This window comes from Drosophila willistoni, chromosome 3R (genome assembly GCF_018902025.1).
Source record: "Drosophila willistoni isolate 14030-0811.24 chromosome 3R, UCI_dwil_1.1, whole genome shotgun sequence".
In the NCBI taxonomy this organism is placed as follows: Eukaryota; Metazoa; Arthropoda; class Insecta; order Diptera; family Drosophilidae; genus Drosophila; species Drosophila willistoni.
This window is the reverse complement of record NC_061086.1, coordinates 5,033,281-5,521,534: the sequence shown is the minus strand read 5'-3', so window position 1 is coordinate 5,521,534 and position 488,254 is coordinate 5,033,281. Positions and strand designations below refer to the sequence as shown.

The following is a 488,254-nucleotide window of genomic DNA, read 5'->3' as shown; positions in this document are numbered from 1 at the left end:
CGCTATAAATTAATCGCCCTTACTCGCGGTTGTAACCAAACTGTTCTGTCCGCCGCTTAGTAACAAGCATAGAACCTAACATGTAAGCTTAAAGCGCAAGATGCAACGGTTAATTTCCCAGCACGTAGGCTGGCGCTTAACAATAAGTATGAAAATGAAAGAGAATGAGTGATATGGGTTAACCCATTGGTGGCTGCGTCGGGTCTGCTGGGCAGTTAGCGAATTTCGGCGGCAACACCGAGGGAAATCAAATCTGCATTAAGGCCAGAGTTGCGAATATAAAACGTTGCCTTGGCATCGAAATGCAATCTGCTTTATTTGATAGACAAAAATGTCTTTAAATTATCAGGAATCAGACAACGTTTTTAAAACTAATTTTCGGACTGAATTTTATTCCAAGGAAATTATTATAGTGTAACATATTTGTCTAGGTTTTAACCTCATTAAAATACCCCTTCAGGGTAGAACTTTCAAAGAAGATTATTACATTGGTAGCTTAAAGGGTGTGCCGCATGTTAAGAATCATTAAATTCTAACTTCAGTCGGCTTAGCGAAATAATAATCCAGTATCTTTAATGCTGGAGCTAGTTAAAATAAACTAACCCAAAAATCATAATTCTTTCTGAGACTCTAGTTCAATCATTGATTTGACTTTCATTATCAGAACAATTAAACAATAACCGAAAAAATCCAAAATCCTTTGAATAGCCAGACTAACCCAGAACTGATTTAATATCATTTATCATGAAAAAGTTAGTTTATAAAAAGAATATGTAATGTTTATAATAAATTTCAATTTACTTACTTTGCTTTATCTATAAACTCAAAGTTATTTAGGAGACGAAGTTAACTGTAAAATATGTATCTTCATTGATTGAGAATTAATCAGGAGCATTTAACTGAGATTTTCGAATGCTAGTTAAATGAAATTATTTACATGCTCCTTGACATGTGGTCCTTTGTGTGTCTTGTGCCAGTTTATCTAGACAATTTAAGTGATTATAGTTGCAAACTATGTTTACTGTTTGCTGACTTGGGCAAATAAGTTTTGTCTTAATTATTGCAATTAGTCTTTGCCGTTTTGTCAAACCTCAAGGCTCGAATTACTGTCAGTCTAGGATATTGTAAGACCAATTAAGAACCAAATTTTGTTGCACATTGCATTTACATTCAAGTTGGAGTATATAGTAAAGTTCAAATAGTCGTTTGTCAGGTTCGATAAGCCTTTCAAGGCACTGCCCACAATTCAAATAAAGATCTATATATTTTCACAAAACAAACGTATTTTCCATAAATCCCGATAAAAGGCTAAATTTATAATAACTTGCATTTGCATCTGTTGGCAAGCAGTAGCAACAGCAGCAACATTGGTGTCTGCCATTGCAGATGGCGTCGTCATCGTCCCATGCACTCAGCTAAATGAAAACGTGCACGATTTTTCCAAATAGTTTACTGCCAGGCCAACAAGATGCCAGTTATTTTGTGCGGGGGAAAATGCACATTTTCAGACGCATAAAGAAGGCAGCAAGTTGCCACAAAAGTAAAGCAGGTTGCCACAACACCGGCAACATCAGCAGCAGCAAGAACCTAGTCCAGTGTAAGCGAAGGCAGGCAGTGCATATAAAACAGTGAAAGAGTTGCGGAGGAATAAAAGAGGAGAAGGTGGATCAGGACAAGGGGAAACGGAGAGACAGTAGATAGTAGATTGAGCACTCGGAACATTTTCTGTAGAAATTTAAAAAAAAATGTATCAACAATTTTCGGTGAATTTTCTTCATCATCTTTTGGAATATAATTAAATTTCCACAATTTATGGCTTATGAATTTCAGCCAAGGTTACATTTTATAATACTTTTTTTTATGTGTTTAGACTACAAGTTTTTGGCAAGTGCATATTTGGCCCAAATTTCGGAGCTTTTCTTTCCGTGGCAAGCGGTTGTGGCAAGACAATGCCAAGCAGAAGTTTCCGAAACAGCTGCCACAACTCCGCAGCTCTATGTGTGTGTGTGTGTGTGTGTGTGTGTGTGCAGCCCTGAAAATAGTGTGAGGTCGACAGGCATGTCATGCTTAATTTAATCATTTATCAACTGTAAAATACATGAGCTGCCAGCGACCAGCCGACGTTGATTCCCCCCTAAACAACCACTGCCCACACCCCTCGGTAAACCATCGTCTGACAAATCTAAACAGGCATGTAATCATTTCAGCTGAAGTCTTAATACCACTTTGCTGACACTACAGTCAGCCAGAGACAGTTAGTTAAAGTCGTGTATGATGATCATGGGTGTAGCCCAAACGGGTGTCTTCTTTGCTCCAAAGTGTTTTCAGACTTTCAGCTTAAACTTTCTCTTTGTGCAAAAAGTTGAAGCATGTGGCTTAAAATCACCTCGTCACTTTTTTTTTTGCACTTTGAATATTTTTTAATGCATGCTTTGCATTTTACTTTGTTGCTGCTTCGTCGTTGGATTCAAGTCTAAATTACCAAGGAGGGAAAGCAAGAAAAAGGTTTTGCAGTTGATTAAAATTACATATAAAATGATTAAACCTAGGAAACCTAGGCCTATGCTGACTTTCGGCTTAATTGTAAGCTTTCGATTGATCGGGGTAGACATTTTATCTACATTTGCTTACAATCTTTTAGTTTCTATTCGCATTTAATTCAATTTGTCGCACTTAACTTGCACTTTTATTCGAATGCATCTTAAATGGTTTAGCCATCATGCTAACATAATACACTTCGCTTTATAAATATTTAAACGCTTAAAAGCACCAACAACTGCAGATGCAATTTTGGGGTTTAAGTGAAAACTATGAGAACAACCAAGAATGGCAACTTTTGCCGCTGACAACAGAAAAAAGCAGCAGCTGGAATACAAAGGACACAGAGTCACCGGGACATGTCATGTTCTCTCCCGTTGGCCTTTAGGCCAGCTAATTTGAATTTGTTGCCAGGCAATTAGAAAACTTGGCAGCCCAAAACACGAATAAAACTGCACCACAACTGGCACATTTAACCCCACTGAAGATCGCATTTGCATTTGCATTCACATCCGCATTTGTATTTGTGTCTGATTTGGTTTTGGATGTTGGAGTGTGCCTTTGGAGCGAAATAATAATAATAATAATACTAACAACAATAGAAACAACAACAAAGTATTTTACAGTGCACACAATAAGGGAGAGAGATGAGATGGTTGCTGGCTAAAGCAAAGGAAAAGCTCATGCCTGATTCTCTGACTCTCTAACTCTCTGTGGTAAAGTCAGCATTAGTTTGCATTAGACCTTGTTCTGCTCCCACCGCCCCAGCGAATCCAGTGGGCTAGTGGAGCGACTAAAGGTGGCTTGCGGATAATATTGTTATTGTTATTGTTGGCATTATTGTGCTCAATGTGGCACAAAAGTTAGCTCAGGCCTCAGACCGCAAAAGTTGGTGTAAAAAACTTTGTGCACTCGTCCTGCTGGCTGACTGCCTGCTTGACATATAAATTTTAATTTCTACTTTCGCAACAGGATGCCCACAGAGTGGAAGCCAAAGTTTGGGCAGAGAATGGTAGAGAGCGTACTAGTTGTAGGCCATTCACTGAAGTGGCTCCTGGGTCGGTTCAAGGACGTTTTCTGTGCCGATTCATGAAACGCAACGAGCAACGAATCGTTATTTATCGAGTCTGACGCTTGTCAGCGACGTGCGAAAAGGAGCCAGAAGACACTTAAATTATTTATGTGAGTTCGGCAATCGACATTTGGCAATAATCTATATCAAAGAAGACACATCACAAGTTCAACTCACCCGCCAAAGAACAAGCACTCAAATTAAAGTGGGTTATAACCCTTTGACAACTTTTTCCGAGCAGTTAAACTGATAACTACGCAAATGAAAAGCCATGACAAATATAATAAAACAACATAAGAAACAGAAGTAAATGAAATATGCTAGATAATAATATCATGAAAGAAAAATAAAGACTACTTTGCAATGCCTTACAAAGGAGCGAACTAAACATAATGAATCTACTGGAAAAAGGAGATATTTTATATAAAGTAAAAATCTATGTACCTATATACATTTAATTTCATTGGAACTCTTTTGTCTCAATTTATTGGGAGCAGTCCTCACAGCATCCTCCATCATTTTCTTACCCCTTGTTGACTGTTGCTCTCTATTCGTTCCGCTGTCAACCGCTATCTTCATCAGACAACATTTTCTTGTCCTAGTCCTTGCCGTCATCCCACTTCCCTATGGCGCCTTTTTATTTACCCCGCCTCACCTGCTTCGCATTCTAGGCCAAAAGCAAAAGTAAAAGACAACTGCGGCTTTTATTGTTTCCGTTGTGGCTGTTGACATTATCACGGCAGCGACACCTGCCGGGGCAAGTTGGTAAGCATTTTAATGTTGCACTGTCTGTCTATCTGTCTGTGTGTGCGTGTGTGTGTGTGCCGAGTGTGTGCTGAGTGTTGTGCCATTTACACAGCGTTAAGAGTCAATATTGCGCATACGCCGCATTGGCCCATTAAGATAATTAAAAGCGCCCACGCGACTTGCCAAAAGGATTACACGATTAAACGAGGGGTAACAGGAAAGTAGACACGTCGGCAGGGAGAGGGAGAAGGAAAAAAGGAGAAGAAAAAAAGTTGCAAGTGCAAACTACGCACAACTCCAGCTGCCAGAGGCACTCAGTCTATTAACCAACTGCCAACGTTGAATAATTAGACAGCTTCCGTTTCCGGCAGTTGGCGGTTGCCTGCATAAATTATGACAAATTCACTTGGCTTGCCATCAAAAAGGGCCAAAGGGCCCCAAAAACAGAACAAATAAAGAAGGCTAAATGACAGCTGTTGCTGAGGTTTTCCGCCATTTTTCCACACTTTTCTCTTTTGCGGTTTTTTCTTTTACATCATTTTTTCTTTTTGGTTTGTCACTTGCAGCTGGCAGAAAGTTTGATTTAGTGAGAGTCACGGCTTCCCCTTTCGTTTTCCCGTTTTCTTTTTGTATTATTCATTGAGTGCCTGCCAAATCAAAAGTGCATAAATAATGTCAACTCGAGTTGATACGGTTTATGTACATTTCCGTCGGAAATATTTACACGCCTGTCATTTGGCCCTTATCCATACATGGACATTAACGATATGGAGGATGAGTTTCAATTGCAATTGACATTTATATTTGCATTTCATTCGATTAACTCGTTTTAGTCATGCAAAGCCAACTGCCCAGCAGCTCAATTAAGCACATCTCTCTGATCGAATATTACAACAGAAATTCATCTAAATTACTGCCAAAACGATGATTGAGCCAAAAGAAACTCATAAAATTCCCCCACACTCTGAAAAAAACAACACAAAGAAAGAAAATAGAGTAAAAAAAATTCTGCAAATTGTGTACTACAATTTAATCACCCAAATTGACGGCAGCAATTTTTGACCAGAGTCCAAAAAAAAAAAACATATATATGTTTGTATGATGATGCACAGCCTTTTCGACTCATAGAGTTGATACCCAATTCGACTATTTAGTATCATAGATTGAAGCCCTGGTGTAAAAGTCAAAAGTGGTCCATCATAGCCAAACATTTATAGGGTATGAAAACATAAAAATATTGCTGCCATCAACTGAGCAATGCGTCTGCATGAATTTTACGAGAACCTGTTTATTTTGAATGCAATTCAGTCCAAACAGTCCCATATTTACATAGGTTAGAGTTGGAATGGGTATGGAATTGGACCAACCAAACATCAAATAGTGACAAACACAGCAACAACAACAAAAATATTCACAAAAGGAGCAGCTATAACCATTTTTTATGCAACACTTTTGCGGTTGCCGTTAACGCTGATTTATGAGTGTTAAGTTAATTTGGGCCGCCACCCGTCGAAGCGTTGATTGGGCGTATAAGGCTCCAGTTCTGGCTGTGGCTCGTCCCTTTTGCCAGAATATCCTGGGTTACATTTTTCGGTACTGTTCAGCAAAGCTCATGCATGTTTGAAAGGCACCCATACACACACGTATCCCCACACCCACAATGCAAATGTAGGCATGGTTGAAATGCACTTTGAGTTATAGTCAAATATAAAAAAAAAGTGAGATCGCACCGCATTGCATTTGTGTGTGGAGTCCATGACTGGGTAAATGGAAAGTGATGGCGTTTTACTTTTACACCTCTTCCATTTCAGGCAGTAGTAAAAGCAACTTTGTTATATGTACATATCTGTTTGCTTGCTAAAGACTTTAAAAAGAATTTTACTTCTCCATAAGAAATGTGAATAGAATATAAAAAGAAAAGGATCTACAAAGCCTTAGATATGCAATAGATATACATAGATATACCAATGTACATTTTTCATGAAAGAAGAGTAAACAAGTCTTTTTAGTTTTTTTTTAAAGCACGCGAGTAATTGAGCACTTTATGAATTTGACGAATACTATAGGAATCTGTACACCAAATCGGGCTACTTTAGCTTTTAAAGTTGTGGAGCGAACCGTTATACAGTAGACCCTCGGTTAACGAACACATTTCGTTCGACCATCTTGTCCGTTAAGCGAAACCTCTTTTCCCATATGAATCAATGTGAAATGAATTAATGCATTTCAGGTTGAAAAATATTACAATTATTACATGTTTCAATTAAAACTGTTATTGAGAGAATCTAATACAAAAGTCACTAAAACTTTTAAAGAACTAAAAGTGTACATTTTTATACCATGCACCTATAGGGTAAAATGGTATATTAATACTTCCGCCTCTATAATTTAGAAAAAACCGATTTTCTCTTGCAATTTTTTGACTATCGTAATTAATTAATCTTGTTTACATCTACCAAACTACCAAATTGAAATCGAACTAGAATTTTCGAAGTTAGGAGTGGTTTTCGCTTGGTCCAGTCAGTCTCTTGATCTGAATCTCATCAATTACTAGTGGGGTCAGCTATAGAATCAGGCGGAAACAGAAAAAAATGCCAACAATCGACAATTGTGGGAGTGCGTCAAAGAAGATTTCGATAGAGTCCTGCCAAGCTTTGATTAAGAGTATCCCCAACCGGATGGAAAAAGTAATGGTAAAAAAAATGGTGGATAATTGGATTGGATTGGATCAAATTAAATAAAACTTGGTCAATTGAAGTGTACCTATTATTTTCATCAAGCACGAAATTCTGCAATTTCATTTCTTTTGTTGTAACTTTTAAATCAATTTATTTTCCTTTTCCATTTAAATTTTGGTGATCAATGCAATAGAAAACCAGAGGGCCGGGGCTAACTTCGACCGCGTCAAAGTTTGTATACCCTTGCAACTTTTATGGTAGCTCTTTCCTTACCTATAGCCATCAAAATGGAAAAACGTTCAAGCTAAAAATACTAATGTTTCCGAAAGAACGGCCTACAATCTTAGCATAGGAAATAACGAAGATATTGATCAAAGTCACTGTTTTCCACCGATCGTTCCTATGGGAGCTATATGATATAGTTACCCGATCCTTATCAAATTTTGGACAGTCATTGACAGATATATTAAACTAACAAATGTTTAATTTGAAAGCAATCGCGTCAAAAGTAACGAAGTTATTGAGGAAAGTCACTGTTTTCGAAAGATAGTTCCTATATGATATAGTCACCCGATCTTGATCAAATTTGGCAAAGTCGTTTATATGTGTAATTAACTCACCAATATTAAATTTCACGATAATAGCTCAAAAAAAAATACCGAAGATATTAAGAAAAGTCACTGTTCGTGACTTTGCCATTTGTATGGGAGCTATATGATATAGTGATCCGATCCGGCTGAATCCGAGATATACAACGCCTGCAGTATATACAAGCCTACATGTAAAATTTCAGCTCTTTAGCTCTTACGGTCTAGGAGGAGTTTGCGTTGATCCAGACGGACGGACGGACGGACAGACGGACGGACATGGCTATTTGAACTCGTCTCGTCGTGCTGATCAAGAATATATATACTTTATAAAATGTCAGAGATGCTTCCTTCTATGCGTTGCACACTTTTGACCAAAATTAATATACCCTTTTTGCAAGGGTATAAAAAGTTGTGCTAATCTAAAGTCTATAAAGTTCAATTTTAAGGGGTGTAAAAAATATACACATAAGCGTATTTTACTAGGCGTTCCAAAACGGCATAATTGGCCGTACAATTGTGGCGGGGCTAGAGTGCTTGAGTGTTTAATAGATATATATTTGCTTTCGAAATTTGAAATATTATTTTCCCTTGGTGCATGGTATCCCCAAGTCGGCGAGACGACTTACTTACCTCATTTAAGTTCAAAATGAAACTTATAACACTTTTAAGGAACTGAACAAACTTGGCATGTTGCCGTTTAGGTTAGAAATGTTACCAAGTCAGGTTTGGAGTTAAGGCACGAGATTCTGAGTGGTTAGTTAGTTAATTACCTGAAGATTTAGGCCTGCCTAAAGTGGGCCTAAATGTCAGTCATAAAGTGAAAAGTAACAACTATAATGTTAAAGTGTAGAGACAGTCAAAAATAATAAAGACATTTACTTAATCGGATCGACGAAACTGCCTTCAGCCTGTAACATCTATTTCATCCTTTTGTTAGATGACATAAAAATCGTATCAAGCAAACAACTAAACGACAAGGACCTTCGCCGTGCGTATTTTTGGCGTAATTCAGAACAATTTGAGAAAGCTTTTTGATTCCGGGAACTCCTGCAGACGTGTCAATGTCTATATTTACCAACAATGTAAAATGTAAACCACAAACTTAATAATATTAGGCACAATTATGTATGTATGTATAAAGTCACTTTGCATTTTAATGCTTGCCCTTACATTTCGCAATTTTTGTAATATCCGCTGAAGCGAACAAACCAGTTTCGCTATAATTTTTAAACTGTGCGTTTTTTGTTTTGTTGTTTGCAATGTTTGATGAAATTGCAATTGTGTAATGTTGCATCAGATTGCGTCAGCTGTTGCTGGTTGTTTGGCTATTGTTCATTTACTGTGTGTGGATGTTTATTTTGATATGTGTATTTAAGTGTTTTCTGCCATTTCACTATATATATATCTACGGTGTGTTTAACACGGTCACAGAAACAATTTTGATGTGGCGGGCGCGCCAAGAAAAGCCCAGTAAACAAATTATAATTGTTTTCATTTGATTGAGAGATTTTGTTTTTCTTCTTATCAAATTGTGTCCCTGCTAACTTGGTCTAAACACGTATTTAAGGTTCGTGTCTGCACTTACTGCAAATATCCCCGACAGTGGCTCCCTCTATTGAAATAAAAAGTGCTGAATTCGAAACGAAAAACTCCAAAGATGGTGCTGCTCGATCATGCGCATGACCCAATAGAAAGAGTAAGCAATACACTGTGTTTAAATTTAAGAAAGAGTCCACATGAATGACATATGAAAGAGCAGACTATATAATAAAAGGGTAATTTTACGAAGTAGGGCGGGAGAATTGGTACTCGACTTGGTCTGGTCGATGTGACATTTTAAAAGACTTTTCGCTATTCAACTCAAATCGAAAACGAAAGACAATCAAATTAAGCACCTTCGGCCTTCTTTCAATTTTGATAATTTTGCCACAGAGTCTCATTTTCCAAGTACCAGAAGAACTGGGAAAACATTTCAAATAATTTTTTTGTACCTAGAAAATGTATTCCCAAATAACTGAACTTTATTTTGGATAAGTAATATGTTTTTGTCAAGTCCTATATTAACTAAAACCGAATTAGTTTGATGCTGTTATTAACTTACAGGAAATTTTGCAGGAAGAAATCAGAATATTGAGATCAAAGAACACAAGGCAGCAATAAATTGAACATTTCGCTTTTTCAAACCTTTGCAATCAAAATCCTAACGCTGTATTTTATAATTTCATAAGCCCACCACATTAAATCGAGGTAAAATTTATGTTTAAATTATTTTCAAATTAATTTCATTCATTCAGTTAACTTAATTAATCCATGCAAATATTTAACTTGCGATGAAAAAAAAATTTTTCAAATTGCAATCAAAGCTGCAAAAATTTCTCAGTTCGAAATTAACTGAGTAAATTACAGTTTTAAAAGCATTGTAAGCGAGATGCAGATTGGAAACCATTGAAAACGAATTGCAGTTTGGAAAGCATTGATCGGGGGGGGCTCGATGTTATATTCTTCTTTGATCTGGATTCGTATTCCTCTTTGTTCTGGATTCGTATTATTTTTTGTTACTCAGTTTCTTGTTTTGTTTTCAGGCCTCGAATGCAGTACTGGAAAGTGCAACAATGTTAAGGTTGTGGTTGCCTCGGTTCGGTGTGGTTCGGAAAGGGGCAAGGACTTGTTGCATTTTTTTAGGTGTACGTAAGTAATTTCCAATTTCCAGGCACCCATAATGGAGTTACAAGAACATGAGGGAGAGAGTAGTTCTGAGTAGAAGGACAACTAATGTTTAAGGATTACAATTCAGACAGGGTTTTATCTTATCTTATTGATATAATTAAATCTACTTATCCTAATAGGATAATCAAAGGCCAAACATGATTATTACTAATTTTTGAAAACATGGTTTTCTTTTTTGCTTCTTTCTAGTGGCTGGCTGCATTGCGTCAAATGCAATTATCAGAGCGTTTTGCCATCAGTAACGGCAATAAAATGGCACAACACTTGGCTGGTTGAGGTCTAAGCAATTGCTAGTCTGCGGGCGAGGAACAACAAGTAGATCAAGAGCATCCCCGTTTAGGACAAAGTCTTTCCGAGGATGGACAACCGCTTGAAGGTGCAGTTATGGGTGGAGTGGGTCTAGTCACCAAAGCCGGCTAGGAAACAGAAGCTCAATATAAAGAATAGACTTCCAAGCCAAGCCACGAAGCCAACTATTCACTGCACTCGATACTGCAAAAAAGGGATCTAATGATGGGATATGTACACACACGTATTTCAGATTAACAGCAATCGTACCAATTTGGGACAGCAAGAGTCCTGTGTATCCTTTAGCCAACTGTTTGCTTCGGGCTCTGAATTCCGGGAAAATATATTACCCAAACTGGACACCTTTATTTGTGGTATCTTTACATTGAAATTGTTTTTCTGATCGTTTTGTAGTAGCAAATATTCATCAAAATCCTGCTTAAGATTGGACATGGTCAATTTTTATGATTTAGCGATGGCCTTTACTGTAAACGTGGCGGCCAGGTGCACTTCAACTTACGCCCTCATGTTGCGGAATGAGTACAATCCATTGTACTTCGTGTTATAAAAACTTGGCGACTTCTCTAACATCCTTATAAAAATTGTTTGTTTTCAGCGGTGCATTTGCAAAGCGTTCTAATTTTTTTTTTCCTACAATGATATAAAGATGCAATTATGCAATTACAATTTTATTTTCATTTCACTGTGTTAGTCGTCACTTACCAATGCTTTATTAATAGCATTCCAAATAATAACTACGTAATATGAATTCTCCGATTTTGAAGAATTCATCAGCTGCTATATAAACATACGATGATGTCTATATTTTTATACCAAACCATTTTTTAATTTCAATCACAAAGACAATTTAAGGGTATGCAAGCTTCGACGATCGAAATCTACTTATTTTTTGGTTTCTCTTTTCGGCAAACACTTGTTGCTTCCTTTCAACTTTTACTTTCGTTCGCTTACTCAAAGTGCGTTTGCGAATTAACACAGAGTGTTTCAAACAAATTTTTGGAGAAAATTAATTTAAACTTTATTTCGGTGAACATGTCGGTTAAATTAATGTACAACGTGGATTGTAACGAGATCGCCAACTTGCGGAGGATCCCCATCGCCGATCTTAAGGAGGCAATCAAGTACATTGACGAAATTACAGGTACCACCAGGCAGGCCAATGCGATGGTGCTTTTCAAAAATTTGAAGCATTTCAAAGACATTCCTTTTGTGGTATGCATCGATGAACTGTTCTTCCCATATGTAAGTAAATGAACAAAAATTATTATTATAAAAAATTGTAGACATTATATAATGTTTGTGAAATGTAATGTGTTAAGGTTGGTGGAGGTGGGGGTTTTATTTTAAAAATTTCAGTTCAGTTCAGTTCAGTTTTTGTTTGCGCGTGTGATAAACAACATTAAAACAATATGTGTGAAATTCATTCAAAAATATTGAAAATTGAGTGAGATATAGGCAATATCGAAAAATATGTGTTTGGCGGTGATGAAAATATATCACAGAATCATTGGAAATGAAAAAATTAAATTGCATTAGTTAAAAGGCAAAATTCCCCACGTAACGCTGTTGAGTTTTTATTTGTTAATTTCGTTTCCGAATTTAAAATTCAGTTGAAAGTCGAAAACCCCGATTTTCTCCCAAAAAACCGAGTTATTTGTTTTTGTAAAAGTAATAAATTAAATAAAAAGACAGTGTTACTTGGGGAATTTAGTGAAAAAGTAGGTACTGTGATTTTCGGATTCGTCCTGTATATTTTGAATGATCGTGTTCAGTGACTTTGAAACCCACAATCTAAAAAGGTGCGCGAATTAATTAATTGCGACACTACATTGCTATCAATATAAAATAAACCGATAAAAATATTGAAATGAAATATATTTATTATTAAACTTTTCAAATTTATAAATATATTTCAACCCATTAAAATGGAAAAAAGCTTAGTGCAAAATTAGAAAAAAATCAAACTAAATATTTTCAAACGAAACAAATAACTGAGATAAGTCTTTGTCACACTTACTTATTGCGCGCACCTTATAAAACTGTTGGGCGACCTGCGTTCAACTGCCCACAACTTCGTAACATTTTAATACACTATTCTTGAGATGTTATCCTTTGAGAATAAATTTTGTGGGAGTATCTCTAATTGCTTATTTTTCTTAAATGAATTTTGTCAATAGCCGTACAATTTTGACCTGACATAAAAGAAGTTCCCATATTTTATGTATTATTTCTTACAATTTTATAGGATTGCAATGATGGTGGGAATGACGATAAACCCTCGTCATCAAAACGGGCTAAGTCGGACGGGGCGGCATTGAGGACGTCTGTCCTCTTTGTCATGCTCCAATCCATAGATGGGAGGAAGAGGAAAACCGCATACGTCAAGATGCTGTGGGAGGACGACACCTACAACAGCGCAGCGATCGATACAATTACTGGGCATTTGGAGCGTTACCTCAGGGACGCTAAAATGTTGGGAAATTTGATAGCTTACGTTTGCGATGGATGCAGCGTAAATATGAAGTTTCGCGATGACCACCACGGCGATGTCCCCATTGTTTGGGACTATGCACACTTTGCTAACGTGTGCATAAAAACTCACCACCACATCGACGAAACGCTGCATGCCATCTATGGCGCAACCTACACAACTCCCACCTACATGGCTGCAGTAGATGGGATGTTCGTGAAGGATAGGTTGCCAGCGGAAAGTCAAGAGAGGTATCAATTGGAAGTGGACAATATAAAGAAGCTACTTGGGCGACTAAGTAAATTCTATGAGGAAAACTGAATCAATCAGAACTTATTGGTCAGTTTGTCCGATTCGCGGGCGAACAATACTTAAATGTAATAAGACCCAAAGCACTGACTATTAAACAAAGGAGACAGGGGCTTAAACAGATGGCTTTTATTATATTTAAAAGTCACCCTGTTTTTAAATAGTCAAAAGCCAACCCATTTCTCTCCCTTTCCTTTTTTTTTTTTGTCCGTTTGTCCGTAAACATCCTTTAACTTTAACATCCTTTCTAATCGTACAGGCAACAAAGTCGGTCGCCCCTTCGCTCCCTGCTCTATTAATTCGAAAAAAAATCATTTCCCAAATCAAAATGGAACAAAATAACTGTAATAAAATTGTAAGTAATATGAATAATTATTAATTATATATTGATTATATGTATATAAATATTAATAATAATAGAAATACTAATTATTAATATTTGCAAATAAAAAAGTTAGTTCGGCGAACACGTGCCATTTTTGTGCGTGTGTGTGTGTGTCAAATCAACAGAGCACATGCATACACACACAGACGCAACGCTACATAAACTGTATGTGTATGCGTGCGTTGCTTTGCTTTGGGAATTGTTTGTATATTGATGAATTGAGTTGCAGAAAACAAATTTTGAACATGTAAAATTATTATTAAAAAGGACTGCGAGGGTATATAAACTTCGGCATTGCCGAAGTTAGCTTCTTTGATATTTTTCTATTGAAACGAAATTCATTCTATATACAGTAAGTCACAAAAGTATTCGTCTCTAGGGATCCCATGTATTTATGCACGTTTTTGATGGACATACAATATTAAATTCAATCGTTTTTTCACGGGATGGGGTAAATAACATATTTATCTACTTCAATTTAACTTAACTTTATTAAAAAAAAAAATACTTTAAAATTTTGTTTAACAAAACAAAAAATTAACAAAATTTAATTCAACAAAAGTATTCGTCTCTTTAAGTATTTCTATTAAATCTATATACTAAAACTAATTCTAATATTTAGTATGCAGGCCCTTATTGGCTATAATGAACTTCAAACGTCGGGGCATAAATGAGGGTTTTTCCTATTCTCTTCCAGAATTTTCGCTCTTCTCTGTCTGACAATATTTGAGTACTTTCTTCAAGAGACGAATAATTTTGACGGATTACATTTTTGGGATTTTTTTGTTTTATTATTTAAAAATTTAAAATATTAAACTTTTAAATAAAATTAAGCTAAATTGAAGTAGATAAATATTTGATTTATTATTGAATTTTTTTTTAAGTTTGTAGTTCAATTTAAAAAATGTTACTATATTTTTATTTTACTTTGTTTTACTTACAATTTTTTACTTTTGTTTTCATTTACCCAACAAATTTAGGCTGACAGCATGAAGCAGCAGACGGATGCCCAACTGAAGCTGTTTGCGGATCAGTTGGAAGCCATGAACCAGCAATCGAAGTATCAATTGCAGGCATTCGACATGCAACTCCGGGCATTGGCGGCAGCAGCAACACCATCAGCAACAATGCCGCTTGCTCTGAATGCAGCAACAACATCAGCAGCAGCAGCAACAACATCAGCAGCAATGCCGCTTGCTCTGAATGCAGCAACAACATCATCGGCATCAACAACACCGACAGCGATCGTGACGCCGATTCCACGAACAAGGTCACCATTCGATCTCGGTCCCTATGACTGGGCCGAGATGGTCATTCGGCCCAACACCACCTCCAATGACATCAATGGTGACAACGGCAACGCAAACAAAAGGGGTACTGAGGTAATCAACCTCAGTCAGGACCTCTTTTTTGATGACTTGTTAGAGGAGAAAAAGAGGTACTGACCGAATTTGATATATCTCAATATTTCATTTGTTTGAATGGCGCAAGAAGGTGGCGATGCGTCGTATGTGGCTCCCAGGAAAGCAAAAAACACCGGGTCAAACACATGGTGACATGTGTGGTGCTTTGCTTACTGGGCCGATACACAGCCATGTGCGACGTATGCGGCCACTTTCGCGGGAGGAGACCTGTTGACGTAGCCATTCATAGAGCACATTGCATTGGCTACGGACCCGCCGCGCCATTACGAGAGAGAGCAAGGGAGAAAAAAATTGACCAACAAGACGACCTGTTGGAGCTCCTCTCGATGTTGCCGAGAAGAGGAGTGGACGTGACCGAGGTGGAAACACTATTGAGCCAGCCTCCTCCCAAAAAGGCGAAAATGGGCCCGCGCCAGGGAAAGGTTGTAATGTTTGGCACCTTTCCAAGCCCAACACCATGAAACTGTGATGTGTTTCAGGTGTTTTTTCGTTTTTGTCGTCTTCGTCGTCCCATGTGCTGTTTATATGTCAATAATAGATATATGCGATATATCTATCATTTCATCTCTTGTGACTTGCCATAACGGACTATGCTAATATGATGCTTCATAAGTGGTGCTCAAAAGGATGGCCTGTATCCAAGTAAGTAACTTGAATAATATAATTGATCGATCAATATCGCGAAGACATGGTCACGCCCCCACTTCCTCAAACGGAGCCTCTCGTCTGGCCAGCAGAGCGCGTATTCTGGGAGGAAATGTTCATCCGAGGATCCGATGTGGATCCGAGTCCAATTCGCCGGCTCCCCGTGTATCGTGGTTTTACGTGCGGCCCGTGCACGAGTCCCCTAAAACCCACGCAGACCCAGTTCCGCTCACACCGGACACCCCTCCGCGGCCCGTGTGTGAGTCTCTGGAGAGACGGCAACCCCCAGAAGTCGTGGAAGCAGCCATGCCGGACACCCCTCTGCGGCCCGTGTATGAGCCTATAAGCCTCCCAGCGGGTACAGGTGTTCGCCTGACGACCGTCAGGCGAAGAGATGCCCCTAGACCTCTCCGGGCCCGTCCTCGACCATCGCTCGCCACAGCAAACGACGCCGCTACTCCGCCAACTCACACCAGCCCTGGACCAACGTCGCGAGGCCCTTTGGGTCCTCACACCACCGGAATGGCTCGTCGACACGCCCGATAGACGAGTACCCGCCGAAGTCAGAGATCGGGTGGCTGTAATACGTCATGACGGACCCCGTAGGAATCACCGTTTCCTCATGTGGGCGGACGACCAACTGTTCCGCATCGAGGTTAAGGTGCACGGGTGAGTCACGGTCCATTTCGTCCGTTCAAAATAAGGACACCGTGTGACGATTAACTGGTCGGCCATTCTGCTTTGCTCTCTTCTTCTCAATTGAGACGGGAGAAATTGAAATTGAACTTCCAATTGAGATGGGAGATACGTTGAAATTGAAACGTCCAATTGAGATGGGAGTAAATTGGAATGTCAAATAAAAGGGAGGTAGAAGTCGGGTTTATTTAGGTTTTGTCACTGTCAAAAGAAAAATTAAAAATAAAAGCTAACAAAGTAAAAGCAAACAAAATAAAGAAAATGGCAAGCCTTAAATTTAATGTTTCTCCTTCGGAAATTGCGGTGCTGAGGAGAATTCCCTCTCCTAAAATTGAGGAAGGACTTCAAGAATTCCAGCAGTAATCCGAAATATGCAAGGAGAATGTGGAGGAACTAGAAAATTTCAATTCGCTTCGCGAATTTATGAAGCAAGCATTTTTCATAAGCATTGACGAGTTGTTTTTGCCACCATTGGTAGGTTTTAAGACAATAGAATTTGTTAAATATTGAAATACATAAACATTATTTCGAATTACAGATTCAAGCTAAACCCGGAAAGGGTAATGAGGAGGCCGGGCCCTCATCCAAAAAGGCAAGGATGGGAGGACACATTGTGAAAATACTGACAATGATGGCAGTGGCGCTCGATGGCTCCAAGAGGAGCATTTTATACTGCAACGTCGTGCATACCATGGACGAGTATGTAAGCGCCGAGACAATTATAGAATCAATTAAAAAATTGTTGCATTTCATAAAAGACGCACACATATCCACTAATTTGGTTTGCTTTGTTGTAGATGGCAATCCAATTAATGGTAAAGTGCGAAAACATTTTGTTAATAACAAAGTCCCATTTTTTTTATTTTTTCCCACGACCTGCTCCAGGACCCAATCGCTCTTCGGGACATTCAAATCGACGAAATGCAGCTGGCCTTATATAACCTGGGACATCTATGCCTACATGTTTTACACCCACTGGATCATAACCAACTTCCGGTGGATCTTTCGGTGGATGCGGAGTGTTCGAGAGTTCGCTACTTAAATTTCGATCCCGCCTTGGCAATGGTCACATCCCCATGAGCAAACAAAAATTCAAACAACTCATCATCCGTCATTTTGACAAAGTTGAAGAGTGTTAGTTCACATCCGTTGCATGCCATCGTTAAGTTTAAAGTGATTGAAAAATGCGGTCATGAACATAAAATACCGACAACTCATTTTAAAAGGGATCGGAATGTTTTTGGGAGAGTAGAAATTCCATTATCTTCTCTTTCACTCGCTCTTATTTGCATGTATTGAATTGACTTAATCATAACGCATACACTGACACTTTTGATTTAACCGGTAAGTTCGGTCGGCTTTGAACCAAAAAGGCTCCAATTCAAAAGTGTCAGTGTATGCGTTATTATTGAGTCAATTGATAAAAAAAAAAACAAAAAAAGGCGGTTCTTTTGGTTTGGTACACTCAACGTATGCTTGCAATAAGTGCGAGTGAAAGGAATAGTATTCTAAGAAAGACGTAGTAGACAGCAAGCAGCGCTGCCGTCAGAGCTGGCAGCAGAGCCGATTATTATATTGACTGTAACTTGTGTTATATTTATCCGATCACATTCAAATTTTGGGATCTGGGGTTTTATATCACATATGTAAATTTCATAGCATACTCCAATTTTTATAAAAGTGTTTCTTCTTGTTCTTCTAGAGCTATATGATATAGTGGTCCTGATGGTTTTCATACTTTATTTTTCCCGGGTAATAAAAAACCCCGAAAACAAATTTCAGCCCGATAGCTCTTAAGACGGCTGAGTAAAACGCATACGCACAGACGGACGGACGGACGGACATGGCTCTATCAACTCAGCTTCTCATGCTGATCAAGAATATATATACTTTATGGGGTCGGGAACGTCTCCTTCTGTGTGTTACAAACATCTGACCAATTTTATAATACCCTCTGCAAGGGTATAAAAATACACTATTTTTTAATTTTCCAAATTTTGCATTTAGAACGTTTTTATGAGGAATTAAGGATTTGTTGCATGAATGAATATTTAGCCGAAAGTCGGAAGAACCACAAAGTTTATTGCGTAATACATCCTTGCGAACGCGTTCTTGTTAAAATTTTGTATCTTCCAGTTACGCTGTCGATTAAATCAACGCCTCCCATATACCTATTGTATTGTGCACCTGCAAAGGGACGGTCAATCTCATCATATTCTTTTTTGGCTTTGTTGAACCGACAAACTTTGTCCTTGGGAAGTATCCCACTGTTGGCCAATTTCTCGGCCAGTTACTAAATTGTTTCCTTGTCAGGAGATTCGATGCCTAATAATTTCCCTTGCCACACAATTTTCCCGAAAAGATTAGTCGACGTTATTCGGTTTGTACATTTATTTGCGTTTGTCGCATTCGAGTTCTCATGGTACAGTAAATTCTTAAAGTTATATGCTACGAGAGACAGCAATTCAAATTACAATGTAATGGGAAAAGCAAGAAAATCAGAATAATTAAATGAATGAGTTTAAATTCAGGATTTCTCCTCCAACAACCACCACCGTGGATGTTTCATTAAAGTCATACTCTCAAGTGCATTGTTGTTTGCGATTCTATTTCTTCGTATATACCCAAAGCTAAAATTCTTTAACCGCCAAATATTCAAAAGAGGCTATGAATTGAAATAATTATCAAAATAAAGTCTAAAATTCAATTGCCTGGGCAGTTCTGGTCATTCTGACAGGTAGACTCTATCAGAGTTTCAGATTACTTAGACATGTTAATAAGAATGTACTTTCAGCTAAGTCTAGTTACTTCCATAGAAAATTTGGAAATGCAGTCAATATTTGAAAACTTATAAGATATTTTGGATCTTGGGTATACAAAAATTAAATGACTACACATTTGTTTTAATTTCAAAATTCTGAGCCTGATCAGGAGCTTTGTTCTCAATTCAATAAACTAACATAATCTTAATAATTCTTTCCGTTTTTAAACAATTTTCTTTAAAAAGGTCCCAAAAGACACTCACAAAAGAAATAGAAATAATAAGAAATAATAGAAATAGTCGTAATCATTAGTAGTAGTGTTAAGTAAATTAATATTCAAGTATTCATAAAAATCAATATAGTATGTGGTTAAATCTTTACATTTAAAATGCTGTCAATTTGCTCTATTTTAAATGAAGCCAAATAATCTTATTTTTAGCCTAACTAACACATTAATAAAAAAGTTCTATCGTTGCAGTGCTAGGATTCCAGGAACAAATTAATTAAAAATTTATTTATTTCAATTTCAATTTTCCGAAATATTAAATCCTTAGGTTTAAATTAATTGATATCAAAATAAATAACATTTAAAAGAATTTTTAATTAATTTGAATTTTAATGGCTGTCATTCCGACACAAGAAGGTTTGATAATAACGCGTTCAATTTGTTGAACACCAGAAGTTCACATTTCATAAATCCTTAGTGATTAAAATGACTTAACGATTTGTCAATTCTTTCGTAGCTTGTTTTCTATTCCCTATTTTTTCTTATTTTAATTTAATATTCCATTTAGGTAAATACATATGTAGGTAAACATCTTTAACTTTACGTCATTGCTTATTAAATTAACTCAATTGCACTGAAGTATAACAATTATTATTAACACATTATTATATGGATAAATTTCTGCCAATTGTTCGTAATAATAAACTTTTTTTTTATCAACAATCTATTTGAACTTGCCGCAAAAATTTAAGTATGGCGCCAATTTTTAACCAGAAAATTTGTTATCTGGCAACGCCATTTGGCGCGCTTTCCAACATTGTCGTAACATTTGGCCACACTATTTTAGCTGGAAACAGTTAGATTCAGCTATTTTTAGCTTTAATCCCGCTAAATAAAAGAAATATAAAAATGGTGCATTTATAAATTTTTGGAATATTGCGAATGGGCCAAAAAGGAAATGAATGAATGAATGAAACTTGCGGCGTACACTTGACCCAGCCACATTCTACTAACTGTCAAAAATTCTAAAGGTATGTATGTATGTAATGAAAACTTTATACATATATTTTATATGTATGTATTTATAATTCTATGTTTTTTACAGACAAAACCAAAATGGAAAACAACAAATTTAACAAAGTCCTAGACTTGTTTAAGGGAGCCAAGGAAACTGTAAATACATACATATGTATATGAATATCAAAGAAGCTAATTTCGGCTATGCCGAAGTTTATATACCCTTGCAGTCCTTGGCAATAATATTTATACATTTTGAAATTTCTTTACCTGCAACTCAATTCATCAATACACAAACAAAATATTATTTCTCTTTTTACTGCAATTTTTTCTTCTTCTATCATTTCTATCTTCTTTTGTAAGATTGACCTCGAGCCGGCTAAGTTCCATTTAAATTTCAATAGGTCGTAATCTATCCAGTTAGTTAATCCATGGAAATATTTAACTTGCGATATTTCTGTCGTGATTGAAAGACAATTGCTGTCGAATAACAATTGAAAACAACTCGAAAAAACAGGTCTTTTTGTTTATTTTATAACATTTATAGTTTAACAAAAAAGAACCATTTTTAGTTTATTTCCTTCTATGGAAAGAGTATTTAATAAATAAAAACCTTAGTCGTATTGACAACTCTACTTAACCCTATTATAGGCGAGACATCTTATCAGTTTTCGACTAGTATCATTAGCACGCAACCTTAATTAAGATAAGATTGCAAACCATACCCAACTTCAGTTGAATGCGAACCTGCAACACAGTCGGACGTGATAGTGTTTAGAGTCTAGCAAAATGGTCTGCCTCCTTAGGAGTATTACGTTTACTTTAGCTATGTGTGTTCTCCTACGGCTAGCCCAATCCTCCAATATACTGGCCATAGCCGCCTACACCTTCCCCTCGCCCTACCTAGTATGGACACCATATTTACGAGCACTTGTCGAGCGAGGCCATCAAGTGACAATGGTATCCAGTGTAGGGGTGCTTGATGACATTGAGGGAGTGAGGCATATACGCCTGCCACAGTTGGATAAAACAATTAATGGTAGACAAAGATTAGTTGTGCTGGAGCCTTTTTTAAAATGAAAACCATTTGTGTTTTACAGGTATCATGAATGCCGAAATTTCCAGCGACTTCTTGACGAACAAATGGATAGAAAGTGCATTGGGCTCCGCCTTTTTGTACAACATCACCTATGCGATATTAAGTGACAAGGACTTTCAACAGTTTTTAACAAATAAAAGTGAACACGTTGACCTCATCGTCCTGGAGCCACTACACACGTACGCCCTCTTTAGTCTTTCGGAATACTATGATGCCCCGCTTGTGGGATTGGCTCCCTTTGGTCCACATTGGATTACTGAATATCTTTTGGGCAACGTCTCGCCCTCGGTTTACGAACCAGTCTCCCCAATGGGCTATTCCCATGGCACTGACTTTTGGAGCAAGTGGCAAAACTGGTGGCATATTACTGAAGAATGGCTTTTGGAGTGGATTATGTTTTGGCCCGGTCAGGTGGAGCTTTCCAAGAAATTCTTTGGTCATCCCCCGCCCAATGGTCATGGCGCATTTTCATTGATATTAATTAACCATCATTTCAGTATGGGTCATGTGAGATCGAATGTGCCAAACATTATTGAAGTAGCTGGGCTACATCTGAGTCGGCCAGCAGCCCCTTTGGATGCTGCCCTGCAACGTTTTCTCGACGAGGCCGAGTTTGGTGTCATCTACTTCTCAATGGGTTTGGAGATCCTATCAAAATGGCTACCCATGAATTTGCAAAAACCACTGTTAAGAGTATTCGCACAGCTCAAGCAGCGGGTTGTCTGGAAGTATGAGCTGGAAACATTACCAAATAAGTCAGACAATATCTTTATAAGTCAGACGGTGCCGCAGCGTCAGCTCCTGGCCCATCCCAACGTCAAGCTATTTATCACACACGGTGGCCTATTGGGGATCATAGAGTCGATATGTTATGGTGTTCCTATGCTGGGACTACCAGTGTACTTCGATCAGTTCAAGAATATGGAACGTATGCGAAGGGCAGGCATCGCTGAAAACTTAGACACCAACTCCATTACCGAAGAGCAACTAACTGAAACTATCCACAAGATATTAGAGGAACCACGATACACAGACAAGGCCAAGCAAATGTCCAGTCATTTAGCCGATCAACCAATGAGTCCACTGGATAGTGCTGTATGGTGGACCGATTATGTGCTGCGGCACAAGGGTGCACCACACATGCGACTGGACCAAGAGAGTATATCGTTTGTTCGATACTATAAAATCGATACTTTCGCTTTGGTAATCAGCCGATTTGCATTGATTGCAATAATTCTTATTTTATTATGTGTGATTTTAATTAAAAAACTTAGAGGTAGGTTACTTAGATGATTTATTAGTTGCTATTATGATAAGGTAATTTAAACTCTAATTGTGATAAGCATAGATCAACGAAGCAGGCAAAAGTAGACTTCACGTATATTGGTTAGTTTATATTTCTACAAAAATGTGTTGCATACTTTTAGAATTAATTACTCTTACAATTAGATTAAACATTTTTAAAATCTTTTTGTAAACGCCAAGTTGAAGCAAAATGGATATAAATTCTACTTATATTAATATGAATTTTTAAAATGCTAAAATAAATTTAAATAATAATACACTGTGGCTACATTTTCAAAATTTTTCCCATTTCAATACCTCGAAGTTTCTGAAACTCTAGAAACACGATATAGTACAAATGGTCAGGACTACCTTCTAATGGCGAAATTTAGCCATCTTACAACATAGGATAGATTTTTGAACTATAAAAAATACGATAAACTTACAAATTTAGAGCTTAAATGAAATGTTTTAATTCAATTCTTTGATTTATTTTCATAGTATGAGTCTGCTGCCGTTTCTGCAGATTCCACCTTTTCTATGTGCATAGCTATTAATATATGTGTGAAAAATATTCACTAAAAAAAAACCCTACATTAACTATACTTAAAAACTAGGACTGCTAATTACCTCTTATTTTCAATATTTAAAAGTGATTTCCGAATAATAAAAAAAAAAATAGATTAAACATATATATCTAAATAGGAAAGAATAGGTCTTCTAAGCCAGGAAAAAGATGACTCTCAGCATCAGAATTTATTCTAACAAAATTATATATTTACCTTGTAACGACAAGAGGATAAGAAGCTGTCTAGAATATATTCCTACATCTTATCTTGAGTTTATTCAGACTAGTTAATTCAGTCGTTCGACAAGCTTTTGAATAAAAATGACATCCAAACCAATTCTACTGTTGATTATAAAAAGAAAAGTTAGTTAGGAAAGGTAAGACCGACATTGTGATCGCGATACGAATGCTAAACCGATGTGATTCACATTGTAGAGACTATAAACTTTGTCTTTTAAGTTAAGTAACGTCTACTACATCCTTAAAAACTTCTATCTAATCGATAGCAGGCGTGAATAGGTTCTCTGGATACATTCTTATATTATCCCACTCCATTGCAAGTGGAACTTAAAGTTTCACAAGAGGCAACCAGTTGGCCATGGAACTAAAGATGTGCGTCTCTTTGAAAGCAGATTCCTGTTCTGGTTCTCGACCTGCCTTTCACATATTTGTAGGGCTTGTTTGTTTTTAAATGAAATCCCACTTAACTTAGTATTTCTTCCGCATTCAAAAATCATCTGTAACTAGATCAGGCCATAGAGTTCATTGCTTTGGAAAGCAGAAATTCTCTTTGTTTGCCCAAGCGAGGAGAATTGACTCGAACAAAAAAGTAATATTTTGTAAAGAATAATTACAATGTTTTATGTACATAATTTTTGTCACTGTTTTTTTGTTTGACATACATTCAACAATAAAACAGCTGGCAGCAAAATGCATGGAATCGGAATTAATGAATATGAGAATACAAGTACTTTTTTCGAGGTTTATTTGCACTGAATGTTTTGTCTGCGATATTCGCTTAGTTAAATATGAATTTAAATGTGCTTGTAAAATGCAGAAGCGAGAACAAGCCGACCCAAACCAAACGAACGAGGTCACAAGCGAGTAAAGAGCTGAGTATACAGATATAAGATAAATGGATATTGCCGCTGCCTATGACGACAGTAAAGATTCCCCCTCACTCGGATCACACATTAATTCAATAACTAATGGTACCACTAAAACTAAAATTCAAATCATTTGCTTATACAATCATTTTTGGTTAATTAGTGAAAACTTGCGGCTATTAATTTTATAAATAAAACTAAAATTACATTTACGAGACTGTTGGAAATTTTTACTGTCAATTGCCATCTCATTGCCATTCTTACAATGTCAAATGAAGGAGGCAATGAATGAGAAATTTGCCTTTGCCATGGTTTATTGGGCCACAGATTTTAAGTGATGTTGGCATCCTTGATCTCAAACGGTAAACAGAAAATTCCAGACAGCTCTTAACCCCCTTCCCCTTTCCTACTCCATTGTCAACTGCTTTTCCGAGAGGGCAATAAACGCTGAGCTTAACGACTAATTGCACGTGTCCATAGTTTTGGACACACACACACAGAGCTCATCCAAATGAACGACTTGAGAGCAGCGTGCCATAAATGCTTAAGAGGGCCAGTCGGCCCGAACTAATTTTGGTCAAGAATACGCGTTGGCCATACAATCGAAATAGAAACACAATTTTTGCATAATTTATGCGTGTGTCGTCGAATGATGTTCGAAATGAGTTCGGCCATAATTCAAATCCATAGAAGCTATACTTTTCACATTGCCAAAAGCATTTAACAAAAACCCAAACTGTTAATCTGCGAAACGATGCTGCCTTATAGACAAATAATAACTATCTTCTTTAGACCGAAGATCCGTTGCTCTTACCGGTCTTTCTTGAAAACTTGTTGGTCCAGTAATCCTCACTTACTGATCTCTCAATTACTTGAAAAAGAACTACACAAATTCTACATTTCCTTCTACTTGGACTCAAGATCAAGTTTATTATGAAGTTCTTTTTTTAAAAAAGATTTTCTAATCAAACACGTTAGACACAGACGTTAAAACACTGAACCAATTGATTGACATCAATGATTTGTGTTATAATAATAACTAAATGTTTTACATTTTCTAAATGATAAAGAATTTAATACTTTAATATTGATTTAATTTGTAAAAGCATTTTAAACATGATATTTGGGCATCAACTACAAGATAATGAGATATATAGAATCCAGTTTGAAAAAGTTTAGGGTATTGAAGACATATTGATATATTTTTTGCATACTCAATGATATATGACATTTACCCACCCACCGTCAGGTAACCAAGTAAGAGCAATTTGACGCTTAAGCGCACCGCTGCAGAGTTCCAGCCTCAGTTTGTCGGCGACAGTACAACGTGAAGCACGAGCCATTTTCGTCTACGGTACGCGACCAAGCAACCAAGCAAGAAATAGTTGTAGAAACGTATGTGGCTAAAAGCCTTTAGCCACAAACTTGAACTTGCCAAAGTGAAAAATACTTAACAAGTACCTGCATCTACATAAATACATTAAAAAAATAAAACGTTGTGCTAATTATAGTTTCATAAAGTGCATGTGTCTAGTTGATGCAAGGCATAGGCATGTATAAAAAAAAAACCCAAAACAAAACCAAACAAAAATAAATAAAACACCAAACGATCAATTATTTGAACAGAATGTCATTGAAAATATCGAAATTGTTTGCCCTAGAAAACAAAACCAAAATAAAAACAACTCATTTGCTTGCATTGCAATTGAGTTGAAATCTCCAATATTTACTTACTTAACAGCAGCACAGGGTAGACGATTTATTGTTAATGAATTTTCATGGGTCAAAAAAAGTGAAGAAAACGAAATTTTAGTTCCCATTGTAGGCCGCAACATATGGTGGTTGGTTGGTTGTTGGTTATGCTTTTGGCAACAACAAATGGTGGGATTAGTTCCGTTTTTGGCTTTGCCACTGCCCAGGCTTATGTAATGGGTCAAAGCTAATAGTTAAAGCGTTAGGCATTAATTTGAACGGATGCAAAAATTAAATGCCATCGTCATAGAGGCAAAACCTATTTTTGTCACGTTTGTTATCATAACTTTCGCACTCTTTTAAGCCATTTCTTCCTACATCTCTTTCTCTCTCTCTGTCTCCGTCTCTCTCTCTTTTATCTCTCTCATTTTTGTTTTTATTTTGTCTGCCTTGGCTCTTCAACTATTTGGACTTATTTATTTTATTTATTTAACTGTTTTTTTTTTTCTCAATATTTACCTTTTTTGTTTTGCTACGCTGCTTATGTAATGGCCTGGGTAAGCTTGTCGGGCCGGCCCCAGTTGAGCAGTCCCCAATCCCCAATCCCCAATTTTCAGTTGCAACTCCAGCTCCAGCTTCCAGTCAGCTGCTGGCTCTCGTCTGCCGTGGCCAGTGTATCTTGCACTTTCGCGTGTGTGTGTCTTGTTCAGTGCCTTGCTGCTGTTAATTTCTTGTTTGATTTGCTGCTAATTTATATACCGCTTGCTCATTTATCTCTCCTGTGCTCTGTGCCTCTTTATCACTCCTTTTTTCTTTTTCTTTTTCACAAAATGCCTATTGCAAAATCATCACATTCTGTTGCCTGTTTTTGTTGTTTGTTTTTTGTTTAAGTTTGTTACCAATTGGTATGCAACATTGCGCAAAGTCAAGACTGATTTGCATATAAAAAGCATAGTTGTAATCGGCAGATATTTATGATTTATGTGCAAAAGATAACTTGCTCTTCTCACTCACTCTCTCATTCTGTGTCTCGCTCGCTCGCTCGCTCTCTCTCTCTCTCTCTCTGTCTTACACTCTCGGCCTGCCTCTCTAGCTCTTTCGCTAGCTCTTCTTCTCTTTTGCAGCTGGCCAAACAACTTTCAATGAAAGTGCAAGTGTTGCCATGGCATTGTTCATTGGCGTTGAAAGAGAGAGAGAGAGAGAGAGGGAAAGAAACAGCTAGTGAAAGAGTGACTGAGAAAAAAAGATGCTGTCGCACTTGAGTAAGCAGGAAGTGACAGTGGTTTGCGGCTTGTGGGAGTGGGTTACTAGTTTATTGGTTTATTTACCAGTGCAGTCAGCCTCCAAGTTTGTTGCCTAAGTCTTTTGTTTGCCAAGCCAAAGGAAGCGGAAATAACGTTTAATCAATTAGCACTGTAATTCATTAGAACAATCTGACACAAGTGTATTAATATCTATTTCTATCTTATCTATATTGATTTCATCAATAAACAGTTTATTAAATTTAGTTAGTTGGCCTATATCGACCTTCTGGCTTGATTTCCTGTTGTCATTGAGACTCTATATGTGTGCCTATGTGTGTGTGTGTGTGTTTATGTAAAAAGTATGAAATAAATTTAATGCCATCATCGTCATCAACATCACAAAATGAATTACTAATTAATCATACGCCCCGTGAGCATGCAAAAATATTTAATCAGACTGCCGAGTGCCGCGCAATGACCTCAAATACGACCATAAAAAACAAAAACAAACAAACAGAAACAGAAAAATTGAATAATGTCTGTATTTGTGAATGAACTGAGTGAACAAATTCGAAAATAATAGCATCCAATTAAATGTAAGACAAACTAGCCAAGTTGAGTGCTAATACCGATGCCGATTTCTCGATGACATTCGCGTCTTGGCCCTGACCAAGAAGTTGTCTGACTGTGAGAAGAGCTCATCGAGATCTTTTTGTTTCGGTGCGATTCGATACGATTTGCTTTGATGTTCGTTGAATTTGTAGTCGTTTAACTAATGCATATTATTCGTCTTCGTTTAACCCAGTTGAAAATTCAATCACACAACATGATACTTAAACGACTGCCATCAAGACGAAGCCCTCAGCTGATGCTGTTACTCCCGCTGCTATCAATTGTGATTTTAATCCAATGCAATGGTTCATCTTCAATTGCCATTGCGCCGTCAACCTTTGGAACAGCCATTGCACGGGCTGGCAAGATTTCCAATACACTCAAGGTAAGTACTGCAGATTCTTGTTACGTTCATGTAGTTAAAAATGGAAAGTTTTCTGTCTTTTTGTTAAACGAATGCGTAAAACATGCTAATTTCTGAGAAATGTTCAGCCCACCATTAAGTTATTTTGTTTATTATTTGGCTAAAAGTTTAGGCCACAAAATCAAGTGAAACGCATGCCAAATGCTAACAATTTCTGCTGAGCTACACATTTCGGCATTTCGTTTTGTTAGCTTTGAGGGATTTTGACTTTGACATCATGTCGCAAATTTGTTGCCATTTCAAAATGTAATCCAACACTTGAGCCGAGAGACGGTTACTTTTTGCTAATGTTTTCTTCAAGTAGCCGCCGCAGTGGCTCTCTGTTGGTCTATTTGCCCATCTGTCTGTCTGTCTATTGTTTTTAGTGGCAAAAGTTGTCAGACATTGGTTACTGTCTGCTTGGTTTGTGGCTTTTACATTTGCATATGGCTGTTAATGAATTTTTATGGGCCCGATTCTAAAATTAGTCTCACACAAATTCTGCCATTGTGTAGCTGGCTACAGTGCCAGCAGCATATTAAATTTTACAACATTAAGAATACATTAACCGCATATATGCCAAATAATTGTACAATGACCTAGAGCAGACGTGTACATAGAATAATTATAGTTATTTTAACTGAATATATTTCAATTAAAACATTTCCGTCGACGCTCAGATAACATTGACTGATAAACACTTATCGCAAAATGCAACGTCAGCAACAACAACAACATACATCTGCACTGAGCCATTGCGTGCTTCACATAACTTGGGCAATAAAAATCAACAACAGCAGCAGCAACAAGACACAGAAATGTTAAAAAAAAGGTACAACCAAAATAAACTACAATAAAAACAAGTGCAGCTGAAACTACATGATCGAATCGTATTAAAGAAACAGTTCGACCTTTTTATACCCCTTAAAGGGTATAATTGAGCTATCGCTACCTTTGAATCTTATCAGCTTTTTTTACACACTCAAAGTTATGGCCAAAGAAAATCATTATCACAAACTTCTAATCTCCGGTTATCAGCTCAGATTATCTATTTTAATATCACAGAAGTTTAATGGCAATCTTTGTGTTTGCATATTATAAAGTCATTATAATATGCATTATATTTTATATATTATATTATAAGATCATATACTTTTAAAATGTATTCTCTCTATCTCTTTTCCACTCCTAGGTATAAATGAAAAAAGTTGTATTCTCATATTCACATATTCACACACAGAGACACAAAATTAAGAAATTTCTTACCTCCTCCTGGCTAAAAAAGTCTTGAAACTATTGATTAAAATTATAGTCTGTCCAGTATTTTTTCAAAAATCCAGTGCCTTTAATATTAAAATAATCAGATCTCACAATAGCTATTTATGTTGCTGGTTATATCTCTCTCATTTAATAGCTCAAGAAATGAAAGACTAGTTTGTATAGAAACAGACAGATGTAGGAACTTTCTATTAGTAATAAATAAAATATTGGAAAAGAATCTGAAATCACAATAGATTAGGAAATCTGTCTGACAGAACATTAGTTGTTGAAATAAATGTCCAACAATTAGTAAAGTTTTGGCTAATTCCAAATTTGTTATATAAAATTACCAGACTACACATTTCTTACTTCATTTTCACCTACTCCTAATATACCTGACTTTAATTTATATATAACAGGTATAGTTATAGGGGAAAAACACACAGACTTACAAACGGACTTAGATACAGACTAAAATTGGTATAAAATTTGATGGCTTATTTGTGGCTGCGGCTCAAAAGAGTCTCGACACTGGTCGCGAGTGCAACCAAAAATAAAAAAAAAAACAGAAACAATTATTTCCCTCACATTTCAACGAAGATACCGCAAAAGTACCTACATTTTCTATTCGTTATAGAAACAAATTAAAGGAATTTCACAACTTTTCAATCAAATGCAGTTATAGATTCAAATTGCATAGATATATTCATTGAAATGGTCAATTGTCGCTGCCATCGTTTCAAGTTGGCCCATGGCATGGCCATATTGGGTCTCTTGTTGGCCATTGGTCTAATTGTTTTTGCAATTTATATGCAACGGACTCGACATCATGGCAACAATGAAATAAAATTCAAGAGAAAGCCAACCGAAACGGAGCTAGGGCTCCCGGTGGTGGAGATGGAAACGGAGCTTGATGGTGATGATTTGCCAGATTTGATGTTGTTTTTAATCGGTACAACGACAACAACACAAGCGACAGCAACAGAAACGACAATGGCAACAACTGCAACTAGCAAGTCTTCCGGGTCATTTGACATGCGCCAAATTCTTCATAAAATGACCAATTCTATGAGCACAACAACAGAGGTAAATCAGTTTTTTTTTTTTATGCAATGTTTACTTTAGTTATTGTTGTTGTGTCTTTTTTCTTTTTTATTTCTATTGCAACTTTCTACTCTGCAGTTGCAGCATTGTGAACTGCTGTCCAGTGCAGCGTTTTTGATCTGCCCCGTCCTGCATTTTATTTCGCATTTATTTTTGGATTTCGAGCGTAGCGTGAAAGCGCCCAACTCTTTTTCCTCTCTTTTGTTTTTCCTTGATGGTTGCATAATAAATGCGCTTTATAAATGGCATAATACAATATTTAAGCGATATGTGCATACAAATTTGCAATGCATTTTCCTCTGCCCTCTCTCTACCTCTCTTTCTTTCTGTCTTTTATTATTGAATTATTTACGTTTTAAAGTGTGTTAATGGATTGCATTGTCTGAGCCGATTCAAAGTATGTACATCTGAACAGTTAATGAATCATTAATGGCAAGATTTTCTTGCCAGATATTACAAGATATTACAATACAAATGTCTTTCATATAACAACAATGACCCACTTCTTAGGCACCTTAACCCAAAACAGCTAATCCGTACAAATTAATTGATTTTACTACCAATATATAATATTGAACAATAATATTTTTAAACAGTTATAGCTGTTCCAATCGCTTGGCCAAATCACAGAGAGCTTTAATTGAAAAACTGTTATAAACCAGCTACACCCACATTAGCATAATGCCAAAGATAACGATAAAAAAAAACACGAACTGACCCTCTCACACACAACACACATACACAATAATAAATTATAAAGATAGACAGCAAATTGTGATGCCCGCCTTTGTATACCCTTCCCTTTAAATTAAATTCTAACTGCATCAATTACTTCAGATCCTGATGTATCTATATATGTCTGTGGTATGATTTGATTTTGACTCATTCAACAGTTAATGTTATAGCCTATTACTAGTAAAAATCTCATTTAGAAATATCAAGATCCTAATACTAATATTAATATTTAATAATCTTTAAATGGCAGTCTTTTTTAGAGAACCAGCTTGTAAAATATTCAACTTTGTTTGTCATGAATCTGTAAAAAATTTAATTGGTGTCCAAAATAAAATTCACGTTTTCTGGTAATTCTAAAAAATTTATAGTGCACTTTGACCGAAGACATAAAAACTAGCTTTGGCCTCGAACAGATTCAAACAATTTTTAAAATTCTTTTAACTGTATGTCATAAATGATTATTGGTCGCTTATTCTGGAGAATAAAAACTTGAAAGATTAAAGAAAAAAAATTTAGATATAATCATATTTATTTTTGATGGGCACTTTATAGCGCTTTTATCTGCAATTCAATATAGTTTAAACATTGCCTCAACCATGTTTCTAGTCATATTTAAGTAAATGAAAATCACATCCAACCATAATATATAAAATTATTTTAGGCCCAATACTATTAGGAAACCAGAAAAATGCTAATGTTTCTGCGGCAAATAAACCCTTTTAGTGCCTGGAATAAATTTGTTTTTTTAAATGTTTTTGTGTTTTATAAGTAAGTTTTAAATAAATTTATTAAGATTTCAGGTAGGCTTTTCAATGTAGCTATATATTATTAAGGCCCGATCCAACGAATTATCAATCTTAATCTCAATAAGGCAGTGAAAAGATTAATTACCAAATTAAATTTAAGCAGCTCTTGTATTTAGAGGGTGAAGACGATATATGGCAATATCGTATCGGCTTCTCACGCTGATCAAGGATATTTATAGTTTCTGTGGTCGAAAACGTCTCCTTCTCTGCAAACAGCTGATTGAAATTGTAATACCCTCTAGTGTATAGAGAATTGATCAGTTAAAACCGTCGTGGCTAATTGAATATTGTATCTTGATTGTGATCGATACATTTTATGTAATGGCAAGTAAATTAAATAAACACTGAAATCGATATACCTCTCTGTCCGAAGAGTATAATCAAAATGTAATTAGCATAAAATTTGAACTTGAAACTTTTGCCGGCGTTGAAGATTTTGTGCGAGCCAAGAGCAGCAGCAACAACAACAACAACAAAGGCATTGCCGTCTAACTGTGTCATGATTCACTCCACAAAGCGGATCACACACATTGAAACGCACAACTCTCTTTAAATCGTTTAATGCGACAGCTGTCTGTCTAAGAGGTACATTAAGATATGCACGGGTAGTGTATTTTGTAGTAACTTGAACACCTTTTTTAGCTTGTAGCAGCAGCACGTGATTTCAGGTGTTGTTGCCACTTAATTGTCATTTGTTGTTGCTGTTAATGTTGCTTCTGCGCTGCTGCAGCAAGTTATGCAAATGGCATTTCAATTAAATGAAATTTTTTGTCACTGGTGAAGGTTGCCCATTAACCAGCGCTGTATGTGTGTGTGAATATATCCAATGGTCTGAACTGTTGGACACATTGTCGGACATTACGACAACAATGCCTGACCCATTCGAGATTAGTGAACTTGACCAATTTTGATGAGGATTGCAAACTCGCATGTTTGTGCAAATTGTGCAAACATGAGCTATATTAAACATATTTTGGGGTTTTTTCTTTCTGTGTAATTGCAGGAGACAACAGCATGGAAAACATTGACCTCACATCCAAATTCGTTGGTCCAGTTGCTGCCCTCGCGTGCCATGCGTGTGGTCCAGGAGGTGGTGCGATCTCTGCGGGTAAGTCAAACCAAGACAGGTATGGAGCCGAAACCTTGGCCGACTATTAACAACAAATGTCAAATGGCTGAATAAGTTCGGAACATCTGTCAGCCAAATTCAAGCTTTGACCAAACCAAATCTTAATTTGAACATTGAGAACCTGCTAGCCATATTTGGATACTGCTGCAGCAGCAATTGCAGCCGGGGCTGAGGTCAAGTCAATAGCAAAGAAAGAGCACCTGTTTGCTGGCACAGTGGGCAAATTGCTTGCAAGAACTGGATTTTAGAGTTTTTCATTTTCGGCCATTGGCCATTGACTTGAACAATTATGCAACATATTCACCATGACCCACATCCCATGGGCCTGTTCTATTCAAGATTAATGCTCAGTTCTTGTGCAATAGAACCAACCACACACAGAATATTTATACAAATTCTTGACATTCTCTTAAATTTGCATATGATTATGACTAATGATTGCCCTCTTGAATAAAGAATCTATGAACATTGAATATTTGCAGAAGGAACGTGAGATTGTGGCCAGCACAACAATGGGCAAGGTGCGTGGCCGTTATCAAAAGTATCGGTCAGGTGAAAGAGGTGGCTATTACAGTTTTAAGGGCATGCGATATGGAGCTGCCCCGATCGGGGCTAGAAGGTATATTACCAACCACAATCGTGGAATCTAATAGCTCATCGTTACGAGTCTGTTTTTGCAGATTCCGTGCTGCTGAACCCGAGAAGCCTTGGACAGGCATTCGAGATGCATCGCGGGAAGGTCAAAGTTGTCCCCACAAGAACATGATCTTGGACACATTCAAAGGAGGCGAAGACTGTCTATTTGTGAATGTTTTTACAACACGCATGCCCTCAGATGATAGGTGAGTAGTTACTTCAGAGCCCTTATCTCTAATACTGGTAATGTTTTTCGTTTAGCAATAAAGTCAAGCTTCCAGTGATGGTTTGGCTGCATGGAGGAGGTTTTTCGTTCGGCTCTGGCAATTCATTTCTCTACGGTCCCGATTATCTGGTGGCTGAGGATATTGTTTTGGTAACACTGAACTACAGATTGGGTCCATTGGGCTTCCTAACGGCTGGACCTGATGCTCCTGGCAATCAGGGTCTAAAGGATCAAGTGCTGGCCCTCAAATGGGTACGGGATAATATAGCTGCATTTGGCGGTGACCCCGAGCAAGTGACAATTTTCGGTGAATCCGCTGGCGCCTCGTCTGTGCAGATGCTCTTACTTTCCCCGCTGGCCAAGGGCCTCTTTCATCGTGCCATCTCGCAGAGCGGTTCAGCTCTGAATCCCTGGTCAATGGCACAAAGCTCTAGTCAAAGAGCGGCACGTCTAGCAGCCAATTTGGGCTATGTGGGTGCCAATAACACCGAGGAGATCTTAGACTTCCTGCGACGAGTTCCAGCTATGAAACTGGTGGAGGCAGCACCCACGACTCTAACTGCAGAGGATCAGCGTAATAATATTGGCCTGCCCTTTGTTCCCGTTGTGGAGGGCTATTGGAATGAGGAATCACAATTGGAAGGAGAATTCTATGAGCAGCCCTTCCTTACCGAACATCCAAGTGAAATGTATCGCAAACGCAACTTTAACAGCGAAGTGGCATATATGACGGGCTACAACACTCACGAGGCCATGTTGTTTATAAGGAGTAAGTAGCATTAATTTAATCAAAGCACTAACGAACACCAACTAACTGAATCATGTGCCCCAAAAGGACTTCGCAAGAATCCCCAGCTATTGCAGATAATTGAGAATGACTTTGGACGTCTGGTGCCACATGATCTGAATGTTTCCGATTCCCATGATCGGGTTACCCGAGAGATCCGCAACTTTTATCTGGGCAACAAGCATGTGGGCATTGAGTCCGTTGATGAAATGATAGCGGTGAGATAAATAACATATTAACTTCAATTCACTTATAAACTCATCACTTTGTGTTGGTTTCTTAGTTACTCACCGATCTCATGTTCCTGCAAGGAATTCGACGCACTGCTCGAAACCATGCCAAGTATGGCAGTGCTCCCATCTATTTGTATCGTTTCTCCTTCGATGGTGCCTTGGGCCTGTACAAACGCATGCTGGGCATACCACGACCGGGTGTTTGCCATGGCGATGAGCTGGGATATCTCTTTAAGTTCGGATTTTTCAATTTAAGTCTGGATCCAAAGTCCATGGAGGTACAGGTCAAGAATCGCATGGTCCGCATGTGGACCAATTTTGCCAAATATGGGTAAGTACTGATCGCATGTAATGACCACTTTAAATTTATTTAATTTCATTTTACAGTTCGCCAACGCCTGATCATTTAGATGATCCGAATATAACAACTAAATGGGCACCTATCGATCCGAGCAACGTAATGAATAGTCTCAACTATTTGGATATATCCGCCACTTTGGCCATGAAGACAAATCCCGAACCGGAGCGGCAAAGGTTTTGGGATCAAATGTATCAGCACTATAATGGTGCGGCTATGTAGTCATACCACATACATAAATACACCTACACACACACACACACACCTACACATACATTCACATATATTTCGTATTGCCATTTTGCGAAAGATGAATATTTAAATTGCAAATTTCATTGTATAATTTTTCGTAGTTTTTAGTGTTTTATCTATGTATATGTATAGCTATATATTTTTAGCAATTATCTTGTAAGTCCTGCAGCATTTATATATATGTCACCCACACACTCAAACACATACACAAACACTAAACACTTGTACTTGTACAATCCCTACATACATATTTTTCATTCTCAAAAATATGTATGTCAATTTCCTTACATATCATCTAATATCTATTATTCTATATTATGCAATAATCAAGTGTAAATAGTCAAAGCAATATTTCAATATTTCCCAGATGACTTTAAAACAAAGAAACATAAAAAACTTAAAATTAATAATATTTTGTATTTATTATATTTAAGCCCTTTGCTCATAAGATTGCAACAGAAACGAAAGCAAAAGCGTTTCCGACCATATAAAGTATATATACTCCTGGTCAGCAAAACGAGATGAGGTGATATGGCCATTATCGCCTATCAACCGTCTAGATCAACGCAAGCTCCTTCTAGACCTTTAAGGCCGCTGTCCTAAAATTTTGCATGTGAGCTTCTATATACTGCAGGGGTTGTATATCTCGGATTCAGCCGGATACGATCACTATACCATATGTCTTCCTTACAAAAAGCGAAGTCACGAACAGTGACCATTCTCAATAACTTTAATGATTTTTTACGCGAGTGTAATAAAAACTCTGTTTAATATTCATACCTCCAAATGACTTTGCCAAATTTGATCAAGATTGGGTGATTATATCATATAGCACCTATAGGAATGATCGGTAGGAAATAGTGACTTTTAGCAATAACTTGGTTACTTTGGACGCGATGATTTTAAAAGTTAACTTTTGATATATGAACCTATTAATGAGTACCGAATTTGAACAAGATCGGGTGACTATATTATATATCTGTCATGCTACATAAACCTTCTCCCACTTTGACGACTGTAGGTAAGGGAGGAGTAACAGAAAAGCTTGCAAGGGTATACGAACTTCATCACACCCGAAGGTTTTTTTATTAGAATGAGTACTTATTATCTAGAACAGTACTCAGAACGTTTGTTCAAAGGCTTTATAAACTGGCCTAACGATGGCATTGCCAACCTCTCCAAGCCATTTATTAAAAGGTAACGAAATTTGAGAACTTTCATAAATATAAAAAGTAGACCTTGCATGCTCATGATCAGAGTGTAAGCAATATATAAATTTAAAGCCTGAAAGCATGCTATGAATGTTCCCTAGTTCGAGTTAAGAATCGTTTGCCTAAAAGTGTGGCACAAAAATAAGTTTACCTACTGCAAATCTGATTAGTCACACAACTGAGATATCGAATATTAAGTCGTCACGCCCAAAAATTTAGGCTGGATGACAACTAACAATTATCAATATTTAATTGATGGTTAGCATAATCAGTTCAATTGGTAGCTAGCATGCAAGTACCTTGTGTATAAAAACCAAGTAAGCAAATCGCACTAATTTATACGATCCACTTGCAATGTATTCAATTACCCTGAAAGTCGGATTTTTGCTAGGGATTGTAACGCAGGTAATCATCAGCCGTTACGATTCAAATATTTTCCTTAAAATTTGAAATGTACCTTTCAGTGTCTTGGCAAAAACAACTATGTCGCTGTTCTTGTATCAATTGAGGCAATTGAGAGCATAGGGGATATAATAATGGACTTCAGAGATTTAAAATTAATTGGACGAGAGCGGACTTTGAACGGAACTATCTATATAAATGAAGACACTGATAACATTACAGTCACCTTTGAAATGTTCATATTTAGAGATGGCAATTGGACTCAACTCCCATACGCAGCAAAGGACATAACCGCTTGCCAATTTTATCAACAATTTTTTATCGCATATTTTAGCCCACAAAGTCTGAATACAAACTTTCCACCTATGGGGAAGGACTATTGCCCCCTACGAAAAGGTGAATATTGGATTATTGAAGAAATACCTAATACTGATAAATGGGTATCCTTTATGAGACGCGGCCTGGTAAAACTACGTTTCGAAGGATTCAAGAATGGTAAAAGTATTGGTGGATTTATAGGTGTTGCAAATATAATTGACCGTGAATCTTAAAAATTTAGTCAGCTTTAACAATGCACATTGGCATTGGCATAGATTTTTTTTCTACGCGTTAAAATATTAAGAATTCAACTTAATAACTTCAAAAAAATGTACATTACGGACAAAATTACCTGCAATTTATACTGAACCCAATATCTTTGTTGACAAAGTGGAAAATAAAAGTCCAAGTATGTGAAATAAATTGATTTAAAATAATTTCATTACATACGATCGGTGTCGTTGTGTGGATAAATAAAAATTTTAATTAAATCGGCCGCGTCAAAGTTTGTATACCCTTGCACGTTTATGTTACTCTTTCCTTACCTATGTTTAATGAAGACTCTGTTTAAGAAAGACTCTGTTTTATCTTATGGAAGATATTTTTTATAGTCATCCGATCCGGCTGAATCCCAGAAACACAATCTCTGCATTGTCTAAATAATATTTTAGGAACTTTCAAACTATAGTTAATGCCAAATAATTTTATTTTCTTACCGTAGTGCAGTGGTCGAGCAAAGTCCGCTTTGGAGCCATTAGACGAGTGAAGTGTTTGAGAAATTCGAAAAGAACTGAGAAATCATCAAACATTTTGGTGTATTTAAAAACTTTTCGAAATATTATCTTTTTATCTTTTTTTTTCTCAGCCAAGTAGAATATTACAGGCGTAACCCATTAAAAATTAGTCAAAGTGCGCCAAAAAGTGTGTCACAAAAGATAATAATCGTCTTAAAATTAAGATGAATTACACATTTAGGAAAATTCGAAAATTCATTCTGTACGCAACTATTGAGCATACTTTGTGTGACAGAGGGGCAACCTACAACTATCAAGTGAATGCAATTACCTGGCAAGCATAATCAGTTTAATTGATATAAATATCATTCATCTCTACTAGTTAAGTCTTGTTAAAATTGTGCTTCAATTGGTTAGTCCTGTTTCTCTGTGGAATGACTGTTCTGATAAGTCAAATAAAACTGAGATGCTTAAGGCGGTAGACTAATCTTGAGGTGCCTCGGCGAGAATTCCTGCGACATCTTGAATCTATTATGGGAATTGAAGACGAAGAGAAAACTTTGGTGGACTTTCAAGGATTAAGATTAGTTGGACGTCAGCGTGTTTTAAACGGAACACTTTTTGATATTAATATGCCAGAAGCCTCCTTTGTTATGGCTGCGCCTTAAAATGCCAATTGGACACTTCTACCATACGGGATGACAGGACTCAACGCAAATATATCTATCCTACTCTAGACACCACTTTTCCGACTAACGTCGAAGACTACTGCCCCTGACGCATGGGTTCCAAGAAAAGGTTATTCAATACCGACAAATGGGTATCATTATAGTAAAGAACGGCAAACCAATCAAAGATTTTGAAGGTGTGGGAAACATAGTTAATCGCATATTCTAAAGAAATCTATATGTATATACAATTTGATAAAGCTTAATTGCAACTAAAACTGGAGTGAAAATAGATAAATACAGTTTCGGGGCTTTGTCCTTCCATATGTCTGTCAGTTGGAATGCAAATTGAATGGAGTAGTTAGATAGATATTTAGATATTTTTTATACCCTTGCAGAGAAACAGACGTCTGCAACCCAATAAAGTATGTGTATATTTATTGGACATAGCCATGTCCGCCAATTTGAAAGCTGTTAGAATGCAACTTGGTATTAAAACTTTATTACCGGTGTGAGATTGAGTATACAAATCGTCGAGTATCTTATAGGTCATAGTTTTTAATGTGAAATTGGAAAATTTCAATAACATCGGATAAATAGAACACAATTACAGTCTATATAAATCAGCACAGAAAAAACGCTGTCAACAGTGTCAAAATGATTTTGTCAAAAACTGCAAGAGCTAGGGACGTCAAAATTGTTATCTAGATTTGATGAGTATGTGGACAGCTTTTGTTTGTGTAAACAGATTTACCATTACTTCCTCCTCCTCCCGTACGAAAAAAAACTGCAATTGCAATTATATTTGACGCAATAATATCTGTTATTAATTTCCAGCAAAACAAAAGCAAATTTGATTGAAATCGTATTTATCCATTAATGCTTGTAAGAGTGAGGGAGATAGCATAGCACAAATTAATTTACCTGTAGTTTATAAATTATAGCCGGAGAGATTGCACTGTGATGGAAAATCAGGAATAAACTATATATTAAATCCCTGTATCTTTCATAACGTATATAGAAAAGTCGGCAAAACATTTGTTATTGAAAATATTTTTTTTAATTTAAACCTCATAAACAGCAAACAACAACAATAAACAATCTTTCAATTATTCAAATCGTTAATAATTAATTTGTTTAACAGTAGAAATGATGACTCGTTACGCCCTAAAGTAGTTGCAGAGTGACAACCCATCATTAGAAATTTGATGCAATTACTTGGTAAACATAATCAGTTCAATTGGCAGTTAACATGCGAACTCGGAGTCTATAAAAATCAACTTATTCAACTCTACTAATCGAATCGTGTGAAAAATGTGTTTCAATTTGTTTGTCCTGCTTTTCTTTCAAATGGCTGTGCTGGTAAGAGTCAAATCATTATATACGATGCCTTTCATACTAAGGAAAAATCATTTCAGTGCCTCGGTAAAAATAACTACGACATTAGAATGGAATCTTTCGTTGGACTTGAAGGCAAAGAGGAAACTTTGGTAGACTTTCGAGGGCTTAGACTAATTGGTCGTGAACGATTTTTAAACGGATCGCTTTTTATTTCTATTGATATGGCCAATGATATTTTAATATTCACAAGATTTTTCACATTTGAAAATATTGGATGGGTTCAATCGCTTTACTCGCTAAATGGAGTACCCTTTTGTGAATTTGTTGAAAACTTTCTCCTACCATATGCTGATCCTGCATATGCAATAACAAACTTACCGAACACTTCATCGAGCTATTGCCCTCTATCCAAAGGTGAATATTGGATCATAAATGGAATGACCAATACTGATAAATGGGTTTCGTATATGAAGCGTGGTCTCATAAGGCTAACGTTGCAATTTTTTAAGGATGGAAAAAGTGTCGGTGGTCTCGAAATCGTGGGAAACATAATTGATCGCATATCTTAAGTGCATACAAATATTTCTTCACGTATCCGGCTTTTCAGGTGTAATAAATTAAAAATCGACAATGCCGTTTACCCTATCATTTGTGGTGTTGCTCTTTCCCTACTAATAAATAGATTAAGTACAGGGCCATAAATGCTTATTATGTGCGTTTGCTAATTACCTGGGATTATTCTCATAAAAACCAACCTTTGTTGTGTAACCTTTATTTGGCACAAAGATCCAAATCTTTATATATATATATAAATAACAAACTTAAAACATTTTAGTTTTAAATAAACGCCTTATAAGCAGGTGCGTTAATTGGCCGCATTTTTGAAGATGTGGCTGAATCCATCAAAAAAGGTAATGCCTGAAGTCGATTGCGATTCTGAAGCTTTAACTGCTAGTGCAAATATATTAAATTGTGTATAATTGTGAACAAATTATTGTATATTAAAATTGAATACAAAAGATGTAAAAGGACTTTTTAAAAGTGAATGGAATCGAAAAGATGTCAAAGCAATTTTCGGCGAATGGAAGTTTTCAAGGAAAAAGCCGCATACTAACTTAACCTACATTATACAATTGATTCGCAAAAATTTATCATAAAGTATTTTAAAGATTTCTGTACACATCAATTATAATATTAATAATATGCATTTCTGAAATGTTTTGAATAAACTTCCTTCGATAAAAAATAATGGTATACTTTTATACCAAGCTTAAAGTAAAAATATTAAGAAACCTTTCCTCGGCTATACCTATCTACAGTGAAACCTCGATATAACGAATCTGAGGGGGATCGCAAAATTATTCGTTATATCTATTGATTCGCTATAGGTACTGAAATGTAAAACCTTAGTCCTTTCAAGGGACTTAACAAAAAATTCGTTATATTGGGTTTTTCGTTATAACGAAGTTCGTTATATCGAGGTTTCACTGTATATTTATATAAAATAAATATATGCTTATATCTTAATTTTTATTCTTCAGCAAAACCTCCTTCCCTTTGCTCTTGGGCCAAACAAGTTCACTTATTCAGTTAAACTAACTTTCTTTCTTTAGTTCTTCAGATTATATTGTTTTTACAATTTTCTGATAGAACTGCTTATAAAACGAATGATGTCTAGATGTCAGTCAGCAAGTGAACCTATGAACAAGGATGTCAGTGAGTAATTGAGTGAACTAGTTAGTGGAGTAATAATGAAAAAGGCTTTTTATTCTGCTCGAGATTATAGCTACATCCTATTTGAGATCAAAGAGAAGCCTCCAACTCTATGTTACAAACATTTAACCGATTTTTTGACACCCCGTTCAAGGCACATTGGGCTTGATTCCGTTTTGGAAATTCTTTTTTTTGTTTTAAGTATGAAAATGTCATATTTTCGAAAAGATTTAAGCTGGAAAGTTTGAACGTTTATTTAGAGCATTTCACCAACAATCTAGTCAAAAATTGCTTTTTCAATCGGGTTCTTATTAGGACAGTGGGACAGTAGGACAGAATTTCTAACAAAAATGGTCAAAATTGGGTAAAAAATGTTAATAACAGGCTTTAAAGACTAGTGTAGGATAAACATTTACTTAATTACTTTTTGGTGCGAGTTGGTTTAAAAACTTTTTTACTCCATAAAACACGACTATTTTGAGAAGATTTTTTTCTAAAATAAGACTTTAAAAAGGTCAATTCGTAAGCACAACATCGGTGGTTTGATTCGAAATATTTTTTTTTATCAATTTATTTGAGGAAAATCGCAAAATTAGTAATATTTTCAGCCTATTTTGACAGATCAAACAATTGATCGATCATGGGACTTTGTAGGCTTATTGATTGGATATCCCTATCCATTGTATGTAGTATTATCTATATTTATATTATCATAATTTTTTTGACTTATTGCCAAAAAAAATTATAAAAAAATCTGGTCAATGTGCAAGGGTATGTAGTTTCTACTTACTTTACCGGAAATGTGACATTATATAAATTAAACATTAAGTTAACCGCCCCTAAATTCATAACCAAAATTACTTTTCAATTATTTTTTGCTTAATATTAGGGAAGAACTTAGCTCACATATACATAATCAGTTAAATTGGCAGTTAACATGCGAATTCCGAGTGTATAAATATTAACTCAACAAACAAAAAATACTCGAATCGTGTCCAAAATGCGTTTCATTTGGTTAGTTCCGTTTCTTTTTGGGATTATAACGTTGGTAAGAGTCTACTTATGAAATTGTGTTTATAAAATTATAAAATGTCCTTTCAGTGCTTTGGTAGAAATAACTATGATGTTAGATTGGAATCTTTTGTTGGAATCGAAGGCGAAGGCGAAACTTTGGTGGACTTTCGAGGGTTCAAAGTATTTGGAAGGGAACGAGCTTTGAACGGATCGGCATTTTTTGCTGTTGATTTGAACAATGCGATAAAAGTCTCTTGTAAAGTGTTTACACTGGAAGTTGGCGTATGGGTTCCAATGATCTACGAGATAAAACGCATACCTGTCTGTGACTTTTGCAAAGACTATTTTCTACCATATGTCGATCCTAAAAATGTAGCTACAAACTTTCCGACAACTGCCGCTGGCTATTGCCCTCTACCCAAAGGTGAATATTGGTTCAACAAATGGATACCGAATACTGAGAAGTGGGTGTCATATATGAGGCGTGGCCTTACAAAATTTCGTATGGAGTATTCCAAGGATGACGAAATAATCGGCGCTTTTGAAGCTGTACTAGAAGTATTTAATCAACAATTTTAAAGCATTAATTCACTTCGTTACCTATCACACTCCTCAGACCAAATAGGCCCAAAATTTTAAAAATTCGAAACTTTGGCTATCCTAGATTCTTGTACAAATAATATTGCAAAAGTTCATTGCGATTCGTACTGATAAATAGAATTGAATATTCTGCTCCCCATATGTCCCCACAAAACATCCATTTGTTCAATTGGTATACACCTTTTTATGTACAGTCATGGCCGTTCACTTTAAGGAAAACGGAATAAAAAAAAATAGATATAAACCGAATAGATTACCTTGTGGGTTGTCGCGTCCTGTCAACAATCAGAAGAGTTTGGAAGAAAACTGCAGCCTTGTAGGTCAGTCTGATCCAAGCTGCTGGCGAATGAACCAGGTAAATAGTCCCAAAACAGTAAAGAGCTATTAACTCCCATGTCCATACAAATACTAGTTGGATGGTTAGATAGTTTATTTAATGATAATCGCATTACTTGTATAAAATTTTAGTTATTGTGTAATTATTACGATGGACATATGTATTCATAGATGCAGAGACACAACCAAATTAGCATAAGTAATATAAATTTCAACTCATCACATCACGAGATTAAATTTCTTTTTTGAGCTTTTCATTACTTTCTTGAGATCAATTCTGAAAATCGCCCGGTTCGGACAATTACATTATATAGCTATATACGAAAAATAGGTGAATGAGTTGGAGTGGAGTAACCCTATGAAATTCAATAATGTGATAGTTTTGGATATAAAACAACAGATCCCAAAATTTCAATCAAATCGTTGATTTAAAACAATCGACAAACACACGAAAAAGAAGAAGAAGAAGAAAAATAAGTTGCGAATAAAGCTAGTCAAAATATCCTTTTAGTACTTAGAAAGAACGAACTATAAATTTAAATAAGAATTCGTTAGTGAAAGTGAACAAAAAGAGGCAACTTTGGACGACTATGGAAAACCTAAATTATTTTAAAGTACCAGATCAATGAACGTATCGCTCTTTTATGCTATTGATCTGTTCGATGTTGTCTAAGTCACCAGTAGATTGCTTCCACTCGTGAATTTGTGTCATTATACCATACACCCATAGGGTGAAATGGTATATTAAAGTCGCCAAAATGTATGTAACAGGCAGAAGGAAGCATCTCCGACCCCACAAAGTATATATGTATATTCTTGATCAGGATCAACAACCGAGTCGATCTAGCCATGTCCGTCTGTCCGTCCGTCTGTCCGTCCGTCCGTCTGTCCGTCTGTCCGTCCGTCCGTCTGTCCGTATGAACACCTAGATCTCGGAGACTGTAAGAGCTAGAGCCACCAAATTTGGTATGTAGACTCGTGTAGTATGTAGAGTGATCAAGTTTATTTCAAATTTTTGCCACGCCCCTTTCCGCCCCCGCAATTTAAAAAAAGCGTTTATCTCAAAAACTACTTCCAGCTAGAGACACCATATTTGGTATGTATATTCGCTTAGTAAATGCACACATTTTGTATGTATAAAAATTTTGCCACGCCCTTTTCCGCCCCCGGTAATTGAAAAACTTGATTATCTCCCGTATTTTTTTACCTTATGCAATCACACTTGGCACACTTAAATTTAATACTAATATCTAGCAAAATACCAAATTTCATCAATTCGGAAAAAAAACAGTCGAGTTATGCATATAAACATTTTTCCATAAGGCCGGAGTTGGCCGTTGGCTGGTGGGGGCGCTAGGGTGCTCGTATGATTGAGTGAGCGAGATACTAAGATATGCTTGTAAAAAGCATGTGAAAATGCATTTGTTTAATAAAGTTGAAATATTTGCTTTACTGGTGTATGGTATACCTAAGTCGGCGTAACGACTTACTTACTTCATTTTTTTATTTATTTATTTATTTATTTATTTACGTCAACTAACACAGCAGTCGACGAAAAAGCTTAAGCTAAAGACAGATAGTAATTAATTGAAGAAGATATCTTAGCTTTATATACAACTATACATCCCCGACCCGGTGGAGGTGTTTTATTTGCACAAAGTGCCAGCTATGACCCGATTCACAGCCAATGTGGTCAGGGATGAGTTGCTGTCAATCCAAGTCCAGAATATTTTATTGGTTTCGCTGTAGATTATTAAATACTATAGCGCGAAGAGAAGTGACAGAAAAATGAGGAGAAATTGGGTGAGAAAGGTTGTTCAAACATTGGCAAAGAACACGAAAAGGTTCGTGAAGAGAGTAGTTAGTCAGACATCTACTAAGGTGAATAGGAAAAAAGTTTCTGGTCCGACGTGAGGGAACACAAAAATATAGCGTATCTAGTAAATTTGTAGAAATGACTTCGCCGTTGACTAGTTTATGGAGAAAGAGAATGCCAAAAACGAGCCTACGGTTGTAAAGTGAAGGAAGATTAATAAGAAGAAGTCTGTCAGAATAAGAAGGTAGGCGAAGACTCGGGTCCCAATTAAGACCGCGTAACGCAATCTTCAGGAATTGCTTCTATACAGATTCAATACTACGCTGGTGAACATCATATTGCGGGTTCCACACTGGCGAGCAATATTCTAGTAGGGCGAACTAACGAAGTGTATAAAACCTTTTTTACATAGGGATCATCAAATTCTTTGGACCAACGTTTAATGAAGCCAAGAAGGCTGCATGCTCTATTGACAATTGAAGAAAAATGAACATTAAATGAAAGTTTTGGGTCACACAAAACGCCTAAGTCTTTGAATGATGATACACAATCTACCAGAACAGACTCAATAGAGTAATAAGCTAGGAACGGAGACAAACGACTGAAAGTCATAAAAGAACACTTAGAGGCATTAATGTGTAATTTATTAACGTGGCACCAATCACAGAACGCATCGAGATCTGATTGCAAGCACTGTTGGAAAGAAGGATCATTATAGGAATAACAAATCTTGACGTCATCCGCAAACATGAGCACGCGTGAATGAGCTAAGGCCAAAGGCAAATTATTCATAAACAATGTAAATAACAGTGAGCCCAGATGACTGCCTTGGGGTACACCTGACGTAACTCGAACAGTTTTAGATAACGAGGAACGAAAAGACACGTTTTGGGTTCTGCCAAAAAGATACGACCTTAACCAAGCCAATAGTTTCGGGGAAAAACCCATGATGTTAAGTTTCCCGAGAAGCATAGAACGATCAACCGTATCGAAAGCCTTACTAAAGTCACGTGGCCTCATAACATTCCGCTTGGAGTATTCGAAGGAAGGAAAAGGAATTTTATGAAACGTATCTGGACAGTTTGCAATGTTCTTTTATTTAATAATGTTAAAAATGAAAATACACTGAAATTGCTTATTATTTCCTTAAAACTAACAACTTTACCTTTAAATAACAAGGTAAAAATGAACTCATCCGGTTCTAAAATATTGACGATTATTATGCTATTATCATTTTATTTTTGTAGAGAAGCGAAGTGATGCTTCAGTGAGGTGGACATGCAATCATGATAAAAATTTAACATTCAATTATCTGCCACCGATTTGAAAAGATAACTTTAAAATATATATATATATATTTTTTTTTTGATTTACTTAGTTATTTAGTACACAATTAAAGAGATAAACACAAGAGGGATAACACAATCAGTTTAATTGACATCTCTCATGCGAGATAGACGAGTATAAAATCCAAATCTACAAACTGTATTTCTGGAATTGTGTTCAAAATGTGCTTCAATTTGTTGGGCCTGTTTCTTTCTGGAATGATGATCACGTTGGTAAGAGGCAATACATGAAATTGTGTTTATAAAATAATCGAATGTCCTTTCAGTGTTTTTGTAGAAATAACTATGACGCTAGATTTGAATCCATTGTTGGATTCGAAGGCGAAGGCGAAACTTTGGTGGACTTTCGAGGGTTAAAAATAATCGGCCGTGAACGAGTTTTGAACGGATCGTCTTTTTTTGCAGTTGATGCGACCGATGATTTAAAAGTCTTTTGTAAAGTGTTTACACAAGAAGTTGGCGTATGGGTTCCAATGATCTATGAAGTAAGAAACATTACTACCTGTGAGCTTGGCGAGGGGTATTTCTTGAAATATGTACGTACTGATAATGTCACTTCAAACTTTCCGAAAACTGCCGCTGGCTATTGCCCTCTACGCAAAGGTGAATATTGGTTCAGCAAATGGACCCCGAATACTGATAAATGGGTGGCATATCTGAAGCGTGGCCACCTAAAATTTCGTTTCGAATTTAAAAAGAATGAAATAGTAATTGGTGGTTTCGAGCTAATGCTAGAAGTATTTGATCGCAGATCTTAAGACCATCTTACAAATCCCTGCGTCCATCGAGAAAGTCTTTGCCTTTCTCTTGCTATGTGACAGTATAATAAATAAACAATGTACAAAATTGGGTTAGTATCATCCACTTCCTATGTGTGGTCAGTATATGTAGGTAGTAGCCTACTGCGTTCGATGCCTGAATGTCACCGGTACTGTGTGATTCCGATTGACTTTACTGCGGGATCACAGCCACCTATAGGGTACACGCGGACTATCTTCGAGTGTGCTCCTTTAGAATGGTGTGGTTATGAAGTCGGTACAGGGGTTCTAATACCTCTACTCTCCACGGGAGTAATAAACTTAAAAACTGACTGATTTAGTTTTTAAATTAAATGAGATTGCATAATTATACCATACACCCATAGGGTGAAATGGTATATTAAAGTCGCCAAAATGTATGTAACAGGCAGAAGGAAGCATAAAGTATATATATTCTTGATCAGGATCAACAGCCGAGTAGATCTAGCCTTGTCCGTCTGTCCGTCTGTCTGTCCGTATGAACACCTAGATCTCAGAGACTATAAAAGCTAGAGCCACCAAATTTGGTATTTAGACTCGTGTAGTATGTAGAGTGATCCAGTTTATTTCAAATTTTTGCAACGCCCCTTTACGCCTTCGTATTTTAAAAAAACTCGATTATCTCCCGTAATTTTCTACCTTGTGCAATCAAACTTGGAACACTTAAATTTGATACTAATATCCAGCAAAATACCAAAATCAGACAAAAAACAGTCGAGTTATGCATATAAACGTTTATCCATAAGGCCGTTGGCCGGTGCGGGCGCTAGGGTGCTCGTATGATTGAGTGAGCGAGATACTAAGATATGGTTGTAAATGCATTTGTTTAAAAAATCTGAAATATTTGCTTTACTGGTGTATGGTATACCTTAGTCGGCGAGACGACTTACTTACTTCATTTTAACAGAGGGACTCCAATCTACTTGGTTCAAAACGCATATTTAGAATGTATATTAAATCTGGAACTTATATAAAGCTTCTTCTCCACGCCCATTTTCTTTAAAATATTAATATTCCTTTTGTCTAAAAAGTTGAACTTTTCCTTCATACTTCAAGGCAAGAATGTTTTCTAGAATTGTTTCTGCCTTTGTTTTTGGTCTGTAAACTACCGATTTTTGCCAAAATAAGAAGAAATGTCCCATGGGGACTGTGGAATATTGGGGAACTCTGGTATGGATGGATACCTTCTACAAGTACACATACAAATTATTAAACTTCTGATTTATATTTCAATCAATTGATATACCCTGCATAATTGCAGCTGTATATGGTATCGCACTTTCCACTGGAGCTTTTAAAGCTTTCATGATGGGCGCCACCGTGCACTGTTCAGCTGATTAGATACGTTATCCACTACGTTAAGTCAGGGAGGAAAACTTCCGAAAGACTAACACTCATTTCACATAAACCAGGGCTAAGGCAACTTCCACTTGATAAAATATAGTTCGATATTAGTATATCTATTTACTTAGTTATCTAACAGATTCAAAGTGAAATGCTTTTTGTTTTGTTGTTGTATTCTGCATGCAACTTTTATCAAAATGATAATTTTATTTTTTATTCATTTATGAAAGATTTTATTATTTATTATAACATTGAACTTATTGAAAATTGATAAATTGGAGAAAACATTATATAGAGCAGACGATTTTTATTATTAATTTTTTGTATATTGTGAATAATGCGCCTACTAAAACTTACATAACTAAATATCAATTCGATAAGATCGAATTGTTAATTTAAAGGAAATCAAAACAAAATTGCAAATTTGAACATAATATTTAAATTGACAAAACTCAGAAATCATTTAAACAAATAGAAAATGCACAAAAGTTGTAGTGAAAATTTTGTATTCACTTTTAAAACACAGAAAAAAGACGGAAATTATCATATTTGATGTATATGAAAATATTGAAATTGTTGTAGACTTATTCTAATTATTGTTAATTATTATTTTTTTCTTATTTTTTTTTTCTTATTTTTTTTCTTTTTTTTTTTTTCTTTGTAGTTTTTGACATTTTTTTATTATTTATTTGTGGTGTGTGGATTTTTTTGTAAGTTTTTGATGTACATATGTAATTTTATTGTTGGACAGTTTTCGCGCTCGAATATTGTCACCTCGAGACATTTGTTTGAGCCTTTTGTTTAGCAAAAACTTTAAACAATATCGGCTATTGCTTGGCTTACATTTTAATGTGTATTATTATTCAGTTTGTTTATTTTTTTTATGTTTTTTTTTGTTTGTTGTGTTTTAAAGTTGAAAAATTATTAAGGCTAAATTACATTTACATATAGATATTCTTCTGATCTGGGCAGTTAAAGTGGCTACAAAAAGAACTATTCAAAAATAATGTAAAACCTTTCCTGTTTGTATATCGGTTAGCTATTAGATGTTATATGTATTTAGTTTGAGGAGAGTAGGACTATGCTTGGGGGCTTATAGGTGGGCCGCTTGTAATTTATAAAAATATTCTTTTTTTTAATTTTTCAATTAGAGTTTTAAATGTTTTCTCGCTTTTCACAAAAATTATCGAAAAAATTAAAGATAAAACAAATTTAGTGCATGCAAAACTGTGTAATACACCTGCTTCTCAAAATGTTCTTTTCTTATGTTATTGTTTTGCTTTCTATCCTTTGGGCCCCCCACATCCTATTAGGCAATATCCTCTGACAAGCCCAGCACCTGATCCAATTGATGATCGTTAAACTCAAAGCCCTCTCCACTCATATTATAGTCATCGTTACACAGATCTCTCCAGTCCTGGTCGCATAGCAACGGGTTGCTGCCATACAAATACGAGATGGATGTCTTTCTGCTGTGAGAGCCGGCAATGCTGTCACATGGCTCGACTGTCTCCTGCGTCTCCGCAGTCTCCTCGTCATTCGATGGTGTTTGTGATGACGGCAATGCCGAAGATTCAATCAATTCACTGGCTCGAAGGACCTTCTGTTTTGGTGGTGAGCCTGCTGTTCCTCTATTCTCGGTCAGACTGTTCTCATCAATGCCACTGTCACTGGAGGAGGCATCCGAATCGCATGGCGTCAGTCCCGGCGGCATAGAGTCATCCAGGGAGACAACCGAACCGGTATCTCCGGTATCGCACACGCTGCCCCCTGCATCAGAGCCACTCAATACAGGTGACAATTGCAAATTGCTACCACTAATCAAAGGATTATGGCTATAGTTCCGCATCATGGTCTCCGTGGTGGTGTGACACTGCAGGGGCGTAGTAAAATCGCGAGTCTCCGACTGGTCCATGGATTCATCATCAATTTGCATCGTTTCGACAACATTTTCGCCGGCATTCACCTGTTATTTGTGGGGGTAGATAGTAAAAGAAAAACAAAAGAAATAAATGTTAGTAAAAAGTATTAATCAGTTTGTCAAGTCACCAAGTAGAGGCCTGTAAGAATTGAATTTAAAATTTGAATGGATTTCATTTGTGCATTTGTAAATGGATCGATTTTTTTCTTACATTAACTTAGCATAATTATACTTAACAATTATCTTAAATTCACCTAAATCAAGCAATTTATAACTTAATAATTCAGATTACAGCCCAAGTCTCTAAAGTATGCAACTTTTCGTCTATCTATGCCAATCTATGCAAATTCTCTAGAAGATAAAGCTCAATGAGATTTTGAAGTGAACCTAAATAACTGGCTAAAGTCAAGCGAAAAACGGAAGCTCAAGCCACCACCATACCCCCCAGAGAGAACGAGAAGGGGAAGAAGTACTTGACAGTCAAGAAGACACCCACAGCCAGCCCAAAATGGAGGCCGCTATAAATCATATTTTAATGATGGCCTACTCCCACCACCTTTTGGCCAACTGCCTGACGGAATTGTGGTCGGCTCTTGTTCCATCTTGAAATAGAATCTGACAGGGAGAAATATTAATAAGTTGAATGCAGGATTGACACACAAAGGCTAAGGCATACACGAGTGCGTTTTGTCTGCTATACAGGAAATGGTTTCACATACATAAATATCAATATCTGTCTGTCGCCTGCAATTTTCAATAACTTTTGCCTTTTTGATGAAAAACCAACTGGACAGACGCTCATACCCATTGGCAGAAGTAACAAATGGCTGGATTCTCATATTGCCCATTATCATCATAAAGTTCATATGCAGTCTATTGAACTCTACCCTCAGACTGAGAGCTTTTATTTGCAATGCTTTCATATTGTTTGATGTCTTCGATTGCAGCAAGCGCTAATTGCTCTTGTACATCAGATTGCTGCTGGAGTGAAAAGCGAAAGTGCTGTAAGTTGATCGATTGCCAGATGACTTGCCCCAAAGGGAAAGGGAAAGTCTGTCTTTAAGTTAATGGAGCAATAGAACAATTTAAGTAGTTAAAGATAAGGCAGCGAAAAGGACTTGAAGAAGCTGGTGACACATTAACAGCAATTTCTTATCTGATAGTGACTGCTAAAAGCAGGAGCGTAGTCAAACACAAAGAAGGGGCCATCTAAAAATATAAAAAATAACAAATATTTAATCCCTAATTGTTATCTGAAGAAAGGTTAATAACGTTTACTCGAGTGAAACCCTTAAACGGAATTCCCATTCTACAGCTTTTGTCCTTGAATCCAACAGGGCGTGTGCTTAGCGAAATTGTGAAAAATTCAGTTCGCACGCGCAATATCCCGCAGGACATTTATATAGCTAAAAACCGAATGCCACAGACGATGCCAACAATGCCCAAAATACAAAAATGTCTTGTAATAGGTTTTTTTTCGTTTGATATATTGTTTGGCTGAAGCGGCACAGGCCACCATTCAACTAACTTACTAACATTGGCCCCACAAATATCTATAATAAATTATTAAACGGCACAATTGCTGCTGCCAACCAGAAAAAGAAAATTGAACAGACTGCTCACAATAGGAGCACACAACGTGTATCTATTTTCATTTTGATGGACAGCTAAATAATTGGCATAAATAAGCATGTAGCAAATAAACGAATGTACTTAAAAGGACTTCCGCATTGCAAGAAAATACGAATTTCCTTACGTTCCTTTTTAACGATTGCCACTGGGTATCATAAAATGATGAACCAAAAAGCATATGTCATAGTATAATCTGTCTGAACTCACAAGATTTTCATCTTACCTTGTCGAAACGACTCCTGGACTTTACCATCCTAAACTTTTGCATTATCTATTGTCAAAACTCATCAATCAATTTACCTTACAGTCTCAATGTGAGCGTAGTAAGGGTATAAGATGTTTCCAATTCTAAAAATTTAGCTTCTGGGTTAACTTTTTTGTTGTTTTGCTGAGCTGTTTAAACGCATTTAATTGGTTTTTTTTTATTACACTCAACACCATCAAAGGCAGTGTTAAGAAGGCCTAAAGTTGCAGGGAAGCAGAAGTTATTTGGCACTTTAAGTGAAAGCCGAAAACCAACCACGCCCATGTGGAAAAAAGTCGAAAGAAACAAAAGTAATTAAAGGCAAACTTTGCTTATTCTTTCGTTCTTGCTCACTTTTACTTTCTATTTGGCTTAGAATTGTGCTGTCACAGCACACAGACACAAGCACACACCCACCCACACATACAGCACACAACCAACAATCGGGGCCTTTCAATTTGGCCTTTCACACACACACACACACACATTCACACAGTGGTTGGCCCATTTCAGTTACAGTTTAAGTTTTCATTTTTTAGCCTCAATTGCGTTACGTAAGCAGACTCCAGGGAGAGCAAAGGCAACATTTCAATTGAAATTGACTTTGCGTAAGGACGGGATCAGGTTTTGATTCTTCTTTTTTCTCTTTTATTTTATTTCTCCTTCAGCATACATAAAGGATTGAAGCCTTAGGCCTGTGCCCTCAAATTTTCATAAAGTGAAATCAATAACGAGGCGTATACGTGATATTATTTTATATACCTATGTATGTATGGGAAATTGTGAACGCGGCAAAGAAACGTACATTTGGATGAATATCTGCCACTCGTGCGAGACTTCAATTGAGTATTGAGACGAAATATGTTTGTCAGAAACAATTCCCAAAAGTTTTCATCAATTTTCCTAGTTGAACAACTTGATTTGGCCATAGAAAAAGATAAAGCAACATCAACATCATTATTTATGCCAATCCAAAAAGATTTTAATAAATTGCCTGACAAGATAAAACAAGTAAAAGTTGCCACACTCCAGCGCCCCCATCCATCCATTCTCCCAGCATCGTTCACTTGTAGTGGATTAATCAATTCAATGCATAGAGAAGAGAGGCCAAAACATCAATAGAAACAAATATGCACATAAATCTATTCCAATTCCAGATGGACAGCCAGTTATAGAGAGACCGAGAAGGAGAAGAATATGTTAAACGACCTCGATTATATAGTCACAATCCCACAAGAAATAGAAAACACAATAGGGTCAATTGGGTTGGAATGATTTTGGGAACTTGTTAGTAGGATAGTTTTTAATATCTTTTCTATTTTGATTTACTAAAATATTTATTAAAAGTTTTATTAAAATACTTTTTGTTTTTATAATCCACATTTATAGTTTATCATATATCGATATCATATCATATATAGCATATTGTATGGTATATTATATCTCTCTCTCTATAATATATTTTTGCATTAGTTGTTGCTGCTTGTATATAACTATATAGAACTATCTCTATATATGTGTATATATTTGTTTTGTATAATATTGCATACTTTGCGGCATTTACAGACTAAAATGTTTGTTTTACTTGTCCCATCATCTCGTTTATAATCGAATTCAAGGCTAATTTTCATGTATTTTGCTTTGAAATTTATGCTAAATTTTCATTCATTTGTGTTACAACAAAAATTTGACTTTGTTGGAGGTATTTTCTGTTAGTTTTACTTTGTTTGTTTGTGTTGTTGTTGTTGTGGTTTGTTTGTTTGTTTGTTTTTATGGTTTTATTGTCCCAGTCAAAATCTACAGCTGTCTGGTGTGAATATACATAATTGTTGCAAATTAACTAAAAGATTTGCGGGCATGACAACCAGGCATAAGTAATGCCCCTTGAAAATGACTAGACATTTGTATAATTCCCAGAAATTCACCCTATGGGCACCACAAACAAATGACAAATGAGTCTGTAGAGCCAAGAGCCAATTGTTGAGAGGTTAAGGTTACTATTTTCATTTACTCGGCTTTTAACTTGCCAAAAACGAAACTTAAATCATGGCAACCTGTTGCCAAATATATATCTATGAATAAGTAAAATTTATATAATTTTCTGCAATTAATCAAGTCGAAATGATGAGCAACAAGGAAACAGCATTTCAAATGAACTTCAAACGTCTTGAGCCAAACTCTAGACACAAGAGATGACTTTCAAAACATTGGTAACATTAATCAAAATCATCATCAGACAGCCAGCCGCCAGTTCGAAAATACAAAAAAAAAAAAAACAAAAAGGGAAAGAAGAAATGAAATTCTCCTAAAATGCTTGTCACCTTGACTTAACTTTTTCAGCTTGAATTATGATGAGTTGGCTATATATCGAATAAGGGATATGTTCAGTTTATATGCGTGTTTATTTGTATGTGTGTGTGTGTGTGTGTGTAGTTCATATTTGCTAGCCACAAAATTATAGCTAATATATACTAAAAAAATTTTATTTTTCAAATTGATTTTTGACTCGACTTTTGTTCATTTGAGGTATATATTTATTAGGCTGACGCTCATAAGTATGCTATAGAAAAGTGACACACAACATTTAGTTAGTTTACTAGTATTTAAAGAAATATCTTTAGTATTTTTTGCTTTCATTAAGAGCTATGCTTTCATTTCATTAGGTTTTTTTCTCCATATTTGTATATTTATAGTTAAATGCGAGACACATACAACAAGATTTCGAGGTAGTAGGGAGGACAGGAAATAAGGAAATAAAAACATACATTTTCATTATTTTGCACATTACAAGGTAAATGGTTTTTTGTAGTAGTTATATTTGTAAGTTAATTTTGTATTCGCTTTGGTTGTTTCTCGTTTGGTTGGTAAACTTTAGTTTGATCAAAAAAGGTTCTTTGCGCACAACATTTACTCTAGAGGGATTTGTGTATTGAACTATCAAAATTGTATTTATCGCTTTTTTCTTGTGTTATTTTTGTATATTTTAGTTAAGTTTGTATGTATATATTTTAGTTTAAATATATATTTAAATATAATGTATGTATATGTGTATACACGAGGTATATTTGGTAATTGCAATTGTGCTTTTACAACACTCACTGGCAGCACACACACACACACACCGATGAGTGGGTGTGCATGGATGTGAGTGTGTGTGTATATATGTACTTATGCATGTACTGAGGTATATGTGGTATATTTTTCATTTGTTGTTGCATGTTGTATGTACGTTTCTCGTTCTCGTTCTCGATTCCCTCACATGTTCTCTATAAAAAACTGTTTGCACTCCGTCGCTATAAAGCTATATCTTTCTGGATTTCTCTTTGAGATAAACTCCCCCAACCATCCACCCTCTATCCGACAAAACTCTTACCCTCATACATAACGGCATTAAAAAATTTCAACTAAATCTTCATTCTTGGGTTTTTTTTTCTCTTAATTTTTTTAAATATTTGCTACAGAAATTTGACTTTTGCATTCTGAATACTACACTATATAGGTATTAGTTATTATATATCGATATTCATTTTTGAAAGATTAGGCATATGAGTTGATTAATTTAATTTAGTTAAAGCCACATCGATTAATATTTGAGAGTTTTTACTTTTAATGGATTTCACTTTTCCAAATATATTGCGAAAAGTATGCCTGGTGTTATTCTGTCTAAATTTAGGAATTTATTTTACTTATTTCTGGTTTTTGCTTTTTTTTTTCGTTTTGTGTATATAATTTTTGAGAGTTTCTGGCTCACAGTCTTTTCGGGCTATAATTATTCATATTCATATATATATATACACTCAACTTTCGAATCGACTGCAAGTGCTGACCGATCGACTCAATGATTATCGAGAGGAGAGAAAAAAGTACTCTAAATTGTCTGGTATTTTTGGTATTTGTCTAGTTAATTACTTAAGAGTCATTTGCCATTATAATCATTCTATTCATTCCATTCATTCGAGTCATCTTACTTACTCTTTAAATACTATTTATATAATAGGACTTTGAGGATTGCTTATCAATTTTTATCTAAGTGTTACGATGTGTTCGATTTCTATAAATCTATATATGTATCTATACTATATCATTTTCCTAGACAAGCGTCATTGCGGTTGGTTTTGTTGTAAACTGGGTTGCTGGGAACACATTTGGCTTTCGTTGAGTGTTTCTTTTTTTTTTGTATTTAGATATATTGACGATTTTTATTTTTGGAGGTAGTTTGTTTTAATTTTGTTTTGTGATTTCCGCATATTATGCGAGGTAGTTGCGGTTATTTCTTTGTCTATATAGACAACAATTAAATCTTAATTAGATTTTGTTTTCGTATTTCATTTACCTCACCCATGGATTTGCAAGCAAATTGAAATGAAACAAACCGAAAAAGAGGGCCAAAAGAAGTAGGTAAAAGAAAGCAGAAAATCTTTAACATTTGTAAAAAAGGAAAAAGAAAATCTATTTGAAATGCAAATGTAGACAAATATTTACACAATGACGCAAAAACAAAGCACTCTGTGTGTGTGTGTGTGGGTGTGTGAGTGCGTGCGTGAGTCTTTATTTGTGTGAGCCTACAAATGGCGTCGGGGTCGAGTTTGGGAGCTGCGCTCGTGTAGCACATAAAAACAGAAGCTTGTTACATATACAAAAGAGACACGTGCCACCCACGAAATCAAAGAGAGAGAAACTCATGCAAAGAGAATGGTTAGAGAAGAGAGAGAGAGAGAGAGAGAGAGAGAGAGAGAGTGAGGGAGAGAGAGAGTGAGAGAGAAAGTGAGAGAGAATTTCTGCTTCTGCTCCTTGAGCCTAAATGAAATGAAAGTGAGAGTGAGAGCTGAGCGAAACGTCAGCTGTAGGCTCAGAAAGCAAAGTATGAGCTACATTAAAGGATAGACACTGATAGCATTTGGTATTTGTTAAGGACGAGGTGTAAAATCAATACCGAAACGAAACGAAAGAAAATGAAAGTGGAAAGGGAAAGTAGCAAAAAGTATAACCGAATGCCTGGTAAGCTTAACACACAAATGCGGCACGCGCTGCCTTTAGGCATAGAAATAGGCAATAAAAGAATGCTAATATGATATATGAGGGAGCCAGAAGAAGTGAGAATGAGGTGGAGAAAATCCTAATAGGATAGATGGAGTCAAAAAGAGGATTTAATGGGCCAACTAAAGAGTAGTGTCAATATAGTTCGCAGGCGTAGTTGAATTGTGTGTTTGTGTTGCCTACCTTCAGGCGCAGTTTATTATGAATTATTTTAAACTTCGTTCAAACTTCATGTTCAAAACATGAGTTGCGTATAAATTTTTGTTCTCTTTTTTTTGGGGGGTGTTTCGATATTAGTTTTCGAGTTTATATTTATGATTTCAGCTTATATCAGAAAATCAAACTAAATGTGCGTCAGACATGCCACGAACCACAAACGGAACGCAAGTTAATTAAACTTTGGGCTCCAAGTCTTTGGCAGAATGAAAAATTTGTTGTGTAATGAATGGTGGAGGACCCACCGTTCGTTAAGTCGCCCCCTCATCAACCATCCCATGACCTCCCTCATTTATGTCTCGTCTCTGTCATGCCTACAGAATGTAGGTCAGTACATGACAGTCAACATATATGAAAAATCGATAGAAAGGGAGGATTAGAATTTATGTTATTTTAAAGTTAAAACAACCAAAAATAAGCAATATGGGAAATAAAAAGTAATCGTTTTCATTGGGTATTGTTGTTGTTCTTAATGTCGTTTTTTTCTAATTTTTTTTTTTGTATTTATGTAAAAACAAAACTAAAAATTAATATAGATATATGTATGTGTAAATTAAAAGCTGCTCATCCAAAATCTGGGTGGGCTTAGTCAAGTAAATATTATTTGTTACAAAAGCCTTCTATGGCCAACCGGAGGATGTCAATTTGCTTTTTACTTTTTTTGCTTGCTGCCCTAGGAAAAGCTTAGAACATTTGGATTGATTGATTGTTGTTGTCTCTCGCTTTTATGTGTTTTTGTTCTTTTGTTTGTTAATTGCTATATAAGTGTGTCTATAATGTATATTCTATAATTAGGGACTACAGCAGCTGATTTCTCTAGCTTTGACTTTGTTTTATTTATTTATGTTTTTAATGTTTATCTCCTATTTAGTTTAATATGCAAGAATTTCAGCTAGCTTAGTTATCAAATTTTCTTAAAACTTTTACATTTTCATCTGCTATTTCTGCCATTGAATTTTTTATTCTCATTTGTACGTTCAGCGCTCGAATTTGAAATTTTTGTTTTATTACTTTCATCTTTTGAAAAATTTACATTTAGATTTTCTTTACTATGTTTGTTGCATTTCGTTTTATTTGATTTCTGGTTTGAGAAAAAAAAAGGAAAAACTAAAAAAAGGTTGAACAAAGAATTTCGAATTCGAAACACAAAACACATTTCTGAGTACAATTTTGCTAGTTTCGCGTTTATCCTGCTGTCTTTTCTTTATCCTGCCTACTTCGTTCTCCTGCTGCTTCTCTTTGTCTTCAGTCAAATCGCTTACACATCTAACAAATTTCTTTAACACTTTAACGAAAAAAAAATCTTATTAATTCAAAACCTGATGCCATAATATGAAATAAACAAATTAGAGGAAATAAAATGTGAAACAAAAGCAAATGCTATCACAGTGGAAAAAAGAAAACTGAATTTGTTTTTGTCATATTTGAATTTATGGTGTTTTTTTTTTTGTTCACAATTTTATTGCAATTTCTATTATTATTATTTTTATTCTTCTTGTTGTGATGCTTTTGGTAGTCACGTCTAGAACCTATTTATTTTTTTGTTGTTTAGTTTCTTTAATTTTAATTTTTTAATTATTATATGATTATTATTTACAACAGAATATGCTCAACAGAATATAACAACATTGGCTTATGGTCAACTTAAAAACGAAATCAACAAATCGCGCCAAGCTAAAAACTTACAAATTAGAGATAACTTTTGCCATATCGATCGCCGATGCCAATGCCGACACCGATATCGCTTACTATTTTAAATAGTCTACAAAATTTTATAAATTTAAAGTCTGCACACAGCTGCATCGGGGGCAGCACACACTTACACTAAACGCTATAACTAGATCCAAGACTATATAACTTTAAAAACTAGTCTAAAGACTAAAGCTAAGACACTCCAAAAGAGTTTTGTTTTTTTTGCCTTTTTCTTTTTTGTTTTTGTTTTGTTTGACGTTTTGCTTTTCAATTTCATTTTGCTTTTACTATATATAAAATCGATCCATTTACAAAGACAAATTGCAGAGATGGGTTTTTGTCCATAGTTGAAACGCCTTCCCCAACTTTAGCTGGGTTGGGTTCAGTTGGATTGGGTTATGGTTTTGGTTTAAATGGCAGGAGACTCTCTAGACTTGGGTTTTTAGACTTTAGCCAGCTGCTTTTTGGGCCGCATGGGCACAATGCAGTAGCCGGCACTTATATCACGTCCACTGACCAGTAAATTCTTAAGCACTGAATTGGATTGCTGCTGTTGCTTTTGCATCTGCTGCTGCTTGCTCTCCGTTGTAGCTGCTGCTGATGTGGCAAGTACTGTTGCCGATGTTGACCAACGATCGCCCGACGTTCTCTTTGAAGCCTGCGTTTGCTGTTGGCTTGAGTCCTTGCCAATAAGCTGCTGCAGCAATTGTGGCGATTGCACTTCTAGGCTCACGTTGCCGCTCTTTAGACGTTTGGATTCGATGGGGTTTCCTGAACTTGTCTGTGTATTTAAATGACGCTTGTTGCCATGACTTTGTTGTTGCTGCTGTTGTTGGGGCATTACAGTCTGCAATATTGTTGTTGTCCGACCATGTGTCGGTATGGGTGCTTTACTTTCCACCAGACGTATGGTTGCCTTGGTGGTCACTGGAGCAATGGTGGTTCCATTTAATAGCTTCATGGCTGGCTGTTTGCCTATTGGCATTATCAGCTCATGCAACTGATCCTGTTGTTGCAACATTGCCTTATTGTTTTGTATGGTTATCAATGGCACAGAGTTAATAATGATATTCTGTTGCTGTTGTTGCTGCTGCTGTTGCTGCTGCAGCAGCAATTGTTGCTGATGTTGTTGCAACAATTGTATGGTGGCCACTTTATTGGCTGCCATTGGTAAAGGTGACACGGCTGGACTGCTGCTAGTTGTGGCATCTGCCACATGCATCTGCAACAATTCACTCCAATCTAGTGTTGTGGCTAAAGTAAAAGGAGAGAGTAAATACGTTTAGTTAAGATTTCATTTTAATCCCTCTCTACTCTCTCTATTATTTTTCGTGGAAATATGCAAGCTAATCTGTTGTTGCTTTCGTCATATAATTTATTGACAATTTTTTATTCTTCAGCGAACAAAATGAAAAGAAAAGCATAATTCCTTTTGCCCATGACATTGATGCTAATTTAAAACAATAATATTTTGTTTGCGAAGAATTGAAAGAAACATTTTCACAGTGTGTTGCCAAGATGTAGATGTATCTATATACAATATATAGACATATTATACATACATATAAATTAACATATATTTGTATATATATACATTTATTCTTGCCCGTTGAACGTGCATAAATCAGCAAAGCTTAAGTCGCAGGCGTTGGAATATTAGTGAAATATTCAAAATGAATTTTGATTTGGAAAACGAGCTGCTGTCAATGAAGGTAGAGATAGAGAGCCAAGTGACACTATGCTCTGATTCTCTTGACAGGCGCGGGCGAGCATCAATCAAAGACGATGGAAACGTAACCTAACCGAAGGCCCTTTCGCTCGACTTGACATGTGTCAAAAGGTAAGAGAGCAATGTGTGAAAATTATGCTTAATTATTTAGACACTCCCCGGAAACAAAAACGAGCAAAGTAACAGAACCAAAAAACAAACAAAAAAAACGCGTAGACCCACATCAATTAGCTCTCCCGCAGCTTCAACGTGACATCTTCAACATAGAGTGTGTGCATATATATATATAATATATATATATAAAATTATATATAATATACACACTCACACACACACATATGAAAAGTTTTGCTTTTGGTTTTATTTTAGCTATTTTTACATTGTAGGCGTTCCAAGTGTGTGCGTGTTTAGAAAAAGAATGAAAAATAAATAAAGAAAGGAAAGTTTGTGGTTATTTTTAGTCACTCTCATTGGCCATAAAAATTAGGCCTCTTCCAAATGCGGGAAAAACGGATGAACGGAAAAAATTGTCAACGCCACGCACACACCTCACACACACACACCACTATCCAACACGTCAGTCACTAACTAGTCATTGCATATTTTCACTTTCCACTGACTGATGAGAGATATTTAAATACTTACAATCCTTGCTATAGTCATTCTCAAATGCATCCTCAATGGAATGACATAGGCTGGGTGCCATTGTCTCCTCATATTTCTCTTTTTTGCACTCGATGCTAAGGCTTAACAATTGCTGTTGCTGCTGTTGTTGTTGCTGCTGTTGATGTTGCTGTTGCTGGTGTTCTTGCAATTGCAATTCCTGTTGCAATTGTTGCAAGCGTTGCTCAGACACACAGTCATCATCGTTGGCACCATTGCCATTGCTCAAAATAGAGAGCGTTCCATTGCCTGTGCCACAAAGCAGAGCTGCCAACTCGCTTGTATCGCTGGCAAACACATTTGATTGTTGCTGCTGTTGTTGCTGTTGATGATGATGTTGCTGCTGCTGCATTGGTGACGGTGATAACGACGATACTGTCGATGCCGGCGATGAGCATAAAGAGTTGGAAAAATGCTGGTGTTGCTGCTGCTGCTGTTGCTGGAGAGTTGTTGCCGTTTGCTGTTGCTGCTGGTAAGTGTTATTACTATATTGTTGTTGTTGCTGCTGCTGTTGTTGTATTGATTGCAATTGCTGTTGCATGGCATCGATATCCTTCGGCACCATTGTCTGCAGATCCTCAGGCGGACACCACATGAGATCTGTCTCTGTGAGCAGGGGCATATCATCGCCCATGGGTATATAGGGGGCACGCATGCCGAAATCAACGAACGAGAAGTCATCTTCCTGAGTCAGTGAATTGGGACTGCACAACGACGGCAGACTACTATCCTCAGGACTCTGAAAAGTACAAGAAATTATAAATAAATTAATATTCACTTATTGTAAAGTATATAAATAAATTACCTTGGATGTTATGCTGGGCGAATGCAAGTGTTGTGAGCAATTTGTATCGTTCGATTCCTCACGATAGTTAAACAGGGGATCGATGTTGCTGCTGCTATTGCTATTATCGTGATGATGGTGATGTTGTTGCTGCTGTTGCTGCTGTGATTGCTGGTGGTGATGCTGCTGCTGCTGTTGCTGATGTTGCTGGTGATGGCTGTTGCTTTTGGGACTGCTGCCTGGGTTGCTATTTGTATTGCTTCCGCTACTGACTCCGGCTGTTGCTCTAGTTGCTGTATGCGGGCTGAGAGGACTGTTATTGCTGGTATAACTGCCACTGGGACTGTTGTTGTTGTTGTTGGGACTGTTGCTGCTGCTGGTATTGTTGTTGTTATTGCTCTGATAGTGTTGACCACTTGCCGTTGTCGAACACGTTGTCGAATCTAGGGAATTGATATCATCGGGCAACAGACATGTGCCCATAAGACCAACTAGCATATCGCCAAATGGTGTATCATCCAGCTGGATACAGGCAGTTGCGGCCAAATGATGTGATAGATCATCAGGTTCCTCTTTAAGCACTGCAAATCAAAGACAAAAACAAGACTCGGTCAGACATTATAGTGTTAAATTTGCTTTTTTGGTGTTTTTTGTAAACTTTTAGTGCTCTATTGCTAAATGCGAGTATCTGGCGTCGCCTCTTTCAAAATGTTAATTAACTGCACAAGCCAAACACTTGACTTCGACTTCAACTTGACTATCGACAACATTTGCTGGCCCCAAAATTTCATTCATTCGTCGCTTACACTTCTTTCCGTCACCTACCTCACCCCTAGCTAGCTAGTTCTCCTGGCTGCCATCTAATTGACAGCTTTCAATTGAGTCTAATTGAAAATTGTTTTCGTTTTTTTGTGAATTTGTCGATTTATGTACCATACATGTCCGTGGTCTCTACTTGGTTCTCTCTCCCCCTTCTCGGCGACAATCATGATTTTTTATTAGTACCTCAATTCTCTCGCTCTTTGTCTCTCTCATCTGAGAGGGTCTCATTAATCAACAATTTGGAAAACTTTTCCTCTGACGTACATTTTTTATAGTTAGTTATAAGTGCAAATAAAGCAAAACCAAATAGTTCTAAATTTAATGAATTGTAAATAATTTCTACTGGACCAGCTGCTTTCTTAACCCCATCAGGTCTTATCAGGCAAAGATCTTGACTCCGATTGATTGCGGTTATGAGCGTCAGAAGCCGCCACTGGCCCGATTGCAACTATCTAACTATAATCTAAATATGTGCATATATGCATACACCTGTAATACACACTCACAAATATAAATATATAGAAATGCAAATAGGAAACCGGTCTTAACCGACTGTGGCAAAAAAAAAAAGCAAACCAACACAAGTGTGACAAAGTAAATGGACAATCAAATGCATTTACATAGGTGCAGTACAATTGCGAGTTTTTAGTTCCATAAGTAGCCACCACGATACCATAAATAAGACTTTATAGTGACAGCTGTGAACAAATAAAACTAAAAAAAAACCTTTTAACTGATATCTAAAGAAAAATTACCTTCTAAAATAGTTGATCCTAATGCGGCGCCAGATATTAACGTAAGAAAATTTGATAAGAGAATGCTGCCCATAAAACGAAAAAATTGTGGGTAACACTAAACAGAAGTGTTGGAAAATCGAATTTGAGTGGTTAGTGGTGCCCATAAAAGGCAAAGGTAACACTAAGTCAAAGTAATGATTCTTCGCTGTTTCTAGGTGAAATTTTTCTATTATGTTTCTATTATATGATTTTATTTGATTTTATACAATAAAACTAAATAATCCTTTATCAAAATTGTCTATCTAATCGGCATTTTGTTTGCTGGCAAACCTTTATCAATCAGTTATAGTTTTACCTCTCTCTCTCTCTCTCTCTATCTCTATCTCTTGTTATGTTCATTTCACTGCAGTTGTGATTGCCGCAATCAAAGGCAAATTACGAATATAAAGGGCTTTGCACAGCTTTAATTTGCAGTGTTTTTTTTTTGTTTTTTTTTTTTAATTCCATATATAGGTAAGTATGTGCTTACATAGAGGCTATCTCATTTACTCTTTCTAAATACGGTGAGTAGGTGCATAAGCATGCATTCGACACAAACAAATTAATTAACAATGCATCACGACCAAAGGCTTTCTATTCACCACCTTCCACTCCTCTCTCTATCTTTCTTTCTCATTCTATCTATCTATCACCTACAAAATGAGTCTTATAATTATGGCACTCGAGTGCTACTCAACGTCGTTGTTCTTTTTTATACTTTTCGTCTTTATATTTTGCAAAACTATAATACAATGCAGTTCCTCTATATAACAGAATTCTAGGGGAAATCTCGTTGGTTCCATGGGGGGTTTATGTACATAGACTTTCGAGTACTTTTTTTCCATGAAATATTTACCAAGTGTTTAAAGTGCAAGGCCAGTGGCAGGCATTCGATATGAATCGCATTTAGCGACTGGCTAACAAACTGACAAAAATGTACAGAAAACTAGGCCTAAGCGGACAGTGTAGACATTAATGTTTGTGTGTGTGTGTGTGTGTGTCTGTGCTTGTGAGGGTTTTGGGGCAAGGTTAATAGTTAACAACAAGCTAAAACTCAACACGTTCTGGTGACGCAGCATGTGAAAGGCATCTCTGCACTTGAACCACATTCAATGCACTTGAAAAAACACACAAGATGAAATATTCTCGTGTATATTGTAGTAGGTGAATTTTTGATTTTGAAAGGAAAGAAAGAAAAAAAACAGGTTGAACGATTTAAATATGAAAAGTAATTCTCATGATCAACGCGTGACGAGGAGAACACGACTACAACACGACCGGCAGACCAAGACTAAGTATTCTCAATTTAAATAAATTTATGTCATCATCTGCAATTGAAGGCAAACAACCACACCAAGACGTTTCGTTTCGTTTCGTTTCTTGTGTGTGTGTGTGACGTAGCTCCAAATCAAAATTGGAATATATAAAATAATAAATGTTTGCCAGTGTGTGCCCCCGGACATAAGTACTTAAGAAGATGCGACTAAGGATTGGGAGTAGAACGGGAACGGAGCGTGATTCTCGCATTTTATGTAAGTTGAAAACAAAAAACATCATTAAATTGTATGTGTCTCTTACAACAAACAAAAATCTAATAAAAATACTCAAGTAAGGGTATTCGTATTCATATCAGTTTTGAACTTGAACCGCCTAGAAGACGATGTAGAACAATCAGCTGGGCAGCATCCAGGCATTAGGGCAGCATTTGAGCATTTTTGATTAGAGTCCGAGCGAGTTGTTTGGTTTGGGGCGGCAGTTTGCTGACCCGATCACTGTGCGTGATAATCACGATAGGGCTGCGCGTTGTAGCGTCATACGATTTGCCATCGATACCAAAAAAAAAAAACCAAACAAACCAACAACAAATTGCCATTGGCTAGTAGAGAAAAAGGGAGAGAGTATGGTAGGCATTCACCTAGATAGGGGAAGTAGGCGGAGGATGAGGTAGTGTAACTATAAACGTGTTTTTGTTATTTATGGCCGTTGTTGTTATCATTACAAATATTTACCTCTCTTTTATAGATTATAAATGGGATAACAACATAAAGTAATTATTATATGTAGTGGGCATGGCAAAAGGGTGGGGAGGAAGTAAAGTTGTTCCCTCTACTTCCAAATTTTTTTGTGTGTGTGTATGTGTGTTTTAGGCTTTATCAAGGCCGGCTAAACATGGATTTCCTTCCACTTTAGTTTACCAGGGCATCGAGAATTGAGTGTTATCACTCTTTCCGTTGTAATGACAGCCGATTGAGTGTTACAAACTGATTAAATTTAATAAGTGGAATTTTTATTATTTTTTTTTCTAATTTAAACAATAGGAAAACTACCTCAAGGAAAAATAAAAACAAACATAAAACAATAAACAACACCTGGAGAGCTACATTACACTAATCAACACACAATTTATATTCGTTTGGCGCCACTTCAAACTGAATATGTGATGTAAAAACTATAAAAATACTCAAAGACCAAAGACCAAAAAAAAAAAAAAAAAAAAAAATTCTAACGTTTATTACATAGATAATCAATTAATAAGTATTAATAAGTAATATGCGTTAACTTGTTGCTTTGTGTTTTTTTTTTTTTGGTCATAATGGAAAGAAGATGAAATTGATTTCTTTAAGCAAAGTATTTCCCTGTTTATTTATGTGCCACGAAACAAAAATAAATATAGAAAAATAAAAAAATAAAAAAAGATTCCACACAAGAAAGAAAAAACTGAACCAAAATGTCAACAGCAAGAAAAAAGAACAGAATAAACGAAAGGAAAAAGATAGACAAAATAGAGACAAAAATTGAAAGCGATTTGTGAGAAGAGAAGAAGAGAAGATGTTGATGCTGCCAAACATTGGATATACACTTGGATCTCCCTTCAATGTGAATGTTATGGCATGATTTAGAAGGGGGCATCGGGTGCTGTGGTGGTAGGTGCTGGCAGGAGAAAGAGACACATGCCAGACAGCCGCAGCAGCAGCAGCAGCAGCAAAGCCTGATCCATGGCCAGGCCTTGGCACACGCGCCAAAATTTTACTTTTTTTGCTCTGGACGACAGGCACCATCACTTAACATATTAATTGGCTCAAGTTAATATTCATATTTTTGGTTTCTGCTGCTGCTGGCGTTCTTTTCTCTCTTTCTCTTTCATTTTTGTCACCAAACTGTGTGAATATACATAATATAAACATGAGTATGGAATATATTTGGTATATAGTTGTATTCTGTTCTCCTTCCTATGTTAAAGCGAAATGTATTCTTGCAGTGTATGTAATCTCGATGGGAATGCGTAATATCAACAATATGACATGATTATGACATAAGAGGAGGGGGCATATATTGAGAAAATAACAACAACAACAACCGAGTGCAATTGCCAACCGGCAAAATGGTTATGTACCATATTATATACGCTAAATATACACATATATGGAGCTCGTCATGTAAGTGTGTTTGTGCCTTTATCAGGCGAGGGCTAAAAACTTTGTTTACAAATTGCAATCCGGTTTTCTTCTCTCTATACCCTGTAACCGGAGACTAAAAAGGAGCATATCTACACAAAGACTTTATTATAATAAAGACGTAAAGAAAATCTTTACATCAATTTGGCTAAAACCTAAAGCAGTCCCAATGAAAATGTTGTTAAGAATGAAAATTAATTTTCTATAGAGAGAAATATCAAGTCGTTGCCTTGACTTAAACATGCGGAATAATTTTCATTCTGATTGTCTTTAGAAAAAAATAAACGTACATAGTTTTATTTGCGCAAATTGCGGCCTCAGTTTTTTTTTTTCTTTTTTATTTTGTAGATAAGGCAAACTGACTAAATGCTTGACTGACCGACTGACTAACTGCTTGACTCAATGACTGACCAACTATCTGGCCTGCCCAATTAAACCTCGCTGTAACGACAATGCGTCAAATCACATCAAATAGTTTGCGCGCGTCATAAAACCTCTTCACATTGTAGTTGCACTTTTTTTTGCTATTTTTTTAGAATTTCTAAATAGGCAAACCCTAGTCACTATAAATATATATACAATATATAAACGTACATATATATGAATATGTAGTATTTGTGTATATAAGCTGACTGACTTTAGCCTTGATCGCTGCTGCAAATGCACTTTACTAGAATATACCGGCAAATGGCACTTCAAAAATTGAAATGTTGTGAATCTTTCCGGGTTTATGTTGTTTTATACCACAAAATATGTAATCACAATCACAGTATGACGAATTTGAAATTTGCCATATTGAATAATAATCAGTTAGAGAAACACGTCAAGTTTGGGTAATTTTGATGGCTAAACAAAAAAAACTAGTGATATATGTATATAGTGGTCAGGGAAAAGCTGCTAAAGAAAACCAAACCTCTATATCTACATAGCTATATTAATATGTTTACTCACTTATATATTTCACTAATCTATATATTATTGATTATTCAAAAATGGCAAAAGGGCAAAGTCTAGATCAGACTAAAAGTACTAAAGCGAATTTGCGTTTTATATAGCGTCAACTTACGTGTAGATATATTTTTACGACAATTTTTTTTTCCTTCAACAATTTGGCATTCATAATTTTGAACCATAAAAAAAGAAATGCTAACTTTTTTTCCTAAAATAGGCTATAATAAAAATAAAAATCCCAGCGACATCCCCATATCTGATATGGCCAGATAAGAGCTACACATGAAAAAATAATTGATAGAAATGCAAAAACTTCAATTGAATGCAAAATGTTAAATTGAAAAAAGACTAATTTTCCATTCGGTTTTTTGCCAAGTGGAATTCTATCTTGAAATGTTTCCCAAGTGAATGGAATTTTTTGTCGATTTTTGTTTTTTTATACTTTGTGACTAATTTTAATTAGTTGTCGTGTTTTACTTACTTGTTAAACCTCGACCATCATCAGCAAATGATAGAAATCCTTTATTCATATCTTGCGTTTGTTGTTGCTGCTGTTGTTGTTGTTGTTGTTGTTGCTGATGAAGATTCTGCAATGATTGATTGCTAGATGATAAAATTGCAGCCGTTGTTGTTGTTGTTGGTGGCAATGTTTGCTCAGCGGCGGCAGCGACGACTGCAGCAGCAACGTTGAATGTTGTTTTTCTCAAATTCACCGGCAATGTTGCTGATGTAGCTAATGTTGTCGCTGTTGTTGCTAATGTTGTTGGTGTCGGTGTTGGTGGTGTTGCAGCAGTATTTCGAAAAACCGAAGCAGTCACCGATTTGGGACGTTTCTCTTCGAGACGCAACAAATTTGCGTTATTGTTGTTGTTGCTTATGATCTGTGAAGTTATGGTACGTGGACCAGGCGAATGATTTTCACGTTTTATTAGCAGCAATTCGGCGGGCAATTGTTGTTGTTGTTGCTTTATATCGTCGATAGTTGCAGTAGCAATTGTTGATGTTGTTGTTGTTGTTGTTGCTTTTGTGATGGTTGGTTTATGTGTTTCCTCAATGATTTCTTTTGTATCAATTAGTTTGGTTTTATCCTCAATATCGATGATTGTTGTTGTAGTTTTGGTTGTTTCGTGAATTATTTGATTTTCGTTTAATTTAGCAGTTATTATTGTTGTTGTTTCTGGGTTTGTAGAGCTGTTGCTGTTGCTGTTGTTGTTGTTGTTAGTGTTGCTACTGTTGTTATTGGCTTCCGTTTCAGATGATTCCTCGATATTCTCACTTGCCGCCGTTTGTTGTGCAAGGGAATAAATCTCATGTTTATTCTCAAGATTACTGCAAACAAAACAAATGATGCACAAAACGCGTTTTTCATAATGATATTCATCATATAAATGAAATGAAAATGAATTTTCTCGTTGCACTCGTTTGTTATATCACCACACAGCAAGAAAAGCTCGCGATTTGAATTCGATTTTCTTTTTTTTTTTTGCAAACACTTGGAAATTTCAGTAGTACCGAGTACCGACGATATGAGGAGGTTAATAAATTACTAATTACCTATAACTATGTTTAGGTCTAAGTTCTATTAATGAGCCGAATTGAGCCAAGCTGTTAGAATTTGCCTCTGGTTATCAGAAGAGAGTACACATCAGCAGGTGTTTAAACGTAATGGACATTTTTGTAGACTTCAAATTTATTTCTTTGCCAATGGAAAAGTTTTCCAAAAACCGCGTATGATAAGCAGTTTAATCCAAAGTCAAGAGTACTTTTGCCTATTGCAATTTGTTGTGTTGTGTCATTGTTAACTGTATATCGATTACCCCCAATGACCCTTGGTCGTTCATCTATAAATCCCCATCCATTTAGCTTTTGCAGAGGGGTCTATCAATTATCCACACAGAGTATTTGTAGTCTGATAACACGGAAACTACCAAAAGTGGGTGTGTCAGCAACAACAACAACACTCATCTATGGCCAACGAATATGAAAAATCGCAAAAAACAGAATTCGAACCGGACCCAGATTGATAAGAAGTCACTCTTATTATCTATCTAGTAATCTTTCAAGAGCACTGAAGCAAAAAAAGAAAGAGAGATAGAGAAGAAGAGAAGGGGGCCGAGAAGCACGGCAACCAAATCAAATTAAGGAAAAACGAGAAATTCGCTAGACCAAAATTAAATTGTACGACTCTAAAAATGTTGTTGTCATCGACTTCGTCGGTTTTTTTTTTTTTTTTTGCCAGCTGATAAGATATTGTTAGACTACGTTAAGCGATCGGCCGACTTGGCTAGCCCACTGGCAACTTTTATGAACATGTGAGTGTGAACTGTGCATGCATTCAATGGCTGAGAATCAACAGTTAAATGCGTGAAAAGACCGTGAGGCCCCCGTGAAACCCCCGTGGAATGCCCTAACTGATGCGTAGGACGCCAACGCCGCTAACGACTGATCGCGATAATGGCCTGATGACGGCCCTCATCACACGATTGCTCTATTTGTACATTTGGCCGTCAAGTGCTGGAAGCACTTAAATATTATTTATAATTTCACAAACAACAATTTTTTGGGGGCTCGTCCCTCTGGTGAAATAGTAGAAAAGAAGGCGTCTGCCTACTGAGGGTAGCTATTCTATAAAGGTGCATATATGTATTGAACCATCATTGACGTGAAGGGTTTTTTTATGATGATGACAATGCGCTGATGATGATCTACTTGAGAGCTAATGGACACTTCAAAAATGGTGACCAGCCCACCTTAAAGCCAAGGTTAAATTGAGGTTGTTACGCAATTAACAATCTAAAAGCAAAAAGAAGGCCAGAACCTTTTTAAAAAAAGGGGAGTATATAGATCGGAATAACTGTCTAAGGAGATAATTTCCAGGTGATTGTGAAATTCATTAGAATGGAACTTTATGGAAAGGCGCTGTAAGAAAAAAGAGACACACCCACCTATCAAAAGGTAACAAACTATAAGCCAATTTAAATACTGCCAGAAGATGAATCTATATAAATTACTTTACAGACACACAATACATAGACAGCGGTAACTACAATAGATACAAATAATTGCTACACATCTTTGTCAATTGTTATTTTCTAGTTATAGCCAGTTAAAACCACACAAAAACCATTTCCAAAAAAAATAAAATGCTTACATCATTTTAATTAAACTAATACTAACTAGAAGAGGTATACTTTAAAGAGGCAATTGAAAATTTGAGATACTTGAATCTATGTAATGTTATGATATAACCTCTTTTTCTATGCCCCATCGAGAAAATTCCATTTCAAGATGATAAACGCTTTTGGCATCGACACTTTTAATACTCTTCCCTTGCCTATTTTTAGTCAATGCTTTTAAATGAAGTGTACGCGAAGTCAGCAAATTGTATTTCGATCGCGTGATTTATGGCATACATATATATATTATATATGTGCATATGTATGAATGTAGGTAAGTTGAGACGACTCTCTTTCACACATGCTCAAATACACTCAGATACACTCAGACTCAGACATGTGCAGCGAACACTTACTCCCAGATACACACATTCAGGTGCATACACTCAAGTCGGCACGCTTTTCTACTTTTTACACAAATTAATTATATTCTAGAGGTTGAGTACAAACATTCAATATTCCCCGGAAAGTTGGGGTTAAAGTAAATAAGGCCTAGCTAAACAAAACATCAAAAAAAAAAAAAAAAAAAAAAACACTTAAAAGCTTATTAGCAAAGGCTAAGACAGACATCGAGTAAATTGACAAAGTTACATCTGTTACTAATATATGTATTTCTTACATAATCTTATAATAATCAATAATATTTGATTCTATAAAAAGCTCAATTATTAAAGTGTTCAGTGAGGTATTTAGTTTTGATAATATAAAAGTTTGATAGGCTATCGAAATGAACAAATAAAAATCTTAATATGGACTACATAACGGATACATAAGGAACTCCTAATCGAATTACCAATTCGTTTTATGAGGAAACTACGAAGTGTTAAATGGCTTGCCACTGTATTTTGATCAAAAGGATCAGGGGAACTTATTAAACAAATTGACGTTCATTTGATTGGTTCATAACTCTAATATTTATTTTCTTTTTACTCCACATTATATATGACAGTTCTTTTAATATTTTGAAAAACAATAACAAACAAAAACCATAATTTAAAAACTTATCATGTTATAAATAATTTTTTTGCAAATATCGATCTTATTAAAGATGTTATTATATCAATAATCCTGACTAGGTCTACATGAAGATAATACTTGATCAGCCGCAACATAATTTTTTATTGTGTAACAACTGACAACAACAAAAACAAAAAAGCAAACTGCGTCGAGGAAATGAACTGCGTCAGGCTCATAAAAAGAAGAGAGCCAAGAACAAAAACGATTGAGAAGAGGACGACACAACAACACATCAAATGAGATGCTGCTCTTTGTTCTTGTTGTTGTTGCCGTTCATTTCAATTGCAGAGCAATAACGGGGTATGGCAAAAGGTCTCTCTCCCTCGGCTGTATATGTACCGCCACCATCAACTCCCCTACCTAACCCCCCTTCAACGTCATGACACCACAAAAAAAAAACAAAAAAGCAACGTAAAATAGCAGTAATTGCTTTTGACAAAAACAAAAAATACAAAAGGAAAAAGTAAAGGCAAAAACTCTCTGTGTGTGTTTGATAATCTGCGCGTGTGTGCGGACAGAATGTGTATTAAATTGAGTGAACAATAATAAAAAAAAACAGAGAGCAAGAAGAAGATAATAGATCACATTAGTTTTAAGCAGATCACAACAAAAACAAACAAAAAACACAAAGATAGACCGAGAAAAAGCAAAAGAGAGAGAGTTGTGTAATCGACTCCAAAAGTTTTTAACGCAATTAAGTACGATCTTCCCATTCCCACCTAACAGTCTTTTCTGCTAATCATTTCGCGGCACTTTCAAAACCCATTCTAATTAAATTTCCAATTAACTTGAAATTCATAAAATACAATGCAAATTTTTATGTAATGCATTTAAATTTTTTTGCCAAAATGCAACACGACAAAAAAGAGCACCTAACAAAGAGAAATGAAGAGAGAGAGAAAGCAAAAGAGCCCCCTCCACCAAACACAAAAAGAGGCCTACTCTGTGGGAGAGCAGCGAAGCGAAGCCGAAAGAAGAAAAGGAAGAAGCAGCGGTCAGAGCGAAGAGTGAAACGCATGCAAAATGCAAACACACTGCATTGCAATTTTTGTTCGGAGAGGACCCCAAAGAAAAGAAATGAAATGAAAGAAAAGAGACGCAGCAGCCAGATAGACCACAGCACGTTTGCAGGTTAGGATCGAGTGTTGTGTAAATGTTGCATCTTTCTTCTAAATAATGTATATATTCCTGATTCTTATCCCCATATATTGCACAGGGCACAGGGCGTATGTGAGATGTCAAGGTGTTCGACGAAAAGATCTCTCATAATCGAAATTTATATTCTATTTAGGCCAACGAAGAACTCCTACGGGGGAAGGCTCGTCTCCCAAAGGCAAATGTATACAAATCCTGTAAAGGCTCGCCCAATAAGTTTTTTGGTGATCTAACAACAAAACTTTGTCAAATGGAGTTGAAAGGGTTGCGTTACGTCAAAAAAAAAGTCGTTCTCTATTCTTTTTTTTCAAATTTGGTTTTGTTTTTTTCTGCAGTTTTTTTTGCGTTTCGTGTAATTGTTTACTAATTATAATGCTTGGGCTTTGATTGCTGGCGCGTATAACAAACGTTTGCACACTTTTCTAATGATAATAATGATGGACCAGTTGTTTTTTTTTTGTTTTATTATTATTTTTTTTTTCTTTGAAAATCAGTATAGAAACAAATATTCCGTTTGGAATATATATTTATATACATTTAAAAGTGTGTGTATATAGAGATTTGCTGGTCGTTGTCATTCCACGCATAATAAAGTTTATTTTCGTCAAGCGTTTAGTATATTTTTAATATTTAATTTTGTGTAAAATTCTCATTAGAATTTTTGTTTTTTCTCGAAAAACATTTTTAAATTTCACAAAGACTTTTTTTATGTTATTTTTTGGATTTTGCTGGAAATCTTTACCTTTTTTGTTTGGTTTCGTTTTTTAATTTTTTTCTAAATTTGCAACATTTCTTTAGCACTTTTTTGTTTTTGGTTATTTATTTACTCTTTCTTTCTTTTTTTTTTTGCAATATTTACAGGTTTTATGTTTTTTTTTGTGTGTGTGTGTGTATTGTTGTTGACTTTTATTTATTACTTATTTGCTTTTTTGATATTTCGCATTTCTTTCTTATTTTGTTTTTTTTTTTTTATTTTATGCTTTTTTGGCTTTGCGACTCGACGCTAGCTGACGAATTAAAATAAAAACGGCAAACGGCGTTTGTTTTTAAAGCACGACACAACGACGACGAGAGTATAGATAGATAGATAGTTGGCCGCAGATAGGTAGGTGTATTGTAGATAGATGATAGCAGCACTGCAAACTGTTTTTGCTAATAGTATTTGAATATAATATTAATAATAATAACAACAACGACGACGACGACGGAGAAAAAAAAATAATAATATAGTTAAAGTTAAAAGGCGTCAGTCAGCGTCCAGTGTTTTTATTAGTGTTTCTTCTATAGTGTTTCTCTTCTTCATTAATCTAATTGGTATATGTGTGCACGAAAAACTTGGGTGCGTTTTTTTTATTTCGTTATTTTTGCTTTTTTGGCTAGCGCTGCTTGCCTTGCACAGACGTCGACGTACCAGAAACGAATGAGTGGAAAGCTAGAGCAGCTGAAGGCTTGTAGTGTATACTGATTATACACATACAGTGGACCCTCGGTTAGCGAACACATTTCGTTCGAGCATCTTGTCATTTAAGCGAAACTACTTTTCCCATATGAATCAATGTAAATAAAATCCATCAAAACTTTTAAAGAACTAAATAATTCGACTATATATATATTTTAGGCGCAGTTTTCTTTGAAAGTAAAATAAAACTTATAACATGTTTTAAGGAACTGAATATGTATTGGATGGAAGAAGATGTCTAAAATTATGGTCACACTAGACATATCTCTATAAGGTATATTAGGGATTTTCCCTGTTTCGGTGATCAAAACAAACAGAAATTTTACGTGCAATTAAAATTTGTACTTTAATTTGTTGGTCGTTAACCGAAACATTATTCGTCAAGCGAAACTTTTTTCCCCAAAAAAATATTTTCGTTATTCGAATTGTTCGTTATCCGAGGCGTTCGTTAACCGAGGGTCGTCTGTACTACGGTGAAATACGTGTCCGACGACGACGACGACAACAACAAAGAGAAAAAAAGAGCGAGTCGGCAGAGAGTAGAAATTCTGTTTGTTGTGCGGGAGAACAGAACAGAATGGAGCAGCAGCAGCGGCGTCGGCGCACACAATTTGAGTGGTTTTCCATGTACACACACCAATACTAATGCTATGTGTAGAAAGAGGGAAGGCGCGAGTTTGAGTCATCCTCCCTCCCCAACGTCATCATTGTCAAGTGTGCTCTGCTCTGCTAGCGGCGGTTGTTGAGTGCTTTTTTGCCTTCATTGAGAACGAATGTTTGGCAGGAATTTTATTGTTTTATGTTGTTTGTTTGGGGTTCTCTTCTCAATTAGCAGGCTCCAAAGAGAGCACAACCTACTACATAACGATCGTTGCCCATTCCCCTCCCACGGCAAAGAGTTTTTGACGCTACTCTAATCAAATTGTAATCGTTGAACTCTAATCGGCCAAAAAACAGGAAGAACAACAATCAAAAAATTAAAAGCTGATAAGAGGAGGATAAGAGAAATTTGCACTGACTGCGTTTCAGGTGTTGCGTCATAGTGACAGCGCCTAAAATTATGCCACGCAAATGTCATAAAAATGGAAATCGATGTGGAAGGGATATCAAATACGCAGCACACAAAAATCAACTATAATAATAAAAAACCAACAGTAAACACCAAGTAAAATGTACCAAAAGGCAAATCAATAAAACAGAGAAATACACACAGAAACAGTGGAAACACTGTAAAAGAACAAATTTCACAAATATGACCTGAAATTGCCAAATGTTTAAGGATTTTCCAACAAGCAGGCCTCTCCTTCTGGTCTAATTTCGCCATAAAACTAAAGCTATTGCGTGAGGATAAAATTCAGAGATGGATGGATACAGACATGGACACGGACATGGACATGGGTAGGCGGCACACAGGCACAGATGCCTCTGTATTACAAGGACGTGTAAATAGACACACACACACACACCCTCTCTATATTGACACACCAGTGACAAGACACACGAAAAACATTTTGAAGCGTTTTATGACTGCTGCCTTGAAAATGTTATAACACTCTAAGTGTGTGTGTGTGTGTGTGTGTGCGTGCGTTTGTGTATCTCTCTCTGTATAATGTATCTTTAGGCGTGAGTGTAACTGTGTGAGTAGGTTTCACTTTTGACTGCAATTTCACAAGAACATTTTACATAATTTTGCTGATGAAATTTTCACATTTGGCCTGTTTTAGTTCCTTTACGTTAACAAGTCAATCAAAAAAGTGTCCAAAAACTCTTAAAGAATGTCTTTAAACAAGTCTTAAATTAAGTAAACTTTTCAACTGACAGATTGAGACAACTTTTTTACAGTAATTCTTTTAAGATTTATATTTAGCACTTTGGAAATATGTAAAAAGTCAGAAGTAAAAATTTAAATTTTTTAAATCTTTGAAGTGAATTTATTTTGAAACAGTCAGGACCAATTTAAAAACTCCTAATTGATTTAAACGCTTTAAAATTTAATTATCATAATAGAAAATGATGGGCCCATTAGCAATGATGAATTTTTTTGTTGCAGCAATCATCACTTGTCAGTTAACACCTTGTCAATTTCTCCATTGGGCTTTTTATGGAGATATCGCAGCTAGGAGAACTCGCAACATATGGCAAAAACGTGAAAAGCGTTTTTAAAAATAAACACAAAAGTGTGCCAAAAAAGCAACAGAGAAGAAAAAACAAAAACAAGCCAACCAAACAAGAAGTACAGTCAAATTGATAAATACCAAAATTCTTAAGATGTCTGGAAAAATGGGGAAAAATATCATTTGACCGCCTCTTCTTCAAAAGATTTACATTCCGTGGATATTTTTGGGAAAGTGCATCAAGAATTTTAGTCCGATTGGCTGTCGGTTTCCTTTCAATCTCATATGCCCAAAGACAAAGAAATGGATAAAGATTAAAAAAAAAGTGGAAGAAAACATACATAGGTATGACCCAAATAAATCAACTCTGTGATGATTGCAGTCGTCGTAGTCGGCGTCAAGATAAACCAGTCTATATATAATATATAAATATATACGTCTTGATATGTGCATTTCAATTATCAGTAAATGGAGCCCCCTAAATGGCTGTCAAAAGTGCTAAATCATGCAAAATTGTCGTCACAATGTGTGACGAGCCCCCAATATATGACTAGCCACATATCAAAATGTCTTTTATATATTTACTCAATTGTGAACTGGTAGCATAATAAGGGCCAAAAACTTGACTTGGATAGAAATATGTGTGTATGATAAAGAGATTGCAAGAAATTGGCTTTGCAAATTTATTACAATTTGTTAAGTAATGTCCAACTAACTAAGCTTTGAGTTATCAGTTCTATTTTTGATTGGCGATTAGTTAAAGTGCTATAAATCAAGTTTGAGATCATCTAACCATACTTGATTTTATTTTTTTTTAGTGACTTTGCCTTCTACGAGTTTAACTCGTAAATCCATATATGTGCAATGTATATACATATATGATATATGCATTCTGATCAGATATATTGCCCTGCCCACATACATTTCAGACACTTGGCTAAATGCAATGAGAAATTTGCAAATAATTTGCGCAGTTTACAAAATCGAGCAATTGTCTCTCAGTCTCAGTCAGTTAGTCAGTCAATATATAAGATATTTCATAAGTTCCGCTCGCGGTTGCGGTGCGCAGTGCCGGCATTCCCAATGTACTCGCCACGTAATTTTCCAAATAATTTGCGAAACCTGTGTTGTTCCCTGGGCAGAGAGAAGCGATATACGAAACGTAGACGAAATCACGTCATCAAATCATATGGTAAAGGCTTGGTAGCAAAACTTATGAGTGTGTGTGTGTGTGTCTGTGTATGTCTGCAGGTGTATAAACGCATTTGGAATTTCTTTTTTTGGGGTCTACGTGAGCATTAACCAGTTCACCCCAAAATATAAAAAACACTTTAAGAAAGAGAGTATCTTACTCCAAACAAAGAGTAAAAAGTAAGAGTAACAGCTCAAAAATAACAATTGAATTTAAGAGTAGCTTTCGATCATTTGTGTGATCGAACGTGAGAGCAGGGAATGTATGGTGGTGAAGAAGAGGGAGAGAGCGAGTAGGCCGAGACGTCTGACAGACCTGAATCACATACAAAATGTGTGCCGGCCGGCATCTGGTGGAACTGGTTTTCCAAAAACCGACATCGTCGCGCACTTTGCAAAAAATTAACAAACAAAAAAATGAGAAAAAGAAACAGCGCAAACATGAAAGATTTGGCAATGCATAGGCAATGGAACAAGAAATGATAAGCGAACCACAGACAGCAATCAGCCAGCCAACAGCAGCAGCAGCAGACAAGCACCAAAAACGGGGAAAAAATCGAGTTTCTATATACAAACGGCAAACACAAACAAACATTAGCAAAAAGACAACAAAATCAGAGGGGGACCGGAAAAATTTAGCTTAATTAATAACGCAGTTTCGATACCCTGTCAATAAATTTGTAAATGAGGATAACAAAAAATGGGTTTTTAAATTAACTGTCTAAAAGTGAAATCTTAATCTTAATAACTCAAACTAACTTTACTGAAGTGTTCTTTTGGAAGATATTGCTCCTTAAGTCGTTAGGATATAATTTGACCTTCGAATAGCTCTTTAAAAGTACATACTTTAACTTTATAAAAAGTGGATACGATAAGTATTTCTTGATGGCTGTGTTAGTATCTAAAAGTAGAATGAAAGTGTTTAGTTTACTAATATTAACTCAATGATATTTTTCTATTAAAAAGTTTGTTTGGAAAGTAAGCCTTACTATGGGTTTTATATGGGATCCCATAATTATAATATGGTTTTTAAAGCATCAAAAGGAAGGTTTCTTACTGCTTATCGAGAACCACATACCCTGTTTTTGACAAGGGTATTGAAAAAGAAAACACTAAAGAGGTATTGGGTTATATTGTCGGCGCACATATGGTAGGCATACAAAAAAACACACACAAACACACAATCAACGCACACACACACACACACACATACAACCAAACGTGTATTAAAAGATACTTCATATTCACTTTATTTTCGTTATTCTCCCTGCTGTATATATTTACAGGAGCTGATTGTGAGATGCCAAAACCGATTAATTTTGCTAACAAACAGGATGATGACGAGCAAGGGCGAGAGGGAAAAGCTCACTATATCAATATCTATATCTATCACAGCATGAGGCCGACTCGGCTGGGCGCTCATCACTTAATTTGACACCATAAATGATAAATGAATATTGAAAATAGCTCAAAGTATTTAGCCTAAACAGGTGTTTACTATCTCGCTTGTTGCCAATGACTTTGTGAATGAGTTTTGTATGAATTGAAGTAAGTAAATATGTGTGTGTGTGTGTGTGTTTGAAGTCAAACAAACTCAATCCAAGCGACAAAATGGGCCAAAAAGATATATCTTTCGATTAAAATGTTGACATTTCTGTGGTCACATTTATCTCATTTTAACATCGAAGACTAAAGTTGTTTGATTTAAATTTCTAAGCAAATACAATTCGACAATTTAAGATTACATTTCATTGTATCTACACATTATTGGGGCTTAAAAATGTTATTCCTTTGGCTAACGCAAATCTTTAAATGAAAACCAATATTAGCAAATATTTATCTAAGAGTTGATTCAAGGCTTCCTTCTCTCTTGTGCTTAAAAATGATATTTCTAAACAAAAAATGTTGACAAGAACACTTAACGAACCAACTGAGAGCCGAACATGGGACAAGGACAAAAGGAAGGACTTTGTTTGGCTCGGTCAAAAGGAAGCCAGCTGGCATATACTCGACTTGTGTATCTGTGTGTGGGTATGAGTGAATGAGTGTAGCTGATGTATCTGTGTGTGTGTGTGTGTGTGTGTGTGTGTGTGTGTGTGTGTAACTCTACCCTCTGCTAGTGTTTGCCTAAGGCAACGAGTAGCGGCGAAAAAGAATGAAAAAAAGGTGGCAAAGGCAAATAAACTTTTTTTTTGGCAGTCGCAAGGCTAAAACATATTCACAATCAACAAAAAGGGGAGAAAAAATCAGAGAATGGTAAGAAAATCAGAGAATGGTAATGATTTATATAATACGCACACATTATCAGTTAGTTAGATGGATTTCCTTAACCCTCAACAGAAGTTTGAGGTAAACAAAACTGGAATAAATATATATACCGATTTGGGAAGACGGATTATAAGTATAGTCTACTTTTTGGCGAATGAAGAAGGAACTTTTAAATGTTGCGGATTGCAGATTGTGAATCCCAATGAAATTTTTTAAAATATTCTCGCATTATTCATACTAATTTCATAAAGAAAATTTTTATTTTTTTTTTAGTCAAATTCAACGGTCAAGATTGATATGAGAAATTTGTAAAGCTGCTGGTCCAGTGGATGACATTGTCATTCCCCAAACAAAACTTTTGTGACTTGAACAAATTTTTGTTGTTTCTCTTTTTGTTGTTTAATTTCAACAAATTAGCGTCATAATGAAACGCTTAATTAAAATAACAAGCGCAACTCAGCAACAACAACAACAAGAACGAAAAATAAAAAGTAGCTGACAACTGACACGCAACAAAAAAAAAAAAAAAAAAGAAAATGGGGGAAAAAACCAAGGGAGGGGCAAAAAATGAAGCATTAATAACAATAACAATAACAATAACATTTATTCTAAACAATTTTGAAGCCGGCTTATGATTGATGATGATAATGACACTGTAGGCACTGAATTATTAACAAATAGAAATAATAGAAAAAACAAAAAAAAGCGAACCAAATAGTAGTGGAAAAGAAGAAGAACGGAAAATTGAATTAACCGAAAATGTAACACAATTGAAAGAAGATAGCCAAAAAGTCATTGAAGTGAAACAAAGTCATCAAAAGTCGAAAGGCCATTTGCTAGTTAGATTACGTATTGCCAACTAGTCAGGGACTTGGTCTATTGATTGTTATTTGTTCAGAAGGTAGCAAGAAGCAAGCATGAATTAATATTAAATTTTGTGTTATTTGAAAGACGCCCAAGGTGGAGGAAAGAAATGGAAACAAAAAGTCCCTCTAAGCACAAATAATGACCAAACGGCACGCAATGGTCGAAGAATAAATTCACCAGGTCAACATCTATAGAGATGGCATCGTGAGGATATCTCAAAAGGACTCAACAACAAGCAAAATTCATTGCTAGTCTAAAAATGTCAAGGGGTTTTTCCCATATGGATTTGAGACAAACAAATTTGTATTCTGAAGCTGATCAGAAAAATATCTATTAAAAGAAGCCAGCTGGCATTTACTCGAATATTCGAATGAAGCTTTTCATTGTTGTCTCTTTTCGTTTCCAGCTCAATTTATTGACAGAATGCGCGCGCCTTTAAAGAATCGATTTCTAATATCTTTTTATCATTTCAGGCCCATCTCTGCGCACTTCTGTTGGGTGAGTGGGCATGCCTTTTCCTTTTTGGCAGCATTTCTCTAGCTATTGTAGAATTGGCACGCAATTTAAGTGTCTCTCGGCCAAAGAGCATAAACATTTATTGCCTACAAATAATAAAAAACAAAAAACAAGTTAAAAGCTTAAAAACCCAAAATTTCCTCACATTCTATCTTTTAATCGTTCAGGAGTAAAACAGGACACGTGCCTGGATATGCCAGAGACCCATTTGATTTATGCGAATAAAGCAAACCAAGAGGAAGAAAAAAAAAACAGATGAGAAAAATGATTCCAACTTTGGACCCGGAAAAATTAATAAACTTGCTCACAAATTGATAAAATGATGAACCAAATAACAAAAACAAAACACAACAAGGACTTGAATATTAAAATGAGAAGGACAGACGGTACGCTCTGGCCATAAGGCCGGGAGATCAAATATTACAACACAACACACAAACAACAAAAAAAGTAAAAGAAAAAGCAAAAAAGCAAAACTTGGCCATGTCCTGTAAATGGCAATAACTATACTTACACACACACAAAAATACATATATATATTTTATACAGGCGTGGCGCATACATACATACATCACTAGTCACTCAAAAACATGTGTCACATACACACAAATGAGGGAAGTTGTGTCGCATTTTCTAATCAAATTCTTAAGATACTCTTGTCTCTCGAATTATGAAGGGGAAACATCATCTTGAACTCAACTATATATGTACATATATATTGTCTGCGAAGAGAGGTTGGGGGATAGTTTAAAACTTGTATTTTTCCTTTTAGTTTTTTTTTTTTTATTTTAGTTAAATCCCACACGGCTAATATTAAATTAGCCCACGTGCTCTCTTGGTTGCATGTGACTAAAAATTTTTGTTTTCTATGTGTGAGTTTATTTTCGGATTTTGCTGGAAATGTTCATGCCACGCGCTACTGATTCTCACACACACACTCACACACAGTTAGAGAACCTATATTTCAACATCAACAACGACAACGACACGAACGAACACCATAATATTAAAATCAATCTGCATACTGTGACAAAATTCATGTGACTTGCCGTCGTCGTCGACCACAACTTAGAGACAGCAATAAAACGAGAACCGAAAAGAATTTTTGAATCGAAAACAATTGAGAATATAGTCAACCGACGATTAATCAACTAATATATAAAAATAATGTTTAATGTTTAATGGCATTAGTTTATGGCTTATTGGCTTAAGAAACGAATAAAACTGCGTGAAAATGAGTTAGTCAAATTTAGCGGTTGTGATAAAAAGTTTTCGAAAGAATTCTGACATCATTTGATTTAAGCCCTCAAACAATTGTTAAACGAAATTGTTATTAATTTAATTGACATAAAATGAATAACTACCTTTTCAGCAATTGTTTAAAAAACCAACGAAAAAAAAAACATTTCTTTGCAGAGGTTCTGGGTAAACAAGTTTTATTGAATTAGACCCAGAAATAAACAGCGAAAAAATTGAATAGCTACCTAACTACTCTATTTAGCTAGTGGACCATGAATAATAAAATAACAAAAATATAAAAAAAAAGAAATTTAGAATAAAAAAAAAGTAGAGAAATTATATATCAATGGAAAAATCGCGTGGGCTGTTTTTGCCTCGTGATGCCATGTGATGTTGCAAGCAAATGGAATAACACACAACTAAAAAAAATACAACATAATATTTGTGTGTTGGAGAGGAGAGGCGTGGGGAGTAAATCGGGTATTGTCGCAAGATTTATGCGATACACTTTTATATGGCCAGAATCGCCCGATGCTGCTAAGCGGCAAATTATCATTAATAATATAAATAGCTTTAATCGTATTCGGAATTTGCTGATATATACATACATATATATAAGAAAATCTATTTTTTTTCCTCCCCAACTTTTTTTTTTGCGGAATGGTTTTTTGTAAAATATTTATGAATGTATTTTGTGTGTGTATGTTTTCTTTTTTTTTTGTCATGTTTTTGGTTTTGTTAAGGCCTTGGCATTGATCCAGCTCACGTAGGCAAGCAGGCAGGGGATGAAAAAATGAAATTGATAATAATAATAATGGCCATGGAAATATTTTGTAAGTTTTTCTCTTTGTATTTTTTTTTATGGGTTTTTTATTTGTTCTTTTTGGTCTATAGTCGTCAGTTTGACTTGTTTACCAGTTACAACTAGACTCGTCGTCCATCTCAATATCTATGTATTTTTCGATATTTGTCTTTTATTTATTGTCTTATGTCAACGTCGAAGTACTTTAGTTTTATGAATAAATTGCGTGTCTGCCCTTTGTACCCTATAACCGAATGATTAAAAAGGTATATTAGAGTCTCGAAATGTTTTGAAGTAGTCAGCTAAATTGTAAGTTTTATTAAATTCTCCAATTGTTATAGGGCATCTTTTGGTCGTGTGACATTTGCTTCTCAATTTAATAACTTGATATAAAAGACAACCGAAGAAGAGTCATAAGTTCATTCTACTCACTCAAATATGATGAAAGATATTTGCTTTCTGTCTAATATTTGTAGAGAGAAAAGAGAATTGAAGAAATAGGAACTCAGTGTACACTAAAAAGACAAACGAAACAAAAAAAGGAAGAAAATAAGACGGCCCAGTTGAAAAAAACAACACTTTTCCTTCATTTCTTGCAAATGGCTGGGTAATTGTGAAGGAAGTTGTCGGCCAAAAGATAAATGCAATCGCTCACACTTAACCATAAAATGAAGGCATACACGTGTCTAACCCACCCTCCGGCCTAACAAAAACTTTGGCCATAAACAGCCCAAACACCACCTGATACCACAGGCCATCGTTTGCCTCTCCCCCCACCAATCAACGCTCAGCTGTTTTTGTGGGTGCAAACAAAAAATTTGTTACCCAGGAACCCGGGCAGGAAGAAAAAAGAACAGAACAAAAAGAGCGCATAAGAGGGCATGAGAAAATTAGAACTCTGGGAAGCAGGACAACCCGGAATAACGTTCCACTCACAAACTGCTGCCTACTTTTAGGCTCGTTTGGTTGGTTCGTTTAAAGAGAAATTCTAAGAGAGCATGAAAACGATATGAGAGATACCGTTTTTCTCTTGAGCATGCGGCCTAGGCGGGACCTTGAACTCGAAACTGTTCTTTCATTTTTTTTCTTTTACGCTTTCACTTTCGTTATGTAATCCTCAGAGGAGAGCGCCAGCATTTAGGCTCGTGCAATGGCATGGAAAAATGAGGGAAATGAGGAAAAAGAAAACTTTCACTTTCACAACAGTCAACGACTCGGCGGCAAGAGAATGGGCCAAAAGGAAGAGACATTAACAAAGACACAAGCAAAAACACAGAGAGAAAGAGAGAGAGAAAACTTTTTTTTGCTTGTTGTACAGAAAAAAATGCGACGTAATATTTGCCCAAAAACAACACGGGAAAAACGGAAACGAGAATGAGAAAACCATATGATCCACACTCTAGGATGTCATAAAATAGAAACAAAAAAACAAACAAATAAATTTTGTAATAGGCCTAGTTGGGGATTCTAACGTGACAATATAGCCAAGCATAATGGGTAGGGCCGAGACACGAAGAAGAGGTAACATTGATTTGGCTTTATGTACAGATTTTTATGGCCCAACGAAGGAACAAATGTTCGGGACTCGCCCTAAAATGTAGGCAAGGTAATTGTCACTTGCCCACTGCTTCTTCTGAAGGGTAAGACGCGTTGTTGTTGTTGTTCGTTGTATCTGGAATATGCCAACATGTGTTAACTTAGCCCTAAACAGAAGATAGCAGGCACTTTGTGCGCTTTCCTTTTTCGCTTTTCCGGAAAATCTCAACGGATTGAGTGATAAAAGCCAACGCATAAATAATGCTAATGGTTATGGTTTGCTCTTTAAAAAAGATGAAAATGAAAATTGAAAACGAAAGTGAAAAAGTAGGATATGAAAAATATCAAGAAGAGAAAGAAACAAAAAAAAATAATTTTTGAGACAATAAAGCAAGGAAAAAAATTACGCCATATTTAGACGTAATTGGACGCACAGTAAAGTAGAAAGGAAATAAACAGGTACACACACACACAAACAAGCTAGGAGAGTAGAGCAAGAGAAGCTAAAGGAACGGAAGTACAAACGACACACACACACACACATTCAGTGACTTCCTGGCCTTGTCTGCTCCTCCTTCCTTCTAAAAGTTGCTTCACAATTTAACTGCTTTGGAGCTTACCTTTGTCCTTTTTTTGGCTCTTGCTTCGACTTTGACTCAGATTGTAGTCATCCTCTCTCTTCGCTTTAATCGTATTTCTTCTTTTTTAAGTGTCAATTACATTGACGTTTATTTAAATATGCATCGCACGGCTGCTATCCTGGTTGCCAGGATATTTCAACATTTAAGTAGTCGGCATTATTCTCTTATATGAAAAAATATATATTTATATATATGTCAGCTTGTGCGTGTCCCGTTCCCAATCTTAACCACTCCAGTGGGGAGTATGAGGAAGCAGCATTCACTTTGTCAAGCTGTCGCTTTGCGTGTGAAAAAGTCTTCAACTTTCGAACATTGTGATTTTGGGTAAGGATTTATCGGGTTTTATTGTGCGTAGCAACACACATACAAAACGCACATATACAAACACATACTTAAACAAAAATAAAAGCCTTGGCATTTACCGCAGATATATGTTAATATATACAGCCCTTCCCCCCGCCATCTCATTCCCCAGCAAACTCATGTTCATAAACTTTTTGATACCTGCATTTACATGAAAATTTTCTAATCAAATTATGAACCCACACAACTTGGGCTAGTGTCGAAGGCTAAGGAATTCTAATTTAAAATCGCTTCGAGTTCCACGTAGAAGAGACAAAAATTGGCATGTTTATTTTGCATTTCATCAAATTCTATGCCAAAAACAAAAATGAAGGACAAGATGAAATTTTATGTTGTACATAAAAGTAAGAAAAATGTGTTCATGTGCAATCCGAAAATCCAGCGAAACGAAAGGACGAAAACTCACAGAGGCAGTGAATGAATTCTGTGTTTTATCAACAGCAGCAACAAGCCAATCAAAATGCAATTTCCACTCATTTTTACGACACATGTTTGTCCTCGTCCTCCTTGTGACGAGTCAAGGGAATACGGTTGATATGAAAAATGTTTTATACAAAAACGAAAACGGATCATCATCATCCTGGGCAGAAACAAGTTGATTTCGAGAGTTGAGTTGAACTCAACACTCAGCTGTGTGACGACTATGAATTTGTCATTTTATCAAAATAATAATAATAGCTAAACAAATTACAAGCAAACATGACGTATACGCAATGTTGACGAACATCAGCAGCAGCAGCAGCAACAACAACTTCATCAAAATGGAATCATCAGCTGTGCCAGCCATTTGCCTTGTGATAAGCAAAGGACAATGTCGCCTAAAAGGCTGCCACATATATTATGGATGTAGATGTAGATTGCCACCTTTTGCTTTGCTTTACTTTACTTTTTCTCTGTCTCCTTGTCTCTCTTTCCCTTGACATGGCTTTCACATTTTAACCTAAGAAGAACACGTGGCACAAATTAAATTCTATCAAAATGAAATGTCAGAACGCACAAGTTTCTAGATTTCAGTTTTAGGCTGTTTGTGTGCGTGTTGTGCGTATTAAAAGAGCGAAAGAGAGACAGAGAAAAAGCAACCAGAGAAGAGAGCGAAAGAAAAAATCAACGAAGCAAAGAGAAAGCCCCTCTAAATTGTTTGCCACACATCAGAAAGTTTTCTTCCTTTTTTATTTTTACCCACTCATTCTGGCTGTCCTAATCAGGCTTACACGTGTGTAAAATGTTTTCGTCAGAGTAAATAAACCCCCATCATAACATTCTGAAAGGAGGTTTGTGTAAAAGTTACAGCAGTTTGTTAAATTTAAATGAAACACAATCCACAATTACAAATTACAGTGCAATCGATGCATTGCTTTATGTTAAAAGATAATTTCAAGATTTAAGTATCTTTAGCTTTATTGACATATTTCAAAACTTTTCGGTCAACCCTCTCATTATATACGTATATAGCACACACCAACAATTCCAATAATTTCATTTAAAGAGTTGCAACATTTACAGTTAATTATACTGACGTCAAATTAGAATGACTGGAATGAGTTGTAGGTTAACTCTGTTGGGCCTGATCCTTGTTCTGGCAGCTTGTTAGTTAGTACCGGAAACGAGAGCAAACACTTCCTTTTCAGTAAAGAGCACCCAATTGGATTCGAAGCACTTGGGCATTAACATAATAAATTGGCTCACCCAGGCAGTTGTGTTTGAAAAAATACAAGCGAATAACTTCATTGCTTAACCACATTAATAACGCAGCTTTAATAACGATTTCGATAAGCAAAAGGAATAAGGAATTTTCCTTCTTCGTCTCTTTCCTGCCTATGAGCTCTATCGGGGAATCTGAGTAAGTATTATATATATATATGTATATCGCTACGTGACCAGATAACAAAACCTAAACTCTAAAGAAATGGCTTCAAGAATTTCTCTCCTATTTTGGCTTGACTAAATAGTTGCCAATCCTAGCCACACTTGGCCATGGGGGGATTTAAGGAGAAGAAAATGGCCTTTAGGTAATTGTATGGCCATAAATCTTAACTCTGTATGTATCTATTGGCTTACTGCTGCAATGATCCCATGCCGAGCAGGCACGACAATTTAACGCCTGTCTGAATGTAAGGTATGTATCAATTTAAGCAGCAGACAGCACGAACATACATTGGTCTATCTCTGTGTGTGTATGTGTGTGTGTATGTATAGTCAGGTGTTTATAAACCAAAAATCGATTGAATTAGGCAATTAAGGTCAGGTCAAGTCACTCGCTTTCGAAAAACCAAACTTTTTCAATTTCTGCCAAACAAAACAGTAAAATCAGGCAGGAAAAACTTATCGCCTGAAAAGGGGAATCATCACAACAAAAAGGAGAACTCGATAAAAATTCAAATTGTAAAGGACCACACAAAAAAACTTTTAGCTTAGCTGTTCAATGAAGCAATAAAGGATAACATGGATATAGAAGCCGATTAGGATAGGCCAATAGGTCGAATATTGTCGGAACAGAGTGGGTTGGCTTGAGGCCCAGCATATGTACATGAAATATTTATGAAGAGTCTGCGATAAAAGTTTTTGGTCAAAACAACAAAAGAACACAATTCCCCCATCTTCCATCGACTCCCCCCACTCTCTATAACAATCTCTTTTCTGTACTAGCAAATGAAATTGAAAAGTTGAAATTCATCAAACATTTTTGCTTTTTTAAAAAAAAACATTTGTGTAGTTTATACCTTTTTCTTGTTGGGTTTTAATTTATTGTTTTTAATTTTTAGTCTCTTTCAATGGCCACAAAATGGCAAAGGTTTTTTTCTGGCCTACCATTTCCACAGTCTGCCACACAATCTCACACACACACACACACACACATACCACATGCAAACACACAGTTAGCCTAGGGAGGAAGAGAAAGAGGGAGAAAACTTTGCCCAAAGTGTTAAGAACTCGTGTAAATTCCATTAATGCTAAAAAGTTTGCCAGCCGGCAAAGGCAATGCCAAAAAGGGCTTATAACAAAAGTGGGGACGATAAATCAACAACAACAACAGCAGCGGCAGCAACAACTACAACAAACAATGTACATCAGCAACAACAATTAACGGCTGTAATTAAAAGCAACGCTCGAGTGCCCAAAAATTAAGCAATGCCAAGGCTATAAAAATGCAAATTTTCTAACCATACAACAACAACAAAATCAACTAACTAATCAATGTTAATTGGAAACTCCTAATTTTTTTATCAAAAGATTTTTCAACCCCCTTCATTTTGTTGTAACTTATTAAATATGCAAAAAAGAATGAACGGAAAGAAAAACCACATTTCTATTGTGCATGTATTCAAATGGAATCATTTAATTTTAAAGCTATTAAATGAGCAGCATATTATTCAAATGGCATTCAATCTTATTGAAATGAAATGAATGTGCCTAATAAAAATTAAATTTTATGAAGCTTCAGGCATTTCTAATAGTAATTATAGCTAACCCAATTCCCCAACTTAAAAGACCTTGATTTACTTGCCAAAAACAAAAAAGTTAATGATCAGCTTGTTAGAATAATTGCCAAAACCTTTAATATGCAACAGTAACAAAACAAAATAATTATCGAAAATATTTGAGATATTTCTAATGAAATGTGAAAGAGAAAAGCAAATAGGAAAACAACATCGCACAAAATCAGAACAGAAAATGTAAAAATCACTTAACCCATAGAAAGGCCACAAAAACAAAATTCAAATGCGTCGCCAAATTCTCTCAATTTTCAATTCACCATCTCCCTCGCTCTCTCTTTCCTCTACTCTACTCTTTGCTCTTTTTCTCTCTTGTATAATTTTATTTTTCAATTAGACAAAACAACAAGAACAAGAACCACAACGAAACGCTTGTGCTCGATAAATTTATTGTCATTTAAATGCACACGAGTGGAAACGTACCACAGGATAGAACTTAAATCAATAGGGGTTTATCGACTAGATTTTATACCCTATAAGAATACATATCAGTCCTCAAAAGATGTTTCTTCTATAAAAGATAGCATATATTTTGAAATAAAAGAGCCTTGTTATTCAACTAAATAATTTTAATTCCCATGAAGTTTTGAGGTCGTTTTGAGCCTGGGCCAGGAGTATTTTAATTCTTCAGTCGTCTAGCCCAACAGAAAAACAAATGGACTCTTATTCCTTTATGGGGTATTTATATTGATGAAATGAACAAAATAAAGCAAGAAAAGGCAAAATTTGCGATGTTTTGTTGTGAAAATGTCGCTAAATTCTCCCACACTCTTTCGATTATTTGCGCTTCCCATTTTCATCTTTCTTCTTTTTTCTCTTACACTCTCTTATTGAGGGGGAGGTGTGGCAGAGTGCGTGTGTGTGTGTGTGCACCTAGGACTGTGTGTATTCAACGATTACACAATCGATTTGTAAGAAATTATTTCGAAAAATTGAACAATTGAATTTATTTGATTGGGGCGGTAATGGCGCAGGGGAGAGGGGAAAGGAGAACAAGTACGCAATGTTGATCACATGTTATGTGAATTAAATGCAAATTTCTTTGACTTTCTACAATAAATGATTAGCCGTGTAAGGGGTGGTGGTATGGGGGAGGGATTGAAAATGGGGCTGAGGGCTTGCCTAAAGTGAAAGTGTAGCCGCCTGATACTGATGATGATGCTAATGATGATGACGAGTTTGCTTAGCGCACAAAATTTAATTAAATTGTTTAACAAAACATCAGCAACAACAACAAAGTCCACAACAATGGAGCAATAAAAGGCACGTGGCCAACTGCACCCCCCTCCTACATATTCACCTGATGACATGACAATTAAAAATGAATTTCCACTTTTTTTTCCAAAAACTCTTCTCATATATGTATATCTTTTTTTGGCCACATTTGACAAACCATATGAAATTTTCGCCTTTTGTGTTTTGTATACAAAAACCAGGCAAGTGTAAAATTTGTTATACAATCAAGAAGAAGAACAAATAAATAACAACAAGAACAAAAATTAATGCACAAATATTTGCTTGATGATACACACAAAAAAAAAGGTATTAAAAACAACATACATTTTATTTTATTAAGGTACTTACGTTATGGCCTGAAAATAATAGAGTGAGAGTGGATGGAGAAAGGGGGGCAGGAAGAAACACGGCAACCCAAACGGAAGAGGGCAAAAGGAATTGCTCGGAGTGCAAATCATATCTCCTGTCTTTGTTCGTCTTAAAATAATTCATTTTGATGTCAAAGACAACAATTCAACTAAATACACGAAACTGAATTTAAACGAACACAAACAAGGACAAAATTTGTAACGAAGTTTCGTTGCTCTTTCTGGAATAAGCAAATTTTGCTTTATAAAAACTGTTTGACAGATTGTTCCAAGAGAAAAACTAACAATAAGACAATTTAAATTAAAACATTTAACTATGACCAATTTAGGCATAAAACGAATATACCCTTAGATGAACATTTACCGAGAAGAAAAATTATATTTGAATGGATGCACGTCATGCTAATTTCGATTATATACATACATATATATGGTATATATGTATATATAAATGTAGGCCAGCAGATCTGACAGATCAGAAAACCAAATCAATTCTAAAAAGATTGACAAGTCTCGGAGTGAGTGACTGTTTGAGTGACATACGGGCCGGGCCTGGACTGGCAGTGGTTGTCAGTCCTTGATTTGAGCCTTATGTAAAAATGTGCCAAGTGAGGCAAGAGAAGTCTTTTATGCAAATGTCGTTCACAGCGTTTTTCCGATTGGTTTGACTAGGTGTGGGTGTGGGCTTGAGGCGGGAGTGGAGGGAAAGTGTGTTTGAGTTTCCTCTCGATTAAGGCTGCCTTGTTTCTTCGATTCTTTAAAACGGGAAATTAAATTGTTCAATGTTCACAATTTTTAATTAAAAGATAAAAAGTGATTATTATTATGCTATGGTATGTAATAAGCAAATATTTGGCATTTCGTTTTTGGTTGTCTTTAATCAGGTCTTAGGTTTATTTTCGTTTTCCTCATCCTAAGCAGCTCAATTCGGACTCGTTAATAGAAACATTTACTTAATTATTAAATGGATTGATTGTTAGTAGCAAAAAAAGAAAGGAAAAACATTTCTGACTCACCTTATTACGTAATTCACACAGACAACACTCTGAGGCTTTAGCTTGTCGAGAACCACAGTGGCTTGGGTAACAATCCAACAGTAGCCACCATATTTACCCAGGAAACGATAGCGACAGGTCTCACCCTGTCCCTTGCTTAAAACTGAAAGTAAAAGATAACAAAAAACACAAAATTTGTTGTAGTGAAATAAATATTTGTTTTAACCAAAATCTAAGTCAAGTTCTTTGCTATTCAACTTGACAAACAAATCAAATTACATCTGCGGTAAAATGGCAAAAGCAAATCAAAAAGTAAATAGACAAAACAGCAAACAATTGATATAATTACAACAGCAAAAACAATAACCATTTTTGCGGTTCTAATTTGCGGTTTATATTTAATAATAATAATTTATACACTTGGAAAATTTATTCACGCACGACAATTATTCCAGTTCGAACTACTTGAGACTGTTTAGTACTCGTCATTTCAGTTTTTTCTGACAATTTCATGAAGATGATAAATTTGTTTTTATCTCATTAGTCAACCATAACTAAAGCTACATTTAAGAAAGTAAAAGTGTATCAAAAGGGAATTTCAAGCTGAATATCCTTTCTATCCATATCCCATATATATTATTTTTTTAATCTTGACATTTGCACAGAATATTCTTTGAGAGAATATTCTTTGAGTGTACGCCAGGGCTATGGATGATGCGTTTTGTGTAATAAGAAATTTTATGACTTAATCGTAAATTTGCAAAAAATCTGTTGGTGAAATTTTTGGGCGAACGGCAAAATGTTCAAATGTGCATAAATTGCTTGCTTTTGCTTCATTAAGAATCTTGCATGTTGTTGGGCCCCATCCCATCCCTGGTTATTATTATTATTGTTGGAAGTCTCTTTGGCAAATTGTCAAGTTTCGAATTACGGCGCCAAAAGCGTTCAGGCATAAAAATTAAATAATAGCAAGCCACCAAATGCTGTTGGCTGACTTGGGGTTAACAACGTAAAGAAGGCCCAGACCTGATCTAAATTATATGGAAATTTATATTCACACACAGACAAACGCACGACCAAGTGTGAGACGAAGCCAAGACGACGATGACGACGTCGACGGCTACGTTGCCAAGTAATTTGCCTCAACAAGGTCGAAACATAAACTCGATTTTAATTAAAACCGCCAACACCAACAACAACAACAAGAGAGAAAGAGAGAGAAAAAAGCGAAATAAAAAAATCAAATAAATATAAGTAGGTACAGCTAGGCTTATGGCTGGTTGTTCGTGTGTATGTGTGTGTCATCCTGTGGGTGTGGGTGTGTATGTGTGATGGTTTTCTGCTGACAAACTCACTTTTGCCGTAATCATTTCAATAAAATTTAATGGTCGTCACAGTCACTCAGTCAGTTTTGCCTGCGACAACGGTCAGGATATAAAAACGCACGTGTCCTTTACACAGCAGCAGCAGCATTCTAATGAAAATTCATAAGAAACTCAACAAAAAAAAAACAAAAACCATTGAAATTCATTGGACTGCCCTGGTAGAACCATCATCCTTAACCACACCAAAGGCAAAGTTATGCAAATCTGTAATGGGTCAGCTTAATTGCAGGGTCACAGGTGTGTGTGTGTGTGTGTGTGTGTGTGTACATCAGTGTGTGTGTGTGTTTAGACAAATTTATGTTTTCGTTTTATGTTGAAGAAAAATTATTAGCAAAAAGAAGGCACAAAACTTCCCCCAAGAAATAATTTATTATACCATACACCCATAGGGTGAAATGGTATATTAAAGTCGCCAAAATGTATATAACAGGCAGAAGGAAGCATCTCCGACCCCACAAAGTATATATATTCTTGATCAGGATCAACAACCGAGTCGATCTAGCCATGTCCGTCTGTCCCTCCGTCTGTCCGTCTGTCCGTATGAACACCTAGATCTCGGAGACTGTAAGAGCTAGAGCCACCAAATTTGGTATGTAGACTCGTGTAGTATGTAGAGTGATTAAGTTTATTTCAAATTTTTGCCACGCCCCTTCCCGCCCCCGCAATTTAAAAAAAGCGTTTATCTCAAAAACTATTCCAGCTAGAGTCACCATATTTGGTATGTATATTCGCTTAGTAAATGCACACATTTTGTATGCATAAAAATTTTGCCACGCCCTTTTCCGCCCCCGTAATTTGAAAAACTTGACTATCTCCCGTATTTTTTTACCTTATGCAATCAAATTTGGCACACTTAAATATTATACTAATATCTAGCAAAATACCAAATTTGATCAAAATCGGACAAAAAACAGTCGAGTTATGCATATAAACGTTTTTCCATAAGGCCGGAGTTGGCCGTTGGCTGGTGGGGGCGCTAGGGTGCTCGTATGATTGAGTGAGCGAGATACTAAGATATGCTTGTAAGAAACATGTGAAAATGCATTTGTTTAATAAAGTTGAAATGTTTGCTTTACTGGTGTATGGTATACCTAAGTCGGCGAGACGACTTACTTACTTCATTTTATAATCCAAGTGTACTTAGCATGAAACTTTCAAGTTATTAAGCGGATAAATTATAACTTTTGTTTCTGCACAATGCTTTAGGAATCAAAAATTATATACTCTTAGATCAATGGTAATAATTGGCTTAAATTGCCGATTTCAAAAAGTAAGGAGTTTATATATCTTGGTCAAATCTGTCAGTCATATTTAATTTATTTTTAAATTAAGATGAAGTTAAGAGCGGAAAGTTTTCAAATTATCTTTAAAAATCTTAACTTTTTCAACATAAGATAAAGTTTTAAGTGTATTACTAAATTATCTTTCAATATTTTTATTTTTCCCATTAGTTCGATAATTTCCGTGGCAATTTTCATATTAAATGAATAACTGAAAAAGGATTGCATACCGTTCCTAATCATTTGCTGAATACTTTTAAATATACTGTAAATAACCTTTCTGATTAGCCAAATTATAAAATGTACTAATTTGTCTATATTTAAATTTTTACAAATTACCGACAACTGATACTTTTTTAACATGATATCTAAAAATAGATTTAATGCAATTAAGCAGAAACCCTAAATACTATAAATACCAAATGAAATTCGAGCATTAAACTATTATCTTGTGGCTTGGATGATGAAGATGTGGGATATACGAAGGATGGGCCAGGGAAGGGGGTGAGGGCGAGGTGAGGTGAGGTCGATGGATCATCATTATAATTCAACTGCACACAAGCGCTAAATACGTATACACAAGCAAACAAAACATCCTTCTCGGTCTTTCAGATTCACTCAGTCATTCATTTAGTTAATTTGAAATCAGCAGCAGAAAATTAGTTTTTCTTTCTTGGCCCGTGGCTCGTGGTGGCTTGCTGCCCGTGGCTTTTAGTGTTTATGTATTAATTTCAGTGGATAAGAAGCGAATGAAATCTTTTTGCTTCTTTGCTTTCTTTTTTATTTTCCGAGGTTTTGCTGGGTCATTAATACAAACCGCCAAAGGAAAGCACAAAGAAAAAATTGAAACAAGAGGCCCAATGGCCTAAACAACGACGAGCTATCTGTTGACAGTCAGGCGTTCCGTTTACTTTGAGAGATTGATGCCAGCCATATGCGCAAATCAAGCTGTAAGAGTGAGGAAGAGAAACTAGAGTTGTGGGAGGAAGTTGTATGGATTAAGAGCTCTGAAAAGTATGCTACATATAGCAAAAAGTATTCAAAGCACGCGACGTCTGCCACAGTGTTTATATGGAATTAACAAAGTGCAGAATTCTCTCTTTGGCTCTCTCACTCTCTCTTGCGTTGGCTGTTGCTGCAGCTGCACTTTGCCATGAACTTGATTTGCCCTCAGTCAAGGACTTTTCCTGGTTGCCTGCAGTCCTAATGCAGACTGCCTGCCAGTTTGTCTGCATATATATATATATGTACATATATGTGTGTGTGTGTGTGTGTCTGTGTTTGAATGGGTGGATGGGTAAAGAGCTTTAGAATGAAAATATGAAAATATCTACGCGTGGCAGCCAAAGATCATTTATCAGCAATTTTTTAGCAACATTCCTTGACTGTTGCTGCTGCTGCTGACTGTCCGGATGGCTGCCTGTTCCTGCTGTTTGTTGCAGTTGCTGTTAAAATTTATGAACACGAATACAATCCGCTCTTGGCATAGCAATGCCAATGGCATTCTAAAAAGGACTCTTTTACTTCTCTTTACGCCAAGACATGCAGACAGTTACATAGAAGACATCGGCCATTTGTACAAATAACCAAGCTGGAAGTAAAATGGTTTTGGGCTAAGAGAGAAGGGCACACCATCAATGAAAAACAAACATCAAAACCGCATTCAAGGTTATGTATCAAAGTTGAACAAATATAAATAGCAGCAACTGAAATGGTTAGCCATCTGAAGGATAAACCAGATGCACACATACATACAGCAGACATGGTTGAGTACACGACTAAATCCTTGAAGCAACATAACAGTATATCATCATCAACGCATAGCAAAGGACAATACAGTAAAATCTGATATAAGGGAAACCGAATTATTGCAGTTGATATATCTACGAAATAGTTTTCTATTCATCTTTTATTCAATTGGTTTCGATATTGCACAATGTTTTTACAGTGGAGAGCGTTTTATCAAATGTTTACTGTACAGGTAGCACAGTAAACCTCGCACACACACAGACAATCACAAACTGACAGTGCTCAATGCTGCTGCTGGCTGAATGGCAAACTGGCCAGGCGATAGTTGGCTTTCCTTTCATTTTGATTGCATTTGCTGGTGTCTGCCATGACTTTTACAACTACTACTACCGCTGACCAGAGTCCCAGCAAGTCCAAGAATATGCCAGAGCGTGGAACCTTAAGTCGGATTGGGGGGATCAAATCACATTGGCACAAGTGGATAAGGAAATAAATGTTTGCCTTGTGCAAGGATGTGAGCATAAATCAAGGATTTGTTTGCGGATTGTTTCAACAAAGGTAGTTGACCCATCCCATCGACTTAAATTTAGACATTTTTCTTGCTGTGTGTTTCTCTGGATGTGTGTGTGGGTGCTTGTTTGCTTGTAGCATTGACCTTTTGGCTTCTGGGCCACGTGGCGTATGCGTAATCTTTTTAATTGAATTAAGCCGCGCGGCATTATCCTCATTCATAGTGATAGAACGTTGTCTTTAAAAACTAAAAACGCATTTTCAATATGCTTTCTTTTTTATATACCAACGCAATTGCAGCTTATTGAAAATGCGAATAGAGACCCATCCATGTCCTTTTTTTGTGTTTCTTCTAACCCAGCCAAGTCGTGTGGAAAATTGCATTTGCTTGCTACCTTTTCGCGCTATCAAAAGGCAAAGGACCTGAGAGTTTTTTTGTGTGTGTGTGTACAAATCCCCGACAGCTCAAATTCAAGCTGGGCTTAGCTCAGTTGTCAGTGCCCAACGACATGAAAGGGTTTTACAACAAAGACGACGAAATCGCAGCTTACTTACATTCCTTCCTCCTCACCATTTGTTCCCCTCTCTGGTCATAATAATTCAAAACGCTGTCAATACACAAGGCAAGCTCTACATAATGCCCATAAATGTTATAATGAATATTTTAGGAAATTTATTTTTAGCATTGCCGTTTCTTCCTCACCCTCACCATCAAAAGTAAGCAATTGGAAAAATGCTGGTACGTTCACTTTGGGTAATAGTTTGTTCAAAAAGCAACCAAATTAACCCAAGAAAAATGTATTTAGTTAAGAAAGCAAAAGTAAATTAAAAACAAAAGGAAATGAATTTAAAAAATATACAACGATGTACAAGTTAACTAAAAATAATAAGTAATGATCGTTTGAAATTAGAAGAGAAAAGATTTATACATAAAAATTTGATTAAAACTCGAATGTAGCAAAATTTGGATTATAATAACGCACTTTCATTATTAATAATGAAAAGAGTATTCGAAAATCGCCTTATTTATACAAAAATTTTATGACCTTTTTTCCCCATCTTTTCTTTCGACATTATTTTTTCTTTTGCGTGGGACTGAGAGCCAAGTTGGAACAATCAGCCCCCGCCTTTGGCTAACAGCATTCTGTGGCTTGAGTGGCATATTTTATGACCTCCTTGAATTAGGTAGGGGAAATGAATGACGGACCGCCCAGCAGTAGGTCCAACAAGCAACTATGAATTCCCAACTCTAGGCACACTCGTGTATTCTGTGGTAACTTTGGTTAAAGTTATGTTTGACCCACCGAGGAAAACTAACAAGGACATTTTCCTTCTCTTTGTGTGAAACGAACCCGACCAAACGGACCGCCCAAGGCGATGAAAGTCGACAAGTAAGTTTTGTCCCATTAAAAACTACTCAACATGTCAGCTGGGCGGCCAAAAAGCCGCAAATGGGTTGAGGTTTACTTGAATTCACTGACAGAACCCCAAAATACTCGTATACATATATAACAAATTTGTTTAATTTGCTAAACAACAACAAGAGAAAGAGAGGCAAAAGAACAGAAAAAAACAATATCAAGGAAAATTTTAAGAGAACTTTTTGTCGCCCGAAAACGGTAAATTTTAAAAGAAAAGTTAATTGAAAACAAAACTCAAAGATTTTGCATATTTATTTTTTTTTGTGCCACAGTCAATATTTACTTATGCGTCAGGCAAATTTAAATCATTTAAATGCAAAGGCAACCAAAAAAGAAACGAAAATTAAATCAACAACATTAAATTGCAACTAGAATCTGCCTCTCAATCAACACCATCCCATCCATTCATCCCTCTGTCCCCAAAAACAGCCAGCCACTCCTCGTGGCTGCACTAATTAAAATTTAACAAAAATAAATGCCGGGTAATTGAAAACTTTTTCTCGCTGAAATCAGCGACTTAATCATTTGGCAAAAGAAACGGAGGGCTGGGAGAGTGGGTGAAGTTCCAGACTTCTCGACTTTCCTTGCTCTAGCTATTTAAATTTCATTATATTTATTCTCATTGGAATTCCCCCCTCATCCCTACAGCCAGCTCTCTATTATGCTCATTAATTCCATTTGTCAAGCGGGACAAAGTCAGAGAAAGAAAGAGAGAGAGACTGAGATCTACCTTTGCTTTAGTTAATTAACTCAATTTAAGCGTGAAAAGACATTCAGAATCTTAAAGTCATGGAATGGAAGCAACAGCTGGCTAACAGAGAGATTTCATTTGGCTGCTCAGCTGCTGCAGCAAAAGAGACAAATTGTTAATTGACAGGATCCACAAGATACCAGACTCGTATGTCGTTCATCAAAGTTGGCTGCAGTTATCAAAGACTTTTAATTATTGGATGGAGAAACATTTTCTTCTGCTGCCAACATAACGGCTACGTGATTTTAAAAAATTAAAAGATATATTCATATAAATACGAATCAATTATGTTTACACGCTCAACGTGAGATCGGTCCATGAATTTAACAGTTAAATGCTTAAATTCTCTTGATTTTCCTAGTCATTTTTCGCTTCACATTTTTCCAATCACGTTTCTAGAGACTTTTGGGGAAAAACAATTAAGTGTTGATGCTTAGTGTTTTTTTTTCCTTTTTGTTATTCTTTATTTGGCTTTTGTTCTTGTTTAGTTTCGTCAGTCAAACACCAGCTGCAACTTTATTAAGCCAAATTTAATGGTGGTTGTGTTCTCGTGTCTCTTTTCCTCTCTCTCTCTGGATTTTTTTTTTTTTTTGTGGTACTCTTTGCTCCTGCCGTTTTTCATTAACGCCGCCAACTGACTTGCAACAATTGTTGCAAAAACAAGAAAAACGAAAAAAATACTTTACAAAGTTTTGCTGCAATATTCTTCGCTTGGTTGTTTCTATCCATTTTCGCCGCTTCATGTTGTTACAATTAGTTTCACTGGTCTAGTATAAGCCATGTTGTCTACTCTGGGCCTGGCCCTAGTTCATCTTGAGGGTTTGGGTTTTGGCTTTGGCTTTGGCTCTGGGGCTGGACGACTTTGCTTTTATTTGTCCATTTGCCAAACGTCTAATTGGACTTGCTAAAGATTTCTACAGAGATTTCGCAAGCAAAGTTTCTGTTGTTTGCTTTTTTTTTGCTCTTCATTTTTTTCATTTCAACCAAATTGTTGCTAATAATTCACATTGGGTTTAGGAATGGAGTTTTTCTGTACCCCACCATCATCACAACTCTAAATAGCCTTTACTTGTGTAGTTTTTATGAATTTTTCAATAGCACGCATAAAGGCAGCCCTTTTGTATAACTCAATTAGGCTTAATAATGGGGCAGCTGTGTGCCTTGGCCTTCATTCTTGTGTGGGAGGGGAGAAATGGTAGAAAAGAAGAGGAATGGGTCAGAAATATTGATTTTTCCACATCTTCACAAGCGAAAATAATCAAGCTTTTGTTCTCATAAGTCGAAAGCACTTAAGATGATTTTCACAAGAAAATTAATAAAGTTTTAAGCAAGAATGAAGTGTGGAAAGATTTTTATAAGAAGTGGTGGCACGATTAATCAAATATAAAGCAATAATCGATTATTTCGTTTAACCCTTAAAGCCTTAAAAGTGGCTCAAGGCACATACCGATATTTCATAAAATCATTAATACTGGCCATTTAAATCAAAGCTAAAAAGTTCAATTCGTTTATTCTAAACCTGATTATATTTCCAAACTTTAACCCTCTAACGCTGTTTTCTAAACTATTGGAGGAAAATAAGAAGAACAATTTTTTTAAAAGTAAATAAAGGCTTTTAAACTCAAAAATGAAATCAGAAAAAATCTAGAAGTTTTCGTTTAGCTGCCAGGTGCAAAAATGGTAATAAGTGTCCCAAGGCACTCTTGGGCATCTGAGCGTAAAAAAAGTATTGAATAGAAATTGATTTATTCGTATGGTATATTTTGAAAAAATTTTTTGTTGAAGTGCAGCAAAAGTAGATTTTTTATTTACATTTCTGCAAAGCACTACATGGAGATGCAGATCAAATTACACGCGCGAAAAAACACATGTAGTGTGTTTATTAAGAAAAAAAGTACCGTTAAAAGCTTTGGAGATGAAGATTTTTTCTAAATATTGTGGTGTTATTTATTAACGTTAAAAAAATAATTGAATGGCCAAAAAGCTCCAAGTTTTTTTCTTTGATTGATCTTATTTTATCAGTTTAAGCTATTAAGAACATAAAAACAGAAATAAAAGAATTTTCACCTACTGGTCTTTGATTAATTATAAGATTGAATAATTGATCAAAGGTTTTTATTTGCCATCACTAGTTATAAGTGAATTTCAATTTCCAATCAATATAAAACCGAAACTTTTGGAAGAAAATAGTTTTCAAGAAGAGGCAGGAAGCCAAAAACTATGCTACACTTGAACCAAAAGTGCCAGCGCTCATAAAGAACCATCCGTTGTCGTGGTGGCAGCAGCAAAATTTTATGATCCGTCTAAATGGTCTACCATGCAAAAGTGTTGCTTAAATGTCAATCTATCTGCTGTCTCGTTGCCAGTCTGACTCTCTTTTCGTCTGTCTGTCTGACTGTCAATTTTAGCAATTGAAGAAGCAGCAGCAGAGGCAAACGACGGCGTCGACAGTGGCTAAATGCGTTGAAAGAAAATTTCATTTGCAGATATCGTGCTGTCATTTAATAAACGAAATGTGTGGCAACGAGTGGAATGACAGAGAAAAACTGAGAACGAGATGCAACGATGCAGTAACAGATATTGGCAACACTTTTCACACAGACACATGTGAGTGTAAGTGTATGTGTGTGTGTGGCAGACACACACAGCCACAGGCTGACTTGCAAAGAGAACGCGGGAAAAGGACAGACGGGATAAACAGTGGGATATTGGGTAGGTGAATGCACCCATTGTGTAACTAAACCATAGCAAGACAGTCAAGCTCCTATATCTAGTCAGATATATGTATTGTGTGTGATACGCGTTTGTGTAAATCCTGTTTGCGATGCTCACTAAATGCCAATTCCAGAAAATGACGCGGAAAAAAAAGCGCCAAAGAATATGTGTGAAAGGTGGTTGCTGATAGGTAATGGTGATGAAGATAAAGATACAAAGGGACAGGCCAAAAGCTAAAGGCATAAAATAATTGACAATGACAGACCGACCAGCAAGCAGAATCGCAGAGCACTGTACTGCATCGAGATTTAACAATTTAAAATCATTTTCATGTAGGAAAAACACAGAAATAGCAAGGAGAATGAGTCCTTACAAAATTGAAATTGATATTGATGGAAGTGTAAAAGCCAAAATAAGAAAAGAGAATACAATATTTTGTCATAACTTGTTTGCATTGACTTGTCAACGCCCGAGAGAGTTTTCTTTTTACTCGAAGAATATTCAGCACTTCATTAGGGCAATCAAACATTTACTCCCCTCCCTTGCCTCCACGGCCTACCTCTCCACATCAGACCACAAATATTTTGCCAGTTTACACAACTTGTTTAACGCCAGCAGCGGATCAAATAAGGGCCGACAACGATAAAAGGACGAACAAAAAAAAAGCAAGTAACAAGCCGCTTTTGATTGATTGTAGGAGAAACGAACCACCAGTCAGTCAACCAACTAACCATTCATTCATTCATCCATCCTTCTACCCACCATCAACCAGTCAGTCAGTTAGCCCTAAGGGATACGCAAAAACAAGTGGGGAAAGGACAAACTCAGCCTAAGCTCAAGTCAAAAGGCTTTTTGTTAAACAAATTGAGTATGTCTCTGTGTCGATGTGAGTGTGTGTGTGTAGCAAAAGGTTCTCCTTTTTGTATACTATTATTATTTTTTATCATTTGCCGCAACAGATTACCATCTTTTGTATTTGATTGTGTAAAGGATTTTCCAAAGAGTGATTTTAAGATACCGAAATACAGGAACAAAGTGGCAACAGTCAATAGGGGGTCGTCGTCTTTTAACCTAATGAGATTCACCGCATGCTAAAATCAATTTCATAAAGTACGTAGTTAGACAATAGAAATACTTAGTTGCAGTTTCTAATTGAAATTGCAGATGTTTTCCCACAGATCAATGCATTTGAATCGAGAAATACGAGAAGATATTGAAACTATGTTCTTAGAATGTTATGCGTATTCATTTGAAAATATGAAACTAATAATTTTACTTTTTAACTTTAATAGGTCAATGATTAATGATAAGTTAAATAAAAGGATTGTTTTTTTTAGCATTTCTTTCTAGAATTCCTTACTGTGTTTTCTTTCAATTCCCTTTAATCAATCAACTAAACAATTGATCAAATCTTAATACGGTTTATTTTATTATATTTCTGTAAAATTTCCAAGTTTTACTTAAAATTTTGAGGTTCATTTTGACGTTGAAGTCGCTTGCCGCGTAGACTGTGTACTTGTAATGCTATAAAAAAAACTGTTGCATACTTTTTGGAGAAGTCTCCATATTAATTCTATTCCAATCGATAAGAAATTTTGCATGCAATTTTCGCTTTTCTGCTTTCTCGCTTGCCTAAGCACTTTTTATACCGTTTTCGTCTGATGATAAAAAGAAATAACAAAAAAGGAAAAACATGAAAAAAAACCCAGCAATGAACTAAATATAAAAAAAAAACGAAAGAAAAAGAGAATTCGTAGGAAAAAAGAATGAGAAAATCTCCGCCCGGCAGCCACAAAAACATAAAACTTTACACATTCATTGGGTTTGTCTTTTTCTCTGCTTTTTCATCCTTTTATTTTTTTTTTTGTTTGCCCCGACCACTTTTCGGTTGTATGGGTAAAAGTGTGAGCTTTTTTAATTTAATGAAAATTTTCCACTTGGTCGATTGACATTTTGTGTTCTCGCACCGCTCCTTCCCTGTATTCCACACTTCTCTTCCATTGCCTCTGCCTTTGGCGTTACGGTTGCTTTTCCTTCTTTTGCCAAATAAACACACAAATTTACTTAGCTGTTCTGACTTGCCAGCAACGTCCAACTCCCAACTTTCGTCTTAAATGCCGGCAAACAGAAAACTCCATTGCATATTCTGCGGCGGAGGCGTTGGCGGCTGCCGCGTAACTTTTGCCATTTTGCCTTTGTTTGGAGCGTGTAATCAAATGCATATTTGCATGCAACACCCTCTGCCTCTTCCACCTCCTTTCCCGCAAATCCTCCACCCTTCTCAACTGTTGCCTTTGTATAATTTTCTGCAAGACTTGCGAAAAACTTGCCAAAGCAGGCAAAAACTTTTTGCACAAAATGCATTGTGCAATGTCAACTGATAAGGCGTCTAGGACAAATCTTTTTCAAGAAGAGACACTGAGTATCAAATAAGAAATGTGAAGAGAATAAGAAGGAACGAATAAGATCATTAAACTGCAACTATGGGCCTACAGTTAAGAAAAACAAACAGAAACTCTTTTTTGATATCAAAAGATGGTTGAAATTTTAGAAGAAATTTGTTTTAGATCACTTAAAAGACAAAAAGAATTTTTCTATTAAGTGGTCTGATCTATCTAAAAATAACAAGTGAGTCAGCTAAAACGAAATGTCATATGAAATAGATTACACAGATTAACATGATTTTTGTGACATTAATTTGAGAGGCGCATCTAACTAAAACGCTGAGTATAAATATGAACTCTGTTTTTGTCCATCACATCCACATTTCTTGACATCAGAGGATTTGGACTTGGGGTTGTAAGTTGTGCACCCAAAATTATTATATAGAGGGTCGAGGTCATTTGTTTTACATTCTTAACAGATTTTAGAATGTCGACCTATGTTATTTGTCACGATTGTATCTATTATGAAGTTTTGAGACAATGTTGAATTTTCATCTTAATTTCGTCTGAGAAAGTGAGAACAACTTTTCATTCCTTTCTATTAACTTTCGTTACACAGTGTGCAGTAATGGCACATACATAGAGCGGCCATTGAACGGTTTTTATAAACTCAATTAGTAAGCCAAGTTAACCATAAAAGTGTTGAAGAATCGAAATTAACTTTTGTGCAAATGCCATTAAATGAGCGAGCAGTTTGACAAGAAGGGCAAGAAGGGCAAAAAGGGTGTTTGGCATGTGCACATTAAATGTTATTAACGCTTAAGCTATTGTTAAAGAAGTTCAATAGAACGGTTATCTAATTTTATAGAGGGGGAGATACGAGCTTAAGACAGGACCGAAAGCACAGAAGACAGCGATAGCAAGGGCCACACAGAAATAGAAAAATGTTGCCACATTTGTTAGCAAATGCAATGGATGCAAGCATCAGGAATACGAGTTGAAAAACAATTCTGACGTGACAATAGAATTGGACACGTAATCCAAGGGCTGTGTCTTAAAGCATAAAATTTTTGCCTCAAGGATATAAAGGTTGTTGTGCAAACATTTCCCATTTCCATTCATCATCATAAGTCACTGCCCACACAATGCACAAATGAAATGAAATATTTGCCCAAAAGGTGCAACAGCAGAAGCCAAGAGCCACGAGCCACTAGTCGCCAGCCAGCAGAGCACCAAGACGAAGAAGCTCATCCAAGGATTAAGCTGTAAGCACCAACCATTGGGAATATACCAACTCCACAACTCCAAAGACCCACCAGGATGCCAAGATAAGTAAAGTAAAGAAGTACAAGAATTTCCACTTCCATTCTACTCCCCTTGTCTGCCTGCCTGCCTTTCTCCGTGTGTCTTCTCTCAAGACATTTTATTTTATGAACTTAATGAAATAAACAGTCATGCCAAGGATGCAAACCGAAATACAAAATAAAAGCCAACAAAAGGGACGGGACGGGGTGGTGATGAAGAACGTGCATTCACGTAGCAGCGTTGCACAAGTCGTTAACGCAAATGCCAGACCAACAGCCGGCATATTTAATAAACACTGGCAAATTAAGCATAGTCCCCATGATAGCCAACCTCACCTTCTCTTAACCATAAATCAACAGGTAAGTAGGAGGAGCGACTGCCGTTTACTAATCTAAAGATGCTTCGCCCCAAAAACAAAAAAATCTTTGTGGCAGACAGAACACATAATTAACATTAAGCATAAACTGTTTGCTTGTTATTAAAGAAACATAAATTGGCATTCCACTAGACTTTAGAAATTTAACATAATTTATATTTCATGGAAAGTTATTCTTCTTTGATTAAATTAAAATCGTAACCAAGTTGATAGAAAACATTATTTAGAATTTAAATGGTTTTAAATGTCATTGTAGAACTCAGAAAATCATTTTCTATTTCTTAAGGAACTCCAAAAACCTTTTAAAACCGCATTACATATTTAGCATATCAAAATCAGATACATTCAGCTTTAATTAACTTATGACATAAAATTAAAACAGATAAAAACGAAACGAAATATATCAAAAAGAATAATGCTGACTAATAAAGACAATCGAAAATCTTTTGCTTTTACGACTAGTTACCCTGATTGGCCGTATTAAGTACATAAGCCAAACACGAAACGAACCAGAAAAGGACAGCAAAAAACATTTAATTTGATGAAATTAAAACTGACATTTTTTCTCTACAAATGACAAGTCATTGTTGTTGTTGCTTTTGCTGTTGATATTGGTGTGTCCAGTTGGCTGTCATCATGAATCTTTTTGGCCAAAAAGAGGGTGTGTTCTATTGAAGCCTGTCAAAGTTAATTCGTGGATGGATGTGTGTGTGTATGTTTGTTGGGACTAACGATGGACTAGCCAAATTGTGTGAAAGTTATAAGGTAGCACGGAAAAAAAGAAACAAAAAAAAAATCTGTCATGAAAAATGGCTAATAAATTCCAGATGGATAGCTAACATTAGCCTTGAACTTGACAAGAAACGTGGAGAAGCCATTGAAAATAAGATATAGATAGATGAAGAGATTTTTAAAAGAGATTCCTGTTTTTTTGTTCTTCATTTGAGATTAAAGTATCAACTTAAGTTTGTCTGCCCACCTGTTAAACGCAGCGGCAAAGTAATTTATTTGCAAGAAAAACTCTTGCAGGAAATGCCGGCGCAACTTTAAGCCACATTTCCGCTCATGCAATTTTAATTTGTCAAATGCAAGCAACGAAGATGTTGACGACGACGACGGCGATGGTAAAATTAACTGGAAAATTTTACAATCTATGGGTGTAGGAAACGCGCAAGGATTAGAGACGGTAGCCGCCACATCATCGGCGCATCCTCATCATCATCATCATCATCATCAGCCTGAAGCAGGAGCAGTATACTGTCGAGCCACTCGAATTGGACCATTAGTTTCGACGGCATTAGTTTTTGGCGATGCAGACGCTGCTCTACACACACCCAGACACACAAAATAAATAGGAGACGAAAACTGGCTACTGGACTTAGTTGGTTGGTTGACTGGTTTGTTAGTTTGGAAAATGGATACCTTCCCACTGCTCGTTCCCATCGCGAAATTATGCATGTAATAAAATGCGGCGGCGGCTGCGGCGCATCAACAGAAGCAGCAGCAGCAACAACAACAGCAGCATCCCTAACTGCAATAAGCCATGTAATGCCACGCCCACACTAGTCGCATAGTAAATTTAAGTGCATTAACATAAAGTGCCAGCGGGCCGTTCCCTATGGGCTAATGCACAGTGGCTAAAAACGTTACTTTGATAAAGATAAATACTTAAATATTTAAAATATTTTTTACAGTCCTCATTAAATTCCATGGACCGAAATTTGAGATTTGGGTAAAAGTCTGACTTGAGATTTGATTTAAATATTTACCCTAAAAATTAACAGCAGACCTATCTAAATATTGTATGTAGGTATATTATTTCCGGATATTGTTTTGAAACGGTTTTTTATTAGTTAAGCAGACTAACGGGTGACCAGCAGATTGAACTAACTATTATTTCTGCTACAAATACTTACAGAGTTATTTACCACCTTTGAACTACTGTGCATGGTGGGCAGTTAAGCTAAATAAACTTTAAGTGTGGATGGGTGAAGCACCGCAGGCAGCAGTGGGTATGGGAAATGCCTGATGAGTGCAACGACTTGGCTGCTGCTTTAAGCGGCGTCAGCATCATCGACACTTTTGGCAGGAAGCGTTTTGCTCGGGAATACAGACAGACAGACAGACAGGAAACTTGTCTAGGCGGGTCTCACCCTTGTCAAATTCTCTTTGAATGATAGTGAGTGTGTGTGTGAGAGGCATTAACAGACTCGTAAACTGGTTGTTGCCTTGTTATGTTGATTACACAACCAGCGTCAGCAAATGAAAATAAACTGTGGAAAAACGCCAAAAACGCTACACTTGAAAATCGAGTTCAAAAAAGAGGAGAAAGACAGTGGAAAATCTGTGTTTAAGGATATGCAACTTGCCTACACCTATCTGCCAAAAAGTATGCAACACTTGGTGCTACTTTTCTTTTTCTCTTTTACTGTTGCCCTGTTGTGTACGTGTTCGTCGCGTGGCAAAATGTCTAAAAATAAACACAATCTTTTGCCCTTCTCCTCGACGAATATTCGTAGCCCCCTTTTTTGCTTGCCAACTGTCATTTTGCCCTCAAAAGCAACAGCAGCAAAACAAGTTTTGCTTCCTTTTGCTGCCACGCAAGAGTTGAAAGTTGAATGCCTGGCAAATGCTGCGGCAATGCCCCCAAAATGCAGTCAGTGAAAATGCATTTACTCCTACACCTCCCTTCCCCTACTCTAGAAGCCACAAGCAATTCCCTAACTTCCACCCAACTGCTTACATTGGAAAACTTTTCACACGCAGCACAAAATCTGCCAAAGCCACTTTTCGGTATTGTTTTTTTGCTTTTCAAATTTATTGCAACATTTTCTCCCTTTTTGGTGTTCGTTTTTCTTTTTCGTTGTTGTTGTTGTGCTGTCTTTCTTTTATCTCTAGTTCTTTTTCTCTATTATTTTGCTATACTCTTCTTTTCTGCTCATTCTGTCTCTGTATATGCTTGATATTTATCTGCCACGTTAAATTTACTTTGCTTCACACCCAAAAAAAAAGAAAAAAAATCAAGTAAAATAAAACTTCTTGCTGGTAACAGAAATTCATTTCATAATTTTTCTTTTTTCCATTTTTTGTTCCCTTCTTTTCGCCTGGCGGCCAAATTGTCGTCTTTATTTTTGCCCATCGCACATGGAAATACGCGATGAACGCAATTTTCCCCGGCATTTCCATTTCAATGCACACACACACAAACACACACACTCTTACAAAACAGAAGGAAAACACCAGCAGTAGCATTCAGTTGGGGAAAATGGTAAACGTTTACGCGTTTTGAAGATTTCACTCGTATGACATTTGCGATTTTCCGCACATTTTGTATTTTATTGAACTGTTTGTCACATGACGTTGATATTTTTCTCTAGATGCAAGCAGACGTCAACACACTGCGTATACGTGTTTGTTGTGGAATACAGTGAAAACTCTTGCTAAAGAGTGCAAAAGCTACAAAAATTTTTCCATCATCTTTCACGTTCCATCCTTAACTAATAACACATTTTTGGAACTAAAATTAAAAACCCATTTGCTCTTTTTAAAAACTTTTCCACATATTTTGTTTAAAATCGTGCGCTTTTTAGTCAATATACTATCTCAAATACCTCAAATACATTAAAATTTTATTTTCGAATTCTAAAACGTTTTAGACAACGAGAATAGCCCTAGATAGTCACCAATTTAATATGGTGATTTGGAAAGAGTTAACTAGAAATCGAAATCAAAATTAAGTCAATAAGTAGAATTTTCAAAAAACAACTTCTTAAGCGGAAGTTAATCAATGTCTCCTAAATACTAATATAACGACTTAAAAAATAAACACAATACATTTTAAACAGAATTGAAATTTCTGCATAATACCAAACCTAACTATAGCTTTTATTTAGTAATTTGTTTCAAACTTAATTTAATTCTTTTGCATAAAATTTCACTGTACAGCTAAAAAAAAAAACAAGCATCATAATCATTTCGTAAGCTTAAAGTAATATTCGATTGGAAAAAGGGTTAAAAAATATAACAAAATTGATCCCCTTAATCATATTCTTCGTTAACATATATGTACTATATACATATATATATTTCTTGTAATAACCATGTAAACTTTATGAAAATCAAATGGAAATAAAAACGGACAGCCACCATAAACAATAATATTGCCAAGCAAGCTTTCAAAACCTAACATAACATAACTAAAATAAAAACGTCTATATATATATATATACATATAAGAAAAAAGAGGAAGCAGAAGATGGCATGACGCTTAAAAGACAAGCTAACTCCTACTTCAATTCCGACTTAATAAAAACAAAAAATGTATGAAATACTTTTACGACTTTCGACGACATTTTTACAACTTGCTACCAACTTTGGCTAACGATATGCGGCGGCAGAAGGCAAACAAGCAAACCGGACAGGACAGCATAGCAGAGGAGAGAAGAGAAGGGAAAGGACAAGAGAAGACTGCATTCGACGTCCTGTTAGCGCGGCATGGTCAAAATGCATGTCGCATCATAAAACCGAAAGTCATTTCGCACAGAACGTGTCTGGTTTGGTGGCGCAAAGTGTAAACCGGCTACCACTGTCCAGTCAAGAAGCCAAAGTCATTGCAGCCAATAATAATTCCAATTGTAGTGCAGTGACAATTTTCTCTCTCCCTCACTCTCTCTTTCTCTTCTCATGAAAAGATGCACACAATCCGCACTTTTGGGTACAATGTACCCAACAATGGTCAGCAGTAGTTGTGGCAGTTGTAGGAGCATCAGTAGGAGCAGAGTTTTTATTGCCCAACGTTGGCATTTTAAGTGCCCGAGTAGAGAAGCCGAGAACATTATTTTGGTCAATGTAGACGACATGATGCGCCAGCCATTAAAAGCAACAAATAAGCAAACAATAGCAAACAACTATCATCTCTCTCTATGTGTATATGTATTATAATGCCCAAAAGAAACAACAAGGAGAAGAAATTAGCGGAAAAGTTTTTAAAAAACAACACGAAGACTGTACTTTTAGTCCATGTACACATATTAAATATATACATTGTAATTTCACACTTTACCAGAAATATTTATTTTTATCTATTGATTTAAGTAAATGAATTATTATATACAAAAAATATGTAGACGATAGGCCAAACACGTATCTCTGATAAGAAATCATTTGTAATATTTTTTTATATCTGCACAATTTATTTTGTTAATTTATCACATAAAATTGGCAAAAGGCATTGAGAATAATTTAACCATCAGATAGCGAATAGATAAAAAAAAACAAACAAAAACAACCGAAATTGCTTTTAAAGATTTAAAATAACAAACCATCATTCTAATGTATAATTAAAAATAATAATAATGGTTATAATGTTTTGTATTAATTGCAACGAGATACTAAAAATGAACTATTAAAATTAGAAGTCTAAACTAAAACCTTAATTGAGTTAGTTAAAAGCATTTGCATAAACGTTTTACGGACATTTAAAGAAAAAAAGATATGCAATCATTTGAATATGTCAATCATCTCACTAAATTTGAAGTTACCTCGCTAAGCCTCGTTAGTCAAATAAGTATTGTAACAAATAACTAGAACTAATAGTTTTTTGAAAATTTATATAAATTGTGAACAAAGAAATAAAGTAAATTTCGAAAGAAATTGTCAGTATAAGTGATTTTATAAAATATTTATGTGTTTCTTGAGCCGCTTTTAAATCTTGGGGGATTCGATTTCATTCAATTTTATTACATTTGATAGAATATCCTGTCTGACAGTGATCCATCGCGTCAAGCAGTCACGTTTCAAATACTTTTAGTTCGATACGCTCAATTAAACCCAGCTTTTTTATTTGGTAGCCTACATGTGATAACATAGTTATCATAATTTCACATAATGCAGTCTGTTTATCTATAACAAAAGCAGAAGCAATCGTAAATTCATCCAACAGATAAACGTAATGAACAATCAGCTTCAATTAAATCAGTTTGTATGCATATAAATGAATCTATATAACTTAATACAACACCAAAATGTAATAATAAAACTTTTCCGCTATAGCAGAAAGGGGGAGCAGGATGAATGAGTGGTACAAGATATGACAGAGTTTTGGGTCCGTGTATTTTTGGGCTGCCTGACCAATTCATTTAGTTTTTGCAAAAAGCTAATTAGCAACTAAAGTGAAATTAAGGCAAAACCCCAACAGCAAGAACAGCGACAGGAACAACGACAACGAACAACGGCGACAATGGACTCTCCTACACTGGCATCCAGGGAGACTGAGCTGAGTGAATCAGTCAGACGGTGTGCTACAACTAATTAAATGCAATAAGCTAAGGGGAAACTGTTGGACGTGAATGCCAAAAAAAAGGGAGAGACAGAAGCCAGGAAATGACGGCAAACTAGCGACAACTTCTTTTTTTCCGCACTGAGATGAGAAGTCCATGGCTGGACTCCGCCTGGTCGCTTATGCTACGCCGCACAAAACTAACGAGCGACGCATTTTAATTTGTACATTAAAGTAATTAGTTTAACATTAGTTAGCTAGTGCTAGCTGATAAGTTAGTTAGTTTTAATGAATCTAGCGTTGAGATTTCCCTTGTCAGACACTTACCACTCTTAAAGGTGGCCATTAGACGCTCAGAGTCAGCGCCATGTTGGCAGCCAAACAAAGAAGTATCAAGTAGATCGTTCGGCTTATAGCCAAGCAGACCAAGCATTCTGCAAAGAAATAATTGGTTTAATAATGACAATAGTTCGTATAATTTACAATCATAAAAGTAATGCATTCTCACTTATCATCCACATAGGTGAATTTCATATCCAGCGAATGTTTAGTTAGAAAAGTGCTGGTACCCAATGGAGTCTCAATATTGGACGGATGCGGTATGGGACGTCCAATGGCCACAAGTAGGCGTTCGCCTTTGGCATTAACTGTCAAATGACCAGTTATGTGTATAACCTTAAGCAAACGAAAAATTAGAGCAATAGTTATAATATACTTTACATTTCATCTAACAGAACTCTTACCTTATAGGAGGCACTCTTGATGTTAATGCTACGCCCACGACTTGTCAATGTGCACTTCATGCGCACAAACAAATCGCGATGATGCGTTGTGATGCCAGATTCCAGCAAATGTTCATCCTTGATCTTATCAGCGATGCCATTGCGTTTCAAGTTGAGGGCCTCTTTGATCTCAGCATGATCACATTGGTGCGTATACTCCCAGATTTGTTGACCCAAAGCGTCAATCTATAAGTAAAAGACATTGTAAGACATTGGTTATAGATTGTCTGTAAATATTGTATTGTTTATAAGTTTTAAATTTAGGCCTAACGAGCCGTAAAGTTTGTGACTTTGGCATCTGAAATATCCCAAAACTTTCTAGATATGTACATCATTTCATAAATTTTTCCTAAGAGTTGCAAGTTCTTTAAATACTATATATTCTGACAAAGCATTCCCTTAGCTAATTTTAATCGTTGTTAAATTTTAATTTCTCACCTTGGTGATGCCCAAATAGTCGACTATATTTTCGGTTACATAGGTAATATCTCCTTCGTTGGATAGCACCAACAAGAAACCATCAATCGTCTGCTTAAGCAGCTGACTAGCTTCTGGGCATTTCAACCATTCTTCATCATTGATTTCCAATTTAGGTTTAATTTTCTCATCACCATTGTTAGAATCAGTATCCCGTTTAATCAAATCATTGCAATCACGCACTTTGTTCACTAAAATTCAAAGAAAAAACATTAATATTGGAATTCAGAAAGTTCAAAGAGATAATCTCCTTACCCAATTGGAACATGTCACGAATCTTGAGATACGCAATGGTAATTCTCATCACAGAGGCTTTGTCCAGTTGGGATACATCGTCCGTTTTTAAGGGCAGCACCTGTGATAATTCCATAAAGATTTCCGTCTCCTTGGACCGACGGCAACGAGCCGCATCTCGGGACTTTTCCTTGCGTTTCTCATTGTTCCTGCAACAACAACAACAATGACAACAAAGTGAAATTAAAATCTTTGACACTGTAAATACACGTCTCCTCTGATCACGTAGTCCACTCGCCTGAATTGCAATTTCCATTACAGAATATACCAAAAATGAGAACTAGCAACAGATCGGGGCTTTCGGCTTGACGACAGTGAAGAAGAGGTGAAGGATTGGGGGAGTAGTCATAGGGGGAGCGATGAATTTGTATATAAAAATGCGTACATTTCAATTGTTGCGATTCCTTGGGTTTTCACATTTGATTTGATTCAATTGATGTGGCAATTTTTCAATTGAGCAGAACATTTTGCGAATATTTTTTTTTGTGTTTTCATGGTTTTTTTTTTTTTGGTTGGCCAAAGTTCATGGCAGCGCCCCCCATAAGCAATCAAAAGCAAGTGAAATGAATCGAATTTTAATTCGACAACCAAAAATATTAACACAAATTGATGTATGTATTTACCTACAAAATAAAATTATGAAAACTGAAATGCCTAATAATAAAGCAATATCAGTATGTTTTTTAACGTAATGAGCTCAAAATAAAACATACGAACCATCAAGAGGGATTTAAAACATAGAAATATCAAAATATTATCGCCATTCGCCTTTCATCAGCCACTAATATCCCCTGACCTACACATATCAATTTGAAATTTACCCCATTGACATGTGCATATAGTTGACCATAGAATTCCTATACTGTATCTATGTTGCCAAACAGAAAAAGCTTTAGATAGGGTTAGATTTTTTATGTCAATGTATATCACGTTCATTTGATAAAAAGACACTAAAAAAAAAGAGGTCTTTGTTGTTTTGCCTTGGCACCAATCCAATTTGGAAATTTTTTGGGATTTCTTTTTCCTCTCTTAATATAATTAACAGATTTTAAAAGTTCATTTGTGGTGAATGAAATGTTAATTAACTTTATTTCAAATGACGTTTGCCAAAATGTATTTGAATCATGCAATTGTCTTATCAAAACAAAATAAATTATAGTTTGGGTTCAATGACCGGGAAGACTTATAAAACATATTAATGAAATGTTGCCAAAAAAAATTCGATTCTAAGCAAAATTCTATTTTTCCTGCGGGAGACAATTTTCCCGAAAATGAAAACTCGTGATCATCATGAATTGGAAAATATATTCACGTTCAATTTTGCACGTACAAATTGGAGAAATTTAAAAACATGTATATTCAATTTCATTCACATAGCAACAGATATCATCAGATCTGAAATTTATCTTTATCAGCTGTCAACATTTTCTATATCAAATATATATGTGTATATTTGCCAACCACATATCGGACAAAGCCAAATCGCAATGAGAGACAAGGCCATGGACAGGCCCGCGGACCAGACAAAATCATGACATTACTCATACGCCATGGAGAGACGACACGGTTAAATCCATTTCGGCCGCGGCAAACTTCAACAAAGTTTAATTTGATTGATGGAAAATCCCTCGAAAAGTGTCAAAATAATTTACTTTATATACATTTGCATTTTTACATAACTTTTACTTTATCTAACTAAGAATGGAGAACAAAATGGAATTGAATAAATCAAATAAATAAAAATATTTATCAAAACCAAGAGTGTATTTATCTGTATCGCTTATATACAGCCAAAAGCCAAGCCATATAGAAAGCAAACTGACTTTGATTGCATGCTAATGGCCTGATTAAATGTGAATGAATGGACATACATATAGAGAAAAAGAGGGGATAGAGAGCGAGAGAGAGAGGGAGTATAAAGGGCGGGGCACAGTCATTCAATAATCATTAGAACAGAAGCCAATTGGTTTTGTTTTGTGTGTTATATATATATATAAATACAATATTCAGAAAGTGGCAAAAACATTTTGTTTCTTCACTGTATTCAGCGTTTTGTTTGATTTCATGGACTGGTAGAGAGTCGAGGCGGACAAATATTACCTTTTTGTTGTTATTATAGCTAAGCATTTCCGCTTTAAGTGCAGCTTTTGAAGCACGTGCCGCAAATTGTTAAAATAACAATAGAATGAACTAAACGCAAAACTAATTGTTTATTAGCTTATAATATGCTATATAATAATATAAATTGTTATCGAAATCTTTTCATGTATATGGAGGAGAAAACAGGCCGTTCCCATAGACTATACCTTTGTTTCTTTGATTGTCTGCTTTTTAAATAATAATTAAAATTAATTTCTCAAATTTATCTGAGCATATTAAATATTTACTTAGTTATGTTTAAATACACTTGATGAATGTGAACTATTTGCCTTGTCGGCAAATTTGGTATAGAAATACAACACCATGGATGTGGATCAAGTTCATGGGGCAATAAATATCTATGAACAAAGTAAACAATGCGAAAACATTGTCTGCATTTTGATACTTTCGTTTGGTGTTTAAGTTCAACATAAATTTGTTTAGCCCTAAAGGTGTGATAATAATATTGCCGCAAAATAAAAAATTAAGAAAAGAAGACCGAAAATGGAAAAGCAAATCTATGACGTTAATGCTAATTGTATACCTACAGAGATATATTATATATCAAACTAAAGCGGACTCTCGAGCTTGTGGTCGAGCGTAAGCAAATTACTTTAAAGCAATTTAAAAACGATTTTGTATGCACAGAGTGTAAAGCCCCAATCCTAAACACTGCTAGACAACTGCGTCAGTCCAAATTAGATGCATTCATTGTGACTTATTGAAGGCATTAGAACCAAGCAACTTCAACTCAAATAGACAAAAATTATGAAATTATCAAGGAATTGTCGAAAATTTCATTGAGCCATCAGATTGTGTCTATTTTTTATACTTTTAGCCCACAAAATTTGCTAATATTAGACATTTAATAAGAAAAACACTCCCCCAATATTTTTTGCATGGTGAAATACAAAACACTCAGTTCTTATTAAGTGTATAATAATAGTCATATTGATAAACATGTGACTTTGATTCCCCGTCATCGTTTTGGGAAATACCCAAAACATAAAAACATAAATAGATAACTTTCGGTTGCAAAAAGAAGAAATGGCAACAATCAATTGTTTGTCAATTTTATTGACAATTTCTGTACAAATACAAACACACACACACGCCAACGTTTTTACCCTATCTCTAGTTCTCGTTTTTCTTTTATTTTTGATTTTAAACAGTCATTATATGGAACATTTTGAGAACATTTATTGGTTTGGCCTATTCTAATCTATATAACAACAACAACAAAATTACGTAGCCAACTAATATATTTCCTTTAAGTTGGCGGAGCTCAATGAATAGTTTAAGCAAAGGCCAAAATGCCGTGCGACAACAATTTTTATTCTTAACTCAAAAGTTATTTTTTGATAAGAAAAAAAACATTTTTTTTGCATAGCTAAAACATTTTAACTGTGATTTGTTTCCAAATAGTTAAAAGTTATTTTTATGAAGGTTAGCCATATGTTTAATTACATGTTTGCTTATTAAAAGTATTCTAAACGATTAAAAATAATTTTTCAGGCCTATTCTCGTTTCCGATTTTAAATATTTTTGTCGGAATCGGATTAGAGACCTGTTCTCGGCTCCAATTCCGAGACAAATAATTCAGATTGAAATCGTTTGCCATTGAGTTGGTAAAATGAAAAGAAAATGAATATTTTCCTTTAAATTCATTAAAAGAACGGTTTCTATTACTTCTAAATGTTGCAACAAATATTAACCTTAAGTGAGTAAATTCAATACTTTCATTAATTTGCAAGAATTATTCTTAGCAAGCAGTTATAAAATTAAGTGGGACAGTAATCGAAATGGAAATAATCTGTTCTCGTTTCCGAAAGTTTTTAATTAGTTCAAAAAGACAAATAACACATGAGTTATTTTTGTCAGTATTTGCACTCAGAAACAAATTTATAGCTAAATAAAGCTCGGCAATCCTGTAAGTTGACATAGTGGCAAAACAAAAGTGTTGGTAACTTAGATTCGAACACGATTGTCAATTCACACGGGATTGAGAATAGCAATCCCTTCGGAGATGATTAATAATTGAATTCTATTTATTTTTAAGAACAGATTCAAACAAAAACTTAAAAGATGAAGAAATTTTTTAGCGATATTGGTTAAATGAATGATAAATTCATTTGTGTGAAAGACGTGGAAGGTAATATTATTTTTAATTCTGACCATGGCAACCGACTCATTGAATTTATATTACAGCAAAATATGGTTAACGCATTGGGTAAAACCCAAAAGAAACAAAAAAAAAAACAAAGTTTGCTAGCCATTAGTAAGTATTTCACCAAGACCAATACAGGGTGTCGCACTTAAACTAACTATATGATGATTATTATTATAATAATACAAAATGTTGAACGTAGATAAGATGTCTCGTTGTTGTGCGTGTGTGGGACGAAATGTTGATAAGAGGTATTGTTATGGCATTTACTATGCTTTACTTTGAGAGGCCAGCCAAAGCAGACAAACAAGGCAAATAATAACTGGAGTGGGAGTAGTTCTGGTATATAAATATAGTTTACAACAAAACAGCATGTAATAAATCGAATGAGATTTCATGCTGCAGTTGGTCACTCATTTATTCATTCACTTACATAAAATCCTCGATATCCACAAATTGCGAAAACTGACAAGGTTGCGGATGACTCGGAGCATAGCCATAGCAATAGGCATAACTCCAAGGTTTCTGAACGTTCTCCACCACATGGCAGGGTGTTGACAAATTCAATACATTTCCTCGTATTTGCTGAGGATGATAGTATGGAGGCTGCTGCTGTCTTAGAAACTGCGGCGGCACATGATGTTGCTGTTGGTATGGATGATATCGCAACAAACCCGCCGATCTATTAAACATCGCCCCCTCGAAGGGTCTCTGTTGCTGTTGCTGGTGTGGCAACAAAGTTGAAGGATCACGATTGTAGAAACCATTATTATTTAGATTGAAATTCACAGATGGCTCATTTATCGGTACACGACCATAGAGTACACCATTATCAGATAATTGCGATCGTTGATGGGGTTTCAATTCATTTAAATCAAATTGTGTCGGATCATCGCCGTAAAATGAGTTTTCGCCACAGGAAAAATCACAATTTTCCCAGGCATTATGCGAATTGTACATAGTCCAGAAGAAAACACACACGCAAAACACAAAAGTTAACCCATTCAAAATAACAGTTCACGGTTAGAATAATTTGGAATTATTTGTTTGATTTTTTTCTTCACAAAAAAATATACACACGAACACATCAAGCGAAAGTCGGAGTAGAAAATGAACGAAAGGTTTGATAACTTTGAAATTAATATTTATATGGTATGGGCAGAAGAACAAAAATCGCACAAACTATTGTGGTCCTACTTTGGCATTATATCTTTGTCTCTCTCTCGATCACACTGTTATCAGAATTTGCTATCGGATGACTGATAAGATAAAAGACGAATAGAAAAAACAAAGTTTGGGTTATTTCTATACCCGTTAATCAACTTACACAGTACTTTGGATCTATCAAGTTAAAGGAAATGTAAAAGTTCTTGGAAATTTTTAGTTTTCAAATCTATTTTTAGTACATAACATTTGTTAAAATTTATTTTGTTTATTGGGTATAAGTTGGCTCCTTAACTTTGCGTTATAGGTCTTTAGTAATTTGACTAGGGAAATTCCTTAAATGTGTAAACTTTGTATACCAAAACTCTGCACAGAAATATTTCAGATATCAGATATCACTACATGCTTTATTTCCTTGATTATTGTATTTACCATAAAGTTAGCTGTGTCTTTAGCTGAGACATTAGATAATATTAGGAATTATATTATTATTATTCAGAAATATACATCGAATAAAACAAAGCTTGTTAGACAAAAGATCAATTTCTTGAGTGGGACTTTTTATTTTTGGAATTTATTGAGATTATTTGGAACAAGACCATGTTTGGTCTAGTCAGTAAGGTCACATGGAAGAGTATTCCAATGATATAAAATTATCTATAACGATTTTGGTAATTATCATGATTCCATTTGGCAAACAAAACAAAACCAAAAAGGCTAACATACTTTCTAGCGTAATTAAAAATTAATTTTCTATAAACTAATTTGTCCTTTGACTAAAATTTTAATTGGAATATTAATAAATATTTGAATACGCAATACGCAAATGAGTCACACTTGAACGAAAAACATAAAAATGAAATTATAATAGTACATAATAATAATGAAGCAAAGGAATAAGATTCTAGACAAGGTCTAAACATTTTGAATATGACTGACTGACTGACTGAAACCGAAAACTCATCGGCTCATTCAAGTTGATAACGCACTAAACAATATGTATATGCCATAATAATAGTTAAATATTTGAATTAGTTTGTAGTTAAGCAAACCCAAGTTGAAAGTGAAACGCGATAAGCCATTACTGAAGTAACGAAAAGAGAGAGATATACATTTATAGAGTGTAAGAGAAAGAGAGAGAGAGGAAAAGCCAACTTGTTGGCCGCCAACAGTCAGGGGTCAAGAGCCCTGCTATCTGATAACCAATATTTGCAAGATACTCGTACTAAAATTTTCTATCATGCGGAAAAGCCAAATATAACAGCTAAATATTAAAATTTCAGAATTTGTTTAATGTTTACTTTTTGTTTTCTACATTGAGAGAAAGTTTTTCATTTTAGAAAAAATTTATCAAATAAATATAGGATATATTTATTTAATAAATATATGATATTTATTTAATAAATATTAATAAATGCTAAAAAAGGAAAATACACACAAAAGGTAATATAAATGAAGCAAATAAAATAAATGCAATTTTGTACTCTATTTAAAGTCAAATAAATTTTTGATTTTAGTTCATTCGATGTTATTTTTTTAACATGGTATACGTTTTACCCAGCCATCTTAAAAGCTATCGGGATTTTTTGGGCTTTTTATTATCTGCGTGACATCAAGTATGAAAATCGACCGGATCGGACCACTATATCATATAGGTTTATTAGAGAAATAGTTAAAGGAGCTTGACTATCTCTATTAAATTCACTAATGTGATAGTAGGTATGGATAAAAAACATCAGATCGCAATCTAGATTTCAATCAGATCGGATAAAAAGACCACAAGTTATAGTCAAAATAAATTGGTAATAGTAATATTAATATGTAATATGCAGAATTTTTAAACGCATACAAAAAATAATGTTCGAATAGTCTGACAGTGGTCCAAAATGGGTAACCAAAAACCAAAGATGAGCTTAAGGAAAGAAAAATCATGACTCTTTAACTTGTATAACTTAGACTAAGGTTTGAACTTCTTGATTATGTCAAGTCAATTGAAAGGTTAGATTCATCTAGTGGACATCTACTCGAAGGCCCATATGGATCCGATACTTAGCGGGGGAGTCAATTAAAAGGTTTTTATAAAAACAAATTTCAATTTATTATTTATAACGGTATTTTATATTAAAAACTCTTCTATGAAAAAAGAAACCCTGTATTTTTCACAATGAAACATTTTTAAATCAGGTCAATTTTAAAGAAAATAAGTTTACAATAATTACGTTCTCGACAAGTGTAAAATATAAAACATAAATTTGCAAGCTTCCCTGTCAAAAATAAAGCCAAAGAGAATTATAATTAAAGTAAGAAAATAACAATAAAAGATAAACGAGCAGATCGGCCGATCTGTATGGCTGGTGCAGGGCAGAGATCGTTGCATGGCAACAACAAATGCCGCCTTCCGAGTGGAAGGCGAGAAACAAATAAACAAAAACAACAACAATGAAATAAACAACAATAACAACAAAAACTTCAGATGGCTGGCTAATGCGGGGCATAAACAATCGGCACAATCCAAACCCCTCCTCGCCTCTAGCATCTCCTCTCATCTAAATGCTATAAGTTGGCTCCACCTCGCACATCTTACACTCTCTCCCCCCACTCCCAGCCCGTGCTTCCACTTCCCCGGCTCTGCCAGTGGTTGCCCAGTGTCGTCACATTTTTCAGTTCGATTGCGCAAAAAGTAGGTCGTCGTGGCCAGACAGAGGCTGCCTCAGGCAGCAACAAAAACGACAAAAACAGCAGCAGCAACAACAACCACACTGCATATCATTTAAATATTTTACATCATAGATGTAGATGTGTGTTTGTTTATGTGTCCGTATCACACATATAAAGTTGTATACGTTGGTATTGAAAATAAATGTATATATATATTTATTGTTTTGTTAAAAAAAACACCAAAACAAAATAACAGAAAGAAAAAAATTGTTTTCGGTTTCATACCCTAACTGTCGTCAGATTTATGCTTTTACATTAAGTAAGGAAAAAAGAGTATTCAGAAATCTCCGTAATGACTTTATTATGGAATATTTTTTATTCAATTTCTACGCTGAACACCTTGGCATTAGTCCGATTATCGAAGTTATATTATGCAGAGCAAAACATATGTATGTATATACTCGCCGTTTTATTATATAATTCTTTCTAACAATTAATTTAACTCAACACTATATATGTAAATTCTTGTCTAAAAACAAATTCCAAATGTAATAATTTAATTTAAGTAAGGCCGGGCTGGGCACAAATCAAGAAAGTCGTAAGCGTATTCAATATGTTCTTCGAGTCGAGGTATATACCTACAGATTTAAATATTTACCTATAAATAGTATCTAATGGGGTTACGAATATGAAGTAGATCACCTACTAAAGCAACCTCGATCGAGAAAAGCTCGATCGAACAGGATTTAGTCCAAAGTAATCAGTAGTCAAAAGTATAGAGCGAAAGGATACACATACAAATTTTTAACCTTTTTACTCAATTAACTATACCTATACGTATACATATACGGTCTGTTTCATAAAGCTCTTTCAAAAAGTTACAAATTCGGTGTTCATTTAAAAATATATGTAAGTTTGTATATTCAATGTATATTATACAATTTACTGATTGTCTAAGGGCAGATTGTACATACAATATATACAAAAAGTAAAAAATACCAATAAAAATGTATACACTCATCGACTTTTATAAAAAGCAAAAAAAAAAAAAAAAAACAAAGGGCCGGGGCTATACCCTTGCAAGTTTTTTGTGTAAAAGGTCTAATGCTTGCGAAAGAACGGCTTAGGAAATAACGAAGTTATTGATCAATGTCACTGTTCACCACCGATTGTTCCTATGGGAGCTATATGATATAGTCGCCCGATCTTAATCAAATTTGGCACAGTCATTAATAGTTATGCTAAACTGAGAAATATAAATTTTTATGACAATTGCTTCAAAAGTAACGAAGTAATTGACAAAAGTCACTGTTTTCGACCGACCGGTCCTATGGGAGACGGATAGTCACCCGATCTTGATTAAATTTGGCATAGTCGGTCGTTAGTGTAATAAATTCAGAAATATTTCACGACAATAGCTCAAAAAATAACGAAGTTATTGAGAAAAGTCACTGTTCGTGGCTTTGACGTTTGTATGGGAGCTATACGATATAGTGTGGAATGAACAATATGCAATCATTTGTCAACTCTTTTATATGAGAAATATAATTAAACTTGAATTAATCATTCACCATCGTGAAGCCTTTTAATATAGATAATATATTTAATAAACACTTAATAATTTTCATGCAAAGGAATTATCAACAAAAGAAAAATGAAGTAAGTAAGTCGTCTCGCCGACTTGGGTATACCATACACCAGGTGAAACAAATATTTAAAATTTCGAAAACCATATGCTATCTCGCTCACTCTACAAACACACGAGCACTCTAGGCTCGCCACTAACCTAGTCGGTGGCTCAGTGGAGACCTACTAAATCTACAATTCTGTTGTTCTCGAGTTCGAACCCCGACGTAGGTCGAGTTTCCCCCTGATGAAGCAATACTAAAAAGTAGTTCCGTCGGGGATAAAGGAAACGATTGTGGATAACGAATAATTTTTTTTTTTTTCTAGGCTCGCCACTAGCCAACGGCCAATTCTGCCCTTATGGATCGCGTAGCAAAATACTTTCATACGTATATTTTGTATGTTTGATAGAAATAGATAAGATTTATTAGTCTGCCAAATTTAATCGCGATTGTCAAAAAATTGCAAGACCCAATCGATTTTTTCTAAATTATGGAGGCGGAAGTGGGCGTGGCAACATATTCTGCGCGCATACTAAGCCAATATACATACTAAATTTGGTGACTTTAGCTTTGTTAGTTTTCGGGAAAATCAGTTTTGTTTAATTTTCGGGGGCGGAAATGGGCGTGGCAAAATTTTTAGCTTACATACCAAATTTAATGTCGGTAGCCTACATAGTTTTTAAGAAAATCTGTTTTTTGTAAATTCCGGGGGCGTGGCAAAAATTTGAAACAAACTCGATAAGCGTACATACTACACGAGACTGCATACCAAATTTGGTGGCTCTAGCTCTTATAGTCTCCGAGATCTAGGTGTTCATACGGACGGACGGACGGACGGACAGACGGACATGGCTAGATCGACTCGGTTGTTGATCCTGATCAAGAATATATATACTTTGTGGGGTCGCAGATGCTTCCTTCTGCCTGTTACATACATTTTGGCGACTTTAATATACCATTTCACCCTATAGGTGTATGGTATAAAAAAAAAACAAAATTAAAAAATAAAAACAACAAGTAATCATTTAAACCGATTACCGACTGTCATAATCAATGAGCAATTTCATATTGAACTATAAAATCGAATGTAAATATCAATAGATACGACAGTTATTTGCCTTGTTTGTGTGTGTGTTTTTAGATAGATGAAAAACCAGTTTAAAATATTTGTGGAAAATCTTTATCTTGCTATCAACTAGTGGCTAGATTTTTTGGTTTTCTTTTTGGTTTAGAGCAAGAACCGCTTTTTTTTTTTGGTCGTGTCATGTAGGCCACAAACAAAAACAAAATTGTTAATTTTATTATTTGGTTTATAAACTAAACACTTTTATTATGTTTGGTATACAAAAAAAAAATACATTTTACAAATAAAACTGGTTAACATATTGACAACAAAAACCTGTCTTTTTTACCATTTAAAAATAAACTGCCACAATTATGTGGTCGGCTGGCAGAATGAAAATTGCATTGTTGCTAAAAATACGCCAAGCAAAATAAGGAAAAAAGAAGGGCTTGTCTCTTTATCTTTTATTGGCATCCATTTCAAGAACCCATTCAACAAGTGCCTTTTGGCCTTATACGCTGCGATAAGAGGAGTCGGTCTTATGATGAGCGACTGTTGCCATCTTTTTTTCTCATCGCTCTTTCTTTATCTCTATAAAATTTCATCAGATTTAGGGGAAAGAAATCATTTCAATTCAATAGTACAGTAGTTGCCGGTTATAATGATACTACAAGAAACAGACAATATTTAATAATTCAAACTCAACTTTAATATTAATCGTTACTAAAGCCTTTTTCTCTTACTTTTTGAATTTATTTTAACTTGAAGATAAGAAACTTGAATAAAGGCCATCTCCCTAAACATGTGTGACGGAATACAACTTCAAATGAATTTAAAGAGGCAAAAATTAACTCAGACTCTACTCCAATCCCAAAGACAATCACCAAAGGTTTTTTTTGTGTTTAATTCTCCGCTCCCAAGTCAATTATCTAGTATACTAACTTGGAAGAAAAAAAAAACTGATCCGAAACTAATCTGATTTGAATGCAAGTTTTAGACTTTTGCCTTTTGATTTCCAAGGTAAGGGGTCTCGGTCATTGTGAGTTCTCTTTTCCGTCTGTCTTCGTCAAAAAAAGCTTTTTCTTTTGCTTTTATAATTATCGCAAATGCAAAAAAGAAAAAACTAACATAACAAAAACAACATAAAAATCAAAAAACTCAACAATAAAACATGTGATTAATGATTAAATTTAGATTTTTTATTACGTCGCTGAAAAGATAAATTAAATATCATTATTCGATTGCCAGTCAAATGGATATTTGATAAGACTGACGTACAGATCCAATATCTATATAAGTTAACAATTAACACTTAACATAGGATATTTTATAAGTTCATAATCTACCCTCGCTATCGCGTGCTCCATAAGTTAAGTAGCAGCCCTCGCAATTGCGACATTGCATATCAGCGCGCTATAGCTGCAATGGTCAGCGACGGTAACCGGACACTTTTGTTTTGCTGCAAGAGTTTCCGTTATCGCCGAAGATTTGCTGAGTCGGCTTGCCGACCATGACATTGTGGCGTGATGCGAATTTTGGCATAGCTTAAGTGAAATATTCTATGTATTAAAAAATCAGTTTGAATACAGCGCTCTTCCAGTAAGTCGCTTAAATAAATATTCACTCCGGCACTTAGCCGTAAAATAATTTGTTTTATTGTCTGAGCCCAAGGCCAGCAATAAGAGGCTCAGTTTGCCTCTCAACCTAATCTTCACCCTTAACAGGACTGGAGCTTAGTAATTGGCGCCCAACTAGTGGTCGGACTCCACATCCACCAATAACCAAACAGCAGCACAGGAGCTGCAACAAGCAAAAAGAAATAAGACAGCAGCGAGGGAGCTGCAAGTGACCAACAAAAAATTAAGACAGCAGCGAGGGAGCTGCAAGTGACCAACATAAGAAAGAAATATTTTTTTTGTGTTAGTGGAATCATGTAAGTGGATACTCTAGCCAAAATTTTTTCTTATACAAAAGTCTTAATTTTTTGTAAAAATTAGTTTAGTACTTGTGAGTGTTTAATATTGCAACAGATAACAATTAATAGCAGTAATCTGAACTAGGTGAACTTGTGAGAGTGACTGCCTTGAGAATTCTAGGTAAAACAATTCGTCATCCAGTTCGTTAATAAAATTAATTTGTGTTACTTTCTGTGTCTAAAATTGTGCTGTATCAATACATACAGTTCTCGTGGTTCAGAGCTACAACGTAATTCGACCCGTTTTGCTTTTCGCGGCCACTGGCCTGCGCATGTTCAGCCAATACAGAACACCTCGCAAGCACTTTAGCGACTCAGATTCCGACTGTGACATTCGCATCGAAGCCTCGGCTACAAATCCTCTCCCTGCAGTTTCTCCCCATTAGGTAAAATGGATCCAGATCAGCTTAGGGAAATAATAAGGTCAGCTGTTAGCGATGCTTTAGCTGAACAGGCCGCTGCAAACGAGCAGAGGGATCGAGCATTGACTCAAAGAATTAATGAGTTGGCTCAACAAATAGCAGCAGCAAACGCTGCCGCCCCACAAATAGCAGCAGCTAACGTTGCCGCCCCACAAGTAGTAGCATATGCTACTATAGGAATTAGAAACGACATTCGCTGTGACGAGCCACTAGATGCCGTCACAGGAAAAATACCTGAGTTTCCACAGGAAAATATTAAGCAGGTACTCTCGGAGTACTACTTTCCAAAGATGGCAAGAATGGCCAATGAAATAGTACAAAATTGCAAAACATGTGCTAGGGCTAAATATGATAGACACCCCAAAAAACAAGAAAAGATCAGAAACGCTCAGACCATGCTCAGAGCTAGGGAGAACGCAAAGCGGCAGAATAGGGTCTTCGACGTTGGTGACAGAGTTTTGGTCAAGTCCAACCGACGGCTCGGAAACAAACTCACACCTTTATGTGATGAGAAGACAGTGGAAGCAGACCTGGGGACCGAGGTCCTCATTAAAGGGAGGGTGGTCCACAAGGACAACCTAAAGTGACTCCCTTGTCTTTTTTGTACACCTTTTTTTACGCCACTAGGCAAACTCGTATAAGTTAGATATAGTTATTCAACTTACCTCTAGCCACTTGGCATAGTTTAGAGCACGCTAGGTTTACTGAAATGCAATTGATAAACGCCAATAATAGACAGATAGAAATAAACACTAGAGTTCAGGACCAGCTTAATCAGTTAACAATTACTGTCAACAAAATTCTCAAGATAGCCAAAGACTCACAGGTTGACACTGGCCATTTATATGAAACACTTCTGTCTTGAAACAGAATGCTAATGATGGAGTTGCAAAATTTAATGCTTGCTATTACTCTGGCAAAGGCCAACATTGTTAGCCCAAACATTTTGGACCATTCAGATTTGAAATCAATTTGGCTAGAGGAACCCACCAACACTCCCATAGGAGATCTTATGTCCGTTGCGTCCGTAAAAGTTCTTCAATCCATTAACACGATACACTTTATAATTAAATTCCCCAAGATTAAAAGAGCTTGCAGAAAGATCACAATTTATCCTGTTATCCACAAGAACTTCATAGTGCGATTGTTTGACAACGTCATAGCCGAATGCGATGGAGAAACCCACACACTGCAGAGTTGCGCCGCTTCATCTGGAGCCACATTTTGTCGTCTGGCTTTGGAAAGTTCATGTGCCAAAGAGCTCCATGCAGGTGTCACGGCACACTGCGAGATCCAGCCGAGCAACCTGGAAATAATCACCCATGTAGATGACGGAATCACAATCCTCAACGACGGGTCCGCAAGGATTCAGGTGGACAACGGCACTGAGATCCAGGTACAAGGCATGCATCTCATCACGTTCGGAGACCGAGTCGCAATTATCGGGACTCTGTTTTATAATCACAACAACGTGCGCAATAGAGTCCCGGGTATTGCCAATTCTCCCTTGCTGAACATCACTGCCACCCAAGATGTCCTCAGCCTCCCTTACCTTCATCGTTTGAATGAACGTAATCTGGAGGTTATACAGCAATTCCAAAAAAAACGCCGGAACTGATCAGGCCTATCGTGTGGCATTCATCATCGGAGCCATATGCTGTGCTTTGATCTGCATTGGCCTCACTCTTTGTCGACTCATCGGTGCAAAGAAGTCTGCAATGCAGTTACGAGAAGTCGTCGCCGGCATTGGGTCGGCCGAGGACGGCCTTACACTTGAAGGGGGAGTAGTTAACAATTAACACTTAACATAGGATATTTTATAAGTTCATAATCTACCCTCGCTATCGCGTGCTCCATAAGTTAAGTAGCAGCCCTCGCAATTGCGACATTGCATATCAGCGCGCTATAGCTGCAATGGTCAGCGACGGTAACCGGACACTTTTGTTTTGCTGCAAGAGTTTCCGTTATCGCCGAAGATTTGCTGAGTCGGCTTGCCGACCATGACATTGTGGCGTGATGCGAATTTTGGCATAGCTTAAGTGAAATATTCTATGTATTAAAAAATCAGTTTGAATACAGCGCTCTTCCAGTAAGTCGCTTAAATAAATATTCACTCCGGCACTTAGCCGTAAAATAATTTGTTTTATTGTCTGAGCCCAAGGCCAGCAATAAGAGGCTCAGTTTGCCTCTCAACCTAATCTTCACCCTTAACAGGACTGGAGCTTTGTAATTTATACATCTCATTTAATTATATAACTTCGCTTCGAGCTCTCAAAGGTCAAGTGATATGAAATGACTTTTAATTTAAGCAATGGAGCTTTAATTACGATTAGCGAGCAATTAATTAACTAGTAGAAGAATTAAGTATTATTTTATAGCATCTAGTACTAGTATGTCAATGGTCAAATTGTTAGAATTAGACCTTATTAAAAATGGTGTGAAAAGTCTGTTAAGTGTACTTTTTTTAAATAATCGTTACGTCAGCAAGAATTTAAGTTAAGCAATGTCATAGGATAAGGTTACCCATCTATGTTTGCTATAGACAAATTCAGTTGAAATATATTTGCATAGAATTTTGATTATATGCATGTCAAAATTGGACAACTTTCTCCTCAAAAGATTCCTGCCAAATGGTATCAAAAACTTGTTGATTCATAGAATGTAAATCAAAAGTCTTTCAAATCGAAAATTAGGCACAATTAAACAAATTTTATGAAAAAGTCAACTTATTTTTATGAAATCATGTGTAAAAAGAGATCAACCAAAAAAATCTTTTAAATAGGACTAAACCCACATGACCCACATTGAATACACATTTTTTTAAATTTGCAATAAAATAGTTCTAAAACAGGAGGATTTGTTTCAAATAACTCCAGAAGTAACCTAGTACAAGCCATATGAAAAGGGCTATACAATTTTTATTGAAAAAATGGTGTCCCATAAATATTTTTTTATTTTTTTAGTTTCCGTTCATAAAGAACATTTGAAAAATATAATATATGAAGACATATCTTATAATTTAAAACACGAAACTAACAACTTGCATAGTCAAATGTGAGTGAACTTTCGATAGCTGGAAATCATTCCATCGAGTTGTGACTGTAAATTGTTTAGAATAGTCATCTCAAATGCCACTTATCAAAGGGAATCATTGCATGGTTTGTGTTTAAAAAATTCCTTAGCCAAATTTGACGCGCAGTTGAAAATGTAGACGAAAATGTTCATCAACCCTTCACAATCCCCTCCCTCTTCCAGCCCATCTAGCAAAGGAAAAAAATGTGCGCAGCGTAAAGACAGAGGACGACAGAAGTCCAAAACACAAAAACAACTAAATCAACAGAGCCCAGCAACTGAAGAAGAAAACCAACAACAAAAAAAAGAAAGCAAAATATTTTTTTGCTTATGCAATAAGCCTAACGAAAAATCCAGCTAAGAGATCTCACACTTACCTGCGTTTCTCCTTGGGCTTGCCGCTGGCAGTTAGTCCCGATCCTCCAGAGGATGCTCCTGAATTCTTGGCGGCAGAGCTTGATGACGATGGAGATGAAGATGCAGCAGCGATCACGCCATTGCGCTGATTTTGTGCTGCCGCTGCTGCATCGATTGTTTCAATTAAAGAAACCATTTTCTTCGAAATGATAAAACTGCAGCCGCATTCAAATTTTTATCGTTAAATGAGCTGAAAGTTGCTGTAGCCTTGTTTGCTACTTCTTTGAGACCTTTTGTTGTTGTTGTTGTATTTGGTGTTGTTTCTAACTAAAAGGGAATTGGAATTTTCACTTGATGTGTGTGTTTTATTTTATTTTTTTTTTGTTTTCGTATTTTCTTTTGTGCTTGTCTTTCGTATGCAACAGCAACAGAAACTGTTTTAGTTGTATTTTCTATTTGCTGATAGGTCCGTCTCACTCACACACACACTCTCACACATACACATAAACACACGTTTATCAAAGCGTTTTCTCTTCGTTTGATTTGTTATTATTTAATCACTTATCCTTTCAAAGGGCTATTTAACACAACACTCACTACACTGGCGGCTGCTGTTGTTAAACTGAACTTTCTACTTGCTCTCCTTGTTTCTCTTTTGTTATTTTACCTCCTTCTACGTCAATTATTTCTTTTAGTGACAGCCACAAGGTTATTTGTTGTTGTTGTTATTATTAATATCATTTATGGAGTTGCACTTTGTCTCGTTGTCACTCGTATTTCACGTACTTTGATTTTGCTTCTTGTTAATTATTATTGCACTTTGGTTTAAACGATTTCAATTAAATAAACACAAAAATATCTCAATATTTTACAATACGTTTTGTAAATTTTGTAGGGTTGTCGAAAATATATCAAAATATCATATCGATATTTTTTATATAAACAAATATATTTATATCGGAATATTGTTTTTGGCTATTTATCGAATTTTTTGCGATATTTTTGATAGATTTTGCTCCCCGCGTAGACCTAGAGGGCGCTAGTAATCGCAAGAAACGAAACAAAATGGAATAAAATATTCCAACAGTTTTCAAAATTGGCCTCTTATAAATATAATATTTTTATACCCTTGCAAAAAGGGTATATTAATTTTGGTCAGAAGTGTGCAACGCATAGAAGGAAGCATCTCCGACCATATAAAGTATATATATTCTTGATCAGCATGACGAGACGAGTTCATATAGCCATGTCCGCCCGTATGTAGGCTTGTATATGGTGAGTTTATTACACATATAAACGACTATGCCAAATTTGATCAAGATCAAGTGACTATATCATATAGCTCCCATAGGAACGATCTTTCGAAAACAGTGACTTTTGTGAATAACTTCGTTTCTTTTAACGCGATTGCTTTCAAATTAAACATTTGTTAGTTTAATATATCTGTTCCGAATTTGATAAAGATCGGGTGACTATATCATATAGCTCCCATAGGAACGATCGGTGGAAAACAGTGACTTTGATCAATATCTTCGTTATTTCCTATGCTAAGATTGTAGGCCGTTCTTTCGCAAACTTTAGCCTTTTTAGAAAAAACGTTTTTTCATTTTGATGGCTATAGGTAAGGAAAGAGTTACCAAAAAAGTTGCAAGGGTATACAAACTTTGACGCGGTCGAAGTTAGCCCCGGCCCTCTGGTTATGTATTTATATATATGATCCTTCGGTTCTTAGCTCAATTTCAAATCAAATCTCTGTCTAAAATATTATATTTATTGATTGGCAAAAGCTTGCGCTAAATCCAGATAACATTTACATTCTTAACATTTAGGAATTGGTTGTACTCTTTTTAATCTGCTTTGGATACGACAGAACTGGATGCAACCTCCAGTTGGTCCGTCTCCTTGCCACCCACTGCGCCCTCACCATTTGCCGCATTTTCGGCATTCATTACATTGCCCAATGCATCGTCATCATCATCATCGCCAGAGTTCTTGTTGTATATCGTTGGATATTGTTGGAAGCAATCTTGCATCTTACGGAATGCCTCATAGCAATCGGACCCTTTTGGATCTGCCTCACTATAGTGGAAACAAGAAAAGGCTTCACGGAAATCAACTCCACATGGTCCTGTTGGCATTCCACCCAAACAGGGACAACTCCAGTTAATGTCGCCATCTTTTGTAATCAGTCCTTGGGGCTGTTCGGGTGGTGGAAGCTCAATTTTACTGGGCACAGCATGATCCTCCTTGGTGGCAAAGATCACTTTGTCTTTGCCAAAAACTTTACAAAATGACATTGCGTATTTAAATTAAATTAATCTGATTGGTTTTTGGATACTACTTCTCCTAGCTCTTTATCAAAATCAAGAAGAGATTTCGACGATTCAAGTACTTGAAAATGACACGGTACTTCCTGATAATGGCCAATCAGAGTGGTAGCCACACGAGTACGCTCGTAAAAGTCTTCAGGAACACGGAATATGACGCGACGTTGTTGTACACTAAACTTGACAATGTCCACAGTGGTTTGGCCGCCAATATCGCCAAAAAAGCTTTCCAATGAGTTTAAAATGCAGCCACGAAAATATGCGGGCGTCAGTACGACAGATTCTGGATCTCGAAGTTTCCTATATGAAGAAGCAGGCAGTTGCACGTGTAGTTATTATGAATGGGGAATTGTTTATTTCACTACTTACAATTGCACATCGAAGTAATGATAATCACTCATACTTCAGTTAATTCCAGAAGTCCTTCCCGTTGCGTTCGCACGGGGTAAATTAATCAAACAGCTTGAGTTTGTTAATAAAATGCCGGTCGCTTTCGAAAATATTGTATTTGTGATGTAATTGCAGTTGTTCCGATTCCGTTGTTGTTGCTCAGCTGTTTTCGACGATGACAAGAAGAGAATTTATCGATAGTGAATCAGCTGTCTCGGTTTACTGCGCCAATATTAAATTTTGTTTGTTAATTTTGTTTATTAATTTTACAAAGTTGTCAACTTAACAATTTTCACACAAACAAAAATAAAATTTCAACTCAACGTAAAGTCAAAATATTTTTTGCAAATTTTTTTTAAACGCATTTCTCAAGATCGAAGTTTATCGATTACAAGTCAGCTGTCTTAATTTGAAGCGCCATTTTTTTCAATTTCATTATTCTGCATCAAATTTTATAAACAAATAATAATAACAACAAGGTATAAACAGTAAAAAGGCAAAATGGAACAAAAACAAAAGAGTAAAAGTAAAAAGGACTCGGAGGTGGCCACAGCCGTGACAGTGGATCAGTCTATGGAAGAAGACCAGGAGGAAACTGGAGGACCCCTAGATGTGTCCAAGCTATTGGTAATTTATATTTACAGAGATCCCTTAATCATAAACTCACAAGAACTTCTTAGGGCGGTAACGTTAGTGCCAGGGAGATTAAGCTCCTGCAACAGGCCAGTCTCCATACAGTGGAATCTGTGGCATATGCAACACGCAAACAGCTACTAAATATCAAGGGCCTGGGCGAATCCAAGGTCGATTATATCATGTCTGAAGCTAGCAAATTGGTGCCCATGGGCTTCACATCGGCTCGCACTTACCATCAGATGCGCTCCGAGGTTGTTATGCTAACCACTGGGTCCAAGGAGTTGGATAAGCTGCTTGGCGGGGGCATAGAAACCGGTTCAATTACGGAAATCTTTGGCGAATTCCGTTGCGGCAAGACCCAGTTGTGCCATACATTGGCTGTCACCTGCCAACTGCCCATCAGCCAGAATGGCGGGGAGGGCAAGTGCTTGTACATCGACACGGAGGGCACATTTCGACCGGAACGTCTGTCTGCCATTGCGCAACGCTATAAGATGGAAGAACCTGATGTTTTGGACAATGTAGCCTATGCTCGAGCCTATAATTCAGATCAGCAGACGAAACTACTTCACATGGCCGCCGGCATGATGTTTGAATCAAGGTTTTTATAATTTTCCCCACCATAAACAAGCACTAACAATCCTTCAATCTTTAGATATGCCATCCTAATTGTGGACAGTGCCATGGCCTTGTATCGTTCGGAATATGTTGGACGTGGCGAGTTGGCAGCTCGACAAAATCATTTGGGCCTGTTTTTGCGGATGCTTCAACGTCTGGCCGATGAGTTTGGTGTGGCAGTTGTAATAACCAATCAGGTAACTGCCTCGGTAGATGGCGGAGCTGGTATGTTTGTGGCAGATGCCAAGAAGCCCATCGGTGGTCATATCATGGCACATGCATCCACTACCAGATTATATTTGCGTAAAGGCAAAGGAGACTCGCGTATATGTAAAATTTATGATTCACCCTGTTTGCCCGAATCCGAGGCCATTTTTGCTATTCTAGGAGATGGAATCGGTGATGCCCGAGAAAAGGATTAGTTTGTAATTTACATAGGATCACAGTTGAACTTACTTTATAAGCATTGGTTTGGTGTCAAATAAAGATACTTTAAATACATATATAAATCTCACTACTATTAACTAAGAAACATCCCTTTAGGCACCTAAATTGTAAATTAAAACATGCAAAATATTGTTATTTATTTTTGGCTAAACATATACATATGTATTTATTTACTCATCACTAAATTGATTTTCAATTAGATACTTATAAGAACTCTCATCTAGTGAGCTGCGCAATGATTTCCCCATAAATTCTGTGTATTCATCAAAGTCTTCAACTTCGTTGGAGAAGTAGTTCCAAAAACCATCCTGAAGGTCAGTCTCTGAACACTCGAAGATTTTTTTGAAGCCGTCATAGATGTCGGACGATACTTTACGTATGATTTCGGCGTTCTTTTTGAAAACACTTGTATTTCTAGCATTCATTTTCCACTCAGCCAAATTGCCGACATAGCGACGCAGCCGCCGCACTATTTCCACACAATCCGGATTACGTAGCAGCATCAATTTGGTTAACTTATAGCTTTTGAATTTTCTAAGTATTATCAATGTTCTGCCAATATTGGCACTACGTAAAGTCAAACATTCATGCATTGTGGCACATGCGCCTAAAAAATGCTGCTCCATCAATGAGGCATTTTCAAAGCGCACTAACTCTTTGAGAAAACGTTTGGACTCGTTTACAGGAATATCATTTTGATTTGGTTCAATTATAATCCGATCGCTTATCGACTCCTCTTCAATTTCAACTAGTCCGGTCAGTAGTTGAAATTTCAATTCGATTGCCCTTTTGCGTGACTTTTCCATCCAAGCCTCTTCGGCAGCTGTATTTTCAAAACTCTGTGGCTTCTTATAATCAACTATAATGCCCAAACATATGGCTGGCGGCATGAGTATCATTAGCAAATCGTTTTGGATTTTCTAAAGATGGAAAGAAATAGTACAAAGGTGAATTGTTTATATATATATAAAATAAATATATGATATACATACATATAAGAAACATCAATGAAAGATCTGCTTTTAATTTTGTAAATTTAATTTTTTTGTTTTGTTAATATATCGTACCATTGCCGATCATTGATGAATTCTCCCTTGAATACCCCTCATCTAATTGGAAACGAATATCATACAGATGAGGCATCCCCTGAAAGGATTTAAATCGCTATCGGAAAACAGGAATGAATGTTCTGTTTTTCCCCACAGATATAAAGATTGAAACAATTGGTTTTTAGTTTTTTTTTTTTTCTATCATAACATCTAAAGTTTATTTCAGTGAGTTAATCCAAAAGTCGTCTTATTCATATTTAATGCATGTAAGTAAATGTGATTATATATGCATTTTTTAATTTGAATTAGTAAATATATATAAATATATATATATATATATATATGTAGGTAGGTGTTGGTGTTTTTTGCACAATAACGAAAATAATCTTTTTATCCCAATACAAAATCTAGTAAAAAAAAAAGGAAGAAAAATAAAACAAAAATTTAAGTGCCGAATTGTTCACTCTTAAGGTTTTTTTTTAACGAAGTCTTAGTGAATTAAGTTCCTTTAATTCATTATAGACAAATCGCTTGTTACTTATAATTATAGCGAGCCGGCGGAGGCTGAGTGTGGGGGAACTCGTTATAACATTCGATTGATAGCGGAATCGCTTAAGCTTTGTTAGTATTAATGCAAGATGTAAGGCAATGTTATTAGGCCACAATTTGAAGTGCTCTTCTCTATTGTTAAAAATATTGTTTCACGTATCATTAAGTTTATTTCTTGTGTTTCCAAGTATTTTCTCACACTTAACTGTTGGAGTGCGATGCGTTTAAACAGACGGACAGACGATATACGTGCGTGCGGGTGTGGCTATTAATGTATATCAAGTATTATAATGCTTAAGTATTACTAGATGCTTCCGTCCTCAAAAGTTTAACAATTGTCAGATACCCTCTGCATCGGGGGAGGAGGTTATGATCAAAAATATCCTTATACCTCTTTTAATTAACGTAACTGTTTGCGGGGCCATTAGCTAGTTAAGCCAAAGATCCTCCTTATCTCTGATTTCTATTTTTGCTTAACTTCAGCTCTGTTTTTGTTGAAAATAAGATTATTATAACCATGCTCATGCAGTGCGACCTGCAAGTTTTCATTCATGTTTTCTGTATAGGTCTTGTAGATTTTAACTTTCTCGCAGAAATCAATCCAAAAGTTATCTTCAGTTTCGGGCTCTGTTCCCTTAAATAGCTTCTTAAAGCCCTCATAGATCTCTGATGATACTTTACGTATTATTTGAGCCTTCTCTTTGAATTCAATTTCATCATGATAGTCCATTTTCCACAATTCCAAATTGCCCACATATCGTCGCAATCGTCGCATAATGTCCACACATTCTGGATTACGCAAAAGCATCAATTTGGTCAAACCGACTTGATTGAATTCTTCAAGTATTTCCAAACATTTGCCAACATTGGCTCGTCGCAAGCCCAAACATTCACGCAATTGCTGTGACAATTGAATAAAATCACGTTCCATGAACAATGCATCTTCGTGTTCGATTAGCTCTTCAATAAATCGCACGGCTTCCTGTTTGGGTATCTCATTGCGCATCGGTTCAATTACAATGCGATCGGGCATGGATTCCGGTTCAATTTGACCCGATTCGAGTTTCAATTTCAGATCTGCCGCCTCTTTGCGGGATTTATCCATCCAGGCTTGTTCCGCTGCGGCACTTTCAAATTTCTCTGGTTTTTTGTAGTTGATATCAATGCCCAAACACCGAGCCGTTGGCATATAAACCATAAGCAAATTGTTTTGGATGTTCTAAAAGTAAATATAATATCAGACAATTATGCCATCGATTACAAAAAAAAAAACCAAAAACTACCTAGTTCTTATATAGAAAATATAAGCAAGCAATTAGCAAATAGTGCAACTCACACACACACATATGTACATAGATAGGCTTGACTAGATCGAAGACTTCACTTTCGCCGACGACGACACAAACACCACCACAAGAACAACAACAGCAACCACAACAAAACACACATCATTCAAAGAATCCATCTGGGAAAAGTCCAACTCCGTTCGTGTTTAGTGAGAAAAATATACACATAACCATATGTATGTTGGGTATTGTAGCCCGATCTAGTCCCTATAAATGAGGCTATATATTTAAGCTAGGTTTTCCATTTCTAACTAAATGCCACAACCTCTTACTTTTAGGTTAGCAACTTATTATTATTATTTTTGTTTTTGTTATTCTATTATTGCACTGGGTAATCAAACTTACGGGCATTGGACGTACACGTTTTTGCATAGGTGTCACAGCAGCGGTCGGTTTGGATTTCTTAGCCGATTTCTTGACATTATTAACTGTAGACGCAGAACTGGCTGATGTTGTATTGGTTGTAGTTGAAGATAATGAAATAACCGGAGATTGTATACCCTCTGGTGGTACGCGTCTCTTGTACGGTGGTCCTATATCGGAGGCATCCAATGTACTATCATCTTCCGTATCAACATCAACATGTTGAACATCATCATCGATCAACTCTGCGGCCTCTGCCTTCTTTTTGGGAGCACGACGTTTTTGTTCATTACTCGAGCCAGCAGCATCGCTTTGATTAGAATTTGTTGCTGTCGATGCTGTTGAAGAAGTCGTTGTCGAAGGGGGTTGGTTAGGGGGGGTGGCTGTCTCATCTGTCTCAGTGGTAGTAGTAGTGGTAGTAGAAGTGGTAGGGGTAGGGGTACTAGTAGTAGAAGTGGTGGATTTCACTTTATCGGAATTTGGTAAATCAATCGGCGCCGAGTCCTCGCCGGCCAATGCACTTTGTATTTGATCAATAGCATCACTAAACTTTGCCCGCTTCATATTCTTTTCGGTTGCGAATTTCTCCTTATTGCCTACATATGTGAACAGATCTTCCACTTTAATATTGGCGGTCTCGCCAGTTCCATAAAAGTAAACATTATACTTTTTGTTGTTAAACTTTGTGATCTTTGCCGGCCATGCCGGATAGCCTTTGACTTTGGCAAACACTAGATCACCTATATTAAACGATTTGCCAGCTTTTTCTTTACCCATTATTTGTTTGTGGCTCAAGCAAATTAATTTTGATGTTAGGATGGGGATAAAATGTGTGTAATTCTTCGATTCGGCGTCTCCGTGGTATTCTTGTAAGTGTTGGAATGTGGAAAAATCTAGAATTCGCGGCCAGTGTTGGTAAATTTTTAACTCAGTTATCGAAACGCACAGGCAGTTCGAAGGGCTGAGTCTAACCGATGAGTGCATCGTCGAACCAAAGCGCGCCAACGTCGAATCGGTGAGTCGAACAAGTTTGACAACGTCGAACCTCAAAGAGTAGGGAATTTGTGGGGAGGTTTGATCATTTAAAGCATTTCATTTATTATTCTTATTAATTAGTATTATTATTTAAAAAGGATACAAATTCCATTTCCTTTTTAAACAGAGATGATGATCAGAAATTAACATAGTTTTACCCGCCGATAAAATTATTCAAAAAATATCAAAGAAGCTAACTTGGGCTATGCCAAATTTTATATGTATACCCTTGCAGTCCTTGGCAATAATATTTTTCCTTTTTGAAATTTCTTTCCCTGCAACTCATTTCATCAATACACAAACAAAACATACATATTACTCTTTTTACAAAAATTTTTGTTTCTTCTTCCATCATTCCCTAAGCAAAGCACGGCACGCATACACATACAGTTTATGTAGCTTTGCGTATGTGTGTGTATGCAAGTGCTCTGTTGATTTGATGATGACGTAGGCAGCGCATGAGCCGATTTATAACTTGTGTTCTATTTATCCGATCAGATTCTGAGTTTGTTTATCCAATACTATCATATTGGTAAATTTTATGGAGATACTCCAATTTTTGCAAAAATGTGTCTTCTAGTATAGACAGTCCAATCCTGATGATTTTCTTACTTTACTTTATCTTACTCGGGTTATAAGTAGCTCAAACCCCAATTTTCATCCCAATAGCTCTTAAGATGGCTGAGTAAAACGCATGCGCACCGACGGACGGACATGGCTGTATCGACTCAGCTTCTCATGCTGATCAAGATTATATAAACTTTATGGGGTCGGAAATGTCTCCTTATCCTCCTTCTTACTAATTTTCAAAATAATATATCATGTTAACAGAACTTTCATTTCTTACCTTTGGTCGGTTTCCGGATTTGCTCTTTCGGATATATACTTTTGTGACCGAACATTTTGTTTTTACCTAAAATGAAGTAAGTCGTCTCGCCGACTTGGGTATACTATACACCAGGTGAAACAAATATTTAAAATTTCGAAAACCAAATGTATGTCTATTAAATTGTTTTAACATGCCCCCATACCATATGCTATCTCGCTCACTCTACAAACACACGAGCACTCTAGCGCCGCCGCTAGCCAACGGCCAATTCTGCCCTTATGGATCGCGTAGCAAAATACGTTCATACGTATATTTTGCATGTTTCTAGTCCGATTTCAATCAAATTTGGTAGTTTGATAGAAACAGATAAGATTTATTAGTCTGCCATTTGATCGCGATGGTCAAAAAATTGCAAGAGCCAATCGGTTTTTTCTAAATTATGGAGGCGTAAGTGGGCGTGGCAACATGTTAAAATATATATATTCTGCGCGCATACTAAGCCAATATACATACTAAATTTGGTGACTTTAGCTTTGTTAGTTTTCGAGAAAATCTGTTTTGTTTAATTTTCGGGGGCGTAAATGGGCGTGGCAAAATTTTAAAATAGTCAATATATGCGCGTCTATTAGGCTAGCTTACATACCAAATTTAATGTCGGTAGCTTTCATAGTTTTTAAGAAAATCAGAGGTATGTAAATTCCGGGGGCGGAAGGGGGCGTGGCAAAAAGTTGAAACAATTATTTTCTGCGCGCTAACTAAACAAGTATATAACCCAAATTTGATGTTTCTATCTGCCATACTTTTTTAGAAAAACAGTTTTATGTGGATTCCGGGGGCGGAAGGGGGCGTGGCAAAAATTTGAAACAAACTCGATAAGCGTACATACTACACGAGACTGCATACCAAATTTGGTGGCTCTAGCTCTTATAGTCTCCGAGATCTAGGTGTTCATACGGACGGACGGACGGACAGACGGACATGGCTAGATCGACTCGGTTTTTGATCCTGATCAAGAATATATATACTTTGTGGGGTCGGAGATGCTTCCTTCTGCCTGTTACATACATTTTGGCGACTTTAATATACCATTTCACCCTATGGGTGTATGGTATAAAAATGCGAATTAGTCTATAATGTTTTTATAATAGCACCCAAAAACATACTTTGAACTTTGAAAAATCAATTTGTGTAAGAATAAAAACAATTCTTTAATATAATTAGACATATTTTTATGGGCTATACGGTGGATAACAAAGGTAAAAATACTTTAAAGATTGCCAAAAACAAAGAGATATAAAAAAGAACAATTAAATGCATACCATTTCACCTCACACCCACACCTAACACCTTTACGCACAGCCGTGTGGCCAATTCACCACATCAACTGAAAATTATTTGAAAATATTTCGTTGTCGGGTCAGTCGTCTTTTTGCCCAACAGAGAGACAGTTTGGCCAAGACGCTTTCATTTTCACCGCAATCCAAAGACCAAATTTTTCATTTGTTTATCGTTCGTTAACCACAAAAAAAATAAGAAGAAAACGAGGAAAAATATTCAAATAGTTTTCATTTTTGCTCTGGAATTTGTGGAATTTTTATATCTATTGAGAGTAAATTTTGTTCGCTGGCAATTAAGTGTAGCGTGAAATCGACAACGGCAAGTCGTAAACATGCAAGACCTCATAGGCGATCCCATTTTGGCCAAAATCAACAATGGCAACAGCGAGCAACACATGGTTAAATCGTCAGAGATACAACTACTTGGCATGACGAAGGCTTCTTCCTTTGATAAAAATGCGGACGATGAGAATTCTGCGACCGCAAAACGACAGAGGTGAGTCATTGTCACAGTCCCACAATTAACTATTAACGATTGATTTATAAATCTTGATATTAAAAAGTGCTATATAGCTAATTATACTTATATGCAAATTGGCAAATACAAGTCAAGGTCGTGGCGCTTATGTCACGCAATGCCTTAATTAGGTTTATTTTGTTTTTTATGTGACATCATGGTATTTAATTTGAAATTCTATAGGTACATATATATGTAGAGGAATATACATATGTACATACATAGGTATATAGAGTAATATAAGCTATGCTATATATGTATGTATGAGTATTCCCAGTAGACTTTTAAACATCCTTTATGAATATGTTGTAGATAGTACAATGATGAAAACTGGATAAAAATGCTTCCAGACTAAACTTTTAATTAAGGAAAAAAGAGATATGGCCAATTTTATGATTTTAAAGATTTTGTAATTTTAAGAATAAATTCAAATTTGTACGTACAAATCAAAGAAATAATGAACTACAATAAAAATCTATCTTATAATATTAAATCATTTGAAGTTTTAAGAAATAAGCAAGTCAATTAAGTCAAACAAGTCGCTGAAGCCAACAAATATTAATCTGTCCTTAAACTCGAAAGAACTTTTCATGCAATGTAGTGGGATCTTTATTAACCTTCAAAAAATGACATGAGTTAATTACCAAGAGAAGAAGTTTCTTTTTCTGTCAAGACGTCAATATTAAAGCGATCGAAAATTCTATTATATTCATGTACAATATATGTATATTCAAGTTCAGTAAGTTCAATTTATAGATCAGAATTGGTCTTTAAGGGAAGTTGAAAAATGCTTTTCAAAACCTTGCAAGTCACATACCAAATACCTAAAGCCTCTTAACTCTCCTACTAAATGATGTATCCTTATTGTAAATACCAAATTATTTTAAAGATTTCTAGATTGACCATTTTTAAAGTCTTAAATTAATTTTTAGCTCAGAATAAAAGCAGGTACAAGTTTCCAGATATTCACACCAAGGGTGGAACCCGCGTGTCTGTAATTCGAAATAACAGTATTTTTAATTTACTTTATTCATTTTGACTTTACTTCGGATACAGCCCCATCCTGGCAAAATCCCTTCATAAAGAATTATTTAAAAACAGACACCACAATCTTAATATTTTGATCCGTCAAATGGATCCAATAAACTAAAGCATTTAGAATATAAATAAACTCAATGGTTAGTTTTCTAGCATTTCGGTAAGAGCCAAGATAGGAATTCTTTTATGAGAAATATATAGCAAATGGAACATATGGCCCCTTGCACCCATTTCTATCATGCACAAATGCATTTTCTTCATTATTTTTTGTTTTCTGTTTTGAACTAAATTCCATGGCAAATGCTTTTAAATTTAGTTTGTTCTATCTACTAAAATATTTGTACTAATTCTAGTTGCAACAAGTGTGGGGATTTGATGATAGAGGATAGTGATAGAAACAGGAACTTATGTATATCGTGGAAGAGAAATAAATATTTGAATTTCATAAATTCAAGAAATCTAATGTCTTGACGGTCAGTTCAATATCGGAAAGGCCCTGACTCTGACAATTAAATTCAAGGACAGAATAATTGCAAAACTACAAAAAAGCAAGAAAGGAAAAGAATACTACAAAAGTTATTTATCATATAGAGCTTCGTCTGTCTGTCTGTCAAAAATTGTGCGAACAAAATGAAGAAATGAATAAATAAATGTTGTTTTTTTGGCAACAAGAATCAACGTGAAATATTTAACCTTGAGTTGAATAAGGCAAATTGAAATGCCTAGGAAAATTGGCACTAATATATTCAGATATATCATGTTGATCATATATGCATCTTGTTTACAACACATCCCCCAATTAACCCAATTCCCTTCTTCATCCATCATGCATATATATGAAAATGCAGGTTCATCCTATTCTTAAAAAAAAAAACAATTGAAAATGGAAATTCAGGCAACATAAATTATGTGTTGTCCAATAAGAAATCAACACAAATTGTTGAAAAAATAAATACAAAAACAAAATCATTTTGTCATTTGACCAAGAAACAGTGTGCGAAATATTTTAATTTCTTGTATTATTGTTGTTGGTTTTTGTCAAAAATATGTATATACCTTAAATATATATATATATATGGTTACATATATGAATATTTAAATATTTAGCCCACTCTCCTGCACCTTCCTGCTGCTCCGGACTCGCTTTGCCAGCTTGGTCTAGTGAAAGTGCCCGATGATTAATATTGGCATTATGCCAGAGGAATTCATGATTATTATTTAATGACGACGAAAAGTCGCCGTGTATGACCACAGATATATACATACATAGATATACACAGCACCACAAAAATATATTGAAAATTATAAATAAATATGTTTGATTTTACATTTACATTCCTTTCGATGGTCGCGCTCGGTTGCTTGTTGATGGAAATTGGAAGGTGTCAAGGAAAATTGAGCACTTTGCGTTTGATGCGACCTGTCAACAGCGAATAGTCTGAAACGGAAAGGGGCAAACGGAGGGGATCCAATGGGGGGAGGGATATGGTGTTGTTGATAATTTCAAAGAGATGATATTTTTGCTAAACTTGCACAACATTTTGAAAGGAAAAAGTGAATGAATGGGGGTACAGAGTCTTTTATGTGGAAGTATCTGGATTAACATCAAAACTTTATTATACTAATTTAGCCACTCACTTGTTTTACTGCAGGCATTTTCAATGCTTTTAGATCTGTTCTTTAATTTACTATTTTATGGTTTAAGGTAAAAACATTAAGCTTTCAGTTAGTTCTGTCAAAAATAACATTAGAGACAGAAGAAATGTCAAACATCTCGTTTACACGTATCGCAATATGATAATTATCATGACACGGTTAAAATGTTAATAATATCGTGATATCCGGAGGTTTCAAGAACCAGTTCCGTGATTTTTTTTTAACCGATTACGCTTTGAAATTTACTTACAAAAACTCTGATAGCTAAAATCAATGAAGATCCCATTCAATATATTCAAAACGTAACACAGCTTACATCGAACAATTTATCTCACTTTATCTATCAATGATGATCAGATTACCACTGTGCATATATTAAAGTTAAGTCCAAGATAAAATGGAAAAAATTTTTTTGACGCTTTTCTGTTCATCCTGCAGATTAGACACTTTTCTTTTCACATAAAAGGGTCCCAACTCAGTCTCATGATTCTAGATCGACCCAGTCAGCTCAATTCTTCTTTTGCTCTCCCCTAAGCCATCGGAGCACTTTCATGAAAACGTTGAATACTTAAAGAGATTGTTTAGTATATGTATTCCTATCCATTACAATAGTCGTCAGAGTTCTCAAATAATTTGAAATGGCTATTCCGAACATTAAACTGTTTTATGAGCTCCATTTAAGTTTAACATTAAACCTATTTTCAATATATATTAACTTGAAACAAACATCTATTTGATTTCCATTTAAAACTGCTCTTCGAATTTTTATGTTATATCAAATTTTGTAAGGAAATGTTACCCAAAAAATCAAGAAAATCGAAATTTTATACTTTTAGAAGCTTCAGCTCATTATATTATAGAAAAATCCAACTTTATATGACAAATCTTTAGGTTTTAAAAAACAACCAACTCAATATATTTGAGCATTTTTTTATTCAAATCTAAATCGATTTGCTAAACAAAAATTAAAATAATTCCATAAGTTATATTTATTGAGCGGGGGCGTTGCTATTGATTATTTTTTTCTTTGTTTTTTTTTTTATTTGCATAATATTCTTTTGCTAAAAATGTTTAAATGCCAAATGCATATGTTTAATATGTTTAATGTCTTGTCAGTAGTCGCGGGGCGGGACAAGATGAAATAATGACGTCGTGTACAGTATAGAAGATAAATACATTTGATCCGTAAGCAAAATAACGTAGGCGATTGTGCCAGGCCATTCACAAAATTTACTTTTTTGTTTATACAATTTTCGAAGACGTTTTCAAATGCAAAACCGAAAGGTATTTTAGTTGTTTTTCTTAACATTTTGTTTTTGTTAAAAATATAGCGCGAAATATTTTGTTTTTATCGGTTTATTTACCCATGATGTACCCCATGCTAATTCTGGATTTTCGTTTGTACTTATTTACTTGCAGCTCTGCAAAGCCAAAGAATCCCGAAGATGATGACAACCACACACCCTTTCCGGGCATTTCACGTCTCTCGCCCACTCTCTACCTTTGCGGAGCAGCTGCTGTGGTGCCTAGCTATATGGATAAATTGGGAATTACTTGCGTAATCAATGTGGCACCAGAGTTACCCGATACACCCCTATCCAACACTAGTAATCCTCTATACTTACGCATCAATGCCCAGGATCGATCCGAAGTTGACTTATCACAACATTTCGATGAGGTGGCCGATTTAATTGAAGAAGTTCGTCTGAATGGCGGAGCCACTTTGATACATTGTGTGGCCGGAGTAAGTCGCTCGGCCTCCCTCTGCTTGGCTTATCTGATTAAGCACGGGGGTTTGAGCATGCGCGAAGCCTACCATCATGTTCAAGCCATCCGGCCACAAGTGCGTCCGAATTCGGGTTTCTTTCAGCAATTGCGACACTATGAGCAACAATTAAATGGTAATTGCTCAGTGGAAATGATATATTTTGCATCGCTCGATAAGGAAATTCCCGATATTTTGGAGCCACAATATAGAGCCATGGAGGATTTCTATCAGAGATATCGCAGTTCGCTTAAGAAACGTTAGAATCCAACTTCTTAGCAAACTCTTGTTTTCTTGTGATATATGTGACATTAGATTTTAAGACTTCCGATGCTGAATTATGAATATAAAAATAAACTTAAACAAATACAATAAATACAAATACATGATTAACCATTAACATTATTGTTTTATTATATTTAAGAACATGCAATTGGTTATTAGCGTTTTCCTTTCTTTTTAATTTCATTGCATCACAAATAAATCACTAGTACAACACAATTTTAATATATATATAGTTGTATACATATATAGAGTACTATAAACTAAATAGTATTATGTACAATATACGTATGTACTTAGTTAATTAACTAAACATTTTAGGTTCGATTTCTTTGTTTGTTTAAATGCTCACATTCTTCAGTATTGTACTTGGGCCAAAGTCATGCGAATAAACCACCAAACATTGGCATTGGCATTGACATTGCATTGCGGTTCCATTGATGACACATAGTAGATTAGTTATACATATCAGTTTTCCTTATACGATGTCTATATTTGTTTTGGTATATACATTGAATGAGACTTAGAACGAAAAAAATAATTAATTTGCTAACTAAAAGAGGCAGAAGGAAAGTGTGTGTTTGTAGACAGACTATACATATTCAGCTTAGTTTGATGACTCATAGCTAATACAATCAATTGGTCGCATTTCGCGGTCTTTGTGGCCTCTGATGCATAAGTTTCTTTAGATTCTCATAGGCGGTATTCATTATTCCCCAACTGATGAACGATCGTCCCGTATTGAAGGCACATCCACGATAGAAATGCCCAATCCGACTATCACGTTCCCGATAAATTCTTTTGCACGCCTGCCAGCTGCCCTCCGTTGGATGGCCCATATCACTTTGTAGCGACACTTTGATCACATTCAATGGATAAAATAATGTGCTAATGCTGGCTCCAATCACTGCGCCGGCAACAAATTCCTGTACTGTTCTGGTGGACAACGATTTCTAATGAAAAAATAAAGAAATTTTACAAAAAATCAGTTGGCGAAATTCAAAAAATCATAATTTATACAAGATTTAAGATTGATTACATATATCAGATGGAATTTTTTAAAACTTTAAAATGGGAATGACTGGAGAATTAACTCAATCACGTAATGATTAAATAAACTGAAGCAAACCCATTAATAAAATTAATAGCTTAATGGAAAATAAAAGGGATGGGTTAAGATTTATACGGTGGGATGGCACGATGGTGTAAGATTTAATCATAACTTCAAAGATACTCACTCTCTGGGGCAGACGGACGCTAGCCTCCTCCCTGAGCATAAAAAACAATGCATTTGATAATCCATTACGCCAAAATACTGGTTCAATGCCTCTATATAATTCCCGAAAACCATAATTTGTTACCACATATCTGAAGAATTGTAAAAGAAACTATAAATATAGACATATTGCATAGACTTCTTCCACGAATTCATACCTAAACGCACTCGATGTATTGGAAAAGTATTGATGGAACTTTGAATCGGCCAAAAGCGTTTGAATGCGTTCAAAGGGTAATAGGATTGATTCTACACTGCCAGCCACTAAGCCCGCCATCACTTTAGCTCCATAGTCGTTTAGACGATAATCCTCTACCATATATCTGCGTGTGCCATCAAAAACGCCAAACATAATCGACAAGGAGATGGTTTTTTGAGCCAATGGTGGCAGCATTCCGCGATACAAGAAGCCAAGTCCCTCATGACGTAGTTGGCCAAAGGCGGATGTGATTGCAACGCCATGTAACATTTGCCGGAATATAATCTTATAAATGGGATACGTTACGGAAATATTGACAAAGGCTGACCCACATCCGCAGGCGAATTCCTCCCATTGAAAGGCACCAAAGAAGCGTTCGGAAAAGATGACAGCACCGCTAGACTTTGGTATTATTGTTGCTGTTGTTGTTGTAGTTCTTATTCTTGTACTGACATCTGAATTGGCCATAAACGAGTCAAGTCGCTCCACCGGGCCATCGTCATCGTCATTCATGGTGTTTCTGCTTCTGTTTACGGTGCGAAAATGTGCCCATCTGCTATCTTTTTATCATTGTTTTTGTCGGCAGGCTGCACACTCACACTCTGGATTTGTGGCTTGTTTGTTTGGGTTGCGGATTCACATTGAACTCTGTCAATTAAATTATATAATAAAGAAGAACCACGGTATTACAGCGAGTTGGCCCAATAGTGTTGTATAGTTAACGAAAAGAACTTGTTCGCGACTCCACATTAAATAGATGACAACCCTAATTGCTTACAATTCTAGGGCTGCTACAGACGATTCGTTGCCAGTGCAAGCCTATATAAAGGTATAACTATTCAAGAATTGTATATATATATTTTTAATTTATAAACTTAAAAATTTTGAAATTTGCATTTAACTTTGGCAAATGAAATATAAAACATTTGATTTAAATATAATTATTAAATTTTGTGATGGGCTTAAATAATTGGATGTGATGACAACCCTGAACCCCACTGACAGCAGCTGTCAAACGTCAAGCGCGGCCAACTTCACGTCTTTTTTCTCTCTTTTTGACGTGCTCTTTGCAAATTAGCGGTTCGTATTGTGTACCAAATCTTTATATTTCTACGGCATCATTACAAAATGTTAACAAAACACACTGAAATTTAATGGACAATGCTTAGCACAAGTGAATAACCCAATCATTTCGCGTGAAATGTGTTTTTGATTGATTTTAAATTTCTGAGAAACTTTGTTGACATTTCGTCAAAGTGGACTAAAAACAAAAACAAAATGTGTATTAATGTGGACATGTTATTGAAATTTCAGCTCCAAAATGACCATTCGCCCAGCGTACAGGCCCAAGATCGTTAAGAAGCGCACCAAGCACTTCATCCGCCATCAGTCGGATCGTTATGCTAAGTTGTCGGTAAGTTAATGCAAATGGGATGGAGGCATTCGATATTGAATCTTATCGTCCTTTTTTCTTTCTTTCGCTTAGCACAAATGGCGCAAACCCAAGGGTATTGACAACAGAGTACGTCGTCGCTTCAAGGGCCAATATCTGATGCCAAACATCGGTTATGGTTCAAACAAGCGTACCCTCCACATGCTGCCCACTGGCTTCAAGAAATTCCTGGTCCACAACGTTCGGGAATTGGAGGTTCTGTTGATGCAGAATCGTGTATACTGCGCCGAAATTGCCCACGGCGTCTCCTCCAAGAAGCGCAAGGAAATTGTTGAGCGCGCCAAGCAATTGTCAGTGCGTGTGACAAATCCCAATGGTCGTCTGCGTTCTCAAGAGAACGAATAAGCTTAAGGATAGCAAAAGCGAAATGGAGAAAAATTCGCATTTTATGGCGTATTTTGTCTTCGGGTTTTCTTATTGTAACGTCATCGGAATACAAGAAAAAAAACGTTAAAAGTGGAAATTTTTATTACACAAATATGCTGTGCGTGTTTTATTTCTAGTTAACGGGCCAATTTGTGTATAAGCTTGACTGAAAACCTTTAACTTTAGCTTAGTGTTAGCCTTCCAATTTTGGTTGAATTTTTTTAGGGGAAGATAGCTCAACTTTGTCAACTTTCTACAGAAAAAAAGTAATATCTTCCTTGTGAAGCAGTTTTCAATCTATTCTTATTCAATGCATGTACATATTTCTTTGATTTAAAGGAATCCGTTTCCTTTTTGCTCCACATATAATCGATAAGCAAATATCAAAAAAACCGGCGTTTAGAAGACTATCTCAGGAGCAAGGGTTTGGGTCTTTGGACACCACTATGATCTAGAGATGAGTGGAAATGGAAATCGAGTTTCTCTAGCCCATCTCTAAACAGTACTCCCCCATCCCAATCACCGGCAGAAATAAAAGAACTCGAGTATTTCTGTTGTATTTCTTTTTTTTTTTTGTTGTGATATTAGGAGATAAATCATTAAATGTATATTGATTAATTCTTTGTCAACGTAACTGCCGTTTACTCTATCAGTAGTGGTAATATTTATAAGTGCGTGAATTTAAGTGCAAATTTTATTTCAAGACAACATCATGATCAAATTCCAGATGATGCTCGAGCTCCTTTTTGTTCTCGAAATTGGTATTACATATGAGACACAATGTGCCATTGTCATTATCGGAAATGATAACCGTAACAGCTTGTTCAGATTCATCCACATCTACATGTAGCTCCTCAACAACCTGTTGTTCATCGGTTGCTGCTTCTTCGGGGACTCCATAGACGACATCCGCTTCATGGGTCTTCATGTGCATCTTAAGAGTGTAGCGTTCGGTGAAGGATTTGGGGCAGACAGTGCAGTAGTGCCGTGGCCGATTCTCCTTATGAATTAGCGTGTGATGATTGAAAGTCTTGCGCGACTTGAAGGACACATTGCAAATGCTGCATATAATTGGATTCTCCTCGGCTTCATGGCGCAGGCGATGGTTGTAGAGCAAGTTGTCCTGCGAGAATCGGAGACCACATTTCTCGCACTGATATTTCTTCTTATCCCAATGCATGCGCATATGCCGCAACGTATTGACGGGACGAGAGAAACTCTTGGGACAGTAGCGGCATTGCTTCTCTGTTTTGCCCTCATGCAGATTCATATGTAATTCAAGATACTCCTCATCGCGACGTATAATTCCGCAAATGGGACAGACATGGCTGCTTTGCTTGGAGTGCTCCTCGCTGATGTGCTTCTGCAGTTGATAACGCGAGAAAAAGACTTTGTTGCAGGTGCTGCATTCCTGCTTCATTCGTTTGCGAGGTCTCTCATCGTCTAGCTCATCATCATCTGGGGTCTGCTTTGAGTCATCGGGACTCTGTGAATCGTTGGCATCATCTTCGCCAATGAACTCTTCATCCTCAATTTCGGTCTCCTCGTCTTTTTCATATTCGCGCTTAATGGACACATCGTTTTCTTCATCCTCGCCCTTAACCAATTCCATAAACCATGCGTCAGCCTCGGTATCGCCTTCCTCTTCATCTTGAGAAACATGATCCTCAACCACAAGATCTTCGGAAAACTCTGCATTTTCAAATTCTGATTTCATCGCCGCCTTCAATTGATTTGTTAGTTTCTTTTGTGTCGTCATTAAGTTGACCATTATGCTATCGTACTCGGACAACTCATAGAAGCAGCGTGAGCACAGTTTCGTCTCCGGCTTGAGACTCAGCGGTGTGTGGATGCAGTTCGCCAAATGGGTGAGCACCACCGAGACTGTCTTCTGTGATGAGGGCACCTTGGAGGTCAGTTTTTCATAGCTTGAGGAGCCGTTAACCTCCACAGCACCACAAAAGAAGCACGTATCCATCGTATTGGGATACTGTATTAAATTAACAATTGGCAAAAAATTGTTTACAGTCTGCGGCGCTTTTGTTTTCTTTAGTGTTTTTTTTTTGCTCTAGGGATGTACGAATTTTAGTGATGGTACGCAACTAATGCCACAAAAATGTTTAATTAAAGCAAAAGTTGGCAAATCGGAAGCCATGCCACAGAAAAAATGCGCAAAATGCAACCCTGGGTCAGGCTGTCAAAATATCGATAGAACTTATCGATAATTCAAACGATAGCTGCAACAGTGCATCAAAACATTTAAAAAATTATGTTTACAGGTTTTTGATTGTTTATTTTAAAAATTATTAATTGTTACAATCTCTATACTGACTCTAGAGTCAAGAGTCAACCAATTCTAAGAATTTCGGTTAGTTGAAAACTTAATAATTCGCTGTCATTATTCGCAGAATTTAATGTTGTCGTCACATTTTGCTGCCTACTCTGATGAGGTTTGAAAAAGGAACGTTGTCTCTTAGAAGCAGATTGATTTGATTCTAGGCAACTTCCATTGAACACTTCAGTATCCTTTGACTTGCCAAGGACATCACGCAATTTGGCCAAAATCGAGTACAGAATCTTGAAACGCTTCAGAATACGTTTCGGATCTATGGCTATGGGGTGCTTAAGTATGGCCTTACATTCTCGTAATATTAGTTGAAAGTCGTTATACAATCGCTTGCCAACCTCATCGAGGGCGTCATAATTGACTGCAAGTCCAAAGTGTTCGAGCAACACATTTGCCATCTGGACGACTTTGTGATGCTCCTTAGTTGTGGCTCCGTGAATTTTCTGCACCAGCATATCCAAATAGTTATTGACAAGAGATTGACTGTCGATTATTTCATGCAAAACGTTCCAAAATATTCGTAGTTCCTCGTTAAAATGATGCTCCAAAATGTTGGCATGGTGCAAGGTTGTAGATGTGGCTGATCTCTGTAGCTTAAATGCTGGAACAATGCAAGCATCCAGTGACTCCAACGAAGCCAAACAACTGCGAACAATAGTCTTGGTCTTGACATCTTGGGAGAAGGCTATAGCGAATACGCCGATTTGTTGAATACGATCCATTTTAATGTCAAAATCGCATATTAGCTGGTCCACCGTGGAATTATCATTGCATTCACCTAAAATTTGCTTCAACTTTTTCACTGAAGTTTCTTCGACATCGAGGAGACAAACCAGACGTAGTAAGGCCTCATTTAGCAGTCCTTCCAGACTGTATAGAGCACGCTCCAAGTTCAGTGCCTCTAATTTACGTTCTTCAGGGGTTTGATCCTCAACGTTTTCCCTAAATGCCTTACACTCACTTAAGAGGGTTTCGCAAAGTGTTGTCAGAGCTCTTTTATCAGGCTCCAGTGCCACATTTGCAAATGCCAATGCATGTCTTACTATATGACTTGCCAATTCGCTCAATTCGTAATTGTCCTTTTTCTCATTTGCTTCCACAGGTAGAATACTATATGTACCATTGGGTTTCATCTCCTCCCTATGACTCTCCAACTGATCCAGGGCCAGATCCATCAATTCAACGAACGTCAGATCCTCCAAATCCAATGTGGTCTCGTCTTCCATTAACTCGTTAAGAGAGGCAAACAGCCGGCGTATACACCAGAGGATTCGATCAACGAAATGTTGGCGAGTCATTAGATATGAACTTGTTGTTGCTTCCTCTATATTGATGATTCGCTCCAAATGGGTAATGCAGGTCACCACTTGAGTGAGGCATAGGAAAATCGTCTCCACATGAAGATCCGTGCTACTTTCCGTAGTATATTTTGGTGCCACTTCTGGTAGATAGATTTTAAACTCACTGGCAAATTTTAGGAATGTTGCGCAAAATCTATTCAACCATTTAATGTTTCCCTTTTCGCCCTTGACTTCTATTAACTCATTGCAAAGGTTTAATTGTTGCAATAATTGTTCCATAATTATAATTCTAGGTGCGTGCTCGATTGTCAAAACTATCAACTAAACATTGCCCTGAGGAAGGTTTCTGTTATATATAAGAAGAGTAGGTAGTAAGTGCGAATAAAATACCTGGAAATTATATATTTTTTTGACTAGAAGAGACATCTGCCAATTTTATGACTTTGAATACGATCTTTTTTTGGTTTTTCCCAATTTAATGTCTTAAAGAAATGTTTGCTCTTCTCTAACTCAGGTAATATATACAATTCGCTACAGAATGAGTTTATAATGCTGTAAAACATTTACATACACACATGAAGGAAGTTGGATTAGGAAATAGTATAATTTTATTTGCCATCAGATTTAATGATTTTTCCATTAATTTCAGCCCACTGTTCCCCAAGCGCATCCAACTTCAGTTCGTTTATTTTACCACGATCAACAGAGACAAAAACAACAATAATAATAAACACCGAAACGATTAATTTAACATGCAAGAAAAGTGTAATATATTTAATTCGACTAAATTAGAACGATGTTTCATGTGTCACGAGGGATATTTGGTCGATGCTAAGCCAATTGATAGTACACTTTGTTCGGCATCCAATAAATCCCTTGCCGAGGCTTTGAAATACTTAATAAACCGTGGCAATAGTTTGTACCTCAATCTAGAGGCACCCCCGGCCGGTGGAGTCCTGTGCCTGAGATGCTACAACGATATGATGGATTACGATGCGGCCCTAGTCGGAGTGTTGCAAAAACAGCTTAAGTTATTAAAACGATTCGAGGAAAACAATCCAATTATTGAATCCGATGATTCCGAAATAGAAGTGGAACTTCAGACAGAAGAGGAGAATGAATTGGAAAGGGATTTCATTGAATTGGAGGTGGAGATAGGAAGGGAAGCCAAGATTCGAAAACATTCCCATGTCTTGCAGTTGAAAAAAAAGTTTGAATGTGAACTATGTGAATATGCCCATCGAAATGAGGATTATGTCAAATTGCATATGAATATCCATGAAGGACGCAGCGAGACGACCTGCCTCGTTTGCCATAAACAATTTACCACAAAAATGAATACGATACGTCACATGGAATCACATCTGCAGAATAAACGCCATCAGTGCCACAAATGTGGCATGTGCTTCTCCCAATCGACCGTTCTCTACAATCACAAACTGCAACATGAGGCCGAGGAGAATCCCCTTCAGTGTGGCATTTGCCAGAGTGTCTTCAAGACGAAAAGGACATATAAACACCATCTGCTCACCCATCGGGCGGATAGACCCAGATATGCCTGTGATTTCTGTGAAAAAACCTTCACCGAGAAGTATACCCTAAAGATTCATAGACGTATCCACACTGTAGACTGAAATTCAATTGTTTTACTAGTAAATAATTAATTAGTTGTTACACAATTGTTGCCTTTAATAAAACGTAATTTTCGTTTAGTTATTATCTTTTATTTAACTCAATTCCTACACATAGTTAAAGGTATATATAAATATAGGTAAAAAAAAAACGCTTACATGGTCTCATTCATATGGAATTCTTTCACCTCAACTTCCACAATGACTTGGGAGTCCTGTTCGGCTGGCATATGTACGCGCTTGTGGACTTTCAGTGTATATTTATCGACAAAGGACTTGTCACAGTCGGTGCATTGATAACGTGGGCGATCAGTTTGGTGGGTGCGTAAATGATGCTTGTATGTTCGTTTCGTTTTGAATTGCTGATGGCAAGTTTCACAAATGAGCGCATTCTCCTCGGCATCGTGTCGCATTAAATGGTTGTACATTAGCCAGGACAATGAGAAGCGTTCGCCACATTTGTCGCATTGGTATTTCTTTTTGTCCCAATGCACCTCCATGTGACGCAGTACGTTCCGTTTGTGAGAGAACTTTTTGGAGCAGTACCGACATTCCAGTTCCGTTTTGCCCTCATGCAAATTCATGTGCAAATCAAGAACCTCATCGTCCTTGACCTTTAGGCCGCATATGTTACAGGTGGCATATTCATTCTTCTGACAATTGTCCGTCTTAATGTGCCGCTCGAGATTATCTTGCGATGTGAATATCTCTCCACATATATGACAGGGAATGTCAAGAGCTTCCACGATATCCGACTCGGATGAAACGCCAGCAACGCTTTCGTCTAAATCACTGAATTGGAAATCTTCCTGATCTGGATCCAGAACCTGTATTGATTCGTCATCCATCATAATTGTCTGAAATTCTTCCTGAAATTCTTCCTTGTATTCATTATCATTCATCTCAGAAGACATCTCTGGAGGTGACTCCTTCTGTCGCTGTGGCTGTTGCTGTATCTTTCTTTTCTTTATGGCAGGGGTGCTGTTTATTATTTTGCATGATGAAACGGAAGTTGGAACTCTGGCCTTAACGACCTCCCTTCTGACTGTTTCTTTGCCAGCACTGACGGCTTGACCTCCAGGTTTTTTTTTGCGACAGCTAAGCAAAGCATCGGCAATTTGGCGCTGAACTTGACTTAGATTCCTCACCAGGCGATCATAATTGAACAAATACTCTAGGCAATCCCTGCAAGCTGTGGAATTTGGAGTCAAGTCCAAGCGATGATTGATGATTTTCTCAAAATATTTGAGAATATCCTTGATGGGCTTAAATGTGCCTGGCACAATGCATCCTGCAATGTTGAGAAATATTTAGAAAGGATTTGTGTATTCATTTGCATGCCAGCCAATGGGACTCCTTTGACGATGCTATCAACTTACCTTCAATTAGCTGGAAAACGCCTACTGTTTTCGTTTTGCCGCACACAAAACATTGCGTTCGAGGCGAGCTCATTTTGGATTGCAATATTTATCTGAAGTTAATTTAAATTAAGTAATTTGTGTAGATTACTTATTTTTTGTTGTAAAAATGCTTAGATACCTTAACAGTGCTGGTAAACAGCAGAAAAGAGCTTTGCCATCACCAGTGCTGTTTACTGCAATCGAACTAGTTCGTATCAGAAATATTATATTAATTAATTGATTTGTTTAGGAGCAATATTCTAATTAAACGTTTACAATATTGACTATAATAATTTCAGTGAAATATACAAGTTATGCATTTCGCCGCTAATTTATATCAAATGAATGCCATGGGGTATATAATGATGCGTGTGAATCAAAAACTAGTTCATTTTCTATGGACTCATCACTTGTAAAAGAAATATGCTAAAATCAGCTGCTTCGTTATATAGACAAGTTGCCGGTGTATATTTCCAAAAAAGTAATTTTGCATATACATACATAAATAATTTTGCATATTTCTAATTTATTATAGGATCTCGATTGTTACACAAAATGTCTGAGCAAAATCTTAAGGCTGTATCTTCGGTAGATATTGATAATAGCGGAATCTTTAAATATGTACTAATTAAAGTAACTGGAAATGAGACTGCTGATGGTACTGAGCCCAGCAAGAATATTGTGCGCGGTTATGCCGATTGCCAATGGCATGGTAAGCATCTTGATTTCAAACTTGTTTGAAAATAATCTTAATCTTCTACCAGCCGATATTTATGAGCGCACTCAGGAATCGGTTAAGGGTACTGGATTGGATACTGAATGCTTGGGTGGAGGTCGGATTGAACATAATCCGGATAAGAAGTACATCAAGATTTATGGCTATTCACAGGTATGCATAGATCGTTATACCTGATTTGTACGAGTATATTAAATATATATATTTCACAGGGTTATGGTAAAGCGGATCACTTGGAATCTAAAAGGATCTTGTTAACCAAATACAAGGATTACGAGATTGAAACCACAGATGAGGGCTACTGAATTTTGCTTAGATTTTATGTTGTTAATAAATAACAAAACAAGTTTATAATCAAAGCTAGCCATGCTTTTTGGTATAAAACTGCCGTATAAATCTACACCTTATACGAATCAGTCGATCCCTAACTGTGTATACAGACAGTTCTAAACATTTTTCATTTCTTTTATTTTTCGGTAATTTATCAAAATTTTTAGTTAATAAAAATGCAGTCCTTGCGCCTATGGACATCCGTGTGCCAAGCTCCTAAATGTAAATATTTAATACGTGATAGATTGAAATTTTATATTGCTCCTTCACAGCTTTGGTGAGGAGCTTGTCGATGGCCGCCGAGAAGTTGTTAAGATTGCCCAAAGTTCAAATCAAGGATGGTGAGGCTCCTTATTTATTGCTAACGGTTTATATTCATGGGCAGACACAATTTGGAAGAACTATCGTGCGCGGATGGAGTGTCAAAGAACATGGTCAGTTATTTTGAAATAGTCCTATGGAATTTTATTTATTAGTTTCAAATCTTCAGACATAATTTATAAAAAGGTGCGGGCTGATATGGAAAAATTGGGACTGTGTATTAAATCGCATGGCGGCGGATTTATTAACAATGATGGTGACAAAAAGGCTATTCAAATTTATGGAGCCTGTTCGGTGAGCATATGAATAATAGACGTAGACGGGAATAAAATGTATATTTATTATTTAATTTATGTCCATGCAGACACATGGTAGGGCCGACCATGCTAGAACTAGAGAAATCCTGGAGTCCTGGTCTGCCTTCAGGGGCTTTACAATCAAAATTACAGACTAGACGATTTTGGCCGTTTCTCCCACATCCCACATTATTAAATCAAATTAATCAAAATTTTAAATAAACGAACATTTCTAAATAATTCGCAGTCAGTTGGCCATATTTCAAATAATGGTATCGATATATTATTAGTTCGATAGATTTGCCAAAGGCAATCTAATGGAATTTATCGACGCAGCCCTGGAAGTAAATAAAATAATAAAATAAAATATTGTAAATAAAAAGTACAAATTGTTAGAGAATCGCTTTAACATGAATTGTTGCATCTGCCAGTTCAATGTACGGGGTTCCAGGAATATACATGAAGAGACAATTGGACAACCACCTGTCCTGATCAGTGATTTGGTTCTGCAATGCACGAAAGGAACTAACTATGTCTTGACTGAGGAGAACTCTTCGATATGCAAAAAGTGCAGTGAAAAGCTGACTCGCTATCACAAGTCGATACAAATAGCAAGAAAATTGAGGAACGAAATCCTTGAACTAATCCGCAGTCCCTATGTCATAAAGGATATGAAGGCGATAGCCAAGGACGATGTGAAAGTAAAAGTGGAGCACATTGACAAATTCGATGGAAATATTGTGGTATCGGACGTAACCGTGGCTGAGGTCGAAGCGGATATAATTGGCGATGGGGAGACGGATATTGATGACACTGTGATTGTGGAACACTTGCAGCATGGGTCACAGACAGTCACAGTAATGGATCCCTCTACAATGATACCGCCGGTGGAAGAGGAGCACACAGTATTCACCATAAAAGATGTGGAAGGTGTTGAGGTGGAAACAGAAGCCGATGGAGAGGAGGAAGAGTTTCAGTCAGCTGATTTAGAATTGGACATCGAGAATGAAATCATCATAAATGAGGAGGAGGAGCAAGTGGAGAACGACATCGATGTGCATGTTGACGGCGAGGAGGTAATTATCAAACCAATTTCCGACGAAGCCGAATTCTACAAGGAAGACACCATAAGTGATTTCGAAGATCAACTGGATGGCACCATCGAATACATTATGTCCGATACAGAGGATCAAGATATCGAGCAAGATAGTTCCGGCGACTATACAGTTAACATTCAATGTCCCAGCTGCCCAGAGAAGTTCACAAGTCGTCGTGGATACAACGCGCACACAAAGCGTGAGCACTTTCCTGGCTATGTCTGTGATCAGTGTGGCAAAACCTTACAATCATATTCGGGCTTTATTGGCCACCTGCAGAATCATGAGCCTGTCAAGCAATTCGAATGTCCCGAGTGCGGGGAACGCTTTAGCCGGAAGTTCCGACTGAAACATCACATGGCCTGGCACACGGGCGAAACACCCTACCAATGTGAGGTCTGCTCCAAACGATTTGTTCACAAGGTGGCCCTATATAAGCACAAAATGATCCACGACAATGAAACGAAACGCTTGGAGTGCCAAGTGTGTGGTTTTAAGACGAGAACCAAGGCTCATTTGGTGCGCCATTCACGCTCCCACACCGGCGACAAGCCATTCGCCTGCCCAGTTTGCAGTAAACGTTTCTCCCAAATGTACAACATGAAGGCCCATCTGCGGGAGCACGAGAGTCCAGGCACGAATCGTCATCGACGATTCCATTGCCCCAAATGCACGCATACCTTCATCAACGAACAGAACTATGTGGCTCATGTGCAGCGGGATGACTGCACTCCGGTCTAACCAACGGAACGAAATCGTCGATGAATTTACTTTTAGAGCAATAAATTCAATATACACGTATATATATAAAACATATATAGAATAAATCGTTATAAATTACTTTCCACAAAAGATTGCCTTTTTCGTCATGTTCCATTCGTGAAAATATCCATTTTTGTTTTTCTTTTCCTTTTTTTTTTTTATTAAATCTATATGCATTTCGCTCACAAATAAAATATGTTTGTCTATAATAAATTTTTATCTGTTATTTTCTTTGCATATTTTTTTGTTTGCGGTTAATTTTTCAGTTATGTTTCTTAAAAAAATATCGTGTATGTATTTGAACTTAAACATATTTAAATTAATATTAAGCAACTACTATAGGAGCAATGAACTAAAATTAAATTAAACACAAACTAAGAATGAACTAAAGGAAATGGAAAAAAAACAGAAATAAAATTTAATGTAAAAAAGATTACAATTTTCATTTTCGTTGTTTTTCTTTTGATTTTGCATTTTGAAAAATATAAATACATGAATTTTTCCGTTAAATGTAAGATGTGTGTTCTTCTTTTTGATTAGATTATACAAAAATAAAACAGATTATTTTTTGATTTTGTTGTCGAGTTGAATAGAACTTTGTTAATATCATTATATTTCATCATTAATATTACACAAAAATGCGCATTATAAAAATATTAACAAAATTTATTGCAGGCAGTCCGTAGTTAGTATTAAAAAAGTAACAAACAAGCGAACAAATCCAATGATTCTTAGGGGATTATATGGACCAATTAATTAATTTGATTAATTACAAAAATTAATGGTTCTTTTTGCCTTTGTTGCTGTTTTTTTTGTATGTATTTCAAACCCAACTTAAAGAGCGGGCGGATATTCGTATAATGAAATTGTTTTTACCCCTTTTCATTTTTGTGTGTGTGTTTCGTTTTGTTTGTTGTTAGTATGAAAATATATACCAAAGTATTCAGATAGATTTTAATTAATCAATATATGCATAAACTATCTCCAATTTCGACTATAAATCCAATTGTGATGACCGTTTTTAATGTACAGATGTTAATTTTATTTAGGGGTTTGTTTTTCGTTTGTTGTTGGTTGGTTTCCGTTTTTGGATTTCTGGATACAGTTATTATCCGTAATTTTTTTTTTTGCGTTTCTTTTGTGTGTGTTTTCTTTCCCCCACCCCGGTGTTTTGTCCAAATCACTTAATACAAAAATTCTATAGTTAAGCTTAAACATTAATCGGATGGCTTGACAAGACCCATCGCTTTGTCTCCGTATATGGGCAGTATGTCGGAGTCGTTAACAATCTCTTCCTGAATCACTGGATTGTCCGGATCATCGCAATGCGTCTTAAAAAAGAATCTGAAATACAAAATACATTAAATTAGAGATTACTTTCAAGATTTTAAAGAGATTCTTATACCTAAAGTTGCCTCTTCTGGGTAAGTAGTCCTTGAATTGACGCAGGGTTGGCTGAGTACCGGGTATTTTTATTCTATACGGGAATTGCTCTTCGCAAAATGAGAAAACTACAACAGTTTCTGGTGGCTTGGCCGGCAGGGGAGGTGCCACCGTTGTTCCCATCGATGAATGATGCATTGGTGGACCAGCGCTGCTGCCGCTGCTACTGCTACTGAAGGAGGCGACATTTTGCGGTGGTTGGGCATATCGACGAGAGCGACGCGGCTCGTCTTCCAGTCTTCGTTTTGCTTCCTCCAGTTTCGAGGCCGTACTTGAACCAGAGCGAGAGCTGCATTAAGTTTAAATAAGCATTAAAAAAAAAAAAACGAATGCGTTATTTTCATGCAGTTAGTTACCTTGTGTCTTTGTACTTCATAACAGTATCGGCGGAGAACATGCTGATCCCACTGTCTGTGTTCATTGAAGGCCATTTATTTGTGAGCTTCCTCGAACAGGAACTGTGATCGGGCATGGATTTCGAGTGTTTCATGGAGTGACCACCTGGGTTAACAAATTATTAATTTAGTTAATAGAGTTAATTAAAGACAAAATTAATATTGGCATACTCAAACTCATGGCCCCATCGCTGACCATGCCTGAATCGTGGGTGGCTGTGCGTCTTCTTGACGGTAGGGCGGGAGGGTATGGCGACATTGTGCCAGGTGAGCGATGCGGCGTTTGATCCTTCCACACACGCGACACATGTTGGTCCAAAATATCTTGGTCATTGTCATCGTCCAGAGCAAACTTTTCTCTTATAGCCTCAGCAAATGCACGATCACTGGCACTTGATCTTTCGTTGCTTAACAAAGCATTTCCAGGATTTCTCTGCAAAAGATTCAAGTGATTTGCTGATCTATACCTACAATATGGAATATTTTGATGGGCAACTCACCTCAAAACGGGCTCGTTCTTCCAGATCTTGTTTCCTTTTAACTTCCTCTAGTTTGGGTATTAATTGTGCCAAAAGTTCGTCCTCTTTCAGCGGACGATGCTCATTGTGTAATCGTTGTGTGCGAGGTATAACCTGAAGAAAACATAAAAAAGAATTATTAAACATCGTTCGCATTACTCTTTTCGCCCACCTTGTGCTTACCTGAAACGTATTGGTCTCCCGATTCGCCATGGCACTCTGACGGATGGCCTTACTTTCGGTTGAGCTATGTCTGCGTTGTATGTATGGTCGACCATCCCTGCAATCCATTAAAAAAACGTACCCACTTTGTCTTAATTTCAATCAACAACATTAAAAGGGGCGTGGAGAACATTCTTTGTAAAGAGAAAAGAGTGATTCTCGACTTCTCCGCGTGTTTGGTTTTCATCTCACCAGTCTGCTCTACTTACATTGAACAACTGGATAACGACATGGTATCCGAGTCAGTGCGTCCGCCGGAGCTGACGCTTGCCCGCTCGGAATCAACGCGAGAATTCGGTACATAGGAAGTGTTGGTGCTCGCTGTGTACACATAACCGTGAGCTCTACTCGCATTCAACATGCAGTTCGGTTCAGTTCAGGATTCAGGATATCAGGGTTCAATTCAATTCAAAATATTGTCCATGCAGTGGCGCAACCAAATTCAACATTTGGTTTTTGTTTTATGTACAGACACAAAATCATCAAGTTCCATACACACACATACACACACGCGCATACACACAAATAAGATAAATGATATGAAACCAAATTGACAAAAAATTTATGAAATTGAGAATGAAAATTAACATAACAATAAATCATATATGTTTGTATGTATGTACAAATGTATATAGATATATATATATATATCGTGGGTTATGTTTAATTTTTCAGCAAAAGGTTCATTTCAGGTCGTGCGTGTATATGTTGATGTTTGTGTGTGCGTTTATTTGTGGTACAAAATATGCAAATAAATAGAAATAAAAAAAAAACAAAAAATTATAGTTAAAAAACAAGTTATATACTAAAAAGAAATTAAAAGTAGATAAAAAGGATTAAAAGGACTATAAATATATACAAAAAAAACTTGATTTATTCAAAATATATCGTAGGGAATATGTTTAATAAAAGTGTAATAACAAATTCTCATTAGCAAACAAACGAAATATAACTTACAAAAAGTCTTTTGAAATAATTTTAAAGTAAAAAAGTAAGATTCTACAAAAAATCAATCAAACTTGTATGAATTTACCTAATAGTCTTCTTATTTTCTGCCTTTTTTAACTCGTTAGAAACCGATTTGGATTTTTAAATAAAACTTTTAAATATTTTTTAGCAATCGCTCCAAGTCTGGTACAGTAAATGCCGATTATAAGGATACCCAAAGAACCGTTTCCCATTTTGGAAAGAAACTTGCCATGTTACCGATATTCGCTAACCAGTATTAAATAAAAAAATTGCTTTTGATCGATTTCATATTTTTTAAATTGTTTTGATTGTATCGTTATAATCAGCATAAACTGTACTTTTTATTGACTTTGAATTTAGATTGGATTGATTTAGGTTTTAACAATTATTAATTAATGAAAAGCTAAACGAAAAGGTTTAGATTTAGGAACCGAAAATTGCCTAATAATTACTTAATCCAATTAGTAATTTATTTTGACTTTAAGCTATTGGAAGCAAGATATTTATAATATATAGATAATCTATTGACTAGCGGACTCATTCTATATGCTACAATAGTTGGCAAAGTTTACGAACAAAGTCTGACGGGAATCTAAGGGACTGTGAATATGGAAGTTTTACTTACCCAGGAGGTCGAATTTCCAGTCTTCTTTTTTGTGTTGCTATCAGTAAATCACGTGTCAGACGCATTGGATAATCGATGGGCGCCCGATTACCGCCATCTACTTGGACCTTTTCGAAGTCATCACACAGCGATAATTCAGAATCCTCATGCAACGTGGGTAGCGTGGAACTGCGCGGCAGTGTGTCGGTGGCACTGATAGATCCACTTGAACTAGCCGATGTCGATGGACCGTACACACTGCCGCTGGCACTACATGTACCAGCTGGCGGTCCAGTCACGCTGCTCACGGGCAAATTAAGGAAAGCACTTGACGGAGGAGCAGCAGCAGCAGTAGCAGCAGCTCCACTTCCTCCTCCTCCTATGTGTTTGGCAGATGCCGTCGGCAGCGGGGCACAAGCGGCACCGTTGGTACTGCTACCGCTGCCACTGCTGCCCGCACTGCCCGAACCGGTGGCTGGGCCGCCGCTGCTGCTGAACCGCTCTTGCATCGCCGACATTTGCTGAATGTACAGAATATACATTTCCGAGCAAAGGAAACTGGGATAAATGTTAGCACGAATGGTGGCCTCCACATGATGCTGCATGGGATCATAGATATGGGGACTGAGGGGAATCTCTGGATTGGATTTAATGGCCTTGATCTGAGCCCGTAAGTCATCCGAAATGGATAATTGGCTTTTACGCAAAAATCTATAAACAAAAATGCATTTAAATTTAAGCTAAACTGTGCGACTAAGTTGTATGTATGTATATACACTACCTGTATATGGCTCCAATTATTTGTTTTACTTTCTCTGGATCGGTCTGTTGTTTTAGTCCTTCGCAGGCGAAATAGAAATTAAGATGATCATTATAGGCGGGGGCCTCCTCCTCAACATATTTCTTGAATAGCTCGACACCATCACGATCTTCCAACAGATGATTTAGTGTGCGAGCCCAATTCAGATAAGATGGGGGTGAGTTTTTTGAGTTATCTATTATAACCCCTTCGGTCATCTAAATATATTACAAAATTTGTTTAGCAAAACGAATGAAAATTGAATAATTCCTTTCGCTCTCACCTTTTTAACACGGCTCTCTTCTCCGGGTACTGGTGGTCTTGGCCCACTACACTCATTATCATCATGTTTCCGCTGTCCCGATGGATGGCCACTCATGCCACTCTTTCTAAATTCGCTTTCGCTTTTTTGTTTGTTTGCCAACAAAAGTTGCCGAATTCCGTTTGAATATAAATTTTCTCTATATGTTTATTAGGCTTAAGGTATAAAAGGTAAACGAACGCTTTACTTTTTACTTGTTATTATTTTAATTAATTGTTTTTTTCTTCTGTTTTCTTTTTATCTAATCACAAACGCCCGTTATTTTACAAATATTAGGGACATATGGAAGATGCGCTTGGTTTTTTTTGTTTTTGTTTTGTAGGCGAATTTTGGAAGGCAATTAGACAAGGCCTGTAAATATATTAAAACAGATCAATGATTAGCATTAATTTAAGGATTGTTGTCAATATAAACAATTATTGTAAAAGATTTTTTAAGAATTTTAATGCAGAAATTTTGTTTATTTGGTTTGTCCATAAAAGAGGTTCAAGTTTTGATCCAAGCTTAGGTCCAAAATTGTTAGTTTAAAATTATCAAAACTTGCATTTAAAATTATTTTTCAATTATGGGTACTATAAGAGACATAAAAATAGATCAACTTAATTGAAATTCGTATGTTTATTTCTTAATATCTCTAAAAATTTTTAATCCTATTTAGAATCTCCAAATGTATGGTGAAAATGTCGTAGCGATCCGGTTTTCAGAATCAATATTTGTGTTCTCTTTTTCAGTTGACATAAAAGTAGTACCTATTGCACATATCGTGTTGAATCTGATTATAGTAAAATAACCTGGAGCTGCTTAGAAGCAATTTTATTGTTTTTTGTTCAGATGATCCTGTAATCCAGCATCCTGCTCACCACAACCCTTTCTCTTTTAGTAAAGCCTCAGCAGGTGTACTGGCACGGATCGAAATACAGTGAAACCTCGATATAACGAATCTGAGGGGGATCGCAAAATTATTCGTTATATCTATTGATTCGCTATAGGTACTGAAATGTAAAACCTTAGTCCTTTCAAGGGACTTAACAAAAAATTCGTTATATTGGGTTTTTCGTTATAACGAAGTTCGTTATATCGAGGTTTCACTGTATATATACATTTCTTAATATGTATAAATCTCGTGTCACAATGTTTGTCCTCAATGGACTCCTAAACCACTCAACCGATTATAATAAAATTCGCACACCATGTTCAGTTCGATCTAACTTGAGAGATAGGATAGTTTAAATCTCAAATTATAGTCACAATTTAAATTTTTCAAAAGCGGGCACAGCGAAGCGTGGCAGGGTTTCTAGTACATATATAGAATTCAAAGTTTTACCAATGATAATTCAAATTTAAATTAAGAACATGTATATAAAACAATTAGACCCAAATCCTTACAAAAAATGTTTCATAACGTTATAATAACGAAGCTTTTACCAATCTTATAATGGCGCGAATGGTATTGACAACACTTGCTTTATTTAGTTGTAATTCCCAAATTGTTTTAACGTTGAAACTGTGGCCATTGCAGTTATGGATATTTTTACAAAAGTCAGCTGATGATAAAACTTTAGCAGTTTTAGTATAGGAAATAAAGAAGCTTTGAACAAAGTCACTGTTTACCACCGATTGTCCCTATGGCAGCTATATGTTATAGTCATCCGATATTGATCAAATTTACTGAACTGAAAATTTTTTATGACATTTGCGTAAAAAGGACAAAGTAACGAAGATATTGACAAGAGTCATTGTTTTCGACCGATCGTTCCTATGCGAGCTATATGACTTAGTCACCCAATCTTGTTCAAATTGGACACAGTCGTTTTTAGGTGTAATAAACTCACTAATATTAAATTTCACGACAATAGCTCAGATAATAACGAAGTTATTGAGAAAAGTCACTGTTCGTGAGGACACTGTTCGTGACTTTGACGTTTGTATGGCAGCTATATGATATAGTGATCCGATCCGGCTGAAGATATAAAAACTGTGCACTATATACACATTTTGCCTACATGCAAAATTTCAACTCTGTAGCTCTTACGACCTAGGACGAGATCGCGTCGATCCGTCCGGACGGACGGACATAGCTATATAAACTATGGTTTATTTACAGGATTCATCCTTTTTGATTACAATCGACGGACATTATCAGATCCCTAAAAGTTCTGAAGAATTCTTTAGGTAAGAGGACTTTTTTCCTTAAATTGACACGACTTGGTGAAGTCCTGAGTTCCTGGGAGCTGAGATATGACTTGGATACCTTTAAAAGTTTTGATATGCATACCTCCTAAATATTTTTCATTTAATTTTTAAATAATATTACAATCGGATAACGATAAAGCGTGGCGACTTGACGTGAAAGTTTTAATCTTAATCTTTAATCTAAAAGCATGAACTCCGCTTTATAATCATTTAATATAAAAAGGGAAGGCGTTATTACACTCATGGACAAAAAAATAGGTGTGAGCGAAAAGGTACAGATTAGGAAATCGGGTTCGTGGTATCTTTATTTTGGAGTGCGACAAGTTTTAATTGCTTTTGAAAGCTTAACAACATTTGTAATTCAATATTCTGAAAATCTTGTTTTTGTACCATCTTTTTTAAAGATGTTAATTTAGTTTCAAATCTGACTAAGAAATTTCCTTTCTGTTTACCCCCAGACAGCAGCAAAAAGTTCTAACTAGACCTTTTTTTATTCCATCCCCTTTTTATCCCCTTTGAAACAAAAAAAAAAACATTTGGAAAAAATTACCTTTGTTATTACATTTTTTTTATCATGTCTAAAACACACCTATTATTATGTCCAGGCCCATTTTTGGGCTAACCGATTACATATTTTACTTCATGATAGTATTAAGAATCTTTGAAATTCAGTTTTAAGATCGTAGAACATGTCACATATTTTTTATATGGACATTTGTCAAGTCCTCACAACAATTTTTTTGTCCATTAGTGTATATATGGATAACACACAACATTACCTAATACAAGAAGAGTATTTCTAATGACAGAACCCAGAGATTATTTCATTTGTTTGTATTTGTATATATGACATAATAATCGAATGAACTATCCTTCCTATTCTTTTATTCCCTTATTGGCACTAAAATTTTTGATTTGGATAATGATGATCTTTATCATCATTTACGAATCGCTTTAAAAAGTAAAAGTAAATAAGTAGGTAAATAAATTGAATTTTGAGTTGAATTGAATTTAAATATTTCTGTCTGACTAAAAGGCAAATCATGTGGTTAGTTTTATTTGAAAATGAAAGCAGATATTCATTGCAACTCAGACCAATTTATTTAAAATCGCAAACCAAGACAGAATAAGTTTTCTTAACTTGGCATATTTTTTAAAGTCGTCCATTACACCATTCGTCATTTAGATCTACTTGAAACTTGGATTGCTCAACTTTACGAGGACTCTAACTAGAGCCCAGTTTAAGGGAAATTTAACTTGCAAATTAAATTTCCCATTTGAATTGGCTCAGAAGCATTCAGTCAAACATTATAATCCTCTTAGGGATTACATAAAAAGCTGCAATTACGACTTATTGCTTTTATCAATGGAAATTCAAAGAAGTGCATAAAACTGATATACGCATACAAAAGAAAGAAGCAAAAGCAAAAAAAAGTAATTGAACAACGACGGCCATTTTGAGAGCGTTTTTGATTGGTTGACGATATCGACCAATACAATATTCCGGGCACATGGCACTAAGGACAGGAACGGCAGGCAAAGCAACGAAGGGACAATAATCCATTATATACAAAATTTGAAAACACGCACAGACAAACACACAAACACACACACACACACACGTGAGGGGATTCAAAGTGGATGATGACGATGCTGAGATGGTGGTGGTGGTAGCTCTTGGTCCTGATTCTGTCTGACGCGCAGGAAAACAAGCGAAAAAAAGCAACTAAAACTGAAAAGCAAGCAGCGCGCTTTTGGTAAATCAACAAAAAAAATTTGTTCTTTCTTCTTTTTTGTAGGTTTCTTTTTGTTGTTTCCACAGTCAAAGCGGCAGTGAGCGACAACTACAACAACAGAAAAACTATAGCTAAAAAAAAAAAACCAACAACGACAGCGCCGCCACGCCGACAACAGAACGAACAAAACACAAAAAAATCATAAATACATATACGACTACAGGATACCCCATCAAGTGGTTCACTTCCATCTCTAATACCAAGAAAACTTTTAATGCAACAGGATGAAGGTTAAAATAAATCAAGGATTTGTTTTTCCTTAATGTGGTGATGCTGACCAGAAATATATATACTTTATGGTATAAAATAACACCAAATTTTAAAATTACTAATTAGGAAGCAAATATATTTTCTTGAAGTTAATCCACTTTCTTACAAGTTCATTCTAATTAATATAAGTACTTATATATAGGTACAAACATACCTATAAAGGTGGAGAAAAACCAATACATAGTTTTGAATTTCGAACGAATAAAATTGTGAATAATGTTAAACGTCTCTTCACTCTAAATTTTGGTATTGGAAAAATTATTTTACTAATTCCAGGTTGGACTGTATCCCCACGTAGCCGCTCGTTATAGTAACCAGAGGGCCGGGGCTAACTTCGACCGCGTCAAAGTTTGTATACCCTTGCAATTATTTTGGTAACTCTTTCCTTACCTATAGCCATCAAAGTGGAAAAACGTTTAAGCTAAAAAGGCTAATGTTTCCGAAAGAACGGCCTACATAGGAAATAACGAAGATATTGATCAAAGTCACTGTTTTCCACCGATTGTTCCTATGGGAGCTATATGATATAGTTACCCGATCCTTATTAAATTTGGCACAGTCATTAACAGATATATTAAACTAACAAATGTTAAATTTGTAAGCAATCGCGGCAAAATTAACGAAGTTATTGACAAAAGTCACTGTTTTCGAAAGATCGTTCCTATGGGAGCTATATGATATAGTCACCCGATCTTGATCAAATTTTGCGTAGTCGTTTATATGTGAAATTAACTTACCAATATTAAATTTCACGACAATAGCTCAAAAAATAACGAAGTTATTAAGAAAAGTCACTGTTCGTGACTTTGCCATTTGTATGGGAGCTATATGATCTAGTGATCCGATCCGGCTGAATCCGAGATATACAACGCCTGCGGTATATACAAGCCTACATGCAAAATTTCAGCTCTGTAGCTCTTACGGTCTAGGAGGAGTTTGCGTTGATCCAGACGGACGGACGGACGGACGGACATGGCTATTTGAACTCGTCTCGTCGTGCTGATCAAGAATATATATACTTTATATGGTCGGAGATGCTTCCTTCTATGCGTTGCACACTTTTGACCAAAATTAATATACCCTTTTTGCAAGGGTATAAAAAAACAGGGTATGCAAAGGACGACGAAGCAAAGTCAAAGTATAACAGCGAAAGCCCTTCCCAGCCAGAAATGACTCACTCATACTAACACACCGCACACAGACACAGACACAGAGACTCATGTACACGCATATAGGGGGATGAACATCCTGCCGCTGCAACAAAAAGAGCCGAACGCCAGAGCCAAGGAAACTCATCAAAAACGCCATTTGCATAGCACTCCATTACAGGCAAAAGAACAAAGAAAGGCACAATTAAAATGCTCGATGCACAGCCAAAGGGGAACATCCAAGGGAACGAACCAACCAGCTAACCGACCGACCAACTAAACCAACCATCCATCCAGTCCGCAGTGAGATGCCGCTTGAAGGAAGATGACTAAAGAAGGACATGCTGTGGCCACTTGACGTCCACCAAGTTGTTTTCCCACACCAAATCCAAAGGCAACAACAAAATGTGGCCCATCTTTGTGATAATACAAAAGTGCTCCTACTGCACATATACCATATTTGTGTGTGTGTTGGGGAAGCGCCAGGCTACAGCATCAAAGATCCGACACAATTTTAATGGGCATAATTGTTGAAAGCTTCTCAATGTGTTGAGTGCGAGTAACAGAATGTTGGGCAAAACAACATAATAGTCATAAGTATATATTGCCACGAGAGAGAAAGGTAGAGAAAGACAGAGAGGGAGAAAGGAATGCAAGGTAATTTCAAGAAACAATTTTTCATGACATCGAAGTGCAAATAAAGCCAAAAGTAAGACAAAGGGTGTAGCAATAATTAACTATAATCTTAATAAGCATTTTTACGAGAATTAATTCAAGATACAAACATATATGTACATATGTACCTTCTGATTGGTACATCACTTTGTAAGTTAATAAATTGAGTTAAGTAAGAAATTAACAATTCAGGAAATGATTATGGAAAGAAACTGTTGATTTGAGTTGTTGTTCTGTATTCCTTGATCTTTATTTTGAATTAAAATCATTATATCAATGTTTAATAGAATACATCTAACCATCTAAATAAAACCATTTGGAGATATTAAAGACAAAAATTACAACAAGACTATCGTTTTTACGGGGCTTACTAGATTACATAAATTATTTTACTAACTATATAAAAAATTAAAGAAATAAGCCAAAGAGATATATGTATAAGTTAAACCTTTTTTGGATTGTAACACTTAGCAAATTATTTTTGTAAATTATTCTAAATTTTAAATAAGGAAATTGTAAAAATTCCAAAAATAAATAAACCTTGTCAGTTTTCACTTCTGTTAACGATTTTTCAATTGATATTGAGAACAAGAATACAAAAATCAAAAAGGATACAGCTTCTTCACGTAATTATTTTTAGTAATAGTTGTTAGATACACTTCTAATTGTTGTAAATTAGATAAACAAACTGAAGGTTAAGAGAATCTATTTCTCCAATAATGCAGTAGCACTCAAAAGTCTAAAAAGAAGTCTCCTACTTTATCTGCCATTTATACAAGAGACGGACTGGTGTGTCCACCCCCATTTTATGATTACCTTTGATAATATTTGCTTATGGTCCAGGATACATCGCAAATAAAAATAAATATATAAAATTTAAAAGAGGAAATTGAAACATGAACTTGATAGCCTTTTAGAGGATATTTTAATTATAGATATAACGCAGAGAAGGATCTGACACCACAAATTGTATATATTAAGGATCAGGGTGAGAAGCTGAGTCGGTATAGTCAATTCCGTCCGTACTTCTGACCGGTTGTTTTAACTTCAAACTCTGAATTGCAAAGCTGCTGGATTAAAATTTGGTATTTAACCTAATTTTTGCCCAATTGAGATCGTGTTTGATCATTGCCCAGATCAGACCACCGGCTCGAAAAGCCGACTAAATAATCGGATGGAACACTATATTTTAGAAACGAAAATATTCAAGAAAATTTATTGAAGGAATAAATATTTTAAAAGGGTATATAAACTTCGGCACAGCCAAAGATTCTCCTTCTCGTTGAAAAATCTATGTTTGATGTAATAATTTTGCGATTGTTAAGTATTTAATGAAAGTTGTACAGCATTTTTATAGATAAATGTAAGTTAAATACCATCATTTAAGGACCAATCTAATTTAAGGTTTTAAAGATTACCTGAAAACTTTATTCTTGAATGGTCCAAGTTTATAATAATCGAAACAGATCGCGGTAACCTAGAATGACAGACGGACTTGCTTTTATGCAATTTATTCTGATTAAAAATAATACATCTTTCTGCAAGGGTATGAAATAATAAAGTACCATAATTACATCAAGATCAAAGATTTATAAAGTCAACACGCCAAAAGAAAAAACCAAATCTTGACATACTTTTCTATTTCTATTTTTCAATCACTGCATAATCTACCATAAATGTGCATAATCTATCAAATACGTATACATATGAATTTTTGAATATCAAGACATTAATAATGCTTAATATCCAGCATATAAGAAAAATTTATTAAAAAGCATCAATAGAGAAGTGTTGAAAAAACACATTTTTGGTAAGAACATTATTGATAGAAAGGTTTTCAGTAGCGTTCTTCTCAAATACTTTACACAAACGGAATGCAAAGTCAAGGATGATGCTTAATATGAAGCAACTAACACAGCCTTTAAATAAATCTTGTAGTTTTCATTTATATTCGTTGGATTTTCTCTTGAAATAATATTGAAATATTGGCTTTGTGTGAAGCAATTGCAGCGTAAATTATATTTCATAATTTGTAAAATACAATTATGCGATTTCTTTTGTTATGGCCCTCTGAATGCCTTAGGCAAACAATCGAGAAAAGCGGTAAGAGAGATGTTTCCACTCTCTCTCTCTCTCTCTCTTTCTGCACCAGCAGATGATGATGTTCGAATCATTTCATTATTATTATTACGCTTCTTACGCTTCAAGGGATAAAGTCTGTTTTGCTAGCATATTATGGAGTTCGCATGATTGACAGGTAAGTAGTGTAGCGTGATATGAATTGAATGCCCTCGGGCTGGTAGGTAATACACAATGCAATAATTACCCTCATGTTTGGGTATATTCCTTATTGCTTGCATGAAATATATACGAGTAGGTATACATATACATATGTGAAGATGAGAACTCTTGAGATATACGTTATGAGTTGCCACCGCATAAAGTAGGTGACACATTCACTAATAATAAACAAAAGCCTTGACACACAGGTCCTTTTTCTCACTTGAAAATCCGCTTTTAGGAGTCGGTGCCCGGGGATGACTTTACCGCAACAATTGTTGAAACGAAGGACAAAAACCGAAATGGAAAACTGCGTTGACAAAAGCGAACATCGATGCTTATGTAGCTAGAAAGTCAAACTGAGTCCTGGGCGCCGCCGATGACAGGCAAAGAGCCCAGCATCAGACGCCGCCATCGCCGCCACCATCCCTGCTTGCATTCATGTGAAAAGTGGTGGGAAGGAGTACAAGTATATAAATTGCTTCGCCCCTTCTTGCCTTCCTTTTTTTTTTGACTGTATGCCGGCTGCACACAATTGTTGCATGTGCCTTAGTTAAGTTTTCGTTTATATACTAGATATTGGGCTTAATTGAAATGTATATTCCAATAGAACCCAATACTGACTAAGCTTTCAAGGCTCTCGGTCTCTCAGTCCTCCCATTTGTTTCGTCCGGTCATAATGATGCTTCATGTACAACCACAACAACAACACAAAAGATGTCCTTTTCAAAGTGTTTCGTGGTTGATGTGGCAGAGCAACAGAGACGGCAATATAGAGAAGGAATAGGAGTCATTGTGTGCACAACCAATATGCGCAGGTCCAGAGGCCCGGTTTTTACATAAACCCACCGAAGAAGAGTCGGTTTTCCTTCTTTTTTTTTTTGTTCCCTTTTGCCCTTTATTGTTGTAATTCGAACGCCGCGATGCTCTATGTACAACACAAATACAAATACAAACACACACGCAAACCGTGTGTGGGTAAGGGTTGGACTTTGCTGCTTTAGTCTGGTGTTTCATCTTTAACCATCATCCCAACTAACCACTCTCTACTCTGGAAAAGCGACTGGCAGGGCAGCATTGCAAACTAAAAACAAATACGCAAATTATTTTCACAAATAAGTTTCGAAAACAATACTTTGAAACTGAGGTAGGCAAACCAATTGGAATAAGAGAAGTAGGGTAAGCGAGGGGTCCTTATTGCCTCCCTGACTGCTTCTTTCTAATGAGGTTAAGGGAAATTGTACGACGACCGCCATTGCGCCATTTCGTAATGAATGGTGAGCAGGAGGAGGCGTCTGTTTTAAGTCTAGACTGTAAACTGGGTGGCAAGAGCAAAAACAAAACAAAAAACATCTATTATATACACATAGGTACATATAACTATTAACGAAGGTCAATAGTGGCATTTACGTTTTTTTTTTTCAAAGTTGTTGGCAAAGTTGTTACGATTACGTTACGCAAACGCACATTGGTCTCACAGTTTGAGTTTATGTATATATGTACTTACATATGTAATTTGCAAAAACGTTCAACATATGATTTATTAAAGGAAGATCCTGGTATTCCAAGTTACTGAAAACATGCAAAAGATATAATTGTTTAAATTGATATGCCATTTTATTAATAAAAACACTTTTAATTGCTATTGTTGATTTTGTATATTAATTTATACTTTAAAATTTATAATTGGTAAAAAAAATGGTCTAACCCCTGAAGATAGTTTCCGACGGAGTCCAAAATATATTGGCAAAATATAGGAAGTCGTCTCGCCCTTTTAGGTAAACCATGTACCACGTAAAACAAAAATATTACATTTTTAATAACAAATGCATTTATGTATTTATAACAATATGTATTTACATGCTGTTTTAAAGTGTATCTCACTATCTCGCAGCACCACCCAAGGTACACTCCACCCTTAAAAACCACCTTGAGAAAAACGTTTAACGGCGAATATCTCACCTTTAATATACCATTTTACACTGTCTGTGCATGGTATAATAAGAATTTCTTTCTTGTAGATATAGACCAAAAAGTTTAACAACAATACCTATAAATAAAAATAAATTACTACCTATCAATTGATATAAGTACCTATGTGGCTGGGCAATAAGGCCCTCAATATTTGAATCATAATCCTATGATTAGAACAATGTTTAAAAAATAAACGGATTTCACCATCGAGTTCCTCGACTTCACGGTATTGAAAATTTTAGTTTTTTATTTATTTTTGCAAACTAGTGTAATAGAAAAACAAAATACTCCTTTTGATATTGATTAACGAAATATCAATGTTATATAGTGGCGGCAATAAAATATGTATCGCATATAGGTACAAACATTATGTTCGAAAGGTCTCCGGAATCCTGAAATTTTTAAGCTTTTATCTATAACGGAAATCGTTCGAGCATTCTTTTTCAAATCGAAGGCATAATCTTCAAGTTTTTTGTGTTCCGGTTGAGTAAGTCATGGAAATATAGGAGACATATCGGCAATTTTGTTACAACTGTCCCTGCCGTTCCGCACATAAGCCTTCAATTAGAACAAGAATCAAGCTTGATTGATAAAAGTGTGTTTTGAATGAAAAAATTGTACATACTTTAGTTGACACTAGACAGTGTAGCTTGTACAACGAATACAACGTAGCTTACTTTTATATGGGCATGGCCGCTTTTCACAGATAGTTTGCCTTAATCTTAGTACACAGTAGACAAAAATATAATCACACACATCGTCCGTATATATTTTACAAAAGTAAACTTCAAAGTAATTGATTACAAAACTATTGACTATTGGGAAAAGTAAGCTACAACGTAATTCTTTTCTGTTCAGATGAAATGTGTTTGCTGTTAATGAAAATCAGACAAAAATGTAATTAGTTACTAACGTCCTTACTACTGTTAGAAAACAAACAATATAGTAATCACTTGCTATTCTAATTATTCCTGTTAAAAAGTAAGCAGCTTAGTAATCACTTACAAAGAAAATGAAGAGTTAATTTAAAATTGCCGTCAATACGATACAATATTGACTGAATTGATTGAATGAGTACTTTCAATGCTGACGGTGGAGAAGCTAAAGTTTCATCAACATACAAAACATACGCTAATCTTTGATTTCATAACGGAGTGCTCTGATTATTTCCGGCTGAAGAATCATTGAAAGCGTGTTTCTCAACAAGATGATCTCGATTTCTTAACTATTTTAAGCAATCTGTATCAAATATCATGAGCTTACTATTCAAACGTAGTTACGCTCTTCAGATATATGGAAATATTTTAACATTTCTAAGAACCAGAAAAGGCATTGGGATTCGGCTGGAATTTCATTTGCACTTGGATCAGGATTTTCAATATATGAATATCGAAAAAATTAATTTCGACAAAGCCAAAATTAGATTCGGGGATGTTGAAAAAGAATCAGAATAGGTTGATAACGTTAGGTCATTTTTCTACATTTTCTTTTTCTTCTAAACTTAAGAGAATCCACAAAATTATTTTTTGGTTTTGAACATTTCATACAGGAGCGATACATATTTATCTTTTTTGATAACCAACAGTCTATTGCCTAAAAAATTTTAAGAAAATCCGTCTTATAGGGCATATGAAGTGGATCTAATTATTATTATTATTGAAGTCATAATAATTATCGAAATATAAAAGAATTGACCTTGTATGTTCTAGGCTGTGACGCTCAGTAGCTTTCAAAGTTCTAATTTATGAGGTATATTCGTTTATATTTGACACTGACCAAATTAAGCTCATTTTTAGAAAGTTCTCAAGAAAGAAAATTTTTAATGTATGATTGACATAAAGATATTAAAAATTTCAAATCAAGTGAGCGGTTAAAATTCATCATTATTTTAATATGCAAAAAAGATCTAAACGAAAGTTAATAGAGTTTTGAAACCTGTCGAAGCTAAAGAGTAGAAAAAAAATGCTTTAACCTCTATTGGGGTTATATCCTTAAATTGGTAAAAGGGTGAAATTTGTATCAATCTTAAAGCAAAAGCTTTTCGTTTTCTAGTATAGCACGACAAAATGTGTCACATTCCACACCTTCAACTAAATCTGATTTTGGAATTTGCAATCAAACTGTATGCCCAAATTGTCTAACCCTTTGGCAAAATCGAAAATATTGTTGTCCCTTTCGAATGGGTTTGAAATAAGTAACCCTTAACAATTTTTTACATTTTGGGGTCGATTTATTCAAATATTTCGCGCACGAATTGATTTAAGTTAAGCGTAAATTAAATTATAGAAAATATATTTATTGAATTTATTTCAATTGCAATGGATAGAAATTCTTTTTATTTGTTTTTTACTTACCAAAAGCGAACTTAAAGTGAAAAAATGCCAAAGTTATGTGATGAAATTAAAATAAGGCTTTGTTAAGTCTTCAAAATTGTTTAAGCTTCTGTTTGATCCGATTTGTAATAAGTTCTCCTTATTATTTTTCTTTCGTTTTACTTATTATAATATCTATGCTCGTTAGTTGTTTTCTGGATGATTGTTATACTTATTGATATCATTTGATGAAGTACCTGAAATAGAAATATGTATTATTATTGATTAATTATTTAACAAATAGAAATACATTATTGTTCAATCATGTCTTTTAATGTTTCTCTAACTTCAGATGCCACATTGCTCTTTCTTGTAGAACTTACCGAACCTTAAAATTCATAAAAATTGGATTATCCCCATGAATTTTACTAATACATATGATAGTTTTGGATATAAAACATCAAATCCCGAAATTTGAATCAGATCGGATAAATATAACACAAGTTACAGTCAATATAGTTCGGCTCTACTATGTCATTGCTTGAAATCCACAGAGAAGCTGAACACACGCATGCACACACAGACGCAACGCTACGTAAACTGTATGTGTATGCGTGCGAATCGCAGCATGCAGCATGGGGAAGAAGGAAAAGAAATGGAAATGATATCTGGAAGGTTTTGTCTGTGCATTGATGAATTGATGATACTGCCAAAGAGTTTGAACATGTAAAAATATTATGGCCGAGGACTGCAAGAGTATTTAAACTTCGGCACAGCTGAAGTTAGCTTCTTTGATATTTTTCTATTTGTTATTATAAATTACAAAGCAAAATTTCTCATACCTAACCTAAGACAACATGAACCAAGTTAAGTTGAGCTTATTGTTCGATCTCTTGGTAACAGCTTACGCAATATTTTGCACATCTCTTTGTAAGAAATTTAATGACATCATGAAAACAACAAACCAACTTCTTTATGATTATCTCCAACGGAACTTTTCTTTGCAGCATTGTTTGGCCAACTTCGGCTGGGTTCAAAACCATAGTTTGGGTTCAAAACCATAGTTATAGAGTAGTATTTTAATATATATATCCCAAACATCAAAATGAACACCTTTTCCAAAATTTAACTATGTCTAAAATTAAGAATTCAGCAAAATGATAAAATTTTAACTTGGAATGCAGTTTTATACAATTACAGTGAAACCTCGATATAACGAACTTCGTTATAACGAAAAACCCAATATAACGAATTTTTTGTTAAGTCCCTTGAAAAAACCTCGTTTTTACGAAGTTTTTCATACAAAAAAACACTATAGGTATAACGAATTTTATTTACTGTTAATAGTTCTGGCACTGAGAAAAGAAAATTGTTGGTAATCGGAAAATCGACTAATCCAAGATGCTTTAAAAATATTAAAAGTTTACCAGTGGACTACACCGCAAACAAGAAAGCTTGGATGACTACAGACATATGGTTGGATTACTTGGAAAAATTTGATAAAGAGATGACTAAAGCCAACCGTAAAATTTTATTGCTCGTTGATAACTGCATGGCGCATAAAAATCCTACTTCGCTTAAATCCATTAAATTACAATTTCTGCCGCCAAACGCAACATCGAAACTACAACCTCTAGATCTGGGAATAATTAAAAATTTTAAGCATTTCTATCGCAAAGAGGTGGTCAAAATTTTTATCAATGACATGGAAGAGGGGCGCAAGAGCAATATTAACGTTTTGCAAGGTATCAGAATGGCCCATAAAGCATGGGAAAGCGTAAAACAATCAACGATTGTCAACTGTTTTGCGACATGTGGCTTTGTCGACAGTCCAAATATTACGGCTACAAACGATTGTATTCAAGACAGTGAAGAATGGCTTGTCATTAAAAACCATTTTAATTTGGATGAACATTTTGACGATTTTGTTACCTTCGATGACAACGTTAGTGCTTCGGGGCCTTTAACTGATGATGACATTGTTGGTAGTTTTGCGAAGACAGTCGATGTTGTCGAGGAGGAAGAAGAGGAGGAAGAAGAGCTAGAAACGGTTATCACCGCAAAAGAAGCTAAGCAAATGGTTGAAAAACTACAAACTTTTCTTGAGGCACAAGAAGCTACACCCCAGACTACTTTTGATGGCTTAGCATCTGTTGCACAAACTATAGATGGCTGTATTCAAAACTTGCGCAAACAAACTAAAATAACCAATTACTTTAATAAAGTCTAATAAAAAAAAAATGTTTATTTTTTGTATATTTACCCCCTTTCAGTGCAATTTAGCATTATTTTGGTGGAAACAATGTTTATAACGAATTTTTTTTCAGATTTCTTTAAATTTCGTTATACTAAGGTTTTACATTTCAGTACCTATAGCGAATCAATAGATATAACGAATAATTTTGCGATACCCCTCAGATTCGTTATATCGAGGTTTCACTGTATTAGACTTTTTTAACAGCGAAAATGTAATACATTTCAATTTGCCCCTTTTTATACCCTTGCAAAAAGGGTTTATTAATTTTGGTCAAAAGTGTGCAACGCTTAGAAGGAAGCATCTCCGACCATATAAAGTATATATATTCTTGATCAGCACGACGAGACGAGTTCAAATCGCCATGTCCGTCCGTCCGTCTGGATCAACGCAAACTCCTCCTAGACCGAAAGAGCTACAGAGCTGATTTTTTGATTTTTTGAATTTTGCATGTAGGCTTGTATATGCTGCAGGCATTGTATATCTCGGATTCAGCCGGATCGGATCACTATATCATATAGCTCCCATACAAACCGCAAAGTCACGAACAGTGACTTTTCTTAATAACTTCGTTATTTTCTGAGCAATTGTCGTGAAATTTAATATTGGTGAGTTAATTACACATATAAACGACTATGCAAAATTTGATCAAGATCGGGTGACTATATCATATAGCTCCCATAGGAACGATCTTTCGAAAACAGTGACTTTTGTGAATAACTTCGTTTCTTTTAACGCGATTGCTTTCAAATTAAACATTTGTTAGTTTAATATATCTGTTAATGACTGTGCCAAATTTGATAAGGATCGGGTAACTATATCATATAGCTCCCATAGGAACGATCAGTGGAAAACAGTGATTTTGATCAATATCTTTGTTATTTCCTCTGTAGATTGTAGGCCGTTCTTTCGGACACATTAGCCCTTTTAGCTTAAACGTTTTTCCACTTTGATGGCTATAGGTAAGGAAAAAATTACCAAAAAAGTTGCAAGGGTATACAAACTTTGACGCGGTCGAAGTTAGCCCCGACCCTCTGGTTTAACCCTAATGCAAAAACAGATGTAACAAATACAAATTCGGAGATCGAAATATATACAGTAGAATCCGAATAACGATGCTCAAGGGACCGACGATTTTCGTCGTTATATCCGAAAGATGTACTATCCGGAAGCAGCAAAAATAATTTTATTTTTTTTTTATTTTTTATGGTTGCGATGTTTCTAAATAACACAAGTTATATTTATAATCAAAACAAAAACTTCATAAATTTCGGCTCTCTTTTTTTCAGCAGTATTGCTGCGTTGCAATGGCGACAGCTAAAAATAAGAGAAGTGAGAGCGGAAAAACTTCCTAGGCACAAAAGATCACTGACAGATACGTAGCCCCATTTTAAAAAAGCCGTTTGATGCTTAAATTTTTTTAATTTTTGATTATAAGGATATATTTTTCTCTCGAAACGTCTTTATATCCGGTTGAACTGTGAAAAATATCATCGCTATAAGCGGTCTGTCGTTATAAGCGGAGACGTACTAACCGGAGGCTCTTTCATATAAGTTTGTATGGGGACCAAGTCTTCGAAGTTTAGGCGCTATAACCGGACGGACGTTACTGTATATATATTTATCAATGACCTTGAACCAGAAGACTAAAGTTTCGATAAAAATATCTTGTTTACCAACAACTTAATTATATATTAAATTAACTAAAACAAATGCTTTTTACGCCTGAATAAAACACTTCTGACCTTTGCGAATAGACAAATCAGTTAAATCTATTTTACAGTCGTTCAAGTCTTAAAATGCATTCTTCAAAATGTTAAGCATTTTGCACATTGCAGATGAAATCTTTGTAGAAGTTTTAGGACAGCTAAAAGAGAAGGATAACTATATACCACAAATTTTCAATTTATGCCAAGAGTTAATTTTGTGATTAGTTAAAATCATGATAAGTGTTTGGATATTTTCGCCTTGATGTGACTAATTTATCCTAAAAAACTCTATTTCTCAAAATGAATCTAACTTTCTGTATATAGATATTTTTATTCTCTTGGCGACCTACTGCAAATCGATTTTGGAGTCATTTGCCATGATTACAATCTCCTTCACCCTGGGATTAGTTCAAAGTTTTCTCAGTCAAAACTCTACTTTCTCTTTATACAAATATGTATATGACTACTAACTCATTAAGTGTATTAAAATTCTCTGGAGGATTGGAAACGGCTTTTACTGCTGATTCAAGACTTGAATCCAAAGTTTCTTTGGCCTCTAAAACTAAAAAATGTAAGATTAATAACTAAACTAGATTATAATATAGATGGATAATAATATACCTTTAGATTATTTTTTATGATGTTTTGCTCATGTGCCTTCATTCCAGATTGTTGATAATGATGGCGATGATGATGATGTTGGATATGCTGAAGACAATGTTCTTGGCGTAATCCTGGCGAGCGTGGTGGGTTTGGACGGGTGTAAATTGATTGTTGCTTCAGCGACTGGACGCGATTTGAATGGCAAATTTGAAAAGGAAGTTTTCATTTTGATTTTTAATGCTCAACGAGGGGATTCCGCTCTTTTGTGTTGTTTATATCCTTATTTTGTTTTTTTTTGTGTGTGTGTAACAATTAATTAATTAATAGCGAATTGCACAGGTAGGGAGGATTCATGGAGTTAATAGTGTGTAGAACGTTCAACAAATTCAAATGCGAATAACAACAAAAAAAAAGAGTAAAAGAAATTGTCAACAAGACGGAAGAGGCACAATTAAACCAAATTAAATACTAAACAAGGCTTAGTGGGATGCGGACGTAGGTGGATAGCACCAAGCACCAGGCACAGCACCAGGATATATGTTGGCAATTCCACTTGGCCAACAGTCTATATATAGAGGCGCTGCTAGGTGGGAATTGTGATTGTCTCTATGTGCATATTTCCTTTAATTCTAATATTATTTGCGTTTTTCTTGTTGTTTTCCTTTTTAAATGGCAGGAGTCGTTGCCGTTTCTGTTGCCGTCATCCTCATCCTCTGGCAACTCTGGTCGCCAGTCTATGGGCCAGAGGTGGGGGAGGGGGAGGCGAAGAGAATGCAATGAAAATTCGTTTTCATTCGTTTGAATTATACCGCTGGCACTCCTTATTGAATATTAACAAAACGGATTCCACCTATCCTTTTCAGCACACTTAAGCACTTTTTAATATTTCTATGTATATATATATATGATTTTGTTGTTGCTGCTTCTTAATATTTTGTGTATTTTATGTTGTTGTTGTTGCTGCTATTGCCTTGCTCTGCCTCTGCTTGGCCGTTTGATTTAATGGACGTTTTGTTGCGCGTTTCGTTGTGTGTGTGTTTAATATTCGATTTTGTTGACAATGTCTCGAGCACGGGCACTTAATCGGCGTTTTAGCACTTGATATTTATGCAGTTTGTTATTAATAAATAGCCACACAAAATATTATTTTTTATTTCTTAGTAGAGCTGGGAAATCCATCGATGGCTCCATCGATAGTATCGATGGAATTTATAAAGTGCGATAGATCCGATGTAAATTTTTCGATGGCGATGTATCGAAATTGAAGAATAAATTGCACCACAAAAAGTGAATACCCTACGAATACCCTTTCCGAACCACACCGAACCGAACCGAGCGAAAAAAAGCATCGAACTTCGAACCGCAACCATTGACAGTGCTGCAAAATTATCGTTATCGTTTCCGTCGACACAATCGACTACACTTGTATCGATAAGTATCGAATGAAATTGATAGTGGCAAATTTCTAAATTTCTGGCAACACTGGTGTGCGCAGACATGTACTCGCGAACTTCGAACGTAAACACAACATTACTCACGAACTCGAACATGTTCGCGCGTTTACTCAAATGTTCGAGCGGTTTACTCACGCGTTTTAAATCGCGTGAGTAAACGCTAGCGTTTTTAGTGATGACAATCGGGCGATTTTTTACGGCGATTTTTCCGAGGCGAAGTGTCTGCACTGAGAGAAAACATATGGTTTGTTTTTCAAACATTTATATTTTATATCAACAAATTTTATATTTAAATATATCTTTAATATTATTGTTGTCTTAATTTTCGACGCGAGCGGACGTGTTGCGGGTGTTCGCTTTGCGGGAAATTCGAATGAGTTTGTGGGCAGGGTATCGGAGGGAGGTTTGATTTTTTGGCCAAGCAAACAAAAAATCAACATTCAAACATTCGAAGGAAAAAAAAAACGCTCAGCCGTGCCGTACTCGTCGCTGACGTTTAAAAAGTTTACAACAAATGGATGCCCCTTCTCCCGCCTACTCTGTTGACAAATACGAGAAAATACAAGATTTTAGTGCAAATAAATTTGTTAAGTATCTCGGCGCGCGCGTACTGTGAGATACTTTCAATTCGGATGAGATTTTGGTCCCAGTGAATACACAAATTAATACGGAAAAAAGAGAGTGCATAACTAAACAAGAAATGAAAAGAAATCAACTTAAAAATTTAAATAAGTCGCAGTCCCAGTGAAATGTAGTCCCACCCCCTCTGCCTCTGATGCCTATTTGTGTGCTCTGTATTTGTGTGGCCACAGCAGCCGCAATAGCTGGTGCCAGTATGTGTGTGTATCGAAATTGCATAAATCTGAAACTCAAAGCAGGCAATAACAATAACAACAACAACAATTGTGAATTAAAGTTAATTGCTTAAAAATGTTGTCAATTCAAATTGTTGTGGCTTCAAGTCAGCCGGAACAATTGAAGAGCAAACAAAATCGTTTTGCTGCATTTTGAATTGGCGAAGCCAATCTGAAAAATCGATCGGACCTAGAAGTGAGGGTGAGGTAAAACGACGATGACGCGGATGATGATGATGATGATGATGCCGCTACAATTGCAAATTTAACCAAAGGTGGGTGGAACTACTATTTCCTTAATTAGCACAATGGGCAAAAGAAACAAAAAAACATTTTCGCACTAAAAATGACGACACCGACCCCCTTATACCCCTTAGTAAAAAAAATGTTCTCATTCAATTAAATGAGCACATTCCAATCAATGATCAATGTGGAATACACTCTAGTAGGTAGATACATTCATTTCAAAATCCTTTTCGGCTTCCTCTAAGACAGACATACCCGATTTACCCACTGTGTGTGTACAGGGTATGCAAATAAAACATCGAACTTTGCTTTCGTCTTTGCTATTCGTCGTTCGTTTCTGCTTTACTTTTGCTTGGTATTTCGTAACAACTAAACCGAATAATACCTGTTTTCTCTGCTTCCGCTCCCCCTCCATCCTTTTGGACGCGCCCCAGAAACACTTCCGACCCCAGACCGAAGCCAGACCAGACCCCAAAAGCCCCCCACTACTACTTGAAGCACCACTTGATCCTACTATTTGAACTGTAGTGTAGGTATATGGATGTACTTGACTACTTGGCATTTCAGCTCTAAGCAATAAAGTTCAAATTCAAAGTCAAAATATTAATAACCATTAGACGAAAGTTTCCTATATTTGGATGGATACTTTCATCGATTTTATTAAACATTCAACTGAGACTATATTTATAAGTTTATTGTTTATCTAGAAAGTATGAGGGAAGAGTGGGAGATGCATAATAAATTCAAGTCGGAAGGCCAAGTTGCAGCTTACTTCAATCCGGTTTCGACATACATAAATGTGTACTAATTCATTAATGTTTTTATTGAATATTGATTTAATAACCTGTATTTTAATTAGCAAGTTCCTAATTTAGAAGTTCTTTTTTTCATTGCACACGAAAAAGATATGAAATCAGTTACCTATCTATACATTAGTTGTTATACCCCTGTAAAGTCTAGGCGGTATGCACACCCCTAATTTTTCAATTTTTGAATTTTTCCTCCTACCTTTCCTTTATACCCCCAACTATACTTTGAAAATGTCGTGCAATTTCGATAAATCCTGACAAAATGCCTTCATCGAAAATTACTAAATTGCAGACCCCAAAAGCTGATTTTTTCCGCTCGAAGAGAAAAGTTCTGTTGGCCATTTCTGTCGATGTGACTCACTGAATGCCTCTCCGTTCATATAGATCAGCGGAATCTCCTTTTACAGTCCTAATATTTGACGGACGTACACTGGAGGCATTTTATATCTAGAATTCCGCGGGTCCCATCAGTTGTTCGGTTATATATCGGATATGGGCTGATAAAAAAGTGCCTTTTATAAATAACTATTTTTTACTGCCCTAATTAAAATTTGTAACTTTAAATTAAAATAAAACATTCGGTGAAGAATCGAATCTGATACCAATAAATTATATTCTTTTTAGGCGGTGATTTAAAAATTTAAAACGTTTTACTAATGTAATTAATTTACCCAGATGGGGTGACTACATCTAGATAGGAAGCTACAACGAAGTTTGATTGTTACTTCAATAAGTTCGCTATTTCCCGGTCTGAGCACTCCGTCAATGATCTGCGTAAGTTTTGCGGTCCGATAAAACTTCCGCTTCTCCACCGTTAACATTGTCAAGCACTAATAAAACTGACTATGCTTTACCGTCACTATAGGAAAATCATGAAAATCAACCTGATTTTCCGTCAATTTTGGAGGGACTGATGAAAATGTAACTGCCCTACCGTCAAAATTGTAAGGCATGGGTTAAAAATATATATATGTCCTCAATTAGCTCTATTTTAATGGACGAGAACCTGGGTTAATAGCTTGTTTACAACAGAATGAGTCTTAGGTTCGAATCTTGAATCAGACATAGGTTCGAATCCTGACCATGAAAAAGTATAAAATTATAATAGCTTTTTTTAATGCGTTGTGGGTTTGAATCGTATTGAAGTATCTTTTTTTTTTTAGTAATCACTAAGCTGTGTACTTTTTAACTGTAGTAGGAGGAGGTTAGTAAGTGATTACTAATTGCTTACTTTTTAACATTAGTAATTACATCACATTTTAGGCTAACAGTAATAAATTAGCTACTTTGTAATCTAAAAATGTATGGGACTCAAGCGACCCTGTCTACCAAATTCCGGCTGGGTTTGTATTATGATGTCATGAAAACCCTTTTGGCGTATATATGAGGGCTTCAATACTTTGGCATCGAATTGTAGGATTTCCATTGATGGAAATTCGATTTTATATGTATTTAAAAAATTTGTCAGATTGTTTCCTAGATCGAGAAAAAGAAATGCTTGAAAGAGTATTTAAACATTGTCACGTTCAAAGTTAACCCGGCTTAGTGATCATTTTACTCTGAACCTATTGAAGGGCGTTATTCACAAATTATTTAAAACTATCAAATTGTAATGGGGAAAATGATAAAGTAAATAATCTTCAAAAATTGCAAAAGAAAGAAACAATTGGGAATTATGTATAATTTATTATCCGATCCGATTTCTAAACGTGTGATTGTTATAAGCGTATAAAATATAAAACTATAAAAAATAAAAAGTTGACTGCTGATAACCTTCTATTTATATATGTATACTTAATTTTTGAGTGGGTAAATGTGTATATACAAATGTTTTCCACATCAAATGGTTAATAAAATGTGTTTTTTTGTTACATTAATTGATAAATAAAATAGTTTTCTTTGTGTACATTTGCATAAACAAAGACTAAACACAAATACTACTATCAATTTAAATACAAGCATTCAGATTATATATGTATATATATTAGTTGCATTCACGAGATCGCTTTAATATGGTCGAAAAACTATAATATTTGACAAGTGAAATATTGGTTGCGGACTCGGCAAAAAACTTAAATCTATTTTTATGCCAATTGTCGACGACACGACACGATATAGAAGGCCCAACTATATGCCGCTTACTTACAACTGCTCTTTTCCTCCCCTCCCGACGTCTCCACGTGTTTCTTTAGCTTTTCCGCTGCCGTCGTTTATTCCCCCCTGGGTTGCCCTGTTTGGCATGTATATGGCGGCTACTTTGCGTCTGCTTATGGTATAAGTCCAATGCTAATCGCCTAAATAAACTCAAGTGCCTACACGTCGTATGAGCAATGGCGGCTGGGCATCTGGGATGGGTAGTCGTTACGTTACTTTTGTGATTAGCGTTCCTGCGTCTTTCCCCCAGCTTAATTTACTTGAAATTGAATCGAAATGAATATCATCTCTATCTCTGATTTTGATTATTTCTGTTCTATACATTTCCAGATGCCAAAATGAAAGCACTCGCTCATTAAACAACTACTTAAATAGAAGAGAACGAGAGAGAGATAGAGCCAAACGCGGAAGGACACTTTGTACAAGGACTATGTTAAAAATTTGACGAAAATGTCGAAGATTAGAGGTATGTATTTTATAGCGTTGAAATAGAGTGCTCGTCACTGTAAATCGTACACCTATTGTGGATTCACAATTTATGTCTTTAAGGATTAAATAAACTACTTTAATAATTTGTCTATAAAAACAGGATTGCCAATCCCATTTTTTCTCAAAATATGTCAAAACTCCGAAAATAAAAATGGGCGACATTTTTGCCATGCCAAAGATGATGACCATTATCATCACATTCATAACTAGTGATTAAAAAGAGTTTTTCAATACTTTCGGCCAGTTATCAGTGCCTACAGTTGGAATCATATCAGTCCATAATAAAATACAGTAGAATCCGAATATAAAGTTACACAAACTTTATTTTTCCTCCGCAGCTCTGCTAAGGTGCCGCTACGATTTAAAGGCGGCAGCTTAAAGTAAGAGAGAGTGAGTCTAAGAACCTCCGATTCGCCGCTACGCGTATAAGTAAGGGTGCCGATCATTGTCAAGAGTATACATTTCTACATTTTTTAAAATTATTTCTTTCGGAACGAGCTCTTGCCCGGTTGAATTGTGAGAAATATCGTTGTTTCGTTGCTAAAAGCAGCGACCCTTATACATATATAAGTTTGTATGACCAAGTCATCGAATTTTTGTCGTTGGAACCAGACAGAATTTATAGGCAAAGTCGTTATAACTGTATTTCGGATTTTGTATCTAGTGGACATCTTTTGAAAAAAAGTTAAAATAACCATTTTATCTATATATGTATGTAGTTCTACCAATAATCATAAAATTGTCTTTTTTTTTGGGCTATCATACAGCCAACATCATATAAACTTCTCAACTTTGCTCTACAGTTGTTCGAAAAAGTGGACTACAGTCTACAGATAAAATTCTGGTAATTAGATGATGACTTCTTTAAGCCAAATACCACAAGAAAGTTATTTCTTCGAATGAGTTTTTTTTTTTTATTGTTAACTCGATGACATTCATAAGCAAATCCAATCTTAGCTCGTTTTAAAAATTTGGAGGTAATATTGGAAATATAGAGATTTCTTACCATCCGGACAATCCACTACACAAATTTAATACAACTGCCAATGTCTTTTTTTACAATGTTTTATTTTCCTTGATGATACTGTTGCTATGCTTTTGGATTAATAAAATATAGGAAATAGATTCCCGATTTCGGTTTTAAAGAACGGAAGATTCGTAATGGAAATAACACAAAGCCATGAGTTTTATAATAACCTTTTCAAAATATTGTTAATTTTAAATCATTATAAAAACAGTAAAACCTCGATATAACGAACTTCGTTACAAGGAAAAACTCAACATAACGAATTTTACTTTACGTGCCTTGAAAAAACGGATACTAACGGATACTTCATATAGACAATCAATAGATATAACAAACTGTTTTTTGGTTCCCTTAAGATTCGTTATATGGAGGTTTCACTGTATTAAAACTAAAATAAATTCCAAAGAATTAAATTAAATCATAAAGTGACAGTAAATTCTCGTATATTTGAAAGTTTTGTAGAAAAAATGATGTTAATCCTATTATTAGAGTATTATACTTTCCATTGTTGTCAAAATTTGATAAGTTTTTATACCATACACTCATTGGGTGAAATGGTATATTAAAGTCGCCAAAATGTGTGTAACAGGCAGAAGGAAGCTTCTCCGACCCCATAAAGTATATACATATATATATTCTTGATCAGGATCAACAACTGAGTCGATCTAGCCATGTCCGTCTGTCTGTCCGTCCGTCCGTCCGTCTGTATGAACACGCAGATCTCAGAGACTATTAGAGCTAGAGCCACCAAATTTGGTATGTAGACTCGTGTGGTATGTAAATGTATAGAGTTAATTGGAATTTTGGCCACGCCCCTTTACGCCCCCAGAATTCACATAAAACTGTTTTTCTTCAACAGTATAACAGATAGAGACATCAAATTTGGTATATATACTCGTTTAGTTAGCGCGCAGAAACAAATTGTACAAAATTTTTGCAACGCCTCCTTCCGCCCCCGGAATTTACAAAAAACTGATTTATTTAAAAACTATGAAAGCTACCGACATTAAATTTGGTGTGTAAGCTAGCTTAATAGACGCGCAGATATTGACTATTAAAAAATTGTGCCACGCCCATTTCCGCCCCCGAAAATTAAACAAAACTGATTTCCTCGAAAACTAACAAAGCTAAAGTCACCAAATTTAGTATGTATATTGGCTTAGTATGCGCGCAGAATACATATAGTTTAATATGTTGCCACGCCCACTTCCGCCTCCATAATTTAGAAAAAACCGATTAGCTCTTGCAATTTTTTGACCATCGCGATCAAATTTGGCAGACTAATAAATCTTATCTATTTCTATCAAACTACCAAATTTGATTGAAATCGGACTAGAAACATACAAAATATACGTATGAACGTATTTTGCTACGCGATCCATAAGGGCAGAATTGGCCGTTGGCTAGTGGCGGCGCTAGAGTGCTTGTGTGTTTGTAGAGTGAGCGAGATAGCAAATGGTATGAGGCATGTTAAAACAATTTAGTAGACATACATTTGGTTTTCGAAATTTTAAATATTTGTTTCACCTGGTGTATGGTATACCCAAGTCGGCGAGTCGACTTACTTCATTTTCATTTTGTATTGTAAAGGACGCATCCTGGTACCACTGCCCAATACTGGAGCTATGGGACGTAAGCGCAATAATTTCTATATGCGCAGCATCTTTGTATTTGCTCTCTGCATTTTTGGTCTACTGCAGTATCATAATTTCAACTACCGTAAGTACATAGATTTGGCTTATCTCAAAAAGAATGATAACATATTTATCTTTCAGTGGATAGCCGGGACACTGTTTTAAGTGATGCTGTCACCAATGACTCAGAAGATGCCATCTTGGCCATGGTACCGGCTCCATTGCACAAATATTTGACTCCGCATACGCGTAATCACACTGCTGCAGCTACAGCAGTTGGGGGTAAGAATGAAAAGAAGGTTCAGCAATATTTATTGAATTATTTAATAAATTAACTCACTATGCAGCTATGTTTTTGAATTCCACCAGTGCTGGTGCTATGGCCACAGCTACTACACTTAATTTTGATGTCTATCATCCGCCAAATATGACGGAAATTAAACGTCAAATAATCCGTTACAACGAGATGCAGTTGGTCCTAAATGAGGACATCTTTGGACCGCTGCAAAACGATTCTGTGATAATTGTCATCCAGGTGAGACCAATAACTAAAAGAGAAACATAAAAATAAACTATAAATTTGATGTTTATTTAGGTGCACACGAGAATCACGTATTTGCGTCATTTAATTGTGAGTCTGGCCCAGGCCCGTGATATATCCAAGGTGCTCCTTGTCTTCTCACATGATTATTATGACGATGACATCAATGATCTGGTGCAGCAAATTGACTTTTGTAAAGTGCTGCAAATCTTCTATCCATATTCCATACAAACCCATCCCCATGAGTACCCTGGACTCGATCCCAACGATTGTCCCAGGAATATGAAAAAGGATCAGTGCGTATTTAATGTCCTTCAACCATTAGAATGACAATATTTCAATATAACAATTTATCATTTATAGAGCTTTAATCACAAATTGTAATAATGCGCTTTATCCGGATCTCTATGGCCATTATCGTGAGGCCAAGTTTACTCAGACCAAACATCATTGGTGGTGGAAAGCGAATCGTGTATTCAATGAGCTGGAAGTGACACGTTTCCATACAGGTATTAAGGAAAAATATGAAAACTTCTTTCTTGATTCCTTCACTTAAATTGTGTGTGTTTGTTGCAGGTCTGGTTTTGTTCCTAGAGGAGGATCATTATGTGGCCGAGGATTTTCTTTATATACTGGCCATGATGCAACAACGCACCAAAGACTTGTGCCCACAATGCAATGTCCTTTCGCTGGGCACTTATCTGAAGACGTTTAACTATTACACCTATCACAGCAAGGTGAGACAAAATAGAAAAAGCATCGACAAAACAATCATTGGAAATGTTTTATGGTTTTAAATTTTTCTTTTCTGTTTCACTCGATTTACATATATAATTTTCTTTTTGAATTGTAACAAACAAAGCTTCTGCCAGTGCAATTGTTATTACTAGCAACAAAAAAAATCCATACAATATATAAACATTTGAATTCAAGACACAATTCATACCATAAACCACAAGGGCACACACACAAACACATATACACATTCTCAATGGATTATTTTACAACTTACCAATATGTACTTATAATCCTCATTTAACAATAGGTTAATTTACATGTCATTAAGGGAATGCAACCGAAATGTAGACTTACCTCCATCGTAGTAGCCATTACAACAACAAATTGCGTTTTGATTACAAATTACATTATTAACAATTCAATAATATGGCTTAAGAATAATACTCTTTGGGTTGTAAATCAAAAATGAATTCTGGTAGTTTATTAACGGTTGCATTTTCTATGTCCAATATATTTGCATAGGGTCTTTAATTAATTTTGGTTCAAATTTGTTTATTTTTAAACACAAAATGTATTCCTCAATATATTATATACATATATTAAAAAATCTCTCTACTTCTATATATATATGTATAAACTATCATCATGCAGACTAACAAGAAATCCTATGCTTCCTCGCTGATCTCAACAAACAGTCTATTAGGATTCAATAGGAACAATAATAACAATAACAACAATAATAATAATAATAATTATAACAATAGAAATTCAATGCAATCCACATCATCTGCGCAATCATCGTCATCAACGAAATCATTAAAAAATGTTAAAGTCTATGTGGGCGACACTGTTGATGTCAGTGACCATGCTGGCGGCCACAAAAATAGCAAGAGATCGAACCACATCGACACTGTCACCGCCACTGCCCCATCTGACAACAATAATGAGAATAGCAATAATAATAACAATAATAATAATAACAATCTTAACAATAAAAATGGTGCACAAACATGGAACTATCATGTCCTGCCATCATTGTATTCCGTCTATCAGAAGGTAGTGCACCGTCGAAATCAGTCAAACTCAATTCTACATAGCTAATATGCACTTGTCAATGTCTTTACTATGGAATAGAAACTGTAAAGCCTGTTTTGTTGGCCAATTTCTATTCCAATGTGAATTCATCTTGAACGATTTTTGTTTGTAGTTGTTTTTTTTCGATAACCACTTTCTCTGCATGATACTAGAATATTTTCAATTCGCTTTGGCAATTTAGCATGCTTTACTTCATTTTTTTGGTTTCTTTTTGAAATATTAAACACAAATTATTTTTGAAATTTGTTTTTGCTATTTATTCTTTTTGTCTTATGTGGGTAAATCTGTGTTGTATCCCATTTTGTCCCACCAAAAACCAGTTGCATGCCCGTGTAAAGGTGAAGAAGATTGATAGGGAAGGCATTCTCAATGATTATAGCAAGGTATTTGAGTGCGTCTCCCATTATGCTTGCATTTACTTATATAAATCATTTTCATTACTCGTTCGTCTTTTGTTCAAATCGAAAAATCTATTATGCAAATGATCGAAATAAAACTAATTTGTTATCATTAGCCAAATGAGGACCCACCATTATTAACAGAAAAACAAAAGAGAACAATGAAATTCGCATGACCCCTCCTCAAACTATACTAACTATCGATTACATTTTGTTCAATTCATTTTCTCAATACTGCTATTGCTATCAATATTACTATCTTACTCTCAATTTCTGCCACAGGTGGAAGTGATGCCTTGGATAAGCAGCAAACATAATATGGGCTTTGCCTTCAATCGCACCACCTGGATGGGCATACGGAAGTGTGCTCGTCATTTTTGCACATACGATGATTATAACTGGGATTGGTCATTGCAGCATGTATCCCAGCAGTGTTTGAAACGCAAACTCCATGCCATGATAGTCAAAGGACCTCGTGTCTTTCACATAGGCGAATGGTAAGTGGCCCTTACAATACATTTTACTCTTCAATTAATCAGAGATTTAATACTTTTCAGTGGGGTTCATCATAAGAACAAGAATTGCGAATCCAATCAGGTTATCTCCAAGGTTCAGCATGTCTTACGCATAGCCCGTAATTCACATCAACTTTTTCCCCGCTCACTCACTTTAACCGTGCCCAGTTTGGTTAAGAAATCAAAGCTACGTAAGGGCAATGGCGGCTGGGGTGATCTAAGAGATCATGAGCTATGCCTAAACATGACACTGGCAACGAGGTAATAACGCCAACATTAAAACGAACGGACTTTGTTTAAACTTTAGCCTTTAGCTTATTTGTTATGCAAGAGAGTTATTAGTTAGTATGTGTAGTAGTTATAGTCATTATACTGTTTATAATGAACTCTGAAATATTTCGTATAAAGAAATTAATCGAAATCAAACTAATCGCAATCAACGCAAAAGTTGTACAACTCCAAAGATCAACCAATTACAATATAAATATATACATATACATACATATATAAAAACCTATCTAGTCACAAATAACAACAAACAATTCACAATATCCTCAATTCATTTCGTGTCTTTGCTCATTTTAAAATTGTTTGTTCAGCTTGCTATTTAATAGTCTTTGTGTATTGTTTAGGTTCCGTCCAGGATTGAGGTCAACTAAACTGCAAGGCCATGTTTTCTAAACGAAATTAAAACCAAACTCAAAACTCAAAAAAAAAACTAATTCCCAAATTGTGCCGAACAAAAAAATACAAAAACAAATGAAAAATAAATCAATTTAAATAGAACAAAGAGAACGCATCAACTAGTCATAGTAAATAAACCAAGCACATGGCTGAAAAATAGAACAAAACCAACAAATATATAAATAATAAAAATACGCATAAAATTTTCTAACTATAGAAATATCTTTAATGATGAATTGATATAATTATTTTGTAAGCATTGTAAATAGTGAAATTTTGTTGTATAAATCTCATAAGTTCTTTTTAACATAATATTATAACAAAAAAGAAGAAACCTTTAATCTTATGTAATTTGTTATTTTTCCAATTGTTAGTTCAAAGCGCTTTTATGTAATAGGAATTTTTAATCAATTGAAAACGATTAGAAAATAAATGAATAATGCAGAAATTGCAACCATTTACATACATAGATATTGCAACTTTCTTTGTTTCTTTAGATATCAAAACAATGATCTTAAAAGTTCATTAATTCATTATTTAAAAACAAAATGCAGTTTTTAAATAAAAGTGTTGGCGGTCTGGACATAAAGGATAATTTAAAAGATTAAAACTTATTTTCCCTTAATATTTGATTCAATATTAAGAGGTGGAAATTGGTCGATCTTTTCTATAATGATTCTTCTCCAGTCCTCTAAGGAGAGGTTTGAAGTTTCGAAACTTTGATCATAAATCGGATGAAAGTCCTCCTCCGTGGGTGTGGAATAGTCCTTAAGATAAGGATGCTTTAATGCCTCTAAGGAACTAATACGCTCCTCGGGATCAAGCTGCAGCATCCTCTTCAGCAAATCAATCGCCAATGGGCTAGCATTTCTAAACACAACGTTGAAGTCTTGTCCATCACGATGAGGTTCTTCTGATAGACATGTACTTGTGATGCTATTTGATATTTTGTTTATTAGAGCAGCTGATGGAGTGCCCACCAGATTGAAAATTACCGTCAATTGATTGAATGTATTTTTGCCCCGAAATAGAACTTGGCTGGTAATCAATTCCGCTAGGATGCATCCCACTGACCATACATCTACTGCTTGATCGTATTCGCGCCATGAGAATATTACTTCTGGAGCACGGTACCAACGTGTTACCACATAGCCAGTCATTTCTGAGCTTGCGGCTCGTGCCAAGCCAAAATCCAGAATTCTCAAGTCACAATTTCCATTGATGGCAATATTGGATGGTTTCAGATCTCGATGAACTATGCCACGGGCGTGAAGGTAAGCCAGTCCATTGACTATCTGGCTCAAGAATGACTGAATATGTTCCTCTGTGAGATTTTGTGTGTGTATGACTTTATGCAGATCAGCCTCCATTAAATGGGTCACCAGATAAATATCGGTCTTGTTGGGAGAAAGGAATACATCCAATAGGCTTATCAAATTCGGATGACTCACGTGCATTAACACGGAAAGTTCGCGAAACGCTAACTTCGCGTAGTCTTTGGAATCGAATGCTTGGGATATCTTTTTAATGGCCACTTGAGAATTGCTTTGTCCCACAGAAGCCTTCGCAACTTGGCCATATGATCCGGATCCTATAAATTGAAGTTTCTGATATCTATCTCTGAGGTTCCATGTGGCACCGTCCAATTTAACTTGGTAAAATCTGTTCATTTTTTTAATATGAAATGATCGCCTTTCTTTGTTGTACTTTACTGATCAGTGGTGGTTCATGTGGCTCCCCTTTTTCAAATATTGGATTTATACGGAATCAGAAACAGTTATCGAAATCACTCATAAGAACAGTTGAAATCGATATAAACTATTAGAATAAATTAAAAACTCCAAAGCATCTAGGGCAAAAACTGTAGAGATGAATATGGGCTGCACAGTGCTTTTAACAGAAAGATCCGTGCTTTTTGCCTAAAAATCCGGAACGTGATTTTCCCCATATTAATAGCGATCGCAAAAAATTGCTTTTTAAATTACTTTTGTGTGATTTACCCCATAATTTTAATCATACCATAAAAAGTATATATTTTTGATAAGAACGACGAGACAAGTTTATATAGCCATGGCCGAACGGTAATGTGCCAATATTGTGACTTTATCAAATAGTTCTCTTAAACGATCGGATCATAGTTTTGGATGACTAAATAAAAAGAATTAACTATTTTAAAAAACCAAACAAACTTTAAATTTCAAACAAATTATAGCTATTAAGACGGATATTAGCAAAAAAGGAAGCAGAAATTTGGACCCAACATTAAAAAGGATGTTTAATACAAAATTGGAGGTGCCAGCAAATAAAAAGACATCACATAATAAAAATAAATTAACTGCCTCAAAATTTGTTGAATTTGTTGTATTTGTGGGTAAACGTAACTGTCTTTGTCTTAGTTGAGTCTTTGTTATTTTCTTTTAGTGCCGCGAAAAGAAGCTCACGACCATCTTAAATATTTTGACGAATTAATTCTTTGAGAGAAAAAGTCCATAAAGATTCTTTACTCTGTTGCCATTTGCCCAATACTATCTATCATTTAAAAACTAGGCAACAAGGGGCAGCAGAAATTGTGATCAAATGTTTTTCCGTTTTGCTGTTCCGATTGACACCACATTCGAATATTTTTAGAACATTTCTATTTCGAATAGTTAAAATAAACAATTATTGCATTTTTGTATAATTTGCACTTACACATACACGCCATAAACAATAATTGATAAGTGTGTATGCGAGTGTGTGGTATAATTATTTTTTAAATAAACTTTACACTGTTATACAACAATACCCTTGGATGGCTTAGCACCCAAAATATCCGAAAGCTTTTGCTGATAGGAAGCCAGTAAATTGGCATCGGTAATGCCGCAAGCCCTGCACGACAATTGGAGAGCGTTGAGCAACTGCATCTCTGAGAATTGTGTTCCACGCTCCAACAATGCATTAAGTATTTCCTGCGGAACACAAACATATTTATTTTATAAGCTACTAATATCTTAGGAAATAAATTTAGAATCGGACTTACATCAGGCTCCATGCATAGTAATTCGTAAAAGTGCTTGGCTTGATCCAAAGCCACCTCTCTGGAGGCGGTTATGTTGCTTAGGGTCTGTTGCAAGGCAATCGAATTTCTGCACATACGTTGCACAGTGATTTGATCAATGTGTTCCAGGTAATTGGATGCCTGTATGAGAATCCGAGAAGCAAGATGAGCTAGTCCCTCAAAGACGTACTGCAAAAAGAAGAAGAAATGTTTCAGTCTACTGTGAATTAATCCGATTTTTAAGGGGCTGCTCACCCTTGTCTTGCGCGGATGCAGAGTCGCACTAAACGCTTCATCCATTTCGGATAAACGCTTGGTCAGCACCTGAACCTGACGATCTGGCTCTAGAATGTCATCCTTCGAGCCCACGTAACTATTATTCCTTGCACTCGACTTGGAACGCAAATAATGGAAGCACTGTACACGAACCTCCAGGTGCAAAACAAGGAGACAGGTATTGGCCAGTTCATCGAATTCCAAGGCCAGGTTTGTCATAACCTTAATGGTGCCATCTTTGATGGCAATGTTGGCAGTGCACTCTGCGGATATGGCGTTAAGGCCATTCACAAGCGGACGTCGCAGCTCATTGGCAAACTCGGAGACACGGGCGGAAAACCATTCCATGCTCTCCTGTAGTATTGCCAGCTCTTTAAGCACCCCAATGTCGTCCAGAATCTCTCGTTGAGTAATGCCTCCTTCGCCCAAGTTGCTGGTGAGCATTTCCGCTTCGCGTATATTACGCTGTTGCACCTGAAATGGACTCTCTTCCTCGGAAGGCTCAAAGCTACCGCGTTGAAGCTTTCGAGTTTGCCGAGTTCGCTGGCTAGAGATCTTCAGATCAGTCCAGTTAGGCAGCGATCTAAATTGAATTAATATTTAAGATAATATATTCTATCACATGGATTTTGTCTTACTTAAGGAAACGACTAATGTCCTCATCCTTTAGCCAGGCTACACTGTAGATACGCTTATCTTCGGAATCTGGCTGCACAATGCCTCGGTAAGCCGCCTGACAATTCTCTCGATACTCCTTTAGCAGGGCACATACCATCTTAAGCAACTCTTCGGAATAACAGGGCAAGTCTTGTATCAAATTTTTCGTCTCGACCAGGCGACGCTCCACCATCACAGTTGACTGCAACAAGGGTCTATTCAAATTGAGAGCTCTCATCTCCTCCGGGCTTATAATCGTGCGCCAGGCGTCTTGATTCTTTGACAAGGACTCAATGGTCAATTGCAGATTCCGATTGTGTCCTTTGGACAGGAATGTCTCCTTAATATAGTTATCCACAAAATCATGCAGGCTACAGGGTTGCCTATGGGAAAACAAAAAGGTTCAACTGAGAATTTAAAAAGAAAAGACAACGATCCCTTACCCCGGCTTGCATTTCATAAAATTCTCAATTTCCTGTATGTAGCCCATAAGTGGCAAGTAAACTTTGGTTATTACATTTTGATCGGGTGTGCATATCAATAGTTTCTCCCGGTGTTGTTTTCTTTCGTGTGGTAAAATGCCACTGGTCGATCCCTTCCCGCTGCCATCCAGCTGAGAGCCCAAGTTATCATCTATGGAAACATCCGATGCATTGCGTCTATGTTCTTTGCCACCTGAGCTGGCTATATGTGACGATTTGTCGAATTTGAACATTGATCTTTTGGTGCTGAGAGGTGAAATGAATGAGATGAAATTTAAAATTTTTATTACTTTCCGTTGGATTACTCACCTTGCAACTTTTCGCCTTAGGAAATAAGAATTAATGTTGCTAGTTGGCTCAGCAAATCCAGTTGAATTGCCCTCATCCGATGCTGCATTTTGTATGTCTAAATAGTCGGTCAACAAAAGCTGCAACTGCAAGAGCAAAGGTTTAATTTTCATTCAAAATCTTCAATTTAATGTACTATACTTACCACAGATTGGGCCTGGGCCCAAAAGTCTGTCAAATCATAGGGTTGTGGTCCTACAACTGCATACTTTTGGCCGACGGCCAAGTAGTTCTTCAAGACCAGTGAATGCGTCTTGGCGATTGCCTTGAATTGCTTAAATATAATCTCTAGCAGCATTAGCAAAGGATTGGAGCTGCCATTTGCAGCAGCGTTGGCTGATCCTTCGACTGCAACAACTGCCGACAACTGTTGCGTGGTATGACGCACCACATTCAAAAGTTCTGTTTGGATTTGTACACGCAGCGATTCCAGAGAATCGGGCACTTTGTGCAGCATGCCAAAACATTCCACAATAATGGCGATAAAGTAACTCATGCTCAGTTCGGGATCTATTAGATCTGCATCTTCAATTATCTCAGCGTTTTCCAGATCAAAGCCCTGGGCCATTTCGGCCAGAGCCTTGCGTACCCTGGCATTAGCTTCAATACGATCTGTTGAACGTCGCACTCCTATTCCCCGGGTGAAACTAGAATTCAAACGGCTGGAATTGGAGCGTTGAAAGGCGAATAGGGCTTCGTTTGCTGAATTTTTGTATACTTGGGTCACCAGCTCTTCGTGCAGACGATGATAGAGCTGTTGACGACGTGTTTGCAAATCCGTTCGTAAATCGGCCAACCCCTCAACGCCTTGCAGTGGTCCATTGAGTGTGTTCAGGGCATCGGTGAGAGCCTTGCTTGCATGCAAATACTGTCGCTTAGCTGTGTAGCTGACTACGCGTTGAGGCACTTTTCGCAATTCCTGGCTGTAATCCAAAAAAGTTGTCACAAATTGTCACTTATAAGATGAAAAAAACTTACATTTGTTCGAGCATCTCCAGCACATATTTGTGCTGCACTGCATCTGTCCACATCTTCTTCAGTTCATCTTTTCGGCACTGAAGCAATCTCTTGCAGGCACCCAGATTTTCTTTAACCGCATGTATCCGCTCACGACTGGCTGTGATCTCAATGGCCACCTGACTAAAGAGAGGCAGAACCTGCGTCAATTGTTGATCATGTCGAGACACCAATTCATTGAGTCGCAGGTCCGAACGTTTGAATTCTTGTTCGATTTTTAGCTTCTCCTTCTGACGTTCCTCGTTGGTCTCACTAAAGCCCAGAGACTTGATAACGTTGACCAGGAAGCCACAGCCTGCTGACTACAAGCAGAATTCGAAACAAAGTCCAGATTAGATGATATTTTAAAAAGTGGGAGTGATGACAACAACAAGAAGTGTCGTCATCATTTTCGCTTTGCCTAGGTTTGGCTAAAGCCAACGAGAATGTATGGAAATCATAATTCCGTATTGTTTACCTCATCCTTGCCATACTTGACTCCGCGGGGAGGCTTAGTTGGCGGCGGTGGGTCCATTAGGATGTATTTATTTATTTCCAATTTTTAACAATATCGGACCCCTCAACTTATAACGAGTCAGCCGAACAGTGTTGACAAGAATAGCTGAAAATAGCTAATAGCTAAAAACATTATTTATCAACGTTTTGAAATAAAGGTACAATATGATCGTTTCCTTTGTAGCTACATTATAAAGTGGTCCGATCCGGCTGAGTCCTAGATATCCAGTGCCTGTCGCACATAAGTAGAATGCCTTATGTAGAACTGTCTAGGAGAAGTTTGCATTGACCCAGATAGGTGTTAATACTAAACTAGTATATACATGTAATTTATGAGGTCGGAAAAGCTTCCTTCTGCCTATAATATACATTTTGGTGACATTAATTTTTATATTACCCTAAGGGTGCATGTAAGGTTAAAAAATATTTGTTTAGCTAGAATAGATTTAAAATAGCCAAACTGGCAGCACTGAAGTCAAGTCCATATTTATCGACGTAAAATAAAGTGCATATTTATCGATAACTATCGTTTTTTATTATCGAAGTAGAATGTATCGAATTTGAATAGTTCTTTAAATTCGCAATGCCAAATTAATTATTTAATGTCATAAAAAAGTAAAGTGAAATATTGTCATAGACTTCTATAACTTACTAGAAAACCTGTACGAAAAACTGAGACTTCTGCATTATGTTGTTAGGATCATTCATTCTTTGAAAAAATTCTTATTTGTCTCAATCATACTTCCAAATTTGTAAGCATGTTGATGATTACTTTGTATAATTTAGCATAAATTAAAAGTTCATTTATGGCACCGGCTACTGCTTTACGCTTCTCATGTATTTATTGGGAACAAAAATTTTGATTCTGCTGAACTTTTTATCAGCGTTTGTAAATCATTTTCAAAGTTGGTTTAAAAAAACTCGTATGATGCGTTCCATAATGAAATTCTTTGGGCGGCTTTTGTGGCGGTGGGGCATCCATATATATGCGATTAAATTGGAAAGTCTCCTTAACTGTTGAATGATTAACTGATGTTAGATTTACATATATTAACACTTAATTTAAATAATAAAAATGCTCTACAATTTTTCGTGTTTGATTATAAGTTTTTATTCGGTAACGATGTGTTTGCAGCTAACTTTTCAAAGTGCTCGGTTTGTATGTAATGTATACAATTTATATTGGTTTTCTTCACTACATACATAATATTGCTAAAAGCCGATATGATATTATTTATATAATAATACAAAAAAGCGCCTGAAAGCTGTACTACAATAATTTGGCTTTGAATTGCTTATATATTTTTCTCATTAATTTGTGTGACATTTTCGTTGGTATGATAAATAAACATTGTTTCGTGTAGGTGCCTTTTGTCGGCCGTTGGTTTGCGTTGCATTAAAATTTACATCGATTTTTAGAGATTTATTCCCATGCAGATACATGGGATAAGATACATGATATAAGAAAATTGGTCGGATACACACAAAAGGAAACGTTTTTGATTACCAAATTAGCCGGTTCGCGGCTTCAGATTCAATTTCGTATATCAAAAAGTGTTCATTATGTTTGTATTAAATTTCTCAAGAAACTGCAAGGGTGTGAAAAGTTCAGCACGGCCGAAATTCGTTTTGTTGGGACCTTTTTTCAATTGTCGTTATGAAAATAAAGTAACAAGGGTCAAAGTTCTACTTCAATTGCTACGTATTAAGGTACTATTAATCAATCGGAGGTATTACATACACATAATATGCATAGATGATTGCTTGGCCACAATATGTTACTTAGTAAATGGTTTTTGGGGGGTTTAATTTTCGTCAATTTAGACGCTGAGATATGAATTGCCTTGCTCTCATTTTTACAGGTGGGATATCATAAGGGATTTTACAAGTCTAAGTCTATAAATATTATATATGTAGGTAGTATTCTCTAAAAGATTTGTCGACGTCGATTTTTGTTTTATAAATTTATGCAGATTTTTGTTTAATTTCTTTGTTTCTTAAAAGTGATTGCTAATAAAATGTTGGCATATTACAATTCTTTAATAATTGGACTAAATTATTAGAAAATACATTGCGTTTGAGTGTGTGTGTGTGTGTTGTGTTCAGGTGAGACTAAAGGTAATTTTTCTAATAATTATGTAATTCAATTTGACGCTGTTGTCTACAGCTGCGGCTGAAGCTGAAGCAGTGTTTAAACGTATTACTCCTTCTTGGGCAACAACTCACTGTTCATAATGCTGAGTCGCCTTATGTTGGGCTTATCGTAATCTTCCATAGAAATTCCTCGCGACAAACGTCGCGAACCATTGGCGCTCTCAAAGGATCCCGAACTGGCGGTGGAGAAGGCTCGTCCACGATCTACTCCTGGCATTACCACCGAGGTAAGTAGACCTTGTCCTTTGCAGAATAACAAGATCGATTGCGCCACTTTACCAGGCTGAAAAATGTGTATAGAATATTTATAATAAGTAAACATGTGTTTGGTAATCTGTTAAAACAATCTTCCAAATGCTGGGTGGGACCTAATTCCACAAACATGTCATTCAAATAACTATTTCATGAGTGTGTCCTGCAGAAAATCATTTCGTATATCATAACATTTTGGCTGGTTTGGATATATCATAGAAGTGCGATCGGGTCGGTTCTTATTAATGGGTTTTGTATATAAACCCACACATATAAATTCGCTAAGAATAGCTTTAAAACTGAGAGATAAGCTTGAATAGACACAGACTGTCACAGACAGACAGTCAGCAAATAAACAGACCGAAAGACACTGACCAATAGTCTATTTAAGGATATCAAAGTCGAAATTCTTTTGCTAAAAAGCAATACTTACAGCATCTGCCAAAACGTCTCCAGCACGTTCAATTTTCAATATGGTGACACGCTCCTTCTCCACATCTCGATGCAGTTTCTCAACCATTGAGGCATAGGGACTTAGCATGCCAGTAATCAAAATGACGTCCACTTTGCAACCCTTTAGAGTTAGATCCTTGCGACTGAAATTACAAGAAATGCCTTATAGTAAATGTGAGAAAGAAAATCTTTAACTAGGTCTTACTTCATAAATGCCTTGACATAGAGCCCAACATTCTTGCTATTGAGCGAACGATGCAAACGCTTCTGATATTCAGCCACAATTTTTTCCTTATCGGGATTCTCACCGACAATTTGCTATAAAGTAGTTTAGTTTACCAAAAATATTATATCGAGCAGTGCAGCAGTAAGACAAAAGCAATTTTAGGATACAACAATCTACACTATATAAGACAAGGTCAAAAGCATCAAAAGCAAAAAGCATGCAAAATTAAAAACAAAAAGTAAAACAAAAAATGGATAAAAATTTCAAATATTTTTTCTTCTTGGTGAAGATATTTGCCAATTTGTTGGTTCAGTTAGAACTGTCGAAGGGAAACTACATACCGAGCGCTAAAAATAAAAAGAGTAATGAGAAAACATAAGAATCATGCTTTAAATGAAATATAAAAAAATCTAAACTTATGAAACAATTTTTTGGTATCTAGCAGAGTATTGAAAACCGATTGTAGAGAGAGATCGAGACTTATTTAATATAGAGACTTTCTTTCGGTTTACCTCCATAACCTTGAGCGTAGACGAACGTATTTGTAATTCCGTTCGATTGGTCGTTGTTAGGGATTCAAACATAAAATGGAATAAGAAATTGTAAAGTGAAAAAATACAACATGACACTGAGAATTAATCAATTAACCACACAACAACACAAAGTTCGACGATGTGTGTTCACTTTCACAGCAAAAAGAGAACAGGATATTCGGTGTACAATATGTAAGTATGTAATATTGAGACTCGAAACACAACAACTACTAATAATAGTTACTTACATGCCCAAATTTGTGATACATTAGAAAGCTTTCAGCTGATTGGGCCACCTCATCAGTTTTCCAGCTAATGAACTGCAATTAATGGGAAAAAGACAAATGAGCAGGTTAATTGGACACTCCAAATCTCGCACGATTGCGGATTTTCATGGCTCACTCACCTTGTTCTTGAATGACTGTAAAACACTGGCTGCACTGCCCGTGGCATTGATTAGAATCAGGCCCAATGCCCGACTTGGATGGGCCAGGCCAAAGCGGGCCAATACATTGGCTCCCGCCCCCTCGCCCAATCCAATCACATACTTCACATGCAGATAGTCCAAAACGGTGACTAAATCCTCACCCAAAGCTTGCAAAGATGGAAATGGAAAATTGTCGGCCAAGGCATCGGCATTATCAGCATGACCGGGCACATCGACGTGTATGAAACATGAGCGCTCCTTAATTTCCGTCATGGATGGGCTGCTTACAAATTCCTGAAAGGAGTTATCTAACAAAGACACATGGATTGGTCATTGGATTTGGATGATGATAATGTTGTTCTACTTACGATTGCAGCCCAAATCATGAACGGTTATAAATACGGCACGTTTCTCCTGCTGCGATAGATCGCCCTATATACGAAGATAAAACCATTACAATTTCCTTCCTACAATTGGATTCCATTTTCTCTGAGGCACTTTACTAACCTGTACAATTACGGTCAAATCGCCGCATTTTTCGGTGCTGATATTATATTTCTGTAAAATGGTAAATTAAACTAATTTAATTACTTGCCCAATGCGCTTTCACAGAGAGAACTTTGTTAAACAAAAAACCAAAAGCACTTGAATCATTTTCACGTTAACGCAAACTCAAGCGTGAGAAATGACTGGGTATGAAATGACCAAAAAATATAAAAGTTGGTGCCAAAATGAGTTTGAGTTCTTTGCCATGACCCACTAATTAGTTGTGACTGCAGTTTACTTTGGCAACCCTATTCGCCACAATTTATATACAGCTCAATCCCTGACCTCAGTAATTAAACTTATTTTGCCAAATCAAATTTGGCCTGAGGTGTCATTTTGTCCTGCTTCTAGTTGGCTATCAATTCTTCTGCTACTGTCAAAAAATTTGTCGAAGTAAATAAAAACCACAAAATTTACCACCTCTTCTTCTTTGCGCAAAATCGTTTATCCGTCTGCTACCAGATGACACTTATTGAAATCGAATGAAACTATAAAAGTGTCAAAAGACCAGCAACGGGACCGGAGAACATTTCTCGAGCCGTTTCCACCTCAATATCTTTTGGGCAAAGAATTTGCCTAAGCCCTTTAATGTCTCTTTCATTCATTCAGCCAGCTGAAAGGTTGCCAGGCCGCAAGTGGGGCTTGTGTAAGCAACTATGTAAGTGGAGAATAAACGAACCGAGGGAAATCCAAATGAAAATGAGAATAATTGCGTGTGTGTGTCTATATGTAAATGCGTTCGTCTGTGTGTGTGTGTGTGTGCAAAGCTCTCGTGGCGATGGATTTACGGGGGATATGGGAGAACAATATCCATTGAGTTAAGTAAACTAAAAGCATATTGCCAATTAAATTATATTGAAGTTTAAATGCCCTAAGATTTAATATCTCTCTGAGGTAATATAGTGAAAGGAAATTCATCTTCTTTTCCATTAGATAATTTGTTGGTTATTGTATTCAGATTATGAGCCTTTTCGACTAGCAGTACAGATATCGATAAAAACATTAATACTGAAGAAGATAATCTGCATGCCACAAAATTTCAATTCAGCACCAACAAAATTGTCACTTGAAATTCTGATTTTTGTGTGTAATTTATACCAAAGCACTTTTTTCTAAATTCGCAAAGAAAAAAAATTGAATTTCCCGTCGAATGTTATATTTTTTATAAAATTCGAATAAAAAATAGATACCTATGTTTTAAAGTACTTTGGGGCTGGAAAAACAAGATTATCAGAGCTTCAGTAGTTCTCAATTTGAGCCACCGAGTTTTGAGTGCAAATTCATTTGCTCACATGTAATCAATTTTAAGCATCCATAACACTGAAGAAATTTATAATTTGAGCATAAAGAGCCTAAAAATTAAAACAAAATTTGGTGTCGCGGTATTATCTATATAAGCATAAAAGGAGGAACATGTTTTTAAGTTATCTTACCAAGAGTTAATAAAAATATTTAGATTATTGGCTACTTTATAAGCCCTTTACTAACTATACTGTTGTGATGTTGGGCCAAACGACTTACTTTGATAAACGAGTTCACTGATACATTTGTTCGGTCTTTACTGACTTTATTAAGTTCCGAGCTATCCCAACAGTCCTTAGACTATTGTAAAAAGGATGTATTAACGAAATTCGAAAGATTGCAACTAAGTGAGTAAAAATGAAAGAGTGAGTAAGATGATTAGTCAAGTAAGTCAGTGACCAAGTAAAAAGTCAAAAAAAGCTCCAAGTAAAATAAATTTTAAAAATGTTATAGTTAAACTGTTATATTCAAGGTAATAAATGTGCCTAAAAAGTTAGATTACGTAGAGTAGTGAAATCAATTTTTAATGGCTAACTAAATTGAGTTAAGTAGAATATGATACATTGCATTTATTTGTTTGGATAATTATAAACCCAACAAAAACAGGATAAACGTTTAAATCTTTACGATTTTTTATCAAACATAATGTTATTCAAAATCTTGTTAAAATACTTGTACTACTTTTCGACTTATATGTAATTATGTAATTGATGCGTGTAATTGAGACAAGAATTTTGCATTTTAAAATGAATAATTCTTTCGATCGAATTGGCAATGGTTTATTGCTTTTAATACCCTGCAACATATAATATTGACTACTTTATTTGTCAATTAAACAAAAATAATGAATTCAGAGTAACAAAACCATAAAAACTTTATGTTGTTTTGAAATAAATAATGCATCACCTGCTATCATGGCCATAGATCATAGAGAGCGATGTCCTGCAGGCTGCAACTGCATTTGAGTGCCACAATATGGTGAACACGTTGCAAATAAATACATTTCTATATATATGTGTCTGCGTGTATGTGTGTGTGTGGGTATGGCATCCCAACTCCGCCTATTCCGGGGTGATGATGACGTTCAAACTTGTCCATGTAGATGAGGATAAATGGAAACATGTAACTGGGAATAATTGCTCAGAGTAAACAAGAAGCAAATGGTGCACATGCCGTCACAAATCAATTGGCATTAATTAAGTGTAAGTTTTTGCAACAATAAATAGAATGCCAATGCTCTATTGAAATATAATGCGATTTCTTTGTTTCTGTTTATTTGTGGAAAATGAAAATAAGCGCAGTTTATTTGCATAAATGCTAATTGTTTTTTTTTTTGTTTTCAATTTATTCATGAATTTTATACAAGAAATATTTCAGTAATCGATTTCATTTGATTACTATTTTTTAGTGAATACGAAATGAATCAATCAAAATTAAGCCAAAAATTAAGCTTTTTTAAATTGAGTATTGAATTTCACTTAGTTTTCTAACTCAGCTCTTTTGGAATTCTATTCTATCAATTTTTTTTTTAAAAAAGAAGTTTTTGCTTGATTGCTGAACTGAAATGTTTATATGTATGTAATGCTGTTTTATAAAGCAATTCAGTTGGCTTTATAAGCGTGTAAATAAAAAATATATAAGCATCTACATTTTCTTCACACAATTCCAAAGCCAAAGGACAAAAGTTTTTGCCATCCAACAGCTGCTCCTTGAAACTTTTAGCTGTTGATGTCGATTCGCAAACAATTGCTCACACCTGCAGAACCAGAGGTAAACGATGAAATATAACCATAACCGCATAGCAATGTTGCCATAAAAATCGCTTATAAATAATGAAATTGACAATAAATTGCACACACACACACACACGCATAGAACGATGATGAACGAGTAACTGGCACATGGGATAGCATGTCTGTTAAGTGTGAAGGCATTTCCCTTTTAGCTGAGTGCACTTTACGACCTGGTGATGCTCATTCACCACACTCCCCGCCTTATCCAAGACGACAGACGACGATAGCAGCCACTGGTATGCTGGTTGACATATTAATGATTGATGCTCAACGGTTGACAAAGTTACAAACCAGTGCCCGAAACAGAAGATGAAACATGACGAAAGCAAACTTCAGATTGACAGAATTCAGTTGCCCTTAAACTAAGTATACAGATCGACCGATAAATGTCAGTTATCTGACTTGGAAGAAATTCGGAAATGACCTAATAAGCTGAGCAAAAAATTCGAAAATTTCCTAACTGTGTTTCCACTCTTTTACAATTTGTATTAGAAACGATTTTGCTTGAGAAAGCTTCCCTCAACCAATAATATTAAATCAAACAAAAAAGGAAAGAAAATACATTTTTCATAACGTCAAATTGAGAACAGCAAGTTGAAAAGTGGTCGAAAAGGCTGTTGATTTTCGTTTGAAAACGACTTGGAAAAATTTATATTATGAATTAACTATAGGTGTAAAGACTAGTCACATACTCTTTCGAAAAGTTTAAAATTATCTGTAATAAATTGCTCTAAAAGTGTTTTCGAATCCAATTTTGAAAAGACAATAAATAAGCTCAAAAGAAAAGAGAAATATGAAAGGGGCCAAACATGGTGCAATATAAATGCAATGTATGTATAAATTTAAACAAAAAGTTAAATTGAAAGCACATAAAAGTATGCTATAAATAATTGGAAAACAATTTAGCTAAACTTACTAAATATACTCAACGAGCTGAATATTTTCTAGGTACTCAGTGATTAAGCCAGTGATGTGCCCTACCCTATATGAAAGTTACTTCCTGGATGGCAGAAATTGCCATGGACTTGACAAAGAGATACCATGTCGTATACGTAATGAGAAAAAAGTTTTACACTCAATTCAGGTGTTTGCCTTTTGTTTTCTTTCGTTTTTGTTTTAAACGGTTTCTACTTTTATTTTGTTGCTGCCGGCGCAATTGTAAATTTCAATTGTTTATTTGCTTTTGCGTCAACGATTTTCTGTCTTGTGAGCTGTTTTGTTGGTATTGTCTTTGTTGATGTCAGAGAGTCAGAAGACCATCAAGTCAATTAAAAAGCCAACTGACTGAATCGCTTGATTTATGTCTGTCATACAAAAGTTGTACGTTGTCTTAAGATGTGTAAGATCCCAAAAAGAAAATGGTATATACATAAGAAGAGTTCGACTTTAGACTAAATACCCTTTTAATCGATAGTTAATTAAAAGGGAAATGAAAGTAATGTAATCTCACTCTATAAGCTTGTTATTATTCCTGAACACTTATAAAAGCATTTGTTCATTGGTTTGTAAAAACTGAAAAGCAACATGGTTAAAATTTGATTCAAATGTCTGGTCAACTTGCAACAACAAAAAAACAAAAAATGAATGACCATACATATGTACCATTTGCTTATGCAATATCTAAATGAATGGGAATGTGTATGAAGCGGAATCGGTATCAAAATGCCAACAACCAACCATGTATCGCAGATGATGTGAATGTAAAGGCATTGCCCTCAAGCCCTAGGATAAAACTTTCACATTTTGTTGCCGCTATGCGTGTCAACTCATTGACCTCGTTGTTGCTACCTCGACTCAGTAGTGTTGCTGGTAGGTTGATTCCGCCTCCTGAGGCATCCTTTGCCCCGCATTTTGTTTTTTGATTTCGTTGACGTTGCCAGTTTTGCCCCAGCATATGAAAATACTATGTATGTACTATGTATGTGTGTATGTAGCATCCGAACCATCACCCTACTTTGCTCTACATTTGCCCTCACTGGCTCAAATTCTCTTTCTTTTCGGTGCGCTTTCGGTTTTGATAATGTACCAGTTCCAGTTCCCATTACCCAAACCCAAACCCTACTCGGTTAACAGCTTTAATGTCGTAATCACGTGGCTGTGGGGCCCCCGAGTGCTTACTAAATACGATGGCCCCGGCTATTTGTAGCTCGAAATATGGCCAGGACATTCATGTGTCTCAATCTCTTTAGTTCTCCCCCCCTTCTCCCAGCATCTCACTCTGTTTTTCCCTGAATGTCCGGACCTGTCTGTCATTTCAGTCGAGATTACAGCTTACAGCTGATGGATTTTGCATTTTCCGTAAGGCAAAAGAGGCAAAATGATTTCTCATCCTGATGACTTTATCATTGGCAGTAGCAAAATGTATCTCAAATATCGACACACAGCAAATTGAGGCTTCGATCAAGCTAATCCAAGTGAGTGACTCTTAATTACAGAATAAAAATATACATACAATAAAACGAAAATAATGAAACTATTAATTATTTAACTGGTTACGATTTGGCTAGATTTTTCTGGCTTCACTATATATATGTATATATATTTCAACTATTTTTGCGTGGCTCTTGTTTGCCTGCCTTCACTTTGCCATTCTTTGTTCAACCGCAATAGCAATTAAGGCTACCGTGAATGACAATAGAATAAAACCAAAAAAAGAAAAAATATTCCAACCGCAGTCAAGTGTACTAAAGGAAAGTCTTCAACAGAAACTGAATTGCTCTTGCCACTTAAACGCACAAAGTTTATCTAACAGAGTGCTGGCTGCCACTCAAGCCCATCCTGGTCACATGGTTTGCTTCCAGCCTCTAGCCTCCAGCCTTCAGTTTGTCGCTAATCAGTATTTCCTCCGTCAGTCTAAACGAATTGTCGGTATTTTAGATTTGATTCCGTCTTGAGTTCTTCTCTAACGTCTGCCCACAGTTGTTGCATTAATTTTAAGGGTTCCTCATCTCCTACGCAACTCCTAACATCAGCGTTCGCCGTTTGGTTCCTTTTTTTTGTGTTTGCCTTGTTTATGGCTCGAGAGATGAAAGTTTATTTGCCACACATCTTTTTTGGCTCTGAAAATGTATTCAAGTGTAAATGGATTTTCGGTTCATGACCGCACTTGCAGTCAAAGCATTTCCATCAACAACTTAGCCCTCATCCATGGTGGCCGATTTGACCTTCTCCGTATGTGTGTGTGTGTGCCTATATATAATATATAGATTTGTTTGGTAGTGCCACCATGTGACGCGTCCTCTGTATCTGCCATTGGGATTCCAAAGTGACATGTTGCGGGTGTGCGGCGGGTGTGTGTCTGTGTGTTTGTGGGTTTATTAAATTGATGTTTCACTTTTTTGCTCCGACAAATTCCGGCCTGCCTGGCATACCTAATGCATGCTTTATTATTGCTCTCAATAATATATGACTGAAATATTTAACACATTTTATTGAACGCATAGAAATTGATGAAAACCAAATATGTCAAAAATGCAGTAATTGGGGCGGTTAAACAGGATTAAAAGTAGTCCTAGACTAAAATACTTTAAACTGCAGCGTTACAGGGAGAATTTTACATCTAAAGTCAGTTAAAAGCCACCAATTAAATGTTATTTAAGCCCTGCAGGACCCAGGACTCGAGATGTTACCATGCGGCATCGAAAACTTTGACACTTTGCCAACGCAAAAAGTTATTATAGAAGCAAAAAAAAAATCTCGTCAAGAGTGTCACACGGTTAGGCGTAAGAATATGCTAAATGGAATGGGAGGCAGAGGAAACCTCGCAACTAAAAACAAACTCTTCAAAACTCATTAGAAAAGTCCATCTTCCTTCCCTGATCGGCAAACAGATGACTTTGACTTCAAGTCAAAGCTTTCTGAAGGATTTTTCTATTCAAACTAATTGGATAGATTCGAGTATACATATAGAGTATCATAAAATTTGTTCTTTCAACCTCAAGGCGCACTTTAAATGCTACAGAATGCAATTGAAGAGCAGCCAAAACCTTTTCTCCCACAAAGCCAACGATAGCAAAAACTTCTTACTAACAAACAAACTTTTCTTGTCCCAGGGCGGGGGGAAAAACTAAAAGATTTCCATTATTTGTTTTCTCTCCATGTAATAAAAGTTTTATTCAATGTGTGACCCATAAACACGAGTAACTGACGCCCAAAGACAAGTTGATTTCTGTAAAGGATTCATTGAGCTAATATCAAACTACAAACTAAAATAAACAAAATATAAAAATCAATTTAAAAAGTTGTTGAGAAAAATTGCAATAGTTTTTTCAATTTATTCACCATGTTTCTATTCACCCCTAGTTGGCGTAATTTGTTTTTTTTTTTTTTTCTTAATTAAATCACATTATATACGGGTCCAACTGATTAAAGCTCGAAATAAAAGGCAACTGAAGGCAAAAGGCAACGTATAAAAGAGGGGACACAGAAGAAAAAAGCGAACTCAAGAACAAAACGTAAATGCAAAAATATATTGCTTGTGGTTTTCTTTTTTTTTTTTATCAGAAAATCTTCTTAGTCAGCAAAGTGAAATTGAAATTGCAATCTCAGAGGAGCGCATCCAATATTTAGTTACCTACAAGCACATGCTAGCACACACACATACAAATGTGGTTACACAGAATGTTGGTTGTGCACACACACATACCCACAAACACACGACCAGAACAGGGGACTAGCATATTATTATTGTGTATATTTTGCTTTTACTGTTTGCAATGCTTTTAATGAGAAATATCCAACTTAAATTTGCTGCAGAATGTCAAAATTAGTATAAATATGGCAAATTTATAGCAAACATTTTGGTCTAGGAATTTTATTCTGTATGTGAGTTCTTTATCCAGGGGAAAAACTAAGTTTGAGTTGAAGAATTTAACTGAATTAGAAAAATAGTCTAATAACTTATAAAAGTTAGTTTCCATTTCGCTCGTAAAACTCTTGAAAAAGGTTATAATCGACGTGAAGTTTTAAGAAATTGTTAAATAATAAATATACAAATTCATGCTTTTCGATATGTTGTCAAAAATGTTTGTAAAATAAGACACAAATAGCGTGGCTAAAATACACAATTTGGTTTTATGTGAGAAAAGAATTCTCCCTATCAAGCGATAATTCTGATCTACAACAAATTTTTAAGAGGTTAGCTTGAATGTCACCTTGAAAATAGTTTAGTTAGATATAAATATGTATCTAGTAAACGTTTCTTGTGGAAAAATAAGTAAACTTTGTTGCAACAAAGAACAACAACAAATGCACATGTTTGAATGTGTGTGTTTTATATTCATGCTTCATTTTTTAAAAGTGTGTGTTTTGTATGTACATATATTGCTGCATCTATCCGAAAACACAAAATGTTTTAGTCGACGTTATTTCGGTTTACGTTTTGTTAGAAAAAAGACAACATTTACTTTGATGTGGCTCAACTTTTTACTTAGAGCTGCAAATAATTTTTTGTTATCAATCAAAACAAGTGAAACCATTTTAATATATGCAAATATACTTTTGAAATATTCTTTAAAATTCAGCAAAAGAAATTTTCCAACAGTCTTAGTTTCATTGGATTGATAGTCGAAAACCATTTTTGCTCAGTAGTTTTTAAGTACATAATAGGTCGATTTAAGAAACTGAGTGCTGAGGAGTATCAATAAAAAGAAACGATATATTCATTCAGTCAAAAACTGTTTATAGCCATCAAGAAGAAACTATTACAAAAGCACTTTGGGTTATGAAACAAAGCCTCTTCAAAAGAAACCTAAAGTAGAAAATCAAAATCTTCAGTTCAATTATAAATGGAAAAATATCTGTTATAACAATAAGTCAAATTGTTATTGTTAATTTGACTAGGACAAGTAATATAAAACATTTTGAATCGATTCTGTCAAAGTACGACCACACAAAACTAGGCAATTTTTTGTTCGAATATCAAACAACAAGAAATTGTTTTTTTGGGAATCCAAAACATTAGGTTTTATTGCAGAAACCCAAGATGCCCCTAATTCCTTACTCCTATATGTATAAGTAAGCTCTTAAAATATTTAAGCTAGAGCTTTTATATAAAGTAATTTAAAATTTTTTTACGATATTTTAATTTTTCATAAGTTATATGTATATACTTTTTATACGTCACAATCTTTCAATGCTTTTCAAATTATGAAATTGAAATATATATGTAGGTATATTCATTTCTTATGTAATGACAATAAGCACTTGGGGCTGAACTCAATCAAATTAAGAGTCCTTTCAAAATAATTCTAGAAACGGATATAAATAAATAGGAAAGTTTTCCGCTCATTTTACTCTGTGAAAAGTTTCAACTTTCTCATGCTGTTCTGTTGAAATCGCAACAGTTTACCAAGTCAAAGAGAAAATCCACTAATTGTAAGCCTAGGTAGAGCTGTGAATGCTGCCAGCATGTGGCTATTATCCAAATGGGTGAGCATCGTCCAATTAGTAACTTAATAAATAGGGTAAAAGCATTTTTGTTGTCACCTAAATTTGTTTTTGGTCTGCTTGCGGGTTCATGTAATTAATACTTGCCAGATGGTACACCGCAAATGGGACGTAAAATGGAACATTTACCGCAATGGTTATAGCCACAAATAACACAATAACAACCGCAATAATATTCTGCCACAAAGGGAACGTCAAAGGAACAAAAAAAAAGAAGTAAAACGGAAGGAAAAAAACATATATGCAGAAAGAGAGTTATGCAATTTTTATGAGGCTAAAGTCAAAAAGTATACTATGTCCTTTGAGTCGAAAACGGTAAGCTTGGGGAGCTAACATATCAAGGTTATGCGCGCCATGCCTTCACGGCAACTGAATTTGATCACCAAAGCCCAGCTTAAAGTTTGTGTGTGTTAGCGAGTGTTTGCTTGTTTACTAAAAAAAACTAAGCCATGTCACGTAGCTGAAAAACTATGTGAAAAATTGCATTCCAGTTCACAAATTTCGACACTCTTGTGACTACATACATAATTAAACACACTGGCAACTCAAAAAGCGCATTTAAGCACTTGACAGGACGCGCTCTGCAGACACACACTAACCCAAATAAGTATGCAAAACATTTCATCATATCTGTAGGCAACACAACCGCGACTATTCACTCACATTCCATAACAAAAGTGTCTTACGGTCTCATTGTCTTGTCGTGTAAAACTTACGCTAATCTTCTCGGCTGGCGCTGGTGAGGCAGCCCCACCGTGTCTTGGTGTGCTTGGCTTCGACATAGCTCTCTAACAGGACACCTTGACTTGACGACTTGGGCTTGGCTTATTGCGTATCAGTTTTGAGCGACAGCGACAACACACACAAGATGCTTCGATTAGGCGCACAGCAGCTTTCACAGCTAAATCGGTACAAAATTGGAAAACACACTCGATTGTTAAAGAGTCCCCCGTTTGGAGAGCAGTTTACCGACTGCAATGTTCGAATGCCTGGCAACGACTGTGCCAGGTATTTCACGAATGATGCGAGACCGGTTCGCACTCTGAGCCGATAGACAAGACCCGATTACTCTGGTGAAAGTAACACCGAACACCGAGGAGGCAAATGTGATGAATGAAATGGTCTCAACTGCTGTGTCCCCTGCATCTCAGACGCAGTTTCCAAAGGATGCTGCCTTGCAAAATATTGCCAAAAAGAAAGCTTTCACATTACCTAGTAAAACGCAAACGAAGGGCAGAGTGTTGAAACGTTGCCTTAGGTCAGAGTTGGTGGAGGAAAGTAAATACAGAGTTGCCATGTAGTTGAGCCGTCCCTATTATATTTCAACAACACAAAAAGTTTGGCATCTGAAATAAATTAGATTTTTCAATGATTGGCAAAAATCTTAACAAATTTTTCCAAATTTAATTTTTGGAACAATGTTTTATATATTTTTGATATTATAGACCGCAAGCCACGACGACTTATGTGTAGCATATATTTGCTCAACTAAGAACTTTTAACAAATATAACGTTTTAAAGCAAAAGGAATAGAAAATTGAACAAGAAATTTAAATTTCAGAGATAGAGATTTTTTTTTTGTTTATAGGCTAAAAAATATATAATAACATTAATAAAATGTAAGTAAAGTCGTAAAGGTTTGAGTTCTATAAATTTGTGGTGACTTTTGCCATTTTTAATTCTTAAAACAAAAAATGGCATATTAAAGTGAATAAATGCCAAAAATATAACTACTTTTTGAGTTACAAAAAAAGATAGAGAAGCAATGTGAAATTTAAGAAATTATTTGTAAAACCCTTCTCAATCCAAATCAATTTTAATAAATATTATAAGGAAGTACACTTCGTGAACTCACAACTCTTATTTGAGCTAATTGTATTAACAATAATAATGCATTATTTGAAATTGTTAAGTTTTCTGGCAACGCTGTTTTGCCACCAACATTCATTGCCTACTTTTCAGCGCAAAGCTTTCGGACGCCCACGCAATATAAATGAATGTATATGTACGTTTGTATGTATGTTCGAGACGTGTACAAAGTATGTCTGTGTCAGATGCTGTGTGTTTGTGTATGTGTGAGTGTATTTGCTCTTATGTTATGGTGAATTTGCGGGGTTGATATAAAAGGAATCCCTTTGGTTTTATATCATTTGTTTTGGGTTTTTTTTGCGGCATTCTCTTTTGTGTTTTATTTCGCAGAGTCTTCATTGCCATCGCAGTAGCTAGTTGTTTTTGTGCTCTTATTGTGAGCTCTTTTTCTGAGCGCCTTTTTGTTTTGATGTGCTAATTTGTCAGCGCGCGGAAAATGCGCAAAACCCTCCTGCTCTTGCCTCACATTCTGCGCCTCCTCCATTCAGTCGTTCTCCCACCCATCTGACCCAACTTTCACATAAAATGCGCATTAGGAATATGCGTGGGCTAGGTCAAGCCGGTGTGGCAAGAGAAGACCAAGTCTTGCCATTGTATACAGGGAGAGAGAGAAATCAAATACAGATAATACAAAAATAAATATATACAAGTATATGGAAATTGAAAATTGTGAACTGATTTCAATGATTTGCCAAATTTAATTTTCAAGCAATATGTTAAACAATATCTGTTTATGCGGATATGGTAATCCTCGTGAATATATATTCTATTAAGCCCAATGAAAATATTTAAACTTTAAACGAAAATTCTTGTCGTTGTTGTGTGTCTAAACTGTTTTTATGCCCTATGCCCACAGGGTAAAAGGGTGTCGTCGAACTTAGTGTAAAAAGCAGACCGAATGGTGTTCTACCCAGTAAAACTCAATGAATATGACGATTATTTTTTTAAATTTCTTGGCATTTGTCATTTGATAGGGTAACTTTAAGTCGTTTCGCATAAAATTGCAAAAGCATTCCCCTTTATATTTTGAATATTTCTTTGTTGCTGCTGTCATTGACACCAAAAGGAATAAAATGAGATGCAAATTTTTTTGTCATTTTTAAATCCCATTAAACGTTCACCAGGAAAACATTTTGATGTTCATTATATGTATGTGCACGTATTTTCCGTATATTTACATATATTCCATCCTTATGTCTATACTCTTGCTTTTCGTACATATATATTTTCTGAAGCGCACAAAAATTCACTGTCTTTCGCTTAGCTCTGGTGTCTCTTAATTTCGAAAGGCGTTTCATTTAAATAAATTGACAAAGACACCACACTAACGCGCACAAAAAGAAATTAAAAACAAAATGAAACCAGAAAAGTTGAATGCAAAGAACAAGCAAACAAACAAACGAAAAAAAAACAAAGAATGGCAATAAACAGCAACAACAAATAGGACAATGTCGACTACAATTATCCAGGCAGGTGCCTAGAACAAACAATGACAAACGCGATTTATGTATGCGCAAAAGAGGAAAAGTTGCGGGAGAAAAGGATTTTTAGAAGGGGAAAAGGCAAAAGTTGGGGAAAAGTGAGTGAGAGATGTAGAAGCAGTTTGCAGTTGTCATTGCATACTTGAAGGTACGTACAAAGGATGGGAAAGGAAAGAGCGAGGACAATTCATTCCTGTATTCTGCCAAACCAAATCCTTGGAAGTCAGGAAGGAAAAGCGAAGGATAAAAAGTTCTTAAATACTGAACTCACGATTGTAGAGACGGTCTCACTTCAATCTATACCCTTTTTTATGTTTGTTTAATGCTTTAAATTCTTTTATTGTTATTGAAAGAATGCCAAAGCGGGTTTCCGCTCAAGTGACTTTAGAAAAATGTGAATCTTTTCATTTGAGTTTGAACAATTTTCTCTTAATCAAAGTTGGTCTTCTGGACGATTCCTTAAAAGACATAACATTTAAATAACTCAAAATCTGATGCGATTTAAATTGTTAGGACTTACTGAAGAATCTGTCATTAATAAGGGTAGATGGAGTTCGTCTAAGCGTGTCCAAGTGTTTCCAACAATTTAAATTGTTTTTTAAGTCTTCGACCTTGAACATTGAAGTGAACGACTTTAAAAAACGGAAAAGCAACAAATCTAATAAAGAGAGAGGAGAAGCAGCAAGAGCCAGGAGGTGGATAGGATGCCTCGAGAGCATTCCCAGCAGGAGCACTTAAGCTCAAACGACAACGCAAACATGTGCGCTAGGAAAACAACCCCAAGCTAGAGAAAGATAGATATAGATAGAATGACAGAGCGCGACAAGTGCCAGGAGTAAAGCTCCTCTGAGGAAGTCCTTTTGCCAGGAATCTCTCAAGTGGCTGGCAATCTGCGAGACACGCTTTTTTCATGGAAGTACAAAACACACCTCACCATCAGCGAAATGCGAAATGTTGCCACGATATATATTCGCTCAATATTTACGCATTTATTTATGCTGCTCTTTATTAGCTTTTTATCGTTCATTTATTTTGCTCGTTATGTTCATACTGCTGCTCCCGACACTGGCGTTGTCTCGCTTTCCGCCACTCCGCCCACTTTAGTCCACAGTTCCATTTTACTCCACTTGAACCCACGCGCTCCTTCATTCAATTTATTTCAACTGCTATTTTTGGCGTGCTCCAATGGCCTCATTCCCAACTCAGATATGCCACTCCTCATGATGAAGACATTGATCGTCCTGTTTCGCCAAAGTCGCAGACTGATAATAAATTCAACTCTAATCCAATGCAAATGAGTTCATTGGTCATGGCGCATCCCATAAACGAAATTGATTGATAAGCCTCATTGTCCACAAATTGCAGGCCCAACCAAAAAAGTAAAAACTATTATCCCTCCTTAAAGGACTCGAAAGTGCCCATCTGCGGCTGAATTTGATTACAAATTAACAGCTTACTTAAGATTTGAGCCTTGATTGAACAAAATTCAGCTATTTGCTTGGAAGCAGCGAAATCTTGCTTCGTCTATCCCAAAAAGTACAAAAGGTAAAGTTTTACAACGTATTAAACCCAACTTCGCTAAAAGAAGTTGGGAATTCAAACTACACGAAGCGAAAAAAGAACGGCAAAGATCGCAACTGCAAACTATACTTCTATAATTATAAAATAAGTTAAGATACATATCTAGGGGCGATTCTAGTATGGATATCCTTTTTACTTTTACTCATTCTATTTTTATTCGAAAATTATGCCAAGTCAGTCTGCACTAATTTAACTTATTACCCCCAATTGAGGGCACATGTTGCCCAAGATTTTAGCTCATAATTATGTGCATTACAATTTGGCAATAATTTTTCTTTCCCTTAAATGGAATTTATGTTTGAAATGGGTCATTTATGGCTGCCCCCCATTCCCTTTGGATAATGCGTTCAACTTGTGTGTGTGCTAAAAATAGTTTGGCTTGTTTCGGTTAACCCTCCCAATTAATGCTGCATTGTGTGTGTATTCTGATGTTCTTCTCTTGCAACATGGGCAATTTTTTTGTTTCTCTGTCAATTAATTTTATTCGGACAGTGACTGGGAAATGCTTTTAATTGGTTTATTGGCATTGTGTTAAATGAAAATTGCAAAGGCCCATTGACTACGCAATTTCAACAGATATTTGGACAACGAAATTAAATTTCGTATACAAGCAAAGACTGCATATAGACCTATTTATACCCTGTGTACACGCAGAAATCCACAAAGGGCAACTATTTGGTTTTAGTTTAAAATATCTCAAAAATCACAAAATATTATAAAGGATCAACATTTGTACATAAAGATAAGATAACCATAAATTTCAATTCAATTTGCGGCAACTAATTGGCAAGTGGCCAAGCATTCCCTTCACTCACTTTCATCGTCCCATCATCCTCGTAATAATCATCATCATTTTCAGCGCCAAACATTGTTGTTATCAACAAACACAACGCGACCTTGTACATTTCTCTTGGCCCCACTGGCAATTCATGCTTTCGGGTGAATTAAATGGGGCATTCTTATTTATAAATTAAAGTACGCGAAAAATATTTATAAGCTCAAAGGAAATAGTAGCTTCTTTATCGGCAACATTGCGTATGAGTCATTTGAGCTACATTAAATATTTCTCTGATTGTGAGTATGAACTGTGATGAACTTTTTGCTTATCTTATGCTGAACTAAACTGAATTTAACTGAATAACATGCTAGCATGATGGATTGTCTACAATATATATATTTCTGGAGCTCAAATAACCTTTTGGTTTCTCATGATTGGGAAAAATTGAATGTAAGTGAGTGAACATGATTTAGGTGATTAAAGTTGTTATTTGTTCAACTGTTCAGAGATTCACTTATTCATTTATTTATTTTAAAAATCATTTTATGATTTCTATTACATGAAAGTAAAAATTCATTAGAAGTATTTCAGATTTTTGTAGAAACTGGTGTTGAGTGTTACTGCAACTGAACATGTTCTCGTTTTATTGTTCGTTTTTGTTCACCTGTTATTTTTTGTTCATTAGCTCTTTTTGGCTAATTTTGCTGCTAAAGATATAATTAACAAAATAAAACTCAAAATGCCTACGAAAAACGAACAAGTTAACAGTTCAATCAAAATTATCAATTTTTATCCAACATTAGTAGAAACTGACTTGAAAGGTGATTGAACAACTGAACAAGTCAGAAGTTGGGAACTTCTTTGAAGATTTTTGTTAATAAACTGCTGCCCATTCAGAGTGGTAACTTCTCGAACCAAGATTTTATTACATATGCATAGCATTGTCCATAAATTAAATTAGTATACGATTAAATTGAATAATACATCATTTCTTGCCCTATTATTATCGAATATGTCGCAAACCTTATCTACGTTGGATATATTTTATATTGTATTTGGGATTAATTAAAGCAGTCGGGGCAATCAAGCAAGCTTAACAGAAACACTTGAAGGTTTTAAGTGTGGTGACGACTTTTGACCCACCCACTTGTATGGATGTATATGTATGTGTAGAGCCCACTCACTTACATACACAGTATGTACACATGTGTATATGTATGGGGAAATTTGTTCTTTTCGTTTAGCTGTATGAGAACAAATGCTTATTCCATTTTTATAGAACAATTAATGGGCCATGCTGATGAGCATCGAATTGAATTCAAAACAACTGTTGGGCGGGGAGTAAACATCAACAAAGAACAATGGAACGAAATTTTATATCTCACGATTTTTGGTCACTTGATACCCATACCTCATAGATGGTATTCATAATTCTCACCCTCTCCACCAGACTCTCGGCACGGCGAGCAAAGGAGGCTCGTTTCTCCGCGGCCATCGACATGACTCGGTACGGAAATCTCTTCTCTTTTTTGCTGTGGGCCAAAATAAATAGAAACAACGACCGAAACAGCAAGTGTGTAACTGCAAAGAAAGAAAAGGAATACATATATTTATCACTTATCTAGGCGATTTGATCGATGACTATGTGGATCGACGCTGGCACTTTGTTTAATAATACTAAATAAATATTGTATCACAAGGCTTAAAGCCAAAGGCAATGCGATAATATTTATGCACGAAATATTTACGGTCAATAAATGCAAATACAATGCAAAAATATATACAAGCGGAAAATTGATATACATTGTAAAAATTAAGAAGCACTGTGAATCTAAACTTTGGTTTGTAAATAGTTAAGCTTCGTATTACTGGGTCTTCAACCCTGACTAGAAAGACACTATCACGTATATCAGATGTAGGTTGAAATTTCATCAAGACTAAGTCTACTGCTATTTTCGTAGAGCATTAAACCAATTTGCACTGAATTCAAATAGTCTTTTTTCGATACTTTGTATGATTCGAAAGGGAAAACTTTCTATATCTGTTTTAAGTATATCTCCTTTTCTATTGTTGGCATTCATACAAAATAAAAGAACCAGTCTAATTTTTAAACATTTCGCACATATTAGAAAGATTTTTGGTTTTTGGCGGTCACACTATGGGACAAACAACAACTTGGCACAAAAATTCAATTAATTTCATGCACATATTAATTTGTTTAAAAATAAATAAAACGCATTACCCTTTTTGCGAAAAACAATGACACTTTAATGCACAATTCAGCTGCCTATTTCGGTGTAAATAGATACACAATAATTATCGCGAACTGGCATTAAAAAGTAGCTAATGCTTAGCGCCAAATTAGCTTTAAAATCCGTTAAAATAGTCTCCGAAAATTCCGTTAATGATCGCACAAAAAGCGTCCCGTGGGTTCTTGTGCTAAAGAGTTTTGTCGTTGGACTGATGACACATGACAGCGAGATGTTGTTATGTAGCTTCGGTAATAAAGAGTACAACAACAAAGCGGGTTCGTTATTTGTCGTTATACCCGGCGCGAGCGGAAAATGCACAAAAACATACATACATATATGTATATGTATATGTGTACATTTTCTTTCTCTTTTAGTAGACGGCAAAATTGAGTGATCGTAATTTTTTAAGAACCCGCCCCCCCACATTGTTTATGCAGTTCAATGTAACAAGTTTCGGTTAAAGACCCTTTTTTAGACAAACTGATCTAAATTTAGATTGATTAGTGCACAATGGACAATCAATTTGCATAATGAAAGTGCACTAAATTATGATAATTTTGTCATTGACGTGATCACAACAACAAATTAGGATGTACGTCAAATTTATATATACAATTTTTATGAAGCATCATTAAACAAATATCGGTACATAAATGTGAATATTTTAAAATCAAAGCAGATACATAGGTGCATTTGGACTAGTTGCTTTAGCCATAACGAATTTTGTACACCCTTACAAGTCAACGCATAAAAACATCTTATCTAAAAAATCGAATTTCCGTAAAAGCAATGTGATAGTTACTGCCTATATTTCCTTTCAAATATTAGCGAAAATATAACATTAAAAAACACTAATTATAGATAGAATTAATGCTTAAATTCCGAGACAAAACAAATAAAAACCAGAGGGCCAGGGCTAACTTTGACTGCGTCGAAGTTTGTATGCCTTTGCAAGTTTTTTGTGTAATAAGTCTAATGTTTGCGAAAGAACGGCTCAGGAAATAACGAAGTTATTTTTGTTCGATTGTTCCCATGGGAGCTATATGATATAGTCGCCCGATTGATTAAATTTGGCACAGTCGTTTGTTAGTGTAATAAACTCACTAATATTAAATTTCGACAATAGCTCGGAAAATAATGAAGTCAACGAGAAAAGTCACTGTTCATGACTTTGCCGTTTGTATGGGAGCTATATGATATAGTGGTCCGATCCGGATAAATCCAAAATATATACAAACTGTGCAGTATATACAAGCCCACATCCAAAATTTCAACTCTGTAGCTCTTACGATCTAGGACGAGATCGCGTCGATCCAGACGGACAGACACACATAGCTATATGAACTCGTCTCGTCGAGCTGATCAAGAATATATATACTTTATATGGTCGGAGATGCTTCCTTCTATCCGGTGCACACTTCTGACCAAAATTAATATACATTTTTTGCAAGGGCACAAAAAGAATGACCAAAGAGTCTTTTGTGATAATCCCATAAGAAGCAAAAATTGTTTTTCTGAACAATGTTACATTTAGACCGATCGTTCCTATGGAAGCTATATAAAATAGTGATCCATGTAAAATTTCAGATCTGCAGCTCTTACGGCGTTGCTTCCTTCCAAACGGGCAGACATAGTTATATCAAGACGTTTCGTCGTCCTGCTAAGAATTGCACTTTTCAATAAAAAATAAAAATCGGACAAAATTACATAGAAATTTCTAAACAAAAGACAAATCTAAAAGCTGGCAATGCCACTTTTCGGGAATACTTAAGCAACTGAACTATAATTAATTTACAATGAAGAACCTTTCAGCTTTTAATTTTTTGCTTACAAATTTGTGTAATTTGAAAATTAGCGATGTTATAAAAATCTGTTTCAAAAATTGATTTTTAAATTTGCCGCCACTTGGTGTCAAACCGATAACACTGACTTCAGTCTCGTGTCTGAAACAGCAGTTTAGTGTTGGTAAACGCATTTATTCTAGATTTTAGTTTTGTATCGATATAAAACGCGTGAGTAAAACGCGCGCGTTTAAAATAATTAGAAAATTTCTAATAATAACAATAATAATTTAGAAAAATCTCTGACAAGGACTTGTTGCATTTTTGTAGGTGTACGTAAGTAATTTCCAATTTACAGGCACCCATAATGGAATTACAAGAACATGAGGGAGAGAGTAGTTGTGAGTAGAAGGACAACTAATGTTTAAGGATTACAATTCATTACGATTTCTATATTTTTCCACAGACATATGGCGACTGTGAGCATTGAAGGGTAGTGCCTCTGGCGGTTCCACATGCAAGTCATCACCCCAACTCAAGGGTGGCAAACATGGATCAAAACTGAAAGATTCCGGCAAGGATACTATTGACCCGCCACCCAAAAACTATCCCCCTGCCGAGGTGAATTAGGTTGGTGGGCAGCAACGATGATGCTAAAGATGGCAAAGACAGCAATAACAAGGACGGCAAGGACACCAACGTTAATTCCTTTTTAGGTGTCTATTCGGATGTTACCAAATTTCCATATACTGGGTGCCCAACATCCACCTAATCTCTTTGGGCAGTTTAAGTGGAGGTACTCGGCGTTTATAGTTTATTTATAGGCACTAAAATTAAATTCGATGATGACAAACAAATTGTTTTTATTTCCATTGACTTTTTTGGGTTCTTAAACGTCTACCTTGGACACATAATGTCACCGGTTTATCCACATCTACATCGGGGAACTGGCGACGCAAAACAGACAAGTCAAAGTTGGGATTCCATCATAACTTCATTGCGAGAGCGACTGAAAAGGATAGGATAAGGGATAATTAAAACAAGCTCATTAAAATAGAATTGTAAATGTTTTTCTCGATATTTAAGTACGAATTTTTGTACTGCTCGTCCGCCATGGGTCAATTGCCGTGATTTAATCCATTTGGTCATGAAGGCGGGCAGAACGTGCTCACAGGATTTGTAGTAACCACGTAGGCCAAAGGCATTGGTCACCTCTCGACGAGGACGTTCTCCCGTTTCCAGCAAATGATAAGCCTTGTTTCGCTCTCTTACCACCGTCTCCGACTTCTCCATAGAGATTTTCACCTACCAATTAACATACAGTTAAATATATTACACAAATTGCTGACTTAATTACCTCAATGCGCTCTGGACTTGGAAAGATTTTAATTTTATCAGTGCACTCGTGCTACATGGTCATCAGCAAAAACTAATATACATACTAAATTTGGTGAGTTTAGCTTTGTTAGTTTTCGAGAAAATCAGTTTTGTTTAATTTTCGGGGGCGGAAATGGGCGTGGCAAAATTTTTAAATAGTCAATATCTGCGCGTCTATTAAGTTAACTTACATACCAAATTTAATGTCGGTAGCTTTCATAGTTTTTAAGAAAATCAGAGTTATGTAAATTCCGGGGGCGGAAGGGGGCGTGGCAAAAAGTTGGAACAATTATTTTCTGCGCGCTAACTAAACGAGTACCTATATAAACCAAATTTGATGTTTCTATCTGCTATACTTTTTAAGAAAAACAGTTTTATGTAAATTCTGGGGGCGGAAGGGGGCGTGGCAAAAATTTGAAACAAACTCGATAGGCGTACATACTACACGAGACTGCATACCAAATTTGGTGGCTCTAGCTCTTATAGTCTCCGAGATCTAGGTGTTCATACGGACGGACGGACGGACGGACGGACAGACGGACATGGCTAGATCGACTCGGTTTTTGATCCTGATCAAGAATATATATACTTTGTGGGGTCGGAGATGCTTCCTTCTGCCTGTTACATACATTTTGGCGACTTTAATATACCATTTCACCCTATGGGTGTATGGTATAAAAACGCCGAGTTTCACACTCTTATCCGATGGAGAGCGTGGAAGATTTGTGGCACTGTGTGATGTGGAGATGTCAATTAGCAAAATTGCTTAACATGTTGGCGAAAATAAAAACAGTGAAAAATAACTTAAAACCCGGGAAAATTATGAAAAAAATCCCCGTTCTGATAGCCCAATATTGAGTGGCAACTGAATATGAAATCTAGCGATCAAATAAAATATCAGCGCATCCCAAATAGGAAGTAATTTTTCTCTATCGATATCCACGAGATGCGTGCATAAATCCTACAGTGATCATCTAATGCTTTATATAGAAAAAAAACTTATGAAACCTGAGCTCCGGCCTGTGCATAAAGCTGCTCGTTTACAGTTTGCCAACAAATACAAAGTTTGTACTCTCAGTTTGAACTGTGTGGAAAAATATTGTTTTTAGTAACCAAAAATGTTGAATTTAAATAAACCCGAGGTGTAGCGCTATTAAATTCGCGATTTGCGCGCTCCTAAACAAGTCCATGTGTCCAGAAATTTGTATATGAATTTGGACGGAATTCCCGTTTATTGAAAGGACTCTAAAGTGTTTTATATCGCATAAAATAAATGCACAAAACTATGTTGAGTTGTCCGAGATCGTTTTTGTGCAATTTAGACAGGATACATACATTTTCTAGCGTGATAATGCACCCAATCATAAAACAAAACTCACAGAAGTCTCTCAAAATCTTATTTTAGACTGGTCAACAAGCAGACTAGACTCAAATCCGATAAAAAATCTTTTAGGCATCTTGATTTAACGGCTTTATACCCACGGAAAGCAATTTCCAAATATAAAGGGCTTATAAGAAGCCATTTTTCAAGAATCGGACAAATTGGACATCCAAATGCTCCAAAACACGCTTAATTAAATGACAGTTCGTATACTGCAATTGGTAAGAAACAGAGGAGAGGGCTATTCAATCGTTTAAAGTTGTTTCAGTTGGTTTTTATACCCTTGCAGAGGGTATTATAAAATTGGTCAGATGTTTGTAACGCACAGAAGGAGACGTTTCCGACCCCATAAAGTATATATATTCTTGATCAGCTTGAGAAGCTGAGTTGATATAGCCATGCCCGTCTGTCCGTCCGTCTGCCCGTATGCGTTTTACTCAGCCGTCTTAAGAGCTATCGGGCTAAAATTTTTTTTCGGGGGTTTTTATTACCCGGGAAAATAAAGTATGAAAACCATCAGGATCGGACCACTATATCATATAGCTCTAGAAGAACTAGAAGAAACATTTTCATAAAAATTGGAGTATGCTATGAAATTTACATATGTGATAATATTGCATATAAAACCCCAGATCCCAAAATTTAAATGTGATCAGATAAATATAACACAAGTTACAGTCAATATATTAATCGGCTCTGCTCCCAGCTCTGCCGGCAGCGCTGCTTGCTGTCTACTACGTCTTTCGTCATCAGCAGACATGCATACACACACAGACGAAACGCTACATAAACTGTATGTGTATGCGTGCGTTGCTTAGCTTTGGGAGTGAGGGAAGAAGAAGAACAAATTGTAGTATAAAGAGTAAAATTGTTTTGTTTTGTTTTGAGTTGCAGAAAACAAATTTTGAACATGTAAAATTATTATTGCCAAGAACTGCAAGGGTATATAAACTTCGGCATAGCCGATGTTAGCTTCTTTGATATTTATTTTTCATTTTAAAATTAGGACACAAATTAACAATTTGTCCCAGTTACTTATTTCGTTTGAAAATATTTTGTTTGATTTTTGTCTAATTTTGCCAGAAGCTTTTTTCCATTTTAATGGGCTGAAATATATTTATAAATTTAAGAATTTTAAAGATAAATTTATTTTATTTTAATATCTTTATCGGTTTAGTTGGTATACATAGTAATGTAGTGTCCCACTTATTTCGCGCACCTTATAAATATCACATAAAATATGTTGACTGGGTTCAACGTCAGCTTGCCCCGCACTAGTGTTTGTATGGCCACTGTTGCCTTGTTGCGTTGTTTTGTGAAAAATTTTGTTTTTAATAGGGATAAAGATAAAGTTTTTTAAAGTGTTAAAAGCATAAGCTAAAGCTGTAACTAAATTGCTCACAATGGCAACGCGCGGCGGTCCGATGGTCGCTGGCACCGACGGCAACGATTTCGAATTTAGACAACGCGTGGCAGGCACATATCAAATTAGGTTAATATACTTAAATGTCCAACTATTTGCAATTGTGGATCCCAAATGAAGGGGATGCAGACTAACATCCTGCCACACCCCCTCCATGGGCAATAATATAGACCATCCAGAAGCATCATGCTGCATTCACAAGTCGTGAAGCGGAAAAGTAATTAGATAATTACTTAATGCAGGTGGCAGGTGGCAGCTGGCCGAGTATCAACACGTCACAATTGTCTCATACTCGTACAGGGCAGCCCCCCGCCTGGAGTGAACCCTAAAACTGGGCAGTGCCGGGGGTTGCTGATGGGCTATGTGCCAACTGAATGGAGTCACAGGCAATTGAAATAGTTGATGCTCATTTTTAAATATCATTTTTTGCTTGCAGTTTGTTGAATAAATCACGCCTGAAGTACTGCATTTTCTTTCATGCCATGCTTTTCTTTGTGATGCTGGCCAAATTGACTTCTGACATATTGGATCGATTGGACATATTTGTGTTGGAAATTGAAGAATTGGAAGTACCTCCGCCACTCTGGTGGGAGTATGTATGGGCTGGCTCATTGCTCACCTCGTTTGTGGGTTTGTCGGCGGCACGGGGAAACAAGGTGCGGGATATGCAGAAGTACATGATTGCCATTCTGGTCTTTGGCATTGTGCCCTTGCTCTACTGTTTCGCTTACTATTTCTCGGATATGTGGGAGTTTTTGACCCTGGATAAGACCGTGGAATTGGATGAGACTGACATATTTGTATGGCGCGTAAGTACAGTGGAATTATTGTCGATGAAGACGTTTTTTGTTATGCTCTCTATGCTTTTCAGGGCTATCCCTATGGTGTGTTTTGGTATGCCTTCTGCTTTGTGGGCTTTCAAATTCACGGATTCACGCTATACTTTGCCTACACTCTAGTCAAGGCCTGGAAGGCCCGTACTGCCACGCGTAAATTTCAGTAAACTCTGAAACAATTCGGTGGACTGAAGGTGGTTGAAGCACTAAAATACTCGCCAAAATAGTTAAAACCAAGCTAGACGCTGTAGGCCTAGTTGTATATAATTAACTCTCCAAGAAACGAATTGAAACGACAAGCAGCTGTTAAGTTATCGCACATTTTTTATAATACCTACATCATACAGATACAGGATACAGGCAAAAATACTTAAAGTGCTCTCTTAAGCAAGTATATCAACGTTAATGTTTTTCTTTTTTTTTTGTTAATTACAAGTTAATACCGTTCAAACCATTTAAAAAAACCAAAAGGAAACACATATACATACATATATGAATACTAATCTGAAGAAAATATTTATAGTCACTTATCCCAAATTGCTAAATAATGTATGTAAATACAAATTTGCAAATTCAAGTCAGGACAACAAAGCAACTGAAGCCACCAATTTTTCCCCGAATAGGAAAACAAAAATGAAAGAAAAACTTTGTCTTTTCACTTACTTACATTTCAACGTGCCTCGTGTTTGTTAGAAACGTTATAAATATATAAACAAATATATATATATACACACACATATATATATGTATATATGTGAAGATACATTTATAATTATATAGATTTCTATTTGTCACTATTAGTTTTAGTTGTTTTCTACAAATTTTAAAAAGTGTGTTGATTTTGTCAATTTTTATTATTTCCTTCCTGACACGCACATATTCAGTGCTATTTGTTGAACGTTTATGGAGAAATGTCAACCTCACCCCTCCCCGTCAAATATAATATCATTTTACATTATTCAAATGCAATTTGAGTGTTTAAGCAAAGTTTATTAAAGTTCTGATCGTCAATAATAATTATAATAAATACTGTTGTAATAACACACACACACACATACACAAAAAACACACATAGCAAATTGAAGTGTTGTGCGTGCGAGATAATTTTTTTGAATAGACTAATGGTTTTTGAAATCGTTAATAATTATTCAAATTTTTAGTAGTTTTTTTAAAAACAAAAATTTATCAATAAAAATGCATATTTATTTGTTCTTCTGAGTGGGTTAAAAAAAAAGGATTTTATTTATTCAATTGTTTACCTTTTTACAGATGTAAATCTCAAGTTTTTGACATTTTTTTTTAAATTGAAACATTTTTGGTATGTTAAATAAAATCAAACTATAATGAAATATTTTATAATACAGATACATTTTTCTAAAGTCAAGTCGCAAGGGTCAAAAAAGCAAATCTTAATTTATAACACAGAAATTTGAATATTTTTCTTAAATCTGCTATAAAAGAATCTGCAAATAGATGCAAACTAGCCATTCTCTTCCTGAAATAAAGCCTTCTGAAACTCTTTGAGACTTAAGACTTAACAGAAACTTTTAAACTTTACCAATATATGATTCACATTCAAAGTGGTTAGGAAAAGGTGTCCAGAATGCTATAAGTGGATTTTGTCGTAGGGTATTGTAGGGAAGAGAAGAGACAGGAAGAGATATAAGGCGAGAAAAGTTGTGAAAGATTGGCAAAGAACACGAAAGGATTTGTTTAGATACTGCCTAGTTAGTGAGATATCTACTGAAGTGAAAAGCAAAGAAGCTTCCAATCCGACGTGATTTAATATCTAGTAAATTAGATAAACTAACTTTACAGTTTATAAGTTTATGGAGAAATAAGATGCCTATACAAGCATTCGGTTGTGAAGTGAACGGCGATGAGAAAAAGTCTAGCTGAATAAGGAGTAAGGCGAAAAGTCGAGTCCCAATAAGGACAGCGTAACTTAAGGGATTGCTTTTGGACCGACTGGTGAACATCATATTCTTTCAGACTATGCCGAACTAACAAAGTGTATTAACATTTGCTTACTTGGAGGTCATCGAATTCCCAAAGTTTTATGAAGCCAAAAGACTAGACTTTAATATGCATATTTTTATATTTTGAAATAAAGACTGAAAAGAAAGAGGCTGTAGAGAAGACTTTAGGACCCGAATCACCTTCTTTCAAACTTTCTGTTAGGCGCTCATATGGTAAATGCTTTTCCACTTTGGGCTGTTGAATGGTCCTTGGACTTTTGAAGATTCTTCTGGCGCAACAGCTACGTTTTTTTGGTTTTTGTTGGTCCTTTCTGCGCCACGAAAGTTGCGCAATCTGAGAGGATTATGCCACAGCTGTTCACAGTCGGCAACTTCAAGTGGCAAAGCGAAAGCTTTTTTTTCTCTACAGCATCCACATCCTTTCTCTCTCAGTCGTCTAGCATTGCTCAATTTGACATTGAGAGGAGTAGACGCAAAAATTGTTCAACATAACATTTGAAAAAACACAACAGACAAAAAAAAGAAAACTAAATTCCAAAAATCTATTGCACATTTCGGATTTTTTGGATGTACATTATCAGCAATTAACTCAAACACAATGCGTCAAGAGGAAACAACAACGTACAGGCGGACGACACGCGAAAGGATTATTCTGCGTGGCAACACAACGATTCGCACTGTGGACTCCACATCAACATTTTTACCAGTAACGGGTGCCATGGGGGGGTGAGTATCAGGAGAAAGAGCCCATTAAATAGGCTTATACCGATGATGAAGGCTTGCAGCAGGGCAGCTCTTCAGCGTGCCTTGACACGGTGAAGGGTGCGCCGGGTGTGGGGTCTCGGCATCGATTTTTATCTCAACTGCAGCTGATTTGCCCCATGAGCAAATAGCAATACATTTGTTTTGTATATAGGTACTTATATATTTTATATCATATACAAAGTCTATATTATATACGCGCCCAATGTGACCTTCGATGCTGTTTGATTTCAAAATCTCTTGGTTAAGCCAAAATGACAAGAAACTCCAAGGCACTCCCATATGGAAAGACTCTGGGTTCCACTTAATTTGCGGCTTAGAAATCTGTCATTAAAATGCCGGCAATTTAGTCGCTGAATTACAATGAAATCGCTTTTTGTATATAACAAAGTGTGTTCCATGGTTGTTAAGAAATCGATGGCAATATTTTCCTTGAGCTAACTTGAAGCTAGCGTGCATTGACCAGTAAGGAAAATGACAGGACTTTAATGACGACTGAATGTTCTTTTGAAAACTTGCATATACAAGTTGATACCATATAGAACTGGGAAAAAGAGTTATAGTTTAGACGATTAAAGCTAGTTAATATTTAAAAATTGACAATGAAAAAGTTTATTGGTTTTTAGAGTGGGTTGCCTATTATTTCTCAAGAATTGAGTCAAAGTTTGACTACTCAAATGTTTTGAAACCATTCATTTGTTTTCGAAAGTTGAGGCAGAAAGATAAGGATTCTTTTCTTCGGCCTAGGCATGATTGAAACCGCCCCATTAGAGCGCCTGGGCAATACTTCCTTTAACCTCATTTCGCATTCACAAGCACACACACACTCACACTCATTTGTATGGGAAAACTACCCGCCATTGTGAATAGCCAGCGACGATTCCTTTTTTGTGTTGTGGTCAGTTGGTCTACAACCCTTGTGGCGTTCAGATGGACGCCACTTTAACTCGCGGTCAAGAAATTATTGCCCTTCGGTTAAACCCATTGACTGGGCCAGGCAGAGACTGTCAGTTGTTTTCACTAATTTATTTTTTCGAAAGTTCTGTGTGTTTAAATTCAAAGTGAAGTTTCTTTCTGGTGACACGTCAAGACCCCGCGTTAACAATGTTTAGCACAAATGCACAGAATTGGTTTGGCATGGGTCAGACAACAGCATCATCATCCAATGCCTCAGCCGGTGGAGTGGCCCAATTGATCAATAACAATTCACAGGCCACACAGTCGACTCAATATCAGGCCACACAGCATCCATTTATGCGTCAACGTTCGTTGACCAGCTCCAATCCAGCCATGGAACGTACTGCCCTCGCTCTTCGACCACAATCGCCGCCGAATGTCCAAGTGGAATATGAAGTGGCCGTTCCCTTTGTATCCACCTACAGACATACACCATATCATTCATTATGGGATCTCCATCAGTGGTAATTACAATAATGCCAACTAATTTATACACACATTTATCATGCTTAACTGAGGGAGTTAGTTTAAATAATTATTTCTTTAGTATCTTTGGTATCCAAAAGTTTTTATTCTTTTGTTATCAATATGTGCTTCAGGGCTTTTGTCCTTAGATCTATAGTTTATAATAAGATAAGTCCGCGCCTGTGGAGGGTTTGGTACAGTCTCTAATAGTTTCTTTGCTAAGATTATTCTCATTGCCGGTTCCTTAGTCCCCAGTGCAACATCGACTTCTAGTCTTGTTGATCCTATTAGTTGACCCCTTCTGTCACTCTTCCGCCCTTTTACATATCACATTTTTTGCCAGTCATAATTGCCCCTTGTCCAGTTATTCAATTTGCATATGACAGTTTTTCTTTTTTGGATTGGTAGTGGAAGTTCGTGTTAGAGGCATTTGCATAAACACCTTTTGGTGACACAGATCTTCGACCGGTGGATATCTTTATCTTCCGTCATTATTCATGACAGGCCTTGTAACACTTACTAGCCAAACAATCACATACATGTTTCTATGGAATATTTTGATATAGGCGTATCGATATTGGGAAATCGTATGACCCCAATTGCATTATTTGTATGGCAAGTGTACAGGTATGTATGGTAGTGGGAGCAATTCAATCAAGGGGACCCAGTTTGTTTAGTTAGTTGTTAATCAGTAATAAGACCCAATTCCATTCCCAATCCCATCCCTCAGGCGACCACACGAAACCATTAACCCAATTTCATGTAGAGTTATGAACACCGGACCGGAAGTTGTGGCCAAAACAAGAAATATGTATAAAGGCGGCTGCTGCCATCTTAATGAGCACGATATTAAAATATTATTGCATACTTTCAGGTGTGCAATATACTTTATAAGCCAAAGACGCTGCTTTAATGTACCTAAACGAATTAATTCACCTCCAATGACTCATTTAAATGTCAAAACCCAGAAAAAAAACAAAACTAAAGAAAAAAGGAACAATACAAAAAAAGAAAATTCACATACAATTGTCGACTTGGACGTCAATAACCTGAGTTTATTATGCCCAAGTTTATTGAACCCATCCACTTGCCGCTAAACCGTGTAAGCTGTGAGTCCCACTGGGAGCCCACACGAACTTTGACTTCCTAGAAATTCCCGAGCATTGTCTGTGTATGTGAGACAGAGTTAGACCACCTAGAAATGGACGATGGCTCGGTGAAAAAGGGCTAGCTAATATTAGACCAACTTTTGCATTGGCTAGACACGAGAAATTTAACAAATATATGTGTATAATATATGTTTGTGTATATGTAGACCCGGACACGCAAAGGACTTTAGGGGTTTTTGTTAGTGTATTCCCTGATAAGACAAGCGATTGACCTTTGCAGCACGGTCAAGTTAATACGGCAAAAAATATAACTTTTTTTGGAAAACTTTTAACCAATTTTAAATATTTGACGTAAACTTGACATTAATGCTTTATTGTATAAATTAGTATACATTATTCAAAAAAGGAACCACCCAGCATCTTATATGATTTCTGATCGTAAACGAATCTTTTTCGAATACTCTTTCTGATTCAAAAGTCGTGCTCATTTATGCTCGTTCTCTAATTATACATGACCCTAGCCATTTGTTGCTTATAACTTTTTTAAGTCATACTTTTAATCATAAACGAATAGTTTTAGGGATTTGTTGTTTTGGAATCATATTTTGTGTCATAATCGACTCATTCTAGAGTCAAATTTTGAAAAGTGTTTTTTTTCGATCCAGAGCGATTATTTTTGATGTCTTATTTTGATCAAGCAATTTTAATCAACAAAAGGGCATAGACTCATCAAAGTGGAACGCAAAGGTGTACGCATAATCCCAATAGGTTGCCGATTTTTTATTCTTTTGGGTATTTTTGAAAAAAAGGTAGGAAGATCAGGCCATCTTAAGGTACGAAAAATCGATATCTATCTATCTTAATCTTTCTTTCTATATAAAGTACAAATTTTGTTATAGTTATTTATCCATGTGTGTATATATAAGAGTTGACCGAAAAACTTTCGAAACTCTAGTCAGCTTGGTTGCCGCCATTAGATTTAAAAAAATCGAGTTTTTCGATATACTAATTATACATTATATATATCTACATATATCTAATATGTGTACCTTATGGTCACTTTAACAACAATAAATATGATAATCCGAATAAAATTCGTAAAATATCTATCGTATCGAAATGTCAAAGTGTTTAAAATTAATCAAAAAAATATAGAAAAAAAATTGTTGCATGGTCCTTATTAATAGTGGAATTGTTAAAATTTGTCAGGTTTTAATCTAAGTTTGTTCATTAAAGTTCAAACCATTTTTTGAGCACTTGCGAAATATAATATGCTCATAAGAGATAACAAATTAAAAAATTTTTAAAACCAGATTTATTATACAAAATTGTGCTTCAGACTCGATGGGATTACAAAATTAACAAAGATAATTGAATCTTGGAACGTCAAAACTTAATCTAGTTAATACTAGCAGTCTCAATTCGTTAGAAGCAAATTATACAAATGGATGCATTTTAGTTGAAAATTGTGCACTTTGAGATGGTAAAACGATATTTGTATTCCAGTGTTCGACATTCGATTGGATAACTAAATTTGAAATCTAAGAAGTATATGGTAAATGACCCTGATGAGGGCATTATATTTTCGGAGAAAGTACGATCGAAAAATTCAAATTTTCGGCTTAGTAATTTTGAGCGTGTGGGAGGATGTATCGAAATTGCTCTTATTTAAAAACCTACTTTTTTGGGGTTATAAAAAAATTAAAAAAGTGAAAATAAATTCGAATTATTGCCATTCGTGACTTCGACCATGCACTATTAACATAAATTTTAGTCCCACAAATATAATGATTAAATTTTAATTAAAAGCAATAACTCATTTCACCTTTTTCAGTTCATCAACCCCTCCAGCTAGCTTGTCACATATGGCTCGGATGATGGATTCCTTGATATTAGACTCGCTTTCACCATTTGCCTTTACCAAAATCACCGCCACCAGCAGACCGTCGCGAAATGCCAATTCAGTGAAAAAGACCAGTGCCCAGGATAATGGACATCCTGTTGCCACTTCTGGTGGCGAACGTCATCGGCCGCTCAACAATTTGGGCGCCAATGCACCAAATGGTCTGGGAATAGGTGGACCAGGGCCAGGACCGGTGCGCAACAACAAGCAACAGCGTCTGCCAACTCAAGGTTTGTGCGCCAAAGGGTTTATATATTCCTTACCTCACCATTAAAACACAGTTTCCACTGCAGAAGTTGCCCCCCAGCCACGATCTAGTCAAGCCATGCCGTTTCCTTCACAGCAACAGGACAATCGATGGGTATCCTCGCTTAGACGTCGTGATCCCGAGCTACAACCCACACTACCCTCCATTAACAGCAATACGAACAGCAATACTCTTACTCAGAGTCAACATGGAAGTTCTGGTAATGTAGGCGTGGCAAGCGGCTTGGGCGGAGTCACTGCCACGTCAAGTGTGGGAGGCGGCCTGCGTTTGGGCCGGCCAGGACGAGCTTCAGCTCTAACAGCAGCAGTCCGTAAGAGTCGCTCGGTGGAACGTATGCGAGCCCGTAAACTCAGCACTAACACCCAGTTGACGCTGAAGCATAAACCAATTAAGAAGAATTCCCTGGATGAGAACTCAAACTCGGATGATCAGGATGCCACCACATCATTGGAGGATAACTCCCACACACAATCGATCTCAACCACTCACAATACTCCAAGGTGCTCGCCAAGGACAAAGGCCAAACATTTCTCTCCTCTGGGCTATGAGAGGCATTTGGTTGATACTTTGGAAAAGGATATTCTGCAGCGTCATCCTTGCATTAAGTGGACAGACGTGGCTGGCCTTAATGAAGCAAAGAATATACTGCAGGTAAATGGTGTGAGGAAATTCTTTTCCATTTAAATTTAATTAATTTCTGAATGAACTTTTCAGGAAGCGGTTGTTCTTCCCATTATCATGCCCGAGTTCTTCAAAGGCATACGAAGACCATGGCGGGGCGTTCTAATGGTTGGTCCTCCGGGAACTGGCAAAACTATGCTGGCCAAAGCAGTGGCCACCGAATGTGGTACGACCTTTTTTAATGTATCCTCCTCCACTCTGACGTCAAAATATCGTGGCGAAAGTGAAAAACTGGTGCGCCTGCTCTTCGAAATGGCTCGCTTCTATGCACCTAGCACAATTTTCATCGATGAAATCGATGCACTGTGTGCGTCCAGAGGCAGCGACTCGGAGCACGAGGCCAGCAGGCGCTTTAAGGCAGAGCTGCTGATTCAAATGGATGGACTGAATGCAATCACTCAGGAAGAGAAAGTCATAATGGTCTTGGCAGCCACAAATCACCCTTGGGATATCGACGAGGCATTCCGAAGGCGATTCGAAAAAAGAATCTATATACCACTTCCAAATGGTGAGTATGGCAGCCACTGTCATTTCTTATGAATATAAAGGCAATGTCTTATCCTTCCATAGAGGACACTCGTTCTGGACTGCTCAAACTTTGCTTGAAGGATGTTTGCTTGTCGCCCAATCTAAATACCAGCATGATTGGTGAAGAACTGAAGGGTTATTCCGGTTCGGATATAAGCAATGTATGCCGTGATGCCTCAATGATGGGCATGCGTCGCCTTATCCTTGGACGCACCCCAGATGAGATTAAGCAAATACGTCGTGAAGATGTCGATCTGCCCATCACACTGCAGGATTTTCAAGATGCACGTAAACGCACCAAGAAATCCGTATCAGCCGACGATGTGACACGATTCGAAAAGTGGATGGAAGAGTATGGCTCATGCTAGTTGTATGGGTTGTGTGCTGGAACTGCGGCACTCGATCATCAGATTTAAGTCGAATTGTATCCCCCTCCCATACGTACTTCCAATATTCTTTTAATTTATGTACAAACAATACACGTTAGCTATCTATTTAGCCATATTTTTACAAAAAAAAAAGAAGCCTTCTCGCATCTCGATATGAACATTAAGTTTACCAGAGGCAATAAGGTTTATTCACGATCTTAATTTTTGAGATCCATATTATAAAACCGCTTAATGCTCAAGTGTCCCTTCCAGCACGTAAACTATATACGGTAATATGGTAATTATGTTTTATTAAAACTTTATTCGACAGTATCATACTATAAGCTTACAGCAACAAAGTGTATTTTGTAATCTACATATTTAGAACGGAAAAACAAAATAAATTAATCATCACCATTTTGGATGCTCTGGTTTCCCTTTTATTTTATTCCTTCAGGCTTTCAACTTGGCAATTGTATTCTTATAGTCCTGCTCGACGAGCGTGTACTCCTCCTGAAGCTGTTCCATGCGCTGCTTTGTACTGGGCAGCCGTGCCCGCAACATTTCCGTATCCATTTTGTAGCGTTCCATTTTCTTTAGATCCTTCAGTTGTTTATAATAGACGGCATTGAGACGCTTCTTGACCTCTAGCCTATATGCCTTGTATTCCTTATCATCGTTCACATTGGTATAGTATAGACGCATAAGTTCATAAACTTTGCGCACCTGGCGTGGATTAAGTTTTAAAGTTTCACGAGCCTCCCTTACCATTTCTTTGTTGAATCCCTTGATTAATTCATTGCGGGCAAAGGACTTTAGATCCTTGCAGTATCGAGCATCCACAAAGTTGCGTAAACGCTGGAAATCCTCCGATGGATCCTCAACGGTAATATCTACCACATTCTTCTGAGATTGATAAAACTGGTAAATGGTTTTTACCATCTGAGTGGCTAGACCTAATTTCTGGAAGGGTGGAAGTATCAACATTTGGCTAATTCTTGGTCTCTTGTTCTGCGGATAGGCATAGTACTCATAGACAGTCGAGTATCCAGCTGTGGCATATTGATACTGTCCATCATTGTTCTTGTACTTCTCATAGCTGCGAGTTAAAAGATTCCTTAGCATTAAAGAGCTACCTTTATACAAGTGTTGTCTACTTACCAAATAAAATAACACCATTGAGGATCGTCAGTGTCTATGTATGAGGCAGCATCCACGAACCAAAGTATGAATGTCTGCAGACGCGCAAAGAACTTAAGGAACGATGACGATTTATAATCACACTGATAGATCTCAAATAGTCTCTCGGTGCCATCTTCGGATTGCTGCTTATACTCGCTGATCTTCTCACCGAATGGCTGGAATTTATCGGCTTTGTCCAGAGTCTTTAAAAATTCATCGAGATTGATGAAATAGCAGCCATCCGGAAGGCTCTGGGCAATGGTGGCGACCACATCGTCTGCCTTGATTTCGCCGTCAGAAATTTCATTTACCCGCTTGCCGTACTCCACGCCCAAATATATGTGCAATGGACCGGCGGTATAAAGGATACGCACACGCAAGTCCTGATATCCAAATATAGTCTCGGATTCGCCAAAAATCTGATGAGCCATAACCGGGTGAAATCCGGGGATGGCATCATTATTGATGTCGGCGTCTGCTTTATCACGTACTGTAAACAAATTTTAATTTAATAATGATATAAGGTTTTTAAGCCGCACTCTAGACCCACTCAGCTTGAACTCGACCACCTCCAGGGCATCCAAGACCAAGTCTTGATATTCTTCAATTTGTGCCATTTTTATTGAACTATTCTTTTCTTCCTCTTCCTCCTCGCTTCGTGCTTAGAAATTCGCGCGCGTAATGTGTTTTTTTGCTGCCTTGTTAATTATCATTTATTTTCAGCAGCTTCCCTATAAATTGGGCTTCGGATTTGGTCAACACAATCTAGGTTTTAAGCCAAAAATATTTAATCACCATTTATTAACAATTTATCAAACTGCATATGTTTTCAGCGAATATTTGGGCGGCTAAACAAAGACTACAGCGCCTTGAATAGTGTTGAACAGGTTGATTAGAAAGGACAGAGGCGTACGCCCACGACGGTTTCTTCCACATATAATCATACGATTTTTTCCCCTTTTTTGAAAGTTACTAAAACTTTGCCTGGAAATTCAATTTGTCTTGTACTAAAAATCTTAAAAAATTTATTACCTTTTTTGTTGAGTTTTATTTTAAAATCGCTTTGTTTAGCAACACACAGTTCCCAACACTGGCGTAAGCGCACCCAACTTAACACAGCATTTGTAAGCAGAATTTGCATTGAAAAAAATTGAAGAAAAACGCCGCTTTTAAATAACAATTAAAAACGCATAGGGCTGCGCTTTGTCGAAGACTCATCAATTTTCGAGCCTTAAGTCCAAATAGGATTGCCAGAAGTCTTTAAAGGACGTTGGACGACTTTTTTCCGCAACGTAAATGTAAGTGCTAAAAGTGCCTTGTCATGGGGGTAACAAATAATCAAAATGTAATTTGATTTTTAGTTGAATCATGGATACGTACTTGTTCGATGGCGGCCGCATCACCAAAATGGAGGTGGACTACGAGCCAGCCTGCAATGAGAAGATTCCATTAGCCAAAGAACTGGCAAAGAAGAATCCAGATGCCTTTCACGAGGCCATCGAAATGATGCTACAGCTGGAGAAACAAACTCGTTTGGGTGCTGATATGGTGTCGTGTTCGCGTGTTCTGGTGGCCATTTGTCAGATTTGCTTTGATGCAGCCAACTGGAATGCCCTCAACGAGTATGTGACCCTCCTGGTGCGCCGACGATCGCAGTTGAAGCAGGCCGTTGTCAAGATGATACAGGAATGCTACACTTACGTGGATAAAACGCCCACCAAGGAGGTGAAACTGAAACTAATCGACACTCTGCGTTCGGTCACCGAAGGCAAGATCTATGTGGAAATCGAGCGGGCTCGTCTCACCAAGATTCTTGCCGACATCAAGGAGGCCGATGGTGATGTGGCCGGTGCAGCATCTGTTATGGAAGAGCTACAGGTTGAGACTTATGGCTCGATGGATAAGAGAGAAAAGGTTGAGCTAATACTGGAGCAAATGCGTCTATGTCTGCTAAAGGAAGATTACGTCTCAACGCAAATTATTGCAAAAAAGATTAGCATCAAGTTCTTTGATGATCATACCCAACACGATCTCAAGCTTAAGTTCTATAACCTTATGATCCAACTGAATCGGGATACGTCGTTTTTGAATACCTCGCGGCACTATCAGGCAATTGCCGAGCCGCCGCGTAAGAAGGCTCCTGTTGTGGCCGCCGCAGAATCAAGTGATGACAAGAAAAAGGACAAGGATAAGGAAGCGGAGCCAACTGAGCCTGCAGCTCCAGAGCCAGAAATCGAATTGACCGATGCCCAAAAGAAGGAACTAACGGAAAAACTCGTCTGCGCCGTTTTGTACTGTGTACTGGCCCCCTATGACAATGAGCAGAGTGACATGATGGCACATTTGTCAAAAAACAAGAAACTGGAGGATGTCCCCGCCTACAAGTAGGTTTCTAAATGGAATATACTTTGTTCTTTTTCGTTTAACACAAACCCTTCGTTTTTTCAAACAGGGAGATTTTGCGCCTATTCATGTCCAAAGAGCTCATCAATTTCGATACATTCAACGCCGACTTTGGTATGGTGTTAGCCGAAAATGAAATGTTCAAGGATAGCACCAAGCATGGCAAAAAGTGCATTAGCGAATTGAAGGATCGTCTGATAGAACACGTAAGATAATCCTGACTGATGCAAAAAAATTGTTAATATTAATTCCAATCATTTTTCTTTAGAATATACGCATTATTGCCATGTACTATTCAAGACTGCATTTGGCACGTATGAGTGAACTGTTGAATCTGCCTGCCAGTCGGTGTGAGGAATACCTCTCGAAGTTGGCCAACAACGATACAATTCGCGTAAAGATCGATCGTCCGGCAGGCATTATCTATTTCACTACAAAGAAGTCTCCTTCGGATATATTGAACAATTGGGCCACAGATGTCAATCAGCTGATGTCGCTGGTTAACAAGACCTGCCATTTGATAAATAAGGAAGAATGCGTCTACTCGGTCATGTGTGCTGTTGAAGATTAGGATCCTAGTGGAGAATATGTAGCATATAGAGTTATTGTGTTTTCTATTGAAACGCCTGTCCCCCATAAAAACTATACATAATACATGCATAATTGTAACTGTATCTGTACTAATCACCATTCAACAAAACAAATTACAACTACTGATTCTGTTCTTTTCACAAAGTTTTTGTATTCATTGAATGAACTGCAATAATTAAAACCACAGCATCAAAAGTAATGGCAAATCTATACTGGATTTTAAATTCCTCTTAATTGCTCTAAATAGTGAATACCATTTGAATTCCATTATCCATTTGGATAAAGATAAATAATTGAAATACTATCTATTCAAAAACTTCGATTTCACAATGAACAATCGATAATTGTCGGCTCAACTGCCTTTACCAACACTGACTCACATTTTTTAAGAACGTCACAGACACCCTGTTTGTTGTTTGCTTTTATTTATACCTATATTATTAATTTTTTTTTAAAATGCCGAAAGAGGATTGCAAATATTGGGAGAAATGTTATCAGCGCAATGCTGCACATCTGGAAAAGTATAATCATCCACTGCGAAAGCGGGATGCCGAACAAGAGAACAAAGAATCAGAAGATGGCGTAGCAGATGCAAAAAAACTGGCGCCAAATCAAAAGGAAGAAGATAAGGACAAAGGCGAGGTTGTCGAAAGTGAGGAAGCCGCGGCAAATACTAGCGACACCACTCCCACCCCAGACATGGACGCAGAAAAGACTGAAAATGCGGACAAGGGAAAGTTCGAGACGGAGACAGCAGAGCTGCACAAGGAGGCCTTGAATAATATTGCGGGCAAGAATTATATGGAAATCCTGGAAAAGCGTATACGTTTGTCCGTGCAGCAGGAATATGAAAATCTGTGCAAATCGAATGAGTTCATCCGACATAAATTTCTAGTAGAAATGCCAGAAGATTTCTACGATTTTTGGAAATTCATCAATACGCTTAAACAAGAGTCGCCTCTGAAGCACATGGAGTCAGTATTCCAGCTGCAATTGGTTGGTCCATTCGAATTTCTGGCAGGAAACTTTCATCAGGCCAAGATTGGAGAACCTGGCGATTACCTGAGACATTGGCGTTTCTACTATGACCCTCCAGAGTTTCAAACTGTTTTCGTGCGACGCGGTACAGGCGTCCATTACGGCTATTGGCGGGATGTGCCGCAGGATAAGGAGAAATTGTTAATAGCCCGCAATGACATGTCGCGCGGATGTGAGTTTGAATTCATTGCTGGAAATCTGTTTGATGCATTTCTTTATTACCTTGAGCATGATTTTGTGGGCACACCATTTACGGCCGCCCAGGTGTCCGCAGCAAAGAAGTCACTGCAAAAGTTTGTTGGCGACAATTCTTTAGAGTTGGCAAAACTGGATCAATTGCAGCGCGAACGTCAGAAAAATGTAGTCGCAAAAACATTCCATCGAGCCGGCATTGTGGTGCCATTTGAACGTAAAACCCAGTTGGGCTATCGCGCTCTTATTGTAAGCGATGCAGAGCTAAAAAAAATCCTGGCATTGTTTGAACGTAAAGATCTTGCCGACAACGATGGCCACGCCAAGCAGGCCGTTTTGGAGAAGTTGCAGCCAGTGGCCAATGCTGCTAATATAGCCGTTGACGAGTGTGACTTTGGAACTGCCCTAGAATTGGGTATCGATCTCTTCTGCAGCGGTCACAAAGAGCTTCATATGCTGGCCTCTTCGTTGTTGATGCCCGCTTATTCGCTGCTGCAGCGACCCCAATTCATAGCTATTGCCAAGGCCCACATGGATAGACGTAGCCGAGATTTAGATCTTAGCATATTTAAAGTGTTGAATTAGCTCCAGCGATTTGAAATCGATATTTATTGTGAATTTTTTTTGTCACCGCAACCGTTAATAAAATTATTGAAAACCTAGCTGAAACACGAAATCACATATATAAATATGAAGAATCCTTGCGAGCCGGCACATAGCTGGAATTGCACGATAAACCAATCTTCTGCAGCAATTTCAGAACTGGCTGGGCAGCTGTCCCATCCAAAGGCAGTTTATCTGTATAGATAACATATGCATTTATTGGAGTCTGCTCCTGATCTCGCCAACTCGCAACTGCAATGAATAAGCATTAGCTTGAAATGAAAATAATTAACTACAAATGCGCTCACTTCCTGCTGCTACACCAGCTATGAAGTTGGGAGCCTCCAGCTCCTGCACATTCGCCAGATTTGGGCCCACCGATCGGACTATTCCGATTTCATCGACGTATTTGTTAATCTCCTCACTTTTGTAGTCAACCTTTGGCTTCAATGTCAAAGTCGTCACTTTTTTTGCCAAACGCGCATAGGGTATCAACAGTTCGGTGACTTCACCACTCTTGGTCAGATCATCCTCCAGAATGGCCAACAATTGCAATTTTGATGGTTGCCAATATAAAGCAGAATCCTTAGCGGGAATTTTGCAAATTCTTTTCATATCCTGCAACAGAGCAGAGCTAGCAAAGTGTGCAATATGGGGACTTTCAATGATGATCATATGCTCACTAGCTATGGGATTAACTGCCTCCGAATCATCGAATTTTAGTTGCAACCTGTTAACAAAAATTGCATATGATTAAAACCAATAACGACAATGACAAGTAAAATTGCTCACTTTTCCGCCGGCTCTACATTTTCGAACTCATCCTCTTCGCAGTCATCCCAAAAAGCACGCGAAGAAGGTATATTTAACTCACCGAAACCAGGACAGCTCATTTTAAATAAATGTGAATAATTTTAAGTGTTTGTATTATATTAAAGTTTTGAATGTTGAAATTCTATAAGTGCTGGTCATTTTAAATGTATCGAGTACGATTTCACTTTGGTTACTTCAATTAGAGATGAGTTCGTGTCGAGATGAAAAGCTTATGGCTCGAAATTAAGCAAAAATCACTCATTAGCTCATTAAGGCTCAAGAATCTTGCTCCATTATTTTCGAAAGTAGCATTCGAGTCTGTGTAACTTAAAATAAAGTTTTGAAATTTTGTTTCTCGGTAGTACTAATATTACTATAAAAATATTCGTGACACGCGCACAGCTCTAGTGTTAAAGCTACCTACATCGATTCAAGCTATCGATTATTTTCCGGGCCCCTGGAGTCGCAGTTGGCTTTGCAACAACAATTGATTTTTCGCTGAAATTTGAAAGCATCTCGAAAGCTAAAGTACACACGCAACAAAACGTAGAATTGAATTACAGAATTATTAGGCAGCATGACAACCTCACAGGTGGATCAGGTAAGCGTAATTTCAAATAAAATGGTAATTGGACATGCCCATAGAACCGATTTGTCGCCATTATGGAAAATCTTCCAATTTAACTGTAATTAAAACAATGGCGCATTAAAAATTTTCCACAGAAACGGGCTCTAAACAAACTAAAGCATGACCTGGAACCATTTCGCACGGCCATTGTGAGCGCCTATGGCCTGCTCATTTGGGAGAAACAATATTATCCTGGTTTGGTCTTTGCCGGCATAAGTGTGATGTACCTGATGCTCTGGTACCTCGACTTGCCCCTAATCACTTTGCTCTCGCTGCTTGCTCTAATGACAATGATTCTGGACTTTGTATTTCCCACCATCTCACGTCTTCTGTTCAGTGGTGTCAACTGGGATGGTGAACAAGAGGCCAAATTTGAGGAGGTTTGCAGCCAGATGAATTGCGTTAAGACAAACTTGGTTGAGTGGTATGAATATCTGTTTAAAGAACGCAAGTCCACTGTGGTAAGTAATCTAATACCTTTATTGTCCCCTACTCCCATTCAACTGTGCCCCTTTCCTTTAGTTCGTCATTCTAATAAGCATGGGTCTATTGGCTCTTGCCTGGGTTGGAGCGATTATCAACAATCTGTTGCTGATGTATTTGACCACATTGTTTATTGCCATGTGGCCTGGCATCCAGGACAAAGACGTCTTCAAGTCCGTAAAGCAGAAGGCTTCCAAGATTGTTGCCGACAAGATGCAGTACGGCAAAAATAAGATGCAGTAAGATGAGGAGGAAGGAGGGGTTATCCACCACTAATCATACGCATTTGACCAAAAAGAAAAAACAAACACAAACATACATATATTCACATTTTTACACTAAGAACTAAGTCATTGTAAACATCAAACACTTGCCATTTATCACACACAAAGTTTTGCGTAATACTAACAGCAAGTAGAAGAAAGTATTCACCATTTGTCGTCTAGAGAAACTCCCCCATCTCCTTTATATCAATTTAAATCTAAGTTTATATTCAAAGGGACTCGGAATACCCTTTTAATAGAATGCTTCTTAAGCCGGTAGCGAAAGCGCGGCTTAAGACATTTTTGTGATTAATTTTGTGAAATTTAATAACCCCCGTAAGATACATACGTACATATATACTGAATTATATTTAATTAAAATAAATATGAATCTATATAAAAATTCATTATCTGGCACGTCCTGCCCGTGATCGGGACCTGGATCGGGTGCGGGAACGCGCATGTTTACTCTTCTTGGTCTTCTTTTTGTGTTTGCTGCTCGAATGGCGGCGATATTCGTCTGAGCTTTCGTCAGAATTGCTTTGCACGTTGCTAGCTTTGCGACGGGATGATTTACTTTTTGCCTTTTTCGATTTCTTTTTTTTTGATTTGTTGCTGGACTTGTGTTTTTTCCGTTCATAGGCAGAGTCCGAATCACTTTCTGTGGATTCACCTGTATCGTCCGCTTCATCATCAGAACTCCGCTGTCTATGGTCCTCACATTTATTTGACTTTGTCTCTCGATCCTCTTCGCGAATTGATCTCTTGTCTTCAGTATCTCTTCTTCTATCTGTACGTTCTTCTGTCCTACTTGCTCTGTATGTTGATGTGCTGGTGCTACTGCTACTGCCACGGGAATCTCCTTTATCGCGCCTCCTTTCGGGGCGATCATCTGCATCTTTGTGCCCTCTATCTAACCTGTATGGTTTACGTTCCTCCTCTTTGTATCTTCGACGTTCGTCGTCTCTACTTAATCGCTGTCTTTGCTCTCGATCCTCATCTCTGTCTTCCCTTTGGTCCCGATCTGCGGACTTTTCTCGTTTCACAATTATCTGGCCATGTTTATTTTCCAGTTTCTTAAACTCCTCGTACTTGGCTGTGTCTGAAAATGAATTAAATGAATTAGTATCAAACATTAATTTTTCGGGATTAGTACGTACTTATGCATTTGCCATACTGAGAGTATTCCTTGCTTGAAACTGGCTGACAGAGAAACTCATTAAAGGCTTCTTTGGCACCACCAATTGCCATTTTAACAATCACCCGGCCAGCATGATCATCAAATCCTTCGACCTGACCGTACTGATCCTTTAGCTTGCCACCCAGGATGCGTACGTAGGCCTGCTTCTTAATCTCTAGCACTTCATTTTTCTCAGGCTGGACCAACAGAGCCTTTGGCTTAAGCGCCTTGTCTGCTCCTAGCCCCATGCCTTTTGGCCTCAAAAATGGTGCATCATCCACAACGGGTCCTTGTCCCTTCTTTTTTGGCGGCGGATCTACCCAGCCCATGCCGCGTAGCATCGCCAGGCCAAATTGCTGAATCGGAATAGAATCATAATCATCTAATGTTGCTTCCTTAGCACCATCCAAAGGCAATTCATCTGCTTTCACGGCCGGCAAGACAAGTTTATTCTCCTCAAGACCTTCACTGTTATTCGCCTGGACGGATGCTAGCAATTCGCGTGCCGCACGCTCTTCCAGATTATCGCTGTCGTTAACTGTGACCTCTGTAATGGTTTGTGGCTCCGAATCATCTGGCTTTTCATCTTCCCCAAGTAACACAGCTCGCCTTTTCAATAGACTTGCTAGAGCTGTAGATGTTTTTTGATTGGTTACCATCTGTATGACCAGCGGAGCCTCCTCCGGTTTACCGCCATCGACCAATTTGATTTCCTTGCCCTCCAGGCATTCAATCAACTCTACCTTTTTCGCCTCTTCCTTGGCAGCGGCAATTGAGGTCTTGACTGGCAGAATATTTGATTTCTTTGTTACTTTGCTAAAACCAAATGAGATTTTCTTGGCCTCCATTGTATTGGATACTGAATAAAGGCAAATTATTACTAAAATGCCGCTCAAAAACGTTTATAAACAAAGCAGCAACAGCTGTTTCTTAGTCCGATTTTGTATCGATTATTTCAAGTTTGTTATCGAGTATTGCCGGTATATCATCGACTATATCTATATCGATGACGAGGGCTGCATAACTAGCATACAATTTTAATTTAAATTTTGCTGCCAATAAGCCAACTATAGGTAAATTAAAGTAGGATTTTAGGACAAAGATAAATAGAAAAAACCATAAAGAAGTTTAGTGCTTGCCAGTAACATCAAGTTACGGATTGTTATTAATTTTTGATCGAATCTTCTAGAACCGTGTGTCATCGTTCACATCTAACCTCAATTTGTTCTCAGGCACGAGTTTACATAGAAATAAATTAAACAGCATTAAACATGTTTGGTGGTCAGCAACCCATACTTGTGTTAAGTAAGTAATATAATTCCATTAATAAGGATTCACCACTCATTCAAACTTGTGTCCTTAGGTCAAAACACAAAGAGAGAATCGGGCCGCAAAGTGCAGTTGGAGAATATTCAAGCCGGAAAGGTATGAGTGTGTGTTTGCGTTTGTGTGTGTGACTCACATGTCTGGTGTAGCCGCACCGCGTTAAACATGCATTGGGTGGCCATCTGTTGACTGATTTTGAATTTTTTCAGGCTATTGCTGATGTGATACGGACATGTTTGGGCCCACAGGCCATGTTGAAAATGCTTATGGACCCCATGGGCGGAATTGTGATGACAAATGATGGCAATGCCATATTGCGTGAGATCACTGTTCAGCATCCGGCGGCCAAGAGTATGATTGAGATTGCTCGCACACAGGACGAGGAGGTGGGCGATGGCACCACTTCGGTCATTGTGCTGGCTGGCGAGATGCTGGCCGCCGCCGAGCCGTTCCTTCAGCAGCAAATTCATCCGACTGTGATCATTCGTGCTTACCGTGAAGCTCTTGAAGACATTGTCAATCATTTGCAGTCCGACTTGAGCGTTCAATTGGATGTGAAAGATAGGGCTAAGACGGCTGAGGTGGTTAAGGCTTGTGTGGGCACAAAATTCATTGGCAAATGGTCAGATCTGGCTGTCAAGATTGCTCTAGATGCCGTGGAGACAGTCACATTAAATGAGAATGGACGCCTGGAAGTCGATATTAAGCGGTAAGCGAATTAAACCACCTCCCACCACCACACAGTTCTTTAATTGAGTTTCTTTGATTAGCTATGCTAAAGTAGAGAAGATTCCCGGAGGTGCCATCGAGGAGTCCTGTGTCCTGAAGGGTGTTATGATCAACAAAGATGTAACACATCCAAAGATGAGACGGTACATCGAGAATCCTCGCATTGTTTTGCTGGATTGCTCCCTGGAATACAAAAAGGGCGAGAGTCAGACCAATGTGGAGATTATTGGCGAGCAGGATTTCACCCGCATGCTGCAGATAGAGGAGGAATTTGTGCAGCGCATCTGTGCCGATATCATTGCTGTAAAACCGGATCTTGTCTTCACCGAGAAGGGTGTCTCGGATTTGGCCCAGCACTATTTGCTGAAGGCTGGTATCACAGCCATCCGCCGTCTGCGTAAGACAGATAATTTGCGTATTGCCCGCGCTTGCGGAGCAACCATTGTTAATCGCACCGAAGAGCTAACCGAGAAGGATGTAGGCACCGGAGCTGGCCTCTTTGAAATCAAGAAGATCGGTGATGAGTACTTCACATTCGTTACTCAGTGCAAGGATCCTAAGGCCTGTACCATTTTGCTACGTGGCGCCAGCAAGGACATTTTAAATGAAACTGAACGCAATCTCCAGGATGCCTTGCATGTGGCCCGCAATCTGGTACTGGAGCCACGTCTAGTGGCTGGCGGTGGTGCCGTGGAAATGGCCGCATCGCAGCTTCTCACACGCAAACAGGTCAAGGGACCGTACACAGCTGTTGCTCACGCTCTGGAGATCATTCCACGCACTCTGGCCCAAAACTGTGGAGCGAATACCATACGCGCCTTAACTGCTCTGCGTGCCAAGCACGCTTCCCACACCGGTGACGGTGTCTGCGCCTGGGGCATAGACGGCGAGTCCGGCGAGATTGTCGACATGAATGTGAAGAACATTTGGGAGCCATTGGCTGTAAAGCTGCAAACGTATAAGACAGCCGTTGAGACAGCCATCCTGTTGCTACGCATCGATGACATTGTATCTGGTTCCAAGAAGCGAGGCGGCAACGAGCCAACCAATCCCGCTGCCATGGCACAGGGCCAGGAATAGAATTCTTCGATTCATCTTCAAATACACTGTGTATTATTATTAATCATGCTTAATAATTTTTAATACTTAATTTAACACACATACACACACACACACAAAGAACAAACTCCCTCAACCACCCCAAATGTCTAACATTTTGCCTGGAGACAAGGAAGAAGCGATTCTATCCCTAACCCCATCACAACATAATTTGCTGCATTTGCTCTCATTAAAACTGTACACGAAAAAATATCATATTTAAGTTTTATTACATTTGATTTGTTGCTTTGAATCTTTTCGTAGGGGATACGATACGGAAACTATCTTCTCGTTGCAGGTCAAACAGCCTCGCATCCATTAGCTTAAGAACTTCTAGACCTATGGATGTGCATTGCGGCTGCAAATATCGGGCAAACAGTTCCAGGCACTCGGGGTGAGACTGGCTTTCAGGCAGTTGGACATGTTGCCTCAGCCAGGGCAATAATGGAGGCTTGTGCGAGTGCACAATGCTGGGCACGCTGAGGAGTAGTTCGGTTTGCTTTAATCCTGCTGCTGCTGTGGCATAGCCCTCAAGGGCATCGGGGTGACAAGCCAGATAAAGCATTTCATACGGCTGTTTTTGCGTGAGATCCACCTGGACAGGTCCAACTAGATGGTGATCACTATTTAGCTTGTACCAACGCATCTTGTGTAGCAGACAGAGATTCCAGCTAGGCAGCAATTGCTTTTCAAGGTCTGTCTGATGCTGCATGGCATTGGTACACCAAATGGCCACAAGTGTGCGTTTATTGATTAACTGGGACAGCGGGAGAGCGCAGAGTTTTTCATTGTCCAGCATGGCATAACCGAGATCTTCCTTGGCACGATTTAGTCGGCGTATATATTTGTTACGCCACGGAGGGTCTAATATAATTATATCATATGAGGGCATAAGTTGTGGCATCAGAGCAGCAAGTTGATCCACATTGTGATTATAGAAACGCGAATCGTTGGGAATAAAATAGCTAATCCCCGGGTTGGTGCTTGTGTTGCGAAATCTCTGAGTCCATCCACTCGTGTTGGCTCCGTGAAACGTAGGCATAGCATAAGGATCCTCCCAAATTCGTGCCAGTGCAATGTCATCTTCGTCCTGAGCTCTCTCTGGTTCCGGCAAGATATTGAGGTAGTGGTGGACCGGGTCTTCCTGGATCAGTTCTGGAACAGATGACACTCGCTTTCGTTTTCTTGGATTCCCCTGTGGTCTTGTCTTTGTGTGGTATTGAAACAATTGCTTCTTCAATTTGCATTTATATTTCATGCCTTCTACTTCAACTAAGCTGCAGCTAAGTGCATCGTTTATCAATTTCCGATGATCCAAGAAAATTGCATTAGCAACCTTTCCAGTTTCCTCGTTATTTCCTTTTGCCGGTAGCCACTCCATTTGTTTACATTTAAAGATTGGAAATGACGAATCCCCTTTGTGGCGACCATGCATTCCTGTGGCATGTGTTGTGGAATTCTATTATTTTCAGTGTTGACGAACAGTACTCAAACTAAAACTGTTTTACCGCCAAATGAAACATTTGAAAATATTTGAGTTACCGTTACCGTTAATTGGCACGCTTTCCATTTTTATAAAACCACGTCTACCCTATCTCCTCCCATTTACCTTTGTCCCGTAATATTCTAGAGTGGAGCCGAAGGATCAGTGGATTTCGGCGGGATGAGTTATTGTCCTGCAAATGAAGTCAGTCACTGATCTCAAGGCTCAGTCACTCCAAAGTGAAGAGGCAACGGATCTTGGCCAAGCGGGCTTCGAGGCAGTCAAGATCAGTCGTTGCAGTTTCTCTTCACCACCCCCATCCCTTAATCCCACTAACATTTATTCTCACGTCTCCCTCTCCTCTCCCTTTCCCAGGCCAAGAGGCAACGGATCTTGGTCAAGCGGGCTTCGCTTGGCAGACAAGATCAGTCATCAGTCATTGCAGCTCTTCTTGGATTCTCCTTATGCCCTTTCCTTTCCCCTTTTTCGTCTCTTTAGGTGGCCTCCGCTTTATTCATAATACTCTCAAGGTCTTCAGATCAAATAAATTTTCTGTAGACGGGACTCTGGAGACTGAGAGTTATACCCCAGCCAGATCTTCCTTACAAGCTCCAATGCAAATAGTTTATGAGGTTAAGAATTAAGTTAAAACCATTCCTTTAGAAGCATATATAATCACATTTCTTTATTAACTCGATATATACATATAGTGTAGGAAGTACATTTAAAATATTTTTATAGACAAATTTTATTGAATTATTAAGGAATTATTGCGCTTGGCCAAGTGTTTAGAACTAATCAATATATTGTAATAACGAGATGCTTATCATTTGCTTTAATAATGCCAATTCTGATTCGCTCTGATGATTTCTCTTCATAGCTGATGCTCTAAAGACTCAGTTTAAGAATATTAGCAGCCAATCACTTTTAGTTTTTCTACCTATGATTCAGTTCAAATCGTGCTCTCGGTCGGTATAGATGTTTAGGCTCAATAATCGTCTTATTTATTAATAAAAACTGCGTATACGTATACATGAGTTTGTTTGCTGTGTTTATTGAAACAATTTAATCGCCATAAGGTTGTGCTAGTATCGCTTAGCCGAAAATAATGTCATCTGGCGGCCTTTTATTGATTGTATTTCTTGGGTATTTCCTATGTTTGCGATTAACTCCAAGTGAGTAAAGTTCAAAATGATAATAAGAGTCATTGCACATCATATATACATACAAAGTATTTATACGCATAATTTAAATGCATACACAATATATACTTAAATATATTTATGTGTATCTGTATACAAATACAATTGTGTGTGTGCGTGTAAAAGTGGAAAACTTGATTTGAGCCGGTTTCAAACGTTCTCAATGGGAGAGATGGAGAGAGACTCTCACAGCTGCTGAGCTCGGCTGGTGTTATCGTGTTTGATAACGGTCATTTCGATTACTCAAATATTTAAACTGTCGATTTGTGTAATTTTTAATTTTTTTTCTCCAGCCAATGCCGCATGTAGTACTCTTCAATTTGAGTGTGACAATGGCAGCTGCATCTCAAAATTTGACATCTGCGATGGTGTGAAAAACTGTCCAGATGGATCGGATGAGACCGCCATGACCTGTGTCAATCAGCGTCAGCACTGCTCCAAACCATATTTCCAGTGTAGTTATGGAGCTTGCGTTATCGGGACAGCGGGATGCAATGCCCAAGTGGAATGTGCCGATGGGTCGGATGAAACACTTTTACGCTGCGGCACCGAGGATGATATACGTGAATTTAATCGCCGACTCCAGGGCAACTGCCAGTGAGTATGAGTTTGACTTTCAGGTGGGATTGATACTTACTAATCCTCTTTGGAAATGTTTCAGGAGTAATGAGATAAAATGTCCATCTGGCATTTGCATTGACAAGAACAAATCACTCTGCGACGGCAAGGACGACTGCGGTGATGGCACGGGATTCGATGAGTCTGTTGGCCTCTGCGGGCACACCGATTGTCCGGGATATAGTTTCAAGTGCGGCACTGGCGGTTGCATTTCAGGTTCATTGAGTTGTGATGGTAAAACCGATTGTTTTGATGGCTCCGACGAGGCACCACTGCTCTGCAATACCACAAGAAGTATGACATCTGCTCCACCAGTTGTAACCATAGAGCAAGTTGGCTGTCCCTTGGCTCTAGGCGATGAACGTCCCATTCTAAAGGATCACATTGGAAGACTTTTAACCCCGCCAATTAACAAAGTAACGGTTCACTTTAGTTGTGAGTCTGGTTTCACCCTGGAAGGCCAGGAATCCAGTCATTGTGCCAATCGAAAGTGGAGTGTGGCTCCACCAAAATGTGTGAGTAAGTATATAAAAGTCGTCTGATTACCTCGATCCATCAGAAAACTAACTAGCTTACTGTATTCACTACAGGATATTGCGACTCGAGGGGCAAGTTTGATGGCTATTCCACAAAGGCAACTTGCACCAAGGATGGGCAGCTGGTGGACTGCAATAAACGTTATCATCCGCCTGGTACTGAGGTGAAGTTTGTCTGTGCCACCGGTTTTCGTTCATTACTGAAGACCACTCTTCCGGATATGAAATGCATGTGGGGAGGCTATTGGAATCGTGATCGCGAACGTTGCGAACAGGAATGTGGAGAGATTGCCACCCCGACCAAGAGTTTCTCGGCCTTTGGTTATAGTGTCAACAACACTGTGGTACCATGGCACGTGGGCATCTATGCGTGGCATAATGAAAAGGACTATAACTTCATTTGTGGTGGTTCACTCCTTACACCAGATCTTGTTATTACAGCAGCTCATTGTGTCTTTGACGAAGCGACCAGGCGAATTTATAGCTTTTCAACATTCCGCGTGATTGCTGCAAAGTTTTACAGAAATTACAAAAATGTCACTGACGAAGAACGACGAGTTGATGTCCAGAATATCATAGTGGCCCCGTAAGTTTTAGTCGTGAAGCTCCGAAGCCCAATGAAAGTATTAATTTTGGTTTCATGTTTTTTTAGAGATTATCAAGGTAGTACAGATAATTTTTACAATGACTTGGCACTGATGATTCTAGAGAAGCCATTGGAGCTCAGCAATGTTATACGACCAATATGTTTGAAATTTTCGCACAATGCGGAGAAGGAATCCATTAATAACGATGTACAGGGAAAATTTGCTGGATGGAGTATAGCCGATAAACATGAATTGCAATTTGTTCCAGCGCTTTCGAAAATGAATTCTGTGTGCCGTGACAACATCAAGGATATCAGATCCGATAAGTTTTGCATATTCACCCAGGGCAAATCGTTGGCCTGCCAGGGTGACAGTGGCGGTGGCTTTACTGCAGAACGTCAATATACGGAGAACGCTCAAGTAACCCATCGTCATTTTCTATACGGTGTGATCAGCAATGCACCGAATGCTGATCAATGTGCTCACAGTCTGACAGTTTTGACCAATATACAACACTTTGAGTATATGATCAATAGGGAATATCAATTAAGTGTTGAGGGCAGGTCCTAAGATTAATTAATATACGGATTAGAAATACAACAGAATGTGATAGTGATAGTCGTACTCACTATGTTTATGTGACTTTTATGTAATTTTGTAAAATATATATATAGTAATTTTAATTTTTTGTTTTTGCCGATTCGCGTATGTTGAACTTGGGTACGCGATCCTTCTTGGCCAATATACGATTGGAGTTATCTTCAATATTAATGGTACTTATAATCAGATTAACACGTCGCTCGATAACGCCAATAAACAATTTTACATTGTGCACGGTCAAAAAGGTCTTGGAGCTAAGCACATTAAGAATGGGAGCATTATCGCATGCCAATTGTCTGGGAGATAAAAAAACTTGACATATTATACCATTCCAATTTTCAATTGGTAGTTATTCTCACCTGAAAATATCCTCTATTCCCTTGAGTAATTCCTGCAATCGCAGGCTTAGATTTTGCTTCTTTTCACCTGTCTCTTTAGCTAATTGCTCGATGCGCAAACGTTCAGCACTTAAATAATCCAGTGCTTCGGTTTTCAATTTCAATTCTTTTTCAGTTTGCTCCGACTTTTGACGTTCTATAAAAATAAAAATTAAACTTGACAGAAGCGAAATGAGATGGTGCCAAGAACTTACCAATTTCCTCTTGTAATTCTTGGGTTGAATCATTGAGAACTTCCACTTCGTGACTCAGTTCATTGACGTAGTTGAAAAGGGCAAAGTTTTCATCCTCCTGCCGCTTGAATTGGGCAACCAAACGCTCTGCATCGTCCTCGCCATATAATTGCTTAATTTTCTCAATAATCTCCTTGTACTCGAATAGCTGACGCTCGAAAGTCTCCTTTTGATTCTGTTTCTTGTCCAATTCACGCTGCTCCAACTCTGGATTCGTACGCTTTTGGCCTTTAATATCAAAAAATTTCTGCAATTTGGCATCATGTTCCAGGCGTCTTTGCATCTCTCGCATTTCCTGAATATGCATCACTTTATCATTCTCATTGCGATCCTTGAGGACTGAGAGCTTGTTGCACAATTCCTCTCGCTGATCAAAGGCCAACGTTGATTGATCAATTAAGTCCATTATGAACTTTTTACCCTCATTAAATTGTGTGACCATGGATTGCCACATATCATTGAAATTGGCTCTAATCATGAGAAAGGATATCAATTAAACTATATTTCATAGGTATAGTATTTTAGGGCTCACCGATCTTGAAGCATATGATTAATTTGATCACGCATTTTGCTATTCTCCGTCAAAACATCGCTGCATTTCTTGTTGACCACATCTAGACGATTCTCCAATTTGACCACACTCTTTTGAACCTTGCAAATGGTGTCCTTGTAGCAATTGTCGGGCACTTCATTGCGACGCAATGCATCGATTTCCTTTTCCATTTTCCTAATATGTCCTTCCAGTTCCCATAGATTTGTTCGCTCATTTTGTAGTACACGTTGCAAGTCGGTTTGTTGCCTCTGCAAAGTTCCCAAATGTTTCTCCTTCTGCAAGGATTTTACAGAGTTTAAAAGGCAATTTACCAATTAAAGATTTTTCTACACCTACATTGGAGTTTTTCCTGGCATGTGTACCACCCTCTAGTGTCTTGATTTCCTCCTTTAATGTCTGGTGCTCCACCTGCAGCACATTAATCATATGGTTTTGTTTCTTTAAGCGTTTAGCTTTCTCTTCAAGCAGCCCTCGTAAATCCAATTGAAGCGACCGATGCTGACGCTGAAGACGCAGTAGCTCGGCAGTAGCTAATTGGTCCAGTTCGCTTTGATCCGCCATAATTATTATTATAATGTTTTCGGCAAGAGCATCAAGTCAATACGGTTCATTCTTTGTTATTAAGCTTCTGTAACAATTTTATTGCTAGCGTTTTGTTGCCTAGAAACCGTTGTCATCCGCTTTGCTCTTCTTTAGTATTTTCTACCAAAAAATCGTGTATTTGTATAAAAGTTTAAGTAATAAGGTCACATTATTTAAAGTAATAACTTTTATTACAAGTTTTCGAATACCTTGTAACATGCGTTGGTCGTTCAAAATTTGAAAACTCAACAGAAAATGGTTAATCGTGGAAACAACCCATTTAGCTTGTTTTTAGTACCCGAATCAGTACATAGTGTTATCGATAATTTATGATCTTACGTATTCACGTAAGTCGTCACGTATCGATCGGTGAGATATCGGCTTAAAGCTAAGCCCTAGATTAAAGAATATTGGCGAAAGGAAAATTAAAAGATTAAAATACGCGTGGCCTCGTTCTTTCTTAACTCAACTCCCAAAGGAGACGGAGGTGCTACAATCCTCGCTGCCAACTTCACGGCAATCTTTGCTGCACCCACCGCGTGTATCGTGCAAGAAAAAATATAACCCTTTCAATTGCATCCTTCATAGGATTGCCCAACAAAACACCCAACTTGATTCTGGTGTAGTTTCTGGTAGTGCATTGCAGAGAATATGCGCGGAGCGCCTGTGATTTGTCGCAAAAATTAATTCCGCGTCCAATAACCTCGTTTTTTGTGGCGTTTTGGCTATCGCCGCTCCAATCGGAATAAATTTATTCCAAAATTTTTGTGGCTGTGGTGTCGCTCTCCATAGGGTAAATATATATATAATTGTGGGACGTGTAGATTATTAACCTGTTCCTACTAGGGACTGGCACCACAAGTACGTAGCAGATTACCCCTGAGTGGTAGGCCGCCAAGTCCGATTTTTCAACTGAGGAAAGAGGACTCAGTCTCAATGAATTAACGAAACTTTGAGCGAAGGAAGTTTTAACCTGCGCCTTTCTGTCCATTTTTGACCGGACTCATTCCGAAAAAGAGCACGTGGTTTTGTGCAGTGCAGCCGTAAAATAATCAGGATGGGTGCAAGCGTTTAAAAGCCCCTTCAAATATAATTGTGTCTATGCATTCGAGCCTCTCGGTCCTGCCAATGATTATCGCGAGTACTTAACCAATAGAAAAAAAAAAAACCTAAAAAAACTTGAATCCGTGGAATTCAGGTCTTACTACACGTGTACCCAACGAAGCTGTTGCAACACATTGGCATGACCTAGGGACGTTCGAAGACAATGTTCTTGTAATACCTACACATCCAATACTTATAAGAGTTATTTGTTCACAGAGAGAGAGAGGTTACGAATAATGTTAATGTTAATGTGCTTAATCGAAAACGGGTGCTCCCAAACCAAATCAGAGGCTTCAGCCTCCGCTTCGAAAACTGTAAGTCAAACCATAGAAGAAAAATTATTAATTGTTTCGGGTTATTCGTTTTTGGAGCCTTTGAATATGTTGGACGTTGGTACCATTGCCAATAATTGAATTTATTAGAAAATTTAACCGTCTAGTTGTTATTTTTATCCTTTTCTCTCCCGGCATCAGTTTGATATGATTCGATTTTTTTTGTAAATTTGATTAAATTTGGTTTTTGTAACCTAATCTCAAGATAACGAGTAAGATAATTATGTTTGATAACCGCATTGCTGCATCGTATATACTATATGAAATTGAGGATAAGATCCAAACTTATTTTTTGACCAGTATTTAGTTTAAGATTTCAAAGTATGAAGATAAGCTTGAATAGCCCAAAAGAACAAATTCGGTAATCAGTAACCGGTAATTTCGTACTAATCATACTTTAGGGACCTCTACATATTAACTTCATTAAATCTGAATAATATTAAGTTCGTTTGTTTCCGAAAGAAATACTAAGAATGAATTAAATTAGGAAATGAATCCTGCCTTGTTCATAAGTTTAGAAATTAATAAAACTATTGTTCTTTGATATGAACTCCCTATAATCGTTAAATTTTGGGGAACCATGCAACCGACTGAGAGATAAAAAGAGGCCGTAAGACATGTTGGAGGGATCGTCAATTCAGAGGTGGCCCGAGGATCATGGTAGGGTGGGCGTTCATATGATAGGCCTATAGGATATCATGACATAAACCAACATGTGTGCCTCCTGATACTACATAGTTTAACGTGTTCTTGTTTCTGGTCTCCTCAGGCCTTCTTTCTTTCACATCTAAACCTGTACCGTTATCCCTTCGTGTCCTTAAGTACGCGAATTTAAAATTTTACGTCTGTATCGAATGTGAGTAACTATAATTCTGGCTAATCTTTACCAGCACTATGAACGAACATCTGCTCAACACTCCTTGTGAGATTCAACGTTACATGCTACAACCTTTGACAACTTTTAACTTCTGAGTTAAACTGTATTGTAACACTTTATTTTCGCCAATTTTCAAATTTGTCCTTTTTTGTCGTCAGTTCGATGAGCGATAGCGGTTTAGGATTAAAAGCTTACTCCTCTTTAATTTTTGTCTTTATCATGGAACACATTCTTGTTCTTCATAGAATACATACATAAACTGACTTGATACCAATTAATTTTAAATTTGGAACTTTAAGGACTAGCGCTGTAGAATGTTCCTTGAAGTATGCATTAGGCTGTAAAATTGATAACTTTTCGTATGCCTTGCAACTCAAAAATAGTCCAAAAAAAAGATTTTATTCACAGAATATTTGAAAACTTCTTTAATTTTTTAAAAAGCGAATTCTTAAACGTCTTATTGCATACTTCTGAAAGCAAATTTGTTCATTGCCTTCTAGATTCACCAACGCTTTAACCGTGTTTTCAATAAACACTTAATATCGAAAGAAAAACATTCCACACACATAAATAATAGGTCTTTGAAGTTATTTTTCAATTAATTCATTAAATTAGAATGTACCCTGGATTTTTGCAGCTACTTGTACCCGATTCCCACACGATTCTTTTGAGGGGAATGGATTAACGGTGGATTTGAAAAAGCGATTATATTATTTATACCGATAAATTAAGGTAAGGTCTCGAAACTGTTGCATACTTTTCGAGGACAGGTTCATTTGCCCTTTCAACTTCTCTTTTACTTGTTCTTTTATTTTACTATAAGTTTATTAACATCGTCCTTCGAAACAGTCGAATACGGTCTATAGATAATGACCTAATTATTGTTGCCAACAACTTGTTGGGTAACTCCTGATGTCAGTTGAACCATTTACTTATTATACCATGTGCCTTATGGTAAAATGGTATTTTAAGGACGCCAGCTTATACATACATACATACGCTTATACTATACTAAGACTAACTAACTTCGTTAATAATAAACAAGTTATTTACTAAAGGCAAAAGTTTGACTACGTAAATAAGAAACTTTTTATTTCTGCTTCATTAACGGCGTCGATGTAGAAAATATTAGATTTATGGTCATTCTTAGTTCTCAGTCATGAATCTAAACAGTCAGTCTCTCAACCTGAGTATCGGAATCTTTGCTGAACTTGTGACGGCATTAATTTTTCCGAGAAATTTCAATACAATATTTTACTATGCTCCCAATGCCACAGGAGATTGCCACATGGAGAAAGTTCTGGAAAATGGTATTCCTGTTCTGGTTTGGCATTCGAGGAGCATTGTCCATTTGCAGAGCTTTATTAGCGAAGAACTGATTGTAATGGCTTGTTTGCAGGCTCTGCAATGGAGAAGCGAGCTTCAAGGATTGGCCCAAAGCCTGAACTTTTTACGGCAAGCAAAAATACTTATTGAAATGGACACAAGTCATGATAAGGATTTGGCCAATTCGATTTTAACATACTGCCTACAGCAGGATATGATAAATGCGAACATAATTTTCAGCGATTTTGCCGAAAATCGAATAGTATATATCTATGAGGCCTTTCCCAGTTTCGCAATGAAAAAGCAAGAGTTTGTAGCGAATACCACATGGCTATATCCAAACAAAATGCTCGACTTAAAAGGATATGGACTGCGCACTCTACCCGATCTCTCTGAGCCCAATACAATACTCTATCACGATGCTAATGGACAACCTCGACTGCTCGGTTATGTCTGGGACATGGTGAAAGAGTACGCTCGAAAGCGTAATGCTCGTCTTAAGTTAATCTTCAAACCAGTGGAGGGCAAAACTTTGACTCATATTCAACTAATGGATTTAGCACGGGATCGCAGCTTAGATATAGCGGCTAGTGTGCAGCCCATGACATTACGTTATCAAGATCGAACTTCGCAATATGCCTATCCAGTGCACTGCTCAAGTTGGTGTACAATGATTCCAATGGAACAGGGCATTCAAGTACGAGATCTGTATGCTTGGACAGTTCCCGTGAAGACAATGATTTTTCTTGGTTTCATCGTGTTGATTCATCAATTGCTCCATGATCGCTGGCTACGTCTCAGGCGTCTACAGGCCATCGGTTGGCTGGTGTTGACAGCTTTGCTGTCCCTCAACTTTAAGGGAAGAATAGTTGGTCTGTTTGTAGTGCCTCCGATGGATTCGCCTATTGACAGTTTTCAGGCCATGGCAAATTCCAAGGTTCGCATTTTTGGCATTCGTGCCGAGTATAACTCTTATGATTTCGACATGCGTACCAAATTTTCCACTGTATTCCGGCTAAGCGATTCCCCATCCGAACTCATCCGACTACGGAACTCTTTGAACAACTCGTACGCTTACACTGTCACCCACACCAAGTGGCAGCTATACGCAGAACAACAAGCCCATAGCTCACGGCCCTTGTTTCGATACTCGACGGATCTCTGTTACTATGAAATGGCACCATTTGCTCTGGTCATTCCGGAAAATTCACCACATCGTGCACCTTTGCATAGTTTCTCGCTTGCTGTAGTCGAATCTGGATTGTTTGATCATTGGGTGTCAAAAAGTTTTTACTATATGGTCAAAGCGGGTCGACTACGTATGGAAGATCTGTTCTCCGAACGGCAAGCCCATTCCATTTCACTCAATGATCTAATTTACGTACTTCAGACTTACCTAGTGGGCATGGCATCAAGTGTAGTCTTGTTTCTCATTGAAATTGGTGCCAGCTGGGCATTAGTAAGTTTGTAACTTTTAAATGAATTTCGCAATCCAAAGGTAGAATAAAAAATGCAAATTGAATATCTCGATGCTTCCTCTGGTTTCACTGCAGGTTTAAAGGGTTTAGGCAAGTAATAAGATACGTGCTCCTTATATATTTTTTTTTTAAGTTCAGATGCAGCAGAAGCTTATAAACGTACTTATGTACATATCTGTTGAATATGTATACATATTTAAGAATCGGTTGGGGAATGTTTTCGGGAATCCTCAAAACTTATTTTTTAAGTAAACCTATACCGCTTTCTCGCTTTACGTGGATCTCACGCAACACGAATTCGTCTTTGCACAGAATTTAAAGTCTGAAAAATGTTCGGATTTTTACTTTTTTATCCGCTTCCATCATCTGTTTAATTAATGGAGCAATATATCGATTTTGGTGCTGAATCTGACTTTGATAACAGTGTTTGTATTCACAACTACATTTTTTCACGAGATGACTTTTACTTAGAAAAAAACTGCGTAAGAAGGAGTCGATATTATTTCAGATTGTGGTTTTAAAATTCATAATTTAATAATCTAATAAAACAAAATGAAGGCGTCTACAAAAAAATGACAAATTAAAGCAAGCAACAAAAGCAAAAAGATCTCTTCAATCTATAACCGGAATTACTTTATGAAGTGACAAGAGAATATTAATTGAAGAAAGTGATAGCGTTTAAGTTTCCTTGACATTTTTTAAACATGAATAAATTCCTTACTAACTGTGTACACTTGTTATGGACCTGCTAGATGAAAAAAACAATATTCTCAGCCTGGTCCCGCGTATATCGATAGGGGCTCACTCCGGCTAGCTATCGGAAAAGAAGGTCGTGAGTTACGATAACCCATCCCCAATACGCGCAACAATAAACATCAGGTAATTGACGAACAGATGACCATCAATACCCCTTCGTCTGAAGGAATCCCGACACAGTTCGAGGATCACTTCAGACACCACTCCACTGGACAACACTTACGATACTCAACTTACACCAAACATAAATCTTTAACAAACTCACTAATAAATTATTCTTACCCCCTTACAGGAATGATGTCGTCGCCGCCGCTTCATGTGAACCGGACCTCCTCTTCCGGATTATCGAGGTCGAACGGGCCCTCCCTTTCCTTCGTGGCATGTCGATGAGGTATGCCACCCCATATATATTACCATCGTTACCTATAACACATCACCATCACCAATCATCTACTCCTCCTGGAGTCGTCGTGCTCCTTTCCTCCCATTTCCCCCCTTTTAGGAAAACGCTTAGCAATTCATTTTTTTGTTTTTCATTACTCTTAATTATTATTAACACACGTATTTATTAACCTTATCTGGCCCTGGTGTAGGTTTGAGCAGGTGTCTGCAACAGATTACATTATATTTCTCCTTTTTTTTTTTTATTTTTCTTACGTAAAATCAAGATGAATTCCCTTCCCGATTCCCACCTACCTATCAGAGCTCTTTTAGGGGGGCAAGATCGAAAGAAAAATTATCCCTTCTATTGGTATTCTTTTCACCTTTTTTCTTTTCCTTCTTTTTTTCAGGTATCCACTGTCAAAACCACACCAAGGGTCGTGGACAACATGGATCTTAGGAATAATGAAATTTACAAAAAAAGGAATGTGCACGTGGGCAACAAACAGGAGAAAAATAAATATTTAACGCTAAACAAAAATAATAATTAAGGAATTGAATAAATAGATAGATATAAGGGATTAAATAAATATACGAGGGGATAAATAAATAAATAATTAAACTAGGAAATTAAATAAATGAATAAATTAATAAAATTTACATATATAAAAAAAAGGACTACACGATTAATATCTTGTCTTTTTCCAGCCAGGTGGAATTCGCCAATGATTTGGGGGTTTTTGGAGCCGTCCGCACCCAAAATTGATGGGGATGAGTGCCACAACCTTTTTCTCCCCCAATCAGCCAAAACTTTGTTGCTCTTATGCTGGGCGATGGGTGAACCCAAAAAAAATGTCTGGCTTGGAATCTCCCCCTTTCGACGTCCCTCTCTTGACTTTATCTTTGGGCCCAGTTGGCCGACGGGACCGAGTATGTCGTTCGGGGACAGGTACAAATAAAATTTCTTATTTTTTTATTTTATTTTATTTTATTTTTTTATTTTTTTGAACGTGGACAGGGGCTGCGGGTGCTCCTGCGCAGCTCGATGTAACCGGCCTAATTTGGGGCAATTATTTTTAATTTTAAAAAAAATCCCTAACTTGCATGGCAACCGAACACTTACCCAATTTTGACGGCCGGTTTCGCCTCGCTGCGCCTCAGGATTACAAAAATTTGTCACAAAAAAAAATGCACAAATTTTCTGTGTGACTCCTTTAGCCAAACATGAATTTCTCGGCTTGATGGACGGAGCTGTTTTTCTTTAAATTTCAAGGATATATTCACAATTTGTTATGCCACATTGTTACGATATTTAAACTTCACTTCTCTATCCTTGTTTTTTTTTTCTCTCCTTTTTTTTTTTTCCAACCGCCGCACCTCACTGTCCACGTTAAACTGATTTTAACCTTTTTAACCTTCTAGAATCAGACGACTCATCGCCTGATCTTACGGTTCCTTTCTTAGACCCGAGCCTGGGTCAACAGCCTTTTGACCGCTGGCCGACTTTCAAATTCAAAAAAAATCCCTTTATAATTCTAACCTACCCAACACTAGATCCCCCACTATTCCCCGACTTGCCCACTATTTTCGGCCCCTATTATCACTATCGATAGGTCCCTACCGATAACCTCAGGGCTGGCCATAACAACACACTGACATCTCTAAGACACACGCCAGATATGGCAGTGGAAAATGGACAGGAATGTAAACAAAAGGACGCCGACACAAAAAAAAAGGAAACGGAACCCCCCCACACTGAGCCATACCACGATCCACCCACACCAGGGACCAGGGAAACGCGCCCAACGAGGGAAAACGCCCACATTATGCCAGACGAGTCAAAGCCACGGGATGATGCAGGCCTCTTCGCGGGACTCAGGTGAGTGATTGAGGTATTATTTGCGTTCTCGCCTCGCTCACAATGATCATTTTCTTCCAGGTACTTTTTACAATCATTCTTCTTCTCCCTATTGTTTTAAATCTTTCGCATGGTAGATCCCGCAAGGCTTCCCCTCGAGAGTCACAGTCTCATACATGTGATTGCCCACAAGTGTTCGAATCCGACATTTAAGATATTTTCGCGCAAATTTCGCATTAAAATTTTTACCAAAATTGCTTAATACGAAATTGCGCCTATAAACTTCCTGTCCTGGGTGAAACTTCACTTCTCTAGCACGCCGGTTGTAAGACGCTGCGCTCCTTTCGTGAGCAACGTGCAATTCTTTCCTGACCTCGTCCCTCATCAAAGCCATCTTCGTCTCCCGATCTAATACGTTTATTTCGTGATCCTCCAATGACTTCAGCTTCCGAGCCAGCTGGTAATCAGTACCATTTGTGAACATATTCTGCCCGAACAGTGCAAAATATGGCGACACCCCTAAAGCCTGATGTATCGCCCCTCGCAAACTGCACTCAATCTCACTAAGATACAGGTCCCAGTCGCGGTGATCGGTGTCCAAATAGGCCCGTATAGCGTTCAACACCGACTGATTTACCCTTTCTGCCGCATTAGATTGGGGCGAATACACCGCTGTACGCAAATGCCTTACTCCGTATTCTCGTAGTAGTTGCTGGAATTGCTTCGATACAAACTGCTTCCCATTATCGCTGTGCACCAGCTCAGGCACGCCGAATTTGTGAAAAACCTCTCGCTTTAGAAACTTTACTACCCCGTTTGCCGTGGCCTCTCTCATGGCGTGGAGGAACACAAATTTAGTGAAATGATCCACTACTACGAACACATACGCGTGTCCGCCCTTCGACCGTGGATACTTCCCCAGAAAATCTATGTAAATTTTCTGGAACGGCCGGTAGGACCTCACTTCATTCCCTATCCCTGGCTTTGGCCCACAGTTGGTCGATTTCGTCTCTTTGCACACGCTGCAATTTCGAACATATGCTTTCACCTGAGCCACCATTCCCGGCCAGTGAAAGCGCTGCCGTAGAATAGACAGGGTCCTGGCGATACCTCCATGACTTCGGATTGTGGGCTCGTGTGCTTGAGCGATTAGCGTCGTCGTCAATGCCGGAGGTATCCACAATCTCCATCCACTATCCTGCAATTCCGGTGGCCCCTGATGCGCGGGCGCCTTTTTGAAAATGTATCCATCCTCCACTAATAGGTCTGGAAGTTTTTCTTTGTTTGACATGATTTCCTTCCGCAGTTCATCGTACTCGGCGGAGTCGAACTCGGTCGTTTCTAGGCCCAAGATGGAGTCCACCGCCAATCCTTCGACCATCCGGGATAGTGTATCCGCCACCACGTTCTCTGCCCCCTTTCTGTGTACAATTTCGAAGTCGAAAGCCTGCAGCTTCAGCGACCATCGCGCCAGTCGTCCATCCAGATCCTTCAACGACATCAGCCACTTAAGGCTCGCGTGGTCCGTGATGACTGTAAAGGGCAACATCTCGACGTAAGGCCTGAACCGTTTAATTGCCAACACAGCTGCGAGACATTCCTTCTCTGTGACGCTGTAGTTCCGCTGGCATCGGTTTAATTTCTGCGAATAAAACTCAATTGGTTTCTCGCCTCCTCCGGGTTCTTCTTGGAACAGTACTGCTCCTACTCCAAGGTTCGAAGCATCGCACTGGATGAAAAACCTTCTTTCGAAATCCGGATGGTTTAGAACCGGGGCCGTGGTCATGGCATCTTTCAAACGCCTCACCGACTCCCTGGCCTCGTCGCCCATCTGAAATTTACCGGCTTTCTTGAGGGTGTCCGTTAGTGGAGCAGCTAACTCCGCAAAGTTTTTGATGAACCTGCGGTACCATCCCACAGTACCCAGGAAGCTTCGCACTTCCCGAACGCTTCTTGGGGTTGTTAAGTTTTGGATGGCCTCCACCTTCCTCGGGTCGGTCCGCAATATACCCTTTCCGATGATGAATCCCAAGTACCTTAACTCCTTGTGGCAAAAGTGGGACTTTTTTAACCCAATCGTTAACCCCGCCACCCTCAGACAATCCGCGACCTGTTGGAGAACAACCAAATGTGATTCGAAGTCCGGTGTCACCACCAGCAAATCATCCAGATAAACAAAAACCTTCTCCCTGAGTCTAGCGGGGATCACTTGGTCCATCAGTCGGCACAAACTCTGTCCCGCATTACACAGACCGAACGGCATTACCACGAACTGGTAGAGCGGCCTTCCAGGGACTGTAAAAGCCGTGATCGGGCGACTTTGTTCCTCTAGTTCGATCTGCCAGTACGCATGCTTCAGATCGACACTACTGATGTATATTGTCTCTCCGATCCGACTGAGTATGCCATCTATTTGTTGTAACGGATACGCATCCTTCTTGGTGGCCTGGTTAATCTTTCTGGCGTCCAAACAGAGCCGATTTTTCCCTGGCTTCATTACGAGGGTCACTGGATTGCTCCATGCGCTTTCACTCTCCTCGATTACCCCGAGGCGCAGCATCTCGTCCAGTTCTTCGTAAATAAGGCGTTGTTTGGCCGGAGAAATCGGGTAATGCCTTGACTTGACCGGCACGGTTCCCTCCAACAGCTCGATTCGATGCCTCATGACGGTAGTACGCCCTAATCCTTCCGTCTCGTATGACAGGAACGATGCCTTAACGGCTTCTAATCTCGCCTGTTCTCCTTTTGTTAAGTCGTGCGGCTCCTGGCCTATTTCCTCGACTTCTGGGGCATCCTGAGATCGCTGACTACTGTTTTGAAAGAAAATTTCTGGAGCCAAATCAAACGCCTTCCAAAAATTTACTCCGAAATATGCGTTTTGCTGCAGGGTGGGACATAGATAAAACAGCACTGGCCGACTCTTTCCTCTATATTTTACTTCTACCAGTACCTTCCCGATTATAGCTTCCTTATCGCCACCTGCTGTTGCCAACGATGAGCAAAATGGTTTCCAGTCTAATCCGGTCTCCGTGACCAACTCTCGGCACCCGTTTCCCAGCACGCTCACTGTCGCCCCAGAATCGAGAAGACCTTCGATCGTTCGTCCTCCCAGACATATCCGTGCATAAGCCCTGGGATCATATTCATCTAGAGGGCCGATAGCAGCGACTGTCAGACGGATCTGCTTCCTTTCCCACTTCCTCTGCCTGAATCTTTCTCGTGCCTTCCGAACGCGCCTGGATAGCGTGGTCATCCCACTGAGTGCGTTGTTTTCGAAAATTCTGTTACGGGCCTCCGAGTAAATTCTCATCCTCTCCTCGAACGACTTTGGCATACTAGCCTGGCCCTCGTTCCTCCTCGGTCCTTCTCGCACTACATTCGGCATGGGACTTATTGTTCGGAGCGCGACACGGCCGGTCTCATCTCGCTCCGCCTTTGGTTTCCCGAACACTTAGGGCATCTTGGAGTCACGGTGTTCCGCATGCCACACTTGTAGCAAAACAGGCTGCGTTGTTGGTCCTCGCATTCCATGTATACATGGCCTTCTCTCTGGCAATTCCAGCAGATTAAAGGGCGTTTGGCACCATTTCCTGACACGGCGTCAATTTGCCCGACATTTCCGGCCTCTTCTGGTTGTGATCGGATCGATCCATCATCCGGCGAATGTCCGAGTTCGCTAACTTGCGCAGCTCGGAAGTCAACTCGGCGAGGTTGAGCGTACTTGGTCACGCTTACGGGTTTAGCCAGTACTTCGGCGAAGTTCTTCTCGGCGTCGCGACATTCATCCCTCAAATGCTCTACTGTATAGGCTCGCACCGGGTACACCCACTGCTTCATCGGCTCCAGCAGGTTTCTCTTTATCGTCTTGACCGCCCAGTCTTCAGAAAGCGGTGAACGAACCGCCGCGCGTAAACGTCTCATCGCCTGAAAATAAGCATCCAGGGATTCTCCTGGCTGCTGCTTCCTCTCGGCCATGTCCTGAATCCTCTCGTGGTCACAGCGAGAGTCACTATACTGCACTTCAAGGGCCGTTTTCAGAGATTTCCAATCCGTAGGGGGCCTGGTTCGCATCTCCAGCCAGTACCATTCGGAAGCCTCATCTACCAAGAGCTGGTGAAAGTCCCTCAGGATGTCCTCCCACGGTGTAGAGTAATGCCTCTGAAGGTACTCCACCCGGAAGATGAAATCCTCTGCCGTGATGCCTCCCGCTCGGCCGGAGAATTGTAGCTGCCATTTGTACACCGGCACGTAGGGCCTCCGATGGTGCTCTGTCAGTCTGGTTGGCTCGCCTTGCATCCCGATAGGCGGCATACTGGGTGGCTGGAATCCTGTCCTTTCCGTCTCACGCGGACCTCCACGACGATACCTGAAGTTTCCTTCAGACTGGTGCCGCTGATTTGGCCATATTGCCGTCGAGGCCGACACTCCTAGCCCGGATATTGCGCTAGGTGGACACGGCAGCGATGTCCCCTGGATTCTCCTATCGGTATTCAGATGGATTCTTGGCGCTTGGTAGGCCTCATTCCGCCGCGGAAAATCGTTTTTCGCCAATGGCGGAGCACCTGTTTCGGGAAAAATGCCTGAATCTCGGGCATTAAAGGCTTCAGTTGCCCTTGGACCTGCAGGCTGTGGACGATTACCCCCGCACGCGCGCGCCCCCGCTTGAGACACTTGAGTATCTTTGGACTTGGTGGACCCAGATGACGGGCTCCTTCTTACCTCAAGTCTATCCAACAATTTGTCGAACCCATCCTCTAGACTCTTATCGATCCTTCGGTTCATTAGGTCGACCAACTCCTGTCTGAACCGATCCTGAGACTGAGCAAGTAGTTGGGTCACCTGCCTTAACCCTGCCGTATTAATCGCTGCCGCATTCTCTTGAGAGATTTGCTCTTGAATGGGTTCTAGTCCCTTGTTCCCCCTTTGCCCTACTGGAGTCATATTCTCCTCCAACGCCAAACGCTTTGGGATTGCCCCTTGTGACATAGCCCATGCGGGCGGCTGTCTCATGCCGACTAAGAGCTGAGCAGCCGTCTGTGTGGAGAGATGAGATTGGGAGTCTGTCCCGTCTTCGCTATTCATTTTCGTTTTTCGGATTTGCTGGGATTATAAAAAAAATTTTAGGATATCGTTTATTTTTATTACTAATAATAATTTTTCTTCCTAACCACAACCACTAATATTTATTCCTTTCTATTCTCTTGTTTTAGATACACAAATTATATAAAAGGGGAGAGAAGGATTTAGGAACACGACTCATCCGTGACGCAATTGCACTCCCGTTCTGTGCGGCTCTGGTGCCACGACGACAACACCGATTCCTGTTTCTTCCTTAAAAACCCTAGCAGGTGGGACATTGTCGACTGCTCCGGTCATCAATAGACTTGATGACCGTCAGTCAAGAACATACACACGCTTCCTAGACCCATACACCTAATTTTTTTTTTTTTTTTTTTACGCTCTTCTTGCCTTTCCAGCTGCGATCCCCCAAACGGAAACCACTCCGACGGGTCAACTCGGCCGCTTCCTTTGCAGCTCGGTTTGCCGTCTTCTGGCCCACCGGCGCTACTCCTCCGTCCATACTTGGAACGTCGAGGTCGCCAGTGTCCCGAATTCTGTCTGGACCACTCGCGCTAGAAAGGCGAAGAACATAAAACATTCACGACGTACACTGTGAGCAACATTGTCGACTGATCTAGTCATCAGTCAAGCTGATGACTGACAGTCAAGAACATTTTACACGCATTTACTAGTTCTTCTCTTCTTTTTAGATGGCTAAACTGTTCAGGATACCCGGATTGTTGCTTCGTTACTGGATGTTAATCGAGCACGGTCACCAATCCTCGTTCCGATGGCGCTATTCTTTAGCCATACGAGACGCAAGAAGCCGCCACGGACCATCCTTCACAGACCCAGTCACGTAAAAAGAAAAGAGAACATACGATATTACTAACATTTAACACATTAATCTAACTGTTTTCCCCTACCTATGCTTAACCCCTGTCAATCCTCTTGCTCCTCGCGCAAACCGCCAATAGCTCAGCTCCTCAGCTGGTGACTTCAAGGAGCAAAGAGGCTTCCCACCAACAAATTCCCTAATTAACTCTATTAATTTAGCTCTAGTATCACAGTTTGATTATCACATTATTTTGGCCGTGTCCTACCCCGTTTAGAGATTCGAGCGCGCTGCCTGCTCTCTACCACGGGGAATGACACGCCATGACAGCGATTTTACCGAACTGGACTACTATCTAATTCCGTGTCTTTCTCTATCCCTCAGGCCAATTCCCATTCTGCTCTCGAGATGCTGGATTAGAATCGGACCAAGGGATATTCAGTATTTAATTTGGGCGCCATTATTGTTATGGACCTGCTAGATGAAAAAAACAATATTCTCAGCCTGGTCCCGCGTATATCGATAGGGGCTCACTCCGGCTAGCTATCGGAAAAGAAGGTCGTGAGTTACGATAACCCATCCCCAATACGCGCAACAATAAACATCAGGTAATTGACGAACAGATGACCATCAATACCCCTTCGTCTGAAGGAATCCCGACACAGTTCGAGGATCACTTCAGACACCACTCCACTGGACAACACTTACGATACTCAACTTACACCAAACATAAATCTTTAACAAACTCACTAATAAATTATTCTTACCCCCTTACAGGAATGATGTCGTCGCCGCCGCTTCATGTGAACCGGACCTCCTCTTCCGGATTATCGAGGTCGAACGGGCCCTCCCTTTCCTTCGTGGCATGTCGATGAGGTATGCCACCCCATATATATTACCATCGTTACCTATAACACATCACCATCACCAATCATCTACTCCTCCTGGAGTCGTCGTGCTCCTTTCCTCCCATTTCCCCCCTTTTAGGAAAACGCTTAGCAATTCATTTTTTTGTTTTTCATTACTCTTAATTATTATTAACACACGTATTTATTAACCTTATCTGGCCCTGGTGTAGGTTTGAGCAGGTGTCTGCAACAGATTACATTATATTTCTCCTTTTTTTTTTTTATTTTTCTTACGTAAAATCAAGATGAATTCCCTTCCCGATTCCCACCTACCTATCAGAGCTCTTTTAGGGGGGCAAGATCGAAAGAAAAATTATCCCTTCTATTGGTATTCTTTTCACCTTTTTCTTTTCCTTCTTTTTTTCAGGTATCCACTGTCAAAACCACACCAAGGGTCGTGGACAACATGGATCTTAGGAATAATGAAATTTACAAAAAAAGGAATGTGCACGTGGGCAACAAACAGGAGAAAAATAAATATTTAACGCTAAACAAAAATAATAATTAAGGAATTGAATAAATAGATAGATATAAGGGATTAAATAAATATACGAGGGGATAAATAAATAAATAATTAAACTAGGAAATTAAATAAATGAATAAATTAATAAAATTTACATATATAAAAAAAAGGACTACACGATTAATATCTTGTCTTTTTCCAGCCAGGTGGAATTCGCCAATGATTTGGGGGTTTTTGGAGCCGTCCGCACCCAAAATTGATGGGGATGAGTGCCACAACCTTTTTCTCCCCCAATCAGCCAAAACTTTGTTGCTCTTATGCTGGGCGATGGGTGAACCCAAAAAAAATGTCTGGCTTGGAATCTCCCCCTTTCGACGTCCCTCTCTTGACTTTATCTTTGGGCCCAGTTGGCCGACGGGACCGAGTATGTCGTTCGGGGACAGGTACAAATAAAATTTCTTATTTTTTTATTTTATTTTATTTTATTTTTTTATTTTTTTGAACGTGGACAGGGGCTGCGGGTGCTCCTGCGCAGCTCGATGTAACCGGCCTAATTTGGGGCAATTATTTTTAATTTTAAAAAAAATCCCTAACTTGCATGGCAACCGAACACTTACCCAATTTTGACGGCCGGTTTCGCCTCGCTGCGCCTCAGGATTACAAAAATTTGTCACAAAAAAAAAATGCACAAATTTTCTGTGTGACTCCTTTAGCCAAACATGAATTTCTCGGCTTGATGGACGGAGCTGTTTTTCTTTAAATTTCAAGGATATATTCACAATTTGTTATGCCACATTGTTACGATATTTAAACTTCACTTCTCTATCCTTGTTTTTTTTTCTCTCCTTTTTTTTTTTTCCAACCGCCGCACCTCACTGTCCACGTTAAACTGATTTTAACCTTTTTAACCTTCTAGAATCAGACGACTCATCGCCTGATCTTACGGTTCCTTTCTTAGACCCGAGCCTGGGTCAACAGCCTTTTGACCGCTGGCCGACTTTCAAATTCAAAAAAAATCCCTTTATAATTCTAACCTACCCAACACTAGATCCCCCACTATTCCCCGACTTGCCCACTATTTTCGGCCCCTATTATCACTATCGATAGGTCCCTACCGATAACCTCAGGGCTGGCCATAACACACTCTGACTTTTTCGCTTGCAAAATTTTTCCATATTAAACTTCCAGACTGCATAGATAAATCAAAAACAAATAAAACATGTGCTTTAAAAAACACTTGCACGATTAAAATTTTAAAAGTTGTAATAATTGAGTGTTCAATGATAAAAATTGCGGATATGAACAAGAATCTTTTGATTTACTATAACTGTTCATTATTTTTAAATTTTAGCGCCCGCGCTTAGAGCTGACACTCTTAAGTTATCGATAGGCATTCGCTCTCTGCCGCCATTAAGCATTTTATTTTAGTTCGCGCCATTGAGACTTTTTTTTAAATTTTGGTGTCGTATATAATAAACCCGCTATCAAGGATAAAATACCTATCCCCAATAAATATGTTTGTTTTTTTTACTACTATAGCTTTAGATGATGTTTTGGAAATAATAAACTGAATAATTTCAAGTTTTTCATATGATGTTTTTGCTGCACTTTAATTAAGAACTCAAAAACTTTTGTTTTTGTTGTTTTAAATTGTTTTATTTACCACATTCTCACTGGTTGTTGGTTTTTTTTGTTTTTGTTTTTTTTTTATAGTACGTATATTTTATATTGATAATTTACAACTTACACAGCTAACATAGAATGGCTTTAAATTATTGTTACATAGAGTTTAAATATACTATATAAACGGGGCTTGAATTTTATTTATTTGCATTTTTTATTTACTGAAAAGGGAGCCTGAGAGATGCGGCGACTTCTGAAGTTGTGGGTGATGAATGGTCGGGGGCGGGTAAAAAGGTTTAGGCAAATGATGATATAGAAATTCTAGAGTAGAAAAATGGAACTGCAAAATATAATCTTTGTTAGGTAGGATGATGGAAATGCAATTACGTACATACATTTAATATATATAGAGATTGGTTGTTCTTGTTGGACATATTTAGTAGTCCGATATGAAATCGGACAACATATTGGATAGTAAAAAGTAAAAGCCACATGAAAATGTACAATATATATTAATGTAGTAGCGTTTTTGTTTTGTTTTTTGTTTATAAATACGTATGTTTTATGGTATTGTATATGTTTTTTGTTTTGTTTTTTTTTAGTAGGTAGGTAAGTATGTGGTAGTTGTCTGTATGTACTATTTGTGATTAGTTTCCAATCAGGATGCCACCACACTCCATTTCAATATGGACTTTACGTATATCTTCTGTTGCTACAATAATTCACATTGAAATCTTAAATATTGTAAGGGTTTAGCATCTATTCTGGTTTTTGTTTTTTGCGGGATTAGCGTTGGCGTTGGGGTCGGGATTTATACTCGGCCACGCCTCCTCTACACATAGGGTCTACGAATATATATATATATATATATATATATATATATATATATATATATATATATATATATATATATATATATATATATATATATATATATATATAGTATAGTTGTATTTACGTATATCTGTTTCCATTCGCATTTAAAATCTATAACATTTGACTTAATAACTACTTATTTTTATCTGTTTCGTCTGCCAGATATTTATCCCACTTATTGTTGTCCATTTATACTCGATCTCGATTTATTTCACTTGCTTGTTTTTAATCCTTTAGTTTATTATTTAATCATTCATAAATTCATGTAAATACATAAATATAATTATTTATATATATAGATTTGTATATATATATATATATTTGAATCTTAAGGGCTAGATACGTATACATCTTGTGAAGGTATTTGCATTTGCAAAACGAATATTTGGATAACCCTTAACTTGAATAAGTTCAATTGAACTGCGGTGAATCATATATGTATGTATATACATATCCACTCATTCTCAGGATGTACAGTTAGATATACATATATACTATATTTATCGTGTGTGTGTGTGGGTAGATGGGTAAGCTTCGAGCACAGCTCGTTGCGTTCTTCTCTCCCACTAAACTTAGTATACATATGTTGAAGTTGGTATTGGTATCATCGGTATCAATAGCTCTATATATCAGTGTATATATAGTACAACTAACGATCAAACGATTAACGAAACGAGATCAAAAGTAATTTCGCATGCACAAGGGCAACTAACAGTACCCAGCCTAGGTCTGTCTGTGTGTGTGTGTGTGTGAAACTAAATCATATTTAGAAAGATTGAGAGATTCAATTAGAGAGAAAACAAATGAAAATCCACACGACACAAAAGACAACAACAATAATTGCAACTAAAATAATAACACAATAATTTAATTCGTTTTTTTTCTTACTTTTTTTTTGATTTTTATAGATTTTTTCAAAACCAATAATTTATTCGATTCGCCAAGGCGAATGTTTGTATTTTCTTTGTTGTTTGTTGTTGTTGTAGTTGTAGTAAGATAATCTCATTAACGCTTTTCATTAAACTAAACATAATAAAATTAGGCTTTAATTTAATTTAAAAATTTAAAGAAAACATTACTTAAAAGGAAAACAGCTTCACTTCGAAAAGTTTAAATTTCGCTTAGAAGAGCAGGAAAACTAAACAAATTTGATTTAAAAATTAAAAACAGAGTTAACTAAAATTGCATTAATTTATAATTTATAAGCAAAAATAACTATACACATTTTTTTTTGTTTTTGTTTATCATTTACCAATCTAATTAATATATTCAATTTGTTTTGTTTGTTTGTTGTTGTTGTTGTAATATTTAGTATTACTTTGCTAACAAATTCTATTTAGTTTAAAGTTAAATTTTTTTTCAATAGATCTCTCTTCTTAGGATTTTATTTTTTTAGTTAGTTTTTCAATTTTTCATTATTAAGTATTTCGAATTTTTAATTGGTTTAAAAACACGTTATTTAAAAATTCATATCAACAGAATTTCAATTTTTATTGATTTTGTATAATTCTGTATCTCAACATTTTGTTCTTTCTTTGTTTTATTTTGGGATTCAGAGTATTAATTCTTGCGAAAATTAATAATTTAAACAAATAGCAGTAAGCAACAAAGAGGGCGGATATCGGGGGGCGAGAAGGGTATTAATTTGTTGTAGTTTTCTCGTTTTTGTTTTAAACATAAATAAATCTTACTTTTGCGAATAATTTGTAAATAATTTGTTTTTTTTTTAATCTTTGTTTTTCGGTTTCGTTTTTTTTTTTCCTTTTTTTTTGTGGCAACTAAATTTAGTTTGTATTTTAGATTTATTTAATTAGTTAATGCATTTAAGTTAAGTTTTTTGTCTCGCACTGTTTTACACTACCATTTTATTTACTTATTACTTAAACTATTGTATTACATTTGTTCAATTTACGTATTTCTGTTTTTTGCATTCTCAAGACTTTTCTCAAAACATTTCTCCAAAAGTTGTTCGCTTAGTAGCAAGTTGCAAGTTTAGTTTATAGTTTAGTTTTAGTTGCTCTATTCGCACAATAACCGCACAATATGCTCCTTTTTATATTGTTTTTGTTGTATTATTAATTATAATTCATTTAAGTAAATAGTTAGTTCATTTGTTACAATATGTGTGGGTGTGGGTGTATGTGTGTGTGTTTGCAATTTCATTCTAATTCTGATCTAAATGACCGCCCTGGACAGCTGCCGCCGCTGCTGCTGCTGCCGCTGCCTTTTGCGCTTGAGCCTGTTTCTCCTGCTCGTTGAGCTCCTTGATCGCCTGAATTTCCTTTTTCAATTTCATCCGCCGATTCTGGAACCAGATTTTAATCTGTCGCTCTGTAAGGCAGAGTGCATGCGCCATTTCGATTCTCCGTCTGCGTGTCAGATAGTGATTCGTATGGAATTCCTTCTCCAATTCGAGTGTCTGGTAGCGGGTGTATGTCTGGCGGCCGCGTCTTCTTAACCCATTGGTGCCTATGAAAACAAAGAAGGAAAACACAACAACAGATTAGTCAAATGGCAAAGTATATTTTGTTATTCCATAATTCAGCATTGACAAAAGGAATCACAATAAAAAGTGCGTTAGTTGGAAAAGTGTAGCTAAGACTTACTTGGTTTGGATGCCTAATAAAGTTCCCTTTAAGAAGTCGATTAAAATACTAGGAAATCTATCATTATGTTCAGTTTGTAATCATTGGCCTTTACTAAGGAGACTTACGATCAAACAGAATTAATATTCCTTTATACTAAACACATGTATGCATTTCCAGATGACGCCAAACAAATACATGAAAGCCTTAGTTTAAGCTTTGAAAAATGTACCTTTAATAATTTATAATAATTCTTAAAAGTTCTTTATATTTTTCTTACTAGATTTCAAATGTCATGCAACCTTTAAAACTGTTCAAATATGTATATACCAAAATTTTGGTTACTCCAAGTCACCTCAGAAGTCTCGTTGATGAGTAGGTACTATTAGTCAAATAAAAGACTTGATTTTAAACAAAGAATTACTCGTTTGCATTAACTTTTAAAACTGATTGTTTTCCTATCCTAATTCCTTACAAGATTAAAGCATCGAACTTTAATACTAAAGTACTTTTCTTGGTTTTTCGTTTTGCTGAGTGTAACAACATATTTTAGGTTTATTGGCATCGGAACAAACACAAACACCCACCCATCATATGATAAATATACTTATTCGTATATATATTTTTATATTATATACGTATACGAGATGTATTTTGTTAATTTATAGTAAACATTTCAACAGGCAAATTAAATTGAAAAATCATTTCAGAAAATTGCAACAAGCTGTTGCTGCTTTCGATGTTGTTGTTGTTGTTGGCCAATATCATAAATATAAATGATTTCTTACTGTTGTTGCTGCGGTTGCTCTTGCTGTTGCTCGTGTTGCTGCTGCTGCTGCGAGCTCAACGATCATCAAGCAACATCAACGTAGGCAGCAGCAACATGGAATTGCCGCGCGGCAATTGCAGGCAGCAAAGAAACATTTCAGTTTTATTAGCATTGCCATTACCATTACCAGTTTCAGTTTTTGGTTTTGTGGTTTTGTGGCTTTGTTTCTGTTTGGTCAGATCGTTATTTCAAATTGATCGTTTGCTGCTCCTGATGTTGCATATACAGAAAAGGCAAAACGTGCCACTGTGTGGGGCATGAGAGACAGAGAGAGAGAGATCTGATCTGATGTAAAGATTCTGTTGGCTACTTAAATTGCAGTTATGTGATAATATGGCTGTTTAATTGGCCCGACTGAGAGTCAGAGAGTGAAAGGGATGCAATTGCTGACCGTTGCAATCTCTGATTTTAAGTATTTATGAACTTTAATTTGCCTCAAGTGCAATAAGTCAATATAATATATGTAAATATGAAAGCATTACCCATCTTCTACTGCTCCTGCCACCTTTGTCTACCTATGTATTTACCACCGTGTGTGTGTGTTTAACTCCCTTTCGCCAGCAGACGACTGACTGAGATTTTATCGAACACACTTCCATGGACAATGTTAACTTTCGCATTTTATTGGACTGGGCGGACAAGAAAGGGGTTGTGGGGTTTGGGGAAGAGTCTGAGTGAGTCTGGGCAAAATGTTAAGTTAAATATTATGAGCATTTATTATGTTATAAATTTGGCCTAAAGGTATTAACAAATTTATGCCGACACGAAAGTCATAAAGTGAAAACGCATTTATCTTTCACTCACACAAACAACAATATTAAAATGCATTTATGTATGTATGTGTAGATATACACATGTATGTGTGTCTGTGTAATAAATGGCGAGAAAATTTTATAGACAATCAAAATAATATGAAAATAAAATTTGCCACGGCGCAATTTGTATCTTGCCATATAAAAATAAATAAATGTTTATACTATAAATCCATATAAAATGAGAGTATTCGATACAGACATATGTATATATGTGTGGTAATTATTAACATCAATTTGAATACTTCATCTGCCATTCGATTAAGCAAAAGTTCCTAACTAGCTAGTTAAATACTTAGTTAAATATTAATTTGTTTCAGTCCTATAAATTTTATTTCAGCTCTTAATTTCTAGAATATTTTAGTTAACTTTTTGTACAACATTTAAATACACAAATTTTATTCAAAAAAAAAAAAAAAATCAACCATGAACTTAAATTTAACCAATTAATATATCCACTTCAGATGGAAGTTTTGCAAAAAAATACTAAATATTTATCAGGTGATTTATTGACTAAGAAGCAAATGATTTAAAAACGAATTAAGAAGACAAATTTCCTTTAAAATTTAAAGCAATGTTTATTAAAAGGGCAGTACAAATTGCCTGATCGGCTTGTCTTTATGGCAATTTCGAACCTGTCAAAAGTCTAAAACTAATTGAGAATTACACTTAATTGAAGTAGAGAAGATTTGCAAAACTAGGCTTTACCCATGCCATCAGATTCACAATATTAAAAGTATTTCATTTTTGTCAAAGATGTTTCAAATGCTTCGAAAAGTAAAATTAAAACTTTGTAAAAAACGAAAGAATTGAAAAGTTGTTAAAAGAATAAACATAACATTAAACATAAATAGAAAAACGAATAAAGTTTTCAATATATACAAAATGTATTTACTTCGCTTCAAAGAACTATAAATTGAACTTCTTTTTAAGAGAAGTGCCGCAGCATTCTGGTCAAAAAGTATTCCAGCCACTTGCCCTGCACTGGTTACAAAGCATTTGGCGAAAGACATAAATAAATTGATTTAGCTCTCTAAACCTGTTTGTTGATTGGCTTAAATCTTCCCGATAGTCATTTCCCTGCACGTTCTTTTCGTTCTCTTTCGAATACATCACACTGAGGTAGAGAGAAGAAAAAAAACCGGAGAAAGAGTGAAGAAGTTTCATTTTATTTAGGATGCAAAGAGGCGCAGTACGTGAGTTTTGCTCAGCAATTTTAAATGGAATTTGTCACGCGGTCCGCGATCCTGCTCCTCCTCCTTTTTACATCCCTACTGCGATACTTATGCAAAAATAAACTTTTTACGAAACTTTGCCCCCTTTTTTTGCCTCTCCCCTCTATTTTTTTGTTTGGCTTTTTTTTACTTCTTCTCTGGCAGCACTTGCTGGCCAAGTTTCAAATTTATTATGCGAAAAAGTGCGAAATTCATTTTGCTTTTGCCTGGTCGTCGTCGTCGGAGCCTTCTTCTTCATCAGCGTCCTGCTGTGTTCTCGTGGTAGTATGTGCCATTTTCTTTTGTAGACTTTTGGAAAAAAACATTTTTTTTTTGTGTATTTCTAAGTACATAATTTAAATGTCGGTATGTCTGTGTGTGTTTGTGTGTGTGTATTGCGAGGGGCTAGACAATAAAACCTAGCATGGAAAGGCGCGAAAATTCAACGTAGATAATTTAAACAAGCGCAAGTGAGATGGCTATGGACTTGTTTGGCCAGGAGTGAGACGATGAAATCTTTTGCAGAATATTTATTTTCCAGTTGCTTTTCCCCAGCTTCTCCTGTGCCTATTCGTTTTTGGTTTGAGATACATTTCAAGGTTTTCTGTTTTGGCTTTCTTTATTTCCCCATTTTTTTGTATTTTCGGTGGGAAAGTGGCATGGGGAGCGAGTGAGAGAGCAGCTGTGCTCGACTCCAACTCCAACTCCAATTCTATGCACAGTACGTGTTATATTTTTTAACTTAAATTCCTGAGGGATTTAAAGTTTTGACAGTTTACGTGTTTGCCTTTGCCAGCGAACTTTGAACCGAATCCGAATGGCTCCAGTTTTTCTCTCCCTCTAGAGCTCCCCATCTCTATCTATGTATGTATGTATGTATCTAGTTTTCTCTGTCTCTCTCTCTCTCTCTCTCTGGACTGACTCACCCCTAGACAGTGAGTCTCATGCGGGAGCGGGAGCAATAAATCTCCAGGTGACGGTGACTCCATGTTGGTTGCATGCGGCACATCGTGTGATCTATGGTTCTATTATAACTATTTATATACACAGATAGGCAATGGCAATGTATGTGTGTCACACATAGTCACACACACATACACACACACATACTTTACTTATATTTAATTCGATTTTGTTTTTGATTTCTCCAGAGCAGCAGCAAATGTTCCCTCATTGCTCTAATTTATGCCTTGTTTCGTCTTTGTCGTCGTCATGGCCAGAAAAGGCACATAAAATTGTCACGCACGCGCCTGCCGTGGTCTCCAGCCCCCTCCAAATAGTTATCTATATCCATATAGTAGATATGCACATGTCGAAGATCTTAGTTGAGAAACACATAAAATTAGTGTCTTCAATTAAATTCTCGTGAAGACGAAAGAACCACAAAAAAACAAAAAACGAAAGAAAACGGTTGATTAAATCAAACTTTTAGTTTGTGGTTTTTCAACCCTTTCTTCATTAGAAAGAAATCAATAGGAAATCGATTATATTGATTGTGTGTGAAAGTCACATGTGTTGGTGTGTGTGTCCCCTTTCTCCACCCCTCTCTCACGGTCTCCCTCGGCAGCATTTTATTCGCAATTTAATTAAATCTATTTTCGTGCGTGTTTGTCATGGGCGTGTTTCACCTTGCGTATGATGTATATACAAACACACACACACACACACACACACACACACACTAACACGCACCCACGCCCCCACTGTCAAGGTATATACATATAATATATAACTATCTAATGGAAGATATATGTACATATGTATTTGCCGAGCCAACATGGGTTTATTCTCTCTTGAATTTTAGCTAGCCATGAGTGTCTATAAAACAATTAAATGCGCCACAGCAGACGACGATGTCGGCGAAAAGCCACAGAAAGTCAGTTGAGGAGGCTGATTGTGATTGTGAGACGGAAAACTAATTTTCCGCACTGCCAATCGAGAAGCACTAAATCTGTCAATTAAATTGGCCGCAGGGAGTACCAAGGCTGAATCGATGAGGGAGGGGGCAAACGTTTGAGTGCGTGGCATGGAAATAGAAACTCTTAGAACTTGTGGCAGGTGGGCCACAAAGGAGGGGTGGCGATGGGGGCGGGGTGATGTTGTGGTTAGGGGCTGGTTTGCTTCCTCAAAATGTTCAGACGTGATTATGGCCTATGCCTATGTTTGGATATTGATGCTTGCGGTGGCAAATGCGCAATTGAGTTGCAATTGCGAACACGAAAGCAATCTTTGAGATACATGCGGCCATTTATGGCAGATACACACACACTGCAGCCTGCATACAGATATGGATACATCTCTCTCCCTCTCTCGCTCTCTCTGTATGTGGTTATCAAATTTTGAGCTACACGTTTAGGGTGTGTGCCAATTGTGCAAAGAGAGATGCCTGCTACACCTTCAGCTAGCAATTGTATTGTATCTTATGGATGCCAGAGCCTAGAGCTTGCTAGGATGTGGCCTGCAGCCAAGTCAATCCTTAGAAATGGTTAGGAGGCGTAGGAGAGGTGGGGCATTTGGCAATCAGATTTTAATTGCTTTTTGGTGGCTGAGAAATATATGTATATCTATGCAAGCATTTGCATCTCCAGCATCTCCAGCAGCTGCAGCAGTTTGCCTATCCCGGTGGCACTTTTGTAATTGACTTTGTTTGAGTTTGGCTTTCACAAATAATCCCAAAAAAGTACAGGCAATGGCATTCCCATGGTGGAGAAGGGAAAATTATGTGCCAACGATGATTAAGCGTACATGTGGAGCTTCGTGGCATGTACAGCCTCTCAAATTGCTCAGCATAATTGAGGCCGAAATTCACTTTTCGATGCAACCGATCGGATGCGTCTTGCAGAAAGGGTTTATTTCTCATTTTTTGTGAATTCGCGGTGATAAAATCAGCTTAACGAACCGGCTTAATACTCACGCGTAGCCTGTTTTTATTTTATTTTCATTTTTCTTCTTTTTTTTTTGTTTTTTTGGGTAATTTTTGCAATGCAAGCGCGCCTCTCAATGGCCGCCCGATGATCTGTGAAATGGAACCGGCGTGGTAGGTAGGTAGGTAGGCAACTTGGATTGGGATTGGGGGCAAACGTATGTAAGTGAAACTGGTTTAGTTGGCTATGGCGGCGGCCAACAAACTGAGGGAACAGAACCGAGAGAAAGAGAGACTCATCATTAAAATAATTCATTGCCTTTTTGCCAGTGTGGAAGACTTTTGTGGTAGCTAACGACAACGACAGCATGGTAGTTGCAACTGCAACAGGTAGCCTCTTGGGTCTGGTCACTGACCAGCAATCTTTAGGAAGTATGAAGCAAGGGAAGTTATGTTGAATTTTTGATATACGACTTTGGCCTGTCAGTCGAACAGGCCAAAACGGTTGGTTAATTTGGTTTGCCAAAACCAAACCATTGATTAACCATCAAAAAATAATCCAAGAGACAAATTTTCATAAATGCATAAAAGTGGAAAATTTCACTTTTATATTTACACGCTCTCTTATGTTTCTTTGTGTTTTTCAATTTGCCGCCTCGTCATGGCAATTAAATAAACATTTGTATTTGAATGAATACATCAAGTCAACTATTTATTGTCTCTATTGGTTGTATGGGAATTATTATGTATAATAATGCCATCATCGAAGCAAACACTAAACAAAAGAGCTTAATGGGGCTTGGATGGAGAGACCAGAATCCAGATGCCGACTGACCCAGTGAACAAACCCAAAAAACAAAACAAAAAAACCAAAAAAAAAACCCAAAGCCATAGACCAAGTGAAACTGAAACGCGACGAAGCGCTGCGGGTTTATCTTAATAGCTCAATTAATGAGCGATGCAAACGCCCCTCTCTAGACCTCTAACACTGAGTTTCCCCTCTCCTGCTCCTAGTTCTCCTACTCCTCGTCAAAAATAAAACAAAACAACAACAAAATATGTGAACACAACACGCCATTTCCATATTTACATAGTTAGATCTGAACCCCTTATGTATCTATATGTATAATGTGTGTATCTGTGTGTGTGAGAATGAGTATGGAACGCCTTCGCATCTTGTCTTAACCTCGACGTCATCATTAAAATCATCAACGACTCTATTTTGGCTTGACTCCATCTATATAGACCCACAACTAGACACAACTGCCATATGTCGAAGCAGAAGAAGCGCACAGCATTGGAAAAAACAAAAAACATTTCGTTCATTTAGCCAAAGGGGCACAAACGACTCTGAAACACCCTTTAAAAAACACTTCACTGGCGTGTCCCCCGAAATAACAATTCTATATCTTCTTTGAAATAATAGGATTTACATAAATTAGTATTATAAACAACTGGCCATTTTGACACGTTTTGTATTTTTATATATTAACTTAAGAGTATTCTTTAAAAAATTTAAAGCCAATAGGAGAAATATAGCCAATTTCTATGGTCAAAACTTCAACTTCGAAACTGTTTTTCCATACTGTATTATCCTTTTATACAAAAGTTTAAATTTCTATTATTTCCTTGCTTAATACCTGCATAAAAAAGTTTTGAGTTAAAAAGGAGGTGTTCGATTTGAGGTTCTCCCTCATATTGCATTGCTATTTTAGAATTAAAAACACTACGGGAGATGCAGGATTAAAAAAAGGAACATGTTATAGCAACGAATTCTATATCCTTCAGTTATCCGAAGCTCTCATAGATGCCAATATACCTCAAGTGTTTGGTTGTGATTAGAGAATAACAAACTGTTTAACAGTTCAAATACCAAATACAAGCAAAAGCATTTTGACGAAGATGCGAACAAAGAGTGACTATGGAAAAAAAAACGTACATGGAGATGAAGTTATTCAACGATTGGATGGACGATGGAGGTCGAATGGAATGGTGGACGGTGGGAACGGGGTAGTAAGAGTTGTGCCAGCTCCTAGCAAACGTTTGGCAAATCCAAACGAGCCAAGACCCAAGTTTGGCCACCGAGCGCAGAAATGTCGGACATTATAAATAAATAAATAAGTGGCACGATGTCAAGCTGTTTCATATCTGACTCAAGCATCGCAAGCGGATGGATGATGCGATGTTTTGTCCATCATGATGATAATTAAGATGGCAGTGGCAATGATGATGATGACGATAATGACGACGATGTCGTTTGCCATATATTTTCAATTTCAGAGCTCATTAGACAAGAGAAAAACTGAAAATTCACAAATTCATTCACTGAATCCAAATCGTATCCCCAGTTGACGTCACCCTAGATACAGAGTTGATATTCCCGATAATTATCGATACTGAGTTATGGCCTTTTCGTGGACGGAAGTTTGAAACATTTCCGCACTTTTACAGATCGCCGAGTGTCAAATGGTAAATTACGATGGCCTAAATTGAACTGCAGAGGGAAATGGCAAAATGGCTGACTACGATAACGACTGATAAGATGACACTTGACTGCTTGGATTATTTATGCATTCAGGGGGTAAGAAAAAAGAAAACAAAAAGCACTTTAAGATACATTTTGCGCCATGCTGGCGTATCTGATTTGCTTGCATTGGCTGGACTGGTATGGTATCTGTATCTTTTAATTGCATTTACGCGCGCTCAAAGCGCCCTTCTCATTCGACACGCCCACTCGTTTAAGTTTTCCATGTGAAAGATGCCAGCACAAGAGGCAAAACTTGTTCTACTCCTTCGACTCCTTGGCAATCTATGCGTTTTTAATTGGTTTTCAAGCAGTAGCCATTTAACAAAAAAAAAACGAAACCAAAAAAACAAAAAGGGTTCGTAAGTACAAACCCCAAAGGCATAGTCGAATTTCTATTACTTAACTACTTTTTGGATACTGCTAATTAATTAATTTTGACAAAACTAACATTACCTTGACTCACATTACCTCATGTGCCTTGAAATTAGGGATCAACTGGCAACTGAAACTTCATTAAGGCCACATAAAAGTAGTAAAAAAGTAAAGGACACGAAAAATGTCGGTGTCGATGCTGGTGTCGGAATTTCACACATAATTGGCACTTGAAGTTTTATTTTCATTTGCCCTCAACTAAACGACAAACTTATGGTCCAAACATTGTGCCAGTCACTGGGTGAGTGGGCAATCCACCTCCTCTTGGTTAGAGGAGGTGATTTCAGTTTGCTTGTTCCTGATTCGAGAGCAGCTGCTTCTTTCGAGTAAGTTTTTCTTTTATTTTTTGTTGCTTTTGTTTTGTGTTTTTTCTTTGTTTTTGTTTTTTTTTTTTTTGGGAAGGCGAGGACATTCCTTGGTGTTGCTAAAAGTGAAAGTTTACAGCAACATTTCTTTTGGTTATCCTCCACTTTACTTTTCTTCTTACTCTTCTCACACGATGCTGTTAGAACGTGTGAAATTCGCAGTTAATTTTCTGGCTGCAGTTGCCGTTCATATTCCTCTAACCATTTCGATTCCTGCCGCGTCCATTTTTCTCGAGTTGCAGTCAACTTCTGGCCCAGCCCCTTAGTATTCTGTACTCTTCTATCCTCCATGTGTAATATAGATGGGGAGAGAGAGAGAGAGAGAGCTGGTCGAGTTTGTCGTTCGGAAGATTTATGTACAAATTGCTTTTGCGCAAAATCAACAAACACAACAAACAGTTGGCAGAGTTTTCTTTCTTTACGGTGGATGAAAATGCAGGAAAAAGTGAAATTTTACTACAACTAAATATATTTCATATAACATACCATTCAGGTGTGGTAGGTAAAATGAAAAATTTCTGAACTAGAAACTTATTTTTTAAGCCTTTTACTTTAGGAGAAAATTTCTATCATATTTTGGTCCCACTGTACTCCACCCACACTCGCCCCATTGCAGTTGTTCAATTTTGTGTAGCAGTTGTTTGGTTGGCCTCGCACTTTTGTCATCGTTTTTCCCAATCAATAACATTTTCACAAGTGAATTACTTGCCATTGTTTTGTCTCTAGCGTTAGGATGAGCTGAGGGGATGGGTGTGGGGGCTGAGGAGGGGTGTCAAAAGAAAGTGCTAAAGTTGAAATTTTCATTTTCATTGTGAGAGTTTCCACACTCCGATTTAGCTCCTCCGACATCCATAGATTTATGATGCTTTATAATGAACTTGTAAAGTAATTATGCATTGCGACGCGTAGGTACGAGTATTTATGTATATATTTGTGTGTCTATCTATGTGCCAGTATGCGTGTGTGTGTGTGTGTACCTTGACTTGCTGCTAACCCTTGTGCATAACTCAGGCTCAACCCTTTTCAAAAAATGGTTGTCGTCGTGTGATTTTTAGTCCTCCCATCCTGCGCCTTTTGGTGCCGTTTACGCTTGTAATTACACGCTTCATTGTTGGCCTTCGTACACGCGGACAGGATGTCAAGGGATGAGAATGGTGAATGGTGAATGGAGAAAGGAGTGAGAGCAGGAGCCACATCAGCATCTTGGGTCTCCATTTTCATGTTGTGTCGTCGCCTCACTCTGGTGTCGTATATCTTGCTTCTAATTGGGTTTTGTCGTTGTGCGCCGGGCTCGCTAATGTCAACCTTGTTGTCTTGCCCCATGCGTGCTCGACTCTCCAGCTGCTGGAGCTGCTTGCTTCTTCACTCGACTCGAGATTCACTTAGCTTGCACATGCAAAACAACAAAGCCAACTTCAAGTCAAAGAAGTGGCAAACGAGAAGAAGAAGTCTCCATGCCTTCCCTTGCCAAGCGGCCAAAATTTTGCCGAGTAGAGCCATTAAAAGTGGGCGTGGGTGGGCTTTTGGGGATTCTGCTTGAAGTCTAAAGGAAACGGAAACGTTAAGCTTCGTCGCTTCTTGGGATGCCGTTGTCCTCATATGTGTGTGTCTGTGTATGTGTGTGTGAGTGCCGCCTGGTGAATTATGTTGCATGCTTTTAGGTGATTTAGCTCACGTTTGTATGCACAAACGTCTGGAAGGTTTTGGTTTATGTTTTGTTTAACTAATATTTTGTGAAATCTTCTTGAAAATTATGAACTGGCTGGCTGGCCACAGCAAAAGCTTCTTTTCTTCCTCTCACTCCCTCTCTCTCTCTCTTTGTTAGTCTCTTCGTTTGTCCCCTCATATTTCCCTTGCCACTTTTCTTTTCTTGCATATCTTTCGTATGGCAAAAAGTTTTTCATTTTGCGCTTTGCCAATTTCACACTCTGCCAAACGCTGCAGGGCAAGCAATAATTCTGAGCCAATAGGTCGACGTAGGAACAAGGTTAGCCCCGAGAAGGCGGGGCTGGCGGTAAATGTCCGAATATGGAAAGGTTCTTTACTAGTGAAACTTTTTGCTTTAAGTTTTTAATCGAACATGGAAAGTTGATTCTCAATCAACTGAGGGACGAAATGTTTTCTCCTCAGCTCACATCTGTGTTAGATTATGGAAAAGTAATTAACTTATTTAGTAGTTTTTATATGGTTTAGAAATCTGTCATTTACAAACGTCTGCTTCAGTTTATTCACTTTATTTATCTAACAGATACTCAGAAGTCATTCGCATCAAAACCATCTGCATATAATATTTATCAATATAGCATATTTGGCATGGCTTAACAGTGAACATAAATTTCGACTTTTTGGGGGTAGCCTTAGGTTTGCGACAGTTTCAAGAGCAGGTCTTTTCTCACATATTAAAAAGTGGAAGAAAAAAGTGAAACAAAAACGAAGGAATCCCTACATCGTTTTGCATAAAGAATAAAGCACTGAGTCATGTGTGTGTGACATCATATCGTATATTGTCGCATGAATTTACGTGACCATATGTTGTCGCTGGAGCGCATAAATTTCAAGTGGCCACAGCCTGAGACTGCTGCTGCTTCTGCTGTTGGGAGCCCAGAGACTTTTCACCCCTTTTATTTTGTGTTACCGCTTCACTTTTATAAAACTCCAACTCTCTAGGCCCTTCCTTTTGTGCAGTGGAAGTGTTGATATTTTGCCTCGACTTTTGCATGTATGCGAAAAAGCAATTTATTGAATTTAATTTAAAATCGCGCAAAATGGCCTCAGCAACAGCTGCTGCTGCTGCTACTTCTGTTGTTGGCCTCACAGCCAATTGGTTGGTTGAATACAGCCAGAAAATTTCTCTATGTTGGTGTAGGTATATCATTGCCAAGGCATTAGAAATCCGCCAAGAACCAAAGTCCATTCATATGAATATTTAAGCTAGCCAAGCTTCAGGCTTCATCCGTAAGGGCCGGGCCTGCGCCGGCTAATGAAGCCGCGCGAAATTCGTTTTTAATTGCGCACGAAAATCCCGAAGATGGCGGGTAGGAAAAAATTTCATTTTAATTGCTAGCAACTGGCTTTCCAGCCTCCTCCCCAATTCCACAGATTCCCAGATTCCAGACTCCGGAGCAAAATATTGCCACTTGTGTTTTTTAGTCTCGCCCCCAACTCCAAGATCCAAGAGAAACTCGATTTTACAGCTAATGGATGATGGCAGAATTGTTGCTGCCGCTTTTACTACTACTACTACTGGGGTTCGCAGGCTGAGGTTCTGGCGGTTTGGTGGTGGGGGATGGGGTGCCAGGTCCGGGGCATCGGCATCGACATCGGCACAGCAGCCAATTAAAGGCATGACATAAATCCAGCTGTGACTTGTATTGGGTGTTTCCGCCTGCGGCCCACATTCTCCATGGCGAATATACACACCAAAAAAGACAGCGCCAAAAAATGTTCCAAGATTGTTGCAAACCAAAAACAAAAAGCAAAATACAACAGAAAACAAAAAACCAGCGAGCAAATAAAAAAAGGAAAACTCAACCGAAAAGCAAAAGGAAAACTTTGTTCATCCAACCAGAGACTGGTGCGACCCGTTCGCTTTTCATGCTCACGCCCGTTTGTTTCTTTTCACAATAGATACCCTGTAGCTAAAGGACAAATAAAGGGTCGTATTACCAACACGATAGATAAACTGAATTATTATATTGATTGGCAATAGAAGGCTATTATATTTGCCTTTGTTTTATTGTCAAAAGTCCTTAAATTAAGAATTTCAACTTGAGTTCTTTAAATTCATTTTAAAAGTAATAGAACACATCGGCAAATAATCCCCAACTTTGAGGAGGAATAGGTCCTTTATAGAGCTTATTCTGGATAAATTTAAAGTATCTTTAAGCTGCAATTCTCTTAATACAGGATAATGCAAAGTCGTTACTTTAAGTTCAAGTAAAGTATTTTATTTTTTTTGTTGGTTGTTTAAGTTTTTTTGTTGTTTCTGTTGTTGTTGTTGTATTATTATTGCATTGTACGAGTATTTTTCTACTTGAGTTGGCACCACCTCGCCATGTGCCGTGCCAGAGTTTCAATTGTTTTTGGTATTGTTGTTTGCCAATGTTGTTGTTGTTTTGTTTCCAACATGCACTTCATTCCGCACTTTGTTTTCCAGAGAAATAGAAAAGAAAAGGCAAGGAAACCGCAGCTTTTGCCATAGGCCTCGTTTTCCCACCCACCTAAACAAACTACAAACAAAAAAAACAAACAAGATAAAAAAAAGAAACAAAGAATACAAGAAAAAAAGGAGATGTCAGTTCTACCCCCCTATATCTCTTTGGGGAATTGAGAGTGCCCCTCACGCGCCGCTTTACATTAAAATTCTTGAACGAAACACCCGATTCCGAGTCGGAGTTAACTAATTTATGTTGGACGACTTTGAATTAATGAATAAATGGCGGGGGCGCTTAGATGAATGGCCGGGACTATGCTTGGAAATATGTAAATTACTTTGCAAAATATGTACACAAACAGAAGGAGAGGAGAGAAAGAGAGACGGAGAGAGAGAGAGAGAGATTGAGGGAGAAAAACATGCAAGAAAAGTCCACACGCAATCTTAAGAGGGCAATGAAAACTTTTGTTTTATTTTTCATTTGCCATTTATTAAGTGAAAATTATTCGGGTCTTTGCATTGCCCAGACTAAATTTGAATACTTTAAAGTTATTGGATAGACATGAATATGTTAAATAGATGTTTGAATCAATATAAATATAGAAAAACTAACATTATATACATACAGACTTTTAATAATCCTTTACTTGAATTGAATTCAGATTAAGTCTTCAAGGACGAAAATTGCCTTTAAAAGTCTAGTTTTCAGACCTGTACCTTCCTTATTAATCCTTTGGACAAAAACTACAAAATTTTAACTATATTCAGATTTTATAAAAAAAAAAAATGGAAAACTTCATTCAATATTCATAACCTTTATTGGTTTAATATTCAAAATTTAAGACTATTTGCTTTAAACAGCAATAAAAATGAATATTATGAATAGAGTTTAAAAAAAGAAGTGGCTGAATAATCTCAAATTCACGTCTTTATATTTATGGCCTCAGATTAAATGTAGATATTTATTATTCTTTAATGGTTTTAGGTCTAAGGTCAATTTATAAAAATAATTATCCAGTGGCTTAAATAATATTAAAGCTCAAGTGTAGGTATATAAAAATTATTAATTTGTTTGCTAAAGCCTCTAATTGATTAATATGGCATTTAGAAATTTTTTGGGGTTTTCTGGAAATTTTAAAGACTAAGGTGATTAAATTGTAGTAAAGATTCCTGGATATATCCAATTGCAGAGTTGTACAAAGGATAAAATTATAAAATTGTGAAAATTTCTTAAGCGAAAGTTATCTAATATTAGCTGAGATACTTCATTTATGCAATATTTAAGTTAAATATATCGTTTATTTTTATTATTTATTAAGTGCCAGCATATAGTATTTAGTACTTCGTGAGGCAGAGACACGAGCAGTAGCAGAAGCAGCCCGGCAGTAGCATATGAAAGCAATAAACGAAATAATCATAATTAATATGATTTCTTTTTATCGAGGCGTGCAATTAAATTTGCCAGACATAAATCGAAGCGAATGGCGGCCATGTCATGGAGGGTGCCCGCATTTGTTGTCCCCCCACCACCCTCCGCCCACTGTCATTCGAAAAACTTCTGCAATTAAAATGGTCCCAATGACAGACAACAAATATGGCATCGAGAGGGGCACAAGAAAGAGAGGGAGAGAGCAGAGGGTGAGTGAGAGAGAAAGAGAGAGCTCTCTAGCTCGAACTTCAGGACAAGATAAGTGGGTTGCAAGACACAGCTTGGCATTATCTTTGGGCAAACAGACATGACAGCGGGGGAACAAATAAATCGCATAAAATATAATTATGAAATTTGTAGCTTGTTTGCCCATGGGCGTCAAGGCGGTGTGTGGGGGAGGGGCGGGTGGAGTTTGGGTATGAGTTTGGTAGTCTTCTCTTCCTCTCTGGATGCAGTGTCCTGAGTTAATACAAGCTTGTAATTAACTTATGATTTATTGGTTCAAGTTTTTAGTGGCGGTGGCGGCTTCATTTTCTTTTGAGTTTTTTCCCCCTTCTACCCGGACTGAGTGCACTTGTCGCGCGCGCGTTCGGTCTGAGCTCTTTTCTTCGGTTTCTTCGTCTTTCTTTTCTTCTCGGTTCATTTTGTAAACTTTCTCTGCTTTATTCGCCCAAAACAACAAAATGTCTTGGAAATAAAGCTAATTTATAAGTTACCGCCCAGCCGCGCCCTTCGCTGCCGCCCACCTTTAATATTAAATGTTACACGAGGGACACATTTCGATGAAATATTTCGTAAAAAGTGTCTACGAGAGAAAAATGCGAGCCGCTCTCTCCCTCTCTCTCTCTCACACTCTCTCTTGCTCTCTGTTTCTCGCACTGTGTCTTTTCTCTGTCTGTTTCTCGATGGTTAGTAAGGATTTCACCTTTTGGCCAACGTCTTGGTCTCCGTCTCGGCTTTGGTCTCCGTTCTCTATTGCTTCCCTTTTTGGTGATGTTCTGTTGTTGCTGTTGTTGGTCTTGGCCCTGGCCCATGCGTCTTGCTCAAGTTGCAAAACTTTCTCCTTGCGGCATTCATGAGCTACACGCCTTCAGCTCACGCACGTGGCAGATGCGGCAAATACAACACAAAAAAAAAACGTAGAGGAAAAAGGCAAAGAAGATGTTTTGGTCCGTAGTAGACGATGAAGCAGGAAAAAGGCAAAAGATGCTGTTGGCATAGCTTTTGTTCACCCATGATGCGGGGGTGGAGTTCCTTGTATTTTGTTTTTTTCTTCTTCTTCTTCGTTCTTTTTGGTTTTTTGTTTTTGGGCTGGCACAGCCCAAGAATTATTACCGACCAAATAAGCGATATTTCTCGAGGGATGAATGTGCTTTAGTGCGTGTTTTATTTTATTTCGTTGAGTTACAGTCCGCCATCTAATGCTACATGTTTTCCCTTTTGCCTGGGGGGTGGGTAGGTGGGTAAGTGGGTGTTTGTATATGTATATGGTGGGTGAGTAAGTGGGTGGTGGGTTGGTAGGTTGGGCACTACGCATGGCTGCAAAGAAGGCCAAAGGAGGTGCAAGAAGGGAAATGTCGAATGCGAAATTAAGAAAACATGGCAGTAAAATTGGGTAATAAATCATTGGCAGCACGATGGTTGGTTGCTTTTATGGGCGGGGGCGGTTGGTTTGCCGCCTCAAAGTGTTACTTGTATAAGTATACAAAATATATACACGGTGTATAGTGCAGTTTGCTACAAATTATATAGATTTTGCGACATTTTGCGTGGCAAAAAAGGGAAATGGCAAACGAAGCGTAAGAGCATAGAGAGACTGCGGCATATGCCAAAATAAAGTAAAGAAATGGCAAACATATTGGCCAAGTTAATATCGTTCTGTGAAGTGAGGAAATGCCGCAGCATTTCACAAGGTTAGTTTGCGACTTTTGGATGCCCTCTCAACAGAATAAATATCTAGAAAATATAATCCTTATACCAAGAGATTAAAACAATTTCAAATCAGTTATAAATAATTTCCGTCTGCTTAGTTTACCCTATTTTCATATCATTCAGACTGATTCGAGTTGAATTATATATTACTGATCAAAAGTATATTTTTTACATGAAGTGTTACAGTGTTCTCAAATTTATCCTTTGTTAAAAATTTTCGATTTTGTCTACTTGATTTCCAATCAAAAAGAAGGCAAGCTTTATAATCCCATATCACATTGTTGCATCATCTCTCTCTCTCTCTCTCTCTCTCTTCAGCCAAAATGTTCTCATATACGTATGTGTGTGTGTGATTAAAATGGCGATATGAATGCATAATAATGTAAGAGTTATGATCCACCCAATGGCCGTCCCCATCCACCCCTTTCATCCACACTCTAGTGCGACGCATAAAACTGCAGCAAACTAAAGCGGCGCAAAGTGCCATACCCTCTCTTCCGCTTACCTCTCTGTTGTTCTCTCTCTCTTTCTCGACCCCGACACTCATCGCCGGGTGAGTAAGTGAGCTGAACTTTGATGCCGCCACATTCTATTCGCATTTGCTCTCCAACTACCTATAGGCCATATATCTCTCCTGGACTAAGACTGGCTCGCACCAACGCCAGAGGCCGCTTGTATAGAGTATAGAGTCTGGTTTTTTCCCCCTCCCCACGCCTCTCTTATACGAGTACGAAGCCGAAAAGCCGTAAAGCCTTGAATGGGTGGCCATGGGGGTAGGGGGAGGGACGGTAGGCGCGCTATGGGAAAGAGTGCCGCCGTCGCTTCTAGAAGATTTATGCAGTTCATATTCACATTTTCCAAACGCCGCATACCAGGCCCAGCATTCGGAACGAAACTCATACAGATGCAGGGCTCCCAAAAAAAAAAACAGGAGTAAGAGGGAGAGGATGTGTGAGAGAGTGAGAAGGTAGCAGGATAGTGGTCATTGCAGGCGTGCGTCTATCGGTGTGTGTGAGTGTGTGAGGGAGACCGAGTCCAGCCGCAATTGTTGAAGCTTTTTGGGCGCAAAATGTGCGCTGAGCAATGCAGTTTGCATTTATTGTTGTTATTGCGCCTTGCTCCAATACAGTGGGCCAAAATCAATTTAGCATTACATCGTTTCATGACTAGAGTACTTTTATTGAGAAATGAGACGATGCTCCCTCCATAATCGATACAAACCGATAAATAATCCCTAATAATAAGGGAGGGAGCTATGTATATATCTATATGTGGAGGATTATCATTCTCTATGCTGTGCTTAAACTAAAAGCCGATCAATGTCGTCCTGAACACTACGAAAAATGCTGTCCATGTGTAATTTTTAATTCTTTAAAAAAGGATTGAACCAAATTGAAATAAAAAATGTTTGTCTCTTTGAAATTTGCCGCCCTTAACAAATTTAGGGGTGTTAGGATTACCATCCTAGATTACGATTTTAAAAATCAGTTTTTTGGACTTCAGACTATTTTAAAGGAATAGTGATTATAGCTAACTTAATAATACAAATAATTTGGTTTTCCTTTCCTGTATGTGGTTTAAGTCTCAGTTGAGTTAGACCAAACAATTTTACAAACTACAAAATTTTAAGGGGAAACAGTTTGAATATTTAGAAATAACTAAATGATTTTATTGCAGCAATAGTTAAGATAATTTCAATAGTTAAAGGCAAAAGTTTTCACTGTTTTGACCCAGCTTTTGCCATGATCAAATGGTAGACGGGAGGGGAATTGCAGGCAAGCAGAGCAAATGGGGGCCGGGATTGAAATGGGTTGGCCAGAACTGGGCTGGGCGCAACTGAGTTGGGATATGAGGGTCTAGTAGTGGATGACTGCAGGCAGGCTCTGTGGCTCGTGCAAGCATTGGAACACACTGCATATTAAGTTATTGTATATTAGGTGTTAAATCAGATAAATTTTCGCATAATACCGCATACAGCACTCGGATTTTCAAAGATTAACGTGGCGCACACATACTCGTTGGTCAGTTGTTCTTGTTGTTGTTGTTGCTGTTGCTGTTGGTTGTATAGTGGCTAAAACTGTGAGTCGTTGTAGCCGTCGTCTCTGTGGCTGCAGCATTTTAGGGGCAGTTTGAATCATTTGAATGCTGGACATTGTTTTCAACTCGCTTAAACAGAATCGGAGAAGTGCAGAAATAATTTGAAAGCGAGTGAGTTTATTTGCATCGTTGGACCCCGACTTGGAGTTGGATTTGGAGAGTGTGTGTGTGTGCAGTCATTGGTAAGCATTGATTGTTACTCTTTCCAATTTTTGTATTTCATTTAATGAATGGAAAAGTTATGCTTTTTGATTTATATGCAATCGAAAATGCATACATAGTTAACAGGCTATTAAAAATGGAAATTGTAATAAATTTATGCAAATTTATAATTGCAAAAAAAAAAACAAAGAGAAAAAAGCGAACCAACCAACAATAGATAAATCTATATAACAGATATCTATGTACAGATCGTGTTTAAATCGAAGCCCATGAAATTTGTCTGCGTGTGGTTCATTAAGGCGTTTATTATTTGTTGCTGTTGTTATTTAAAAATAAATTTCACTTGTTATTAAACAAAAGCTATTGTGTTTTATGAAAAGCGCATAAATAAAACAAGCAAAAAGCGTTGGCCACAGCTCGCACCGAAAAATTTATTATGACAAGTTGCTCTGGCACTTTTATCTCTCGACACACAAATTTTGCAGCATCCAGAACCAGCAACAACAGCAGGAAAAGCAAGAACAAATACCATTATATATATATATATACACACACACATTTATGCATATATATATTTATATACGTTTTCCTATTATATACATATATGCAATAAAATATCCACAAAACAAACTCTGCCCAAAATTGTGTGTTCTCTCTGGACCTAAAAACTAACTAGCTCAGATATTTAGATTGGTTCTACATCAAGAGAAACTACAAATTAGTTGCTAAAAAATACTCTAAATAAAAGTGAGTTGAAATTAAAGTTGACTTGTCAATTTGAAATGGAATGCAAGACTTTTTGAAATATTTTTAAATAGATGAATAAAGTCTGTTGTATCGCTTTTTCAGGAAGGAGTTATCTCTCTTGCCATCATGACCTTCTTTAAATCCGGCCATGTGCTAAGTAATGGAATCTTTCTACGAATGTAAGCAACAATTCTTAGTTTAGTCTTCATCATCATTTTATATAATTTAAATTATAGTTTCATTCTTATCACATGCTTTTGTTAATAAACTTGCAGTTGGCTTTAGTGAAGAAGTATAAAGTTAAAGCAATAGTAAATGAAATGCATATTTAATTCAATTCAATGCCACAATTTTATCCAACTAAACCTGCTAGCATTCATCCCTGATCCGGGCAATTCGTTTGTTCAGTTGATTAAACGTGGCCAACTACTATTTATGATAAATTTGCAATAACAACAGCAACAACAACAACAGCAACAACTGCGAATTATGCACGCCGAAAGGCAGACAAAGTTGATTGGACTTGCCACAAGAGAAGAAAGGAGAGAGAGAGAGAGAGAGAGAGGGAGAGGCAACAGGAGTGACTTTGCTAATGGAGGTGCAGAAGGTGGAGCAAACGTAGAAGGAGAATCCAAAACAATTTAGTCCAACATTGCATATTTTCCATGGTTTCTTTTTGTTTTCTGTATGTTGTATGTTGTATGTTGCATGCATGCATGGCCCAACAAGCTTGTGAGACTAGGGAGGACGACGCCTTAGCCAGGGACACGCGCTCCTGGGCGCGTGAAAAAAATTGCCAACCGATGACCATCGGTGCAATGAAGATGATGATGATGGTCAGAGTTCTGGGACCCTGGGAGCAGACCAGTCCAGAGCAGACCAGAGTAGAGTGGTCAGCAGGTTGTTGTTGATTTGTTGTTTTCGCCAGTTGCCGGCCAGTTGTTGTTGTCGTTGTTGCTCATGTTGTTGCTGTTGCTGTGGTGCGCTTTCAAATTGCCCGTTTGCCGGGTGAGTAAAACGATTACCCGACGGCTAGAAGGAGGCCTGCTTTGGGTATGTGTTGGAACAACTATTATTAAATGTGTTTGGTTGTTGTTGTTGTTATTGTTGTTGCTTTTGTTTTTACAAGTGCACTAGAATGCAGCTGTTGTTGTTGTTGTTGCTGTTGCGGCCATTGTTCTGCTTTGGTTGAAAATTATTATTCGCATGCCAAAATGAATTGAGGAGCTGAGTAGAGTCTGAGACAAAGACTCTTGGCATGCAACATGCTTAGTTTACCCACAAAGTTTTACAATCATTTGATGCAGGAGCGGTTTCAAGATTTCCAGGTGCAGATTTGAAATCAAAAAGGTCATTTACTTAATCATTGATCTAATCGATTTACCTGTTTACCTATTATGATGTCAAAAAGGATGAAAGCTTTGGAAAGCTTTTTCCGTTAATGTATTTTAATGATATTTTAAGGTATAATATTATTAGCCTTTTAAAGGCTAAAAAGGTTGCTTATTTTGAGAATAAGTATTTTAAAAAGGTTTTCTAATGCAAATAACGAAACGATTTAGCTTTATATTTTATTCATCGTAGTAACTTTAGGCACTTTTAACTAATAAATAAACCTTTTAACGGTATATGTGATGGAAAGTTGCTATTGCAGCTTATGATACAACGATAATCCGTCCCTGGGCACTTAGTCGGCATATACAAAAACAAAAAACGACATTGGCAACCTCAACCTCAGTCCGCACTCGCACTCAAATTACCCGGTTATTAAGTAAATTGATTTTAAGTATGTTTTGAAATTATTTACTTCTAAATGTTTTGTTGTTGCGCATTCTAACAATTTTGTTGCACCGGCTTCTGTTACTAATTGCCAACGATGTCCTGGCTTATATATATGTACATATACATATATAGTCAAATTGATTGTTAACATTGCATGCGATTTGCAGTTGATTTCCATTAAGATATGGCAATAATTGTTCTTAAAAATTGCATCGATTCTTTTAACCGTTTCTTAATATTTGCTTAAGTTGTAAAAGGGAATATTTCATGTTAATTAGTTCGCATAAAATATCTATTAACCGATGTTAAATTTAATTTAATTTAAAACACAGAGCCAGAGAATGGACGCCTGGCATGCGAAATGCAAACGAAAATGGCATTAAATGATGAGGAGCGGAACCACCTGCAGTCGAACCACCATTGGCCAGCAGCACTCAATGAAAATGCTTCATAAACAGTGCAATTAAACTAATGACTGTGCTTAGGTTCGTTCTGGCGATGGCTCATAGACATGGCCGGGGCCCACACACGTTGGCCGCTGCAGACTGAGTGGCCAAACCGGCCTGATGAGCTTACTATGGATCTGGCTCTGGTTCTCCAGAGGCAGAGGCCTCTGCCTCTGCCAGGCATATTTGCCACTTGCGCATATGATTAACTTAAAGATGGATCATGGAGGGAGAAGACTCGTGAAGTTCGCTTTTGCTTCGTTGAGTTCGTGGGGTTCCTTGGGGTTCGTGCCACGTGCAAAGTGGGCGCCTTGATGAAATGTGCGCGATTGTCTAATGGGTCGCCAAATGGCGTCTCTGATGTACTATATGCCTATCTCTCTCCTTGTGCCAGATGATGCCCAAATACATCTGTGTGTCTCTGTGTGTGTGTGTGTGTGTGTACTTGGTTGTCATGGCAGCTGAAAACCGGTTCTTGGCTTATCTTAAAAACATAACTGCGACTGCGTCTCGGAGACTGAGTGAGGGCAGGCAGGTAGGTAGCCTCACTACTGGGTTTATGATGGTGATGGTGGTGGTGGTTTTAATGGCTTCCGCCAAGCGATCATAGAGGAGTGAAATAAATGGCCAGACGGAACCAATAAACGTCGCGCGTTTCTTTCATCGCACATCGGTCCGAACTGCTGGACCCAGGCTAAATGAGTTAAGAACTGTGGACAGTTTTGCAACTGGATTGCCTTGTTGACTCATTGCGATTTATGCATATCGAACGAGCAACGAAACAACGCCACAGCAAACGAGGCGAATGGACACTAAGAAAGAGAGGTGACCAAGAAGACGAAAGGTTGAAATTCTTTGTAATTATACATTTTGCATTATAATAATATCAAGCTATAATTTACGAAAACTCTCTGTGGATATATCTATATATATATATTTAATGCCTAGACAGCCATCAATCAGTCTGGAGATGACGGGGGCCTCACTCAAAGAATTGACCTGCACTTGCACCACTCCAATGGAGCAAATGCCGCCCGGGGTGGAAGCGAAACTATGGACAAGTCTCAGTCTCAGTCCCAGTCCAGGTCTCAGTCTGGTCCGGTTGAATATAATAAAAGTAATTGCGCTTTACCCTTTAGGGTTAGCGAATAAAGCAAATTGCAAACTGCACCTCGCCTCGCTGGAATGCACTTTCCTATAAACATAAAAATTTCTATAATTTGTTGAACAAAAACAAAAAATTGCATTTTATCCATAACAATGGACGACGACGACGACTACGCTCTTTGGGCTTTAGCTGACTGGCTGTCTCTTTGGGATAGCAATTTATTCTTTTTTCTTTCGGTTTTTACTCAACGTTTAATCAATATAGTCCCAATGTCTATAGAGAATATAGTAGACCTGCATTAGCTATTATTAAAGATGGATTGGTTTGGTCGTGGAATTGGCCAGTGAAGGGCAGCCATTAGGGAATTGTAACAGAAAGGCCATTCCGCCCTCTATAGTTAGAGCAGGCAGACATTACCTTAGACTATTGATTGTACTTTCATCAGGGTTTTCATTAAACTTTAACTATATTTGCTAGTTTGATTTAGTTAACGTTTCGAACTCAATTTTATGCCGACAAGAAAGACTTTAAAACGCGTGATATTTCAAGAGGTGGCGAAACCAATAGAGCTAAACTTTGCCTAGAAATATGTGCCAAATTTAAAGAAGATCGAGATTTTGGACTAGCAATCTTTCGAATTTTGTATTTTGGAGCATATAAATTTATTATGAGACGATGATTTAAACATTCATGGATAACATTAATCTATATTTAATTTATTTCTTAACAATTGTCACCCCTTTTGCTGTCGAGTTGTTTCAGGTCTTTTTTGTTTTTAGCTTTCTTCACCCTTTTTCTGACCCCCTTCAGCAGCATATGCTGCTATGGAAATTTATGGAAATTACTTAATAAAATGTTGTCAACAACAAAATGTAAACGCTAAATACATTTTCAATCGTCCAATATAATAACTGGCGGTCTATATAAACCAAGGGTGGGCACGAAAATTTAACTTGGGAGCCAGACATCAGCAGCAGAGGCTGGGCAGAGAAAAAGGTCATTTTTTGGTCTCGACGCACACAAAAATTCGTGTGTCTCGAGTTTTATGACGGGTCATAAACGACCTTTTTTGGGTCGAGCGAGCGATCGTCGTCGAACTTGATGGCAGAGGGACGGACAAGTCCCGAATTTTACGGGGAGGGGGAAAAAGGTCGCGATCTCGAGCTCGCAACTTGTAGGCAGAGGGACGGACAAGTCCCGAATTTTACGGGGAGGGGGAAAAAGGTCGCGATCTCGAGCTCGCAACTTGTGGGCAGAGGGACGGACAAGTCCCGAATTTTGCGGGGAGGGGGAAAAATCAAAACAACCCTTATTTTTTACTTGTCCCTCACTCCCTCTGCCCACAAGTTGCGAGCTCGAGATCGCGACCTTTTTCCCCCTCCCCGTAAAATTCGGGACTTGTCCGTCCCTCTGCCTTCAAGTTCGACGACGATCGCTCGCTCGACCCAAAAAGGGTCGTTTTATGACCCGTCATAAAACTCGAGCACACAAATTTTTGTGTGCGTCGACTCGCAAATGTGACCTTTTTCTCTGCCCAGCCTCTGCCGGTAAAGAGCCACGGGAGCCAAAAGAGCCACTACGTGCCCATCCTTGATATAAACTCTTCCCTTTCTCTCTCTCTCTCTCTCTCTTGATACATCTCTCCTTCTTGCACGTAGAGGGCGTTTTATGTTGGGCCATTTATGGTTTAAAAGAGCTCAACCCCCGGAGTTCGAGTGATATCCACCCCTTTGATGGGTCACCTACCCTCGAATGAAGCACAGTTCAAATTACTTGTATGACACAGTTTCAGTTTTTTTTTTTTTTTTGGTGCAATGATAAAAAAATGTTTATAGAACTAGATGATGGACCTGGAATTTACTTTGAATGTAAGCCAATTGTAACATAAATTTGCCATTAACCTGATGCGGCGTGTAAAAGTGGAAACTGAAGGCACAACCCTCGCTCCCAAGGCTCTCACGTGCTTCTCTCTTTTCTGCTGGTTACCATCTTTCGCTTCTGTGTCGATTTCAGCCGAAAGATAAATAATCTGCCGCTACCCAGACGCAGTCATATTTGCGGTTGCCCTTCGCACCACCACCACCAACGAGCCACTGAACCACCTTCTCCAATCCTCCATCCTCTTGCCATCACGCATTGCTCCTGGTAAGCCTGACTTCTTCGCATTTTCGCAATAAAATCGTAATAAAACACATTGGTCACGTAATTTCGTTTGTCTGTGGGATTTTATTGCCATTTTTTCGAGCAATTTTAAATTGTTATAAATGTGACGGGCGACGGCAGCCAGAAGCCGGTGTGTTTGTTCTTCACTCCCCCTTTACCACAACCCATCGCTCTCTCTCTCTCTCTTTCCTACCAACTTTGCGTACGCGGTTTATGCTTTTGTTGTTATTTATTTATGATGTGGAAAATATCTTGAAAAGTGCAGGCAGTAAAAATCGATAGTGATGGGGAGAAAAAATATTGGCTACAGGTGCCGGGGTACAACACATTCATCATGATAATTATACATATATTTGCCCATCGAATCGTTAATGGGGAGGTCAAATGGCCAACCCCCCTCCGAAGAAAAGGCCAACCGAAACAGCAATCCCAATCCAATCCAAAAACTTTCACTGCCAAATACCGCACAAACGACAATTAAGCAACAAAACTTTGATAAATTGCTTCCTTGCAGGCACTTTATGAGTTTTACAGCTCCCGCTGCTTGCCTTTGCCATGTCGGGCTATCCATGGCACTTCACTCCACACTCTTCTGGGGGTGTGAACTCTGCTAGAGCTTCTTTGCACTAATTAAGGGGCTCAGGGTTTCCTGCAAATATTTGTTATCTGCTTTGGGTCGCCCGCAAGCAAACAGGCCAAAAAGCCAACACCAACTCCTCTGGCTTCAGGATACCGACTACAACAATGGACACCACCAAACACCCAGCCATGTGGCGCCAATGGCAACAAGGATGAGACAACGAGGACACATTCTGGCTTTACTGGCAGGACAAGTTTTGTTGTGGAGTAGAAATAGTTGGAATTAGTTTCATATGCTCCACAATTCGTTGGTAAAAACAATTTCGATACAAATGAATTATAAGGCAGAAAATAAGAAATTATATTGAAAAACTAAAAAATATAATAGTGAAATATTTAACTAACTTAAGTTTAACTTTAGATGTGGTGAAAAACTAATATAACGATTAAAATCATATATCAACTTATGTCATTCCTGGAAAAATGTTAAAAAAGTAAATTTCAAAACATCCGTCACCATTGGGGGACAACAACACGAAAGGAGCAAAAAAGGATGCAAACTTCGTTTCACCTTTCAGACATGGTTAATATAGAAATCGCAGAAGCTTGACTCTTTAGCAAATGTTCAATAGAGTCCTTCAGGATTACCTTCCAAAATGGAAATTCCTTTACATATTATTATATTTTCAAATAGCCTTTTTGATTAGGGAGATTTATTTTTATGCCAAACTGTTGACTTTATGTTCTTATAAATCGCTTAAATGCTTCAAGCCTAATTGAATGTCTATTTTATTGTATATGGTTTTTTTTTTGTTCTTTGATGAAATATGGCATATATTGCTCATTCAAAATCTTTGCCAAGAAAAACCAAAACCAAAAAAATGTGCTCAAAAGAAAAACCTCTTTTGGGCCAATAAAAATGATAAAGTTTTTTGCGGAAATATAAAATTGAATTATTGCATGCAATTTAAAAAAAAAAAACGAAGAAAAACCAAAAAACAAACATAAAGAGAGCAACAAAAGCTGACAGCAGTCGAGCTAAAAGCCAAGCAATAGCAACAACAACAACAGCAAACATTTGCCAAAAAAAAAGAAGAGAAGAAGAAAAATTTGTCAAAATAATGGCGTCATTCTGCAGTGGTCGGCAGTGTGAGAGCGAGAAGGAATGAGAGTGGGCGATGATGGGATGAGCGGGCCGACAAAGACGCCAAAAAGGATCCGCCAGGGCAAGCACACACACACACACACACACACACACAGTCACAGGCGCGCATGCCGGCGGCGACGCTATGGCTTATCCTTTATCCTTATGCTTTTTTGCACATTATTTGCTTTTGCAATTCAAAGCGATTAAGTGCGACAACGACGATGCGACTCCAAGAGACTCCAAGAGTCCCCCCTTGCTCTGCTTTCGGTCCGTTCTGCTTCACTCTGCTCTGTTGTAGTGCTCGGAGGTCATTAAGGGCGACATAAAACATGTTTTTGTTGCAATGGCCATAAGTATACGAATACGTTTGTGTGTATATAGAAATATTGCATGCCTAATGGCAAAGTCATCCAATAATTCAATGGTCGCAGCCTTAAAGCCATTATCCCAAACGGTTGCTGTCCATACGAGAAATTCAAAAAAAAAAAAATACTGAAAAAAAACTGAAATAAAATAAAAGTAAGCCCATTTAATAGAGCAATTATGACCAGTTGAAAGTCGTGAAGTCGTGCACAGACAGTCGGCCAACGCGGCCATATTTCAAAGTGTTTGGCCGTAACTAATTAAGCAATTAATTTCCGAGCAGTGGCCGCAGTGAAAGGACTCCAAGAGGGCCAGCGGGGGGAATGAAGATGAAGTTCAACAAACTTTTTCTAAAACCAAAAAACAAAAAAAAAACCACCGACGTAAAGGAGGAAAAAATTATTCACAGGCGTTCGCTCTCCATGTGTTGTAATTTTTGTGAAATTATTTATGCCCCGGTTGCAGAATCCCGGAACCCATGCCACATGCAACCCTTTTCTCCCCATCTCAATCCATACAACGAGATCTCATGCGTGCGCCGTCAAGTATGCAGCAATTTCTTTCTTTTTTTGTTTTTCCTATGTTGCTGTTGTTGTTGTTGTTATTGTTGTTGCTGTTACTGTTGTTGCATAAACGCGGTGCTGTCATAAAACATGTTAAACGCCCCGAACGCCTGAGGGTGTGAAAACTGGAATCAAAACCAAAGCAAACCAAACGAAATGAAACCAAAAACCAAAGTAAAGTAAAGCAAAGCAAAGGAAACCAAGGCACACTGAATATTTATGATGCGATTAGCAGAGCTCGACCAATACTCCATTGGTATTACTGTTGCTGTTGTTGTTGTTGTTGTTGTTGTTGCTGGGCAGGTTGCTGCAAGGAGCTGAAAATTTACGTGGCCAAAAGGCTGCCAATTAAGGCTGGGAGTGTGCCGCCTGAATCCGCATGAATATGTAAATAAAAAGAGGTAATAAGTGGGTGTTTAATAACCGTATGCCCACCTTCCTCCCCCCACCCCCCACCAAATTCCCTCCGCAGAGCACAAGGGCGTGACAAACCCAAAAATGAAAAAAAAAAAATGAAAATGAGAGAGAATCAGACTAATTTGGTCTTTGTCATGGCTTCTATACTCTTGTTTCATCTCAGTTTATAAGCAAATCATGTAATCATATTCTAAATGAGCTAAATTCTTTGGTCAAACAGATCAAAGGTTAGTTTAAAGCTATTTAAATTTTTGTTAGTAGTTCTTTAAAGTGAGCTTAATTATAGTATTATACTAAATGCTTAGATAACATATTCATTTGTATTATAAGAATAATGTTAGAGTTCTTCATAAATTTTAGTCATCCTCTACCCTTCCCAACAAACTTGAAAACAAAACACAAGTATCCTTTTTTTGTGAAAGGGCATTAAAAAACGAGAAATGTTACCATGAAAAAGCGTAAAGAGAAATACGAGCAAAAGGTAAAAAATCAGTAGGCAAAAAAAAGGACAAACAGGACACATGATGATGAAGGTGGCAAGAAGTGTATAGAGAGGGGAGCGAAGCAGGAGGTGGAGGCAAAAAGGTAGCATGTTTAATTTGCGTGGCATTTGCAGCTGCCTGCGGCAAAAAGATAACGAAATAAAACGTTTGTCTGCTTGCCTGCCTGCCTGCCAAGGCAAAATGGGAGGGGCAAGGACAAGAGAGACCAAGGCAGGGCAAAAAACGGGGGGCACGACAAAAAAAAAACACGTTGGCACCGTGTATACCAAAATATTGTAGCGCAGTGTAAACTAATTAAACGAATGCCGACAACGAGTTGCATGTGCGGCCATTAAAATTATGATTAAAATTTAATTTAGCGAAAATAATCAAGCGGCACTTTGATTAACTCGAAACAAAAGTCACAAAACAAAACAAAAAAATTCATAGCATGCGACATTAAATTCATTAAAATTCAATTAAAAACTGAAAATCAAAATGCAACAAAAATTACGCACCACAAAAAAAAAACAAACAAACAAAAACTAATAATCGCAATAATCATAATAATCGAAAGAGTTAATGGCAGCTCTCACTGCAGTGATAAATATTGGCCAATGCCCGTTGCCCATTGGCCAGGCCGAAACGCATTCATTCATTCATTAAACGCAGACAATTAAGTGTCAGGAATGTTGCAGGACAATAAATTTATGCGGGTGAGCCCAAACGGTACAAAGGGTGTGAGGGGTGAAAGTGGGGGGCTGGTGGGTGGGAGGGCCCATTAAAATTGTCAGGTCAGCTGAAAATCTACATATGCAACGGGCAAACAGCCATAAAACTATTTGGGGGAGTGTGTCAACTAGCGTTTAGGGGAAATTTTTGGATGGAAAATTTCAATTTAAATTTTCCTCTGCGGCGGCGGCCATTTTACAGCCGACGCGAGTGTATGTTATGGCCACGCAAAATGGCAATTCTCATTCCACCAGCGAGAGGGTTTTCCTCGTTGGTCAGTTAATTGAAAAAATAAAAAGACATACTCTTTGCACAATAGCAAACGCTGCCAAAGAGAATTAAAAGCAACAGAATGATAAATGAACTGGTTGAAACGTATTAGAAAAACTGTTTTAAAAAATTTCTTCAAATATCTAGTGTGAAATTAATAAAATTAAGCTAAGTAAAGTCATTTAAAGACATTATGGCTTAGACCAGAATCAAGTTAGACGTGGGATCGAAGACATTTGTTTAATAGAAATTTTTATTTTACACCTAATAGACAAAAGCTAACTAAAAACCCGAAAAATATCTTCGACCCTACAACCGACCTCAGATTCGGGAATATAATATATCCTAACCGGAAATCAGTCAATAATCAGTATACGTTCGATATGTAGATTTAGAAAACTTCTAAAAAAAAAATGATATTTTCACAAGGCATTTTTGAAATAGTTGAGCTGACATGGATGGATATAAGTTGAGAATAAGCATGCAAATTTTTAAGAAATTAATACAATATGTAAATGCCTTTTAAAGTCTGAAAATTAGAGAGTTGAACTATTTATCAAAATCCATTGCAAAATTTCGACATTCTCGACCAATTTTAAGGAAGCTGCTTTCTCTTATCAGTTGGTTATATGATATATAATTTTTTCTATATATTCGTCAGGACGTGTTCTCAACTGATAGCAGACTTCTTACCCTCCATCTAACCCTGCCACTTGGATGTGTGTGTGTGTGTGTGCAGCTTTCAAGACATAGACATTAAATTACTTTCATATGCAAATCAGCGGCTTTTCAGCAGCAGACTTTTTTTGCGTTCCTTTTTTTATTTTACTCTCTTTTGCCTTTGCCACACGGCAGCCGAGCGACGCCTGCTTTGGGCTTCCCCTCTTACAGACTTCTTTTCTGCCACTACTACTAAGTAGCTACATTGGCAGTTGGACAGACCGACTGACTGACACACAGTGAGACAGTGGGACAGAGAGACAGTTGAGGCGGCGTTTGATCGGCACCAAATTTATCTCAATGATATGCAGATAAAACTAACAAGTACCACATTTCGTTTTTGTTATTTCTTTTTTTTTTCGTTCTTTCGATTTTCTTGCTACCAAACGAGTGAGTGGGTAAAAGAAGAGGGGAGGGGGGCCAACAAAAAAAAGAAACTACATTAGCAAATAAATTTATTTAGCATTACAAAAATGAGGTAGCTGAGTGCCTGGCTGACTGGCTGCTGACTAACTGGGTCTGGGTGGTGGTTTGGGTTGGTTTGGATTGAGTGTTTCCACCAGGGTGTGGTGTGTGTGTGTGTGTGTGTGTGTGTGCGGGTGCCATGAATTTATTTAAGATGCTTATTGATTGGATTTGATTTTATGCTATGGGAAAGTAAATTTGCGCAAATAAATTTAAATAAGGGCATTCAGTTTGCAACTCCCTTTCAAAAAAAAAAAAAAAACAAGTAAAAAGAAGGAACAGAAGAAGATTTGCAAGTTTTCTGTTTTTCTTGTCGTTGGCTTTTGTATTGGGGAAAACTAATCCATGTGTGCCCAAGTTGTTGTTGTGTTCTCTCTTTTTTCTTTCGGGCCTGTGGGATATTTTGCATGAGTAATTTTCCAATTTCCTTTAAACATTTCGCAGCTAATCCCAAAAATTGCTCTTCTTATGGGATATTTATCTATCTATAATCGAACTATGTTTATCAATAGATCTACTCACTTTGTCAATGCGTAATTTGGAGTTTTCGGTTTAACATTTTGTGAATATTTTACACTTACCTAAAACGAGAAGAAACAGAGAAAAATATATAGATTAGTCAACATATTCAATGAAATAACCTTTTTTATATGTGATTATATTTTTACTTTATGTAGGTAAACTATGTACATCATGCAAATATACTTATATATAAAAACAAATTATAAAGTTCAAGGTTTTTATGGGCCGCCGCTTGGCGACTTTTTCTCATATACATGTACTTATATATGTGTATTTCTGTACTGTGTAATTGCACAAAATGAAATAATTAAAATACAGCGCGTAAAGTAAGTTAAAATGCTTTAACGACCTTTTTGTTAATAACGCAAAGTGCAAATGCTTTCGCCCGCGGATGGCCATCGGAGTTGCAGGTAGTCGCAGTCCGTGCAACTTCAACTGCAATAACCATGCGTAACTGTGCAACGCCGCGGTGCATGCAATTTCCATTTGCTCTTGTTGTTATTAAGTGATAATTGAATTTTTATGCCAACTCCAATGACAACGAAATGGACTGCAAAGCTTTACATTTACACAATTACAACTCGTCCTTCTCCTTCTCCTTCCACAGCAAGACTATCTTGCAAACAACTACCAAGGGAGAAATTGCATATTTTTGCTTCTCCCCCTCTCACTCCCTATCCTCTCCATGGGCTTGGTAATAAATCAAAACTTAATCTCAATATTGCAATTTACAGAGCATGTAACGCACTTTCTAAACAGCACGAGAAAAAATCTTACAAAACAACAGAAGTCCTTTTTGTTATCTCATCAATTGTTCTGCTGATACAGCTGCGTTTTTTCCTTTTTTTCGGACAGGTCTCATGAAAATTTTGCACAGTTTTTCTTTTTTGCCAACCGCAAACTGTGCAAAAATTATGAAAATTCATATTTTTGCACGCACTTTGCCGGGAATTTTTCTCGACAAATGAAAATATATAGAGCAGGTAACTATCGGTTTTTTTTTTTTCATATTTTTAGGGCGGTCGGTGAAAGTTGTCCCAAAAACAAAACCAGCAGGTGGCATGCTGTGAAATTTGCATGCGTCAATAGAATATGAAATTTAGAAACAGTTGCCAAACATATTTTTGATTTGTGTTGCTTTCTGTGTTTCGGTGTTGTTTTTTCTTTTTTTTTTTAGATTTACAACCTGTTTTTAAAGGTAAAAGGTAGGTGGTTGGACCATAAATCTCCACGAACTATTTGGTGTGTGCGGCAAATATTTTGGTTGTTGCGATTTCATGCCTGTAAATCGCAATTGCATTGAATATATACTATATGTATATGTGTATATATGTATTACTTTAATTTTTTGCAATTCCACAAGTAAGAAGGAAAAAAAAGGAAACGAGGCAACAAGAAACAGAAACGAACCGAAACTCGCACACATTTCATGCGGCTTCGACAAAAGGTAAGAGCTCTGGACCAAGACAACAACGAAAAGCAATTTACGAAAAGCACGCAGTGTTTAGATCAAACGACGACGACGACGACGATGGGGACGATGAGGACAGTCGCCATTGCCAACGCCATTGCCATCTACAGGACCAGCCGGGACCAGCAAAACGATAGTATACAACGCGAAACACATCATTAAGTATAAAATTCTTAAAATGGAATTTTAAATCATTAAAAGGTTGAGCAGAAGAAGAAGAAAAAATGAAAAGTACCTATACAACATAAGAAGAAGAACCAAAACAAAAAAAAAACGTTCAACGAGAGCCATGTCGAGAAGGAATTCACAATGCCTTTGCTTTATTTGGCAGTTGCCCGGCCGTTGCTGCAGCAACATGCAATGGCAACAATTCCTGCTGACCAGTCGCATTGTCCAAAATGGTTGAGGGCAAAAACGACAAAAAAAAAACGAGCAAAAACGCAACGACAACGGCCAAAGCAGCGCCGCCTTGCAGTTTGGTTGCCCATTGCCCCGTTTAGGTTGCTGTTGGTGTTTCTTTTACCATGCAACGTGTTGGGGGAAATGGTATATTAGAGTAACGGTTTTCAATCGATCTAGTCATGTTTGTCAGCTCGTCTGTCTTTCCAACTGTAGCAACTAGAAATAGATCGGAAAGGATATAAGCGGTAGAGTTATGTAGACAGATAGATAGATTAAACTTGGTACACTAATATTGGTTAACGTTATCTATCGGACTTTAACATTTCATAAGAATTGGACTGAAACTAGCCTAGTTATAGACGTCTCCCGCTAGTTGGAGCAAAAGGGCGATTTCGGACGGTGGTGGTTTTTTTCTTCAATTTTGGTTACATTTGTTTCACTTGATGCATGGTGTTTCAAAGTCGTTGCGATGGCTCACTGAATTCACTTTTTTTTATGTACACGCCAAGCCAAACAGCTTGAATGGAAGTAATGATGCTGATGCTGCTGACCGAACTTGAGAAAAGCTCGCTGTTGTGTTGCATTTGCAATGAGTTGCCACTGCAACGGCAACGGCAACATCAACAGCAACATGGCCGCCTGGGCAGCAAACGAGGCTGAACTGCCATAGCATGTTGCTGCCGTGCATGGCATGTTGTTTTTGTTGCTGTTGCTGTTGCTGTTGCCGCTGCTGCTGCTGCACGAATTCTATGTTAGAGTTGGAATTTTGAAGTAAATAATTCTTGATTTTGCACATTTTGCTAGTGCTTGCAGCTCGTTAAGAATTTTGTGTGCAATTTCTTTGCCTTTCTTTATGTTGTTGCTGCTGTTGTTGTTGTCGTTGCTGATGATGTTGCTGATGGCTGTTGCTCATAATGCGCCACCCGAAGGAAAATGAAGAGCGAAAAAGGGGCGCGTCAGCTGCAAAAAGTCGTTCCGTATCGTTTATCTCATGCTCTGCCACCATATAGAAACACTTTATAGAGAAAATGATAAGTTAATGCATTTTAGTGCGAGTCTTTAGTTAGGGCTAGGTGAACAAACATAATTTGCTAAATATTCATCTTATTTGTGTACTTGAATTCCATTGAACGACATTCGCCATTGGCTTGACGACATTTTGCGAGCAAATAAATTCAATTTGCTGACGGTTCCGAGGGAATTGCGACAGGTTTTTGCCGCATTTATCATCGCATCAACAGCAGCAGCCATGTAGGGATATGCTGGAGACATGAAGCAGGGCAACAAATGAAATGCCATTTACCAATTTATTTATTTATATAAGGCGAATATATTTTATAACCCCGAAGCAAATGCAACAAGCCCAGCAAAACGAGCTCGGCAAAAAAAAGAGTCGGCGCAAAACAAACCAGAAAGCAAACAAAAAAAAAGGGAAGAAGAGAGAATCTTGGAAAAAATGTTGTATGAAGTGACCAAACTAGTTCGTTAAAATAAATTCGAGAGCCACTAACAATGTTGAGCAGACAGGCGGACAGAGAAATGAACGGATGGGCAACATGCAACAGCAGCCAACTCTCCAGTCGGTCTGAGTTCCAGTCCCAGTCCCAGTCCCAGTCTCAGGCTCTGGCATGTTGTCGATGTATGCGGCAGGGCGAAGATGTATTCCTTTTGGGATGTTTTTAATTTTTCTTTAAAGTCGTTAAGCGACGTCGTTTTTTTGCGCCTGCCCTGCCTGCCTGCTAGCCAGCCAGCCAACGACTCCAACTCCAACTCCAATTCCAGCTCCAACCTTGTCTCTGTATTCGACTTCGTCCCTGGGTCTTTCTCTCTGCCTCTGGTTCCTTTGTGTTTGCGTTCGTTAGCTGCTATGAAGCAGGAGTGCGCCATTTGCTTCCTTTGCCTTTCTAATGGAGTTTTGCAGATAACAGAGCCAACAACAACAACAACAACGACCACGATGTTGCTCCTGCATAAACACACACTTACACGTACTTGAAGCAATGTGGAACGCGCAGCCTGAAATGAAATTAAACCCTTTTTGGCGGCTGCCGACGTAGAAGGATGGCAAATAGTTGAAAAAAAGAAAAATTAACATTATTGCAATTTTTTGTTGTTGCTGCTGCAGACTAACAAGCCCCAGATAGAGGAAGAGGGAGGGAGACAGGGAGGCAACTCCATACCTGGAGCGTAATTGAGAATATTTCCAACAACAACGTCACATAAATCGAAAATCGCTTACAAAATTAAAGCAATTGCTTTGGTCATGTCTTAAGATTTTCACAGTTTTCTTTTTATATATATTTACCAACTTATTTTCATAATTTTTTTTGTTGTTGTTTCGCTTTGGTTTTCTTTGTTCATTTGCAGAAATGTAAATGGCAACAGTTGGAGAGCAACAAAAGCAATGAAAACGTCAGACAAGTGGAGCAAAACAAAACAAAGTAAAGTGAAAAAAATGTTAAGAAGTTTTTGCCTCGTTCCATGGTTGCCTCCTTTTTCGCCCCCTCCTCCTTGTCCTGCTACTCTTCCTCCTATCACTTTTATATACATATTGCCGACAGGCAGCATATGCAAATTTCCAATGCAGTTAAAGTTGTGAAAGGGTTTCTTACTACAACACAAGTAACTATATATAGTTATAGTTGGCGAATCAGGTCTAAGGGAGAGATGGAGCATATACATAGTAAAAAGAGACTTCTTCGAGACTTCTTCTTCGTTGTTTTTGTTGTTGCTTGGTTGCTTGTCCTCAAAGGCAGCTACAATGGGGCAAAACTTTCACATTCAAAACAATTGTAAATTCCAAGTTAGTGATTTGTATTTCAAATAAAGCTGTCTTTAAAAATTCAGAAATAAGAAATTCACTGACTTAATTAAAGTGCACATTAAAGATTGGTCTGAGTTTTTTTTGAGTAAGTTCTTGTCTGTAAATACTTTAATGAAAACAAAGAACGCAGCGGAAATAATGATACTTGTAAAAGGATTTTGAAAGGCATCTCTCATCATCAGTTTAAAGGCGATTTGACTGATTCTCGAAGACCTCCAGTTACCATCGATTTCACGGTGTAATATACTGGTCAAAGTGCTCTACTATCCCGAAATTTATTTTAATTTGGGTTCTGAGCCACTTTTTCGTATTTCTAAGTATGTATTTTTAGTTTTAATCGATTGAGAATTCAACCCTTAAAAAAATTCACTTTATTGATAGTGACCTAAAATAAGACTCTGCTCCCTTTTCATTTGTGGCCTAAATACTTATCGGCCCGCCCTCGTATTTGCGGTCATTGTGATTTCTACTGATTTCGTCGGAAAAGATCATACAAGTTCGCAACTTTGAATGCGCCTTACTTGCATATGTAAGCTTAGATTCTAATGTCATAAACCAAATGCTTTGCAACCCGCTGTGTTTGTAATGATAACAGCAAGCCAACATAGAATAGGCTCACCGACTCCAACTACAACTCCAACTCCAACTCAGCTGCCAGCCATGGCTGAAAGTCCCTGGTAGTCGCAGGGGGGCAAACAGAAAAACAACAACCAACCGCTGCCCGCAGAACTTTGGTTCGTTTGCGTTTCTAATCTGTCTTCGCGTGCTGTTTTGCGATTGCATGCGAGGAGCTGCAAGAGAAGTTTTTTGGTTTTTTTTTTGGCGAGGAACTGCGAAATACGGCTAACATGCAATGCAATGCAATGCAGTGTAGTGTAGTGTAGAGGATTGTCCTCTGTTTGCCTTCCCTGCGCCAATTGGAACAACAGCAACATCAACATCAACACAGCCTGCCACATGCTGGGCGCTGTTGCATGTTCTCTCTATTAGTTCTGTCTCCTTTGCTCTGGATGGCTCCTGCAAATGCTGTCGCGCTTGCTCGCAATGCAAACATTTTATGCAAATGTCTGCGCGCCATCATAAAATTGGATTTGGCAGCTGATTTTGATTCGGTTTTCGGATTCGGATTGTGATTCTGATTTGGAATAGGCAGAGGCTATTTTAAGCTTCATTTTTCGCACACAATTTGGTGAATTAAAATTTTGTGCCTGTAAAATATATAAATTTAAATTAATTTTAGCCATTTCTCTGGCTTTACACACACACACACACACACAAGTACATATTTTATTTATTTTTAATTTTTATTTTGGCATATTTCTTGTTGTTGCTTTTAACCATTTGCTTTATTTTTAGTCGCATTTTTGTCGCATTGCCATTCATTCTTTGTTTTACTCTTTGTCTCTTTCTCTCTCTCTCTCTCTCTCTCTATGTCTCTGTCTCTCTATGCCTGGGCCTTGGGCCGACTAAATAAATTTTGTTTTAAGCGTTTTCGCCACACTCCATATACAAAAAAGAAAAAGAAGAGGAAGAAAAAAAGGAGCACAAGAAGCAGCCAAATAGCCAAAGATAATAAAATAAACAAAAGGTTTGCCGCCAGCAATAAGAAGAAAACGCAACCGCAAGAAGTAGTAGTTGTAGTAGTAGTAGTAGTAGAAGAAGAAGAAGAAGAAGGAGCTATGTCAAGGATAAGGACAAGGTAATAAGGCAGAGAGGGTAGAGCAACTGATTCGGGCCAGGTTAAGGTATATGTGGCATAGGGCCACAAGAGTCAGCCAAAAGCAAAGGTGAGTCTCGCGCAGTTGCAAGTTTTATTTGTGAGTTTTATTGTGGGCATATCTCAAAAGCAAATCTTTTGGCAAAGTCCGACAAGGCGAAACAGTCGCAGATGAAGGCCAGAATCGGGAAAAGCTATTGAACTGCCACATTGAGCAATATCCACAAAGACTAATGTGAACATAAGGGAAGGAAGTAATACTAAAATAACCATTTGAATGGAAAAATTAGACTATAAAATGTTCCAATTGTTTCACTTCAATCAAATTGAAACAAATTCATTATAAGAACTAGTGTTTGATGATAGCCAAGTTATTGGTATCCTTTTTTTTTTGGCTAAGCAATGAAAATTTCTTATTACATTATCTTATTTACCTTTCGGCAAATGTATAGAAAATTCTAAACCTTTAATTGAATTTAAATCACTTTCAGAAATCAGCCAGTTTCCCTTGGTATTTTGGACTTCTGTTCAGGACTCATGCAGTAACCACTTCACCCACCTCCTTTTATGCTCCCCAAGCATATTTCTGTTGCATCCCTGGCCCATTGTTGTTGTTGTTGTTGTTGCTGTTGATGTATGCAAATAAAGCAACACGCGGTGCAACATGCAAGTTGCCATTACACGTTCCGGGAATGGGAATGTGATTGAGAATGGGCATGGGCATGGGCATGGGGAATGGGGCAGCCATTGGTAACCGAAACTCGTGGGTTGCCATTGCCATCCCTGTATCTGTTTTCTCTACAGACAACACACAGAGACAGAGAACGAACAAGAGAGGAGGGGGAAGGGGGAAAAAACTCGAGTCTGGGGCGCATCCGCATCCTCAGCTGCTTCGTGTATCGAAGATGAATAAGGAGCTATTTTTACTTTTAAATCTTAAACAAGCATTTCTTGCTCGCTCTCTCCCTATCTCTCTTTCTCCCCCAACATACTCTTGCACCCTCTTGTATACACTTTTGGTTTGTGGCAAGTTTCTCAGGCCCGACCCAAGAGTCGCATCTTGATGATGTTGTCGTTGTCGTTGTGGCTGCTGGTTGGTTGGTTGTTTGGTCGCCGTTCAATGTCATCGAACTATTGCCAAGTTCTTTATTTGGTATTCAAGTGACAAAGCATGGGAAATGATTGGGTATCAGAATGAATACTTTCAACTGGAAAACTGCATGTTGCATAATCAGCAAGCTAGCTTTTCCCGCATAGAATTCTAACCATTTTCATCCTTTTAACAACAGCAAAACAATTCGCAAAAAACCAAAAAACATATAAGTAAAGTTTAAAGTGTTATTTCTTCCTTTTGTTGGCTCACTCGCATGCCAAGTCAGATCAGTTGGCAATTTATGAGGATTTCATTTTTGGGTTTTTACCTCACATTTGATGTTCAGGTAATTCGATTGCGGTTGTTGCCAAAGACACTTGAGTCTTTGCCTGTAGTATCCACAAGATACTTTAGTATCTCTCTCTCTCTCTCTCTCTCTCTCTTGACTGTCTGTGTATGTGTGTGTTTGGGGGGCTTAACTTGGGCGCATTTATTTAATCGCTCAACTACAATATGTGGCCAAGTACACACATACACACATACGGCAAATGAAATTTAAATTCGTGCCAATGGCTAAAGAAAATGGGCAACGGTGGGAAGTGAGAGGGGGAACACATGTATCTACATTGTAAAAGGGGGCTAGCCAGACTGCTGAAATCCTTATGTGATTTATACAATTAGCACTCAACTAAGTCTGCTTAATGAACGATGTGCCACTGTCGTTGGCACTAGACAGAGATAGAGAGAGAGAGAGACTTCCCTCCCATGGCCCCTCCTGGTCTCATTCTCATTCGCTTCCGCTCCTTTTTCGAGGTTCAGAAATCACATTATAAATACAAAATGCTCATTACAGATTTCTCTGGCCCAAGCATCATCGAATTTCCATGGAAAAATCAAATGGAAATGGGAACATTTCTCCACCTCTGCTCTGCTCAGTAATTCGACATGGCTTCATTTCATTTCAGTTCGGTTTTCTGTTCAGTTTTTTTTCCGTCTAACCAATTGGTAGGCCATTTTAATGCATATTTCATTGTAGAACAACGCATTGAATTGCCTTGTAATGCATGTAAAATGACTGTAAGGGAGGAGAAGGAGAAGGGTGGCGGCAGCTACATATATAGAAGGTAGGGCAGGGCACTCCATATTGAATTATGATTTATGATTGGAACAGGCTGCAGTCAGCCATTGAGCCCCCGTATGTGCTTGTATGTGAGAGAGAAATATGCGCATATGCACTAGTTAGTGAATTGGAAGGAGAAAGGACTCGCTAGTGGTTGAAGTACCCAAAATAGCGACATTTGTCCTCTAAGCGGTACTTGAAAAATGGTTGACTTATTTGCCTTCAAGACAAGGATCAATAAGGATTCCATGTTCTTTTTTTATGCATTAGAGAAATAGATTATAAGTAAAAAAGTAGTTGGGGGAGTTGCCCATTTAAATGGATTTATCTATTTACACTTGTAACAGGAAACTCGATAGAAAAGAATGGAAATGTATAAATTGTTCTATGGAAATTCTAATTATATATATTGTACTTAACTTATCAATTATTATCTCTAGAATCACCTTCAAATCTTACTGCGAAGAATATTTTGATGATGTGTTTCAAAATATAAAAGATAAAAGTTTATAACTTCAAGTGTATATTTTTTCTGCCTAGGAAAGTGCAAATGCTACTGGATGAATATATATATTCATTTATGTACATTGTGGGATATAATGGTATAAATATATGAAATATTTGTATAATTGAGAAAATATTTTAATGTAGATTAGGTATTCAAAAATGATTAAAGAACCGATATATAATATTCTTTAAAACTATCCACTCGGTTTTATTTTAGCATTAATGGAAAACCTATAGTATTAATGAAAGAAATTCTTGAAAATAATATATTTTCTATAGAATCATCCCCTTAGTTGTCAGTTCTAGTTGTTCTTTCCCTTAGAATGTCACTCATCTGCCAGGCAATTCGGTCCATTGAGGTGTCGTTGTGTTTTAACACGTGAATGACTTCCACAGACACTCATTTATATGGATGGTGTGATATTGAAGACGCCGCAATGCCACGTTTTAAAATTCCTATCCATGCAGAAGGAAGAAAAAATGTATCTGCATACATGTGTATAAAAGAAGAAAAAGATGGGAAGGCGCGTGTGGCATAGAAGTAGGAGTTGGAAGCACTGAAAGAGTAGGAGTCGGAGTTGGAGTTTAGGTGAGGTGTTTGTGTAAATGGGATGGAAGTGGTTGATGCAGGCGGAGGAGTAGGTTGGAGGAGCACCAAATAAAAATCCCATATAAATGTGACACTCTAAATGCCAACGACAAAAATAGTTTTGAATGCCAACAGCAGACGGCAAAGTTGTGGCTAGAGGTAAGGATTGGGGGACACGTCACGTGGTCGTTGATGATGAATTCCTGACGTGGCACCAGAGAAAAACAAAAGCAAAAGAGATGAATAGATAGAGAGAGAGGGAAAGGGAAACAAACGTGTGCAAATGAAAATAAAAATGGCAAAACTTACATTTATTTGCATTTTCAAGTTGTCATTTCATACGTTTTTCACGTTGTTTTTTCCTCTCTCTCTCTCTCTCTGCTTCTGTATAAAACACTTTTACTTCACGTCTCTGGACTTTGGTTTTTCTATTTTTTTTTTTTTTTTGCTACTGATAGCTCGCTTTGCCTGCCACATTCTTCATTTCGTTTCGTTTCGTTTGCCCAGTTCCTTCCTTCCGTTTTGCGGGCAGAAAAACATTTTCCACAAGAATGAGCCAACGAGTTGGCGACATTTGCATATGTGTTAGTGTGTGTGTGTGTGTGTGTGTGAGTGCATGTGAATGTTTGTGTGAACTGTCAACGCGCCATAGAACTGTCAACTTGATGGTAATTCTGAACAATGCCATGAAAACTGTAAAAGGAGTCTTCCACTTTGTTATTTTTTTTGCGGGAGTTTGTAGTTCTCCTTTCACTTGTCGCGTTTCGGTTGTCGTCTGCCCTCTCAGACCCTTTAGATGGTAGATTTTGTATCTTGGACAAAGACAAAGGAGCTACTGATGGATTCATACAAATTAAATTGGATGTTTTGGTGTATTTTTTGGCTACAGACAACATTCCATTTGAAATGCATGCAAACATGCCGTATTTATGAGTCACAAAGTCCCCAAAGTCAAACTCACACTCCCGCTAAACTACACACACACACACACACACAGAATGCGAAGAGGCAGCAATTAGGGACTTCCGTTAAAATCTTGAGTGTCACATCCGCTCAATTACAAGCACACGGCAAACAAACTTCTCGACTCGACATATACCCCCCACGTTCATAAATCATATCGGGGACTAACAAATTGTTCCAGTTTCATCTAATCTGATCTATTGCCATTCGTTCAGACTGGTGGTCATCACCTCATCGACTCTGTTAATTACCCGTATACATATGAGAAATAAATTTATTTTATATGCTTCTGTGTTGTAAATCCTTGCGATTTATGTTTATTGCCAATTTATTGGCAGAAAAAACTGCATGGGGCATGGGCAAAGAGTAAAAAAAAAAACAAAAAATCTGAAGCGCCAGCAAAGTTCAAACAATCAACGCCATTGTCCACACTGGACACACATACACACACACACTCGATATTGTCCTCCTCTCTCTTTGGGTTCATTTTCAGTTCAGTTTTTGTATCGATATATTGGAAATTTACTATCAGTATCAGTGAGTGCCACCAAACGAGAGGCTGAACAGAAAAGCGAACAAACAGAAATATTATATTATATACGTACATATTCTTCTTTATATACTACATACATATATGTACGTATGTATGTGTATATATGAAGTCCCAAAGCTGCACTTCAATTAAAATGCATTTTTGCAGTTTATGAGCTTAATCTCATAAACAATTTTTGCATTGTTGCAAAAAGGCATTTTATTCTTGTTGTTGTTGTTGTTGTTGCTTTGTTGCCCCCTTTTTGCTGGTTTTTTGATTGTGAGCAGACGGTAGCAAAAATGATTTTATTTAAACAAAACAAAAACAAAAAAACAATCTTTAAAAGCAAAGAGTGTCAAAATGCCTATCAAAATGGACTGAGTTCTGGGATGAATTTGTATCTAAAGTCTGTTTGGCTTTAATCTATTTGTGCTGAGGTCTTTGTAGTTGAAAATTTACTTCTGATGAACATGTTTACTGCCCTTCCAATAAATTCTGAAAACATTTTTTAAGTAAATCAAATCAATTTAACAAGTTAAAAGCAATGCAAATAAATCGTATTTTAAAATATAGTGCTAATTTCTTATTATATTTTTCCAAGTTTTTGTTTTCTATATGTCACTGATTGTGAGTTTAATTCATTTAATGGAAAAGTTATGGTTTACTTTTAGGAATTCAAATCAAACTTTCGACCTGTCGACGCTTTTGCGTTAAGTGACTTTTTTAGTTATTAATTAATGAAAAAATTGACAAAAGGTTTAGACAATGTTTCTGCCTTTTTAGAAATGTTTCTTATAAATGGCTTAAAATATGTTAAAAGCTACTCTGATCTCTTTGTTTCCGGGTTATTAATTGAAACAGCATTTTTCTTCAAGTTTCCTAAGTTTTTAAGTTCTTGATTTAACTTCATCTAGGTAATTTCACGTCTCCTTAAATAATTTTTAATTGCTACTATCAAGAGGTTCCCACTGATATATGATTGTTAACCCAACATTTCTGTTATTGAAGTCTTAGCCAATTAACTCTTTCATGCTGCTTACTTTCATTAATTTGGCTTTGTTTTCTACCTGTTACAGGTACTCACATTGGTTGAGATTGGTTGTATGTGTGTCCCTTGAATTGGAGTATGTTTTTCCTGTTATTTGGTTGTTGTCTTTTAATAACTTTATAATGGCGTGTTGCATCACGCTCCCACCAACAACATGATGTGGACACGCCTACAACAGCCACCTTCCAAGCCCACACATTTTTGTTGTTGTTGTTGCTGTTGGTTTTTTGTTAAACCTCTACCTCGAAAACAATTGTGAAGTGCAAAACGCGCCCAGACCAAGTATTTTTTTAATACCCTGGCCGAAGGAGGAGCATGTGGATTATGAGACCTACCTTGCCGACATTGGGATTGACATTGTTAACGGAAATTCCTGTTTAGGGTATCAGTTGTACGTTGTTGCCTCTCTGTTGATTTGACCCTGTGGCTTGTTGGTGTTGGTTGCATTTCGTGCGATTCTTTTTCGGTTATCGACAATTTTCAATCTATGCGCATAACTCAAGTGCAACAACAATAACAGCAATAACAGCGACGAACCGAAACCCGCATCGAATAGAGTCGAGTCCGAGGCATATGTGCAACTTCCGTGCGGAGCTTAACTGATGCTGAGCCCCATGGACAAGAGCCACATCAAACTTGGCAATAGGCAGCAAAAAAAAAAAAAGAAAACAAAGAGAGAGAGGAAAAAAAATGGAACAACAATATCAGCAACATTTTATTGCGCTCTGACCTAGAGCATTCGTTAGAGAAGGGGTCATGGAAGGGGTCAGCGGGTGTGGGGCTCGACCTGCTCAAATTTGACTGTGGCATATCCTGGCGGACATTGGACTATCGCACCAGCGTCATCTCTCGTTCAGCTAGGCAGCCAGCCGCCTTATCGACAATCCACCCACTGGTCCACCTCCTCCTTCTATATTCTGTTTTCCTGCTCAGTTGGGAGCAGGACATTCATTGTCTCCATCTCTTTTCGGTCCTGTTCATGTCCTTGTGTGCGTTGTCTCGTTTTGCTGCAAAATTTACATCCTGTTCGGCTGATGGTCATTTTACTGTTTCCGTGCCCAAGTCCTGGGCAAACGCATATGAATATTTTGCAGCAGGCAACAATAAAATCCATGACATCATAAATATCGATGCGTTGCCTTTGCCGAGAATTTCGGTGCGGGATTAGCGCAGCCCAAGCACGGCCAGTGTATACGGCCATTCATTTTGAAGCACAGAGGAGGAGTGTCGGGAAGGGGCAGTCAGGGAGCCACACCCGCAGCAAGGCGCCGCGCGATAACTCGATAATTATGTCCGCTTTTGTTTATTTCGCACATCGATTACAATTTCGGCTGCCTCTCAGCCTACCCATTTTGTTGGCCATTTGGCTGGCCGGAGAGGTCGTTCTGGTCAGCATATGCATGCAGGTCTTTGGACCCCCAATGTCGACCTCTTGTCCCTGCTCTCACCACCTTTTAAACTAGATGCCCGTTCGGATGAATTGAAGTGGGTGTTGGGTCTTGGGCATACGTCATAGTCTCAACACTTGCGGAATTTACAAACTTCACTTGCCCCGTGCCCAGGCCAGGACGTCAGGCCAGGATATGGCAATGAGAATGAGAATGGTTTAGAGGCAGTAGACGCAAGTGCATCAGTTCCCGGGTGGCAAACACTCTGTGTGTTTGAGACAGAGAGCTAGGGAGTGAGAGAGAGAGAGAGTGTGAGTGAGAAAGGACAAGTTGGGAGGCAAGTTGTGTCTGGCATTCGCTGCTTGCTGCTGCTGCTGCTGCTACTGCTTCTCATAAGTAAAACGTTGTGAGCAAAGTTTTATAAATTATCCTTGTGAGAATCCTTATTTATGGCGCGTGTGCAATTTTCATTTTATCGCAGTAAAAGCAAAGTTAAGTTAAGCTTCTGCCACACCCCGCTACCTTATCCATTTCTATGCAACTTTTTGCCAGCTACCAACAAATGGAGGCGTTGCAACAAAAAATACTATCTTTCTCACTCTCTCTTTCACTGCAGTTATCTCTTAACGTTTGTCTATCTATCCTTGTTTCTCTCCTCTCTCTTTTATTCTGTTATTTTTTTATTCTTGCATATTTTTTGTATCTTTCAAATGCCAAAAAAAGGGAAAGCATAAATACAAAATTCTACACAATTCCTTATTCCAAATGATAACTCTATGTTCTAAAGATCCAGTTAAAAGTAACTATATCTGCAAGAAACCATCAACATTATAAATTTCTTACAAATATTTAATAACATTTTATTTGGTTACTTGCCTAAACTGGTTTTTAATGAACCTCTCTCTAAGTAGAGATATACAAAATTTTACTACAGTTCCCTTAAAGATTTCACAGCGTCTCAAACTCTGTTCTAGTAGGGGAGATGAAGGAACTGGAATGGGAATGGGAATGGGAATGGATAACGGGATAGGGATGTCGGAAGAAGATCTCTCCTCGTTGAGCTGCCAAAGTTTTTTATGGCCTGCATATGAATATTATGCGCTCGAGTATAAAATGTTGTTGGCCACACTTCCTACGTTTCACTTCCTGCACTCCACTCCGACTCAAGAGTGGCAAGCAACCACATACACACAGAAATAAATATATATATGCATATATCTATCTGTAGCCATATCTATATATCTCAGCATACAACAATACACAATAATAACAACAATAATAATAGCAAAACCAAAGGAAAATCCAACAGAGACTTTAAGTTGCCTTTAACTGGAGATTTTAGACCCGAAGGCTGCTTTGGCAATAGTTTTGGCAGAGAAAAACTAGAGAAGAACTACAATAACAACAATATGTATTGAAGAGAGTTGTTGTATTTGTGTAAAGTTTTCTTTGTTTCTCCCCTGTCTCCCCTTATCCATGAGTGTGTGTGTGTGTGTGTGTGTATCTCTCAACATGCTGGCTGGTGTGTGCAAAAAATATTTAGCTAGCAAAGTTTTATTGGCAAAATCTGTTTATGGCTTTTGAATTTTAATTAGTTTACATTATGTCGAAATGTTTCTGCTGCTGCTGGAGCCGAGTGGCTCCAATCCTTGCTCAACAAAGAGACGACAGCGCAACATAGAACAGCCACAATACAATAGAGAGACAGAGAGAAAAGGAGAGAGAGAGAGAGTGTGAGCTAACCCAGCCCAGTCAAAAGCTGAAGAAGTCGTCGTATGTCCTGGCAGCCGCCCGAGAAGAGTTTCATTACTATTTGTCTGCTGCCTTTCCGCACAGCAGCCGCAGCCGCATTTTATGCGCAGGATACAAATGTACATGAATAACTAAGCAAGCCAGGACCGAATTGTAGAAGCAGAAACTGCAACTGGAGCAGGAGTATCGGGAAGGATCAGCGGCAAACTTTAGCGCCAGCGAACGTGTCTTGTTGCAAATTTTAATTCGACAAAAACATGGAAACTCAAACTATTATTGGTTGTTGTTTTTTTTATGCTCCTCTCTGTGTGTGTGTCTGTTTTTTGTTGCGTTGTTTCCATTGAGTTCTTGCCACTTTTAGTATTTTTCATGTTTTTATCAAACCAATGACAGATTTTAGCTTCAAATCTGCAAGAAATTTTCCATTAAGAAAACATTTTGTTCTATTTTTAAATCATTAAAGACTTGAATATTTAATTAACTGTCTCTATTTGTACCTAAAAAATGTTTCAAAAGCGATAACGAGTTTTAAAGTTAAAGAAATCTTTGATTAAAGTTGCCCCATATTTAAAATATTTTCAAGATATGTATTTGTGGAAAATCATTTGGGAAAATTACCTTTACATTTTGTTTCTTTTATAAATATTTATGTATAATTATATATTAAAATTTGTGCATATTTATTTTGAAAAAAAACATTCTCATACAACATATGAATAGAATGAATTACTGTATTAAATTAATTAATATTAAACAAATCATAGAACACATTGATTATAATCGGCTTTAATAATTATTAAACACTTGCAGAGGGTCTAATAAAATTGGTCAAGATACTCCCCTCCATCTGTATGTTTCCATGCAAATTGGTCTCTTAATTTTAATTTTTATTGCTATAAAGTTTTGTATTTAAACTTATTTCTGATGTACGCAGCACATTTCGATGGAATCGAACCAATAATTTTAACATAGGCACGTAGACTCTCAATGACAAAAAGAGTTCCTAATAATATTTTAAGGAATCTATAAACCATTAGTATGAATGTATAAACAAAATCAATGAATAACCTCATGAGTGTACGAAGTGAAGAAGAGAATAATCACATTGTAAGATAATTAATGGAATGTTTGGTTTCAGTAAGTTCACTAAATGCTTCAATAAACTACATATTTGAAATTCGATCCCTTGTACCTTAAGTTCAAAATGGCGGCAAATCATTAAATGTTGCATGAACTGCATTGCCCAGCTGACTAGTCAGCAGGCTGGTTGGCTGGCAGCTTCCAGATTGGATGCAGTGCAGCCAAGCGACAACCAAGTCCGTGCTGAGTGCTGCTCTTTTTTGCTACCGTTTGCCCGTTTTCGAGTTCATTTTCAAGCCATTTCGTTTGCTTTGTATGCATTTTTATTTAATTTATTTTTCACATGTTGCTGTTGGTTGGTTTTTTTGTGTTGTTGCTGCCGTTTACGTTGCCCGTTGCCCGTTGTCGTCGTTTGGGGGCTGCAAATGTGCAATTAAAGAAACAGGTTACACGTCCATAAATCTTGAAATGCTGGCGACGTTGCTGTTGCTGCCGTCTCAGCAACATTGTTGTTGTTGCTGTTGCTGTAGTTGTTGCTGCTGCAAATGTATTCGTATTCACATGTCTTAATGCTGACAGCATTTTTGTGATTGTCTGATTTATTGCCAGCCAATTGATGACAAATAAATTACGTGCATTTTTTTTCTCTTTCGTTGTTTTTTTTTTGTTTTTTTGTCTTTTTCTTGCATTTTAGTTGGACATTTTTCCGTTTTTGGTATCGCTTTTTGTTATTTTTCTTGGTTTTCGTTTCGTATTTCTTTTTTTTCAATTTTTTTTTTTTGCCGGCTGCGTTAATGGTTTTGGTAATTACTTTTAATTGCCATTGTAAAGTATTCGCATCGCACCAAAATTGGTAGCATGGGGAGCCTTTAACTTTAGATCTGAGCCGGGCTTGGAGGCGGCCCTGGCCAAATTGGCGCCAAAAGCAAACGAGCTAGCTAACTGCTAACTGGCGCCATTTTCCTTTTCTTTTTATAGTCATATTAAAAATAGTTTATATCGACCATTGAATATATATAAAATGACTAATTGATAAGTGCTTGTCAATGGGCAATTAAATTGTCTATTCAATGCATAATTATTAAACAACTTGACCTATTATTTAACTCAACTTTTTTCAGTAGGCACTAATTAAGGCAATTCAATATTGTAAAAATTCCATATAGACATTTAAATATCTGATATCTATTTTTGTTGTTTACAGTCGAAGTTTAATGAATTAATTTAGTTTATTTTTTACAAATTTACAATCAAATGCTTAGATTGAGAGAGAAATAGTAATTTTAAGTATGAAATAGAGTTCAAAATACTATTTCATAATGCCTGATCACATAAGTAAGTACTTAGTAGTTGTTGGAACTACCATATCAATTTTCGTTTTAAATATTTGTGTCAAAATATCTTTGCTTGAGGTCCGAAACAGTTTTTGCTCTGTGTTTCCACTTGTATCCTTTCAAATCCCATTTTATTTCTGTTTTTATCTAAGAGTTAAGGTAACCACTCACTCTGTTAACGCTTATTGTCCATATTCCATATTTTATTACTACTCTATTGAGTCATATTAACCTGTTGGAAATTGTTAAATTAAAAAGCTTTTAAACTCACTCCGCCTACTAGGCAACTTCCAATTCAACACGCACTGATACAACTCAATTGCCGACTCCGTGATTTAAAGATATGTATATAAAATATGTATGTATAGGTACATATATAGAGATATATTAATTATGCATCTCACGATTTTGTACACAATTTGAATTGGGTTGACAGCGCGACCGTCGGGCAAACAGAAATGCCGAAATTTTGTTTGTTTTGTATTTTTTCTTTTTCGGATGACGACTTCGCCGACAACGATTCAGGTAAACGCAGAGACGCAAAACGTGAAACTTGAAAATTTATGCTTTATATATATATATATGTATATGTATATGTATGTATCTTGTATTTATTTATAAAAATATATTTCAAAAGCTTGCAGTCGGACATCTTTATAAATTGCGCCAAAATAAAATCCTGCTCAGCATAAATCAAATGAGAAATTCTGCGGGCGTGCAAACGCTTTTGCTTGAGATCTGTTTTAGCCTTAGACATTTTGGTTAAGGTGACAGAGATAGGAACGGACTGGGCTCCCCCCTGTTGAGTATGGTCTGTTCATTTGCATTGAGTTGAATCGTTGAATTGAACATTTGTTGTTTTTTTTTGGGGGGGATATGCGCTCGTATGTCACGAAATGTTTTATATCTCTGTGCATATTTAAACAATTTCAGTTCGTTAGTTAACCAGCCAGCTAACTATGTATGTTGGCCAAGTCAGACAGTACCAGCTTGGCCACATTTGGTTTAAACAATCATAGCGAAAATCACGAAGTCCTTACATACAAGCCAGTTAGAGAGACAGAGAGAGAGAGAGAGAGAGAGGAGAGCCTGGCCAAAAAGGTGAGCGGAAGAACCTGCACGTGAACAGAGGGGTGAGCAGTTGAGCGGGTGACTGCGGTAAAGGAAATGATTGCATTTAAAATTCAAACTTGAGCGAGTGAACTGAGGCCCAGGCCCCAGCTCAGGCCGAAGAAAGAAAGGAAAAAAAAACCTATAACCCAAGCAAACCAAAACCAAACAGCTGAAGTCGGCACAAAGCCATGTCGCCATCGCCATCGCCATCGCCATCTCCTTGTCCATGTCCATGTCCACATTCTCAGTCTCAGAGTTTCAGTCCCAGTCCCAGTCAGCCATTTAGGCCGCGCCGAGCAATGTTACAATACAAAGCAAATGGCAGAAAGAGGAAGAAAAAAAGTCAACAACTGAATAAAAAACATTTTCGAATACAAATGTTGGCATTGCATAACAAACGTTTTCTAAATGAGGCTAACTAAGCAGCAGCGAAGCCAGCGTCGGCGTTGCCGTCGCCGTCAACTGAGGCGTGCATATGTTTGAATTGCCGATGACGATGACTTTTTCCTTGTATAGAAGTGCCTCCGCTCCCTTCTACCTCCCTGCCCCCTGCCTACCACCCCCCTGCACTTCAATGTTTGGTCTTTTTTAACTGTTTCGTGTTTGGCTTTTTCCTCTGTTTGCCTGCTTGAGTTGGCTTCGTTTTGCCTGATGGTGGTCCGACTCCAACATTTTTTTCCCCCTCTGTTTTTTCTTTCTTTCTTTGCATAATAAGACCACAAAACTAACGGTTAAATGCTGGTCTAGGCTGTCCTTGTCCTGGCCAGGCAGGCAAATATTTGATTTGGTCTAAAGGTTTTTCCATTCGCCTCTTCTTTTTTTCCTGCTTCGTGTTTTTTTGTTGCTGCTCTTTCGACATTTCTATGACTGATTTAATCAGCAAAAACTTTGACAAGAGTCAGGAAGTCACCCTATACCTGAGAGCCAAGCAGAGCGGCCCAACGCTTTTTTCTGTCGACTCAAGCGGTTTCATTTTTGGGCCCTTCCCTTGCATAGAGCAGGAATGGCAGGGATGGCGCGGGGTTCGTTGGGCAGAAAATTAAATTAATTAGTAATCTGATAAGAGTTTTACTTGTATTGCGCCTTAGTTAATTTGCTGAAAAAAGCTTTTAACTTTCATAAACGTTTTTTGTTTGTTAAACTTAGTTTGATCTGCGCCAAAGCATTGTTAGCTAAGACTAGAGACAAGACGAGAGAAAGTGAGGCATAGAGATGGAAAATTAAAGTGAATTTAAATACTAAATAGTTTAGTTAGTTGTGTTTGTGTTTATGATCTATATGAATAAATCTCTTCATGCTTGGGGAATATATATAAAAATTATTTTAAAATTCCAAATGTAAATATTTATTTTTTGAAAGAATATAAATTGTGATTTGTTTTCTTTGCCAAATTTTCAATGTCGTAAAATAAATACATTAAAAACCCCATTCAAATTAAGATCAATCTAACAATTGAAGACGAAAGTTACAGTTCATTAAATTCATATTTGATATCTTTTTATAAATGTTAAGAAATTACCATGTAGATTAATTGACCTCGTCAAAGTTTAATAAGAACCACACTAAAACCATTTGGCTGTCACTACAGATGTAAGTACGTGAATCTGTCAAAATTCAAGGACTAAACGTGATGGCAATTTGCCGCATTTACCTGCAGCTATTTGCAGATTTTGTTTTTTTCTTTGTTGTCCTGTTGTTGGCTCTTTTTTTTTTTTTGGTCGCTTTCGCAGTTGGCAATCGCTGTCGAGGACATAAAAAAGTGCCAAATGCACTGGGCCATCTACCTAAATGGCAACGGGCAACGTGTGTCCTGATTGCGTCCGTCTCTGTGCCCTGCCTCGCACTCAAACACAAACACACACACACACACAGAGCAACAGCAGCATCCTGTTGCCGGCGAAGTGAATTTTCAACGGAAGTGCAAATTAGCAGCGCTGCCTCCGTTTCAACGCGAGTTTTGTTTATGACAACGACGACGGCGACTACCATGACACTTAACGGAGTGCAATTTTTTATGGCATCGTAAAAAAATGAGGCAAACTGCGCATATTTTTTTCAGTTTAAGATCTTTCAAGGCTTTTCGTAGAATAATCTCATCCGAGACGACCTTGACAGCGTTGGGCGTGGTGAAAAGTCAATTATCAATCATAAAAATTATGTTTCTCACATGTTGAACAGTTGCAGTCGGATAAAAAAATCAACAAAATAAAACAAAAAACACAAAAAAAAAAACCTTTCGGTTCAAGGATAATTCTCTAATGTCTGAGTGGCAGCTAAGTCGAATTCGTGCCGTTTCGGAAATTTACAACATGCTCCTCCGAAAAATATCGTGGCAAGAACAACATTTCTCATTTGGCTGGCGTTTTCGGCACGAAAATCTTGTCATGATTCGATCGGCCGGGACGTAAACACGATGTTGCACACAACATTCACATGTTGCCCTTCGGGGTCAGCTGAGTCGTGGTTGTCGTGGCTCGGAGGAGTCTCGCAAAGAAATTGTAGCCACATTGTCAACAGGCCAACAGATAAGACTCCAGACACCAAGTGCAATACAATTGAATGGCAAAACTGGAGAGCGCACTGTACCATCGATTGTTTTGTTTGAGATCCTCTTCAGTAGATAAAAATGTAATCCCAGGAGAAGAAAAATCCATATCTCAAAACTTACTTCATTACGGAATCGGACACAACAAGAACCAAACGAACTGGCGAACGGGCGAACGAACGAATGAAGAAAGAATTATGGTCTATAATAAATCAGCGGCAAGTGACAGCAGATTTGATAAAAACGGAATGCGTGGAGCTGATAAAACAAAATGGGGAAAAATGAACAGAAACAAAAATATATAACTAACAGAAAACAAATAAAAAATACAACAACAATAAGCGATATAACATTTTAATAAAGACTCATAAATTGTTGCTAGCGACGGACAACAACAAAAGCGACAAAGCGACAAAAACGACTTGGACGAGTTGGAAGAAGATGAGCGCTAAAAATAAATAAAACTATTAATCAGAAAAATGTTGCAGGCGAAGACAACGCCAACAAATGGGTAAAAAGGGGAAGACCGTGAGAGGGAGAGAAAACGCAGAGTTTTCCTTCAGCAGCCCTCCTTTTATGTCGTGGTCGTGGAAAATGAACAGCGCCAGCATTACGGCCATAAACAATTTTTAAAACAACTCTTTTTTGCCAAGTTAGCGCGGGGAGCAGTCAAAGATTGAGAACTAGAGAGCTGGAGCTAGAGATGGAGGACAAAAGACGAAGTTGGAGCTTTGCCTTTGCCTTTGCCTTTGCCTTTGCCAATTGTGGCGCGGTTTTTCAACTGCTGCCAAGAAAAACCCACGACAGCAAGAAGAAGATGAAGACGAAGAAGAAGCAGAAGACGGCAAAGAAGGAAAAGTGCAGCCAACAGCAACAGGAAAAAGAGTCAAAGAAAAACAAATGCACACACAAACAGAGACCATGGGAATGCACTGAGAGTATGTGTGTGTGTGTCAAAGTGAACGAATGAGAAAGGGGGTGGGCGGTTTTTAGCCGACGGCAATAGGGCCGAAACGTAGAACGACATTGCCATAAGAAATCCCACTTGCGAATATTGTGTGCCAACGATAAACACTTCAGAGCGGCCATTAAAATCAGAGAGAGAGAGCGATTACTCTTGCAAACACAGAACGAGCGGCAGACAGAGAGAGAGCAAGTAAGCCAGAGAGAGACACACACACACCCGCTCACGTTCAGTGAGAGCCACAGACATAAAAGAGAGAGCGCTCTCGAGAGCGAGTGAATTGCCATTGCCGGCCATGAATGAACGTATGAGTGAAAGAGAGACCGCGACCAAATGAATAATGGCGGTGCCGCAAGACAAATAACCCAGCCTTTTCTTTGCTTTTGCCTTTGCTCTCCCGCTCTAGCATACGTTGCGGTGCGGGGCGTGTATATGCGCGCCTGCTTTGACTTATGGCAAATAAATCAGCCTGCAAGAGTAGCCGCTCTTAGCAGTTCTGTGTTGGGTGTTTGTGTGTGTTTGTGAGTGTGGAGGGGAAATGTTGCCTTTGCTGCTGGTCGAGTAAAAATTCCAGCACTTGCTCAAAAAAGGTTTGGTTTCTGTTGACGCAGGGACACGGAGGCAGCGTTCTCTGTCTCTCTCGCACACACATACACAATTGTAATTAACTCAAACTGTTTTGTTTATTATTAATTAAGATTATTGTTAAATAATTTTCGGTTTTGTTTGTCACTGATTCTATTGGCTGTTTGCTTTGTTGTTAAAGTTGTTCAAATAAGCAATAATTAACTTATGTAAAACAACAAATAAAAAAACAATAATAATAATAGACAGCAGCGTTTACACTTGCAGAAAACATTTTAATTTTATACGTTTTTTCTCCATAACACATTAAGGGTAATAATAATTGTGCTGCACTCGAAGAAAATTGGAAGCTTTAAGCTAAATGTGCCAGTTAACTGCTAGGTAACTCTGAAAATTTCTTTAATTTTACTTTATTTAGATTGTTTAAACACTTAAATTTTAATTTCAACAGTTTCAAACCAAATATACCTAATTTCAGATTTCAAGCCAAAACTTTTGCAAAAATCTTTGCAGGGTGACTTTTTTTCGAGTGCATAAACCACACTACATGTGCATTTGTGTGTAACTGTGTGAGTGGCACTTTTGTAAACAATTTTGATACGCATAAGTATTAAATTTACGATCAACAATAGCTCAATATTTTAGCTCATAAACAATTTTGAATTGTTTAAACGCGTAAAAAGTATTAAGCACGTCTCTTCACCCAGTGATTTATGTGCGACCCCGCCAAACAATACAATCCGTACATATATTTGGATATATCTGGACGACAGACTGTCTGTATAATGAATTGGTCGCGTTTCTCGACGATTTCTTGACGGGCTTTTTGTTTTATTGTTGTCACTTTTCTTTGCATTTTGGTTTTAGGCTGAATTTGAATGTTTTTCAATATTGTATAATAAATAAACGTAATTTGCAACACACGCGACGCTGTGTCCAGTTCAGTGTCAGCTTCTTCTTGTTCGAATTGCGCATGTTCCATAAATTGTTGGCGCAAAATAAACGCCAACGAGAAATTACTCAAAAGGCATGTTTTATGGTCGCAGGGTTGCACAAATTTATCGCACTTGCCGCGCTTTCTTTGCCTCCATGGCCACCATCACATAGGCACCGAGTAGGGTTGGAGGGCGGAGGGAGGAAGGGAGGTGAATAATTGTTTTATTAACTTTTAAGCAGGATTTAAATAATCCATTTCGCATTTTCCAGACATGGCGGAACGCAAAAAGGAAGCAAAGAGGCACAGACAAATCAATAAAAATATTGGCGAACTATGCGAAGCGGGTCGAGCGCTCATCGATTTATTTATGTGCCAACGAGAAAGAACTCAAGAACCCGACACCAGAGAAACACACTGAGAAACAGAGAGAGAAAAAGAGAGAGAAAGACAAAAATACAAGCTTGAGTGCTTTTTGCATAAGCTGCGCCCATAAACCACTCATTTATTGCCGCTTCATCATCAAGTCGCCGCTGCTGGAAACACTTCGCCACCGACGACAGCGGCGGCAAAGGCAACGGCAACGGCAACATTCAAAATTTTATATAGGTCATTCCATTGGGAATATGGGCATGAGAATGGGAATTGAATGGGCCTGAAGCAGCTGTGCCGCTTAGATTCCGACTCAATTATATAATCACCGAGAGCATTGCACATCAAATTCGGTGTTTTTTCTTTTTGTTTCTTGTTGATTTCAGTTAAAGTGTTCATTCAAATTACAGTCGACACCTCATCAAAATGAATGTTTCCACACCCGTTCATGAGTGGCATGCAATGCATTTTAATTTTCAATTGATTGGCCTTCAATTGACTGTCTGTTTCTGTTTCTGTGAGAGGATATGTTTGTTAATCAAATCAAAAAAGCTGTCGGTTTTTTGTTGTACGTTTTGTTTTTTGTTTGTTTTTTTAGCTACAACTGATCCCCATAAAGCTTAATATTATGCTCATAACACATTAAAGCTACCTTCTTTTCTGTAGAGCGAGCCCTTTTTTAGTTCGTCCAACAGCCAATAGATGGAGTTGATGTTGTCGAAAATTGAATGAGCAATGGCCAAGCCTTCGAGTTATTTTTGGGGTTTGTTCTTAACACGCAGACAGCGTCATCGACCATTTTAATGGAGGGAAAAAGGGGACCGAACTGGCAGGGGCATCAGAAACATGCGTTTGCGTAGAGACGAAATGTACATACAAACAAATTTTTATTTCTATATATGTACCTACAACAAAGCGTGAATCATTTCAAATGAGATTACGAGTAGATTAAGACGTGATCTTTCCCATTAAAGATCCAAAGACAACCAGTTGCTCTTTCGTGGAACTTAAACATAGGGACCAAATAAGATTTCGATTTCCATCTTGATATTTGAGTGTGAGATTTATTACTAGAAGTTTGTCGATATTTTTGAAAAACGTGTCGAGTTTTTTGTTTTAGAATAAGCCACTCTACTTATCTGTTACAAGATCTAAGTATATGTATTTGTCTCATTGTTTTCTCACAAAGGGAATCCTAGTATACGAAACTTGGCAGGAGTTAATTATATCTCATATACATAGTGCAAATAAAAACGTATGTTTTCCATATGAAACTATTTTTTAAAGTTTTCACAAATCGAATAACAAAGACCACCAATGAAATTTGAATGACCTTCTTTTTTCGAATGCTGTTATCTAAAGACATTTATCTTGTTTAAAAAATGTGTTCGAATGTTTTCAAAATACATTTTTGTACACCAATGCCAAATATATGTGAACAAATATTTTTGTGATAAATTCGTATGATTTCCCCAAGGGAAATGCTTAAATGTGAATAAATTGCCAAAACTCGTCAAGATTTAAGAGCTTCGAAATTAAATTTATCAGCAAATTAATTTGCAATATATCTAAGAACTTTTTGATAAAACATTTTAATTGCCTGAACCTTAGGGAATTGGGCTGGACGCATAATTCGCCACACGAAAATCTTCAGAGATTTCTGTCAACCGTCGAAAGATGATGGCCCACTTGGTGTCGTTTTAACCTCATGATTTTTGTAAGTGTACATGTTGGTGGGTGTAACTCCATGCGTGTGTGTGTATGTGCAGCTGAAGGCACAATGATAAATGTGCAAAGGGAAAGGAAAGAAAAAATAGAAATTGGGTGAATAAATAGCCCAGATTCCGTTGAACAGGCAAAACGCAAAAGTAGAGGGAAACAAAAAGCAAAGAGAAAAAAACAAACGAACTCTGCGAATGAGAGAAAAGGCCAAAGCAAGGCAACTGGAAACAAACAATACTTCGCTGCCGACAGGACAAAACTGCTAAAAGCTGTGCGAAAAGCGCAAAGAAGGATAACAATAAAAACAACAAACAGTGCGCCAAATGCCATTTATCAATGCCAAAGGAATTTTTCGGCGTGGAAAGCTATACGAAAACGGAAAGACGATGCGTAAGACCAAAGCAAAATGCGAAAAAAAACAGAGAACGGAGAGACCACAGAAGGAGACAGACAGAGAGAGAGAGAGAGAGACTAAGTGGAGGAAGAGAAAGTTAAGAAAGTATAACAAAAATTACATTTATAAGTATTCTCGGTCAATTATCAAAAGCAACGGCCATATGTTGGTGTTAGATATTTATTTCTTGGACTTATAATTTATCGAAATGGGTTTAAATCGATATTTTCGTTCTCTCTCTTACTATCTGTTGTCCTTAACCGGTTCTGAAACCTTTAAAACATCTAAAAATCATATATGTACTTGTGCGAGGCTAACAACAAAATAACATAAATAAATAATTTTGAACATAATTCGCTTATGCTCTATCTCTCTCACTTTCTCTCCTTTGTTCGCTCTGATGCTTCCTTTGTCGTATGTGTGACAAGGATAACATGACTGATTATGTAAGCGAATGCAGTAAGGACTCGCACACCAAAGAACATTTGGGTCCCGTTTTTTGTTGCCTTCCCCCTCAAGCCACCGTTTTTGCGGCAGTTTGCCACAGCAGGTTGATTCCCAGCTTTGTTAGGAGTATGCGTGTGTGTGTGTGTGTGTGAGTGTGTATTGTTGTGCGTGTTTTTGAGAAAGTGGCACAATTTTTATTTTACGAACGTTTAATGTAATAAAGCCAGCCTTGAGCCCGACGGCAGAACGACGCAAGAGAAATGTATTGTCTGCGTTTAGCATTTTCTGTGATAAAGGGACGACCAGCATCAGCATCAGCATCGGGCATCAGCATCGGCATCAGCATTAGCATCAGCATTAGCAGGAACTGAAGTCGGAGCCGGAGCTGGAGCTGGATGCTCCACCACGCCCCCGTAACAAATCTGAGGTTGCCAACCTTGGCGTAAATTCTGAGAATGAGAAGAATGGAAAATGCGGGTGGCACTGGGCCATGGGCGATATGGGCCATGTGTGCGCGCGTAAGGTGGCCCAGAGCGCGGTCGAATGTTGGTGTTGGATGGTTGGTTGGGGGGTGGGGGCTGGGGGGTCAGTGGGCATAAATCAAACCGAAAATTATACGCATTCATCTGCTGAGCTGGCAAAAGAAAAAATATCTGCCACATTGCTCCCGGCATTTGGTTGTTGTTCCTTTCCTTTTTTTTCTGGGGGTTGGAGAGGACATTTTGGAAACAGAATGGAATGAGAAGTGTGTGGAGGTGGAGGCCAAGTACATTTTGGGGTAGATCTCTCTAGCAAATGGCGGAAAATATGGGTAACTGTGCAAAATTTAATGGCCTACAAAAATCAATAAAAGGACGCAAAATAGGCTGTGCGCCATTTAGAGTTCCGGGCATACAGGTAGATGGCATAAGAATATGTATGTATATGTATTTCTGACGTTTTTAATTGTGTGCCAATTCTCTGAATCCGTTAAGATTCATCTGTGCGTATGAGAATATCTCAGTATTGAATCTTAATTAGTTTGTTAATGCTAAATTAAAGTGTTATGTTAATTTAAAGCCGTTCAACAACATTGTCAAGGCAATAATTATATTTTTCACTTGGAGATGCGGAAAGGGAAAGAGAAATAACCGAGAGAAATATATAACTTTATCTCAGAAAACCAATTTTGATAGAAATACAAAAAACTGAAATATATTATATACATTATAGTTTACATAAAAGAATATTCAGAAAGATAGAACTAATTTGATTTTGGTATAAAAACAGCAAGGAATGACATGGCATATAATGTGTGCCAAATAAATAAGTACACTTTACTTTTCTAATTAAGAATTCTGCACCAAGCAGTAAGGGAAACTTGCAAAGTTTAAGAAAATCATAAAGGGAGGATGGAAGTAGAATTTAAGTTATATAAGGATTTAATTACGTTGAATCCTTGAAGTAATACTTTAAATGAATTAAACATGTTTTTGCTGAAAATCTATGGTTTTTTTTAAAGTGCACCTATTATTAAAAGAATCCTGTTTATACACTAACTCCTTATCTTATAGAGCTCATCGCATTTTGGGACAATTGTTGTTCCTAAATGTAACAAAACCAATATTTACACAGTTGGTTAGATTGGAAAATCGAACATTATAAAAAAGAGGGTGAACTTATTAAGATGAGTCACATTGCATATAATTTAATACAAATTTTTTGTAATCTAAAAACAATATACTCGGCCTTTGAGCAATTATTTCATGCCAAGCCAATTAAAATTACTAAAGTGATGAATAAAACTAACCAAAAATGCCAAGCATAATGTAACAGATGAATTACTTCTCGCTAAATTCTGTTATCAAGCAATAAAGGGCGAGAATGAATGATAAGAAAGAGAAAGAGAGAGGGAGAGAGTCGGTAGAGGAGAGAATCATAATTAAATACCCCCACATATATAAGTATTTTGTCATTGCAACATAGTCCAAAGTAAACTGGACTCCAATTAACTAATTTGCCAAGTCTCTCGTAGGGGCAATTAAACGGACATGGATTGAGGGCAACTGCAACAACATGTCACAGATAGTGGGAAAGTGCACAGTCACAATACACACACACACACACACACTTATAGACACAAAACAGTCGTAGATAATTCAACTTGTTGCAGTTTCATATAGTAATTCTCTATCTCACCTGCAAATGTCAAAAGTCAAATAAACTGATAATTTAAATAGAACAACAACGAGGCATACAAAATGGATGGCCAAGAGACAATAGGGTCAGAGAGTAAAAGTGAGGGGGAGGGCGAAACAGTTGCAGTTGTTTTGTAATTTTATAAATAATAGTCACAATAACTGCAAGTACAGGAAACTGTTGCTCTTTGCTAAACTGCGTGAAAGTTGTAACTAAATACTCACTAAACAACATACATACTTTATAATATGGTAAATAAAAAATGTTTCATTTTGTAGTTAAGAATCTCGAAATCTTAACTATCTACTAATGCGCGAAGATATTTATCGTTTTTAGAGACTTTTCGAAATGTATTTGCAGTTGTTTGTTTTTGGTTTGTTCTCAATTGTTCTCCAAGCATCTTTTCAATAAGCCTTTGGTTTTTTTTTTTTGTATTTTTTGTTGTTTCGTTTCATATTTATCCGCAAAGTGGCGCCAAAGTTTATCAACAATTCAACAAATTAAGATACTTTATTGCACATTATTATGCTGTTTATTGTTGGATTGTGGCCCATTTGCTTTGGGTGTAGGCATATGTAGGGGCGCCCAGACGTCGATCGTCGAAATATTTGTTTCATTCATGTTTCCTTATAAATAGGCGCCCCCTATTCGAGTTTCAGACGGGGTAATGTGAATGAGAGTACTTTACAATATCTTTATCTATATATAAGTGGGTGTGTGTGTGTATGTGTATGAACATATGGCCTCAGTTATTGTAATTGAATATGCAAAATAATAATGATCAAAGTGAGCACAAAAAATAAATGATTTATTATTGGAAATTATTGAGGAAAGGTACTCTGCCTTGCCAAGGCGGACAAAACATTTGTAATCAATTCAATTCTATTATCGTTGTCTTATTTATAGAGATGTCCCCACACAAATGCGAGTTGTGAGAAATATAAACAGGGGGAGTAAAACCGCATTTATACATTTTCTTTATTAATTTTCTAATGGATTTTACGTTTCTACCAAAAACATTTGAAGATTTCAACAATTCAGATAAAAATTTATGCGTACATCTTTTGCTGATGGCAATATCGCTTGGTGGAGGGTATGGGGATGGGAAATGGTGCGGTTGACTTGGCTAAATGGATACGGAGGCGGATACGGATATAGATATAGATAGATAGCTGTTCTTCATGCTGTTGTTGTTGTTGTCGTCGTTGCTGTTGTTGTTGCTGACTGTCTGCGACAGGCTGGTCCTTTTTTTATAGACACAAGAATTGATTACGATTGGCAGCAAGTGGCATTTAGTGAAGGAAGTTGGTTTATGTATGTTGGTAATTTATGCGATTGTATAAATTGACGATAAACATACATACATATACACACATACAAAACTAAATATATACATATATGTAGGAAAATGCAAAACTTGCAATTTTTGTTTGTGTTGTTTTGTTTGTTTGTTTTTTTTTTTTGGGAGGCAATACAAAACACTCAACGAAGGAAAAGAGAAATGGAGCTAGTGCAAAGGGGGTGGAATTTCAAAAGGGGTAAAAGTATCTGTCAAGTGTATCTGCTTAACACGCATCCTCAAAATCAAAATGAACAACATTATAATTGTGTTAATAATGTATGTTTTTGTGGTTTCAAGTAGCTGACTAAATTAATGCAATCCAATAATAAAAAGAAGCGAAAATTCTATTTAATTGTCACTCTATGTGTGACTGTGTGTGTGTGTTTGTGTGTGTATTGGGTGGTGTGCGGCAACTACTGTGGCGTGTTTTAAAGCGATTCTTGTGAAATGCAACATGCTGAAAAATTGCTAACAAAATGATACGCTTTGTTACTAAATCGTTGGCCATGGCGACTTCTAGGGCCAGGCTAAAAAAACAAAAATTTTCTCACTCGGCTTCCACTCTCTTTGCGTGCCAAATGATACTTGCCACTTGTGGCAGCCACAGCCACAACGCGCCGTTTCACCTTCATCTTGTGGGTGGCTTTAATTGTTCCAACCAGAGAAAACTCTAACCAAAAGACCCAATCGTCTGTAAATGTATATGTGTGTGCGTGTGTCTATGTGTGTATTTTGTTGGCTCATTGCACCGAGTTGACAAACTGAATAATTGCCAATTATTTGGTAAAGTTTATGAGCTGATAATTTCATATATTATATTGTTTAATTTATATTGCAACACCTTCTCGACTTCTCTTCTTCTCTATAGTCGTCGTTGCAGTCGTCATGTGTGGCAAGCACAAACAAAATTTATGTACACAAATTTGGAATGGAAATTTCTCTTTAGGGCACATGCACATGCTAAACAGAATCGGGGGAGTATATATGTATATGTATATATAGATAGGAGGAAGTAGGAATATGCACACAACATTTACGATTTATTGGAATTTGAATTTTAAGCTTTTACCTCGGACTCTTGGGGGCTGGCGCTCCTTTGACTGACACAAAATGAAGAGCAAGAGGGGGCAATGATGATAATGATAATGTTGCGGATGATGATGATGATGATGATGAGGATGACACACAAAAAAGCAAAACAACAACAAAAAAGTCAAAAAAGCTTTGTCGGATTGATTGATTGTTTGAATGAATTTTGTGTTTGGACTTGGATTACTGATAAGTTGGGCTAGTTGGAACTGGAATCTGTTGAGTTGATGTTGTTTTTGGAGTTGGAGTTGGTTGTTGGGATGCGGATGTTCGGCAATGTTTTTGAGGAAGAATTTTTTTTGTTGTAAATGATAAATGGGCGTTGCAACTTATAGGTAAATATATTCAAATCAAAAATCATAATGTTCTTCAAAATTCAATCACAATCATAAGTTTTACCAAAAAGGGAGAAAAAATACAAAATCAAAATTGAAAATCTGAAAAACTATAATCTAAAAATACACAAAAAATAGAAAAAAGAAATAACAAGTTGCACTTACCTAGCCAGTCTGGTAGAAGAGAGCCCGCAAGAGATTCGGAGTATCTCTTACCTGAAAAGTAATAGAAATAACAAAATGTGATTAATTCAAAATTGTATAATACTTTAAAGTGCCTAAATTCATTGCGAAGCAAATAAAAAGGAACAAAAAGAAAAACAAAATAGAATAAAAACAAAACAAGGACTTCAATGTATTAAAATATAAACTCATTTTATTGAAAATATATTTTAACTTGGTTTGACTTGGTTAAACAATAATTGCAAATAAAGTTAAGTAAGGATATAAAAAAGAAATTTCAAAGAAATTATATCGAAAGAGATTATTTAAAATCATAAACACATAAAAAAATGGCAACAAAAAAGCAAAGCGAAATTAAAAAACGAAGTATAAGAAGAAATGTTTACATGTTATAAATATATTCAGTATATGTGATAATATATTTGAAAAATTTCCACTTTTGAAAGAAAATAAAAAGTTTTCCTCTTTGTTGGGTTGTTGTTGTTGTAGTGTTGTTTAGTAGCCAACCTTTGGTTTTCTTAAGAACTGGCACTATAAAAAGCACATGACTCCCACGAAAAGAATAGCTAACTTTTTCATAAATTTGCTCAACTTTTGCGTAGATATATATACAAATCGTTTATATACATGTAAATATGGCAGGTAAATCGTAATTTAAAGCTTTGCCGCCCCCAAATCCCTCCTCGAAGGCAACCCAGACGAGGAGCAATCTCTCTTGTTCTCCCGTTGCGTCTTGTCTCTAATGCTAATCTAATAACTTTAGCTGTCTAGAATTTATTTGTTTAACAGCAGCGCACAAAATTATGCACAGGGCCCTCACAGCCCTACCGACTCTGGCATCCTTGTATCCTAATCCCAGACGCAAGACGGAGCTCAAGCTAGTCCTGGAGCCGGAAAGACGTTGATGCGCGTCAGGTGTGCGCATTAAAAAGAACTTCCCGCTGTACCTTCAGCATCCATCCTTCCCTACTCCGTCCCGTTTTTGTTACCCCCATTACCTAGTAAATTTCATCTAAAGTTTTAAATAATCGAAAACGACACGAGGCACTTGGCGAAAAATTGAAGCATGTAAAATTTGCATAAATAAGACCTAAATGCAACTTGACGCAACTTGGAAAATGTTGCAGCATATGATGTATTGCGTTAGATAAAGTGGCACGGGACACACTCCTAAAAAGACGGTTAGAATGGGCAATTTAAGGTTTTTCTTTAGTATGGATGAATGTTTGTATTTGGCAAATCGTATTGAACTGATTAAGTTTTTTCGATTCTTTAGTTTTTAATGAAATTTATGAATTTTGATGAAGTCGGTTCAGCATTATTCCCCTTCATTCATGCAACTCCATTTGGCAACGGCAACTCTCAATTGCTGCCCATGTTGGCGTCAAAAATGGGCGTTACGTGCTTGGCACACAAAGGCAACAACAACAACATCCGACTATCTGCTAAAAAATGACAAGTTCTGCCGTTGGTCGTGTTGTCGCTTTCATTTTTTAACAGATACCCTACATTTTGTGTGGTATATATAGGGTATATTTCTTTTGTATATAGGAAAATAACAGATGCAGCTTCAGAGTAAACATTTTTTAGACTTGTTTATCATTTAAAGTAAAGTAAATTTAGCTATCATTTCTTTATATTTCTGTTTGATTTCTTGTTCAATAGAGTAGCAATTTAATCTTAAAGGTCAAAGAATGCAGGGAAATATAAGAAAAACTTCTTCCCTGGCTGACTAACATTTCAAAAATTACCCAATTGAACATTCCGTCTTAAATTATATAGAACAAAACTTTATCTGAACACTTCGAATGAGCAGGTCATTAGTAAGAATCTCATTAGAATCGAATGCTAAAACTAGTTGTGAATTACATTGTTATAAAGAAAGAACAGGAAAATAGCTTACAATTCCAAAGTAATCTTTCAAAATTTTAAATAATTTTTTATAGGATAACCTGCGGTCGACTCTTTGATCTTTTGTATGAAAACTTTTGTTCCATTTTTTTTTTGTTGTCGCTGTCGCCGAGCCAATGCAGGCGCTGCGCTTTTGCATGCAAATAAATCAGAGGCGCCCCATCATATGTCGCATTTGAATGAGCAGACGGGTGAGTGAGAGACGGGTGGTGGGTGTTTCTGGGTTGGTGTGTGTTTGGGGTTCATTCTGAAAAGCTGCAGTGCGCAAAAACATATCTCACACTATTTGTCATGCTTTTAGATACTTTTATTTTAAAATAAATTGCAAACTCTTTGGCTTTCGGTTGGCATATCGCTGCACTCCTCAGCGATATTTTATAATGAAAATCCTTCTCTCCCTCTCTGTGTAAGTGTGTGTGTGTCCCTGTCTATGTGTGTGTCTGTGTGCGTACGCTTTTGTGTTGCAATTGCAGAATTTTCACATTTAGGAGAAAATTTATGGCACAACATTTGGGATTTTCGATAATGGAAAATGCAAGCGTCAATGGTAAAGCAGCCAATACATAAATTTGTTAAATTGACTAATTCTTTATCATCTCGTTTAGACTGTTAAAGGGGTTGGAGATGAATCTTCTGCCTGGCCGGTTAATAAAATTAGCTAAATTTACGTCTATACAAATTGCCATTGGCCATTATTAGCACGAACTGGTCACTGCATCCCTTAGAATTGCGATCCGCCAGCCAGGCAGCCAGTTAGCCCTCTGGAGGGAAAGCCAATCCATTCCAACAACTCGTTTTTGTTTCTCTTTCTTTTTTCGTTCTGTGTTGCCAAGCGTGAAGTAAAGTCCCTTTGTTGGATTTATTATTTTTACAAGATAAATGCAACATTTTACATTGAAATTTACGGGCATGTGGCGTAAAAGCTCCAACAACAACAGCAGCAGCAGCAGCAGCAACGGCAGCAACAACAATGACAAAGTCAAGAGTCGCTGCACAGTGGGTTGAAACAAAGAATTCTTTTCATGTGAACTAGGACATTTTATGAATTGTTTACAACATTTCTTTCTTTTGTATTTTCCACAGTGCGTGTAAAATAAATATCTTTCCAATGACAACAAAGACACTGAGAGAAATAAGTAATTACAAGAGACATATGTATGCTATAAGGTCTCCGAACTTGTGGGGAAGATATTGCCAATTGTTTTCCACACTGTAGCTGCTATTTGGCCATTTTCGATAAAACACATTTAAACAAATGAAAATCCTTTAAACAAGGATAACACAGAGGCAGAGAGTCAGAGAGAGAAAGATAGGTGGACGGGGAAAGACAACCGAGCAGACCAATTCGATGCCGAGTTAACCCCATAACCTCCGATCCCGATGGCCATTTCTTCCTTCCGTCCTCCCACCAACCCCCGTCGAATTCACTTGAGTGTGTAATTGTGTATTTATTTGCGTTATTTGACAAAATATCAACAAGCACAATCAATCCTCAACAGTCAGTAGTCGCACAGTCACAGTCGCCCAGGCAGTCAGGCAGGCAGGGTGTCCATCCCCCAATGCTCTCCATGCTCTGATCCACTCCACCCGCTCTTACCCTTTACTCCTACATATACTGGCATCCAACTGGAAATTGCAAATGCTGCCATATGTCTGCCAGAGTTTGCCAGCAGAGAAATCCATTTAAATTAAAGCTGAGCTGCATTCGAAAAGGCATAAATATCTGTTGTGCGAGAGTGTGTGTGTATGTGTATGTGTGTGTGTGTGTTAGGTGGTGGTTGTTCAAAGGAGGCGAGACATCGGTGGGCGATGGTTTTTGGGTGCGTTTCGAAACTTTCAATTTGAACTGAATTCAAATTTAGTTCGCCATGGAAAAAGAAAAAAAATTTTCTTCTCTTTTCTTCTTTTTCCCTCCAATTTTCTTGCTGTTGTTGCCTCTGAACTTTGGCTCAATTTTCGCACAAATTTACAGACTGCAAGGGCTTCGACTTTGGCTGTGGCATAAATAGGGACTATGTGAGTGTGAGAGACCGTGCGAGGGAGAGGTTGAAGGGAGAAACACACAATTGTATCTTATGCAAATTTACGTAAATTAAACAAAATCTTTGGAAACAGAAAAATAAGTTTCGAATTTATATGCGAAACTTGTGTATCGAAAGTAAAGTTATTAGACTTTGACTCTCGGGCCATAGACACATTCAGGACACATTCCGGGGCCTTGGTCCTGCCAGTAATCGAACAGCAGTTGCTGACACATCGAGTATCCCTATGCATAGCTCTCTCTCTCTCTCCCTCCTTTTGTGTTTGTATGTGTGTGTGTACAATGCGACAAAGACTTATGGTTTCAGAGCTGGAATTAGAAGCTTTCTGCCTGCATTTACAGTGAACTGCATTTGTTATTGCTATTGTTGTTGTTGTTGTTGTTGTTATTGTTGCTGCTGTTGCTAGATGTTGCTGCTGGTACATTTGTCGTCCTTGTTACTGCTGCTGCTGCTGCTGTTGCCTCCCTTCGCAAAAATATATTGCAAATAATTCTCAATATATCGTAAAATGTCTGTTGCTAGTACACAGTAAATATGCAAAGCTCGTTTAGCGGTGAAAACATCTTTACACACACACACACACTCACACACACACACAAATTTAAACCAAAGACTGCTAAGGCATTGGCCTATGAATAAAGTGCAAATTTAGCTTACAATTAGACTAAATTGTTCCTATTTTATATAATATTTTTTACACAAACCCCACAACGCACTTTAACAACTGCAGACAGAATCTAATTATAGGATTATTTTTGTTTATAATTTTATTGTTAAACAATATTTAAGATTTATGAGCATAACTCTTAAGACTTTTGTATTTGTATTGTTGAAGATTTTTATGTTTATTTTTTGATACCTATGGAAAAGTGGAAATTTTTTTAGTTTTTTGTGAGCACTAAAAGGAGTATAGAGAATAGATTATTTTTGACATAAGTTGACATAATTTAAATTTAAGTAATACTTTATTTAAAGTATTTTTCGAAATTTAAACTAAATGAATATATTTTCATATTTTAATAATGTGAAATTTTAGAACACTTTCGATATAAATATGCAGCATTTGTTTAATGAACTCTTGCTTCAACTTTAACCTGTATTCCACCCACACACACACTTACGCACGCACACAAATACATTGACCAAATCTAATGAAACATATGGCAAAAGGAATTGGTATGCTAGGAATACATTTGATGACGATGGGTCGCACACTTTGACAGTTAATTTTGCAATTGTATTTCAATAACAATAAATTTGCACGTACAACATAAACTTGCATTGTGTGTGTGCATATGTATGTGTACGTTTGTTTTGGTGTGGGTTTGGAATCCCTACAACTACAACTACATACATTTGCCCTGCAGCCATGATAGACCCCAACTAACTAAACGCATTTGCTGCATACGCATACAAATAGCGAATCTAATTAAATTTTAGCTGCAGTGTACACACACACACACACACCCCCAACACACACACACACATTATACAACAATGCAACAACAATTGCACTCTCTCTGCATACACATTGATCAATTAACAGACAATATTTTCATTTGCCAATGGGTTAATTTATAAGCAAATCAACGGCGATGCATTAACTCGCCCACTCTGAGGGCACATCCTAGGGGGCAATGGGCGGAAGATGTCCATGTCCATGGCATTTGTGTGGCTCGGTTCCTTCTCAATAAAGGCGAATACGTGCAACCGCAATGGAAAACGGAAACGAGACCGGGCAACCGAACCATATTGTTAATGGTGCAAAATCTGGAGGGCAAACACGCGACAACAATGTGCCGCATGGCCGACAGGTGCTTCTGCTGCTGCTGCTGCTACAATGGCCGACTGTCTGAAAAGGACTCACCCTCGTCCTTACCCCTAAAGCGAGCTCAACAGAGGGAGGATTGCACACACACACACAGACATACTCAGGCACTGCTCTGTTTATCTCCATCTCACTCATTCGCTTGTGCAACTGTTTCATTCCACTTTTTGGAATCAGAATCCTCTGACATTGTTGTTTCTGTCTCTCTGTTGGTTTGTTTGGGTGTGTGCTGGCATTCCCTGCCATTCCATTCCCACTCGAGGAATGCCAAAAGTGCATTGTGGTGTGTGTTTCGGTGTGTGTGTGTGTTTGTCATTGTATTTGGCCTGCAATTGTTTTCAAAGAAGTCTCCGAACCGTGTGCTAAATGTCAAGTTCAAATGCCAAAGTTCTTAAAATAAAACGATGCTCGTTTTCGACTTGTTTTTGGGGAAAGTCTGTGCTTACAATTTAACCCCCTGCCTGCCCCCCTCACACACTCTCCTCGATTTGAGGGGACTGCTTCTATTTTGTTTGTTGTTTTCTGCTGTTCCATTAACTTTATGATCTGTGAATTTGTTGCCAATTTGCAATTATTTTACTCAAAACGTTTAGTTAATTTGGCAATTGCTAAAGTTTCACTACAGCTAAAACGTAATGTTTACCTGTGATTAGCTCTTTAAGAAGTAAATAATTAATGCTAAGCATATTATACTTGAATATCCAGCCACAAATACATTTATTCCCTTTGTCTCTGTGTGTGTTTGAGAGTTTCTCCTATTCTGCTTGGGTGCGCGTGTTAAGCTTCACTTGAATGTGATTTATGTGATCCGTTTCAAATTTATTGCCCCAAGTTTTGTTTGCTTACTACACAGATATGCATACATATATACATAAATACTCACACACTTTACTCCCAGGTGAGTGCTGCAATTGTTGGCAGCAGTTTTTGGCCAAATGACATAGGAATAAAAAACAGGCACATTGCATTCTAAATTGGAAGAGGAAGGTACAGTTTTTTCTGGGTCTAAAAACTAAGCAGATATAGTGTGTAGATTATTCTTAAACTCTTTGCTTAACAAGTTGACACTGATATTTGTATTATCTTAATCGCAAAACATTCTGTGTTTGAGTTGTCAACTTTTAAACATATTACTTAGTTCTAGTTGGCGCCGAACGAACCACCTACTGACCATTTGGTAAAGGCTACGTGTTTAGAATGCCAACTGCTTCTTGGACTTGTCCAGCTCTTGCTAGTCAATGCTGACTAGTGTTTGGACTTAATAAAGTTATGAAATTGTTTAACGTACACGGCGCTTGAAATGTTAAGTGACATTTGCGTGACAGACAGGCGCGTGCATCCGTGAGTCCGTTTTCCTGTGTAGAGGGACGAGCTAGAAGTTGCTCTAGAGATACATTTATCTATGGGGGAAACCTTTTGGAATTCTACTGATCATTCCCAATTAATCAACGATCTTCTGGCCGTATTTTTTTTTTATGTTCACGCCTCGTGCAAATGATTTCAATATGAAGGTCAAGTTATTTGTTTGCGAGGCTCCCACATCGAAACGGTTAACAATTTGTTGTGACATGTGTAAGTGGAAGGCCGGGGGAGAGGGAGCAGCAATAACAACAACAACAACAACAACAACAACTCATTAACCCATGCTGAACTTTGCAGACAGACAGAACGAGGAACATGCAACGACAACATCTGTAAGCCGCTCCAGAAACGAGCAACAAAAAGAGGCAACCAACTGACAGCTACAAAATTGAGTTAGTTAACAGTTTTATACCCAGACGCGAAGATTTTGCGTGCTTATATGTGCGAGGAATGCAAACTCCCAGTCACAGTAACAGACAGACAGACAGACAGACATACAGAGAGATGGAGAGACAAGCTGGCAGGAAGGAGAGGCACAATCCCAAGATGCAACTGAAGACGGTCGTCGTCGTCGTCGTAGTCATCGTTCGTACCGTCAACAGGGTAGATAACACCCAAGATCCAAGTTTTTTTTTAGGTCCGCAACAAAAGCCAGGCCAAAACCAAGTGACACTCACAAAATCTGACAGAGCCAGCAGCGGCAGCAGCACCACAAGCTTCGGATCGCAGCCGTTTTGCTTTATTATAGACTCTTCGAATGCAGGAAGAAGGAGCTCGTGCGCAGGCGCACCAAGTGACATATGAAAACGAAACGAAAATGACAGCGGCAAGTGACACACACGTTGGCAACAGTGGAAGGTAGTGAGTCTGCTGCTGCTGCTGCTGACCATTGTAATTTCATTTGTAATTAGCTGAACGCATTTGCGAGGAGGCACCCGGCTACAACTGGGCAACCGAAAAGACGCGAATTTTTGTCCAGTGTGAGTGTCGCATGGCACAGTGGGTCGCATACGGCTACAAAGTGGAGACAGTGCCAAAAAAAATAATTGTTGTTGTTGTTAGACTGTTTGGTTTGGTTGCTGCGACATTTTGCTGCGCTGTATGCCATATTTTATTTCCATTGCCAAAAGTGTCATGTTACAGAGATTTATGTGCGCTGTCACGACGGATGGACGGACTGACGACGACTACGACGATGTTGCCTTTTGAGCCATGTTGTTGTTGCTCTCACTCACACTCGCACTCACACTCACACTTACTCTTTCACCAAGCAAGTGTGTGTGTGTGTCGCGTTCACGCCCAAAAATTTTGGTCATGTTTTGTATGTTTGTGACGTATGTATACAGTAAAATTTTGTTAAATAAAAAATGCTTGCAACCAATTCAAATGCACACTCAACTCAGAGATAAACTCCAGCTCGAAAATGCCTTCGACTTTGACCAGTTATCAGGTTCAGTTCAGTGATTTATGGCTGGACAATTTCATTGGAAAGCATTCTAACCGCAATTCCTTCTCTCCCTCACACACCCTACTCCATCACCATCTAATGTACCTGTTCTAACGTTACTCTGATATGAGAGAGTTCCACTTTCTTTTTCTTACACTTCATCTGAACCATTTCTACTCTCAGACCTGGGCGCCAGAGGGCACTGTTTGGGTTGCTCAGGTGTCAATACATTCACATGCAGCAGCCGCAAAGGCGGCAATGTCTCCCCAACTCTCCCATGCCTCAGCCCCTATCCCTTTGGCCAGACTCTCAAAGAGCCAACTGACAATGACATATTTGGCTAGCACTTTCATCGCACGTCCATGTTAATATGCTCAAGATTTATTGCCCCTGGGTGACAAAGGAAATGGCATTGGTTCTCAGTTGCTGTTGGTGAGTTGCTGTTGTTGTTGTTGTTCGGGTAAGTCCCTCTTATGTGGGCACCATTTTCTTGTTGCACCAGTGGAAGGTTGCATAATTTTTATGGCCACTCGTTAATAGATTATCAATGGTGATTACACGGTGGTGGGTCTTCCATTTAATTCATGGAAATCGACAGGCAGAAAGTGTTTTGGATGAAACATTCTTGGAAGAAGTAGTTCTTACATACCAAGTAATAAACAATATTAAACCAACTCTTGATCTAGAAAGAACTTAATGAAACAGATTGTTAAAATTTCACTCATTCTGATTCATAAATAATCGAAATTAAGAAAAATTTTTAAATTTAGATTGTTACGAAAAATTAGTTAACGTTTTTATGAGATTATTATCAATATGGATAAGAAATTTGATTTTTTTTTTTCGACTACGGAGAGCTTGGGAACACTTTTTTTATTTTTGAACTGAAGGATATAAAAAAGTCTCATTTAATGCTTTGCTTAAAATAAAGTAATAATTTTTTGGGTCTCTTTAACAAATAAGGATCAATGCAAAGAATTAAAGGGGATTACTGTATATTTTAACTATTATATTGTCTGGCAAAAGCTAATGGCTACAGAACTAAAACCCAAATCAATTAGAATCTCAAGATTCCAACTAAGAACTGTGTTTGATTTCTTCAAATTGAATATTCTCCAATTTAAACCATCTTCATTTCTAGCTATAAATTCCATTATAGTTGCTGAATATCGTATACGGTCAAACTAAATTCCAATTCGAATAAAGGTGAGATTCATTCCACTGCTGAGAGAGGGAGAGCGCACAATAAATTAACACTAAGCAGAGGTAAAGGTGAAAACCGGCTGAGCGAAAAGATGATCGATCACCTCCAAATGTGAGAGAGAGTCTTAAACGAGAGAGTGAGTGTGTGAAAGAGAGAGATCGTTGAGAGAGCGCGCGCATACCTGTGCGATGATCAGGTGACGATGCGATTCTGAATACCTGTATGTTTTTTTGTTTCGTTTTTGTTTTTGTTGGTGGACGAAATGCAGAAACATTTCAAAATGGGTCTACACACAGACAAATGCAAATTGTCTGACAGATTGACTCTCTTCGATGACTGCACCTACACACAAAAATGCCATTTCATTTCTGTGGCAGACATTGCGCTGTGATGACGTATGTATCTACATATACCGAGTGGCTAAACAGCTGATTGCCATGATCATGATGGCCGCCAAAAGCAGGTTTTTGGTACGTTATTAATCATACACCAAAAAATCCAAGAGACACAACAATAAGAAACATGAAAAAGGAAAAGAGAGAGATAGACTGAGAGGGGAGTTGAGATAAAAAGAGAAAGAGAGAGCACGTGGCAGCGGCTTGAAAACTATTTTGGAAACATTTTTGAGACGAAAATTTATGAGCTAAAGCTTAAGGTAAAGTCAAGCCGACGGCAACCAGTCGGGGACATGCACAAAAGTCATTTATTTATATTTTTCCGTTTTTCCGTTTATTTTCTGTGTGTGTGTGTGTTTTTTTTTGCTCCCAACAAACAAATTGACCTAGAAAATCAGCGGCCAGCGGTAGCTGCGATTCGTATCTTTAAGATACACCACCGGAGAACAGCCGCAAAACAACAATGCACAAACTGCCGCACGCACTTCCGTTGCTCTTGGCTTTCGGTTAGCTGGTTTTGAACCCATAAATAATCCGCACTATATTCAACAACATTCTGCTCCCCCCTCACACCGTTCTGCGAGTGAGTGAATGAGTGTCTCTATGTGTGAGTGTTTTTTCATATCTTTCGGGGCAAGTTTTATATGAATTCATACAAGTTTCAAACGATTTGCTGAAAGTTTTTGCAACCTTTTCCCTAGACAGTCGCTTCATTTGCCATCTGAACGTCGAACGGAATCGAGCCTCCGATCTCTAATATACATCCGTTTTGAGTATTGGTCAGGGAACAGAATCAGTTTACCGCCGGCATTTCGCGATGTGCTCACTGTGTTGTGTGTGTGTGTGTGTGTGTGTAAACATTTTGATCTGGAGCAAATTGCTTTTTGGCGGTTAATAAATTTTCAAATTAATTGACTAATTGCATACCTACAGCATCGTGCGGGCCAAAAGCAAAAATCGAACGCCAAAAAAAAAAATACGTAAAAGATACGCAAAAGATACAAGATACAAGGCAGAAGCCGATGAAGGAACCCATGTAAATTCCGCGCTGTTTGATTTCATTGTGATAAGTGAACTTGCCGAGTTGGATGAGTCTCTTTCGATGACTCTCAGTGGATTACCGGCATATGCAATTACGTGTGTATTACCCAGGAATACCCCTCAGTCTAAGTGGCTTTAAATGTCACAATTGCCAGTTGTCGGTTGTCGGTTGTGCATAAAACAAATGTCTCTGGGTTACAATTGTTTTTGACTTTTCCGATTGGAGGAGGTGTGTCTCCGAGTCTCTGTGTTGTGGCTGCGATTGCTGCCTGCAAGCTCTTAGCAAACAATTTGCAGCACCAAGACCATTCATTAACAGACGCAAACAAATGCAACAAAATGCATGTTCTACTAGAGAAGACACATGGAGGCGGTCATCATACGTTGTCCAAATGACCCATCAGTTGGTCAGTTCTTACATATAATTACCGAATCATCAGTGATTCAGAGTTACCTCAAATGTGATGGAATTGTGCAATTTGAAATGAAAATTGCCACTGTCAGTTAATGGAACAGAATGACAGAGTTTGATGTTTGTTTAGATAAAAGAACACATATTAGAAGTGTAGATAGAACACTAAGCAATGAATGGTTTAAATTAAGTTAAGTTTAAGTTAATATCAAACTGAAAACTTACATAAACTTATTCTAAACTTACTCGCTTGAAGACAAGTCTAAAGATGTGGCTTAATATCCATGTTTAACTATTATGTGAAAAATCTATATTTAATTCCAGCAATTGTGAAGAGTGTGTGTGTGTGTGTGTGTGTGTCCTGGTAACTTTCCCTTCATTTTGTGCTCTTCATAAATGTTCCAAGTGTTAATGTTCATTGCAGCAATGAAGCCAAAATTACTAATTCATTAATTGAAACCTTCTGGTCCAACTTTCCTATTCCCCCCCCATTTTGCCTAGAGACAAACCCTAAGGTCCAGACTCAAATGTCCATTACCAACTCCTTCCACCTTCTTCTTTATCCTGCCCACATTCTCTGATGGTCAGCCTCCCCACATGCCTAGATCTATCCACATACACACACACACACACATGCTGTGCTGTGTGAATGCCAACGGTAAAAACGAAAGTGCCGTGTGACATTTTATGAACTGCTGTTTCAGTCCGAGTCCGAGTCCGAGGACTGAACAACACACTTACGTACACTTGCCGAACTACAAAATGCTCCCCAGTTAATAATTTCGAAGTGTGTAAAATCAAATTGTGGCACGTTGCGTTGCGATTGTGTTTGTGTGTATCTCACAGATACTTTTCCCCAGTTTTACGATGATGATGAGGATGATGTGAATGCTGATAGGCTGGTGATGACGATGATGACGATTTACTTGTCAGACATAAACTGGCCTTGACTCTATGTGGAATTAATTTACTTGCAGTTCGAATCCCATTCAATCAATGGCCAAAGTCTGGCTTTGAGCTGAGAATCGTTATAATTTATGTAGAAGCGTGCCGCATCTCCTTTCCTGCCCTGCCCCATCGCACCCAATTTTTCGTCTGCCCTTATCGTTGCCGTGGCATATGTGAAATTTTTGCACTTTGGTCGCATTTACACTTTTGCAAATTCTTCTTGGTTGTTGTTTTTTGCCATTTTATTTTAGCTTGTTTCCTGTCGCTGTTGTTGCGCTTTTTCCTTTTTTTTTGGGTCAGACAGACATTTGTCCGTATTGCAGGTGCTGTCGTTTGTTTGTCTGGCCAATTCTTTCTTTTTCTGTTCTTTTTTTTGTTCTCTGTATGAATATGAATTATGGAAATTGCACAACAGCAACACCAGCAAGGATATGACAAGGACAACGGCCGCCTAGGACAACGACATAGACCAACGACCAACGAAAATCGAGTCAATGTATTCTCTCCATTGAATTTAGCATATTTGTTTAATGTTTTATTACATTTGTGATACATTTACTCTTGTGGGAAAAAAATGGACCACTGACCAACTTCCAGAGTAGGGTAATGACCTCCTTGAACAGTTTACATGTTGTAATTGTTAATCCTCTCATGAATTTAATTGAAAAGAAAATTATGGAAAATCCATAAAAGAAGGTAAACTGTAAATTGGAAAATTATGCAAAAGAATTGATCGACCCCTTCTTCTACCCACACACACATATATACAATTGGCACGCCTCCGTCACATTTGCCCAGCCACTTGTCCCGTCCTGACATTTACATTTAATGCTTGCAAATTTAACAAATAATATTCAATTAACAATTTGAATATGAATTTATTACAGGGGCAAGCCGACGGCGTCCGTTCAGAGGCCGGACCCGTGCGTCCAAAGTGGTAACAAGTTCGACATCGACATATGTGTGTGTGTGGCAGAGGAGAGGAGGGTGTGCAAGAGAGATAGAATGAGTGTGCTTGGATGGGTGGAGAGGGTGGGAGACGTTTGGGTAGGGACGCAGTTGTTTGGAGTAACGAGTTGGCCAAGTGGTCGACTTGTTTACCCTGCCAGTGGCAACAGCCAAGACAAGACGAAAAAAAAAACAAAATAAAACACAGAAACAAAACAAAAAAAAAACCAACACAAAAGTTATATGAAAAAGGTGGGAAAATGCAAGCATTGTTAGCCTTTTGTACAGCGACAACAGAAAACGAGGCAGAAAGGTAACGAAGCATGCAACATTGCCGACTGCGAACGATGTTGCTGCCGTTGGTGTAGTTGCTGCTGCTGCTGCTGGTGCTGCTGTTGACGGAAGCCACGCAGGAAGCACAAGGAGCACAATTCCTGGCGACCGCACATTTCAATAATTATTAACTGCAACATGCAACATGGCAATGGCCACCACCAAGTACGTGCTACGTGCAACGAGCAATGAGCAACATGCAGCATACAGCAGTAGCTGTATCAGTAGGGTAGAATCCAGCACAGTAGCCCACGGAACCTGCAATTATCAAAAACTTGTCCAAATTGACATTTTTTTCCCTCCCCCATTCCATCTCTGGGTTGCGTTTTGCATGGTCGCAGTCCAACACGATGGCACGTTTTGGATTTTGAAATGCAAACACGACATTTAATTCTATTTAGCCAGCAATTTAATTATCTCTTTCTCTCACTTCTCGCGAACTGCGCGCAGGGCGCGGACAAAGTGTCACATTCAATGTCAGCAATGTATGACATGGCCATTTCATTGGCTGATGCAAGGGCTTCAGATAGTTTAGCAATCTGTGTTCTATACCATTTCAGAAGTGTTGTTCAAGAACCAAAGGACAAAGTATAAACAACAGCAAGAAGTGATAAAGCAGGTTGAAAGCATAAACGCCAAATTATATGAAAACATTCTAGAAATGCTATAAATTGAAAGCCTTTCATCAAGTATTGAAATAAATTTAATGCACACATTTTGTATAATAAACAAGAAATTCCTATAAAAATTATAAATTATTTGTCCAGGTCAATTGTTTATTTGAGTCCTAAAATAATGAAAATTTGTGCATGCTTTATGGCAATGTTAATGAAAATAATGACGTATTTGATTATTTATTAGAAACATTGCATAATATTTGATTATTTATTGCTAACCGAACACAAAGCGATTGATGAAGAAAAATGTGTATAACTAAAATGTTACTGATTGATTAAACTAATTTTTGTAAGACTTGAAGCAAAATCTTTAGATTACATTGCTTGGCGGAAAAGCACTTAGGTGCCGCCTACCATCAACACGACTGGAGAGGATGAAACTATCATCAACCAAGCAGCAGCTAATTCTAATCTCAATCCGAAAAGTAGAAGCTCTCCGCAGTAGCACCTACTTGGCATGAGGGCTTATCAGCAACGTCAGCCAACTCTCATCTATCTTATCTACGTGCACTTAATTGCCCAAGTGCCAAAAGTGATGCCCACCCAAAAGGCAGATCGCCGCAGCGAGCCGCAGTTGAAGCCGGTTGCCACTCGCGGAGCTCCTTGCCACAGTATTTCGGCATCGTTTGCCCACTTGTTGAGCCTGTGCCAATATTTTGCTACCGATTTGCACAAGATTATCAATTGTATATAAATAATAAGCAGGCATCGGCCACAGTCTCTGGGTGGCAGCTCCGACCCTAGCAATGTCTGCAATTTTGCGCCTCAATGCATTGCCCGCAATGTATGTAATTTGAGTGCCCCACAACGAGCTCCAGAGCGAACAGCAGAGTCCCCCCTTGTCTCGCTCTTGCTCCCTCTCCCTCTCTCTGTTTCTTTGCGTGTGTAATTGGATTTTAAGAAGTAGCTGCTTGACTCTGCTGATCGATCCTCAAGTGGGAGGAGGAGAGGGACGGAAGGAGATTCAAGGCGGACGCTGATTGATAACCTCGCATCAAAAGGTCCCAAACAACATGCTGAAATAAACGCCTTTAAATCGCTTCGGGCTTTGATGTTTGTATGCCAAAGGCAAGCCACAGCTACTAAATAACGAATAAAATTAAATCTTTACTTTGATGTACCGAATTTACTACACGCTTCCAACTACTATCACACACCTTAACCAGATCCTGTAGATGTAATGAACGTATTGCGACTTTTCCAATACACAGAGAGTAGTGAGGAAGTGTATACAGAAAGCCAGCTCGATCAGCAGTAGAAAACAAATACCGATAGTCAGACTCTCTGTCTTTCTCTTTCTTCCTTTTTCAGTTAGTCGGGAGTCTTGTGTGCGTGTGGGGCTGGCCAACTGCGTTTGCTAAGCGAATCGAATTGCCTTAGTTAATATTAATTGCCACACTTGCGTGCATCAGTCTAGTTGCAGGCTAATCGCAGGCTTCTAACCATGGGACATTGTATCAATCATTTCCACACGCCCACAAAATGTAAATCATTTTCCATTTCTTCTTGCTTCTGTGCCACAACGCCTTAATGTATGCTAAAGTAAACTTAAACCCAACACCACTTCTAATTAATAACTGACCAAATCATACTAAGTGTTAGTAGTAGAAGAATGGAGCCTACTCGCTGGTTACTTTAAGTTCCTTTGTTTCGCAAATATAAATAAATAAATAAAAATAAAAGTGGAAATTTTTCTTACCCATGTCTGTTGATATGCCGCCGTATTGTGTTAAATCAGATCTTATCTTACCTGAAAATGCAATGGAAAAAGAGAGTAAAGAAAAACGTTAAAATTTGTTTCAAAAACATGTTTTTAATATGCTCTGCATGCGAAGAGGGGGACAGAGGGAAATCATAATGTGGGAATATAGGTTCTTTAATGTGTGTAGGTAAATAATAATTCAATTGATTTTATTATTGTTGTTGCTGTTGTTGTTTGCTTTGATGCAAGTTTACCTAATCAGACTTTATTTATCCATAAAACTATTATATAGTTTTGACTTTGATATATTCACCAATTCCTCACAAGTTTCTTAGCAATTTTATTGGGTATTCAAAAAAACTTTACAACAATTTGTCATTCCCCTTTTGAAAATGAATCTCGTACGAGGATTATGCAAATCGTTGCCGTTATGGGGTGGTAATCTTTCATTTTTTGTGTAGTCAGTCAACGAGGTTTTGCTTAAACACTCTAAGCCAACTAACTAATCCTAATTTCTGGCAACCAAGTAGCCCCAAATGTATCTCCCACCCAAGTGGACGTTTTCTCTGTGTTTGTGTCTCTAACTGGCTTGGTCTTTGTCTCGTTTTCACAATATTTTAGCGCCATTTGTTTGTTTATGCCGTGAAAGTGCAAAATGTAAACAATCAAAATGCCAACGCTCCTTCAGCATACCAAGCGGGGGGCGTGGGTGGGGGGCGTCACCAGCTTGCAGCAGAAACACCAAAATAAAAGTAACACACAAAAAAAAAAAAAAACACAACAACAACAAAACAGCAAAAAGAACAACAACAAAAAGGTAAAAGTATAAAAATATGATTTAATGGCAGCGATAAAACACGTGTGTATTTAAATATGCGCGCCTGGCGCCTGAGTAAACGTAATTTCCAGTAGAAGAGCGTTCGCACACACCAACACACACACCCATACACACCCATAGACAGACAAAAAGAAACAACAAAGAAAATATTAAATTAAAAAGAAAAAAGAAAAGAAAAACAACTATGCAGATGGTTGAGAAAAAAAATGTAACATCAAGAGGTGGGGGGGAAAAATGGGCGCCAACTAAAATAAACGAAAAAACTCCAATTAAATGATTTGACTAGCGGATACCCTATAACCCCTTGATGTCAATTGTACTAGTACTAAATTCATTATCTTTTTTGCAGGAATATTTTGCTGTCATCTGGGAATCTACTTGAATCTATTTGCTTCGAATTTCCTAAAATACTCAAACATTGGATTTGTATGTGGAAGAAATTGGGCTAAGGTCTTCACCTCAGATCAGGGTAGAATAGGGTAGAATGCCAATGGCTCCCATGGTTTCCTTCAAGTGACTTTACTTCAATTCATTTCTTGCTAAACTAAGAAGCGGTATAACCCTTTTTAGCCCACACGATTACAGGGTACAAAAAGTGACAAACGTAGAGTTTTTTCTTTTGTTGGTTTGCCGTTTTTCTTTTGTTTCGTTTCATTTTTAATGTTTTTTATTTTGCAGCAGCAACAAAATTATGAAAGTTGTACAAATAGCAAAGAACGAGCAGGGAGAAACTGAAAAACGGAACACGATGGCAGCAGCAGCAGCCACTTTAGACAAATTCAAACAAATGGCTGGTCGTCGAGATCATCGCAGAGCTCTTCTATCTCCCTCTCTCTCTCTCTGTGTCTCTCTCTCTCTGTGTCTCTCTGGTGGTGTAAGGAACTGAAAGTGTTTACATGCGACGCGCCTTATAAAAATTAAACATTTAGTTTGCGGTCTGGTACCCAGACTCTGTCTCACCCCATCGACAACTGCCATCTGCCCTGCCAGCCAGGAGACGAAGAACCCGTTGCTCTGGGTGGCCAAGTGGGTTCCGGGTGCGTTTTCACACCTTTTGGCCCTCTTATTTGATGTGCGTCGAGGTGGAGGCGGTCATTAAAATGATTTTTATGACTCTCTAAAGCGGCGCACGCTTCAGATTAGTTGCCAGGCAACTCGTTGCCGCATAAATGAGCCCAGGCATTGGTCTCTCAGCTTGAGAGAGATAGAAAGAGAGAGAGAGTCTCGAAACTAGACTGATTCGCTTCATTTGTTTGCACTTTGGCTGCTGCAACGTCTTTGCTTTTATTGCCCCATCAAAGGCGCTGATATAAATCTTAATTGCCGACCCAAATAAATAGACGCCAAGCGAATGGCAGTGCAACAGCAGAATCGGCAGCCAGCAACCAGCATCAAAAATTGATTCATACTAGCTAGAAGGTTATCTTTCAAAAGCAAATATCATTAATCCAGTGTCTGCTAAGTCCCTGTCAACCTTCACCTGAGGACCAATGGGAGCAATGGCCCTGAAAGTTCCATCACTGACTCAATATATTCAAGATTCTCGACTAATCGGTACCTTAAATTGGTCTACACTTCTGATGAGACGAGGAAAAGGAACTATAAGAACTTTAACTTGTAGATCTCTACTTCTTTCTTATGACTTACTTATATGCATTTGATGTTGCATGGCTGCTGCTGCTGCTACTGCTGCTGCTGTTGTTGCCACTTCACTTTCGTTTGGGGAAAACTCGTTAGCTATTTAGCATAAACACTTTCCAGCCATGCGACAAGTTTGACCAGCAGCGACAACTGATAAGAACTACAACAAGGCAAGTTGCAACCAAAGAAGTCATTAGGGAAACATTAAATTGACATTAATGTGGCAAGAGGCAAAAGTCAAGCGGTGGGGGGGTGGCGTCTTGGAATTTGAGAGTATACTGACTTGACCCCCCTCGTATAGGTCAATGGACGACAGTAAATCAAAATAGTAATCTATAAATTATGGCGAATGTTTATGTCTTCGTAGAGGTAGTATAGGCAAATCGATTCCAACTCGGAACCGGTATATGTATATATAGTCGAACGTAACAGTTACCCACTTTGGCAGAGGACATCGTAAATCACAGAAATATGGCAGCGATGGCTACTGCAAAAGGAAGAGCCAACAATCAAATGCAACGAAAATAGGACGAAGTGGCAACTGCTTGTAAATGGGTTATAAAATAAAATATCTTTGGCTCGTTGTTTTTGTGGAATCTCATGAAAAATGTATCAAAATGTATTTGGTTACCATCTGCCATGGCTAATCCATGACTATGTCTAGTTCCTGTGGTAGTCTCTAGCCTCAAGGTAGTCGCTGAACAATTGTGAACCCATAAATCTATGTCTCTTTAGTTTTCAAGATTTTTATCTTAATTGAAACTCATTATAATATGCGTTTCCTACCAACTCTAGCATACAAAAAGAGAAGAAAATAACGCAACTTGTGTTACAACCAAACAAAAAAAAAAAAAACAAGAGGAAAAAAACAGCACACACAAACACACTCACAGGTCTCACCGATTGCTGTTGGCCCATTCATGGAGCGATGGGTTTTGGGCCCCCTCTCTCTCCCCCAACTAAAAACATATTAAACTGGAACTCAAATAGCAACCGCAGTGATCGAGATCGTGATCGTGGGTAGCTTTGGCACTTGGAGCAGGGCAATAGCCGGTGCCGGAGATCAGATCGCAATCAGCACCCACCGTTCGGTCCCAATACCAATCCCGGCCAGAGCCCACCACCAATGAATTATTAATAATAAATAAATCATTATTAAAATCAAAATAATACGCAAATATGCATAATATAAGAAAAAACACACACACTCACACAGAAATACACAGATGATGGCCGTATCCAAATCGGAGGCCAAAATCGAGATCGAGCTCCAGTTTGAATCTACTCTTGCTCTGCCCCACTGTTCATCTGTGTGTGTGTGTGTGTGTGTATCTATGTGTGCTTCTTTTCATGTTTACGCCACTTTCTCATATATACACACAAGTGGTTATAATGAATGATTTGTTGTTTTATAATAAACACGACGAGCGGCGGCCACGACGCCAACATCTCTTGGCCATCGTCGTCGGCGTCGTCGTCGTCATCATCGAAGCGGCTATGACGTAGCCAGAGCTGAGACAGAGACTCCAGGTTACCGCTGGCCACTACATCTATAGTTTACCCCCCTAGCTCTGCTCTTGTGATTCCCCTTCCACCAACTCTCACTCATTCTGAGTCTCAACTTAACTTGCCCCTTTTTCGTATGGCGCGTTTTCCTTGCATTTCGTTCTGAACATGTATTTGTTTGCAGTGCGTGTGTGTGTGTTAGTGAGCTGTGTGTGTGTGTGTGTGTGCGCGTTGTGGCAGGGTCGTGTTGTTGTTTTTATTAGGTATCAAAAACACCTTAAAACATGATTTTGCAACTGCCAAACAACAAAGACTGTGCACAGTGGAATCAGAATTCAAGTGAGGAATATTAAGAAATTTTAGAGTATAAATTTAAATTTATTTATCTATTTTCAAATTTTTATTCTAATCTGATGCACTGTGAAACGAAAGAACAAAATTTCAGCTTTAGTCCTAGAAGGCCTCAAATAAATTTGAATTAACGATTAAAGTTAAAAGAAAAGTAAAAGGAAACTACTTACAAATTTGTCCTATGTTATTTTTCCTAAGATTTTACATAAAATATGAATCCAAAACATTATCTTTGTATGTCATATTTAATTTAATTATGCATTATTATGCATATATTTATTAAAGATAAATCTACCAAAATATATGGATTTGTGAAAATAAAGTAAATTTATGAAATCGTTTATAGAGGACAAACCAAGTTACCTAGAACCTCAACATTAATTTAGGTAAATATTTATACTCGTATTAACTAAAATATCAATCATTTTTGTACTGTCCTCATTCGAATTGAACGAGTTAAAATGAGCTTGTATTACCTTTAATTTCAAATCGAACTAATAGTCTTATCAACTGTTTTCCATATTGACAAATCAAATTGAACTTATTTGTTAGTTTTAAATGGTCATGTGATTATATTTCCAGAATAGTTTGACTAAAAATCCATTTAAGATGTTAATGAAGTTTCAGACTAGCTTAGGAATGTTTCCAAAGTTTATTTATTTTTAAACTTACGAAAATATATTTTCAATTCATCAAACCAAAACTTTCTTCAAATATATTTTAATTTCTCTTTACAGTAGACTTTCCTGGTACAATGTGACCTTCAATACGGAATGCACTCCATCAATAATATGAACATTTTGCCCATTGTAGTTAGCCAAAAAAATATAAAATGTGCTCCCCAACTTGCAGTCTGTTGGGCCTTGTGTCTGGGCCACTTTGTGTTGTCGTCGTCCAACATGGAGCTGGGCCAGTTGTTGGACGGACTGAGGACCGCCAAGGTGCTTATTAAATTCCTTATTTAAAAATACATTAAAAAATGCAAGAAGCTGCCCAAAAAAAAGCAACTAAAAAGGGAAGACCAGCAAAAAGTAAAGGCCAAACGATAGCCCAAAAGGCAATCATCAAGGGATGCACAGGGGAGTAAAGTTTCCCATTCGCATCTGCTTTTGGCCGCATCCGCTGATTTGTTTTTGGTTTTTGATTTTGCATTTTGCTTTTGAGCAGAAAATAAAAATGATTAAAAGCGCGCGTTGAAATGTTTTCCTCTATGCATTGCCACTTGCCATTTATGATAATGCTGGCTCTTTCCGCTCCTGTTTGTTGTGGGGCAGGCACTTGTGGCCTATTAATCGATGTGCTGCAAAAACTGTTGCATGACATGCCAAGCAGCAGCAGCAACCAACAAATGCATAGATGCCTGCATAGATGCAGGCATTTCCAGGCACTTATGATAATCCATAAATATACATAATGACGAAACCCGTAGATTAACCTTGATTTTAGCTCAACGTGCCTTTGGCTTTTGTACGTGCGAACCACAATGACCATTGGACTGCATCTAATTGTCCTTTTACCTGCTAACGGACATCGAGATCCCCGTTAATTCGGCACAGCAAGATATTCGGTCTCTCTTTTATGAGAAATATGAATTATGATGGTTACAAAACGTGTCAATTGCTAGATTCTCAAGGTCATTTTTTGGCAAAAAAAGAAGAAGATTCTGCTGTGTATATTCCTTTACTGCTCTTCCTTTTGGATTTTTGTGATTTCGATCTTCGTGGCATATAACAAGCCAACAGAAAAATTAGTTAAAACAAATTTGGACCCCTTGGTCGAGTCAAAAAGTTAAACTCGGACTCACATGGCGAACCACGGCCCAGGCTGAGGCAAATAAAGCAAAATTTGCGAATTTATGTTGAAATTTATCGATAATGACTTAAAAGCCTTCAGGACAATGATTTAATGCTCCACCATATTCACACATACACAAACATATCAACATATCAACATCAACCTCAACCGGGAGACCGAAATGGAGATGGAGATCGACACGGAGACGGAGAAGGAGACGGAGACCAACGCCAACACCAACAGCAATACCAGATTCAGTCCCAGCCCCAGACCCCAAACCTGGTTGAAGTAGGCTTTCAAATCTTAAACCATGTTTAGATACGATAACCATTGAATTTTTTGTTTTATTAATTCTTTTTTTTTTTGCTTTTATTCTACTGAAAATGATCGATGATCGCTGGAAGTGTGCGGCGATTTATTTATGACTTGATTTGAGTTTTTGTTTTGTGTGTTTATTTGTTTGATCTCTAATCAAATGCTTAAAGCAAAGAGCGCTTAAAATAAAATTATTCTCACAAGCAAAGATAACAATTTAAGCTATGCAAATAAATCAGAAAAGCAAACTTTAGAATTTCAATTTGATATCTTTGATCTATAGTGACTTCCTTCCCTTAGTATGGCAACATATCGTTTTGTCTAACCCACCACGCTGAATATCGTATGATGTATAGCGTATCTTGGTCTGATTGGAATGAAGGTAAACCAAACATCTTAAGATTTGCAGGTAAGAAAAGGTAAATATCCTATCAGACACATCTGCCAATTGGCTTTAGTTATGGGAAACTTTTATTTCACAGCAATCAGATAATGCTGCCGAGCATTGAGTAAGAGCACCCTGTATAACACTTTCGGCTATGGACGTGGACAATTCATCATATGGACATGACTTTCGCAAAGGTTTTATAAATTTTCATTACGATCATCTTGGTTATATCAGAGTCAATCGATTGAGCCACAGCCAGAGCCAGAGTGCGTATAAAAAGCAACTTACATACAAAGGCATATGGCCAATGTCGATCACAAGGGTCTGAGCCAATTTTCAGAAACCTGTCGCCGGCAAGGGCTAACTTGCTCGCTCTTGTATTTAGTTCAACTTTAATTGTTTTTTAACCAGCTCCTTGGGATAGTGTTGGGTGCCAAAGTTGTAATTACCGATAGCCCAGTGAAATTTTGATTGATTTTCACCCTCGGTCAGAGATGTGTGGAGAGGGGGGACCCTTTGGCCATTCACTGAAAATGCAAAATGCGCAATTTATGTTGGACCCGCTGACCACCTACATAAAGGCGATCATAAATTTTGACCAACTTTCTGACATTGTCAGGCAAGGCAAGGCAAGGCAAGGCGAGAGTCTCGAATGAAATTGTAATACGGATTTCGCTAAACTCTTTGGAACTTCTCGAGCAGCTCAAGCAGCGCACACTTAAAGAAAGGGCTGAAACTTAGTTTTGGAACCTACTGAAACATAATTACATAATGGCGTAGTTAACTGTAATAAGCGAGTCTTGTGCTCAACCGCCCGACGCGCTCACAGTGTGTGTCCTGGAAAAGGATTTTTCGTTTGCCCTTTTTCTCAGCTCTTTCAGCCGCATGCCATAATTTACGTCTCGCATTCTCGTTTGCTCGACTCTGGCTCCGGTTCGGGCTCTCTTGTTGCACAAATTGCAGCGCACTTTGGTTGCTGCAACAATTACTGACAACGTCGCTGTGTTGCCGAGCATTATTAAAACTAAAGGTGACAAAAATTAGTAAACAAAGTGTTGAAAATTATGAGCCAGTGAGCTGGAGTGCTGGAAGGTGTGTGTGAGTCCGCCGCCGACGACAGACCAGACCAGGCAAAGAAAATGAAGTGAAAAGAAAAGCAAAGGAACGTTGCGAAGCGAAGCGAATCCCGCAGGTGCAAGGGCAAAAGTGGCAGAGAGAGGAAGAAGGGAATAAGAGTGGGAATTGGAATGAGAATGGGTTAACTTGCTACGAGCTACTGTGGTTCTGACCGTGCTCATGAGTCTTCCTTAAACTAAGTGTGGGTAAGCTCATGCTCAGGCTGATTAAATCGAATGAGCAGCGCTTAAATTGCTGGGGAAACTAATAAACTATATTGCTAAATGATTGATTGGAACGATCAACTGGTTGGTGTTGCTTTCAGAATTAGCTTAATTGAAAAAAGTTAACGTAAGTGCTGGTAGTGGGAAAATTCCACGAATTATGAAATTTTTATTTTTAAAAATTTTCTATTTTATTTTCATTTATACTAAAACTTGTGGAATGTAAAAACACTGGAAAAACTGATTTGTTGGTTTTTTAAATATAATTTTCTACAGAATTAAATGGAAAATTATTAATTAAATTGTTGCAAATTTTTTGTTTCATTAAACATAAATTTTTGAGAAACTAAATATTTTAATCACTGTAAATATCTAATTGTCTATTATTTTCTTAAATCAATTTAAAACAATTTTTAAATCAAACAAATTGTTTTCTTTTGAAACTAAAATTAAAATAAAGAGAACTTTGCACAAAAAGATTTGTGTGATGTTATTTAATAATGCAGAATGGAAATATAGATTTTTTTATGATATATATACTTCAAACAACTTGATCTAAGAAAACTATGAGTTATAATTAACTTTTGCAAAGACTTTAAAATATAAGTTTAATCTGATTCTAATGACAATTAAATCGTTTCTTTGTTTGAATTAAATTTATAGCGACTCATCGGTTTAAAGTCTTTATTTGTTCAAGGTGTCATCCACTTGTCTATGTGGATGACAATTCAGGCGGAACAGCTGGAGAAACATGTGCAATCACACCACCAACAGCACCACCAACATCATTGACAACAACAAGAATAGCAACAACAACAGCAATGGACAATTTAATTGTCATATTGGATTTGTTTGTTTTTGATATCTAATGTAGTGTATGTTATGAGGAACTGGCACTCAGTGGACACTCACTTTTGGTTGGATCGTCTGGACACTCACCTGCGATAGCCATCCAGGGGTAGAATGTGTGATTGCTGGCCTGGTGTAAACTGCTGGCAGCCGCTGTCTGTGCCGCAGCAGCGCCCGAGATGGTGCAATTGGCATTCCAGGCCGTGCCCGCTCCGGAGCCGACTCCCACGCCGGTGGCACCACTCTGGCCACCACCGCCGCCGCCGCCCACGCCGCCGGCACTGACGTTGCCACCGGCACTGCTGCCGCGATGGCTGACCGGGCTGCCGCCCGATGTGTCCAAGTAGCCGACGCGTGAATCTGGAGTGCAGGCGGATGGGCGCACGGGCATGCCGCCCGCTGCATTGTTCTGTCCGTTGGCTGTGTTGCCGCCGTTTGAGCCATTGGAGGCATTGCCACCAGCACCACCCCCGCCACCGCCGCCGCCTGTGCCCCCGCCGCCACCGCCATTGTTGCCGCCCGTGTTCCAAATGTCCTTGTAGCCATTGACGGAGTCCGCCTTGATGTTCAGGCAGTCCTGTTTGTAGGCGCTGGCTCCGTCGCCATAGATCTTATTGCAGGCGGCCGTGATACTCGCATCGTAGGGTGAGTCTTGTGTCGTGCGCTGCAGATGGTGATTGGCATACGGCGACATGCCCAGCGAGAGTGGGAATCCTCTGTAGGCGGCCGCCGCTGCACTGGCTGTCTGATCGTGATGGCCACCCGTGCCCATGGCCATGCCCGTGGCTTGATGCGGATGGCCATAGAAGCCGGAGGCCTGTTCGAAATATGAGTTCATGTTGCTGCTGGCGGTGAGAATTTTGGCGGCTGCTGCTTGTGGCAGCTGTAGATATCGATATCGATGTAGATAGTCTTAAGTTCACTGGGATCGGTTTGGATTTCTGCTAGTCTTAGGGTTCGCTTATTAGTAATTAATTATCTCGATTCAATTTCGTATTGCATTTCACTTCACTTTGCTGTCGCAGTTGGTATTATTTATTGCACACTCCACCAGAAAGTTCTTCTTTCTACGTACATATATATTTGAATTATTTCTCACAATAGTTTCGTATACTTTATGTTTTGGGAATTTTGGTTTCGGGTTAACTTAGAATTGAAGTTTAGTTTGCCAATTGCACTAGCCACTTGTCTTGACTTGATTCATTGCCCGCATTTGTTGGCGGTTCTCATTTGATTTTGTATTTCGGTTAAACTATCAGCAAAAAGCCCGTAAACTGGCAATTGCCTTTACGATAATGATTATTTGATTGTTATTATAATTATTATTATTATTATTGTTATTATTATTATTATTATTTAAATGGCTTTATGGGTTTGGTTAGCCGCTGACCGAACGACGACCGACGAGCGATGGCGACAAGCGCGCGTTAGCCAACAAACTGTGTGAGACTGTTCGACTCTAAAAATATTTTCAAAAATTCAATTTTCGAAAAAAATCAAAATTGTCGATTCTGATTTAGTTGCAAGTGCACATAGATGCATATGCATAAGCCGCGTGGGATATTCACTTTAGAGACTGATAGAGCGAGAGAGAGAGTGGCCACTCTGAATAGTAAAAGACACATTCACATTCACGAATATTACTCGCGTGCTGGCCGGGCCATCAAACTTGAAGCGAACAATGCCAATAACAATAATGCCGCTGATAATGTGGATAATAAAACAAAGCGCGCGCCTGTTATCCAAGCCGTTGCCATCGAACGAATGGTGCCAGCAAATCGCCGTTGGTTGTGTTTTGACTGAGCCTCAACTAAACTGAACGTTTGTCGGTTGTCGTTGTTGCCGCTGCTGCTGCTGCTGGTATAGCTCCCCCGATACGATACGATACGATAGGGAAGCAGCAGGGAGGCAGGGTATGAGGCAGCAGCCAAAACAGAGAGTCCAAAACGACCGAATGAATGAGCCAAAAAACTGAAACAGAATGAGATAGAGTCAGGCAGCAGTCAGTTTTTTGCTCTCACCACTGATAAGGGCCACTCGAACCATTTGCCTGACTTTTCTCTCTCTCTCTCTCTCTCTCATTCACTCACTCAAACTCTGTTTCTCATTCACTCTCTCTGTGGAAAATTAACTCGAAGCGTTCATTTTGTATGACTCAAAAAGTAACTCGAACATGTTTGAGAGCCGTGTATTAGGGTGGGTGTCTCTCTTTTTCTCTGTCTTTACATCTCTCTCTCTCTCTCTCTCTCGCTCTATCCCTCACTCTCTCTCTCTGTTGTGTTCATTCGAGTTGAGAATTCGTCATTTGTTCACATGGAAAATCTGCTCTGGCTCTGCTTCGCTGCTTTGGCTTCTGCCACGGTCTCTATCTCAGCGTGGAAATTCATCATGGAGGAGGGCTGATTTTTCTTATAGGCCAGGCCGACAGCAGAGCGAAACTGAGCGAGCACTTCTCTAGCGGCACACTCAGTCGAAATGGCACTCAATTTGGCAACAGCAGCAACTGGCAAATGTGTTGCCAGTCGCCAGTCGGCCGTTGCACATGCAGAGATACAGATACAGATTCATTTCTTATGCCCCCTTGACTTGCCACCGACCACTCTTCACTTGAGACTCGCCTGCAGATTCAGATTCAGTGCAGTTCTTTTGCGCCTCATTTTGGCGTGAGAGTCACGAATTCTAGTTTGTTTAGTTTATGCAGTGCAAGTGGGGGTGTTTCCTTCTCAATAAATCAGTTCTACACACAATTACGTATAGGAGCTGATACAACAATAAACTAAATCATTTTTGCCATCTCAAGTGCAACTTAATATATTTCGTTTATTTTTCTAGATGATAATGATTTGTCATGAAATGTTTCATCATTAAATTTCACAATATATCAAATTTGAGTTTATTAAACCATTTTAGACACCACCAATGAGGTTACAAGAACATGAATTATAATTTTCTTTATATAAATTTCAATTCTTCATATTTTATCATTTAAAGTTACATTAGGAGTACATATTAAAGTCGATACTGATTATTTCTATACATTAGTCGTATATGTCTATGACATAATTGAGTGATACTTGCGATCCTAAAATAAACTGCAGTTTCAAATGAGTATCTATTGTCGTCTAAATATATCATAAAAATAAAAAAGTTGCTCTGTTTGGACATTTATTGTATTCTATCCTAATGACACGAAAAGCATATTTTATAAAATATATAATATTTTTGTGCAGTAAACTAAACATCAGACTTAAAAGACGCTAAAAAATCAGATTCTGTAACCCCTAAAGCAAATTTTCGTCGGTTTGAAATCTGATTCCGACAACAATCCAATTCCATAACGACCTCGATTGATTTAGTGTTTATATACTAAGCTTAAATACATAGAATGAAAATCACACATATTCGTATGTATTTAATTGTTTGACAGTTTCTCTGTTTTCTTAGTTAATGTGTTTAATTAAAATAGAGTTCCAAACGCTACGAGTTTAAGCGAATCAGTTGAATCAATTGAAGTATTAACCAGTGTTCGAATTAAAGTCTTAATTCAAATAAAATTTAATAAAAACTAAAAAATTAAAATACAGTTAAACAGTGTTCTAATGAAAAATTAATAATTTTTTTATTGCAACATCACATTTTTGTTTATTTTTTTGTATTGGTATTTTCAATCTATCCTTAATGGACAATAATATTATGAAGCATGACGTGAGAGACGGTGCATTATCGTGTGTTTCTAGCCTGGAGAGAAGCCGAATGCCATTCCTTCGGATCTCGTACTTAGCTGACGGGATGTTAAGAATATTAATGAGAATAACTGAGTTCAAGTGCTTATGATTTCTCAACAATAATGAAGTTCAAAATGTTATAGTTTCTAAAATTCTATTTAAAATCTTAATTAGGTAAATAGTGTTTTGTTTGATCAAATGTCACTAACTTTCAAAAACGCGACAAACATGATAACTTGTATTTACGTTATCAACCTAACTATTTTCTACAAGCACCGGCAACCATGGTTATCGGTTTAGACAATAACTACATCCATAAACTAACGTTGAATCCGGATATGTTTATGGTTCAGTTGCCTTTAGGACTGGGCCACTTAGAGAAGTTATCTTCAAAGATCATCATGGCATTCATATTTATTTTATTAAAATTTATAAGTGTAAAAATCTTTAAACTTTTTCATACCTTTATTAGGTATGCATGGTATAAGGGTAACTTTTTTTACTGATATACTTTATAATTTCCTGGTATATTTCCTTTCCTTTATAATTTCCTGATCCTGGTGTCGTAGGTTCCACTTGAACGTACTGTGCATAGTATCGTCAACGTCCGCTTATTTTTAAAAAAATTTGTGGAACAAATGATAATCCATAACAAATCATGGACCTATAAATCGGTTAAGTATACTGATTATTTAGTTTAATTTTTATTTTATTTATAAAAAAAGCATTTAAAAGGTCAGCTTTATTTTTTCAGCCCAGACAGTCGTAAGGAAGAATACAAATCATTGATTAGTTAATTCATGTCGAAAGACACAAGTTCAGTTAGATTATTTTCAAAAGCAATTTGCTTTAAATATTCTTTAAGAAGTTAAATAAATCTAGTTAAAGGCTTTGAGGTTAACCGATTTATTCATATTTAAATCGCAGCATTTATGCTTCAAAATGGGTTATTAATGTCAATGTAAATACCAACTGATAATTGATGATAATAAATTCATATGCATAATGCAAATAGATCGGGGGGCTGGCAGTTCACAGCGCCATTCACGAAACTTTTGCAAATATTTGTCAAAGTTTCCACATTCACACAAACGGCTCGTAGATTAAACCCGAAACCGACAACGAACAAACAAAGTTGCTTGCCACAAGTGTTTGCAAAATAAACTTATTATAAGAAGAAATTTACTTTTCCTTTCCCCTCACATGTGTGCGAGTGGGTGGTCCCCCACTCCCAGAGACAGATGTATATAGAGAGTGAGACGCCTCAGTCACAGTCGCCATTCGCATTGCCTGTCTGTAAAATCAACAACAAGCCAAAAGATACAAAAACTTGCACAAAGCGCACGGATGTCCACACACACACACACACACACACACGCATACACACGGAAATATACACACAGACAAGCAAATCGGAGTCGCGGCGACATTCTCCAAATATGCGACCAACAACGACAACAAACAGAAGGAGCAACAACATCAGCAGCCAACCAAGGTACCAAGGAACCGGCAAGGAGCGACAAGACGGCGGATGGCAAGGCAAAAAGTAAACCCAGAACCAAACGAAACGTAAAAAGCAACCGAAAAGTAAAAATCGCAGTCGCAACTGCAAACTAAATATCATCAAGCTGAAGGGAGGAAAGATGTGGGGGACCAAGGTGAGGGTGAGGGTGAGGACATGGACGGGAGAACAGAGGACGACAGACAAAATAGCCTCATAACCATTTGAAGCCATTCGAAGGCGCATAAAAGGATCACAACAATCGCCGAAATGAGCCATAATGAGCTCGTAAAAATTTTGCTACCTAATATACTCGGGAATCTTACGAGTATATTCAAACTTGGTACGTTACGAGTTGATGCCGTGGACGTAGACGTGCTCTTGTCGGCGAGGAGAGGTGGTGAGGTGAGGTTGTTGCTCCTGTTCTTGTTTTTGCTCTTGGTCTGTCCTAAGTGCCGATGCTGCGGCATCCCTATAGGATGCTGTGGCAGGAGTTTTTGTGTGTTGCCAGTTCTTGGCATCGCTAGGACAAGTTGAAGTTTTGCGGTTAGAGTTTTTCGTATTTCGCAATGCTTGTTTGCGTGAACACAAAAAAAAAGTAAAAAACTCCCATGCAAGTAATCATTTAATTATAAAACTTAAAATAGTACGTAATTGATTTATACTTAAGATATTTATACTTATACTTTGCTTATTACATATTAATAATTATATTTAACATATGTAACTAAATTGGTCTAAGAAAATACAAAGTTTGTTCATGTTTTAAGAGATCCTTGATAGCTGAAAACATTTCAATCTAGTTTAGTCTTTGGATTAGATAATCTTTAAAATTAAAAACACCGAATTAGCTGTCATTAGGCGCTTGATTGTTTTGAATAATTTAGGAAATTTTTGAAATTAAGTCTTTTGAGGCTTAAATATAGTAACATATTTATTTCAATTAGTCTGTTTCTAAAAATCGAATATATACTTTGTTTATTAAATTATTAAGATTCAAAGGATACATTTATTAATCAAGAGTGTTTTAATTATTATGATACTTGAAGTTATTTAATATTTTAACACTTTATTAAATATTAAAATCTTAACTTGGAAATCTGGATTTATGATTAATGTATAAACTTTAGTTAGTGGCCCCCTATTCGTATTATTTCAACTTATTTAAAGTCTTGAGATGCAAACACGAAAACTAATACCATGATCACAGCTTGGAATGATATCCTAAGATTCTATGACTGGTACTGGTTGTACGATTTAAATAAATATTAATGTTGCACATTCATGATAACAGCAAAAAATATCAAAGAAGGTAACTTCTGCTGTGCCGAAGCTTATATACCCTTGCAGTCCTGGCCATAATATTTTTAAATGTTCCAAACACTTTTTTTGCAACTCAACTAATCAATGCACAGACAAAACCTTCCAAATATATATATTCTTCTTCCCCATCTCCTTTTACATGCATGAGGCACCAGTTTATGTAGCGTTGTGCCTGTGTGTGTATGCGTGTGCTCTGATGAGTCGAGCAATGACGTAGAAGGCTGGTGGCAGCGCTGCCTACTGCGCTTGAACAGATCCGATTTATAATGCTTGTAACTTGTGTTCTATTTATCCGGCCTGATTGAAATTTCTGGTGTTTTATATAAAAATCTATCAATTAGTAGGGATACTCTAATTTCTTCTCCTATTTTTCTTCTATAACTATATGATATAGTGGTCCGATGACGACAATTTTCATACTTTGTCTTACCCGGATTATAAGTAGCTCAAATATCAAGTTTCATCCCAATAGCTGTTAAGATGGCTGAGTAAAACGCACACGCACCAACGGACGAACAGACGAACATGGCTATATCGACTCAGCTTATCATGCTGATCAAGAATATATATATACTTTACGGGGTCGGAAACGTCTGCTTCTGTGAGTTATAAACATCTGACCAATTTTATAATACTCTCTGCAAGGCTATAACAACAAACAAGGATACACAAAACAAATTAAGTTATTATAAATGACTTTTTTATAACTTCAAGATGATGTCCTTATTTAAGTTCTGGGAAAAATGGGGCCTGTTTATCAGTTTCAGAAACATTCACAATTGTAAAAAAAAATCTTGTCAATAAAACATTTGCTTCCTTTTTTTAAAAATTTTACTAAATGACTCACTGACTGTTCTAAAATGTATTTGTCATTATTGAGTTTGTATCTTTTTGGTAAAAAGGTGTCAATGCATAGCAATGTATTTATTTTACATTTGGTAATCCAATCTCATAGTTATATATTGTCTACGATAAAGTCTTCCCTGAGCTTATTCCCAAAATGTTGCTCAGATTTCGTATGTTATATTCTACTTGAAGATACTCTCTTACCAATGAGTAAAGACCATTTCAATACTGATAGATCATTCAATTTGCTCATTTGGCGGCCAATCTTTGACACTTCAAAGTCAAAGAATGCAATACAATAGGTGAAACTATTGACTTTGAAAATCTGAACGATTGGTATAATAAATCGAGAGAGCGGCGATAAAAGCGCCCTTCAAAACACAAACACACACAGAGATAGAGAAAGAGAAAGATAGTGAAAGAGAGAAGATAGACAGAGAGAGAGAGAGAGAGAGAGAGAGAGAGAGAGAGAGAGAAAGAGAACATCCAACAGGTGCCGAGTACAAAATAAGCGCCAGCAACTACAAAATTTCCCCAAAAAAATAAAATCTTTATAGACCAGACGTACAAATATCTAGATATATACATACGTACATACCTATACATAAACAAAGTCAAGTGCAAGCGATACCAACTCGTAATCGCCATTCAGTGATTGCTTGTTTTTTTGTTGATTTTTTTCTATTTTTTTTTTGTTTGCTTCTTGTAAATAAACCTCGCCACAGTGTTTGGCGTTTGATCTCAGGCGGGGGACATGGTAATGAAAGAGGGGGTGAGGCGGTCTTTTGATGTTTGTTTGGCGTCAGCGACGGCGCTTCCAGCTGCCAAATTGCTGCTTTATTAGCTGCGTAAGTGGCGGAGCCAACACCCACGCCCCATTGTCAGGAGGGTGGCAAAAGAGAGCAAAGAGGAGAGAGGAGAGAGGAGCGGCGACTCCCGTTGCGACCAAGACATGTGTGCAATCCGCGCCAGTGCTTATTTTGAGCGATTAGGCCAATTAAACAGCGGGAGCATGAGCTAAACGAAAGGAGTAGTAGGTAATTAAATTACTTGGCTAATTGCCCGGCATCGCTCTACAAAACTAGCGACTTTCGCTCTTGACACCCAAAATGCCGTTCATCACCTGGGTTTCCATTAAAATCCCATTGTTCGAACGCCTTAGGCTTGCCCGAATGGCCAGTAGCCAGTGCAAACAGTCGGCCCTTTGTATGCAAATTCTTTTGTTAATCAACAACAGAATCAGAATCGGAAATAACCATTCACTTTCGTTTGTTGGTACGCTTTACATGTTCACATTTTGATATAGTATTATGTTTTATAATAGATTTGGATGATTTCGGGTGACAAAAATTTAAATTAAGCTAGTTTAAAGTAATAAAATTCTTATTACGTATACGACATGTAGTTCAGATGGGTGCGTTAAATTATGTTTATACGCAGCACAAAGGTTTCTCTTCTTAAAATGGTATATATTTAATTAGATATATGTTATCAAGTTATAAGTTATAAAGTTATCAAAGGGGAATCCGGCTTTAAATTTACTTTAAAACAACTCGGCAAAAGAAAAAAAGTTTTTTCACTATATTATCTCAGAGTCGGCTCCACAAATAATATAATAATAAAGGGCAACAGGGCGAAAGAGAGAGACAGAGAGAAAAGGAGAGCGAGAGAGAGAGGGGAGTAAAACTATTGTGCACTTCCTCTGCAATTTGAATAGCTGGGGTGCATGGCCATAATGTACGCATGGATTAACCAATTACATTGCAATTTTAATTTGCAGGCTGGCGAAATTTTATTGCGAAATTGCCGGGCACAAAAATGAAATCGGCGAGCCACGAATATGGAACGCATTGATAAGGAAATCCTGAGGGCGAGCACTGAATGGGCCTCCATTATGAGCAGACAAAAGAGAGAGCACAGAGCAGAGAATAAAAAAAGAAACACGCACACAAACTCGGAGTGAATGCAATGGAAAGCAGAAAATGCAAAATGCAATCCAACGGATTTAAGTTCTTTATTAACACTTCATAAATCATAGCAGGCCCTTTGTTGCGGGGGAGAGATGAAAAGACGGAAGTGGGAGGGCGGAGCAGTGAATGTGGACAACGATGTCAGCGGAAGAGGGAAATGGAAGTGGCCGCCATAAAACTAGCGCCAGTGCCCAGTGGTCAGTGCTGTAAATGTTTGTCCATTCATCCATCTGTCCAGCCAGCCATCCATCCATCCATCCATCTGAATGGCTGTCCCACTGTCGGACACTATCTGCCACATTGCGACAGTGTCAAGCATAAATCCTCATCATAATTCAAGGCATTGATCATCGCTGGCCACTGCCACTGGCACCACATTGCACAGAACCCACCATACCACACCCAACCCACCACCCCCCATCCACCACCCGCCTACCGCCTACCGCTGGACGAGCAAAAAATGACAAATTGTTTGGCGCTCGATTGGCGCAGGAATTGGACACTGTCGCCGCGTCGTGACCATGATGGTGGGGTCCAATGTTGCCACATGTGGCGCCTGCATTTTGCACGTGCACTGCGGACTGCAGAGGGAACTGCAACTGCAACATGCACAATAAAATACTCGTAAAATGCAGCACACAACAAAAGGCTGAAAAAATTTTCCTCTTTCATTTTTAAATGAAAGTTTATTATTGTTTTTGTGTGACAAGATAAGGTAAAAGTCATAAAATTTTATTATGTATTTATGCATTAAACATTCAGCATTATGAATTTAATACGGAATTATAAATATTTACGGATTTAAACTTAACGCCGATTTGTGTGCCAAATTTGGGTAGAGAACATGTAAGGCTAATGGTAGTTTTTTTTTTCTATAACTAAAGCTTAAAAAATTGTTTAAATGGATTGTTTAAATATTTAACTAAATGTATGTTTTGCCGGCTCGAGGTCAAATTTTCTTTTGTGAATAAAACAAAATAATAATATTTTGTGTTGTTCTTTTCCGATATATTTCGACCACTCATCGGTGGTCGTCTTCAGGGCAACTATAAAAACATTTAATTGTGATTAACTTTAACATAACATAATATAACAACAAGAAACACCTACTTATTTTTACACGTCCGCACACTGTGACGTGGAGCTACACACTGACTTGTCCCTAATAAATGCCTGTATAAATGCGCGCAGTTGTCTGTATCTACCTTATAATTAAGTCTTATATTTGTCGGTGTATTTATTATGTGCAGCATCTCCAAAGTATAACGTTTGTTGTAATGTTGTTCTTGGTCTATTATGTTTATGGCAGCACAGTGGGCCATAAGTGCTGTTTTTTGTATATTGGAGTGTTGCCGAAGTTTATAGTAGACTATAAACTTCGGCAACACTCCAATATACAAAAAACAGCACTTATGGCCCACTGTGCTGCCATAAACATAATAGACCAAGAACAACATTACAACAAACGTTATACTTTGGAGATGCTGCACATAATAAATACACCGACAAATATAAGACTTAATTATAAGGTAGATACAGACAACTGCGCGCATTTATACAGGCATTTATTAGGGACAAGTCAGTGTGTAGCTCCACGTCACAGTGTGCGGACGTGTAAAAATAAGTAGGTGTTTCTTGTTGTTATATTATGTTATGTTAAAGTTAATCACAATTAAATGTTTTTATAGTTGCCCTGAAGACGACCACCGATGAGTGGTCGAAATATATCGGAAAAGAACAACACAAAATATTATTATTTTGTTTTATTCACAAAAGAAAATTTGACCTCGAGCCGGCAAAACATACATTTAACAATAAAAGGTCGCAAAAAATCAACAATTTAAATATTTAACTTTAAACATTTGGCAAATGTGAAATTTTGACTTTAACAACATTTTAAAAAACTTTTCAAATCATTACACAAGACATTGGAGAATCGTGTTGCCTTCATGGTGTTAAACCATTTTATGGTTTCTACCACAGATTTCGTAGGAATTTTCCTTAAGAAAAAGAAAAACTAGTCAACACACACACCAAGAATAGTTGAAGCAGAAGAGGAACAGAGAAAAAACCATGCTGACGAGCCAAGACATACAAATTTTCCAATTAAACAAAACACGTTTTCTAACGATTATTTTATACAAACGAAACGAAGGAACGTAACCAATTAAGACTATCAACGAATGCAAAAGTCAATGCGTTTAGCAAATAAGACATGTGAGACCGGGTGAGGGGCTCAAGGGGATGGTGGGACTTTGGGCCTTTTGCATATTTGATTTTGATGAATTAATGAATAAGTTGACGTGCCACCAAGTCAGCTCCAAGCAGCAATTGCCAAATGACAGCCAACTGTCAATTGGATGTGCAACAATTGGGCGTGCATTCGTTAGGAGTCAGTGCCACCAACGTTGCGGGTATGCAGGTATGTGTGGGTGGAGCCTGGAGAGGGCCGTGGGCACGCGTTGCTTGCCCCCAAAGTTACTCGGTGGCTAGTCTTGACAAGAAATCACAAGATTGCATTCGAGCGATACTCTGTGAAGTAAAGTTACGACTAGGGTGCTCGCGCCTCCTCCGACTGGCAAACAATTGTTCTCAGTGATTTTCATTTTTATGCCAAGCGTTTCCTTAACTCAAATTTGCACACAAAGTGGCAATTTGGCCAAAAACCGTTGCCGTTGCCAGCGTCTTTTATGGCTCCGGCCAAAAACGAGGAGGAAGGAAGCTCACTGTTGGAAGAGGTGGCAGAGGTCTCGTTGATGGACTGAGCCTACTTGTTGTGGTGGGCACAATGTGGTTTGTTGTTGTTGTTGCTGTGAATGACTCTGGCAGTCGACAGCCGGCAACGGGCGCATAATTGAATTGGAGCGTTTCTTCAAATGAACGTCAATTAAAAATGCATCATAACCGCCCCCAGCGCCATTTCATAAATGTCGGCTTAATTTATTCGCCCAGCTGTATTTGTTGTTGTTACCCATAAAGCAAACCAGTCCCACTTACTAGCCAACTAGTGTTGCATGTTGTTTTTTTTTTGTGTATATGATGTCTGCAAAACTTGAACCTGGCAGCGGCAGCCACTAATAGTTGCGTATTAGCCAAGTATTAGTTGGCATTTGTTAGTCTTTGTGCCATGGCAACGCCAAAGCCCCCAAGACGAGTTGTTGTTGTTGAGTACATGATGAAATGGTAGAAGAAGTCCCCGATTGGCTTGATAGATACGCCAAGTGCATCTAAAGATATAATTTGCCATGAAAAAAGCTGATTGAATGAAGTAAATTGATTTGAATTCGTAGGCATAGGCAATCTAATCATATATGAATGCTTTGCGAGTCATGAATCAATAAGAACAACTCGTTAATATAGGCAAGTCAGTCTCCAATTAGAAGTTTAAAAGCCGATCTTGTTTAGTTGCTTCTCTTTGGCAATAAATATTCGACAGGTAAAACAAAAAATGATCTGGAAACTGTTTGGAAAGAAGCAATATATGTTTGATAATAAATGAGTTTTACAGAACAGACTCAGGTTAGATCTAGAAATCAAATGAAATGATAATTTATACTTTATATTTTATACATTTTTCAACAAATCTTATACTTTTTTTTGGAAAATTTGCAAATTATCTTCACATTTATCCATTGCAAATATAATCGCCTTTTGTATATTTTATGTTTATTTAATTTTACTAATAATAATAATAATTTTAATTTATTTATCCATTGCAAATATAATCGCCTTTTGTATATTTTATGTTTATTTAATTTTACTCAATTTAATTTTATTCAACCTTTTAAGGAACTGACTAATGAATTAACTAAGTAAATGAAAGTTTTTTATATTTGCAATTGAGAATATTAACTATTTGCTATTCGCTCAGCAAGTAAACAAATTAAGAAATAACTCCAAGTCACTTTTGATTAAATTCTAGAAATTAATAATAAATATATTCAGTACGCTTGTCAATGCTTATTAATTAAAATTTATTTTATTTTATATCTATTAGATTGAATTGCTAATCAACTTTACCTTTCGGTAAACATTTATCGAAAGATATAGTAATAAACTTTGCAAGTACTTTAGTTTTCGTCACTTGCATCTCCCATGAGGGCAAAAGGGAAAGTCCGTAACTATTTACTAGCTTTCCTTTTGCTACGGCTACTCGTACACTTATCCTTGCCGATGGCTATGCCCGTACCCCGCGACCCTTAGGCCTCAGCCTCGGGTGCAACAATCATCATCGCCTTGGCGTGTTTGTGTGCAAAGCAGTCATAAAAATTACAATAAACAATCATCATTTCGATCCGTTTACACCCACTTTGCACGTTTTCGCAAAAGAGGTAGAAAGTGAAAAAGGATTCCATTTCCATAGGGCGAAGCTGCTTACTCCACGTAATAATCGTAGGTAGGTAGGCGGTCTTTGCTAACCAGCAGCTGGTTAGCCTTAGCCAGGCCAACAAGTTGGCAGAAACCGTGAGCTAAAGCAGTCAAACAAAAGTGCTCAATTAGTCGCCTTGCCTCCTGGGCCAAAAAGGACCTAGCAGACATTTGCCTACAGGCGGGAGTGAGGCAGGGCACAGGAAAGGGAACGAAACTTCCTGCAGAAACTGCTGCCAATTGTTTGATGAATTGCGGTAAGAAGTCAAGGGTTCATTGGCTGGGATTAGTAGGTAAGTGCAGCTGAAATTGAATGTCTTCATTTCGGACGGAGAATCTCGTTTGTCTTGCCTCTTCGGCCAATTTGCATAAGTAGGCGGTTTGTTTTCACCTCACCTTTCGTCTTGGTTTTCGTGTACAATTGATTTCTGACCTTGTAATGAGCTGCCATTCGAGTGGATTAAGTCATCTTGTGAATGGGAAAATATTTCTGGGAATGAATACCTAAAAATTAATTTGCATTTCTCCTTTGGAATTGTGTGATTTCAATTGATTTGAGGTGATTTATGTTTGATTTACTTACCTGTTGCCACTTTTAGGGCTCTCCATATGTCACACATAAAGAAGCCATTCCCCCCTCGTCGCCATATGCCAAATGAAATCATTTAAATAGTCGTAAAAATTAAATTTTATTAGGTTTGCCCACTTTGTGAGCTCGTAAAAAAAGTGAATCCGGCAGTCGGCAATTAAATGCTACAGAACAAAACAGAACAAGATGGAATGGCATTTTAACAACTATATAAACAAATTGCGGTTAATACACCAGCCAAGCAGCCAAAATTTTATGGCCCTTTTACGACTTGACGCCAGCAACCACTTAGAGAGCAAACGAAACCAAAATGAGATTCACTCAGCCAAGCAATGCCGAAAACGATCCCTTGACAAGCGTGTGTGTGTGTGTGTGTGTTGAGTATCCTGCAGATGATCCTGAGAGCGTTCATTTTCCTTTTCCTCAAACCACTCAAGACGAGTCTGAGACTGAGTCAAATTCGGAGTCTCAATTAGATTGGCTGTGGGTACATCAGTGCTGGAGGGGGGAAAAGATGGGCAACTGGTATGGATTTTACGACTTTTTTACGATCTGTTTAGTGTGACATGATGACAATCAATATAAAAGACATAAAAACCCAAGTTCCGTGACGTATGCCATCATAAGTATCCCCTGTATCGTCTGCCCTATTACCGGTGTTTCGGTATTCTCGTATTTGTATTCGTATTCGTATTTGTATTTGTATTTTGTATCCATCAAATGCTACTGATGCCTCATAGACATCCAGCATCATTACTTTTATGAGGTGCCTCGGATGTTGCCGCAGTTAGTTTGATGTTCATGATGTTGATGATGCTTGAGGAAATGGTGGTAAAATTTTATTCGAATGCATTTGCCTCGCACACGCTCTGGTTTAGCGACTACTGCATATGGATTCTTTTTTATGGCATTTTAACGATTTGTTTTGACGTCAGATTTGGCCAAGAGTATATTAAAGGGCGCAGCTCGTTGCCTTTTTGATTTACATACTATATCCGAAGACCTTTGTCATTGGCCATTGAGTTTGATATCTGAAAGTATAAGAAAACAAAGCCACAAATCGAAAAAAGAAACTATTAGTAAACTGTTAACTACCGATTTTAAGCACATTCATTCATATTTGTTCCATTGTCACTGGATTATGTTTCTTAAATAGAATTCTCAGTGAACTCTTCTCCCTTGTCGCCCATTTCAAATGTTCGGATGTTGGGCAAAAGATGTTTCAATTGTCAGTTTTCTGAATTTTCAAGATGGATGCCGTCGTTTCGTTAAACCGATCTCTGAATTGAAACATATGTGTGACGTCTGTACTTGAGACTTTTCATTCGCTCGAGTGCCATAGAGCAAAAGAGCGAGGCGGATGCATCTGAAGTGTTCAGTGTTCAGTTCATGCAACTGCCACTGCCCCATATATACAGACAGATATGCGGTTACATTAAATCATCTGCTTCGAGTAAATCATGTTTATGTAGCTAGGGAAATGGAGGCTGTGGCGGCGGCTGCATTAAGCACGACGACCAAGTACAGTACTCCCCAAATTAATTTCTAGAAATTGTTAATTTAACCCTCTAGAATCTATGGAGAGTATTCTCGTCTCATGAACAGATTAGCACCCACTCGAGAGCCCAATCAAAATCGAAAGATTTATGGAATCAATGCCAGGCGCCTCTCATTGACAGCTACACACAAACACACTCACAAAAACACAAATAGGAATAGATGTCTATGGACAATGCCACAGACGAGCACTTCTTGCAAAATGCATAAATCAAAATTTTCATATTTGGCAATGCAGAAACATCATCGGCGACAACGATGTGGCCCAAAAGAGAAAGTTATTGGCCCTTTGTTTTCCCTGGGCCTTGGCCATGCCGGTGGTTTTGTTATCAGATGCTCGAGGGCGCGATCGTCCCTCTCGTACCTCTCAGTTGCCACCACCAAAAAACCGAAAAAAAGGCAAACTCGGCAATTTTACAGGCATTTTTGAATCCACCGTGTAACGAGCTAAAGCCAGACCAAAACAGTCAGAGATCGGTATTCCAATTTTGTGTAACTGAAAAATATATTTTTATGATTTATTACCCTGCCGGCAATAATCGAGCTGGGACCAAGAACAATGGCAAAAATATCTGTATCTGTATCTGTGTGTGTGTGTTCTTTATAAGGATCGCTATCGTAGCTCATGTACCAAGAGAATTCGACTATCCTCAGTCAAGAGTCAAAACAAAATGCACTGAGGTCAGTCAAAAAAAAAAACCAAATAAAAAGTCTTTCTCCTTGAGTATTTTTTACGCTTGTTTTTCTCAAGGCTGAAGGACATGTTGAAAGGCAGCTTCATTTCTCCATATTGCCCCTGCCCTATTACGACTGTAATATATATTTTTTATGACACATTTTTATGATTTATGAATTGCTTTGGTTTCTAGTCGAGACAGTTTAACACCGATCGCCTCTTTATTGAATGTGTCATTGTCGAGACCGACCTTCAAAGCAAAACGATTAGCGACCTCCGACCTAAGAACTATGTCCCAGAATTAGGCGTACCGTTATGACTTTTGTGGAAATTAACGGGCATTGGAGAAAAAACACGCCGATATTTACTATAGAATAATTTGGAATTGTGTAAGAACAAAATAGGTAAACTTAAATGTTTAAATTAGGTAAAATTTGTTCTTTTAAAATAAATTCTTTTTTTATGACAAACATTGACAAATTTAAATATTAATAACTGAATTAAGATGTATTGGAACTTCATAGAACTTCAAAGAACTTGAGAGAAAGAATTAAAACGATAACAGGGAATGGTGAATCGCTGTTGAATGACAACAAAAACTAGTAGACGAAATTTCATTTGTGTTTTCTTAGCGGACGTTGACGATACTATGCGCAGTACGTTCAAGTGGCCCCTACGACACCAGGACAAAGCCTGTTACGCGCGAGCCCAAGCAGATAACTGCCCACCTCCCACCCGACCGACCGAGGGGTGCAGCCGTATAACGCACGGCACGAATCGCGTGGACAAAATACACAATAGAAAAGACAGACAAACACATAATACTATAGCTATCTATTAACTAAATGGGATAGGATAGATGTTTTAAGCATATTAATAGAAAACTCTGAGCCGATTACAGGGGATAGAAGATTGTAATCAGAGCAGAGGACCCTAAAAGGTTCATGCATAGCATAGTTAGAAGAACAACGACTAAGGGATAAAGGTATTAAAGGATGTCTACTCCGTCTACATGGTACCGACAGATTCACCTGAGCTAATAACTCAGGCGAGTCGATATCACCAATTAGGAGCTTGTGCATAAAAATGACACCAAGCATAATTCTACGGTTAGTTAGGGACGGAAGGTTAATCAAGAGAAGTCTACTAGAATACGAAGGCAAATTGACATTGCGATCCCAGCTTAAGCCACGAAGAGCAAATAGCAAGAACTGCTTTTGAACGGATTCTAGTCTAATCTGGTGCGACTCGTATTGAGGTGACCAAATGCAAGATCCATACTCTAAAATAGGACGGACAAGCGAAGTAAAAAGAACTTTAGTTGTATAGGGGTCATCAAATTCTTTTGACCATCTTTTAATGAAACCCAGGACACTCATGGCCTTTGCGACCGTGGTGGAAATATGGGTGTTAAAATTTAACTTATGGTCCATAAGTACGCCCAAATCATTCATATTATTTAGACGTTCTAAATGGCTGTTGTTTAGAATATAAGTGACCAGTTGAGGAGAGTTACGAAAAAAAGTCATTACCTTACATTTGGTAGTGTTAAGATTTAGTAGATTAAACTGGCACCAGGATTGAAAGTTTTTAAGATCAGCTTGTAGCCGACTAAATGAATCTGTATCTTTATAAGTAAGACAAAGCTTGACATCGTCAGCATACATAAGCACACGCGAATGAACAATGACTGATGGAAGATCGTTAATAAATAGTGTGAAGAGCAGAGGGCCAAGATGACTACCTTGAGGTACACCAGAAGTCACAGAAATGGAAACGGAAAAAGAAGACTTAAAAAGTACCTTCTGTTTTCTATTTGTTAAATATTCTCGAACCCAAGAAAGGAAAAGGGGTGGAAACCCAATGTCGCTCAGCTTAGAAAGTAATAGGGTATGATTAACGGAATCAAAGGCTTTGCTGAAGTCAGTGTATATGACATCAGTTTGTTTACCATTTTTGAACCCCTTGATAATTATTGATGTAAATTCTAAAAGGTTAGTGGTTGTAGATCTACGTTTCACAAACCCATGTTGGGATGGCGAAATAATAGAGCTGCAAAAATGTTGCAATTGAGAAGTTATAATTTTCTCAAAAGCTTTCGGAATAGCGGACAATTTTGAGATACCCCTATAGTTAGAGGCTTCGGACTTTTTGCCATTTTTATGCAGAGGAATAATATATGACTCCTTCCAAATAGATGGAAAAGAGGAAGATTCTACAGACAATAGAAACAATTTTAAAATGGGTTTACATAATGCGTTTGCACAGAACCTGAGTATACATCCAGGAATACCGTCTGGCCCCGGAGAATAAACAGGTTTAACTAATTTAAGTTCGGTAAGAATAGAACTTTCATCAATCACTGGATTGAAAATGCAATTAGCCTTTTTTAAATGATAAGGATACGGACTTGCTCGATATTCCGTTGAGGAATAAGTTGTTTTGAAAAAACTCGCAAACATATCGGCAATTGCCTGATCAGTGCTCGCTTTTTTATTTTGAAAAGACAAAAAAGATGGGTGCACAGAGGTCTTACGTTTAGAATTAACAAAATTATAAAATTGTTTAGGGTCAGAAGAAAACTGAAGCTTACACCGCTGAAGATAATTCTTATAGCATTGTGTATTAAGCATCATGAATTTTGAACGAGCGACTGTATACAGAGCATAATCTGATGAACGACGTGTTTTTTGGAATTTCTTATAATATCGTGTCTTCACATTTTTCAAATTGGATAGCTCGCGAGAGAACCAGGGAGGTTTGTTAAGCCGCTCCAGCCTACCAAGAGGCACACAAATATCAAAGAGTGAATTCAGAGTATCATAGAAAAAACGAACAGCCGAGTTCATATCACTACAATTGTACAGATAAGACCAATCGGTAGTAGCAATGTTTTCATTAAGGCTGGCAAAGTCAGTCTTACGAAAGCACCTAGTTAGTGGTAACTCATTTGAACCAAGTAATGGTGAAAGCAAGGGCAAATCAATTTTTAAATTTAATGTAGGATGAAATTTGTCTTCTGGAAGAACAAATGGTTCGATCCTAGAAACCTCACAATAAGAAGAATCCAATACAAAAATAAGATCTAACGATTTTTCATTAGAATTTAAGACAGGATTGACTTGGGATAAAGATAAGCCTAGAAGGCCATCAATAAAGTCATGTGACAAAGAGGGCAGCAACGTGGTAGATTCATCTGTTAGTGACCATGCTAAAGCGGGTAAATTAAAATCACCTACAACTATGAGCATGTCTTGGCTCGAAACTAAAGAGGAGACAAACTGAATTGCCTCTAAATGATTTAAATATACCACCATGTCTGACAATGGTGGAATATAGGAACAAGTAATGAAAGCATTGAAAGATTTAAAATTTACTTTAACACCGACAAACTCAATCTCCTGGGTACTAGAAAATTGAATCATTTCAGATGATAAAGCAGCATCCACAGCTATCAGAACGCCACCACCTATGCGAGAAATCCGGTCACGTCTGAAAATAGAAAAGTTTGTGGAAAAAACCGATGCATCAGCAATATCAGGTTTTAGCCACGTCTCTGTGAAAGCTAGAATGTTATGCTCAAAAGAAAGACTATCTACATAGAGATTAGGAAGTTTAGATTTCAGTCCTCTAACGTTCTGGTAACCCAGGTTAAGGGACGAAGCTAGTTTTTTGACACACCAGCAGATGCTGATGTGGCAGGAATAGTATTAGTTGTTGTTGTAGGCAAGCGAATCGGTTGCCGATTTTTCTTTTTTACAGTATATTCCTTAACTATTATATGTTTAGGCCAAAAATCTTCTCGACATATAGTGTCGAAGATATTGGCAGAAACACTAATTTTAAAGGACGAAATGTCCCGAGAATAAGAAAATTTAAACTTTTCCACCGCAATATTCGAGACGTTAACTTTCTTCCGAATATAGGCTATTACATCATCAGATGTGACAACAGGGTCTAGCCTAGAAACAAATATATGTTTCTTTGGTGGTATGCCAACGAGAGGCCGTGGTCCCGAAGCGTCAGCCGCAGCAGTAACGTTGGACAAGTCACCCACTGCAGCAGTCAACTTGTTCACGGGGCCCTCGATACTTTTAGAACTATCGGCAATTTCCATTGGAATGGGTAATTGCCCAGACACATCGGACACTACAATAGGCATCGTTTTTAAGAGATCATTCCCAGGTGATACCGGTAATTCATTACTAATAGCATTCACAACCGGGCTCTTAAACGATATCAATTGCTGTACATTAGGAGTGGACGGTGCATGAGACCGGTCGGGGACGATAAGAGAGGCTGGCGGATCTACAGATACAGAAACACCCCAAGGACTGGTCCTTTTACGTTTCGGAGACTCATTCATAAGCGATAAACTTCTGAACTGAGTCTCCACCGCAGTAAACTCCGCTTGGAGTTTATTAAAACCTGCCCTTAAAGTGTCAAAACTATCTCTAGTCCGCCTCATGAAAGAGCGCATCTCATTCTCGACCTCCCGGCAAGCATCACATCCATATTTTAAGCCACCACCTTTAGCAATAGACTCCTTGATTCTGCCTGTGTAACCTGCACACTTGACGTGAACAGCATTGTCACACAACCAACAAAGAATATAATCATGGGAGTCAACCGCATTAGTGGCAACTATGCAATTATTTTTTGAGCAGACAACCATTTTATCAAAAAGTTTAATTTAATTGAAAAAGGAAATACAAAAAAAAATAAAAATTCTAAAGGTTAAAAATCTGTGTATAAGAATATACTGACCAGTTCTGACACAAGGGTTAATGTGCAGAGTAAGCCTTCACAACTAAAGAATAAAAAGAAATGAAAAACACAAAAACACGTATCACAGAGTCGCGGGTAGGCAAAAGACGAGAGCGCAAATCAATCAAGAATAGGAAAGAGCGGGAGAGCGCGTCAAATTGAACACATGCAACAACAATTTGTACGCAAGAGCGCGAGAGTTAGTTAAAACGGTAAAGACACAAAAGCAAAAGAGATAAACAAAACAACAACACCGCTAATGCAAGTATTGTTGTAAGTTTTGATTTTATTTAAATTTAAACAAAAACGACAGCAAGAATTCGCGAAATGAAAAAAAAATTCGGATGTTGTAATTGTAATTAATTAAACCGATAATTTAAGAGTTATATAAAAGTATTAATTCGCGAGAAAAAATAAAAGTTGATAAGCGCAAAAAAAACACGTCCGTCCTCTGCAACGAGTGAAAGTTTTTTTGTGTTTGGACTATTTAGATAATTTTTTAACATTTCAGGACAACTTCAGTTGTTAATTCGACTTAAAGAAACTGTACAGTTTTAGTTATTAAATTGCCAGCAAGATTTGAAAGTTTCTGGCATGAGTTGAGGTTTAAGCCAGTTCCTTTTGGGCCAGTTTAGTACTGGTGAAATGTTTCCCACCTAGCTTTAAGCCGTTTGCAATGAACCGAAAAGTGCCGTTAATGCAAAAACTCTTTGGTGAACAATAAAAATTGAAAATTATTTAGCCGACAAGTCGACAGCGGCATCGGCATCGGCATCGCTGTTCTGAAAATCTCCAGTGTTTACATTGCGAAAACAATTGAGATCATAACAATAAAATCAAATTCGAAATTTGTGGGATTGCGGGAGCGGGTGGCGGCAGCGGGCAACGCTGGTGACGCTGGATGATGGGATGACGGGGTGACGGTGGCATTCGGTCTATGGGCAATGGGCAACCAGTTGCGTCAGAGCAGTTGTAGCCACAAAACGAGCAACTCCAGCACCAACTGAGAGCCCGATGAGAGCTGCGATGTGAGAAAATTTTCCTGCACAAGCCAAAATATAAAGGTAAATGGCAAAATGGTAAATGGTAAACGGGTGAAATGCTTAAGAAAATCAACTCAACGAGCAGGCAAAGCCACAAAAACAACAACGGCAACAACTGCACTTTCGGCAACTGCTCCAAAGACAGTGAAACGAAATGGCCATAAACTTAAGCCCAACTGCTCCAAACATGGGTGGGGGGAGCAGAAGCAAAGAGTGAGAGAGCAAGAGGAAGACCCAACTAACCAGTTCGACAACGCGAACTCCGAACTTAATCGAAACATCAAAGGCAACATGGGGCAAGGGAGAAGGCAAGGAAAGCCAGACAGAGCCACTGCCATAGCCCAAGACAGAGTTAGAGCCAGAGCCAGAGCCAGAGGAGAAGCAAAGGAACAAGAAGGAAAAGCAAAAACAATGCCAAAAACCAGAAACTTATTAAAAACAACAAGTGCAATCCAGTTGGGGGTCCAAAGGATGAAATGGGGGACTAGTAGAGTGGATGGGTTATGGGGAGGTAAATGCAATAAGAGATTTTTGAAATGGAACGTTAGATTAGATTGATATTGCAATTGAGATACTCTGATTCTATCAAACTGCAAGTGCGACAATGGCTCCAATGGCTTCTCTATACAGAAATGTTCGCATTCAACTATTGATAGCAAGGGAAAAGGGAAAGAAATGTGGAAAAGTGATTGAAATTATTCAATAAACTCATTTACGATCATAGGAATCTCCTCAAGAACCTTGACATTCTTAACTACCTAGATGGAGAAACTAACTTGAAGCTGTTCTTAGCTGAAATATTGATAACATTTGAACAGTGGAACAAAACTACATACTCTGGATCTACAGTATATGTATATGAATATATCTAATCAATATAAAAATATGTAAAACTAAAGTCCACATTTTGACGACCGTCATATGCCTACCATTCACTGTGCCGAATGCTCTTCTTGTTGGCAAAGAAGGCAGAAAACCAGTTGATTTGGATTGGCATCGCGTGCTGCCCATTGCATTATAGCCAAATGAGAAGTAGAAATGCAAGCAAATACTGGTCTTCGTTGTCTTAACCTGCCCGACTATCTCACATGTGCATCCTGAGCCCCACCATTGGCTTCCAGTTCCCCCCATCACCTGATTGCCATTGGTGCTTCTTAGTTTTGTGTTGAAAGCGCATTGCGTTGAAAGATGATTTTCATGTTTTTCCTTCCCCTACGTCGACCCTTGGCCACTGCCCGTGCCTCTTCCTCGTTGATTCCAATCCCCACTTTCGCCAAGGGAGATTCTCTCCGCTTGTGCGATGCGTCTTGATTGCGAATCGTGGCCCCAATAATGCTTAAAGTAATTTTGTTGTCTTAACCGCGTTTATTTCTACTGACATCTTGATGTTTTGATTGCTCCGATTTTGAATGAAATCGTTTGACGTTACAACACCCGCACTTGAGTTTTATTTTTATGAGCTATTCCCATTATCGTCTGAGGCAAAGTAAGTCAAATTGAATGAAAATCCTTGATTAACAATATGTTCCATTTAATTTAAGGAGAATGTTGCTAAGATGACTACCAATCGATGAGAGTTTTTATTTTAACCAGAAGATGAACTACTAGTCTATCAATTAGTTATAAGAAATCTTTATTGGGATTGTTACTATTCCTACTTATATCAGCTCTTAAAGCCAATAGAGGAAATTTGTAGATATGACAATTTGTAATATTAATGACACACTTTAAGTAATTAGAATGGTCAATTCTCTCGGTCATGTGGCCAAGCTATTGAATAAGTCCTTATCTGGTGCCTCTGGGATAGCTTCTCTTTCAAAGTTTTGTGAATTTGGTTATTTTATGTTTTGTTTGTGCATATTTAGGTTTTTGGAATAGTCTACATTTTTAAAAACGTAGTGAAATCTGATTGTGGAATTCCAAAAATATGCGAGAGATATGCCATAAGTGGCTTTTAGTACAATTCTTATAGAATAGAAGTCACAAGTTTTTTATGCCAGTGTCTAATGATTTTTTTGTATGGCCAAAAAAAACTATAAGCCAATACCAAAATGTCAATCTTTATCTTTCGCACCGGCGGCTAGGAATTTATCTAACTATAAAACACCACGTTTCTTAATGAAAGTTTCTTAGAGTTCGTCTTTGAAGCCGATTTTGGTATACCATTTTTAGCGAAAAAATGTTACCATAATTAAGTATAACTACATATGATACCTTTCAAAAATTTACACGGTTTTCCTTAATCGTTCTTTGAATATTGATTTTGAGTAAATAAACTGCAAAGTTTTGTAAGAGATGGTTAAAGAGTCCACTAATTAATTTAACATAAATTTTAAAATAAACCAGAGGGCCGGGGCTAACTTCGACCGCGTCAAAGTTTGTATACCCTTGCAACTTTTTTGGTAACTCTTTCCTTACCTATAGTCTTCAAAACGAAGTTATTGACAAAAGTCACTGTTTTCGAAAGATCGTTCCTATGGGAGCTATGTATGTGATATAGTCACCCTTTTTGCAAGGGTATAAAAAATAAAATTATAACTTAGTCTTGGAATTAAAACAGAAAGGCTTTCAGAAAAATATTTCATCCTTTAAATTTTTATCGTTCTAATTAAAATCAGTTATAATGAGTTTCTCTTTTTTTGGATCGGGGGGATTAGGACATGAGATGAAATCTTCCACAGAATGCCCAATAAAATTTCTAATATTAATACTTTCCCTTTGATCAGTTTAATAGATTTAAGAATGTTTGAAGATTAAGCTTAAAAAATTAAGAAATTACAAACTCTATTGAATGAAATTGCCAATATATTTAAATAATAATAATGACTTTGTAATGTTGGTATAATTTTTTACGTCAGATAACAGAAATTTTAGTGGATACTTTTTGAATACATTTAGGATTTTCAGTGTCGCCATCTGGTTTTGAAGAACCAAAAAGGACAACACAGCCGCCATCTAGTGGAACACAATGGCAACTTCGGAGTAAACTGTGCTAAAAAAGTATCTGTACTAAAACCAGTTTTCCTTAATTTCTGCTTTTTTGAATCTTTCGAACATTTTAACGTTGCAGCAGTTATAAATATGAATTGAATTCTTTATTTTGTTTCCAATGTTTTTTTTTTTTTAATTATCTTAGGGATTTTGGTATGGTGATTCTTTTGTTGTCGAATGGTTTTCTTAGCAACTGTCCCCGTTGAAGGCTGGCAGGAAAATAATTCGACGTCTGCGCTTCTCAGAGTTTCAACTGAAAGTGTTTCGGTGGTTGAGTGAGCACGAGAAAAACTGCTGCTGCAGTACATCAAAAGGCTGTTCTCTGCCCGAATCGCGGCAGAGGTTGGCAGAGGGTTAGGGGAGGGGTAGAGGTTGGTATCTGATGGCCAGGAACCAGTACGAGGCACACAAAAATGGGCTTGGCCTGCGCACATCAGTTTGAGTGAGTGGGAATTTTTGGTACTCAATCTCATTTGGAGAGCCGTCGCTATGTCGTTGTGTTTCATCCAGAAGTTTGACGGCATTTTGGGTTTCTTTCCAAGTTTAGATTACGTAATTAGTTGCCAAAGATATAAATACAAATATCTTTTGATCAATATGAATGATATAGGGACGTATGTACATATATAAGGACTAAACAAGATTTGGGGTCTTTTTGTTGTTCTTTTAAACGAAAGTTTGTTATAGACGAAACTACAAAAAAATTATATCTCTATAAAGGTATCTTCCTTATCATTTGTTCTTATTCCGTTTCTCGAATCTATACATTTTTGGAATTTTATTTTTATTTTTATTTCTATTCTATTTATTTTTATTTCTTTTAAACTTACTAAGTTCTTGCTGCAGATATAAAAGTAGCAAAGAGGAAAAGTCGATTGAAATCTGCTGATGCAAATGTATCTGAGTTACGTAGTATTCATTGACTAGGTGAAGTGAATTAAAGGTATACAATTTGGGCTATCTGACTAATGGCAGATATCATCAAGTTGTGGCTAAGCCCTTTGATTGTGAGTTATTTTAGTAGCATGAATGTTGCAGCTACATAAATGTCGTGCCGTGCCCTGTCGTGTTGCAGTGTCACTTTCAGGTTTGCCGCACAACTTAATTAAATTCATAGAGCGTGTTTGCTCTACACGAAAACACCAAACAAAATGCATAAGGCATGGACACGCCCCAGGGGATGGGAGCCAGAGAGGGGAAAGAGCATATACATTTATATCTTTGTAGCTGTGTAGTGAACGATATGTGAGAATCATTGAAAAGCACAGTAAAACGTTTTATTTGAATTTAATTCAAAGTGTTTCGAATTTTGCACAGAGTCCGCATCAGTTTCTGTTGGGTGGGGGAACAGGACAAGTTCTTGAGATGAAGTCGTCAGAATTATCCATTGAGAATGGACCATGGATTAATTTCATTTCACGCTTCCTGAAATGAAGTGCGTAACTCCAACAAAAAAAAATAATGACAATGGCAGCCTGGTTACGGGTATGATGGGAATTGGGAAACGGGTAGGTCGAGCTCGACCTTGCCACCATCGAAGCGACTACACGGAATTCAGCTCTGCCGCCGCCAGTTGAATTAAGTTTTTGTACAAATTTTTATTTTTATATACAATATAGAATAATATATCTATGTATATAGTCTTTTTGTGCCACCACAAAACGATGCCAGACAATGGGAAACTGCTTAAAGATAGCAAAAAAAATCACAAAGCGCACCCCAGGAGCGTCTTGCTCGTGATGATTATGAGGCTCGGGCTCGGGTAAAAGAAAAAAAAAGGGCAGATAAGTTATTGTAACGAGCGGAGTATCAACCCCTGCAAGGCCCTGTAAAAATAGGACAAGTTCACCAACACAAGGATACAAGCCGAGATACACAGATACACACACACACACACACACACACACTGACACAACTGCCTGGAGGGTGCGTCGTAAAAATGAGTTACGAGTTCTGCCATTTTAAATTAAAATAGCAGGCAGACCCGGGGATTCCAAGCAGCATCCATTGTGAATGAATCAAGGAGATTGGTATTGAAAGAGACCGAGATATATGTAGAAACCGAAGCCGATACCGAATCCATTGCAGAAAAAAGTAAAAGAAGAATAAGTTTAAAAGGCCATTTCCACCCCGATATCTAAGGGGTCCAACAAAATGGTCATGTTGACAGAAGTAAATCTTTTGAATTATCGCATTAGAATGCCACATTCTCTCATAGATAGATAGAATAAATTTCCGGACCGATGAAGCCATAGCAATAAATAATCGCGACCGTCAGTTGGGTATTATAAAGGATTTTCGAGCAAAGAGACCGTTTCACCGATATTTCGTATTGTTTACTTGAGCATTCTTTTGCAAAAGATTTACTTAGGACTCAAGGGGTTTAATCATCATCACCCAATAACCTGAGGGTAAATTCAACTCTCTACAATTTGGCATTCCATAGGCAGTTAATATATTTAAGTTATATTCAACACAAACACACACATACACAGCACCCTTTGATATAATTTACTGCACCACGGTTATGGTAAAGACCTCCTCCGGGGCAATGAGATATTCGAATTTACGTGTGGCCACACGTAAGTAACACAATTTGTTTGTCGGATCCAAGTCACGAATGACACTTTGGGCCATACCCACGAGAGCTCCGTTCATGTGCTTGATGATGGCCAAGGCACTGGTGTTATCAAAGGAAGATTCGGCCACGGCACTGGCAGCATTATCCGAGACCACATAGCCCATTGTGTTCTCAGATGTAATACGCTCCACCATCGGTTTATTCTTGCGGATCACATCTTCCAGAATGCGATTCATTTTATTGCCTTTTTTTTATTTTTTACTATATTTTTCTATAAATAATATTGGATTCCTTAGGTTGTTGTACGGCGTGTGATCTGTTTCTGTACTGAAGTTTGGGAAGCAAAACTAAATGAAATTAACTAAACAGATGACTGAGTTTTTTGAATTTCGGTCTAGGTTCATGAGTCACTTATGCATATTTCAGAATTTAGTTCGAATGCCATTGAACTTGCCCTCCACTTTGAGGTCAGTTCAAATTACTATACAAAATTGATATCGAACAGCCCCCTCCTCCCATTTTACGTTTCGTTCCTTTCCTGTTCTGTCTTGAGCTGAATCAAGTGGTCGCGTGGCTGTTGCCCTACACTGGCCCTGCCGCCTCCTCTTCCGCTCATCAAGCCGTTTTCATTTCATTTTCATGCACATTAATGGCGTCTGTTATTGACTTTTAACGAGATTTCCACTTCAGCTCGGTTGCCCGCCCTCAGCAGTTCGGTCTCCTTTCATTATTATTCGGATGTATTTTCAGACATCCAACATCATCCAAGTTGGACCGGAGCGGCTAATTGACTTTTTGACTTTGAGTCGTTTCACTGCGAGCTCTTGTTAGCTGCCGTTGATTGGCCCAGGTCGTTGACATGCCACAAAGCAGCTTTAATTGCAATCGTTGGATTAGCCGAACAGTACGAGTTCTTTGCCATAAATCAGGCATATCAAAGTCGCAAATAAGCCGCAAGTAAGTATTCGGTATGGGTTAGCTGGACGGGCTCATCTGTATTCAGGGTTTCACAACAAACAAGAGCATTTGCCATGCCAAGTGCTTGTCGGACAAACGCAACGAGTGGAGTGCATATACATATGCAAGTCCCTGGGACCTGGACCAACCCAAAATGGCCACTTGAGCACCCACAACAGCCATAAAACACTTTCGGACATGTTGTTGTCCAAACTACAACACCAACAACAACAACAACAACACGAACAACAACAATCACTCTGCCATGTTTTTCCTTGGGTTGGTCAATAAAATGTGCATAAATTTTGATGCCATTTCAAAAAGTCAGCCCAAAACTGTGGGCCAGTTTGCAAGAGTTGTATAGACATCGGATTGAGTTCAGGTCTACGATCAAAATGCAGAAGTACAATGGATATGGCAAAGTTTTGGAGTCAGCAAACATTGATAATTATTAAAAACATTTAGGTTTGAACGCATATATACAACTGCTTGGGATGACTCTAGGTGCAGAATCTCCTTTTTAATTACAGACTCATGGATCGAAATGGTTAATAATTTGGTTTGGTTTCTGTTTATGCAGCAGTTACCTTTTCTTTATTTTAAAAATAAAACCTTTATGATGATACCAGTTTAAAAGTAATTTCTACTGACATGATATAACATTTTTCCACCCTCTGATCCCTCTTTGGCTCTATTATAAGAACTATAATATTTTATAATTATCTTAAATGTTCCATTAGTTTCATTTAGTGGAGTAATCGGGTGGAACTTATTATTTCTCAATAATTTTTGAAATGTTGCCCATTGTATGTAGGATTTTAGGACTATGCCCATTCGTTTTGGTCCCGTTTGTGAGTTGTGGCTGACTTGATTCATGACCGCCAAATGCAAAACGGAAGATTTGTGTGTCGAGTTAGTGTTTAGGCCATTTGAAACTATGCAAAACTTGAACTCATAAATCGTTAGATGCATATTTCCTCTCCCTGGCTCTCTCTCTCTCTTTCTCTGTTATCTATACCGGGGGGCAAGGGTATTGGGAGGCATTGCTTATCCAAACTTAAAGTATTCGACATTATGCCGTGGCAGTAAATCATCTAATTAGATTGCTATCGTTACGATGGCACTAAACTCATCCACGATTTCTGCTCAAAGAGGTCAAAAGGTCAACCGGCGACTGCAATGGCGACTAGGAATAAAACTTTTTCGGCATAATTACACAAATGACATACGAAATTCCTTTGTTAATTAGAAAAACCAACACTCACAACACAACTTTAATGAAAAACTCCACAACAGCCAAGAGAAAGAGCCACACGAGGCGAGTAACAGGGAGACAATTCGAGAGTTGTAATTTTTTTTCCAACACTTTTCCCTGTTACCGTTTCCAGAATATGCAAATGAGCATTTCAGTATTTCATGCCGCCCGCTTTGGCTTTTGGATTCGTTGCCTGGGCCCTGGGTCAGAGACCAGCAGCGGTCAGTATGATACTTCACCTACATTCGCCTTGAACGTGGACGTTGGAGTTGTATCTGTATCTCGTTTTCTGTTTTGGTCTTCCATTTGTGTGCACAGGCAACGAAAGGGATACATGGCCACATATGGCACAAATTGGACCCTGTCTGTCTGTCCTTCCGTTCGCCTGTCCATGGTCGAGTGGCCCAAATATCCTTTGTACTGACTCACCTACCCCACAGGCATACTGACACAGTTTGCCAGACCCATTGCCAATGACATATCAACGCACTTCAACCCAGGAATGGACACACACTCACTTTAGCACTCAGAAGGACTCGTAAATATTGCATATACAGACACACACACACACATATACACACACTTTATACATAATTATTCATATGTGGACTCACCAATAACTAAACAAAACTATGTTTAATGGCGCTTGGTTTCGGTAGGGTGAAATTCTCGCAGTCTGTAATTAAATTAAACATAAGGCTTTAGATTCATTAATTATTATTGAATTTCATCACAATTAACTCAAATTTAATACCATTAATAAATCTTCATTTAGTAATGAAAATTGCCTTAAGCTCTCATTAATTTACAACTTTTTAGAACCAAAAATATTTAAGTATCCAGATAGCACAAAATCATTTAAATAGTAAGAACATTTACAAATGGAAATATTTATCTTACAATTAGAAATAAATAATTCATAGTTATAAAAATAGTTAAACTTCTAGATTTTAAGTTAATATAAGCTGAAACTGAACAATTTCAATGCAGAATTAATATTTTATTACAAATTTATGACAAATACACAAATTGTCGATAATTATCAATAAAAATTATTAAAAATTATAGTTATAAATGGAAAAATGCGATTTTTGTTTTAGAGGAACAAGCAACACATCATAAGATAGGACTGTATTTTCTTTTTCAACCCCAAAAATTAGAAAAAATGTATAAAGGCCTTTTATCATAGAAAAACTCGAAACTCCAAAAAGCGAAAAAACAACAAAATGTTTGCCATAAAATGCTTATCTGTTAAAATAGATCAACGACTCAGAAAGGTTGTTTAAATGTAGAAGACCTAAGGTGTCTATAGGAATATGATACGCAACTTGTAAAATAAATGTTCTTTGTCTTTTGGTCAAAACTCCTGAGACTAATTTGTAGGTTTTTCTGGAGTATTATCATTAAACTGAACATTTCGTTAAAATTTCAAAGCTCATATTGCTCATCTCATCTACTTCAGTTATATTAAATGTTTCAAAAATTTTAGGCATCAATTTGTCAGTGAAATGAAAGCACAATGAATTCCATAAAAACTGTGAAAATATGGCAGGATGCCGAAAGCAAAAACTCAAATGACAAATGACATTATTTGTTTTTATCGAAATTTATTTAACGAACTTCTAAATAACAACTAATTTAAGGTATTTATCTTTAAGAGGCGTAATTTCGTATGCAAATTCTGTTCAGTGTGAACATCGGATTGTGAATACCCCAAGCCCCAACCACCTCCTGGTCGATCTGGTTTCGAGAGCACACAACAATAAATATTGCGACCAGGCCAATGCAAATTTTTATTAGCCATGAAAGCAGCTATAAAAGCCATTCCGAAAATCGTTCTCGAGCTGGGTACAAATCGTTGCCAAAACTGAGCCTGGCCTGTCCCGAGAAGGTGCAAAACGCCAAGTTTAAATAAATCTCTCAAATGGAATTCCATAACTCGTTTCGCGCAAGCCGAGAATTAAATAAATAAATTTAAAATTTTTGTATAAAACAAACAACATATACAAATATCATGTTTCGACTTGTTTTTGTTTTATTTTTTGGTTTTTGTGTGTTGCGGTTTAATCTACAAAAGAAAAACAAACGAAATCTTATCAAGACAAGACGAGGTGCTGGGGACAAAGAAACAAAAACTAATTTTAATTTTATTGGTCGGAGAAGGTGAGAGATTGTTTTCTTTATCGCACATAACCGAACAAACCGAAAAAATGAGAAGACAAAAGAAGCCAGAGATACATGCAAACATGAATTTTGGGGGAAAGACGTATTCAAAAGATAAATTTCTTAATTTAAATTCAGACCCAACAAAAATACAAAAAAAAAAACAAACTGAGTTGCCATACTGAACCGAGTTTGTTTTCTTTCTTTCGTTTCTTTCTGAGGGCTCTCAGCCAAGCTCTTCGCCCCCATTGCCACGCCTCTCCCCAAAAACACGCTGGTTTTCATTTCCGTTACAAATGTTTTCAATTTCGTTGCCGATTCGTCTCTGAAAGAATCGAAATTCAATTTTCAAACGTTTTATTTCGAAAAGATTTTGATTTAGTCGCACAATTTTGTTTCGTTCGCTTTGAATATTTTACGCATTTCGGGGAAAAGGCAGAGGAGAAGGTAGAGGGTGACTGTGTTGGGGATGAGCCGGAGTCAAGAGTAGAGACAAGAGGGTGGGGTCTCTATGAAATATTTATTATTTAAATTTGACTGAGGCCCCTAAATCATGCGACAGGCTCATTCAAGCGCATATATCCAAAAATCCACACAAACCAAAAATGTATTTGTATCTGTATTTACATATATCTGTATCTCTGTGAGAGAGTGTGTGTGAGTGTGAGTGTATTTGTATGTAAGTTGTTTTTGGCTGTTGTATTTTGCTTTTGGTTGTGTTTTTTTCTTTTTCGGCGCATGATTTAGGTGCAGTCATAAATTCAATTTTAAGCTTTTTCGGTATTTCATTTCGCTTTATTCACTGGGCAGGGTCTGGGTCTGGTTCCAACCCGGACAGAGATAAACACTTGACAACGTGCTAAGGCCAGCCAGCCAGCCAACTGGCCAACTGGCCAACACGATAAGAGCATAAATAAAGCCCTGGCTATAAATTCAGCGTCACATTTGACACCGCCATTGCATTTGTGGTCCGCTAGTCATGTGGACAATGTCCAGCTTCCAGAATGATTCAAATCCTAAAGTCAACTGCATATAGAGCATGTTAACTGCATTTCACTGTCAACTTAAGCAGTTGCAATTCTTCATTTCGGCGAAAATTTCATGATAAATTGGTATGTCACGCAGAATTAATTGTGTCTGCGGCTGAAATAGCAAAAGCTGTTAAAAAGTTGAAGAATTAGATATGATTATTGAAATAAATATAAAAGTAATCGCAGAACTTAAGGATTTTATTCATTATATGACCTTCTTAATCGAATTATTTGCATTCCAGCGTACCACAATGTAATAAATATGTTTACTCCGACATCTGGTTCTGAGCTTTGTAGGCCTGTGTAATTGTTAGAAAAGGAGAGAACTGAGAAAATTGTTCTATACACACACTCGTAGTGCGATGAAAAAGGAAATATAACAAAATCTTTAAATTTCATAAAAGAATTTTATTGCCATTTTTGCATTGGATTAGATTGTTTTTCGCTTATCAAACAAAATAATGAACTCTGATATAGCAGCAACTACTTTTAAATTTGAGTTTGGGCAATGAGCTATTTGTATAGGGTAACCCGAAGTAGATTTATGACTGTTAATGTTAGTTTTTATTGGCTTACCGTCGTGTTGGACTAATTGAAATTTAAAAGCAACATTCATTTTAATGTACCTAATTAGATTCCTTCGTCAGTAATTTATACGGGTAGTGCTATTATTCGTAAAAACTTGATAAACATTTTCGACAATATCACTAAATAATAACAAAATTTTCTTAACTTTCTTATCGTCTTTTAGTTAATGATATGAATTTCTTAATGGAAACTTTAAATTTCTTATTTCTTATTTTCTTTTAGTCCTGTTACCACACACAATTGTGCTGTGATATTTAGAGAGCTGGTCAGCTGGCCATCTGATGCATATAATCGACTGGCAGGATACTGAAGATTTATGACAACTGCGACAAATGAAACAAAAGTGGGAAAACTGAGTGAAAGGATAAAAATCATGCAGCAAGCAATTCACGGCAATCAAACGAGTTACATGAGTGCAACCTAAAAGGTTTGTGCGAAAGGATGCGATGTGATGCGGTGTGGTGCGGTGCTGCGCAGTGTGAAAGTCCATTAAAAGGACATTCCACGTTCCACCGATCCGTGGCATTTCATGTGGCAAATGGACTGACTGCCTGCAGCAGTCGCAACATGCGGTAACGACCAGCCGCACCAGGAAGAGTACGAAGACCAGGAAAACGACGTGTCCGGCCAAAAGGACGCATACTCACACAGACAACACACTCACATTGCACCGGGTGCTTTGCTTTGTTTGTTTTGTTACTTATATTTCTTTCCTTTTTTTCCTCTTTTTGCTTTTATGTCATCTTTTGCCTGCATTTTTTGTTTTCTTTTTTGAAAATTAAAAATTGTGTGACCGAACGAAGCGGTAAGTCGCCGTTGGCTGCGAGTGTGGCAACTCTCCGAACCGACGGCATTGCGTGCAATTACAAGGGTCTGAGCCGGTCATAAATTTTATCCTTTCACGCGCAACCAAAGGAGTAGCCCAGACCAGGCCAGTCCATTCGGACATGCGGGGGGTCAGTATCGGTGTCGATGTCGGAGTCTGACTCGAAAGTTTTGAGTCCCAGACGGGTCTTTGGAAGTAGCCCAGCCATGCGGCATGTTGCATGTGCTGCACACTCAAATTCCTGTTGCAGTCTAAGTACCAATGGCAACATTTCATGTCGTGTTTACACTCACTTCCCAATCTCCCTTTACCCCCCCCACTCACACACACACACATAGTAAAGGAAACAGGGCAGGAATATTAAAAACCGCAATTAACTCGAAGCCCCCAGTCTTCCCTTCCGCCCCAATCTCGCCCTGCATTTGCATTGCAATTACGTTCACAACCGGCCAACTAGCCGGTGCGAGAAGATGCAGTGGCTACTTATTTATATTATTAAGTTTTCTTTTTTATATAATTTATCAATTTAGCTTTTTTCCAACAGTCGAACGAAAAGAAGATGCCTAAAGGGAGTCAAGCGGAAGAAGCATAATTGGCTATATGTTAAATAAAAATTAAACTGCATCCACTTAAGCATAATTGTTTTAAAACAATAACAAAAACTTGCACGACTTCTTCAAATCTTTCGTTTTATTTAGCAACAATTGAACTGGCGCCCTCGTCTTCACTTTCGAAAAGATGAAACCACCCAAGAAGAAAGAATATTAAGAATACTCATGGTATTTTAGTAGTTTAACCCAATTAAAATCCATATGGGTTATCATGGCGATTTCCAATTTTGAATTTGCCAATTAAATTGTTCAGTAATCGTCCCAAAACTGAGGCCGGCCTCCATGCCGCCAGTTCCACCGACGCCGCCGTCGTCTACGTCTACCGCCTGGGAATTATTCAATTAAAAGTGTTGTTTTTTTCCTTTCGTTTTTGGCACGCACTAAACCCCATAAAAAGTCATAAAGACCCGCATAAAAGCCATAAAATGAAAATGAAAAGAATCTTAAAAAGCAGCAGCAGAGAAAACAGAGCAACCAGAAATAATGAATACAGAGAGATAGACGAAGAGAGGGAGCGTGAGCTGAGAGATAAAGCGAGGGCATTGACTGGGCTTGGGGCAGCGGAGGGAAGATAAATTTGCCCAAAAGAAGGAAACAAAAAAAAAACTAGAAATAGACAAGTTTAAGGTGTTATTAAGGTGCTGGACCTACGCAGTTCCATTTGTGATTGATTGAGAGCGGCGTGGGGCGGTATGTGGGGGGAGTAGAATGGAAATGAACTCCACTCGCAACATGTTGGCTACCTCCCTGCCACCTCCACACACAGAAACAGAATGAACACGCATTTTCACTCAAAGGAAAACCGAGTGGAAAGGACAAGACAGAAAAACATACAAAAATCGCTCAGAGGAAAAATCACACGATTTTCTTGTTGCCTGTTGCCATCATCGTCGTCGTCGTCGTCGTCGTCGTCGTTGCTGCTCCATGTTCGTGTCTTCCGTGCTCGTGCTCCCTGCTTATTTCAATCAGTGCACAACAACAATGATTTTTATTTTTATGCGCCAACGTAACGATCTCGTTTCCACTTACTTAAATCTACATTTTAACTGCCTGGCACATTTTATGTCCCATTCTGGCAGCCGTGCAAAGATGCGGGAGATGCGCGCGCTCGTTGTTTTTTTTTTCTTCTCGAATTCATCCGTTTTTGCCGTTTTCTTGGGAGCCAAAAACAAAACAAAAAAAAAGCGCCCCAAAGCTCAGTAGCTCCATGCTCTCAGAGAGAGGGAAACTGAGAGTGAGCATGGGATAGAGATAGAGAGAGAGAGCGAAGGAGTTAGAGACACATAGTGCAAAATGGAAATGAAAGTAAAAGACTTGGCCAAATCCTAGGCCTCAGGGCTAAAGTAGTGTGTGGTCAAGCACTAATTAAATCAATATTAATTAATGCTCGATCACATTAGCCACATTGGCAACAACAACACAAACAAACAAAACGTATTACACCAGCAACAACAACAACAACAACAACAACTAGAGCACCGCTCTCTCGAAACAATTGAGCCAAATTCTGCAAAACGATTATGAGGCCATCTCAGTCGCACTTAAAACGGCCATAAACGACGACAGTTATGGCGACGAGAGCGTGAGAAAAGCAATTCTCACGAATGAAATCAGAAAGAGCTGCGTATCGATTATGCTCTTACTTGTTTTTATGTGAGAGGACACGTGGCTCGGCAGGCAGGTTGAGCTCAAAGGCAAGCGCTCTCTCCCTCAGTCTCTCTCTCTCTCACTCTCGCTCTCCCTCTCGGTTGCTCTTTTTCACTCTCTTGCGCCACCATACTTATATAAGTGCATCTCGTTCTGGCATTCATGCAAACGGTGGTTGCGCAGCCATTACGGTGCGCATAGCAGAGAATACAATTCGCATTCCATCTCGCTCACACCTGCAGGCACACTATGCAGCCATTATGTGTGCTCTCGCTCTCTCTTTCCTGATGGCCGTTTTCCCACATTTGCTTTTGAGTTATCGGCAATTTGCTTTGCCCGTTATGGCTTCCGTATGCGCGACGACGTCGACAGCGACGCAACAGCAACAGCAGCGGGGGCGTGGCCTAGCCCTAACGCAGTAGCTGCTTCGCACTCTGGGGTTTTATGTTCATTTTATGGCTCATTTTGGCCGTCCGTCGGCGAAGCAGCAGCAACAATAAGCCCAGGCCCAGGCAACTGAAAAAGTATTCTGTTTCTTCTGCCTTTCTGCTTTTACTTTTGCCGTCGCTTTGGCGTCGGTGAAATTGTTTGTTTGGATAATTATTCGGATTGTTATTAGATTGTTGCAACAACTATAAAAATGACATAAAAAATATTTTTATTCCGCTTTAAATGATTTTTAGTGGCCATTTGACTGCCGTCGCCCCGTTTCGTTTCGTTTCCTTTCTGTGGTGACAAATTGCCCCAAGATTATGCGTCTAATCACCGCCTTGGCCTGGGTCTCCGAATAGGCTGAGACATCACCATTACAGCCCCATTGAATCAAATGTCAATTTGACTGTGTGTGTGTATAAGTCAGTGTGTGTGCCTCCTAATGATGGATCGTAAAACTGTATTTACGGCAGAGTCTTGTGGCAGCTACTTGTAGTAGGTGTCAGTGGGCAGATTATGATGAATTTGACTCCTTCAGGTGGTGGATAATTGATGACTCAATTTGATGAGTTACCCTTGACCTTTTAAACAATATGGCACTTACAAGAATTTTAGTATATTTTTACTTATTTTTATTTGATTTTAACTATGTATGTATAACTAAGCTAATATTAATAAGAAAACCAATGGAATGATGCATCAAATTTAACCAGATTTTTATTAGAGACTGCATAAATTAATATATTAATTTGTTTTAAACATTCATAAATTTTATTTAGGAATTATTGCAGTAGTCACACATTTTAGAATTTTTTTTCTGAAAATTTAAGAATAATTAATTGCATAAATTAGGCAACTTTGCTTGAATAATAATGAATATTAATTTTTATTTGTTGAATTTTGTCAGCAAATTTTCATTATTATTATGTTATAGTTTTCGGATACTTAGATGCAAATCCTTTCATTATACAAACAGATTTTTAATATTTAGATTTTCAGCGATTTGTTTATTTGTAATTCAGAGACAATTGAAAATTAAATTGCTTGAAAAAAAGTAAGAGATACATAAAATATTATCAAACTGGGTCTTCATATTATGATTTTCGCCTTTTAGATTTAGAGAAATTAACTTGACCTAAATTATTTTTAATCTAGATTTTGTTCAAGTACAAAAATAAAAATTGTAGTTGTTATAGAAAAACTACCCGAGAATAGTCAATAAAACAATATGATTGTTTTATAAGTTGTTGGAGTATTTACTGTGTGGTGTTTTCTTTATTCAGTTTCCATTCCAATACGAATTGCATTTAATATCAGAGTCTTTACTATCCCAATCACATACATATTTTGGTTATTTATTTCCCTTTCATACACCGAGCATAATTCTTCTGGAAATAAAAACAAAAAAACAAAAAACAAAGCCAGCAAATGAACTCAGATGGTTTGAAAAAAAGGCAAACATTTTAACGAAACTGTCACGAAACGACTGGAAACGTGAATTCCGTGATGGGATTGCCCAATAAATGTTTATCGAATGAAGCCAGAGACGGCGTCGGAATCGGAATCGGACCTGGAGCTGGAGCTGGAGCACAAATGCGTACCTACTACGTACAAAACATATCCATCTATGTATCTCTATGAATGTTTGGCATGTTTGAGAGTTTTTATTAAGAAAACAATTCGTTGGTATTGCCAGATTGCAATGGCTTCTTTTGGTATTCGGTCTCCGAGATGGTTAGAGACGAAGGTTTTCGTTTCTGGGGACCAGCTGGCTGAGACCAGTGACAAACGAACAAAAGACACGTTTTTTGTTTGTATAAAAGCCAATAATGAAGAGCAACGGCAACAGCAACTGCAAATGGCTGTAGTAGCAAAGTTATTTTTATGAAATTAATATTGACTGGCCAAAGTGGCAGCTGAGTCTGCTTCTCCTCTTTGTCTGTCTGTCTGTCATTCCATACCGAATTGGTAATTAAAATAATAAAAGCATTTTTTGTCGCCCAAATGCGCTTGGAATTTTAATTAAAAATTTAAAAAGTCGCTTTTTTTTTGCTTATAAATTCTGCAGAAAGACAATTTCAATGGCTGTTCGAAATGAGTTTGTAAACAAATATAAATAAACAACAAAAAGCTAATGAATGTATCTTTAAGTATTTTTCCCCCAGACCGATTGCCAGCAGATTCGATGAATATCAACTGGCAGCATTTTCTCATTTTAATTGACTTCTTTGTGAGTTGATTTGACTAATTTTGGAATGCATCTTTTGCTTCTCCTTCATTTTCTTTGGCCTGTTCGCCGGGTCCATCAACGGTCTGGAGCAGCTGCTGCTCGGCAATTTCCTTTCCCACTTTTTCCCAATTTTGTTGGTTCTATACTCGCATTTGAATGTCTCTGTAAATTTATGTTCATTTTTCGGTTGTTCTTTTTCTCTCCGTATGTGTGTGTGTGTGTGTCCATTTCTCTTTTTTCTTGTTTTCTGTTTTTCTTTCTTCTTTCGTTTTTTTGATAATTTCTTTGAAAATGTGCGACTTGTCATTCAACAAACTCCCCCTCAGACCGTTGGTTGTTCCATGTCATTCCACTTGCCTGCCAGTTGGCACTTTTCCTCTTCTACTTTACTTAATTATCGTCTGCTCTTTCACTCAATGCCATTTCATTTATGTCTGCTATATATGTATGTATATACATACATATGTATGTAGTAGTACGAGAGTATGTTGCACCTTTTGATTTGTGTCGTGTCGCTGTCTTTTTTCCCATACCTGTATTCTTTATGGGTTGTATCTTTTTTTTAACGAACTGCCATTTGCGTTACTCAAGGTTAATGTCTCGTTGACTGACCGACAAAGTGAGCACCCAATTAGCAATATACGCTTTGGCTACCCATCTTGCAGTGACATTTGTCCTTCATTTTAAACAACTAACAACTTTTAAGTTATTGTTTAGCTCCACAAACAAAAACTACTTTTTTATTATCCAGAATTTCATGCTTTAGTATTTTCATATGTTAGACCAATCTTAATATTTATTTCGTAAAAGTGTAATTACATATATTTTGCACTCGATTAAGTTAACTTTGCTAGATAGAATATTTAAAAAGATTTCTCCTTTTTCCAGTTTGAAATCTGAAGATGAAATTTTGATACACTTGCTTTTCGTTTAATTACATTCATTACATTTCGATAAAATGTTGCAGGTTTTCATTACAGTTTTGGCCACAATAAATGCGGTCCAAGGAGAGAGCATCACAATAAACAAATTACATATATTTCCCATACCCAACTCGGGGGTTTCACGTCGCCATGTCCATCGCAATGGACGTGGCATCTCACCGGCGGCTCTCAACTTTCCTCAATTACGGAAAGAGTAAGGAGTAAGAGCTGCCCTGGACACACAAGGACAGGGCAAAGCAGGGCAATGCAGGGCAGGGCAGGGCTTGGCAGCTGCCCGACGGCCAAATTATCTGAACGCCATTAAAGTCATTAAAGCCATTATTCGAGGAGTAAAACGTTTAAGTGCAAATGCATCTTCCCCATGGGTTGAATGGTTGAATGGATGGATGGATGGCTTCACTTGAATTGAGCGACAAAGCCGCACATGCAACTCACATGCGTGATTTTCCAGTTCGACCCACTGTGCAGTGTGCTTGTGTGTGAGTGTGCGTGTTTGTGTGTCTGTTATTAGGCGCATTTCGCAAAAAAAGCACAGAATTGCAATCGTTGAGATGAGTTTGAGAGGCTTTAAAATGTGCAGTGCTTTTGCATCGATCGATGGATGGATCGATGGCGACCTCACACATATAATTTGGAGAATTCAGGTGCTCAGCGCGAACATTTGTTTAAATGGAATTATCGTTCAATAACGCATTGTTGTTGCATGCAACGATAATGGCAGACCACACACATACACACACACACACACACATGTACTTCTCCTTCCTTCCTTGTGCTCGTGTCGCCTGTAATATAATCCCATTTGACTAAAGAGAAACTAGTGCAACAGCCTCATGGAAGCTGGACTGCTGTTCTCTCCCTCTCTGCTTAGCTGCTTCCTGTCCTGTCCCGTCCTGGCCAGGCCCGGCTGGACTTCAGTGTCAGGTGTTCGTGTTAAAATGCCAACTAATTTCAGTGTTTTGGTCAAAAAAGCCATCGTGCCAATCGCTGTGCCGGCCATTTAATCAATGAGGCCAGTAAACTGTTTTTGTTTTCAATGTGCTTGGTTTTTTGTTTTTCGGGTCGTCATAATGGCAACAACTAAACTTAATATGAGTCTTTAACGCAAAGCCAAAAGCATGTCGCAGGAAATGCATTTAGCCAAGGACTGAACTGATGAGTGGGCGTGGTCAGCCAGACGTTTTGTTATTATTATCATCGGCCAGTCATCTAAACATAGTCAGCATTGCACACGTCCAGCTCAGTTTGTCCCTATGTATACGTTGCTTAGTCAGCGCAACGAATGTCAACGAATTTAATTTGCAACTTTTTGTTGTTCCTGCTGTCGCCGTTGTTGTGTGGGTGTAAAAGATTGTCGCATGCGAGTTGCCTAAATTATGATACACGGCCAGTGATAAAGTGGCAATTGCCATGCCGTGTCTTGATTGTTGTCGTGTTGCTGTTGCTGTTGCTTTTGCTGTTGCTGCTTCTGTCGACCATTGAACGTCATACGCCTCCGCGGCCGTTGCCTTACTCCTCCTCTGGGACGAATTGTGCCCATAACTAGACGTGAGACGCCAACTTTGCACTTAAGCAACTCTTACTAATTCTGCTGGCAACATCACAACAATATTTCACAATGATTAACTGCAAATTTGATTGATTAATTTTGCTATCCACAACACAAAGAAGAATATAATCCATCAAAAGAAATAAAAATGTAATCTTCAATTTCAGATTTCAATTACAGTCCGAAGCAAAAATCTTTCTCCTTGCTCAAAACATCAATAAGACGTTGGGTCATAGAAAATGATTAACTGTATTAGCTAAAGCCAATTCAATCGGTTCATAAAGTTCAACAACATTTCTGCCCCACAACGAGAACAAAATATATTACGTATACGCCCACTAAACGTATGGCAATAAATTAGAAACTTTATGAAAAGTTTCGAAAATGTTTGCTTTTATCTTTTCAACCCAAATACAATAAAATATCTCATTGGACCCCGAAAAACCATTCTGTAACATAGCAACAACAACAATAACAAGAGAAGAGAAAAGAAGAGAAGAGAATATCTCTATTTTCCATAAACTGTGCGAGTTTTACCATCTACAAGAAAGTAGTCAAAAGTCTCTTAGACCAAATGGGGAATTTAGTTGTTTTATATTCGTGAGGGCTTAGAACTATTTGCTAATAAATTATTTAACACTAAATCACTGGGCAGAGCAAAAACCAGCCTAACAAGCTGCTTCTTATCGCCAATTTCGGGGCATTATTTAAACTCGCATAAATAAACAATAAGAAAATTGAGTAAGTCTCAAGTAAACAATGGGTAAAAAACAACAACAATAAGAAAATAACAGAAACAATAAAAGGCTAAATAAAAAGCAACATTAACGACCAATTGAATGGCCCCATTAAACTGATGCGTCAAGCCGCCGTCTGGCCGGGAATCGGAACCGAAGCTGCAGCTAAGAGAGGATAGAGGATGGAGAATAGAAGGGGTACGAATTGCAAAATGCGGGGCATGGATCAGTCCTCAATTCGACACTCTTGCATATCATTTCGAAGGCGGTTTTGAGCCGAAAATTTATAATTTTATTGACTGGCTCCACGAACAGACATCTGCGAATGGAGCGAGGCGAAGCCGTCTGGCGATGTCTGCGGTCTGTTTCATTATTGAAATTAAGCAATTTGGCGTAATTTAACAACACTTTCGATGCATAAGTTTTGCCATTTCGAATGATAACAATGGGGCCTAAAGACAAGAATGGGTGTGGGGATGTGGTCAATGGGAATGGGAATGGAAATGGAAATGGGAATAGCAGCCACATGGTCAGTTGCCAAATCGAGTCGATCGAGTGTCCATAGTCACGTCATTAGTTCAATTGTTCGCTGGGTCTGTGTCTGTGTCAGTGTCTGCGTCTGGTTCGGTGACTTCAGGATGGGTCCGGCATTGCTTATCAACACGTCTTCAGTTCGGTTAATAATGGTGCTGGAGCACGATATGGCTAAATGTATGGGATATGGAGATGGTTTATTGCACTCTTGTGTCATTCATTAAGGGCACATGCACTTGAATTTTTGAATGGATTGTGCTTTTTGACCTTTTACTTGAACTGGCTACAGGAATTGAGCGATTGATTGCCTTTTTGAGTTATTGTTCGAAATAAATAAAGATGATTTTACGTTAACAAGGAGATTATCAAGCACATTATTATTCCCCCAAAACAATCAAAATCAAATCAGCCACCACTCTTAAACAAGCTATATATACATATAAATTTAAGTATGTATTTATTTAGCATGGTTACCCAAAGGATTTCGTTTTTATGCTCCTTGGACAGCACTTTGGTTTATAACCGTTTTACGGCTCTTTCAAGTAGTCACGGGTTAACTGGATACAATATGTATGATAGAGTAAAGTTTTTTTACGATGGCGCTTGCACTTGAGCTCAGATCCGAATCGGATCCATAGTCCAATAGACAAGTGTTTTGGTAAACTCGTCCTGGTGGCATTCAACACGTCGTAAAATCATGCAGCTCGTTGTTTGTGTTTCTGTTTGCGTTTTACGATCCATAAAACGCACATAAATCGCTATGCTGCCGACACGCAGTTTGGTTTGCTCTAAAGCGCTGAGCAGGTTGGGGCGGGAGGCGGGTAAATGCCAGTGCGGAGTGGAAGTGTTGCAACGCTCTCACTTTCAAATCTACTTCGGCTTTAATAGCGTTTAATTGTCGGTAGACCATTCAGTGGATGCGTTAGATGGTCGTAAACCTGAGCGTGTGCTCTGGCTGCCACTGAAGCCTCTTCCTCTTCCATTCCGCCCAAGTCCGGGTTGGAGTTGTAGTGTTGTGGGAGGTGGCATTTTGTTTACGGCATTTTCAAGTAGTAAAAATGTCGTAAACGAAATTGTTATGAATTGCGGCAAATTAAATAAACATCAAATGCCAAATGCTTATGTTTTCTTTCTCTGGGTGTGTGACTCTCTTTCTCATTCTTCCTTTCTCTGTCGCTATCTCTTTGAGTGTCTCTGATTTCACTGTGGTTTATGTCTTTGCAGCTCATTGAATCTTTATGCCTGGCGTTGATTTCTGGCCCATCGAACACCTCAAGCCAAAGTGTTTAAAAGGTCGTTAAATGGCTTTAAAACCATCTGCAAGCCACATGGAGCATGGTTAGTAGAAAAAAACATCCAATTATTGAGGAGCTTTAATCGACAAAGACTTCAGCAGACGGTCATAACTCATGTGGCCTGCGTGCCGGTTATCAGCAACTATGGCAGCGACGAGTGAAAGAAAAAGAAGGAGAACCCCAAACCCACAGCTTGGCCCCTGTCCCACTTCGTCCTTGTCCACGAAGCTGTTGTCTTTGCCTGCTAGCAGACACACGATATCCGTATACCAATCTCAATGGCAACAAAGAAAATCCATTTCTCTTGCTTACCTGCAAAGCACGAAAATTTGACCCCAAAATATCCATGAAAGTCACAGAGCGTTGAGGAAGCGAAGAAAAATCTGGCTACAATCACAGATGGAGATAAAGGGTACGAAAAGAATCCATAAAGGAGACAAACAACAAACAGACCAAGACCCAACGAATCGACCAAGACCAAGACCAAGTCACAGTGGTTTCAGACATCACCAAAGAATGATGTAATGAAAGTTAATGAAATATTTGGTTATTTCTTATAAACAATTACTTAATTAAATAATTTACTTAAATAACATGTGCTATAGAATTAGAATGTATTCAAGTAAATATGAATATGAATTTCTAATGCGCAAAATTTATGACTCTAATCTCTCTCTTTAGAAAAATCTAAATTCTCCGTTTTGGTTGAACAGGTTTATTTATTATTATTATTATTATTATTATTAAAGGAATACGATATAGTTGCAAACTATGTTTGACAAGCACTGGCAGCAAAGGCCTTCGGCTTAGACGAAAACTACATCCATACACTAGCCTGAGATTCTAACCCGGATCATCGTTGTTCAGTTGTTTAAATGACTGGGCCACTTATGTTAGACAACTCTACCGAGGACTGCAACAAGTTTATTTATTTCAATTTCTCATCATAATCTTAAAATTTCTGGTGGGAAAAACATTTGAAATTGTATGTACAGATCATTTATAAACTTATTAATCAAATTCTTATATTAACTTGAGCTGTCATCTGTTCATGTCCAAAGAAATGCGACTGCCAATGACCTAAACAAAAACAAATATTGTTCCATTTCCATAATCAATTTAGGCAAAATGAATAAATTTCTTGTTTTTTATTTAATGCTTTAAAATAAACATTAATTATGTATGAATGTTTGTGTTTTGCGATTATAACTTTTGGTACTCATACAATTGGCCAAGACAAATTAAATCCTTCTTCAATTTTAATTCGATTTTAATTTCGAGCATAAATTTTAAAATATAATTATTACAGTAGTCAAATATTTACGTATGCGTAAATATTGCTAAATGTTTAATATTTTGAGATATTGTAAATGGTAAGTCCCACAATCAGGATTTCTGATCTGATATACACCCAGCTAAATGTAAAAAAAATCATAAGATTTTGAGCCCATAAATTGTTGGTGTAAATTTGTTCTATGGCTTTGACTTTTCCTCAGTTTTCCCCCATATAGCCCACGGTGCTGAAGAAGTGCCTTGGCATTTTTACCTGGCCAAGCCTTTTTAAGCAGACCTGGGCCAGCTCGTCTGTTGCTGTTGAATTTCAACATAGCGATGACCGCAACAGACATTCGAATTGCTATGGCGATTGCGACCAAGAGCAACACAAAAGAAATGTCTTCGGCATCAGCAACATCTACAGCAACAACAACAACGACAGCAACAAGAACGAGGGCAACAAGGGAGTTTCATAATGGCTGCGACATTCATTCGCATTCGTATCTGTATCTGTGGCATGGCCTGCAAGTTGCAAGATTTAAGATTGTCAACCATGTTGTTTATGGCTCTCTTAAGATTTGTTGTTGAAGCTGAAGAAAAGGTGGGGGCGAGGTGGAACCGTTTTTAGGGGTCGGAGTTTGTAGTTCTTGTTGGTGTTGATGCCGGAAAGAGGGACAGAAAGAGAGAGAGAAGCCATCATACTGCTTTGTTGTTTATTTCGCAGAATCGCTCCAAAACGGTAAGAAACTCATGGGAAGATGCGTAGATGCCACAGAAGAATCCAAAAGGAGATGAAATGGTCATCCATCTATATTTCCTACTGAGTTTTAGTTTGTGTGATTTTGCGGAGAATATTTTGAAAAGTACAGTTTAAAATAAAAAAACGAACTAATATTTTTGTAGACTTTTGTAGTGTACCACAATGAAGTTTAGAGGTGTGACTGTCTCGTCTTTAACATTTTTATATTAGACAATGGATTTCTGATAAACCAGATTATGTAACCTTTCACTCTTTAGCCAAAGTCTTTTTAACGACTTGTCAACTATATTTGCCATTTATAAATCTAGACATAGATGACTTTCATACTTACATTCGATTTTGGTGATATTAAATCCAAAATTAAATAAATTGATCAAAAATTGAAGTTGACCAACATGTCAAGAACACATGGAACACACACACTTGGAACACTTCACCCTCACTCAACACTTTCGTATAGAACATATGCTTTTCATATTTTCCTCATGGATTTTTGGCCAATTTTTTAACTCATTTCACACATTTTTCCTTTATTTTGATGCCTGGTTTTTTAGCTAATCCGCTGCGTCCAAGCACTTTGGTATTGGGATTCATACTGAGTGTTTACAAAACAGCAGTCGCCGATCGCATCCGATTCCCGATCCGACCCTTAGAGTTCTGGACCGCATGCAAAAGGGTCACGGACATCACATCATAAATCATAAATTTCCAAAGGTTGTGCCTTAAGTAACAAAACCAAAAACAAAAAAAAAAGCAATGTTTGCTACGCAATGTGAAACGCAGAGGGAATGGATATTTTGTGTTTTTTTTTACCATAAAAAAAGGATCATAAAAAATGTTTCCCTCTTCTTTTTTGTGCGAAATTTCCGCTTGAAGGTCCGTTGCCAAGGTCAACATCGTCTGCCATTTAAAAAAGAAGCGATCAGTCGTTTTGCTATGTGAGAGAGAGAAAGAGAGGGATGACAGAAACGACGACTCATTAGCTGAGCCCAGCTCGAGGATTGCCACCTAATGCCGTCTGCACTTGTTTCTTTTTAATAGCAATCACACAAATAGCTTCACGAAATATGTCCTTGAGGTGATTTTTTATTGCCCATGGACCAAAATTATGATTTGTCTTTTGTTCAGTTTATACATTTTTTTAACGTATGAGGCAACCTGCACTAAATGGAAAGTTGAAGGAAATTACTAGGATTGCCTTGAGGTGTCTGTGGGTTCTTTAGGTCTGGGTTCCATTTTTTGCAGCTGTTGGCATACAATTTACATGGTGTTAAGTGTGAATAAATCGCAACATTATTGGCCCATTCGATGCGTGTGTTCGTACAATATGTCGCCAGCCTCCCAAAATCGGCCTCCACAGGCTGTAAATTCAATCCTTGGATGCACTGGCTTGACCTGTGCAGTCAATGCAATCCCGATCCCTATCCAATGTCGACATCAAGGACCGTGCCGTGTTAAATGCAGGTCGTTGGCTGTGTTTCATGTCTGTACTTCAGCAGCAGGCGTTGCATGTACATAATAAAAATTTACATGCACATGAGCACATTTGTGTAATTAAACCTTTACTTTATGTACTTGTATCCCCAAATGAAATGCCACCCACCGCTCCTCTAGGTGGTCCAATTGAAATCAAAAACCACATAAAGCCAATCTCTGAATAAAGAGGTAAGAGCTTAAAGTCAAAAGGTTACGATTTTGTCTATGATGACTAAGAAACTTAAACCAAAGCCAGTCTTAAGATGTGGAAAGTCATTGTCAGTTTCAATCCCACATTAATATCTTAACTCTGAAACTCTGTGGGAAGTCATCAATTGATTAAGATGAATCTTCTGCCTAAAGAATAGACCTAATTTTAAGTTAAATTGGAATTTCGACAAGAGGAACAAAAAAAAAAAGCCACAAAATTCGATTCCTTATCCCAGGCATCCGTTTTATAAAGAGGCATCTCAGATTATTCATTGAGCTAAGTGCTTTAGCTGGAATAAACTTAAACCACCAATCATTGTCATTAAATAGAGTTAAAAATATATATAATTTTTGGGTTGTTATTTTGTTTTTGTCCTGTTTTGAAATTCTCGTCACGCACTCGACAAGAGTAGTTAATTGCCTATTCTACGAGTATATAATGCGAAATGCATTTAAAGCGGCACATAATTTCAAATGTGGTTTTTTGCACTTTTAAAGGCGTTATATATATTGGCCTATTCAAATCATAATTAATCCTAAACACGCAATTTAAGCCAAATAATTACATTTAATATGGCCAACCCGTAGTTGGCCCTCTGCGTCTGCCTCTCCTTTGCCTCCCGTTCCTCTCCCATCTTACTGCATTGAAATGTATCAAGTGAAATATATGACGGGTAATTAAAATGCATTTTACATTTACGAGTTGTTTTTTTTTTTTTTTTTGGCCATTATGGTGAGTGCATTAACAATTAGTTGACCGCATTCATTAGGCTCATGTAATATGAGCAGCTATTGGATGCTAGTGATGACCATAATGATGGAGTTCTCGGTCTGGCGGTCGTGACGACCAATATACCGTCAATTCAGTTGAATATCCTAGAGCAGTATTGTTTGTTGTCCGCCTACCTATTCCATTTCATTCAATTCAATCGCAATCTTTTGCACAACTGACTCTGCAATTATACAGTCTTGGACAGAATTGTAAATCTTGCCCTCTGGCAGCGGCTCAATAAACAGGCGTTTGAGAAGTCCACACCCACGACGACAAAAGCAACAACAACAAAACTCCTTGGGCATAAGCATACACAGAATTTGGCCAGCTTCAGGATTGGCTCCGAAAAACTTTGCCTTAGAATCTAAGGCTTAGATGATTGCGATGTGGCGTAACAAACGCCATTACTTATGCATATAAAGCACACATCTAGTTACACACACACACTCACACACTTTCGACACCAACACATACACATAAAGTCGTTTGTTGTTGTTGCTGTTGTAACAAGATTTAATTTCGTAAAAAAGTTACTCATGAAATTTATGAGGAGTACATGGCGTGGCGTGTGTTCCTCCTGCTGGTTATATTTATGTAAGTGTAAGTGTGTGTGTGTGTGTGTATGGTGTGTGGTGTGTTTTCGATGTGTGTATGTATTCGCATAAAGTGTTACCATTGAGATTTATGCTTCATGAATAAACGCAAGGGGAGCCAGAGCACAGGGACAACATCAAACTGGTCTCAGCAGCAACAGGGACGGCAACAACATTGAGCTGAAATTTCTTATTCTTGACTTGCCCTTGTTAGGGAAATGGCAAGAACCAAATGAAAAGCGTTTACTTAGGAATATAGTTTATGCCGAAATCAATTTTATTAAGGCCTAGGGGTGCATTTTAACCAACAATAACTTGATCGAAAGTAAAGTTAAAGTTAAGTTTTAGTAAATTAGTTTCACAAATAAATTTATCAAACTTTTTAATGGGCATTTCAACTTAACATAAATCCTAAGAACATGAAATTTCCTACTGAACTGGTCATTTATTTGCTTTCAGCCTATAGCGTCCATTTTTTCGCTCTATAAAGCCATTTCTGATTCTAAAGGAGGCATTCTCGTCAAGGAATCTTGAAACTGAACTTGTGGCAAATTTAATACAACGGAGATCCATTCGATAATTGTTGGCTTTGATATTGGCATCTCAACATTGAGCAAAATCTCTTTTATTAGATTAAAGTTTACTTGATCGTCCATAATGTAAGCATAATAAACAAAAATTTCGTCTGATATATATGTAAATGATATATAAAGCAAAGTAAATACGAAGTGGGTTTTGATTGAACTATTTCCAGTAAATGGCACATGTTGTGCCAACGATCTGAACTATGTTCTTGGTTGAGTAGTATAATTGAGCAGCGATTCTCGAGTCAGAGAACAAGAAAAACAATTGCATGTGCTCCACAAATTTATCGCATTGGCTAACTCAAAAGGATCTCTGAAGTCGTTGGGGCCGGGTCTAGGCTAGGGTTGCCTGGCAATAATCCAGTAGAACGCTATAAAAGCTGTTTATGGTTTCGCGCTCCTTGTACCCCATAAATCGGGCAGGAAACGGACAGAAAATGAGGCTGGGGAGCTGCAACCAAGGACCAGGCAAGACACACAGGGCCCCGTGGGCTGAAAGACAGGCGTATATAATTTAGTTATAAAAATAACTGCAACAGTCGCTGTAAGATGAGATCTTGGCCAATGGATTCAGACCAGAGGTTTACTTGGGCCTTAACTTGTGGGCTAGACCAGGCCAGAAAACATGGCTAAGTGCTGTTGGATGAGTTTGAAGGCTTGGGGTTGGGCAGAGAGATTGTTGGCGGCGGCGGCGTCATTATAAATTAAAAATAAATTAAGTGCGTGTTTTCATTTTTCCTTTTGCATGGCTTTGTAATGGAAAAATTTCGATTAAATTATTTATCTTGATTTTTGCATCGCTGCATTCGCGATTTATGCGCGGTAGCCAAATGCGATTCGGATGCGGATTCAATTCGATTTTTCATAAAAAACACCGCATAAAAGTAAGCAAAAAAAAACACAACAACAAAAGGTAAAACAAGAGAAAAAAGCCAATTAAATATTTTTATCGGTTGATTGCAATGCGGATGGGTAATTTGATTATTTATGATATTTCTGTGTAAAATATAAAGCGCTCTGTTCAAATTAAGCCCCCGATGCCGTGTTTCAATTTGCCGACTTTCCGAGAAGGTCCATAAATAAATGCGTTGACACAATTGCAATTGGTCTGCGTGTGGGCCCGTGCCATTGCGACCCCGCAACGAGTGTGAAATAAATTTGCCAGATTAAAAATTTTCAAAATAAAAACAGAAAACGCAACTGTCCTCCGATCTTGGTGCCATTTGCATTTGCCCATTTGAATTTCAGCTGCCCTTCGAATCGAAATTGTATTCCCCTCGATTGGCACTGCCGCGGCGGCGGCCATGTTTGAGTATTTTTGTCTAAGCTATTATTAGAAGCATTTGCACATATTTATGGGCCACGTGACGTGCTCTTCCCCCACTCCAACATAGTCAGTTCTCTTCCTCCACAGCCATCTTCATACTCATGCTCATGCTCATGCTCATGGCGTCCGTTTTTCAATTTGCATAATCGCTTTCGATTCCTCGCACGGAAATTTGGCCTTAAATGAGTTATTTGTGAGTGTCGCCAAGTTGCGCCGTTGCGACTTCGATTCCGATTCGATTTATAAATCAATAAGGATATGGTCTGCATTTTAATGCGATTTATGGTTAGATGAGTGCAAACCAAAACTCTTGGAAAGAAATTATTCTTTAAATTTAAAACATAAAAAATACAAAATACCATGGCTTGAACTGGCCTTGACTAATCTGTAAGTGTAACCCTTTCAACATATTTTCGTGGGTCTTGGGTTATTTACAATGCTGAAAAACCAGATCCACAACCGATATAAATATTCAGTATAGAAACATATTCACAAATTCACTGGCAACGCCTACACGAGCGAGTTGACGCCGTTGCCAGAAATGAACGATCCAGCCATCCCAAATGACAAGGTAGAGCGAGGCCGAGTTTTAATTAAAACATTTCCAAACTTATGGCGAATGTTTTGAAATTTACAACCTCGATGCGTCAGTGGCTCGGATCAGCTTGGGGATAAGCCTGAGTCGGATCGGCATCAGGGTAGAGCATCTGGTTGGCATTGGAGGCGGCTGAAAAACGAGCTGCGTTACAATTTCGCTGATTGCGCACAATTGCAAAGAGATACAGATACAATTTACATCCAACAAGCGAGCAACAACAATGGCAATCAGCAAAAGCACCACAAATTTATAGTTCACTCGAAGCCAAAGCCAAAGTTCATAAAGTTTCATCAGGATGGCAGGAAGGCAGGAAGGAAGGTTCCTACATACATATTGAAAAGCAACAGAAAAGATGGCGAAGAAAAAATACAAATATATTTCGCAGCGAGCTTCTTAAAATATGCAAATGAAGAAATAAATTTGCATCCCTTTTTTGTTCATCACATACAATCGAGTAGTAGGAGAGGCAGGAGCAGCAGCAGAAGAAGCAGCAGCAGAAAGATGTGAAGATTTCAGAAGTGCAGCCAGTTCGGTCACGACAACTGGAGGAGCTGGAGCTGGAAGCGAAGATGGAGCTTTGACTCACGTTCCGGGCATAAATAGTGCTAGCATATTCAAAGCCTCAGAGACGACTGCTGGATGGGTCTCTCTGGTTTCGCTTGCTCAAGCTCACCGCAAAGTCAAAAGATTAAGACACAAAATTCTTTATATGCTAAAAAGCAAATAACATTAAATTAAGCAACTTTTTGTGCCAGCATCTCTGCTCGATTCTCCGGTCGCTTCTCTTGTCTCATGTCCCTTGTCCCTTGTCTCTGTTGTCTGTTGGCCGAGGAGCCACGGCTAAAGTTTCTTGCGGTTTACGGCAATTTATGCATTTCGAGTTTAATTCTAAAATTGTGAGTCACAACAGGCACACACTCAGATACAGGATGCGAATATGTAGCTCCTAATGGCTGTGGCTATAGCTTTGGGCCGGGCACTGTCTTTCTCTTTCTCTCTCCCCCTTGGACGTGTAGCAATTACGGCGTTTAATGGTGAAAACTTTTACTTAGCTCGAAAATGGAAAAGGGAATGAGAAAGGGCAGTGAAGCTTGAGCTTACTTTCTAGTGATTTTACCCATGAAAAGACGAGATGGAAACTGTACCTAAAAATACATATGTATATGTATAAGAGAGGCTCACATGACTCTCTATCAAGAGAAACAACGAAAATAATTGAAAAACCCTTTGAGAGAAAACTCTCAATATTCATTTACTTTGAATTACAATAAAAATTCTTTTACTTTTACTCAATCTCAATTTCGATTCAATTTAATATTTGCTTTAAATTTGTGATTTCGTGCTTGATTTGTCCTCTACTGTGAGCTTTTGTCTTGACCTCAGCTCATTAAGTGCGGTAACCCTCTTTAGAGACAAGAGCCTTTACTTTAAGTGCCGCATGTCGGATGAGGCTGAGGATGAAGAGAAGCTGCTTTGGAACAATGGCATGCCAATGGTTAAACGTTACGGACGAATAGGCCGTAAATGGCAGTTAAGTAGCCGTCGGAGTGGAGAGTTATGTGCAGCTGAAACTGATTCCAATTTGCCACCAATGGCAAGGATGTGACCATTAATGGAAATGGCCAAAAGTTGAAGCCGAACCTGCGACTAAGACTGCGACTGCCACTCTGCCAATCTGACTGGGTCTGGAACTGAGCTGTCTTAACCAGTTTTTCGAATGGCGTGTTGATGCGCTGCCAAATTGGCAGTCGCGGCGACTTGCCGAATGCGTGCGAGCATCCGAAATTACATTAAATCATGCATTAACCATGAGTTTCCAACTCCTCCTTTGGCCGCGTCTCAAGACCAATTTGGCAGCAATCCTTTGTTCCCAGTGCAGACAATGTTTAATACATGTGCGCTGAGAAATGAATTTTTATTGCCTCGAACAGAAAATGCTTGAATAGCTGCAGGGACGGGACCTGGGCGAGATGAATATAAGGATCCTTGTCATACCTAACCAGACATTGCATGAATTTTTCAGTTGTCTCTTCTGTTCGGGTTTCGTTCGGTTTCTTTTTTGTCACAGGCTGTACGAAACGCCTTCACCACAATCAGCACCACCATCTCCACCAGTGCAACCACCATGGCCACCTTCATTCATATGTGAATTGTATGCTCAACCCGATAATAACTTAATATGAGTTTTTAATCCGGGTATGTCGCCATGACTACGGTCGGTCCAGTAGTCTGGTAAATCCACTTTGATGATTAAATATGATAAAATTGTTTAATGCCGTCGGCAATGGGTCTCCCGGGTGCCCTAAGCTGCTATATACACATTATAAAATGGTCGCCGGGTTCAAACAGAAAAGGGACAAGAACATGGACAAGGAGCAGGGACATGCGAGCCAAAAGCAAACAAACAAACAAACGGGAGAATGTCAAAATTTAAGCTCAGCAGGACCCATGAATGCTTAATTGTGTCGCATGTTGCTCAATTGGAGATTGTGTGTGTGTGTGTGTGGCGTGGGCTCGGGTAAGTCCGTGACATCTTCAAAATGAAACGCTGCAAGGGTTACTCCCTGGCCCGCCTTCATCGCCTTCACCAAGGCCTTCGGTGGGTTGTAATTAAAGCAAGCTTACAGCGGCCATATATGAGACTTGATGGGCTGCTGAAAAAGGGTTCAAATTAAAGGGTTGCGTGCCGGCGCTTTATCGATGTGATTTGTGAGATTGGATTTTTGCCTGACATTTGCTATGTGGGGGCTCATGTGGGCTTATTGCGGTCTTGGCGGTCGAATAGTTGTGCCCAACCCCTCCGACCAATAACCTCATTGGCAAATATATGTATACTAATATTTCAGTAAAGTTGTACAAATTAATTTCTGCAAATTACGCATTCTGCCGATTAATCCTGGCTATCTACAATTCTCTACTTGGCCAAATTCTTGGCATAAATTCAGAGCGTCGAAAATATTAAAATACTATCTGTTAAAGATGAAAGATGTAACTCTCGCCTCTGATTCAGGCAAATATTATCGATCTGCCAGATTTCCTTAAATTTTGGCGCTTTTGTTTACGAAAATGACTAACGTTAAGACCGAGGGACAAAAACAAGAAATGTGTTCAAAAGGGAAAACATGTCGTGATTCGTTTGCGTTAATCAACTGAGCTGAAGCTCGAGCTGGCAACTGCCAACTGGCAAATGGAAAGGTGAGCCAGCAAGAACAACAGCAACAAAGTAAAAACAGAAATCAAGACATGCCAGAGGGGCTGTTGCAGGGTGAGAGGCAATGCGAAACCAAACACGAAAGTTGACATCATGGAGTTATGTGAATGGGTTCCCTTTGTCAGGCCGCAAAGTTTTCCCATACTTTTTCTTTCCCCTTCGCCATGTATACAATGGCATGCGAGAAATTCGGGCAACTTTTGTTTCAGTCCTTTGCCCCAACGCGTTCTTGGCAGCCCGACTCGAAAGGGAGCCAGGAGTCCGGAGAGGACAAACGTGTTTTTAATTACTCGTACTTTCATTGCAATCCCCGACCCCTCTCTCTGTCGTCTTCTCCTAGTATATTTATGTGAGGCATTAGCCATTGTATTTAAAGTTGTCTTTTAGCCAACAAAACTTTTTGGATACCAAACAAATTTTTGATGGGGTTGTGCGGACCTGACTGGGGATTATTGTACGTTGCATTTGCCAATGTTGGAAATCGCAACAATTTCGAAGCGTTCAATGATGCATTAAAAACCGATTGCCATGGCCGGGTCGGCCTGGATCAGGGGTCGGGATTGGATTCGGGAACGGGGCCCGGCAGACCGAAAGGGCCGCCCATGACGCGGCGCATAAATTCAATTTCCGCGCCATGAATTCCAATTCCATTAATTCCACTAAATTGACCCCCGTCGCCATCTAGCGGCATGCGGACGCACTGTGTGGGCAATAGGTAGGTCCCCACTAGCCCACACTCCCCCCTCCCTCATTCTTTTCAGTGGCTTTAAAGTTTGTGGATTGAAGTGCCTGTGGAACGCAAACAAAGTTAGGGACTGCCGAGACCTGTCTACCTGCCTATGGAACTGGTTTCCAACAAACAAAAAAAAAAAAACACGAGCGAAGCTCCTTGACTTGAGGTTTCTTGGGCCCCACTTGGTGTGGACCTATAATTATATGTCTATTACATACAAATTGTATCAATTGATAAATTGGCTACGTGTAAGTCTTCCTCACCTCAGCTCCAGCCAGCAAATATTATGTGTCTGCCACACCCTCAATGTACTCGTATTTGCCATAACAATTACAGTCGTAACATAAATTGTCGCAGCACCCAAACGCAATTAAAATAACTGTCATTGTATTGACATTAAATGCCAATTTAAACGAGTGCGTGTCATTTTGTTCCATTGCCATTCCCATCCATCCTGCTGGCTGCCATCGATGTGCCTTTGAAGGAAACCCGCCACAGATTGGATCGTCATCATCATCGCCTCTGCCGACTTCCGTTTCACTCGGCACTCCGCAGTGCCGTACTGAGTAAATATTTTCACAGAGCTCAGCCGAAACTAAATACTGACATACGAATTCAATAGATTTTCATCACTTTGTCTGCGGAAAGTTAAACAAACATCCCCCAGATATGTACGTCTGGGCTTGGATTTAGATCCAGACTCAGGTCCGGTAGGTTGCCCTGCCGCCATGTTCTCTTCTATCGATTTTCCCCATGTCCATGTCGAATGTGTTGGTGTGGGTGTTGGTGTTCGTGTTGTGTGGTGTGTGTGTGTGTGCTCTGCCATTGTGTGGAGCCATTTATAGGCAACTAACGGGATTTCCCATGTTGTGCAGTTACCCTTTATACTTTGCAGTTACTGAATCTGCGAAATCAAAGTACAGTCATATGTAAAAACGTTGCAATCTGGGAAAATCGACTAACCGATTCTGAAAATATATTTTGGGAATTTATTGGAAAATAATTTGCTTAGAAATTTCTGTTTAGTCTTCAAAAATTACTAATTACATTTTAAAACTTAAGTAAGAAAAAAACTAAACTTTACAAAACGTTGTAGATATTAGAAATAGCATGTAGAATGTAAATAAATGTACAGCACACCTCAAAATAATAAGTACATAAGCAGATCTTCCACTTGTGGTGAAATATTTTAAAGTTGTGATAAAATTATTATATGATATTCCTAAGCCTAACCGTGAATTCAATTAGGTTCAACCCAAAACGACTTTTCAGTCGGAATCAAAAAAAAATATCAAAGAAGCTAACATCGGCTATGCCGAAGTTTATATACCCTTGCAGTCCTTGGTAATAATAATTTTACATGTTCAAAATTTGTTTTCTGCAACTCAATTCATCAATATACAAACAAAACAATTTTACTCTCTATTTTACAATTTGTTCTTCTTCCCTTATTCCCAAAGCAAAGCAACGCACGCATACACATACAGTTCATGTAGCGTTGCGTCTGTGTGTGTTATATTTATCCCTGCAGTACGCGTCTGCGGAGACTCTCCGTCGAGTTTGCGGGGACATGTCCGCTGTCTTGGGGGACATAGCGGCGACACGCTCATTTAAGTTGCGGCGACATTTAACATTAGATGACCTAGCAATAAGGACAATCGGGACAACTGAGCGACAACGTCGACGGTATGTCCGCGGATGGTTTTTCGAAAATGTTTTGAGGGACATTTGCAAAGAAATTTCCTCTGAACGTCGACGGTACGTCGGCAGGTCTTCTTTGCGTTCGTGTCAGAGGACGTTCCAGCGACAATTGCGTTGAATGTCGACCGTTGATCGATGGATTTTCTTTGCATGCGGTTCAGAGGACGTTCCATCGACAATTGCGTTGAATGTCGATAGTGTTGTCCATACAAAAATAAAAAACAAAATACAAATGTTCTTTTGATTAATTTATTCATTTATTAAATTTTTATTTCACAGCAATTTATTATATTATATTTTTTATTTATAATTATTTATATATTTATTCTTAATTTTTAACTAATTTTATTTAATTACAATAAGCTGTTGATCCAGACAGACAGACGGACAGACGGATTCGAACTCGTCTTGTCATGCAGATCAAGAATATATATACTCTATATGGTCGAAAACGTCTCCTTCTGTGCGTTACAAACATCTGATCAATTTTATAATACCCTCTGGAACATAAAAAATTAAAATTTGTCACTTCTATTGTTACAATTTATTTTCATTAAACTTCATTTGATTTATTTTGAAATGCATGCAAACTTACCTTTATAAATTTTTAATAATTTAAATATTTTCACTGTAATCTTTCTCACTGTAATCTTTGACAACTGTCTTGTACGCAATTCTAAATCAAATGCAAAGAGAAACGAAAATTACAAAGCGACGCGTGCCGAAATGGTAAATAAAAACAACAATGCAATGTCCCGTTTTAACTTTGTTCTTTCTGTCTTCCTTCTTGTCGCGTCCCGAAAACACAGAGTATGCTTGGCCATAACCGACGATGCATGTAAAATTATGTAAAATTTACATATGTTTCACATCAAAAGAACATGCTTATTTAATGATCAATTTATAAGTAACAAGTTATTGACAAATTATGTATATATAAAAATAATATGTATATGATAATAATGTTCAAATTTTTCCCTCATCCATAAGTAACAAGGGTATGGAAAAGCCGTCATGAAAATAAATATTATCTGATGCTGAATTTTTCCTATTCTTGCCTTTTTTTTTTTGTGTCAATTTTTTTCAAGAAATTGTGTTTGTTCAATTCTTTTCGAACGACGAAGTGTTTCGACGACGACATTGGATAGTTCGGGCACCGTCGGCTGGTCTTTGCTTGTCGACGCCGGCAGAATTAAATTCTGCCGACGGCGGTATGGTCGACGATGCGGCGACATTGTCGACCGGGGACATTTGGTACTGGAGGGATCCGATCACATTCAAATTTTGGGATCTGGGGTTTTATATCCAATATTATCACATATGTAAATTTCATAGCATACTCCGATTTTTATGAAAATGTTTCTTCTAGTTCTTCTAGAGCTATATGATATAGTGGTCCGATCCTTTTGAATTTCATACTTTATTTTTCCCGGGTAATAAAAAACCCCGAAACAAAATTTCAGACCGATAGCTCTTAAGACGGCAGACGGACAGACGGACATGGCTATATCAACTCAGCTTCTCATGCTGATCAAGAATATATATACTTTATGGGGTCGGAAACGTCTCCTTCTGTGCGTTACAAACATCTGACCAATTTTATAATACCCTCTGCAAGGGTATAAAAAAATATGTAACTTGATTTTTTGCATGATTTTATTATGTTTTGATTAGTAGCCAGTATATTAAAACGTCTGTCTCAAGATGTTTTTTCAGGCCAACTTTTTCTTAAGAACAAGTCCACATGATTAAAGGTAAGTTTTCTTATTATCCGGGTATTGACTTGCCAGTTTATTTCTTAATTTTAAGGAAGGTTTGGTTATGTACTTATTATTTAGGCTAAATGTGTGGCTTTGGAGAAATAAAATAAATAAAAATAAAATAAAATAAATAGAAATAACCTAACGGTCTATAAATCTTTGGATAATAGATTTCATGACTTTGTTTATATGTAAGTTTCGTAACAATTCGCTAAAATTTAGAGTCCAAATAGTTTTATAAGTGAAAATAGACAAATAGGACAGACAAATTTAATTAAAAATAACAATTTATACTGTCTTATTTATATCTGTCTATGTATTTAAAATTAAATTCTTACATTTCTTTATCAGTTTAATCATGGTTTCAAAATTGTAAAGTTAAAGGTTTCGTATCAGAAATTATTATCAGTAAGTTTTGAACATTTTTAACAATATAACAAGGCATTGCCTTGAACAACATTAATCACCATTTCAAATTTTATATCGTATGTGTATTTTATATAAAGTTATCCGATTTTGATCAAATTTGACACAGTCATTAATAGACACATCTAGCTGTCAAATATTAACTTTTGTAAAGATTGCGTTAAATGTAACGTATTTATCGACAAAGGTCACAGTTTCCGACCAAGAGCTATATGATTTATTCACCCGATCTTGACGAAATTTGGCGCAGTCATTTGGCGGTATATTAAACTCACCAACATTAACACGACAATAGGTCAGAAAATAAGAAAGTTATTGATGAAAGTCACTGTTCGTGACTTTTCCTTTTGTATGGGAGCTATATGATATAGTAATCCGATCCGGCTGAATCCGAGATATACAAACTGTGCAGTATATACAAGCCCGCACTTCAGCTATTTAGCTCTTACAGTTTGGGAGAAGATCGCGTCGATCGAATGGACGGAGTGAGGAACAGACGGACATGGCTCTTGGAACTAGTCACGTCGTGCCGATCAAGGATATATACTTATATATACTTTGTATGGTCGGAGATGCTTCCTTCCATGCGTTGCACACTTCTGACCAAAATTAATATACCCTTTTTGCAAAGGTATAAAAAGGAATAAATACATGAAGTACAAAGTCAAATCGGGAAAGGAGACGTTTTAAAGCTTGTCCCAAAAACGAAATTTTAAACAGGTAAGATCTGTTTGGAAAAAATAAGAATTAACAGAACTGCCTTAAAGGAAACCCCCTTTTCTCCAATAAGTGACCTCGAACATCGAAGGTTTTATAAAACAATAAAAGAATCAACTCGTTTCTGACAGTTATTACTTCGGTGGATCATTATTTTCTGAAAATCTTATACTGTCATTGAAAATAATAACTGGTACCATAAAAATGTTGTCTACTGTACTCTTCGATGAAATAAAAGCTCCAATACAATGCAGTCGATTCTCCATTGAAATTGACAGTCGTCATCAGCATTGTGAGCTGTATTTCCATACAGTTTCCTGTCTGTCCAGAGGGGGTGGCCAACCTACGGACACACACACACACACACACACACACACACACACAAAAGACGGTTGGATCATGAATCAAGCGGCTGCCCATAATTCTGTCGGCAGATAAAGCTATTACCGCCATGCCGGATAAGTGCGCAGTGCGCTCCGGCAACAATGTTGTCCTCGTTTGATTAGAATTTAAATCCGGTCGCTAGAACCCGACACCCACCACCGCTAGGACACCCAGCAAAACCAACCACCCGACCAACTCGCTGGCGTGTGTGAGTAAAAAGAAAGCAAAGGCCAAGCAACTCGCTCGACCATTAAGGATAACACCCCAAATGCGCTCTTCATGCCATTGCCGTAGCCGTCGTCGTAGCCGCTTTCACCATGATGGCAATGGCCGTCGGCTTGGTGGTGGATTCCTAGTTGCGACTGCTTGGACAGGAGCTTAATACAAACATTGAATAAATCTCATTTTGGCGTTTATTTTAATTTCAATGTAAACATAAACTACGAGCGCCAAGGGAACGGACACGGCAATACCAGCCTGCCAATGCAGGACACCAACCAAGTTGGCTGGGAACCAGTTTGCTCAATTAAATTTATGCATTTTATATCGCAAATAGTACGCCTTTTGCCATTTCCTCTTTTTAATTGGAATATTTACGCCTTTCATTAATGAGAAAATATTAGAATTCCGAAAGGAGTTCAAAGTGTGAAGATTTATCTTTAAGACGGGTGCTAAGAAAAAACATTTGGTAATGGATACATTTCAACTGTTTAGCTAAGTAAATTGAGTGTCTTCTCAAAATTTGATACTCCTTCGAATTCCTAAAGTATACTTCAGCTTTGATAACCATTAAATAGCAGTACACATCTTGGAATATTGATAAAGAAATCTGCCAATACGTATACTTAGGTAATTAGAATCGATGGGTAACCTGAAAAACATTGTTATACCCTTGCAAAAAGGGTATATTAATTTTGGTCAGAAGTGTGCAACGTCCGTCTGGATCAACGCAAACTCCTCCTAGACCGTAAAAGCTACAGAGCTGAAATTTTGCATGTAGGCTTGTATATACTGCAGGCGTTGTATATCTCGGATTCAGCCGGATCGGACCACTATATCATATAGCTCCCATACAAATAGCAAAGTCACGAACAGTGACTTTTCTTAATAACTTCGTTATTTTCTGAGCTATTGTCGTGAAATTTCATATTGGTGAATTAATTATACATATAAACGACTGTGCTAAATTTGATCAAGATCGGGTGACTATATCACGTAGCTCCCATAGAAACGATCTTTCGAAAACAGTGACTTTTGTCAATAACTTCGTTACTTTTGACGCGATTGCTTTTAAATTAAATATTTGTTAGTTTAATATATCTGTTAATGACTGTGCCGAATTTGATAAATATCGGGTTACTATATCATATAGCTCCCATAGGAACGATCGGTGGAAAACAGTGACTTTGATCAAATATTCGTTATTTCCTATACTAAGATTGTAGGCCGTTCTTTCGCAAATGTTAGCCTTTTTAGCTTGAACGTTTTTTCACTTTGATGGCTTTAGGTAAGGAAAGAGTTACCATAAAAGTTGCAAGGGTATACAAACTTTGACGCGGTCGAAGTTAGCCCCGGCCCTCTGGTTTTTTTTTTCAGACTGACATATTTTGGTTGTAATTCATTTATATTTGTCAGAATTATAGACCTGAACAGATTATGGATAGCAATTTTATGATATGCATAGCTCGTGGCTAGCAACCCCAAACCCTATCCCAAACCCAACTGTAAACGCAATCCCAAGCCAAATGTTACCCTAATGAACTGCTGCCAATTCCACTTGAGACACTGGAGCCAGGGTCTCCGGCCCGAGGCCAATGCCAATGCGGGTTACAACCAAAAAAAATTTATATATATAAGTGGAAGAAAAAATCAGCAATTTAATGTTGCATTTTATCGCTGAGACGCAAAAGGCGACTGGGTTGTTGTTGTGTCTGCCCTTACCTTGCTTATCGGAAGGAGGCAGGGCAGATGACTTGAAACCCAGGGGCTAGGTAGCTCTGATACTGCTGCATGTTCTCTTCTCCCCCTTTGTTTGGAACAATATTTGTATCTGTATCTATTTGTTGTGGGTATGTATGTATATATACCTTTGGCAATATAATGGTGGTGGAAATGGCAATGGGAATGTTTCAGCTCGTGACCGTGTAATTCGGCAGCATCTTTGTATAAATTTTTTATAGGTAATACACTTAAGGAAACGACACTTAGAGTCATCATTACAAGCGTTTCGGCTGCAATAACAGCCCATCTTGCACATAGTTTTCGCAATTTACTTGATCCCTGGCGTACGGCAAGGTCCCCGGCGGAGTGGCGTGGCTGGCAGCCCGGGAATATCCTGGCAACCGTTGGCGTCAAGTGCCCATAGCAGTCGATTAGCAATATTTAAGCGAAGTTTAGACCCGGCTGGATGGCATTTTCATCATTTCCTATTGACCATTACAGACACCGGTGGCATTATCTATGTTGCTTTAAGGCCAACAAATATTAGAGGCCTTCAAAAGTTATTCTCCTACTTTTTTTTGCCTCCCTCGCATAAGATGAAGATGTACTGGAAACGCGCAAGTCTGGAGTCTAGACAGTTTCGGCTATAAGTTCAAATCAAATGAGATTTTTCTTAATACGCCTCTGCCATTACGAGCATTCTTCTAATAATGCAATTGATTTCTGATTTGCACTTCGCTGGCTTTTGTGTAGTCGCTGCCATTTTTGCCATCATTGGGAGTGAAAGGGACGCTTAGGGCAACGTGCGCATTTCATAAATCCTTGCTTCATTTTCGCTACATTAAACGTTAAAATATGAACCCATTTGTGAAACATTTTTGCCGCTGCCAAGCGCTCCGGAATGGCACTAGCCCATTATAACTACAACAACAATGGTAGAAAGCAGTAGCAGCAGCAACAACATGGCCAAGCAATATTATGGCAATAACGAATGGACAAAAAGAAAAACTAACAAACCAAGAGAAGGGCAAAGAAAAAAAAATAGACTGAAATAGTCGCCCAATGTATATACTGCACAAGGGTTTTGTTTAGTCTTCCCTCTGAAGAGAATGAAAGTAGAGTATAAAAAAGTCCATATTAACTGAAATAAAGGAAACGGAATGGAGGGCAAAATAGAGTCTCTCCTCATTACTATAATATCTTTAATATTTTATAAAAACGACGTTAACTGAACCATACAAATAATTGCCATACTCGTGCTTATATATATGCATTCCTTATTGATATGTTTTGCCTTCTTTTTGTTTGTTCAACTTTTATCCACAAAAAATAACAACAAAATTTAAAAATTCTTTAAGCTACGCACTTTAAAGCAATTTCAGTTTGAAATTCATGAATTTTTACAAAAACGAGTCCTTTGAGTACCATTCCTATTCTTGTTCCCCATCGAAATCGTGGTGGTCGAAGTCATTGTCAATGGGCACGTTCCACTCCAGCAACAATGGCAGGCAACGACACAAACAACATCAGCTCATATGAAGCATATACGATGTTCGTCTCGAGGGGTTTGGATCCCGTTGCAATTACGAGTATTTTTTAACTGCTTATTGCGTTTTCCTCATCGCCATCGTCGTCGTGGAGAAATGGAGAAGTGGAGAAGGCATCGGCATCAGCGTCGACACATCAGACCGAGAGCAAACCCAATTCAATGGGGATGTATTCTGGGGGACAGCAACAAGCTAGCAACAAACTGAATTTCATTCGATTTCAATGCGAAAAAGGATCACGAAAGCTGTTCAATAAAAATTTACGATATTTATACGTACACACAATACGCAGAATGTTGGTTTCAACTCAGTTTTACTCTTACGGAGACATGGTATTTGTCTTTTTTAATGAGAAATGTAGGTTTATAATTCTATTTGAGCTGTTCTTGGGTTGATAACTCTGTCTTTTTTATAACGTAAATGTTTTGATAGCATTACTTGAAGATACGCCAAGAAAAAACTGTATGGAATTGTTCATTTTGAAACTCATCTACCCTTACCAGCATATAGAATCAATATCAAAATCCCAAAAATCAGTAGAAAAAGATTAAAAGCGGGAACTTCAAGCTTATAAATTTTGTAGAGCAGTCGCAAGTCGGTGACTAGATTTAGAGTACAAACTATTTCATTTGTTGTTATGCTTGTTGTTTTGAATGCTTTTGCAATTGGATTGAAAACTCAGTTTTATTGTAATGAATCTTTGGCTAGAGAATAGCTTAATTAGCTTACGAATATATTATATAAGAAAAAACTTGTTAACCAAATAAGTTATAGCACTTTAAAATATTCAAATGCAATCAATCAATTAGATAGAGTTTTATTTAAAGGAAAAATATGCAAAAAGTTTTAAATTCTTGACTTACACTAGAAAGAAGAAGATGGATTGGTAATATTATAAACGCAAAAGGCTCTTGGATATCTATTTTTTGTTTAATAAGTTTTTTGTCTGTTCTATGATAAAATTTTTAACGAAATGGGCTAGTCAACTATGTGGTTAGGCAATTCTAGTCTCTTGTTAGCAATCACAGCATAATTAAAAACTGCTGCATCACTTTTTCTCAATTAACTGCTTGGGTATCGTAATATGGCGACTAAAATCAAATTTATATCGATGGCAGGAATCTGGCAAATGGTGGGGTAGGAAGGTGCCAAAACTTTGCCATAGAAGCGGTATCGGAAAGGAGCAGAAGAGGTCGTAACAATATTTTCACGTTTCACCCAAGTCCGGAATGAGTTTTTTGAAATTTATATGGATGTCGAGTGAACCGGCAGGACCTCGGCATGGTTTCAACGCCCTCTTCCTCTGCCCCAGCCCCAGCCTTCCAATTGAAAAAGGCGCAACCAACAGGCGTCCTGTTCGACTCTGCGCCAGTGAAGCTACTGCCATTATGTTGATACTCAAGGCTATTAACGTTAATTTTCGTTAGTTACGTAATACGTATTCGAAGCACCTTACGCCCAAGCCAGCATACAAAAACACCCGCACCCACGCCCGCATCCGTATCCGGTGGAACGTATCAACTTCCATTACGAACCAACCATCCAACCAGGAGTAGTGGCCCATCCACTTCCGCATTCCCTTGCCAGGCATCCACCATGTCATGCGTGTGAGAGTGTGTGGGCTCTGGGTAACCCAGAAACCCCAGTCAATCTTCGAGTCTTCCCCTAACCCCAAGCGCAACCCCAACCTAGTCCCCCCACCTGCTGCCGTTCCCGGAGGCCGTTGGCATTAAAGAGATTTACGAGTACATGATTTTGCATGTTCGGTGCCCCCGATGCCATTTAGATTCGCTTAGGTACATTTTCATCCTTGCACCCACACAGGCTCGTTTAGATACACACGCACACACACTCGCACTCGACCTGCATGTGTGTACGTGTGTGTATTTGCGTACGCATTTAATGGCCCATTAGTGCTATCAAATACGCATAAATATTTGCACTTGCCAGAAATACATACAGAGACACTGACACAGACACAGACACACTGATACACAGATACATTCACATGCCATGTGGGTACGTACATATGGGTCCCCCCAGTTGAGCTCATGGGCGTTGCCTTTGGGTGCGGATGCAGAGCAGGAGGCTTAACAAATATTTGCAGATGTCAGTTTATTGTCAATGTGCTCCAGGAATGGTACTTTGGAAATGCAATACCATAAATCGGATTGCTTGCTTATGTTATCTTTATTCAAGACCAACATCATTACATAACCGATGTAACCTAACTATAGAATAATTAGAAACAGTCCGTCGACAGTTCCCGCCAAGGTGAAAGAAATCTGATCATTTTTTTCATCATATATAGTTTACTTTGTGTTTAATTTTAAAATAAATTTAAATTTAATTTTAAAATCATTTCTTTAGAATCATCATCTTCATGGATACGGTATTGCCAAGCGTTTCTCCGATTTGGCCCAGAAGGAGTCCAAGAATTGAGAACAATGCTCCCAATGAAACCGAATCGGTGGGTCCCAGCATTCCGGCGAAGAATAAAAGATTTTTCCTGGCTGTGATTTTGAGCAATATTAGCACCTTTTGTTTTGGAGTTTCGGTGGGTTGGACGGCTACGGCCGAGCATGCAGTACTGAATGGGAAAGGCTATGACTTTACACCCACAGAGGCGGAATGGACTTGGGTGTGCGCCATTTTGACTCTGGGAGCTGCCAGTTGGTGCCTGCCCATGGGCATCCTGATGAACTACTACGGTTCAAGGTTTGTTATACTCTCTCAATTGTTACCCTATAGTATTGGCTGGAGCCTGATTGTGTGTGCCCGGGATGAGATTTGGCTCTATGCGGGTCGCTTTTGCCTGGGCATGTGTGGCGGTGGACTGTGCGTGGCTGTGCCCGTGTACAGTGTGGAAATCGCCCAGTTGCATCAACGTGGAGCAGCGGGATGCGTTTTCGCGGGCGCTGTCAGTTTCGGGGTGATTTACAGTTTCATTCAGGGCGAGTTTATTAAGCTGAAAATCACGAATATTCTTAATTTTTGCTTAATGTGGCTGTGCCTCTTGGTGATATTTGTGCCCGAATCGCCGGTGTTTCTTGCGCGACGTGGCAGAATGGAGAAAGCTGAGGCGGTGCTTCATTGGCTGAGAGGGAAAGACTACGACGTCAGACAAGAGATGCGTATGTTGGCCGTGGATACTTCGCGCAGTACTACCAATATTCGCGGACACTTTTGGGCAAGATTCAAACGTAAGCAGACCAGGCGAAGCATGTGTCGAGCATCCGCTCTATTGATCCTGCAGAAGCTTTCCGGCGGCATTATTTTCACACTCTTTGTGCCTCATATTCTGCAGCATTTGAATATTGCAAGGTTGTGGATTATGATGACATTTGCATTACAGATTATAGGCTTCCTAGTGTGCGTCTTTGTCGTGGATCGCATTGGACGGCGAACCTTGTTTTTAGTGGCCTCAATTGCTCTGTTTTTCAGTGCCTTGTTTTTGGGCTTCATTTTCGAAATGAAAAGCTACACTGGACTTCTATCGGCTGGGAGTCTGGTCAGTCTATGTATTTTCATGGGAGCTTATGCCGCTGGCCTCGGGCCATTGGCCTGGCTGATCAATGTGGAAATTGTTGTGCCTAGAATGAGGCCATTTGTCTGCTCGGTTTCGGCCACTCTGAACTGGCTAACAGCCTTCGTACTAATCAGATGGTATTCCGCCAGCTACCAGAACTTCGGCCCACCAAGGATATTCTTCCTCTTCTCCATCATGTCACTAGTCTCTTGCATCTTTGCGATGCTCTTTTTGCCAGAGACCAAGGGTCTGACAACCCAACAGATAATGAAGAAATTGAAAGGCCTCATGAACAGTGAAGAAATCGCAACAATTCGATCGAGCACAGATGCCTCGAGTTCATGAACTCCAATAATCTAATAAGTGAAATAAACGAGAGGTGAACTTCATATTTACAAGTTGACTAACAAATTAAAAGTATTGAAATGCTTTCAAGAAACAGTTATTTAGTATTTTTCAATACGTTGTCTTCGAATACCTGTTTCAAAGCTAATGGCACAGGTAAATACAAGAGGCTCAGAGCTAACTTCTGACGTGCCGATGTTTGTATAACCTTGGAAGTTTTTTTGTTTCTCTTTTCTTACCTACAGTTTAAAAGTAATATTGCATTCTATTTCATGCGATGTTTATATGACAGCTAAGTAACACAGTAATCCAATTTTGAACAACATTGGCAGAATTATAGATTATATCTATTATAGATTATTATTGTCATTTATAATCTATAATTCTGACAATCTAGTTTTAACTCTGAAGTCATTTAAACTAGTATATATATACTATAATTCCAAAATTTTCTTAAAAAATGGACAACTATATTATGTAAAGGGTGAATAGGGTGAACTGGTGTATTAAAGTCGCCAAAATGTATGTAACATGCAGAAGGAAGCTTTTAAAACCCCATATATAAATTCATGATCAGCAACAACAACAGAGTCGATTTAGCTACATGTCTGTACGTCTGTCCGTCTATCCGTCACATAGATCTCGAATACTATAAGATTGAACCACCGTTTCTAGGTACTTCAAACAAAACGTATTTTTTCGAGGACTATAATATCTAGAGACATTATTATCTGGCTTAGTAATTGCGCCCCGTTAATTTTTAAAACTAATTATCCCTTGGCACTTTAAAATCTGTTATTAATAATAAGAACTTTGATTGAAGTCGGACTGAAAATAGCCAAGTTCATTCCTATTTCAGCTATATACATAATATAATAATCCAATCCGACCGAATAAGAATTAATCAATGGTTGAAGTGTATATGTATGTATATATTTTCACAAGCAAAATTTTATGTTTAGTTTAGCTAAGACAGATGGATGGACATTGCTATATGAACTCATCTCGTCGAGCTGATCAAAAATATATATGTTCTGTAGAGTGATACTTTTTTGAATGCGTTGCACACTTCTGACTAAAATGGAAGTAAATACAATTCAATGTAAATTGAGAATAACTGAATGAATACTAACTTATCTCTAAAATTAAGTAGATAATCCGATTTAAAGAAGATTTAAGTCAATATTAGTTTTAAAATTAACTAATACTTTTTTTTTTCGTTGCGAAGTTTATATTTTTCTACATTAAAAGAAAACAACTTGAAATCAAAAAATAAAAAAATGTGTATATTAAAAATAAATGGTTTTTGTAAAGTAAATTTTGTTTTAATTTTTGTAAAAAAATAGGTATAAATTCCTTCCTTAAATATCCAGTTATTATATCCGCCTTAACTTTCAACACGTTTCATTCCATAAATCCTTTTCACTTACTTAAAAGACTCTTGCACATGGCAGAAGCAGTGGCTGTCGTCTTTGTCTCATTATTTGCGTTTGTTCCGTAATTAAAAATTATGTTTACACTGTAAATTCATTGGCAATGTGGCACATTTATGAATTTATTGCTTGTGTGTGTGCAGCAAGTTGCATTAACAGCAGCAGCAACATCGTCAACATGAGCAACAGCAGCGACATCAGCAACACAAAACGGGTGGAATCAAGTTCCAGAGCAACGACTACTAAATGCAAACTTGTCTGTGTATAAATATTAATTTGCATGTTGTCAAATGATTTAGATGATCATAAAGTCCAATTAATAAGCCACTGCAAACTCAGTTTGCATTCTTACGAGTGGAATATTGCGATAAATGGCACATTGAAACCAAAAGTTGCTCTCCAAAATTAGAAAACTCCTTGACAAAGGAGAATTGTATATACTTTTTTAATGTCTTATGTATAGCTTTTGTGATCAAAAATGAATTATAAAGTTTTGGTTTACTTAATTTGGTTAGAAACAAAGACATTTGGCAATTTTAAGAATTGGTTTGTTATTGGTGCATTATTGGTAAATATTTCAGAGATTTCAAATTAAAACTGCTACAAATATACCATATTTAAAACACGAATATCAGAGAATCAGCGATTTCTATTGCTTGACATTTAAAAACCATTCGAATCATCTGGCAACATTCGAGGTGATTAAAAATGAGTCATCACCTTAAGGCTGAAAGTATTCACTAGACTCAATGTAAAATATTATAAATAATAATAAACATACATACAAAAAGATCTATAGAATTGCCCGAGATAGAAATTGTACAAGTTTACTCATTTATGAATATGAATATATAATTTTAATCCACTTATGTACATTTAGCTCTCATTTCACTTTGACCATTTTCAATTGCAATTTCTCATGATTTCTGTTTATTTATTTATCCGCAATTAATTAAACTAATGCGTCTGATCACCTGTCCCTGTGCCAGCTTCCCACGAGCGCCGCATGCAAATTGAAACAGAGAAGAGACTAGAGTAGACCAGAGCTCGGTCAGTTGACATTTTGTGGTCGCAGCTGAGCGTCAAATATACGAGGCACCATAAAAATAGTTTATGACTTTTAATTACGGCCTCAGCATGAGGTCGCCAAGTCCGAGTTCGAGTCCGGCTGGTCCAATGCTGCGATTGCCTCTCCTCTCACAAGCGGTAGCTAAACCGTGGGACGCCCTCTGCCAATGGCCAATAGCAGCGGCCTGTGAGAGGGACAGGAGGACCTTGTGAGCAGTTGGTACACCACCTTTTGTTTTTCGTTCGTTTGTTTCGATTATTTATTAGGTTTTTTAAGTCTCCATTTTGGTGTATGTACAGACGGTGTACATATGTATATACATACCTGGGCCGCCGTCTTGTCTTTGTAATTTCTTTGAGTTATATCTCAATTCATTCCCTCCAATAAATTTGATAAATTTCTCATTTTGCTTACCTGCCCCGCTGGGATCGTTCTCCGAACGGATCGCCATGTCGCTGGGGGCATAAATTAATGGAGGACTCCGCCATGTGTGCACACACTCTGGTCAGGCAGGCAGGGGCTGATTAAAATGTTTCGCTTCGGGGTCGGGTTTCTTGATCGTTAATTATGAATGTCTCTCGATTGCTTAAGGCCTAACCGATAAACGAAATTATAATGTATAATTCCTGTAACTGAAATGGAAAATTAATTATTCCCCAGACCTGTCTGAATCAAATGGAATAAATAAATAAAGTTCTCGTGAATTTATAAAGCCAAATGCACATGTGAATGCCACTGAAACCTGAACTTGTTGAACTTCTCGCAGATGCAGTAGATACACATTTTTCCTGTACTTCATATTTAAATGTACTTAATACTCAAGACTCTCCCACATCCAACATAGAAATGTATGCAAATTGTTTTGCAATGTGTCATTGAGCCATCATTGGAGTTTAGATCATTAGATGGCCAGATGACAGCAGTCGTTGGCCAAATCTGATAAACTCCGAAATACACTCAATTTGTTGAAGTTGACTTCATTTGGGCGACTTAAGAAGCTGCTCCATGGCTGTCAGCCACACAAAAGGAGCTGCCACTTGGAAGCGCATGTGCATAACCGCCCATTTGTGTAGTCAAAAAGGAAGGAAAAAGGTTCTATTCGACCGAAAAGGATGGCAAGAAGATGGCCAACGAAGGTGAAACCGAGAACCGTTAGCTAGGATGTAGCAAACAACAGCCACTTGCTACTTGCTACTTGCTACATGCCACTTGCTCGTCGGAGTCGTGGTATTGATTTTAGTGGCGCATTTACGCGCGATTATCGTTTAGTCGGCGATGCCCGAAGTATTACGAGAATTGTTATAGCCACCGAAATAGCGCCAACGATGCTTTCCAGCAATTGACGTCGTCCTCTTCGGCTTGTGGTTGAACCAGAGCCCAGAACCCACAATCAGGGAGTCAGCTGCCATTGGAGGAGCATTGGCCACGACTGAGACATAGAGTTGGTGGGGGAAGAGGCTGGCACAGAGAAAGATAAGACATCAGCAACTTTCTTTCAGGTTGGTCTCAAGATGCAATGCCGACGGAAAATGTTGCACATTCTAAGTGAGAATGATTTAAAATTTAAAGCAAACAAAAGGATATGGCTTAGTAGTCTCTATCTGACTAAGTTTTTATAATACAAATGCAAGTTTCATTCAAATCCATACCTCAGTCAGGACCCATCGTCTAGGCCAAAGTGAACATATAGATAAGCACCCTAGGGTAGGGGAAAAATCCATTGCACAGCCGAAAGGATGCATGAAAATTGCTTTCATATTTCAGGTGATAATGGTTTCCTTATGTGAATTTACAAAACATTAAAGCTCCTCCGTACAGGGCATACATAATTTCCCCAAAAAGCAATTCACGTAAATGGCACAAAATCCCACAAGGATAAGGCAGAAGCTGCAAAAAAGTGTTTGACTTTTTCTCCGCGGCCAATGCCGCCATGGCAAATGGCAAAAAAAGGACATCCGAAGATACGATACGCGATGGGCTACACGGTTTGAGTTCCTCCAGCCATAGCGTCGCCACCGCCTCATTGTTTATTGTAATGGGCGTTGTACCGGCGCCGCAGCAGCCCCCCAAGTCCCCCTGCCGACCATATTCGCATGCCTTGGCTTTTTGGGTACCCCGTGCCATGACAAGGATATACGAGGCTATAAACGAGATTAAGAACGCCGCCGCCGCCGCCGCTGCTGCTGCTCTTGGCTCTTGCAGTGGCTGAGGCTGCGCAAAAAACAAAACGATTTGCGCAGGGCAGCCAAGTGTAACCGGGACACAGGACACAGGTACTCCGTTCTGGCATTTCGTGACTTGGATTCGATTTTCGTCTATTGGTCTTGTGGGAAATTCCAAGAAATATATTCGCGCATCTTTTTACAGGCTGTCTGCTTCGTATTTTTTTATTTACCCAACCAGCACTAAATCCCAAATGCCATTTGGCAAAGTCGAATCTTCTGTACCCTGAAATAAAGTAGTCACAAGTATCATTTACATATTGTCATCTTATTGTGAGGGTATTTGTTCAGTCGCATTGACTAGTACATAAACACGAACTTCAATACAAAAACTGGGATGAGTTTAAGTGCAAGGACAAGGACTCAAATATATTTTGCACATTTTCTTTACCTTTGGATATCTTTTACCTGTTTGGTTTTTTACATTTCGATGTGCAAACTTCATGGCATAAAGCTAATAACCGTGAAATATGGATGAATGATGGTCATTACGCAACATTTTTTTAATGCCAATAGTAATTAACCTTGATCGCCTTTTTTACAGGTATTTTATTGTGGCTAAGAAGACTATAGTCTTGGCCTTGGACAAGTGCTTCTAGGGTGGTCGAGGATCGACATTGCAAGCAGTTTCAAGAAAGTTGTTAACAAAAAACAAACAATTGATTAAATGAACTGATCTGCCTGGGAAAAAATTAATATGATGAAAAAATTGGCTAACCCTTAAATTCATGGCTAATTCAGTTTTCTGTTGTATTTTCTTTTGATTTAATTGCTTAAAGACTTTATGTTGGTTTCAAACCTAAATTAAATAGTTGATATTTACGATTTGTAAACCTCTGCAATGTTGCCTACTCCAAATTCAGCTCAGATCGTTAGGTTCTTTGTGTGATTCCAGCTAATGGCGGAATCCTGTTGCATACCAAATGCTCCGGTGAGCTTAATCCGACCATTCAAATATTTATCTTTCAATATAAGATGCCATTAAACTAAAACGAAACGTTTTCAGAATTTTTAACGACTTAAAGGCGGGCGAAATTAGACCAGAGCCAGAACAGTAACAGCTGCAAAAAATTAAATGCAAATTAGAAAAAAGAATAGAAAAAAAGAAACACACACAAAACAAAAAAATACAATCGCATTAGTCTCAGATGTGAGAAATGTGATATAGATATAGGAATATCCCCGCCCACAAAGTGCCCAACTAACCGCCTGCCCATGCCCAGATAGAAGCTTGCCAAAGATATACCAACAATCTCTAAGCTGTGTGTGTGTGTTGTGTGTGGTGTGTGCAAAGTAATTTTTCTTGAGACCCCCACAGAAAAAGCAATTTAGTTGGGCTGGGCTGAGGCCAAGTCGCAGCCCGGAAAATGGAAAAGCAAACCCAATTTCCTTGCCTTGCTACGCAGCCCGACCATGGAACGTGCGCCCCAAGAAATGCGCGCGTCTTCGCAATAAATCTTCTTTACGAGCGCACACTCTGGCAACAATGGCCGCTGCCTCACACCCCAGCCACCCCTCGCCACCCCTCGCCACCCCTCGCCACCCCACCACCATTTTCATCTCCAACTGCCGTGGCCTGGGCCAACTTCAGCGTTACAGAAAATGAACCTAAGCAAACTATTCGAATGGCATCTCAAGTCGAGCCCCATGCCCAAAGTACCCAAAAAAACAAAAAAAAAACCTCCCAATGACTCTAAGACTCTTTCCGGCAACGGCTGCTCCTCCTGGCTGAACAGTTGGCAGTTGGCTTCCATGGAGCGCCAAAAGAAATGCGGCAAAGCAAACAAATGGCAACTGCGTCTTAAGGGTGGGTTATGGCAGTCAGCCATGTTCCTTCACTCACCCTCACCCCAACCTCTGCTCCTGCCATTCTCAGAGTCGACATCGTCGTCGTCATCGGTTTGCTTCGTGGCATTTGTTGGCTCTTGTTGTTATTCTACTCAAGAATGCCGCACTGCCACCCACGCGGCGGCAGCGGCAGCAGCAGCTTCCGGCAGCTGCCTGTATGCGGACGCACGAAATGGAAAAATGGCATTTAAGAAAAGCGAAACGAGAAAAATAAGGACCCAAACGACTTTGGAAATTTCATTTGAGCAAACAACGGCCAGCACCTCCTCATACTCTCCTTCCGTTCTTACACCCACCCACCCAGCCATCCAGTTAGCACTCAGCCCTATTCCTCTAAGAAAACGCCACCAGAAACCAAACTGAGCACGGTAAGAACCAGTACAAAACCTCAAATGATTCAAACATCGTTTGAACTTATAATAGACTCATGTAGATATGGCGAATTTCAATATCAATATCATTGCAATTTCAAATTCTTGATTAAAACTTAATATATAATACACAGTTTTCCATTATTTTCATTTCCTCTACACATATGCATATGCAATGCAAGTGGAAGGAGAAAGATAACCAAAGCCCTTCGCATCCGATCCAATATTTGCGCCAATAAATAAATTTAATGTACAAACTGCCGGCATGCAAGAGAATATTAAAAATGAAAATTATTTTCCATCCCAGAAAATGCTTGCCATGCCACCAACACCACCAAAGTACATTCATACCAACTCAGCTCAATGTCGCCTCCAGTCTCCATCCATCCATCCTCCGACCCCCAGCCCAGACTCCTGAATGACGCCTCTCACATGTGTATGTGTGTGTTTTTGTTCAGCGCATTTGCATAAATATAATTATGGAATGGAAAATTTGAATTGCACACAGTTGAAAAGAAAATATTCATGCGAAAATTCAAATTATTATGCTAAAGGTATGCGATAAAGGAAAACTTTAAGCAAATAAAGATAGGAAATATAAAAAAAGAAAAGATATTTCGACTTTTTAAAGCTTAAGACTTGTATTGATTTAAATAAGAAAGGTCGTTATATAAGGATTCTTTTTTAAAGAACTTATTTTCTGTGATCATGTGGCTGTAATATTGAGAATATATGTTCTTTGTACTACTGAACTTAGTTTTAAGATTTTTCTAGGAATAACTTTTGTTGGAATTCTTTTTGTAACTGCTAATAAGATTACAATGGTGGCTGATTGTTTTTTCCATTTAAAATTTGATTATTTTACAATGGTTATGGTTTGATTTTAGTTTAGTCACAGGCTGATCATGGTTCTCTTATCATTTCTGTCTTCTTTGGTTTGTATAAAGGATGTGGTATATGCTTTGTTTTCTAAATTATTTCGTAATTCTTCAATTTACCCATACCGAAATTTCCCGAATAGCTAAGAAGATCCTTGATTGTCGTTTCGTGATAAAGATTGTCTTTAACTCTGACCAGTTCATTCTATAGGTCTCTCCTCGACGATTTTGAAGCATCAATGGTTCAAATAGAAACACCGGATGGTGTCCTAAAGGACTATGAATGCTCAACGTACAAGAGGATCCAGGTAAATATTGAATTGTGTGCGATAATGGCAAAAGCTATTTGGTATCCTATACAACCGATGAAAATAGACCAAACCAAACTGTGAGTGTCTATTTTCCCATCATTGATTTTGTAACATTTTCGTTATTTGTTTCGTCATCATTTGTTTGCAAGACTTTGAACGCTCTGCCGATACAATTGTAGATTGCAGCGATCAATTTATTGATGATACAATTAAATACTACACAGAATTTCCAATACTTGAATAGTCAGTTTGACATATATTAATACATAGATTTAAAATGTTAAGAGTGTTGACAAATTTTGACAAAATTTTGGTGCGTCTTTGTAATTTTTCTTACTGTAATTTGGACAATATTTTGAGCTTCCAAAGGAACTTTTGAGCATCATATATTTTAATCGGTAAAGTGTCCTCAAAATATGAAAATGTATTAACATCGGCGGCTTTCCATGATGAGTAAACGCGAAATAAAAGGCAATTGAATTGGTAAAACGAAGACAGTGAGTGTTGCATAAATGGATTGAAATTCCTTTTCTTGCCCCACGTTGAGTGACCTGAAGATGGGGCATTCATTTTAATGCATTGCAAGAGCATAGAAAACATTCGTTTCGATGGCATGTATTGTACTTTCTATGTACGTGTTAATATCTATCTGTGCACGGGCTTGTTGTAAAAATGAAATGGTATTTTATGTGTTTTATCTAGTGCCGCAAAGAATCCAAGTGGGTGGAGTCATAGTCGATTCCATGCCATGCAGATGCAGATGGAGAACAGGACAAGTGGTGCGTATTCGTTAAAACTTTATAATCACCAAACATGAACGATACGTGCTTCGATTGCCAAGTGCCTTCTATGCACCCCAAAAAGCCAGCGATGTCATTTAACTTTTTCAAGATGGAACACCCGGCGCCGAAAGCATATGTGACTGCTAGAAGTCTAAGTTTATAATAAATGGCCAAAAATACCCCAAAAGACAGTGGCTTGATTTACTTAATTAGAAAGCATTTAGCTTGGGATATGTGCAAAAAGCAGAAACCTTCTTTCAACACTCTGCTTGGTCGGGAACTCACCCAAAAGATAGACGAATCAATGGTTTGTGCGAGAAAGGTTTTCATTCTAACTTAATACGACTTAAATTTAAACTTTGGCGATTTGAGAGGGAAATTCTGGCTAAAACAAAACTCAGGAAAAAATATATAAAAGCAAAACCAATTGAAGATGCTCGAGTTGCGAAAGGATCAACAATTGCAATTGGGAAAGGATTCGGCAAAAGAGTTTTCGCCCGCTGTTGGATTCGCTGAATGAATCCCCGAAGCGGCTTTATGCGCAAAACTTTTGCTTGTTATTTTTAATGGCCAGCAATAATCGTTAAATGTGTCGACTGTGTCGATGTTGCTCCGGCTTCAGCTTTAGCTCCAGTTCTGTTGCACTGTCCGTGTCTTTTTGGCCCAACCACCCCCCAGCCCTTCATTTTAGCAAGAGCACGGTGATAGTTTTGGGGATGCCAGGGGGAGACTGTGGGGCGCTTGTGCCAGCTGAACTGAAAATTTCATTTCGTTTCAACTCCGCCTTCTTGCCGCTCGGCATCATCTCTCTCTCTGAATGGGTATGAAAAGTTTTTAGACTTTTTGTCGACTTTTCGCATTTTTAGTTGCGGCCAAGTTGAAAGTGCTGCCTCAGCTCTATCCCGTTCGAAATGTTAATTTCATAACCCGAATCGTGCACGACTACAAACTGTAGTGCCATTTATTTGCTTGCCATCTAAATTCCCTGAGCCTTCCACTGCCTTCGAATCGGGGGCGTGGCACATCCTACCTGCACATCAGTGGGCTGTGCTGCTGTTTCTGCTTCTGATGGTGTTTTTATAAATATTTGAGAATTCTAATCAAGATCCCACGACGACACTGGCTCACTGGCTCACCACCCACCACAATCCTTTTTGTTGTTTCGAATGGCCCAAATGTTGTGTTGATTCTATTTTGGTGGCATTTTAACGTCCTGGCGAATGTGCAATTCAAAAGCGAATTAAAATGAAAACCAGAGAATCAGCTTAAAGCCAATTGTAACGAAGAAGAGGTACTCTACCAAAGGGGGAATTGTGGCTTAAACTTCAAATTCCTTCAAGATGTAACAAGTCAATCTTAATCTGAATGATAAAAGCCAAATATATGTGCCATCTCTCGCAGCAAATATCGGCGGTCTCTAAATCACCAGCATTGACTCTACACTTGGTTTAATAGCCCGCGGCAATATGGTAAATGAATTATGAATGTGGCCTGTAAATACCTTTAGCAACATTGTTTCTTGCTAATTGTGACCTTTGTTATTTTACATTCGATGAACGGCATTACCCGGTCGAGGCGCTTGCCACAAACCAGATACGTGTTTTTTTTCTGTATTGGTCTACACTCTAAGCGAAAGTCGGAGGAGTGGCTGAGAACTAGTTTTGTGTGTTTTTCTGCTGTCAGTCGGTTCATAAATCCATTTAATGTTCATTTTAATGGCGTCTTTCTCCATTTATTCGTTTTTGTGCCGCATTCGCTGATCATTTCTCTTTTTGTTTTATCTTAATTAAGAAACCGACCACCCATGAGTTGCATCTATAATTGAGTGGCAGAGCGATCCTTAAATTTATATGAACTTAAACATAAATATTTAATTTTGACCTCTTCTTATTTTAAACTAAATCTATAGACAATTTGATATTTTTTTTTGGCATTTACTTCAATAAATTTTTAGATTTAAAGTTAAGTTGTTATTTTAGTGTGCAATGTAGAGACAGACTAGACTAGACTAGACTCTTATTCATAATCTAGTTTGAAGCCAGAGAATTTATGCCCTTTAAATATTTCTAGTTATTTGCTTAAACGCAAAACTAAACAAATAATTGCATCATCAACTAACTAAACAACTTGTATTACGACATTAATTTTTTAATAGAAACCTTGTAGTTTCCTTCCTTCCGAATTCTTTGACAGCTTATTGTATACTTTAGCGGTTAAAGTTTCACAGCTCCAGATCCGACATTATGCAAATGCAAATGCTATTTATTCAATTGGCTTAAAAATAACTTAAGAGATTCAGATTGCAACTTCCAAAATTTAAGAGATCGAAACCAAAATAAATAAATTAAATAAATCGAATTTCGCTAACTGATTTTATAACATAAGATAACTTTAACTTAATACGTTTAGTGTTTAATCCCAACTGAATTAGGGCCTTGATGAATAATGTTATCCGCCCTTAATAATCGTTTTTTCAATTCTATACGTGATTTCTGCTTCGAATTTTCGCGCGCAATTTAATTTGCTCAAGCGGTTCGAAACGGGTAAGCAAAATGGTCGAAACCGCGCGCAAAAGTATGCAAAGGATTTGTAAGTGGTCGAAAACGCGGGAAAAGGTCGAAACGGGTAATCAAATTTGGTAGGGGGCGACACTGTAACTGAGTAAAAAGTGAGCCGGAAGTTCTAAGGATCGAGTAAAAAGTGAGCCGGAAGTCCTAAGGACTGAGTAAAAACTGAGCAAGTGGCTGGGCGGGCACATTTAAAAAAAAAAAAAATGTTTTCTGGATAAATAAAACTGCCATAATGAATGAAATATAGTACTTGTTGAGAAAGGAAATTGGAGTGTCCCTATGAAATACTAATATGATAGTTTTTTATATTACATTTCAATCCGATCGGATAAATAAAACACAAGTTACAGTCAATATACATAAATCGGTTCAACCGCTGCCGTCAGCGCTGCTTGCTGCCTACTACGTCATCATCAAACAACAGAGCACATGCATACACACACAGGCGTAACGCTACATGAACTGTATGTGTATGCGTGCCGCGCTTAGCTTAGGGAATGATGGAAGAAGAAGAAAAAATGTAGTAAAAAGAGTAATAATTTGAATGCCTTGTTTGTGTATTGATGAATTAAGTTGCAGGGAAAGAAATGTAAAAATATTATTGCCAAGGACTGCTAGGGTATATAAACTTCGGATATTTCATAGTATTTTTAGAGTACTATCGACCCTAAAAGAAATGTAGAGCCTCTTGCTTTTATCTCTTAAAAAAAAAGCTCCAAAAGAGCGGCCACTCACATGACAAAAAAATGACTTAACAGAAAAGCAAAATTACGTTAAATTCGTAATCTCATGGCTCTCCTTAAATTTTTTACGGTTCGTTTAATTATCTAAATTTGATTTAAGAACAGAACCTTTACGGTAACAATACTCCAAATGTCCTATATATTTTTAAGAGTAATCTCTTATTTTGTACATGTAACTTTTTCACTATTTTCTATCCAAAAATATAAGATTGGAACATTTTTTAATAATGTATCATAAAATAACCCAGATCGTTGTTTACGTCCTGTGGTTGACCTTTTTGGGATATCTTATCTACGCGAAAAATCGGCTTATCGAATATCTTATCGGTTGTGCAAACGGCACACTGTAATGAAGCACCCGGCTAGAGGCAGACCCAATTTGTCAGTGGTCGACCCACCGGCTCAGACGCGACCCATTATAATACAGCCTCCGGCCAGTCGTCTATAGCCAGAGCCAGAGACAGAGCCTATGGACCAGCAGTCCTTGGAATCAGACAGCAGTGGGTCGGAAGTTGACTTTCACACCCTTGGGGAGAAGAAAAAAAAAAGTTTTGAGGGACAACAGAGTGTTTCAATCTGTGGACAAGCATGGCGACTTTGATCTGGCAACTTGTCGGGAGTTGATCGGGAAAGTGGCCAAAGTCCCATATTCAGAGGATACGCTGAAGGAAATATATGAAGCATTTCTTCTCGAATTCGAGAGAAAAGAAGAAGAGAGGGTAATAGAGTTGTAGGCACTGGACATCCCATCCCTTCATAAGCCACAAAAACTTTAAGGTTGGCAAGGGCTCCTCCAATTTAAAAGACACACGGAAGTGTGTTCTAGAGAGTATTATTTGGAGTATTATAAAGTATCCCCAGGACGTTTATTCAGAGTGAAGGATTCGTCGGTGGCTGCCTCTGAAATGACGCCCAAAAACATTTGCGCCTTAATTTAGTCAACCCACATGCAGTACCAGTTTGATGAGCAATCGGCAACAACATAGCGATAGAAAAACAAAAAGCAACTTTTACTTCTTATCATAGCTCGCAAGTAACTGTTGACAATTTTTACTATTGTAAGAGTAATAATCGTTTATTATTTTCTCAGCTTTAATCTCAAATCACAATGGATGGCTTTATATTTTATGTTTATCTAAAATACACGTCTGGCCGCTGCAAGCTTTTCATATAGGAAGAAGGTATCAGCGTTGTCTCTTTTAAAAGTCATCGATATCACAGCGTTGATATCGATATAACTTAATCGCTACATGGTAAATATTTACTTAAGCTACTCGAGATTTCAGTGTTGAAAAGTGGAAAAATCGGCTAAAGCTAGATTTCAGTGTTGGCAAATGCTTATTTTTATTTGGCGCGTTGTTTGACTGCCCTGGCAGCTAAATATTATAGCTATTTTAAGCTATAATCCCGCTAAAAACATAGTTTTTCGTTTGTTAATTACACAAAAACTACATACAGGTGCCAAGGCGCACCTGAGGTCGTGCTCGTGGAATTTTTTTCTTTCGTTTGATACCAAATTTATGTAGTTTAAGCGCGTTTTGGGCCCGAGTAAGTAAATATTTACCGCCGTTCGATATTTTAGCGTCTTTTGGACGAATAGTCGCAGAATTCGCAATTTGGCGTTTTATTTTTTATTTCTTTAACACAAGCTTGCACAACCGATAAGATATTGGATAAGCCGATTTTTCGCGTAGATAAGATATCCCAAAAAGGTCAACCACAGGACGTAAACAACGATCTGGGTTATTTTATGATACATTATTAAAAAATGTTCCAATCTTATATTTTTGGATAGAAAATAGTGAAAAAGTTACATGTACAAAATAAGAGATTACTCTTAAAAATATATAGGACATTTGGAGTATTGTTACCGTAAAGGTTCTGTTCTTAAATCAAATTTAGATAATTAAACGAACCGTAAAAAATTTAAGGAGAGCCATAAGATTACGAATTTACAGTAATTTTGTTTTTCTGTAAAGTCATTTCTTTTTGTCCTGTGATAAAAACAGGTCGCCCTAAAAATACTTTAAAAAATTAGAGAGAGAACATATTTAAGGTGAGAGATGAGGTGATATTGAACCATCTGAATAGTGGCAGGATGGAGCGCAATGGAAAGCCTGTTGTTTTCTAGATGCCCCGTATGTCGCTTGAAGATTGTGCTGAGGGAGCAGGAATTTTAAGCTTCGTGGTGTACGATGCAGCCTCAAAATTGTAGTTTTTCAGTCTGTCCTGACGGACATACACGGACGTGTACGTCCACGCTTCTTTGTATAATTTTATTTAAGAAATTTGTAGCTAATTTCAAACAATTTCTGAATGGTTCTTATGTCACAAATCAACCAAATATAGTCGTATATAGTTTGTGTAAATTTTGAAAGATAAGTTGAAGATTATAGAAATTGTATCTCAAAATAAGTATTGAAATGTATAAATATTAAACGATAAAGTTTAATTTTGTTAGCCAAAGGCAAGAATAAGTTATTAGCTTTAGAGGACGTTAGTGAGCGAAATACTTGGCGCGAAGTTTAAAATAAATGCGAAACATAAAGAAAATATTCCACCCTTATGTGTTAAATGAAAATACTGTTAAAATCACAATCACAAGTTACCGGAAAATAGGGTGACTTTATCGCCAGTTGGAACTCACGTAAATTAACCGATTAATTAATCCCTTGAAATATTGTTATCACTTATTTTAAAATTATAATTAATTAAAATTGCTTAATAATAAATAAAATTCAACTGATACCAATATTTAAAATTCGAAATTAACATTTAAAATAAGCGATACATTTTACCAATTTAAGCTGATTTGTTTATTGCGAATGTAGCACGAAAAAACAAGCAACAAATTGAACGATAATCGCAAAATTTAATAATTAGCAACTTAATTTCATGACTGGGTTCAATATTTCAACTTTATTTGAATTAAATATTCCCGTTCGACAACCCATTTCGGCATGAGCGCAACAGGGGGGAGACTTTTTATTATTGCGTTTTAAGTATTTAGAATTATGACTATTTTGACTATTAGTAAAAACGGAAACAACATTGTTACTCGATTGAAATCATCTACGCCCGGGCAATTTATTTGCAAAAAAAAAACGGGAATTTTAATCAGCAAAATTTGGTTTGTAACAAAGTCCATAAAGTCCATTTTTTTTTTTTGTGAATTTCTACGCTAGTAGAATCTAGTATGACCTAGATCAGCTACTAAAGCCTACTTCAAGGCGGATTTTAAGAACAGGTTTTAGGCATTTCAGAAAATATAAATTCATAAGCATCCAAGCAAACAATTTGTTGCATACACAATTTTGTTTTCGGTAATTTGGTAATAATTTCTATTTTTTTCAGAGATTTGTCAAGTGTTTGATACAAAATTTTACACGTCACAAAATTAAATTTTTATATAAATTAAGTCAAGTTTTCGTCATAATTTTTAAAGTAGTAGAAATAAATATTTTAGCTGTAATTTAGATTGCTAACTTATAATTTAGTGCCTAATTGATATACATGCATGCATATATATGTAATATTCTTGACGAGAAGGAGAAGAGGATCAGTTAATTTGACTCTCTAATCCATTAAAATCGTGGTAAAAGCTAATTAACTTATGCACTATGTGTATCAATGACTAAAAAAACTAAAACTATAAAACATTTTGGCCACTAAAATTGAAAGATTTAACTTTATTTCAGTTTATCGAGCGAGATTACACTAATGGCTTGAACGGACGTTTTACTTTCCCTCCCTCTCCTCTCTATCCATCACTCTTTCTCTGTCTCTCTCTCTCTCTCTCTCTTTTTTTTTCTGTCACTCCCTCTTACAGTCTTACCAGTTAAGTTACAGCGACGAATAGAGACGACAGTTTTGGATGTGGGGTGAATATTTCAATGTTTTAAATTAGCTCCATAAAAATGATTCAATTGGCGTTTTGGCTGAAATAAAAGCCGCCAACGGTTTTTTTTTATTGTTGTTCGACTGGACTGGACGGAAACAAGTTTCTGATTCGTTGCGACTCAACTTCTGGCTAAATGTCGAGTTATAAGTTTAAGCTTCTCTCGATCGAGCCTAAGCGAAAAAAAACACATCCAAGATGCGAAATGTTAAAATAAAATAAATTTATGTTGCAATTAATGACCGCAATAAATTTGTGCCTACGACATGTTGTGGTCGATAAAAAAAAGTTGCCAAGCTGTCCCCCAGCTGCCGGGGCATGGGCTTGCCACGGGGGTGGAGAAGGGGAGCGAGGGAGCCCCCAATGAGATTAACACATAATCAAGCTAACATGACCGCCATTTGCATATGAAATTGAATTCAATTTAATTCGAATTGAATTCAAGAAACACGGCGCATCGCATCGCGTTCACGAACAGTTACAATAACGATTTAAAATTTTTAATTAATTCGTGTGACGCGCGCGTTCAGGAAAACTTTTCCAAAGAATTTCAAAATGAACATTGTAAACTTGGCCCGTAGCCCAGGCTACATCGGGCAAACTCCCGCCGCCTGCTTGCACCTCCCTTTTTTCTCTTCTGGCTGAAAATCCGGCTGGCGGGTGATTCTTTGGCCCGCATTTAGTCTCGGAAGGGGTAAATGGTAATCCGAAACCGCAAGACCAGGTATGGATGGTATGGCAAAAAGTTTTTTGTGGCAACACACACACAGATGCTCAGTGGGAGAAAGAGAGGGAGACAGATACGCAGCAGTGACACAAAGTTGAGTTTCAGTTGTGGTGCAAGTTTTCGGTCTGTGGCCCATAAATTATCACAGACAAAGTCATTCGTTCCATTTCGACTGAAACTCGCCAGAGTAAAAGACAACAAGGCAAGGGGAAGGAAGGTACCGGGACCAAGCCACAGCGGTCTTAGGTCGTTGGGTCTCCGTCTCCATCTCCATCAGCATCTCCAACTCCATCTCCTCGTATCTTCGGAATCAGAATTCCATTTTAAAAGCCAAAGAAGAAAAAAAGAGAGAACTGAACACATCGAGGAAACCAAATACAAAAGACCCAAGCTGCTAATAAGAAGACAACAAAGAGCTGGATGGCCCATAAAGGGGCTACAAAAAAGATAAATTGCAGCTTGGGGATCACACGCACAGGTAGGTAGGTAGGGTAAGGTAACTCTGGAATACATAACAAACTAAACACATGATGGCCGATGCGTCGATGGACAGATGAGCCAATGGAACTGAGCTTGACTATTCCTGGTAAAATGCTGCGGTCTGATTTAGTTTCCAATTGCAATCGCTTCGATTGTTTCTTCTTTATCTCGGGAGCATGGAATGTGTTACTCTAAAAATACAAGTCAACCTGTGATTGCCTTTGTGTCTTATCGGAAAAAAGCCTCTATGTAATAATATGCATATTATATGCATTTCGATTAATTGATTCATGAATATTTTTCGATCGACTAGTATTTCAATATTTAAACAAAACAGAAAAAATCAACTTGACTCAATGCTGATATCATAAGATCTAGAAGAGACAATGAAATAGAATCGTGGCATAATATTTAAAAGAATATCAGATAATAAATCTTTTACAAGTTTAACTGAACAATAAACGATAAAAGAGCATAAACAGAGAAAGATAGAGTCCTAATTTATGGAATATATTATCCTTAATTTTAATTAAATTGAGAGCTACCAAATTGTGTTCTATCTTTAATAATTCACTTTCCCAATTACGCCAAGTTGGCGTCCTTTTAATTTGCAGTTTTTGAATTTTTTGTTTCCTTTTTTCCCGTTTAATATTTAGTTCACAGCAAATTACTCTCAGTTCATGTCTACTTCTCCAATCTGTTTGATTCATTTCAGCATTTATGACTCTATTTGAGACTTAAGCACTTCTTAGAGATATTTAAAGATCTCACTGTGAGGATCAATCAAATAAAGTAAATCTGGAATTTTTAAATCATCATTGGCAGTGGCATCTATGTGAGGAGTTTAAGTTTTTACGAACTGTTTACTGTCGTTAAAGTCATTTTAATGTGCCGTACCGAGTCATAACTGTCGCCGGCAATGGGCTAGCGGAAATTGCTGAAGGCGCAGAAAGATCGCCGCACACAGAAGCTGCCGCAGGATCAAATTCGAGGAGCATTTGGGTCGCCTAGAGCACTTGGACGAGTGCCGACAGCCAACCGAGCAAGGCGACAGTTTAACGTCTGTTTACAGTCATAAATGTTCAATTGCAAAACACAAAAAGAAATAAAATAACAGACAACAAGAGAGTGATAGATACTCCCATAGACTATGCAGACAAGAATCTTTCTCTACACATTCTCTCATCGAATATCTCTAAGAAAAAGTGCCCACGGCCAGACAATTAAAATTATAACCAGAGATGTATCAAGAGTGGTGTGGGTAAAGTAGAATTTAGGGGTGGGGGCAAGGGCAGGGGTAGTGATACCAACTGCCATGTTTGTGTGAGGACAACATCACAATGGCCGTATCGCTACGTTTGCTGTTTCTGTTGTTGTCATCCTTTCTCACCACATTTTACGACTTTTCCTTAATCTGACAGATACGTCACGGATACTCTCCTCTCCTTTCCACTCCTCGTTCTCCTCTTCAGTTGTTGAGTCTTCAGCCAGTTCTCTCCGTTTTCTGGCCTTCTCAGGTACAGGTCGCGGTATATGATGTCGTTGTATGCCCGAAACTCATGCCAAAGAATGCCTTATTAAATATGATTGTATTGGGTGAAAGTTGGAAATTGGCTAAGAAATGCGCGCCACCGTTGACATCTGTTCAAGTGGTTGCAAAAAGATGAGACGAAGGACACGAAAGGCGGACGGCTGCCCGATAAAAAGGCCGTCGGCCATGACGAAAATTATGAAAGCGCTCAACAAATGGCCATCGATAAGGATATTGCGCCACTTGGCGATTAGATTTGGCCCTCTCGATACGTGGCCATGTTTCTCAGAAGCAACCAAAATACTTCAGAAGGAATCTCGTAAATTGTAGCAGATCAAAACAATTGGCCACCGCACACAAAAACACGTACAAACCAAGGACTACGGGGAACATTTGTAATCGGAGCCTGATGTTGAAGTCGGTGCATTGCCATAATGCTTATTAGCTGGCAAATTGTGTGCGCTCCGACGCGATGCTGCCAGCCTCATGATGCCAACATGACGATAACCATAGTCCTAGTCCTAGTCCTAGTCGGTAGTCGGAAGTCGGCAGTAGTGGAGGCAATTTTCAGCTCGACAATATTATGCTATATAAATCAGCAAATGGCATTGAAACGTACACACAGAACACACAGCTTGTGAGGAGTGGAAGGGGGTTTAAGTTGGAGTTGGAGGGTGGCAGTGACTGTTACTGTTGCTGGGTGAAATCCTCCCAGGCAGGTACAAGGATGGCGGCGTTGTTTGCCAACTTTAATTCGAAATGATAACAGAAGTTCTGAAATTGTAACAGGCAACCGTGAAACGCCAAGAGCCAACTGCGCTGCCACCATTGTTGCCGGAAACAGTGGGCTTCGTGTGTGAAAATGTTGTCAAATATACATCAAATACATATCAAACAAAGGTTTTCGGTGTTTTTCCAAATGAAGCATTAGAAATGTAGTTCATTCGAGGATAAAGGAAAGGTTTAACGAATAATATTTACTTTTAAAAGAAACTTGTTGGTTATTATAGAAGTTGGATCACTTCTGGTTTAGAATGGAAATGGAAACACATTATTTAACTAGTCTTGGAGATATTGACGATTTTTTCAAGTATATGGGATGAATTAAATGAAGTGTAGCGTAAACTTGAGTTAAAAATTATTTATTTAATTTGGAGTTACTGTTAAAATATATAACAAATAAACAGAACGAACACATTAGGCACGTTTAAATCAATTCTTAATAAGTTTTATAAAGGCCTCGAATCGTGTACACTCGTAAAAGATTCCCTAAAATATTTCTCAAAAGGTTTAAATTTTGTTGGACAAATGTCAACTGATCCCACAGTTCATTCAACTAGGATGAAACCAATTCGGCCTCTTTTTCGACTACCGACATTCCATATAAATTAGTCTCGTGGGTGCAATTTTATTAAATCAACAAAAATTTGCAATGTTGGCAACGTGTTTCAGCCCTCCGAGTTCACGTGCGGATGTTGCGGAATATAGAGTGAGTGGGAGCCTGGCTAAGTAGCCATAGTGAAAGGCACTGGGATTGGGATTGGGTTTTGGGTTTGTATTTGTATTTGGGGGTGGTTACGTGTAGAAAGGAAATATTTTGGTCTGGCTTGGGTGTCGGTGGGTGGTTGGTTGGCGGCTGGTTTCGTTGGTTTGGTTCGTTGAACGGTTCGTGGCTGGGTTGGATATTAAAAAGATTGTGTTTCATTCTTGGATTGCGGTTGGTTTCTTGGCGGATTATTATAATATATTGAAGATCGCTTAGTTGAAATTTAGTGTTAATGTCGTTGGGGGTTTTTACAATAAAAGCAGCACATCATGGCTGGCAAAATGGCCCTAAAATTGGTTACCCTCGAGCTTACATTCCGCTCAGCTGGTTTTCTCTCATATTTCGATTTGCAATGGTTTCCTTTTTAAAGCATAGAATGAACATATAAATAATTGCAGAACCATGAAATGCATTGCAAAGTATAAAATTTAATCTATTGCACTTGAAATGGCTGGAGGCAACTGCAAAAGCAATATCATGTATTTATTTGTTTGTAAAGAAATTGAATTGAATGTTTGTTTTTGCCCAACTCCAGTTTCAATTAGTTGAAAACTCGCAATTTTCCCCTATTGGAAAATGGAAAATTGTGATAAATGTGCGCCATGGGCTTTAAAATGGAAACGGCAAGTGCCAAAAAAAGAGACAGAAAAAACGGTAGGACACAAAAAAAAACTCATTTTGCTTTGTTAATAAATTATGATGTAGCAGCGCGATGGGATGTGCAATTTTGCAACAAAATACGAGGCGGAAGGCGACAACAAAGAGGTTGAGGCCTATCTGCGCACACACACACACACACACACATATAGGTTTAGGGGGAAACAGATAAAGGGAGATGGAGAAAATAACAGACACATACACACACACGGCCAATCTATTTTGGAGGAAACATGAAAAAGTGCCAGGGGATAAAATCAACCTGTGCATTCGCAATGAGCTGTGAGATACACCCGACGCATCATCATGGCAAAGGCAGCAACAACAAAAACAACACCATCATTTGGCAACAACTGCGACTGGGATTGGGACCCTTTTTGCACACACACCCAACACACACACACACACACCTTCACACACACATACAATGCACACGTGGGGTCGGAGGTTTGGGTTCGTGGGTCTGGGCGCGTTTGTTTGCATTTGTTTTTCCTCTTTTTTGTAAAAAACAAAAACATGAAGGCAGCAACAAAAAAATAAAACACCCTTTGCCCATTAATGATGGCGACCAGAGAGGGATGAGCTACGGCTACAGCGTACAGAGAAGGAGGAGGAGGAGGAGAACGTTGTTGCTACTGTTGGTGGGGGATCGAACAGGGTGTTTTATGCCTTGTTTTATTTATGCAAAATTATGTTTCAATTAAACGAAACGCGCGCTGTAATTGGCCGCCATTTTGAGCAAGGATTTCAAATGGAAACGGAATCACAAAAACACCGAAGGGCAGAAGGAGGAGGACGGGGAGGATGGAGCCAGAGCCGTTGTATTATCCTGGCGATGGCAACATCTGCGGCACTCTCATAATTAGGACTCGCATATGCCACATCAGCTCAACTCGGTTCAATTCAGCTCAGCTCAGCTCAGCGCTGATGCCGAATTTAAAGTAGGATCAACGCTCCCAGTTTGCGGCTTTGTTTGGCATGTCAAAATATTGTAATTTTGTGTTCGAGTCGCAAACGAATTTGAATGCCATAAATTCTGAGAGTTTATGCGCGATTCGGCATTAGAATTACACGGTTGAATAGCGCTGAGATGGCCACGAAAAAAACATAAACGAAAAACAAAAAAACATATGGCAGGAACGGGCATAAAAGTCAAAGCACTGTCACTTCATTCACAATAAATGGGTGAGAAAATGAATTTTAACCAAATCGGGGGGAAAAAAGTTAAAGATACTCCAAATATTAATCAATTGGCTAAACAATAATCAGAATCGACTATTTAAGGCAGTTGAAATCACAATTTACAGGTCAAGCAGCATTTTTGCTATTGAAGTGAAAATATAAAATGAAATATTTGAAACGTTGCCTTATCGTTGCAATGATCGCCTTTTGGGGCAGTTTATGTGAGCAACTTTTCTAATAACAGCATCCAAATGTGAACTTATGCCCAGCCCAGAATTGTGTATTCCCTCTACGTGCTCGGCATGGTTGAACAAGGCAACCGAACCAGTATCCTGCCGTCCTTAGTAGGTAGCACTCACACTCCTCTCTCGCTCTCCTCCACCCTCTCCATCAATGGGGCAATCTTTGGAACGCCATTTTGACGTTTTCGAAAGTTTCTTTTATTGCATACATGAGCCATTTGCGTGCTTGTGCTTCCGTTTCCGTTTGCCTTTGCTTTTGCCATTGCTGCCATCGAAGACATTGACGCAGCCATTACCCCGGCTCTGTCGCTGTTCCATCCAAAAAACAGGATGAGGATGACGTCTGGCCTCCACCTCCGCCCTGTCTCAGCCATCCCTTGCCAACTCCTTGTCACTTGGGCTTGCACATGTGTGCGTCATAAAGGCCGTCGTTATGTGTGCGCTTATTATCATAATCCGTTGAGTTGTTGCCGCATTAATTAAATTTAATTAAAGGCATCTTGCAACATTGCCCGACTACGTGGCAAAGGCGACAAATTGCAAAGCTACAGCCAAAACGGGCAATTTTACTCTTCGTAGTCCTTCCTCCGTCTTCGGTATACCGAATCCTTGCCCTTTCCCGCAATATGCGTGAAATCAATTTCCATAAAATGGTCTGCGTTAATTAATATTTTGCGGCATTAATAAGTGACAATTTATGCGCTGAAACAAACATCCATTACACAATATATAATCAGTTATTGTGTGTATGGATTTGAAAACCAGCAGAAGGGACGGAAATTTCAAATGCATCTTCTTGAAATGAATTGAATTTTACTTAATCAATTTACATTAGAGAGAATCTCAAAGAAACTTTTAGATAATAATTAAAACTTTTTCATCTACTAAAAGTTTGAAGTTTAATTGGAAGCAAATCCCAAGAAAATGTCACTCTGAATAACTTCTCTGAGAAACTCTGCAAATTTTATGAGATTGAAAGTCATTTCAGATGACAAAAATAACATCCTATTCCGAATCACTTTTTTGATTGAAATAGTCATAAATGAGTTTGTTTTCTAATTTCTGAACCACGACTCTCCTCCTCTTCTTGGAGGTTTCCTTTCCATTTCTCCGTGTATCATGTTTTTAATCGTAAACGACTATATAATTTGGTTTCAATATACGCAACTTTTTTCAAGAATGAAGTATGAAAATATGTTTGCTGTAGAAGCTGCATAAATGGCGAAAAATTAGATGATTTTAATTACTCGAACATATATTCGTCCCCATTTATTTCGGCGAGTAATTTATAATATTAGAGTTGCTAAATACTCATAGATATTTTAATTCGAATGCATTTATTTTGAAGTATGTTTTGAGTTAATTCATATAGATTTCCGTTATTTAGATATAGTCATCGTGACACTAGAAATAGTAATGATTGAATGATTTTTGTCTTTAAAAATTTAATTGTTGTAGACAAAAAACTATCAAAAAAAAATATGATTTCGGGTTTGAACGGTAGCTTAAAGGGCCTTGACTAATCTTGGAGTCTTCAAGACAAATTTTAATATCTAAATATGATTTGATTTGAATAATATTTAATATTTTGTTTTTTTATTTTATTTTTCGGGGATTCTGAATGTGAAATTCTACTAAATTTAGTATTCAAGAAAACGGTAACTATATCTTAATAGATGTTGTTTTATGAAAAACTTTGGTTTTCTACTCTTGTCTTATTTATGTGTGCTGATCCTGAATCTGTACTCAGTATTTTTTAGTTGTAGTTATTGAGTTAACAGCATAAAAGCCTTTAAGCCGCATTTCATTAATTTTTGGGTTAGATAGAGGAGAGAAAGCTCTATCTCAGGATGTGCTGCTGATTCCTCCAAAACTACCGAAACGACGAGATAAAACGATTAATAAATACATCTCATTGTTGTTTCTAAATATTATTCATTCGAAAAATGAATACCTTCTCTATGAGAGTTCACCATTTGATTCACTTTAAACGATATCTTTTAAGTTTTTATTTATTTATTAATTTTCTCATTGTTGTCGTAGGCTTATGATTAATGGTTTTTGTTTTTTTTATTCATATAGCGCTGAAACTATCAGTTTTCCATTATACGGGGAAGGGGTGGGGGAAAACTTTGATTCATGCACTTTTCATACATTTATAATAGATTTGCCATGCCTTGCACTTGCATTGCAGTTTTATTTACAATATTTAATGGCCAAAAGTGACTGTGTTCTTGGACAATTTGCTGGGGAGTTATTAGAGAGGGGGGAAGTGTAGAGAGTCTCCTTCAAATACTCTATCTGCTTGGTCTAATACTAGTTTGTTTGAATATAATTCAGTTACGTATATGCGGATTTATGTATCGCAATTTTTCATTTCAATTTATATTTCATTTCGACTTGTGGCTGAGTGAATAAAATTTTGTTTTTTTTCTTGGTTAATATATTGGAGAATTTTGTTGTTTTTTGGTTGTTGTTGTTGCTCTACGTATATATGTTGTAGGTTGTTAGGTATTTTAGTTAATTATACTTCCATTTTTCATTTTCATTTAGTTTCACGACCAAACGATTGGTCGATCAACGTTTTGGATGGGTTTCTGTTCCAGTCCCAGATACATCGGTATATATATATGTATATAGACGGTGAGTAAAAAACAAAATCAATGTAAATTTTTTGTTTAATTATTTTTTGCATTCATATTTCGAAATCGCATAAAATTATATAATACACAACTTGTCACAACTAAACTTAAACTAAAATTAACAAAAATAGTTTAGCAAAACAAGAAAAAAAATATGTTTATAAAAAGAGAGATAGAATGAGAGAGCGCAAAGGGGAAACGGGGAGGGCAGAATTAGTTATGCGCGAATTATGCTAGGTCATTAATGGAATTAACTGGAAAATCAATAATAAGTATTAAAAAAAAGTCAAAAACGCAACAAAATTGGATTTGTAAAAGTCTTGAAACAAGGCAAAGGATCCTCCTGGTACATACATTAAAATATCACTCGAATCAATGGCGGAAAAACAAAGGGGGCGGGGCTTTAGTCAGCTTTAGATTGAAATTGATGCAGAGATTGGATTGGCTTTTGTATCACTAATTAGTCCAAAGTGTGACAAAATATTAGCCACACCAGATACATATACAGATATACACATATAGTAAGGTATTCAAATTGGATCATATTTTTGTATATATATATAAATATATTTGATGTAATATAATTTGTTGTTAAATGTTTTGTGTAATTCAACTTGCAAATTTATCGTCGTCTCTTATTTATGCCTAGGTAAATTTTATTTTGGGGAAGTTAGAAATCTACGTATATGGGTTTCTCTTTCATGTTTGTCGCTTCTCCTTGTCACTTGTCTCTTGTTGCATGTTGCTACAGTTTGTTGGTTGCTGCAACCTTATGTTAATATACATAGTACGTATTTCAGAATTTCATATCATTTGTTTTGTTTTGTTTTCTTTTTTTTTTCTATGACTTATGCGCCCAGCAATCAACGCCTAATTCTTTCGATTACTCTTAAACGGTATTTAATTTAAAATTTTAGTCACTGGCAAAAGGACATTCCACTTGTATGTAGTATATAGTATTGGTTTACGTTACTTTCTTTCAATGGGTTGCATTTTGATGTTTCAATTTATCATCATCATTATCATTATCATTATCATTATCAATATTATTATTACGTATTTGAAATCGTGATTATGCTCTCTTGGGTATGTTGCATACCGTTCATTACTTTTTACTCATTATTACACTTAAAATTTGCTTTCTATATAAAGGGGAATATTTTTTTTTCCATTTTCTTTCTTTTCATTTAACTTTTATCTTAGGGGCACAATTAATATTAATATGGCATTGAAGAAATTATTGTATTTAGCTCTTCTCTAAGCATAGTTCAAGTTTAAAGTTCAAAGCATTGGCATACAACAAAATACAGCAAAAACACAGTATGATAAACGAAACATTGGAAGAGTTATGCAATTGGAAACAAACAATAATAATAAAACAGAAATATCCAATAAATAGGTATGTAATGTATATATATATATAAGTATATATAGATACAAATTACATCGATACGATCTATATATGTGTGTGTGTGAGTATATAGAGTTAAATGTGTTGCCATATAGCACACACACACGCACACACACACACACACACACTAGCACTAGAGTACGTACATAAGTAAGTTGGTATGTAATCCTACAGCAGTCGCAAATAATTTTACAGTTGAACTCGGAACTCGTCTCGTTGCCTTTTTGGGTCAACTTACGGAGTTTTTCTGACTATCAAAAATCGCTCATTTTCTCATTATATCAAATAAATCTCCGACATACATAGATATATGTATGTGGTAGCTATTCCCGATATAGTATATATATTGTAGCACTACTTAAGCATTTATCGGCTATTCTAAATAGATCAAGTTATCCATTATATAATGCATTCGCCTAGGTCTGGGGCACAATGAGACTTAAAATCATTTGGGAGGAATTTGCTATTCCTCAGCGATTCTTCTCCGGCTGGTATTGCCTATCACATAGGCTATATATTGTCTACACTGTGTCCATTCCTCGGTGAATTTACTATACTTCTGCATTTGCTTTTCTTTTTTTGTTTTTAGTTAGATTTATGTTTTTTGTATATATGCATTATTCGTTATTATTTGTAGACTTAGGCAACTATTTACTATGTAAAGTTTTACGTATTTAAGTTATCAACTTTTGTTTTTGTTTGTTTACTTCGCACTACACAGACAGAAATAGACGATAGAACGCCAAAACGGTGACGACGATGCGGTGGTGGTGGTTGGTTGGTTGGTTGGTTGGTTGGTTGGTTTGGTGGTGGTGGTGCCGGGATTAGGGCAGCTCCCTTAAGAGTTCACCTTACTGACAGCCTTTAGCAGATCATGATTACTCTTGTCTAGGGCACTCATCATGCCCAGATTGCCACCGAGACCGGCACCAAGACCACCGGGGCCAATGCCAGCCCCAAGACCACCGCCAACTCCAACGCCGACGCCCATGCCGAGACCAAGCTTGAGATCGTTCTGGCCAACCACGGAGTGATGCAAGTGGCCGGGATTGTGTGCTATGATCGAATGATGATCCTGTTGCTGTTGTTGCTGCTGCTGCTGTTGGTGTTGTTGCTGCTGTTGTTGTTGCTGCTGCTGCTGTTGCTGCTGCACTTGCTTGTTCTGCTGGGCGGATTTCATCGTCTCCTGAGCCTTCATTTTCTCCTGTTCTTCGCGATCGCGTCGAGCCTAAAGTCATGCAGAGAAAATAAGAAAGAATGGGAGAAAAGAAAGCATTTGTTGTCATGAGTTATTCGATACATTTAATATGTGCGAGAGGTTGTTGTTGTAATTGGAGTCACGAGATCTTTGTGACGATATGCAAATTGATTGGAGAACTCACCTGCTCATTGATCTCCTTGACCGCCCGCAGCTCTTTCTTTAATTTCATGCGGCGATTCTGGAACCAGATCTTGATCTGTCGCTCGGTCAGGCAGAGCGCGTGCGCAATCTCGATACGTCGCCGCCGCGTTAAGTAGTGATTGAAATGGAACTCCTTTTCCAGCTCCAAAGTCTGAAAACGTGTGTAGGTCTGTCGGCCTCGTCGACGCGGGCAACCATTGGGGCCTGTGCAAAAAGGAGAACAAAGAAAGTCACGTTAGTCACGCATATTTCGATGAATGGAAATGAGATGATGTTATTCCGTTTTTTTTGTTTTTGCTTTGTTGCTGCTTTTGGCAACTCTTAATTAGCTGCGAAGATGCTGTCAGACAGACAAAAATGGAATTGCCGCGCTCATTTTATTATTGACTGCAACACATGTAAGGCGTCGCAATTTGATTTGTGTCCATGCATTAGCCAGATACGCGGATGGAGCGCTGTGGCTTGCTTTTGGCAATTGCTTAATTGAGGCCGGGCCCGAGGGCAATGTGATTGCACTGAACTGCCTGTCTGTATAAGTTACGAGCCATACAATCAGTTTGCCTTGCAAACAACTAAAAGCCAGAGGAAAGAGAGGAAGAGACAACGCCTGACGTCACCAGGCATCACCGCAGGATATTGGCTCCCCGGGGCCAAAAGTACACACCGAATGCCGTGCGGTGTATTAAAGGGTGAAACAACACCGACTCCTCGCCGTGGCAGGTCTTCTCCTGGACTCGACATGGTCGCACAAATATTCGTTTAGATTTTCCCTTTTTACCTTTTGCTTTTTTAGCAAATTTTCTACGCTACCTGTGCGATTTTTTGCGCGACGGTGCGGGGCAGGGGAATCGAGAAAGGCAATGGGACAAAGGGATTCGTGTTTATGTTTCGGAAATCAAAATTTCGCTATCTGCAAATTGCAGCCTTAGACTCACTTTTTCCCCGCTTGCTGTTTTATGGCATAAGGCCTTTCATTTTTCTTTCCTTCTGCTTTTTTTCTCTCTTTTTTTGTTTGTGTCTACGTTTTCGTTTTTTTTTATTTTGTGTAACGTTTCTGGTAAAAGGCAGCAATTTTTTATGGTTTCACAAGTTGCAAGAGCCAAACAAAAGAAGAGTCAATTTTACGTAATATTTTGAAAGGTGCATTTTTTGCCAATTTCACTCGACAGTTGTAAATCTTTTCCTCATAAATTTGCCCCTTGGACTATTGACAAAATATTTGCAAATCGATTAAATCGTGACTGTGGCAATTGATAGGAATAAAAACTAAGATTGATGGTATCCTACTCTTGGTATATAGAGAAGGAAATTTTAATTTGAATAGCATAATGAAAAATCGATTTAATTTTCCCCAACTACAGCAAGAGCCAATACATTCAGGTCCTTTTGATGGAGAATCAGAGAACAAACCAAATGCAGTTTCACTTGTAATCAAGTTTCCCCCCTTTCTCTCAAAGAGGAAGAGAGAAGAGGGTGAATACAGAAAATTCCAAACTAATCTAAATTATTTACACGCTACAATGAGCAGCTACAATTCGTCCCATAAATCACGACTCCCAGGACACACGCGCCCCTAAAAAAGATTTACGAGCCTCGCAATGGCCGCTCTCAAGTGTGAGTGAGATAGCTACATTGGTGCGCACAGGAGTGATGGAATCCAACATGGCTGCCGCACACAGACTATATCCGAATGTGAGAGTGTGTGTGTGATGTACAGGTAGAGACACTCACACACAAAGTCACTCGGAAACCGGGCCCGTTGTCATGGCAGCGTCAACAGGGTAGCAGTAGGAGGAGGAGACCACAGACGAGATGAGTGGTGAGTCGGCGCAGACGGCCAAAAACCGGAATGGCTGAGAGCAATCGCAATACACGTGGAACGAGAGCAATGAGCAGAGAATACTCTTTGAGTCAGATGACATGAAGACGACGACGACGGGTCTTTGGCTTTACTATTGATTTTTCATTTCAACATTTTACACTCAATGCAGTTTTCTCACTCACTGCGTTTGAGTTATCCCAATCTAAACTAAAAATTTCAAGAATTCCCTTTTTGTGAATCATTTCCGAGTAGAAAGAATTAACGTTTGGAATTATTCTTGATCATGACTGAGTGTTATTAAAGTGCTGACCATGATAACCATTGTCTAATCGACAAATAATTTCTACCATTTCCATTATAAACAATAAACTCATTGAAAACTGACACGTAGCCTATAGAAAATCTGAACTTTAGAGAGAAGATGAGGTCTTTTAACAAATTCTGTTCCAAAATAATTATTCACATTAATCAATATCAATGTAATTCAATAAAGTTTTCAATTACGATAAAGACTACAAATGCATGTTGCAATCATTTGAGACTGAGACTGATGATGGCTGGGTTAGCTAGTTGAACCGGTTTGTTGCATAATTCCTTGAAAAATCAATTTTTTCCAATAAAAAATCAATTAGTGCACCATAATTTCATATTGCAATTGACTGATGAGGCTGTTTTAAGCTACACAAAGTTTAAATTGGCATATGATTCACGATCTAATTGGCATTTCAAATGATTTGCCGAGTTTGGTCATTGTGAGAGAAACAAAATAGATTCAAAATACAAAGAGGCAGACACAGATATTCAAGACATTCGAGATGGCAAGGCGTTTAACGAATTGAAAGAAAACGAGGAAGTCGGATCCCGTTGACAGAAATGTTCAAGCTCATTATCACGATGAGAATGAGACATTTGTCCCAAGGCACCGCTGTCAACATTGTTAATGCAAAGAGATTGCGAATGGTCATGGGAATCGGGAATGGCCGGTATATACAACGTCTATAACAATGACATTAACAATTAAAAATATTAATAATCATAAACGTAATTGTTCAATAAACAGCGGCGCGTATAAATAAGCGAAAACATATGAAAAAAGCAAACTGAAACTTATAATGACATAAATATCATAAAAACAATTCAAAACGTAAAATAAAGAAGCACACACACACACACACACTTACCCGAGAGGTGGTGGCGTGGTGCTGGTGGTGGGGATGTGGGGGGAAATTGTATAAAAAGCGTTATAGTTTATATAGCAAGTGCCTCGACTAGACTGTATGTGTGTGTATTCGTATCTGTGTGTGCATTTGAAAGTGGTTCCGTTGGGACATTGACGGCTTCGCTTTTTGTTTATCCAACGACACAAAATTGTACAATAAACAAACATTTTGTATGTGTGTTTTGTTTCTATTTTCTGGCATGCTCCCTCTCTTTTACTCTTTCTATATTTTTCCCTATTGCCTCGTGTTTGAGTAAATAATAAACAAATTTACATATCATTTGACAAAATAACAACCAAAACTTTTGTGACATTGTGGCCATTGTGGTTGTTAGTAATTAGTTTGAAACGTTTGACAAAGAAAAATGTTTGCCAGAACCCCACACACACAGACACATGATTTGGTTTTCGAATGAAAAATAACTACAACTATATAAACGGACACATCAGCCATGACAAGTTTTAACAATAGTGTAGATTTTTGGTTTTGTTTTTAGCCTTAACTTTGGGCATCTTTGATATCAAAATATTTTCCTTTTGCTGACGCTGATGCTGCAGATGGTTGTTGCAATTGTTTGTTGACTTTTGGCGGGCAAAATTTATATTTATGTATTTTGTTTTCATTGGAATTTGTGGAATCCGCATACACGAACCCGAAAAAGTGCTGCCCGAGCATTTGCACAATATATGTATATATTGATTTTCGAATATTTCCCGCCTTGTAGGCAATTCTAAGCAAACAAAGAGTCAAACCGTTGCTTTATTCCTTAAAATAAGTATTAATTTAGCTCTGTTGCCCTTTAGAATTTGATCAGCTTTCTTAAATTTCATTAGAATATTGTTAATTTATTGTTAGGGGCTAGATATATAAACTGATTTCTTTAATAATAATTAAAGAATATTTGGAATATTGTTAGGGGCTAGATATATAAACTGATTTCTTTAATAATAATTAAAGAATATTTGGAATATTGTTCTTGAATCATTTATTCGACCTTAGTTCAAGACTATATGGCAGTCAGATGGATATTTGCTGTTTTTAGTCATTATGAATCATTCTTAAATGAGTGCTAAGCAATTAATCATATGTATATTGAGTAGTTCGTTTTATTTAGCACTCAATCGGAGTGAATTTATGAGCTATATAAAAATTAGATCAATTGTTTTATGCATCTTAAACTCTTACGATTGATTATTTGATTATTATTTATTCATTTCGAAAATTTATTACTAAAAATGTCGATTGAACTTTCCATTTCGTTGTGTTTTGCCTTTAGCTGATGTTAGTTGTTGTCTATTTTCTCGTTTTCTTAACTTATTTCATTCGAAAATGTATTTGTGCTCGTTTCGTATGTTTTATGCTGATTTGTTTATAATTGCTATGAATTTTCGAAACGAACTTCCCGGATGGCATGTTGAAAGATATATAAACAATCGTCAGACATTTAACATGCCCATCCCAGCACTACACAAAAATGGATGCGTATACAAAATGAAGAATGCTCCCACTCCCTTCTCCACCAAAACTAAAAACAAAAAGAAAATAGGAAAATGATGCCTCAACAATTTCTGTGATACGAGTGTGAAGCGGGGAGTTCATTGTGTCATTGGACTGGAAGAAGATCTTTCGAGCATTTAGTCCAAATTGCAATGTTCTTTGGTAAAATGACTTCCCCGGGGACATTGTGTATCCCGCGGATATGCAAATGCTTGCTCCTGACAGTGCCAGGACTAATTAAACTTTGAAAGAAAAGCCGCTTAAAAGCTACCAAGGCTGACAAGGCACACGGGCAACATCTGCTGCCTTTGTATGGCTTTTAGCGGAGAACCAAAGGAAAATGTATATGTGGGGTGGGGCAGGAGCAGGGGCAGGTAAGCGGCGCCATTAACTTGTGCTCAAACTCAAGGGTGGCAACTTCTTAGCTCTGTGTGTCTGCCTGCCATTGCAAATAATTTATGTTTATTAAATTTATTTAAATTTAATCAGGCGCACGGAATTTTCTGCGCAAAGAAAACGAGATGGTAATGCTGAAGCTGTACGAGGGGGGATGGGGAATTGCAGAGGTATGATATTCCTGTCGAGGGGGTGGCACTCCATATAGAACACAACCTGGCACTGACAGGCGAAGCGAAGCCATGGTCTGGGGTGCTTTCTCTGCAATTTATGTGCAACGCGTTGCCAATGTTGTTGTTGCTGTTGTCATTGCTATCTCTGCCCAGCCACGCCCTCTACACCCTCTACGCCTCCGCTTTCTTGGCACTCGGCAGCATAAATTGCTAATTGTGTGCTTAATCTTGGAAAATATATGGCAAGCTGTCGTTGTCTGTTTTAGCCCTAGTCCCACACCAAAAAGAAGAGGAGGATTCACAACGAACCAAATAAATATCCAGCAAATGTTGCAAATATTTTCAAGAATTACGCGATGCCACCCTCAGCAAAACCTCATCCATTTCTAACCCCCTCTTCCCTGAGTCCATCCATTCGTTAGTTTGTTCGTTTGTGCGTCTTTGGGGATTAATATATTCTCATTAAATATTTCACGCCATTATTGGAATTGCTTGTTGCCATGTAGCTGCTTACAAAAGAATGTTTCATTAACATTGAAATGAGTTGAGAAAAACATGGTAAGCCATCGAACAAAAGACTCCAAAGAGCCAAAACCAGTTGGTCTACACATAGACCTAGAATTGAATAGTTCAGTGGGACAGATAACTGGAAGTAAACTCTTTCAATTGCCATAATAAACGAAAAAAAAATTGAACGTTTCCTTAAATATTCATTAAAATTAATGAAGTATCTAGGAGCTCTTACCTGATGTAAATGTATCTTGAATGTATAAAATGAAAACAGTATTTCATTTTATACATTCAAGTATATAATATCTAAATAGACCTTTTTTAAAAGGCTCTACAATAATTTAAATTACGAATTTTTAGAGAAAGATTGTTTCAATCTTTGACTTGTGTCATTATTTGTTTCAAATACATCCCATAGGTATAAAATATGATATTATTTTCCGCAAAGTGGACATAAATTTCTATAAACGATTTCTATAGCTAAAAATCTAATCTAAATATTGATCCTTAGAAATACATCACTCCCATTCTTTTATTCCTATTTTCGCACTCTAGAAGTCAACTAATCGATTTGAATGATATATTATCTTTATGCTTTAAGTGCGGCCATCATCATATGTTTCTTCCTTATCGGTTTCGATATATATTATATCTAATGTCTATGCCGTGTTCTCATTACAAAGCACTGAGAAATTCCTTTAAGCGACGTCACAGATACCCCAAATAGTTGTTCTGTTTGCACTTATGTACATGTATTGTACTTGCATATGGCCATGGTAACAGAAACAGTAACAAAAGAAGAGAGAATGAAACAGGGCGAGCAAGAACGATAGAGAGAGAGAAAGGGAGAAGGACTGCGGCAATGTGAGGGAATGAAACAGCGCATAACGGCAATGGCAACGGCAACGGCAACGGCAGCCATTAGACCCATTCACCCTTACTGTCTTTATGGCATTTTTAATCTCGTGGGTGGTTGGCTGCCACCCCACACCATAGCTACACCATCTTACAGTGGTATGTCCTTGCTCCTGTTCCTTCTACTCCTCAGCCATGAGTCGCAGACTTTGGGAAGGCGACGGCATTTTTTGCACGCACTACAAACACGAGGGTGTGATAAGACAAAATACCCGCCATAAATGTGAAAAATATATGGCCAAAAGTTAAAAGGAAAGACGGAAGAGAACCCAACACACACACACAGAAGAGAGAGAAAAAAGAAGAGCGAAAGGGACAGAGAAAGAAAGCAGGCAAAATCAGAGAGCTCCCATCCCACATCCACAATGCTTTTCCATCTCGCCTTAAGCAGTTTCAATAAATTTTTTGCCTCACCCGGGAGGCAGATGGGCGGGGAGGAACTAATTTTGGGCAAACTTTCAGGCCAGACTTTCGGACCTTCAGTGGTGTCGGACAGACAGATAGACGGACAGACAGATGGAACATTTGTAAAGATGGCCTATAAATGGCATTAGGCGTCTAGAATTGGTAATCCGCAAGATTTTTGCAAGCAACGTTCGTCCCCTGTCCCTGTCCCTCAGTTCATGCCTCTGTGTGCCTGCTGGTAACTAGTTATTCTTGTGGTTGTTGTAACCAGAGCTTCCGGGCCACGTGTCGCCAACTGACCGCAACTTGAACACCCTCCTCAATGAATGAATGTGCGTGCGTCTCTCTCTCCCTCTCACTCTATCTCTGTCTCGGTGTGTTTGTGTGAGCCTCAATTTAATTGCAAATGAAAGGCGTTTAATGCTTGCCCATTGCGATTAAAATCGCCGCGAATCGATGCGACAATCAACGGCAATTCCATGATGACAATGAAGTGGCGCCATTGTGAGTTTGTGAGTGTTTGCAGAGAATGCTTACAAGTCGCAGTTGGAGATGGAGATTTGGTCTTGGCCCTGTGTTTTATTTTTCGTTCTGCTTTTGGGTTCATTAACACTTTTTGACTCCTTTGTTTGAGCGCCATAAAATAAGACAAAGGAACCATGAAAAGTATAACATTCGATTATTTTGGATACTCTTCAATGCCAGATGCTTTCCCAAAAGTCATAGCTTTCCATACCCTCTCATATAGGGTAGACGATATCAGAAAAAAAGGTTCCCTCGGCTAATGCACAATTGGCCTCGTCTTGCCCTTTCAGACGCCTCATTGGGCATGGCCATTTGGGAAAGGGCGAAAAAACTGAATTGAAATTGATTGCCTTCATTGGTTCGACACTATTGTTTTGTTGTTGTTGTTATTGCTGCTGCTCCTTCCCCTGCTCCTGCCCCGTTTCCAAGTTCATTTGCGCGTTCCATGAACCTTGGCAACATTATATCGACTTGTATTGAAAATACACATATAAATAGCACCGCGCTCCAACTGCCTTCAAGTGAGAACACTGCGAGTCGGAATCAAGCAGCATTTTCTTTTTACTCGATTTTCTTTGCCTTTTTCGGCTTAGCCAAACCAATGCGCTCTTCATGGCCCAATGCACACGATGGCTACGGGTACGGGTACGGGTTATACCTATTTGGTAAAAACAAACACGAGCAGATGTCGGCCATAACTTAGATTGCGTGGGCCGACTGAAACGATGACGTATTAAAATGCCATTCGAGGAATGGCTCTCCCCCTCTCCAACCCCCAACTCAAAGTTCCCCTGTTCTCCCTCACCCCAACTATCGCTTCCCCCGCAGTCAAACAAAAACAAAACGTGACATTTAAATTCATATAAAAAGCATCGATCGATCGACAAACGCATTTGCTGCGGGTTCTATATTTACCTAGGCGTAAGCATAACTCATGCTTATCCCTCCTCCTCCCCTCCATTTAACTTTGACTGAGGGAGTCAGGGGGGGGGGGGTGTCTCGATTTCAGTTTCGGGCTCCTCCACGCAAAAGAAATTTCAATATGCGCGGGTCGCCATCGCCTGCGGTGCAGAATACTCGTTAATATTAGGTTTTTGGGAGCCCCTCTTTCCTGCTTACCCCAAGACTTTGTCCTCATCTCAGAGTCTTCTTAGGATTGAGGTGTGGTCCTGTATGCTCCTGAGAGTCACACACACATACTCTGACACTCATACAAATTGATTATCGACTGATTGGCCGCAGACCACAAACGTAGTCTGAGTCTCTTGGTTTCTCAATTTCCCTCCATCTCTTTTTTTTCGTTAGCTGACAAACTTGATTAATGGCTTAAACACACACACACGGACACATACACACATATATTTGAGAGAGTGTAGAGGGCCTTTTGTTAATGGTTACATAAAAGTAATTTGAGAAAATGGTGGCTGTTGCTCGGGGTCTCTCACTCAAAATCTTTTGTCATAAAGACAGGTTTGATTCCCTGTTTCTTTCTTTGAACTTTGAAACTGGAAGTCGTAGATCGAAATTACCTGAATGGCTTTATTAGAGTGCAAAGGATTCGAACAATGGCATATAACAAGAATTACGAGTCCGAGGCACAATTCATTCGCCTCATATATACTGAAATATGGCGTAAATCCTGTTCTGATTCTCACGCGTATCATTCCATTGGTTGTAGGATGGATTAGCTTAATCTCTAACAACTAACAGATGAGTTGACACAACTTGTAAGAAATAAATGCGACTAATGCTAAATATAAAACAATTTACCGAGTGCATTAACCGGCGTGTATAATTTCATAATTAAATTAATATTAACGACTAATTGCAACTTACACAAAATACTTATAAATAACAATGAGGCAGAGTCTCGAAATGTAAGGCGTCACGCACACACACACTTTGAGAAAAAGGGAGAGAAAGAGACATAGAGCGGAATGCGGAAAATGGCGGGCAATGGGAATGGAAATGAAAATGGGTATGGGAAAACAGGGAAATGCAGCAAGAGCACGCAAAGAGTTGAAAAACTGGTTAGAGTCAAAGAAGAAGTTACAATGGCCAAAAGTGACTTATGTAAATACAAAGTATCATTTTAGATTTTAGTAAATGAAAATTTAAATTAATGAAAAAATGGAAATGCGAAAACTTTGGCGACATGTGTAACGCGCGAGCTAAAGAGGAATAAACTCTGAACGACTGAGGTTTTGTCACCGACTACAGGAAGAGGGGGTGGGGATTGGTAGTCGGTGGTTGTGTCTGTGGAACGTGTAAGCTTTTAATTTGATTTCGTCTGCAAATTTACATGTCTGTCTGACAGTGAACGAGGCAAACATAACCGGCATCAGATCCAGGACAAAGAGCCTCTACTCCCAGTTTGTCTCTGTGTTAGTCTGTCTGTCTATCTATCTGCCTGCTGGGATAATGTCCTTGTCTCTCTCGCTCTCTCTTGTTTGTGCTTTTTTTGTGTAATTCAAACCCTTTCGCCAATTTGCGCCACTTGAGCATTAAAACCGCAGATTAACAACCGAGCACGGGGTAGTTAAAAACATCGAGTCGCTCCCGGACTGGCAAACGTGTCATTTTGAATTTTCCGCAGTGTGGAGAGAAAAAACGGCACAAAACGTGCCGATAACACGGTGTCGCACATTCTTTTCCCCTCACAGCACCACAAACCACACACCCAGCCACCCTACCCCAAACACCGCCCACTTACTCGAGAGTGACAGAGAGAGAGAGAGAGAGAGAGAGAAGGCGAGGCAAATGTAAATACAACAACACCAAATAAAAGGAAAAAATAACACAGAGAAATCGGAAATTAAACAAAACCGAAACGAAATGGAATTCGCTTATCGCGCCTCATAAATTAACCCTTTGCAGCGGTCGGATGGGACGCCTGCAGCTTGCCAAGCCCACATCACACACCAAATGCGATAGAGATAGAGATAGAGACAGAGAGATCGAACGAGACGGGGAGAGAGCGAGAGAGATGCCTTAAGTGGTAGCTAGGGTCGACGAGGTCGTAGCCTTTACAATCGTTTATCTCTGCCCAGAGCCGGCAAAATGATGCAGCCCCAGACCCCAAGACTCCAAGTTAGTCTCTGTCAATGACATTGGCATCCGCAACTGCTGACAGAAGATCATCGAAATTGAAACAAACGCCCTGTGTATATGCGAGGCAATTGATTTCGATGTCGATGCCATTGACAATGAGAGACCGATCACACATATCTCACTCTGAAGAGACTTGGATTCAGAGTGCCCTATGACTGGCTGTGATTGTCTTCACTTATAGTAACTGGCCTTATCATGATTCCCGATTACAGCCTGAACAATTAACATAATGGAAATTATTGTTTAGCTCATGGCAAATAGCAAATATTTTCAATACGAGAAGGTAACTAATGTCTATAGCATGTCTTTTCCTCAGAAACTTCTTCAAGAATCTGTTTATTTTCCCATATGATCTCACATTTTTGACAGAATTTTATTTGAGCATAGACCCCTTGGCACACAGCAAAGAGAATTGAAATGGCAAGCTCGGCAAGTTAATTACTTGTCAAACAGCGTCTCTAAGTATTGTAAATTGCGCAAATGACTCCACTCTGTGGCGGAGGAGGCAACGCCAACTTTGGGCCAAATGATTTATTTACAAAACAAACAATTGCAGAGAGTAGAAGGTCTCGAGAGGGGGAAGTTGGCAGAAAGCAACTCGAATATCAAACGATCTGTGACGTCTAAAGTAGGGGAAGGGCACGTTCTGTCCGGAGGCAGCATTCACACTTCGACTCCGATTTCAGTTTAGGCGCAGACTATTCGACTCCACATACATTTTTTTGCAACAGCATTTTGTGGAGGCAATTAAACTACTGCCAATTAAATACATGTCGCCACTGTCGGAGTAGTAACAAAACTCCCTGAATGAGTGAGCTGATCAAATATGCATTTTTCATGGCGGAAGGTAACCGAAAGCCTTCCACAATAGATTCTAAAAGTCATTTAAATTGTGAACCGAAAGTCTCTTATGTCACAAATATGTGGTTGGTAATGTGTAATTTTCAAAATAACTAATTACTACTCGAAAAGTAGCTTTAATCTTTGTTCTTCTATCTCCAAAAGGATTTAAATAATTTGTGCATTCTCCTTTTAAAACTGCGTATAAACAGTTTTTTATGGGGTTTTGTTCGCCTCACGTTATGGGCATTAATTTTTGCATTATTGCTACTGAGCAATACATAAACAATGTTGTTGAACTAATGAAAACGAATTGCTTGGGAGGGCCAATGCGAGATGGCCCAGCATAATCAATACCATTATCGGACCCATAAAATGACAATGATGATCGGTTGCCATGCCGTTGCCAGTTGCCGTAATGAAGTCGTGGCTGCTCATTGCGGTAGTCAGCAACGGCATCGTTATGCGCGGCACAAGACCATGCGTAAAATCGTAAATAGATCATAAAACGATCGTAAAAGCAATTTAACGACAACAAGCGAAACAAACGTTATACGGCGATAGGATTGTATCCATCGATCGACCAAATGATCGATCAGTTGAACCGAGTTTGGGGCACGGCTTAAACATAACAAAGGTTTACAATTGCTTGCTTTCGAGCTGAAATTTCACTTCTTCTGTGCATGAGTGGGGGGCCCAAAAAATAACCATTGACGATCGTTTCGATTCACAGAGAGTGCTGCTTGGGGTCTATAAAAGTGATTTACGATCTTGCACGACACTTGACTAGCATAGCACTGACTGGATTTGTGATTTAAAAGAGTAACAACTTTCACATGGAGCTAGAGAGAGACTAGCTATAGCTAGCTCCTTGCCTTTGTCACTTTGGCAACAATGTGAAAGCGAACAAAGGGCATGGCAAAAGTCAGGCCTCAGAAGGATTTATGATAGCCAGAGAAAGTCAGGCATCAGCAGGAGTGAACCATGTGACAAATGCGCAGATGGAAAGAAGGGTTCGATGTTTTGCAGTTGCATGAAAGTCGAGTCCCAGCAGGTAACCTCTCTCTTCGTGGTCTGTCTGTCTTCAAGGACATTTTATACGAAGTATTTCATATTTCATATTTCTTGGTTGCGCGGATATAACCCATTAGGATTTCCGACTGATTTCCAATGTCAGTTAACACATTAACTTTAAGGGTTTCGGTAATTACGGTACTTACCATTAAAATCGCCACAAACGACACGCTCGAAAGGACTTCCCATCCAATCTGTAAAGGAAAAAAAAAATAAAAAATAATTGTTAACCGATGTGTTTTTTGTTTTCTATTTTTTAAGGAGAATATGATTAAATGTTTCGTCTAATGCGAAATTCTTTGCTTGAAATAACCTTGGGCAATACACGCTGAGTAGCCACCATTCGTCTGCCACATGGCCTCGCCTCGCCTCGCCTCCGCTTAGCCTGGCCCCCATAAACCACTCAATCGGCCAATTTTCAATTTAGTTGTCAGCGCCATCAGCAAAAAGCACAAGCAACTGCAATTTTTGTAGACCACCAACCAAGTGGCCACCAGCTCAACCGGCTTCAGCCAAAGTGGACCAAGACTCTGTCTCTGACTTCGACGACGATGACGATGATGGCTACGAGGAGACGCCTAATTAATAAGCTGATGAGTCTGCTCGGCGCGTTTTTAATTAAAATACACAAATTTCTGTGCATTTGCCTTGTCTTTGTTGGCACTTTATTGGAGAGACAGACAGCCAGAGAAGCAGACATACGGACAGACAGATGGAGAGATTCAGCCTCAGTCGCAGTCTTCTAATGTCTACAAATTCATCGAGCTCAGATGGTAAGGGGAATGGTGGGAGAAGGGTGTGGTGGTCAGTTGCTTTTCGCTGTGTTTTTTGTCGCATTGATAATTGAGAAATTTATACGCCAGCCGCTCCTTATCACCAGACTTTAAGCGGTGCAGCAATGGAAGCAGTGAGTGAGTGCGAGAGGGATCACTGAGAGAAAAATATAACAATTTACTCTCGTTGTGATTTCTCCAAGTGTTCTTGGCATTTGGCTGGACTTGCATTCAATACAAGGAAAATAGTTTTCCTTAAGTTTTCATTCTCTATTTTGCTTTTTCCAGATAATTAAGAAAAGTTATCCTTTTTGCTTTCTTATCAGCATAATCGGGCAGAGAGCAACCACACATCACACCCACACAAACACACACACACACAGGAAGACAGAGACAGCCAATTGGTTGCAACATTGTTGTTTTTGTTGACTGGCTGGTGCAACGATGTGAAAATGAAAATTCATTCAGACTCTTTGGCGTAAAATATTAAAATTCATTAGTTAAATTGCATTTGGCAAGCATTCAGCTGTAAAGCGCTGCAGTTGCCGTTGCTGTTGTTGTGTCCGGGTTGGGTTTTTGGTCTTGGTCTGCAGCTAAAGGCTTGGCAGACGAAGAGAAAGCCATATCCAAGGTTGTGTGTGTATGTGCAGCTTGTGGCACGATGCCTTAACGCTTCTTGTGTCGCGTCTCTGGCAATTCCAAAGCCATGCCATGCCATGCCATGCACATGGAACCAAGTGCTGGGTTGTGTGGGCGTTAGAATCTAGAGTCAGATGAAGGAAGGGGGCACCACCTTCTGCTCCTCCTGATGCTGCTCTTGTAATGGCGTCATACTCATATTTACTTTCATCGCAGGCAGTCGACGTTGTCGTTGTCGCCGTCTTTGAGTCGTCGTCGTCGTCGTCTATGATCTCGTTGACAATTTTATCGCTTTTGTGCTGTGAGCAAGAGATATGCAAAATATTTCATTGTGCGAAATACCGTTTATCTTTTAGCGATGCGTCTCGTGGCCAGTTTTGGGCCTAACTGGTTTCTATCTATCTATATTTCGCATGCCTTTAGTCCATTCATCAAGCATTTAATTAAAGACTCTTTGCTATAAATTCATTGCAAATCTCTGCACTCTGCTCAGAGTAACGAAATATACACATTTGTTCTCTTTATGGTCGAGCCAGTGTGATGGCCAGTGCCCAGAGTCAGTTCATAACTCAGTCTAATTGGCAGTCTATTCATATTTCGTTTGCCATAATTCACAAAAAGGCGTTCAACCTCGACGAACGACGACGATTCGCTGCTGCCGTGTGGAAAACTGAACAGAACTCGAACGACTTGACTTGTTCAATTTCTTTATCGCGGAGAGCCAAGGAAAAATCGAGTGCAGTTCGAATGAAGAAATAAATCTGCTATGCAAAAATTCGCGTAAATTAAACTGACCCACATAAATTTCGGGCAAATTTGTCGTACTACGTTTGCGGCATAAGCAAGACACAAACACACTCAACAACAAAAAAAGAGATCGCCCAAAACGCCAACATTAAGATGGAGAAGCCAGCTAGCTAGCCAGACAGTCAGCCAGCCAGCCAGTCAGCCAAAACGAAATAAAATGTATCTCTATCTTTTGTCGAGTATCTCTGGCGCTGACTGATTGCGAGTTTTGTATGCGCGGGGGCACACATATGTGAGTGTGTTAGCGAGTGTGTGTATGTGTGGCAACCTTGAAGCTATTTAAATTACAAATCGACACGCCGCTCAACTGAATACAACAAAAACGACAGCAAGGGAAGGGAAACATTTTTCAACTATTTTCATTTTTTTATTTACTGCCACTTTTTTAGCTCTTTTGTTTCTGCTGCTGCTCGTCGTCTGGCCTGCCTGTCGCCATGGAAGAAATCATTTCGGCTCGCAGCTCCACACTGGAAGACTTATGCGAAATAAACGACTTGGAAATGCCCCGCAAAGTGTTCATGAATTGGAGGAGAATCAGAATGGGAATTGCGCGCGGACGAGCGCGTTTATCTATTGTTTATATGCCCCAATGGCCATAAAGGTATAAATTAAATTGCCTGCCACCCCACCAATCCCCGTCCCACCCTAGTCAGGTTTGCGGTTGATTTATGCCGAAAATTTTAAAGAATTTTTATGTTAAATAAATAAGTTTTTAACGATACAACAAACGATTAAATGAGGCGGTAAGTGGATAATCAAACCCCACCCCATCCACCTAATATCGAATATATTCATTCAATTTGTGATTAACTCTTTCACTCACGACTCACCTGTGAGCGTCATCCATGGATATCGCGGTAGATCGGCAATACTTTGTCCAGCTCCGCCGGCTCCTGGCACCACACCGGAGGCGGGCTGTGTGCAGGCATTACCCAGAGAATCGACACCAATAGCTCCGGCACTGGCCGCCGATACGGCGGATGCAGCGGCTGCATGCTGATAGAATTGGGCAAAACTGGCGGACGCCGAGGCAGGTACGCTCATCGACTGGTAACTGTTCATCACGGTGTCTGTGTACCTGCTAAAAGGGACACGAATTTCCAAAGAATCAACAGAGATAGAGAGAGAGAGAGAGAGAGCGGGAGAGATAAAGAAAGCAAGTCAATTAGCATATATGTATGTACGTGTGTAAGAGTGTGAGAAAATGAACCACAGAGTCCCCGGCTTAAAAATCAAAAGTCAAATGCTAATGAGAACGAGCTCTTCGGCCAGGTCCGATACCACTGTGGTTGCCTCTAATTGCGCACTAATCCCCAGCATAGAACGCAACACGCCCGCAGCGTGGACTGGCCAATATGCAAATGGCCCTCACGAAGGAAGGTCAATGTGCGTGCGAATCTTGTGGCTTGGGCGACAAATTGGTAGCTGTAAGCCACCGCAGTGCTACTCTAATTTGCCCAGCGGTCCGATGCCATTACCCAACGTTCATTCACAACTCACACACACAAGCACACTGGCCCTGGGCTGGTCGTTATGGCCATTCAATGATACTTGAGGGGCGAGCCAATAATTAGAGCATATTCGAAATGGACTTGTGGTTAGCCGAAAACAATTCTAGACCTGCAGTGACTCAAGCACAATGAAATGGGAAATGTGCGATTTTCTCAATGAAAAGAAGATTTAAAAACTGCATATAACAAGGAAATGTTAAGGGAATGAGTGAATGGAACAGAAACTTAACAGATGCTCGATGGGGAAAATAATCCCATGTTTCCCTTTTGTGGAAGCAATTTGACTTTTATTTTCTTCTATTAACTTTCAACTCACCTGCAGGATTTGTCCTCCAAGCCTGAGAAGCCCGCCATGCCGGATAGACCGCCATGGCTGCTGGGATGATTTGACACATATGGATACATCTTACTGGTGGGTATGGCAAACGATGAGCTTGCCGCGGCAACGGCAGCTGCTACAGAACTTGCTGCTGATCCCGGTGAGTTGTCGTTGAGGCTGCGATGCAGCGAGGAACTGGCCGACGGTGATGGGGAGCAGCTGCTGTCCCCCGTCTGCGAATTGCCGGCCGAGGGTGGTGTCAGCAACAGTTGCTGATGGGCGTGCGATCCCTGGGAGCTGGCTGCGGCTGCAGCTGCAGCGGCTAACTTGTTGATGTGCTGCTGCTGTTGCAGCTGAAGGGCGGCCGAGAGTGAGGAGTACTGCGACTGTTGCTGTTGGTGGTGATGGTGTTGGTGATGGAGCTGCTGTTGCTGATGGGACTGTTGCTGGAACAGGGCGGACGATGATGGCGATGATGAGGATACCGGTGAGTTGGAGGATTGACTTAGATGTTGATGATGCAACTGGTTGCCAAGATGCAGGGCACTGGAACTGGGTGATAACGATGATGATTGCAGGTTGATGTTGTTGCTATTGTTGCTGCCGCTGTTATTGTTGTTGTTGCTGCTGTTGTTGTTGTTGCTGCTGCTGCTGTTGTTATTTTGGCTGGTAATACTGCTACTGCTGCTACTGATGCTGGCGGCGGCCGCTGAAGTTGTGGTGGCTGCGGCAACGGCAAGTGCGGCGGCAACTGCTGCTGATGACGAATTGTTTGGGGTTGTGGTTAAATGCGAACTGATAAATGGCTGGAACTGTGGGTACTTTGGCAGCATACTATCGAAAACAAATTTTGACATTGCACATACTTTTCTCTGGCCGAGAACCGACGAGTTCTTTTTTGGTCTGGTGGTTTTTAATTTTAGTAGCAGACGATTGATATACTATATACTGGATGTCGATTAATGTTTCTTATCTTTTCGCTTTTAATTTGAAGTTTTATTTATATTTTTTCTCGCTTCATTTGATTGCCTACAGTTGAAAAACGTTCAAAAAAATCTTAAAACTTAGAACAAGAGTCTCACTGATCTTTGTGTGTGTTTTTCTTTAACAAATTTGGTTTCGAATTCGTGTTGAATGGCACTGCTAATTCATGGCATTCTAAATTCATTGAAATGCCCAATTAGAGCAAATTAAATTGAACTAAAAACTGGCAGATACTTGTCATAAACAGCAATCGTAGAAATATATAAACAGAATTCCCAGCAAACGGTGACAGTATTAAGCACTAGCTAGAGTGAATGTGTTGAAATAAACATTTATATCATATATCTATAAACATATATGTGTACATATATCTGTCTAATATAGATATTTTTGAAAATATTTAAACAAGAATACATAAAACGAGGCATTAAGTAAATTGAATATGTTTAGATTGAGCATAAATCTTTAAGATTGCTAGACATTTTTCTTGAATACATTTTATTCAGACATATAGAGGTGATTTATATGCTATATCATTTTAGAATTTGTTGTTTAAGTTTTTCTCTCTGAGAGTCCCTGACTTTGCACAATGCCAAATGGTTAGTAGCAACTACTCAGGATGGTTCCATGGATTAGTATACGAAATGTCAATGGCAAAATAGAGTTAGTAGTTTTAATTTATCAGATAAAGATAGAGAGAGAGAGAGGGGGGAAAGAAGAGAAATGCAATTTTGCCATGTATCCAATACTGATGAGCTTGCAATAGAGATGACAAGACATTTTGATTTTTGGGTTTATGAAATGCGTTTTTTCTTTACCTTTCGCTTAGCTGCTTTATCTCTCTAGAAACCTTTGGGTTTAGTTTGCTAATTTTAGTTTTTTCACGGAATCGTGTTTGCATTTGCTGAGCAAATTTTATTTGTGCAACGATTTTCTCTTGAAATTGTGAATCCAGAACAAAATTTGTTAAATTTGCATTTGGTGTTGATTGGTTTTGTTGTTGTTGATGTTGTTGTTTCAGCTGCTGTTCGTATTGTGAGTGTGTGTAAGTGTGGGTGGGCGTGTATATGGGACATTTATTTGTTGTAAAAGTAATTAAAAAGTGTCCATCAATTACACGGAAAATGCACAAGATGGGCAACGGAGCTATGGATATGGCCGTCGGTTGATTTATAGACGCGCGATTTTTAATGACTGCGGCGGCTTTCGGCACTCGACAATTGACAATTGACACTTGCGGTACTCTGGCGGGGAGAACCGGGAAACGGAACAGGGCAACTTGTAAACTGTGAACTGGGACACGAAGGCGGCCCTAAAACGCGTTATATTTTTATGGCCTTTCTCCTTGCTGTTGCTATGAATCACAGTTTTCTGTGTGTGGGCGTTATTTTCCGTTCCGTTCTCCTTTGACGTTTTTTACGACTTTTCGAGTGTGTGTAGGGAGAAATGCTTTCTCAGCCTCTCTGTCGTGTAATAGTTTCGGATTGTGATTTAATTGCTTTGTTTAAAATGTCATAAAACACTTTGGATTCACTCTAACGCACAGGTACAGAAGGCCAACACTGGTGGAACTATCGAACCTTTTACGATGTCAACTTTATGACTTTTTAATTTTTATGTTTGGATAACAAACAAGTGAACACACAAAACGCACACACAGTCTATATTTTTGATAGTTCTCCTAATCGGTCAGAAGTGATCCTGATTCGGCAATTGTTGGTGTTAAGTTTACTTGATAGACTCCCGATGGATTGGATTGGATTTGGAATTGGATGCCTTATCACCGTCGGTTTCTGTGTGGTGTGTGGGCGTGGGCGTGTGTGCTTAAAATATATGAGATTATTATTGTGATGGATTCTGTCGATGGTTTTTATGCGCGTGTCGTGTCACTATAAACCGCACTATAAAGCCGTAATAAGCGGCAACAGTTAAATGACAATAAGACGGGAACGGTCACAAAATAATAAACACGGCGGCGGCGAATCGGAATCGGTAACCGACTCTCGGAATCGGAATCACAATCGCAATCGCAGTCGAAGAGATCGTCAGAGTTGAGTGGAGCTGAGTGGAGCGTTGAGCTGAGGCAAGCGCTGTTCCGCAGACACTACTGCGCGCCACGATAATAAATATTATAATAAAACGAAATTTTTAAAAGAGTATAAAAATTTCGTGTAATTGGTAATTCTTGCTGCCAGCAATGGCAGTGCAGTCGACGGCGACTGAGACACAGAGACGGCAGCGACGCGACTTTTGCCTTTGGTAGAATGGAAGTGGAGAGTTTGTCTGTCTGTCTGCCTGTCTGCCAGCCGGGGGTCGGGGTCTCAGCTTCAATCCCTCTGCTTTTCTGTGTGTGCTTGAGTGTGTGTGTGTGTGTTTGTTGGATCACTTGCTCTGTCTCTCTGTGTCTGGGTCTGTCCCGGTTACGGTCTTACTACAAACTATGCTGCGATGTCCGCGTCGGCCGTTGTGGCGTTACGAGCAGCGAAAACGTTTATGGCGCAATACAAAAGCCATGCGAACGCTCTTATGGGCAACTTTGCCGTTGCCGTTGTCGTTGCCGTTGCCGTTGCCGTTGTTGGATGCTGATGCTGAGCCGCCGCCAGTCCAGTCACCAAATCATTTGGAGCACAAGCACTCACTCACACTCACACACACACACACACACACACACACATCGTCTCCAGCTGCGATGGCAGAGGCAATAAGAAACATGGCAGCGCCGTCTGCATGGGTCACAAATGTCTATTTGTCTCTCTCTGGCCTTTATATTCCGCATGAAACAAGCGAGAGCAGCAACTGCGCTGCCTAATATTCTCTCACATGGCCTCTCTCGTTCTTTCTCTCTCTCACACGCACCCACTCTCTCACTATTTCTGCATGTGGCCTGCATGTGTGTGTGAGCGAGTGAGTGAGTGACTGAGTTAGTGTGTGTGTGTGTGTGTGAGGCATAATGGCCGTCGCCATTGAGTGCAGTGCGACTGATGAGTGTGGGCAAATTCTGAGTGGATATTTCGGAGTCGTTTTGTGTGGCATTATTCTTATACGATTTCTCCGGTTTTTAATTTGATGTTTATAACGTGAGAATGCGAATTGCGTATGCGCCAAGCACCAGCAGCACACCCACGAATATAACAACAACACCAACTCAAACAGAATAACTATAATACAAGCCGTTGAACAAAACTATGACTCCGAGTGGTGAGGGCCTTTTGAGTGGGTGAATGTTTGTCTGCTGCGAGAGTCTTGTGAGTGAGTGTTTGTTTGTTTGTTTCCTTCTTTTCGGTGTGTGTGTGTGTGTGTGTGTGTACAAATGAGTGAGTGAAATGTCTTGTTAAGTGTTTTATGCTTTGTTTGGCAAAATGTTATTGTTATTTCAATTATTTTGTATTATTCATTTTCTTTTATGCGACAAATAGACAACTTTGTTGCTCTCATTGGCCTATTGAAATAATTGATAGACCAAATCAGTCCATTTGTATACAATAATTCATTCTAATTTGTTTAGAGACTGAGGAATTGTAAAATTTATTAACGATTACAACACATTTGTCACATCTAGTTTTCGCTTGATTTAAAATTTGATTTCACTAAAAAATTTTATGTGAAGCATATAAAAAACAGTAATTTCTTTCTCCTTTCTTCTACGTTGTCCTATCAGTACTTCTCTCTGTCCCTTTGTGTTGTTTTTACCCCTAAATAAAATTACAAAAAAATCCATAAATTAGAGAGATGAAAAACGCCGACTCTGCCAAAAAGTCACTTACATATTTTCCCGCCCGCAGCATTTTCTGGCCTTTTCATTCTTCCTGCCCACTCTTTGTCATGTTTTTTGTTGTGTTTCTTTCTTCTGTTTCTTTTTTTTTGGCATTGTCGCTAAAATTACTGTTATGACATTTTTATGAAAAATTTGAAATTTACGATTTAAATTGGACAAACGACTAAAGACAGAAGAAGATAGCAATTTTTTGTTTGGTTTGTTTTGCCTTGAATTCATGCGGAAATGAAACAAGATTGCAATTTTTCAACTTGGTTTCTAGGCACTAATCAAAGTAGTTGCGTAATCTTGGTAAATCTGTTCTTAAGTATTAATAAGCATTATAAAGAGAAACCCTTTTAACTTTGAAGTTATAGTACGACAAAGCTAGGAAACAGAACGAAAATTCTTTTTTTTTTTGCCTATGTATATTGGGTTTTAAAGGTAATAATTGATTTTATAGAATAATTTTAGAATAAGCAG

At 37.7% G+C, this 488,254-nt stretch overlaps 41 protein-coding genes, 6 long non-coding RNA genes and 1 pseudogene across 71 annotated transcripts; 26 read left to right on the top strand and 22 right to left on the bottom strand.

The window, feature by feature from the left end:
* The first annotated feature begins 21,259 nt into the window (after positions 1 to 21,259).
* Positions 21,260 to 23,188, top strand: LOC6651567 (UDP-glycosyltransferase UGT5). The gene is made up of 2 exons (XM_023180441.2): positions 21,260 to 21,634; positions 21,696 to 23,188. Exons 1-2 carry the CDS (start codon positions 21,385 to 21,387, stop codon positions 22,985 to 22,987), a joined length of 1,542 nt encoding a protein of 513 aa, XP_023036209.2. The 5' UTR covers positions 21,260 to 21,384; the 3' UTR covers positions 22,988 to 23,188.
* A 2,798-nt stretch (positions 23,189 to 25,986) lies between these two features.
* LOC6650617 (esterase B1) lies at positions 25,987 to 36,508 on the top strand. Of its 2 annotated transcripts, XM_002072910.4 has the most exons (9): positions 25,987 to 26,006; positions 28,394 to 28,585; positions 33,512 to 33,616; positions 34,120 to 34,256; positions 34,318 to 34,479; positions 34,535 to 35,268; positions 35,335 to 35,504; positions 35,570 to 35,850; positions 35,907 to 36,508. In XM_002072910.4, exons 2-9 carry the CDS (start codon positions 28,415 to 28,417, stop codon positions 36,097 to 36,099), a joined length of 1,953 nt encoding a protein of 650 aa, XP_002072946.3. In that variant the 5' UTR covers positions 25,987 to 26,006; positions 28,394 to 28,414; the 3' UTR covers positions 36,100 to 36,508. The 2 variants fall into 2 exon arrangements, with proteins under 2 accessions (XP_002072946.3, XP_023036268.1); XM_023180500.2 differs by lacking the exons at positions 25,987 to 26,006; positions 28,394 to 28,585 and adding an exon at positions 30,681 to 30,949.
* Positions 36,509 to 40,779: 4,271 nt separating this feature from the next.
* Positions 40,780 to 41,448, top strand: LOC124459737. Its single transcript, XM_047009340.1, has 2 exons — positions 40,780 to 40,824; positions 40,881 to 41,448. The coding sequence occupies exons 1-2, from the start codon at positions 40,813 to 40,815 to the stop codon at positions 41,370 to 41,372; spliced, it is 504 nt and encodes a 167-aa protein (XP_046865296.1). The 5' UTR covers positions 40,780 to 40,812; the 3' UTR covers positions 41,373 to 41,448.
* Positions 41,449 to 47,801: 6,353 nt separating this feature from the next.
* Positions 47,802 to 48,458, top strand: LOC124459736. The gene is made up of 2 exons (XM_047009339.1): positions 47,802 to 47,841; positions 47,895 to 48,458. The coding sequence occupies exons 1-2, from the start codon at positions 47,827 to 47,829 to the stop codon at positions 48,384 to 48,386; spliced, it is 507 nt and encodes a 168-aa protein (XP_046865295.1). The 5' UTR covers positions 47,802 to 47,826; the 3' UTR covers positions 48,387 to 48,458.
* An 11,838-nt stretch (positions 48,459 to 60,296) lies between these two features.
* LOC6650614 (protein similar) lies at positions 60,297 to 133,326 on the bottom strand. Its single transcript, XM_047010006.1, has 11 exons — positions 132,500 to 133,326; positions 115,796 to 115,983; positions 115,502 to 115,731; positions 115,025 to 115,249; positions 114,790 to 114,956; positions 114,609 to 114,715; positions 94,150 to 94,291; positions 70,173 to 71,020; positions 63,709 to 64,268; positions 62,886 to 63,642; positions 60,297 to 61,765 (listed from the first exon to the last, which is right to left on the bottom strand). Exons 1-11 carry the CDS (start codon positions 132,673 to 132,675, stop codon positions 60,954 to 60,956), a joined length of 4,212 nt encoding a protein of 1,403 aa, XP_046865962.1. The 5' UTR covers positions 132,676 to 133,326; the 3' UTR covers positions 60,297 to 60,953.
* Positions 128,355 to 132,829, top strand: LOC124460007. Its single transcript, XR_006953960.1, has 2 exons — positions 128,355 to 128,586; positions 132,306 to 132,829. It is a non-coding gene; the product is annotated as an uncharacterized LOC124460007 (long non-coding RNA).
* Positions 133,327 to 134,228: 902 nt separating the features above from the next.
* LOC6650613 (mitochondrial intermembrane space import and assembly protein 40) lies at positions 134,229 to 134,776 on the bottom strand. The gene has a single exon (XM_047010002.1). The coding sequence runs from the start codon at positions 134,774 to 134,776 to the stop codon at positions 134,327 to 134,329; it is 450 nt and encodes a 149-aa protein (XP_046865958.1). The 3' UTR covers positions 134,229 to 134,326.
* LOC6650612 lies at positions 134,229 to 135,457 on the bottom strand. Its single transcript, XM_023180184.2, has 2 exons — positions 135,176 to 135,457; positions 134,229 to 135,106 (listed from the first exon to the last, which is right to left on the bottom strand). Exons 1-2 carry the CDS (start codon positions 135,205 to 135,207, stop codon positions 134,794 to 134,796), a joined length of 345 nt encoding a protein of 114 aa, XP_023035952.1. The 5' UTR covers positions 135,208 to 135,457; the 3' UTR covers positions 134,229 to 134,793.
* A 99-nt stretch (positions 135,458 to 135,556) lies between these two features.
* Positions 135,557 to 136,951, top strand: LOC6650611 (DNA repair protein Rad51 homolog). Its single transcript, XM_002072904.4, has 3 exons — positions 135,557 to 135,823; positions 135,877 to 136,433; positions 136,488 to 136,951. The coding sequence occupies exons 1-3, from the start codon at positions 135,698 to 135,700 to the stop codon at positions 136,870 to 136,872; spliced, it is 1,068 nt and encodes a 355-aa protein (XP_002072940.3). The 5' UTR covers positions 135,557 to 135,697; the 3' UTR covers positions 136,873 to 136,951.
* A 95-nt stretch (positions 136,952 to 137,046) lies between these two features.
* On the bottom strand, positions 137,047 to 141,097 carry LOC6650610 (PC4 and SFRS1-interacting protein). Of its 2 annotated transcripts, none has more exons than XM_023180699.2 (2): positions 140,187 to 141,097; positions 137,047 to 137,817 (listed from the first exon to the last, which is right to left on the bottom strand). In XM_023180699.2, the coding sequence occupies exons 1-2, from the start codon at positions 140,979 to 140,981 to the stop codon at positions 137,068 to 137,070; spliced, it is 1,545 nt and encodes a 514-aa protein (XP_023036467.1). In that variant the 5' UTR covers positions 140,982 to 141,097; the 3' UTR covers positions 137,047 to 137,067. The 2 variants fall into 2 exon arrangements, with proteins under 2 accessions (XP_023036467.1, XP_002072939.1); XM_002072903.4 differs by lacking the exon at positions 137,047 to 137,817 and adding an exon at positions 138,598 to 139,714 and having other exon boundaries at positions 140,187 to 141,092.
* A 2,506-nt stretch (positions 141,098 to 143,603) lies between these two features.
* Positions 143,604 to 148,759, top strand: LOC6650609 (dual specificity protein phosphatase 18). The gene is made up of 2 exons (XM_002072902.4): positions 143,604 to 143,901; positions 148,036 to 148,759. Exons 1-2 carry the CDS (start codon positions 143,738 to 143,740, stop codon positions 148,643 to 148,645), a joined length of 774 nt encoding a protein of 257 aa, XP_002072938.1. The 5' UTR covers positions 143,604 to 143,737; the 3' UTR covers positions 148,646 to 148,759.
* Positions 148,760 to 149,131: 372 nt separating this feature from the next.
* LOC6650608 (mitochondrial nicotinamide adenine dinucleotide transporter SLC25A51) lies at positions 149,132 to 150,879 on the bottom strand. Its single transcript, XM_002072901.4, has 3 exons — positions 150,098 to 150,879; positions 149,902 to 150,031; positions 149,132 to 149,616 (listed from the first exon to the last, which is right to left on the bottom strand). Exons 1-3 carry the CDS (start codon positions 150,649 to 150,651, stop codon positions 149,299 to 149,301), a joined length of 1,002 nt encoding a protein of 333 aa, XP_002072937.1. The 5' UTR covers positions 150,652 to 150,879; the 3' UTR covers positions 149,132 to 149,298.
* A 262-nt stretch (positions 150,880 to 151,141) lies between these two features.
* Positions 151,142 to 152,069, top strand: LOC6651136 (60S ribosomal protein L32). The gene is made up of 3 exons (XM_023180072.2): positions 151,142 to 151,218; positions 151,453 to 151,552; positions 151,625 to 152,069. The coding sequence occupies exons 2-3, from the start codon at positions 151,460 to 151,462 to the stop codon at positions 151,934 to 151,936; spliced, it is 405 nt and encodes a 134-aa protein (XP_023035840.1). The 5' UTR covers positions 151,142 to 151,218; positions 151,453 to 151,459; the 3' UTR covers positions 151,937 to 152,069.
* A 564-nt stretch (positions 152,070 to 152,633) lies between these two features.
* On the bottom strand, positions 152,634 to 154,133 carry LOC6651135 (serendipity locus protein delta). The gene has a single exon (XM_002072899.4). The coding sequence runs from the start codon at positions 153,933 to 153,935 to the stop codon at positions 152,652 to 152,654; it is 1,284 nt and encodes a 427-aa protein (XP_002072935.1). The 5' UTR covers positions 153,936 to 154,133; the 3' UTR covers positions 152,634 to 152,651.
* Positions 154,134 to 154,275: 142 nt separating this feature from the next.
* On the bottom strand, positions 154,276 to 155,935 carry LOC6651134 (serendipity locus protein alpha). The gene has a single exon (XM_002072898.2). The coding sequence runs from the start codon at positions 155,882 to 155,884 to the stop codon at positions 154,304 to 154,306; it is 1,581 nt and encodes a 526-aa protein (XP_002072934.1). The 5' UTR covers positions 155,885 to 155,935; the 3' UTR covers positions 154,276 to 154,303.
* A 473-nt stretch (positions 155,936 to 156,408) lies between these two features.
* Positions 156,409 to 157,239, top strand: LOC6651133 (serendipity locus protein delta). Its single transcript, XM_002072897.3, has one exon. It carries the CDS (start codon positions 156,409 to 156,411, stop codon positions 157,237 to 157,239), a length of 831 nt encoding a protein of 276 aa, XP_002072933.3.
* A 48-nt stretch (positions 157,240 to 157,287) lies between these two features.
* LOC6651132 (serendipity locus protein beta) lies at positions 157,288 to 158,770 on the bottom strand. Its single transcript, XM_002072896.2, has 2 exons — positions 158,616 to 158,770; positions 157,288 to 158,527 (listed from the first exon to the last, which is right to left on the bottom strand). Exons 1-2 carry the CDS (start codon positions 158,686 to 158,688, stop codon positions 157,392 to 157,394), a joined length of 1,209 nt encoding a protein of 402 aa, XP_002072932.1. The 5' UTR covers positions 158,689 to 158,770; the 3' UTR covers positions 157,288 to 157,391.
* A 278-nt stretch (positions 158,771 to 159,048) lies between these two features.
* LOC6651131 (sex-regulated protein janus-A) lies at positions 159,049 to 159,731 on the top strand. Of its 2 annotated transcripts, none has more exons than XM_047009981.1 (4): positions 159,049 to 159,117; positions 159,172 to 159,348; positions 159,401 to 159,525; positions 159,585 to 159,731. In XM_047009981.1, exons 1-4 carry the CDS (start codon positions 159,060 to 159,062, stop codon positions 159,675 to 159,677), a joined length of 453 nt encoding a protein of 150 aa, XP_046865937.1. In that variant the 5' UTR covers positions 159,049 to 159,059; the 3' UTR covers positions 159,678 to 159,731. The 2 variants fall into 2 exon arrangements, with proteins under 2 accessions (XP_046865937.1, XP_002072931.1); XM_002072895.4 differs by having other exon boundaries at positions 159,052 to 159,101.
* Positions 159,732 to 159,805: 74 nt separating this feature from the next.
* LOC6651130 (sex-regulated protein janus-B) lies at positions 159,806 to 160,559 on the top strand. The gene is made up of 4 exons (XM_002072894.4): positions 159,806 to 159,924; positions 159,975 to 160,136; positions 160,193 to 160,317; positions 160,388 to 160,559. Exons 1-4 carry the CDS (start codon positions 159,879 to 159,881, stop codon positions 160,475 to 160,477), a joined length of 423 nt encoding a protein of 140 aa, XP_002072930.2. The 5' UTR covers positions 159,806 to 159,878; the 3' UTR covers positions 160,478 to 160,559.
* A 62-nt stretch (positions 160,560 to 160,621) lies between these two features.
* On the top strand, positions 160,622 to 162,268 carry LOC6651129 (zinc finger and SCAN domain-containing protein 31). Its single transcript, XM_002072893.4, has one exon. It carries the CDS (start codon positions 160,730 to 160,732, stop codon positions 162,155 to 162,157), a length of 1,428 nt encoding a protein of 475 aa, XP_002072929.2. The 5' UTR covers positions 160,622 to 160,729; the 3' UTR covers positions 162,158 to 162,268.
* A 928-nt stretch (positions 162,269 to 163,196) lies between these two features.
* On the bottom strand, positions 163,197 to 167,680 carry LOC6651128 (axin). Of its 2 annotated transcripts, XM_002072892.4 has the most exons (10): positions 167,412 to 167,680; positions 167,111 to 167,346; positions 166,351 to 167,040; positions 164,966 to 165,100; positions 164,718 to 164,814; positions 164,517 to 164,648; positions 164,188 to 164,449; positions 163,978 to 164,122; positions 163,584 to 163,910; positions 163,197 to 163,522 (listed from the first exon to the last, which is right to left on the bottom strand). In XM_002072892.4, exons 1-10 carry the CDS (start codon positions 167,505 to 167,507, stop codon positions 163,396 to 163,398), a joined length of 2,247 nt encoding a protein of 748 aa, XP_002072928.1. In that variant the 5' UTR covers positions 167,508 to 167,680; the 3' UTR covers positions 163,197 to 163,395. The 2 variants fall into 2 exon arrangements, with proteins under 2 accessions (XP_002072928.1, XP_015032413.1); XM_015176927.3 differs by lacking the exon at positions 164,966 to 165,100.
* Positions 167,681 to 186,424: 18,744 nt separating this feature from the next.
* On the top strand, positions 186,425 to 197,720 carry LOC6651706 (alpha-1,6-mannosyl-glycoprotein 2-beta-N-acetylglucosaminyltransferase). 6 transcript variants are annotated; one of them, XM_047009968.1, is made up of 12 exons: positions 186,425 to 187,247; positions 190,512 to 190,647; positions 193,288 to 193,416; positions 193,473 to 193,613; positions 193,679 to 193,866; positions 193,927 to 194,168; positions 194,236 to 194,381; positions 194,449 to 194,609; positions 195,262 to 195,666; positions 196,386 to 196,600; positions 196,661 to 196,879; positions 197,251 to 197,720. In XM_047009968.1, the coding sequence occupies exons 2-12, from the start codon at positions 190,632 to 190,634 to the stop codon at positions 197,297 to 197,299; spliced, it is 1,911 nt and encodes a 636-aa protein (XP_046865924.1). In that variant the 5' UTR covers positions 186,425 to 187,247; positions 190,512 to 190,631; the 3' UTR covers positions 197,300 to 197,720. The 6 variants fall into 6 exon arrangements, with proteins under 6 accessions (XP_046865924.1, XP_002072927.1, XP_023036387.1 ...); XM_023180619.2 differs by lacking the exon at positions 195,262 to 195,666 and adding an exon at positions 196,026 to 196,088 and having other exon boundaries at positions 186,429 to 187,247; positions 197,251 to 197,717; XM_002072891.4 differs by lacking the exon at positions 197,251 to 197,720 and having other exon boundaries at positions 186,426 to 187,247; positions 196,661 to 196,924.
* Positions 197,721 to 197,788: 68 nt separating this feature from the next.
* Positions 197,789 to 199,090, bottom strand: LOC6651705 (mitogen-activated protein kinase HOG1). Its single transcript, XM_002072890.3, has one exon. The coding sequence runs from the start codon at positions 198,970 to 198,972 to the stop codon at positions 197,914 to 197,916; it is 1,059 nt and encodes a 352-aa protein (XP_002072926.1). The 5' UTR covers positions 198,973 to 199,090; the 3' UTR covers positions 197,789 to 197,913.
* Positions 199,091 to 199,923: 833 nt separating this feature from the next.
* Positions 199,924 to 203,715, bottom strand: LOC6651704 (exocyst complex component 4). The gene is made up of 9 exons (XM_002072889.4): positions 203,577 to 203,715; positions 203,081 to 203,421; positions 202,248 to 203,025; positions 202,064 to 202,188; positions 201,716 to 202,000; positions 201,254 to 201,655; positions 200,595 to 201,198; positions 200,322 to 200,528; positions 199,924 to 200,250 (listed from the first exon to the last, which is right to left on the bottom strand). The coding sequence occupies exons 1-9, from the start codon at positions 203,631 to 203,633 to the stop codon at positions 200,074 to 200,076; spliced, it is 2,976 nt and encodes a 991-aa protein (XP_002072925.1). The 5' UTR covers positions 203,634 to 203,715; the 3' UTR covers positions 199,924 to 200,073.
* A 1,920-nt stretch (positions 203,716 to 205,635) lies between these two features.
* On the bottom strand, positions 205,636 to 225,902 carry LOC6651702 (uncharacterized protein ZK1073.1). Of its 6 annotated transcripts, none has more exons than XM_015176926.3 (10): positions 225,699 to 225,902; positions 224,868 to 225,037; positions 208,167 to 208,217; positions 208,028 to 208,091; positions 207,639 to 207,967; positions 207,481 to 207,552; positions 207,212 to 207,220; positions 206,679 to 206,791; positions 206,454 to 206,616; positions 205,636 to 206,051 (listed from the first exon to the last, which is right to left on the bottom strand). In XM_015176926.3, the coding sequence occupies exons 2-10, from the start codon at positions 224,955 to 224,957 to the stop codon at positions 205,815 to 205,817; spliced, it is 1,128 nt and encodes a 375-aa protein (XP_015032412.1). In that variant the 5' UTR covers positions 224,958 to 225,037; positions 225,699 to 225,902; the 3' UTR covers positions 205,636 to 205,814. The 6 variants fall into 6 exon arrangements, with proteins under 6 accessions (XP_015032412.1, XP_023036196.1, XP_046865908.1 ...); XM_023180428.2 differs by having other exon boundaries at positions 224,895 to 225,037; positions 225,699 to 225,901; XM_047009952.1 differs by lacking the exon at positions 207,212 to 207,220.
* A 1,886-nt stretch (positions 225,903 to 227,788) lies between these two features.
* LOC124459743 lies at positions 227,789 to 230,389 on the bottom strand (annotated as a pseudogene).
* A 1,124-nt stretch (positions 230,390 to 231,513) lies between these two features.
* Positions 231,514 to 233,624, top strand: LOC6651703 (protein jagunal). The gene is made up of 3 exons (XM_002072888.4): positions 231,514 to 231,739; positions 232,107 to 232,479; positions 232,542 to 233,624. The coding sequence occupies exons 1-3, from the start codon at positions 231,651 to 231,653 to the stop codon at positions 232,671 to 232,673; spliced, it is 594 nt and encodes a 197-aa protein (XP_002072924.1). The 5' UTR covers positions 231,514 to 231,650; the 3' UTR covers positions 232,674 to 233,624.
* Positions 233,625 to 234,939: 1,315 nt separating this feature from the next.
* Positions 234,940 to 241,652, top strand: LOC6651700 (katanin p60 ATPase-containing subunit A1). Of its 4 annotated transcripts, none has more exons than XM_015176849.3 (5): positions 234,940 to 235,211; positions 239,613 to 239,911; positions 239,975 to 240,600; positions 240,664 to 241,138; positions 241,201 to 241,652. In XM_015176849.3, exons 1-5 carry the CDS (start codon positions 235,084 to 235,086, stop codon positions 241,524 to 241,526), a joined length of 1,854 nt encoding a protein of 617 aa, XP_015032335.1. In that variant the 5' UTR covers positions 234,940 to 235,083; the 3' UTR covers positions 241,527 to 241,652. The 4 variants fall into 4 exon arrangements, with proteins under 4 accessions (XP_015032335.1, XP_015032337.1, XP_015032336.1 ...); XM_015176851.3 differs by having other exon boundaries at positions 239,963 to 240,600; XM_015176850.3 differs by lacking the exon at positions 234,940 to 235,211 and adding an exon at positions 236,256 to 236,668 and having other exon boundaries at positions 239,963 to 240,600.
* Positions 241,653 to 241,828: 176 nt separating this feature from the next.
* On the bottom strand, positions 241,829 to 243,593 carry LOC6651699 (histone acetyltransferase type B catalytic subunit). The gene is made up of 3 exons (XM_002072884.4): positions 243,259 to 243,593; positions 242,688 to 243,198; positions 241,829 to 242,625 (listed from the first exon to the last, which is right to left on the bottom strand). Exons 1-3 carry the CDS (start codon positions 243,323 to 243,325, stop codon positions 241,980 to 241,982), a joined length of 1,224 nt encoding a protein of 407 aa, XP_002072920.1. The 5' UTR covers positions 243,326 to 243,593; the 3' UTR covers positions 241,829 to 241,979.
* A 187-nt stretch (positions 243,594 to 243,780) lies between these two features.
* On the top strand, positions 243,781 to 245,901 carry LOC6651145 (26S proteasome non-ATPase regulatory subunit 12). The gene is made up of 4 exons (XM_002072883.4): positions 243,781 to 244,006; positions 244,070 to 245,092; positions 245,161 to 245,317; positions 245,380 to 245,901. Exons 2-4 carry the CDS (start codon positions 244,077 to 244,079, stop codon positions 245,680 to 245,682), a joined length of 1,476 nt encoding a protein of 491 aa, XP_002072919.1. The 5' UTR covers positions 243,781 to 244,006; positions 244,070 to 244,076; the 3' UTR covers positions 245,683 to 245,901.
* Positions 245,902 to 246,100: 199 nt separating this feature from the next.
* LOC6651144 (histone PARylation factor 1-like) lies at positions 246,101 to 247,594 on the top strand. Its single transcript, XM_002072882.4, has one exon. The coding sequence runs from the start codon at positions 246,159 to 246,161 to the stop codon at positions 247,515 to 247,517; it is 1,359 nt and encodes a 452-aa protein (XP_002072918.1). The 5' UTR covers positions 246,101 to 246,158; the 3' UTR covers positions 247,518 to 247,594.
* Positions 247,500 to 248,536, bottom strand: LOC6651143. The gene is made up of 3 exons (XM_002072881.4): positions 248,328 to 248,536; positions 247,844 to 248,265; positions 247,500 to 247,787 (listed from the first exon to the last, which is right to left on the bottom strand). Exons 1-3 carry the CDS (start codon positions 248,426 to 248,428, stop codon positions 247,609 to 247,611), a joined length of 702 nt encoding a protein of 233 aa, XP_002072917.1. The 5' UTR covers positions 248,429 to 248,536; the 3' UTR covers positions 247,500 to 247,608.
* Positions 248,537 to 248,780: 244 nt separating this feature from the next.
* Positions 248,781 to 250,125, top strand: LOC6651142 (ADP-ribosylation factor-like protein 6-interacting protein 1). Its single transcript, XM_002072880.3, has 3 exons — positions 248,781 to 248,949; positions 249,072 to 249,437; positions 249,499 to 250,125. Exons 1-3 carry the CDS (start codon positions 248,926 to 248,928, stop codon positions 249,700 to 249,702), a joined length of 594 nt encoding a protein of 197 aa, XP_002072916.1. The 5' UTR covers positions 248,781 to 248,925; the 3' UTR covers positions 249,703 to 250,125.
* LOC6651141 (G-patch domain and KOW motifs-containing protein) lies at positions 250,095 to 251,842 on the bottom strand. The gene is made up of 2 exons (XM_002072879.4): positions 250,883 to 251,842; positions 250,095 to 250,824 (listed from the first exon to the last, which is right to left on the bottom strand). Exons 1-2 carry the CDS (start codon positions 251,748 to 251,750, stop codon positions 250,130 to 250,132), a joined length of 1,563 nt encoding a protein of 520 aa, XP_002072915.1. The 5' UTR covers positions 251,751 to 251,842; the 3' UTR covers positions 250,095 to 250,129.
* Positions 251,843 to 251,898: 56 nt separating this feature from the next.
* Positions 251,899 to 254,268, top strand: LOC6651140 (T-complex protein 1 subunit gamma). Of its 2 annotated transcripts, XM_047009936.1 has the most exons (5): positions 251,899 to 251,975; positions 252,092 to 252,207; positions 252,266 to 252,327; positions 252,438 to 252,937; positions 252,999 to 254,268. In XM_047009936.1, exons 2-5 carry the CDS (start codon positions 252,174 to 252,176, stop codon positions 254,035 to 254,037), a joined length of 1,635 nt encoding a protein of 544 aa, XP_046865892.1. In that variant the 5' UTR covers positions 251,899 to 251,975; positions 252,092 to 252,173; the 3' UTR covers positions 254,038 to 254,268. The 2 variants fall into 2 exon arrangements, with proteins under 2 accessions (XP_046865892.1, XP_002072914.1); XM_002072878.4 differs by lacking the exon at positions 251,899 to 251,975 and having other exon boundaries at positions 252,009 to 252,207.
* On the bottom strand, positions 254,267 to 255,479 carry LOC6651139 (N(6)-adenine-specific methyltransferase METTL4). Its single transcript, XM_002072877.3, has one exon. It carries the CDS (start codon positions 255,434 to 255,436, stop codon positions 254,285 to 254,287), a length of 1,152 nt encoding a protein of 383 aa, XP_002072913.2. The 5' UTR covers positions 255,437 to 255,479; the 3' UTR covers positions 254,267 to 254,284.
* Positions 255,480 to 256,517: 1,038 nt separating this feature from the next.
* On the top strand, positions 256,518 to 259,164 carry LOC6651138 (modular serine protease). Its single transcript, XM_002072876.4, has 5 exons — positions 256,518 to 256,713; positions 257,034 to 257,337; positions 257,402 to 257,877; positions 257,949 to 258,480; positions 258,547 to 259,164. Exons 1-5 carry the CDS (start codon positions 256,647 to 256,649, stop codon positions 259,049 to 259,051), a joined length of 1,884 nt encoding a protein of 627 aa, XP_002072912.1. The 5' UTR covers positions 256,518 to 256,646; the 3' UTR covers positions 259,052 to 259,164.
* On the bottom strand, positions 258,982 to 265,941 carry LOC6651137 (coiled-coil domain-containing protein 63). The gene is made up of 7 exons (XM_002072875.2): positions 265,883 to 265,941; positions 260,602 to 260,967; positions 260,245 to 260,540; positions 259,674 to 260,182; positions 259,441 to 259,615; positions 259,111 to 259,377; positions 258,982 to 259,047 (listed from the first exon to the last, which is right to left on the bottom strand). Exons 2-6 carry the CDS (start codon positions 260,824 to 260,826, stop codon positions 259,161 to 259,163), a joined length of 1,422 nt encoding a protein of 473 aa, XP_002072911.1. The 5' UTR covers positions 260,827 to 260,967; positions 265,883 to 265,941; the 3' UTR covers positions 258,982 to 259,047; positions 259,111 to 259,160.
* Positions 261,210 to 262,833, top strand: LOC111519405. The gene is made up of 2 exons (XR_002724355.2): positions 261,210 to 261,640; positions 261,694 to 262,833. It is a non-coding gene; the product is annotated as an uncharacterized LOC111519405 (long non-coding RNA).
* Positions 263,594 to 265,957, top strand: LOC6651233. The gene has a single exon (XM_002072874.4). It carries the CDS (start codon positions 264,320 to 264,322, stop codon positions 265,955 to 265,957), a length of 1,638 nt encoding a protein of 545 aa, XP_002072910.2. The 5' UTR covers positions 263,594 to 264,319.
* A 736-nt stretch (positions 265,958 to 266,693) lies between these two features.
* On the top strand, positions 266,694 to 267,648 carry LOC26530034. The gene is made up of 3 exons (XR_001450497.3): positions 266,694 to 266,843; positions 267,013 to 267,111; positions 267,512 to 267,648. It is a non-coding gene; the product is annotated as an uncharacterized LOC26530034 (long non-coding RNA).
* Positions 267,649 to 268,749: 1,101 nt separating this feature from the next.
* LOC111519437 lies at positions 268,750 to 276,267 on the top strand. Of its 3 annotated transcripts, none has more exons than XR_006953933.1 (7): positions 268,750 to 268,980; positions 274,170 to 274,307; positions 274,437 to 274,632; positions 274,731 to 274,879; positions 275,240 to 275,463; positions 275,633 to 275,731; positions 276,131 to 276,267. It is a non-coding gene; the product is annotated as an uncharacterized LOC111519437 (long non-coding RNA). The 3 variants fall into 3 exon arrangements; XR_006953934.1 differs by having other exon boundaries at positions 268,750 to 268,993; XR_006953935.1 differs by lacking the exon at positions 274,437 to 274,632.
* A 4,258-nt stretch (positions 276,268 to 280,525) lies between these two features.
* Positions 280,526 to 371,726, bottom strand: LOC6651232 (homeotic protein ultrabithorax). 3 transcript variants are annotated; one of them, XM_015176925.3, is made up of 4 exons: positions 369,990 to 371,726; positions 360,902 to 360,952; positions 344,637 to 344,687; positions 280,526 to 281,194 (listed from the first exon to the last, which is right to left on the bottom strand). In XM_015176925.3, exons 1-4 carry the CDS (start codon positions 370,762 to 370,764, stop codon positions 280,890 to 280,892), a joined length of 1,182 nt encoding a protein of 393 aa, XP_015032411.1. In that variant the 5' UTR covers positions 370,765 to 371,726; the 3' UTR covers positions 280,526 to 280,889. The 3 variants fall into 3 exon arrangements, with proteins under 3 accessions (XP_015032411.1, XP_002072909.1, XP_015032408.1); XM_002072873.4 differs by having other exon boundaries at positions 370,017 to 371,725; XM_015176922.3 differs by lacking the exons at positions 344,637 to 344,687; positions 360,902 to 360,952 and having other exon boundaries at positions 370,017 to 371,726.
* On the top strand, positions 332,981 to 337,313 carry LOC124459977. Of its 2 annotated transcripts, none has more exons than XR_006953936.1 (2): positions 332,981 to 333,154; positions 336,865 to 337,313. It is a non-coding gene; the product is annotated as an uncharacterized LOC124459977 (long non-coding RNA). The 2 variants fall into 2 exon arrangements; XR_006953939.1 differs by lacking the exon at positions 332,981 to 333,154 and adding an exon at positions 336,768 to 336,803.
* Positions 371,727 to 384,329: 12,603 nt separating the features above from the next.
* On the bottom strand, positions 384,330 to 417,355 carry LOC124459969. Its single transcript, XR_006953928.1, has 3 exons — positions 417,029 to 417,355; positions 400,690 to 400,751; positions 384,330 to 385,279 (listed from the first exon to the last, which is right to left on the bottom strand). It is a non-coding gene; the product is annotated as an uncharacterized LOC124459969 (long non-coding RNA).
* LOC6651230 (dynein light chain roadblock-type 1) lies at positions 397,714 to 398,208 on the bottom strand. The gene has a single exon (XM_002072871.4). It carries the CDS (start codon positions 398,097 to 398,099, stop codon positions 397,794 to 397,796), a length of 306 nt encoding a protein of 101 aa, XP_002072907.1. The 5' UTR covers positions 398,100 to 398,208; the 3' UTR covers positions 397,714 to 397,793.
* Positions 417,356 to 436,989: 19,634 nt separating the features above from the next.
* LOC6651229 (glucose transporter type 3) lies at positions 436,990 to 438,645 on the top strand. Its single transcript, XM_002072870.4, has one exon. The coding sequence runs from the start codon at positions 437,061 to 437,063 to the stop codon at positions 438,549 to 438,551; it is 1,491 nt and encodes a 496-aa protein (XP_002072906.2). The 5' UTR covers positions 436,990 to 437,060; the 3' UTR covers positions 438,552 to 438,645.
* Positions 438,646 to 465,134: 26,489 nt separating this feature from the next.
* LOC6651227 (homeobox protein abdominal-A) lies at positions 465,135 to 483,989 on the bottom strand. 2 transcript variants are annotated; one of them, XM_002072868.4, is made up of 5 exons: positions 483,031 to 483,989; positions 482,034 to 482,284; positions 479,131 to 479,178; positions 466,477 to 466,700; positions 465,135 to 466,322 (listed from the first exon to the last, which is right to left on the bottom strand). In XM_002072868.4, exons 1-5 carry the CDS (start codon positions 483,888 to 483,890, stop codon positions 465,933 to 465,935), a joined length of 1,773 nt encoding a protein of 590 aa, XP_002072904.2. In that variant the 5' UTR covers positions 483,891 to 483,989; the 3' UTR covers positions 465,135 to 465,932. The 2 variants fall into 2 exon arrangements, with proteins under 2 accessions (XP_002072904.2, XP_023036277.1); XM_023180509.2 differs by having other exon boundaries at positions 482,034 to 482,281; positions 483,031 to 483,185.
* Positions 483,990 to 488,254: the final 4,265 nt, after the last annotated feature.

Coding starts and splice junctions, on each gene's coding strand:
- LOC6651233 (XM_002072874.4), top strand. CDS start 264,320: ATGAATCTAAACAGTCAGTCTCTCAACCTGAGTATCGGAATCTTTGCT.
- LOC6650610 (XM_002072903.4), bottom strand. CDS start 140,981: ATGGGTAAAGAAAAAGCTGGCAAATCGTTTAATATAGGTGATCTAGTG. Junction 139,715..140,186: donor AACGTGTACGTCCAATGCCC/GTAAGTTTGATT, acceptor ATTTACTTTTAG/AACATCCAAAACAATTTGCT.
- LOC6651132 (XM_002072896.2), bottom strand. CDS start 158,688: ATGAGCTCGCCTCGAACGCAATGTTTTGTGTGCGGCAAAACGAAAACA. Junction 158,528..158,615: donor CGTTTTCCAGCTAATTGAAG/GTAAGTTGATAG, acceptor TCAACATTGCAG/GATGCATTGTGCCAGGCACA.
- LOC6650611 (XM_002072904.4), top strand. CDS start 135,698: ATGGAACAAAAACAAAAGAGTAAAAGTAAAAAGGACTCGGAGGTGGCC. Junction 135,824..135,876: donor TAGATGTGTCCAAGCTATTG/GTAATTTATATT, acceptor AGAACTTCTTAG/GGCGGTAACGTTAGTGCCAG. Junction 136,434..136,487: donor GGCATGATGTTTGAATCAAG/GTTTTTATAATT, acceptor TTCAATCTTTAG/ATATGCCATCCTAATTGTGG.
- LOC6651135 (XM_002072899.4), bottom strand. CDS start 153,935: ATGGATACGTGCTTCTTTTGTGGTGCTGTGGAGGTTAACGGCTCCTCA.
- LOC6651706 (XM_047009968.1), top strand. Junction 193,614..193,678: donor TGCAGCTACAGCAGTTGGGG/GTAAGAATGAAA, acceptor CTCACTATGCAG/CTATGTTTTTGAATTCCACC. Junction 193,867..193,926: donor CTGTGATAATTGTCATCCAG/GTGAGACCAATA, acceptor ATGTTTATTTAG/GTGCACACGAGAATCACGTA.
- LOC6651136 (XM_023180072.2), top strand. CDS start 151,460: ATGACCATTCGCCCAGCGTACAGGCCCAAGATCGTTAAGAAGCGCACC. Junction 151,553..151,624: donor ATCGTTATGCTAAGTTGTCG/GTAAGTTAATGC, acceptor TCTTTCGCTTAG/CACAAATGGCGCAAACCCAA.
- LOC6650614 (XM_047010006.1), bottom strand. CDS start 132,675: ATGGTTTCTTTAATTGAAACAATCGATGCAGCAGCGGCAGCACAAAAT. Junction 114,716..114,789: donor TTCACCTATGTGGATGATAA/GTGAGAATGCAT, acceptor ATTTCTTTGCAG/AATGCTTGGTCTGCTTGGCT. Junction 64,269..70,172: donor TGATGGTCGAGGTTTAACAA/GTAAGTAAAACA, acceptor TTTGATTTGCAG/TGCTTAAAGAGGAACCTGAT.
- LOC6650613 (XM_047010002.1), bottom strand. CDS start 134,776: ATGTCATTTTGTAAAGTTTTTGGCAAAGACAAAGTGATCTTTGCCACC.
- LOC6651705 (XM_002072890.3), bottom strand. CDS start 198,972: ATGAACAGATTTTACCAAGTTAAATTGGACGGTGCCACATGGAACCTC.
- LOC6651699 (XM_002072884.4), bottom strand. CDS start 243,325: ATGGCACAAATTGAAGAATATCAAGACTTGGTCTTGGATGCCCTGGAG. Junction 243,199..243,258: donor GGTGGTCGAGTTCAAGCTGA/GTGGGTCTAGAG, acceptor ATTTGTTTACAG/TACGTGATAAAGCAGACGCC. Junction 242,626..242,687: donor CAATGGTGTTATTTTATTTG/GTAAGTAGACAA, acceptor TTTAACTCGCAG/CTATGAGAAGTACAAGAACA.
- LOC6650612 (XM_023180184.2), bottom strand. CDS start 135,207: ATGAGTGATTATCATTACTTCGATGTGCAATT. Junction 135,107..135,175: donor CATTACTTCGATGTGCAATT/GTAAGTAGTGAA, acceptor TTCTTCATATAG/GAAACTTCGAGATCCAGAAT.
- LOC6651141 (XM_002072879.4), bottom strand. CDS start 251,750: ATGGAGGCCAAGAAAATCTCATTTGGTTTTAGCAAAGTAACAAAGAAA. Junction 250,825..250,882: donor TCAGTATGGCAAATGCATAA/GTACGTACTAAT, acceptor ATTCATTTTCAG/ACACAGCCAAGTACGAGGAG.
- LOC6651143 (XM_002072881.4), bottom strand. CDS start 248,428: ATGAGCTGTCCTGGTTTCGGTGAGTTAAATATACCTTCTTCGCGTGCT. Junction 248,266..248,327: donor AATGTAGAGCCGGCGGAAAA/GTGAGCAATTTT, acceptor TTTTGTTAACAG/GTTGCAACTAAAATTCGATG. Junction 247,788..247,843: donor AGCTGGTGTAGCAGCAGGAA/GTGAGCGCATTT, acceptor TATTCATTGCAG/TTGCGAGTTGGCGAGATCAG.
- LOC6650617 (XM_023180500.2), top strand. CDS start 30,761: ATGGAAACGGAGCTTGATGGTGATGATTTGCCAGATTTGATGTTGTTT. Junction 35,269..35,334: donor GGCCATGTTGTTTATAAGGA/GTAAGTAGCATT, acceptor GTGCCCCAAAAG/GACTTCGCAAGAATCCCCAG. Junction 35,851..35,906: donor ACCAATTTTGCCAAATATGG/GTAAGTACTGAT, acceptor TTCATTTTACAG/TTCGCCAACGCCTGATCATT.
- LOC6651144 (XM_002072882.4), top strand. CDS start 246,159: ATGCCGAAAGAGGATTGCAAATATTGGGAGAAATGTTATCAGCGCAAT.
- LOC6651131 (XM_047009981.1), top strand. CDS start 159,060: ATGCTAAAATCAGCTGCTTCGTTATATAGACAAGTTGCCGGTGTATAT. Junction 159,118..159,171: donor CGGTGTATATTTCCAAAAAA/GTAATTTTGCAT, acceptor AATTTATTATAG/GATCTCGATTGTTACACAAA. Junction 159,349..159,400: donor TGCCGATTGCCAATGGCATG/GTAAGCATCTTG, acceptor ATCTTCTACCAG/CCGATATTTATGAGCGCACT.
- LOC6651138 (XM_002072876.4), top strand. CDS start 256,647: ATGTCATCTGGCGGCCTTTTATTGATTGTATTTCTTGGGTATTTCCTA. Junction 257,338..257,401: donor CGACTCCAGGGCAACTGCCA/GTGAGTATGAGT, acceptor GAAATGTTTCAG/GAGTAATGAGATAAAATGTC. Junction 257,878..257,948: donor GGCTCCACCAAAATGTGTGA/GTAAGTATATAA, acceptor TATTCACTACAG/GATATTGCGACTCGAGGGGC.
- LOC6651230 (XM_002072871.4), bottom strand. CDS start 398,099: ATGAATCGCATTCTGGAAGATGTGATCCGCAAGAATAAACCGATGGTG.
- LOC6651134 (XM_002072898.2), bottom strand. CDS start 155,884: ATGGAACAATTATTGCAACAATTAAACCTTTGCAATGAGTTAATAGAA.
- LOC6651227 (XM_002072868.4), bottom strand. CDS start 483,890: ATGTCAAAATTTGTTTTCGATAGTATGCTGCCAAAGTACCCACAGTTC. Junction 466,701..479,130: donor CGTTTGTGGCGATTTTAATG/GTAAGTACCGTA, acceptor CTTTTTGCACAG/GCCCCAATGGTTGCCCGCGT. Junction 466,323..466,476: donor TCAAGGAGATCAATGAGCAG/GTGAGTTCTCCA, acceptor GCATGACTTTAG/GCTCGACGCGATCGCGAAGA.
- LOC6651700 (XM_015176850.3), top strand. CDS start 236,352: ATGTTTAGCACAAATGCACAGAATTGGTTTGGCATGGGTCAGACAACA. Junction 239,912..239,962: donor ACAGCGTCTGCCAACTCAAG/GTTTGTGCGCCA, acceptor ATTAAAACACAG/TTTCCACTGCAGAAGTTGCC. Junction 241,139..241,200: donor CTATATACCACTTCCAAATG/GTGAGTATGGCA, acceptor ATCCTTCCATAG/AGGACACTCGTTCTGGACTG.
- LOC6651130 (XM_002072894.4), top strand. CDS start 159,879: ATGCAGTCCTTGCGCCTATGGACATCCGTGTGCCAAGCTCCTAAAT. Junction 159,925..159,974: donor CGTGTGCCAAGCTCCTAAAT/GTAAATATTTAA, acceptor GCTCCTTCACAG/CTTTGGTGAGGAGCTTGTCG. Junction 160,137..160,192: donor ATGGAGTGTCAAAGAACATG/GTCAGTTATTTT, acceptor TCAAATCTTCAG/ACATAATTTATAAAAAGGTG.
- LOC6651137 (XM_002072875.2), bottom strand. CDS start 260,826: ATGGCGGATCAAAGCGAACTGGACCAATTAGCTACTGCCGAGCTACTG. Junction 260,183..260,244: donor AATCATATGCTTCAAGATCG/GTGAGCCCTAAA, acceptor TCTCATGATTAG/AGCCAATTTCAATGATATGT. Junction 259,616..259,673: donor AGAATTACAAGAGGAAATTG/GTAAGTTCTTGG, acceptor TTATTTTTATAG/AACGTCAAAAGTCGGAGCAA.
- LOC6651139 (XM_002072877.3), bottom strand. CDS start 255,436: ATGGAGTGGCTACCGGCAAAAGGAAATAACGAGGAAACTGGAAAGGTT.
- LOC6651145 (XM_002072883.4), top strand. CDS start 244,077: ATGGATACGTACTTGTTCGATGGCGGCCGCATCACCAAAATGGAGGTG. Junction 245,093..245,160: donor GAGGATGTCCCCGCCTACAA/GTAGGTTTCTAA, acceptor TTTTTCAAACAG/GGAGATTTTGCGCCTATTCA. Junction 245,318..245,379: donor AGGATCGTCTGATAGAACAC/GTAAGATAATCC, acceptor ATTTTTCTTTAG/AATATACGCATTATTGCCAT.
- LOC6651232 (XM_015176925.3), bottom strand. CDS start 370,764: ATGAACTCATATTTCGAACAGGCCTCCGGCTTCTATGGCCATCCGCAT. Junction 360,953..369,989: donor TCCAGACGATCCAACCAAAA/GTGAGTGTCCAC, acceptor TTGCATTTTCAG/GTAAGATAAGATCTGATTTA. Junction 281,195..344,636: donor TCTTCTACCAGACTGGCTAG/GTAAGTGCAACT, acceptor TTGTTTTCATAG/GCACCAATGGGTTAAGAAGA.
- LOC6650608 (XM_002072901.4), bottom strand. CDS start 150,651: ATGAATGACGATGACGATGGCCCGGTGGAGCGACTTGACTCGTTTATG. Junction 150,032..150,097: donor AATACATCGAGTGCGTTTAG/GTATGAATTCGT, acceptor ACAATTCTTCAG/ATATGTGGTAACAAATTATG. Junction 149,617..149,901: donor GCGTCCGTCTGCCCCAGAGA/GTGAGTATCTTT, acceptor TTTTTTCATTAG/AAATCGTTGTCCACCAGAAC.
- LOC6651142 (XM_002072880.3), top strand. CDS start 248,926: ATGACAACCTCACAGGTGGATCAG. Junction 248,950..249,071: donor CAACCTCACAGGTGGATCAG/GTAAGCGTAATT, acceptor AATTTTCCACAG/AAACGGGCTCTAAACAAACT. Junction 249,438..249,498: donor AAGAACGCAAGTCCACTGTG/GTAAGTAATCTA, acceptor CCTTTCCTTTAG/TTCGTCATTCTAATAAGCAT.
- LOC6651703 (XM_002072888.4), top strand. CDS start 231,651: ATGGCAACGCGCGGCGGTCCGATGGTCGCTGGCACCGACGGCAACGAT. Junction 231,740..232,106: donor GCAGGCACATATCAAATTAG/GTTAATATACTT, acceptor TTTTGCTTGCAG/TTTGTTGAATAAATCACGCC. Junction 232,480..232,541: donor CTGACATATTTGTATGGCGC/GTAAGTACAGTG, acceptor TATGCTTTTCAG/GGCTATCCCTATGGTGTGTT.
- LOC6651140 (XM_047009936.1), top strand. CDS start 252,174: ATGTTTGGTGGTCAGCAACCCATACTTGTGTTAA. Junction 252,208..252,265: donor GCAACCCATACTTGTGTTAA/GTAAGTAATATA, acceptor TTGTGTCCTTAG/GTCAAAACACAAAGAGAGAA. Junction 252,938..252,998: donor CTGGAAGTCGATATTAAGCG/GTAAGCGAATTA, acceptor TTCTTTGATTAG/CTATGCTAAAGTAGAGAAGA.
- LOC6651567 (XM_023180441.2), top strand. CDS start 21,385: ATGGTCTGCCTCCTTAGGAGTATTACGTTTACTTTAGCTATGTGTGTT. Junction 21,635..21,695: donor GTTGGATAAAACAATTAATG/GTAGACAAAGAT, acceptor TGTGTTTTACAG/GTATCATGAATGCCGAAATT.
- LOC6651128 (XM_002072892.4), bottom strand. CDS start 167,507: ATGAGTGGCCATCCATCGGGACAGCGGAAACATGATGATAATGAGTGT. Junction 167,041..167,110: donor ATAATTGGAGCCATATACAG/GTAGTGTATATA, acceptor TTTTGTTTATAG/ATTTTTGCGTAAAAGCCAAT. Junction 164,815..164,965: donor TCGTTATCCAGTTGTTCAAT/GTAAGTAGAGCA, acceptor AATGGATTGCAG/GGATGGTCGACCATACATAC.
- LOC6651704 (XM_002072889.4), bottom strand. CDS start 203,633: ATGGACCCACCGCCGCCAACTAAGCCTCCCCGCGGAGTCAAGTATGGC. Junction 202,189..202,247: donor GGGCCCAGGCCCAATCTGTG/GTAAGTATAGTA, acceptor TTGCTCTTGCAG/TTGCAGCTTTTGTTGACCGA. Junction 201,656..201,715: donor TTTATGAAATGCAAGCCGGG/GTAAGGGATCGT, acceptor GTTTTCCCATAG/GCAACCCTGTAGCCTGCATG.
- LOC6651129 (XM_002072893.4), top strand. CDS start 160,730: ATGAATTGTTGCATCTGCCAGTTCAATGTACGGGGTTCCAGGAATATA.
- LOC6650609 (XM_002072902.4), top strand. CDS start 143,738: ATGCAAGACCTCATAGGCGATCCCATTTTGGCCAAAATCAACAATGGC. Junction 143,902..148,035: donor GCGACCGCAAAACGACAGAG/GTGAGTCATTGT, acceptor ATTTACTTGCAG/CTCTGCAAAGCCAAAGAATC.
- LOC6651702 (XM_015176926.3), bottom strand. CDS start 224,957: ATGTCGATGGCCGCGGAGAAACGAGCCTCCTTTGCTCGCCGTGCCGAG. Junction 206,617..206,678: donor TATGTCAAGGCATTTATGAA/GTAAGACCTAGT, acceptor TTGTAATTTCAG/TCGCAAGGATCTAACTCTAA. Junction 206,052..206,453: donor GAGACGTTTTGGCAGATGCT/GTAAGTATTGCT, acceptor CACATTTTTCAG/CCTGGTAAAGTGGCGCAATC.
- LOC6651229 (XM_002072870.4), top strand. CDS start 437,061: ATGGATACGGTATTGCCAAGCGTTTCTCCGATTTGGCCCAGAAGGAGT.
- LOC6651133 (XM_002072897.3), top strand. CDS start 156,409: ATGTGTCACGAGGGATATTTGGTCGATGCTAAGCCAATTGATAGTACA.